This window comes from Pinus tabuliformis, chromosome 7, assembly GCF_031772625.1.
Source record: "Pinus tabuliformis cultivar Carrire ecotype Pingquan chromosome 7, CPIR1, whole genome shotgun sequence".
Classification (NCBI taxonomy): Eukaryota; Viridiplantae; Streptophyta; class Pinopsida; order Pinales; family Pinaceae; genus Pinus; species Pinus tabuliformis.
The window spans coordinates 557,186,691-557,763,406 of NC_142293.1; the positions used below are offsets into that span (position 1 = coordinate 557,186,691).

The 576,716-nt window shown below is 38.5% G+C and overlaps 3 pseudogenes; all 3 read left to right on the plus strand.

The window, feature by feature from the left end:
- Positions 1-71,014: 71,014 nt before the first annotated feature.
- Positions 71,015-71,599, plus strand: LOC149248593 (serine/threonine-protein kinase CTR1 pseudogene; annotated as a pseudogene).
- Positions 71,600-230,593: 158,994 nt separating this feature from the next.
- On the plus strand, positions 230,594-231,232 carry LOC149248594 (poly [ADP-ribose] polymerase 1 pseudogene; annotated as a pseudogene).
- A 318,238-nt stretch (positions 231,233-549,470) lies between these two features.
- On the plus strand, positions 549,471-551,240 carry LOC149248595 (phospholipase A1-Igamma1, chloroplastic pseudogene; annotated as a pseudogene).
- The last annotated feature ends 25,476 nt before the right edge of the window (positions 551,241-576,716 follow it).

Sequence of the window (576,716 nt, forward strand, 5' to 3'; positions counted from 1 at the left end):
AGCCAGGGACAAACCCCAATGTGGGGAAACCCTTGATTAATTCTTCTTATAATTCTTTAAAAGCTTAGCAGAGAGAGAGAGAGAGAGTACAATATACAATATTCACTTGCCCAATCATAGTGAAATCTGATCATTCAAACAACAGAAATAGAAAGCCCTAACCAGAAAGTCAACGTTGGTCAACAAGGAAAATTTTGACCTCCAAAACAACTCGGTCAAACTTGGTCAACTTGGCCTCCAACAACAAGTCAAATCAGCCCAAAAAAAGTCTGAAAAATTCCAATCAAATATGGTCAACAAAAGTCAACATTGCAGCAAACCCTAACATAGTTAACACTAGTTAAACAAAGGTCAAATAGCCTCAGATTTCGTACCTAGAATTGCAGCCTGCCCAAACAGAAATACCCCACACAAAACCATAGTCAAAGATGGTCAACGCTATTCAAAACAACTTCCTACAACTTTCGGTCAACACTGGTCAATGCAGGGACATAAAAAGTACAGTCCTTTCTTCACACATGTGGAGAGAGAGAAGCCTCAGAAATTTGTACCTAATCAAGAAGAGAGAGATGTGTGAATGAGTGAAGTGTCCAAATGAGGATGAGGCACCTTATTTATATGCAAATGTTGAGGATGAATAGACGTGACTGTTGGGCTTCTGAGCCTACATGAGTTTGTTCGCCGACCTTGACAATTTGTCCATAATCAAAATAAATTCATAACTCCATTTGTACATGTCAGAATGGGATGATCTTTAGATCATTCCTACACCTCTCAGAGAGAGGAATCCAATAAAAATATGAGCTTCCCCATATGAGCTGTCCAATGTGAATTTTGGCCCTAGTTTCCAAAACTCACATAACCACATGTATGTATCAATGTTTTTAATCCTAGTTATGTTAGGTGATACACTTTTGTCTTCACATTGGAGGTCTCTCATCATCTACATGAAATTTAAATTATTATAGAATATATCTTAGAAAGGCTCATTATATCTTTGAAGTTTAGTTTTTCATTTTAACTTTGAAATATTATATCCTTTAAATTGTGAATGTTCCAAAATTTAAAAACTTTATAAAGTATGGTTATCCTATGATTGGCTTTGAAAATGTTTTCTTCAAAAAGTAAAGTCTATTTTGAAGTTTTAACATCTTTTGACTTTAATTGTCATTCATTACTATTAACAAGTGAATATGCCTTCCCATCCACTAATTTTAAAATTTTTAGAGTGTAATTCACAAATATAAATCTTGAAAGATAAGAGGTCTCATCATGAGTCGACTTACCAGGGTCATGGTAAACCAATGATAGTGACATTATCAACATTTGCCACCAAACTTGGATAATGACTTATGGTTATATAACTATAAGACAAGAGGTCTCATCACGATCCGACTTGTTCAATATCATTATAACTTGTGAATGACATTTTCATAATCTAGTTACCAAGCTAGGACAATGGTTTCCATGAAAGCTTTAAAGTGGATGGGATACTGGTATGTCTTTGGTTAAATGGTAACCCTGTTGAGGCTATGGACTCCTGCTAGGAGCAGTGGCTCAACCAGTGACAATAAGTATATTTTAAAAGCTAAACTTCTTTAGTTCTTAACTTTATCTTTATAACTGATTAAATGACCAACATGGGTAATAACGATTTTCATCAATAAATAAGTTATGTGATAATTCACAAGATAAAGAGTTCTTTTATTCAGAGAAATTTTCATCAATTAAAACTTCAAGATTTATACTTCTCTAAGCCTTCTTGTTTAGTTGTTTAAAGCTTCATTTATTTTTAATAAGAGATAATTGTTTCTCCTAGTGTGTCGCCAATTGTTGTACTACTCAACAACCTCCCCCCCCACCATATGGTTAATAATAGAACTAATAAAATATGGGGGACTCTTTTTAATTTAGGATACAATCCTTTAAGTTTCAGTAAAGAAGATAATATTAGTCTCATCCATCCAAAACACTTGACTAAAACTATAAATCCTCCTTATCGAAACCTTAAGTCTCCCTTATTGGAAACTTTAACAGAGCTTGAGTCCATAATACATATTCACAAACATCATCTTTTGTTTAAAATTCCATATCAGAAAAACTTTATCAGAGTATTTCGAATATGATAACATTTCCTTTTAAGAAATATTGCGACTAAAACATTCTCTGATTAAGTTTTCAAAGGGTTCAAGCCTATAAGTGACAAATGCACCCAATTGGAAATTATAATAACAAAATCCCGACCCCATAGGATTTCCACGTAGGATATCAGAGATTCGAATATTGATGTTTTTAAAATGATTCTCATTTCCAAATCCCCTGATTGTCGATCTTTGATATCTCCAAAGCTCCGACTTCCGATAGCCATTCATGCTCAGCCTCCGACATGTGACATCACAAATACTGCAATATCGCTAAAGCTCTGATCTCTGATATGCGATAATCATTCATATCTAATCTCTAATCTCTGACATGCCATTCACTCTGATCTCTGGACCCGGCATATTTATCAAAAAGAATTTAATGGAATATCACATCTTCTCAATCAGAACTTTTGATATCGCACAAATCTTAATATCATTGATGTCTGGATCTGATATAATTATAAGGTTTGGTTCAATATAATATTGTGTCCACTCAATCAGAACTTTTGAATAAGACATCTGATATAACATCACCGAAACAAAGCTCCGATATCTGAACCTGATTTATTTATAAGTTCCATTTAATGCAAGATCACATCTGTTTATCAGAACCTTTTTAATGCCACACATCTTAAAATCTCTGACATTGTGGACCCAATTTGTTTTTTTACAGTGATGTAATGCCATATCGCATCTGCAATATCACAACTTTGGTTATGTGCAACCATTTCAAACCTCTGATATAATAGATGTGATATATTTATTACAACGAGTTTAAGTGTGATTTCTCATCTGCCTCATATTGGAGCTACCCAATATCACAAGTTTTTCATGTTGTCTCATTTCAAAAGTTGTGATAAGCCTTACGTCGATACCATACGATTCTCGCCACTTGTCACTTACAAGGGGATTCTGTTATAATAAATGAAAAGTTTGTTTCATTAGTTTTGCAGGGATTTATTATGTTTAGGTTTCAATTTGATTTTTGTTTGAGTTTAATAAAATCTCTGCTTGATTGTAATAGGGATGAACCGAGGGTTGATAAGGAGAAAGTAACAGTTTGATCTAGGATTTCCGAAGACTTTCTTCCATGTGCCACAACACAGTTCTAAACTAAAGGGATTGTTGTAACAAAGATTGAAAAAGGCCAAAACATGGGCAACAAATCAGTTTTTCGGCTAAAGAAATTATCAAATTGTTTCTAGATGTAAAATTGGTAACAAAAGTATGGAAAGAATGACTTGGAATGCCATTGGAATTTCCTAATCAAACAACACAATAAGTCATTGATTATGAGATGTCTCTCCAACATAATCACTCATTTACTTTCAACACTTAACAATGCATTATCCACTGCATAGAGGCATGCACGACTCCATCATCCACTTGAATTAAAGCCAATGATAGATATATGCAAGAGTGGGGAAATAAGTGGAGAGTCAAGTTGTTGCAAATGCAAATGACTATTATCTTTTACTTTAATTTTAGTATGGTTTGTTAAAAACACTTCAACATTCTATGGAACTTTTCTATATTTGTGTTTAGATTACAAACTATAAATCCCCTTCATTATTATGAAGGAAGGGTTCAAAATTTCTGCGAGAAATCTTTTAGTTTTCACTATTGTATCTTGAAGAAGTCTTAATGGAAAGAGGAACCACTGCTATTTCACTTATGAGCAGAGTTAACATTGTCGGGTATTATTATATGAAAATAAACACTCTGTTTATCATTTGAATGGTTACTGTATTTTTTTTTTTCATATACATTTCTGTAAGTGATTAAGCTTTATCGCTACTGATGTGTTTAATTGAAAACTCTTAAGTATATGAAAGAACAAAAATATATGATATGTGTGATGTGTTTCAAGAACTAATCTAGTACTTAATTATTTAATCAGATTAGTCATCTTTATTTGTTTTAGCCTCACAAAAGATTTGATAATCTATATTATCATGTTTAATGTGAGATCTTTATAAGTCACATATACAAAAAAATATTTCCCGGGATAGAATAGTTTAAGTCTATATATTTATGTATCTTAGTTTCGCTTACATAATCAATCACACACATATATATATCACATCTACTTTTATATCTTTCATTAAGGAAAATTGGTCCCATAATCCCAGTCGAAGCCACCATTCCAAACGGAAAATGAGCTTCCCTAAGTTCCTGACTGGGTGGTTTCCCCAATGTTGAGATAGATATTTTCGAGCCTTCAACAACTAGGTGTGACATAATAAGTCATATAGGAATATAAATTTGAGTCATAATACAATATCAATGTTAATGAGATATGATCTGAGTAACTATCACATCACTATATATATAAATGATTCCACTGCCCCATATGTGCACCATAGAGTGATGCCATGCCATTTACGAATCACAGAGAAATTCATAAAGAATGAGCCATTGCACAAACCATTATGATTACTAAAGAGGTAGATTCAAACACTATATGTTGTGTGTCATAAAAATATAATGAATCATAGGTGAAAGTCTTAGTGAGTCTCAAAACATATACATCGAACCTCTGTTCAAAGTATACAAGGCACCGCGGATCTAATTTTTGCCACAAGTAACATAAACAAGTCTCTGTCAATTAATACGAGTTACATGATAGTGTGAGACTCATAAGTAAGAATATAGATAGAGATCAACGAGCCTCATAGAGATCAAAGAAATGTATAAAAATATTAATTAACCACAGGGAGCTCATGTAATTTCCTCAGAAACCATCACAAAAGCAATAACAAACTTATTAGAGATATGCCAACATGAGTGATCTTAAGAACTGCCATCCATTAACCTTAGCTCTCGTACCAAGTTGAGAAATCAGAGAGTTTATGAATTAGGGTTGATTTCTCGTAGCATGGTAATTATTTGTGATTTTGTTGGCTTATTATTTCCTTTAATACATTATTTTCATCAAATAATTAAAAAAAACATAAACATGAAGATTAAAAAAGACAATGAACACGAGATATAAGCCACAAGCTCGGGAAAAACCCCTTCAAGGGGAAGGCCCCAAAAATATTTTCTTCTTATAAAATGAGATTAAAGTGAGATATCCAAGACCTAAATCCATCCTCCAAGAGGCTATGTTAAGCTTTCTAAAATCTATAGAAAATTTGCACTTGTTTCAGATCTTCTATAGCCCAGGAAGCTCACACTGTTTCAAATCTCTCAATAGCCTAGGAAGCTCACACTGTTGAGATCTTCTTCCATAGAAGAATTTGAATTATTTTAGATCACGGGAGGTTATGATATTAGACATCTAACTAGGAATCTCTCTCTCATATTGCAGAAGGATAGTCTTAGAAACTTCACATTCCTTCACAAGGAAACAACCTCTGAACTTTGGAAATTTTACCTCATAATTCATTATAGAAAAAACACCAAATTACATGTCTTTTGGGTGGAAGATGTATGCCAATATATATTTGTTCTAAGATACGAAAAGAAATGTCCTTTCATTAAGCTGACTTGACATCCAGGGGGCCTGACTTGACTTCTTGAGGTGAGTTTACCCAATTACATTTTCAAAAATTCTTTTTCCATTTTCTTTACCAGAAGTCCAAATAGGACTTTGACTCTTTGAATCAATAAATCCTAGAAGCATGAAGAACATGCTTAACTAATGAAATAATAAATATAAAATTATTTATCTTCTTTTTTCTTTTGCATGAAATACACAATGATACAAGTAGAATGATAATTATGAGGACTAAACCTAGTTAGCATTTTCAATAAGAACCACATTGCAAAGTAAGTTATTTACTTAAAATACTTGTTATATTTTTTAGATGTAGCAAAGAAAATTATTTTCAAAGGAAATAATGGTGGTGTTTCTATTAAAGAATACATAAAATAAAGATAGTTATTATGGGGGAAGGAATTGATATAGTGGGTAGGTATTAATTTAAAAGAATATTTCCTTATGGTTGTAGTTTCTTAACCGTGACAAGATGATGGCACCTTAAGATGAAGCAATTGAATAATTAATTTTAGATAGGCGGTCTAACGTTTTGCAGAAAGATAAAGAGTGCAACAAGGGTTTAGTTTCATTCACAAAATTCCTATCACATGTTCATAGATGTATTTGGCAATAACATGTCATTATTTCTATAAACCCTAGTAGAAAGCATAATTTAATCAATTTTAATTTGGCTAACATATTACAAGTTTCAGGAAGGAAATTAAAACCACATAGGTTGAGGGTGAGACTGTTTAAACTTTTAATGATTTGAATATTACCATGGATAAATATGTGTTGCATTTGGGTTTCCTGTTATATATAAAGATAATGTAGATATTGTTTTATAATATCCTTGGATGGACATGGTTGGTACAAGTAATTTTAGTTAGCAAAATAAGTTATTAGAACTTTGTAACAAGAAAAAAATCACTTTGCATGATATTTTTTTTACTAAATAAGAAGGGCCCAAGGGGCCACCTATTTTTTTTTTTTTTTTTTGTAGAGAAACTAATGACAATGTTTAAGGTTGAATCAAAAGAAGAGAATATTGAAGCATATGAATAAAACCCCAACAAGGGCATAAAATGGCTTAAAAGAACCCCGAGTTGCATAGTCCAAGCCAACAAAAATGACATATAAGGTTGATGTATATTTCCACTGACACCATTAAGAGAAATGATTCCCCTGAGGGAAAGGGTGTGAGCATCGAAAAACTTTTGAACCAACATAGAACCAAAAGGGAAACTAATATGGAAGCTCATGGAGGACCTAAAGCAATGCATGGGAATACCATAGTAGCACAATGACAACATTACTATGCCTGCCTTTAGCAGCTTTAACAATAGGAATTGGTATGAAAGAACCCTTACTATGTCTGCCTTTAGCTTTAAGGGACGAATTGATCCCAAAGACAAATGTAAACTGATACTGTCATTATTGTAAGCTGGGAATGTCCTTTACGTTGGTCTGAAGAAAAGTAAAAGCAATCAAATAATGCAGTCCAACGATTCTAATTTGGGCCACATGCCCAACAAGGGGACTCTCACGATCACAAAAGCACACAAAAGAATGAGAAAACGAATAAGAATATTTAATATAATACGGAAAATGCAAGATGAGGAAAGAAAAAGAATAATGAGTGAAGAAGGTAAGAATCTTGAAAATATGTAAAATAATATAATATATAAGAATGGGAAAAATATATAATAGAATATAAGACTGAATAAAGGGTGAGAATAAGATTTAAGAAAATAAATAAAAGAATAAAAATCTATATGGTTAATTTTATATAAAATAATATGAATATAATTATATATAAAGAATAATTATATATATAATTGATTAATGAAAATGAAGATATTTTTAAAAATAATAATTTAATTATATTTAATAAAACAGGTTGAAATAAAATAATAACTAATAAAAAATAAATAAAGAAAAGAATAAAAATGTATTTATATCAAAGTATGAAATAATGTATAGATAGAATAATAAGCGTATATAAATATTAATAAATAGGTTAGATAATCATTTCTTAAATAACTAGATTTAGAATATTTTCTTTGAAAATAGATTTGGAAGATTGTAAAAGAAAATTAATTTTATATATATATATATATATATATATATATATATTATATATATATATATATATATATATATATATATATATATATTACCAAAAACTATATATTTTTAAATAAATAGCTTAATATGAGCTAGACAAACTTATTTAGTCTTTACATCAAATTGAAGCAATCCCATACATATTCATAACAATTAGTCCATGGTTAATTCTAAACATACTTTATATTTATTGGATTTAGAACAAATTCAAGCAACCTTTCACAATGTATTATCACAACTCCAGTGGCAATGTTCTTCCCAAGACACTGACATATTTTTCTACAACAAGAAAAATAATTTCTCTTCCTTTGGAAAATCAATATAAAAACTCAACATCCTTAGCTAAGCTAGGCTTCATCACAAATTGAACATCTCTTCCTATGGCCTCCATAACCACACCAACTTGGAGCAAATCAATGAGCACTCAAGGATTTCATTAGGTCATAATTGGAAAACTCAACTCTATCCATGGGATTCAAGGAAAATTTTAACAACCCTTCTCAAATTTAAAGTATGCTCTTTGCTTTTGTTATTTTAATCTTTTTTTATCACTAACATCCTATATGTGATTCAATATTAATCTTCAATTCTTTTAACATCATCAACGATTAACGTTTCTCCTCCATTTCTATTATGGATTTTCATCTACAATTCTTTGATTATGAAGGGACTCTTTAAACACATAAGAGTATGTTCATCATATACGATTATGTGGACTCATTAATCTATTTGGAAGGTTATATCCATGAATTAAGTAAGAACTAATCACCAAAGAAATTATAGTGAATGAAAATAAAAATCAAAATATATGGCTCCAACAAAGCTCAAATAACTAAATAAAAACAACAAAAACACTATCCCAATCTAATGGTAGTTTCCCTAATAATTTATAGAGAAATCGACATCATATTCAAGCAATCTAGGATATACTTTTAAAATAAATATTCATGCATCAAGTAATAGTTTTCAAAATAAAAATGTTCATTTGAAACTAATTCTTAGACCTTTCCTTAAAAAAGAAATGTGGAAACCTGCACATCCACATGGGGCTTTAAATTTTTTATAAAATACAAAATGGGTGTTCAAATAATTTTTTCTTGGATTTTCCTTTAATGAAAGAAAAATTAGAATGAGTAAGATTAACATATAGAAGATATTTGAATGAGTAAGATTAACATATAGAAGATTTATTTATATTTTTAGTAGGTATCCACATAATAGATCAACATTCAATTTCATAATTGGGTTTAGGATCCTAGTTTCCCTTGGTCATGTGACACTAGGGTTTTTCAAGTAATGAAATTTTACTAGCTTTACTAAAACCTTGGTTTCCATGGCCTTAGAGTAGAAGGAACATGAACCAAAATCACTAGGTAGAATTAGAAGGTTGAAAGTCAAGTTTACCATCTTTTATGGACTATCCTTTGGACTTAGCTTCAAGGTGTATGATGAAAGCGTATATAGAGAAGAGGAAACGATGGAGCTCATGGGTCCCTCCACTTCTCCAAGCACAAAGTTCCCACTCAATTATAATTGAGGATGAAACAAAAGAGTAGAAACACATGAAGGGGAAATCTCTAAAAACCTCTTATCATCTTGGCCCATCTTAACCTTTTTCTATTTAAACTCGGTATTAGTTTTTTGCTTATAATTTTAGTTCTAATTTCATGTTGTATAAAGCTTTACTATATTTATTTTACTATTCCATTTACATTAACTGAAACAATCCATAAACTTTACAGATAAATGATAAAAACCTAATAAGTTTATGGATAAATAGTCAAAGCCTAATTTTGGTTTTAGCAAGTGTCAAATTACTAAATATATACTTTTTTTTCCTTCATATTATTATAATATAAAATTTAAAAAACAAATTTATTACCATAAAACTAAAACCATATAACTTTTAAACACTTAACTTTTTTATAGAAAAAAAAAAAATTAAAAACAAACAAAGAACATATTTAAGTTTCCAATATGTGAAACCATAATGTTGATTCAAAAATAATTAGCATATCTTCCAAATTCAATCAATTCTGAATATCTTATTATAAATGTAAACGTGATGATAATCTTAATGTAAAAACCCTCACTCAAAATGTCCCGAGGGAAAATTGGAAGAAATTACACTTTATAAGAAGAAAAACCAGTACCTTCCCCATTAATTTATATATAAATATGTTATATAATTTTGTTTCATGTAAGATATAATATTATATTTTGTATTATTTAACAAAAAAATTATTTAAACAAAAGAAATTCAATTACAATTTTTGTCAGTGGCATGAAATTACTATTTCAAAAGTTTATTAAAGATCCGGTAAAATTAGATATTCAACTTATGATTTTAGAAATTAAAAATTATTTTTGAATTTTAAAAAACCTAGTAAAACTAAATATTAAACTTATGTTGTTAGAAATTAAAAATTATTTTTTGAATTTTAAAATTAATTAATTATAAAAAAAAAAACAAATTTATAGATTTTTTGATAATTAATATTTTCTTTTCAAAAAAACTCAGTTGTCATTACTTTTTAGGTTTTACTAGCAATAGAAATTGACCGATTTAAAAAACAAAAGCAGCAACTTTTCATATTACATGATTTTTCCCTTCTTGATTTTTCTTCATAGTTTTCCCTTCTTATTTTTTATTATTAAATGGACTTAGTTCAATCATTTTCCTCAATAAACCTTACTTATATTAAGTAATTTCAAGATTCAATTTTTAATCATGATGCAATATAAAAAATAAAATTTAACATAACACTATAATAGATAAGATTTTCTCTATTGTCTTCACTATTTTAATCATAACTTTAAAATATAAAATATAAAAATTACATAACCTAAAAATATAAAATATAAAATTATTTTTTAGGAATATTTTGCATTAACACTCAAGTCTTTGTAATTTTTTATATTAGATATTTTATTACAAATGAATTCTTTGCCACGGGATTAAGACCACAATAGATAGTTCATATCAATTTGATTTTTTCGACATAAGTTTAAAGTTAAATATATAGTTTGTTACAATATTTTGTTATATATATATATATATATATATATATAATTTGCTATGAAGATACTAGACATTGTAATTTCTCCTCCTTATTAGATTTCATAAGCTAAAGATGGAATAAAATGTGCACAAGCACATTTCAATAAACTCTTAACTTTTGTAACAAATGATGATGTTGGAACTAATGTTTCATCCAAAATTATCTATGTACTTATATTTATTTCGCTTCAAGGTTATCTAATCTATTATTTACTTTCGTACTTCCCTTTGTCCTATTCAAGTGTCTTCCATTATTACATTTATAAATTTATTTAAGCATTCAATAATTGCTATTAATTACTTTTTGCATAAAAGACTAGTAAGAAACAACATTTAAAATTTATTGTTTATATTGATAAAAAATATAGTAAAAAATAATTTATATAAATATATATATTTTTATTTATTGAGTGAATAATTAATTTTAATAATTAATTTAACATTTAAGTTATAAAAATTTTAAAATATAAAATATTATATTTAAATTTTATGATTATATTTTTTCATAATTTAAATAATTATATTAATTTTGAATGAAATTTGAAAAGCACAAATTAATCAACAAAATTATTATAATAATGGTTATATATATATATGAGAAATAATATAAAAATTTAAAATGATATATTTTATTCATATATATTATAAAAAATTTAAGTTAAAATATACTACTATTATTTAATGTTAATTATAAATATATTCACATTAATAGTTTAAATAATGTATTTTTTTTATGTTTATTTAGGCTTGACTATGGATTGAGAAATTGCAACCCAAGGGTATTTAAGCTATCAAAATCACCTGGGGATTGCACCTGGCCTCGACCACACCAACCCTAAGCTGATTGGATTTTAGTGTGTCTCTTCCCCCTAACACGGGCGCAACAACCTCCATGAGGTTCAATCTTGGGTCACCTTGCTAAGGAGGCCCATCCTCAACAAGTTATGTTAGTGGGACTTTTGACTTAAATAATGCATATTACATATAATAAGTTGATTAATATTTTAAAATTTAGACTTATGTAAATTATAATAATGAGTACACTGTGAGCAAAAATACAAAATCTATTAAAAGCAAAAGTTTAATTATTAAATATACAAGATTTAAAAAAAAATAGATTAATTAGACTTAATTGACATGGTAATAATACAAAAAGATATGACTTGGAAGGATCTTAAAGATGTGACTTGGAAGGATCTTTGCAGCTCTAAGGCCCTGTGGTTCTTAGACTCGTGCTCTCCTTCCTCGCGCCCTGTGTTGTGCTTGAAAGTACAATGGGCCTACGACCGTGCCTGTTAGTTTGTTTCCCTTCTCTCTCTTTGGTTTGATCTTCTCTCCCTTAGTAGATTCCTTTCATGTGGTCTCTTTTTTAGGTCTTCTGACCATCAGGCCTCCATTTGGCTGGGTGGTTAAATATGGCCAATCTGGCCTTCCCCCTCCCCTGGATCAAGAAATTTCAGCATTTAACTCATTGATCGCTAATAGGCCTATGTTTCAAAAGGCCTTTGCCTTCTGATTTGTGAAGAAGTTAAGTGAAATATCTAAATTCTAAATCTTGGCACCACATGCCTGGCTTCCCGCTCTCTTATTGGTAGATCGGGGTCTTGTGGGTCAGTTTATGGGTTTATGTCCCTCCACAAGATTTTTCCATTAATGGATTATGAACAAATGGAATCCATTGATAGAAGGAGAAGTGACCTCCTCTTTTTGTGGTAAAGTCTTCTTCACATTCTTCTTTAAGAAGAAAACATATCAGGACAAGATTTTTCAGAGTGGGTTGTACTTCATGGGGGCACGAGGGCTTTACCTAGACCAATGGAGCCCTAGTTTCAAGCCTAACTATGATGTCCCTTCATCAATCCCTGTATGGGTGAAGTTTCCTTTTCTTACCTTTCACTGCTGGAATGATGCCACATTTAGAAAGATCGGGAACATTTCAGGGAAGTATGTCGACTATGTCAAGCCAAAAGATGGAAATTCTTCTTGTGTTAGGATCTGTGTTGAGGTAGATTTAGAAAAAGGTCTCCCCATGGCAATAAATATAAATTTGGATAACTAGTCACACATCCAAGAAGTGGATTATGACCACCTTCCTTCCAAATGAAAAAATATGTCATGACTATGGTCATTTTTCACGGCATTTCCCCATGAAACAAGAAGAGCAGGAGAAGAAAATTGAACAAGGGGAACCATGGTGGCACGAAAAGACATGAAGAGGCTCGCAAAAGACAAACCTTACCCCACCATATGTGAAAACTCAAGGTCTTGAAAAGAATCCGACCCCCCCTTCCCCCAAGAATAAATTGGTGGGAAATGGAGAAGGCTCAAGCAAATCATCCACTAAAGGAACCTCAGGTAATATGTATGAAGCACTAGCAAACGAGGAAGAAGAAGGAGAGATTCCACAGGAAAGTCCCCAATGCATAGAAGAGACCCCTTCCCTTGTCTTCTCTTAGGACCTTGCTGGTGAATCAATGATAATCAAATCCAATGAATATCTAAAGCTAACCATAGTCAAAGTCTCATAAGTAGAAGACAATTTTCTCTCACTAAGAGAAGGTACCATTGATGCCCCCTTTACTAGTTTTACAAATGAAAAGTCAAAAGTGGATAAGGCCTGAGAGATAGAACGCAGAACCTGAATATCAAGGTAGAAAACTAATAGAAAAATTCACAATGAACAAATGGAAAAAGAAAAATAATTCAGCCACCAGTCTACTCTAAAAAATAGTCAGACACGAGATTAGGGTGGAAAAGGAAATAAGTGAACTATTGGATTGAACTAATGCAAAGGCCCCCCCAAACCAAAAGTAAGTAACGATAATCTCATCTTGTAATTGTAGGGCTTAGGTTCTGAGAAAAGGAGATCATAAGCTAGATTCCTCATCAAAAATGAAAAGTCCTTAATAACCCTCCTCCAGGAAACAAAACTTGAAGACCTTTAAAAGTTAGCTCATCACTTCCAGGTTTGGAATAGAAGTGAAATTTCTTCAGTAAGTGCTTAGGGTGTGTTGGGATGCCTTTGCACCCTTTGGGACAAATCCCAAGTTCATATTCTTAATTCCTCCAAAATTGTTCTTTGGCTGGAAACCACTTTCCTAGAATTCACCTCAAAGCAGGTATGTATAGTAGTCAATATTTATATGCCTACAAATTTTAGGGAAAGACAAGAAAGTTGATCTTCTCTTCATTCCCTGGTGGACTCTATTTCTAGAAACTATTGTATTTTTGGTGGTGAATTTAATGTTATTCTTCACTACTGTGAAAAAAAGAGAGGGACAATCATTAGAGACCCTTTCCAAGAACAAGTGGAAACTTAATATCTGATGCTCACTTGATAGATATCAAACTAGTTGGGCTAAAGTACACCTAGAGTAACAAAATATTTGGTCCCAGCCACATAGATACCAGATTAGATCGCTTCCTCGTCTCTGATGAATTTATCCACTGCAATATCTTGGCCAAATCCTCTATCCTACCCTGGAATGGCTCTAATCATCACCCCATCTGACTGGATCTTGCCTCTCCTATTAACTATGACCACATCCCTTTCATATTCAACCCCATTTGGATCTAAAACCCTGAATTCCGTGAAGTGGTCATCCAATCTTTCCATACTAGAGTAGAAGGAAGCCCTATTAGGATATGGGAAGCCAAGATCCAAAGACTGAAATCCCACATTAAAACTTGGGTGAAATCCTTAAGGAATGCTAGCCAAGCCCCCATCCATGAAATTGAAAAATCCATTGAAATCGCCCACTCCTCCATGGAGAAAAAAACAATCTCAGAGGAAACTTTGTCTCAAAAAAAAATCCTCTTTGACAAATATCATTCTCTATTGAAAAATGAGGAAGAATAATGGTGACTCAAATCCTGAAGCTTGTAGCTCTAGGGAGGAGATCAAAACACTAATTTTTTCCAAACAAGCAAAAAATCGAGAGAAGAAAATAAACATAAAAGAGATTGAAGTGAATGGCACTAATATAAATGAATTTCAACAAATAAAATAAGCAACGATGGATTTCTTTAAAAATATCTACACCCACGAAGCCTACGCCTCGGAGGAGGTTGAGACATATATGCTAGAGCATACACCCCATGTTATTAATGAGGAAATGAATAGAACGCTCATGCTCCTTCCATATGAAGGCAACATCCAAATAATTGTCTTTTATTTTCACCTTGATAAAGCTCATCTTGGCTTGGATGGTTTCTCTACAAATTTCTACCACAAATACTGGGACATCATTAAAAAGGAATTTTTCATAATGATATGATACTCTATGAAGAACAACTGCATGGGAAAAGGAATAAATTAATAGTTTCTTGTCTTAATCCCCAAATAAACAACCCCTCCTCATTTCATAGATTTCGGGCCATCTCCTTGTGCAACGTCTCCTACAAAGTAATATCCAAAATCCTAGAAGATAGGTTAAAGAAACTCATCCCTATGATCATATCTGAAAACCAAGGAGGATTTGTCTTGGACAGACAAATATTTGAAAATATAATCTTGGTACAAGAGGCCATTTTTTCTAGTAGATAAAGGGAAGATAAAGGAATGGCCATCAAGTTGGACATGGTGAATTGTTTTGATCAGGTTATCCATGGGTTCCTCTTCAAAAGGTTGAGTAGAATGGGCTTCAACAACACTTTCATTCAGTGGATTTTTCTCTATATCAATTCTCCATGGATTTCTCCTCTAATTAATGGTAGGGCCACTGAATTCTTCTAGGATTCTAGGGGTCTTCATCAAGGATGTCCCTTGTCACCCTTCTTGTACATTTTAGTAGTGTATTCATTGAGAGAGAGACTAGAACATGAACACAACATCAGGTGTCTTCTTGGTCTATGATACACTCCTTCAACCAGAAGTGAAAACCATGCTCAATTTGTTGACAAAACCATTTTTTTGGGTGGACCTCAATGACTATAGTAAGGAAATTTAAAATTATTGGACAAATTTCTAGAAGCCACGAGGGGTGGGGCTAACCAATTCAGTTAAATCTCAAATATTTACTTGAAACATATCAACAGGATTATGCCTTCAAATTGGAGTGATTTTTGGTTTCAATGTCACAGAGAGTAGGAAAAAAATTAAGTACACAAGAATTTTAATCTGCTAAAATTCTCTCTCCTTTCAAGATTAGTAATCATTAATTAAGAAGATTAAAAATAAACTAGAGTCATGGGGGGGCAGATCACTCATTATTATGGCAAGAATAGTCCTTATTAAATTAGTTCTTTCATCCATCCGCCTTTACCACTTTTTGGCCTTAATAGCTCCTTAATTCATCCAGTAAGCTCTTGGGAAGATCATCCACAAATTCCTTTGGGAAGAGAGTAAAAACAAAACCAAAAATTTTCATTTGATAAAATGGACCACATTCTGTGCCCCCAAAGAACATGGTGGCTTGGGGATCAGAGACCTAGCTCTAATGAACTAGGCGATGGAAGCAATCTAGCTTGGAAAATTATAACAAATAGGGAAGCTCAATGGGTCAAAGTCCTTTCTAGCAAGTATGATCATCCAAGTAGAGAAGGATTGGGCATTTCTCCTTACCTCTGCTCTCCAACTTGGAATTTGATTGTAGTATCACTAGAGATAATTTCAAATCATCTCAATTTGACCCTTAAAATGGATCCTCAATTTGTCTTTGGTCAAATTCTATCCTTAATCACCCCCCCCCCTCAGCTTTGAAGATTTATATTCCCTTCATCAGTTTACCCAAGAAAGGACACTTGTTGGAATCTCAAAATGGAAGGGTGATGGATCATGGGAACAATGGCACCTTGAGAATGTTCCTCCAAATCTCGAGTATTCAATGGACCTCCTTAAAACTAGGCTATTGGGCTTTGCACCAATAATCATATTGGAGAATGGAAAAATGGGGTGGAAAGCCCACTCATATACTATAAAGGTCGATTATGAAGAGTTTTTCTTCTCATTGCAGGTTTTGCCAATATCCTCCATGTGGAAAAATATTTGGGTCAACAAAGCAATTCCTAAGGTAAACATATTTTAATCAATCCTCCTTCGTAAAAACATTATGACTGCAAAAAATCTCAGGAAAAGAGGGATACATGGACCCTCACTATGCCCTCTCTACAAGCATCAAGGAGAGATTGTTCCCCATTTGTTCCTCTTCTATCCTTTCTCTTCTCAAGAATGGAGCTTGGCCTTGGAATCCTTGTTTCCCCAGCTAAAAAATCCCTCTACCATCAAGGGCTACATTAAGGGTTGGCACAAGCAATATTATGGGACATTTGAAGGGAAGCCTAGCCTAAAATGGATTTGGACCTCCCTCCCAAAATTTATATGTTGGAAAATATGGTTATCAATAAATAGTGTAATTTTTAAATATGTCTGCATCTCTTCCTAAGCCACAACCAGGAAAGCGCTCTCACTATGTTCAAAATCCAACAATATAAAGCTTAAGGATCGAGACTCATTTCTAGTTTCTACAAAAAATCGTTGGATGGGTCTCCTTACAAGCCCTCAAGTTGTTCCTCCCCAACAGATCCAAAGAGAAGGAACAACTTTCAAGAATTGGAAACTTAGACTCTCATATCAAGATTTTTCACCTTGGCTCTCCCAACAAAAGTTGTGGACACTCTTTTTTTATGGGTCTTAAAAAATGAACCCAAGGGTGGAAGGAGGGGGAGGGTTTATTCTTTATCCTGAAGGAAAACTAGAATTAAAGCATGCACAGGAGCTTGGATAGGGATCAAACAATCTTTCAGAGATGTATGTGTTGTATTGAGGCCTCTCAATAGCTAAGAATATGAGGATTTCCTTGATAATAATTATTGATGATTCTCTCATCACTATTCAATGCCTCTTCAAAGGCTCTAATCTATAGAACAACAAAATCTCTGTCCTTTGCATAATCCATTCCTTGTTGAAAGACTTCTATTCTAAATCTTATTTCCATATTTTGAGAGGAAAAAATAAGGAGGCAAGCACTAGGTAACAGGGCATGCCATCCAGATTCTTGGAAATGGGAGATGAATGGGCTAATTGGATGGCATGTTATCCCATGAAGAGTACAACAATTCATTTCATATCCTTTTTTCCCAAAGGGAAGTATGGAATCAATATTATTGGTCAAATTAGCAAAAATTATATAATTTTGTCCCTAACCCCTTCAATTCCACATATCTCTCTCCTAATCAACATCACTTCTAGTCGATAGCATAGAGGTTGTATCATGTTTTGCAGGTTGAAGGAATTTTATCAGTCTAACCCTTTGCATGATGATGTCACATAGGTTGCAAGGACATATATAAACCAAAATTTAATCTTCTCCCATGCATTAGCCCCTAATTAGATGCATTCTAGACTAATCATATTCAAAACAAGATGGAATGAAGGATATTTTGTAGCATGGGACTCGATTTGTGGGGCGAAGGAATTTATGGCTAGAATAGAAGGATTGCATTGGACTCATTTGGTCCAAAATTTCAAGAAGGAAAGAAATTGAGATAAATTAATGGTCATTGTGAATAGATACCATAGTGGTCTATGCATTGGTGTAAGAGCATCATGACTTGGTTCCCTTCTATTACTAGATAGGTGGGTCTAGGCTTGGTAGGCGTAACTCATCCCATCTAAGTTTGATGGTGTAGTGATTGCCCTCTTACAGGTGAGGGAGGAACGGTCTATATATTTGAAGGTGGGCATGCTTACATAAGCTATAGGAGAAGTGGTAAATGATGTTGAAAACCAAGAGGTAGTGACTTTGATTACCTCTTTCTTTGGTATTAAAGCAGGCTGACATAAGGAGGGATATCTATTCTAGTAAAAATTTGGAATTCCTTAGACTTCTCTATAGAGGGGAAGCAACTAATCAATGCATCTTTTGGGCTAAGCCAGTTTCTCCTCCAGGTGTGGAGCTCTTGTAGTATTGAGAAAATTATTATCTGCTTTAATACGCTCGCTTGAGAAAATTACACAATGTGATCAGTCTAACGCTTGTTGAGAAGAAATGGTGAATTGAGACGTTCCATATTCAAGATCTAGGGGTCCATATCAGTGCACACTTTATCCTCACCCCTCAATTGAAGGAAATACATAGTTAAATGAAATCAAGCAAGATATGAACCAATAGTCAGAACACATTCTCTTCCTCCACGAGGAACTCCTAAAGCAGAAATCTAAGATAGCTCAGTTATTAGACAAATTGGATTGGTTCCATCACCATTATGTAGATCTACAAGTTAATAGAAATGTAAATGAGGATCATAGCACAACCAACAGTATGCTAGATGGAACCTCCAACAATATTTCCACCAATCCGCCAAGTTGGTCCATGACAACACCATGCAAATGTATTTTGGTTGGTGGTAAATTTTGCAGAATTTATAGTTATCGAAACTTTTCTTTAATGTATGATCAGAGTAGGCCCTGTAGAAAAAAGTATTGAATATCCATCAAGGATGTACTTAGAACATATAGCATCTATGTACCACATGTAAACTTCTCTCATTTTTCTAGCTATGTTATGGGCATATATTTTATAAGAAACCTACTCATCTTTGTTAAAAATAAATAAATAAAAGAAATGTTTCATATTATAAATTTCTGTGCTTCTTAATACCTATAATAACTATGGTTAACAAATATTAAGAATAAAATTAATAATATCATTATATTGTTATTATATTTATAAATAAAATGTTATTTCCAAGCCTAGGATCACCGAGGGTTGGTTAGAAGAAATTAAATTTAATATTAGAGTTAAGCAAGGATGCCCCCTATCCCCTACCCTTTTTGAAATTTACATTGATAAGCTAGAAGAGTGTTTGGAAGCTATAGGATGTGATGGCCTTAGGCTCACTGGTATGGTCATTACTCTTCTCCTACATGTTTCCAATATTGTTCTTCTAGCTAGGGGCCATGACAATCTTGACAAACATCTTAAAATCCTTCAAGATTACTCCTCCAAGATGGATATGACTTTTAATACCAACAAGAATAAAGTCATGATAATTAAGTCTAGAAAGATCAACTATGATAATTTCATTTATGATAATAACTACATGGAGAAAGTTCATACAAATATCTGGGTATTGACATTCATCATTAGCTCAATTATAATTATGGAATTGAGAAAATAATAATTGTCGGTCGGAAAACTTATTATGGGCTTGAAAACAACTGTAATTAAACATATCTTTGGGTATGGAGTAAAAAAAAAAAATCCTCTTTAAGACTCTCATCACCCATATTATTTTATATGGACATGAGCTTTCGGTTGCAGTATATCTAGAGAATAATGGAGGAAGATTGAGCTAATCCAAAATAAATTTATAACCTACAACTTAAATATTAAAGGAAATAATCCCTACCCTATCCTTTTGATTGAAGTTATCATGTATCCCATTGGAAGAATGGCTATGATTACATATCTCATGTATAAGAAGAAGCTATACAACATGGAAACCAAGAGGTTCCCCAAAATTTCTTATGACTTTAGCAAAAACCCCCACCTTCTGCTCAAGTGAGGTTAGCATAAGGATGCCTAGTCTTGGCTAGACAATTGGGTGATAAAGATGGAGATTATCTTGGAGAATAAGGATAACATTAAGAATATTATTACTTCCAAATTTAAGGATATGTTGTGGGATGACAAGGAGTTAGAAGGAAAAATGAAACTAAGATATTATGAAGAAGTGATCAACCCCAACCTTGATAACCATAATGATATTTTTGTCTTGGCCAATGCTAAGAAGAAATTGAACATTTTCAAGATAAGAACTAATTATCATGAGCTTCAAAGTGAAACCAGGCATTGGTCAATTCCCAAAACACCTTGGGATGAAATAGCTTGTCACCTTTGCGATACTAAGAGGGTTGAAGATGAAAAGAAATTTCTCTTGGATTTCTTGACGCTTACTCACATTCATTATAATTTTGAAAATCTTTTCCAGACTACCAACCTTATTGACTTGTTAAGTTAACAAACCTATGGTGACTTCAAAATGCTTCTCTCCCTTATTTTTTGTCATAGTAATAAAATTTTAAAGAATCTCAATTAATCTCTTACTTTCTTAACACCCTATACACCATATTGGTCTTAGTGGATGTTAATAATCATCATCACACACACACACACATATAATATTTTTAGGTTCACAATTGTGATTTAAAAAAATATTAAAGTAAGAAACAAGTTTCACTATTTCCAAAGAAATAAATTAAAGTAAAATTAGTAGACAAATTTAATTCGCAATAATAAGAAATATACATATCATCAACTGAATTAGAACAATATACATCACTTCCATTTTTTTGTGGTACTTCTAGTTCATCATGCCTTTCCAACCTCATTGGGATGAACACTTTCAAGTGTTTTAATGGCCATTTTGTAGAACCTTTTTGAGATGGTTTAGGTTGCTCTATTGATTGAGATGGGGGTGCATCAAGATTTATCCTTATGATCCTCTTGGTCACATCACTCAAAGGGTCTTTTGGATCGGAATAAGTGGAAGGAACTTCATGAGGGGGAGATAGTGCTTCAAAAGGAGATTCCTTAGATTGATCCAAGATAGGGATCCCCCTTCAAGATGTGGAATCTCATTATCAAATTCATCATAAGTTTTTGCATGACTAAATCTATCCAACCGATTAATTTGTTTCTGAACAATATTGTTTGTCTTGGAGGATTCCTTAAAAATCAGATATCTAAACAATATAAACTTCTTATTTACCTCATTGTAGAGATGATATGCTTTGGTGGTATCCAAGTACCCAAAGAAGATGAACTTTCAACTCTTTGCATAAAGATTGCTTCTTTGTTCTTTAGGAATCAAGGCATAGTAGGGGGAACCAAATATATTGAGATGACTTACCAAAAGAAGTTGACCATACCACATTTTATAAGGAGTATTGTTTATGACAACATGAGATGGAAATCTATTTTTGAAATATACTAAACATAGAATTTCATCAGCCGAAAACATCAGACTTACATTTTTTAAAAATATCATTGAGCGAACCCTATTTATGAGTCATGTTCATTATTTCAACTACACCATTTTGTTGAGGATTATATAGAACATTTGCTTGATGTTGAATCCCATGTTGGCAAAGATAGTTTTCAAATTAATTAGAATTATATTATTTTCCATTATTGGTACAAAGAGTGCCAATAAGTGATTTTGCATCATTTTCAATCCATGCATGAAATTTTTTGAAAGTTTAAAAATCCTTTGATTTACTTTTCAATAGGTATACCCAAGACATTCTAGTGTAATCACCAATAAAAGTCATCATCTATTTATTTCCATTTGCAGAAGGAATATGCATAGGGCCACATAAATCATAATGAATCAGTGCAAGCTTTTTATGTGATTTGGAAGCAAATTCATGAAATGGCTATTTGTTATGTTTTCCAAGTATACAAGTATCACATTGGTTTTGTTTCCTTGGAATAGTTGGAAAACTAGAAACTTTATTTTGTTTTAAACAAATAAAGACTATCATAATTAAGATGTCCAAATATTGCATGCCAAAGTGTTAGGTCCCTATAATACTAGTGATTCCCCCATTACTATTGTCATTGTAACCCCTTATTGTTATTTTCGTGCCCCTGTTGTTGCCATATTGTTATTATTGTGCCCCATAGAAGCCCACTATTGTTATTGTTGTGCCCCTATATTATTATTGTTATGTTGTCTCTGATTATATTGTGACCCCTTAGACTCCTATCATAATTTTTAAGTGATTATTATTGTTATGTCATCTCTGATTATATTGTAGACCCTTCAGTATCATCGAGAGGATTGGGCCAGTAACCTATTGACTTGCACTGCCTCCGACAATGAAAGTCCATGATGTTTTCCATGTATCATTTCCTAAGAAGTATGTTAAAGATGTTGATCATGTAATTGACTGGTCTATATTGTAGGTGGAACTAGATGGAGAATTCCAGCCGGAGCCTTAGTGTATATTGTAGAAAAAGGTGCTCATGCTCCAGAACCGAGCAATAGAGCAAGTTAAAGTGCAATGGAAGCACTTTGGGTCTGATGAAGCTACATGGGATATGGAAGATCATATGTGTGATATGTATCCTTCCTTGTTTGTTGGTTGAGGCAAAGCAACTTTGATATGGTGATTGCTTATGGTGGTTTAATATTTGCTTATGATGGATTGGTATATGCTTTATGGTGGTTTAGTATTTGCTTATGTTGGTTTAGTACATGATTTATGGTGGTTTGATATATGCTATATGAGGTTTTGATATATGCTTAGATATGATTTTAGTATATGTTTGATATATTTTTTGATATATGATTTGACATATGTTTTGGTATACATATTTTGATGATGTTGTTATATGTACACCCATGTATGGTTGTAAATACCATAAAGAGTTGTGTTATAAAGATCCACTATGCGGTATGAGTGTTATGTTATTATGCTATCATGTGGTTATGTTATCATGATGTTATAATTCCATGTGAGTTCACTTAGCAGGATTATCGTTGTAAATACTGTAATGAGTTGTGTTATAAAGCTCCACTATGCGATATGTTGTCATGATGTTATGCCTTGAGAAGATATTTCATTGTAAATACTGCATCGAGCTGTGTTAGAAAGATCCATGAGAAGTATGTCTTATTTCAATAGGTTGTTGAGGTATATTATGTGTGATTGAACACCAAGGATGGTGTCCCCCAAGGGGGAGGGTTTTGTAATAGCCCTGGTGAAAATTCCATGTAATAAATGTTGAAAACAATAACCACGGATGACTCAGACACTTATTCCAAGCTGAATGTTGGGTGAGACATCCTAGGGGATGTTCATTTGGTATTTTATGGCTAAGGAATTTGGAAAAGGCAATGGTTAAGGAATTAAAAGGCATTTTGGCACAGTTATTTATGAAAATAATGGAAATTAGTAGAAAAAGGAGGTGAAAGGTCACAGGTTTCATGTGAGGAGGAAAATGAAGGAAAATAATGGAAAACGAAGAAAATAAAGGTCTCATTCATAAAAAGGATTCTGAGGATTAGTTGGTAACCTTTTGTCAGTTCAGAGTTGGAGCTCTCTCTCATTTTTCTCTCTCTCATACTCTTGGATACTTAGAGTTTTCTTGGAGCACTCTTGGAGGGTGTGGCATACATGAATTCTTAGAGAAATAAGCCAAATGAAGAGAAGGAAATTGCAAGAAGACATCAACACCATCATCTACATTAGATTTTCTTGCAGGTACTGAGTTTCATGTATGATTTCTTCAATAGTTTTGGCATGCATGGCATATGCATGTGCTTTCTTGGTTTTGATCTGTCATTGGTATGGAGGATTGTCTAGATAAATAATGGATTGTCTAGCCTTGCCATTTCCTAGATAGGCATGGTGATTGTGGGTCTAATTTCATTGCTTGTTTTTGGTTGGTTCTCATGTTTCCTTACTTTGGGTTGAGTTACTAGTCCTAGAGCCTTTGTTGGACAAATGCTCTGAAGCCCTTGGTGGTTTGAGCTACTAGTTTTGGAGCCTTAGTTGGACAAACACTCTGGAGCCTAGTAAAACATGTGGGTTGAGCTACTAATCCTGGAGCCTTGGTTGGAAAAACTATCTAGAGCCCTATAAGGCTTGGATGGAGACCAATCTGTTGATGGTTTTGGTGATGTCCGACCATGGGGTGGAATCGTTGTTTGATGGGGTGAGGTGGATGGCCTCTAGAAGCCCTGGATAAGTTTTGATTGATGTGTTGTATGAGATCCCACATTCATGCTTGGAATATGGCACAAGGGTGAATGGATGAAGAGAGATTTGGCTTAACCATTCTATGGTTGGGTGGAACATGGTAGTCCCATCTTTGGTTGGTTCATTGCATTGATTAATGAGAAATTTATTCCATTGATTTTATTATGTAAAGGTACTGATGCATTTATGGATTTGATGGTTGGTATGTTTATTATATCTCTATTCCTATTATGTGGGTTATATGCACATTTTATGGCAAAAACTATGTATGGTTCTCAACATGTTTTTACTTATATGTGAATGGATAATGTGTCTGTGACCTAATAGATGATAATGCAGAAAATTACATAAGGGAACAATGGTTCATAATGATTCTCAGATAAGTACGAGAACCTACATTTAACTCTATTGTTTACACCTGTAGATTACATGTCTATAATATGTTTGATGAAATGCCTGTGATGGCTAGAAGGGATCCAATCAACGTCTTGAACAAGTATTTGTTTTAGTACTTTTATTTCCATGTTACTTTACTGATTTGAATAGATGGATATGTTTTGGGTAGTGTCCTGGGCTCTGAGCCTGAGAAAGTGGCTTAAATCTTAGGGTCATTGGCACAACACTGATAATTTTGGTCCATAGTCACTGGAAGGCAGGCCTGTGAAAGTGACTTTAGGTTTTTGGTCACTCCCTTTCCCATAGCATGAGAGTGATTATGGCCCAAGAGACCCAAAACAGTAGTGGGACCCAGGGACAGGCTGTCTGAGTGGCTGACTTGTCCTCTGAGGGTTTTGTTGATGATGTTGGATGTTTGTATGGTGTGTTTCCATCGATTCCACTTCCTTAAGGTGACATAGGAGGTCGAATATTATCATAGCGGCCTCTCGTCACATGTTTACCCTGATTGGACAGTTGCTTGGGTAGATGTGGGAGGAGGGTGTTACATTTTCCAAGCTTAGCACCCCTTAGAGGCCTATTTTGCACAAAATTTCATGCCCATGGTGTCTTTCATTGGTTCTGAAAAGATGATCTCAATGGTAGAGCTTGAGAGCAGTATGGGGTGTCTAGGAGGAGGATGGAAATGTTTAAGTTGATGTGGATGAGTGGCCCAACCCTTGCAAGTCATTGGTAGCCCCTGCAGACTAGCAATCAAGTACATACATCTACTAATCAATATTGTAGTAAAATTAATCAAAGTGGAAAGGATGAGTTGAATTTTATTTCTTGAAGATCTATTCTATCCTACAAAATGCATCTAATCTACTCGCCAAATCATGATATTAACTTCTAAGGTGAAAAAACCATGCATGCAAAATAATTTCAATCCAAATCCTAGCAATTTCCAAGGAATCATAAACACATATTTTTGGCTTGTTGTTGTAGACTCTTCAATCACACTTCCCATAAGAGAGGTGGTGATAAAACTTGCAAATGCATTTTTTGAAATCTAATTCCTACTTAAAAAAGGAAAGAAATACAACAACTTGAACAAGAACAAAGGAAAAATACATGAGAGGGCCTAAAGTCTCTGGGTTTGACCCTAACCCAAGGGTTCCAACCTTCTTAATCTAACATAGATGCAGATCAATAAAGGACCTTTCATTAACATAAAATATAGTGCAAATACATAATCTCAAAATGAAGATAATTGTCTCAAGTACTCGACCTTCAATAGCTCTTCCTAGCTCCAAGAGTTCAAATCCTAGCTCCAATAGTTCAAATCCTAATGAGCCCTTAGGCATGTTTATTTATACAAAAAGTGACTAAGGGGCAACGCCATTGAGAGGAGGACTACTTCCCTCCAAAATCTCAAAATTGTTAGGCCTAGTTCCCTTAGATCTCTACATGCACTTGGGTTCATTAGCTGCCAATGGAATTTGAGCTATTTGTGGGGAATCTTGGGACTCAAGTCGAGTTGGAGAGTTATTATAGTTGGCAAGCCTCCTATATTCTCTCTAGATGCCTCCAGCATTCCCCTGCATAGTAAATGTCTCAAAAAATTCTTATTTTTCCTGCATATTAACCACATTAGGTCATGAAATATGACATGCACCATTTAGTATTCCTACAAAGGACATTATGGCTACAAAATGTAAATTTAATGTGAGAAAAAGAGAGTTTAAGGGCTGGAGGATAGCACAATGGGCCTCAAAATATACCTATTGATGGGACCAATAATCAGCCCCCTACTGAAGGTGTTTCTCACCCTATGAGAAACTCATTCACTGTTGTGAAGTTCATTCATGGCCCTGGTGGCCTCTCTGACATCCCAAGGCATCTCAGATGGTGTACCTTCCTATGGATAAAACCCTGCATTTTCTTCTATGTATGTCCACTCCCTTTGTTCTTCTACCTAGTCCCTTCTCTCCTGTAGGCCCAACAGTAAGGGAGGATCAAGTTTAATCCCTATCCAATTGATATTTAACCTTTGAATGATCCTTTTTTAAAGTGGGGTTCTCTTCAGGGCATTCCTTAGTCTTTCACGAGAGTGATATTCTCTTATTTGCAAACTGTGAGGTAGGTCATGCCATTTTCTTTGGAAATCTAGCAAGCTCTCAATACCCAACAACCTAAAGGTGTCCTCGAAAAAGAGGATAGCTTGTTCTTATGTTTCCACGTATTGAGGAGCCCATTGGGGATCAATGGAACTGAGGCTGTGGTTACTAATGACAACCTTTGGGCTCACTAACTCTGCTTTGATGTACAAGGGTTCACTTTCCTCATTGGTCATCACCCTCTTTACTTCCTCGGCCCTTGATTCTTCATGGGTCAACCAAGACGTTAGTGTCTTCAATTGAAAGTTCCCCCATATTGACTTGGGGTCCCAAAATTTTATGTCTATGACATTATTGTGCATATCGAACTCAACCATTTTGTCTCTATCCTCTGTACTTACCTTTTGACAAACATTAATGAACTTCTTGTAATATTGGAATGGAGAAGAAACAAATTTTGCTAATGTTTTTATCTGTAATTACAACCACTTCTCCTTGAGGAAGAAGGCATAGGACATGGATGGTTACCTGCATTGTATGGCTTCCATGGAAAAACTCTCCATGATGGCAAGTTGTACCTCCTTTTCCCGCAGTTTCTCCCTTAGTCTATTTTACTAATTAAAGTTATCTCATGATTGAATCTCTCAATATTAGGTTATCCATTTCTTTTCCCATGTGTTCCATTTTATCCTCCATCAGGCCCACATTCACAACCTTCTTTTATTTTGCAATCTACATCCATCCTTGAGTTCTTCCTCTCTCTCTTTCCAATTTGAATAAGAGGGGGAATGCAAATTTCTCAGGTATAATCCTACCTCACTCAACAAATTTGTAGTAGGATCCAAGGTCAGGTTGTGGTTCAGGCTCCTAGAGTTCTTGGAGACCTTCTTCTTCCCTTGTCTTTTCTCTTCCCATCTTCTCTTCTTCCTCCTCTTTCCCTTCTTTCCTATCTCCAATAGTGGATTTTGGTGTCTCTTCTTATTGTATTGAGGTAAGGGCTTATGTCTCAATGAAGTCCCCCCTATCCATGTCCACAAAGTCAGCCCACAACACAAGTTCTTTGAGGTGGGTTAAGGAATTCATGACAATGAGCTTTATGAGGCCATGATGGGAAATATGATGGTGCATCCCTTCCCTAACTCTCTGGCTCATTTCAATGATGGATTGTAAGAGGAAATGTGTAGCACTGAGCGTTTTTGGAATTGGTAACTCTATTTGGAACCTTAGCTCATAGAGAAGCCTAAATTGATATTCATACACAATACTCAACCTCCCCTACAAGATATGTACTTGAGGATGTTATAGGCTACTTCATCCCAAGGGTAAGGGAGGCTTTCTCTTCTCACTCCATTTTTTTCCTCAACATGCTCCTCTTCAGGGAGGAGGAAGTTTTTCTTGGTTGTAACTTTTATTGTCCTATCCTCTTTTCCCCATCGAAATCCTAAGGGTATGGTGGTCACTCTACTAATGAGTTATGCATTCAAATGGATGGAAAGTCCCCTAAAAATAGTGGTAGCACTATCTTCTCTCTGAGAATGGAGGGCCATGGTAAACTCGTGGGTTACCTCGTCATCATACCCCTTCAATTTCTCAAAGAACTCCATCCACGGATGTATCAGAAAAATGTCTCTAACGGGAGGATGTTGATGGATTATTTTGGTGTCCGTGGGATTTATTCGGCTAAAATCTCCCCCCATGGCTCCTATTACTCCTTCCTTAAATTATATAAAGGGAATTTTTCAAGGTTTTCCTCTAGGTAGTCTAGGGTGCAAAGCTAGAGATAGGGTGGTTGATGCTTTTTGCTATGAGAAGGAGAAGGATGATACTCTTTACGTTAGTGAAAAACTTCTTTTTCTCTTTCCTTTCCTTTCTTCTGTGAGAAAATATTTTTTTCGAAGGAATTTACATTTACAAGAGTTTTCTACTGGATTCCTGTAGCAAGTAGAATTATCTATGCTATAGAAAGTGAGGAGGGAGGATGCCACTTACCCTTCTCAGAATGACTTATTTATGTTCATGGGGGTTTGAGGAAAATTCCTGGTGGTTTGGACTCCTTTTCTCCTCTTAGTTCACTCTTGTAGCACCTCCTCTGCATTCCTTTAGCAATTTAGGTATTCAAGTAGTAGTGGTGTCTGGTCCTGTAGCTCCTCTAAAACAATTTTATGGCTCCTCTGTAGCACACTAGGTAGACTCTGGTAGAATCCAGCTCGACCTCCGAGTTCTTGGTGCGATTTTCTAACTATTTTCAGGAATAAGAATTGGTGCAAGTGAAATTAGGCCTTGTCCTTTTATTGTTTTTTTGGTAATAGGATCGGTGTGCTTGCTGACTTGGCCTTTGCACGTACTTTCATCTTTTAATCGTTGTCTCCACTCATAATTATCACTCCACATACCTTGAATTTTCCATGTTTCATGGATGGTTGAGTAGAATGCAACTTACTAAAAAAGTTGGTCAAGTTTATTGGCCACCTCCAGCCCCTAAAACCTCTATTCTCACTCATTAGACACATTTTTTACCATTATGCACATAAGGAAAAGTTGAGGGGTGTCATACCTAAGCCTAGTTGTGATGTCGAGTTGTTGAAGATGCATGCATGCTACTGCTAAATTGATGATCGATCAATTGTCCTCTGGAGGTGCTTTCTTCCATTTTCTTGCCTGTGCACAAGTCCTCATTAAACAAAACAATGTGATGATGTATCTGACTGAAGCAATCTCTCTTTTATGCAGGTCTTTTCTAGTGTTTCTTCTACTACATGGCGTGGATTGGTGACCTTGAATCTTCTCCTCGAGGATGGTGTGACTTCTCTAGGCCTCATGAATGGTCCCTTAATATGTCAGGGTGGCCAAATCTTCATTTTGGATCTGCAACAATCCTTTGTCTATGATTTGGTGTGAACTATGAAAGCTATTATAGGATTGATCTCCTTCTTGTAGCAGTCACATAGTTCCTTCCCAAAACCAATTACTGCATTTAGAGACTTGGATAAACCATGATGAGCCTAAGGAAAATCACAAAACCTTGTGATGGTGGTAAAATCTTATGAAAAAGAGTGGAGGAAGAGTCCTTTTTTGTGTTTTTTTCATGGTCATAGGTGGAATCCTAAGGATGGAATTAGCTAAATGGAGTGGACGAGAGGTGAAGGAAGTTGGGTGGACCTATCCTAACATTTCCCTAAGGAAAAATATGACTTTTGGCCCCTTTCTCTAAGTGGATCTCAATCCTGTAACATTTATGGTCAATCGTGTAGTAGTTCAGGACAATCCTGTAGCACTACAAGATTGAGGAAAAATTGGGTGCAGTTGCTTGTTAGGTGATGGAGAGATGTAGGGAGATAGGAAAATGATGATGGAAACATAGTGGTTAGGCTAGGGGAATGGAGAAATGGAATGTGGACTCTGTTCCTTTGACTGTTGTTCTCTTGACTATATAGAGCTTTGCAAAAGAAAAATCTTAGCATAATTGGTGTAAGGACTCCTCCTTGTGTTTTATTTTTTATTTTTCTTTTTTTTTAGACATGCAGTGGTCTAAAATCCCGATCGAAATTGATGCTGGTTCATTAAATTTTTAAAAGTTTTTGTATGTAATTAAAACCACCATTAAATAAAGCTCAATTTAAAATACACAGGCAACTTGAAAGGAAATTGCAGCAAATAAACATTAACAACAAACCGCACAAGAGACAATGACATCAACACGTTCATAACGGAGTTCAGTTATCTTCAAGCCTACATCTTTAGGCCTGCTCTTTTGTGGGGAGGCCTCTTTATTAAAAATAATTCTCAAAATTCTTATACATCAAAATATAAACTCCAACTCATCAAAATAATTCCTACAGTGCATTCATAAGGCCTCAAACCCCCTATTTAGGCTCTTCTCGCACAAACAACGGTCTCCAAATGGCCACAATAAGACAAAAACACTCTTTGTTGTAGTCAAAAGGACTTGGCACCATGAATTATTCAAAAAATGAACCTGTGGCTCAATGGTTGAGCACGTTGGTTATGTCACCCCAGGTCAGGGGTTTGATCCACAAGTTAGGAGATTTTGTTGTGATATTCGGCAGCGGTTGTATAATATATTTGGCTCGTATTAATTTTAAAAGGATATGGTGGTGTTAGCTTGATGGGGCCTGACCCAGGTTCAACGTTAATTAGCCAAAAAAATCCCTACACTACTGGCCCTTTCGGCATCAGTTCGTGAAGTGCGAACTGAAGTCTCTCCCGAAGCAGTATGGGGGGATGTTCGAACCAAGTTTCCGCACCCTGAGATGGTTGTGATGTCGGTTTATTCCTCTTATTCCTGCCTTCGCGCAGGTCGCTTTGCTTTAGGGCTTTCCAAATGAGCCCTCTATTCTGCCCTTCAATACCTCCGCGGAAAGGTACGATTGACCTTCCCGCAACCCTAACCTACGGCTCAGGTACTTTCACACTGCTATGGCAGCGTACCATGCAGATTCCCAAACTAGTCTAAGTGTTTTACTGATCTTATTAGATAATCATGGTTAGTACCGCGTAAATAGATATCCTTAATTGCGTTCATTTTTCCAATGTAATTGCATTCATTCGTGCATCATATAAGCATTATAAATGAAATTCATACATAAAATGACAAGATGCAGTAACCGGAAACAAAGACACAGAATTGCTGATTACTTCTCTTTATTGATATCTTTAAGTAATTACAAACTCTATCCACCCTATGCACACAGATGCATGGGTCTGCGCACTCGGCTATGGACTTCCACCCTAGGTCTCTTCGCACTCAGCTGCAGAGCCTCTACCTATGCTACGACCCGAAATTTAGACTTCTACCTCTACTTCCGAATTTACTTTACAAAACTAAGGGTGGACAACCCTTTATGACTTACGACACCTTCGCGCTCCATGACCACAAAATGCAGAGTTTTTACAATTTCGTTACAAAAATTGACCAAAACATGGGCTTTTAGCCCGAAAACTATCCTTAGGGGATCCTGCTCCTAACAAGCCCCCAACACAAACATCATGACTCACCCTTGAGTCACTTGGTAGGTGCTGAGATATTTGCGCGAATCCCTTCCAACTCGACTTGTATGACTGCAACCTCAGTCGTGCACTGTGGGACCACCTACTTCGCATCTTCCACTATCTTCTCGGTCACTGCTCCTATGTTGTCAGCCTGAAGCTTTTGTTGCTTCCCTTGTAGAGTCGCAAGCTTGCCTTCGATAGATCCAGTCACCATATAATCCTCATCCAGCCAAGGCTTCATTCTTTCCTTCAGCATGGCTTCCTTGTGCAGTGTTGCATCCACCTGTTCGTTCAGCTGCTTGGCCTCTTGCAGCTTGGCTAGTCTCTGTGTCAGTGCGAAGGTTCATGCTATGCCCTTAACCTCATTGTAACATTGTTGTAGCTCGTGCACTTCCATCTCTAGACACTGTACATTGGGGTCCTCCTACAAGTTGGTCAAGACCTCAAAGGATTGCTCAAACAGTTGTGTGCAGTCTACTACTGCACCATCCACCATGGCTACTACTTCTGTGACAGTGGTCGCTCGTTTTTCCTTCACTTCTAGTGGCGTTGAAAGCTGGGCCCTCAACTGTAAGTCTGTAATTTGCAGGTTCAACTCCAACTAAAGCCACGCCATCTCAGTCTAAGTGTCATGCACCCATGTGGCCAGCTTATGGATGCATACCTCGACTGGTTCCTTCTCCGGAATGGCTAATTCTGGGACCATTCGGCATGCCTCCTCAACGACCTACATAATCCTCTTGCTCTGATTGGTCGCCTCAATCTCAGTGGCAATGGAAACATTTCTCTTCAGGGCCATCTGCTCTTTGTTGATCTGCTGTTCACTGATCACTTGGAGGGCATGGTGCTCATGGGCCCTCAGTTCTGCAATCACTCCATCCTACAAGAGGTGGAGCGCTTCATGTGGCAGTGCTGTCAAGTTCAACCCTACCCCCTTTAGGGCGCTAACAGTGGGTGTTACACTAAAAAATGTCACCATGACTATTTGCAGTTAGTATGGCTCCATCAACTATCATACTATCCTCCTTGGCAAGTCTCATGCCTCTGCTTTCCATGTCAAACTCCAAGAAAGAGAGAAAAGTCATTTAAAGTCAATTATCTCTGGTACGCAGTTTCTCTTAGCCTTACCTGCGTGTACGCAACCCAAGTTCAGAATACCTGTGTACTTGTACGCTCTGTCTGTAAAGCAATGGGTGCGTACTCATGTAAAGGTCAAAAGGTGCAAGTTTCACTCCAAAAAAGTTACTTGTGGTCATTTCTAGAGCATTCTAGAAGCTTGTTTGACGTGTATGGAGCGCCTCGAGATGGTTCATGTATCCCTATGGAAGAGGAACTTATCCCATCAAGAGGGGAGCTAACCCACCCAAAGAGGGGCTTATCCTATTGATGGTGGACCTGATTAACTTCCTCTACAGCACTATAAATACATGCATTGGGCCAGAGGGAGAGGAGGTTGAAAGCTGAACATTCCTAAGGGTAGATGCTGCTGAGATTAGGACTTCCTTGTAGAAACTTGTGAGGAGAGATTGTCATCCTTTCTTGTTTCATTTGGAAGTGGGTGAGCTGGTCAGAGTAAAGGAAAACTCTTGCTGGACCCTGGGAGGAACTTGCACAACACCAAAGCTCAGGTTGTAATGTTTTCTTTTGTTTCCTATTAATACAAATAAGTCCATTCTTCTCAACAATTTGTTATTTATGAGTTGTTTCATATACTCCTTGGTCTGTATGTTAAATATGTTTTATTTTATGAGATATTCAGGTGCTATTTAATCGTTTGATTGTTAGTGAATGCAGGTTTCGAAGAAAAGGAGGAGCTCATCCGGATCGACGAGGCTGGACTACTACAACAACGTTGGACTACAGGTAGGATCTAAACACTTGATTTCTTATATGGTAAATGCATATTTAGAGAAGGATTGTTCTTAATTGTCTTGTTTGTCACTAGAAAGCCTTAAGCTTCTAGGGAGGTTGGTTTTGTCCGCAAAATTGACTCTTTCTGCATGACAAAATGGCGACTCCACTGGGGAACTCCATTGATGTGAATGATTTTTCCTTTGTCTGAAACTTTGATCTGAGAAAAGTCTTTTTCTTTCTGGTTTTTGGTTGTCTGACTGTGTGTTTGGGTGGGCTAGCTTAGGGTTAAATTAGATTTTAGTTTTTCTTAGTTTTGCTAGAAGTACGCAGCCTCTGAGTTCAGCACAGTGCGTACTTGTACGCACTGCGACTGTGTGCACAGAGCGTACCCGCACCTGTGTAAACAGGTTGCCTGCGTACCCTGTCAAAATTGAGAAAATTTCAATTTTCTCCTTTTTGCCTCTTAGATTTTGCTTTTAATTTGTTTTTTCCACCCAGATCCACTGGTTACCTACCAGAGATCTTCATCTGAACTTGTTTCATCAGTGTCAAGTGTTTTAGTGGAATTCATAGAGATTTTGCCTTAGGGTTTGATTTTTGCATTGGTCCTGTAGTGATTTTGGCTTTAGAAGTCGTAAAACCTTGGATCTCCCTAGTATTTGCAGTCTTCTTAGGAGTCGAACCTTTCATAGAATCTACCCTTGTGAGACATTTACCTTTGTTTTGTCTCTTTGCCGAATCTCGGAAGAGTTTGTTGATTGAACTGTGAATTTCATTTTACAAAAAAGAACAAAAGATTTTATGTTTGTTTTTGACTAGTTTTTGATTCTGCATTGACTAGTCCTTAGTTAAATCACGACTGAGTAAAACATCCTGGGATCATACTTTGTAGGTTTTGACCTCATTAGATTTGCTTATTAGGTGAATTTCTTTTGATTTGCTTTTAAATAGCTTTGATTTCATAGATTTGTAAAGGTTTGTTTTTTTATTTTTAAATGCTTTGTTAAGTAGGAAAAAATCCAAAAATCTCCTTTGAAAGAAAAGTTTGCTTAGTGGCATTTGAGTCTTTGAATGAAAAGGGAATTTTCGCAAAATAATTAGTGGTCATGTGTTGCATGTTTTGGAAAAGATAAAGAGATTGTTTCTTTGATTTTCATTGCCAAGAAAGTTGTTTTTATATAAATTTTGCATTCTCCAACTCTCTTAGCTAAGGAATTCATTGAAAAAGAAAATTAGTATAAATCATCCTAAGTGCATCTTTGTAGTGGTTTGAGTCGAGTCTACACACCATCAGTTTCATCTCCGCTACCTTTTGTCTTAAAGAAAAGCCATAAAAATTAATGCTTAAAGTAAAATCAACTTAGTAACTTTTTATTTACTAGGGCTCTGAAACACCAATATAGATCAGGCTAGTGTCTTGGAGTAGGAGAGTAATTAACTCTCCAAGACAGCAAAACCAAACAAGTAGCTTATCTTGTGGTAGGATAAATCCAAATGTTTCATTTGTACTATGGGAAAGCTCCTCTTAAAGGAGAAGCACGAGACCGTGTCCGAACCAGTGAGGGGATCAATCCTCCTTCATTGGGAAAGACACTAGATATGCACGTATTACAAACGGTAAACCTCGGATTATTGTCGAGGAACCTGGGGTCACTTGTCGGTAAACCTTGGATTATTGTCAAGGAGTCGGCAAGGGGATTGAGCTTGTTACTCTGCCCTTGCGTGCTATCGGGTCGTAGACTGTTCCCCCAGGTATATTTGTTGCTGTTGGTAACCTTAGTGACCATTATCTTTAGGATTCTACCCGAGGTGACGGTGGAGGGAAGATCCCACTGTACCTGGAGCAGACGTCGGCTAGACTCACTTGGATTTTCCGGGGGGTTCACTTCACTCGAGACGGTTAAAGTGGAGGAACTTGTGCCAGTCTATTCATTAAGCAGGTTGCCGGGGTAACTGTTCCACCCACCACTTCTGTACTGAATTCAGCGATGTTGGGCTTCATCACCAACTAGTGTTTTCGGTCCGGAAGGCTACTGTTTATGCATGGTTTGACGCCCTAGATTCTTTAGGCGTGTGATTCAAATTTGTTTGGTTCTTTAGAGACTTTAGGTGGTTTGTTTTGAGATTTTACTTTGTTTGCATGTGCATTAGTTAAAAGTTTTTAACTGTGGCGGAATTAACGAGACAGTCCCGTAGACTTCGGGGCCAGTCTCCTGAGATTGTTACCGTGGCCGATTTGTTGAGGAAGTCCCGTAGACTTCGGGGTGACCCTCCTGAAGACGTCCCGGGTCATTACGAAGGTTTGAAAGTCCTTGTAACTCCTCCTAGTGGCAGTAAAGTAGGTTCACCTGAAGAAGGAGAATCTTCGTTGGTAGTCCATCCAGATTACCAAAGTCTAGAAACAGGTTATAATCCTGAAGCTGTTGCAGTTTCTGAGCTTGCTGGTAGTTTTTCATCTACTAGTGATATAGGCGAAGAACCTGAAATATCTGAACCTGTTACTCCAACTTCTAGTGTTCCTGATTCACCTAGGGTAGAAAGAGTCATCACTGAAAATCTTCCTTCTGGTTTGATAGCTATTGAAGAACTTGCTCCAGAAGAAGAAGTAGGCCCTATTCTTGAAGATCAACCTACTATTGATCTAAGAGAGCGTGAATCTATCTTTTACAGTCCACCTAGAAGTACTACTTGGTATCTTTCGTTAACTAATTACTTAGACAACTCAGGGATAAGTTTTTCTCCACCTCGTACTCCTTATCCACCCAGAGGTATTTATACTCCTGTAAATATGTCTAGTCAGTCGTCCGTGTTTACTCAACCCCCTGAATCTTTCTTGTATGGTGGTCCTTCTGTTCCTGCTGGGTATCAGTCACTTTCTGGTACTTTTGCAGGAGCATCTCCTCAACCCATTGGACATGGGTCATTAGCTGGAAACAATGGTAATAAACCGTTGGGTGTAGGAGACATTTATATGATGTCAGGTTCAATTCCCGGTTCTCAACCTCAAGGTGGTCAATTACCGCCTAGGGGGCAGCCTCAATTAACGCCTAGGGGACAACCCCAAGGTACACAAATTGCGTCTGGAGGGCAACCTCAAGGACAGTATGTACCCATGGTACAGTACATTCCTCAAGGTCAACCCCAGCCTCAATATGTACCCTAGGGTCAACCCCAGTATCAATATATGCCTCAAGGTCAACCCCAATATCAGTACTTACCTCAAGGGTATCTACCCCAAGGTCAGTACTCGAGTCAAGGTTATCAACCACCTCAAGTTCAATCTTATGTTCAAGGTACGGGAAATGTACCTTTCAATTATCAATCCTACCGTCAATCCGGTTATGGATCTCAATATCCTCAACCTGTCATGGGTTAATACCCCGGAATGAATGTAGTGTGGGATCCATCGCAAGTTCAACAAGTGTTGCAGCCAAGCGTACAGTTGTCATCCCAAACTGGACAACCTGTGGTTTTTGGTCAACCCCAGCAACCAGTCCAGTCTAATGTTCAAACTTCTGTACCTTCGGTAGTTACTCAGTCGCCAATTGCACCTAGTACTCCATCTCAAGCGACTGCTGCAACTATCACAACATCTGTTCCTTCCACCACACCTAATTCTGGAGTATCGACAGCTCCGGTTTCTACTGTCTCTGCCACTACTCCGCAGACATCTTTACCATTGTCGGGATCCACGATTCAAACTACGGTTTAGATGCCTGTGGGGCAGCCAAGTTTAAGTACGGTTGTTACTTCTCAACCACAATTTGTTTATCAACCATACCAGGGACAGTACCAATACGGGCCTGCTGTCCAACAACAGGTTTACCAGTATCAACCGTATCCTGGCTACACTTATCAACAACCACAACAACCCCAGTACGGTCCGGTTAATCCTGGTTTTCCGGGAGGATACAATATCCCGAATGTGATTCCTGTTCCAAGTTATCCTGGATATCCTCCTCCTGGGACTGGTCTTGTGACTCAGAGTTTTAGGGATCCTAATCAGCAATTGCCGTTTATCGCAACTTTGGATTTACCAGACTTGACGCGCCTAACGAATGATCCAATAAATTATCTTCCGTTGTGGCCGTCAATGCCAAATAAGTTGCCCAGTGACATACCCAAGTTCGAAGGTATGTCTGGAGAGGATCCATCAAATCATGTGATGACTTACCACCTTTGGTGTGCTTCAAATTCTATCTCGGATGATTCGATCCGTTTACGTCTTTTTCAGCGTACGCTCATTGGTCTCGTGGCCAAGTGGTACATTGAGTTACCACGGGCCTCTTTTTATAATTTTAGTCAGTTAGCTACCTCGTTCTTAACACATTTTCAGTTGCCGGTCAGATATGATAATGGCACCGAGTTATTGACTTCATTGAAACAGTCGACGTCTACTTATATTTCCGACCATATTCATGAATGGAGACGTCGAAGGCGTTTAGTGAAAGTTTTTATCCCGGACCAAATCTTAGCTGAATGGTTTGTTAAATCATTATTACCGAAGATTACTGAAGACGTAGCTAAGGCCGAAGTAGTTACTGAAGAGCAAGTCATTGCTCAAGCGCAGTACCTTGACTTAGTTTATACTCAGTTGGGTACGTTACACGAAAAGATCCCAGATCTTCCAAAGTCGAATCAAATCGCTGCTGCTCCTTCGGGATCTCATGCTGCTGATGGCATGATTGGTACGGTGAATACTAAAAGCAAGAAGAAGTCTTCAAAGAATTCTTCGCCCATTATCACCTTACCAGATTCCCCGACAGGAGAGTCTTCTGCTGAAGTTTCCGCTGATATACACGCTGTAGAGACATCTACGGCCAAATCAAAAAACGGTGGGAAGAAGAAAGGCAAGAAGAAGAATAAAGCAGACAAAGCTCCAAAGGAGAAAACAAAAAAGTCGGAAACCAATGATGAAAAGCGCAAACCCCGTTATCCTTGTCTTATTTGTGAAGAAGATCATTTTACAAGGGATTGCCCTCATTGGGCCGAGGTTGCGAAACTAGTCAAAGGTTCCCAAATTCCTGCTGTCTTGAAGGATCCATTTCTGAAAGATAGCAAAATGATAGGTTCTTCCTCGAGTGCTGTCGAAGAACCCATATTGATGATGTCTCATGTAAGGATTGCAACTCGGTCACACGATTATGGTAGTAAAAGTCCTGTTGATGGATCGAAAGAAGCAGAATCTTCTCAGTCACATCCATCAACCTCAGCTCCCGGTTCCGATCCACTACAGATCGAGAAACCTAACCCTGACTTAGTAACTAAACCGCCCGCCAAGGGTGTACTTCGAAGGTCTGCTTTCAATCCACATGCGAGAGCGGCCCAGAATTACAACATTGTTGAGGATTTAGCTGTTTCACCCTCAGCAATGTCGGCTTTGGAAGTGCTACAATCATGTCCAGCACAACGAAAATTACTTTTGTCGGCTATAGGAGCTGTTGATGTTCAGGACCCGAACCTGATAATCTTTGATCTAGAAAATAGTACACCGCGTTTACCTCATCAGAGGGCTTTCCAGATTCCAGTGATAGTCAAAAATAGGCCTATTCATTGGACTGTAATTGATGAGGGAGCTTCCACGTGTATTATGTCGATTCAGTGTTGGAGATCGCTTGGTTCTCCTTCACTTAACCAATCCCCGACAATTCTTAAGGCCTTTGATGGCCATGGGTTCCATCCGTTTGGCATTCTACAGGATTTGCCTATAGGGGTTGAAGGAAAAACCGTTAGTCTGGATGTGGAGGTGGTTGATGCCCCTCTAGACTACAACCTTCTCTTGGGTCGAAGTTGGTCTTACGCTATGACAGCGGTCGTCTCATCGGTCTTCAGAGTAATAAAATTTCCACATAATGGCAAGATCGTGACCATAGACCAGCTAGCTTATTTTTCATCCAACCCAGCCTCTTCAGAGAGTATCCAGGATGTCGGTAAAATGACTATCCCTTATAAGGATGTTGGTGTAGGATTAGTTAAAGATGTCGGTTTACTGGGAACTTTTCCTTTTCCTCCGATCAACGCCGTGTCTTCGTTCGCATCCATTCATATGATTACTTCAGATACCATTGTTTACAACGATCCTTGGATCGTTCCTTCCGAATCTGAAATAGACTCATTTGGTGATGCTATGCCTTTGAGTCCGTATGAAATTGCTTACGAAGCCGTGCAGTCTTTTACCGACTCGCGTTCAACCAAAATCGACCAAATGAATGTGGTCCGTGAGGAATCACTTTTCACTTCAACCTCGGAGTTAATAGCATTTCCCGAAGTTGTGTCATCTGACGAACAACTTTGTGAAGTCCTATGTGTAGACGATTTACCATGGGAAGATCTCCATCATAGATCTTCATTTTTACCTGAGGATGATTGCTTTGAAAATGATTTCTCATCAGTTTTTACAGCTGAATATGTCAAAGACGCTCAGAGTCCAATGAAACATCCTGATTCAGAGCTGAATTTGGGAAACATCTCTCGCACTGTTCCCATTGACATTTCAGTCAAGCCCGGAATCATTGAAAACATTCATATAGGTGCCTCATGTTCAGATGACGAGATTCAAACATACAAGGCCCTATTTCAAGAATTTCGCGACGTGTTTGCCTGGTCCTATGAGGAAATGCTAGGAATTGATCCCGCAATTGTTGTCCATGAGATTAAGACTTACCCGGACGCTAAACCCGTTCGGCAACGTTTGCGTCAGATTCACCCTCGAAAAGCGGCTGCAATTAAAGCAGAAGTCGAGAAGCTGTTGAAAGCAGGTTTCATTTATCCGATCCCTTTAACGGATTGGGTATCGAATATTGTTCCGGTTAACAAAAAACAAGGAACAATAAGAATATGTATCGACTATAGGGATATTAATCCTGCTTGTCCCAAAGACAACTATCCAACGCCCTATATCGATCAAATAATTGATGATTGTGCCGGCAGTGAAATATTTTCCTTTATAGACGGTTTTTCCGGTTACAATCAAATCAATATTCTACCTGCCGATCAACCAAAAACGGCTTTCATTTGTCCATGGGGGACATTTCTTATTGCAAATTACCTTTTGGGCTTAAGAATGCCGGAGCCACTTTACAAAGGGTGATGTCTTATGCGTTTCATGACATCAAACACATTGTGCAACCGTACCTCGATGATTTGCCTGCTCATTCATTACATCGAGCTGAACACCTTGTCCATTTACGAGCAATTTTTCATGAGGTGTAGGTATTATCGTATACGTTTGAATCCACAAAAATGTGTCTTCTGTATAGAAGTGGGACGATTGCTGGGATTTGTAGTTTCAAAAGCCGGCATTCGCGTCGATCCCTCGAAGGTAGAAGCTATCATCAAATTGCCTCCCCCTTCGAGTCTTCGCCAACTCCAAAGTTTGCAAGGGAAAGCAAACTTTCTACGCCGATTCATTCCTAACTACGCCAAGATTACAAAAGGTTTTACACGGTTGTTGAAACAGAACACTCAATTCTCTTGGGATGAGATAGCTCAGCAATCTTTTGATGCACTTAAACACGCGTTGACCCATGCACCGTTGTTGCATCCTCCCAACTACAACCAAGACTACTTTTTGTACCTCGCTGCCTCTCATTCCACGATTGGGATGGTATTAGTTCAGGAAGACGAATTCGCAACAGAACATGTGATATATTATCTTAGTAGGACGTTAAATCCCACTGAGCTAAAATATTCGCATGTGGAGAAATTGGCCCTGGCAGCCGTTCAGGCTGTCCAACGTTTTCGTCATTACATTCTTCTCCGTAAAACTATAGTCATTTCAGATTGCAACCCTATGATCTACATTTTGACTAAACAATTGCTAGGGGGCAAGTACTCTAAATGGATCGTTATCCTGCAAGAGTTCGACTTAGAGTTTGAAAAGTCTAAGTCTAAGAAATCTTTAGTCTTTGCAGAGTTGATGTGTGACTTCCCGCGTGCTGACACGGAAACTGTGGCAGAAGAGCCCATTGCGGACGAATCTTTGTTTCTCATCAGCACTTTAGATCCGTGGTACGGGGATATAATCATCTATCTCCAAACCCAATCCTTTCGGCCCGAAGCTTCTAAGACGGAACGTCGGAAAATTCGATTCCAGTCCCAACAGTACAAAATTATTGGAGATACTCTTTATCGCCGTGGGGCGGACTTGGTTTTCCGACGTTGCTTAACTCACGAAGAGGCAGAAAGGGTTTTGAATGACTGTCACTCTGGGGCATGTGGCGGTCATATGTCTGGGTATGCCACAGCTCAGAAGGTGTTGCGTGCTGGCTATTTCTGGCCGTCCATGTTTAAAGATTGTATCATTGCGGTCCGAAAATGCCACAACTGTCAAGTGTTTGATCGCAAGATGCGCGCACCACCAGCTCCTCTCCACCCTATAATTGCCGTTGGTCCTTTTGCCAAATGGGGTATCGACTTTATTCCTTGTAACCCTCACTCGGCTGGGGGGCATGCGTATATCATCCTTTCGGTTGATTATTTTACTAAGTGGGCCGAGGCGATGCCTACATTCGAGGTAGACGGCAAGACCGCTGCAATTTTCGTATTCAATCACATTATTGCTAGGTTTGGTGTCCCATAAGCGATAATCACTGACCATGGGCGTCATTTTCGAAACATTATGATGACAGAACTTACAGGCCAGCTTGGTTTGCGCCACGATAGCTCAACTCCTTATTATCCACAAGCCAACGGTCTGGTTGAGTCCATCAACAAAGTTTTGGTCATCATGATCCGACGAATCATTGGCATTCATCGGTCGAATTGGCACAACATGTTATTTTCCGCGCTTTGGGCATATCGAACTTCGGTGAAAACATCAACAGGGTTCACTCCTTTCCAACTAGTTTATGGTTTGGAAGCCGTGCTACCCATTGAATGCGAAATCCCATCACTTCAAATGGTTGTCGAATTACTTCCATCTACTTCCGAAGAGGAGAAGCGTTTATTATATTTAGCTCAATTAGATGAGACTCGACGCGATGCTGCACTAGCAATCGAGACTCATGCAAAACGAATGAAAGCTCAGTATGATCGAAATGTGACCCCTCGAAATTTTTCGGAAGGAGACCTAGTGCTATTGTATGATCAAGCTAACGATAAATTATGTGCTGGAAAATTCGTTCCTATGTGGCATGGACCCTACATTTTTAAGCGAAAGCTAGCAAAAGGGGCCTATGAGCTGGTTGACTTTGATGGGGACTCTTTGGGTAAACCCAGAAATGGAATTTACCTAAAGAGGTACTATGCTTAAATGGTGGGTGTGAAGATTTTCGTTAGGATAGTTAGGTTAATTTTCTCTTTCTAGCTAGTGTGTTTGTTAGAATAGACAGTGTGCTTAGTTTAGAAAGTGTGTTTTTCGTCGTTATTCTGCTTATCTTGGTTTTACCCTTGATGTTTGCAGATGTCGATGCCTCTCCAAACATACATTGGATTTGTTGATGGTGCTTGTCGTAGTACACGGAATATCTCTTCCGCAACTTGGGTTATCTATTCGCCCTCTGACGAGTTAGTCTCTATGCATGGGGTGAGCCTCGGTCAAACAACAAACAACATTGCAGAATACAGTGCAGTGATTGAATTATTATCTGAATCCATTTCATTTGGGATTCGGAGTTTGATAGTGAGGTTAGATTCTGAACTCGTTGTATTACAGCTTAATAGAGTTTATGCCATTAGAAATCCAGTGTTATTAAGGTTATTTTTGAGAGTGCGTCTTTTGGAACGTGAATTTGATTACATCGAATATCAACATATTCCAAGGTCTTTTAATACATTAGCAGATGAAATTGCTTCTCGAATGTTAGACAGACATTTGCGATAATCATACATGTAAATTTAAAAACATTAATCACACATGTTTAACAAGATAAGCCGGTAATAATGATATATATAAATAGGAGTGTGTCAAAAATACATCGTCTTCGATCATAGGTTGTAAAACACCTTATGATCGGCAAAAATGATAAGTACAAAAAACCAAAATGTCACATGTGTCTACAAAGTGACCATCCAATCACTGGTGGTGCTCCCTATACGACACCACTGCACGGGCTACCCTACACAAGAACCTCCTAAAAGGTCCTGGGACTGCGACTACATAGCGCTGAAGTCTGATAGGAATATCATCTATAGTAGTCTCTGGTATATCCGCTGTCAGACGCTCTAGATCCTGCTCCAACTCAGCTAAGGTCTCTGCAGCCGCATCCTGTGGGACCGGGGCCGGTGCAACTGGTTGTCTCCTCTCGAAAGGCCAGAGATTGGCTAGACGCCGTGGACCCACATTTGCATTTTGAAAATTTTTACTGTCAGTTTTGAGACGATATATAAAAACGAAAAAATAGATAATTCAAAAACTTGTGAAAAATGAAGTACCTCTGTTGTCCCATTGTTCTCCTTGTGGAAGAACCATGTCCGGATCACCACGAAAATCTACTCCGGCATAAGGAAAATCCTGGATCGCAAAGACCTGGTCCTCCAACCAGTGAAAGTAACCCGCAGGAAATCGGACAACTCCCGCTCCCTCATCAGGATGTCGGGCCATCACCGCAACCCATCGCATCAACTTTGGCTCCCGAGGTGGCCCAACCGCAACAGTGAGATGCTGAGGGATAAGCATCGGAACTCTCTCTAGGGAAAAACTCACAACTAAAGGCCCATACCCAAAGGTCTTTAATTGCCCGTTCTTTGCCCTAGTCAGTTGGCCCTTCATATTGGCCAACACAGCATCGCACCAGTTGAAAATGGTGCCTCGGAAGCAATCAATCGCCATCCGCATTTGGGACCTGGTGGCAATGTGCAAAGCGGCTGCGCTGCAGAGTCTGGTAACTCTAAAGGCAATTACCATAAGTTCAGGTCGGGATATGTATTTGATTTCTATCCCCTTCTCCTGGTTTTGATTGTTGCGCCACTCTAGCTGGAGACTAGCAAGGGATTGGCCACCTGGCCTAGTCCCGAACAGAGACAGTTGCTCGCCCCTATTAGGCAAACCAGTGAGAAAATATATGTCTGAGGGCTCTATCTCGAGCTAGTTCCCTCTGATGTAAAAACATTGTTCCTGGACGTTCCACCTTTCAACCAGCCACTCTAAGAATGGCACCTGAGCCCTCATGCCAGGTATGGCCCAGTACTTGTAGAGACCACATGCCTTCAAAGCATCAATGGAAGGTTGATGATCTATTGCGGCCAAATCGACATCTTCGTGTTCTCTTTCGCGCCAATCAAGCATGGTGGGCAATCTACACACCAGAAAACACCCATTAGAATTCATTAAATCAAAAAATAATGGTTTAGTTTTGAGATTTGGGGTTTAGAAATTGCTTTGCGTGGAGTACGCACCCCGCGTTCAGAAACAGAGCGGCGGTACACAGCTGTTCTGAAGGTAGGTTGCGTACTCCAGCCATTTTCCCATTAACGAAAATGTCGGGGTACGCAGGTCGCCCATGGGGCACCTGCGTACCTCAAAAGGCGTATCTTAAAACCCCAAAGCTCCCAAAAAATCAAAATAGGGCTTAAAATGAAATTCTAAACGGATGAAAACAAAGAGGAGGATGTTGTGGAATACCTGAAAGAGACGGCGCTCGATTCCGACGGTCGGATTCTCCACAAAGTCCACGAGAAGTTTCTTGCCAAAAGCCCTTTTCTCTCCCTCAACAGTAAAATGGTAAAAATGACATGGTAAAAAGTCTTTTTATAGGTTTTTTTGGATAAATGAATGCTAGGTTTGTTTATTTTTCACCATGGAGAGATATTTTTCAATGTATTTTTGCCTATCTTAAACAGGTATGAGTAATGTGTTGTTTTTGTGCAGGACAAAAGGACTTTCAGAGAAAATTATCATTTTTCATGAACCAAAACATCAGAGTCATCTTTTAAGCCCTTTTCTGACTCCTAAAACATGAAAAGATTTCCGAGCGTTTCTTTTACACTCGTTAAAACGGAATTAAAAGACGGTCCCCTTATAGCCCTTTTCTGACCGTAAAAATAGGAAAAGATTGCCAGGTTTTTGTCATTTCAAACTCGATACTAGAAATAAAACGACGTGTCCATGATCACTTTTTACTTTTCAGGTCAGAGACACTAATCATGAAAGTACTCCTTGGTCGCAAGATCAAGCGGTTCTCTCAAGTATTATTTTATACTTTTTCGGGCTTGAGAGACACAAATTTACGAAAAAGTTCAACCCTGGAGTCTTCTTTAGTTTTTTCAGACTCTCTAAAATTGAAAAATGTCGAGTTTCTCCTATACTGGACTCGTTAAAATTTCACAGTAGAGGACCTGTTCGATTACAAACAGGAACGAACCACTCCTTCTTAGGGTTCGAATCTAAACTAAGTTGGACTCATCCGAAGGATGAGCTTATAATCAAGCATATGTTATCCTCCTCAAGCTTGTAAAAAATAAAGAGGTACTTGCCAGAAATGGTGGGGGAAAAGAGAGAAGAATGAACCTATTTGTTATCCTTCGTCACAGAAGAACCTTACTACCACTCTTGAACACGACACTTTTCATTCACCTGGGTTGGGAAATCCTTTGTCTTAAAGTTGATTAAACCACTTTGAAAGTCTTCAACCGTTTCTGGGTATTAACTTTGGGTCAATCGTCGCCAAGCCATCTGTCGTGTCGTTATGTGTTCAAGAGGTCTCTGCAAATAAACCATTCATATGCAAAATACTTGTCATCCATCTTTGACCATCCCTAAGTCAGTCCTTACAGCAACATTTCTTCAACTTGAACTATGATTTCGTGTTGTGGGCTTGCCTGCAACGGGTCGCTTTCTATCGACATCAGCACATTATCTAGAGAGATGACTTAGAAATCGTCATTACCTTGAAGTCTGCATGCATCGATGGCAGGTTTCTCGCCTTTGACGACAGTTTACATCATTGACTTTCGATCAAGGGATTCCGTGACATGTTCGACATCAACTCATTCATTCGCATCTCATGGATTGTACTGGGTACTTTGAGAACCATTGACATCACTGGTGGTTTCTCTCACACTTGTTAACAGTTTACATCATTGACTGGTAATCAAGTGGTTTCTACCATGTTCGACATCAACTCATTTATTCGCATGGATAGAATCGTACCAATTCGGGAAGTAGAAATCAAGACCCTGGATCTAGTTTCCACCATCCAGGCTGCGAGGAGTTTTGTATTCATTATATAAGTAGACTAATCATAAACAGATGGCTGCGTCCATACTGTGTCTACATTTGTCTATGATTATGATGTACTGCGAAATCATTCCTGTATCAGAGCAGTAGTTAGATTGTTAGTTAAAGTTTTCAATCTGAGTATGGGAATGCCTACCTCAGCGATGATATCATCTTATATATGTATTTTGTGTTGAATATTTGCAGGTTCTGACCAGGCTCTCCACAAGATAATCCTTGAAATGATAAAGTACTTCACCCTTCCTAGATGATTTGAAACCCTAAATCTACTTCAGGCTTCGCACTTTAGGGGGCAATCTGTTACACTAAAAAATGTCACCATGACTATTTGCAGTTAGTATGGCTCCATCAACTGTCATACTATCCTCCTTGGCAAGTCTCATGCCTCTGCTTTCCATGTCAAACTCCAAGAAAGAGAGAAAAGTCATTTAAATTCAATTATCTCTGGTACGCAGTTTCTCTTAGCCTTACCTGCGTGTACGCAACCCAAGTTCACAATACCTGCGTACTTGTACGCTCTGTCTGTAAAGCAATGGGTGCGTACTCCTGTAAAGGTCAAAAGGCACAAGTTTCACTCCAAAAAAGTTACTTGTGGTCATTTCTAGAGCATTCTAGAAGCTTGTTTGACGTGTATGGAGCGCCTCCAGATGGTTCATGTATCCCTATAGAAGAGGAACTTATCCCATCAAGAGGGGAGCTAACCCACCCAAAGAGGGGCTTATCCCATTGATGGTGGACCTGATTAACTTCCTCTACAGCACTATAAATACATGCATTGGGCCAGAGGGAGAGGAGGTTGAAAGATGAACATTCCTAAGGGTAGATGCTGCTGAGATTAGGACTTCCTTGTAGAAACTTGTGAGGAGAGATTGTCATCCTTTCTTGTTTCATTTGGAAGTGGGTGAGCTGGTCAAAGTAAAGGAAAACTCTTGCTGGACCTTGGGAGGAACTTGCACAACACCAAGGCTCAGGTTGTAATGGTTTCTTTTGTTTCCTATTAATACAAATAAGTCCATTCTTCTCAACAACTTATTATTTATGAGTTGTTTCATATACTCCTTGGTCTGTATGTTAAATATGTTTTATTTTATGAGATATTCAGGTGCTATTTAATCATTTGATTGTTAGTGAATGCAGGTTTCGAAGAAAAGGAGGAGCTCATCCAGATCGATGAGGCTGGACTACTACAACAGCGTTGGACTACAGGTAGGATCTAAACACTTGATTTCTTATATGGTAAATGCATATTTAGAGAAGGATTGTCCTTAATTGTCTTGTTTGTCACTAGAAAGCCTTAAGCTTCTAGGGAGGTTGGTTTTGTCCGCAAAATTGACTCTTTTCGCATGACAGTGGGCCTGTCAGCCTCATTTTCTGTGGTTAGTGCTCCGTCAAGCAGCACTATCACAATGGAAGCCTTCGTGTGCAGCATATCAGCAGCCTTTGAAGTGTCGATAGCCATGCTGGTAGATACCATACTAGCCTGTGATGCGCGGGTCTGCAGCTCTTGCAACCCTATCTGGATAGCCCCCAAGATGATCTATTGCTGCTGCTCAAATTGTTGCAGGGCCTCTGTGGTGACATCCCTCATTGTGTCACCAATATCATGCAAGTCACACTCTGTTAATGTGATGGGGTCTAGTGAGGTCTTGGTCACCTTTGAATTCTTCTTGGGCCCTCCCTTCTCCATCTCCCTTGGGCGCTTGATGTGGGCAGATGTCTCCTGAGAGTTCGTGTTGTGTTGTTATGTCTCCTCCTTTGTCTCAGGTGAAGACAACCTTATGCCTTTGTCAGAGCCCTACTCTGTCCCACCTATCTGCTTCCTTGTCTACTGCACAGCCTCATGCTCCACTTGTGCCTTATCAGCAGCCTCCTTTTTCCTCTTTTCGGCAAGATGTTCCATCTTAAGCTTCGCCTCCTCCTTCTTCTTCTGCGTAGCAGACTTGCTCCCACCCACCGCCAAGTCTGTGGTAGTGCGCCACTCTGCCAGCCATTGATCAAGCACTGCATCAATGGCATCATCCATTTCCAGATAAGGCAAGTCGTACCATTTCTGCATAGGGTCCTTCCATGCCCTGATGGATACTCGATGGAAGTCAGCTTTAAGTTCGGTGTAGCCTTGCAAGTTGGCGTATACCGTAGGCAACAATCACAGTTTGCGATTGATGGTCATCCGAATGTTCATCTCCATCAAGATCTGAAAGATCTTGTTGTCCCTGACTCGCTACGCATACTTGGTCGCCCACAGCAAAGCGTACTTCACTGCTTCAAGGAAGTCTGGCATGACCGAAGGGAATTGGTTGTCCTCTAGCAGCTCCCATGCTACCAGCACAATTGACAGCAAGAGCCACACGTAGTGGAATGTCTTGTTGAGCTCTTGTGCTTCGAGGAAGTTCACCAAGAACTCTTTGTGAAGGTAGTCTGACCAGTTGAATTGGACCCCTTCAATGCACTGTGCTGCTAGCGCAATGACAGGCACCGACACCTCGTCGGTGTGACACTTCCTCATCACCTTCCCTGCTAAGATTTGTGTGGCTATCTTCACAGTGGGGTGGAAACAGAACCATTTATTGGCTTGATGGGTCCTGACCCAGGTTCAACGTTAATTAGCCAAAAAAAATCACTACACTACTGGCCCTTTTGGCATCAGCCTGCAAAGCGAGGATCGAAGTCTCACCCAAAGCAGTATGGGGGGATGCTAGAACCAAGTTTCTACACCCTGATATGGTCATGATGTCAGTTTATTCCTCTTATTCCTGCCTTCGCACAGGTCGCTTCACTCTAGGGCTTGCGAGACGAGCCCTCTATTCCGCCCTTCAATATCTTTGTGAAAAGGTATGATTGACCTTCACGCAGCCCTAACCTATGGCTCAGGTACTTTTACGCTGCTATGGCAGCGTACCGTGTAGATTCCCAAACTAGTCTAAGTGTTTTACTGATCTTATTAGATAATCATTGTTAGTACCACGTAAACAAATATCCTTAGTTGTGTTCAGTTTTCCAATGTAATTGCATTCATTCACACATCATATAAGCATTATAAAGGAAATTCATACATAAAATGACAAGATGCAGTAACCAGAAACAAAGACAGAGAATTGTTGAATACTTCTCTTTATTGATATCTTTAAGCAATTACAGACTCCATCCACCCTACGTACATAACTGCAGGGGTCTGCGCACTCAGCTGCGGACTTCCACTCTAGGCCTTTTCCCACTCAACTGCAGAGCCTCTACCTACGCTACGACTCGAAACTTAGACTTCTACTTCAGAGCTACGACTCTCTTACATGATATTGATGACTCTAAAACTACTTAGAGCTTAGCTCTTTTTATACAATCCCATGGTCTGTGGACCATGGGTAGATCTCTTACAATCGACTTTACTTTACAAAACTAAGGGTGGACAAATTATGACACATTCGCACTCCGTGGCCACAAAATGTAGAGTCTTTACAATTTTATTACAAAATTTGACCAAAACATGGGCTTTTAGGCCCAAAACTATCCTTGGGGGATCCTGCTCCCAATAGGTGGCGGGGTCAATGGATCTACCATCCGACCATACCACAATAAAACATATATGTTAAAGTTTTATGGCCCAAGGCCTTAACCAATGGGCTGAGGTGTATGTTAAATGGTGGAGTGGATAACTATATTGGGGGATATGGTGGAGCCGCTAGATATGGTGGGATCCGCCATATCCATTCCCCCCATATGCATCAGTAGTAAATTTCAATTATAAAATTTTCACTATACATAGAAAGTGACACCGATGGTGTAATGGTAAGGCATAAGATTGTTTTCGAGTAGGTCATTGGTTCAAATCCTATCGGGTTCATGTTGGAAATAATACTGAGAGGGGGGGTGAATCAGTATTATCTAATTCTTTTAATAAATCTTCCTTATTTGTTCTTTGAATTAGTTTTGCATGTCAGTACCATAAAATAATGAGCATGAAAAGAAAACAGATAGTCACACCAAAGAACACAAGATGTAAGGTGGAAACCCAATGTGGGTGAAAACCACCTGCTGCAATATGTCTCTATCTTCTTTCAAATTAGAAACTCCTTTTACAATGGTTTTGTACTTGTGCAGTCCTTTACCAGTACGCAGGCTGCAACCTGCAGAGAGCTACAACTCTCTCTCGTTTTCCAGTCTCTCCTGGAAGGGAGCAACAACCCCCTACTTCTTTTCTTACAAGGACCACTTTTCATAAATTTTCAAACTGGATCCATAAGCATCAAATAATCATCAAGTATAAGAGAATCACCCAGTCAACTGTAGTAACCAGATCAACAATAATAGGACCAAACCCAGAACACAACAATGATAAACAAGGATTTTAAGAGAAGTAAGCACCCTGCTCAACTGCTAGCCTGCTTACGTAAGCACCCTGCTCAACTGCTGGCCTGCTTACAGTACTCACCCTGCTCAACTGCTGGCCTGCTTACAGTACGCACCCTGCACAACTGCTAGCCTGCGTACGTACGCACCCTGCTCAACTGCTAGCCTGCGTACCTCGCTCTGAGTCCATTGAACTGCCTGCGGACCTCCGCACCTGCAACCCTTCTGTGCCTGCGTACCTCGCACCTGAAACCCTTCTGTGCCTGCGTACCGGCGCACCTAAAGCCCTTCTGTGCCTGCGTACCGGCGCACCTGAAACGCTTCGTTCCTGCGTATGTACGCACTTTTCTCTCACTGTACCTGCGTACCTTCGGGCATAGATGATTTCAAGACTTCAGAAGTAACCCAGACAGTCAGATCTACAGATCTGAACATGCGCCGAAGAGATCTCGGTCCATCAGTAGATTCGCCTTATTTAGATCTAGACCAGATCTAGCCCTCATAAGATATTCAACCAAAACATGCTCAAGCCAAATGATCTCCTTTGCTTTATATAGGAAAGCTCTTCCTTAAATCATGGATCAATACCACGAGCCGACACCATAATAACACAAAACCGTCGGCTAAATACCAAGAGCAAAACATAAGAAGGCCCCACATGTGAATTTCTTTGCCTTGAAATGTGTGCACTGGGGGTACGCACCTCCTGAACGGGATAACTGCAGGTATGTACACACTTTATGTAACACTGACCTGCGTGTACGCACCTTATGCAAGGTGTACCTGCGTACCCCTTATTTTCTTCAATATTTGATAGCTGATCATCAATCTCTGCTGCTGATTTGAAGTACTGTGACCTATCACCTGAATGGGTTGCCATCAAGGACAACACTTTAGCCATAATGCCAACAATCTCCCCCTTTGGACTTGATGGCAACCTCAAAGCTTCAGCTTCATTCTCCCCCTTTGACATCAAGGGCAAAGGGTTATGCTCCCCCTAAGAACATGCTCCCCCTGAATATGAACCAGATCTGCAACGAGAAACCATAATCCACCATGAAAGAGATAGAGACATATTGCAGCTACTTCCAAGATCTCCTTCTGCACATCCTCCATAATGCCAACAATGCATTATGTGCTCTCCCTGAACCTGTACCATCAATCAGAAGAGGTTCAGCAATAAGATGATGCATCAACAACCCCCAGCTTTTGCCTGAGGTATTCCAAAGTGTCCCTGGGCAATGGTTTGGTGAGAATATCAGCAACTTGTTCCTTAGAAGGAACATACTCCAACTTGACCTTCTGTTCAAGCACTTGTTCCCGGAGAAAATGATACTTGATTGGTATGTGCTTGGTTTTTGAATGCATAACAGGATTCTTTGAGATGCTGATTGCACTTGTGTTATCACATAAGATGGGGATTGGTGGTGTACAAGTGATTTGAAAATCCTGCAAAGTCTGCATCATCCAAAGGAGTTGGGTGCAACAAGATGCAACAGCAACATATTTCGCTTCAGCTGTAGACAAGGCAATCGAACTCTGTTTCTTGCTGAACCAAGATACCAGTCTGGAACCCATAAAGAACACACCACCACTTGTGCTTTTCCTGTCATCCACGCTTCCGGCCCAATCTGCATCTGTATAAGCATGAAGTGTAAGATCTGTATCTCTAGGATAACATAAGCCATAATTTTGAGTCCCTTGAAGATATTTGAAAATTCTCTTCACTGCCTGAAGATGAGTCTCCTTCGGATTTGCCTGAAATCTTCCAACTATTCCAACTGCATGCATGATGTCTGGTCGGGTACCTGTCAAATAAAGTAAACTTCCAATCATAGATCTGTATGTTGGTTGATGTACTGCTGCAGATTCATCATTTGCACTGAGGCTACATCCTGTGACCATGGGTGTACATACTGGTTTTGCATCTTCGATACCATATTTCTTCAAAATCTGTTTGAGATAAAAAGATTCCTCCTTCTTTTTGTTGGATTTGCAAACCAAGGAAATATGTTAGTTCTCCTAGCAAGGACATTTCAAATTCTTTCTGCATGACCGAGGCAAAGCTTTGACTCATAGCTTCTTCATTGCTCCCAAAGATAATGTCATCTACATACACAACAAGTATTAGCAATTTGTCATTTTCAACTTTTATATAAAGATTGCTATCTGCCGATCCTTTTGAAAAGCCTTATTGATGAAGATATTTGTCCAAACGGTAGTACCAAGCCCTTGGAGCTTGTTTGAGACCATAGAGAGCCTTTTTCAATCTGCATACAAGATTTGGATCATTTCCAAGAATGAACCCATCTGGCTGTTCAATGTACACTTCTTCTTCCAAGTCTCCATTCAGAAAGGCTGATTTCACGTCCATTTGAAATACTTTGAAGTTTTGAAAACTTGAGAGAGCAAGGAACATTCGGATGGCCTCAAGTCTTGCAATAGGAGCAAAGCTTTCTTCAAAGTCTATTCCTTCTTGCTGCGCATACCCTTTACACACAAGTCTGGCTTTGTTTCTAATTACTTCTCCATTTTCATTCAATTTGTTTTTGAAGACCCATTTTGTCCCAATAACATTCTTATCTTTTGGTCTAGGAACCAGCTCCCAAGTGTTGTTCTTTTCGATCTGCTCAAGTTCTTCATCCATTGCTTTCACCCAACATTCATCTTTGCATGCCTCTTTCACATTTTTTGGTTCAGTAGAGAAGAGTAATGCCAAATAGCTTGAAGCTTCTGCAACTGTTTTTCTTGTTTGTACACCTGCTTCTTTCTGCCCCATAATCTGAGATTCTGGATGATTCTTCTGAACATATCTGGATGGAGTCTTTTCTTCTATTCTTGTTTGCTCCTCTAGTTCTTCTTGAGGTTCTTCTTGAGGTTCTTCTTCTTCATCATTCTGTCGTTGGGGGTAGCCTTCATCTTCTTCGATGTCTTCATGATGTACTTGCCTAGGAATGTATCCCTTCTCATCAACCACTACATCAATGCTGTCAACAATTCTGCCAAGTCTTTTATTGTAGCATTTGTATGCTTTGCTATGTGGAGAGTAACCAAGAAGAATGCCTTCATCTGCTCTAGGTTCAAGTTTGCCAAGCTGCTCATCCGTATTCTTGATATAGCATTTGCTCCCAAAGATTTTGAAGTGCTTTACCGAAGGAGTCCTACCACTCCAGAGCTCATGAGGAGTTTGAGTGCTGTTCACCCGGACATTTGTTTTGTTGAGAATAACAACCGCAGCATGTGCAGCTTCACCCCAGAAGGTTGCGGGAGTTCCTGACTCATCAAGCATAGCACAAGCCATTTGTTCGATTGTTCTGTTCATCCTTTCCACAACTCCATTTTGCTGAGGAGTTCTTGCTGTAGAGAATTCTCTTCTTATCCCATGTTCTTCACAGAAATCGAAAAAATTCATTTGAAGTAAATTCCCCACCTCTATCAGATCTGAGGCACTTAATTTTGTGACCTGATTGATTTTCAACCAAGGCTTTGAAGGATTTGAATTTTCCGAATGCTTCATCTTTGTGCTTCATAAGTCCTAACCAGACAATCCTGGAGAAATTGTCAATGAATAATATCAAGTATTCTTCTCCTCGAGGTGTTCTTTTCCTGAAAGGACCGCATGTATCTGTATGTACTAGCTCAAGAGGCATGCTAGCTGATCCTTCTTTCTCTGGAAAGTTAGTTCTGGTTTGTTTTCCAAACTGACATGATTTGCATATGGTGTTGTCAGGAATTTTGATATCTGGAAGATCGCGAACTGCCTGATATTTGCATGCTTTCCTTATTTGTGAAAAGCTTAGATGTCCCAACCTCCGATGCCATAACCAGTGCTCATCATCCTTGCTCAGATAGCATTGTTGTTGTCCTTCTTCAAATATGTACAGATTATTTGGAGTTCTTTTTCCTTTGATCACTGTTTTACCTGTATCAAGATCACGAACAAGACATCCATTTGATCTGAATATAACCTCGGTTCTTTGATCACACATCTGGCTGACACTTAGAAGATTATGCTTCAATCCATAAACATACAAAACATTTCCAGCCTTGACCTTTTCTTTTAACTGAGCAATGCCTTTTCCTTTTATAGTTGCAGGGGTATCATTTCCGAAAGAGACTTTCTTTCCCTTTTCTAGAGTGGAATAAGACTCAAGTTTTTCTTTATCACCTGTCATATGCTTCGAACATCCACTGTCAATGTACCATAGATTTTCCTGTCCCTCTGCATAAAATGCTATCCCACATCTTTCTGTTTGAGGTTCCTTTATTCTCCATGTTTTGGTGCTTGAGGCTTGTTCCTTTTTCTGCTGAAACCTGCTCCTGCATTCAAAGTCTTCATGACCAAAGTTATTGCAAATAGAACATTCAACTTCATTTTCAAGAACCGAAAAGTTGTTATAGGTCCTTTTTGTAATCCCCGTCATACTTCTTTGTTTTTGAGATTCCCTAGTCATGATCGTTTTATATGCAACACATTGAGCTGCTTTGTGACCAAAGTTATGGCAAGAAAAGCATTGTCCATTGAAGAAACTTCTGCGGTTATCGAATCTACCAGCCAATTGATTGTAATTTCTATTGTCATCTATTCTTGAACCAAATTGAGAAGATTTTACCTGTGGCTGGTTGTAGCTTCTGTTCACCCTTAAGATGGATTGCCCCTGATAGTTTCTGTCTATAATTCGTCCCTGCTTTACCTGATGATCTTCATTGTGCTTTTGCTCATTTCTTCTTGCTGCATCAAGATAACTTTTTGAGGTGGATGCTTGAGAAGTTTCTCCATTATAGCCCAGACTTGTCTTGTTTAGTGGAGACCGCTGCACATTGATAATCTCATCCAAAGTTTCAGATCCTTTGACAAACTTGAGATTAATAGCTTTTGTTTTCTCAATCTCTTTTCTAAGACCAACAATTTCACCTTCTAATTTTTCAAGATGTTTTTCCTTTTCATCAATTTGAAATTGTAGAGTATCAATGATCATGTTCTTTTCTTCTATACATCTCTTGAGTCTAGTAATTTCATCATAAAGGTTATCCACATCTATAGCATCCATATAATCATCATCTTCAAATGCCATTAACAACTTATATTCATTACCTTGTTCATCTTCATCACTGTTTGATAGACCATCACTATCTTCATGAGTGTAGTAGCTTTTCTTATTAGCATTCTGTTTCTTGTTCCATCTAGCAGGTTCCTTTCCTTTATCCTTATAAGGACATTTTGCAGCATAATGACCTACTCTTCCACAAGCAAAGCATTTAAAAGGTAACTTACCTCTGAACCTTCTAGAACCCCTTTGAAGATTTCTGACAAAATTTGATTCTTCTTCCTCTTCTTCTGGGACGTGGCTCGCTTCATAATAATCTCCTTTGCCTGATGCCTTGAAAACAGCTTCTCTTCTGTCTAATGGACCTCCCTTTCTCATTTCATAAGCAGTTAGAATTCCATGTAGCTGAGACATAGTAAGAATTCGTAGATTTTCCTTTTCTTCTATTACAGATACTTTAGATTCAAACTTGGGGGACAATGATCTTAGAACCTTTTCAACCACAATAGCCTCTTTTATTTCTTCACCCAAATTTTTCATACAGTTAACAACCTCATCTACTCGAAGAAAATAGTTAGCCACACTTTCATCATTATACATTTTGAGAGTCTCATACTGAATTCTGAGAGTTTGAAGTTTAGCACGCTTTACCTGTTCATCTCCTTCATAGCTCGTGACAATTTTGTCCCATATCTCTTTTGCGGATTTGTAGTGCATTACCTTCATGAATTCTGATTGAGATATACATCCTAATAGAGTACTGACTACTTTCGCATTTGTTTCATACTTCTTTTTCTCGGCTGCATCTGTAGGAGTAGCTGAAGGAAAAGCGTAGCTTGTCTCTACGATGTCCCAAACTTCTGTACCAAGAGATTGAAGATAGGCAGTAACTCTTACCTTCCAATAATTGAAGTTTGTCCCATCAAAAACTGGTGGCCTGATTGATGCTTCTCTCTTGTAGTTGCTCATGATGAACGATCTACCTTCAAGCGATCAAGCTTCTCTGAAGGACCTGCTCTGATACCAATTGAACTGCCTGCGGACCTCTGCACCTGCAACCCTTCTGTGCCTGCGTACCTCGCACCTGAAACCCTTCTGTGCCTGCGTACCGGCGCACCTGAAGCCCTTCTGTGCCTGCGTACCGGCGCACCTGAAACGCTTCGTTCCTGTGTATGTACGCACTTTTCTCTCACTGTACCTGCGTACCTTCGGGCATAGATGATTTCAAGACTTCAGAAGTAACCCAAACAGTCAGATCTACAGATCTGAACATGCGCCGAAGAGATCTCGGTCCATCAGTAGATTTGCCTATTTAGATCTAGACCAGATCTAGCCCTCATAAGATATTCAACCAAAACATGCTCAAGCCAAATGATCTCCTTTGCTTTATATAGGAAAGCTCTTCCTTAAATCATGGATCAATACCACGAGCCGACACCATAATAACACAAAACCGTCAGCTAAATACCAAGAGTAAAACATAAGAAAGCCCCACATGTGAATTTCTTTGCCTTGAAATGTGTGCACTGGGGGTACGCACCTCCTGAACGGGATAACTGCGGGTATGTACGCACTTTATGTAACACTGACCTGCGTGTACGCACCTTATGCAAGGTGTACCTGCGTACCCCTTATTTTCTTCAATATTTGATAGCTGATCATCAATCTCTGCTGCTGATTTGAAGTACTGTGACCTATCACCTGAATGGGTTGCCATCAAGGACAACACTTTAGCCATAATGCCAACAGTTCACTAGTCAATCCATAACAAATTTTGGCCAATGTGAGAAGGCCACGTGGCCTTTCATGAGTGGGACATGTGTCACCTTAGGATTTCCATGAATTCAACCAACCAAAATCCACCACTTGGTTATTGGAACCATGATCTTGGAACCTCGATTTGGAACCTTGACTTGACCTGAACTTTGACTGACTGTAAATTTTTCATACGATCTCCTTTTTGATCTGTTCAAGTTGTGTTGGATTTAGAAGGTTGAAATATATGCCATGGAGCTAGTTTGAAAAACATCTCACAACTTTGATTTTTTAGCATTTTCCAAACCTTTGAGCATCTTTTGGATCCTCTAGATCACTTCTTGATGATTTCGGATCATTCCTCCCCACTAAGACCTTTTGGACCACCAAAAGGTTGTCTAAAATGTTTGAAGGTGAAGACAATTTCTCTCCACCTGTCTGGTATCCTTGGGCCAACCTGTTTTGAATCTGTACATGTTACTGATCCACACAATCATCAGTACAACATAAAACTTGCAAAGCACACTGTTCCATTTTCCATCCGTATCTACATCCATGTTTGTTGTTATTATCCACATATTGTTCAATATAAACAAGTTGAATAACAACATTGAACATACTGACATAAATGAAATTGTAACCTCCTGACTCTTCATAACTGGAACACGAATAAACTTATTCTGAAATGATACTTGTTGTGCAATTTTTTATTCCTTAAACACATTTTTATTTGTTTTAGTTGTTTTATGCTTAAGTGTCGTTGATGGTACAAACATAGTTTTACTTGCATAAACTTCCCTCTTTAACTGTTCCACTATTTGAAAATATTTGTTTGCCTTTACAGGATGAGAATGCACAATATATTCAATTCCCCTTTTAAACAAGTGATATTGATTTTGTTCCCTGTAGAAGATTTCTTTCCGATCATATAAATATGGACTACCTAAGACCATTCCACATGCATCTAGTGGTGCTACATCACATGTTTCCTTATTGTTGGGATGGGGTGCCCAGGGGTAGAATTGAATTAAACTTAGTTATTTTTGTAAAGAATTTTGTAAAAGATGTAAAGTCTCCAAAAAATGTGGACGCAGAGCGCAGATAGATATAGTCAAAGGGGTATTAGCCCCTTGTTTTTGGTCAGTTTTGAAGACTCACCCATGAGCCATGGGCCATGGTATTGTATTAGGAAAGCTATAAATAGTTGAGTCTTAGTGAGTCTTAGAAGTAAGTTTTGATAGAGAATTGGGTACATTTAAGAGTTTTGTTGTCTTGGGCAAGAGCTAAGGCAGGAAGGCTCTACTTCCTATGCTTAGATAGGGAAGGGAAGGATCCTGTAGTTGAGTGCGTAGGAGGCTTGGGTAGAGTCCGCAGCTGAGTGCACAGACCCCCGCAGCTATGTGCATAGGGTAAGAAGAGTCCGTAGTCAGTAAATTGAAGATCAATAAGGATAGTTTTTCGAATAATTACTGAGTATTTCCATTTGTATCTGTTTATGTTATATGTTTCCAATGAATGACATGTTTTATGAAATAATGATTGAATCCTATGCGAATTTACTGCATTTGTCTTAATAATGTATGAATTGAATGCTTATCCACTTCCACGAAGTTACAGGCCATTTCTCTTATGTGTTCTAACAATTTAAGTAGATCTACGTGAACTCGAATCTAGGGCTACTTTTTGGTGTGCGTAAGTAGATAAATCATCTGTTTAAGGTCTACAAGGACTGATCGTGGACCTTCGTGAAGGTTTGAAGGTTGCTTTAACTTAGTTACAGTAACGAGCCTTAGAAGTCTATCGATCTGTGTGGAGGTAGATCCAAGGCAATGGAGGACATCACACTAGACTCTGGATCTAGAAACTTTGTTCTTGCATCCCCCAATACTGCTTCGAGTGAGACTGTAACCTGTGCTACGTGGGATGTTGCCGAATGGGCTAGTAGTGTAGGGTTTTGTTGGTTGGCGTAACTAACTCTGAATCTAGTTTAGGACCCACTAAGCCAACAAATGGTTTTGTTGTTGGGATCGAGATCTACTTAAAGAGATGTGTGATGTCACATCATTGGAATTTGACTAAGAAAGAGATTGAAAAGTGGTTAGATCAGAAGATTCACGAGTTTGCAGCTCAAGAAAACAAGAATGTGCACCTGTCGAAGGAAGATTGGCTGAATAGATATCTGTATATAGAAGTACACGAAATCTTCCTTTGCACTTTCCCAATTGAACTATACAAGTGGTTAGCTAAACTGACAGACAGTCAAGGAAGGTGGAAGCTCGATAGTGCTATGGGTGGACTCCATAATTGGTGCGATGACTAGAAGCCTCTGAAAACAAGATCGCATAGGCTTTCGATCACTAGCTTGATCGAATTCTGGGAGGATTTGTTACAGAATTTACAGTTGACACCTTAGTCAGCTATAGCAAAGCAGAGCGTAGATTCTTCAAGGGACCGCGAGGTAAGTATTTAAGGTCATTGAATACTTAGATTAAAATGCTATTATGTGAAAAGAAGGTAATGCCATTACCTTGATGTCCAGAGCTACGTGAAGTGGAATATTCTTTAGAAATCATGCAGAATTAGGACCAGAGTATAGCCCATTGATTGGACCTCCCTCAAGCGACGATGAAGGAGTGGAGCAGACTACACCACGAAGTGTTGTTAAGCTAATAACTTAGGGTATTCCTAGAAAACATCATCCATCCACTCCACCTCCACCTTCACCTCCACCACATACACCTTCTCCCACACCTCCACCTCCACCACCACCATTCAACATGGAGAACGCAATGAAGATGCCAATCTTCAATGGCATAGGAAGTGAAGATCCAAAGCTTTTTTGGTTTGTTGTGAATGTTGTATGGACAACATAACAAATCACCGATGATAAAATAAAGAAGGCACAACTGGTTACCGCCTTGTAGGATAGCGCGCTAACCTAGTACATTAAGTATTGTGCTAACAATCCTCATGCATCGCTAGCAGAAACTCAGACAACTTTGAACAAAGAGATTAGTAAACCTATATTTGAGGCATAGTCAGTAATTGAATTTAAAGAAATTATGATGAAGGTTGAGGAGACACCTTGGGACATTGATCAGAGGTTGAAGTGCCAGATCAGACAAGCTAACATGAAAATCTCAGATAGCCAACATCATGATTGGTTCATCGCGTCAATTTTTCCCCATTTGAGAATCGCTCTGTCACAGCAAAAGATAGAAACACAGGCAGAAGCCTTGGAGATCACGATGAGGCTACATGCATCACCTATTCAGGATACAAACCTAGGGGTACAACAGATCCACTCACAGTTAGTGAGCCTACATCTAGAATTACAGAGTTTGAAGAAAGGAAAGGAGACTAAGCCAGAAGTGCGCACAAAGGTTTGGTGTTTGAAGTGCAAGGGCCACGGGCACGATAAAGATCATTGCCACGTGTACACTAATTATTTATGGTAGGGGGGAATTCCCATGAAGCTAGAAGCCCCAACAGGGCCAAGCACGGGGGTTGTGCTATGGTGTGCCATTTGTCAAGTTATTGGGCAACATGCAATGAATAACTGCCACTTGCTTCAGAAGTTCGTTCAGACACCTTAGTAGTTGTTCTGTAATTTCTGTAAATTTGTGGGCCACGATGAGTGCCATTGTCAAAGCTACGAGATGATGATGGAAAGAACCCCTACTTACCGTATGCAAGCAAACACTCAGCCTCCATATCAAGGCACAGGAGGAGCATGCAGAGGTTTTCAAGGGTGAGGACGAAGATGAGGAAGAGGACCTGGTAGAGGTCATGTCAGATTATTTGCTACAACTGCGGATAGCCAGGGCACTTAGCACGAGATTGCCCTAATCCTACACACCCTTCGTGTCAATACTACAGATAGTTCAACCATTCCATAGAAGAATGTCCGATGTTAATATCTAATATGCAAGAAAAGAAACCAAGGCCCTAACAACCTACACAGAATTTACAAAGGATGAGAGCTGAGCCCTGCAAGGAGGATCAAATCATTAATATTGTACAAAGAAGTAGTATGACGATTGGCGCCGATAAGGATAAGAAGCCTAAAGAATATGGATGGGTATGCAAAGCTCCAGAGAAAGAAGTTGACTTTGATCTTAATCATGCTAAGGAAACATTCATGGAAGCCAAGAAGAGCTTTGCTAAGGCCTTCACCTTAGGAAGCTAGGACAAGATGCAAGAAATCAGTGTGCCTTCATAGGTTGATCCTTTGGTACTCACTACCATTTTGGAGACCTGCATAAAGTTACTGCGCAACAGGAATGTTGTGGAAGGACTACAAGACCTAATAGACAAGTGCGCTAATAAGGAAAAGACTCCTTCAGAGTAGCGTGCAGTCAAAAAAATCGGTAAGCATAAGGCACACACAGGGTGAGAGATGTAGCTAACAGTGCAAACATGTGACTATGAAATGGACAAGGTCATTTTGGATTTGGGGTCCGGTGCGAATGTCCTACAAAAACAGACATGGGAAAGGTTGGGGAGGCTGACACTGCAGTGGTCTCCAATTCATCTCAGGGTGGCGAGTCAACAGAAAATCATCCCCATGGGAAGCTTCTATGGAGTAATGGTTGATATTGATGGTGTAAGTGTAGTAGCGACTTTGAAGTCATAGAAATTTTTGATGACAACAATCCCTACCTTGCGGTCCTAGGAATTGACTGGGCTATTGATATGAATGGGGTCATTAATCATAAGAAGAGGACAATGTCATTTGAAATAAAGTCGCTAAGGGTTATATTGCCATTGGATCCTATAGAAGGGGCCCGCTATACTAAACCAGTCCGCGATTATGTGGAAAGTGATGACGAGTTGGATCAAATCTACAAGATAACGACGTGAGATCAAGATTGGATCAATCCAATGACAGATGGATGGATTACATGGGATTGGGAAAGCCCCTGCACTTGTGATTCAGAAAAGGAATTAGAACATTGGCAAAATCACTTACATGAAGTTTCCACATTACGATGCAATATGATGACGAAGTCGCTGCGCTCTTTTTCGTCAGAGGTAAGAAAGTTACCTTATTATGATGGTTTGACTAATGTAGATATGTTTTTAGATGAATTCAAGCATGAAGTCCCTAAGGACGACCGCTTTCAAGCCTTCGAGTTGGTGCTACGCGTTACGCCTACAGGATGGTGGGGTATGCATAAGGATAGTTTTGCTGGATGGCGAGATTACAGGAGAATGATGAAGCTATAGTTTGGGCATGCTAATACCAAGATGACTGATAAGTATAATGGGAAGGATGATCCATGTGATCAGCTAGCAAAATGGACTAAGGCAAGGGGAACAGAACCGCAGCCCGAATGGGTACACATATTTTGTCATACCTTGGATACAATCCCCATGAACTTGTACCTTGAAACGGAGCTCCGCCATTGTACTGCGGAATGGGATGTATTGAAGTAAGGCTTCTTATTTAATTTCAGCTTTGAAGACAGATTTGTAAGCATCAATGAAGCACTTGAAGAAATTAAAGCGGTTATCTTCAGGATATTGACAGAATCGATGGAATGGACTCTGTTAGTGTCAGTCTTTCCAGCCTTCCTACAGTGATCAAATATGCTCTTACAAAGTGATTTTGGAGTGTCAAGGTCAAATTTTGTCATTTCAGTGAGTCTTCAAGCAAAATTTGGTCACTAGGCATTAGGTCTAGGGTTTTCCCAAATGACGGTCTATGTCACTATCCAGCTGAGTCTATCATCATTCATAGGGTTGTCATTATCATGTCAGTGTCTGATGGGTCATTTGATACCTTGTTCATGCTTCAGTTGCACCCAGGCAAGGTCATTCCACTTTCCCCTGCTTCCTAACATCCCTCCCCACTCCCAAAAATTTCCCCAAGAATTTAGAAGCCCTCTATCCCCTTCATTTCGCTCCATTTCGACAAAATCCCTTGTTTCACACATCGGGACAAGTTTCACTCAAAAGCTGTTTCTAAGCAATCAAAGATGAATTTTGCAAAACTGAGAGAGGTTTTTGTCCACAACATGCCAAGGAAGAGAAACCTCCTTCACTTTTTGCACAGGTGTCATGGTTTGAGAGAAATGTCAAGAATACCGTTGCCTCAGGAGAATCAAAGGCACCTCTGAAGTGACCTTGGAAAAATCAAGTTTTCTCCTAGCTTGGTTGACCAAATGACTTGCTTGATGGGTAAAATGATAACTATACACAAAGAGATTTCCAATGAGCTATCATGAGCTCAATGTGGGGTTGAGGAAGGCATTCAAAAGTTGACTGCAACAGCACTCTTCCTTGAGGCAGCCTCATTGGGCACTTTTTGACCAGTCTTGGGAGATTTGATTTTTGACAGGTCAAATCAACTCCAAATTGAAAAATTCTGGTTGGGTTGGAAAGTAGACTCAAATAAATTTCCAACGAGCTATCCTGCACCCAATTCCGACACCGGGAAGGCCTCCAAAAGCCTCCTGCAAAAGCGCGACCACTCGAGCAGGGGCGCGACCACTCAGAGGCCTCTCTGCAGTGTATTTTCCTAAGGGGCGCGACCACTCAAGCAGGGGCGCGACCACTCAGGCTGTAAGTGCCAAATTGACTCAAATTTCCTCCAAATTTGCAAATTGGAGTGAGGTAGGCCTCCTAAACATTTTAAGTGATGGTGCCATGGATTCAATGATTGGTTTTTGCTCATGTTCACCATGCAAAAAATTATCAAAAGATAGGTTAAGTGACTTGTTGTTTTGCAAGCTTATGCTAGGGTTTGTTTGTTTTTCAAGGTTCTTTATTCCTTTGTTCCCTCCATTTGTTTTCCCATTATAAAATCACAAATGTTAAAGTGTTGTTGTTATCAACTCATTTGCAAAGAAATGCTAAAACCCCAGCCCAATTCCATGAAACCCAAATCCCTTCTAAACCCTATTCAAACCCTAGTTTCCCTCATATATCATGCTCAAACCCTAAACACTATTGCACACAGCAAACATATGTAAAAGGCACAGCAATGAATGAAAACAAACATAGTGAAAAGAAAAAGAAATTGATGACAGAGGCATGCACAAAACAGAGCAAAAATGTAACTTGCATAGCCTAGTACAAAAACAAAAGAAAGGACATCTTGCTGCACAAAAATCAGAGGTTAGTAGCTATATGGTGTTCATGCAAAGATTATCAAATGTACAGCTGCAATGTTTTCAAAAGGAGCAGTTTGCTGTGGCTAGGGTTTGCACAATGACATGGTATTCCTCCCTAATCCCTAAACTCTGTTTTCCCTTACCTTTCCCCTCATGAAAACCCTAATTCAATTGCTCATTAATCCTCTAAAAATCCCTATGCAATTGATATCCCTTCCCTTTTGTTAAAGCATGTAATTGAAACCCTAATTCACCCATGACAAAAGCAAATATGAAAGCTGCCAGCATTGTAAAGGAACGGCTGTTATGAAATATGGTTGGCAGCATTGTTAGTAGTTTTCCTAGTCCCAAACCCTAATTCATTTATCCCCTCATTTCCCTAATTCCCTTGATACAGTCCCTCTCCCTTCCATTGCAAAATTGTCACAAGAACCCTTCCCCTCCCCTTGTGATCAAATAAACTAAATCACTGTTTCCCATTAGCATCCAAAAGCCATTTTAAAGGTTGAAAAAACAGAGTATGCTCATGAATGACATTAAAAGCAAAATAAAAGGAGTAGCCTGTAAAATTGATTGTGGTTGATGCTACCCCATACCCTGATACTGATGCCCTCATTCCCTCCATCATGTAAATTTTTATTGTCCTTTCCCTTGGTGATCAAAACACACATTTTCCCTAATAAAGTATTGATTTGCAAATGATGAGAGATGAGATGGCATGTTTGACATTGTGTGATTATTTCCTTCAAAGTTCCCTGTTTTTTGTATATATTTTCCCTTTCCTTATATAAACTCCCTCCCCTAACATTTTCCTCATGATTTTTCCCCTTGAAAACAACATACTTCTCAGCATTTTGCAGGCAGGGCAGCAGTCATCTTTGCCTATTTGTTCCACCTTGCTCAATAACATCATGTCAACCACTGAGACTAATGAGCAAGGTGATGACCGATCTTCATCCACGGAGGTTGAGACACAGCAGAGGCCTCGTAAGGGTGGCAAAGGTGGTCATCACAAGAGAGAAAGAGCTTGATGAACTATGGAGGATCCGCGGTAACAGAGGCTTGAACCGCAGGAGGCCTGGGGACCCATTGCCCGCTGACAGGGAGTCATTGCTCATCCAAGCAAATTTTCGCTTGGAGAGATTGTTGGAGAAGGCAAATCATGACAAGGGGCTCCTCCGCAACATGAAGACACATTATTGGGCCACATTACATGTTTGCAAAGCAAAAATGAAAATTCTCCAAAAGAAGCTGTCAGAGGCCCGGAAGAAGAAGAAAAGGACAAACCCACTTCGTATCTTGGCTGAGGCATCCCTCACTCACCATGGTACTCATTAGCCTTCATCCAGCAGCAAAATCAAAAAATTTTGAGAGTTTTGGAGCATTTTGGAAATTTTTTGTAAAATTACAGGTTTTTGCCTGTGGAGTGGTCTCACCCCCCGCGCGACCACTCGTGAGGATTGCTCGGAATTGCAAAAAGTTGACATTTTTGGAAAGGGCATGCAAAGACTAAAATTACCTATACTTGGGAGAAGCTTGATTTTGAGATTTGGGCCTCCAAAAGCTCAAAATACATCAAAAAAATGACTTTCTGCCCACTTTTTGAGTTGCAGAAAGTGACCTTGGGAGAATTGACTTTTGAGGGGTCAGATCAACTCCAAATCCAGAAATTCCACTTGGGATGGAAAGTAGACACACAGAGCTTTCCAATGAGCCATCTTGCACTTGATTTGGACAACTGGAACCCATTCAAAAAGTGCTGCAAAGGGGCGCGACCACTCGAGCTGAATTTGGCAGTTTTGACTTTTCAGGCCAGAAAACACTGTTTTCACCTTGGTTGATGATTTTTACTTGTAGATGATGGATGAATGTATAATTTTCATGGCACATTGATAGATTTTATCTCTCTTTACCCTTCTAGAAGCTTCCTTGATGTAAAAAGTGAATAATTAATGCATGGATGAGTTAGCTAAGTAATAGAGGCAAGTTGTTTGACTGCCTATTATCTAGTGCTTAGTTTATAATTAGTTCAAACTGCTCCTAGGAAGCTGAGCTCGACCCCTAGAGGTGGGGAAAGGAGTTAGATGGTCTATATTATGCCTTCTCTTGCTCATTTTCATGGTTGGACTCTTGTGGGAGAAAGCTTTATTGTATATTGTACATCTATCTCTGCAATTTAAGGAAAAGGAAGGCCAGGGTTTTGCAGACATCATTGTGGATTCTTGTGGATTGTTGTGTTGATGGTGTGTTCTCTACATGTTCTTGTAAGTTTTTTTATGTATTCCACATCTCTCTTTTGCTTCTAATTGGACAGATGCAGTGGTAAAGTTTGAATTCATGCTTTGACATGCTCAGCTTTTTAGTTTGTTCAAAATCTATGTTTTCCACTGTCTAAAGAGGATTCAAAGTTGTTGTTTGCCCTCTTTAGCTCCTCCTCTATCATTCCTGATCATCCATCTCAGATTAAGGCATCAGCACTCACTCCTACCTTGCCCCAAAGATCCCCCTGCAAAAACTGTGCTCAATCCCCGCACCCTGAATTGCACTCCCTCCAATTGCCACCAAAAACCCCAAAAATCATTAAATCAACCCCCCTATCAATTTACTAGCCTAAGATCTTTATTCCTAATTGGGTCAGCTCATCCTATTGAAAGATCTACCGAATCTGACCCAAGAGAGCCTTCTCATACCTCGTAGGGCTAGCTACGAGGTGAAATGGTTTGATGTAGCCTTGAGAGTTTGTCTATCTCAGCCTAGGTGAATTCCAAGCGCTAACATAGTGGCGACCATACTGGGGAGAACATCTAATCCTTTGTTCATTGATGTGTTTGTTTCATAAGTCTTAGACGGAGCCTGAAGTTATGCTAGGAGCCTTCGAAAACGCTCTTGTTTTACATCAGCGTTAGTAGATAAATGCTGCTTCAGTCAATTTCCGTGAGCTTGTGAAAACAACACTTCGGTTGCATTTCACCCCAGTACATGCGATCAAGGTGCAGATCTGATGCTGATGGTGGACAGCAGTCAGACACTTATGCAGGCTGAACCATTCACCCGACGACTCCAATTCGATCCAGACATTCCAGTGCCTATTGATTTGTTCATGCAATGGTAGGGTATGTGGCAAACCCTGCACTGTGTGAAGCTCTAAACGAATTTAGAGAATGCTTAGTGGATGTTGAAATTAATGAAGAAGTTTTAAGTTTTTTCCTTCAATGTTTGAAATCTCCGAATTATCATCCTAGCGTCTGTGAGTTACTTGTTGAAAGAATCGAGAAGGAGATTCAAGATTTAGATGAGCAGATCCAGTCTTATGATTTCCAAGACCCTAAAAAGTTCTTGGAAATCCTTCTTCCTTCACAACAAGCAATAACAGACTTGCCTATAGAGGTATACATTGACAATGTGCAGCTGGAAGCATGTGTTGCAGAGTTGGGGCAGCCAACAGAGTCTGGTGTCCGTGATCCTATTGCGGTATACATGGACACATTTTTCAGTTTGATTGACAGATCAGGCTGTCTTTTCCGTGACCAAGCTCAGTACTCACATGAAGGGCTGCCAGCATCTGCATCTGTGACTTCGTGGCAGCATTCTCAAGCGGCTTCATTTTCAGGTTTACTTGAATGGTTAATTTGGCATTTTAGTATTACCTGATCTAGTGTTTGTACAACAGATTAGAGTAGATGTTGTACATAAATAAGCAGCCATAAGGGCAGCATCTTGTTTTAGTTTGCTTGAAGGTTGTTTGAGTTCAGTTTCAGTTTGAAAATAAATCAAGAGTTGTGTTGATGATGACTCCATTGCCCAATGGTGGAGGCACTGTCTGCTCTCCCAAAGTTCTGCGGTTCTTGGCACCTCCACGGAGCGGCAGCTGCCATCCCAAATGGAGCCGATGTTAGACTCTGTCTCATGTCAGAGATTGATTCTTCTTCAAAACCCTGTTTTGAAGAAGAAATCATTAATGTGTTGTTTAAATTTGTGTAATTTATTCTCTAGCTCTTCAAAAGGCAGCAGCGACTTCAAATTCCTATCCCTGCACAAGCACAATTCAGAATATTCACTTTTCAAAATATATCAATGGAGTCCTACAGTACTTGCCTCAATCCTCACAAGCAGATTAAGAAAGATTTTGTCAGCAACTTGAATGGTACATCAATTCTTGAAATTGCTACCCTTTTCCTGCTCTGGTGGATTTTGTAATGGAGATACTTTCTCGATTAGTAAATAAGCAGATATGGAGATTGCCAAAATTGTGGGTTGGATTTCTCAAGTGTGCATACCAAACAAAGCCACATTCATTTCATGTGTTATTACAGTTACCTGCAGCACAACTTGAAAATGCTATTAACAAGACTCCTGCATTAAGAGTACCTTTGGTTGCTCATGTCAGCCAACCAAACATTCGTTCTTCTTTGCCTAGGTCAACATTAGTGGTTTTGGGTCTTGTTCAGGATGCTCAACCCGCAAAACTCAGCTCCCCAAATTCCCCCATTGACTGATGTGGGGTATTCTGGCCAAATAGTGACTGAGACGCAAGCGTCAGAATCTGCAGTTCTTAGTTGAGAAAATGCTCTCGAGCATTTTATTGTGATATTTGTGGGAGTTCAAGGGCAACAGCTGAAAAGGGCTTTGGTTCTTTCTGGTACATGGTTGCAGTCTTCAAATTGGTGCTGCTTGCCATATGAAGCCTATCTAAATATTCTTCAAAGGGTGTCAAGGGGATATCCTTTGATGGCTTCCATTGTACATATTTTGATCTTAAAATTCAAATAAACAAAGTGCCAAAGTGTATTTGAGTTTCTGACTAGCACCTGAAAAGGGCTCTTGCTAAGATCTGAGATATCAATTATATCTTGTAGAGCTTGTTCTGTAGATCTGAAGTTATCATTCACCAGGACTGGTCATATTGCAGGATGATGGCAGCCTTTTAACTTAGGAAATTGTTCTATGCCCGGGCTTATTGTCTAGAAGCAATGTACCAAAATGTAACACCGGCTGAGATGCTTTTGTATGATGGCAGAGGAATTTGTGATTGCAAAGTGCCTTCTGGAACATGTTGACCAGCTTTTTATTAATTCATTAAACGGGCAGTTGGGAGCTGACAGATGACAGATGCATGTACAATAACAGGTTTACGATGAAGAACGTGGTCTGGATATTGAGATCAAGATGTCTTTGGCAATAAAGATAGATACATAAAGGGAAATTTACAAAATATTTCTGTTGGTCATTTTGGGGTGCTCAAGAACTTGAGATGAGGGCATTCATCATGGAATGATGAACATCATGTGAACATATCAAAACAATGGCGCTTGCCAGATGGGTCCTCGCCTATCACCAAAGCAGATGCCCAAAATGAACCTCAAATTGTAAGTTGGTGAAACAGATTCCTTTCCCATCAAAAATAGCAGTAGGAAGTCGGGCCTGTTCAAAGACGGTAATAGATGCGGAGGTTGCTATCAGGGCTGTTGGGTATTTATGAAGTTTGGTGCAGTCTTCATCACAAATTAGCTCATTATATGTTTAAGAAGGGGCCACTACTTCCTTTACTGGTTCGTTGTCATTATTGAATACAAAGATGGAGATGGCGGTGTTGGAGTAGTCAATTTAAAAGAGGGCAAACTCTGATACATGGCAAGGAATGCAACACACAAGGGGCGCAAAGAGTGACTCAAGGGAATGTAGTCGAATGCCATCACTGGAATCACTGAAATCTGTTAATGCAAGTGATTCTTCGTTGGAAGTCATTTTGATAGATAAGCGGGGGGACTCTTATCTAAGAGAACTTCAAAACAAGGCTTTAAGTCTTGTTTATGGTTGTGCTAATAAAAAAGAGGTTGTTGAACAACTCGGGAACCTTGTTTGCAACCTGATGGGGGATGCAGCTTCCACTGAGCATGGAGACCTAATGATGCGTTGGGATGCCAGCAGTAAGATGCTGAGAGACTGTTTAACTTCCATTGTTTTTTCAATAGGAAGTCTTTCTGTGGGCCTCTGCAGGCATCGGGCTTTGTTGTTCAAAGTATTAGCAGATACCATTGACTTGCCCTGTCGTATTGCTCGGGGCTGTAGGTATTGCGGGAAGGATGATGGTTCATCCTGTATTGTGCAGTGTGGTGATGACAGGGAATACGTTGTTGATTTAATTGGAAGACCAGGGGTTATGTCTAAGCCAGATACAATGTTCTTTACACCGAAAGCTAACGTCAAAGCTGGATTTCAACTGTCCTGCATCAAATGGTTCACCAGAAAGCAGTTCATTGAGATTAAATGAAGGTGGGTTATATATTGACTGTGAGGCTTCTTGCGCAAACTCTTGGACGATCATTACGGAGGCAGGCACAGAATTCACTCCTCAACTATATGATCGTTCCGTTGTCTCCGTGCACAAGGATTGGACTGTTACAAAACAGGGAGAAAGGTGCGCCCAGGATATTGCTGAAACCTCTGATAGGAATCAATTGGCTTTTATACTGGACTTGATATAATTTCTTTGACATTTTGGTGGGCAGTATTCCTGATTTTAACGTGGCCAGTTTTCACGATCTCTGTCAAATTCTTTGGTCGACATTTGCTTAGGTCACTCGTGGTTACATTATTCCACTTATTTTGCCTATTGCGTTTTCGCTCTACGTTGGTGGACTCTGTTTCCAGTTTATTATTGAAAAGATGGGAATGCTTGGTGTTGTCCCAGAACCCTATGGATATTTTGTTTCAGATATTATTGTCGCCTGTGTGACTGGAATTATTGTTGGTTTGTGTGTTGGTCTATTGATGCCCATTGTGGGGAGTTGGTTATCAAATCTTGTAGCATTACAGTTGCTTGTACAGCTGAGTGTTGTGGCAATGGCATTATCTTCTCCGTTTTTCCCATATAGTGTTGCTGCTCCAAGAGGCGGATCATGTCTGATAAAAGAGGCATTCAAACCATCACGATGTTTCAGTGATTTACTAATGATGCAGTGATTTTCTCCTATCTAAATGCGCTTCAAGGATCAGCTTTATTGGAAAAAATTGGTTTCAAGCAACGGGAAGAGCGAACAGTCATAGATTAAATGCCTATATTAAAACTAAGATATCCATCATAGCAGGAAAACAGGAACCGATAAGCTATTTTTGACTGCAGTTGCAAAGTGGCAGGGAACAAGATTCGATTGCCTACATTTGTCTTCAACAATGGAAATTGACACCTGTAATGTCACTAATGCCACCGCTTCATCAGTTTTCAACAGTTCGAGTAGAAGAAGGAGCGTATTTTTATTTTCAGGAAGCGCTGACTGTTTTTTTTTTTAGTTTATTTTATTAATGATAAAAACAAATGCCGGGTCTTGGGGTCGATTTGTTTTCCCCCAGCTGTGTTTATTTCATATAAAAAAAGATAAAATTTATGTAAAAAAAGGGGAGAAAGAGGGGAGATTTTTTCTGAGTGCTGAGTGCTGGAACAGAGCTTTCATTGTACAGTCTTTGACAGAGGGATTTTTAATGAAAATTTCACAGCTCTTCTGAGATTCATGTGGTATGTTAATTTAGCATAAGTTTTCCCTGTGTTTCATATGTAATCTGTTATGTTCCATTTCACTACATGATCATATCTAAATGAACAAATGAAGTGTTTAGGTAGGAATTCATAGTATTGTATGCTCCTCCTATAAATTTGTTCAATTCAATGTTTTCTTCTGTTTAAGGAGGATTCAAAGTATTATTTGCCCTCCTTAGCTCCTCACCAGTCTTGCCATCCCATTTAAAAATCTAGATTTGATGCTAAATTCCTTGCCTACCTTGCCTCAGTCATCAACCTGTGTTGTTCATTATATTTCTCTGTTTGAAGCTGTGATTTTGTCCATGCAGCCCAGAAAAACCCCGTTATTTTATTAAAAAACCCCAAATCAACCTTTATAATCAGTTTACTAGCCTAATATCAATGTTACCTTTGATTGGTCATCTCTTCCTATTGAAAGATTTTACCGAGTTTTACCAGAGAGAGCCTTCTCATACCCCGTAGGGCTAGCTACGAGGTGAAATGGTTTGATGTTGCCTTGAAGGTTTACCTTCCTCAGCCTAGGGTGAAATCTCAAGCGCTAACAGACTCAACCAGATTGGAGCGCCTAGCTGCATCATGCCTTGGAATGATATAATGTGACCGCTGAAGAAGAGGAAGAAAACCTGAGGAATATCAATATTCCGGAGACAAAAGGGCATCATGAAGTAGAAGGTCCACAAGTAGAGAACCCAGACATCTCTGCACCTTTGAAAACGAAGCAAGTAAATATTGGCACTGAAGAAGAACCAAAGTTCGCAAAGATTGGAGACTATTGGGATGATGCTACAATAGACAAAGTTGTTGAATTACTTTGCAAGTACTAGGATCTCTTCCCCACTAAGTTTTCAGATTTAAAGGGCATAATTGGTGATTTGGGCGTTATGAATATCACATTGAAGCTGGACGTGAAGCCTATTAAACAGAGGCCTTATTGCCTCAATCCTAAGTATAAGGAAAAGGTTTGGCAAGAGTTGGATAAAATGTTGGAGGCAGGCATTATTGAACCTGTTGAAGGGTCTGATTGGGTGAGTTCAATGGTGGTCCAAGAGAAGAAGCAAAATGGAGAAATAAGGATTTGTGTAAATCTGTGGAAGCTTAATGATGCCTGTGTTCAAGATCCATTTCCGACACTGTTTACAGATGAAGTGTTAGAAAATGTTGGAGGGAAGGAGGCCTATTTCTTTACTGATGAGTTTTCTGGGTATCATCAAACTAAGATTTCCCCAAAGGATAGAAGAAAAACCACCTTCACGATAGAGTGGGGTTGCTTTCAGTACATTGTTATGCCGTTTGGATTGAAGAACACACCTACAATATTTTCCTGCATAGTGATAGCGGTGTTCAAAGAATTCATTCATAAGTTATTGGAAGTGTACTTTGATGATTGGATGGTGTTTGGCTTGGTAAATCTCCATGTAGCAAGATTGCACCTTATGTTGGATACATGTCAAAGATTCCAGATAGCACTGAATTTGAAAAATGTTATATTCTTTGTTCCTTTTGGGATTTACTGGGTCATGTTTTGTGCAAGCAAGGATTGATGGTGGACCTTGCAAATATTGCGGTGATTGTGAACTTGGAGGCCCCTAGGAATGTTAAGCAGCTTCACGTGATGATGGGGCACATGGGATACTATAGAAAATTCATAAAATCTTTTGCTCAAATTATCTGATAAAAACCAATGTATTTGAGGGTTGTAATGCTAAACAATAAGATGATATAGAAAAGGTTGTTCCAAAGTATGATATCTTGTTTCAAGAACCTAAAGGTATGCCACCAAAAAAGGAAATAGTACATGATATTATTATGTAGCAAGATGCTCCTTTGCCTAATGTTGGAATGTATAGGTTGTCTACTTTAGAGAATGCTAAAATCAAGAAGCAGGTGCAGGAGTTACTCGTGAAGGTGTTCATTAGGCCTAGCACATCACCATGTGGGTCACCAATCGTTTTGGTGATAAAGAAAGATGGCTCGTGGAGAATGTTCATTGATTACTGAGCACTGAATAAGATAACAATAAAAAATCGTTATCCCCTTCCTCGCATATATGATCTTTTAGATCAACTGAAAGAAGCTATTTATTTCACCAAGCTAGACTTGCACAGTGGATACCAACAGGTCAGAGTTGCAGAACAAGATGCATGGAAGACTACTTTCAAAACAAAGAAGGGACTGTATGAGTGGTTGGTTATGTGTTTTGGCTTAACTAATGCTCTTGCTACTTTCATGAGATTAATGAATGATGTACTCAGACCTTTTCTTGAGGATTTTGTTATTGTGTATCTGGATGACATTCTGAATTTTAGTAAAATGTGGGAAGAACAATTAAAGCATGTTAAGCAAACACTGGATGTTTTGAAAAGAGAAAAACTTCATGTTAAACTCTCTAAATGTGAATTTGGCAAAACATCTCTAAAATTATTTGGCTCATATAGTAGGGGGTGGTGAATTGAAGATAGATCCCTCTAAAGTGGCAGTCATTATAAACTGGCCTAAACCCAAGTTTACTACAGAGGTGAGAAGCTTCTTAGGGGTAGCAGAGTATTGGAGGAAGTTCATATCTAAATTTTCCTCAATTGCAGCTCCCTTACATGCTTTAACAGGATTGAACAAGGTGTTTCAGTGGGGAGGAAAACATCAGAAAGCCTTCGACACCTTGAAAGAAAATATTAGTACAACACCTGTACTAGCACTACCTGATCTTCAAAGACCATTTGAGATCCAAATAGATTCCAATGACTATGCCATGGGAGCAGTGTTGACACAGCATGGTAAACCCATATGTTATCATTCTGAGACTTTTAATCCTGTAGTAGTTAACAATCCTACATATGATAAATAATTGTATGCATTGGTTCAGAGTGTGAAAAAGTGGAAACATTAATTAATAGGCAAAGAGACAGTAATACATACTGATCATCAACCACTTCAATATCTACACTCCCAAACTAAGTTGTAGCAATCAAGACACTATAGATGGATGGGTTTTCTACAACAGTTTCATTTAGTCATCAGATATAAAAAGGGCATACATAATAAAGTTGTAGAAATGTTATCTAGACCCATTATATATGCATCTACTATACTTAAGCATAATTTTGTGCTACATGAAAGCTACATTGAACAATATTCTCAAGATATAGACTTTAAAGATGTATATGCAACTTTGAGTCAAGGCAAACGGGTAGAAGAATTGGATTATCATGTAAAGGACTGACTATTGTACCATTGTGGGAAACTTTTCATTCCACAAACTGAGAGAGTAAAATTAATTAGAGAATCACACACTTCTCTGATATCAGGTCACTTTGGGGTAAGTAAAACAGTTGCACAGCTGCAAAGATTTTGTTATTGGCCAAAAATGAATGAGACAGTTTCTAGATATGTAAGAGGGTGTACTATGTGTGCTAAAAGAAAGGCCAACAACAGAAAACTAGGCTTGTACACTCCATTACCAGTACCCTCTCACCCTTGGGAAAGTGTTTCCATGGATTTCGTTGGGGGACTGCCTAAATCTAGGAAAGGTCATGATTATCTATATGTTGTTGTGGACATGTTTAGCAAAATGTGTATTTTGATACCTTGTAATAAACAAATTATAGCTAAACAAACTACAAAACTGTTCTTTGAATGTGTATGGGTTCATTTTGGATTACCCACTTCCATTGTATCTGATCGAGACACCCGATTTGTGGGGAAGTTTTTCTCAAGTCTGTGGGAACTGATGGACACCAAATTGAAGAAAAGAACAACTTTTCATCCACAAACTGATGGCCATACAGAAGTAGTTAACAGGACAGTGGTCCAGTTACTTAGAGGATATTGTAGAAAACATCCTAAGTTTTGGGATTAACATTTGTGTTATGTGCAACATGCTTACAACAAAGCAAAACATTCTTCTACACAGAGATCTCCTTTTGAGACCTGTTTTGGTTTCACATGAAGGTCTCCTTTGGATTTTGTCTTTGGTAAAGATACCACAGTTGAGGGACACAGTGATGTGGACTGGGCAACTAGGTTCATTGAACAAATCCAGGAGATCCACCAGGCAGTACAAGAACAGCTGGAAAAGATCCAAGCCAAATACAAGGCTAGGCATGACAAGAATTGGATGGTGCATAGTTTCCAAGTTGGTGACCAAGTCTGGATGTATATTAGCAAGGACAACATGCAAGGTGAAGGTAAAGAGCTAAAGCCCATCATGTATGGACGTTTCAAAATACTTGAGAAGATTGGTGAAAAGGCTTTTCGCCTTGATCTACCAACTTACATGCACATCTACTCAGTCGTAAGTGCAGATTGCTTGAGATTGTTTGAACCTTCTCTAATTGAGGATCCCGAAGAGCAGAGTCAATTGCCTTCTATTGATGACCTGCTACCTGAATATATTAATGAATTGCAAGAAGACACAGTTCTGGACAGGAAAGTGAGGAAAACGCGCAGAGGAGATGTTGAGTACCTCATAGTAGGGCTCAAGGGTTCAAAGCTGAGTAGTGCAAAGTGGATTGAGATTGGACAAGTGAGACAACAACACCCTCACTTAGTCGAGGCTTTAAAACCAACTTTTGGTGGTCCAAAAGCTTTTTTAGTGGGAAGGCTTTGATCCAAATTGGATCCTGAAAAGTAATCAAAGTACCATGACTGTATCAGATCGGGACAAACTTTGAATTCAAGAGCACAGAGCAATCAGGAAAAATCTCTGAACTGTGGTATTTGGAAGCCAACGTGGAACAATGTGGACCTCGATCAAATCACGTTGGCTGAGGCCCATGGAGACTGCGCAGGAGGCGAAACTGGCATCTGGGAAGCCCAGATCGGGAAAAGGAAGTAGTTTATGATGCACGATTAGCACTCATAACTGGGCAAAACCCCTCGAAATGGAGAGTCCCCAAAGCACTCGATCACATGGAAGGTGGGAAAACCATGGGGAAAAACACAAAAGGCTAAAGGCGGGACCCATGCTCCAAAAATCGGCGGTATATATCGGGGGCACCCCTGGGTGGTAAGCGGATTTGGCTGAAACCTAGCGATTCCATTCAGCGCCTGACATGTGGCAGGCAGATGAGAGAGAAAACGCCCACTCATCACATGCTAATGGTCGAGCAAGTCAACCACATCAAATGAGCGAATGATGTTGGATCAGGAGGCTCCAGATCTAATGGCTGAGAATGCGCCTGATGAAAGAATCGGATTTGATAGGGGACTAAGCCACGATCTATAAGGATTTGAGGTCCAATTTGACCGCTGAGGTGACGGATGAGTCATTTCTCGATGTAATTGAAGAACCAAACCGACGAGGAAGAGTTGGCGCAGTTCATTGGAAGACAAGTGGCCACTCCCTGTGAGCCGATGACCATGACACAGAGAAAGGGAATTCCAAGCGAACAACAGCAGGGGACCCGATGGAGGAAGAAGGGGAATCGAGTAGTCATGAGATCGTTTGGCTTTAAATCCATGAACAGAGACATGAAAAGAGGACGTCGAGAGGAAGAAGTAGAGAAAATAAGAAGATAGAGAAGCGAAAAGACAATGAAGAAAAGAGCAGAAAGACAGAGAGTCGAGCTAACCTGCAGCATAAGGCAGCATCAAGAAATTGATGAGAGGATTTGTCAGGATTGAGCACCACATTGGGCTCCTTCCATGAAAGACCAGAGAGGTCAAGAGCTGGTAAGGAAAAGAGTCTATGTACTCTAGTGGCTTGGGGAATCCAAGAACCACCCTGCCAAGCAAATTTTGTTTCAGGAGACTCATATTGATCTCCTCAATGTAATTCTCTGCTTTAAGACACAATAAAATAAGGCCACCATTGAAAGCTGGACTGGAGACGTAGCCTTGGAGGATAGGGTGAACTCCTTATTAATTTTTTTTGTTCTTGCATTTGCTTACTTGTTTCTCTACTGTTTTCCATTTTCTAATGTCTGTGTATTTTGCAATCTGATCGATCTGTCGCCTAAAATAACATAGACACACACTAGCACATGAGTCTGTAATACCTTCATTCAATAATTAATTAATTGAGGTCACTCAAGGGTGATTTTCAGATCATGACTTATCTCCACTTCTCTTTGACCAGACACATAGATTGTATATGCATTAGAAGTTTCACTGTAGTCCACAAATGTTCCTTTCTTCCCAGTAGCATCCAATTTGGTTCTCTTTTCTTTTGCCACATGAAAATATATGGGACTACCAAAAATTCTAAAGTGAGAAACATCAAGTTTCTTACTGGTGAAAACTTCTTTGGGAGTTTTTGAGTCCAACGCTTGATGAGGGCATCTATTTTGAACATACACAACGATGTTTGCAGCTTCGGCCCATAAGAACTTTGGAAGGCTTTGATCATGAAGCATGGAACGTGTGGCTTCTATGATAGAACTATTATTCCTTTCAACAAAACCATTTTTCTGAGGAGTATATGCGGTAGTAGTTTCCTTCTTAACGTCAACTTCTATACAATAATTTTTGAAGTCATTCGATTCATATTCGGTTCCATTATAGGTCCTCAATATTTTTATCTTCTTCCCAGTTTGATTTTTGACCAAAGCTTTGAAAAAACGTAACCATGAGAATACTTTATCCTTCCTCTTCAAGAAATATATCCAAGTCTTACGAGAGAAATCATCCATAAAGATAGCATAATATAAATATCCTCCTAATGAGTCCACGAGCATTGCACCAGATTGATCGGAATGAATCAATTGCAATATGTCAATAGTCTTGCTATCACTTGAGGGGAATGGTCCCCTTGTATGCTTTCCTGCGGCACACCCCTGAAAAACACCTCCATGTTCTACTTTAAATGCGGGCATACCTATCACCATTTTCGTCACATCAGGGAGAGCCTTATAATGTAGATGAGAAAACCTCTATTTCCATAATTCAGATTGAAGTGTTGTGTCGCAAGACATAGCTCCCAATGGGCTTCCTATAACATGATATAGGCTATCAACCATAAATCCAAGTGTAAATGCATCTTTGAATTTTTATTCCACACACATATCTTTCCATCGATGAATGCCATCTTGAAGCCTTTTTCCCCCATCGCTGAGATAGATACTAGGTTCTTCTTTAGATCAGGTACCTATAGTACTTCTTGTAGATGAATGGTGTTACCTTGATTCACTTGAAGAGTAACATTCCGAACTCTCTTCACGAGATAGGTGGCATTGTCTCCAAGGATAATTTCCAAATTTGTATCCTTTTCAATCAAATTTGAAAGAGCTTCCTTATACCCAGTGAAGTTCCTTGAGGCACCTCTATCAATCAACCAATTTCCCAAAGTGTTAGGAGGATATGCACTTGAGAAGGCATATATAAAATAAAATTATTTTTGCTTGTTATCAACAACATTAGATTCATCATACCTAGTGTTTCTTGATGTCTTGGGAGGGTGACCATTTCCTTGATGAGGAGAGGGAGCATTTCTTTTTCCTTGGTTGTTGAATCTGCAATTCCTTTGATTGTTGTTGCCCCTGAAATTGTTGTTGTTGTGTTTTTCATCATCAAGAGGTGTATCCCTTCTATTAGGAAACTCCCTCGAATAGTGACCAAACTTGTTTCAAATGAACCATCTTTCCTTCCATTTTTGAAACTCGTCCTTCCTTGACATTGCTTTTTTGAACCTGCATTGTTCTTCTTTTTAGCATGAACGGAGAATGCACTAGGATCATTCCTATTTGATGTCATTTCTAGTTCCGTCATCCTTATTTCTTCTTGAGAACATCTAGTCAACAATTCTTCAAAACTTGGAATCATGTTGTTGTTAAGAATATTAGTGTTGAACATGTGTCATTCACGAGGGAGTCCTCCAAGGGAAATGAGAGTAATCTCCGTATTAACAATAGATTCTCCAATCAAAATAAAATTATTTTTGATGTCAGTAATCCTCATGAAGTAGGATTGAATATCTTCATTTCAACCCTTCTTTATATCCTTCGGCTTGTTCTTGAGGAAAAGAATTTGGTTTGCATTGCTACATTTGAACATGCCAACCAAATTGTCATATATCTCCTTTGATGTGTTCAAATTGGAGATGTAAGCAACTAAATGCTTATGAATAGAATCCTTGATGATCTTCTTGGCTTTGACTTCACCCTTCTTGTACTTTGACTTAGCAGTAATCAGTGCATTTGAAGGAGGTTCCGAAATCTTTCCCTGGACATAATCCATAACATCTTGCTCTTCTAATGTCAAATCAATTGATGTCTTCCATGCATGATAATCAGACTTATCATGAAGCTTATCATCAAACTTTAAGTAGGATGCAAAGGCCATTGAATGTTGTCTTTGATCAGTGATTGCTCTTCTCACTCTTGCATGGGCTTTGTCTTCACCTAAGCTCTGATACCATGTTAATTTTAGATAACAATGGTATGTTCTATGCTTAGAGAAGTTTTATGTCAATTTCTTCATGATAGTAAAATGCATATAGAACATAAGTAATGACAGTAGAAGACATGCCAAGACAAAAGGACACAAGATATGGCACCATCCAGGGACAAACCCCAATGTGGGGAAACCGTTGATTAATTCTTCTTATAATTATTTAAAAGTTCAGCAGAGAGAGAGAGAGAGTACAATATACAATATTCACTTGCCCAATCATAGTGAAATCTGATCATTCAAACAACAGAAACAGAAATCCCTAACCAGAAAGTCAACGTTGGTCAACAAGGAAAATTTTGACCTCCAAAACAACTCGGTCAAACTTGGTCAACTTGGCCTCCAACAACAAGTCAAATCAGCCCAAAAAAAGTCTAAAAATTTCCAATCAAATATGGTCAACAAAAGTCAATGTTGTAGCAAACGCTAACATAGTTAACGCTGGTCAAACAAAGGTCAAATAGCCTCAAATTTCGTGCCTAGAATTGCAGCCTGCCCAAACAGAAATACCCCACACGAAACCACAGTCAAATATGGTCAACGCTATTAAAAAAAATTCCTACAACTTTTGGTCAACGTTGGTCAACGTAGGGACATAAAAAGTACAGTCCTTTCTTCACACGTGTGGAGAGAGAGAAGCCTCAGAAATTTGTACCTAATCAAGAAGAGAGAGATGTGTGAATGAGTGAAGTGTCCAAATGAGGATGAGGCACCTTATATTTATATGCAAATGTTGAGGATGAATAGACGTGACTGTTGGGCTTCTGAGCCTACATGAGTTTGTTGGCCAACCTTGACAATTTGTCCATAATCAAAATAAATTCATAATTCCATTTGTACATGTCAGAATGGGATGATCTTTAGATCATTCCTACACCTCTCGGAGAGAGGAATCCAATAAAAATATGAGCTTCCTCATATGAGCTGTCCAATGTGAAGTTTGGCCCTAGTTTCCAAAACTCACATAACCACATGTATATATCAATGTTTTTAATCCTAGTTATGTTAGGTAATACACTTTTGTCTTCACATTGGAGGTCTCTCATCATCTACATGAAATTTAAGTGGCTAGAGAATATATCTTAGAAATGCTCATTATATCTTTGAAGTTTAGTTTTTCATTTTAACTTTGAAATATTATATCCTTTAAATTGTGAATGTTCCAAAATTTGAAAACTTTATAAAGTATGGTTATCCTATGATTGGCTTTGAAAATGTTTTCTTCAAAAATTAAAGTCTATTTTGAAGTTTTAACATCTTTTGACTTTAATTGTCATTCATTACTATTAACAAGTGAATATGCCTTCCCATCCACTAATTTTAAAATTTTTAGAGTGTAATTCACAAATATAAATCTTGAAAGATAAGAGGTCTCATCATGAGTCGACTTACCAGGGTCATGGTAAACCAATGATAGTGACATTATCAACATTGGCCACCAAACTTGGATAATGACTTATGGTTATATAACTATAAGACAAGATGTCTCACCACGATCCGACTTGTTCAATATCATTATAACTTGTGAATGACATTTTCATAATCTAGTTACCAAACTAGGACAATGGCTTCCATGAAAGCTTTAAAGTGGATGGCTTCCATGAAAGCTTTAATCTGAGAAAAAGAGAGTTTAAGGGCTAGAGGATAATATAATGGGCCTCAAAATATACCTATTGATGGGACCAATAATCACCCCCCTACTGAAGGTGTTTCTCACCCTATGAGAAACTAATTCACTATTGTGAAGTTCATTCATGGCCCTGGTGGCCTCTTTGACATCCCAAGGCATCTCAGATGGTGTACCTTCCTATGGATAAAACCCTACATTTTCTTCTATGTATGCCCACTCCCTTTGTTCTTCTACCTGGTCCCTTCTCTCCTGTAGGCCCAACAGTAAGGGAGGATCAAGTTTAATCCCTATCCAATTGATATTTAACCTTTGAATGATCCTTTTTTAAAGGGGGGTTCTCTTCAGGGCATTCCTTAGTCTTTCATGAGAGTGATATTCTCTTATTTGGAAACTGTGAGGTAGGTCATGCCATTTTCTTTGGAAATCTAGCAGGCTCTCAATACCCAACAACCTAAAGGTGTCCTTGAAATAGAGGATAGCTTGTTCTTATGTTTCCACGTATTGAGGATCCCATTGGGGATCAATGGAGATGAGGCTATGGTTACTAATGACAACCTTTGGGCTCACTAACTCTAATCTGATGTACAAGGGTTAACTTTCCTCATTGGTCATCACCCTCTTTACTTCCTTGACCCTTGATTCTTCATGGGTCAACCAAGAGGTTAGTGTCATGAATTGCATGTTCCCCCATCTTGACTTGGGGTCCCAAAAGTTCATGTATATGACATTATTGTGTATATCGAACTCAACCATTTTGTCTCTATCCTATGTAATTACCTTTTGACAAACATTAATGAACTTCCTATAATATTGGAATGGAAAAGAGACATATTTTGCTAATGTTTTTATCTGTAATTACAACCACTTCTCCTTGAGGAAGAAGGCATAGGACTTGGATGGTTACCTGCATTGTATGGCTTCCATGGAAAAACTTTCCATGATGGCAAGTTGTACCTCCTTTTCCCGCAGTTTCTCCCTTAGTCTATTTTACTAATTGAAGTTATCTCATGCTTGAATCTCTCAATATTAGGTTATCCATTTCTCTTCCCATGTGTTCCATTTTATCCTCCATCGGACCCACATTCACAACCTTCTTTTATTTTGCAATCTACATCCATCTTTGAGTTCTTCCCCTCTCTCTTTTCAATTTGAATAAGATGGGGACTGCAAATTTCTCGGGTATAATCGTACCTCTCTCAACAAATTTGTGGTAGGAACCAAGGTCAAGTTGTGGTTCAGGCTCCTAGAGTTCTTAGATACATTCTTCTTCCCTTGTCTTTTCTCTTCTCGTCTTCTATTCTTCCTCCTCTTCCCCTTATTTCCTATCTCCAATAGTGGATTTTGGTGTCTCTTCTTGTTGTATTGAGGTAAGGGCTTATGTCTCAATGAAGTCTGGTGGGCTCCAGTATTGCAGCAATAATGCTGCAACTCCTGGGACTCCCTTCTTTACTTTTATCAACCCGGTAATTCGTAACAAACTTGGAAGCGATGATGCTGTATGCACAAGTACTAGCTCTTGCCGCAGCTGTCACTTGGTCAGCTGGCACAAGTCTGCTAGGGGCTTAAGCCAACTTCGATGAGCTCTTAGAAGAATCTTTTTAATTGATGGATGAAAGCTAACTCAAAGGAGGCTAATCTACTTGCGGAAAGAAACTGAAAGCCAAAAAGTAACGCAAACCCTAGCAAACCCTAATTCTACCAGCTAGTCCTACTGATGCAAAGGAGGGAATGAAAACTATTGGAAGAGATGCCGTTACTTCTATGAAGGTAAAATACATGTGTCTAGACTACTTCTATCTGAAGAAAACATCTTTTTGTATTTTTGAATAAGTTATTAGAATTATCATGCATGTGCTTTTAACTGGATTTTTACTGTGCAGGGGTGGATCAAGGAGGAGAAATGCTTGGGAAAGGTTGGGAAGGTTCAGAGAGGGTCTAAGGAGTCCGTAACACCCTTCCACGGAGTCTCACAGAGTTTGGCTATCAAGAAACCTCATTCGTGAGCTTCTACAAGAAGTCTGCAGGGGTTCTACAGGATGTTTCAGGAATTTCTACAGGATGTTCAGAAATTTCTACAGGATGTTTAAGAATTGAATTTTGGAGGATGGGTGAGTGAAGGAAGATGCATGTATGGATATGGAGGTGGGATAGGGGTCTGAAGTGGCACAGGGACCGGTGGATGGAGTGGTGAGGAGGTGTAGATGGCTAAATTGGCTCAAAGAAGGCTGAAATAATGTTTGCACAAAAAGGTAGGGCTACGTGGGCAAGAGTGTTAGAAAATTATATATTACGGAGCAATGGAACACATAAAATATTTCAGAAATATAAACACAAAAAACGCGCAAAAACAAGAGAGACACAGATATACGTGGTTCACCCAGTTTAGGCTACGTCCACCCCAAATAGCCAGTCCTTCCTTTCTGTTATCCAGCAAAATGAAGAGACACAACCTACAACACATCCGCTGTAATATCCTCTGTTTTCTCTCACAGTCTCACCTCTCTGTTTCTCGCTCACAGAATACACATCTATTTCACAGCCTCAAATACAATACCCTCATACAAAGAGAGAGGTTGCCTTCTAGGGCAAAAAACCCTAAACTAAACATAATTTCTACCGTCAGATCATCCGCCTAATGAACGGCCCATATTGACTAGAAATTACTATACTTTTGCAAGGCAATTTTACAGCTGTTTTTAGCTTCGGGGGCCCTGCCCCCGAAACCCCCCGCCAGGGGGGGCTACCAAAGGTCACAGTCGCCCCCCCCTGGACCCCCCCTATAGCGAATATTTTACGGGCGGCGTTGCCACCCCCATTTTGCACTTGGGTCCTATGTGGCGATACCTTTGAATATAGAAGATAATCAGGCTCCACACCCAACAAAGAGGACAGATGTGAGACGAGGAACCTGGCTAGGAGATGGAGTAGTTGGCTTGGACGAAGCTTAGGCGGATGAGAGAGTGGTGGAGATGCCCTGCACAGTGTACATTTAACCGAATCAACAAAGTCCTGGACACAATCAAAGTCTTAGCTAATCTACTCTAACTGTCAATGAAGCAAATGAACAACAGCTTTATTTGGGAAGAAAACCATGTACATCAATCATGCAAAGAAACATCTCAGAGATCTGAACACATAACTAACTTCTGCAAATGAAAAAAATACACTAAGGATTGCATGGTCAAGAAAACTAGTGTTTTTGTTGGGGCAACATTGTTTCTTCAATTCCAGCCCCTGATCCAATAAGGACGAGGTGAAAATGAGAGTGTTGTTGACCCTTTTCTTGGAGTTTCTTTCTATTATTATCCTACCAATCTATTTTAAACATTTGAAGCAATTCTATTCATAACCAGTGACCTATTTAACCAACACAACTAAATCTGCCCAACAGAAATATGTTCAAAGGCATAACAGGGAAACAACGATGCAGAAAGGAAAGGTAACATTACAAAGAAGGAGGCCCTAGTCTCTCAGGTTGGGCCCAACCCCGAGAGATATGGCTCCTATAGTAAACTCAGAGCTGATATCAAATCGGTCTGCTTCTCATTATCAAAAAATAATCATAAGTCAAGAGTTATGCCAAAACTGGCTACAAGAGAACAAAATAAAGCTAGCAGCACTGTAGTGCAAAATATGTAAGAGTTTCCAAAAGTCCCTCACGAAGGCTGAGGCCTTAACATTTATACACCACGAGGCCCTAGCTAGCCTCCTAAATCTATGGGACTTGGCTGCCCAAACTGTGAGTGAACAGCTCCTTCCAAAATCTGCTTGGCTGCCTTCTAGATCCGGTTTTGGTGGCCTTTGTAGCTCGGAGTTGGGGGTGAATATCCCAAAGGAGGCTATTTAATGCCATAGACAACCCCCCTGTGAATCCTCAAGCCAAGCTTGGCTGTCTTCTAGCCCATGACTGCTCAGTTTTGCTCCAACATATGTCAAAAAACCTTAAATGAGCATGTGTTAGCCACCTAGGAAGAGTCACTACCCTTATCCATAAAAATGACATAAAAATACTGGAAAATAGTGCATAAGTTATGAAAAATGAAGGATTGAACAAGGATAATTAGGCCAAATGAGCCCAACAAGTTACCAAATTTGGGGCTCATCATCACCCCCCTGTTAAAAGGGTTGCTCATCCCTGAGAAACTAGTCCAGCTCCTCGTCTTTCATTGCTTTAATCGCCACACTCACATCCCAGGCTTCTGAAGTAGTGTCCTCCTCACTGTCATGGAATCTGGCCTTCCTTTCCACCTCTTCCCACTGCTTATGCTCTTCTTTTTCTGTGCTTCCTTCTAACGATCCCAAAATCAAGGGTGGGCTTAGCTTGAGGCCAATCCAGCTGGCCTGGAGGTTCTGCATAGACTTCTTGTAGAGAGGCACCCGTGCCAAGGCCTCCCTCATTTTAGTTGGAGTATGGTATTCCCTGACTTTGAGGCTATGGGACAATGTGTTCCACCTACGAGTGCAAGCATGAACACAATTGTCCCCTAACAACTGCTCCATATCCTCGAAGTGTGTTATGGCTTGAGCCTGCCGATCCATGTATTCTAATAAAGCCTGAGAGTTGGTTGCTAGGTGCTGGTGGGCTGATATCAATGTTGTGGGGTCCCCTGGCTCTGGTCTAATCAGTAGTGGTTCATGGAGTTCTCGGTTCATGACATTTTTTACCTCTGCTGCTCTCTTTTCTTCATGGTTTAACCATGAGGTCATTACCATTAGCTGCATATCCCCTACTGCTGTGTTGGGGTCCCATGAGGTTACATTTGGAAGGGCCAAATTATGAAGGTAGAACTCTGATAGATTGGCCTTGTCCTCTAATGAACTACTGTTACATAAATCCATGAACTGCAGGGGGTTTTGGATTTGGGAGATACCCCTTTGTACCAATGTGTTAATTTGGAATTGCAGCCACTGGTCCCGTAGGTATAGGCCATAGGATTTGGCCGGTTGCCTACATTGCAGAGCGTCCATTGCCCAACTAGCCATGCAGGCCAGTTGTGCCTCCTTTTCTTGCACTTGTGATTTTAGAGATTATATCTCTATGCCTACCTGCAATTCTCTTTCCTGTAGTTGCTAGTTTAGTTCCTCAAGATCAGCTTGCATTCCTTCTTTTTCTTGAGGTTCTGCTGCGGTGTTTTCTGGTGTTGTGTCCCCTTCTTTCCTCTGTCCTTGTAGTTTTAGTTTGAGCTTCTCATTTTCTTCCTGTAGAAATACTCGCTGGCAGTTTCCCACATGTTTTTCCATAGCCAATTCTCTTCTTGCCTCCTTGAGTTGTTCCTCCAAAGGGCTTATATCTGCTACTCCTTTAGACTTGGATATTCTCATCCATGTGTGGGTCCTCACTCTTTCTTCCTCTAGTGCAACGAAAAGAGGCACTGTGAATTTCTGTGGAATGATTTTTTCCAGCCTCCAAGAAGTTATAATAAGACCCCAAGCTGGGTTTGGGGCTAGGTTCCATGATGTGCTCTAGCTAGATCAGTTGCTACAGGATTCCTGTAGGACATCCTGTAGCTGTTTCTCCTCCTGGGGTGCATGCTGAAATAATTGAGTCGCGTTCATAGGTGCAGGGTCCTGAGATTGCCTTGATAGGTAAAGCGTTGAGCCTCTACATGCTTTATTTCCCACTTAAAAAATATTTTTTTCTGAGAAACCAAAGTTCTAGTATGACTGTGCAGGTATTTCGATCATATGGCAGCAATGGTGGTGAAAGGAGGTGACACAAGTGGAGGATGGAAAAAAAAGTGGTTGCATGCCTCCTCAACGGACTTCGAGCTTCAAATTCTTCTTCATAATCGGTCCTGGTCCGCTCAAAGGCTCTACAGGATGTTTCCTGTAGAAACACAGAACTTCCTATAGAAAGTCCTGTAGCTTCCTGTAGAAGGCTAAACCATGACCAGATTGTGTCCAAACCTTGGAAGAAATGAGTGTTCATGGAGGGAGTGCATGTGAGGTTGCCTGGTAGCTTGGTAGGGACCCTTGTCCTTGAGTTGAGAGGCCTCCTTTTTTCATTGAATCCCTGCAACCTGCAACAATTTCCAAAGATTAAGCTTGTTTTTTCTGTTTCTGCCTCTTTCTCTTTTTATTTCTTCTTTTTCTCTCTCTTTTTTCTTTTTTTTCTCTCTTTTTCTTTATTTTTTTTTTATTTTTTTATTTTTTTTGTAATGATGCTCAGGGTATGCCCAAAACAGAGGCAGAACCCTTATCTATGACCAACACTGATTTTTCCACAGTTTTGATGAACTCTTGCCTCGAGAGAGGTTTCCTGTAGATCTTTAGTCGATACCCATTGACGAGCATGGTGATGGCTTCTTCATCAATGGTCCGGATAAGGACAGAACCATTATCATTACACTTCTCCACTGCATATGGTCTTAGCCATCTTGTCCTCAGCTTCCCCTTGAAATCCTTATGTTTGGAATCATACAGCAGCGCCCAATCTCCCGGTTGGAATTGTTTGTCATTGAGGTGCCGGTCATGCCATATCTTCCTCTGAAGTTGAACCACTTCTGAGTGAAGGAGGGCTTGCATTCGGTGTTCATCCAACCCATTCACCTGCAATAACCTTTCTTGTTGGGCATGGCTGAGATCTAGGTCCAGCTGGGCTGCCATCCTCAATGTGTTGTACTCGAACTCAATTGACAACAAATCTCTCTTCCCATAGACCAGCTCATAAGGTGTGAAACCAGTTGTGGTCTTCCAAGTGGTGTTGTAAGCCCAAGTGGCCTCAACCAGGTGATCTGCCCAATCCTTTCTGCTGCTGCTCACCACCTTAGTGAAAATCCCTTCTAATGCTCTATTGGTGACTTCCACCTACCCATTTGCTTTAGGATGATAGGGGGTGGAAGTCCTATGCTTGATCTTGCGATGAGCGAGCAAGTCTTCAATTAAGTTGGAGGTGAACTGGCTTCCTTGATCGATGACTAACTCTCTTGGGTAGCCAAATTTGTAGAAGATGTTTTCTCTTAAAAACTCAGCCACCTTTTCTTCTGTCGCTGCTTTGATTGCCTTGGTTTCTGCCCACTTTGTCAGATAGTCTGTGCACGCAATGATGTAAGACCTTTGCCTTGAAGGAGGGTTTATAGGACCCACAAAATCCATACCCCACTTCTCAAATGGCTCAAGAGTCACTTGAGGTTAGAGAGGCATTTCATCCCTTGGAGTCGGTTTCCCCATCCTTTGGCATCGATCACATTGGCTGATATATCTTCTGACATCTTGATGAAGCGTGGGCCAATAGTAGCCTGCCTGTAAAATTTTGAAGGCAGTCCTCTTGGCTGCAAAATTTCCTCCACAAGGCCCATCGTGACAGGTTAGGAGGATGTCAAAGACTTCCTCCTCCCTTACACAACGACTTAAGATCTGATCGGGCCCAAGTTTGAACAGGTTGCCCCCGATCCAAGTGAATGAGGCACTTTTCCTCACGATTCTTCTCTTCTCTTTTGAGGATAGATGCGGAGGGAACTGTGCTGAGACCAGGTAGTTTGCTATATCAACAAACCAGGAAGAGAGTACTGAGATAGCGAATAGATGTTCATCAGGAATCTGGTCATCCACTGTTCCATCTTCACCTGCAAGTAGATCCAATCTAGACAAGAAGTCAGCAACAACATTTTCTTTACCTGGTTTATCAATGATAGTCAAATCAAACTGCTACAACAAATGTAGCCATCTAATAATACGAGCATTCACATCAGGTTTATTCATTAAATATCTAATTGCAGCATGATCAGTATGTACAAATGTTTGATAGCCAGTGATGTAGTGTCAGAACTTGTTCAGGGAATGGACCACGGCCAAGAATTCCTTCTCAGTTACAGTATAATTCATTTCTGCCTTGGATAAGTTTTTGCTAACAAAGTATATGGCATATGGAATTTTTTGTTCAACTTGTCCTAAGGCTACCCCTATGGCTTTGTTCGAGGCATCAATGTGGATGTGGAAAGGTAGGGCCCAGTTTGGACCTCTCAAGATTGGGGCAGACACCAACTTATCCTTTAATTCATTCAGAGCCCTCTGACAGTAATCAGTCCATTTAAACTCAACATCTTTTGCTAAGAGGCCAAACAATGGTGAGGCTAGCTTACTGAAGTCTTTAATGAATCTTCTGTAATATCCTGCTAAGCCTAGGAAACTCCGAACATCTCTTACCTTCTGAGGAGGTGGAACCTTTTTAATGAGAGAAATTTTGTTAGGATCCACCTGTAATCCTTGGCGAGAAATGGTATGCCCTAGCACGGTCCCTTCAGTCATCAGGAATTCACATTTTTCAGGACTGAGGGATAGGTTCATCTCAATGCACTTGGTTAGAACTTTTCCCAGATTGGACAATGCTTCCTGGAAGTTGGACCCATAGGGAGTGAAGTCATCCATATAGATTTCCACCGAATCATGGACCAGCTCAGAAAAGATGCTCAATACTGCTCTCTGGAAAGTGGCAGAGCGTTGCATAGCCCAAAGAGAAGGACTCGGTAAGCAAAGGTACCCCAAGGACAAGTGAAGGTGGTCTTATCTTGGTCTTCCGGGCTGATTTGGATCTGATTATACCCGCTAAACCCATCTAGGAAAGAGAAAAACTTCTTTCCTACCAGTCCATCCAACACTTGATCTATGAAGGGCAGAGGGAAGTGGTCTTTCTTGGTGGCTTTGTTCAGTTCTTTGTAGTCCACATAGATTCTCCACTTCCCATTTTTCTTGGCTACCAACACCAGAGGGGAAACCCATTCACTGTCCGAGATGGGGTAGATGAATCCTGCATCCAACAATTTTTGCAATTCTTCTTTGACAATGTCCTTAAGGGCTGGATTCATTCTCCTCTGAGGTTGCCTGACCAGTTTATAATCTTCTTTAATGTAGATGTGATGGGTACAGACCGAAGGATGGACTCCTTTCATCTCCTTATAGCTCCAAGCAAAAGCATCTAGATGACTGGCCAACAAGCTACACAACTCCTTTTCCTAGGAAGGAGATAGGGAGGAGCTGATCTTTAAAGTTCTCTCGAGGCCAAACTCCACATTCTTAACTCTGGAAGAGGTTGGATCAGTTACACAGAGGTCCACTAAGATACTGGCTTGAGTATCCTCCACCAATTCCTCTAAGGACAATGAACTGGGAGGTGGGTTCTGAATCAAGGTCTCAATCAAATCATCCTCGATTTGAGGACCTCCCCTAGTGGTTTCTAAGGTGCACAAGGGTGCAGAGTATACCTCATCCTCTTCTCCTTCTTCCAACCAAAGTGGTAAGTCATGCTCTAATAGAGGTTGGGCAGGAGGGTATAGGACTAGCTGCTTGGACATAGGACCATTTCTGATGGTCATGTTTCCTGCTCGTCAGCTTATGTAAGCATCCGCAGTGGCTAACCAAGGCCTTCCCAAAATAAGGGGGTATCCAGTAATCTTTTCCTTTGGTTGAAGAACCAAGAAGTCCGCAGGATACTCCCAAGAGTCAACAGAGACCAAGACATCCTCCGCAATCCCTTTGGGAGTCACGGTGGAGCAATCTGCCAACTGCAAGACTGTCGAGGTCTTCCTTAAGGAACCCTAAAGGTTGAGTTTGAGCATGGTGTCCCTGGTCATCACGTTAATGGCAGCCCCTAAGTCAATCAAGGTGTGGGGTATAATGGTGCCATTGATGTGGACATCAACTACAGGACTCCCAGGATCCAAATACTTTGGACAGATTACTTGCCCCAACATAAGATCAGACAGTTGTCCTATGACATTGATAGTTGAGGCATCCCTTTTTCGCCTGCCAGGGTTCCTAAAACACTTTTTCTTAACCAATTTTTTGTATATTGGTACATCTTTGATGGCCTAGAGAAGTGGTATTCTCACACACAACTGTTTGAGTTCTCCCTGAAGCTCATTCTCTTCTAGGTTGGGTTGTGTGGTTACTGTTAGTCTCTCAGGAAAGGGTGGAATGGCTTTGGGTTCACTTTCCTATTTATCTTCGTCATCCTCTGGGAGAGGCGGTTGGCGATCTGGAAGAGTCTTCCTGGATCGCAGGTTGATCTCCTGGATCTCCACAGCATAGGTAGGGCATGTTTTCTCCCCAGTATATACCTGCTGGGCCTGTCGGTTGTTGGGGTCCGGGTTCGGTTGAGCAGGCATTTCGGGTTGTCTTGGAGGAGCATGAGGTAATGGTTGTGGTTGAGCCGGTGGTGGAGGCAAAATGGCAGGAGGAGTGTTGTACTGGGACCTCCACCCCGGTTGAGGTACATTCCACTGAGGTTGTGGCTGGACATGTGAGTGAAACGAATGAGTAGTGGGTTGATTATGGTATTGAGGTGGGTAAGACCATGGAGGCGGTGCAGACCAGGAAGGATGAGTAGGGGGACCCTATGAAGGCATAGGAGCAGATTCGTTGGAGCTATAATAAGCTTGGGATGTCCCTTACATCCCCTGCTGGTAAGGTCTAGGTCCATGTGGCCTCCTTTGGTTGAGGAAGTAGAGAGGTTCAGTGGGTGCCTCAGTCCCTTGGTATATGGCTTTAAATACAGGTAAGGTTGGGCATTGGTTTGTGGGGTGGTCCTCCTCACAAATGAAACATACCTCTACTGAGTGTAATGGACACTCGTTCTTAGGGTTCTTCCTCGTACACCTGGGACAGGAGATGGCCAACGCCCTCTCATCTTCCTCTTTCTTTTGTTGGATTCAGAATGTATCAAGTTGTATGGAAATGGTCTATCTCACCTCACTTTTGAGGTCCTCCAGCTGATTAGCAAACTCATGTTTGGAGAAAGTAGTACTAGCTAAAAGTGGGTTCCCCCTACCTCTTTTCCGGGCTACCCTAGATTGGTTTCTAAACACAGTATTTATATCCTCATAAGGTAGTTGGTAAATATCTCCTCCAGCTAGCATGTGAAGGGTATCTAGAAGGTCTTTAGGAACTCCTCAGAGCAGGACTAGCTTTAGAGATTCAGGGTCAAGTGTGCACCTGGCCCACTTATAGCTAAGCTGGAACCTTTCATCGTAATCTTCTAAAGACTCATCATTTCCCATGGTCATCCGAAAGATTTATCCCTTGGCTTCCTTGGACCTACAGTAGTCCCGGTATTTGGTATTGAAAGCTTGCTGCATCTGAGCCCAAGTGGTGATACTGTTTCTAGGTAACCCCATGAACTAGCGTAATGCTGCATCCTTGAGGGTAGAGGGAAAGAGTTTCAATTTTTGCTCATCTTTTGTATAATCATAGGTTCGACAAGGGACAGCAAACTCAAACAGGAAGGTATCCGGGTCTTCAGTAGTCAATCCATGGAAGTGAGGTAAAGCGGAGGGGCTTATGTTTTTCATTTTCATGTCTCCATTGGTCTCTCGAATGGGAAAGGCACGTTCTATTCTCTCATCTTCTCTTCTACCGTTTCGGTTTTCAGCCATGGCTTCAGATGGTGTGTTCTCTAACTCTTCTTCTATTATAGGATCTTCGTATATCTCAGGAGGTTCAACTATAGGTTCTTCTGGATCATTGCCACCAAAGAAGAGAGAAGGGTGACTCAGTGAAGTGGTGGGGGTGTTGGGTAAGAATTTGCCGGTTTTATCTCTGTTCCTACGAGGCATGAAATGGAAAGGCTTTTGATTGCTTTTGTTTTTTTCTTCTGGTACCTGAAAAACTAAAATAGATTGAACTACAACTAATCTATCTTGCTGAAATGGAAATGCGGAATTGAAATGAAAGCATGAAAGGACTAATCTATTTTGCTCAAATGAAATTGTAGGAATTGAAATGCTAATCTACGCTTGCAGAATCGAAATTTCAAAATTGAAATGCTAATCTATGAAAGCAAGAAATATCTACTCTACTTTTGCGGAAATGAAATGAAATAAACTACTTAGCAGAACGTTGTGGGAGAAAATAGAAGAAAAGCAACAATCACCAATACTCTGACACTTCCCTGGCAATGACGCCAAAAAGATGGTGGGCTCCAGTATTGCAGCAATAATGATGCAACTCTTGGGACTCCCTTCTTTACTTTTATCAGTCCGGTAGTTCGTAACAAACTTGGAAGTGACGGTGTTGTATGCACAAGTATGCTACAACTGTCACTTGGTCAACTGGCACAAGTCCGCTAGGGGCTTAAGCCAACTTCTATGAGCTCTTAGAAGAAGTTTTTTAACTGATGGATGAAAGCTAACTCAAAGGAGGCTAATCTACTTGCGGAAAGAAACTGAAAGCCAAAAAGTAACGCAAACCCTAGCAAACCCTAATTCTACCAGCTAGTCCTACTGATGCAAAGGAGGGAATGAAAACTATTGGAAGAGATGCCATTACTTCTATGAAGGTAAAATACATGTGTCTAGACTACCTCTATCTGAAGAAAACATCTTTTTGTATTTTTGAATAAGTTATTAGAATTATCATGCATGTGCTTTTAACTGGATTTTTACTGTGCAGGGGTGGATCAAGGAGGAGAAATGCTTGGGAAAGGTTGGGAAGGTTCAGAGAGGGTCTAAGGAGTCCCTAACACCCTTCCAGGGAGTCTCACAGAGTTTGGCTATCAAGAAACCTCATTCGTGAGCTTCTACAGGAAGTCTGCAGGGGTTCTACAGGATGTTTTAGGAATTTCTACAGGATGTTCAGAAATTTCTACAGGATGTTTAAGAATTTTATTTTGGAGGATGGGTGAGTGGAGGAAGATGAATGGATGGATATGGGGGTGGTATAGGGGTCTGGAGTGGCACAGGGACTAGTGGATGGAGTGGTGAGGAGGTGTAGATGGCTAAATTAGCTCAAAGAAGGCTGAAACAATGTTTGCAGAAAAAGGTAGGGTTACGTGGGCAAGAGGACATATGTGAGATGAGGAACCTGGCTAGGAGATGGAGCAGTTGGCTTGGACGAAGCTTAGGTGGATGAGAGAGTGGTGGAGATGCCATGCACGGTGTACATTTAACCGAATCAACAAAGTCCTGCACACAATCAAAGTCTTAGCTAATCTACTCTAACTGTCAATGAAACAAATGAAAAACAACTTTATTTTGGAAGAAAACCATGTACATAAATCATGCAAAGAAACATCTCAGAGATCTGAACCCATAAATAACTTCTGCAAATGAAAACAGTACACTAAGGATTGCATGGTCAAGCAAACTAGTGTTTTTGTTGGGGCAGCACTGTTTCTTCAATTCCAGCCCCTGATCCAATAAGGAAGAGGTGAAACTGAGAGTGTTTTTTACCCTTTTCTTGGAGCTTCTTTCTGTTATTATCCTACCAATCTATTTTAAACATCTAAAGCAATTCTATTCATAACCAGTGACCTATTTAACCAACACAACTAAATCTTCCCAACAGAAATACGTTCAAATGCATAACAGGGAAACAACGATGCAGAAAGGAAAGGTAACAGTACAAAAAAGGAGGCCCTAGGCTCTCAGGTTGGGCCCAACCCCGAGAGCTATGGGTCCTATAGAAAACTCAGAGCTGATATCAAATCGGACTGCTTCTCATTATCAAAAAATAATCATAAGTCAAGAGTTATGCCAAAATTGGCTACAAGAGAACAAAATAAAGCTAGCAGCACTGTAGTGAAAAATATGCAAGAGTTTCCAAAAGTCCCTCACCAAGGCTGAGGCCTTAACATTTATACACCATGAGGCCCTAGCTGGCCTCCTAAATCTATGGGACTTGGCTGGCCAAACTGTGAGTGAACAGCCCCTTCCAAAATCTTCTTGGCTGCCTTCTAGATCTGGTTTTGGTGGCCTTTGGAGCTCGGATTTGGGGGTGAAGATCCCGAGGGAGGCTATTTAATGCCATAGACAACCCCCCTATGAATCCTCAACCCAAGCTTGGTTATCTTCTAGCCCATGACTGCTCGGTTTTGCTCCAACATATGTCAAAAAACCTGAAATGAGCACGTGTTAGCCACCTAGGAAGAGTGACTACACTTATTCGTACAAATGACATAAACATACTGAAAAATAATGCATAAGTTATGAAAAATGAAGGATTGAACAAGGATAATTAGGCCAAATGAGCCCAACAAGTTACCAAATTTGGGGCTCATCAAAGTCCTCCCTATCCATGTCCACAAAGTCAACCCACAACACAAGTTCCTTGAGGTGGGGTAAGGAATTCATGACAATGAGCTTGATGAGGCCATGATAGGAAATGTGCTGGTGCATCCCTTCCCTCACTCTCTGGCTCATTTCAATGATGGATTGTAAGAGGAAATGTGGATCACTGAGATTTTTTGGAATTGGTAACTCTATTTGGAACCTTAGCTCATACAGAAGCCTAAATTGATATTTATACAAAATACTCAACCTCCCCTCACAAGATATGTACTTGAGGATGTTATAAGCTACTTCATCCCAAGTGTAAGGGAGGCTTTCTCTTCTCACTCCATTTTTTTCCTCAACATGCTCATCTTCAGGGAGGAGGAAGTTTTTCTTGGTTATAACTTTTATTGTCCTATCCTCTTTTCCCCATCGAAATCCTAAGGGTATGGTGGTTAGTCTACTAATGAGTTATGCATTTAAATGGATGGAAAGTCCCCTAAAAATAGTGGTAGCATTATCTTCTCTCTGAGAATGGAGGGCAATGGTAAACTCGTGGGTTACCTCGTCATCATACCCCTTCAATTTCTCAAAGAACTCCATCCACTGATGTATCAAAAAAATTTCTCGAACAGGACGATGTTGATGGATTATTTTGGTGTCCGTGGGCTTCTTCGGTTAAAATCTCCCCCCATGGCTTCTATTACTCCTTCCTTAAATTATCTAAACGGAATTTTTCAAGTTTTTCCTCTGCATAGTCTAGGGTGCAGAGCTAGAGATACGATGGCTGATGCTTTTTGTTATGAGAAGGAGAAGGATGATACTCTTTACGTTAGTGAAAAACTTCTTTTTCTCTTTCCTTTCCTTTCTTCTGTGAGAAAATATTTTTTTCAAAGGAATTTACATTTACAAGAGTTTTCTACTAGATTCCTGTAGCAAGCAAAATTATCTATGCTATAGAAAGTGAGGAGGGAGATGCCACTTACCCTTCTCAGAATGACTTATTTATGTTCATGGGGGTTTGAGGAAAATTGTTGGTGGTTTGGACTCCTTTTCTCCTCTTAGTTCACTCTTGTAGCACCTCCTCTGCATTCCTTTAGCAATTCAGGTATTCATGTAGCAGTGGTGTCTGGTCGTGTAGCTCCTCTAAAACAACTTTATGGCTCCTTTGTAGCACACTAGGCAGACTCTGGTAGAATCTAGCTCGACCTCCGAGTTCTTGGTGTGATTTTCTAACTATTTTCAGGAATGAGAATTGGGGCAAATGAAATCAGGCCTTGTCCTTTTATTGTTTTTTTGGTAATAGGATCGACGTGCTTGGTGACTTGGCCTCTGCACGTACTTTCCTCTTTTAATCATTGTCCCCACTCGTAATTATCGCTCCACATACCTTGAATTTTCCATGTTTCAAGGATGGTTGAGTAGAATGCAACTTACTAATCAAAGTTGGTCAAGTTTATCGGCCACCTCCAGCCCCTAAAACCTCTATTCTCACTCATTAAACACATTTTTTACCATTATGCACATAGGGAAAAGGTGAGGGGTGTCATACCTAAGCCTAGTTGTGATGTCGAGTTGCTGGAGACGCATGCATGCTACTGCTAAACTGATGATCGATCAACTGTCCTCTAGAGGTGCTTTCTTCCATTTTCTTGCCTGTGCACAAGTCCTCATTAAACAAAACAATGTGATGATGTATCTGACTAAAACAATCTCTCTTTTATACAGGTCTTTTCTAGTGTTTCTTCTGCTACGTGGAGTGGATTGGTGACCTTGAAGCTTCTCCTCTATGATGGTGTGACTTCTCTAGGCCTCATGAATGGTCCCTTAATACTTCAGGGTGGCCAAATCTTCATTTTGGATCTGCAACAATCCTTTGTCTATGATTTGGTGTGAACTATGAAAGCTGTTATAGGATTGATCTCCTTCTTGTAGCAGTCACATAGTTCCTTCCCAAAACCAATTAATACATTCAAAGACTTGGATAAACCATGATGAGCCTAAGAAAAATCACAAAACCTTGTGATGGTGGTGAAATATTATGAAAAAGAGTGGAGGAAGAGTCCTTTTTTGTGTTTTTTTCATGGTCATAGGTGGAATCCCGAGGATGGAATTAGCTAAATGGAGTGGATGAGAGGTGAAGGAAGTTGGGTGGACCTATCCTAAAATTTCCCTAAGGAAAAATATGACTTTTTGCCCCTTTCTCTAACTGTATCTCAATCCTATAAAATTTATGGTCGATCGTGTAGTAGTTCAGGAAAATGGAGAGATGTAGGAGATAGGAAAATGATGATGGAAACATAGTGGTTAGGCTGGGGGAATGGAGAAATGGAATGTGGAATTTGTTCCTTTGACTGTTGTTCTCTTGACTATATAGAGTTTTGCAAAAGAAAAATCTTAGCATAATTGGTGTAAGGACTCCTCCTTGTGTTTTATTTTTTATATTTCTTTCTTTTAGACATGCAGTGGTCTAAAATCTCGATCAAAATTGATGCTAGTTCATTAAATTTTTAAAAGTGTTTGTATGTAATTAAAACCACCGTTAAATAAAGTTCAATTTAAAATACCTAGGCAACTTGAAAGGAAATTGCAACAAATAAACATTAACAACAAACTGCACAAGAGACAATGACATCAACACGTTCATAACAGAGTTCAGTTATCTTCAAGCCTACATCTTTGGGCCTATTTAGGCTCTTCCCGCGTAAACAATGGTCTCCAAATGGCCACAATAAGACAAAAACACTCTTTGTTGCACTCAAGAGGACTTGGCACCATGAATTATTCAACAAATGAACCTGTGGCTCAATGCTTGAGCACATTGGTTATGTCACCCCAGGTCAGGGATTTGATCAACAAGTTGGGAGATTTTGTTGTGATATTCGGCGGCAGTTGTATAATATATTTGGCTCATAATAATTTTAAAAGGATATGGTGGTATTAGCTTGGTGGGGCCTAACCCATGTTCAACGTTAATTAGCCAAACAAATCCCTACAATATTGGCCCTTTTGGCATCAGTTCGTGAAGTACGGACCGAAGTCTCTCCCAAAGCAGTATGGGGGGATGTTGGAACCAAGTTTTCACACCCTGAGATGGTCGTGATGTCAGTTTATTCCTCTTATTCCCGCCTTCGTGCAGGTCACTTTGCTTTAGGGCTTTCCAAACGAGCCCTCTATTCTTCCCTTCAATACCTCCATGGAAAGGTACGATTGACCTTCCCGCAACCCTAACCTACGGATCAGGTACTTTCACACTACTATGGCAATGTACCATGCAGATTCCCAAACTAGTCTAAGCGTTTTACTGATCTTATTATATAATCAAGGTTAGTACCATGTAAATAGATATCCTTTATTGCGTTCAGTTTTCCAATGTAATTGCATTCATTCACGCATCATATAAGAACTATAAATGAAATTCATACATAAAATGAGAAGATGCAATAACCAGAAACAAAGACACAGAATTGTTGATTACTTCTCTTTATTGATATCTTTAAGCAATTACAAACTCTATCCACCCTATGCACACAGATGTAGGGGTCCGCGCAATCAGCTGTGGACTTCCACCCTAGGTCTCTGCACACTCAGCTGCAGAGCCTCTACCTATGCTACGACCAGAAACTTAGACTTATACTTCAGAGCTATGACTCTCTTACATGATATTGATGACTCTAAAACTACTTAGAGCTTAGCTCTTTTTATACAATCCCATGGTCTGTGGACCATGGGTAGATCTCTTACATCCGAATTTAATTTACAAAACTAAGAGTGGAAAACCCTTTATGACTTATGACACCTTCACGCTCCATGACCACAAAATGTGGATTCTTTACAATTTCATTACAAAATTTGACCAAAACATGGGCTTTTAGCTCAAAAACTGTCCTTGGGGGATCCTGCTCCTAACAGGCCCCCAACACAAACATCGTGACTCACCCTTGAGTCACTTGGTAGGTGCCGAGATATTTGCGCGAATCCCTTCCAACTCGACTCGTATGACCACAACCTCAGTCGTGCACTATGCGACCACCTGCTTCGCATCTTCCACTGTCTTCTTGGTCATTGATTCTGTGTTGTCGGCCTGAATCTTTTGTTTCTTCCCTTGCAGATTCACAAGCTTGCCTTCGATAGATCTGGTCACCATATAATCGTCATCCAGCCAAGGCTTCATTCTTGCCTTTAGCACGGCTTCCTTGTGCAGTGCTGCATCCACCTGTTCCTTCAGCTGCTTGGCCTCTTGCAGCTTGGCTAGTCTCTATGTCAGTGCGAAGGTTCGTTCTGTGCCCTTAACCTCATTGTAACGTTGTTGTAGATTGCGCGCTTTTGTCTCTAACCACTGCACATTGGGGTCCTCCTGCAAGCTGGTCAAGACCTCAAAGGACTGCTCAAACAGTTGTGTGCAGTCTACTACTCATCGTCCACCATGGCTACTACTTTTGTGATAGTGGTCACCTGTTGTTCCTTCACTTCTAGTGGCGTTGAAGGCTGGGCCCTCAACTGTAAGTCTGTAATTTGCAGGTTCAACTCCAACTAAACCTGTGCCATGTTATGAAACCAGCTCACAAAAAGATAGAAAAGAGAGATCCACGCCTTAGAATTCAGCATCTTTGAGGGGGAAACCTCCTTTACATTACATAAATGAGCAATTCTTGGATGATACAAATGAAAAGACCTCCTTTCTATCTATAGGAGTCTAAAGGGTCATAACATAATCAGAGCCAACATAACAATAATAATCTAAGGGCACAATAATAACAATAGTGGGCTTCTATGGGGCACAATAGTAACAATATGGGCACTATATGGGTACATCAATATAATAAGTGGGTTGTACTAATAACAATAAGGGGTTACACTAGTAGTATAGGGGCCTAACATGCCCCTCTCCTCCAAAAAGCGTTGTCCTCATCGCTTGAGTAGTTCTTGATGCTTCTGTATAAAATTCTTGTCCTCCCATGTGGAATGTTCAGCGGGTAAGTTCTTCCACTTGATGAGATACTCTGAAATTGATCGATTTCGTAGCTGTCAGGTTGTTGTTTCTGTGACTGCTCCAGGTTCCAATAGGATTTTTCCTTCCTCTTCAATTTCTGGCAATATTTTTTGAATTGGGATCTTTTGAAACTTTTGAATAAGTGGCCATACTTCTTCTTCCTTCTTCCATTCATCCCTTGCTTCGTTTATCCAATCTGGTTGGATAATAGAAATAGTACAAAACAATGCTTCCACATACTCATCCTTGAAGAGTCTTCCCATTCGGTAAGGTCACCATTTTTTAAGTGCATGTAGTATTGCCAACATTTCCTTCTCATAAATAACTTGCTTGAGATGTAACAGTAAAAATACCCAATCACCTACATCAAAGCATTTTTCACTATGATGTTGATCTACCTGTTGTTTCGTTTGATTTTGCACCGAAGTGGCGCTATCCTTTAAAAGTTGGAGAACTTGTTGTTGATGCTCGATGTGATCTTTCATTGCTTGAACCTTTTTCTTCTTGATATGTCCTTCTATCTCTAGAGTTTGAGGAGTGGCAATTTCTTCCAATCCTTTACAAGATATGGTCGGATTCATTTCTTGATGCTCGATGTGATCTTTCACTTCTTGAACATTTTTCTTCTTGATATGTCCTTCTATCTTGATAGTTTGAGGAGTGGTAATTTCAACCAATGAATTACAAGATATGGTTGGATTTATTTCTTCTTTCTCGAAGTAATCTTTCACTTCTTGCACCTTTTTCTTCTTGATATGTCCTACTATCTTGAGAGTTTGAGGAGTGGTAATTCTTGCCAATGCTTTACAAGATATGGTCTGATTCATTTCCTCTTTCTCTGGGGTGGGGTCCTGGTGTATATCCTCTTCTTTTGATGTTTCTTGATCCTTTTCTTCATCCTCTTCATATTCTATGTAAAATAATTTCTTCTCAGCACACTTATGACCTTTAGTGCATTTGCTATCACAATTGTAACAAAGCCCTTTTTCTCTTTTTTCTTCAAATTGTTGTGGTGTAACCGTTGTAGGTTGTGGAAGGTTAGGAGAAACAACACTTTCATCTTTATAGTTGTGAGGGGTATGCTTCCTGGTTTCCTTAATTTTGCTTTCCACTATGTCACAAAGCCCTTTTACCATTTCCAATTGTTGTGGTGTTGCTCTAAAGAAGGTGTTGCTATTTGTATCCTCATAATGTGCTACCATTTCCTCCATGAAAATTGACCACATAACAAGTTGTTTATGAGAACAAAGCCCTTCATACCATAAAAATTGATCTGGTTCTAAATATGAAGATGCAATACATACCTTTTGTAACAGTGGTACACCATGTAGATCAAAATATTTCTCCATCTGAAGTATCCAATTTACCGGATCCTTGCCATCAAACTTTCTCATCTTGCTTTTTCTTGATTTTAGGAGCTCGATCTTGAAATGACTGTAACTCTATACTTTCAGATCTTTAAGTTCTAAAATTGCATCCTGCAGTAGCCCTCTGTGTCCTCTTTCCAATGCCACTAGTCTGATCCAAAATGGATTCTCCAAGAAATAGTTATGCACAATCTCCTAAGATGACCTAATTATAGACTAGTTCAGTAGAGCTAACTTGTACGATGTGCGACGAGTCACTGTTTCGACCTTTGGCTTTGAAAAATATATATAAGAAAGTACAGTCCGTCCTCTTTCTATACCTTCTTACGAAATTTCAATCTGATGCTCAGAGAGAAGGTTATGACGCTTTTCCCCAGGTCACCTGTTTGGAATGTGATTCAGGAGTCTGAAAAAAGACCAACTTCCTTAGATCATATCTCCGCAAATATAGTGCAAAAAGCTCTGAAATTTGGACCCGAGATTCAGCACGATTTCTTCTCAAATGGGTTTTTTTAGCTTCTGAAACATCGCAAAACAAAAGTTATAGTGAAAATTCCACGATGACCTGTTTGGAGCAACGAAACCCTATAATCCAAAGCTCTAATACCAAATGTTATGAAACTAGCTCACAAAAAGATAGAAAAGAGAGATCCACGCCTTAGAATTCAGCCTCTTTGAGGGGGAAACCTCCTTTACATTACATAAATGAGCAATTTTTGGATGATACAAATGAAAGGACCTCATTTCTATATATAGGAGTCTAAGGGGTCATAACATAATCAGAGCCAACATAACAATAATAATCTAAGGGCAAAATAATAACAATAGTGGGCTTCTATGGGGCACAATAGTAACAATATGGGCACTATATGGGTACATCAATATAATAAGTGGGTTGTACTAATAACAATAAGGGGTTACACTAGTAGTATAGGGGCCTAACATGCCATCTCAGTCTGAGTGTCATTCATCCCTGTGGCCAACTTACAGATGCATACCTCGACTGGTTCCTCCTTCGGAATGGCTAATTCTAGGACCATTCGGCATGCCTCCTCAATGAATTGCATAATCCACTTGCTCTAATTGGTCACCTCAATCTCAGTGGCGATGGAAACATTTCTCTTCAGCGCCATCTTCTCTTTGTCGATCCGTTCTTCACTAATCACCTGGAGGGCATGGTGCTCATGGGCCCTCAGCTCTACAATCACTCCATCCTGCAAGAGGTGGAGCGCCTCACGTGGGAGCACTGTTAGGTTCAACCCTACTCCATCTAGGGCACTGACAGTGGGCCTGTCAACCTCATTTTCTATGGTCAATTCTCTATCAAGTAGCGCTATCGCAATGGAATCCTTCATGTGCAGCATATCGGCAGCCTCCAAAGTGGCAATAGCCATGTTGGTAGATACCATACCAGCCCGTGATGCATGGATCTATAGCTCCTGCAACCCTGTCTAGATAGCCCCCAAGATGATCTGCTGCTACTACTCAAATTGTTACAAGGCCTCTGCGGTGACATCCCTCACTGTGTCACCGATATCATGCAAGTCACCCTCTGTTAATGTGATCGGGTCAAGTGAGGTCTTGGTCGCCTTTGAATTCTTCCTGGGCCCTCCCTTCTCCAGATCCCTTGGGTGCTTGATGCGGGCGGATGTCTCCTAAGGGTTCGTGCCGTGTTGTTTTGTCTCCTACTCTGTCTCAGGTGAAGGCAACCTTATGCCTTTGTCAGAGCCCTACTCTGTCCCACCTATCTTCTTCCCTGTCTGCTACGCAGCCTTGTGCTCCGCTTGTGCCTTATCAATAACCTCCTTTTTCCTCTTCTCGGTGAGATGTGCCATCCTAAGATTCGCCTCCTCCTTCTTCTTCTACGCAGTGGACTTGCTCCTGCCGACAGCTGAGTCTGTGGTAGTGCGCCACTCTACCGGCCATTGATCCAACACCGCATCAATGACATCATCCGTTGCCAAATAAGGCAAGTCATACCATTTCTACGTAGGGTCCTTCCATGCCCTGATGGATGCTCGATGGAAGTCGGCTTTGAGTTCGGCGTAGCCTTGCAGGTTGGCATATATCATAGGTGACAATCGCGGTTTGTGATTGATGGTCATCCGAATGTTCATCTCCATCAAGATCCAAAAGATATTGTTGTCCCTGAATCATTATGCATACTTGGTCACCCATAGCGAAGCGTACTTCGCTGCTTTAGGGAGGTCTGGCATGATCAAAGGGAACTGGCTGTCCTCTGGCAGCTCCCATGCTACCCGCACAATTGACAGCAAGAGCCACACGTAGTGGAACGTCTTGCTGAGCTCTTGTGCTTCGAAGTAGTTCACCAAGAACTCTTTGTGAAGGTAGTCCAACCAGTTGAATTGGACCCCTTCAATGCATTGTGCTGCTACTGCAACGACAGGCATCGGCACCTCATCGGTGCAACACTTCCTCATCACCTTCCCTACTAAGATTTGTGTGGCTATCTTCACAGCAGGGTGGCAACAGAACCATTTGTTGGCTTGATGGGTCCTGACCCAGGTTCAATGTTAATTAGCCAAACAAATCCATACACTACTGGCCCTTTTGGCATTAGCCCGCAGAGCACGGACCGAAGTCTCACCCGAAGCAGTATGGGGGGATGCTAGAACCAAGTTTCTGTGCCCTAATATGGTCATGATGTCGGTATATTCCTCTTATTCCTACCTTTGCACAGGTTGCTTCGCTCTAGGGCTTGCCAGACGAGCACTCTATTCTGCCCTTCAATATCTCCGTGAAAAGGTATGATTGACCTTCGCATAGCCCTAACCTATGGCTTAGGTACTTTCACGCTGCTATGGCAGCGTACCGTGAAAATTCCCAAACTAGTCTAAGTGTTTTACTGATCTTATTAGATAATCATGGTTAGTACCATGTAAACAAATATCCTTAATTGTGCTCAGTTTTCCAATCTAATTTTATTCATTCGCACATCATATAAGCATTATAAAGGAAATTCATACATAAAATGACAAGATGTAGTAACTGGAAACAAAGACAGAGAATTGTTGAATACTTCTCTTTATTGATATCTTTAAGCAATTACAGACTCCATCCACCCTGCATAGATAGCTGCAGGGGTCCATGCACTCAGTTGCGGACTTCCACCCTAGGCCTTTCCGCACTCAACTACAGAGCCTTTACCTACACTACAACCTGAAACTTAGACTTCTACTTCAGAGCTACGACTCCCTTACATGATATTGATGACTTTAAAACTACTTAGAGCTTAACTCTTTTTATACAATCCCATGGTCTGCAGACCATGGGTAGATCTCTTACAACCGACTTTACTTTACAAAACTAAGGGTGGACAACTTATGACACCTTCGCGCTCCGTGACCACAAAATGCAGAGTCTTTACAATTTTATTACAAAATTTGACCAAAACATGGGCTTTTAGCCCCAAAACTATCCTTGGGGGATCTCGCTGCCAACAGGTGGTGGAGTCAACGGATCTACCATCCGACCATACCACAATAAAACATATATATTAAAGTTTTATGGCCCAAGGTTTTAACCAATGGGCTGAGGTGTATGTTAAATGGAGTGGATAACTATATTGGGGGATATGGTGGAGCCGCCAGATATGGTGGGATCCCGCCATATCCATTCCCCCCATATGCATCAGTAGTAAATTTCAAATATAAAATTTTCACTATACATAGAAAGTAACACCGATGGTGTAGTGGTAAGGCATAAGATTGTTTACAAGTAGGTCGTTGGTTCAAATTCTATCGGGCTCACTAGTCAATCCATAACAAATTTTGGCCAATGTGAGAGGCCATGTGGCCTTTTGTGAGTGGGACATGTGTCACCTTAGGATTTCCCTAAATTCAAGCAACCAGAATCTGCCACTTGGTTGTTGGAACCATGATCTTGGAACATCGATTCGGAACCTTGACTTGACCTGAACTTTGACTGACTATAAATTTTTCATACGATATCCTTTTTGATCTCTTCAAGTTGCGTTGGATTTAGAATGTCAAAATCTATGCCATGGAGCTAATTTGGAAAACATCTCACAACTTTGATTTTTTAGCATTTTCCAAAACTTTGAGCATCTTTTGGATCCTCTAGATCACTCCTTGATGATTTCGGATCATTCCTCCCCACTAAGACCTTTTCGACCACCAAAAGGTTGTCTACAGTGTTTGAAGGTGAAGACAATTTCTATCTACTTGTCTGGTATCCTTGGGCCAACCTGTTTTGAATCTGTACATGTTACTGATCCACACAATCATCAGTACAACATAAAGCTTGCAAAGCACAATATTCCATTTTCCATCCATATCTACATCCACATTTCTTGTTATTATCCACATATTGTTCAATATAAACAAGTTGAATAACAACACTAAACATACTAACATAAATGATATTGTAACCTCCCGACTCTTCATAACTGGAACACAAATAAACTTATTCCGAAATGATACTTGTTGTGCAATTTTTTATTCCTTAAACACATTTTTTTATTTGTTTTAGTTGTTTTATGCTTAAGTGTCGTTTATGGTACAAACATAATTGTTTTACTTGCATAAACTTCACTATTTAACTGTTCCACTATTTGAAAATATTTGTTTGCCTTTATAGGATGAGAATGCACAATATATTCAATTCCCCTTTTAAACAAGTGATATTGATTTTGTTCCCTGTAGAAGATTTCTTTCCGATCATATAAATATGGACTATGTAAGACCATTCCACATGCATCTAGTGGTGCTACATCACATGTTTCCTTATTGTTGGGATGGGGTGCCCAGGGGTAAAATTGAATTAAACTTAGTTATTTTTGTAAAGAATTTTGTAAAAGATGTAAAGTCTCCACGAAATGTGGACGTGGAGTGCGCAGATAGATATAGTCAAAGGGGCCTTAGCCACTTTTTTTTGGTTAGTTTTGAAGACTCACCCATGAGCCAGGGGCCATGGTATTGCATTAGGAAAGCTATAAATAGTTGAGTCTTAGTGAGTCTTAGATGTAAGTTTTGATAGAGAATTGGGTACATTTAAGAGTTTTGTTGTCTTGGGCAAGAGCTAAGGTAGGAAGGCTCTACTTCCTATGCTTAGATAGGGAAGGGAAGGATCCTGCGGTTGAGTACGTATGAGGCTTGGGTAGAGTCTGCAATTGAGTGCACAGACCCTCGCAGCTATGTGCACAGGGTAAGAGGAGTCTATAGTCAATAAATTGAAGATCAATAAGGATAGTTTTTCGAATAATTACTGAGTATTTCCATTTGTATCTTTTTATGTTATATGTTTCCAATGAATGACATGTTTTATAAAATAATGATTGAATTCTACATGAATTTACTACATTTGTCTTAATAATGTATGAATTGAATGCCTATCCACTTCCACGAAGTTACAGGCCATTTCTCTTATGTGTTCTAACAATTTAAGTAGATCTACGTGAACTCCAATCTAGTGCTACATTTTGGTGTGTGTAAGTAGATAAATCGTTTGTTTAAGGTCTGCAAGGACTGATCGTGGACCTTCGTGAAGGTCTAAAGGTCACTTTAACTTACACTAACGAGCCCTAGAAGTCTATCGATCTGCATGGAGGCAGATCCAAGGCACTGGAGGACATAACACTAGACTCTGGATGTAGAAACTTTGTTCTTGCATCCCCCAATACTACTTCGAGTGAGACTATAGCCTGTGATACGTGGGTTGTTGTCGAAAGGGCTAGCAGTGTAGGGTTTTGTTGGTTGGCGTAACTAACTTTGAATCTAGTTTAGGACCCACTAAGCCAACAAATGGTTCTATTGCTGGGATTTAGATCTGCTTAAAGAGATGTGTGATGTCACATCATTGGAACTCGACTAAGAATGAGATTGAAAAGTGGTTAGATCAGAAGATTCACGAATTCATGGCTCAAGAAAACAAGAATCTGCACCTGCCGAAGGAAGATTGGCTGAATAGATATCTGTATATAGAAGTACACAAAATCTTCTTTTGCACTTTCCCAATTTAACTGTACGAGTGGTTAGCTAAACTGATAGACAGTCAAGGAAAGTGGAAGCTCGATAGTGCTATAGCGTGGACTCCAAAATTGGTGTGACGACTAGAAGCCTCTGAAAACAAGATCGCATGGGCTTTCGATCACTGGCTTGATCAAATTCTAGGAGGATTTGTTACGGAATTTGCAGTTGACACCTCAGTCAACTATAGCGAAGTAGAGTGCAGATTCTTCAAGGGACTGCAAGGTAAGTATTTAAGGTAATTGAATACTTAGATTAAAATGGTATTATGTGAAAAGAAGGTAATGCCATTACCTTGATGTCCAGAGCTACACGAAGTGGAAGATTCTTTAGAAATAGTGCAGAATCGAGACCAGAGTATAGCCCATTGAATGGACCTTCCTCAAGCAATGATGGAGTGGAGTAGACTACGCCGCAAAGTGTTGTTAAGCTAATAACTTAGGGTATTCCTAGAACACATCATCCATCCACTCCATCTCCACCTTCACCTCCACCACATACACCTTCTGCCACACCTCCACCTCCACCACCACCATTCAACATGGAGAACCGAATGAGGATGCCGATCTTCAAGGGCATAGGAAGTGAAGATCTAAATCATTTTTGGTTTGTTGTGAATGTTGTATGGACAACGCAACAAATCACCGATGATAAAATAAATAAGGCGCAACTGGTTACCGCCTTGCAGGATAGCACGTTAACCTAGTACATTAAGTGTTGTGCTAAGAATCCTCATGCATCGCTAGTAGAAACTCAGACAACTTTGAACAAAGAGTTTAGTAAACCTATATTTTAGGCATAGTTGGTAATTGAATTTAAAGAAATTATGATGAAGGTTGAGGAGACACCTTGGGACATTGATCAGAGGTTGAAGTGCCAGATCAGACAGGCTAACATGAAAATCTTAGATAGCCAACATCGTGATTGGTTCATCGTGTCACTTTTTCCCCATTTGAGAATTGCTTTGTCACAGCAAAAGATAGAAACATAGGCATAAGCCTTGGAGATCATGATGAGGCTACACGCATCACCTATTTAGGATACAAACCTATGGGTACAACATATCAACTCGTAGTTAGTGAGCCTACATCTAGAATTAAAGAGTTTGAAGAAAGGAAAGGAGACTAAGCTAGAAGTGCACACAGAGGTTTGGTGTTTGAAGTGTAAGGGCCACGAGCATGATAAAGATCATTGCCACATGTACGCTAATTATTTATGGGGGGGTGAATTCCCATGAAGCTAGAAGCCCCAACAGGGCTGAGCATGGGGGTTGTGCTATGGTGTGCCATTTGTCAAGTTACTGGGCAACATGCGGTGAATAATTGCCACTTGTTTCAGAAGTTCGTTCAGACACCTCAGTAGTTGTTCTGTAATTTCTGTAAATTTGTGGGGCATGATGAGCGCCATTGTCAAAGTCATGAGATGATGATGGAAAGAACCCCTACTTACCGTATGCAAGCACACACTCGGCCTCCATATCAAGGCGCAGGAGGAGCACACAGAGATTTTCAAGGGCGAGGACGAAGACGAGGAAGAGGACCTGGTAGAGGTCGCGTCAGATTATCTGCTACAACTGCGGATAGCTGGGGTACTTCGCGCGAGATTTCCATAATCCTACACACCCTTTCTATCAATACTGCAGATAGTTCAACCATTCCATAGAAGAATGTCCGATGTTAATATCTAATATGCAAGAGAAGAAACTGAAGCCCTAACAACCTATGTAGAATTTACAAATGATGAGAGCTAAGTCTCGCGAAGAGGATCAGAGCATTAATATTGTACAAAGAAGTAGTATGACAGTTGGCGCCGATAAGGATAAGCAGCCTAAAGAATATGGATGGGTCTACAAAGCTCCAGAGAAAGAAGTTGACTTTGATCTTAATCATGCTAAGGAAACATTCATGGAAGCCAAGAAGAGCTTCGCTAAGGCCTCCACCTTAGGAAGCTAGGACAAGATGCAAGAAATTAGTGTGCCTTCACAGGTTGATCCTTCATTACTCACTACATTTTTGGAGACCTACATAAATTTACTGCACAACAGGAATGTTGTGGAAGGACTGCACGAACTAATAGACAAGTGTGCTAATAAGGAAAAGACTCCTTCAGAGTAGTGCGCAGTCAAAAAAATCGGTAAGCATAAGGCACACACAGGGTGAGAGATGTGGCTAACAATGCAAATAGGTGACTATGAAATGGACAAGGTCATTTTGGATTTTGGGTCCAATGAAAATTTCCTACAAAAACAGACATGGGAAAGGTTGGGGAGGCTGATGCTGCAATGGTCTCCAATTCATCTGAAGGTGGCAAATCAACAGAAAATCATCTCCATGGGAAGCTTATATGGAGTAACGGTTGATATTGATGGTGTAAGTGTAGTAGCGACTTTGAAGTCATAGAAATTTTCAATGACAACAATCCCTACCCTGCAGTCCTGGGAATTGACTGGGATATTGATATGAATGGGGTCATTAATCATAAGAAGAGGACAATGTCATTTGAAAGAAAGACTCTTAGGGTTATATTGCCACTGGATCCTACAGAAGGGGCACGCTATACTGAACCAGTCCGCGATTATGTTGAAAGTGACGACGAGCTAGATCAAATCTACAAGATAACAACATGAGATCAAGATTGGATCAATCCAACAACAGATGGATGGATTACATGGGATTGGGAGAGATCCTGCACATGTGATTCAGAAAAGGAATTAGAACATTGGCAAAATCACTTACATGAAGTTTCCACAATGTGATGCAATATGATGACGAAGTCACTGCGTTCTTTTTCATCAAAGGTAAGAAAGTTACCATATTATGATGGTTTGACTAATGTAGATGTGTTTTTAAATGAGTTCAAGCATGAAGTCCCTGAGGACAACTGCTTTCAAGAATTCGAGTTGGTGCTATGCGTTATGCCTGTAGGATGGTGGGGTATGCATAAGGATAGTTTTGCTGGATGGCGAGATTATAGGAGAATGATGAAGCTATGGTTTGGGCATGCTAATACCAAGATGACTGATAAGTATAATGGGAAGGATGATCCATGTGATCACCTAGCAAAATGGACTAAGGCCAGGGGAACAGAACCACAGGCCGAATGGGTACACATATTTTGTCATACCTTGGATACAATCCCCATGAACTTTTACCTTGAAACGGAGCTCCGCCATCGTACTGCGGAATGGGATGTATTGAAGTAAGGCTTCTTATTTAATTTCAGCTTTGAAGACAGATTTTCAAGCATCAATGAAGCACTTGAAGAAATTAAAGAGGTTATCTTCATGATATTGACGGAATCGATGGAATGGACTCAACCAGATTGGAGCACCTAGCTGCGCCATGCCTTGTAATGATATAATGTGACTGCTGAAGAAGAGGAAGAAGACCCAAGGAATATCAATATTCTGGAGACAAAAGGACATCATGAAGTAGAAGGTCCACAAGTAGAGAACGTAGACATCTCCACACCTTTGAAAACGAAGCAAGTAAATATTGGCACTGAAGAAGAACCGAAGTTCGCAAAGATTGGAGACTATTGGGATGATGCTACAATAGACAAAGTTGTTGAATTACTTCGCAAATACTGGAATCTCTTCCCCACTAAGTTTTCAGATTTAAGGGGCATAATTGGTGATTTGGGCATTATGAAGATCGCATTGAAGCCAGACGTGAAGCCTATTAAATAGAGGCCTTATTGCCTAAATCCTAAGTATAAGGAAAAAGTTCGGCAAGAGTTGGATAAAATGTTAGAGGCAGGAATTATCAAACCTATTGAAGGGTCTGATTGGGTGAGTCCGATGGTGGTCCAAGAGAAGAAGCAAAAGGGAGAAATAAGGATTTGTGTAAATCTAGGAAAGCTTAATGATGCCTATATTCAAAATCCATTTCTAACACCATTTACAGATGAAGTCTTAGAAAATGTCGGAGGGAAGGAGGCCTATTCCTTTACTGATGGGTTTTTTGGGTATCATCAGATTAAGATTTCCCTAGAGGATAGAAGAAAAACCACCTTCACAACAGAGTGGGGTTGCTTTCAGTACATTGTTATGCCAGTTGGATTAAAGAATGCACCTGCAATATTTTCCTGCATAGTGATAATGGTGTTCAAAGAATTCATTGATAAGTTCTTGGAAGTGTACTTTGCGGATTGGACAGTTTTTGGCTTGGTAAATCTCCATGTAGCAAGCCTACACCTTATGTTGGATACATGTCAAAGATACCAGATACCGCTAAATTTGAAAAATGTTATATTCTTTGTTCCTTTTAGGATTTACTGGGTCATGTTGTGTGAAAGCAAGGATTGATGGTGGACCCTGCAAAGATTGCAGTGATTGTGAACTTGGAGGCCCCTAGGAATGTTAAGCAGCTACACGTGACGCTAGGGCACACCGGATACTATAGAAAATTCATAAAAGCTTTTGCTCAAATTACCACGCCAATGGAAAAATTAGTAAAGAAGGATGCAACATTCTGTTGGGATGAAGAATGTCAGTGTAGCTTAGATATATTAAAAGAAAATATGGTAGTTGTGCCAATCTTGGTATTTCTCAATTGGAAAAAGGAGTTTCATGTACATGTGGATGCTTCTTGCATTGTGATGGGTGCAATGCTAACTCAGGAAGGCGAAGGAGAAATGGACAACCCTATAGCCTTCGTAAGCAGAAAGTTATCAAAGGCCGAGAAGAATTATTCAACGATTGAGCATGAAGGATTTCCCATGGTCTATATGCTACAAAAATTCAGGCATTGTCTATTGGTAAGGTCTTTCAAGATGTATACAGATCATTATGCCTTAAAATACCTGGTCAACAACCTTGTGTTGGGGGGAAAGATTTGCATATGGTTGTTATTATTTCTATCACGAATTGAAACAGGCGAAGAACCCAGTAATTTGGAGGAAGGGTTGCCCGATGCATAGATTTTTGCAGTATGTGTAGTTGATAACCATTTTTCTGATATTATTCACTTCTTAACTATAGGGATGGTTCCTGAAGGATATACAAGTCAACAGAAGAAAGAATTAGTAGTGCGCGCAACCAATTTTCTAGTCATTGCAGGATATCTGTACAAAATGGGTGTAGATGAAATATTACGGCGATATGTGCCAGAATTTGAGAGTGATAGTATCCTCACTGAGGCTCATGGAGGAGCTGCGAGAGGCCATTATGCAGGAAAAGAAACCACGCATAAGATTTTGTGCGCAGGTTTATGGTAGCCAACATTGCATAAGGATTCGAAAGCATATTGTAAGGTGTGTGATGCATGTCAAAGGACTGACAAACCTTCACAAAGGGATGAGCTACCACTACATCCTTAGGTATCTTTACAAGCACTTGAGAAGTGGGAGATTGATTTTATCAGACCAATTCAGCCCCATGGGAAGAAAACGGGTGTGCGCTACATTATCAATGCGACAGAATATTTAACCAGATGGGTGGAAGAACAACTAGTAAAGGATTGTACAGGGGCTATGGTAGAAAATTTCTTGTTTGAACATGTCTTAATGAGGTTTGGATGCCTAAAGGTCTTGATGAGTGACAGGGGTATGCACTTTCTAAATGAAATGATTAACGTGTTGATAGAAGAATTCTAGGTCTACCATTAGAAGAGTACACCATATCACCCATAGGAAAATGGGATGGTTGAAGCTTTTAACAAAATTTTGGAGAACGCACTGAAAAATATCTATAACACACAGTAGAATGATTGGGATGTGTGCATACCTACAGTACTATGGGCCTATAGGACAACCTGTAAGAAGTTGACAGGGCAAACATCGTTCAGATTAGTCTATGGGGTTGAAGCAGTAATGCCTATGGAATACATTGTGCCTAGTCTGTGCATAGCAGCTTGGATGGATATGGCGGATCACGAGGCCTTGGAAGTATGGCTCACGTAGCTCATGGAGCTAGAGGACGACTGATTTTTGGCAGGATTCCACCAACAAGTACAAAAGGAACGCGAAAAAGCAGGGCATGATCGCCATATCAAGCTTCAGACATTCAAGGTAAATGATCTTGTGTTGTTATATGATAGTAAGTTCACTAAATTTCTAAGTAAATTCTAGATTCATTGGTTAGGACCATATATTGTAAAGGAAATTACAGATGGTGGCATAATTCATCTCGTGAAGCTAAATGGGGACCCCTTCCTGGGAAAAGTGAATGGGAGAAAGCTGAAGCTATATACGGCGAATCCTGCACAATGAATATATGGCAACAGGACAGTCTTAGTGCTCTAGGCAGTTGCAAGGGAGCGGGGGACTATAAACTACACTACTAGTTTGGAGGAAAATGTAGCAAGCAGGTTGTGCGAAGATTGACGAGGATGCACCAGATGAAGTTGCGCTTAGGACACTATGTGAGAGTGAAAGGTACCATGCAACCCAACAGGAAAATGATCATTGGAGTTACTATTCATGATGGGACGACCAAAAAGCAATTAAGAGGAGTGGGGAGATGACAATTAAGGAAAAATATTTGAAGATCTGCCGCCAAAGAAACATTTATTATCAGAATTTGGGGGAATGGTTGGATTTGAATTCAAATCCCCCTATAAATTGAGCATGTTGGTCTAGCAGAGAACACTTTGCATTCTAAGAATTGTTGGAGCCTTCTGCTATCTAACACATACGATTCGAGTGTTCTGGGAAGAACTTGTGTCGTGCCCCTCATTTGCGAACTCTTCAAAAGAAACTCGAGAGCTATTCATTGAAAGAATGCTTGGCACTAACCCCGCCGAAGCTATGAGTTTAGGTGCTGTTGTTTCTGATGTGCCAGGACTAGAAGTTACAAGTATGGAAGCTTCGACCTCTGTACCTATGGTGCCAAGGTCACCTTGGTTGAAGCCCACTACTTCAAAATAAAAACAACCCACTACAAAGGCAAAGCACTCCGCAAAGGACAAACATAAGAAGCCAATGCTAGTGTGAATGTTGCTGAGAAAGAATCTGGAGGTGCAGCAGAAGGAGAAAAAGGGTAAATAGTTGAAGAAAGTAGTGGACCTAGAAGAGGAAGAATTACAGGGTATCGAGGATGTAGAAACCTAGGGGGTAGAGCCTATGACGAGGCTTCCTGAGTATATCCCTCTACGGAAGGGAAAAACTAAAGTATCGAAGGATCCTAATTCAGATAAATTTGTCATTTTGACACCTTTGCTACCTGAGTAGGTTGCATTTGAAGGTCCTCGGCTAGCACACATTCCATTGCTTAAGATGGAGGATTGGGACTCCGTGGACCATGCAAATTTTTCGCACTTGGTAACTCACAAGTATATGCAGAAAATTTACTATGCTGACATGGGGGTTACAATGTTGGAGCCTATGAAGTGGGTCCACGGTGTTGAGCAATTAGGGTTGCTCAATCTGCTGTTAGTGCCACATTATCACCACTCCAGCATCAACATGATATGTGTACACCATCTCCTCATGTTGGTGCATGATGGGTGCCTATGGTTAGGTGAGCCTATCCTCATCACAGACATGTTGATCCACAGGATAACAAGGTTGCCGTACAAAGGGGAAAACCCTACCAAAGAGTTTGGAGGAAAAACCAAAGAAAAAGAGTTGGCAAATAGAATGAAGAAAGAATTTGGATGGATCAAAAAGTCACGAGGATAATATATCACATCCATCTCATACCTAGTAGTACAGTTGGCTACCCAGATTCTAGCTAGCAAGTTAATGAGAAAATGTTGTGTGGATGAAGTTCTAGCACCGGTCTTATCATTAGCAGCTCAGTGCATGAAAGGTGTACAATACAATTGGGCCAAGTACCTCTATCAGTAGTTCCTTGCGAACTTCTGAGAGGCCCAGGAGGAGAGCAGGTCGTTTCATTATGCCTGGCTATTGTTATCGATCATTTTGGTTTTTTGGAAGTTACCAGTGGATAGACATTTTCCTCTACACAAAGAAGAATTACCCGAGGCAGCGTTTTTGTCTCGTTGTGGGCCACAAAATATCCATATCATATTAAGGAAACAAATATCTTTTGGGTTTTGATGGATATGGACCTTCACATGGTGGTTAATCAATGGCCATGGTTGTCTCCCACCTTGTTCACACAACTATCGGCCTATGCGGAATTCAAAGTCGATTTCCATAGGGTATCGATCAAAGCATGCAAAGACCCTAAGAAGAAATGGCACCAGTTGCCTTATATGGTGACAAACACTGATATACAAGATTTTGTGGGGCTCTATCCTCTGAATGGTGCGTGCCTATAGAATTAGATGCAGGAACAAGCACAAGCACAAAAATATTTACTGCGCAAAAGCAGAAGGATGTTGCTCAAAAGGTTGCGCGTGCACTCACAAAACAAAAGAAGAAGGAAGCTTCTAAGGCAGCTGCAGAGAAGGCTTGAATGGAAAAATAGCACACTGCTAAAGCACAGGTGGAAATGGAGCAATAGGAGTTGCAAGAAGGCGACAAATCGACTTCACCCAAAAGAGAAGAACATGAGTTGTCAGACCAGGGCAGAGGTGGTGACGAGGGGTAGAGCACCCCGTTCATTCTGAAGAAATGAGGGAAGGAACAGACTAGAGGATAATGAAAGAAACAAAAGTCTGATAAACAGACACATGTCAATCCAATGATATTGACCGAAGGTGATCTCGATGAGATCAGAGATAAAGTGCAGGATACAACAACAAAGGTGTTGCAGCAGTTCGAATAGTAATACATGCAGATGCTGGGGAGCGTCCAGAAGGATCTATGCGAGCTGAAGATCTAGGAAAACATGATTCAAGTGGACGTAAGAAGGCGAGAAACGCACAAGCGAGCTTCAAAAAGGGTCGTAGAAATTTCAAAGAGATCGAATGGCCTTTGGATCTCAGAGTCTTTCCTTTACCAGAGGGGTCGGTCCGTGTGGAATCAAACGAGGATCGCATGGTGCTTCACACAGTGAAAGATATGGGACTGAACCTTGTCATGTTGCTGCTCAAGTCTCTTCATGTGCTACATAAGGGGGTCTCTGATGAGCTAAATATCAGAGAACAATGCGCACTCACTATGGTCAGTGAGTTTAAAGTCAATAACGACTAGCTGTTCTCTGAAAAACTAAGGCCTTAAAGGAGCAGGAGGAGTTACAGACACAGTGCCAGAACCTGGTCACAATAATTGAGAAGGTCTGCAAGTCTGTGCCTAAGCTCAATATACCTGAAGATGCAGAGGCCTCCGCTAAAGTAAGGAAATTGGCTGCTGGAGTGCACGCGTGAAAGGAAAAGTTTGATAAGGTGACTTTCGATCTTTGGATGCAAATAGCTGAGTTTCAGTTGAAGTTGTAGCTAACCACACCACGGGAGGTTCAAGAACAAAGAGATACCATGATAAAAGAATCCATGGCTCAGTTAGATGTCGAAGCTCAAGTTCGCGACCATCTCTTCATCAAAGCAGTGGGTCTATGGGATACACTGCAGGAGGATCCTATGCTGCAACAGTTGAACACATAAATCAGGGAAGCACAACAGTAGTATGATGATATTAGTATGACATCACGAACATTGGCACTAGTCCAGTGCTTCATGCGCTTGTAGGAAGGAAAGGAAAAATTGATGTAGATCCAGGAGTTGCAGAAAAAGCAGTCCTTGCTTAGAGCCCGACTTGAGTCTTGGATAGAAGAAGCCTCCCAGTTTTTAGAGAAAATTCATGAGAAACTAAAGGCAATGCAATAGACACAGAGGACTACGCAACTGGCAGTAGAGGGGCCAACCACAAAGAAACTGGTCTAGGAAGTACAATAAGCAACAGAACAGAGTACCGTGGAGCTTCAGGCACTGACCAAGGCATTCAACGAACTCCGCCAGAAAGTGGAACAACCAACATAGTGACTTGAGGGTGAGTCACGATCTTTGTGTTGGGGGCCTATTGGGATGGGGTCCCTAGGGGTAGAATTGAATTAAACTTAGTTATTTTTGTAAATAATTTTGTAAAATATGTAAAGTCTCTATGAAATGTGGATGCAGAGTGTGCAGATAGATAGAGTCAAAGGGGCCTTAGCCCCTTTTTTTTGGTCAGTTTTGAAGACTCACCCATGAGCCGGGGGCCATGGTATTGTATTAGGAAAGCTATAAATAGTTGATTCTTAGCAAGTCTTAGAAGTAAGTTTTGATAAAGAATTGGGTACATTGAAGAGTTTTATTGTCTTGGGAAAGAGCTAAGGTAGAAAGGCTCTTCTTCCAGTGCTTAGATAGAGAAGGGAAGGCTCATGCAGTTGAGTGCGTAGGAGGCCTAGGTAGAGTCCGCAGCTAAGTGCACAAACCCCTGTAGTTGTGTGCACATGGTAAGAAGAGTTTGTAGTCATTAAATTGAAGATCAATAAGGATAGTTTTCTGAAGAATTACTATATTTCTGTTTATATTTGTTTATGTTATATGCTACCTATGAATGACATGTTTTATGAAATAATGATTGAATGCTACACAAATTTATTGCATCTTTATTAATAATGTATTAATTGAATGCTTAGCCTCTTCCACAAAGTTACATGCCATTTCTCTTATGTGTTCTAACAATTTAAGTAGATTTACATGAACTCCAATATAGGTCTATTTTTTGATGCACGTAAGTAGATAAATAGATTGTTTAAGGTCTGCAAGGACTGATCATGGACCTTCGCAAAGGTCTGAAGGTCGCTTTAACTTAGTTACAATAACGAGCCCTAGAATTCTATCGATCTGCATGTAGGAAGATCCAAGGCGCTGGGAGACATCACACTAGTCTCTAGATGCAGAAACTTGGTTCTTGCATCCCCCAATACTGCTTCGGGTGAGACTGCAACCTGTCCTACACGAGTTGTTTCTGAAAGGGCCAACAATGTAGGGTTTTTTTGGTTGGCGCAGCTAACTTTGAACCTGGTTCAGGTCCCACTAAGACAACACTTATCCACAAATTGAGATGTAATTACAAATTGTAACACACATTGCTTAGTTACTTGCAACTCATGACTTTTACTCATCCAATTTAATGTATAAGGTCTATGATGTATTTTAGTTTTTTAACCCAAATTGTTTAACCACTTCATCAAAAATTAAGTTAACTCGAGATCCACTATCAATCAAAGTGTCGATCTTAGTGTTCCACATAATGACCCTTATGTGAAATAACTTGCATCTATTATTATCACAATAATTATCAAAATCAATACCATCATCAGATTTATATGCCAATCCAACTACAATTTGAGCCTCATTGCTTGATTTTGAACCCAAATTTGTTGCCGCTATTGTTGCTGAAACTTTTTTCTCACCCTTCTTTCCTTTAGGCCACTTTGGTCACTTGTCAGGGTGTAGTTGCCAAAAATGTTCTTCATCATGCCCTTCCTTCTTCCAATACTTGCAAGAGAGTTTCTCCTCTTCCATATTAATGGAATTTGTCCTCTTATATTTTCCCTTGCCTTTGCCCTCTTTTCTGGACATTGATTCCGATGATACACCAACTCTACATTTTCCTACTTCAATGTGAGTTTCTTGAACAACCACTTCATCCAGGTTAGTAGGACTAAACATGAATATAATATTACGAATATATTCAGGTAATCCTCCTATATATTTCATTAGAGTTTCTTGTGTATGTAAGGGAATATCAAGCATTAATGCCTTCTTGCAAAATTCATCTATGTATTCTTGCACTGGTTGTCCTTTCTTAACTTTAATACTTTTCCATTCTATTAAGACTTTCTCCTTATATCCCAACATGTAGAATTTTTTTCTAAGTGAAGGAACAAAATCATTCCATGATGGAAAAATATTACCAATCTACTAAGTTGCATGTTGTAACTTACTCTGCCACCAGATGAGTGTTGTGCCCTCTAGACGATGCAAATCTAATTGAATCTTGAGCACATCGTTAGAATTTTGTGCACACTAAAATACACCTCCATCTATCTAGTCTAGTTATCAAGTTTCTTAGCATTGATTTCACCATTATACATGGGTAAGTCGAATTTCACATCCAATTTAAGAAAAGGTTTTGGAGAATATCGTTCAAGTTGACCACCAAAAAGAGAAGAGAAAGAATCTTTTTTATCATCATCAATTTCTATGTTTTTACCTGAATCAGATGGTCCTTCAACTTTAATATTTTCATAATGTGATGTCTCAGCTTCCCCATCTTTGTGGTTTCCTTCGTCTTTCACCTTTTTGAACTCATGTTACATCTCCTCAACCATGGCTCACAAGGTCATGAAAGAATCCACAAATCCTGCATCAAATCCGAAAGGATTTTCTTCACCACCTTATGTAGGCATCTCTTCTCCACGAACTATCCTTCTTCTCAATCCAACTTATGGATATCCTTCAACAAGTTCTCCTTCACCATGTCTTGACTTGTTCATGGTGATCATGCACACTTAAACCAAACTATCAATAACCCGCTCTGATACCAATTGATCTGAAATCCCGATTTAAATTGATACTGGTTCATTAATTTTTTAAAGTGTAATGTAATTAAAATCACTGTTAAACAAATCTCAATTTAAAAGACATAGGAAACATGAAAGGAAATACCATAAAATAAACATTAACAACAAACCACACAAGATACAATGAAACCAACATGTTGATAACAGAGTTCGATTATCTTCAAGCTTACGTCTTTGGGCCCGGTCTTTAGTGGGGAGGAATCTTTATTAAAAATTCTCAAAATGATTATACATCAAAATCTAAGCTCCAACTCATCAAAATAATGCCACCAGTGCATTCAGTAGGCCTCAAAACCCCTATTTAGGCTCTTCCCATGCTCAAAATGGTCTCCAAATAGCCACAATAAGAAAAACACTCTCTATTGCACTCAAAAGAGCTTGGCACATTGAATTATTCAAAAAATGAACATGTGGCTCAATGGTTGAGCACGTTGGTGATGTAACCCCAAGTTGGGGGTTTGATCCACAAGTTGGGATTTTTTGTTGTGATATTCAGCGATGGTTGTATAATATTTTTGGCACATAATAATTGTAAAAGGATATGGTGGCAAGTGTTGTCCTTTGAGATAACCTAAGGTCAATTGGCTATGCCAAAGCATATAAAATGTTTTGTTTGATTTTAATGGTTGGATGACCAGTGAACTGCTTATAAACAGGTGCTTTAAACTTAGACAGATTCTTAATAAAACAAAGTTTGTTCTTTAAATACATATGATTATTTTGATTTTAAGTGGGATGGATAAGTAGAATATGGAGAAGTATAAATGATTTAATATTCAGACTGAGTATTTGACCATTTATAAGAAAAAATTAAGAAAACTATGTTTTCTTAATCAACAAAATATAATAAAGCTATTACAAAAATCTAGTGCAATTTAAGTTCAAAGAGGAATTTACAATAACAGATAGTCCTATAAATTAGTCTCTTATTTAAATTACAACTTCACAGAGGATTCAAAATGAAACTGAGATTCAATTAAATTTTCAATCGGATGACTGTAAAAGAATTAAATTATATGAGGAATACATAATGAAAATAACTCACTGAGAGACAAGCCATATGAAGTAAATCCAAAATCTTTTATTATATCAAAAATGCTCCAGCTTAGTACAAATCTGTTTGATAACTGGTTCAAGGGTCCAACCCTGAATACTTCGATAGAATGAAGTATTTAAACAAAATACAAAATTTTACAATAAATGCAAGAGTGACACGTCATGATATTATTACTTAAAACTAACATAAAGGGAGGCAATTTGATAAAAAAGAATGAATCTGAACATCTGGCCCTATTTTGAAGGAAAGCTATTGCTAAGTGGCCAGTATTCGGGTGCTCTATTGGTGAAGTTGATCTGTACTCTAATCTTGAAATTCACACAACATTTCCCATCATTCTTCATCTAGAATTTCTATCTTTGTTACCTTAAGATAGATTTCATCTACCTCAATATACCAGCCAATAGTGGGTTTTACAGTAAAAATATGTTTTATCTCATTCTGAATAAAACATATGTTGTTGATGGCTTCATAAAACGCCCTGCCTGTCATGGAACCTTTGATGTTGTAGGACTTGGTTGTGTCCATGGAAATGTCCTGAAGTGTCTTCAAATAGTCCTCTCTGGTCATTAATTTATCATTTATCACAAACAGTGAAGGCAGACCCTTCTTGTTCAATGCATCAATCCTTGTGAAAATTTTGTTGACTTCTACTTCAAGAGTGTGACACTTCTTTGTCAACTGCACAACTAAGTTCTTCTTGGTCAGAACTTTCTTGACCTCCAAGATGGTTTCAGTCTTGTCATCCACTCCTATATCATCCAATTCATACATGTTTTTAGAATTAAGAAAATTTATAATGTTGTTGGCTGTAGCAGGCATCTCTCCTAGTTGAGCATTTATATTGGCAATTGTCTGCTTTGCCTTTTCCATCAATTCCTTTTGCTAAAAAATAATCTGGATACATGGCTGAATTTCATCTATCTCCTCAATGATTTTGTTCAATATTATTTCCTTGACAATACCCAGAGTGTGTCCAATAAAAGATTCAGTTGCTAACTTCTTCCACACTTCTATTTTATTTTGAGCTCGCTAAAGCTCTGTTGCATGAAAAATGTTAGATTTCTTTTGATGATCCTCTAGGAGTTTCACTTGATGATGCAATTTATTAATCTCTTCAGTATGGAGGGACATATTTTGGACTACATTGGCCAATTGATTTGCAACATCTCCTATACTTTTTGTAGCAGATATGGCTATAGGAATGACTGTGATAGGAAGTGATTCTAAAGGGGAATTTTTTCTAGCAACCTTCTCCTTTTCTTTGATCAATTTCTCCATCTCTATCTCCATTTGCTTAAGCCATGCAGTTTGCTCCATGATGAGTTTCATCATATCTTCCTTTTGAGTTTCTGTCTCTGCAATATCCTTAGCTAGAGGATCTTTAGTGGCTGGAAGTTTTAACTACTTCCTCAATGTTGCTATGTCTAAATTGTTATTCTTGGCAAGCTCCTCTGCAACATTGATGTTTGCAGGATCATAACCCAGTTTGATTAGCGAATCCTCCAGGGTTTTAATCCTGGCATCTTTGGAAAGAGCAAAGACCTTCTCCATCTTTAGCTGTGCCTAGACATTTGCTAATATAACTTGTAATTTGGACAAAGGCATGGCTGTGTTAGTGACAGTAGAGAAAATCATTTCCTTAGTTTTTTTATGCATCTCCATTTGGTCAATGGGATGTATATCCTTGACATCAAACTCAAAAGATGCATTTTTGTAGTCTGATGCTCCCTTGAGCTGAGGAACTTGTGCTTGGACGACTGCCATTTGCATTTTCCCCTTTTCTAAGTCAAAGGTTGACAATAGCTTGCTTTGGGCACCAAAAGTCTACTTCCACAACTAGTTGTAAGTGTTAATATTAAAGGCTTCATTTCTGACTTTTATCTCCTTGAAGATGTCCATTATTCTCTTCTCTCCCATGCCTGAAGTAAATGTGCTCGTCTGCACAATTTTTTGTTGCTATTGTGAAGTTGTAGAGGTGGTACGAGACTGTGTGGATTGATCACCCACTAATGAGGACACAAGTGGCTCATTAGTGGTGATAATGGTCCGCTACTCTGAATATTTGGTTGTTGGGTTGTGTTATATTCTTTCCACAAGTAGCCCACGTAGTTAATAGGGGGGTTAGAGGGGGGCCAGAGCCCCTCTTCGTTTCGTCGATTGTGTAACGGGGAGGGGGCGGTCACAAGGGGTTTTAGGCATACCCGTAATCCCACTTTATGGGGTCCGGGGTAGCGCCTCAGAAAATTTTTGTTTTGGACCCTATGTTAGGATGGGCGGACCCACCTATGGTTTTGTGCATGATTTTTGCACATCTTTTTTGACGCGATGGTTTTTTGGTCCATGGTATTGGACGCGATGGTTTTCGGTTGATGGTATTGGATGCTTCGACATGTATAAATATGTATTATAACACTGAAAGGAATATAATGAAAAATCAAGCTAGTAGTCCCAGTTTTGGGATCCAAGGGAAAATCTCTGTGTATATGTGTTATGCTCTTGCATTGTTTATTTTCTATGTTTTAGAATTCGTATGCAGGTAATTTCTGTACGGGGTTAAAACCTACACTGGTAAGGCTTAGTATGGAACTAAGCTTGGCCTTCTTTCTGTACATTATCTTAAATACTTCATTAAAGATATCAGTCCCTAAAGGGGACTCTTCCTCTATGATCCTCTTAGCTATCTTCTCTTGCATGGTAGGAGTCTACACTGTTGATGATGAGACCTGCTATTCTTCTGCCTCCTGTAAGGTGTTCTCAACCCACTCTAGCTGATTCTTGTATTTTTCTATTTCTAGCCTAGATGTATGAAAGTAAGGAGTAGACTTGATTTCTACCCTTAATTTAGAAATGATCCCTAATGGATCATAAAACCAGGTAAAAATGTGGTTGAACTGCATTTCCTTCAAGATTTTATCTACCTCTTCCCCTACTGCCCTACTTTTGCAAATGAAAGGGCTAACCTGTGTTTTTATTTTAAACTGAGACTTTTTCTTGGCAACAATGAAGTGGATTCCATCCATGTTGATCATTTTCCTGATGTATTCTAAAGCAAAAATCCTCATTGGGAGGAATTTTGGCAGCTTATAAGGTGGGAGCTCACATCCAAATATCCTTATATCTGTATAATTCTCATATAGGTCCAATGAGGAATTTTGGCAGCTTATAAGGTGGGAGCTCACATCCAAATATCCTTATTTCTGTATAATTTTCATATAGGTACCAGTCTCATGTCTAAACTTTTTCTGATAGTTGCAACACCCTTTTGATCTCTTCACTAATTCTTGGTTCAATTCTGCTGCTTGGGAGACCTATGGTTGGGTGAACGAACATCTCTGTAAACTGTTTATAGGATTACTCTTTCTACTCCTTCATGACCAGAGTAGTCCAAAATATTACTGGTTACTAATTTCCCTTCTGTTGTGCTCTACAACAACCCCCCATTTCATATCATTTTTATTCTCAAAACTATAATATGAAATGGGTCCGTTTTTATTTTAATTGGTATCAACTTAGTATTATTCAAAAAGGTCCGAAAATAAAATGAAAACATTACAAAACCTTTTTGATAAACCAATTATTTGGTCTTATAATATATAAATGATTAATCTTTTATCATTGCGATAAAGTGATCGCAAGATCGCATGTCGCAATGAAAAAGGAGGCATAACTTAAAGACCCATTGGTTTTCCCCGACGCGACAACACGCAAAAGGCTATCGGATATCGGCAATAACGAGTTATCATAACAAGCGTCCCTTTCGCTCTGATGCGATGTGATAAAGTCCCTTTCGCTTCGATGCGATGCGATATCACTATCGGCGATCGAGGATGTACCATGTATGCTGTTCAAAGTGCTTAGTTAATACTCCCGATGTGATGCGATATCGCTATCGACAATTGGGGATTCCAAAAGGAACCAATATAACGATTTAAGTTTTCCCCGACGGCCGATTGCGATAAAGCCAAAATCGCGAATTTTAAAAAAATATTAAAGCGGGGATATTATGATTAATTCGTATTAAAGGCCTTATCTTCCCAACAGCGATTCACCTACGCTCAACCGCCAAAACATCCAAGGCACGCTTAAACAAATCATTCGGCCAATAAACTATATGATGGACATTTAAAGGATTGGTAGGTTTTAATGGCCATTTAATGAAATAGTAAGTATAAAAATATTTTCACAGATTCTATCCGCGGCAACTTTAAGTTAATCCTTCATCGTGCATTAATCAATATATCTCGCTCATATTTGGTTTGCGCTATCAATTCTCTGTGTTACGTTCATTTTCACTCCTGTGAAGAACTCTTCCGAAGAAATAGATTCAAGCAGAATGGGGAAGAAGTCTAAGAAAACTACAATCGCTTCCACTTCGCCAGCCACAGGACAACTCATCGCTGATCCAGGAACTAAGAGAAAAGGATTGATATCCAACACTACATGTCTAGGACTCGGCAAAACTACTTGGCAAAGTACCTATACTTTGATTAAAGCCGAAGAACCCGAGGTGACAGCAGTACAAGCCACAGTAGATACCACTCGAAAATCTGATGCTACTCTAAAGGACTTAGCCGACTCTTTCCTCCATCGGATAGCAGCTCGGGAACAAATTCTCCCATATACGAATGTAGTGAGGTGGGCAATTGAGGAAATCCCAATCACAGACAGAACCTTTTGCACCAGAGATGGGAGAATCTTCGGTTCATTTCAATCTAATGATTTGAGGCAAATGTATCATTTGTCTGTGCCAGAGAAGAATTACAACAAGGCATTTCTGGAGAAATTCCGAGATGAAAACGAAATTGAGTCCGAACCCATTCGGGATTGGAGGCAAAATCTGGCAAAACACTTGCATGAATCTTCAGGTAAGTACTATGTTGATTCTCTATGTTCTCCTTATTGTTATGCTGGGATAATGATGTGTAGATTGTGGGGGTTGCACGATTCTGCTAATTTCACTATAGAAATGGTTCCTTTGATGGAGGTGGCGTGTAATAGTGAAATAATGGATTGGGCAACTATACTGTTAGATAAGCTAGCAACATCAATTCTTGATTTTAGAAGCAAAATCCGCATCACTGAAAGGCTTATTCCCCCATTCTACTACAGTGCTTATATCCTGGACACACTGTGTTTTAATTCTGAATTTCCCGTAGTCGGATGGAGGTGGACTTCACAAGACCCCATGCCCATTCACATATTCCATCAGAAATTGTGGAAAACTTACTATAAGAACCATTTATACCAAGTTTGCAATGGCTTTATGTTACCCATTCATTACTCTATTTTTGATAAACCTGCTCCCAAGATTTCCTACCAAGCAGGAGTCAATTTGACATCCATAGGAAGATGGTTCGGAGAGGAAAAATTTACTTATATAAGAATTTTCGGCAGCCAAGCTAAACCTCATGTCCTTCCTTTGTACATACCCGATAAACTGTTGGCTAGGGAGATAGCCTATCAGATTATGTCCGAAGGAGTTACACAAACTCTAAAGAAAAATAAGAAGCAGGTTTGGCCCTATTTTCCTCTGAGATGTGGTGTCTACACTTTGCATGATTTTAAACATGCAGAGAAAGAAGCTGAAAAGATGAAGGCATTAACTCTAGCAACTCTCCCTAATAGGCGATTTGATCCAAACAAAATCGCCTATAATGCACTTGAACAGGCCAAATTGACAAAGTTTGATCATAAAGAAGATAAGTTCAATGACCTGTTCTCCTCAGCTGAGTCGATGTCCCAAGTTAAATCGCTGGCTAGAATGGAATACAAAGATGACGGGTTAGTTGAATTCAACAGACTTAGAGAACAGAGGTTGCAAACTCTGCATCTAGATCTGTTAGCAACAACCCCAACAACGGAATCAAGTGAGCCTGAACAACGACTTACTAAGGAACCTCCTGTTACATCAAAAGAACAGGAGGAAGTTCATATTAAAAGACAAGAGGAAACCCAGACGAAAGAGCAGGAACAGAGCAGCATAGAGGTGAATGTAGATACTCAAATTGACTCGAAATTGCTCCAGGAATGGCAGCAATTCGATTCAATTATCAACAATATTGAGTGCTCTAAGGAAGCCGAGACATCAAAAGCGGCTGATACACAGGAGACAACTTCAAAACAGGTTCCAAGTGGAACCAGCGGCCTACCCAGTTCGAAAGAAGTAGAGATAATCCCAAAAGATCCCTCCAATCAGATTATTTTGCAAATAGAAGAAATTCCTCCCTTAGATGTCTTCTATAGCCTAAGACACAAAGCTGTGGTAAAATGACAGAGGAAGAGATGAAGGACTAATCAACCTTCCCTATTCCCAGAACAAACAGTAACGGGCAACGTGGTTTGGAAAGAGGAATTTGACCCCTCTGATGACCTAACAAAGCTATCACAATATGCTGCAGCCTATTCAGCAGCGACAATAGACAAGGCATCGGAGGTAAGTATTTTATTAAAAACAAAAGACCAGGAGATCTTTTCACTACAAGCACAACTATCAGAGGCACAACAAAAGGCGAAGCAAGCAGAACGACAATTGTTAACACAACAACAAATAAATAATCAATTGACTAAACAATTGCAGGAAGAGAAATAGAGGATTGATCACAGTGCAGTCCAAAAGCAGAAAGAATTGTCTGAGGCATTGGAACAACTGAAAGCGACGAATGAACAAATGCTGAAGTCAAAAGATGAGAAAATTGCTCAGCTATCAGCCCAGCTAGAGAAAACAAATAATCTCCCACAACTAGTTGAGTTCAGAGCAGAGGAATTACAGATAAACAAGGCATTAATAACACAGATAAAGCTTTTATGTCAACAAATCACCCAGGCGGAACCATTATGCGATTTGACGACATCAATAAGTGAAAAATCAGAAAAAGCTAGAACAAACTTTGATCAAGCCGATGAAACGTTAACTAATTTTCTTGAGTGGCAAGATACCGATTAGGGACAGGCGGCTAATTTACCAAAGATTTTAGAATTACATAAGGAGATATTATTTACAGAATGGCAGCCCTAGTTAATGAAAGCAGAGAGAGCAATTTCAAGATGCAAATCAACCACAAGTAATTTGGTTGAATTGGTTAATAATACTCTCTACTTGTCTAACATGATTTCTCAATGTACTCCAGGTAAATTGACAGCGGCTAAAACATTGGAGGAGTCATGTTATCCAGAACTAGAGAAAAATGGGAGATTAATCGCAGGAATTAATAGTTTGACATGGGACATCTATTGGTTCTTCTTAGTCAAACCATACAGCCAAAGAGCCGCCCTCAAATGCCTTACAAATGCAATCGGATATATCATTCCCGATATACAGGATGCCACCTATGCTGCCCAACTGAATTCTCGCCTCAACAGACCACCCGAAGTGGAGCCAATGCTTGTGATATGCCAGCTCAGGTTTAAAGGCAAACAGCCTAAATGATGATTCATACCGCCGACTGCCAGATTGTTGTGAAGGAGATATTCAAAATCAATTAATACCAATTAAGTAGGATTTCAAGTTCATAGGTAGTTAGCTTAATTAAGTATTTATATACGCTTTCATGTATTTGGAAAGGGTCGTAAGTTTTGTATATGACTTAAAGCCTGAAGTTGCACTACTATCCTTCAGGCATATTCTTTTATAAAACTGGACCAATCATTCTGATTTTGACAAAGAAGCTTTTATGCGAATGTGCACTACTATCTTTGTTTGAAAGTATTTCTGAGTCCGAAGAAGAATTTCAGATAGTGATTGATATTGGGAGTGATAAGCAGCTCATATGGTACTATTATCTATGTCTGAATTCATTCTTTTTATATGAGTTGTCATTTGATCGCTTTTGCTATTATCTGATATATGTATGTGTTTTATGAGCATTCTTTATTCCTTCCACTATTGGATGTTTACAATATGCTTTTCTTTTGATCATATATGTATCGATGATATAAATGATAAGTGTAGCAATATTGTGTTAATCACTTTGTTTAACTATTTAAACAAAGTAATCATTGAATGAATAAATGTCTATGTTTATTAGATAGAGTCATCTATATGCCTGTCAATAGACAAAGATCATCAAGCGCTACATTTCAAAGAATAATAGTTCTCGGGATTAGTAGTAGTTCTTTTATTTTTGTTAATAGATTAAATTATTCGCCTATCGTTAGATTAGATAATCAATCATTCATCCACCCCTTTTATTCATTACTGGGAAACTGGTCCCATTATCCCCAATCAGAACCACCATTCCAAACGGAAAAGGAGCTGTATTACGGTCCGGACCGGGTGGTTAACCCCCAATGTTGATACAACGATTTTCGGGGCATCAACTTTTTTGGCGCTAGAAGGAGGGCCTTCAACTGTGAATGGTAAGAAAACCCAAATCTACAAACCATTCTAAGAGTAATTCTCCCTGCACATCACCTCGTTCTTCCCAATTGCATGTTGGTCTTCCAGTATCCAAACAAGAAGAAGAGGAATCAACTACCACTGCTCAAACCCACCATACTCCAGAACAATTAAGTCTTGAATCTCCTGAAGTCCAGTCTCTTATCCATAAACTTCAGAGTTTCTTGATATCACCACAGAAATCTGAGGTATCTCAAAGCAGTGCGACTTCGCAGTTCAATTTACCTCACCCTCTCACTAGACTTCAGAGTGAAAAGCTCGGTATTGAACCTACTGAGTTCCCTTTACCCAAAAGGAAAAAGGCGAAGAAAAACACTGAAGGATCTGACAGTGAAGAACTTTCATCCACATCCTCCATCTCACCTTCCCCGGTGCAAAGTCAACCATCCACTCCCTCATCACACATTGTTGTTCATTAGGGATTAGAAACTTCAGCATCCCAACCTGCGCAATCCTCAATATCAACTCCTTCCCAGACATCTAGAAGTTCAACAGTAGTACCATCCACTACTGTGGTTACAATGGCAGATCCATGGACCAGGCCTGTTGTAGTCAACATGCTTGCACCATTGCATGCATTACCTGATGCACCTGAGAAATGGCTACCCAAGTTTAATCCAGATGATGGAACACAAGCTGAGGAACATATTAATAACTTCATGTTAGCGGTTAATTTGAAGGGAGTAACGGAGCAGGATGTTGTCGTTAGGCTTTTCCCTTATACTGTGCAAGGATCAGCAGGATCCTGGTATTTTTCCTTACCTTCTATTTCAATTACCAGTTGGACGACTTGCCAAGAACAGTTTCTTACTAAGTATGGAGATGATAGGTCTTTAGCTACATTAATAAATGATCTCTCCAATCTTAGGATAGAGCATAACGAACCAATTAAGGAATTTAATGTGCGATTCAATAAACTCTTGAATAAAATCCCAACGGCCTCCAAACCAAGTGAGCAAATCCGAAGCGAGTGGTATATAACTGCCCTACTTGCCAATATAGCTATTTTTGTAGACAGGGCTGGAAAACCAACTTTAGCTGAAAACATGAAAGAAGCACATGCTGTGGAGAAACGTATTAATGCTCTAGAGAAGAAAGCTGCTCTTGAAGATAGAAAAACCAAAAAAGTTTCTTTTAAAGATGATTCAAAGAAGAAAACCCCTAAAGATCCATATGACATGGAGGGTCTACAAAAGGTCCTCAAGGCTATGTCAAATGAAATGTTTGAAATAAAAAAACAACTAGCTGAAACCTCAACCAAAAGACCCTTTAGGAATTACAAGAAAACTGAATCAAAACCACTGAATGTTATATCTAATGCAGATTCAGATCTTGAAGAAGGAGAAGAAGAAATAGTTTCACCAACTGATGAAAAAGAGGAAGTTGTTGAATGTCATGGAATGTGGGATTATATATTGCCTAACTCTGATACAGAAAATGAAGAAGAAGCGTTTCCTGTCACTACTAGGAGTAGAAGTACCTCCGAACCTGTTCAGACAACTTCAAAGAAAAGGAGTGCAGGTGCTAATACAACAAAGGAAAAGGTACCCCCGAAGAAGCCACCTGTAACAGTTCCACAAAACCAACCTTCAACCTCAAATATTCTGTCAACATCTAAGACATTGGTAGTGTCCGATTCAATGGATTACAATATTGTTGATGACATGAAAAAGACTAAGGCAAATATTACTATGTTTGAACTTAGTAAATTGAAACATCAGCAAAAATTGCTTCTCAAAGAATTAAATGTTGTTCCTACTTCACCCCTTCCCAGTGCTAAAGCTGCTAATGATGCTGGACAACCACCTTCTGGTATGGTCAAAGCCACTGATGCAGTTCTGATTGGAAATAGATCAAATTCTCATACTCCACCTTTCCTTCTAACTTACGAGATCTACAATAGAAACCTGCACAACTGTTTGATTGACTCAGGGGCATCCTCTAACATAATGCCAACTTCAGTTTGTTCCAAATTGAACATTGAACCCCAAAAGTCTGCTATTCATATTGTGCAGTTAGACAGGACTAAAGTACAGGTTTTAGGGGAAATAAACTCAGTAACTATCACGCTATCAAATGATCCCAGAGTAGTTCAAAGAATTGATATCTTAATCGCTGATATACCTGAATTTTATGGTTTGATCTTGAGTAGGGATTGGTCTGAAAAACTCCATGGGTATATTTCTACCGATTCATCCCATATGTGGCTTCCCTATAAGGGAAAGCCAAATCAAATAAAAATCAATCGGGAGAAACACATGACCCATACAGTTACAGAATTTGAACAAGAAAACCAACCAATAGCATTAATAACAACATTTTTGGGGAATTATTCATCTGAGTCATTCTTTGGCAACTTCACTGCCCAACCATCTCCTATCTCAGTAAACAATTCTACATCTCAGATCAAAAATTATTCACGAACAGATAGGTCAAGATGTTTTAATGATACTGAGGAAACTGTAAATAAAATTGTTAACACTTCTTTATTTTGGTCATTATATTTCGATGGGTCTAAGTCTAGCAAGGGCTCAGGAGCAGGATGTATTTTGGTTAGCCCACAGGGAGAAAAAAAAATGCTGTCCTGTAGGCTAGAGTTTGAATGCACGAATAATACAGCTGAATATGAAGCCTTAGTCCAAGGACTATATAAAGCGATTGGCCTCAAGGTTCAATATTTGAAAGTGTTTGGAGATTCTAAAATTATTATTAAACAGGTAAGGAATACAATTCATTGTCTTTCTAGCCGTCTCAAACATTATCAGTCGCTAGTACAGGAACTCACCTCCCACTTTTTGGCATTCAATATTTCTTCCATTCCCAGGTCTCAAAATTCAACAGCCGACCTGCTAGCCAATGTTGCTTCCAAGCTCCTACCTTCCAAAGATTATAGCCCAGATAGATTTTCAGTAGAATTACTTTTTAGGCCATCGATTCTTGACAATGTCACTAATTGGAGAGTATTCAACCACGATGAAGACATTTTACAATTTTTAACTTCCGAAAAGTCCTATGATGATCAAATCATTGAGTAAAATGAACATGACCTTCATATGAGAGGTAAACACGAGGAAAATTCAATCCCAAAGCATGTGGTGAAACTTGAGGATCTTTATGATATTAAAGACAGGTTTAAACCTATAACCAATAAAAAGCTCCAAAGTTCTACCTTAAGGTTTGAATTGATAAAACTTGGCACTGAACAAAATCCTCAAAACATTAATTTAGGATTAGGACTTTCTGTGGAAGAAAAGGAAGCATTCATTAGACTTTTACAGAAAAATAAACATGTTTTTGCTTGGAAATATGACGATTTAAAGACATATGATACATCCATCATCCAGCATACCATTCCAATGCTTCTCGAACAGAAACCAATTCAAGAGAATTTAAGAAAAATACATCCGAACTTAGAGAGTCAAATAAAATCTGAACTCAATAAACTCTTGAAAGCTAAGATTATTTTTCCCGTACGACACTCAAACTGGGTCTCCAATATGGTGCCTGTCAGAAATAAAAATGGCAACATCAGGATTTGTATAGATTTCAAGAATTTGAATAAGGCGAGCCTAAAAGATAATTTCCCATTACCTACGATGGATCAGATACTCCAATCAGTGGCAGGCTCTGAGTTGATGTCCTTTTTAGACGGTTTTTCAAGATATAACCAAGTTTTGGTCCATCCTGATGACCGACTCAAAACCACATTCAGAACAAAATGGGGAACGTATGCATATCAGAAAATGCCTCTCAGACTTATTAATGCAGGAGCCACATTACAAAGAGCCATGGATATAGCTTTTAAAGGGTTATTAACAAAACAATAGTTGTCTACTTAGACGATATTACTGTATTTTCTAAAGAGAAATCCAATCATTTGCATGATTTAAATCAAATCTTTCAACGCTGCAAAAGGTACGGTATTTCACTTAACCCTAAAAAATCCTTCTTCGCTCTTGACCAAGGAAAGCTATTCGGCTTTATTGTTTCTAAAGATGGCATTTATATTGATCTGGACAGGATCAAAGAAATCTCTGAAATCCCTTTCCCTCATAATAAAAAATCCATGCAGTCATTTTTAGGCCAAATCAATTTTGTCAAAAGATTCGCTCCAGACTTTTCTCAAATCATTTTTCCAATTCAAACTATGATTAAGAAAAATTCAGTCTTTAGATGGGGATCAACAGAAAAGAAAGCATTTGATTTAATCAAACAATCAATAATCAATGCCCCGCTTCAAATAATCCTAATTTTTCTAATCATTTCACTTTGTATACTATCGCATCCGATTTGGCTTATGCAACAGTACTCACACAGATTAACAATCACAATTTGGAAGCACCCATTTCATTCTATAGTTCAAATCTTCAGGTTGTTGAATTGAATTACTCCGAAGTAGAAAAACAAGCCTTTGTTGTATATAAAGCTGTCAAACATTACAGACCCTTCCTTTTAAAAGCCCATACAAAAGTTATAGTTCCTTTCCCTGCAGTAAGGAAACCATTAATCCAAAGGGAATTAGGTGAAAAAAGGGCGAATTGGGTTACAACACTTCAAGAATATGACTTAGAAATTAAACCAGCAAAGATTGTTAGAGGCCAGGGTTTTTGCAAGTTATTGGCAGGAGCATCCAACATTCAAGAATCAGGTGATACAGATCAAACCGAAGAGATCAACCAGATAAGTATTACTGATTTTGAATCACAATATGCTGACTTAATCTTTTATTTGAAAAATGGATATGCACCTACTAACCTATATTACAAAAACAAAAGGGCCATTAGATTAAAAGTAAAAAATTTCACAATTATTGATGATGTGCTTTTTAGGCAAAATTATGATTCAATCTTATTAAGATGCCTAGAAAAACCTAAAGCACAAAAGATTTTGCAGGAATTACATGATGGACCAGCAGGAGGACATTTTGGAGCTGATACAACAGCCCACAAAATCATTCATGCTGGATATTATTTGCCCACTCTGTTTAGAGATGCTCATGAATATGTAAGGAAATGTCGAAATTGTCAAACTTCTAGTGGAAGACAAAGAAAACCAGCTTTCCCTTTGCAACCAATCAACATTGAACAACCATTTGAGCAATGGGGATTGGACATCATTGGAGAAATTACTCCACATTCTTCCAAACAACATAAGTATATCCTTATCGCTACTGATTATTTTACTAAGTGGGTTGAAGCAATTCCTTTAAAGACAACAAATTCTGAGGCAATTATTGAATTCATAGATCAATTCATCATTACCAGGTTTGGTGTCCCAAATGCTCTTGTTTTTGATAATGCATCTTACTTCTCAGGCAATGCTATGTTTGATTTCGCTATTAAAAGAGGATTTAAATTGAAATATTCTGCTAATTACTATCCCCAGGGTAATGGTTTAGCAGAGTCTACAAATAAAAATCTGATTAAAATTATTAAGCGAACTATCGAACAGAATCATAAAAAATGGCACAAATCCTTAATATTTGCACTATGGGCTGATAGGATAACGCAGAAGGCTTCCATAGGTTCTTCCCCTTTCAATCTTGTGTATCGAAAAGAAGTAGTACTACCAACAAATCTTGTCCTTCCTTCTCTAGCCCTAGTTCAGTTTATTGAGGAAAGCCCTTCCTCTTCTATTCAACTTAGACATGACCAAATTCTAAAGTTAGAAGTGGAAAGAGAAAAAGCCAAGGTTATTCATGCAAAACATCAGCAAATTATCAAGTCATCCTTTGATTCAGCCTCATCCGGTTCAAAAAAATTTCAAGTCGGTGATTTAGTTCTGAAATGGGACAAAGCCCATGAAGATAAAGGAAAACACACCAAGTTCCAGAAGATGTGGCTTGGGCCATTTCAGATCTGTGAGAAGATAGGCCATTAGACCTTCATATTACAAGATTTATCAGGTTTGAGAGATTCTCTCCTTGTTAATGGCCTTATCTTAAAAAAATTCTTCAATTGAGGAGGTAACCCCTTCTCCTTTTTAGTTTAATAGAATTTTGTAGTTTTTAGGACCATTAGAAAATAAAGTTGTAAGGTATCTTCCATTGACCTTTGCTGTATTTAAAAGTTTTTCAAAAGAAGTAGTGTTGATATTTGATTTTAAAATTATAGAAGTCTTAAACAAAAGGGATAATTTCTAGGAAACTAGGTATAATTGCATTCCGAAACCACACTTCAATTTTTGTGAACGCTTCTAAAAGTTTAGAAATATTGTAAATAATTTTATGTTTTCAAATTGGTCACAAAAAGGTTATCAATATCAAAATAGGAACTAATCCAACTTCAGCATCTTTAACTCTTACCTTGTCATCCATTTACTCTTAAGGAGAAAATTGTCCATCCCACTCACCAAAGCTTATGATTACTCAGGGTGTAATTCTAAAATATTTGATATAAAAGATAAGAGGTCTTATTACAAGCCTGCTTACCATGATCATAGGGAAATAGTTTAACCGACATTACCAATACTGCATACCAAAACAGGGTAATGGATTAGAATTATAAGACAAGGGGTCTCATCATGAGCCAGCTTGTTCGGTTAAATTACTACCAGTGAATGGCATTGTCACTCAGCTAGTCACCAAACCAGGACAATGGCTTTTTATCTTACAAAATAACAGAAAAGTAGAAAAGAAATGCAAAATGTGAAAAGCATGTTTTGAATTCATTCTGTTAATCCTACTCTAAAATGAATGGGACAATGGACAATAACATGGTTAAAAGGTATCCCTGTCGAAACTATCAACGTTTGCTGGAAGCAGAGGCTCTACCTATGACAAAGGAGTCAATTCTAAAAGCTGATTTGGAAAGGTTTTCTATTTTATCATTATCAATCAATAGAGACCAATTTAAAACTTAGAATGTATCTAATTTTAAACAAGAGAGGAAATTCGAAAAGATAGTTTCATTTTATTTGGAATGCATATATACCTAGTTATATTAGAATTTTCCCCTTTGATGAGATTTCTATTTTAAAAAAGTTTAAGTATTTTCGTACTTTTCAGAGATAACTGCTTCTTCCAGCGAATCGCCAATTGTTGTGCTCTACAACAACCCCCCATTTCATATCATTTTTATTCTCAAAACTATAATATGAAATGGGTCCCTTTTTATTTTAATTGGTATCAACTTAGTATTATTCAAAAAGGTCCGAAAATAAAATGAAAACATTACAAAACCTTTTTGATAAACCAATTATTTGGTCTTATAATATATAAATGATTAATCTTTTATCATTGCGATAAAGTGATCGCAAGATTTCATGTCGAAATGACAAAGGAGGCATAACTTAACGACCCATTCGTTTTCCCCGAAGCGACAACACGCAAAAGGCTATTGGATATCGGCAATAACGAGTTATCATAAAAAGCGTCCCTTTCGCTCCGATGCGTTGCGATAAAGTCCCTTTCGCTTCAATGCGATGTGATATCGCTATCGGCGATCAGGGATGTACCATGTACGCTGTTCAAAGTGCTCAGTTAATACTCCCAATGCGATGCGATATCGCTATTGGCAATCGGGGATTCCAAAAGGAACCAATATAATGATTTAATTTTTCCCCGACGGCTGATTGCGATAAAGCCAAAAGCGCGAATTTTAAAGAAATGTTAAAGCAGGGATATTATGATTAATTCGTATTAAAGGCCTTATCTTCCCAACAACGATTCACCTGCGCTCAACCGCCAAAACATCCAAGGCACGCTTAAACAAATCATTCGGCCAATAAACGATATGATGGGCATTTAAAGGATTGGTAGGTTTTAATGGCCATTTAATGAAATAGTAAGTCTAAAAATCTTTTCACAGATTGTATCCGCGACCACTTTAAGTTAATCCTTCATCGTGCATTAATCAATATATCTCGCTCATATTTGGTTTGCGCTATCAATTCTCTGTATTACATTCATTTTCACTCCTGTGCAGAACTCTTCCGAAGCAATAGATTCAAGCAGAATGGGGAACAAGTCTAAGAAAACTGCAATCGCTTCCGCTTCGCCAGCCACAGGACAACTCATCGCTGATCCAGGAACTCAGAGAAAAGGATTGATATCCAACACTACATGTCTAGGACTTGGCAAAGTACCTATACTTTGATTGAAGCCGAAGAACCCGAGGTGACAGCAGTACAAGCCACAATAGATACCACCCGAAAATCTATTGCTACTCTAAAGGACTTAGACGACTCTTTCCTCCATCGGATAGCAGCTCGGGAACAAATTCTCCCATATACGGATGTAGTGAGGTGGGAAATTGAGGAAATCCCAATCACAGATAGAACCTTTTGCACCAGAGATGGGAGAATCTTCGGTTCATTTCAATCTAATGATTTGAGGCAAATGTATCATTTTCCTGTGCCAGAGAAGAAGTACAACAAGGCATTTCTGGAGAAATTCCGAGATGAAAACGAAATTGAGTCCGAACCCATTCGGGATTGGAGGCAAAATCCGGAAAAACACAAGCATGAATCTTCGGGTAAGTACTCTGTTGATTCTCTATGTTCTCCTTATTGTTATGCTGGGATAATGATGTGTAGATTGTGGGGGTTGCACGATTCTGCTAATTTCACTATAGAAATGGTTCCTTTGATGGAGGCGGCGTGTAATAGTGAAATAATGGATTGGGCAACTATACTGTCAGATAAGCTAGCAACAACAGTTCTTGATTTTAGAAGCAAAACCCGCATCACTGAAAGGCTTATTCCCCCATTCTACTACAATGCTTATATCCTGGACACACTATGTTTTAATTCAGAATTTCCTGTACTTGGATGGAGGTGGACTTCACAAGACCCCATGCCCATTCACATATACCATCAGAAATTGTGGAAAACTTACTATAAGCACCATTTACACCAAGTCTGCAATGGCTTTATGTTACCCATTCATTACTCTATTTTTGATAAACCTACTCCCAAGATTTCCTACCAACCAGGAGTTGATTTGATATCCATAGGAAGATGGTTCGGAGAGGAAAAATTTACTTATATAAGAATTTTCGATAGCCAAGCTAAACCTCATGTCCTTCCTTTGTACATACCGGATAAACTGTTGGCTAGGGAGATAGCCTATCAAATTATGTCTGAAGGAGTTACACAAACTCTAAAGAAAAATAAGAAGCAGGTTTAGCCCTCTTTTCCTCTGAGATGTGGTGTCTACACTTTGCATGATTTTAAACATGCAGAGAAAGAAGCTGAAAAGATGAAGGCATTAACTCTAGCAACTCTCCCTAATAGGCGATTTAATCCAAACAAAATCGCCTATAATGCACTTGAACAGGCCAAATTGACAAAGTTTGATCATAAAGAAGATAAGTTCGATGACCTGTTCTCCTCAGATGAGTCAATGTCCCAAGTTGAATCGCTAGCTAGAATGAAATACAAAGATGACGGGTTAGTTGAATTCAACAGACTTATAGAACAGAGGTTGCAAACTCTGCCTCTAGATCTGTTAGCAACAACCCCAACAACAGAATCAAGCGAGCCTAAACAATGACTTACTAAGGAACCTCCTGTTACATCAAAAGAACAGGAGGAAGTGCATATGAAAAGACAAGAGGAAACCCAGATGAAAGAGCAGGAACAGAGCAGCATAGAGGTGAATGTAGATACTCAAATTGACTCAAAATTGCTCCAGGAATGGAAGTATTTGACTCAATTATCAGCAATCTTGAGTGCTCTAAGGAAGCCGAGACATCAAAAGCGGCTAATACACAGGAGACAACTTCAAAACAGGTTCCAAGTGGAACCAGCGGCCTACCCAGCTCGAAAGAAGTAGAGATAATGCCAAAAGGTCCCTCCAATCAGATTATTTTGCAAATAGAATAAATTCCTCCCTTAGATGTCTTCTATAGCCCAAGACACAAAGCTATGGTAAAACGACAGAGGAAGAGGAGAAGGACTGATCAACCTTCCCTATTCCCAGAACAAACAGTAACGGGTAACGTGGCTTGGAAAGAGAAATTTGATCCCTCTGATGACCTAACAAAGCTATCACAATATGCTGGAGCCTATTCGGCAGCGACAATAGACAAGGCATCAGAGGTAAGTATTTTATTAAAAATAGAAGACCAGGAGATCTTTTCACTACAAGCACAACTATCAAAGGCACAGCAAAAGGCGAAGCAAGCAGAACGACAATTGTTAACACAATAGCAAATAAACAATCAATTGACTAAACAATTCCAGGAAGAGAAATAGAGGATTGATCACAGTGCAGTCCAAAAGCAGAAAGAACTGTCTGAGGCATTGGCAAAACTGAAAGCAGCGAATGAACAAATGTTGAAGTCAAAAGATGAGCAAATTTCTCAGCTATCAGCCCAGCTAGAGAAAACAAAGAATCTCCCACAACTAGCTGAATTCAGAGCAGAGGCATTACAGATAAACAAGGCATTAATAACACAGATAAAGCTTTTATGTCATCAAATCGCCCAGGCGGAACCATTATGCGATTTGATGACATCAATAAGTCAAAAATCGGAAAAAGCTAGAACAGAATTGGATCAAGTCGATGAAACATTAACTAATTTTCTTGAGTGGCAAGATACCGATCAGGGACAGGCGGCTAATTTACCAAAGATTTTAGAATCACATAAGGAGATATTATTTACAGAATGGCAGTCCCAGTTAATGAAAGTAGAGAGAGCAATTTCAAGATGCAAATCAACCACAAGTAATTTGGTTGAATTGGTTAATAATACTCTCTACTTGTCTAACATGATTTCTCAATGTACTCCAGGTAAATTGACAGCGGCTAAAACATTGGAGCAGTCATGTTATCCAGAACTAGAGAAAAATGGGAGATTAATCGCAGGAATTAACAGTTTGACATGGGACACCTATTGGTTCTTCTTAGTCAAACCATACAGCCAAAGAGCCGCCCTCAAATGCCTTACAGATGCAATCAGGTATATCATTCCCGATATACAGGATGCCACCTATGCTGCCCAACTGAATTCTCGCCTCAACAGACCACCCGAAGTGGAGCCAATGCTTGCGATATGCCAGCTCAGGTTTAAAGGCAAACAGCTTAAATGATGATTCATATCGCCGACTGCCATATTACTGTGAAGGAGATATTCAAAATCAATTGATACCAATTAAGTAGGATTTCAGTTTCATAGGTAGTTAGCTTAATTAAGTATTTATAGACCCTTTAATGTATTTGGAAAGGGTCGTAAGTTTTGTATATGACTTAAAGCCTGAAGTTGCACTACTGTACTTCAGGTGTATTCTTTTATAAAATTGGACCAATCATTATGATTTTGACAAAGAAGATTTTATGTGAACGTGCACTACTGTCTTTGTTTGAAAGTATTTCTGAGTCCGAAGAAGAATTTTAGATAGCGATTGATATTGGGAGTGATAAGAAGCTCATATGGTACTATTATCTATGTCTGAATTCATTCTTTTTATATGAATTGTCATTTGATCGCTTTTTCTATTATCTGATATATGTATGTGTTTTATCAGCATTCTTTATTCCTTCCACTATTGGATGTTTACAGTATGCTTTTCTTTTGATCATATATGTATCAATGATATAAATGATAAGTGTAGCAATATTGTGTTAATCACTTTGTTTAACTATTTAAACAAAGTAATCATTGAATGAATAAATGTCTATGTTTATTAGATAGAGTCATCTATATTCCTGTCAATAGACAAAGATCATCAAGCGCTACATTTCAAAGAATAATAGTTCCCGAGATTAGTAGTAGTTCTTTTATTTTTGCTCATAGATTAAATTATTCGCCTATCGTTAGATTAGTTAATCAATCATTCATCCACCCCTTTTATTCATTACTGGGAAACTCGTCCCATTATCCGCAGTCGGAGCCACCATTCCAAATGGAAAAGGAGCTGTATTAAGGTCCGGACCGGGTGGTTATCCCCCAATGTTGATACAACGATTTTCGAGGCATCAAAATTTTTGGCGCTAGAAGGAGGGCCTTCAACTGTGAATGGAAAGAAAACCCAAATCTACAGACCATTCTAAGAGTAATTCTCCCTCCACATCACCTTGTTCTTCCCAATTGCATGCTGGTCTTCCAGTATCCAAACAAGAAGAAGAGGAATCAACTACCACTGCTCAAACCCACCATACTCCAGAACAATTAAGTCTTGAATCTCCTGAAGTCCAGTCTCTTATCCATAAACTTCAGAGTTTCTCGATATCACCACAGAAATCTGAGGTATCTCAAAGCAGTGCGACTTCACAGTTCAATTTACCTCACCCTCTCACCAGACTTCAGAGTGAAAAGCTCGGTATTGAACCTACTGAGTTCCCTTTACCCAAAAGGAAAAAGGCGAAGAAAAACACTGAAGGATCTGACAGTGAAGAACTTTCATCCACATCCTCCATCTCACCTTCCCCGGTGCAAAGTCAACCATCCACTCCCTCATCACACATTGTTGATCATCAGGGATTAGCAACTTCAGCATCCCAACCTGCACAATCCTCAATATCAACTCCTTCCCAGACATATGGAAGTTCAACAGTAGTACCATCCACTACTGTGGTTACAATGGCAGATCCATGGACCAGGCCTGGTGCAGTCAACATGCCTGCACCATGGCATGCATTACCTGATGCACTTGAGAAATGGCTACCCAAGTTTAATCCAGATGATGGAACACAAGTTGAGGAACATATTAATAACTTCATGTTAGCGGTTAATTTGAAGGGAGTAACGGAGTAGGATGTTGTCGTTAGGCTTTTCCCTTATACTTTGCAAGGATCAGCATGATCCTGATATTTTTCCTTACCTTCTGGTTCAATTACCAGTCGGACGACTTTCCAAGAACAGTTTCTTACTAAGTATGGAGATGATAGGTCTTTAGCTACATTAATAAATGATCTCTCCAATCTTAGGATAGAGCATAGGGAACCAATTAAAGAATTTAATGCGCGATTCAATAAACTATTGAATAAAATCCCAACAGCCTCCAAACCAAGTGAGCAAATCCGAAGCGAGTGGTATATAACTGCCCTACCTACCAATATAGCTATTTTTGTAGACAGGGTTGGAAAACCAACTTTAGTTGAAAACATGAAAGAAGCACTTGCTGTGGAGAAACGTATTAATGCTCTAGAGAAGAAAGCTGCTCTTGAAGATAGAAAAACCAAAAAAGTTTCTTTTAAAGATGATTCAAAGAAGAAAACCCCTAAAGATCCACATGACATGGAGGGTCTACAAAAGGTCCTCAAGACTATGTCAAATGAAATGGTTGAAATCAAAAAATAAGTAGCTGAAACCTCAACCAAAAGACCCTTTAGGAATTACAAGAAAACTGAGTCAAAACCACCGAATGTTATATCTAATGCAGATTCAGATCTTGAAGAAGGAGAAGAAGAAGCAGTTTCACCAACTGATGAAGAAGAGGAAGTTGTTGAATGTCATGGAATGTGGGATTTTATATTGCCTAACTCCGATACAGAAAATGAAGAAGAAGCGTTTCCTGTCACTACTAGGAGTAGAAGTACCTCCAAACCTATTCAGACAACTTAAAGAAAAGGAGTGCAGGTGCTACTACAGCAAAGGAAAAGGTACCTCCGAAGAAGCCACCTGTAACAGTTCCACAAAACCAACCTTCAACCTCAAATATTCCGTCAACATCTAAGACATTGGTAGTGTCCGATTTAATGGATTACAATGTTGTTGATGACATGAAAAAGAGTAAGGCAAACATTACTATGTTTGAACTTAGTAAATTGAAACATCGGCAAAAATTGCTTCTCAAAGAACTAAATGTTGTTCCTACTTCACCCCTTCCCAGTGCTAAAGCTGCTAATGATGCAGGACAACCACCTTCTGGTATGGTTGAAGCCACTGATGCAGTTCTGATTGGAGATAGATCAAATTCTCATACTCCACCTTTCCTTCTAACTTATGAGATCTACAATAGAAACCTCCACAACTGTTTGATTGACTCAGGGGCATCCTCTAACATAATACCAGCTATAGTTTGTTCCGAACTGAACATTGAACCCAAAAAGTCTGCTATTCATATTGTGCAGTTGGACTGGACTAAAGTACAGGTTTTAGGGGAAATCAACTCAGTAACTATCAGGCTACCATCTGATCCTAGAGTAGTTCAAAGAATTGATATCTTAATCGCTGATATACTTGAATTTTATGGTTTGATCTTTAGTAGGGATTGGTCTGAAAAACTCCATGGGTATATTTCTACCGATTCGTCCCATATGTGGCTTCCCTATAAGGGAAAGCCAAATCAAATAAAAATCAATCGGGAGAAACACATGACCCATACAGTTACAGAATTTGAACAAGAAAACCAACCAATAGCATTTAATAACAACATTTTGGGGAATTATTCATCTGAGTCATTCTTTGGCAACTTCACTGCCCAACCATCTCCTTTCTCAGTAAACAATTCTACATCTCAGATCGAAAATTATTCACAAACAGATAGGTCAAGATGTTTTAATGATACTAAGGAAACTGCAAATAAAATTGTTAATACTTCTTTATTTTGGTCATTATATTTCGATGGGTCTAAGTCTAGCGAGGGCTCAGGAGCAGGATGTATTTGGTTAGCCCACAGGGAGAAAAAAAAATGCTGTCCTGTAGGCTAGAGTTTGAATGCACGAATAATACAGCTGAATATGAAGCCTTAGTCCAAGGACTATAGAAAGCGATTGGCCTCAAGGTTCAATATTTGAAAGTGTTTGGCTATTCTGAAATTATTATTAAACAGGTAAGGAATACAATTCATTGTCTTTCTAGCCATCTCAAACATTATCAGTCACTGGTACAGGAACTCACCTCCCACTTTTCGACATTCAATATTTCTTCCATTCCTAGGTCTCAAAATTCAGCAGCCAACCTGCTATCCAATGTTGCTTCCAACCTCCTACCTTCCGAAGATTATAGCCCAGATAGATTTTTAGTAGAATTACTTTTTAGGCCATTGATTCCTGACAATGTCACTAATTGGAGAGTATTCAACCACGATGAAGACATTTTACAATTTTTAACTTCCGAAAAGTCCTATGATGATCAAATCATTGAGGAAAACGAACATGACCTTCAAATGAGAGGTAAACACGAGGAAAATTCAATCCCAAAGCCTGTGGTGAAACTTGAGGATCTTTATGATATTAAAGACAGGTTTAAACCTATAACCAATACAAAGCTCCAAAGTTCTACCTTAAGGTTTGAATTGATAAAACTTGGCACTGAGCAAAATCCTCAAAACATTAATTTAGGATTGGGACTTTCCGTGGAAGAAAAGGAAGCATTCATTAGACTGTTACGGAAAAATAAACATGTTTTTTCTTGGAAATATGATGATTTAAAGACATATGATACATCCATCATCCAGCATACCATTCCAATGCTTCCCGAACAGAAACCAATTCAACAGAAGTTGAGAAAAATACATCCGAACTTAGAGAGTCAAATAAAATCTGAACTCAATAAACTCTTGAAAGCTAAGATTATTTTTCCTGTACGGCACTCAAACTGGGTCTCCAATTGGTGCCTGTTAGAAAGAAAAATGGCGACATCAGGATTTGTATAGATTTCAGGAATTTGAATAAGGCGAGCCTAAAATATAATTTCCCATTACCTACGATGGAGAAGATACTCCAATCAGTGGCAGGCTCTGAGTTGATGTCCTTTTTAGACGGTTTTTCAGGATATAACCAAGTTTTGGTCCATCCTGATGACCGACTCAAAACCACATTCAGAACAAAATGGGGAACGTATGCATATTAGAAAATGCCTTTCGAACTTATTAATGCAAGAGCCACATTCCAAAGAGCGATGGATATAGCTTTTAAAGGGTTGATTAACAAAACAGTAGTTGTCTACTTAGACGATATTACTGTATTTTCTAAAGAGAAATCCAATCATTTGCATGATTAAAATCAAATATTTCAACGCTGCAAAAGGTACGGTATTTCACTTAACCCTAAAAAATCCTTCTTCGCTCTTGACCAAGGAAATCTCTTAGGCTATATTGTTTCTAAAGATGGCATTTATATTGATCTGGATAGGATCAAAGAAATCTCTGAAATCCCTTTCCCTCATAATAAAAAATCCATGCAGTCATTTTTAGGCCAAATCAATTTTGTCAAAAGATTCGTTCCAGAATTTTCTCAAATCATTTTGCCACTTCAAACTATGATTAAGAAAAATTCAGTCTTTAGATGGGGATCAACAGAAAAGAAAGCGTTTGATTTAATCAAACAATCAATAATCAATGCCCCCGCTTTAAATACTCCTAATTTTTCTAATCATTTCATTTTGTATACTATCACATCCGATTTGTCTTATGCAGCAGTACTCACACAGATTAACAATCACAATTTGGAAGCACCCATTTCATTCTATAGTTCAAATCTTCAGGGTGCTGAATTGAATTACTCCGAAGTAGAAAAACAAGCCTTTGCTGTATATAAAGTTGTCAAACATTACAGACCATTCCTTTTAAAAGCCCATACAAAAGTTATAGTTCCTTTCCCTGCAGTAAGGCAACTATTAATCCAAAGGGAAATAGGTGAAAAAAGGGTGAATTGGGTTACAGCACTTCAAGAATATGACTTAGAAATTAAACCAGCAAAGATTGTTAGAGGCCAAGGTTTTTGCAGGTTATTGGCAGGAGCATCCAACACTCAAGAATCAGGTGATATAGATCAAACCGAAGAGATCAACCAGATAAGTATTACTGATTCTGAATCACAATATGCTGACTTAATCTTTTATTTGAAAAATGGATATGCACCTACTAACTTGTCTTACAAAAACAAAAGGGCCATTAGATTAAAAGCAAAAAATTTCACAATTATTGATGATGTGCTTTTTAGGAAAAATTATGATTCAATGTTATTAAGATGCCTAGAAAAACCTGAAGCACAAAAGGTTTTGCAGGAATTACATGATGGACCAGTAGGAGGACATTTTGGAGCTGATACAACAGCCCACAAAATCATTCATGCTAGATATTATTGGCCCACTCTATTTAGAGATGCTCATGAATATGTAAGGAAATGCCGAAATTGTCAAACTTCTAGTGGAAGACAAAGAAAACCAGCTTTCCCTTTGCAACCAGTCAACATTGAACAACCATTTGAGCAATGGGGATTGGACATCATTGGAGAAATTACTCCACATTCTTCCAAACTGCATAAGTATATCCTTACCGCTATTGATTATTTTACTAAGTGGGTTGAAGCAATTCCTTTAAAGACAACAAATTCTGAGGCAATTATTGAATTCATAGATCAATTGATCATTACCAGGTTTGGTGTCCCAAATGTTCTTGTTTTTGATAATGCATCTTACTTCTCAGGCAATGCTATGTTTGATTTTGCTATTAAAAGAGGATTTAAATTGAAATATTCTGTTAATTACTATCCCCAGGGTAATGGTTTAGCAGAGTCTACAAATAAAAATCTGATTAAAATTATTAAGCAAACTATCAAACAGAATCATAAAAAATGGCACAAATCCTTAATATTTTCACTATGGGCTGATAGGATAATGCAGAAGGCTTCCATAGGTTCTTCCCCGTTCAATCTCGTGTATAGAAAAGAAGCAGTACTACCAACAAATCTTGTCCTTCCTTCTCTAGCCCTAGTTCAGTTTATTGAGGAAAGCCCTTCCTCTTCTATTCAACTTAGACATGACCAAATTCTAAAGTTAGAAGAGGAAAGAGAAAAAGACAAGGTTATTCATGCAAAACATCAGCAAATTATCAAGTCATCCTTTGATTCAGCCTCATCCAGTTCAAAACAATTTCAAGTCGGTGATTTAGTTCTGAAATGGGACAAAGCCCATGAAGATAAAGGAAAACACACCAAGTTCCAGAAGATGTGGCTTGGGCCATTTCAGATCTGTGAGAAGATAGGCCATTCGACCTTCATATTACAAGATTTATCAGGTTTGAGAGATTCTCTCCCTGTTAATGGCCTTATCTTAAAAAAATTCTTCAATTGAGGAGGTAACCCCTTCTACTTTTTAGTTTAATAGAATTTTGTGGTTTGTAGGACCATTAGAAAATAAAGTTGTAAGGTATCTTCAATTTACCTTTGCTGTATTTAAAAGTTGTTCAAAAGAAGTAGTGTTGATATTTGCTTTTAAAATTATAGAAGTCTTAAACAAAAGGGATAATTTCTAGGAAACTAGGTATAATTGCATTCCGAAACCACACTTCAATTTTTGTGAACGCTTTTCAAAGTTTAGAAATATTGTAAATCATTTTATGTTTTCAAATTGGTCACAAAAGGGTTATCAATATCAAAATAGGAACTAATCCAACTTCAGCATCTTTAACTCTTACCTTGTCATCCATTTACTCTTAAGGAGAAAATTGTCCATCCCACTCACCAAAGCTTATGATTACTCAGGGTGTAATTCTAAAATATTTGATATAAAAGATAAGAGGTCTTATTACAAGCCTTCTTACCATGATCATAGGGAAATAGTTTAACCGACATTACCAATACTGCATACCAAAACAGGGTAATGGCTTAGAATTATAAGACAAGGGGTCTCATCACGAGCCAGCTTGTTCGTAAAATTACTACCAGTGAATGACATTTTCACTCAGCTGGTCACCAAACCAGGACAATGGCTTTTTATCTTACAAAATAACAGAAAAGTAGAAAAGAAATGCAAAATGTGAAAAGCATGTTTTGAATTCATTCTGTTAATCATACTCTGAAATGAATGGGACAATGGACAATAACATGGTTAAAAGGTATCCCTGTCGAAACTATGAATGTTTGCTGGCAGCAAAGTCTCTACCTATGACAAAGGAGTCAATTCTAAAAGTTGATTTGGAATGGTTTTCTGTTTTATCATTATCAATCAATAGAGACCAATTTAAAACTTAGAATGTATCTAATTTTAAACAAGAGAGGAAATTAGCAAAGATAGTTTCATTTTATTTGGAATGCATATATACCTAGTTATATTAGAATTTTCCCCTTTGATGAGATTTCTATTTTGAAAAAGTTTAAGTATTTCCGTACTTTTCAGAGATAACTGCTTCTTCCAGCGAATCGCCAATTGTTGTGCTCTACAACAACCCCCCATTTCATATCATTTTTATTCTCAAAACTATAATATGAAATGGGTCCCTTTTTATTTTAATTGGTATCAACTTAGTATTATTCAAAAAGGTCCGAAAATAAAATGAAAACATTACAAAACCTTTTTGATAAACCAATTATTTGGTCTTATAATATATAAATGATTAATCTTTTATCATTGCGATAAAGCGATCGCAAGATCGCATGTCGCAATGACAAAGGAGGCATAACTTAAAGACCCATTGGTTTTCCCCGACGCGACAACACGCAAAAGGCTATCGGATATCGGCAATAATGAGTTATCATAACAAGCGTTCCTTTCGCTCCAATGCGATGCGATAAAGTCCCTTTCGCTCCGATGCGATGCGATATCGCTATCGGCGATCGGGGATGTACCATGTATGCTGTTCAAAGTGCTCAGTTAATACTCCCGATGCGATGCGATATCACTATCGGCAATCGAGGATTCCAAAAGGAACCAATATAACGATTTAAGTTTTCCCTGATGGCCGATTGCGATAAATCCAAAAGCGCGAATTTTAAAGAAATGTTAAAGCAGGGATATTATGATTAATTCGTATTAAAGGCCTTATCTTCCCAACAGCGATTCACTTGCGCTCAACCGCCAAAACATCCAAGGCACGCTTAAACAAATCATTCGGCCAATAAACGATATGATGGGCATTTAAAGGATTGGTAGGTTTTAATGGCCATTTAATGAAATAGTAAGTCTAAAAATATTTTCACAGATTATATCCGGGGCCACTTTAAGTTAATCCTTCATCGTGCATTAATCAATATATCTCACTCATATTTGGTTTTCACTATCAATTCTCTGTATTACGTTCATTTTCACTCTTGTGCAGAACTCTTCTGAAGCAATAGATTCAAGCAGAATGGGGAAGAAGTCTAAGAAAACTGCAATCGCTTCCGCTTCGCCAGGCACAGGACAACTCATCGTAGATCCAGGAACTAAGAGAAAAGGATTGATATCCGAAACTACATGTCTAGGACTCAGTAAAACTACTTGGCAAAGTACCTATAATTTGATTGAAGCCGAAGAACCTGAGGTGACAGCAGTACAAGCCACAGTAGATACCAATCGAAAATCTGATGCTACTCTAAAGGACTTACCGACTCTTTCTTCCATTAGATAGCAGCTCGGGAACAAATTCTCCCATATACAGATGTAGTGAGGTGGGAAATTGAGGAAATCCCAATCACAAACAGAACCTTTTGCACCAGAGATGGGAGAATCTTCGGTTCATTTCAATCTAATGATTTGCGGAAAATGTATCATTTTCCTGTGCCAGAGAAGAAGTACAACAAGGCATTTCTAGAGAAATTCCGAGATGAAAACGAAATTGAGTCCAAACACATTCGGGATTGGAGGCAAAATCCGGCAAAACACAAGCGTGAATCTTCGGGTAAGTACTCTGTTGATTCTCTATGTTCTCCTTATTGTTATGCTGGGATAATGATGTGTAGATTGTGGGGGTTGCACAATTCCGCTAATTTCACTATAGAAATGGTTCCTTTGATGGAGGCAGCATGTAATAGTGAAATAATGGATTGGGCAACTATACTGTCAGATAAGCTAGCAACAGCAGTTCTTGATTTTAGAAGCAAAACCCACGTCACTGAAAGTCTTATTCCCCCATTCTACTACAGTGCTTATATCCTGGACACACTGTGTTTTAATTCTAAATTTCCCGTACTTGGATGGAGGTGGACTTCACAAGACCCCATGCCCATTCACATATACCATTAGAAATTGTGGAAAACTTACTATAAGCACCATTTATACCAAGTCTACAATGGCTTTATGTTACCCATTCATTTCTCTATTTTTGATAAACCTGCTCCCAAGATTTCCTACCAACCAGGAGTTGATTTGACATCCATAGGAAGATGGTTCGGAGAGGAAAAATTTACTTATATAAGAATTTTCGATAGCCAAGCTAAACCTCATGTCCTTCCTTTGTACATACTGGATAAATTGTTGGCTAGGGAGATAGCCTATCAGATTATGTCCGAAGGAGTTACACAAACTCTAAAGAAAAATAAGAAGCAGGTTTGGCCCTCTTTTCCTCTGAGATGTGGTCTCTACACTTTGCATGATTTTAAACATGCAGAGAAAGAAGCTGAAAAGATGAAGACATTAACTCTAGCAACTCTCCCTAATAGGCGATTTGATCCAAACAAAATCACCTATAATGCACTTGAACAGGCCAAATTGACAAAGTTTGATCATAAAGAAGATAAGTTCGATGACCTATTCTCCTCAACTGAGTCAATGTCCCAAGTTAAATCGCTGGCTAGAATGGAATACAAAGATGACGGGTTAGTTGAATTCAACAGACTTAGAGAACAGAGGTTGCAAACTATGCCTCTAGATCTGTTAGCAACAACCCCAACAACAGAATCAAGCGAGCCTGAACAATGACTTACTAAGGAACCTCCTCTTACATCAAAAGAACAGGAGGAAGTGCATATGAAAAGACAAGAGGAAACCAAGACGAAAGAGCAGGAATAGAGCAGCATAGAGGTGAATGTAGATACTCAAATTGACTCGAAATTGCTCCAGGAATGGCAGCAATTCGACTCAATTATCAGCAATCTTGAGTGCTCTAAGGAAGCCAAGACATCAAAAGCGGCTGATACACAGGAGACAACTTCAAAACAGGTTCCAAGTGGAACCAGCGGCCTACCCAGTTCGAAAGAAGTAGAGATAATCCCAAAAGATCCCTCCGATCAGATTATTTTGAAAATAGAAGAAATTCCTCCCTTAGATGTCTTCTATAGCCCAAGACACAAAGCTGTGGTAAAACTACAGAGGAAGAGGAGAAGGACTGATCAACCTTCCCTATTCCCAGAACAAACAGTAACGGGCAATGTGGTTTGGAAAGAGGAATTTGACCCCTCTGATGACTTAACAAAGCTATCACAATATGCTAGAGCCTATTTGGCAGTGACAATAGACAAGGCATCAGAGGTAAGTATTTTATTAAAAACAAAAGACCAGGAGATATTTTCACTACAAGCACAACTATTAGAGGCACAACAAAAGGCGGAGCAAGCAGAATGGCAATTGTTAACACAACAGCAAATAAATAATCAATTGACTAAACAATTGCAGGAAGAGAAACAGAGGATTGATCACAGTGCAGTCCAAAAGCAGAAAGAACTATCTGAGGCATTGGCACAACTGAAAGCAGCGAATGAACAAATGCTAAAGTCAAAAGATGAGCAAATTGCTCAGCTATCAGCCCGGCTAGAGAAAACAAAGAATCTCCCACAGCTAGCTGAATTCAGAGCAGAGGCATTACAGATAAACAAGGCATTAATAACACAGATAAAGCTTTTATGTCAACAAATCGCCCAGGCAGAACCATTATGCGATTTGACGACATCAATAAGTGAAAAATCGGAAAAAGCTAGAACAGACTTGGATCAAGCCGATGAAACATTAACTAATTTTCTTGAGTGGCAAGATACTGATCAGGGATAGGCGGCTAATTTACCAAAGATTTTAGAATCACATAAGGAGATATTATTTACAGAATGGCAGTCCCAGTTAATGAAAGCAGAGAGAGCAATTTCAAGATGCAAATCAACCACAAGTAATTTGGTTGAATTGGTTAATAATACTCTATACTTGTCTAACATGATTTCTCAATGTACTCCAAGTAAATTGACAGCGGCTAAAACATTGGAGCAGTCATCTTATCCGAAACTAGAGAAAAATGGGAGAGTAATCGCAGTAATTAACAGTTTGACATGGGACACCTATTGGTTCTTCTTAGTCAAACCATACAGCCAAAGAGCCACCCTCAAATGCCTTATAGATGCAATCAGGTATATCATTCCTGATATACAGGATGCCACCTATGCTGCCCAACTGAATTCTCACCTCAATAGACCACCCAAAGTGGAGCCAATGCTTGCGATATGCCAGCTCAGGTTTAAAGGCAAACAACCTGAATGATGATTCATACCGCCGACTGCCAGATTGCTGTGAAGGAGATATTCAAAATCAATTGATACCAATTAAGTAGGATTTCAGTTTCATAGGTAGTTAGCTTAATTAAGTATTTATAGACCCTTTCATGTATTTGGAAAGGGTTGTAAGTTTTGTATATGACTTAAAGCCTGAAGTTGCACTACTATACTTTAGGCGTTTTCTTTTATAAAACTGGACCAATCATTCTGATTTTGACAAAGAAGCTTTTATGCGAATGTGCACTACTATCTTTGTTTGAAAGTATTTCTGAGTCCGAAGAAGAATTTCAGATAGCGATTGATATTGGGAGTGATAAGCAGCTCATATGGTACTATTATCTATGTCTGAATTCATTCTTTTTATATGAATTGTCATTTGATCGCTTTTTCTATTATCTGATATATGCATGTGCTTTATCAGCATTCTTTATTCCTTCCACTATTGGATGTTTACAGTATGCTTTTCTTTGATCATATATGTATCGATGGTATAAATGATAAGTGTAGAAATATTGTGTTAATCACTTTGTTTAACTATTTAAACAAAGTAATCATTGAATGAATAAATGTCTATGTTTATTAGATAGAGTCATCTATATGCTTGTCAATAGACAAAGATCATCAAGCGCTACATTTTAAAGAATAATAGTTCCCGGGATTAGTAGTAGTTCTTTTATTTTTGCTGATAGATTAAATTATTTGCCTATCGTTAGATTAGATAATCAATCATTCATCCACCCCTTTTATTCATTACTGTGAAACTCGTCCCATTATCCCCAGTCGGAGCCACCATTCCAAACGGAAAAGGAGCTGTATTAAGGTCCAGACCGGGTGGTTATCCCCCAATGTTGATACAATGATTTTCGGGGCATCAACACCTTCTCATTCAGTTTTTACAAGGACATGTTAATATTGTTCCCCTGAAAGTATAAGAACATGTAGACTAACACAGAGGCATATTTGAATACCTCTTCAGTTGGAAATTTAACCAGTTGCTAATGAATGGACTCTGCAAGGAAATGGTTGAAATTAAACACAATTGAGGGCTTAACATCAGTAGAGAAGATGGAAAAAAAATCCTATAATGGCCTCATCTACCCATTGATCAGAGTAATAACCAAGAAGGTAGGAAACAACAGTGATAATCTGCTTGGCTGTCTTAGGGAATATGGAGGGATAAGGAGGATTTTTCTTTGGTAATGAAGCATGTTGTGTCAAAAATAGCTCAAGATTTTGAGCTCTCTTGGCAAAGTCTAGTTTTTGGTATATTTCAACCAATGCTTCATAAGAAAATTAGGTAGCATTGTCCATTGTGGGGGCTTGCATCATCTGATCAATGGCATGAGGGGTTATGGTAAACAAATTTTTTCGAGTGGGGGTGACTATGGTCCTTTGGCTTGGTAAGTATGAAGCATGACATTTTCTGGTAAAATGTGGGGTGCTATCGGTACGAGGAAAGATGTAGTGAGGTAAGTTTGATTCCCACAACTGGATATCTTCTGATTTATCTATATACCTATCTTCGAGCCAATAATACATCTCAAATAGGTCAAGTTCGCACAATGTCTCATGGATTTTGTAATCTCTGTCGACCATAGGAATGTGATGAACATCTATAGGAGGATGAATCAAAGGATTGGCAATTTCCTCTGGTCCTTTATCCTTTGGAGGCATCTTGGCTATGACTGAGAGCCAGAGTAAAAATTGGATTGGGAGGAGACAATTCATAGACAGAAGTCAGGTTCTGGAGATAGGAACTGGAGGAATAATCTGGAAATGATTGAACAGAAAGTGTCGTTGGAAGTTGGGAATGTTAGGATTCGATAAGAAACCTGTAATGAAATCAATTAACAGTGATAAAACATGAATTCATTAACTGTTTCATAGAAGGGAAGGAGGTTTATATAGAAAATTTGGTTTTCCGTTGGTTGCACGGGTCCGTTGAATTAATAACTAAGACAATTGAATTGTTAACAGGTTAATTCTAGAGGGAATGAATGTGATTTGTTGGAGTTTAATGGATGGATGAGGTGGCAGAAGGTGAATGGTGGCAACGTAATAGTCAAGAAGTGATATCGGACGTAATGGAATCAACTTTTCGGAGGGTGGGTGAGTGGTTAGTGGTTTCACTCGAGGGGGACTGAAATGCTGAGGAGATGACAAGTAGGGGTGGGCGTGGTTTGGTATACCGCCCATTTCGGACCACCCCCCAGCGGTAAAGCTTGGATGGTGAGGGGGGGCCGAAATCGCATGCGGGCCATCAAATGTGGGAATATGGGCAGAGATGGAGTGTAACATTGTGGGTAATTAATCGTGATGTGATAGGATTGCTTGGTGGGGTTCGGAAGATTAATAACTGCATAATATGGGTTATTTATAATTTATGAGGGGATGTAATGGCTTAGGGATATGAAAGTGAAGGGAAGAATGGGTGGAGGGGTAATGTGGGATTTAAAACTTAGGGATAATATTAATACCCAAAATTAATATACAAACCTTAGAGTAAACTTATACTCTTCTGCCTATTCTTCTTGCACATGAAAACACATTTGATGTTTAATTAAGGCACATTTAGACTAGCAGCCTATGCATTTACAAAAACATAAAATGAAGCCTTTCTTTTCTTTTGCTTCCCTAGCATTATATTTTCCTTCTGCCTTCTTTATTTAGAGAAGCTAACACCTAACTTTCTATTGATATGGATGCCTATAAAACATCAAATTTTCCTAACATTTTAACTTTTCTTCTTTTGCATCCATATCCTAACTTAACATTTTTAAAATTATTTTGACTAATATGCTAACTTATCAAAACTAAATAATGTTACAACATCGGCTCCAGCTGGGGACTGCTTCCCTCTGTGGGATGCAGAGAATAAGCAAATCCAAGTGCCTTCTCCTCGAGCTATGGAGTCTTTGCTGAAACAGATACTCACATGCAATTTTCAAAAATAAAATAAACTCTACGGATGTTTACAAATGATGAATGAATGAAAAATCAATATTGAATGTAATGTTTCAAGTATCTCCCATTGGTTGGCAATGAGGAATACTCTCCTTCCAGATTATGTAGGATAAATGTATTGTTCCCTTTGACTTCTGCAATGATGAATGGACCAAACCAGAGGTTGTCAAATTTTGCATGTTTTCCTTTATCTTCTCTCCTTGTATCCCATCTGAGCACTAGGTCACCTTTCTTGAAATTTCTTTCTCTAGCCTTTCTATCAAATAGTTCTTTCATCTTGTCCTAGTATTTCCTAAGCTTGTACTGAAGTTCATCCCTGTCTTCATTCAACTCAATAATTTGATTAATCCTTCTTGAGAAATCATCTTTTTCTTCATAGGATTCCTAGAGGAACCTCATAACAGGTAAAGCTAAATGAGTAGGAAAAACTGCTTCCTTCCCATAAACTAATTGGAAAGGAGACTTGCCTGTTGAACTTTTAGGAGAGACTCTATTTTCCCAAATGGCATGAATAAGATGGTTGTCCCAACTCTTTTTATGGTCTTCAAGAGTCTTCTTAATGACCTTAACTAAGCTCTTGTTGGAAGACTCTGCTATCCCATTACCATGTGGATAGTATGGTGTAGAATGGTGTAAAAGGATTGAATAATTTTGACAGAATTCAATCATTTTAACACTACTAAAAGTTGCTGCATTATCTATAACAATATGTTGAGGACATCCAGATCTTGATAGGATGTTTTCTTCAAGAAATTTAATTACAATAGTTTCAGTTGCATTTTTCACAGGTATGGGTTCTACCCATTTGGTAAAATAGTCTGTAGCAGTTAAAATCCATCTATGTTGATTGCTTGATTGTGGATGAATTTCCCCTATAAAGTCTAATCCCCATTGTAGAAAAGGAGCATCAACTGATACTGGAACCAAAGGAAGTGCTGATAGTTTCTATTTTCCTGCAAATAATTGGCATGGTTTGCAACTTCTTACTCTTGCTCCAACTTCTTTGAAAATCGTGGGCCAATAGAAAACTTCTTTTAAAATTTTATAGGTTGTTGCTCTCCAGGAATAATGTCCACCACAAAACCTTGCATGGAACTGATCTATAATACCTTCCGTTTCATTTTCTGTTAAACACAAAAGAAGGATATTAAGAGGGTCTTTCCATTATAAATTAGCATTGATAATGCAATATTTTACTGCTTTAAGTTTGAGGGATTTGCACTGTTTCAAATTTAGATCAGCTAGACATTGAAAATCCTTGAGAAACTACACAATATCATAGTACCAATCAGAAAGTAGATATTTATGATCTATGTGAACAAGAATGACTTGGTCTGAAGAAAGAGGTTCTTGTGGATTCTCCCCTTCTCTGAGAGGAGGAGGTTCTTGTGGATTCTCCTCTGATGTTAAGGAAGGTTCTTGTGGATTCTCCCCAGATGACATTGAGGAAGGTTCTTGTGGATTCTCCCCAAATGAAATTGAGGAAGGTTCTTGTGGATTCTCCCCAGGTGACATTTCGGAAACCAGATTTATCCCCAATACTTTGTAGTTGGATTCAACTAACAATTTGGCCAGGCCTTGGCCTTTTACTAGCTTTGTGGTCTTAATTTCAATGTCAAATTCAAGGATTTTAGCAATCCATCTTCCTCTTCTTCCATCTGTATCAAGCTGAGTCAAAACAATTTTAACAACATGATTAGGGACATAAGTTGTGATGTGTGAATGCAGGACATAAGTTCTAAAGGCTTTGAGGGCTTGAATTAAGGCATAAGCTTGTTTTTCAATAATATCATACCTAAGTTCAACATCTCTCATAAATTTTGAAAAGAAGGCTATGGGCTGGTCATCACCATTTGTATTCTTCTGTAAAAGTACAATAGCTAAGGTTGTCTCGGATGCAAAAGAAAATATGCTAAAAGGTGAAGAATAATCAGGGCTAGCTAATGTAGGGGCCTCAGATATAGCATTTTTGAACGGATCAAAATCATACCTAGAAGGAACTATCCATTTCACTTCAATGTTTTTCTTCAGCATATCTGTTATATCTTTAACTATCTTAGTATAATTTGGGATAAACCTTCTGAGAAAATTGATTTTTCCAAGGAAGGTTTGTATCTCTTTCTTATTCCTTGGCAGAGATAGGGTTTGAATAGATGAAACTCTCTTTGGGTCAATTATAACTCCCTCCTTGGATATTATATGCCCTAGTAATTTTCCTTCTTTCACAAGAAATAAAGATTTCTTCAGATTGATGGATATGCCAAATTTCCTACACCTGTCAAAAACCTTGCTCAAATGTTTTAAATGATTTTCATCGGAATCAGAGAAAATAGTTAAATCATCTAAATACATGACAGTAAATTCATATGTTTTACCTACAAATGCTAAATCCATAGCTCTCTGGAAAGTGGCTCCAGCATTAGTTAACCCGAATGGCATTCTGGCATACATGAATGTACCTCACGGAGTGGTGAAAGCAATTTTGTCTTGGTCAGCTGGACTTACCATGATCTGGTTATAACCAGAAAATCCATCTAGCATAGAGATCCTATTGGCACCCAAAAATTTCTAAAGTAGATGGTCCATTTTGGGCAATGGATAGTTATCCTTTAAACATGATTTGTTCAGATTTCGAAAATCTACACATAGCCTAATCTCACCATTTTTCTTTCTGACAGGAACTAGTTTGGCTACTCAATTAGAATACCTTTAAGGAACTATGGTGTGAGAATCAAGTAGCTTTTTAAGTTCTTTCTCAATGGTTGGTAGTAATATGGGATTAATTCTTCTTAGTTTTTGCTAAAAGAGTTTTGCTTTTGGTTTCAAAGGAATCTTATGCTCAATCAAAGATGTGTCATAAGTTTTCAATTCATTATAAGACCAGGCAAAAACATATTTGTAGTTTTTTAGAAGATTCATGTATTTGAATTTCACATCCGAAGGTAAATTTGAAGACAGTTTAACATTTCTCACATCGTCCAAAGTCCCAATACTACATTCTTCAATATCTTCTTCTGGTGAGTTAAACAAGGGATTTTTAGAGACATCATTATTATCGAATAGTTTTTCCAATGGGAGTAATCCTTTAGGAATAAAATTATTAGATAATTGGATGATATCATGATCAAGAATTTTAGGACTGAATGAAGTTTCTGGATTATGTGGATCTAATTCTTGCACAACTTGTTGATCTTCTTCAATTTTCATGTTTGAGAATTCATCACTGACTTGGAGGAAAGATTTTAATTGTTCATCATCTTAAAAAATCTGCCAATGTTGAAGGTTATTAGGAATTGATGGTTTATACTTGACTTGGATTTGGTATTCTAACAATACTGGTTCAGGAATTTTGAAAGAGCTTGTTGAGACAGCTAGTGAATCAACATGCATATTTTCATCTCTGGGAATGGAAGTTATGTTAAATCCTTGGAAGAAATTTTCAATTGTGTCCCAAGCTTCATTTTTGTAGGACCTAAGCCTTGGGTGTTTAGTTTGACACAAATTTCTAACCTGGTTTACTATAAGCTCGGAGTCAGAAAAGACACTCAAGTTTTGAACCTTTAAACTTCTAGCTAGCTCAAGACCAAGAAAAAAAGCCTCATACTCAGCCACATTATTAGTGACTTCAAATTTAAGTTTACATGACTGAGTTATGTTTTCTTTATTTGGTGATATTAGAACAATTCCCACTCTTGCTCCTTCCTTTGAGCAAGATCCTTCAAATTAAAGTTTCCAGATATCTGATTCTACAACTTTAGGTTGGGAAATAATATTTTCAATGGAAAGTTGAGTATTTGATGAATTTTGTGAAGACAAGTGAAAGAAACCAAAATCCTGATCTACTGCATAGATAGGGTGGTTCTTTTCTTGATCAAACCTACAAATAGTATGAAGGAATCAGACTTCCCTATATAACCTTAAATGCTCACCTCCATAGACTGGAATAGTAGCAAAAGACATGTCCATCTGAAGTGATCCTCCAAGTTTAGCACAACATGATCTAGATAGAAGCATGCCAAACTTGGCAGGAATATGAGTGACAACTATGTCTAACACTATACTTTTGACAGGTATTTGAGCTAAGGTCACAACTAGGTCTTTGATCAATCCTAGGCATGGTACTTTCTTTGAATCAAAGGTGTAAAGGTCATGATAAGAATAGGTGACTTGTAACTAAAGCTGGTCCATAACTACCTTTGGCATAAGGTTATGAGAGGCTCCAAAATCCAGCATACAGTTATACAAAAGAAAATCATGAGATTTTAGTTTTACATAAAATGGTGGAACAATTTCATCGATCATATCAGAACTAGGGCCAAACACTACAGAGGGCTTTTCATCTTGCAGAATAATAACATCTCCCCCATCATATACACTAGAGGATTGTACCCATTTAGACACTTTATTTTTGTAACCAGGATTTTTGGAAATTTTAGCTAAACATATAGGAATCTGGGCCCTTTCAAATTCCTTTTCAATATTAAAAGTTGTCAAAATAGTTTTGTCAGATGAAAAGGTTTCAGTGGATGACTATGTAGTCTGAGGTGTCAGAGTTTGTGTTTGAATGGTTTTCATTGTAGGTTCAATTATGGTGGTAGATTTTGGAGGTCTACCAAGACCTGATCTTGGTCTTAGATCATATCCCTTATTCAATTCTACAATTAAGAATTCAAAGAATGCTTGGTATTTTGAAATTTGAGCATCTCCTTGTTCTTGTTCAAAATACTGAGATAAAGATGAAGGGACTATGGCCATTTGCACTACTGAAGAATAAATATTATTGATATCTTCAGTGATTAAAGGGCATGTATCTTGTGACTGTTGGTCATCAATAAGAAAAGGTGGCTGAATGTTTTGATCAGAACCTGGTCTCTGAATAATTTTCATTTGAGGAGCTCTTATGAATTGAGTTTGAGCTTGAGGTCTGGCAACAATTTGTTGAGAAGTTCTAGGTTGTGTTTCAATTTTAGAAATCCTATTAGAAAGGTTTCTAAGTAAATATGTAATTTCATCAATTTTCTGATCTTCAAGTTTAGATTTGGAAGAAGATGAATCATCAATCCTAGCTTTTAGTTTTCTTTCTTCTTTCTCTGCTTTAGCTTTAAGCTTACCAAAAGCTGACCTATTGGATTCTACCTCTATAGAATTTGTCTGCATGTCTTCTAATGTATTAGAAACTCTTTCCCTTAGCATGACTGTGAAATCATCATCAAATGATTTGGAAAATCTGACCTTTGCAGCTGCTACTGGTGGTTTACAATCAGCAGGCATTTTATGATAGAATTTGTTAAATCTTTTGATGAATTCAACGACTGGTTCACCATGGTTTCTCTTTAGTTCCTCAAATTCAGTGAGAAAGTAAACAAGATCTTTCTTTACCCCCCATTGGTTTTTGAATATAGTTATGAGCTCATTCAATGTTTTGATAGAGTCAGGTCTGAGATGTCTAAACCAGATCCTAACATTTCCTTCTAGAGATTGTACAAATAATCTCATATAAACATTTTCCTCTTCTATGTTCATATTGTCAGCAAAATCTAAGAAGGCTGATACATGATCCTCTACTGAGGGACCTGTTTCTCCATTAAATCTTGGCAAATGTTTCAGATATCCATTAGGAAAATTTCCCAAGTTTGCAGGGACAACCAGAGTAGCATATCTTGCTTTCACAATGGGTTGAAAAGCCATAACAACTGGAGGAGTATGGGGTGTCTGAGTAGATGATGACGAGGAAGAGGAAGATGATGAAGATGAATAGGAAGGAGATGAATATGAATCCATAGGGGTATTAGTATGTGGAGGAGAGAAAGAGGGAGGAGACATTTTTAAGGTTCTGAAAGGGGTTTTGATAACCAACTTCTGAACTCCTAGTGAAATGTCTTCCTTACTATCAAATAAAGGATTTGAATAGACAGAAAATGTCACTTCAAGATTAGTAGAGGTTGATGGAATAGAATAAGGAGTTAGGGTAATGGAATCTTGAGGCTTGAATTTAGGTAAATGTAAACCAAATTCTTCCTCAGATGAAGGTGATTTGGAAGGAATATCTGGGACTTGATATGACTCAAGTAACTGTATTAAAAATGCTGATGGAAGATCTACTCCTCTAGAAATGAGTTCAGAAACCCTAGGAGGTAGTTCAGTCCAATCAGGATGGGTTGGTATAAATGAAAATGGATCTACAAATGGAATGTCTTCAGGGTGTAAAGCTGAAGATGAAGAAGAGGTTCTATGTCTTCTTCTTGAAGAGGCTCCTCTAATAAGTCTTTCTGGGTCTCGTAGAGGGTTAACAATCTCAGAATTAGAACGTGATCTAGTATGCTTATAAGGAGCTAGCTTGGACTAGTGGAATCTCCAGGTGAAAGATTTTGACCTATAACCTTATCCTTTATTCACCTTAAAGGAAAGGGAAAATCATTGCCCTAGGGAAAATTTAACTTTTAGTTCTTCACTCCCCAGCAATGGCGCCAATATCATGTTGTCCTTTGAGATAACCTAAGGTCAATTGGCTATGCCAAAGCATCTAAAATATTTTGTTTGATTTTAATTGGTGGATGACCAGTGAACTTCTTATAAACATGTGCTTTAAACTTAGACATTTTCTTAATAAAACAAAAGGTTGTTCTTTAAATACATATGGTTATTTTGATTTTAAGTGGGATGGATAAGTAGAATATGGAGAAGTATAAATGATTTAATATTCAGATTGAGTATTTGACCATTTATAAGCAAAAATTAAGAAAACTGTGTTTTCTTAATCAACAAAATATAATAAAGCTATTATAGAAATATCGTGCAATTTAAGTTCAAAGAGGAAGTTACAATAATAGATAGTCCTGTAAATTAGTCTCTTATTTAAATTACAACATCACATAGGATTCAAAATGAAACTGAGATTCAATTAAAATTTCAATCGGATGAATGTGAAAGAATGAAATTATATGAGGAATACATAATGAAATACTTAATGAAAACAACTCACTAAGAGAGAAGCCATATGAAGTAAATCCAGAATATTTTATTGTATCAAAAATGCTCCAGCATTGTACAAATCTGTTTGATGACTGGTTCAAGGGTGCAACCCTGAATACTTCGACAGAATGGAGTATTTAAACAAAACACAAAATTTTACAATAAATGTTAGAGTGACACGACATACTATTATTACTTAAAACTAATAGAAAGGGAGGAAATTCGATAAAAAAGAATGAATCTGAACATCTGGCCCTGTTTTGAAGGAAAGTTGTTGCTGAGTGGCCACTATTCGGGTGTTGTGCTGGTGAAGCTGATCTGTCCTCTAATCTTGAAATTCACACAACTTTTCACACCGTTCTTCATTTGGAATTGCTATCTTTGTTACCTTATGGTGGATTTCATATACCTCAGTATACTAGGAAAAAATGGGTTTTACAGTAAAAATATGTTTTATCTCATTCTGAATAAAACATATGTTGTTGATGGCTTCATAAAACGCCTGCTTGTCATGGAACCTTTGATGTTGGAGGACTTGGTTGTGTCCCTGGAAATGTCCTGAAGTTTCTTCAAGTAGTCCTCCCTCATCATTAATTTATCATTTATCACAAACAGTGAAGGAGGACCCTTATTGTTCAATGCATCAATCCTTGTGAAAAAATTGTTGACTGCTACTTCAAGAGTGTGACACTTCTTTGTCAACTGCACAACTAAGTTCTTCTTGTTCAGAACTTTCTTGACCTCCAATATGGTTTCAGTCCTGTCATCCACTCCTAGATCATCCAGTTCATACCTGGTTTTAGAATTAAGAAACTTTATAATGTTTTTGGTTGTAGCAGACATCTCTCCCAATTGAGCATTTATATTGGCAATTGGCTGCTTTGCCTTTTCCATCAATTCCTTCCGCTAAAAAATAATCTGGAAACATGGCCAGATTTCATCTATCTCCTCAATGATGTTGTTCCATATGATTTCCTTGACATTACATAGAGTGTTTCCAATAGAAGATTCAGTTGCTGACTTCTTCCACACTTCTATTTGATTTTGAGCTCTCTGAAGCTCTGCTGCATGAAAAATATCAGATTTCTTTTGATGATCCTCTAGAAGTGTCACTTGATCATGCATGTTGGGCGTGGAATCCCCCAAGGCAAGTTTTGGGGCTTGAAGCCAAGATTTTGACCAAATCCAATGTAAGGACTTCAAGTTTTGTGGGTGTTTAGGGACAAAGTCCCCTAGGGTCTTGGGTCAATACCCTAGCAGATCGAGGGTTATCTATAAAGAAAAGCAAGCATTCCACATAGCCATGATGCTAATATAAACAAACTACACGAAGAGAGGTGCACCTGGGGGCTCTTCATTTGGGAAGATCCAGCCAGGGTCCAAACCCTCTTGGAGTTCCTTTCGATCCTTCAACCTGCAAAACAATCAATTCAAGAAAGCACAACAGTATATGGACCAAGCATCATAAAGAAATCAAATTCATAGCATATTGAAAGGTAGTTAGTTATACAATTGAAACAACCATTCATATGTAAATCATAACATTGATATCATAAACATGAAGAAGATTTATATCAGGAACAAGACAAGTGTTTCTTTTATTATAGATAACTAAAGTACAGAAAGGAATGATTTCACCTGAGTCTTCCTTTCACAGGCTCCAAGCGGAATCGTCCTTCGGATTCTTCCAGTCTTAAGCCTTCAACAAACCCCTTCCATGACTCATTCCAAGATATCTCAACTAATGGAAAGACATCGTAACTCAAGGAAACAAGGGTTTCCTATAATGGGGGAAGTGCTGGAAGCACAAGGATCTTCAGGCCTGGTCAGGGATAATCTTAGCAGAGTGATTTTTCTCTCTATTCTCTCCTCCTTGGGCCTTCCCATTGAAGCCTTTTTATACTTCTCCTAAAGTAGTTTTTTAGTTGGGAATTCGTTGGGAACAGTTGGGCCACGGGCACTAATAGGTAATCAACAGGTAAACCATGTGATCTCCGCTTGAAATTAAGAGGATCAAAGTTTTTTAAGTGTTTTAAGACATATACATGGGTTGGGTATACACAGACCCGTGTAGACACGCATTTAGCTCAGGGCAATGTCACGTATAGGGAGTAAAACACTGTTTTTTAAGTATTTGGATCAGGTCTGGAAGGAGGGGTTACCCTAGTCCATGAGTGCAGCATCACAAACATCAAGAGTGAGATTTGGAGCTATAACAGATGCCCCCTAATATATGAGGTCAGAAGGGATACATGATGGCCGAAATGTATTAAGTAAGTGTATGGGAAGGAAACCTGTCAAAACTGAGAAGGACTTCACCAGAGTTCAATCTGCCAAGCCACAAAAGGAGATTAGAAAGAAACACTGTCTAAGGCGGGCATACCCATGCTCAGAGAAAGTAAAGCATGTCCGCATATCAAGTACAAGTGGGTCCACTAAGTATACAAGTATAGAAGACTGGAAAATACATAATGGATCATCTGATCATGATCGAACAAGTACATGTCTGAATATCACATATAAGAATGTCAATGATACTGAAGGATGAAGCAGATCACAGATATCAAAGACTGATCCAAAAAGTACCAAATGAACATGATGGAGTAAGATGGTATTTCACTGCAAACTCAAGTTCCGGCGTATAGAATGTTGCCATGAATGACTGCAACATATAAGGTGGAGTGGTATCAACTAGCAGCAATAGGAGTAACTATCAAGTGAACTAATGAATGTTGATGCAACTTGAGGTCTTCATCGACCACCATGGTACATTTCTACACCATGGGAATAAATGATCTGAAGTTGACCATGTGAGAAATAGTTTGATTACCGGTCATTGATGTATACTGTTAACAAACGCAAGACTACTCACCAATAATTATAATGAGCGTCAAGGTACCCAGTACAATCTAACAAGTGTGAATAGATGAGTTGTAGTTGAACACCTGTAAGAATCTATCAATCAGGAGACAATGATGGTTTCCCACTGTCAATAGCGAAGGATCTGCCACTAATGACTACAAACCCCAAGGTACTGCCAAATGGACTCTAGATCTTTGCCCTGGAGCAATGAGTCATAGTCAATAGGGAAAGATCCACTAGAAGGAAGGCATTAAGGCATCCTTCATCAATCTAGCGCGAGTGTAACTCGTAGGCCAATAATGTGGAAAGAATCTGACAAAAGAAGATGTAGTAACCTGACCGAAGCACGTTTCCAGCATACAAAAAATGTGGCTAGTGCATGACAGAAACCCTCTAAACTAACCAATAATGAAAGCTGACACAGAGGCGAGGTGTCCACCAATAGGGTCAAATGGAAACCAAGGTACTACATGAATCCCAATGTGTGATAGTGTAATCTAATGTCGAACACAAGGGAAACCACTCAGTCAAAGACCCATGATACTGATCGATGCTGAGCACAAGGTGACCTATCAATAATGAAAATAGGGCCAGGGTGCGGCTCTAGGCCTGTCCTTAGAGCAAGATGTCGTCGTCGATAAGGACAAGACCCACCAACAACAAGTCAATGTAGACCATCTCAAACCGGCATGAGTAAAGGACCAATATAGCTGATGTGATGATAGACAAGACACTGACAACCAGGGATGGCCGACTGAAAAATGAGTCAAGAGACACCGCAGAGAGGCCGACCAAGGCTAACTTCCCTTTAACAAAAGCACAAATCAATGTGACTATGTGGCAGCATATGATGACTCTGTATGATTGGAAGAGATAACCAATCGGGGGAAAACAGACTCAATAACAAGGTTAAGGTGTACCTAAGTCAAACTAAATCCTACACAAATGGATGAGACTTTGTTTTGAGTGCTTTGTTCAAGGGCGACATGACTCACTCTAGCTGCCACCAATAAGTGGAAATATTGTCCTGTTCCTGCTCTTTTTTGGAATATATAGTTCTTTTTTGTCTTTTTCTTTAAGCTGGAAAAAGAATAAAAGAATGCTATAGTACAGTGGAAAGAACGAGTGTCGGTGAAACAGATGATCTAGTTCCTGGGATTGGAACAATCCTATGCTCAATGCAGGGAGGTGAAAACTGGTCAAAGACACTCAAAGGTGTGTTCCTTCCACAGGTCAAGGTGTGTCAAGTTGCAGAAGTCAAGGGCATGCAAGTTTGATTTTACAGTCGACATGGTCAAAAGTTGGCTTAAACACAAGTCCAAGTGAAGCCGGCTGAAGGCCAAAAGGTGCAAATGGTCAAAATGCAATGCAGTAGTACAACTCAACACAAAGGAGCCTCTAGGGTATAAGGCCAGAACGAAGCAAAGAAGCAAAGAGGAATGAGTCTTCATCACATAAGTCATGGCGAGACTACAAAGGACTCCCGAGCCTACTCAGATCGAAGCAGCATGGGAAACAAATGTCAGTGAGGTGCTAACTACGATTCCCATGAAAAGGATGGCTCTACCATCATGTCATGATTTAAAAATCGGTGAGTGAAGATGGTTTACTAACCATAGCATGATGGGATTGACCCTATGGCAAGTGTATCGACACATGGAGGCTAGTATTCATAATGCAATGGAAAAATGGTTTCCCTAACCTATATGCCAGTGAGAAAACGATACCTACCATGACTGGTTAGTAGTCATGGAACCATCTCGAAATTGTCAAAAAAGCGTCCAAAATGTCTTGAAAATCAAACCATTCTTGACATTCCAATCTCCCATGTTAAAAGTTACATGAGACAAAACAAAATCAAGTTTTGAAAAAAATTACCATTTTCAAAGCTTATAAAATAGTTTTTTGACTCACCATTATCACCGTTTTGATTTGAGAGAAAAAGAGTGAACTAAAAGGAGCAAGCATTGCCATTCACCAAATTCGACTGTTCAAATCTTCCCAAAATCACCAGGTAACCCTTAAAATTATCTTGCATTCAATTGTGACTGGTTTTAGAAATTTTAATTCAAGTTTCACTGTTGAATTATTGCCAAAAAATTTGTCACGGCGTATACGTGAGTTGGTTATGTGCAACCCGCGTATACGTAGGCCTTAGACGTGATTGTGTATGAAATAGACCCACGTATACGCCGTGAAAACTTCAAAACAAAAATCTAATGGTCAAAATTTGTTTTTTCTTCAGGATGCCGGTCACTTGGAGAGAAAGAGAGCATGCCTTAGTGAATGATGAGGTTATGAACGATCCTAATGCCCTGGATGCCTTAAGAGGATGCAGTTTGCTAAAGTTATTTAAAATGCCGAATATGAAAGCAAACACTCGCCTGCTCGAAATTCTTATTCACTATTGGAGAATCGAGGATGACTCATTTATGATTGATCAGATGCCACTCAAGATAGAGGTTGAAGATATTTATTTTATCACAGGCCTTTCCCGAAGGGGAGAGGTAGTACATTCCACGGGTAGATCACGAGGCAGTCTCTCTATCGAGGACTATGTACATATATATTTCCCAGGGCATCCATAAAATGTTGGAAGTAAAATTCCAATCAATCATGTTGAGATTTTAGCACTGAGGATCATCCCGTTCACTATAGCCAGAGTGAACGGATCAGCTTCCTTGGACCAGGCCTCATGGCTAGCCATGAGCTTGGCAGTAGACTGTCTCACCACTGTATTTGACTGGTGTACTCCTCTTCTTGCCAACCTGAAGAGTCATCTTACTTCTATCAAGAAAGGTCAGACCAAAAAATTCGGATATGGAACCATTGTGTGCTCTTTCTTCTTTGAGAGGGTCCCAACAATTTGTCCTAGAGTATCAGTTTCGATCAGCACCCTACGAGATCCACAAATGGGTAGGTGGGCTAACTTGATGAAACGACTAGGAGGTGGGGACATTCCGTAGACTGCTTTCGACGATGACTTCTTCTCCCGGTGGGAGCAGCAAATCATTGCCATAGATGACTACCCTTATGCTAGGCTGGACTTCCGAGGAGATCCAGATCTAGCTTTACCACCAACCGCAGCATGGGGCAATATAGGTAAATGTTTTTTGATTTTATGATGTTTTATGATTTTTTATGATTTTTCAAATATAAAAATGAACTTTGAAAAATATTTTTGATAGGATTAAAATGACTAATATGATTATCATGTTCCAAATATTGGGCCAGTGTGACGAGATGTGTTCCCACAGCATGGACGTCGCGACCGAGGTGCCGAAGAGGCGCCTGTGGGGACAGATCGACTTCTACACATAGTTCAGTGGCACTTGGTGAGACTAAATCACCGAGTACTAATGGAGGTCGTAGAGGATCTCCCTATAGATATGAAGCGTCATGTGGTTGGCATGCCACGATACTGGGTTCACACTCTTAGGCATGTGGCCAAAGCAGTAGTCACTTACTTAGCCGCTCATCTTGAGCCAGGGCATTAGATGTACTGGACATGATTATGGGCATTTGAGTCCCAATTTTTGTATATTATTTTGGACACATTTATGTACACTCGAGATATTTTATGATATATATATATATATATATATATATATATATATATATACAGTTCGACTTTTTGATGCTTGATTTTATTGCGATGAATGAATAATGTGCCAGTCTAATGCTTGATTACCGATAGAATCAGCTAACCAATTATGAGATCTTGGAATGTGCAAATAATTAATGTAAGTAAATGATCTTTGCAACAACCTCACCCTTAAATACTGGTGATATAAACATGGATCCCTTACCCAATAAATGTTATTCAATTGTGACACTAACAATTGTGAATCAAGATAGACTACCAACGAATCGATTTCATAAGAAATTGCTTCGGATAGTAAATTAATGACGACAGTATACTCAGAAATATTATTTGAAGCGGGAACAATTCATACTCCCCTTGACACCATCAACTGACCATTTGGATAGTAGATTACCCAAGCTACGGAAGCGAGGTTCCGAGTGTGCCAACTAGCACCATTGGCGAATCCAAAATAGACCAAGTCATCCATCAACACCTGCCACAACAGACCAAAAGTGTCGATATCAAAAAACTCCCAATGAGATATGTACAAACATACAAAATGTACAAAGAATCCATTGCCTAGCTGCTACTTAAGTAAAGTACTTCTTGAGGTAGAGCCCATTTCAAGGCTCTACCAACTTGTTTCCTTCAAAATCGATTAACTCATACACCCCTTTTTCTAAAACTCGTTTAATTATAAAGGGACCGTACCACATAGGCTTGAACTTTCCTACCCCCAAGGCATCCTTATCTTGGTCATAGACCAAGACAAGGTCGCCTTCAGAAAAGACTTGAGGATAGACAGCTTTATCGTACTGAGTTTTAACCCTTTTCTTATGAGCCTCATTGATTGTGGCGGCATCTCGACGCTGCTCATCAAGATGTTCCAAATGAAGGAGGCGCTCTTCGAGCCTAGAGGTCTCTGGAAGGAGCTCAATACATAACTTTAAGAGATGGAATTTCACATTCAATAGGAAAGATGGATTCCATCCCATAAACTAACTGAAAAGGTGTAAAACCTGTAGCAGTCTTTACGGAGGTTCGGTATGCCCAAAGAGCCGAATACAACATAAGATGTCAATTGGACCGATTTTTGTCGATCTTCCTTTGCAGGATCGTCTTAAGGGTTTTGTTCACTGTCTCGACCTGTCCATTGGCCTGAGGATAATATGGAGATGAGGCTCCTACCGAAAGCCCAATTTAAGAGCCAATTCAGACATTAGTTGTTTCTGGAAATGACTACCATGGTCAGTGACAATCTCTCTCAGGATACCAAACCTTGAGATAATCTGATTAAAAAGGAACAATGTCATTTTTTCACTATTGTTTTTATAAGTGGGCATGTCCTTAGCCCACATCGTGAAGTATTCTATAGCCACAATAATGTACTTGTGATTTGCTATTGAAGGTGGATTACAAGTTGTAAAATCAATACCCCACTTAGTAAAAGGACCGACAGTGACAATGGGAAAAAGAGGAGCTGGATGTGCGCACATCTTCTGAGTATAAATTTGATAGGGGTGACAGTGTTTGACCACTTCAACACAATCTTTGAAGAGTGAAGGCCAAAAATAGCCGGCACGCAAGATACGCTGGGCTGTAGCAAGCCCTGAAAGATGACCACCACAAGCTCCACTGTGGCAGTCATTGAGCACTGACTCTACTTCCTCTAGGGTTAAACAATGCTGAAGGATTGAATCAACCCCTCGATGATATAATGTATCACCAATGATAACATAGTTTTTAGCTAGGTGATGTAATTTTCGGTGTTCACCCTTACAGAAAGTAGAGGGAAACTTGGAAGTTTGGAGATAGACAATGATATCTCCATACCAAGGGTCGAGTGAAGATATGAGGAATAAATGTTCGTCGGGAAAACTTTCCTCATAAATAGTATCCTCTCCACAAGGCAACTCGGAAATTAACTCTACAAAAACCATAGATTTCTTATATTTGGCGGACAAGAACTCGAGATCAAATTCTTGTAAAATGACTATCTACCGATTATATTTGCCCCCAGTCACTTGCCTACTGAGGACAAATTGGAATGGATTGACCGTCGCTAAGACAAAATTTTTGCGTAGCAAGATATAATGGCGGAGCCGCTGGATAGCATGGACAGCTGCCAAGGCCAATTTCTGAATAGGAGAATAGCGTAGTTCAGGACCTATCCAGCCTTGGCTCAAATAATAAATCACGTGCTCAATGAGAGCATCATCTTCCTAAACGAGAACCATACCTATGGTTGATTCTGCCGTAGCGAGATATAAAAGGAAATCCCTACCATAATGTAGTGGACTCAAAAGCGGGGCAAAGAATAATGCCTTTTTCAAGGAATCGAACGACCACTATACAAAGTCATCCCATACATATGGAACTCCTTTTCATAGCAGATGCATAAACCCTTTAGTGATCTCGGCATAATTCGCTATAAACCTTCTTAAGAAATTAGCGTTCCCTTGAAGACTTTGTAGTTGTCGAATTGAGGACGGGGGAGGCAACTGAATTATTGCCTTTACCTTGAAGAGATCAACCCGAATCCCTTCATTTGACTCAATGAACCCTAATAACCAACTAGATGTAACCGCGAAAATGTACTTATTGGGATTCAACCGGATCTTGTAAAATCAACATCACTCAAAAACCAATCGAAGGTGACTAGGGTGATCATTTCTCTTTCGAGAACAAGTAGCTAGATCGTCCAAGTATGCTTCGATGATATGTTTAATGTCATTGAAAGTGTATGACATGGTTTGCTAGAAGGTAGCTCCAACATTTTTGAGACCAAAAGGCATCTTTCTGTATGAAAAGGTACCCCGGGGACATATAAAATCTGTCTTATGCTGATCTTCCGGACGCATAGAGATCTGATTATAACCGGAAAAACTGTCCATGAAAGAGAAAATCTCATTACCTGCACACTCATCAATAATTTGATCAATAAATGGCATGGGGTAATTATCTTTGGGACAAGCTTTGTTTAGGTCCCTAAAGTCAATGCATACTCGGATTGTTCCTTGTTTTTTATCCACAGGGATTGGATTAGAAACCCAATTGGTAAGAGGAACAGGGTATATGAAAACCGCCTTGAGCAACTTCTCTACTTCAACTTTAATGGCTGCTGCTTTCCTAGGATTAATCGGCTGAACCCTCTAACGAATTGGTTTGGTGTTTTCATACGTCTTGATCTCATGTTGAACTATGGATGGATCAATGCCAAGCATTTCTTCATAAGAACAAGTGAATACATCTCGAAATTCCTTAAAAAGGTCGGTGTAAATTTGAATTTCTTCAGGGGAACCTTTAGCTTCGATGAAAAGATTATCGATCACGTTAGGGTTCCTAGAGATGTTTATAGATATTGTTTTTGATATCACCAACATATTACCTTTAGCACGAAAGTGTGCTGGAGCCAAAGGATTTGATACCATACAAACATCCCTAGGAAACAACTCAGAGAACCTAGATTCTACTTCCTGCAATAGAGGAAGAAAATATGAACGATGGTGTAAGTCTTCCCAAGGTCGATATACACCCATCATTACTTCTAGGATTGCTTCTTCGGATGGTAAAACTGTATCTAAGTAGTCCATAGCGGAGGTAGAATCAAGGGTCCAGGCCGGGGCCACATCACCATCTAGTTCCTCCTCAGAGAAAGGAGTAGAATGGTTGTCTGCAGAGTTAATGATAGACTAATATCTAAGCTCTACTGCAGACATAGGAAACACCATTCCACCAACTTGTCCTTCAACTAATGTGTTCGCAGGTGAAGGTAAGGTCCAAGGGTCTGAAAAATAACGAGTTCGGAAGAATTCTTCCTGTGAAGACTCCTTGGATGATGAAATTACATTGATTCTAGCGATAGGAGAGGGAAAATCAAATGTACCCATCAATGAAGAATACATCCAAACTCCTAGATTCTCAGTAGGCGGGTGAGGGTTATCCACTAAAGGAACAGTAGAATCCAAAGTTGCCCTAGGATCGACTAGAGAATAATCCAATTGATCAACCTTGATGATTTTCCCCTCATGAGGAAAGCAAATGACACGAAACAGAGTCGAAAAAAAGACATCCATTTTGTATACCCAATTGTTGTTGGGAAAAGTATCCAATTCGGAATGCCCCTATCCCACTCTAAGGTGTGATAGTGCCTTAGCAACAAACAAGGAAAACTATCTGAGTGTTCTTCTTTATGAAATGTAAATGGAGAAGAAGGATGTAACTAACCTGTGTCTTTTGCTAGCTTGTCGATCCAATCACTCTCCTCTTTTGCTTGTTTCCTGCTACCTGCTCCTTCACTGGTCCAGCTTCACTAAGTTCCTGCAAGATCACAAGAGAGGAAAACTACACAAAAGACATAGATTTACATTCATAACTAGTTTAGGATCAGATATAAACTAAATATGCAAATATAACAAAGCATCATTGATATACAAGCATATAGGAGAAACTCAAATAGCTTTATTGATCTGATAAGAAAGTCCAAGAGGAGATACAACCAAGTGAGTCCCGATCCAGCATCTACCTCCCAGCAAAGGAATCCCTTCCTCTCCTCCAACAAAGCATAAATCACCCAATGTACTAATCTCAATCTCAAACCAACAACAATTCTCTGCAAAGTACAAAATTCCAGCCTACTGAACCTCTGGGTGAGACATCCATATATAGATGTAAGAAGAGAGGATGAGTAAGCTTATGTTTTGACTTGTGGCTTCTCTCTGTCAGTTCTTGCTTCCACTTGGAGGTTGAGAGCCTCTTACTCATCACTAGTCGAATTCATTGAGGCAAGTGTCATTGGAGAAGATTCTGGAAGCTTCCATGGTCTTTCCACCTCGTTGAATGAGCTTTCCATTTGTCATTTCCCGCTCAGCGCACCCTGGTAGTTCTTTTAGGTGCGTTACAATGCACCCAGCTAGTGTACTGGGGTGCACTGCAACGCAGGCAGCTAGAAGAGCTTCTGAATTGATCCTGAATTGACTGTTTTTGAGTGGTTTTTGGTGGAGAACTTCTGGGAGAAGCTGTCATTGGTTGAACTTGTTCTTTTAGGGGCAGGAACAACTCTTTTAGGGACTTTGGAACCCTTGGATTATGGACATTTCCTGCTCAATGTTGTAAGGCACAAAAATGTCTATAACAGTTGCCCCCTAAAGTATGAGGCCGTTTATCGGGTGAAATGCTTTATTAGGAGGATCCGAAGTTCTTCCAATGCTGGGAGGAGACCTGTAATAAGATACAATACAATACATTATTTTTCATATTGTTTTCATGATCTAGCTGAGGCGGGCATTCCCATGCTCAGCTTTATAAATTCATTTTTCTGTACATAGGACAGACAATCGTCTGATGGTAGACTGATGATTTTTATGAAATCATCATCCTTTTGGTAGGATGATTATCTGTGCTGCAATGCTGTACATGTCAATGTCTTTATTTTTCCTGAATATATATCGCAGCCCGGATGGATGAAACTAGATCCGGGGTCTTCAATCTCGTCTGATCTTCACTCTAAGTACAAGTCGATCCATGTGAGAAATGTTCTGAAGTCGAACATGGAAAGGCATCGCTTGATTACCAGTCAATGATGTAAACTGTTAACAAGCGCGAGTGGAATCACCGATAATGATAATGACCCTCAAGGTACTGCAGTACAATTCACGTGGTGTGAATAAAGGACTTGGCGTCGAACACCACGCAAAATCTTTCGGTCGAAGGTCATTGATGTATACCTGTCGCCGGAAGTGAGAAACTTGCCATTGAGGCATGCAAGCTTCAAAGTACTGAAGGGGGTGTTCCTAGATCAACTTCTTGGATAATGAGCTGATGTCGACAAGAAGCGATCCGTCAAAGGAGGGCCTTAATGTATCCCACATCAGTGACACGGAACGGAGCAAATGATTTTGATGGAGGTGAAAACAATCTGATGATATATGGTTCAGGGTGGCGGTCATGAAAGAATGAAGGATAATGTATGGTAGTGGATGGGACACGGTTGACTTCTCTAGATGACTTCTCTTGAACATATCGGCGACACTTGTATGATGGATCGGTAGCATTTACCCCAAAGGTGGATGGTATGGCGAGACCATGGTGATGTGACCGGTGAATGAAACAACCCAACCCGACTCAGGCACGGAGTGGAAGTGTCATGTTCAAGAGCGACTTGCTACCAATAAAAGTTCTTTGAGTTTCTTCCCAATTTTCCCTAGTCATTTCTGACCAGTACCTCTTTATTTTTGTCAAGCTTGAGGAGGATAACATATGCTTGTTCTATAATTTGCCCTTTGGGCAAACCCATCGCTATGTTTTAACGAGCCTAGCGATAGTGAAACTCGTTCTCGTCTAAAGACAAGTTTGTCGCTATTAATATTTTTAACGAGTCTAACGATAAAGATAACTCGGTCCTTTTCATTTTTAGAGAGTCTAAAAAGGTACGTAAAGATAACTCCAAAGTTCCTTTTTCATCATCTAATCCCTTAAGTCCGAAAAAGTATAAAACAATACAGAAGGGATGAATTTTCGATAGTTTTAACGAGCCGAACAAAACAAGCGCTCGATCTTTTTGTGCAATAATCCCTCAGGTCCAAAAAGATTAAAATCTAGAGGAGGGATAGAACTTCCGGTCGCTTTAACGAGCTGGAAGGCCAAAACTCGGCAATCTTTTCATATTTTACGAGTTAGATGAAAAGAACTTAAAGAAGACTCGTCTTTTGAGGAACGAGTGATAAAACGGGTAGCAGCTAATTCCAGGTAAGGGTTGGAATTTTCCAATCACGGCAGTGTCACAAGGATGGCTAGTGAAATCACTCTTCGCAGCTGTTCCTCAAAAAGGGTAAACAATCAAATGGAGGTGAATGATCGGCCAATGGAAAAGTGGAGGTGACGGTGTAAACACGACCAAGGTTTTAATGGCTGATAATGTTACATTCACGGTGGTTATTTACCAGAGGGTAGTTCATTTTTTAACGAGCTTAAACGCAGATTGAAACACTTGCTCGATCTTATGTTTATTTTTTAATGAGCATGAACTATGTGCTAAAACTGCTCGATTAATCCAGTCATATGATAAGAATGTCTCATTTAAGATTCCATTTTTTATGGAGCTTGCACCTTACAAAGCTTTGCTCCGGAATCCTTTCTTTATGCAAGCTCGGAAACGACTAATCCTACGAGTTTAAAGGGTTAGACCTACAGGTTTAAAGGGAGGACCTAAAAATTTAAAAAAATAAATAGCCGCCCCTTGCTTGCACTCCAAAAGGTTTGCATGCCCCCAGGTATAAAATAGAGTTTCAAGGTTACCCCTCAATTTGCAGGAAAAACATTTGTTTAACCGGGAGAGGCCTACCTCTTTCAGGTTACCAAAGATTGTCTCATTTGCACAGCAAACAAAACACTTCTTCGGCGATGTCTACCGAGATAAACAAAGGTGAGTGACAACGAGTGCCAAACACATAACTTTGACAAAAGAATCTTATTCTAGAACAACCCCTCTTCCAATCACGGACGGGGTACGGACTAGTCATATTCTCCCGCGGAAACCTACCCTATACCCAAAGTTTTCCTGCCGAAGCAGACCAGGATGCATGCCCCATGGGTTCCAGTCATATCCTTCCGAATCACTCGTGCTCATCGGGAGGACAGACCGTGGGTTGAGACATTTCTTGCATGAAGAGACCATTTAGGGATGGTATATGACTATTTGCGATGCGTGATCCGGGAAATGAAAGCTGGTCCACGAGCTTGACCACTCTTCCTTCGTGCGGAAAACACATTACTCTAAAGAGTGAGGAGACGATGGCTCCCATGCAATATATATAGTCTCGTCTAAGGAGTAGGTTATAATCCAAGGGTCCTTGAACGACCATCACGTTCATTTGAACGGTCTTCCCTTTCAATGTGATAGGCACATTGGGGAGGATCCCTAAAGGCCGACTGGTTCCTTTATCAAAGCCTGTCAGATTTCTCATTTCAGGCAAAAGCGCTGGCAAACCAAGCGCTTTCCAAGCAATAGAGGAAAGGATACTCACAGATGCCCCCTCATCAATGATGGTGCCAGCCATAACCATTTTGTATATTTGAACGATAATTCGGAATGGTATGTTTGCTGGCAACCGGGGTCTGCCTAGTTGGTTCCAGTCGAAGGATACAACTAGGTTGCTTGGTGGTGGGACCGAGTAGACGGCCGGGTATCGCTCTGATGAACTTCCTTCCTGCGATAAAGGAATGGGTGGATTTCCCCCGTGTTCGTCGGAGTCTATGTTGATGAAAAGGATCTGGATGGTGTCATCCTTATCCTCTTTAGTGACTGTATCATTCGAAGTTAAAACCTCTGAAGGCAAGACTGGGTCAACTGTCGCCTCGACCTTTTGACTTTTGTCTGGTATGGATTCAGTAGGTTCATCTTCAATGATAGACGCTTTAGCTGACCACTTGAGCGGGCCAGCTAGATTCTCAACTAACGAAGGACTTGGCAAGAGTTTTTTATATCCAGGAGGAAGTTGTAACGGTGAAACCGGACGATCTTCCCAGACTCTTTTAGCCTCGTCTAAGAAGGGACAACGGTGGAGGGCATGGTTGCCTTCGCACAATCTACAGGGAGGTCTAGCTCTCCCTTTTTGTCTTGGAACTTCACTTTCGCTAGTTGACGGTGTACTTTCAACATGCCTATCAGAGGTTGATGACACCGGATTGTGCAAACGGGGAGACCAGTCCCTTAGTATCCGAGGGATGCAAGGACAATCTTTGTGAAAGTGGTCTCCCTTGCAGATGACACATGGTGATTTAGGCCTGGTCAGTGCTGTGTGTGGATTTTCATCAGATGACACTTGTTTTCCCTTATTTGCCTTTGGCTCCTTCTTTTTCTTCTTCTCCTTAGGAACTTGGTTTTTAGTTTTACCAATTCCGTCACGCGAAGAGGAAGGAAGAGAGGAAGAATTATAGGAAGTAGAAGGTTGGTGGGAAATTCTGGACTTGTCTAATTGTTGATTCGACTGTTCAGGAATAGTGGTGTTCTGAATGACATTGGTTGAGAAGAGCCAGACCGGCAAGCCAATTGTCAGTCCTGGAAGCGACAATGTGGCCATATGGGGCGCACCAACATCTCCCCAAGAGGAGAAGGGACTAGGATTTCCACCAAGGGGAATTCCTTGGTTGGTGGGCTCCATTTTCTCAACCTAAAGATCAATGCAGGAAAAAGGGGTGATTGTTCCGTTTAAAATAAATTTTACCGACGCTTAGACACAACTTGCTTTTTCAATTTTAAAGAGTCGAGAAAAAGCTAAAGATGACTCTAGTCTCCTTCGATTTTTAATGAGCCTGAAGTGACAAGTGCTTAGATGGACCTTTTCCGTTAAGGAGTCTGAAAAGGAATGAAAGGGACTGCTCTGGCGTTCTAGGTAGAGGGTGTGCCAAACTTTTCGCAAAACCGCAGAATACTTTTTAGGGTACGGGTGGTCAATCTTCCCGAATGCTGTGTTCAGTGCATTGCGATCAGTAGGGCGGCCGACACGGCTTCTTATGGATAAAGGTTTTATGCCTATAGGGGTCTCCCAATATATACTCGACGGTACGTGGGAGCACAATTCGTACTGGCACTTATCGTCTCTCAGGAGGAATCACCCAACCATCAGTGAGGCGACCAGTGACCAGGTTTTACGATGCCGGAACACGTCTCTAGCCTAGACCTCTATGTTGTGCGTTAAGTTACAAAGCGTTGTTAAGTTCATTCAATTTATTTTAGGTTGATCTTTCTTAGAAGTTTGCCTTTTTGGATCACCACGAGATGTATGATACAATTCCTAAATGCAGTCTAAAGATGATAAGCAAGCTTTTATATCTTTTCAATAATGAAAATCCTAGCTACAAGGGGAAAATAAAGACACAATCTTTTCTCAAAGAGCATAGAGCACACTGTAAATGCACTTTTTCCTAAATCAACATACAAACTGTCAAGATGAAAATGCACATATGCATGTATTTGTTTTCACTTTCTTAATATTGATGCCTAAAAAGAAAGCTGTTGTACAAATTTGAATTCGATTTCAAGTGAAAAACACAAACAAGTTCCTTTTTCGAAATCAAAAAGATGATTACGACACTTTATGATATACTTGTTTCGACACTTAGAAATTCATAAATTCAAACCAAAAGACAAAATTAAAAGCGTAATCAACTGTGAACAACAAACAAACTCACTCCTAAGATCAAAACGACACTTACAACAGGTCTAGATCTAAGGGCGACAATATGACTAGTTTACTTTTGTAATCGGAAACTGTAAATGATGTGACAAATACACAAAAACAAATACAATTTCTTTATACAATTGAGGCGGAATTGAGGAAAAGCAAAGGGGTTTCAGATAGGTACACACACTGATAACAGGCTGCAAAAAATAGAGATAAAACTGAGCCAAAGGAAGCAGAGAACCACAGCTGCACAAGGCAAAGGCTGATCAGCGCACCCTCAGCACAGAGAAACTGAACTTCAGCGCAGGTAGCCTTCACGGGACCTGCGTTGAAATGCAGAACCTCTTCACAGAGTCTGCGCTGAAGCAGAAATGAGAATTGTCTCTGGGTTCTGGGTCACGGTTTGCAGTTTAATCTACAGTTTTTGGCCAGATAAAAGCTATCAATTAGGTACAATTAGAGGGATGATTTAAAGGAGGACTAAGATCTATCACAAAGGGCTGTTATAGCACTTGTGGATCAGCTTTTTAGATCATAAACAGGCCCAGCGAATGGACTAGAGTAGCAGATCTCTACTTTGCATTTGTAAATGGAAAATGCAGTTCAATTCGGCACTCTTGAGTTTATGAAATGAATAACAATAGAAACACAAATAAACTAACAATATACTTTCCCCAGTAGAGTCGCCAATTTGTTGTTGGGAAAAGTATCCAATTCGGAATGCCCCTATCCCACTCTAAGGTGTGATAGTGCCTTAGCAACAAACAAGGAAAAATATTTGAGTGTTCTTCTTTATGAAATGTAAATGGAGAAGAAGGATGTAACTAACCTGTGTCTTTCGCTAGCTTGTCGATCCAATCACTCTCCTCTTTTGCTTGTTTCCTGCTGCCTGCTCCTTCACTGGTCCAGCTTCACTAAGTTCCTGCAAGATCACAAGAGAGGAAAACTACACAAAAGACATAGATTTACATTCATAACTAGTTTAGGATCAGATATAAACTAAATATGCAAATATAACAAAGCATCATTGATATACAAGCATATAGGAGAAACTCAAATAGCTTTATTGATCTGATAAGAAAGTCCAAGAGGAGATACAACCAAGTGAGTCCCGATCCAGCATCTACCTCCCAGCAAAGGAATCCCTTCCTCTCCTCCAACAAAGCATAAATCACCCAATGTACTAATCTCAATCTCAAACCAATAGCAATTCTCTGAAAAGTACAAAATTCCAGCCTCCTGAACCTCTGGGTGAGAGATCCATATATAGATGTAAGCAGAGAGGATGAGTCAGCTTATGTTTTGACTTGTGGCTTCTCTCTGTCAGTTCTTACTTCCACTTGGAGGTTGAGAGCCTCTTACTCATCACTAGTCGAATTCATTGAGGCAAGTGTCATTGGAGAAGATTCTGGAAGCTTCCATGGTCTTTCCACCTCGTTGAATGAGCTTGCCATTTGTCATTTCCCGCTCAGCGCACCCTGGTAGTGCTTTTAGGTGCGTTGCAATGCACCCAGCTAGTGTACTGGGGTGCACTGCGACGCAGGCAGCTAGAAGAGCTTCTGAATTGATCCTGAATTGACTGTTTTTGAGTGGTTTTTGGTGGAGAACTTCTGGGAGAAGCTGTCATTGGTTGACCTTGTTCTTTTAGGGGCAGGAACAACTCTTTTAGGGACTTTGGATCCCTTGGATTATGGACATTTCATGCTCAATGCTGTAAGGCACAAAAATGTCTATAACACCAATTCCTTCCTAAGAGGAGATTGTAATCTAGGTTAGCGTCAATGACTTCTACTTCGATATTGATGACCTTCCCCCCCAATACATATGGGAAAGGCCGGGATAATCCCATGCAGCCTATGAGAATGCCCATCAAATGCAGTCAAGAGGGTAGGTGAAGGAACAGCCAGAGACGATCCAATGGCCTTCCAGCACGACATCGACATGACACACATGGAAGCTCCTTCATCAATAACGGTATGAAAAATGTTAATTTTTCGGTATGTAGACTTTATTTGAAAATCCATGTGATGAGGGAGTTGCTTTTTGACATTGAGCATGTTGAAAGTGAGCACTAAAGAGTTTTTTGGATCAACTACCCCTATCACCGAAAGAAAAGCACTTCGTTCAGCTGGAAACGACTGGAGAACCTCTAAAGTAGACATGGCACATGGAATCTGAGCCAGATCCTCGAAAATGGAGTAATTCTAGGCAGCCCTAGCATTAGGATTAATAGTCAAGCATTTAGCGGAACCTTTCAGTATCTGTGGTATAGTCTTGACAGGGGGTTGCTCAATATGAAGGTCGGTATTTCTGGGAGTAGTTTTGTCCTTGGATGTTTCAGCTTCATCATAATCACACGACCGAGTGACCACATGGATGTTAGAACCCATCATGAAAAGGTTTGATGATTTCTCCCCTTCCTAGTTTCCCCTACAGAGATACCAGGATTTGAACTCGCGCCAGCAAGCAATTGCTTCCCTTGGGAAAAAGGGTTGGTTAACACAGCTTGAGAGCTAGAAGTCCCTTGCTACCCTAACAAGCGCTGGGCATCTTGAATCTTTGGGTAGAGATGAGTTAAATGATCTCCTCTGTATAGCTTTCATCGAAACTTGACATTCTTTCTAGACTCATTTCCACCACCACCAGCATTATTGTCGGGTTTATTTGTGTTAGTCTTCCCATCTTGACTCTTTTTCTTACCTTGTCCTTTCTTTTTCCCATTAGAATTTTGATTTCCTTTGGGGTTGGAAGATTGGACGACATTAACCGAAGAGGGTTGAGAAGACGAAGGGCTAGATGATGTGACCTGGTTGCTAGAAGCAGTTTGTAAAGACAACTGCTGCAATTGGCTCAACAGGTTCACCACATTTGTGTCTACGGATCCAACAATACCATCTGCATGGGGACCTCACTTTGACTTGGCTATATCAACCTTAGTCCCAGGAGCAGCTGGCAATATTTTTTGTAGAATCCCAGACTAAGAGTAAATCTATTCTAACTATTGGGCCCTAAAAATAGCTTACTCCTTAGAATAGACTCTGGACAGGGAGACATCCTTAGAGATTTCAGATTGTAAAGATTTCAAAAACCATTCGAGATGGTATTCCAGAGGAATTTCAGCTTTAATGAGCCTCCTTCTCTGTCTCCATTCCTGAATATGATCAGAAATGTGAGTTTCTGTGTCCTGACGAAAATTGGCCAGAAGTTCAATTCCGGCATCATAACGAACGGGCAATTGGAAATGATTTAGGAAAATATTAGCCAAATCGGAAAAAGATGTAAAGATACCCCCTAGCAACTCTATATACCATTTGGCCGCATTACCAGTCAAGATGCGTTGAAAAAGTCTCAACCTAACCAAGTCATCGATAAGGGAGTTTGATGAGCACCACAAATGGAATGTGGTTACATGGTTGCCCGGGTCTTCACCGCCCTTCCCGTCGAACTTAAGAATGTCCGAAGGGAGTTTGGTTGGGACCGGAGGCTAGGCCAGATTATATTTGATTGGATCGTTTGTTAATTTCGTGAGATCTGGCAAGTTCAATGTTGCTAGAAAAGGAAGCCTAGGAGGACCTTGGGGATTCCACCTAGACTGGGCAGAGCTCCCAAAGTTCTGAAACTATTGGCCTAGATTTTGTAAGGCACTAGGCTACTTGAAGTAACCAGCAGAACCAGCTGAACCAAAAGGTAGACCTTGTGACCTAGCAAAGCTCGGAGTTTGACCAACTCCAGCCGAAAAACCTCCATAACCGATGAAGCTCCCTCCTAGAGGATTATAAGGAGTCGATAACCCCTAATAATAATTCCAAGCAGAAGCTAAGGGAGGAATACTTCGAAATGAACTGACTGTGGAGTACAGCCTATTCCCTTGTTGTCCAAAAAATGGATTCCCAATTCCCATGCCACTAACCACAAGGTTAGTCCAACCTTGAAAGGGATTGTTGCCTTGTCCTATAGAAGAAAAAGCCATAGATCCTATCATCGGCTTGGAATGTGGTATATGACCACTTCCAAAAGGAAAACCCTGAAATGAAGTTGACCCACCCATCATGGATATGGAGGTACTAAATGGAACTGAAGGAATACCCTATGAATGGGTGCCAAACGGGAAGAATCCAGAACTAAAAGTGTTGGCTTGGGAATTTCCACTCATATAAGGAATGGAGGTAGACCCAACTAAGGATGTGCTAGCAAGACCCAAATAAATATGCAGAGGGGATGGAAATAGTTCCTCCCCCTTGTACTGATGTTGGAGTCTGCATAGTTGTAGCACTTGTGGTAGAAGCCATGCTTCCAGCAATGATCATTGATGGTAAGTGCGTAATATGACCTGGACTTGACAGTCTATGTGTCAGAGTCCCAACTTATTGTAATAAGTCTAGATAGTTAGATGGTAGAGGAGAATTCGGAGCCGCTAACGACTCTGGGAGTTCTTCTACCTCTATGTTATCTTTCGATTGAAAGAGAACTCGAGAAAGAACTAAAGTGTTCCTCTCTAGTTCTGTGAAAGTACCAGGCCTATCCAGAACACTAATGCCCCCGAGGGGAGGATCAATCCCCGATGTGTTAGCTACCACGGGATGAAACCCACTAGCAGTATTACCTCTGCGCCTTCTAGGAGAAGGCTCTAAACTTGGTGGTGAAAGACCACAAAGTCTTCGAGACCATCTAGGCGATCGGTCAGCCACTTTCAATTTTTTATTAAGATCTAACTAAAGAATCAAGAAAAAACTAAAGCTAAGCCAAATAAGAGCACAGAGAACACACTAAAAAGTCCCTAAAAGATGTCAGCCAGTCAAACAACTTTCAAGTATTTCTGCTCTGGGTGATGAGGACCGGACACCAAAATACAAGAAAGTGAAGTAAGGGGTGTTCCAAAGATAATCTAGGATAATGACGGCCCAGTCCTACCAATGAAGGTAACTTAGGAAGTTACGTTGACCTCCTAACAACAACTTGTGCCAGTGCAAGACCCCAAGCTTCGCAAGGGTGCCCTCCAGTAGTACTGTTGAGAGTGATGCAACATCGACCTCAAGTGCCACAGGATTCCCCTCTGCAGCCACCTATGTAGATCCCTAGGAGAAGCAACTAAAGTTACCAACTCGTGTCAGAATCCAGGTGGAACAGTCTTGAGGTAAGATCTAACAAGTAGGAGAGCGGGTATCTCTCTTCCTTATCTTCAAAAACCCTCTTGATTAACTCCCAGATCTGGAGCTTTCCTGGTCTTCCTAATGCTATTGGATTTGCACTCACTATTCAGACTCCTATGTTTGACAGTTTAAATGGCCTTAGAGATTTTTCTCTCTAGTCACCTAATCCAAGGCCCTAAAATATCCTAAAACTTGTTGGTGTGTCTAAATTGACAATTATGAAAAAGTTCTAGTGTAATTTAATTAGCGCTTGTTTTTAAATGGGCTATTCATTTAAGTCAAGGGATAAGTGAAAGTGAAACTTGTGGTATTTTGACACAAAAGAAATTAATTAAAACCAAACTATATGCAAATGCACTTGTTTTGTTCTTCGATGAAAGAAATTTCTACTAGGTTTTGAGAAACTTCTAAGAAAGCAATAAGTTCTTCTTTTCTTTTCTTTTACTCAAGCTTCACACTCACAAAAATTAACAAAACTATGGATTCCCTAAAAGATGCACAAATTTATCCTAATGCAATGAGTACATGCTGATGAAAAACTTAAGACTACTCTAAATCAAAGAATGAAAGTAAGTTGTTTATCAATTCTAATTTGCCACTTAAGATGTTTAGATGGAATATAAGTTGCTAATACTCATTTTTGTCCAAACATTAAAAGAAAGTTTCAAGACAATCAAAAATGTACTTTCACTCGCGAAAAGGAAACTAAATCAAAAAAAGGCCAAAGAAAGCAAAAACCAAGTTTTCAAGAAGTTTTCTTCAAAAGCAAAAACAAAAATGACTTTTCAAAAGTGCTCCAATTAAGACTAAAATTTTATGATCGAAGTATAGGCAACAAAACACTTTGCAAGTTTACAACACAAAACGGGTGAAAACTCAACAAAAAGTGTGTTTCAAGATGCTCTTAACAATCAAAAAGCAGCCCAAAAAGCTTGGTGACAATGATCAAAAGATCAAGAAAGACAACTCTCAAAATTGTCACACAACAACTTTCAAAAAGCAAGAAAAGTAAATGGCCACAAAGATGCAGTTTTGACATGCAAACAAAAAGATCATCAAAACAAGATTTTCCATAAAGATTGAGACCAATGTTTCTGCCCTGGAAGACCAGAACAACCAAGATTCCTAGAAAGAAATCTTGTGTGCTTAAACAAGAAGTGATGAATCTTGTAACAAAGCAAAGCAAGACCAATACTTTCTACAACTGGAGAGAGTTTGAAATCATGAACTTGTTGTAAAAATAAAGACTAACACAGAAAAGTAACTGTTCAGGAAAGACTCAGACTAGTAGACAGATCTTGAGAAACAAAAATATTTGAAAAACCTTGAAAATTTTAGAGTATACGCAACTATGTTGACACACAACTGTGTGTATATGCTATGCGGCCCAAGGAAACCTGGGTATACGTGGGTTCACTTGAGGAAACTTGTGTATATACGCTTCTGTAAATTGGAAAAACAGTGTATATAACAGATCACAAGAAAAAAACAAAAAAGGGTTTGCAGAAACTGATCAAACTTATAGTTCAAGTTCCTATAGAAACGGACTACACAATCACAACAAGCAAATAGACAGTTGAGCCCTAATTGGCTTGAATAAACCCAAACTAGGAAAACCAATATTGTTGTCCCCAATGGAGTCGCCAATTCTGTTTAGGGACAAAGTCCCCTAGGGTCCTGGGTCAATACCCTAGCAGATCGAGGGTTATCTATAAAGAAAAGCAAGCATTCCACACAGCCATGATGCTAATATAAACAAACTACACGAAGTGAGGTGCACCTGGGGGTCCTTCATTTGGGAAGATCCAACTAGGGTCCAAACCCTCTTGGAGTTCCTTTCAAACCTTCAACCTGCAAAACAATCAATTCAAGAAATCACAGCAGTATATGGACCAAGCATCATAAAGAAATCAACTTCATAGCATATTAAAAGGTAGTTAGTTATACAATTGAAACAACCATTCATATGTAAATCATAACATTGATATCATAAACATGAAGAATATTTATATCAGGAACAAGACAAGTGTTTCTTTTATTATGGATAACTAAAGTACAGAAAGGAATAATTTCACCTGAGTCTTCCTTTCACAGGCTCCAAGTGGAACCATCCTCCAGATTCGTCTAGTCTCAAGCCTTCAACAAACTCCTTCCATGACTCACTCCAAGATATCTCAACTAATGGAAAGACATCATAACTCAAGGGAACAAGGGTTTCCTGTAATGGGGGAAGTGCTGGAGGCACAAGGATCTTCAGACCTGGTCAGGGATAATGTCAGCAGAGTGATATTTGTATCTATTTTCTCCTCCTTAGGCCTTCCCATTGAAGCTTTTTTATACTTCTCCCAAAGTAGTTTTTTAGTTGGGAATTCATTGGGAACAGTTGGGCCATGGGCACTAATAGGTAATCAACAAGTAAAACTCATGATCTCCACCTGAAATTAAGGAGATTTAATTTTTTTTAAGTGTTTTAAGATATATACGCGGGTTGGGTATACACAAACCCACATACACACACATTTAGCTCAGGGAAATGTCGCGTATAGGGAGTAAAACACTTTTTTTTTAAGTATTTGGACCAGGTTTGGAAGGAAGGGTTGCCCTAGGCCATAAGTGCAGCATCACAAACATCAAGAGTGAGATTTGGAGCTATAACAGTGGGCACGGAGCGTGAAGATTGTAAATGAGTCATAGGGTTGTCCACCCTTGTTTTTGTAATGTAATGTCGGCTTTAGACCCATGGTCCGTGGACCATGGTATTGTATAAATAGAGTGAGGCTCTAACTTCTAAATAACAGATAGAGAAGAAATAGTCATGAATGAAGGATGAAGAATTGAGTCTTAGTTGAAGCGTAGAGTTGAGTCTTTGGGTCATAGAGTAGGAGAAGGCTCTGCAGGAGAGTGCGCAGAGGCCTAGTAGACTGCATCCAAGTGTGCAGACCCCTGCAGCTGAGTGCGTAGGGCAGGTCGAGTCTGTACCCTTTGGAGAAGTAATAAAGAGAAGTTTTACATCATTTCTTTGTATCTTGTTCATTTTTTGTGCATTGAATGTATCAGATATAAATTGCATTTCTATTGTTTATATGATGCACGAACTTATATGAATGTGTTGATAAAGTGAATATAAGATAAAGTATCTATTTACGTGAAGATAACTAATTGTTATAAGAAGATATGTAAGATATGCGATGTAACTTGGGGAATTAGCACAAATCGCTGCTAGGGAAACACAAAATCATCTTAGCCCCTAGTGAGGGTTGTGCGAAGATGATTGTAACAGATTGTGAAGGTCTCAAAGGTCAATTCAATGCATGAGGTGACCTGCATGAAGCTATTCATAGTTGGACTAAATTCAACCAGTCAGACATCTCTATGGTGTGGAAACTTGGTTCTAACATCCCCCCATACTGCTTCGGGTGAGACCTCAGTCCACACTCTGCAGGCTATTGCCGAAAGGACCAGTAGTATAGGTATTTGTTTGGCTAATTAACTCCAAACCTCGGTCACGCCCCATCAAGCCAATAAATGGTTCTGTTGTTGGGACCAGAATCTGCATAGAGGTGTCAGATGTCATATTATTGGAATCCAACTAAGAAGGAAATTGAAGGTTGGTTGGACAGGAGAATTCACGAGTTCATGGCACAGGAGAACATAAATATGTGAATGACAAAAGAAGAGTGGTTAGACTGCTACCTGTACACAGAGATCCATGAAATCTTCTTTGCATCTTTCCCTACTGAGATGTACGAGTGGATCACGAAGCTAGCAGACAACCAAGGAAGGTGGAAGCTTGACGGTCCTATTGTGTGGACCCCAGAGTTGGTGCACAGATTGGAAGCATCAGAAGATAAGATCGCGTGCATTGTTGATCATTGGCTCGATTGGATTATAGGAGGATTCATCACTGAATTTGCAGTAGACACTTCAATTAGCTATAGCAAGGCAGAGTGACACTTTCTTAAAGGATAGTGAGGTAAGTACGTAAAGTGCCTGAATACTTAGATTAAAATGTTACTGTGCGAAAAGAGGATTATGTAGTTACATTTATGTTTGGGGCTATGCGAAGTGGAAAAACCTACAGGAACAAAGGAAGTAAGGGACTAGAGAATAACCCTTTGATTTCACCTCCGCTAGATGAGGAAGAGCTTGTGAAGGTCTCTCCGCGAAGTGCGATCCATTTGATAAAACAGAGAATTCTACGCATACCACCCCCACCCACACTACCACCAGCTTCACTGCCATCACCTCCATCTTCACCCGTACCACCTCCACTGCCACCATGATTCAATATGGCAAGCACGATAAAGTTTCTCATGTTCAAGGGATTGGGAAATGAAGACCCAAATTAATTTTGGTTCGTGGTAAAAGTTGTATGGGAAGCATAAGGAGTTATGGATGACAATATAAAGAAAGCAACACTAATTAGTGCCCTATAGGATCGTGCTAACCTGGTACATTAAGCACTCAAGTGATAATCCGAATGCGGGAATCACGGACATCCAAACTGTGCTAAATAAGGAATTTAGTAGGCCGAAGTCAAATGCGCAGTTGATCATTGGATTCAAAGAGATCACAATGCTACCAGGTGAGACTCCTTGCGAGTTGGATCAGAGGCTGATGTGTATGATTCATGAAGCTAATATGACTTTGATGGATGGACAACAACGTGAATGGTTTGTAGCACCGCTAATGCCACATTTGAGGAACGTGTTGTCGCAACAGAGGTTAACAACTCAGGCAGAGGCCTTGGAGATTGCGATGAGGCTGCATGAGACCCCAATACAGGATCCTAACTTGGGAGTTTAGCAGATCCATGCACAGTTGATAAATTTATGCCTTGAGATGCAGAGTCTAAAGAATGATGGGACAACTCGACCAGAAGTGCGTGAAGAGGTGTGGTGTGTAAAATGTAAGGGTCACGGTCATGACGAGGACCACTGCCCGGTGTTCAAAAATTACCTAACAAGAGGAGGACTGACATCGTTAAGTCTGGTAGCGCAAGCAGGACCTAGCGTGACGCCTATTTTGTGGTGCGCAATTTGTTAGATAGGTGGAAAGAATGCTACCGACAACTTCCATTTGCTACAGAAGTACACACAGAATTCACAACAGTTGTTCTGTAATTTCTATAGATTGGTAGGACACAATGAGCACACTTGTAGAAGCTATGAGCTGATGATGGATAGAACTCCCACTTACAGAGTTCAGGCTGAAACGCGACCCCTAGACCAGAATGCAGGGATGGTGCAAACTGGATTTCAGTGGCACAGATGAGGCCGAGGATGAGGAGGACCTGGAAGAGGTCACAGACAGTTGATATCCTACAATTGCGGAGGGCCAGGACATTATGCCCATGACTGTATGAATACAACACCTCCATCACATCTATATTTCACCTTGTTTGATCATGAGATGAAGGATTGTCCTACGCTGATAGCTAGGATACGCGACAAGGGAGTGCTACCACCTCTCCTAACTCAAAGCTTGCAAATGATGAGGTTTGAGCCACGCAAGGAAGATCCAAATGTGAACATTGTGCTCCAAAGCAGAATTACGATGGGAGATGATTAAGGTAAACTGCCAGAAAATAGTGTTTGGGTTCGTAAAGCTCTGGTGAAAGAAGAGAAGTTTGATTTGGAGTGCGCTTGAGAAACCTTTATGGAAGCTAAGAAGAGCTTCGTTGATGCCTCCACTTCAGGAAGCAAAGATAAACAAGAGCCGAAGATGGACCCATCGATTCTCATGATGTTCCTAGAAACATGTATGAAGCTACTGCGCAACAGTAAGGATGTAAAGGGATTACAGGAACTCATTAACAGATGTGCTGGGACCACGCCAGGAGAACCACACGTAGTTCACAAGATTGGAAAACACAAGACTAGGACAGGGAGAGAAATGAGACTAACTGCACAGATTGGAGAATATGATATGGACCAAGTAATTCTGGACTTAGGATTCGATGCAAATGTTCTGCCGAAGCAAACATGGGAGCACATGGGTAGGCCTACGTTGCAGTGGTTTCCTATTCAGCTGCGAATGTCAAACCAACAGAAGATAATATCCCTAGGGTGATTACAGGGAATCATAGTGGATATTGAGGGAGCAAGTGCACTAGTGGACTTTGAGGTGATAGAGATCATTGATGATAGCAATCCCTACCCCGCGCTCTTAGGAATTGATTGGGCCACTGACATGAATGTAGTGATTAATCTGAAGAAGCGTAAGATGATTTTTGAAAAGAAGTCTATGCGTGTAGTTATACCCATGGACCCTGCTGAGGGATTGTGGTATATAGAGCTAGTGCGTGGCTATGAAAGTGACAATGATTTGGACTGTATCTACAAGATAACCATGTGAGAACAATACCGGGTAAATCCCACTGCGGATGGATGAATTTCATGGGAGCGTGAAAGCTCCTGTACTTTAGATTCAGATGAGGAGATAGAACGATGGTAGAACCGGTTACACGAGGTAACCACGCTTAATTGTAACATGATGACAAGGTCACTACGTTGTGTATCGACAAAAGTGAGATATCTACCTACGTATGATGGATTAGGTGAGGTAGATTCTTTCTTGGACAGATTCAAAAGGGAGGTGTCGGAGAAGCAACGTTTCCAAGCCTTGAACTAGGTACTGCGCGCTACGCCCGCGAGGTGGTCGGGTACACACAAAAGAAGCTTTGAAGACTGGTGCACATGTAGAAAAATGTTGCGCTCATGGTTTGAAAAACCTATAGTGCGAATGGCAGATAAATGCAATGAACGGGATGGTCCGCGTGTGCATCTGTCTAGGTCAGTACAGGCATATGGTAAACAACCTACGCGAATTCACATGAACTTCACGTTGGGAGATACGGTCAATAAACATGTGTTGGGGGGGCAAATGCGTGAATGGTCCCTCAAGATGGAACAACAGAGTGTGGAGAGAATGAGTGCGCAGAAGGTTATCCATGCGAAAGCATTTAACAAAGTGTGCGAAGCACTGAACAAGGTATGTAATGTGCAGCGAAGTGATTGGGATCTGTGCGTACTAGCAATTTTATGGGCTTATAGGACAACGTGCAAGAAACTAACGGGACAGACACCTTCTAGGATAACCTATGGAGAAAACGTTGTAATGTCGATGGAGTATATTATGCCTAGTCCACGCATAGCAACGCCCATGGATATGATGGATCACAGAGCCTTGGAAGAAGGGATCGTGTAGTTGGACAAAGAAGAACGCTTGGGACCTGATGAAGAGATCCAACAGGGTGATCTTAGGCTTCAAGAACTCATGACTGAAAGAGTTTAGTTAAGGGAGAAAAGCACCATGGCAAAAGAAGAAGTCAAAAAGCTTGAGGAAGGAATAAAGAAGGACTTTCTTGATAAACAAACCGTGGTGATAAAACAAGATGTGCACGATTATGTTGACAAATTTTGGGACTACCACCGAGAATTGATTAGTTTGATGCCTTGGATTGGACCGTATGTTACTAAGGGGATCGAAGATGGTGGTACAATGCAGTTGGTAAAATGCGTGATGCAGTTGATGAAGTCAAACGGTGAACCCTTCCAAGGAGAAGTAAATGATAGACATTTGATGCCATATACAGGAGGCACAACCACCTGATTAACTAGGGGAAGCACAGTATTAGCACTCCACACAGTTGAAAGGAGGTGCAGGACTATAAACTACTCTGCCCGAGAATTGTGAGATGACAGGACTGCGCGCAAGAGTGAAGTATCACAAGGTACGTGATAGCTCAAGGGTAGTTGTGCTGCTGCGCAGGTGTGGAGCGATAAAAAGGTGTCTTTTGAACTCCTAATTACCTTCACATTAATTATCAACCCAGGGACGACTTTTTATTTCAAGAGTGTACTCAGTCTGAGGCGGCTATTTACTCAAGAGTAATGTTTTGCAGTATAGTGCTCAAAGTCCAAAAGTAAATGAAAGCCGGAAATAAAATCTAATTGGAATAGCAAGAAACTGAAATGTTCTAAACTAAATCATTCACTCAAACAACCATCAATCGAGGATACAGTAGCAATAACTCATTCCTCTGGATATTGATGCAATTGAAATCAAACCAGAACAAGACAATCAATCTGGGAACGAGGAAGCAATAACCAATGTTCTCTACAGTTGAGAGTCCTGCTTTAAAGCAATTAAAAGGAAATCAAAATTGAACTAAAGCTGCTATTGAAAGTAAACTAGGAAAACTCTTTAAAAGCACTCTTGCAATGAATCAACAGAAATGAACAGCAAAGCTTCATCTAACAAAAATGATTTATTAATGGAAAGGAATAGCAATGCTAAAATACTAGAATTAAACAACAATCTTAAATGGAACCGAACAGCAAAACTAAGTAATTAGAAAGACACAACAACTATAAATGTAATTGAATCAGCAACCTATCAGCATGAACATTAATCGCAGTTATTGAAGCAATAGCAATCGTAGTTATAATTGAATAGTAACTTAATTAAACAGCCATTGCAATTATAAATGAGCAGCAATTAAATGAACCATAGTCTTAATTAGATAACGCAGCATTAGATCAGAATTATCAGCAGGGCATTTCAAGTTATAATTAATAATTCTATCACTGACGCAATCCAATTATGATTTCAACAAAATGTTCATAAATAAAAGATTACTGAACAAAACAATTTAAAGAAATGGAAAGGAAATCAAACCATCACACAAAAAAATTGTAAAGATATGATACACAGCAGCAGCAGCGTACTCCACCAGAGGCTGGGCCCTTAGCCGCCAGCGGATGTTGCTGGGTTACTTCAGAATGAAAAGAATGAACAGCAACTCCCAAATCATGTATTAATCAGCCAATTGTGGAATCATTACAACAACAAAAGCTTGAGAATTACAGCATGCAACAATCCCTATCCTATCATGAATAATCCACCATCATTCTTCATCATTCCAATCCCCCAAAATGATCCCCCTCTCTGATCTCTGTTCTGATTTAAATAAAGAGAGATTAGAGAGAAGTTACAATAAAGATAAGTACAACATGATTTATATTACAAAATTGGATTGTTTCCAACCAATTGATAAACAAGAAGATATATTTCCATCCATCTTTTAACAAGAGCAAGTCGAATTTGGCTTTGCAGTTGAGATTTGGAGGACAGCCGCAACAATAAATCTGAGAAAATCGTGCTCAAAGAACCCTGCGTTTCTCTCAGTACAAGCCGAATTTGGGCAAACCATTCTTAGATAAAGTTAATTGGGTGCATTCTGGACAAAACCCATGTTCTGGATTTTCCAGATTCTGCTTCATTTGCTCAGAATCTCAACCGCAAAACCATCACTTCTTATTCCAGCGAATTTCTGAGTTGGCACTTTTAATGATCAAATCTTCAATCTGGAAATTATCTTGGAGGCTAAAAATGGTGAATAATGTTACAACTGATTTATTAAAACTATCATTGATAAAATCATGCATAATCATCAATTTATTAGAAATAAAGGAGAATAAATAATATTCATCCATAGAAGCATAAATCATCATAAAATGGATTTATATAATAAATTATAATAAATGACATGATGAAGAATAATAGAAATGGGTGGAATAAGTGTTCAAAAGTGATAATAATAATGGCATATTAATGGCCCAACAGCGGGTTGGCTGGAAAGTGACCATTATAGTCACTATTCACGATGTGATGCTTGGTTTGAGACCAAATGGAGCGGTCGATAGGCATTTAAGGTAGGATTTATGGGCAAGATTTGGGAAAATCTACTGCCAAGGGAGAATTAATGGATTGGATTTTGGGGGAATGGTCGAATTCGAATTCAAAAGGCGCTATAAATTGCAAAGGGTTGCCCATCAAACAACACTTGGCCATTTGAGAATTCAGCTGTCATGCGCCCAAATATTTCTGAACCCAAACTTGTTAGAGTTGAAGGCATTATTTGAGCACCTATCAGAGTAGTTGAGAGATTTCTGGAAAAGCAAGATGGCAATGTCTGAAGAAGCCAGGGATATCAAAGAAATGACCAATGAAGACGCCACGCGGGCCATGACCATAGGATATGCCCCTTAGAGCACCGAAATAGTCATGGAAATCCCTAAATCATTGCGCACGCTGAGACCCAAGAAAGATATACAGGCCATGGTTCCAGTGCGCATGTCCCCTCGAAACTCACTACGAACTAAACTGACCATGGAAGAAAAGGGGAAAGCAATTAATCTAGAAACTGATGACGAGGACGAAGACCTTGAGGAAATCCTTGTCAAAGAGGAGGAGGATGAAGACATGGAGATGGAAACCGAGGGTGTGGACCCTCTAACTAGGTTTCCCGCGTATGTTCCTCCACTGAAGGGAAAGGCAAAGGTGCCCAAGGACCTAGATGAGAGCAAGAGCTATCTTCAGACTCCGATGGTACCCAATGATATCATTTTTGAAGGAGCTCACTTGTGATGGGTTCCGAGTCTAAATTTTGAAGACTGGGATCTCGCAGATGACGAGAAGTTCCCACACTTGGCAACCATGCAGCTCATGAAGCCGAAGAAAAACACTACGGCGGGATTCAGAGAGTTGGAGCTGCACAAGTGGTTGCACAGAGTAGAGAAAGCAGGGTTGTTGAACCTGCTCTAGGTGTCGCATTACCATCGCACCCCAGTAACTATCTTTGTCATCAGGAAGCTACTCTTTCTGGTGCATGATGGGTGTTTGTGGCTAGAGGAGCCCATCCCCATCATGGACCACCTGATTCATAGAATTACCCGACTTCCTTACAAAGGGGAGGACCCAATGGATATTTCAAAGGGTAAGAGAAACAACTTGTCCATTGCAGAGGCCATGAAGGAAAAATTCAAGATGGAGAAGAAGAAGAGAGGGTACACGATCTCTAGTATCAACAATAAGGTAGTCAAAGTTTCGACCCAGATATTGGCTAGTAAGGTTATATGGAAGTGCCGCGTGGATGAGGTGCTCGCGCAGGTGGTAGCACTTGTCACGTAGTGTGCAGAGGGCGTCTAGTTTAACTGGTCAGAGTACCTATGCAAGAAGTTCCTGGAGAATTTCCACAAGGCACAGGAACAGGGGAAGACCTTCCACTATGCATGGCTTCTAGTGGTTTGGGAGTTGCTTGAGGATAGCTAGTTGCCCACAATTGCACAGGATCTTCTGGAGGTAGCGAAGTATGCTTTGTTGTGGGCCACTAAAGACACACAAAGGATCCGAGACAGTAATATATTTTGGGTGTTCATGGAGATGAACATTAGAATGAGGATTAACTGCAAACCATGGTTATCACCCACTGTCTACAATAGCCTACAAAGCTTCACGGAGTTCAAGGCAGATTTCCATCACATGTACATCAAGGTGCACAAGGACCCCGTGAAGAAGTGGAATGAACTGCCGTACCTGACCATGAATGATGTTATATTCGCCATGCTTGAGTCATGGCCACCAGAGTGGCATGATCCAACCATCTCCTTGATGGAAACAAAAGAGTTTGTTGGACAATGGAAGGAGGAGGCAAAACTACAGATGGTGCAGTTGGAAAAAAGAAGAAGAAAAGAGGCACCAGTAGCAAAGGCGCAGGAGGTGTGGGATGCCACAAAGGCAGCAAATGAACAACAGAAAGCAACAACTAAACAACAATAGATAGGAAAGAAGGAGTGCAAGGGGCATAAGTCACCCTCACCTAAGGAAGAGCCTGAGACAGAGGAAGGTGGCGCGAACCTATAAGACACATCTACCTAGTTCAAGCATCAGTGCCCAAGAGAGTAGGTGGGGCCATGAAAGAAGTCAAAAGCTTCTAATACTTCTTTCGACCTAATCACCCTCAGTGAGGGATATCTGCACGATATAGGGGAGACTGTGTACGACGTCACCGTGGAGGCCCTCTAGTAGTTCAAGGAGGAGAATCTAATTGTGTTGGGGGCCCTTCAGGCATAGATACAGGAGTTGCAGGTGCACACTCCTCAGGATGGTACTCTCTCGACCAGCCTCATAGCAGGAATGGCCATGGCTGAGGAAATCTTATGTGCCCGCATGACCAACACCATAGTGCTACCAGAGGGGGCACTAGTTACAGAGAATAAGGCCAACCGGCCTACGGTTAGTGTGTTGAAAGGAGTAGGGATCAACATGGCTGTGCTCCCTCAGGAGACACTCTATGTCTTGCAGGATGGAGTGACTGCAGAACTAAGGGCTAGGGAGGGTCGCGCACTACAGGTGTTAAGCGAGTAGAAAATTAATAGGGAACAAATAAACCTACAACACGAAGAGGTAGTGGCACAAAACCGATAGATGGTGCAAGTGGTTGAGGAGCCCTACTAGACGATCTTTGAGTTGGCCATCCTAGTAGAGGCATCAACAGAGGTGCTCATCTAGAGGTTAGTAGCAGGGGTGCGCGAGGTGTGGGAAGAGATGGCTAAAGTTCAGCTGGAGCTGAACCTTTAGATAGCAGAGCTGTGGTTGAAGGCACAACCTTCAACTCCTCCAGAGGTACGAAAATAGTGCGCCAATGCCATTACATTGGGGATGGAGGAGATCAGTAGTGTAGTGAAGCACTGCACCAAAGTGTTGGAAGAATCATTCGAGGTCCTCCCCACTCTACAGGAGGAACCGAACATATAGCGCTTGAAAACATAGGCACATGAGCTGCAACAACAGTATAATTATATAAAAGGGACCGTGTAGACGGTGGCCCTTACACAGAGGCTCGCACGGATGCAACAACAAAAAGTGCTTAAGGAGCAGGTATACGTGGTGCGACACAAAGAAGTAGTTCTGAAGGTGCACGTGCAACCATGGATCGATGAGGCCTTCGTCATCACAACATCGATTGAAGGCAAGCTCACACAGAGCAGGGGAAGCAGGAGTAGATGCAAGGAAGTAATTCAGCAGTCTCTGAACAGTGCATCCAGGAGATACAACAGGCAATCGCTCAGTGTGCTTCTGACCTTGTAGCCGTCCACACAGAGTTGGGAGGTCTCCGCGTGAAGATCTCTACACTGACCGAGTGATTGAGGGCAAGTCACGATGTTTGTGTCGGGAGCCTGTTGGGTGCGGGATCCCCCAAGGCAAGTTTTGGGGCTTGAAGCCGAGATTTTGACCAAATCCAATGTAAAAACTCTGCGTTTTGTGGGCACGAAGTGCGAAGATTGAAAATGAGTCAGAGGGTTGTTCACCCTCTTTTTTTAATGTAATGTCGGCTTTAGAAATCTACCCATGGTCCATGGACCATGGGATTGTATAAATAGAGCGAGGCTCTAAGTTGTAAATAACGGATAGAGAAGAAATGTCATGAATGAAGGATGAAGAATTAAGTCTTAGTTGAAGTGTAGAGTTGAGTCTTTGGGTCATAAAGTAGGAGAAGGCTCTACAACTAAGTGCATAGAGGCCTAGTAGTCCGCTACTGAGTGCATCGAACCCTGCAGCTGAGTGCGCAGGGCGGGTCGAGTCTGTACCCTTTTGTTATAGCTCCAAAACTCACTCTTGATGTTTGTGATGCTACACTCATGGCCTAGGGCAACCCCTCCTTCTAGACCTAGTCCAAATATTCAAAAAACAGTGTTTTACTCCCTATATGTGACATTTCCCTGAGCTAAACGCGTGTGTACGCGGGTCTGTGTATACCCAACTTGCGTATATGTCTTAAAACACTTAAAAAAATTAAAACTCCTTAATTTCGGGTGGAGATCGCGGGTTTTACCTGCTGATTACCTATTAGTGCCCGTGGCCCAACTGTTTCCAACGAATTCCCAACTAAAAAACTACTTTGGGAGAAGTATAAAAAGGTTTCAATGGGAAGGCCTAAGGGAGAAGAGAATAGAGAGAAAGATCACTCTTCTGAGATTTTCCCTGACCAGGTCTGAAGATCCTTGTGCTTCCAGCACTTCCCCCATTTACAGGAAACCCTTGTTTCCTTGTGTGATGATGCATTTCTACTTGAGAGATCATGGAGTAAGTCATGGAAGGAGTTTGTTGAAGGCTTGAGACTGGACGAATCTGGAGGACGGTTCCGCTTGGAGCTTGCGAAAGGACAAATCAGGTGAAATCATTCCTTTCTGTACTTTAGTTATTTGTAATAAAAGAAACACTTGTCTTGTTCCTGATATAAATGTTCTTCATGTTTATGATATCAATGTTATAATTCATATGTGAATGGTTGTTTTTAATTCTATAACTAACTACCTTTCCTTATGTTATGAAGATGATTTCTTTATGATGCTTGGTCAATATACTGTTGTACTTTATGGAATTGTTTGTTTTGCAGGTTGAAGGACTAAAAGGAACTCAAAGAGGGTTTGGACCCTAACTGGATCTTCTCAAATGAAGGACCCTCAGGTGCACCCCTTTTTCGTATAGTTTGTTTATATTAGCATCATGGTTGTGTGGAATGTGTGTTTCTCTGTGTAAATAACCTCCGATCTGCTAGGGTACCAACCCAAGACCCTAAGGGAATTTATCCCTTAACAGAATTGGCAACTCCACTGGGGACAATAGTATTGTTGTTCCTAGTTTGGGTTTATTCAAGCCAATCAGGGCTCAGTTGTCTGTTTTCTTGTTGTTACTGTGTAGTCTGTTCCTATAGGAACTTGAATTGTAAGTTTGATCAGTTTCTTCAGACTATTTTTTGTTTTTTCTTGAAATCTTTTATATACGTTGTTTTTCTGGTTTACAGAAGCGTATATACACATGTTTCCTTAGGTAAACCTACGTATACGCATGTTTCCTTAGGCTTAGTTGCGTATACACATAGCTGTGCATTAACACAGTCGCGTATATCTTGTAATTTTCAAGATTTTTCAAATCTTTTTGTTTCTAAAGGTCTGTCTACTGGTTTGATTCAGTCCTGAACAGTTACTTTTTTGTGTCAGTCTTTAATTTTACATCAAGTACGTGATTTCAGACTCTCTCCGGTTGTGAGAAGTTTTGGTCTTGTTGTTACAGGGAAAAGTGTCTATTTAGAACTGCTCTATCCCACTAAGGTGTGACAGCTGCCTTAGAAACAAAGAGAGAAAAACTACTTATGTTTTTCCTTTATGAATTATAGATAGAGAGGAATAGAAAGACCAACCTCTGTCTTGTGATAATCCTTTTATTCGATCCCTCTCTTGTTTGATAGTCCCCAGCTACCTGATCCCTTGCACGCCCAGCTTCACAAAGTACCTGTAAGATCACAGAAGCATAGCACTATACAAAGACATGGATCTATATTCATAAACAATCTAGGATCAGATGTAAATTGACCATACAAATGTAACAAGCATCAATGATACAAAAGCATGGAGGAAAACTCAAATAGCTTTTATTGATAAACAAGAAAAGATCCAGGAGGAGTTACAACCAGTTGTTCCGACCCAGCATCAACCTCCCATCAAAGAAGCCCCTCTTCACCTCAAACAAAGCTTAGATCACCCAACAATTTGATGTTTGTCTCTAGAAACCAACAACAATTCCTTACAATATGCAAAATTCCAGCCTTTGGATCTCTAGGATGAGGGATCCATATATAGATATCTGTAAGGGGGATGAGTCAGCTTGTGATTTGACTAGTGTCTTCTCTCTGATAGTTCTTGCTTCCACTTGGAGACTGAGGGCCTCTTACTCATCCTTGGTCGAATTCAGTGAGGCAAGTGTCACAGGAGAAGATTTTGGAAGCTTCCATTGCCTCTCCACCTCGTGGAATGACATTTCCATTTGTCATTTCTCGCCCATCGCACCCGACAGAATGGAATTTTGAAATGAAATGCACCCTCACAGTGTATTTGGGTGAGATGAAACACACCTAGCCATTGGAGCAGCTGCAATGATCTTGTTTTGACCAATTCTGAGTAGTTTCTCATGGAGAACTTCTGGGAGAAGCTGTAATCTGTTGACCTTGTTCCTTTAGGGGTTAGAACAACACTTTTAGGGACTTAGGAGCCCTTGGTTTATGGACATTTCATGCTTGGGGATGCAGGGCACAAAAATGTCTATAACAGTTGCCCCCTAAAGTATGAGGCCGTTAACCTTTTGGTGTCGGGTGAAATGCTTTATTATGAGGATCCGAAGTTCTTTCAATGCTGGGAGGAGACCTGTAATAAGATACAATACAATACATTATCTTCATAATGTTTTCATGATCTAACTAAGGTGGGCATTCCCATGCTCAGCTTTATAAATTCATTTTCATGTAGATAGGACAGACAATCGTCTGAGTGTAGACTGATGATTCTGATAGAGCCATCATCCTTTTGGTAGGATGATTATCTGTGCTGCAATGATGTACATTTAATGTCTTTATTTCCCTGAATATATATCGCAGCCCGGATGGATGAAACTAGATCCGGGGTCTTCAATCTCATCCGATCTTCACTCAAAGTACAAGTCGATCCATGTGAGAAATGTTCTGAAGTCGAACATCGAAAGACATCGCTTGATTACCAGTAAATGATGTAAACTGTTAACAAGCACGAGAGGAATCACCGATAATGATAATGACCCTCAAGGTACTGCAGTAAAATTCACGTGGTGTGAATAAAGGACTTGGCGTCGAACACCATGCAAAATCTTTCGGTCGAAGGCCATTGATGTAAACCTGTCGCCGGAAGTGAGAAACTTGCCATTGAGGCATGCAAGCTTCAAAGTACTGAATGGGGTGTTCCTAGACCAACTTCTTGGATAATGAGCTGATGTTGACAAGAAGTGATCCATCACAGGAGCGCCTTAATGAATCCCACATCAATGACACGGAACGGAGTAAATGATTTTAATGGAGGTGAAAACGATCTGATGATATAAGGTTCAGGGTGGCGGTCATGAAAGAATGGAGTATAATGTATGGTAGTGGGTGAGACACAGGTGAATCCTCTGAATGACTTCTCTTGAACATATTGGCGACACTGATGTGATGGATCGGTAGCATTAACCCCAAATGTGGATGGTATGGCGTGACCATGGTGATGTGACCGGTGAACAAAACAACCCAACCCAACTCGGACACGGAGCGGAAGTGTCATGTTCGAGAGCGACTTGCTACCAACAAAGTTTCTTTGAGTTTTCTTCCCAATTTTTCCCCAATCATTGCTGACTAGTACCTCTTTATTTTTGTCACGCTTGAGGAGGATAACATATGCTTGTTCTATAATTTGCCCTTCGGGCAAACCCATCGCTATGCTTTAACGAGCCTAGCGATAGTGAAACTCGTTCTCGTCTATAGACAAGTTTGTCGCTATTAATTTTTTTAACGAGTTTAACGACAAAGATAACTACGTCCTTTTCAATTTTAGAGAGTCTGAAAATGAACGTAAAGGTAACTCCAAAATTCCTTTTTTGTCATCTAATCCCTTAAGTCCGAAAAAGTATAAACCAATACAGAAGGGATGGATTTTCGATACTTTTAACGAGCCGAACAAAACAAGCGCTCGATCTTTTTGTGTAATAATCCCTTAGGTCCAAAAAGATTAAAATCTAGATGAGGGATAGCACTTTCTGTCCCTTTAATGAGCTGGAGAGGCCAATGGCTCGGAAATCTTTTCATATTTTACGAGTCAGTTGAAAAGAGCTTAAAGGAGACTCGTCTTTTGAGGAACGAGTGATAAAATGGGTAGCAGCTGATTCCAGGTAAGGTTTGGAATTTTCCAATCACGGCAGTGTCACAAGGATGGCTAGTGAAATCACTCTTCGCAGCTGTTCCTCAAAATGGGTAAACAATCAAATGGAGGTGAATGATCGGCCAATGCAAAAGTGGAGGTGATGGTGCAAACACGACCAAGGATTTAATGGCTGAAGTACTACATTCACGATGGTTATTTACCGGGGAATAGTTCATTTTTTAACGAGCTTAAATGCGGGTGGAAACATTTGCTCATGTCTTATGTTTATTTTTTAACGAGCTTGAACTATGTGCTAAAACTGCTCGATGCGGGTTTATTTTTTATCGATCTTGAACCTTGCGGTAACACTACTCGATTAATCCAGTCGTGTGATAAGAACGTCTCATATAAAACGGCAAATTTTAGAGTTTTTCCCCACATCCTTTCTTTATGCAAGTTAGGAGACAACTATTCCTACGAGTTTAAATGGTTAGAGGTCCTAAAAATTTAAAAAATAAATAGTCGCTCTTTGCTTGCACTCCAAAAGTTTTGCATGCCCCCAGGTATAAAACAGAGTTTCAAGGTTACCCATACTTCTTTCCGATAAAACATTTGTTTTAGCGAGAGAGGCCTACCTCTTACAGGTTACCAAAGATAGTTCTATTTACAGCGTAAACAAAACACTTCTCTGGCGATGTCTACCGAAATAAACAAAGGTGAGCAGCGATGCCCGCCAACTCACATAACTTTGACAAGAGAATCTTGTTCTAGAATAACCCCCTCTTCCAATCACGGACGGGGGTACAGACTAGTCATATTCTCCCACGGAAACCTACCCTATACCCGAAGTTTTCCTGCCAAAGCAGACCAGGGTGCATGCCCCCTGGGTTTTAGTCATTTCCTCTCGAATCACTCGCGCTCATCGGGTGGACGGACTGGAGATTGAGACATTTCTTGCGTGAAAATACCATTTAGGGATGGTATATGACTATTTTCTATGCGTGATCCGGGAAATGAAAGCTGGTCTACGAGCTTGACCACTCTTCCTTCGTGTGGAAAACACATCACTCTAAAGAGTGATGAGACAATAGCTCTCATGCAATAAATATAGTCTCGTCCAAGGAGTAGATTGTAATCCAGGGGTCCTTGAACTACCATTACGTTCATGTGAACGGTTTTCCCTCTCAATGTTATGGGCACATTAGGAAGGATCCCTAACGGTTGACTAGTTTGTTTATCAAAACCTGTTAGATTTCTCATCTCAGGCAAAAGTGATGGCGAACCAAGCGCTTCCCAAGCAGTTGAGGAAAGGATACTCACAGAAGCCCCCTCATCTATGATGGTACCAGCCATAACCATTCTATATATTTGAACAATAATCCGGAATGGTATACTGGCAGGTAAACGGGGTCTGCCTAGCTGATTCCAGTCGAAGGAGACAACTAGGTTGCTTGGAGGTGGGACCGAATAGACAGCCAGGTATGAATCTGACGAACTTCCTTCCTGTGGTAAAGGAACGGGTAAATTGCCTCCATGTTCATTGGAGTCTGTGCTTATGAAAAGAATTTGGATGGTGTCATCCTTGTTCTCTTCAGTGACTGTATCATCTGAAGATGGAACCTCTGAAGGCAAGACCGGGTCAACTGCTGCCTCGACCTTTTGACTTTTGTCTGGTATGGATTCAGATGGTTTATCTTCAATGATAGGTGCTTCGACCAACCACCTGAGCGAGCCAGCCGGATTTTCAACTAATGACAGACTCGGCAAGAGTTTTTTATATCTAGGAGGAAGTCGTAACGGTGAAACCGGACGATCATCCAAAACTCTTTTAGCTTCGTCTAAGAAGGGACAACAGTGGACGGCATGATCGCCATCACACAGTTTGCAAGGAAATCTATATTTTCCTTTTTGTCCTGGGGTTTCACTTTCACTAGTTGACGGTGTGTTTTCAACATGATCATCAGAGGTTGACGACAGCGGGTTGTGCAAATGAGGAGACCAGTCCCTTAAGATCCGAGGGATGCAAGGACAATCTCTGTGATAGTGGTCTCCTTTGCAAATGACACACGGCGATTTAGGCCTGGTCGGTGCAGTGTGTGGATTTTCGCTAGACGACACTCGTTTTCCCCCATTCGCTTTTGGCTCCTTCTTCTTCTTCTCTTTCTTCTTCTTTTCTTTCTTCTCCTTAGGTACTTGACTTTTGGCTTTACCAGCCCCATCAAGCGAAGAGGAAGGAGGAGAGGAAGAATTAGAGGATGTAGAAGGTTGGTGGGTAACTCTGGAATCATCTAATTGCTGATTCAATTGTTCAGGAATTGTGGTGTTCTGAACGACAGAGGTTGAGAAGAGCCATATAGGTAAACCAATCGTCAGTCCTGGAAGCAACAATGTGGCCATATGGGGTGCACCAACATCTCCCCAAGAGGAGAAGGGACTAGGATTTCCTCCAAGGGGAATTCCTTGGTTGGTGGATTCCATTTTCTCAACCCAAGATCAACGTAGGAAAGGGCTAATGAATATTCCGTTTAAAATAAATTTTAGACGCTTTGACACAACTTGTTTTTTTAGTTTTTAAGAGTTGAGAAAAAACAAAAGATGACTCTAGTTGCCTTCAATTTTTAATGAGCCTGAAGTGACAAGTGCTCAGATGGACCTTTTCCGTTAAGGATTCTAAAAAGGAACGAAAGGGACTACTCTGGAAGTCTAGGTAGAGGGAGTACCAAACCAATCGCAAAATTGCAGAATACTTTTTACGGTACGGCAGTCAATCTTCCCGAATGCTGTGTTCAGTGTATTGCGCTCGATAGGGCGGCAGACATGGCTTCCTATGGATAAAGGATTTAAGCCTATAGGGGTCTCCCAAAATATACTCGACGGTACGTGGGAGCACAAGTCCGTACTGGCACTTATCGTCTCATAGTGGAGGAATCACCCAACCATCAGTGAGAACAACAGTTACCAGGCTTTACGACGCCAGAATACGTCTCTAGCCTAGACCTCTAAATGTTGTGCGTTAAGTTCCAAAGCGTTGTTAGATTCATTGAATTTATTTTAAGTTGATCTTGTTTACGAAGTTTGTCTTTCGGGTTCACCACGAGATGTAGATGTAATTCCTAAAATGAAATCTAAGATGATAAACAAACTTTTTATCTCTTTTATGCAATGAAAATCCTAGCTACTAGGGAAAAGAAAGACATAATCTTTTCACAAAGAGCAAAGAGCACACTGTAAATGCACTTTCCTAAATCAAGCCAATCAGACTGTCTATATGCAAATGCACATGCATGTATTTTTTTTTCGACTTTCTTAGTATATAGATGTTAAAAAGAAAGTTGATGCACAAATCTGAATTTCTTTTCAAGCGAAAAATAAAAACAAGCTTCTTTTCGAAATCAAAAATGGAGATGATTATGACACCTTACGATTTTGAAATGAACACTTGTTTTTGACACTAGAAAATTACAAATTCAGACCAAAAGCAATAGTAACAGGATAATCGACCATCAACAGCAACCAAACTTTCTCCTATGATCGAAATTGACACTTGCGACAGTACGATTATGCTACTTTTGCAAAGGAGAACTGTAAACGACTCAACAAACACACAAAAACATCTACAGTTCTTTTGTACAAAGGAGGCGGAATAACAACAAAGAAAAGGGGTTTCAAATAGACATATACCAATCACAGGCAGCAAAATTCAGGAATAGAACTGGAAAGAATGATCCACAGAAGCCACAACTGCACAGAGCTAGTCTGATCAGCACACCTGTAACACAGAGAATCTGAAATGCAGTGCAAGTTGCCCACTTGGGAAGTGCGCTGAAATTCAGAATCTCTGATCAGTACCTGCGTTGGGCCAGAAACGGGACTCTGTTCGGGTTCCGGGTCACAGTTTGCAATTCAGTTCTTGGTTTTTGGCCGAGTAAAAAGTAATCAATAATGCAATAATCAGGGGTAGATCTAAGGAGGATCTAAGAGCTATCACAAGGGAAATCAGATAGTTTGTGAATCAGTTGTTTAAATCATAAACAGATCCAGTGGATGGATTGAAGTAGCAGTTATCTACTTTGCATTTGTTATGGCAAATGCAGTTCGAATGCTACTTGTACGTTTATGAAAAAAACAACAAAGAATGATAAACAAACAAACTAATTATCTCCCCAGCGGAGTCGCCATTTTGTTACAGGGAAAAGTGTCTATTTAAAACTGCTCTATCCCACTAAGGTGTGATAGCTGCCTTAGAAACAAACAGAGAAAAACTACTTATGTTTTTCCTTTATGAATTATAGATAGAGAGGAATAGAAAGATCAACCTCTATCTTGCGCTAATCCTTTGATTCGATCCCTCTCTTCTTTGATAGTCCCCAGCTACCTGCTCCCTTGCACGCCCAGCTTCACAAAGTACCTGTAAGATCACAGAAGCATAGCACTATACAAATACATGGATCTATAATCATAAACAATCTAGGATCAGATGTAAATTGACCATACAAATGTAACAAGCATCAATGATACAAAAGCATGGAGGAAAACTCAAATAGCTTTTATTGATAAACAAGAAAAGATCTAGGAGGAGTTACAACCAGTTGTTCCGACCCAGCATCAACCTCCCATCAAAGAAGCCCCTCTTCACGTCAAACAAAGCTTAGATCACCCAACAATCTGATGTTTGTCTCTAGAAACCAACAGCAATTCCTTACAATATGCAAAATTCCAACCTTTGGATCTCTGGGATGAGGGATCCATATATAGATATCTATAAGGGGGATGAGTCAGCTTGTGATTTGATTAGTGTCTTCTCTCTGACAGTTCTTGCTTCCACTTGGAGACTGAGGGCCTCTTACTCATCCTTGGTCAAATTCATTGAGGCAAGTGTCACAGGAGAAGATTCTGGAAGCTTCCATTGCCTCTCCACCTCGCGGAATGACATTGCCATTTGTCATTTCTCGCCCATCGCACCCCATAGAAGGGAATTTTGAAATGCAACGCACCCTCACAGTGTATTTGGGTGAGATGCAATGCACCTAGCCAGTGGAGCAGCTGCAATGATCCTGTTTTGACCAATTCTGAGTAGTTTCTCATGGAGAACTTCTGGGAGAAGCTGTAATCTGTTGACCTTGTTCCTTTAGGGGTTAGAACAACACTTTTAGGGACTTAGGAGCCCTTGGTTTATGGACATTTTATGTTTGGGGATGCAGGGCACAAAAATGTCTATAACGCTTGTTTTTGTTCTTTTGCAAGCATCATCATTTTTGTTTAAGCACGCAAGATTTCTTGCTAGGAATCTTGGCTGCTCTGATCCTTCAGGGCAGGAAGATTGATCTCAATATTTGTGTCAAATCTTGTTTTGGTGACCTTTTTGTTTGCTTGTCAAAACTACATTTTTGTGACCATCTACTTTTCTTGATTTTCGAAAGTTGTTGATTGACACTTTCTTGAAAATTGTCTTTTTGATCTTTTGGTCTTTGTTGCCAAGCTCTTATTGCTGCTTTTGATTGTTAAGAGCATCTCGAAACACATTTTTTTGTTGAGTTTTCATCCATTTTGTGTTGTCAGCTTGCAAAGTGTTTTGTTGCCAATTTTTCAATCATAAAGTTTCAGTCTTGTTGAGAGCACTTTTGAAAAGACGTTTTTGTTTTGCTTTTGAAGAAAACTTCTTGAAAAACTTGGTTTTGCTTTCTTGAACTTTGTTTTGATTTAGTTTTCTTTTAGTGAATGAAAGTGAATTTTTGTTTGTCTTGAAACTTGCTTTTAGTGTAGAGATGAAAATGAGCATTAGCAACTCATATTCCATCTAAACATTTTAAGTGGCAAATCATATTGATAAACAAGTTACTTTGATTTCTTGATTTAGAGTAGTCTTAAGTCTTGCATCAGCATGTACTCATTGCATTAGGATAAATTTGCACATCTTTTTAGGACATCCATAGTTTTGTTAACTTTTTTGAGTGTGAAGTTTGAGTAAAAGAAAAGAAAAGAAAAATTTGTTGTTTTCTTTGAAGTTCCTCTGAACCTAGTAGAAATTTCTTTCATCGAAGAACAAAATGAGTGCATTTGCATATAGTTTGGTTTTTATTAATTTCTTTTGCATCAAAACACCACAAGTTTCATTTCCGTTTATCCCTTGACTTAAGAACATCCCATTTAAAAACAAGCGCTAATTAAAATATACTAGAACTTTTCATAATTATCAAGTTAGACACACCAACAAGTTTTAGGATATTTTAGGGCCTTGGATTACGTGAGTGGAGAGAAAACTCTCCAAGGCCATTTAAACTGTCAAACATAGGAGTTTGAATAGGGAGTGAAAATCCAATAGTGTTAGGGAGACCGGGAAAGCTCCGGATCTGGGAGTTAAGCACGAGGGTTTTTTAAGATAAGGAAGAGAGATACCCCCTCTCCCACTTGTTAGATCTAACCTCAAGACTGTTCCGCCTGGCTTCTGATACAAGTTGGTAACCTTAGTTGCTACTCGTAGGGATCTACATAGGTGGCTATGGAGGGGAATCCCGTGGCACCTGAGGTTGACATTGTATCACTCTCAATGGTACTACTGGAGGGTACCCTTGCAAAGCTTGGGGGCTTGCACCGACGCAGGCTGTTGTTAGGAGGTCAGCGTAACTTCCTCTGTTACCTTCGTTGGTAGGACTGGGCCGTCATTATCCCAAAATATCTTCGAAAGGCCCCTTACTTCACTTTCTTGTATTTTGGTGTCCAATCCTCATCACCCAGAGCAGAAATACTCGAAAGTTATTTGACTGGCTGATATCTTTTAGGGACTTTTTAGTGTGTCCTCTGTGCTCTTAGTTGGCCTAGCTTTCAATTTTTTGAGTCTTTAGTTAGATCTTAATAAAAAATTCAAAGTGGTTGACCGATCACCTAGACGGTCTCGAAGACTTCGTGGTCTTTCACCACCAAGTTTAGAGCCTTCTCCTAGAAGGCGCAGAGGTAATACTATCCGTGGGTTTCATCCCGCGGCAGCTGACGCATCGGGGGTTAATCCTCCTCATAGGGACATTAGTGTTCAAGACAGGCCTGGAACTTCCACAGAACAAGAGAGGAACACTCCAGTTCTTTCTCGAGTTCTCCTTCAATCGGAAGATAACATAGAGGTAGAAGAATTTTAAGAGTCGCTAGTGTCTCCAAATTCTCCCCTACCTTCTAGCTATCCAGAAGTATTACAATACGTTGGATCTCTGACGCATAGACCGTCAAGTCCAGGTCACATTACGTACTTACCATCGATGACCACTATTCGAAGCATGGCTTCTACTACAAGCGCTACAACTATGCAGACTCGAACATCAATACAAGGGGGATGAACTATTTCCATCCCTCTACATCTTTATTTGGGTCTTTTTTCTAGCACATCTTTAGTTGGGTCTACCTCCATTCCTTCTACGAGTGGAAATTCCCAAGCCAATGCTTTTAGTACTGGATTCTTCCCATTTGGCACCCATTCACAGGGTGTTTCGTCAGTTCCATTTAGTGCCTCCACATCCATGATGGGTGGATCGGCTTCATTTTAGGGTTTTCCTTTTGGAAGTGGTCATATACCACCTTCCAACCCGACGATAGGATCTATGCCTTTTTCCGCTATAGGACAAAGTAGTAATCCCTCTCTAGGTTGGACTAACCCTGTAGTTAGTGGCATGGGAACTGGGAATCTGTTTTTCGGCCAACAAGGGAATAGGCCGTACTCCACAGTTAGTTCATTTCAAAATATTCCTCCCTTAGCTTCTACTTGGAATCCTTATCAAGGGTTATCGACTCCTTATAATCCTCTAGGAGGGAGCTTCACCGATTATGGAAGTTTTTTGGTTGGAGTTGGTCAAACTCGGAGTTTTGTTGGATCAAAAGGTTTGCATTTTGGTTCAGCTGGTTTTGCGGGTTACTTCGGGCAGCCTAGTGCCTACCAAAATCCAGGCCAATCTTTTCAGAACTTTGGGAACTCTGCCCAGTCTGGGTGGAATCCCCAAGGTCCTCCTAGGCTTCCTTTTCTGGCAACATTGAATTTCCCAGATCTCACGAAATTAACAAACGATCCAATCAAATACAATCCGACCTAGCCTCTAATCCCAACCAAACTCCCTTCGGACATTCCAAAGTTCGAAGGAAAGGGCGGTGAAGACCTGGGCGACCACGTAACCACATTCCATTTGTGGTGCTCATCAAACTCCCTTATTGATGACTCGATTAGGTTGAGACTTTTTCAATGCACCTTGACTAGTAATGTGGCCAAGTGGTATATAGAGTTGCCAGGGGGCAGCTTTACATCTTTCATCGACTTAGCTAATATTTTCTTAAATCATTTCTAGTTGCCCGTCCATTATGATGCCGGAACTAAGCTTATGGCCACTTTCCGTCAGGACACAGCAACTTTTCTGATCACATTCAGGAATGGAGACGGAGAAAGAGGCTTATTAAAGCCTAAATTCCCTCGGAATACCGTCTCCAATGGTTTTTGAAATCTTTAAAACCTGAATTCTGTAAGGATGTCTCCCTGTCTGGAGTCTATTCTGAGGAGCAAGCTATTTTTAGAGCCTAGTAATTAGAGTTGATTTATTCTCAGTCTGGGATTCTACAAAAAATCTTGTCGGATGCTCCCAGGACTAAGGTTGATATAGCCAAGTCGAAGCTAGGTCCCCACGCGGATGGTATCATTGGATCGGTAGACACAAATGCGGTGAACCTGTTAAGTCAACTACAACAGTTTTCTTTACAAATTTCTTCTAACAATCAAGTCACATCATCTAACCCTTCATCTTCTCAACCCTCTTCAGTTAATGCCATCCAACATGCCAACCCCAAAGGAAATCAAAATCCCAATGGGAAGAAGAAGGACGAGGTAAGAAAAAGAGTCAATATGGGAAGATTGATGCAAATAATCCTGGCAATAATGCTGGTGGTGGTAGAAATGAGTCTAAAATGAAAGTCAATTTTCCATGCAAGTTATGCAATGGAGACCATTTAACTCATCTCTGCCCAAAGATTCAAGACGCTCAGCACTTGTTAGGGTAGCAAGGGACTTCTAGCTCTCAAGCTGTGTTAACCAACCCTTTTCCCCAAGGGCAGCAACTGCTTGCTGGCGCGAGTTCAAACCCTCGTACCTCCGCAAGGGGCAACTAGGAAGGGGAAAAATCATCAAATGTTTTCATGATTGGTTCTAATGTCCATGTGGCCACACGGTCACACGATTATGGTGAAGGCAAAACTTCCAAGGATAAAACTGTTCCCAAAACTACCAACCCACTTCATATTGAGTGACCCTCTGTCGAGACTATACCACGGGTACCGAAAGGTTCTGCTAAATGCGCGACTATTAACTCTAATATTAGGGTAGCCTAGAATTACACAATTTTTGAGGATCTAGTGCAGAGTCCATGTGCTATGTCCACTTTAGAGGTGCTCTAGTCGTGTCCTGCTCAAAGAAGTGCCTTGCTGTCAACAATGGGGGCAGTGGATCCAAATAATTCTTTAGCTCTCACTTTTGATATGCATAATGTCAAAAAGAGACTTCTCATCATATGGCTTTCCAGATAAAGTCTACCTACCAGAAACTAATATTTTTCAGACGTTATAGATGAGGGAGCTTCCACATGTGTCATGTCTATGTCATGTTGGAAGGCCATTGGATTGCCTTCGTTTGTCCCTTCACCTACCCTCTTGATAGCATTTGATGGTCATTCTCACAGGCCATATGGGATTATCCCGGCCTTTCCTATATGTGTTGGAGGAAAGGTTGTTAATATTGAAGTAGAAGTAATTGATGCTAACCTAGACTACAATCTCCTCTTAGGAAGGAACTGGGTATACGAAATGGATGCCGTTGTTTCAACTTTGTTTCATTTCATTTGCTTTCCTCATGAAGGGAAAATTGTTAAGGTTGATCAATTGGACTACTCTCCAGTTGATCCTCGAGCAACTTCGGACTCTACTATTCCTTTAGTGGATAATCCCCATCTGCCTATTGAGAATCTAGGAGTCGGGATGTACTCTTCATTGATGGGTACGTTTGATCTTGCCCCTCCTACAGCTAGAATAGATACAATTTCATCCTCCAAGGACCCCTTACGGAAAGAGTTTGCTCAAGCTCATTATTTTTCGGATCCTGGAGCCTTATCTCCATCTACGACCACATCAGATGATAGAAAGGTGGGTGGAATAGAATCTCTTATGTCTGCAGCAAAGCTTAGATGTGAGTCTATCATCAACTCTGCAGACAACCATTCTACTCCTTCCTCTGAGAAAGAGATAGATGGTGATGTGGCTCATCCTCAGACCCTTGATTCCACTTCTACATTGGATTGCTCAGATATTGTTTTTCCATCTGGCGAAGCGATATTCGAAGAAAAGACGGCTGTAGATCAACCTTTGGAAGATTTACATCGTCGGTCATGTTTTCATTCCCCTTTCTATGAAGTCAAATCCAGGTCCTCCAGTCTGACTAGTGGTGTTTGTACGATTCCTTTGGCTCCAACATAGTTATTTTCCGAAGGAAGTATATTGATTGGTTCGATAGTTGTACCGATAAACATCCCTAGGAGCAAGTTGGCGGAGTCCCCTAACGGGCTCTACCTTAAGAAGTACTTTGCTTAGCGGCTAGGCAATGGCTTCTTTGTACATTTTGTATATTTGTACATATCTTATCAAGAGTTTTTTGATATCGACACCTTTTGGTCTGCTGTGGCAGGTGTTGGTGGATGACTTGGTCTAGAATATAGGTTAGGGAATCCATTTTTCCATTGCATTATGCACACTAGCCTCCATTTGTCGATACACTTGCCATAGGGTTGACCCCATCGTGTTATGGTTCGTAAACCACTTTCACTCGCCGATTTTTTAATTATGACATGATGGTATAGCCATCCTTTTCATGGGCATCGTAGTTAGCATGTTACTGACATTTTTTGCCCATGCTACTCCGATCTGAGTAGGCTCGGGAGTCCTCTGTAGTCCCACCATGACTTAAGCGATGAAGACTCATTCCTCTTTGCTTCTTTGCTTCGTTTTGGCCTTATACCCTAGAGGCTTCTTTATGTTGAGTTGTACTACTGCATTGCATTTTAACCATTTGCACCCTTTTGGCCTTAAGCCGGCTTCACTTGGACTCATGTTTAAGCCAACTTTTGACCATGACTACTGTGAAATCAAACTTGCATGCCCTTTCCTTCTGCATCATGACACACCTTGATCCGTGGAAGGAACACACCTTTGAGTGTCTTTGACCAGTTTTCACCTACCTGCATTGATCATAGGAACGTTCCAATCCCAGGAACTAGATCATTTGTTTCACCGACACTCGTTCTTTCCACTGTACTATAGCATTCTTTTATTCTTTTTCTAGCTTAAAGAAAAAGACAAAATAATTATATATTCCAAAAAAGAGCAGGAACAGGACAATATTTCCACTTATTGTTGGCAGCTAGAGTCAGTCGTGTCGCCCTTGAACAAAGCACTCAAAGCAAAGTCTCCTCCATTTGGGCGAGATTTAGTTTGACCTAGGCACGCCTTAACCTTGTTATTGAGTCAGTCCTCCCACGATTGGTTATCTCTTCCAATCATATGGAGGGTTCATTCGTGCCTCCTGCATGGCAAACTTATACAGAGTCATCATATGCTGCCACATAGTCACATTGCGTCATGCTTTTGTTCAAGGGAACTTAGCCTGAGTCGGCCTCTCTGTGGTGTATCTTGACTCACTTTTCAATTGGCCATCCCTGGTTGTCAGTATCATGTCTATCATCACATCAGCTATATTGGTCCTTTACTCATGTCGGTTTGAGAAGGTCCCCATTGACTTCTTGCTGGCAGGTCTTGTCCTTATCGACGACAACATCTTGCTCTGAGGATAGGCCTAGAGCTGCACCGTGGCCCTATTTTCATTATTGATAGGTCACCTTGTGCTTAGCATCGATCAGTATCATGGGTATTTGACTGAGTGGTTTCCCTTGTGTTTGACATCAGCTTACATTATCACACATTTGGATTCGTGCAATACCTTGGTTTCCATTTGACCCTATTGGTGGATACCTTGCCTCTGTCTCAGCTTTCATTATTGGTTGGTTTAGAGGGTTTCTGTTGTGCGCTAGCCACATCTTGTGTACGCCGGAAACGTGCTTCGGTTGGGTTACTACATATTTTTTCGTCTGATTCCTTCCACATTATTGGCCTACGGGTTACAATCGCGCTAGATTGATGAAGGATGCCTTAATGCCTTCCTTCTAGTGGATCTTTCCCCATCAAATATGACTCATTGCTCTGGGGCAAAGATCTAGAGTCCATTTGGCAGTACCTTGGGGTTTGCAATCATTAGTGGTAGATCCTTCACTATCGACAGTGGGAAACCATCATTGTCTCCTGATTGATAGATTCTTATGGGTGTTCGACTCCAGCTCATCTATTCACACTTGTTAGATTGTACTAGGTACCTTGATGCTCATTATCATTATCGGTGAGTAGTCTCGCGTTTGTTAATGGTATACATCAATGACCGGTAATCAAACGATTTCTCACATGGTCGACTCCAGATCATTTATTCCCATAGTGTAGAAATGTACCACGGCGGTCGGTGAAGACCTCAGGTTGCATCAACATTCATTGGGTCACTTGATAGTTGTTCCTGTTGCTGCTAGTTGATACCACTCTACCTTATATGTTGCAGTCATTCATGGCGACATTCTATATGCTGGCACCTGAGTTTGCAGTGTAGTACCATCCTACTCCATCATGTCCATTTGGTACCTTTTGTGATCAGTCTTTGATATCAGTGATCCAGTTCATTCTTCAGCATCATTGACATTCTTATATGTGATATTCAGACATGTACTTGTTCGATTGTGATCAGATGATCCATTATGTATTTTCCAATTCTTTATACTTGTATACTTAGTGGATCCGCTTGTACTTGATATGTGGACATGCTTTACTTTCTCTGAGCATGGGTATGCTCGCCTTAGACAATGTTTCCTTCTGATCTCCTTTTGTGGCTTGGCAGGCTGAACTCTGGTGAAGTCCTCAGTTTTTGGCAGATTTCCTTTCCATGAACTTGCTTAATACATTTCGGCCATCATGTACCCCTTTCTGACCTCATATATTAGGGGGCATCTGTTATAGCTCCAAAAATCACTCTTGATGTTTTTGATGCTGCACTCATGGCCTAGGGAAACCCCTCCTTCCAGACCTAGTCCAAATATTCAAAAAATAGTGCTTTACTCCCTATACCCGACATTGCCCTGAGCTAAACGCATGTGTACGCGGGTCTGTGTATATCCAACCCATGTATATGCCTTAAAACACTTAAAAAAATTAAAACTCCTTAATTTCGAGCGGAGATCACGGGTTTTACCTGCTAATTACCTATTAGTGCTCATGGCCCAGTTGTTCCCAACGAATTCTCAACTAAAAAACTACTTTGGGAGAAGTATAAAAAGGCTTCAATGGGAAGGCCTAAGGGAGGAGAGAATAGAGAGAAAGATCACTCTGCTGAGATTTTCCCTGACCAGGTCTAAAGATCCTTGTGCTTCCAGCACTTCCCCCATTTACAGGAAACCCTTGTTTCCTTGTGTGATGATGTCTTTCTACTTGAGAGATCATGGAGTAAGTCATGGAAGGAGTTTGTTGAAGGCTTGAGACTGGACGAATCCGGAGGACAGTTCTGCTTGGAGCCTGTGAAAGGACGAATCAGGTGAAATCATTCCTTTCTGTACTTTAGTTATTTATAATAAAAGAAACAATTGTCTTGTTCCTGATATAAATCTTCTTCATGTTTATGATATTAATGTTATAATTCATATGTGAATGGTTATTTTTAATTCTATAACTAACTACCTTTCCTTATGTTATGAAGATGATTTCTTTATGATGCGTGGTCAATATACTGCTGTAATTTCTAGAATTGTTTGTTTTGCAGGTTGAAGGACTAAAAGGAACCCAAAGAGGGTTTGGACCCTAACTAGATCTTCTCAAACGAAGGACCCTCAGGTGCACCCATTTTTCGTATAGTTTTCTTATATTAGCATCATGGCTGTGTGGAATGTGTGTTTCTCTGTGTAGATAACCTCTGATGTGCTAGGGTACCAACCCAAGACCCTAGGGGAATTTATCCCTTAACACCTTTGGAGAAGTAATAAAGAGAAGTTTTACATCATTTTTGCGTATCTTGTTCCTGTTTTGTGAACTGAATGTATTGGATATAAATTGCATTTCTGTTGGGCATGGAATCCCCCCACAGTAGGTTTTGTGGCTCAAAGCCCAAGTTTTGGTCAAAGGTTTTGTAAAACTCTGCGAATTGTAGGCGCGGATTGAGAAGTAGAGGTTGAGTCATAGGGTTGTCTTCCCTATAGTAATGTAATGTAATGTAAAGTCATGTCAGCCTACCCATGGTGTGCAGACCATGGAATCGTATAAATAGAGCAAGGCTCTAAGTTGTAAAAAGAGTTGATGATAGAGAAAACAGTGAAGGAATGGTTCGAGCTTAGAGTAGGATTCTAAGTGTATTGGGTTGTAGTAGTAGGAAGAGGCTCTGCAGCTGAGTGTGCAGGGGCCTAGTAGAGTCTGTAGCTGAGTGCGGGGACCCTTGTAGCTGAGTGCATAGGGCAGTGTCGAGTTTGTAAGCAAGGTTAAAGATTAATAATAGAGAAGTTGATTCCTATTTTTGTGTAATTGTTGTGCATTATCTTCTTTATGTTTGTATTCGTTTATGTATCGCGCGCACTGATATGATTGCTAAATATGTTATAATAACCATAAATATTACACACACAAGTTAAGTAATCGGTTAATTAGCGAGGAAATTGGGTATTATACGGGTTGCGCCCCGAGTAGGGCTACGTGGAAGCCGCACCACAGGTTGCAAAGGGATCACAAGTGCACGTAGCGACAGGTCAAACCATGGACTTCCATAAGCCCCTCAGACATCCCAAGGGTGCGGAAACTTGGTTCTAGCACCGTCCCATACTACTTCAGGTGAGACCTCACTCCACGCTCTGCGGACTGTTGCTGAAAGGGCTAGTAGTACCGAGATTTGCTTGGCTAAATCACCTCTAAACCTGGGTCAGGCCCATACAAGCCAACAAATGGTTCTGTTTTCGGGACCGGGATCTACATAAAGGATGTCTGATGTCGTGCCATTGGAATCCTACAAAGAAAAAAATTGAAGAGTGGTTGGACAAGAAGATTCATGAGTTTGCAGTGCAGGAAAACAAAAATCCACGACTATCTATGGAACAGTGGTTGGATTGCTACTTGTACATTGAAATCCACGAATTTTTCTTTGGATATTTTCTGTCTAACTTGTATGAGTGGATTGCAAAGTTAGCAAACAGCCAGGGAAGGTGTAGGCTCGACAAACCAATAGTGTGGACTCCGGAACTAGTGTGCAAACTAGAAGCTTCAGAAGATAAGATATCACATGCTGTGGACCATTGGCTCGACCAAATAATAGGAGGATTTATCACTGAGTTCGCGGTAGACATGACTGTCAGCTATAGCGGGGCAGAGTGATGTTTTCTCAAGGGACCGCAAGGTAAGTATATTAAATCATTGAACACTTGGATTAAGATACTATTTTGTGAAAAGCGGGTTATGCTAATAAATTAATGTTTGGGACTATGCGGAGTGGAAAGATCTACAGAAGCAGAAGTAGTGAGGAATTGGAAAACAATCCCTTAATTTCACCCTCGCGGGAAAGCGAGGAGGAGCTCTTGAAAGTCTCTCCGAGAAGCGCAGTTAGTTTGATAAAAGAGAGAATTCCACGTTTACCACCCCCACCACACCGCCACCCATTCCACCCTCCTCACCTCCATCTCCACCCACTCCACCTCCGCCACCACCGCAACTTAGTATGGCAAGTGTGATCAAACTGTCGGTGTTCAGATGAGTAGGGAATGAAGATCCATACCAATTCGGGTTCGTGGTAAGAGAAGTATGGGAAGCACAGGGCGTCGTGGATGATAATATTAAAAATGCTACGCTGGTGAGCATGTCGTAGGATCGCGCATTATGGTGGTATATCAAGCATTCTAATGACGACCCAAACGTAGGAATTACAGAGATCCAAATTGCGTTGAAAAAGGATATTTAACAGGCCAAAGTTAGAGACACAATCAATCATTGGGTTTAAGGAGATCACAATGCTCCCAGGGGAGACCCCCTAGGATTTGGACCAAAGGATGAAGAGTACGATCCGCGAAGCCAATACGACGTTAAAAAATGCACATCATCACGCATGGTTTGTGGCCTCACTTACGCCACACATAACGACAACGCTGTCACAGCAAAAACTTTCCACCCAGGCCGAAGCATTGGAGATGGCAACGAGATTGCATGAGACCCCTATACAAGACCCTAGGTTGAGAGTCCAACAAATCCATCTACAACTACAAAATCTGTGTATAGAGATGCAAATTTCGAAACAGGATAGGACAAATAGGCTGGAGGTGCACGAGGAAGTATGGTGCATAATATGCAAAGGCCAAGGGCATGACATGGACCACTGTACAATGTTCGTGAACTACTTGGCAGGGGGAGTGCCAATGCCATGAAGACTGGAGGCACAGGTGGGGTCGAGCGTGACATCTACATTATGGTGTGCGATCTGCTAGATAGGAGGAAAACATACCATGGATAATTGTCATCTGTTGCAGAAGTATACCCAAACATCCCAACAATTTTTTTTAATTTCTGCAGGTCGGTAGGCCATGACGAACGCACCTGGCGAAGGTATGAACTAATGATGGATCAGACTCCTGCCTACAGGGTACAGACCGAAACACAAGCCCTCAACCCAAATGCAGGGATGAAGCGCGCTGGGTTTTAGGGGCGCAGTCGGGGTTGAGGTGGAATGGGACCAGGAAGGGGTCGCAGACAGATAATTTGTTACAATTACGGATGTCCAGGGCATTATGCCTGCGATTGTATGAACCCGACTAGGATATCATGTTGGTACTGTAATCAGTTTGATCATGGGGTGGAATATTTCCCTTCGCTGATAATGAAGATGCATGAAAACGGGGTACTCTAGGTCCCTCTCACCCAGAATTTACAAATGATGAAGTCTGAACTGCGCGAAGAAGACCTAAATGTGAACATGATTCTCAGGAGTGGTATGGCCATGGGAGATGATAAAGGGAAGCAGCCAGAAAACAACGTTTGGGTTCACAAGGCCTCCTACAAAGGAACCCGAGTTTGACTTAGAACACGCAAAGGAGACATTCATGGAAACTAAGAAGAGCTTCACGGAGGCCTCCACTTCACGTAGTAAGGATCAAATAGAACCATGGATGGATCCTTTAATGCTCACTACCTTTCTAGAGACATGCATGAAATTGCTATGTGACAACAAGGTAGTCAAAGGGCTACAGGAACTCATCACTAGGTGCACAAGGTCAAGAGAACCACGTGTTGTTCGAAAACTTGGAAAGCATGCATTGCGCACAGGAAGGGACATGAGGTTGACTGTGCAAATAGGCGTGTACAAAATGGATCAGATAATCCTAGATCTAGGTTCGGATGCGAATGTGCTACCAAAGAAAACATGGGAATGCTGGGTAGAATCGTGTTACAATGGTCCCCTATTTAGTTACGAATGGCGAACCAACAAAATATTTTTCCCATGGGAAGATTGCGATGGGTGACAGTCGATATTAGCACACATGCAGATTTTGAAGTGATAGAGATTGTCAATGACAGCAATCCCTATCCCGCACTACTAGGAATACACTGGGCTATCGATATGAACGGAGTCATAAATCTGAAGAAGCGCAAAATGATATTTAAGAAAAAGTAACTATGCATCGTAGTACCACTGGATCCAGCCGAAGGAGCACGATACACTGAACCGGTGTGTGACTATGATAGTGATGATGATCTCAATTATATCTACAAGGTAACTGCATAAGGAGAGAATTTGGTGAATCCAAATGTAGATGGAAGGCTTTTGTGGGAGCGTGAAAGCTCCTGCACTTCGAATTCAAACGAGGAGATAGAGCGATGGCAGAATCCACTGCACGAAGTACCAACACTGAGCTGCAACATGATGATTAGGTAATTGCATTGCATAAAAACATAGGCAAGGGAGCTGCCGACATATGATGGATTGTTAGCGGTGGATGAATTTATGAGAAAATTCGAATGTGCAGTACTATAACAGGAGCAGTTTGATGCACTGAAGTGGGCACTGCACGCAACAATTGCACGATGGTGGGGTACGCATCAAGGAACTTTTGAAGATTGGCACAGATGGAGAAGGATGATGTGCCTATGTTTTGGAAAACCCCAGCTTCAAATGAACACCAATCAGCTGCGGCAGAACAACTTGTGCGCCCACCTTTCCCAATGGGTATAGGCATATGCTATATAGTCCACACAAAAACACACCATCCCCAACCTAGAGAATCGGAACAAACCATAACAGCATGAAAGGTGACATGTGTTATCAATTATCCTCGATGAGGCATTACATAGGGTGTGCGGAGTACTGAAAAAGGGTCACCAGGAAAAATGAATTGATTGGGACCTACACGTGCCAACGGTTCAATGGGCCTATAGGACCATGTGAAAAATCCTGAGCATGGAGATGATTCCAAAGGTGTGAAACAGAGTAGAAACCGCAATTTTTGAATGGAATACCAAAAGGAATCTGCATGTAATAGCTCCTACAGTTATGATAGCGCGCAATGACCAGGCTGAAGGAATCACACAACTATGCGAGGACAACCATATAAGGATGTGGGAAGCCATTCAACGAGGGAACCTTAGACTTCACGAACTCAAAGAAGATTGGGTATGATTAAGGAAGAAAAGCATGGACACTGAGACCAAAAAATTGGAAAACGAGGTCACACAAGCATGTCACGTCGATAAACCAAGGATGACAAGGTAAGAGACGGATGGTCATACCACTGCATGAGAAGATTGTCACCGAGAATTTATGACTCTGCTACCATGACTGCGACCGCACCTTACCAAACACAGTAATAAGGGGAGCACACCACATAATATAAAACACGCGACATCGGTCGTTGCGAGGGCAATTGAGGAGTGTCCATGGACTATCTTGGAAGGCGAATTGAAGTCTCGCATAGATGGTGTGACCACCTGACTAGCCATAGGGAGCACAGTCTCAGTGCTCTAGACAGTTGAAAGAGAGTGCAGGACTATAAATGAATCTGTTTGGGAACTGCATGGTGAAGGAGGTGCACACAGAATCAACATGGTACAAGGTTCATGCCCACGCACGAGGGGCTGCGCTACCGCGCGGGTAAATTGGGAAGTAATTGTTGGTGTCACTGTTCATGACAAGATGTCCAATTTAAGTCAAAATGGAGTGGGTGGCGGGCAATTAAGACATGAATTAAGGGCTAGATTTGGGGCGATCTACCGCAAAGAATTCATTAATGACTCAGAAGTGGGGGGAACGGTCAAATTCAGATTCAAAAGATGTTATAAAACTCCTAAGGCTAGCCACGAAACAACACTTGCTCGTTTCAGATTTGAGCTATTACGAAGAGCACAGAGTGTTGAGCTCCAGGAGGTATTTGAGCCCCCAAGTTCACGAACCACCACAGACAATTCGAACAAGATGAAAACTACCAAGAGAGGCGTCAATTTTGTAGAGAGTACCACCGAGGAAGCCGGGCAGAGCCCTACGATGCAAGTAGGGGATGCGCCAGAAATTTCGAAATCACCTCGGATGCCGAGGCCCAAGAAGGATAAATAGATAGCAGGACCAGTCTGCATGTCCCTGAAAAATCCACGGTTTGGTAAACTTTCCATGGAAGAAAAGGGAAAAGTTGTCAACATTGAGACAGATGATAAGGAGGAGGACCTCTAGGCTCTCGTAGATGAGATAGAGGTAGATGAACACATGAAAGAAGACATCCAGCCAGTGCGCACTGCAGCAAACTTCCCGAGTACGTTCCTCCTTGGAAAGGGAAAGCTAAGGTACCCAAGGATTTGGATGCCACTAAAAGCACACTCCAAACCTTCCCTCCTAGATGGAATTCTGTTTGAGCGCTCGCCCCTGGGCCATGTGCCTACATTGAAATTTGAATACTGGGACCTTGTGGACAGTGAAAAATTCCCACATTTAGAGACTGAGAACCTCATGAAACAAAGCAAGGAGGGGTCAGTTACAGCGCCAGAGCCGCAGAAATGGTTGCACGGTGTGGAGAAGGCCAGACTACTCCACCTACTATGGATTCTGCACTTTCACCACGCACCTATCACGATCTTTGTCATCAGGAAGCTGCTTTGCCTGCTGCACGATGGGTACTTATGGCTGGAGGATCCTATTCCCATCACGGCAAAGCTTATCCACAGGATTTCCCGCCTTCCCTGTAACGGAAAGGACCCTATGGAGATAGCTGGAAAAAACGGAGATTTGGCGCTCACAGAGGCCATGAAGAAAAAGTAGAAATTGGAGAAGAAGAAGAGAGGCTACGTAATCAGTAGCATTAAAGACAAAGGGGTGCTTGTAGTCACCCAACTGTTGGTTGGGAAGGTGATGAGAAAATTCCATGAAGACACGATACCAGCACCGGTGGTTGCACTGACAAAACAATGCAGAGAGGGGGTCCAATTCAATTGGGCCGAGTTCCTCTGCAAAGAATTCCTAACCAACTGCAAGGAAGCTCAAGAGCAGGGAAAGACCTTCCACTATGTGTGGTTGCTCTTGTCTATTTTATTGGTGATACGGGAACTTCCTGAGGATAGGACTTGCCAAAGGCTGCAAAATATGTGTCGCTCTGGGCTACAAAGGACACCACGCAGATCTATGAAGCTAAGATCTTTTGAGCGCTCATGGAGGTGAGCATCTGGATGTGGATTAACAGGGGGCCACGCCTATCCCCCACAGTGTAAAACAGTCTGCGGAACCTTGCAGACTTCAAGGCGGATATGCACAATGTGTATATCAAGGCACGTAAGGATCTGGCATAGAACTAGACCAAGCTTCCTTTCATCGCAATTGATGATGCCATCTTCTTCGTGCTCGAACCATGGCCTCTTGAGTGGCGCGCCCTGAATCTAGCAGAAAGGGATAGAACAGTAGCACAAAAGTAGAAGGATTCAACCAAGTTGTGTGTCATGAAGTTGGCCTAGCAGAGGGGCAATGAACAAGCGGCCGCAGAGGTAAGGGTTGCCCATGAAGCAGCAAAGGCAGCTGTAGAACAGGCAAGGGCCATCGAAAGAGCAAAACAGCACAAGCAACAGGGGCCACCGCGATGCAGGAGGAAGGGGGTCAAAAAGTGTCTACAAGATAGGGATGAGATACAATAGAAGGCGTGGACCGGAGCACATGTCCACCCAACTAAAACGGCTGCATGTCACAGAGTGATTAGGTCCATGAAAGAAGTCAAAGGCATCCAAACTAGACATCGAACCAATTACATTGACAGAGGGTGACCTCTACAACATAGGTGACACAGTTCGCAAGGTCACCAGGGAAGCGCTCCAAGAAGCCATGATGAAGCAACAGATTGTGTTGGGGGCCCTAAGGGTGTAGCTGCAGGAACTTCAAGTGCAGGCCCCACAAGAAGGAACAATAGCTGCATACGACGCTACAGGTATAATAGCAGCGGAGCAGCTGCTGCGAGCAAAAATGTCCAACACCATAGTGCTCGCGGAAGGAGCGCTAATAGTAGAGAGCAAGGAGGACAGAGCTGTGGTGGGCCGGATAAAGGGACTTGGCCTAAATCTAGCTACCCTTCTGCGGGACACCTTGTACCATTTTCACGATGACATAACAACAAAGCTACGTGCACGGGAAGGCCACGCAACTAGGTATTGAGTGAGAAAAAGGTCAACATCGAACAGCTTAGCATGCAGCATGATGAGCTAGTGTCATAGAATCGGTAGATCGTGCAAACAATGGATGAAGCATGCCGACACATTCCAAAATTATCCATCGTCGCAGACCTACCAACCGAGATGTGGATCCACTGTTTGGCAAGTGGATTCTGAAGCGTGCGTGAGGAAACCACACGAGTGCAGCTGGAGCTGAACCTCCAGATTGCCGAGCTGCGGATGAAGGTGTGACCTTCCACTCCTCCGAAAGTCAAAGAACAACACATTAGCACGATTCAGACATGATTGGTAGAAATTGGAAGGGCGGTGTAGGACTGCACCGGTATGTTGGACCATGCGTTCAATGTCCTCACATCCTTGTAGGAGGACCCCAACATACAACGCCTGGAAATAGAGGCGTGTGAACTACAGTAGCAGTATGACAATATCAGGGGAATGGTGCAGACAGTCATCCTCACCCAATAGCTGGCTAAGATGAAACAGGAGAGGGCGCTGAAGGAGTGGGTGGATGCTGCAAGACAGAAAGAGGCCCTTCTCAAAGCACACATCCAACCTTGGGTTGATGAGGCCTTTACCACTACAGCGAGATTGAGGGAAAGCTCATGTACATGCAAGGACTATATGTGCTAAGACAGACAACAGAGCCTCACAAGGAAGCAACAGAAGAGTGCATGTAGCAGGTCTAGAAAACATTAAAACAGTGTGCCACGGACCTCCGACAGTATGGGAACAGTTGGAGGGGCTCCATGCTAAGATCGCCACACCAACAAAGTGACTCGGGACAAGTCACGATGATTGTGATGGGGGCCCGTTGGGCATGGAATCCCCCCACAACAGGTTTTGGGGCTCAAAGCCCAAGTTTTAGTTAAAGGTTTTGTAGAACTCCATGAATTGTGGGCGCGTAGCGCGAAGTAGAGGTTGAGTCATAGGGTTGTTTGCCCTAAAGTAATGTAATGTAATGTAAATTCATGTCGGCCTACCCATGGTTCATGGACCATGGAATTGTATAAATAGAGTGAGGCTCTAAGTTGTAAAGATAGTTGATGATAGAGAAAGTAGCGAAGGAATGGTTCGAGCTTAGAGTAGGATTCTAAGTGTATTGGGTCGTAGTAGTAGGAAGACACTCTGCAGCTGAGTGCGCAGGGGCCTAGTAGAGTTTGTAGCTGAGTGCGCAAGGCAGTGTCAAGATTGTAAGCAAGATTGAAGATTAATAACAGAGAAGTTGATTCCTATTTCTGTGTAATTTTTGTGCATTATCTTCTTTATGTTTGTATTCGTTTATGTATCGCGCGCATTGATATGATTGCTGAATATATTGTAATAATCATAAATATTACATACACAAGTTAAGTAGTTGGTTAATTAGTGAGGAAATTGGGTATTATATGGGTCGCACCTCGAGTAGGGCTACGTGAAAGCCGCACCACAGGTTGCAAAGGGATCACAAGTGCGTGTAGCGACAGGTCAGACCGCGGACCTCCAAAAACCCCTCAAACATCCCAAGGGTGCAGAAACCTGGTTCTAGCACCCTCCCATACTACTTCAGGTGAGACCTCATCCGCGCTCTATGGACTGTTGCCGAAAGGGCCAATAGTATCATGATTTGCTTGGCTAAATCACCTCTGAACCTGGGTCAGGCCCATACAAGCCAACAATTTCTATTGTTTATATGATGTGCGAACTTATATGAATGTGTTGATAAAGTGAATATAAGATAAAGTATCTGTTTACGTGAAGATAACTAATTGTTATAAGAAGATAAGTAAGATACACGGTGTAACTTTGGGAATTAGCATAGAACGTTGCTAAGGCAAAGTGAAATCACCGTAGCCCCTGGTGAGGGCTATGCGTAGGTGATTGTAATAGATTGCGAAGGTCTCACGAGTCATGTTAGTGCGCGCGGTGACCTACACGAAGCTATTCACAGTTGTACTAAAATCGACCCCTTGGACATCTCCAGGGTACGAAAACTTGGTTCCAGCATCCCCCGATACTGCTTCAGGTGAGACCTTAGTCCATGCTCTGCGGGTTGTTGCTGAAAGGGCCAGTAGTACAGGGATTTTTTTGGATAATTAGCTTTGAACTTGGGTCAGGCCCCATTAAGCCAACAATGCAATTTCTTAATCTCCTCAGTCCGAAGGGACATATTCTAGACTGCATTGGCTAACTGATCTGTAGCATCTCCTGTACATTTTGTAGCAGACATGGCTATAGGAATGTCTGTGATAGGAAATGCTTTTAAAGGGGCATTTTTTTTATTAGCCTTATCCTTTTCTTTGATCAATTTATCCATCTTTGTCTCGATTTTCTTAAGCTATGCAATCTACTCCATGATGAGTTTCATCTTTAGTAGCTGGCAGTTTTAACTGCTTCCTTAATGATGCTATGTCCAAATTCTTCTTCTTGACAAGCTCCTCTAAAGCATTAATGTTTGCAAGATCATAACCCAGTTTGATTACCAAATCCTCTAGGGTTTTAATCCTGGTGTCTTTGGCAAGAGCAGATACTTTCTCCAACTTCCGTTGTGGCTGGACATTTTCTAGTATAACCTGTAATTTGGACAAAGTCATGGCTGTGTTAGTGATAGTAGAGTCAATCATTTCCCTAGTTTGTTTATGCATCTCCATTTGGTCAATGGGATGTATATCCTTGACATCAAACTCAAAATATGTCTTTTTGTAGTCTGATGCTCCCTTGGGTTGAGGAACTTATGCCTAAAGGAATGCCATTTGTATTTTGCCCTTTTCTGAGTCAAAGTTTGATAGCAACCTGCTTTGGGCACCAAAAGTCTGCTTCCAGAACTACTTGTAAGTGTTAATATTCAAGCCTTCATTTTTTACTTTTATCTCCTTGAAGATGTCCATTACACTCTTCTTTGCCTTGCTTGAAGTAGATGTTCTGACCTACACAATTTGTTGTTGCTCTTGTGAAGTTGTAGAGGTGGTAGGAGACTGTGTGGACTAATCACCCACTAATGAAGACACAAGTGGCTCCTTAGTGGTGATAATGGTCTGTTGCTCTTAATCTTTGGTAAGGCTTAGTTTGGAACAAAGATTGACCTGTTAGAGTCGGTCTTGTCAGTCCTCCGTCAGAGATCAAAACTCTTTTTGCATTTCATTTTTTGGTGTCTCACTCGATTCATTCAGTTGCATTCTGTTAGGGGCATGTTATTGACTGACGGAAGGACTTGGTTTTCTCATTTCCCTCATGTTTGTACCTGCTGGGTTGGTCAAAATTTCTCCAATTCATCAAAATTCAGTTCACGTTATTTACAGTCATAGATGTTATTTTTGTCAAAAAGAGTCTTTTCAGTTTCTAGGTCTAGGATTTGTCTTAAGAATGTCACAATAGTGCCAGCAGGCCAAAGGGAGGATCAATAAGTTTTCATTTCAAGATTGCCATCATCAATAATGCTCAAGGTTGATTCCTCTTCAAAACTTTGTTTTGAAGAGGGAATCGTCAAATCAATGGTTAGTAATAAGTGTATTTTTAAAGTTTTCCATCATGAAGAATTTCAAATACAGGCCTTGGTCACCTTATTATCTTCAGCAGCTTCAACAACCCTGCAACAGATAGACGAGACTCATCATTCACTCCAAAAAGTCAAAGACAGGTAAAACAGAGCCATTTCAAAATGAGAAAGTGCTAAAGGTTCTGCAGCATTGGCAGAAAGCAAGGACCTCCAAGAGGGTCCTTCTCAGGACCACTAACTGATTCAAAGGAAGGAAACTCCAAAGAAATCAAGACAGTGTAATTGCAAAAATTCTCGCTGCCTGAGATTATATTGTGAATGCTTCGCATCTGGGATATATTGTGATGGATGTAATCGTGTGAATTGTTATAACAATGTCGACCATGAAACTGTGAGAAGAGAAGTTGTGGATGCGATAGTTGAGCGTAATCATAATGCATTTAGGCCTAAGATTGCAAACAGTCCAAGTTCTGTTCGAGATAACAGGAATGTTGTTTTCAAAATCAAAGAAGATATGGGAGGATAACTTCTTCCAGCTAAACATAATAAAGGGGGTCATCGCAAGAAATCAGGATGTTTGAAGGGTGGTATATACCAAGCCTAAAAAAGGCAGACACTCTAAAATGAGTACCAGAGCTTCTGCAAGATAGTTGAAGAAGCGTATTTTTCTTTTTACTAGTATTTGCATAATGCTAAGGGTTTATAGGATTTTCCCCTTTATCATGTATTTTTTATCATGTATTATAGTCTACCCGAATCCCTTCAGCGGCTCGGTAGACTGCAGACACCATCATATCTACCCCCTTGTAAGAGGTGCAGATCGGTGCTATATCCATTGGCTCCTCCGGGCTTATAACAATAATATTTTGGATAATGAAAATAGGATGTGGGTGCCTCCCACCTCACCTTGAGCCCTTTAGATACCTGATGATTCCACTTCTCATTATATCCTTGAAAGAGTTGCAAATATTTTTAAAATTAATCTTTTCGAAAGTCAAACAGCATTATCTGATTCAATAGAGAATGATACAAGGGAGTGAACCAAGTCACACAGGTAGTGATTATAATCTACCATATGGGAATGGCATTTCAACCACCAAATATCATCAATTCCATGAACTTTCGGCCTTTCATCCAAAAGATGGGATTCGAACTATGACAGAAGATGCATGTTGATTATCGCTTTCAACAAAAATACTAATAGCCGAAGGTCAGTTGAGCATTCCACTGCATATCTAGAGCATGTCATGATGAGGATATTGGAGTATTTTTAGCAGTGGTATCGTGGCTCCTTGTTCTCTGGAGTTGGCTCTTGGGCGACATTGCAGAATAGCTGCTTCGATGATAAGGTCATTGGAGATGCCTTTACGAGTATTGATCCTTCTCTGCCAATTTTCTGAACTGCCTGTTGGCTATGTCCAGATTCATGACTGTTTTGAGGTTCTACAGCGCTTGGTTACTGCTTAGTTATGATCTCTTTGGCAGTACTCTTAAGGCATGGCCTAAATACTTGAATGGTTAAACATTTAACTACTGGTATATCTAATCGTTATATTCCAGTTTCATCTTAGATCCAGGCCAAATAATGGATTCTCTCTGACCAACAACCTCTGATCTTCGTGGGAAAGCATCTTGATGTCAGACAAACCCTTGCTTATTACAACAATCAGAAATCCTCCACCTTTTTCTTTGTTGAAGGGCCGCGCGGCGCACTGGGGACCTCCACGCAGTGTGTTTTTACACGGGCGCGGCACACCTACAGCTCACGGCACATTGGGCCTCCCGCGCGGCACACACAGTAAAAGGCCCGAAACTGCTCACAATTTCTCCAATAACTCAAACGGATTTGCCAGGATTTGAGGCGTTGAGACAAGTGGAAGACATGATCAAACTGAATGAACCCGATGTTCGTTTCAAAGAGAGCCAGCTCGTTGATGCCAGCAGTCATTTTTTCACACTTATTCCAACCATGAATCCCCGTGTTATTCGAGATGTGGATTACCTTAAATTAAAGAATCGCATGTTGGAGAGCCTTTTGGAGATGGAAAAAGTTGCTAAATTCATGAGGTTCGGAATTAAAGATGACGATCCCTTTTATGCTAACTGTAAGAAGCTAAACTGCGATATTTCTCCATTACCTTGCAACAGCTCTGATTATCAACGTATTGAAAGATACCTCAAAAGGACTCATGCTCCAACACATGATTGGGGGCTTGAAATGGAGGACGCCTATAGAATTGATAAGGATGGAGAACGTGATGCATACATTGCTCGTAAAGGCAATCTTAAAAACTGCAGGTTGTCTTGGCATGGTTCACATGTGACAAACTTTCTTGGTATCCTTAGTATAGGACTTCAAATAGCTCCTCCTGAGGCTCTACCAATTGGATATAGGTTTGGAAAAGGTATTCACTTGGCAGACCTTAGTAACAGGAGTTCAAATAACATAACGCCAGCAACAAATGTGCCATGGGGTTATTTCTGCTTAGTGAAGTGGCGTTGGGAGAAGTTTATGAAATAGAAAAGGCAGAGTATATGGAAGAGGCTCCCAAAGGGAGATGAAAAGTCAAAAACCAAAACGCTTAAATTTTTAAACGTAGATATCCATAGTGGCAGAAAAATAAGATGCAATTTCCTATGTTTGTCTTCAATTACCAGACCTACGCTACAGGTGTGCCTCCTCGTTGGTCATCAGTAGATTTAAGCAGAGATTGTAATGCTACTCCTGTCCAGATGGTTGGCTTTCCATCTTCAGTTAGTAATGATTAAACCACCTCCTATTCTAGGTCGATCCATTTCCTCATGGTAAAGTTTATTTATTGTATTGAGAGTCATTTGTAGCTAGGGAGAATTTCTGGGAAATGGTGGGAGAGAAACTCAGTTACTCACTGTACATTTCGACAGAGAATTAATGAAAGGTTGCAGCGCTGGTTCATGAGATTCCTGTGGCGTGAGTTTAGCAAATGTATTTTCTTTCTGTTTCATATGTATTTCATTATGTTTCACAGTTCATTCATATTCATTTCCAGTGAAAGCTTCTAAGTAAGAAAAGGTATAATTCAGTTTACTGCTCTGCCTTGGGAAAGTTTTCACGTTCTATGTTTTCTTCTGTTGAAAAGGATTCATGTATTTATGCCCTTTTCACCCTCTTAAACAATCTCTCCACTTCATATTATTTCAAATCTAATTGCTAGACTTTCTGCCTGTCTTGCCTCACGAAATAATCTGTGTCTTTGAGTTAAATTCTCTGCTCATGCTGTTCCTTGGTCCCATACATCCCAGAAAACTCAGTCATTCATCAAAATACCTCTTTCATATTTATTTACCTAGCCTAAAATCAATATCCATTTTAAGTCACTCTCAGACCCAATTCGTTTATTTTTCACTGAGATTGACCTGGAGAGAGCCCTCTCCTGTCCTCGTAGGGCTAGCTATGAGGCTGAGCGTGGTTTGTGGTTACCCTGAATTTTTCCTTCCTTCAGCCTAAGGCAGATTTAGGTGCTAACATAGTGGCGACTCCACTGGGGACAAAATGGTTTTCTTGTAAATTGTCTTGCCCCAGTACATATCTCAAGTTCAGAGTTGATTGTTGATGGTGAACAACGATCAGACGTAAGAAGGCTGAGATCATTCACCTGGCGACTCCATTCACTGAAGAATCCAGCAACCAATCCTTCATGATGACTCCAGTACAGAGAGATCAGTAGCTTCGAGATTTTCAAAATGGAGTGGGTTGCAAGATGACGCGCTCCCATGAGCCGAGATCACATCCCAGTTTTTACGAATAAAATGCCCAAGGTGGATTGGTTTCAGAATTTGCCTATGTTCAGAAATGTGGAAGGTAATGATGTTGCTCTTCATCTGGTGAAATTTCACATTCATGTGCATAAACTAAAGATCACTTTTCCTGAAGACTGTTTGATGAAAATGTTTATGGCTACTCTGGAAGACGAAGCCTGATATTGGTATGAAAGTTTTCCACCTGCTTCTATTCATTGTTTAAAAGATTTTCATACAATATTCTTTGAAAGGTATAAAGAATCGTATCCATCCTTGGCTTTAGTTCAGGATTGTTGTAGCCTTGCTCATAGTTTTATTGAATATCTTGAGAATTTTTATGGGCGTGATGACTTGATGGACGGAGAAATCATGGAAGCATTGTATGAAAATTCATTTCAGCAGCATAAAGATGATCATGAAAATTTGCAGCAGGATCAAGATCTTAGTACGGTGGAAGATGAAGGAATTTTGCATCTTAACAGTCAACGGGAATTACATGAAATGAATCAGCAATATGAGGAAAATTTATATACTCCTTCACTTGAAATTAATGAAGACAATCAATGTTTGAGCAAAAGAAAACAAAAAATATTATCTCCTCTGTCTGAAGATGAGATAGATCAACTCTTGAACGGTCATGTTACAGCTCCAGTTAACGCAAATCTGCAGTGTGCACATGGTCAAGAAGGTGAGGGTGGAACTTCTTCCTCTTCTGAAAAGGATGACAGTCCTGTAAGTAGCTTCATAGATCAGCAGGTTGAAGAGGTCTATATGGCTGAAAGTGATGAAAGAAAAAGTGTCGTTTCAGATCTGTCCATAGAAGAAGACAGCATGCAGAGAAATCAAGTTTCAAATTCAGAATGTGATAATGTTAAGACAACCATTTCAGATGTAGATTCAGATTGTGATGACCAAGAAAACCTTGTGCTAAGTCCCATGAAAGAGAATTCTACTGTTAAAATCATCTGGAATGAAGAAAACAGAGTTATGAATCCAAATGTTCTCATGTCATCAGAACAAAGCCTTCATAAAGAAATAATCCAGTCAGTTCATGAACAACAAGGTGAGATCTTTGTTCAAGTAAGTGAAACAGTTTCTCTGGATGAATTTATGGTAGATGATATAAATGATTGTGTTAGGGTTCAAGAATCATTTGAAGTTTCTTTTCTCATGATTGATGAATGTAATGAGGAACATGACAATCTGGCTGTCATATCATATGAAGATGACCTACAATATGTTCAGACTACAAAAAGTCAGACCATTCAGGATTCCCTTTCAGATTCTTCCTCATATGTCTCATGTTTTGAAATGTTTTTTGAGGAGAAAATCTGCTCATCTATTTTTTTAGAATTTTTTGAAGACCAGGAACATACTCTTATTTATGAAGAAAGACCAAAATCAAGAGAAAAAGATACATTGTTTTTCCAGCAAGAGGTCAATCTCCATGTTTTTCAGGATCCAATGGCAGATTTGTTGCAGTCGACAGTGAAGGTGATTATTGTAGTATTCAGTGATGAAGGAAATCATGGTCAATTATGTTTTTGGATGCCCAGTTACCAGTATCTATTGTTGACCAAAAGACCTGCTTAGGAGAATCAATCAAGGAGGCATCTACTTGATTGGTTACATTGGAAGACACATTACACATGATTGTACATATTGCATCAATACGCAGGTGGCTGTCATCATGATTTGAAACCCTCGAATCTTGATGGACTACTGCCATTGAAAAAGTTTTGTAAGTTCTTGTTTTAGTTAAGTCAGTCATGAGTCATTTCCTTTTGCATTGAGTCAGTTTTTTCAGTCATGTTGGTTCCATAATTAAGTCAGTTTGAGTCAAGTTTCAGTCAATAAACTGAGTCAGGTTGGTTTGTCGAAATAATGGACTCCATAGCCTAATGGACGAAGGCACTGTCTAGCTCTTCCAAAGATCTGTAGTTCTTGGCACCTCCAGGGAGCTACCATCCCGCATTGGAGCCAATGTTAGAGTCAGTCTTGTTAGTCCTCCGTCAGAGATCAAAACTCTTTTTGCATTTCATTTTTTGGTGTCTCACTCAATTCATTCAGTTGCATTCCGTTAGGGGCATGCCATTGACTGACGGAAGGACTTGGTTTTCTCGTTTCCCTCATGTTTGTACCTACTGGGTTGGTCAAAATTTCTCCAATTCATCAAAATTCAGTTCACGTCATTTACAGTCATAGATGCTATTTTGGTCAAAAAGAGTCTTTTCAGTTTCTAGGTCTAGGATTTGTCTTCAGAATGTTGCAATAATGCCAGCAGGCCAGAGGGAGGATCAATAAGTTTTCATTTCAAGATTGCCATCACCAATAATGCTCAAGGTTGATTCCTCTTCAAAACTCTGTTTTGAAGAGGGAATCGTCAAATCAATGGTTAGTAATAAGTGTATTTTTAAAGTTTTCCGTCATGAAGAATTTCAAATACAGGCCTTGGTCACCTTATTATCTTCAGCAGCTTCAGCAACCCTGCAATAGATAGACGAGACTCATCATTCACTCCAAAAAGTCAAAGACAGGTAAAACAGAGCCATTTCAAAATGAGAAAGTGCTAAAGGTTCTGCAGCATTGGCAGAAAGCAAGGACCTCCAAGAGGGTCCTTCTCAGGACCACTAACTAATTCAAAGGAAGGAAACTGCAAAGAAATCAAGACAGTGTAATTGCAAAAATTCTTGCTGCCTGAGATTATATTGTGAATGCTTCACATCTGGGATATATTGTGATGGATGTAATCGTGTGAATTGTTATAACAATGTCGACCATGAAACTGTGAGAAGAGAAGCTGTGGATGCAATAGTTGAGCGTAATAATAATGCATTTAGGCCTAAGATTGCAAACAGTCCAAGTTCTGTTCGAGATAATAGGAATGCTATTTTCAAAATCAAAGAACATATGGGAGGATAAATTATTCCAGCTAAACATAATAAATGGGGTCATCGCAAGAAATCAGGATGTTTGAAGGGCAGTATATACCAACCCTAAAAAAGGCAGACACTCTAAAATGAGTACCAGAGCTTCTTCAAGATAGTTGAAGAAGCGTATTTTTCTTTTTACTGGTATTTGCATAATGCTAAGGGTTTATAGGATTTTCCCCTTTATCATGTATTTTTTATCATGTATTATAGTCTACCCAAATCCCTTCAGTGGCTCGGTAGACTGCAGGCATCATCATATCTAACCCCCTGTAAGAGGTGCAGATCAGTGCTATATCCATTGGCTCCTCCAGGCTTATAACAGTAATATTTTGGATAATGAAAATAGGACGTGGGTGCCTCCCACCTCACCTTGAGCCCTCTGGATACCTGATGATTCCACTTCTCATTATATCCTTGAAAGAGTTGCAAAGATTTTCAAAATTAATCTTTTTGAAAGTCAGACAGCATTATCTGATTCAATAGAGAATGATAAAAGGGAGTGAACCAAGTCACGCAGGTAGTGATTATAATCTACCATATGGGAATGGCATTTCAACCACCAAATATCATCAATTCCATGAACTTTCAGCCTTTCATCCAAAAGATGGGATTTGAACTATGACAGAAGATGCATGCTAATTATCGCTTTCAACAAAAATACTAATAGCGGAAGGTCAGTTGAGCATTCCACTGCATATATAGAGCATGTCATGATGAGGATATTGGAGTATTTTTGGCAGTGGCATCATGGCTCCTTGTTCTCTAGAGTTGGCTCTTGGTCGACATTGTAGAACAGCTGCTTCGATGATAAGGTCGTTGGAGATGCCTTTACGAGTATTGATCCTTCTCTGCCAATTTTCTGAACTGCCTATTGGCTATGTCCAGATTCATGACTGTTTTGAGGTTCTACAACGCTTGGTTACTGCTTAGTTATGATCTCTTTGGCAGTACTCTTAAGGCATGGCCTAAATACTTGAATGGTTAAACATTTAACTACTAGTATATCTAGTCGTTATATTCTAGTTTCATCTTAGATCCATGCCAAATAATGGATTCTCTTCGACCAACAGCCTGTGATCTTCGTGGGGAAGCATTTTGATGTCGGACAAACCCTTACTTATTACAACAATCAGAAATCCTCCACCTTTTTCTCTGTTGAAGGGCCGCGCGGCACACTGAGCAAGCACGATACACTGGGAACCTCCACGCATTGTATTTTTACACAGGCGCAGTGCATCCACAGCGCGCGGCGCATTGGGCCTCCTGCGTGGCACACACAGTAAAAGGCCCAAAACTGCTCATAATTTCTCCAATAACTCAAATGGATTTGCGAGGATTTTAGGCGTTGAGACAAGTGGAAGACATGATCAAACTGAATGAACCTGATGTTTGTTTCAAAGAGAGTCAGCTCGTTCATGCCAGCAGTCATTTTTTCACACTTATTCCAACCATGAATCCCCGTGTTATTCGAGATGTGGATTACCTTAAATTAAAGAATCGCATGTTGGAGAACCTTTTGGAGATGGAAAAAGTTGCTAAATTCATGAGGTTCAGAATTAAAGATGAGGATCCCTTTTATGCTAACTGTAAGTAGCTAAACTGCGATATTTCTCCATTACCTCGCAACAACTCTGATTATCAACGTATTGAAAGATACCTCAAAAGGACTCATGCTCCAACACACGATTCGGGGCTTGAAATGGAGGACACCTATAGAATTGATAAGGACAGAGAACGTGATGCATACATTGCTCGTAAAGGCAATCTTAAAAACTGCATGTTGTTTTGGCATGGTTCATGTGTGACAAACTTTCTTGGTATCCTTAGTACAGGACTTCGAATAGCTCCTCCCGAGGCTCCACCAACTGGATATAGGTTTGGAAAAGGTATTCACTTGGTAGACCTTGGTAACAGGAGTTCAAATAACGTAACGCCAGCAACGAATGTGCCATGGGGTTATTGCTGCTTAGTGAAGTGGCATTGGGAGAAGTTTATGAAACAGAAAAGGCAGAGTATATGGAAGAGGCTCCCAAAGGGAAGATGAAAAGTCAAAAACCAAAATGCTTAAATTTTTAAACGTAGATATCCACAGTGGCAGAAAAATAAGTTGCGATTGCCTATGTTTGTCTTCAGTTACCAGATCTACACTACAGGTGTGCCTCCTCGTTGGTCATCAGCAGATTTAAGCAGAGATTGTAACGCTACTCCTGTCTAGATGGTTGGCTTTCCATCTTCAGTTAATAATGATTAAACCACCCCCTATTCTGGGTCGATCCGTTTCCTCATGGTAAATTTTATTTATTGTATTGAGACTCATTTGTAGTTAGGGAGAATTTCTGGGAAATGGTGGGAGAGAAACTCAGTTACTCATTGTACATTTCGATAGAGAATTAATGAAAGGTTATAGCTCTGGTTCATGAGATTTCTGTGGCGTGAGTTTAGCAAATGTATTTTCTTTCTGTTTCATATTATTTCATTATGTTTCACAGTTCATTCATATTCATTTCCAGTGAAAGCTTCTAAGTAAGAAAAGGTAGAATTTAGTTTACTACTCTACCTTGGGAAAGTTTTCACGTTCTATGTTTTCTTCTATTGAAAAGGATTCATGTATTTATGCCCTTTTCACCCTCTTAAACAATCTCTCCACTTCATATTATTTCAAATCTAATTGCTAGACTTTCTGCCTGTCTTGCCTCACGAAATAATTTGCGTCTTTGAGTTAAATTCTCTGCTCATGCTGTTCCTTGGTCCCATACATCCCAGAAAACTCAGTCATTCATCAAAATACCTCTTTCATATTTATTTACCTAGCCTAAAATCAATATACATTTTAAGTCACTCTCAGACCCAATTCGTTTATTTTTCACTGAGATTAACCCGGAGAGAGCCCTCTCCTGTCCTCGTAGGGCTAGCTACGAGGTTGAGCATGGTTTGTGGTTACCCTAAATTTTGCCTTCCTTCAGCCTAAGTCAGATTTAGGTGCTAACAGGACCTTCTTTTTGTACATTATCTTAAATCCTTCACTGAAGATATCAATCCCTAAAGGGGACTCTTACTCTTTTCTCCTCTTGGCTGTCTTCTCCTGCATGGTAGGAGTCTACACTATTGATGATGAGACGTACTATTCTTCTGCCTCCTGTAAGGTGTTCTCAACCCACTCTAGCTGATTCTTGTATTTTTCTATTTCTATCCTGGATGTATGAAAGTAAGGAGTAGACTTGATTTCTACCCTTAATTTAGAAATGATCCCTAATGGATCATAAGACCACGTAAAACTGAGGTTTAACTACATTTCCTTCAAGAGTTTATCTGCCTCTTCCCCTACTGCCCGATTGTTGCAAATAAAAGGGCCAACCTATGTTTTTATTTTAATATGAGACTTTTTCTTGGTAGCAAAGAAGTGGATTTCATCCATGTTGATCATCTGCATGATGTATTCTAAGGCAAAAATCCTCATTGGGAGGAATTTTGGCAGCTTATAAGGTGCGAGCTCACATCAAAATATCCTTATTTTTGTATAATTTTCATATATGTACCAGTCTTATGTCTGAAATTTTTCTGACAGTTGCAACACCCTTTTGATCTCTTCATTGATTCTTGGTTCAATTATGCTGCTTAGGAGACCTATGGCTGGGTGAACAACCATCTCTATAAACTGTTTATAGGAGTACTCTTTCTGCTCCTTCATGACCAGAGTAGTCCAAAATATGACTGGCTGTTGATTTCCCTTATCATCTAGTTTTTGCAAGGACAGGTTAATATTATTCCCTTGAAAGTATAGGAACATGTAGACTAACACAGAGGCATATTTGAATACCTCCTCAGTTGGAAATTTAACCAGTTGCTGATGAATGGACTCTGCAAGAAAATGGATGAAATTAAACACAATTGAGGGCTTAGCATCAGCAGAGAAGATGGAAAAAAGATCTTATAATGGCCTCATCTACCCATTGGTTAGAGTAATAGCCAAGAAGGTAGGAAAAAACAATGATAATTTTCTTGGCTCTCTCAGGGAATATGGAGGAGGGATAAGGAGGATTTTTCTTTGGTAATGAAGCATCTTATGTCAAAAATAGCTCAAGAGTTTGAGCTCTCTTGGAAAATTCTAGTTTTTGGTATATTTCAACTAGTGATTCATAAGAAAATGAGGTACCATTGTCCACTGTGGGGGCTTGCATCATTTGATCAATGGCCTGAGGGGTTATGGTAAAAAAAATTTCTCCAGTGGGGCTGACTATGGCCCTTTGGCTTGGCAAGTATGAAGCATGACATTTTGTGATAAAATTTGGGGTGTTGTAGGTACAAGGAAAGATGTAGTTAGGTAAGTTTGATTCCCATGGTTGGATATCGTCTGATTTGTCTATATACTTGTGTTCGAGCTAGCAATACATCTCGAAGAGGTAAAGTTCGCACAATGTCTCGTGGATTTTGTAATCTCTATCGGCAATAGGAATGTGATGAACATCTATAGGAGGATGAATCAGAGGATTGAAAATTTCCTCTAGTCCTTTATCCTTTGGAGGCATCTTGGTTATGACTCAGTGCGAGTAGGAGTGAAAATTTGATTGGGAGGAGACAATTCACAGACAGAAGTCAGGTTCTGGAGACAGGAACAGAAGGAATAATCAATAAATGATCGGACAGAAAGTGTCGCTGGTAGTTGAGAATGTCGAGATTTGGCGAGCAACCTATAACCAAATCAATTAACAGTGATAAAACATGAATTCAGTAACCTATTCACATAAGGGAAGGAGGTTTATATAGCAAATTTGGATTTCTGTTGGTGGTGCAGGTCCATTAAATTAAAGGCTAATCCAATTGAATGCTTAACGGGTTAATTCTAGAGGGAATGGATGTTATTTGACGTAGTTTAAAGGACGGATGAGGTGGCAGAAGGTGAATGGTGGGAGCACAATGTCAGGCAAGTGGTATTGGGAGCAATGGAATCAAATTTTCAGGGGATGGCGTGAGTGGTTAGTGGTTTCACTCGAGGGGGGTCTGAAATGCTGAGGAACTGACATGTAGGGGTGGGTGCGGTTTGGTATACCGCCCATTTTGGACCCTGCCCCAGCGGTAAAGCTCGGATGGTGAGGGGGGGCCGAAATCGTGTGTGGACCATTGGATGTGGGAATATGGGCAGAGATGAAGTGTAACATGGCGAGTAATTAATTTTGATGTGACGAGATTGCTTGGTGGGGTTGGGAAGATTAATAACCACATAATATGGATTATTTATACTGTATGAGGGGGTGTAATGACTTAGGGATATGAAAGTGAAGGGAAGAATGAGCAGAGGGGTAATGTGGGATTTAAAACTTATGGATAGTATTAATACCCAAAATTAATATATAAAACTTAGAGTAAATCTATACTCTTCTATCTTTTCTTCTTGTACATGAAAACACATTTGATGTTTGATTGAGGCGCATTTAGACTAGCAGCCTATGCATTTACAAAAACATAAAATGAGGCCTTTCTTTTCTTTTGCTTCCCTAGTATTTTATTTTCCTTTTTCCTTCTTTATTTAGAGTAGTTAACACCTAACATTTTATTGATATGGATTCCTATAAAACATCAAATTTTCCTAACATTTTAACTTTTATTTCTTTTGCATCCATATCCTAACTTAACATTTTAAAAATTATTTTGACTAATATGCTAACTTATCGAAACTAAATAATGTTACAACAGCAGGGTCAATGGACCTACCACCCCACCATACCACGATACAACATATATATTAAATTTTTATGGTCCAAGGCCTTAACCAATGCACTAAGGTGTATGTTAAATGGTGGAGCGGATAATTATATTGGGGGATATACCAGAGCCACCAAATATGGCAGCTCTCGCCATATCCCTTCCACCCATATGCGTTAGAAATAACCTTCAAATAGAAAATTTTTGCTATAAATAACAATTAACATCAATGGTGTAGTGGTAAGGCACGCGATTGTTTGTGAGCAAGTTGTTGGTTCGCTGAGGTGTATGTTAAATTATGGAGAAAATAACTATATTGGGGGAGATGGCAGAGCTGCTAGATATGGTGGGCTCCTGGCATACCCCACCCCCCCAAAAGCATCGACAATAACCTTCATATAGAAAATTTTCGTTATACATAATAGGTAACACCGACGATGTAGTGGAAAGGCGCGAGATTGTTTGCAAGCAAGTCGTTGGTTCAAATATTGTCAAGTTCATTGGTCGATCCATAGCAAATTTTGGACAATGTGATAGGCCATGTAGCCTTTATTGAGTGGGCCATGTGTCACCTCAGGATTGGCACAAATTCAACCAACCAAAATCTGCCACTTGGCTACTGGAACCATGGGCATGGAACCTCAATCTGGAACCCTTACTTGACTTGAACTTTGACTGACTGTAACTTCATCATACGATATCCCTTTTTTTCCATTCAAGTTTTGTTGGATTCACAACGAAGAAATATAAGCCATGGAGTAGGTTTGAAAAACATTTGACTACTCTGATTTTGAGCATTTTCTGAAACTCTGAGAATATTTTGGATCCTCCAGATCACTCCATGATCATTTCGGATCATTCCTTCCCACTAAGACCTTTTGGACCACCAAAATTTTGTTTACACTATTTGAAGGTTAAGACAATGTCTCTCCACCTGCTCAGTAATTGGGCCAACCTATTTTGAATTTGTATGTGTTACTCATCCACACAATCATTAGTACAACATAAAAATTGCAAAACATGTTTCATTTTCCATCCATATCTACATCCATTTCTCTTGTTATCATCAACATACTGTTGAATATAATTTGTTGGGCAAAGCCTAAAATGGCCATATTTTGGGCAAGAAATATGGATTTTATGGAGCGTGCGGTAGAAAGGATGTCGCAGAGTATGAAGTGGACTATGCAATAGAGCAACAGGGCACAATGAAGACTACTCAGTATAGGGGATTTGTGGCGAAGCCCCTCCTTTTTTGTAAAAGCATATAATTTTATGGTTTTGGACCATAGTCCCTTGAATTTTGGAACCATGGTATTGAGTCCATGGTAATGTAGCGATGTAATCCCTCATGTAATAGTATATATAGGGATGAATAATAAATAAGGAAGGCATAAAATTGATCCAAATATATGTTTATGGTGATATTTTTGTGATATAAACTTCTGAGAAAGGGGAAGGCTCCGCAGCTAAGTGTGCGGAGGCCTGGGTCTATAGCTTAGTGTGTAGACAACCTACAGTTGTCTGTGCAAGAAATAATTGTTTGTTGTACCACATTATCTATTATAAGTAACAATTATTATGGACTTAGTTCGACATTGGGATGAACCACGTAAAATCTATGTCTCATGTGTTAAATTGCTTACTATCTGCACTTTATTTCAATACTGTGAATTTTATGGATTTTTATGATATGTTAAGTGATGAATGTAATTTTGCGAAGTAATATATAAGTGAGAAGTAGTTCATGAAATAAAAGTAGTTTATAAGTGTTAAAGCATAAGAAAATACAAAATTTCCACATCACAACATCCCTCAAGGCTGCAAAAACTTGGTTCTGCAACCCCCCATAGTCACTTCAAGTGAGACTGCGACTTGGTTAGAGGTCGTTTCTGAAATGATTAGTGACAGACAGTTTTGTCAGTGCGTAGTAAAGAATCAAACCTGGGTCAACCCAACCTAATCCAACATAAAAAAGCTGAATAACAACATTAAACGTACTGACGTAAATGAAATTGTGCCTTGTTGACTGTTCATAACTAGAACACGACTCAACTAATCACGCAACGATACTTTTTGTATAATTTATGATTACTTAAGAACATTTTTCTTATTTTTTTTAGTTGTTTTATACTTAAGTGCCATTGATGGTACAAACATAGTTTTACTTGCATAAGTTTCCCTCTTTAACTATTCCACTATTTGTAAATATTTGTTTGCCTTTATAGGATGTTAATGCATAATATATTCAATTCCCCTTTTAAACAAGTGATATTGATTTTTTTCCTTGTAGAAGATTGAGTACAATCATATAAATATGGACTACCTAATACCATTCCACATGCATCTAGTGGTACTATGTCACATATTACCTTATCCACAAATTGAGATTTAATTGCAAATTGTAACACACAATGCTTAGTTACTTGCAACTTATGGCTTTTACTCATTCAATTCAACCTATAAGGTTAATGATGTATTTTAGCTTTTAACCCAAATTGTTTAACCACATCCTTAGAGATTAAGTTAACTTGAGATCCATTATCAATTAAATTGTCGATCTTAGTGTTCTTCATAATGACCCTTATGTGAAATAACGTGAATCTATTCTTATCATAAGCATCATCAAAATCAATACCATCATCAGATTTAGCAGCCAATCCTACTGTAATTTGAGCCTCATCGTCTAATTCTGAAGCCAAATCTGTTGGCTCTATTGCTTCTGCAACTTTTGGCTTACCCTTATTTCCTTTAGATCACTTTGGTCACTTTTCAGGGTGTAGTTTCCAGAAATGTTCTTCATCGTGCCCTTCCTTCTTCCAATACTTGCAAGAGAGCTTCTCCTCTTCCATCTTGTTGTAGCGGCTACAACCACCCTCCAAAATTTTGTCCTGCAACCAATTTCGGAGCCTCCCTTAAGAGTTTCACTTGATGGATGCACACACTCGGGTTCACTCCACGAGCTCATGTGATTCTTCACATCCACCTTGCTTGTTCATTCCACCCAACTATTTGCATGTTGATGTCAAAGTCATTCTTGCGACCATGTTCTGGCCATGTTCCAAGTCTTCACTTCGTGTGTACTCATTGTATTCACTATGAAAACATATGTCATACTCACACACGGAGTCACATTCAATGTCACACAAGTGTCATCATGGTCGATCAGCGAACAATCACAAGTGTCACGCTTATCACTCACACCGTCGGTCAATCATGTTGAGCATGGGTGTCTACATGGTTTGAGTCGTCTCGTCATCAAGTCATGTTAGTTTGTGTCTGTAAGATCTCATTTGCATCTTTCACTTGTTCACACACTTAGTCATTTTGCTGAAGTTATGACGACTAGACTCCCCTCTGAAAGTTGGACCATCACCCTGCCATTGAGTCGATCTACTGTTACCGGGAATAGTGCAGAAGCACCAAGCAAGTCATTTCATGTTGCACTGGCCACAAGCAATTCAAGAAACACTCATGTTGGCCATCCGGAGAGTTTGACCCGGTAGCCACCCCGGGAAAGGCTCCCCTCAAAAATTGCGCAGAGGCTGCTGACCTTGCCCTCTATACTGACTGAGAAAATTGTGCAGATAGGACTGATGGATACCGAGTGCCCGCCCTTGTCTCCCCTAGAAAATTGTGCAATTTTCTGGCCAGTCCTCCTAACAGTCAATCGGCTACTCACCCAAAAAAATTGCGCAATTTTCATCAAAAAGCCCTCTGCTGCCTAGCAGTCTGCTGAGCTCAGAAATTGCACAGGGGTGATAAGCAGGCCAACCTCCTAGCCTAAGCAAATGTTTCCCCACCAGTAACTCCCAACAGTAGACTGCCAGTTCCCTCGAGGAATTGCAGAGTTCTTGTTGCCAAGCCCCAGCAGTTGACAACCAGTTCCCTCAGGAATTCCGCAATTTTTGCTGCCAGTGACTAAGAAACCAACTGCCAGCTCCCTCCAGGAATTGTGCAGTTTTGGCTACCAAGCTCTTGGCCTGCTCCTCTAAAAAATTGCATAATATCTACCTGCTAATCCTCCATGCAACTGACCTGTTCCTCCAGAAAATTGCGCAAATTTTGCTGTTGAAAGCCCGCTTCCCGCTCATTCTAGAAAATGTGCAAATTTTATCTGCCCTGCCTCTCCGTAGCCCGAACCGTTCCTCCCAAAATTTGTGCAGCTTTTCCTTCCAGCCGAGCCATACCTCGCGAACAATCACTATCATCTCGAATTGCCCATCCTCATCACCCATTGACTCTTGTACAATTTTCATCAGCAGTGCCCAAAGCCATCATCCTGCCTCGCAACCTTGGTGCCTCTCCCAGTCACCTGTATCCGAAATGATCATGCATCATGGTAGACTATGAGGTTTTTGGATTTAATGTCATCTCGTCATGATTGGCTGCAGGTATAGGTACACAAATGAACATAGTGTGACGACGAATAGGATGAACAAAGGGAGCACATGCAGAAGGACAGGTTCAGTAGAGGATGAAAATATGATGCATGAAAAGAGATGTGCTCACAAACGGATGATCATGTAAATACATGCTTGTAGCCAGATGGATGAGAAAATATGCAATATGTGCTCATGGACGGATGAATAGATGAACATGAACCTTTCACGAATAGACAGACCTATTAAGCCTTCTAAAATACAAGCAAGGAGTAACGTGCCGAAGCAACATTAAGCGAACCAATGACCATCGAAGAGTACACGCACTTTGCCATGTGAAGGTGAAGCTGTGACACACCATGAGGACATCCATCACTAGACAGCACTGCAGCTCGAAATGCACACAAACAACAACACAAATGTACTAGCACTGTCATGTCATCCACATCTCTATTGTTCGCCATGTTGTCAATCAATGTAATGTAACATGGAAGTCCAAGGGACCCACTTGTTGTACAAAGAGTCATGTAAAATCGAAGATTCATGGAAGTCAAACGATCATGAGGGTAGTCGAACAACCAGAAGGGTTAGTTTCACCCTTGGCTATAAATACCCCCTCATTTGTACATGTAAAGGAATTTTCACCTCAACTCCTCCCACATAGCTAAGAGAGTTTGTAGTATTTCGTTTGAGGGTAAGTAGTGGCTCCAACACCTCTCACATGGGGTTTGTGACGTATGGTGTAACGATGTGTCTTGGAACTTTCGCTTAATTCAGAAGCCTGTCAACAGGCCAACACATTTTCACACATGTATTGTAATTGTTGTAAGACTAATGTTTAACACTTTTGATGAATTTTGATTTAACCTTTGTTCTACATTTGAGCTATTTAACTTGTTGTAATACATAATCTATTAATGTAAATTTGTTGTATATGTTGTTAACGTTGTCTCGCTCATGTAGACTACTCTCCCGGACATGAGACAAATCTTTCACATAAAAATTGTTGTAAAAAACTGTTGCACTCATGTGGACTAATCCGCTGAGTATTATACGTGTTATCTTCCCTTGTGTGTTGTGACTCCCGCATCCATGTGTACTACTCCGCTAGAATCTGCGTACATCCTTTTGTGTTGTGTGTTCCTAGCAGTGTTGGGACTACTCCCAATCGACCTGGAACTCACTCTCACCCTCTCCCTCGACAGTGAAAGAACCATTGACACAAGTGACACTTACACTCACTAGGCACACGAACCTCACTTCTCGAAGACAAAGCAAACCACTCTCCTATGTTGACAAGCAAGAGGTGAGGCAAATTCTTAAGATAATGGCAACCGGGCCATCGTACTAGATGGGACTCGTACATAAAATAGTGTGAGGTCTAGTTTGGGCTTCATACCAGGGAGATCCCCTAATGTTGGTAGGTCCAACGCCATCAACAATTTGGTGCTAGAAGGAGGGTCAGATGACAAGTTGAGCCCTTACATCTAGGTTAAATCTCTTACCCATGAATAATACACAATTTGTGTTCCTGGGGTGTTTCTCTCATTCATCCCTTAATCAGTTATCAATCCCCAATGAGCTTCTCGATCACTTGTCCTTGTTAAAGTTTGATGGTGAGGACAGAACGTCCGTAACCGAGCACATTTATGATTTTCTTAATTTATGTGAATCTCATGAAATTGATAGTGATGAGCTTGTTTGTGCACTCTTCTTCCTCACCCTTGAAGGTCTGCTAATCGGTGGTGTCATATCTTGCCACCTTCTTCCATCCATTCCCTTATCACACTCCTCAAGGATATCCATCAAGCCTTCGATGAGTGTGACCACCAAGATGTCTATGAAAGAATCTCTTGTTTAAGAATGAAGCCTGGTGAATTGGTTGAGGACTTTTCTACCCACTTCGTTCACCTATGTAACAAAATTCCTAAGTAGTTTGTGGACCTTGACTTCATCAGACAAGAGCTGAAATGCTTGGTTGATGTCTCCTGAAACGGTGAACCTCCTGATTTTCCTCCTTCCTCGACTCTTGTAGATCACAAGACACCTCATGTCTTGAAAAGGTTGCCCCTTCACAATAACTGAAAATATAAGAAACCTGTGTAGCGGGTACCCCCTCGCAGTGGTTCCAAAGCTGAGAAATATGCACAACATGTTCCCAACACATCTACTCGGCTGTCTCCCACCCCAACGGAGGAAATTCCAAAATGGTTCAGAAAGCCTATGGTGAAAATTTATCCCTCCATTGAGCAAGAGGAAATCACCATTCATAACCCAAGTCTTCAGTCTAATCTGCATCTCTGCCATCCTCCATCATCCTAAAGCCATGAATCCTTGCACCATGACTCTCTTGAGCGATCTTCTTCACAAGCTAGCTGCACGCACTCTCTTGATTCTCGATCTACTGGCTCAAGTTGCAGTCATGTTCAAGGCAGTCTCATGATACAAGTGGAGGAGGACAGTGAAGACACAGTCAGTTCCTCTCAAAACATTGAGCTTCCATTCTTTATCGATCCTCAATCCGCGAGTCTTGGTGAAACATCAAGAACAATCAATTCTTTCGATCAACCTCCAGTCTTGGACTATCATCACTCCAATGATTGTGTATGTTGTGATGAATACCCAAGCACATCATATGATCTATTCTCATCTCATGTACACTATAACATAGATCTGGAATGCGCATTAGTCAAAGCAAACATCCATATCAAAGCTTCCTCTACACCTCACTTTCCTGTGTGTCCTATCATTCATAGTGCATCAACATGCATTGAAGACACTCCGTGTTCTCTTGCTTCCTCATCTTATGAGTTATCTCTTCGATCGACACAAGGCAATGAGGTTGTCCATGATGAAAATAGTCTCAACGCATAGGACTCTTCCCACTCGTCATCATCTTGTGTTTTTCTTGAACACAACTCGTCAAGTTAGCTCGCTGAAAATTTTGATGAAGCATGTGACAAAGATGGTTGTCATCCTAAGAGAAGTTTTGAAATCAGTAACAACAACCATCCTCAAGCCATGTATGATTTGGTTCACATCTCAAAATACAATATTTCAATTCTGGAAAGTTCAGGGACGTGCCAGGGAGTCGAGCCACTTCAACACCCATTGATGGTTATGTCAGGACCTCGCGACACTGGTAAGCTCGCCAAACCAAATCAGATCTTGTTTCTCATGAAAAATCCATCTATCTGCATGGTTGCACTCGATGTGGATCCCCGTGTAAAGAATATTTACTATTCTGGGTGTGATATTTCAAAATTTTAGATTTTTGCTGATGATCAAATACATATGTTATAGCATGTTCATCTTCATGCACCTCTTTTACATCCAATTCGATTTGGGAGTGTCTATTCCTCATTCAATCATGGGACATCGAAGTTGATCATCTCAAAGAATATCTTCATCTGGAATCATACTTATTGGATGTTCTCTCTCATAATCATCTCCTTGGTTTTTTTGCAAATTTTGCATGTCAAATTTGCCCACTCATCACACCAGAAATCTTCTTGTGTGATGACGAGTGCACAACTTATCACGTGAATCAAGTTACTCTCATTTCACCACACCCCAACTGGTTTCACACATTCACAGTGTTGGCATCCTTTCTACTTTTTTGTGATTATCATGATGCCTACACACTTTTTCACCAGTTGCAAGTGGGTGTTCTATCATGTCTAGTAGACATCGAACTTGGTTCCCTCATTCAGAGCATTCACATGATTGTTCAAAAATTTTCTTTGTTCGTGTCAAACTGGGAATTTTCCATCTCGATCGAATGGTCTGATTTTTCTTCTACCTTGGGTGGTTTTCATGTAGTTTATCATTTTCCCAACATTACATCCAATGATAGTCACTTCACACACTATGATTTTCACTGTGTAACATCTTTATTCTTATATTTTTGTCAAGAAAGTGAGGCACCTCGGCCTGCGCTGATGGCTATGGTAGGCCCTCACTGTCTTGACATGACTGATGAGAATGACTAGATATATCTATCCTTATTAGATTCCCATCGTGACCCCCTCTCTCGAATCTGAAATCCATCCTCCGAAACATCACGAATCTTTCAAACCAACCGTCTGAATTCTATGATCCAATTGTTGAATGGCTGTAACAATCTTACTTGGCAAGTCTCGTTGCAGGTAACAAGCTTCAGTCCTTCCTCGCACTCGCTAAGAAAATTGGTGCAGAACAACACATACTTGTAAGAGGCCTCCGAGGTTTGTTGAAAAATGGTAGTCACGGAAGAGGTAAGCATGTGTGTTGGGTGGTTGTGACACATTCTTCCACCCACAGGCGAGATCTTCTCTCTCGTGTGCAATTTTTTCAAGTTTTCTCATTTATGGTTGCACACACTTTTCTATACGTTTTAATTGCTCGTATCTTTGTGACTGCAGGTCATGTACGCCTATGGTGGCTTCACTGAAAATTTAATTTCACGTAACCCCAACTGTTTAACATAGGAGGAGGAGTAGTGTTTTCTTTTTCACTTGTCTTTTCTTTGTGGTTTGCATGTTTGTTTGCTTGCTAAATTAGTTGCTTTGCTTGTTTGTTGTTGTTTTCACTTTGTTTTCTTTTGTTACTATTTTTGTTTTCATTTGCTTGGTTTGCTTAATACCTTACTATTTTTGTTTTCGGAAGTAAGTGCTGACAACTATTGCATTCTGGCTTTTGAATAGAGTATGTGGCTAAGATTTGAAGAAACTTGTAACACTGCAGGACTTGACCAGTCTTGTGTCCGTATTCTCTATGCTTAGTTATAACCTTCGGGCAATGAATTTTTTATGGAGAATACAAGTCGTCTGCGAGGGAAGTTTTGGTCCAACCATGAACCCATGTCCACACTGGGAAGCCCCATGCCTATACTCAACCTTGTGCTCTATGTGTTCAAGCTCATCCAATAGTAGAAATGGAGAAGGAGAAAATCTAAATGTGCAAACCTATGTTAGAGGTCTTACATGCTTCTCTGAAGGAACAACATCTCTTGCTCTCAATAAGTAGGGATCCCTCTTCTGCCCCAAAAATAAATAAGTGCATATGCACAGTCCTCATGAAAAAATTCAAAGGTGAAAGAAGAGAAAGGCTTCCTGTGCAGAGAGGTGAAGAATGTAACTCCACTAGGGTACTAACCAGGCTCGCTGGTAGTGAAGAAACGTGTGTGTTCCTGTGTGACTCTACCAAGGTACTATCCAGGCCTATTGGTAGTGGAGCAACACCAGAGATGAAAACTTATACTCTAAAAATCTTCAACTTGTGAGCTGAACTACGCTGCCTGGATTCGAAACACCGTGATCAAGCGGAACTTTTGATTGTGTTTGACTGAGTTGGAAAAATGTGAACTGTGTATGTCCATGGGGTAAGTGGGGAAGCCAAAGTAACTAGCACAACAATTTAATACTCCCCGAAAGACCAAGGTCTTGTGCTGTCAACAAACCAAAACAGAGAAGTTGGAGTTGTACCAGTGTGTCGCCAAGTTTTGTAGCGGCTACAACCACCCTCTAAAATTTTGGCCTGCAACCAATTTCAAAGCCTCCCTTGAGAGTTTCACTTGATGACTGCACACACTCGGGTTCACTCCACAAGCTCATGTGAGTCTTTGCATCCACCTTTATTTTTCATTCCACCCAAGTGTTTTCATGTTGATGTCAAAGTCATGCTTGTGACCATGTTTTGGTCATGCTCCAAGTCTTCACTTCATGTGTACTCATTGTGTTCACTATGAAAACATCTGTCATACTCACACACGGAGTCACATTCACTGTCGCACAAGTGTCATCACAGTTGATCAATGATCAATCACAAGTGTCGCTCTTTTCGCTCACACCAACGGTCAGTCATGTTGAGCATGTGTGTTCGGATGGTTTGAGTCATCTCATAGTCAAGTCATGTTGGTGTGTGTTTGTGACATCTCATTTTCATCTTTCACTCATTCACACGCTTAGTCATTTTGCTGAAGTTTTACCAACCAGACTCCCCTCTAATACTAGAAACATCATAGAACCACCAAGAAAGTCATTTCAAGTTGCATTGTCTGCAAGCAATTCAAGCAACTTTCATGTTGGCCATCCAGAGAGTTTGACATGGCAGCCACCCTGGGACTGACTCCCCTCGAAAATTACGTAGAGGCTACTGACCTTGCCCTCTCTACTGATAGAGAAAATTGCACGGACATGCTAGAAAGACATCGAGTACCTGTCCCTATCTCCCTTAGAAAATTGCACAATTTTCCAGCCAGTCCCCTCGACAGTCGATTGGCTGCTCACCCAAAAAATTGTGAAGTTTTCATGAGAAAGTCCTCTAGTGCCCAACAATCTACTTAACTCAGAAATTACGTAGAGGTGATCAGCAGACTAACCTCCCAACGTCAACAAATTTTTCCCTGCCAGAAGCTCCCAACAGTAGATTTCCAGTTCCCTCCAGGAATTGCGCAGTTTTTGCTACGAAGCCCCAACAGTTGACTACTAGTTCCCCCTAGGAATTCCAAAGTTTTTGCTACCAGTGACCTAGTAGCCAACTTCTAGTTCCCTCCACAAATTCTGTAGTTTTTGCTACTATTAACCCAACAGCCAACTTCTGGTTCCCTCCAGGAATTGTACAGTTTTGGCTACCAAGCTACTGGCCTTATCCTCCAAACAATTTCACAATATCTGCCTCTTGATCCTTCATGTAGCCTAGCCTACTCCTCCACAAAATTGTGCAAATTTCACTATCAAACCCCCACTGCCCGCTCGTTCTAGAAAATGTATAGATTTTGTCTGCCCTACTGTTAATGGGAAAAGTGTCTATTCAGAACGACCCTATCCCACTGAGGTGTGACAGTGACCTCAGAAACAAACAGGGAAAACTACTTTCGTATTCTTCTTTATGAACTATAAACGAAGAGGAATAGGATGAACCAACCTGTGTCTTGCGCTAGTCGTTTGGTCCAATATCTCTCCTCTTTGATAGCTTCCAGCTATCTGCTCCCTTACTTGCCCAGCGTCACCAAGTTCCTGCAAGATCACAGAAGAAGGAAACTACACAAAGACATGGATTTATATTCATAAATAGCTTAGGATGAGATTTAAGCTAAACATACAAATGTAAAAAACATCAATGATACACAAGCATGTAGGAGAAGCTCAAATAGTTTTATTGATAAAACAAGAAGATCCAGGAGGAGTTACAACCGATGATTCCTGATCCAGCATCAACCTCCCAGCATAGAATCCCCTCTTCACCTCCAACAAAGCATAAATCACCCAATACTTTGATATCTATCTCAAAACCAACACCAATTCTTTGCCATGTACAAAATTCCAGCCTCTGGATCTCTTGGTGAGGGATCCATATATAGATGTATGCAAAGAGGATGAGTCAGCTCATGAATTGATTATTGGCTTCTCTCTTTCAGTTCTTGCTTCCACTTGGAGACTGAGAGCCTCTTACTCATCACTGGTCGAATTGAGTGAGGCAAGTGTCATTGGGAAAGATTCTGGAAGCTTCCATTGTCTCTCCACCTCGTGGAATGACTCTGCTACTTGTCATTTCCCGCTCAACGCACCTTGGTAGTGCATTTAGGTGCGTTGCAATGCACCTAGCTAGTGTATTTGGGTGCTTTGCAACGCAGCTAGCTAGTGGAGCAGCTGAAATGATCCTGATTTGACTAGTTCTGAGCAGTTTCTAGTGGAGAACTTCTGGGAGAAGCTGTAATTTGTTGACCTTGTTTCTTTAGGAGCTGGAACAACACTTTTAGGGACTTAGGATCCCTTGGTTTATGGGCATTTCATGCTTAGAGCTGTAAGGCAAAAAAATGTCTATGACAGTTGCCCCCTAAAGTATGAGGCCGTTTATCGGGTGAAATGATTTATTATGAGGATCCAAAGTTCTTTCAATGCTAGGAGGAGACCTGTAATAAGATACAATACAATACATTATCTTCATACTGTTTTCATGATATAGCTGAGGCGGGCATTCCCATGCTCAGCTTTATAAATTCATTTTCATGTACATAGGACAGACAATCGTCTGATGGTAGACTGATGATTCTGATGGAGTCATCATCCTTTTGGTAGGATGATTATCTGTGCTGCAATGCTGTACATTTCAATGTCTTTATTTTTCTTGAATATATATCACAGCCCGGATGGATGAAACTAGATCCGGGGTCTTCAATCTCGTCTGATCTTCACTCGAAGTACAAGTCGATCCATGTGAGAAATGTTTTGAAGTCGAACATGGAAAGACATCACTTGATTACCAGTCAATGATGTAAACTGTTAGCAAGCGCGAGAGGAATCACCGATAATGATAATGAACCTCAAGGTACTGCAGTACAATTCACGTGGTGTGAATAAAGGACTTGGCATCGAACACCACGCAAAATCTTTCGGTCGAAGGTCATTGATGTATACCTGTCGCCGGAAGTGAGAAACTTGCCATTGAGACATGCAATCTTCAAAGTACTGAATGGGGTGTTCCTAGATCAACTTCTTGGATAATAAGCTGATGTCGACAAGAAGTGATCCGTCAAAGGAGGGCCTTAATGAATCCCACATCAATGACACGGAACGGAGCAAATGATTTTGATGGAGGTGAAAACGATCTGATGATATATGGTTCAGGGTGGCGGTCATGAAAGAATGAAGTATAATGTATGGTAGTGGATGGGACACATGTGACTTCTCTGGATGACTTCTCTTGAACATGTCGGCAACACTTATGTGATGGATTGGTAGCATTTACCCCAAATATGGATGGTGTGGCGTGACCATGGTGATGTGACCGGTGAATGAAACAACCCAACCTGACTCAGGCATGGAGTGGAAGTGTCATGTTCAAGAGCGACTTGCTACCAATAAAGTTTCTTTGAGTTTTCTTCCCAATTTTTCCCCAGTCATTGCTGACCAGTACCTCTTTATTTTTGTCAAGCTTGAGGAGGATAACATATGCTTGTCCTATAATTTGCCCTTCGGGCAAACCCATCGCTATGTTTTAACGACCCTAGCGATAGTGAAACTCGTTCTCGCCTAAAGACAAGTTTGTTGCTATTAATCTTTTTAACGAGTCTAACGACAAAGATAACTCGGTACTTTTCATTTTTAGAGAGTCTGAAAAAGTACATAAACGTAACTCCAAAGTTCCTTTTTCGTCATCTAATCCCTTAAGTGCGAAAAAGTATAAAACAATACAGAAGGGATGAGTTTTCGATAGTTTTAACGAGCCGAACAAAACAAGCGCTCGATCTTTTTGTGCAATAATCCCTCAGGTCCAAAAAGATTAAAATCTAGAGGAGGGATAGCACTTCCTGTCGCTTTAACGAGCTGGAAGGCCAAAACTCGGAAATCTTTTCATATTTTACGAGTCAGTTGAAAAGAGCTTAAAGAAGACTTGTCTTTTGAGGAACGAGTGATAAAAAGGGTAGCAATTGATTCCAGGTAAGGTTTGGAATTTCCCAATCACGGCAGTGTCACAAGGATGGCTAGTGAAATCACTCTTCGCAGCTGTTCCTCAAAATGGGTAAACAATCAAATGGAGGTGAATGATCGGCCAATGGAAAAGTGGAGGTGACGGTGCAAACACGACCAAGGCTTTAATGGCTGAAAATGCTTCATTCATGGTGGTTATTTACTGGGGGATAGTTCATTTTTTAACGAGCTTAAACGCGGGTGGAAACATTTGCTCGGTATTATGTTTATTTTTTAACGAGCTTGAACTATGCGCTAAAACTACTCGATTAATCCAGTCATATGATAAGAATGTCTTATATAAAAACGGCAACTTTTACATTTTTTCCCCACATCCTTTCTTTATGCAAGTTAGGAAACGACTAATCCAAAAAACAGATAAATAATCACTCTTTGCTTGCACTCCAAAAGGTTTGCATGCCCCCAGGTATAAAACAGAGTCTCAAAGGTCTCCCTCTATTTGAGCTGACAAAACATTCGTTTTATCAGGAAGGGTCACCCTTTATTCGAGCTGAAAAAACATTCGTTCTATTAGGAAGGGTACTACCTCTTACAGGTTACCCAAAGATTGTTCTATTTACGGCGTAAACAAAACACTTCTCTGGCGATGTCTACCGAGATAAACAAAGGTGAGTGGCGGCGCTCGCCAACTCACATAACTTTGACAAGAGAATCCTATTCTAGAATAACCCCTCTTCCAATCACGGACGGGGTACAGACTAGTCATATTCTCCCGCGGAAACCTACTCTATACCCAAAGTTTTCCTGCCGAAGCAGACCAGGATGCATGCCCCCTGGGTTTCAGTCATATCCCTCCGAATTACTCGCACTCATCGGGAGGACGGACTGGGGATTGAGACATTTCTTGCGTGAAGAGACCATTTAGGGACGGTATGTGACTATTTGCTATGCATGATCCGGGAAATGAAAGCTGGTCCACGAGCTTGACCACTCTTCCTTCGTGCGGAAAACACATTACTCTAAAGAGTGAGGAGATAATGGCTCCCATGCAATAAATATAGTCTCGTCCAAGGAGTAGGTTATAATCCAAGGGTCCTTGAACTACCATGGCGTTCATGCGAACTATCTTCCCTCTCAATGTTATGGGCACATCAGGAAGGATCCCTAAAGGTCGACTGGTTCCTATATCAAAGCCTATCAGATTTCTCATTTCAGGTAACAGTGATGGTGAACCAAGCGCTTTCCAAGCAATAGAGGAAAGGATACTCACAGAAGCCCCCTCATCTATGATGGTACCAACCAAGACCATTCTATATATTTGAACGATAATTCGGAATGGTATGCTTGCTAGAAAACGGGGTCTGCCTAGTTGATTCCAGTCGAAGGATACAACTAGGTTGCTTGGAGGTGGGACCGAGTAGACGGACGGGTATGGCTCTGACGAACTTCCTTCCTGCGATAAAGGAATGGGTGGATTGCCCCCATGTTCGTCGGAGTCTGTGTTGATGAAGAGAATTTGGACGGTGTCATCCTTGTTCTCTTCAGTGACTGTATCATCTGAAGATAAAACCTCTGAAGGCATGACCGGGTCAACTGCCGCCTCGACCTTTTGACTTTCGTCTGGTATGGATTCAGTTGGTTTATCTTCAATGACAGGCGCTTCAGCCGACCACCTGAGCGAGCTAGCTGGGTTCTCAACTAGTGACGGACTCGGCAAGAGTTTTTTATATCCAGGAGGAAGTCGTAACAGTGAAACCGGACGATCATCCAAAACTCTTTTAGCCTCGTCTAAGAAGGGACAACGGTGGAAGGCATGGTCGCCTTCGCACAGTTTACAAGGAAATCTAACTTTCCCTTTTCGTCCTGGGGCTTCACTTTCACTAGTTGACGGTGTACCTTCAACATGATCTCCAGAGGTTGATGACACCGGATTATGCAAACGAGGAGACCAGTCCCTTAGTATCCGGGGGATGCAAGGACAATCTCTGTGAAAGTGGTCTCCTCTGCAAATGACACATGGCGATTTAGGCCTGGTCGGTGCTGTGTGTGGATTTTCGTTAGACGACACTTGTTTTCCCCCATTCGCCTTTGGCTCCTTCTTCTTTTTCTCTTTCTTCTTCTTTTCCTTCTTCTCCTTAGGAACTTGGCTTTTAGCTTTACCAGTCCCGTCAAGAAAAGAGGAAGGAGGAGTGGAAGAATTAGAGGAAGTAGAAGGCTGGTGGGTAACTCTGGACTCGTCTAATTGCTGATTCGATTGTTCAGGAATAGTGGTGTTCTGAATGACATTGGTTGAGAAGAGCCATACTGGCAAGCCAATTGTCAGTCCTGGAAGCGACAATGTGGCCATATGGGGCGCACCAACATCTCCCCAAGAGGAGAAGGGACTAGGATTTCCACCAAGGGGAATTCCTTGGTTGGTAGGCTCCATTTTCTCAACCCAAAGATCAACGTAGGAAAAGGGGATGAATATTCCGTTTAAAATAAATTTTAACACGCTTTGACACAACTTGTTTTTTCAGTTTTAAAGAGTCGAGAAAAAACAAAAGATGACTCTAGTCTCCTTTGATTTTTAATGAGCCTGAAGTGACAAGTGCTCAGATGGACCTTTTCCGTTAAGGAGTCTGAAAAGGAATGAAAGGGACTTCTCTGGAGTTCTAGGTAGAGGGAGTACCAAACCAATCGCAAAACTACAGAATACTTTTTACGATACGGCAGTCAATCTTCCCGAATGCTGTGTTCGGTGCATTGTGATAAGTAGGGCGGCCGACACGGCTTCCTATGGATAAAGGTTTTATGCCTATAGGGGTCGGTGGGCTCCAGTATTGTAGCAATAATGCTACAACTCCTGGAACTCCCTTCTTTAATTTTATCAACCCGGTAGTTCGTAACAAACTTGGAAGCGATGGTGTTGTATGCACAAGTACTAGCTCTTGCCGCAGCTGTCACTTGGTTAGCTGGCACAAGTCTGCTAGGAGCTTAAGCCAACTTCTATGAGCTCTTAGAAGAATATTTTTAATTGATGGATGAAATCTAACTCAAAGGAAGCTAATCTACTTGCGGAAAGAGACTGAAAGCCAAACAGAAACGCAAACCCTAGCAAACCCTAATTCTACCAGCTAGTCCTACTGATGCAAAGATGAGAATGAAAAATACTAAAAGAGATGCCATTACTTATATGAAGGTAAAATACATGTGTCTAGACTACCTCTACCTGAAGAAAACATCTTTTTTCATTTTTGTTCAAGTTGTTGGAATTATCATGCATGTGCTTCTAACTGGCTTTTTACTATGCAGGGGTAGATCAAGGGGAGAAATGCTTGGGAAAGGTTGGGAAGGTTTAGAGAGGGTCTAAGGGGTCCCTAACACCCTTCCAGAGAGTTTCACAAAGTTTGGCTATCAAGAAACCTCATTCGTGAGCTTCTACAGGAAGTCTGCAGGGGTTCTACAGGATGTTTAGGATTTCTACAGGATGTTCTATAATTTTTCTACAAGATGTTTAAAAATTGGATTTTGGAGGATGGGTGAGTGAGGTAAGGTGCATGAATGGATATGGAGGCAGGCTAGGGGCCTGAAATGACCCAAGGAATGATGGATAGAGTTGAGGAGAAGGTGTAGATGGCTGGACTTGTTCCAAGAAGACTGAAGTAATGCTGCACAAAAGGTAGGGTTATGAGGGTAGTATGGAAACGTGAGGCAAGAAACCAAGTTAGGAGGTGGAGAAGAAGGGTTTGAGGGAGTCTAGGTAGACAGAGAAGTGGTACAGGTGCTCTGCAATTCGTGTTTCCAACTGAACCAACAAAGACATGCAAGAAAACAAAGATCTAGTTATGCTACCCTAATATGATCTAGCTAACAGTAACAAGAATGGACCGCAGCTTTATTTGCAAGGAAACCATGTATATTAACTATGAAATGAAGCATTCAAAGATCTGAACATGTAACCAACTTCTGCAAATGAAAACCAAACACTAATGATTGCATGGCAAAGCAAAGTCAGTGTTTTTGTGGGCAGCAAAGTCATCCTAGTCACAGCTCCTGATCCCACTGAGGGAGAGGTGAAACCACAGATGTTTGTTGGCCCTTTTCTTGAAGATTTTTCTGTTAACAACCTATCAACTAAATCTGAGCATGAAAAGCTATTTTACTCATCAAAAAAACAAACTAAATAACAAAATAAGATTTAGATCTAAATAGCAGATTTTATTTTAAGAATGCAGCAAAAACACATAAAGATAATCAAAGGAGGTATTGGGCGCTTGAGATGGGCCCAACCCTAAGAGCTATAGCCTCCTAAGAGAGATTTAGAGCTGGTGCAAAGCTGGATTCATCTTTATTGAGCAAGAAAAGAAGAGTTACATCAAAACTGTCCACAAGGAGAACTTGAAAATGAGCTGAAAGCAAAGCTAATCTATTGCCTAAAAATCGAAATACAAACTAGCTAACTTCTGCCTACAAAATGACTAACCATTGGCTACAAAAATGACTAACCACTAGCTAACCAAAATGAGGCCCTAAGCCTTCTTATTTATACAAATTGAGGACCCCAACAGTCCTCCTAAACTTTAGGGACTCGGCTGCCCAAAACTTGTAGTTAACAACAGTCCTACTTGACTTGCTTGGCTGCCCTTGTGTTAATTGATTTGGTGGCCCTTGAACTCCGAGCTGATGGTGGAGAATTCGAGGTAAGGGCCCATAAATGAAGGGAACACCTTCCTAAAAATACTCTCCACGAATTTGGCTGCCAAGTGCTCATTTCAACCATTCATTTTGTCTCCAAATTGACCAAAAAGGCTACACAAAGCACACATTAGACTTGTTGGCATAATGACTAACCCAATTCACTCTATTAGCATAAATATAATAAAAAACATGCAATAAACTAATGATAATGGTGGATTAAGTCGAATTAGGAGGTTGAATGAGCCCAAATAATTATCCATTTTTGGGGCTCATCAGGGGTCTCCCAATATATACTCGACGGTACGTGGGAGCACAAGTCTGTACTAGCACTTACCGTCTCAAAGTGGAGGAATCACCCAACCATCAGTGAGGACAACAGTTACCAGGCTTTACGACGACGGAATACGTCTCTAGCCTAGACCTCTAAATGTTGTGCGTTAAGTTACAAAGCGTTGTTAAGTTCATTGAATTTATTTCAGGTTGATCTTTCTTATGAAGTTTTCCTTTTGGGTTCACCACGAGATGTAGATGTAATTCCTAAAATGCAATCTAAAGATGATAAGCAAGCTTTTATCTCTTTTCAGCAATGAAAATCCTAGCTACAAGGGGAAAAGAAAGACACAATCTTTTCTCGAAGAGCAAAGAGCACACTGTAAATGCACTTTTCCTAAATCAAGCCAAATAGACTGTCAATATGCAAATGCACATGTGCATGTATTTGTTTTTCACTTTCTTAATATTGATGCCTAAAAAGAAAGTTGTACAAATTTGAATTCGTTTTCAAGTGAAAAACACAAACAAGCTTCTTTTCGAAATCAAAAGGTAGAGACGATTACGACACTTTATGATTTTGAAATAAACACTTGTTTCGACACTAGAAATTCACAAATTCAAGCCAAAGGCAAAAGTAAAAGCATAATCAACTGTCAACAGCAAATAAACTTTCTCCTAAGATCAAAATTGACACTTACGACAGATCTAAATCAAAGGACGACAGTATGGCTATTCTACTTTTGCAATGGGAAACTGTAAATGACGCAACAAACACACATACAGTTTCTTTTATACAACTGAGGTGGAATTAAGGCAAAGAAAAGGGGCTTTTAAACAGACACACACACTGATCACAGGCTGCAAAAATCAGAGACAAAACTGAAAAAATTGAGCAAAGAACCTCAGCTGCACAAGGCTAGGCTAATCAACGCACCTGCTACACAGAGAAACTGGATTGAAACGCAGGTAGCCCTCTCAGGAACTGCATTGAAATGCAGAATCTCTTCACAGAGCCTGCGCTGGGGCAGAAACGAGAATTCTATCTGGGTTCTGGGTCACGGTTTGCAGTTTAATCTATGGTTTTTGGCCGAGTAAAAGTAATCAGTAATGCACAATCAGAGGGTTGATTTAAAAGAGGTTTAAGAGCTATCACAAATGGTAATCAGATCATTTGTGAATCAGCTGTTCAAATCATAAACAGATCCAGTGAATGGATTGAAGCAGCAGATGTCTACTTTGCATTTGTTAATGGCAAATGCAGTTCGATTCGCTACTTCTAAGTTTATGAAACAAACAACAAGAGAAACACAAACAAACTAACTAGACACGATCCCCAGTGGAGTCGCCATTTTGTTAACGAGAAAAGTGTCTATTCAGAACGACCCTATCCCACTGAGGTGTGACAGTGACCTCAGAAACAAACAGGGAAAACTACTTTCGTATTCTTCTTTATGAACTATAAACGAAGAGGAATAGGATGAACCAACCTGTGTCTTGCGCTAGTCCTTTGATCCAATCTCTCTCCTCTTTGACAGCTTCCAGCTACCTGCTCCCTTACTTGCCCAGCGTCACCAAGTTCCTACAAGATCACAGAAGAAGGAAACTACACAAAGACATGGATTTATATTCATAAATAGCTTAGGATCAAATTTAAGCTAAACATACAAATGTAACAAACATCAATGATACACAAGCATGTAGGAGAAACTCAAATAGTTTTATTGATAAAACAAGAAGATCCAGGAGGAGTTACAACCGATGATTCCTGATCCAGCATCAACCTCCCAGCATAGAATCCCCTCTTCACCTCCAACAAAGCATAAATCACCCAATACTCTGATATCTATCTCAAAACCAACAGCAATTCTCTGCCATGTACAAAATTCCAGCCTCTGGATCTCTTGGTGAGGGATCCATATATAGATGTATGCAAAGAGGATGAGTCAGCTCATGAATTGATTAGTGGCTTCTCTCTGTCAGTTCTTGCTTCCACATGGAGACTGAGAGCCTCTTACTCATCAGTGGTCGAATTCAGTGAGGCAAGTGTCATTGGGAAAGATTTTGGAAGCTTCCATTGTCTCTCCACCTCGTGGAATGACTCTGCCACTTGTCATTTCCCACTCAACGCACCTTGGTAGTGCATTTAGGTGTGTTGTAATGCACCTAGCTAGTGTATTTGGGTGCTTTGCAACGCAGCTAGCTAGTGGAGCAGCTGAAATGATCCTGATTTGACTAGTTCTGAGCAGTTTCTGGTGGAGAACTTCTGGGAGAAGCTGTAATTTGTTGACCTTGTTTCTTTAGGAGATGGAACAACACTTTTAGGGACTTAGGATCCCTTGGTTTATGGACATTTCATGCTTAGAGCTGTAAGGCACAAAAATGTCTATAACACCTACCTTTCTACAACCCGAATTGTTCTTCCCAAAATTTACGTATTTTTTCCTTCCAACCGAGCCAGACCTCACAGATTGTCACTCTCATCTCAAATTACCAATTCTCATCACCCAATGACTCTTGCGCAATTTTCATCAGCAGTGCCCAGAGCCATCATCCCGCCTCGCAACCTTCTTGCATAAATGATCATGTATCATGGTAGGCTAGGATTTTTTTGGATTTTATGTCGTCTCGTCATGAGTAACTGCAAGTATAGGTACACAAACGAACATGGTGCGAGAACGAATGGGATGAATGAAGGGAGCATATGCAGAAGGATAGGTTCACCAATTGACGAACAAACAATGCATGTAAAGAGATGTGCTCACGAATGGATGATCATTCAAAGACATGTTCACAACCGGATGGACAAGCAAATATGCAAGATGTGCTCATGGACGAATGGACGAACGAACATGCACCTTTGACGAACAGAAGAACCTGTCAAGCCTTCCAACATACAAGCAAGGAGTAATGTGCCAAAGCAACATCAAGTGAACTAATGACCATCGAAGACTCTATGCACTTTTCCATGTGGAGGTGAAGTTGTGACACTCCATGAAGACATCCATCACCCAGCAGCACTACATCCTGACATGCACACTAGTAGCAGCATGAATGTACCAACACTATCATATTGAGTCGTGTCATGAGTCATGTCATTCACATCTCTACTGTGGGCCATGTTGTCAATCATTGTAATGTAACATGGAAGTCCAAGAGACCCACTTGTTGTACAAAGAGTCATGGAAGTCAAACAGTCATGAGGGTAGTCGAACAACCACAAGGGTTAGTTTCACCCTTGGCTATAAATATCCCCTCATTTGTACATGCAAAGGAATTTTCACCTCAGCTCCTCCGACATAACAAAGAAAGTCTGTAATCCTTCCCTTGAGGGGTAAGTAGTGGCTCCAATGCCTCTCACATGGGGTTAGTGATGTATGGTGTAACGATGTGTCTTGGAACTTTCGCTTAATTCAGAAGCCTATCAACATGCCAACATGTATTGTAACTGTTGTAAGACTAATCTTTAGAACTTGTGATGAATGTTACTTTAACCTGTGTTCTACATTTGAATTATTTCACTTCTTGTAATACATAATCTATTAATGGAAATGTGTTGTATATGTTGTTAACATTGTCTCTCCCATGTAGACTACTCTCCCAGACATCAGATAGACCTTTCACATAAAACTTGATGTAAAAAACTGTTGCACTCGTGTGGACTAATCCACTGAGTGTTATTTGTGTTATCTTCCCTTATGTGTTGTGACTGCCACATCTGTGTGGACTGCTCCACCAGAGGCTGTGTACGTCCTTTTGTGTTGTGTGTTCTTAGCAGCATTGGGACTACTCTCAATCAACCTGGAACTTACTCTTACCCTCTCCCTCGACAGTGAAAAAACCATTGACACAGGTGACACTTACACTCACTAGGCACATGAACCTCAGTTCTTGAAGACAAAGCAGACCACTCTCCTGTGCTGACAAGCAAGAGTTGAGGAAAATCCTTAAGATAATGGAAACCGGGCCATCGTACTAGATGGGACTCCTACCCCAAATGGTGTGAGGTCTAGTTGGGGCTTCATACCAGGGAGGTCCCTTAATGTTGGCAGGTCCAGCACCATCAACATTTTGGTGCTAGAAGGAGGGTCACATGACAAGTTGAGCCCTTACATCTAGGCTGAATCTCTTACCCATGAATAATACAGAATTTGTGCTCCCATGGTGTTTCTCTCATTTCTCCCTTAATCAGTTATCAATCCCCAATGAGCTTCTCAATCACTTTTCCTTGTCAAATTTTGATGGTGAGGACAAAACTTCTATAACCGAGCACATTTATGATTTTCTTCATTTCTGTGAATCTCATGAAATTTATAGTGATGAGTTTGTTTGCGTACTCTTCTTCCTCACCCTTGAATGTCGTGCTAATCGATGGTGTCATACCCTGCCACCTTCTTTCATCCATTCCATTCTCACTCTCCTCAAGGAGCTCCATCAAGCCTTCAGTGAGTGTGACCACCACGATGTCTATGAAAGAATCTCTTGTTTAAGAATGAAGCCTGGTGAATCAGTTGAAGACTTTGCTACTCACTTCCCTCACCTATGTAACGAAATTCTTGAGCAGTTTGTGGACCTTGACTTCATGAACCAAGAGCTTAAACACTTGGTTCATGTCTCTCGACATGGTGAACCTCTTGATTTTCCTTCTTCCTCGAATCTTGCAGATCATGAGACACCTCATGTCTTAAAAAGGGTGTCCCCTCGCAAAAACCACAAATCTAAGAAATCTGTGCAGTGGGTACCCCATCGTAGTGGTTTCAAAGCTGAGAAATCTATGTAGCATGTTCCCAACACATTTTCTCGGCTGTCTCCCACCCAAACAGAGGAAATTTTAGAATGGTTCAGAAAGCCTATAGAAAAAACTCATGCCTCCATTAATCAAAAGGACATCACCGTTCTAACCCAAGTCTTTAGTCTAATATGCATCTCTGCCATCCTCCATCATCTAAAAACCATGAATCCTTGCACCATGACTCACTTGAGCGATCTACTTCACAAGCTAGCTGAATACATTCTCTTGATTCTCGATATACTGGCTCAAATTGTAGTCATGTTCAAGATAGTCTCATGATACAAGTGGAGGAGCAAGACAATGAAGACACAATTAATTCCTCTCAAAACATTGAGCTTCCATTCTTGATCGATCCTCGATCCGTGAATCTTGGTGAAACATCATACACAATCAATTCTTTCGATCAACCTCCAACCTTGGGCTGTCATCACTCCCATGCTTCCGTATGTTGTGATGAACACCCAAGCACATCATATGATCTATTGTCGTATCATGTAAACTCTAACTTATATCTGGAATGTGCATCGGTCAAGGAAGACATCCATATCGAAGCTTCCTCTACACCTCACTTTCCTGTGTGTCCTATTGTAGCATCCATTGTCATTTAAATTTAAATTTCAATTTTATTGCAAAAAATAAAAATAAAAATAAAAATCAAATATTATGTTCTAACAGAATTAAAAGAGAATGTGGAAGTCCGAAAGTAGTATTTAGTTTTATATTAGTGATGGCTTTTGAATCTGATATAAGGTGGGGCCTCGACCCATATGTTAAAAATCGATGGCATAGAAAGAAGTAAAATGGAAAAGAATGGGAACCGTCAGATCAGCCAGATCGACGGATAATAATGAGGGAAGAAGAATGATGGAGGAAACATCATAGTCAACCGATGGAAGAAGATCCACGATGATCACATGGAAACTTGCAAGCAATTTACCTCGGCTAACGGACCCGAGAAAATCATTTAAAGGAGTTTAAGGTTCCAAAGGATCGGACCGTCCATTGAATTGGTGATCAGACGCATATCATGTGCTAATTACGCGGAGGTTAATTCAAAAAGCGGACGTGATAATGTTTTATACAATGGGCTTAAAACCTCATTGATTTCTAACCATCGAGACTGTTTGTTGATTGAATGATGGAATGGTAATTACGCTGAAATGTGTGCATGGATTAACAGTTCTAGTGGACCCGATATGTTATGAACTGGGGCTTATTTCCTTTTGGGTTCTGGTCATAAATGTTTAAGGAAGGACCGACTGTGATTGGTCAGGTTTCTTTGTGATTCCACCAATTAGAATGCTTCGGATATATACGTGGGCCCATAACCCACAGGTCCAAGCATGAAATTTTGTAAAGATGCAACTTTTCTTCGCTAAAGCAATTTATCTATCATCGGAACATCTACAAGATTACAGCGTGCAGAATAGCACTTGACAAGCTAAAGGAAGCACCAAAGTCAAATTTATCATTATGGAGAAAGTGCATGGAATGGATGATAGAGTAGACCAAAGATGCATCAGTAGGAGCACATACTCAAACCATAGATTCGAATAGCAAGAAACAATCACCAATCATACTCTAATTTCTATTACTTCTTGTTATCTTATTTTCTTGAGAAGAATCAGGTGTCTTTTTCCCTCCAACGTAATATTCTATAATGACTTTTACTTTAGACAGTTAGGATATAGTTAAGCAGTTTGCGAGTTTTGGTGGTTACCAACTATCCCATGGTGTATAAGAAGAGGCAAAATTATAGAAAAAAGGTCTGAATTTTGAAGAGTCTAGAGACTACGCTATTGTATTTTTGATAAACTGATGATTAATGAAAGAATCAAGAGTTTTCCACACATTGTTGGGTATGATTTTGTAATTTATCTGTTATGTGTCATCGTGTGTCTTCCTTTCTTTAAGTATGGTAATGAATATGCAGGTCTTTTTTTACTTATGTGAATCAAGTTAAAATTCCTTAAAAGAGCACTCCTATATTTAAAGTCCCTACTTCTACATTTCTTCTAAGTTACAGATAATAGTTTATGTGAAAAACAACATATTGTCTCTAACTTCTCAAAGCATTCTTAACTCAGCATTTATATTCATCATCATATGGCATTCTAAGACGTTCATATCAGCTAACTGTTAAGGGTTAAAATTCAGGTCCTTCAGGCCCTTCATTTGAGGATACATCATACAAATAAGTGACATGAACAATAAAAGGTAATATCTTAAGAACAATTTCTACACAGCCAAGAAATTGGTTTCTTAAGGGACAACATGTCCTATCATTCATAGTGCATCAACATGCGTCAGAGACACTCCATGCTCTCTTGCTTCCCCATCTTATGAGTTATCTCCTCGATCAACACAAGGAAATGCGGTTGTCCCTGATGAAAAGTCTCAACACACATGACTCTTCCCACTTGTCATCATCTTGTGTGTTGCATGGAGATAGCTCATCAAGTCAGCTTGCTGGAAATTTTGATGAAGCCTATGACAAAGATGGTTTTCATACTAAGAGAAGTTTTGAAATCAGTAACAACAACCATCCTCAAGCCATGCATGATCTGGTTCCCATCTCAAAATACAATTTTTCAATTCTGGAAAGTTTCAAGACGTGCTAGGGAGTCGAGGCACTTCAACACCCATTGATGGTTATGTCAGGATCTCCACTCTCGTAAGCCCACCAAACCAAATCAAATCTCATTTCTCATCCACAATCCATTTATCTACATGGCTGCACTCGACGTGGATCCCCGTGTAAAGAATATTTACTATTCTAAGTGTGATATTTCGAAATTTCAGATTTCCGCTAATGATCGAATCCACGAGTCCATTACAACATGTCCATCTTCATGCACCTCTCTTACATCCATTTAGAGTTGGGAGTGTACGTGCTTCATTCAATCATGGGACAACGAAGTTGATCATCTCAAAGACTATCTTCATCCGGAATCATACTTATCAGATGTTCTCTCTCATAATCAACTCCTTGGTCTTTTCGCAAATTTCACACGTCAAATCTACCCACTCATCACACCAGCAATCTCCCTATGTGGTGACGAACGCACAACGTATTGCGCGAATCAAGTTACTCTCATTTCACCACATCCAAACTAGTTTCACACATTCACAGTGTTGGAATCCTTTCTACATTTTTGTGATTACCATGATGCCTGCGCACTTTTTCACTAGTCACAGGTGGGTGTTTTGTCATGTCTAGCGGACATCGAACTTGGTTCCCTCATTCAGAGTGTTTGCATGATTGTTCAAAAATTTTCTTCTATCATGTCAAACTGGGAATCTTCCATCTCAATCGACTGGTCTTATTTTTCTTCTAACTTAGGTGGTTGTCATGCAGTTTATCATTTTCCCAACATTACATCCAATGATAGTCGCTTCACACACTGTGAGTTTCACTGTGTAACATCTTTGTTCTTAGATTTTTGTCAAGCAAGTGAGGTACTTCGGTCTGCACTGATGGCTATGGCAAGCCCTCACTATCTTGTCATGACTAATGAGAATGACTAGATATATTTATCCATATCAAATTCCCATCGTGATCCCCTCTCTTGAATCAGGAATCCATCCTCTCAAACATCACAAATATTTCAAAACAATCATCACGAATTCTATGATCCAATCACTAAATGGTTGGATCAATCTTACTTGGTGAGTCGTGTTGTAGGTAACAAGCTTCAGTCCTTCCTTGCACTAAGAAACTTGGTGAAAAACAACATACACTCATAAGAGGTCGATGAGGTTTGTTGAAAAATGGTAGTCATGAAAGAGGTAAGTGTGTGCGTTGGGTGGTTGTGACACATTCTTCTGCCCACAGGCGAGATCTTCTCTCTCGTGTGCAGGTTTTCCAATTTTTTTCATTTACGGTTGCACGCTGTTTTCAATCTATTTTAATCGCTCGTATCTTTGTGACTGGAGGCCGGGTACGCCTACAATGGCTTCATTGGAAATTTCATTTCATGTAACCCAAACCATTTAACATAGGAGTAGGAGTAGTATTTTCTTTTTTTCTTGTCTTTTCCTTCTAGATTGCATGTTTGTTTTCTTGTTGACTTAGTTGCTTTTCTTGTTTGTTGTTGTTTTCACTTTGTTTGTTTTTCTTAGTATTTTTGTTTTCATTTGTTTTGTTTTCTTAATACCTTACTATTTTTGTTTCAGGAAATAAGTGCTACCAACTACTATGTTATGGATTTTGAATGGAATATGTGGTTGAGATTTGAAGAAACTTGTGACAACTCCTCTTTAGAAAAAGGTCTTATGTACACTTTAAATTGGTAACCATTAACAAGCAAGGGGATGCCTTCCCCATCAATTGTGTTGATTTGGAAAAACCAATTCTCATGACATTTTTCCACAAGGTAAGAGCCCAACCATCATGTCATTAATTTCCATTTTAAATCCTTAAGTATTTAATCATACAGAAGGGCCTAATCACCTTCTTAAAAAAATCACTCCCTGATGTGTTTGTCATGCCAAATATTCCTCTGTAGCTAGACTACCTCAATGTGTAGGATAACATTCAATATGAATTCATCCAAACCATTGAGTTGTAGCATCCTCTCTTTTTGTTCTACAATGAGGTCCAATTATAACTGAGCTTCTATCCTTAGCGTATTGTATTCAAATTCAATGGACAACAGGGCCTTCTTCCCATAGGCTAACTCAAATGTGGTAAATCAGTGGTGGTCTTCCAAGTGGTATTGTAGGCCCAAGTGGATTCTATAAGTCTATCTTCCCAATCCTTTCTGTTGCTATTGAGATCCTTGGTTAGAATATTCTCCAAGGCTTTGTTTATGACCTTCACTTATCCATTCTCTTGAGCATGATAGGTAGTGGATGTCCTTTTCTTGATGTGGTGCTACTTCATGATATCTTGAATCAAAATTGAGGTGAATTATGTCCTGTTGTAGCGGCTACAACCACCCTCCAAAATTTTTCCCTAGCTTCATTTTGGAGCCTTCCTACCAACCTTTCATGTTAGCATGTCTTGTCTTGTTAAGTACAGAAACTTCAGTGATTTTCTTACAGAATGATAGCCTTTCCATCAAATCTTGTTGCATCCCCCTCACAGTTTGTTTCACCAGACTTGGTTCAGTTGTAGGCTCAGTAGCACCCTTAAGAAATTGTGCAATTCTAGAGGGCAACCAACCTTCCCTCCAGAAATTGCTAATTTTGTCTGGCAGCCTACTGGGCTCCAGAATTGCGCAAATCTACCTGTCACAGTTCACTGAGAAAATTGTGCAATTCCTCCCAAGAGGGCTACTCAGCCTACAAATTGCGCAATTCTAGGTAGCAATCAGCTGCTATACCCAGAAAATGCGCAATCCCTCTAGGCAGCAAACCCAAATCCCTCCCATAAATGCACATTTTTTCTCCTAGCTGAGCATATTGTTGCATGTGCAGTTGAGTTGACGGTTCCCTCCAGGACTGAGAAAAACTAATTTTCATGCATGGGTTGCTCCTCCCAAGGCAGCATGCAAATGAATCCCTTGTTTTAGGGATCTATTTTTAACAGTTGGATGTTACATGAAAGGATAATTTCAGAAACCTCCCACCAAGTGTCGCTTTACCTAGATTTGTGGCATGCACGTTGCAACCTCGATTTTATCAAAAATCATCAACCAGACACTGCAAAGCTCATTCCTCACATCGATTTTGCAACTCTCACATCCAACATTGCATCTAGGATTCGTTGGCACATTCAGCTCAGTTGTTTTTGGGTAAGCCAGCTTTTCATGTCTCGAGTTGCGTTTTTGGTGCTTTTTGTGTTTTTCTACATATGAATTTTGTCTCATTGATTTCAATGAGTGCTTGTTTTCGTTTTGATACATACTATCTTGTACTAGCACCGTTTCAGTTTTTGTTAACATCTCATTATTGTCACATGCATGAAATTGTTTTTGCACAGATGGTCGTCATTGCGGTGACTCACTTCACACACATGCATGCCTTCCCATTTCCTAAATCCTGCACTTGTTTTTTGCATGAATGATCATTCACTCTTGTTTTCACTCATCTCATCATGCATTCACACTTTTCATATTTTTAGTCACTCGTCGGTCAGACTGGGCTGCCTTGGACCAAACCATGTCTTTCTCGGTTAGCACTGTGCATTTCCAGAAGCGAAGACTCTGCCTTCCCTCTAAAAATTGTACAAGTATAGCCAGACACTAACCTCCACGCTTGCATTTCACAATTTTTAAAGGCAGTGTCCTGTTGGCCCCAAAAACTACACAATGCAATTTGCTAGTTGCATGTCATTGCTAACTGAAATTGCACATGTTGCAGTTTCAGTCCTCAGTAAGCTAGGCTGGGCTATGTGTTACGTAGTTGCAGTAGTCATTTAGCCTCCTGACACCCCCGACTGTGCCTTGCGGAGTTTTTGCAGTCAATCCCTCAACCTCTCGACGAAAATTGTGCGACCTTCATGATCAGTCACATAGGTATGTTACAAGTAAGTTCTCAAGTTCATTTTGGGTTTCGACTGCCATATTTCTTGCCATGAGTGTTGCCATGTCTCTAGGTATCGTAGCTGTTCATCTGCCTCTCAACAACACAGGTACAATGGTTTCCAAGAGAGCAGAGTCAAAGACACCGTTTAGAGCACACTTGGGGATGCAGTTCGATCAAGTCTCTATGAACTTGCCTACCCATGAAGACATCAAGTTTTTCGTAGACAAGGACATCAAGGTATGACAACAATAACATCATAGCAAGCAATATCATGAACAGAAGTTGAAGGCAGCACACCGGATGCAACGAACGCAAGATGAAGGTTGTTGAAAACACAAAGGTGGAACAAAGTTGCAAACTCAAGCAGATCCACTTGTGATGAAAGAAACTTTGGAGACTCAGGCTATGAGGTGATGGCACGTCATGAATATCGCGTGAAGATAGAGAATGGGATAGAGAAGGATTTTCATGTGTTGTAGCAGCAACTAAAGGAAGAACAAGAGCTGCATAGACGAGAGAATGAGTTGCAGCAGGAATAGGTACAACAACGGGTGTAACACACACTCACAGATGAAACTGCACCCATATAAGTTATAGATCCATCCCCGTAGCTGGCATGGAGCAGACATGGTGAGTAGAATTGTTGATCGCATGTAAGGGAATTCAGCAGCATGCATGTCATTGTGTGCACGCATGAAATCCCACCCATTCAGCACACTCACCAAGGCAAAGACAAGAAGCAAGTTCGACTGGAGCTAAACATGTAGTTGATAATTGATGCGCATGACCACCAGCACACACTGGAAGATCAACAAAGACACTATGCATCAGTTTGTTTCCCGTTTAGCTGCACCCAAGAAGACCATGCGCATGCTAGCAGACAAGTGTGGTGAAGTAAAATTATAAGTGCGGACACGAACAAATTCCTCTACCCCGATAATGGGTCTAGCCACATCAGATATATTCTATGGAAGATTTCCTTAGGTTAGAATAAATCAAGAAGGCCTACCTCTTGGTCACTTATCCTGTTTGATGAAGTCTTCACTTGCTCACTCCAGTAATCTCTCGCTTCCTTCTTCAAGTTCCTGAAACAAGTAAACAACAACAACACACAAACATAATAATAGACAAATTTCAATTCAACCTACTTAACGAGTCAAGAAGCATTAAGACATGGATATGTAATATTACAAAACATGTAGGAAATCAATCGATAGTTGCATATATTAATATCAAAGAGAGATTACAACCATTCATCTTGACGCTGCAGTCTTCCTCTGACAAGACCGGGTTCCCACACACTTCTGCTAGCATTCCATGATGGCTTCAAACAAAAATAGTTTAAAGGCTCTTCCCTTTGGGCTTCACTCCAAACCAAAACACACTTCTCCCTCACACAACTAGATAGCTACAACTACTAATAGCTTGCTTTTCTACTCCAAAATAGTATCAACACTCAACAATAACTCTACCAAAACTATCAACTATGACTATAACATTCACACTAGTTAGTGCTTTGGGAAGAAGGGAGGTTTATATAGGAAATATGGATGGGAGATGGATCCTCTTCTTATGGTAGAAGGACTTATCCTTTGAGGTAGTTCCATCATTATAAGGCAAAGGAGCCCAAACTGTCATCCTCGACCCCATTCGGCCAAACCATTTACTAGACTTCTGTTATGGAGCTTCTAAAGTTGGAAGCTTCAACTCTAATTTAAAAAACATTCCATAACAGGACTAGCATGACTGAAACACATCTCAGTTGCTCTATTCGGCACAAGGAGTAGTGCTAATCTTCGCGCATCAGCGCGGGGGAGACAAAGGCCATTAGCACCAGTCTTGTAAACTGAGCAAAACAGAAGTTTCAGGGGAAATGGTGGAAAAGGGAAATGATATGCTCATGAAGAGGGACATAATGGGAGTTTCTCCATGAAGGAAAATTATGCGGGGTTCACTGTAGAGGTCCTCCAAGATCAAGGAACGAGGAGTACAAGGATAGTGACAAAATGTTGTGTAACAGATTCCCCTTAAAGCGTGAAGGCCAAGCTAGAGTGAGGGATGAAATGCTTTATAAGTTAGTGTGGGGAACTGGTCTAGCATCGAAAAACCTGCAAGCAAGTACAAATACATATACATAAATTGATACCTCTGTCAAATGATACATGAATCATGGCATGGACGCAACCATCCAGAGAATGATCATGTAAATGGATCCAGGTATGGATGCAACTATCTGTCAAAGAGGATCATAATGAAACCGAGGTATGGTTGCAACCATTCAATAATGAGAAGGATCACATATGATAACTCATGGTATGGTCACCACCAACCATCTGAAAGAGACATGCATATCATCATAACCAGGTCACACCACTTTTCAACCTAGACTTTTGTGATCTGAGTCCAGGGTCTTGCGCTCCAACACGATCCGATCAAAGTACAGATCCTAGCATGCGAATGGATGTGTTGACATAAAACATGCTAGAAAGTCTCTTGATTACCAGTCAATGATGTAAATTGTTAACAAGCGCAAGAGAAACCACCGGTAATGACAATGGTCCTCAAGGTACTATTAGCACAATTCACGGAATGTGAATACAGGAAATAAAGTCAAACACCCATGAAATCACTCGATCAAAAGCCAATGATGTGAACTTGTCATTCAGTGCGAAGAACTTGACATTAGGGCATACAAGCTCTAAGGTACTGGAAGGGAGTCTCTCAGTCAACTTCCCGGATAATGAGTTGAAGTTGACGGAAAGTGACCATGTCGAAGGAGGGCCATAATGAATCCCACATCATCGACACGAGATGAGAGGATGCAAAATGATCTTGGATGATAGAGAGAATCGGAGGTAAGTGTAACTGCAGAAGGACAACTCTTGAACATATCGACGACACAACTAGAAGTTTAGCAACTTTTGGATCCATAATATCGATGGTCATGATGATGTGGCAGAGATCAAATGGAAGGTAAAAATGAATGGCCCAACCCAGGGAGGTTAACGATACAGAGGAGGATGTCCCAACCCACCACAAAGCAAAGAGTGTCATGTTCAAGAGTGAGCTGCTGACACGACTGATAGATTTCCAAATTTTCCCCCACCATTTTTGGCGAGTACCCTAATTATTTTTTAATTGCAAGCTTGAAGTGGATAGCATATGCTTGCACTATAAGTTCATCCTTTGGATGAATCTGAACTAGTAATTTTAATGATCCCTAGGAAGGAGAAGCTCATGTTCATCATGGTGACGAACCTGATGTCGTTTAATAGCTTAACGAGTTTGACAAATATGTAACTCGATATCTTTTTCATGTTTAGTGAGTTTGAAAAAGACATGTAAAAAAAACTCCACATGGTCCCTTTTCGTACATTTGTGTCTCTCAAGCCTAAAAAGGTAGAAAACAATACTTGAGAGAACCGCTTGACCATTTCAGTCAAGGAGTACCTTTTTCATAAATAGTGCATCCCAACCCAAAAACTGGGTAAACTTATACTGGGCGCGCGACATTTCACATACGTTAATGAGTTTGAAACGACAAGCTCTACCATCTTTTCACTTTTAAAGGGTCGGAAAAGAGATGAAAGCAGACCCCCCATTTTTATTTTCTTTAACAAGTCAAAAAGGGAAAAATACTGGGAAATCTTTTCATCTGAGTTTAACGAGTTGAGAAAAGAGCTAAAACGTGACTCATCATCATTGTCAAACATCCATCACCTGTTGCTGCACAAGGAAAAGTGTATTATCGAGTCCTTGAGGAAAAATAGGTCAAAAATATTTACAAAACCTGATATTTTCATGAAAAAAATGAATAAAAATGGGAAAAGTAAATATATTTTTACCATTTACAATTTTACCTTTGCAGTGAAGACTTTTTACCCACTTTTGCCCTAGTTATTCGGGAGCACATTGCAGGAGATCCGGAAGGTCAATCGACGAGTCGTTAATTCTAGGTAACAGCCGAAGCCTTGAGCTCCAATTTCATTCCATTCATTTCTAGTTTTAGCCATTTTTCTGGATTTTTAGGAAGGTTTTTCAAAGAAAACAAATTCACCCTCGGTCGGCATGATTTCGAGGCACAGGATTGCGCCGGCCGAGGGTGATTTGCATAACCATCTGCACTAATCTGTGCAACTATTTTTAAAACAGGCGTGCCAACATTGTGGATGGAGAAAAACCATTTTTTCTCAAAAAATGACCATTTAAACTTGAATTTAATGTGCCAAAGATGATTATTGACTCAAATTAATGGCTTTTTCAGAAGAGAAATCACCGAAAATAGTGGATTGAAAGGAAAGGGAACACGAAGATGTTGACACCCAGGCAAAGAATGATCCAAATTTCCTGGAGGCTTTGAGGGTTTGTGGGCTCCTCAAATTCTTCCTTACACTAGGGATGCGGGCCCAGCCTGAGTTGATTCGATACTTGATAAGCCTTTGGGACATTAATCGGGAGATTTTTGTCATTGGGGATTAGGAGCTGGAGTTGACATCTTCAGATATCTACTTCATCACTGGACTGTCTCACAGAGGTGAGCCAATGAACTTGTATGGGTAATGTCTGATCGGGGCAATCATATCTTCCTTGCTTGCCGAACACTGCTCTGAGGCCCTGAAATCCAAGAGTGGGAATATAGAGATTTCCAATGTGTGGTATTTGACACTGAGGGTGCTTTTGTTGACTATCAATAGAGTGGCAGGGTCCCAGGCAGAACATGAGACTAACAATTCGAAGTTCCTTTATGTTATTGACTGCATAGCTCTTACGATCTTCAACTGGGCACAGGCCATGAAAATGAACATCAAGCACTAGTTGTTCGAGGCCAAGGCGAGGAATCTGAAGCAATTTGGCTTCAGATCAGTACTTGTGACCATTTTCCTAGAACGAGTGCCGCTGTTCCAGTATCAGTTGACTGAGGTCGATCCTCCTGCACCACACGATCCGCGGATGGCCCGCTAGAGTCATTTGATGCCCAGGATCACTGGGGGTCAGCATATGTCATACCGACCTACATTCTTCTCATGGCTATGATGACAAAAGATCATCGTGGAGGACTGGCTGTACATCGAAACTGATTTATGTGGAGACCTAGATATGCCCTTACCAGATAGAGAGGACTTTGTTGACAAAGATAAAAAATGATATTTTTAATTTTGATATTTTTTAATTGTTTTTGGTATATGCATGCTTATAACATTTCTCTTGTTTATGCAGATGTTGGACTAGAGCAGTCAGTCGGGATGTCCCCGATAGCTAGGTGTGTACCCTGCCCTATTGACACTATCACCCCTTATAAGGAAGGGAGCGACAACAAGGAGGAGATTGCAAGGAACCTCAAGGGGTTAACTCATGGTATCCAGGAGTATGCTCGGATAGGATACATGCCCCTTCGGTACCAGAGACACATTGTGGGAGTCTCAGATCGGATCCACCGACTGTTGAGTCGTGTTACATGAGCCATCTCGTGCTACCATGACCACCATGCTGAGTAGTACCTAGGTCCAACACTTACATATTTTTTAGGTTTGTGTGCCACGAATGTATGAGGCCTACGAGCTACCGATTTTATTTCAGACACACACACTATTTTTGGGGTTCTGATGTATCAAACATTCTCACCATATATATATATATATATATATATATATATATATATATATATATAGATATAGATATAGATATAGATATATATATATATATATATATATATATATATATATATATATATATATAGATATATATATATATATATATATATTGTATTTTCCTATCTATTATGGTAAAAATGGTTTGTCTTATATTTTAAATGTTTCGTAAATGTCTATCCAACACCTAATTAGCCAATGCATTTGTCAATGTATTCATACATCTAGGAATATGATGATATGTAATATAATCAAAATGCCTTTCCAATAGATGGATATGGAGATACATTTGAAATATTTGAGGGTTCCTAATGGAATATTTCCCGTTGAGTTGAAGGACGACAAGCTGCGAATCCAAGTTGACAACTAATTCTCTGATGCCTAGAGCGATGGCTTTTGGAAACAATTCAATGAACGCACTGTATTCAGTGATGTTGTTGGTTGTACGACCTAGGAAGATACCTTGAAGGTCAATCAACTCACCATTAGGGTCATAGATAGCCCATGCTGTAGATGATAGGTTCCCTGTACTATGGCAAGCGCCATTGGTGAAACCAATGTGAGGAATTGCAGACATCTAGAAAGCAAGAAAAGCATAGTAAACAAGAAAGTTGTTTGAAAACTATCACACAAAACCATGTTGTACAAAAATGAATCACACACTAATGGACATAAGTAACCATGCAAGATGACCTAAGCATAGTACTTTTTGAGGTAAATCTAGTTTCGAGGCTTATCGAGACGATTTCCTTCATAATCAATAAGCTCATAGGCCCCTTTCTGCAAAACATATTTTACAATATAGGGCCTATGCCACATAAGTTTGAACTTTCCTACCCACAAATTATCGTTAGCTTGGTCATATAACAGGACCAAATCACCCTAAGAGAATGCATGCAGGGAGACTGACTGATCGAAATGGGATTTGACCTGTTTTGTTTATGCTTCGATGATCAAGACAGTGAGATGGCGAGTCTCGTCTATTCGTTCTAGATATAAGAGGCGTTCCTCTTGAGGTGACATTTCTGGGAGGAGTTCAATAGCTAACTTGAGTGAAGGAATCTTGCATTTGATCGACAATGTTGCTTCCAGACCATAAAATAGCTCAAATGGTGTGAAACTAGTTGTGTCTTTGGTTGAAATTTGGTAAGTCCATAGAGTTGAAAAGAACATGACATGCCAATTTGACTTGTGCATCCCAATAGTACGCTGAAGCATTGTGACCAAAACCTTGTTCACGGCTTCAACTTGGCCGTTGGCCTAAGGGTAATATGGGGTCTTGCCATCATGGTGCAAGCCCAATGCAGATGTTAGTTCTGCCATCATGTAATCTCTAGAGTGGGAGCCATGGTCTGTGACAATGGCTTGGGGTACACCGAACCTGGAAAAAACATGGTTAAAGAGGAATTGACTCAACGTCTTACCATCTGTAGAGTATATAGGCAACACTTTGGCCCATTTGGTGAAGTAATCCATAGCAACGATAATATAGCCATGCCCCCTAGCCGAACAAGGGTTACATGTCATATAATTGATGCCCCATTTGGTAAAGGGACCAATGTTAATGATGAGGTGTAGGTGAGCGGGTGGGCTATGCATCTTGCGTTGGTAAATTTGGAATTCGTGGCACTTACAGACAGTAAGAATGTAGTCTTTGAAGATGGATGGTCAAAAATAACCAACACGAAGGATTTCTCAGTTGTAGTGTAACAAGACATATTACCACCACATGCCCTAGAGTGGCAATCATTGAGAGCTCTTTCAGCTTCCTCGATCGTAAGGCATCGACGAAGAACAGAATTGACATCGACACGGTATAAAGTATCACCAATAATATGGTAGGGTTGGTAATGATGTTGAATCCTTCAATGATCATCCTTGGTCAATGCAGAGTGAAACATGGTGGTTTGGAGATACACGATGATATCACCATACCATTGATCAAAGGTGTTATCAGGAAAAGGGTCTCATTTGGAAGCTGTTCATCCGCACCAGCAGGGAGAGATTTGGAGGAAAGGGAACAAATCAATTTAGGAAAAACAAGTGACTTCTTAGATTTGGCCTTAGTGAAGACCAAATCGAATTCTTGTAGGATAACTATCCATTTAGAATACTTGCCCCCCAGCAACTGACAAGTCAAGATATAGGTCATAGGATTGCATTCAGAAATCACTGTAGCCGTACATAAAAGGATATAGTGTCAAAATCGTTGAACAACCTAAATGGTAGCCAAAACCAACTTCTTGACATATGCATAACGTGTTTCAATGTCGAGGAGATTCTGACTATGGTAGTAGATTACATGTTCGTTTCCTTTGTTGTCGTCTTGGACCAAAACCATAGTAATGGTGCTAGGGGCCGCAACTAGGTAAAGGAAGTAATCTCGTTAATAGTCTGGTGGATACAACAAAGGAGCTTTTATGAGGATGGCTTTAAGATCAGCAAAATATTTTTGGGCCACCTCGTCCCATGTAAAGGGTTTTCCTTGTTTGAGTAACCGGGTAAATCCTATGGTTAGCCTAACATAGTTCGGTATAAAATGACAGAGAAAGTTGGCCTTTCCTTGTAGGCTCTGGAGCTGGTGTAGTTAAGATGGAGGGGGTAGATTTACAATGTCCTCGACTTTTAGCGGATCCAGGTGAATACCATCCTTGGAAACAATGAAGCTAAGGAGTCGTCCTAATTCCATGTAGAAAACACATTTGTGTGGATTTAACCGAACGTTATAGTGTCTGCAGCATAGAAAAATCTACCAAAGATGGTTTGGGTGATCTTGATGCTTACGAGAATGAGCAAGAAGGTCATCGAAGTAAGGCTAGACAATGTGGTGAATATCATGAAACGCGTAGGACATTTCCCGTTGAAATGTGGCTCTAGCATTTTTGAGGCCGAAAGGGAGCTTCTTGTACATGAATGTACCCCATGGGCAAATAAAGGTTCTCTTTTCTTGGTCGGCCGATGCGATATTAATCTAGTTATAAACAGAAAAATTGTCAATAAAGGAAAAGATCTCACTCCCAACACATTCATCAAGAGAGTAGGATAGTTGTCTTTAGGACAGTCACGATTAAGATATCGATAATCCATGCAAACTCAGATTGTGCCTTGCTTTTTAGCCCCCGGGAAAATATTGGACACCCAGTCTATAAGGGGGATGGGATAAATGAACCTAGCTTTGAGAAGATTTTCGATTTCACCCTTAATAGCAGTGGCCTTCCTAGGGTGCACTGGGCGAAGCCATTGGCAAGCGGGCTTTGTGGGTGGATACATTCGTATTTCATGCACCACAATGCTAGGATTGATGCCAAGCATCTCTTCCTAAGACCATGCAAACACATCACAAAATTCTTGAAATATACAAGTATGTGTCTTGATCTCATCTAGAGAACAAGATACCCCAATATGAACATGTTCAATGACACCGGGTTTGATAAAAATGTCAATCGACATATTTTGGGTAATATTACCCAAATTTCCTTCCGAAATTCTTTATGAGTAACAGTGAGTGGCAGAAATGGAGAAGAGGAATATTTGAAAGCAATAGACATTACCGTTGGGCGAGGCAGGAACGAGGAGTGATGATGAGTATCGATCCATGGTGGTTCCTTGAGATACATGATTTCCATGATACCTTCATCAACGAGGAAGGTCTCAGCTAAGGGATCGGATGATTCCAAAGTGCCAAGCTAAGGGGATTGAAAATACATATCGAGAGAGGTCATTGACATATGAGAATTAGAGGATGCAAAGTCTGAAGCCGAAACAATTTCAACGTAATTGACTTCGATGGGACTAAGCAGCATAACCTCACCCCAAGTATCAACAAGATTTGGTGCAAGTATGACCCAGGGATCAGGTTTGACCGAGACCATGTTGATAGAGGCAACATGAGGAGGTGGGAATGGAAAAATGCCCATTAAGGAAGAATCTTTGTAGAGACCTTTCCCCCACACTCTCATAGGGATCACCAGAGTGCTTGACGTATGGAACATTTCCATTCGAGGAGGAAGAGGCAATGAAAGATAGCTGATTGATGGTGACAATCTTCCCTTGATAGGGAAAAAGGATCACATGAAACAAAGAGCAGGCCACAACATGCATGGCATGAGTCCAACTTCAGTCGAGTAGAAGATTATAATTGAGAATGGTGTCAACAATCTCTACTTCGAATTGCACTGTCTTGCCTTCTAGGGTGATGGAAAGGTTAGGTAAGACACCGAAGGGTCGTAAATCACACCCATCGAAAGCTTCCAAAGTGTTCGAAGACTAGTTAGTGCAGGGGAACCAATAGGCTTCCAACATGCAGTTGACATGATGCAAGTGGAAGCACCTTCATCGATGACAGTGCAGTGGATGGTCTTATCATTAATGATTACCTGAATAAGAAGTGCAATCTGATGAGGGAGCCATGGAACATGGTTCTCCAGATCGAAGAATTTCAAATTAGAATCGGTGGGATCGATGCCCCCGATAGCTAACAGCAAAGATTTCCACTGCAATGGGCATCTTTGGAGTACCTCAAGAGCCGACATGGCTGACGGAACGTGAGTCGAATCCTCAACAATATTGTAGTGTTAAGCGGCTAGGGCATTGGATTTATATGAGGATTTCCACAACACACCTTGAGAGGGTGGCCGCATAGCAGAATCAGGGTTAGGGTGCTCAATTTGCAGAGGGCCAGAACTCAGGGTAGAAGAAGAAGACGGTGTAGCTTATTTTTCTTTCCCAGCTATTAGAGCTGGAGTTTCATAATCTTTCAATCAGGTAGCCACATTAATTGGCATACTCATCATGAACACTTGAGATCCAAAGGAAGCAGATTAGTGTTGGTCTACCATTTGTGTCTGCTAAGACGAAAATGGCTCTTTAATGACAGCAGGGGTCCCATTGAGCAGGAGACTAACTTTGGATTGTCGAGGAAAATCCTTAGTGTAGTGATCGTCCTCGCAAATGAGGAAGTGATACTTGGGTTTCCGTTGCAAAGATTCGCCAGCAGACGATTTGGGAGGACCCTATTTTGGGGCATCGGCTTTAGCTTTTCCTTTGCCTTTCTTCTTTCCTTTCGAGGATTTTTCCACTACGGTAGACTGGATAGTGTGGACCTCTGAGGTTTTACCAAGGCCAGGTGGATTCTGAGATGAACTATTAGGAGCAGCATTCAAGACCGACTTTTGTTTGGAAGAAGTTTTAGCAGGGGTCTAGGATACTGAACCAATAACTCCATCAATGGGAGGAACAGCTGGTGACTTTGATGCTACAGGATCAGATGATGGCTGCGGAGCATTGGGTAACAACTCGTATAAAGTGCCAGACTGAGAGTAAACCAGATCCAAGTACTAGGCACGAGTGATGGCTTGCTCTTCAGTGACGCATCCACCCATAGCTATATCATGAGCAATTGGGGCTACGAATGATTTGGTAAACCATTCAGTGAGCAACTGATCAACTATCTCGAATTTGATCAGGTGACGTCTATGTCTCCATTCGTGGATATGATCAGAGATGTGTGTCACAGTGTCTTACTTAAGTGATGTGAGTGAATAGGTGTCAGTTTCATAGCAACCTGGCAACTGAAAATGCATGAGGAAAGCCATGTCTAATGAATTAAAGTCATGGAAAGTACTCCAAGGTAGCTCAATGTACCATTTTGCTACGACACCCATGGGGCTTCATTGGAAAAGATGAAGATGAATGGGATCATCCACATACGATTTTGATGAGCACTAGAGCTGATATGTCATCACATGGGCCTGAGGATCTTCTTTAACTTTTCCATCGAACTTTGGGCAATCACTTAGTATCTTGGACGGCACCAGAGGCCAATATGGTGAATGAAGGATCAAATCATTCGTAAGGTGTGATACATCTAGAAACTTGAGTGTAGCCAAGAAAGGTAATTGAGTGTCAAAAGGCATGGGAGGTCAATAGGCGGGCCCATAAGAAGGAGCCCATCCATGCTGGTAAGGATTTTGGCCCCACAATGGGGGATTTTGGCCATATGGCATCTGAGGCTTTCCCCATTGTAGATTACCTTGACCATAGAGAGGATTCTGACCTTGAAAATCTTGAAATTGTCCAGGCATGGGTTGCTGATAGGCAACATATGGGTTAAAAGGTTGTTGAGCTTGTTGACCTTGGACATATGGATATGGGACCTGCTATCCTGGAGCACAGGGTTGATGAACTTGTTGTCCTTGAACAAGAGGGTTTTGTACCTGCAGTCCTTGGGCATAAGGTTGATACACTTATTTCCCTTGGACGTAGGGGTTTTGTACCTAGTGCCCTTGACCGAAAGGATTCTAGGCGTGCTACTGCAGGACTTGACCTTGACCCTGCCCCTGTAAGGGTTGACCTTGTTGGCATGTATACAAGGGTTGATGTTGCCCTGGTTGGTTTTGTTGTTGCAAGGGCTGACCTTGCGGTTGAAAAAATTTTCCCTGGGTTTGCGGAGGTTGGTCATGTGAGGTAATGGGTTGAGAGGTATGTGGAGCATATTTCGTCTACTAATGTGCGACTTGCTGCAACTGTTGTAAGGATTGACTTTGCGGTTGTTACAGGAGACCTTGTTGCAGGAAAAATTGCCTTTGTTGTTGTGCGAAGAGCCCTTGTTGCAACAAAGGTTTCCCTTGCAGTAACAAAGGTTGTCCAAGTTGTTGTAAAGGATGTCCTTGCTATTGCAAGGGTACTTGAATAGTGCGGGAAATTACTGAACTATATCTGGCTGTAGCGAGGTTGGATATACTACCTAGCTTAGAGGGTGTAAGGTTAATTAACCAATCCTTGAGAACCATATGGAATGTAAGGATTTTGGTATTGGACCTGAGGCCCATAGGGCTACTCATACTAAAAATTACTCAATCCAGACAGACCAACAGGATTCTGAACCTGTTGGTACTGGACATTGCTTGATCGAGAAAGGTTAGCAGGGTTATAAATAATACCAGAATGGGGCTGGCTTATACCAAGCATGTGAGCTTGTGAGCCACTCACATTAGTGGCACCTGACACCACAGAGACATTCAGGTTGTATCCCCTGGGCAGTGGCACAATCTGATCACCGACTAATGGGATAGAGGAACTGATAGAAACAATCTTTGAAACTACCAGTTGTGAGTGATGTGTAACTGGGATTGATGATACAAGGGTATTCGAAATGGTGGGTTGCACCAGGACTGAAGTAACAACCTATTGGGAAGTTGTGTTCGTGATGAATGAACTTGACGTAGGCCTGAATGCTGACACCCATATAGGATTACGGTAGAGTGACGAGGCACTAGTTGTGGCTGAAACTAAGTGCCCCAAAGACACATAGTTGGGTGGAAAACTGGCAGGAATAGAAACTTTGGACTCATCCGGAGATGTGACTGGAGCATTGCCTTTGGGTTCCATGTTTGAAAACAAACAACAATGAATGATTGAACATGTACTGGGGGATAGTTCCAAAGGAAGACTCGGCTGGTCGTATAGACTGTAATGACATTGTGATGGTATCTCAACAATGTCAACCAAAGGGTTTGGAGGATAGATAACTAGACCAAGCTGATCGTCAGTGGTCGACGAGTTCTCTGGAGTTCGAACGGGATTGTTCAGAGATTCTGGGCCAACATCAGCAGATGACACTGAATCAGAAGTAGGCGGAGTACAAGATGACAAAGGTTGAACACTCAAAACAATTGTGAGTTCAACATTTTGGTCCTTAAGTGACTTTGATAACTCAGGAAACAACTCCTCAAATAATCTTTCAGACGGAGGAGAGGAAGAGGAATTGGGTGAACCAGATGGTTCAGACACAATGACCTTGTCTTAGTCGACAGAACAAATAACTTCAAGGCTTTAAAATGTCCATTAAAGGGAACTCATGATTTGGTCAAAAACACTAACAGGATGTTTTGGATCACGGGCAATCAATTATTAAGATGCATAAAATACTGATGTTCTTTCATTTTTTAAGAGTCCAGAAAGAAACAAAAATGACTCTATCGCTTTCAATTGGAAATGGGTTGGAAAGGACAAGTGCTCGAATGATCTTTTAAATTTAATGAGTCAAAAAGATCAAATGACTGCTCTGGATGATATAGCTAAATAGGATTACCAAGAAACCGTGAACTGTAGAATACCTCCTGGGAAACCAAGAAGTAGGAGTAGGCAATCTCCCCGAATGTTGTGTTCAGTTTATCATGTTCACAAGGTGACCGACTCAGCTTCCTAAGGATAAAAGGATCACAACCTAGTGGGGTCTCTCGATATATACTCAACGGTACAAGGATCATAGATCCATGCTAGCGCTGTCTAATGCTAAAGCTAACGACAGCTGCTAGGTTTAAAGACGTCAGAATACATCTCTAGCCTAGACCTTCTAGATATGATCATTAATGTCAAATGCACAATAGGTTAATTGAATTCATTTTAGAGTTGATATTGAGTTAAGTTTCAGTTTTAAGGTCTTAGCGTTGCTACTCAAAAAACCTAAAATGCAACTAAATGAGACAAGACCCTTTCAATTCGATGAAATTCCTACACTAGCGAGGGTAGAAACTACTTAATCATATGCAAACAATCAAGCAACTGAAAACGAAATGATCTTTCACTACCTTAATTTTTTAAAAAATAAATTAATGAAAAATGCATACCAATTCCTAATTTCCTGACAAGCACTTATCTATTAGTCCTTTGAAAACGGAAAATTCTTTTCCTTTTTCAAATGTCAATGCGATTCTAGTCTTTAAAAAGATGAAAATTATTGTAACATAATGATGCAACAAGCTAGAATTTCATACTTTCTCATGAAATAATGCAACAAACGTTTCGTATACAAACTTTCAATGAAAAAGTTTTAGATACAATGAGCTCTTCAAGCAAATGAAAACACGAAAAGAGAAGTTCATTCAGATCAATGAAACATTGACTTTTCCAAACACAAAGCCAACAATGTAATCTATGCCAGAAAGAGACGTTCAAGCTAGTAAATGAAACATTTTTAAACTTGTGCAAAAAGTGGTCAAAGTCGTAAAAAGGACCAAAAAACAAACGCAAGGAGTAAACACACCTACAATCTGACTTGGTGAGATCACAAACTACTAAATGGGAAACCAACTAGATGCCCTAATGTTGCTAGCCACTCAATGACTCAATCAATCAAATAGAAAGATGACAAGCCAACAAGCAAGAAAAACCAAATGAAAAGTAGCTTTCTAATCAGGGAGAAAATAGTCAGAAAGGCTCACAAGGTCAAAACACAAGAGTAGAACACACTAACCAAGATTGGGGTCAATCCCTACTCTTCACTTACAAGCATCGGCGTGACTGCCTAACTGACAACGAATGAAAAAGGCTAGTCAGTTTGACTGTTCCTCGGAAATTTGTGCTGGTTGACGTGATTTTCACCGGATTAAGTGCACTGGCTAAGGTAACTAAGGAAAAATAAAAAATAAAATCAACACATGGACCAGATCTGCTACTATGAATTTTAGACTTAGGCTGACAAGAAGGAGAAAAGAAACAGAACCAAAGGAAAACATGAAACTAGAAAAGTTCTCACAAAATCATGAAATCCAAAACAAACCAAACGATTGGGATCCCCAGCAGAGTTGCCAATTTGTGATGAAGTAAAATTATAAGTGCGAACACAAACAAATTCCTCTAGACCGATAATGGGTCTAGCAACAATAGATACATTCTATGGAAGATTTCCTTAGGTTAGAATCAATCAAGAGGGCCTACCTCTTGGTCCCTTATCCTGTTTTATGATGTCTTCGCTTGCTCGCTCTAGAAATCTCTCACTTCCTTCTTCAAGTTCCTGAAACAAGTAAACAACAACACACAAAAATAATAATATACCAATTTCAATTCAAGCTAATTAACGAATCAAGAAGCATTAAGACATGAATATGTAATATTACACAACATGTAGGAAATCAATCTATAGTTGCATATATTAATATCAAAGAGAGATTACAACCATTCGTCTTGACGCTGCTGTCTTCCTCTAACAAGACCGGGTTCCCACACACTTCTACTAACATTCCATGATGGCTTCAAACTAAAATAGTTTAAAGGCTCTTCCCTTTGGGCTTCACTCCAAACCAAAACACACTTCTCCCTCACACAACTAGATAGCTACAACTAGTAATAGCTTGCTTGTCTACTCCAAAATAGTATCAACACTCAAAAATAACCCTGCCAAAACTATCAACTATGACTATAACATTAACACTAGTTTGTGCTTTGGGAAGAAGCAAGGTTTATATAGGAAATATGGATGGGAGATGGATCCTCTTCTTATGGTAGAAGGACTTATCCTTTGAGGTAGTTCCATCATTATAGGGGAAAGGATCCCAAATTGTCATCCTTGACCCCATCCGGCCAAATCATTTACCAGACTTCCATTACGAAGCTTCTAGAGCTGGAAGCTTCGACTCTAATTTAAAAAAAATTCCATTACAGGACTGGCATGACTGAAACACGGCTCAATTGCTCCGGTCAGCATGACGGGTAGTGCTAATATCTGCACGTCGGTGTGGGGAGACAAATGCCATTAGCACCAGTTTTGTAAAGTGGGAGAAATAGAAGTTTGAGGGGAAATGGTACAAAAGCGAAATGATTTTCTCATGAAGAGGGACATAATGGGAGTTTCTCCATGAAGGAAAAGCATGCAAGGTTCACTGTAGAGGTCCTCCAGGATCAAGGAATGGGGAGTACAGGGATAGTGACAAAATTCTGTGTAACAACGATTTGGATGGAGTATCTGCACCAATGCACCTGGATGCAACGAAGGCAAGAGTTCGCTTTAGCAAGATTTCACCATGGAGCACATGCACACCATCATAGATGAACAATATTGGCATCAGCTCACCACCTTCACCATCACAAGCATGTCAAATAATTGGTCTCACCACAATGAGCCGAGTGTCAATGATGCCTTGCATGGCTTTCTCAAGCCATTTTGTCTTGCATTGGTGCATGTGCATTGTAATGTAACGTCTTTTCAAATGGAAGTTCAAGTATCGATGGTTGGATGTAATAGTCATAGAGTAGATGAAGAGTCATGAGGGTAGATGAACTATCACAAAGGGGAATGTCAAGGGTCATCCAACCCTTTTATATAAATAGAACCTCATAACTCATTGTAAAGGCTTTTGGTCAGCCAAGTTTTCGATAGGACTATCTTAGAGAGGGCTTGGACAATATTGTAACAAGCCTTGGCTTCTCCAATACATAGAGCTAGTATATCTCTTTGGAGGAGTAGGCGTTTGTGGCTATAATGTTCCACTATCGGAACTAGTGGTTAGACATGGATGTATTCTATGAGTGGAACTTACACTTATTAATATAACAGAGCCAACACATTTCATGCATATGTTGTATTGTATTCTATGATATCTAGTTTACTCTAAATGATATATGTATTTGTTTTCTTACGCATGCATGTATGGACTTTTCTGTGTATGCATGTATGAATCTTTCTAAAGCTTGATGTTAGTTTAACCATCACTTTGGATTGCTAGCTAATTTGCCTTCCATGTTGTGATGCATCTTTTCCCGTGTGTTCCCTTATTAACTTCATGCTATCACAGGTTTCCAAGGGCACACTCATCTCAACCCCCATGTGTTTGAACCTCTCATGCACCTTCCTTCGCTTCCTGCAGTTGTCACACCCTTGCTACCAACAGAGACATCTTACTTGCCTCTATGTGAAATCATGGTCAAGGCATTACCGCACAACCCACTACTGAGACTCCTACACCAAATGGTATGAGGTCTAATTGGGACTTCTTACCAAGGAGATCCCCTTACATGTTGGCGGGTCTAGCACCGTCAACATTTTGGCGCTAGAAGGAGGGCAAGATGACAAGCTTAGTCCTCACATCTATTTTGAATCTCTACATATCTATCATGACTAACTACCAAGTTCCTCTTCTAAAGTGTATGTCATATGGAAACGATTTCATTATCTCAGAAAAACTTTCTGATTACTTGTCACATAAAACATATGATGGTGGAGTCTGTTATCACTGAGGTTGTCCTTAAGCTCCGGAAAAGGATACGGCCGAGGTAACCACAAACCAACTTTGGACTGCAGGTTCTAGCCCACCTGCAATCGGAGAGGGCTCTCTCTTTCTAATTTAGCTTTGTTTGGAAATGATTTTAGGCTAGCTATAGGGTTCAGGGGGTTTGTTTTTAATTTTGGTGGGAAGGAGAATACTTTCAGGCAGAGAAGCAAGGCATATTCTGGTAAGTTTCAAACCATTGGGCATGGGGTCAAAGAGTAAGACTGCTGGTGCGTTTTCTTGGTCACAATACTAACATGGAGCAAGATAGCTGCATACAAAACAATTTTTCATGCTAAAGGATGGAAAGAGAGCTAAGGAATGAGAGGCAACAAAGAATCTCCCAAACAAGTTAGCAGAGGGAAGATGAATGAGCTCTGCCTAGGAGCAATTAAGAATTCCTAGTTAACAGTCATTCATATGTGAAATAGGTTAAACATGAGCCATAAAGGAATTCATATTCATGCCTAAAACAAGAGGAAAACATTAAGAAACCACAGAAACTGAGCATAGAGTGCAGATATGAAAATTCTAAACCAATCTTTCTTTCTGTGATTTGTGCATATATGAAGTGGAAATGACAGAGATAAGGAACACTTATTGTTTCATATAGCAGTGCAAGAATTCCATATTCATGGCTTTAAACAATTAAACACAGCACATACAGCCATTCCTCCAAGCTTTTCAGTAGTCTTTGATTATAGAAAATAACAGGTATGTAGTGCGAGTCTCTCCTGGAATACATAAGCCAACCAACCCTTTTTACAATGCAAAGGGTAGTATTTATACAAAAATTGGATACAAAAAATATCTTAGATGAGAAGTTAATAGCTAATAACTTCTCTACCAACTCTTAAGGAGTGATTGATAAAAAGAAAATGCTAAAATAAATACAAATGCAACAACTGTTCTTTTCTGGCAGTAAATGTTGACTTTTGAGTTGGCGGGCTGTGTTCTCAGAAATCCGAGCTCTTAGGTTTGCCATCTCAGCCTTATTGCTTTGTACCTGTTCCCACCTGTCCTACGCGTTCCTTAATTTCTTTGTCCCGTGCATTCTGCGCCTTATCCTATGCTTCTTGCTGACCTGTAGCTGACATAGATTTTGAAATGAACAAAAAGAGGTAAAAACTGAAATCACCTGGGCAATACGGCCAACATTGCCTGCAACCAATTCTCAGAAGGCCACTGATGCCTTTGTATTTTGACAAGTGTTTCGTCGGCATCTGTGTACTTGTAATAACTGGGCGGCATCTCAAACAAATGATTGACCTCATGCTCCAAGTAAAATAAGCTTTCCAGCCTGTCGTAGAGTGTCTGTCCTGTAGGCGGCCCTGCCTCTGCTGTAGAACTTGATGCAGCAGTAAGCTGATTATTGAAAAAATTATTGAGCTGGGTAGCACATTGGTCACATGTTAATAACTTTCTAGCACTGGTCAGCAGGCTGGGAAACCCTCTAGTTTGTAGTGCCGTAAGTTTTACATCAAAATTGTCTACATCCCTCTGTACATCCTGACATCTTGCCTCCAGAGTTTGCACCAAGCTTCTCAATGTGAGCACAGTCTTTGCTGTCAATATGGCATCAGTTCTGCTCATGATATGGAGTGCTGCCAGCTCTTCTCTAGTTTGATGATTAAGAAAATTGATCATTTTGTTTGCCTGCTCAGGCATGTTTCCTAATCCTGTCTTAGCTCTCTAAATTTCAGTTTTAGCACGGCCAAGCAATTCTACTTGTTCGTACATGGCCTGAATTGACCTCCATTGGCCAGTGATTGACTGATTTATTTTGGCCCACAGGATCCTCTTTATTTCAGTCAAAGTCTTGTCAAATGACATCTCTTTTTCCAAGGTTTTGATTCTGTCCTTCAGGGCTTTGATTTCCCTTGATTGCTCACCCACTGTCATTTTGGACTTATCATATTTTTCTTCTAGTTTAGCCAGCTTTTATTTGGCCTCCTTTATCTCTGTCGCTTGCAGCTTAAGTTTATTGACAGCTTCTGTCAAATCATCCACGCTCATGCTTGCTTCAGGTGTTGTTGTTGTTGAGGTTGTGGCTTTTGCAGCTATTGTTGTGGCTGGAATAATTGGAGGGGTCACTGCTGCTTGTGATAGAGGATCAGTAACAGTTGGGATTGTTTGAGGATGCTGGGAGGTCGACTCTCCTTGCTTTACTTGTAGTGCTTGCTCCAACTCCCCTTCCAAATCGATTACTCTCTGGTTCAACTTCATCATCAAATCCAATTGATCCTCCACTTCTTTTTCCTTCTGCATTTCTCTTGTTTGAGGGTGCTCAGTAGGAAGCAGCCTCAATCTTTTCTTCAGTGCAACAATATCATCATCTTTCTTTTTCATAAGGGTCCTGACACCCTTAGGATCCTTAGGATCATGGCCTAAGTCCACAATAATCTCCTCCAGTGTTTTAATTGTATTGTCCTTGGCTGTGGAGGACAATCTTTCAAAATCCAGCTGAGTGTTAGTATTCTTCAATGATTCTTCTAACTCATGGGCCAATGTAGCCTTTTCAGCAAGTGTAGCATAAAGCATTTCGGCTGTCTGCTTGTGTAATTCTATTTGATCCATTGGGTGGATGTCCTTGGGTAGGACCTCTAACCTCGTTTTAACAAAGTCTGCGGCCGATTGTGGCTGTTGAACCTTAGGCTTGAAGTGGCTCAGAATGATGTTTTCTTGCTTTATATCAAATGTTGCCATCAGTCTTTCTTGTTTGGCAGGTGTTACCTTTAAAAATTACTTATACAATTGCACTCTTAGTAGCTCATTTTGAGCCTTGATTTCTTTGAAGCTAGCCTTGGTGCTGACTGGTTTCTTGCCTCTTTGAGTGGAGGAAGACACCTCCATGCCTTGTTGTCTATCTTGCTCTTGTTGAAATGAGCTTGTTGGTGTATGCAGGCTTTTTTCCCTTCTCGGGTTTTCCACGATCTCTTCACTGACCTCCTCCTCAACCGGCGAATCAACCCTTTGTCTCTTTGATTCAGGCTACTGCACAGACCCACTAGCAGGTGTGGAATCTTGTTGGTCCCGCTTCCTGCCCCTTTCCTCGTGGGCAGGAGTTTGCAAAGGTGGCACTTGTAGTGCCTCTGTTTGTTGAGGAGGGGTTTTCCCCTGAATTTGCTCCATTGAGGTGACCGGCTATTCCGTGATGGTTTGATTTGTCTCCATTGGCTCCTTCCCTTTGGCTGTACTTGTTGCTGATGTAGAAGCTCCTTAGGCAGCTTGTGAAGCAGCAGCTGTAGAAGTGCCTTGTTAAACTTGGTAAGGCAGCTTGAAATTTACCTGGTCATCAGAATCTAAGTCAAGAATTTTTTCAAGATCCCTAACAGTTTGTTCCAAGATTTCCTCTTGAGTTAATTCTTCTACTAAAGTTCCTTACATCCATGCATATTGATTAGCATATTTTTCAATGTCTGGGTATTTGCAGTGTTCATATGGTGTTAACCTATATTTGACCCTTCTGGCACTAATGAAGCCAAGTGAGTCATAAGGGACCCACCAGAAACTCCTTTTCAATTTAAATTGATCCTTGAGTATTATGTCAGCCTCTTGCCAACCATCCTTCTTATTCATGATGAAGGGGCATAGGCGGTCTTTGAATTTCAGTTGTGCCTTCTTTTTGGTGCTGTGAAAGTGAGTCAAATCTAAATTTATAAGCTTCTTGTAGTATTCTAATGCAAACAGTCTCATTGGCACATATCTCGGGAGCCTGTATGGATACAGCACACAGCCATAAACTCTGATGACAGTATGGTTTTGATATAGGTACCAATCACCTAATTTGTAATTATTAGACAGCTGTAAGATCTTTTGCATTTCATAGGTTATTCTAGGAGGAGGAACCTTCATTAGGAGGCAGGAGACTGGATAGACAAACTGGTCAATGAATTCACAGTATGAATAAGGAGAGTGTGTTGGGTCCCTATAATACTAGTGATTACCCCATTACTATTGTAGTTATACCCCTTATTTATATTGTTGTGCCCCTATTACCCCCATATTTTTATTTCTGTGCCCCATAGAATCCCTCTATTGTTATTTTTGTGGCTTATATTATTATTGTTAGGTCGGCTGGATTATATTGTGACTCCTTAGACTCCTATATATAAAAAGGAGATTTTGTCATTTGTATCATCAAAGAATTGTTCATTTATGTAATGTAAAGGAGGTTTCCCCCTCGAAGAGGCTGAATTCTAAGGCGTGGATCTCTCTTTTCTATCTTTTTGTGAGTTGGTTTCATAACATTTGGTATCAGAGCTTTGGATTCTAGGGTTTCGCTGCTCCAAACAGGTCATCGTGGCATTTTCGCTATAACTTTTTTTCTGTGACGTTTCAGAAGTCGCAAAAAAAACCCATTTGAGAAGAATCACGCTGAACCTTGGGTCTGAATTTCAGAGCTTTTCGCGTGATATTTGCGGAGATATGATCTAAGGAAGTTGGTCTTTTTGCAGACTCCTGAATTACATTCAAAACAGGTGACCTGGGGAAAATCGTCATAACTTTCTCTCTAGGGATCGGATTGAAATTTCGTAAGAAGTTACAGAAAGAGGACAGAATGTAGTTTCTTGTGTGTGTGTTTCAGATTCAAAGGCTGAAACAGTGGCTCGTGGCACGTCATACAAGTTCACTCTATTGAACAAGTCCAAAAGCAAGTCACTGTGGGAGATTTCACATAACTCTTCCTTGGAGAATCCAATTTGGCTCAGACTTGTGGCATTGGAAAGAGGACACAGAAGGCTACTACAGGTAGCAATTTCAGAACAGGATGATCCGAAATTACAGAGATACATCAGATTCAATATCAGGCTTCTATAAAGTGAAAAAAGGTGTGTAGTTTTTTTTAAATTTTTGTGTAAGCTTGGTTTAACGGAATTCAAAGGGCATAGTAAAGCATTATTATCGGTAACTGATGCCCTGAGGAAAGAAAATGCAAACACCTAGTAAGGAACCTGAAAGCTCTAGCATGACTCATGAAGAAGAGGAAGAAATGCTACATGATATATCAAAATTACAAGAACAAGTGCAACAAATGTCACACTCACAAAAGCTAACAGAAGCTAAGATAAGTGGCATGGAATCTAAGATAAATGGTGTGTAATCTAAGATAAAGGGCATGGAATCTAAGATGGAGGATTCGATGGCAGATTTGAAGATAGATTTGAAGACAGACATGGAAGAATTGAAGAAGTTGCTACAAGAAAGGGTCACTAATGGTGAAAAGGTAGTAAAGGAAACTCATGATGAGAACAAAAGAAATGTTAATCATGATTCCATAGACGCTAATGTTGGATCGAAGAATCACCATATTCCAAAAATCGATATGAGGAAGTTTGATGGCAAGGATCCCGCCACATGGATATTACAGATGGAGCAATTCTTCGATCTCAATAATGTGCAAAACGCACAAAAGGTACGTATGGCAACTGTATATTTGGAACCAAATCAGTTTGTATGGTATCAATGGCTTTGCTCTCGTAAACAATTTATCACTTGGGCAATTTTTACGGAAGAATTGATAGCACATTATGAAGATACAAAAAGCAACACTTTTTTTAGCCAATTGATAAGTCTCAAACAAAAGGGTTCAGTAATGGAGCACATTGAGGAGTTCCAAAAATTGAACATAAGGGTAAAAGATATTCCAGAGGAGCATAGGATTGATGTGTTCATAGGGTCTTTAAAGGATAATATCCAACATGATGTTCGCCTTTGGGAACCTGATTCATTAGAGAAGGCATTCAGGTTAGCAAGAAAAATGGAAAGCAAAATTATGGCAACCAGGAAGCATACCACTCACAACTATAAAGACGGAAGTGTTGTTTCCCCTAGTCTTCCACAACCTATAAGGTTGACACCACAACAATTGGAAGAAAAAAGAGCAAAAGGGCTTTGTTACAGTTGTGATAGCAAATACACTAAAGGTCATAAGTGTGCTGAGAAGAAATTATTCTACATAGATTGTGAAGAGGAAGAAGAAAAGGAGCAAGAAAGGTCAAAAGAAGAAGATATACTCCAGGAACAAAGCCTAGATGAAGAAAAAATAAATCCGACCATATCTTGTAATGCATTGGCGGGAATTACCACTCCTCAAACCATCAAGATAGAAGGACAAATCAAGAAGAAAAAGGTAATAGTGTTGATTGATTCAGGAAGCACCCACAATTTTATTCATTGTAGGGTAGCAAAAGAATTGAATTGCTTCCTATATCCAGCACCAGAGTGTCAAGTGATGATTGCAAATGGAGGAACAATAAATTGCTCTGGAAAGTGCCATAATATCAAGCTATCCATGGGAGAATATGTATTGACTAGCCCAATGCTTTCCATTCCAATGGGAGGTGCTGATGTTGTACTAGGAGTCCAATGGCTACAATCCTTGGGTACAATAGCTTTTAATTTTCAAGAACTTTTCATCAAATTTTCTACGGAAGGAAAGGAAGTTGAATTAAGGGGTATTGCAGGGAAACCAGGAAAGATAATCAGCTCTAATGGCATGACAAAGCTTCTAAAAAAGGAGCAAAGAGGTGTAATTGCACAATTATGTTCGCTAGATGTTTCCACATTGGAATCATCTATTTCTCCAGATCTCCAAAAAGTCCTGGACAATCATTCCAAGGTATTTGAGACTCCCAAAGGTCTCCCACCTATGCGTGATCATGATCATGCTATTCATCTGATTCCAGGAAGTGTTCCTCCAAACATCAGGCCGTACAGATATCCCTATGTCCAAAAAAGTGAAATTGAACGTATGGTTGCAGAAATGCTAGAGGCTGGTATAATTCAACCGAGTCAAAGTTCTTTCTCAGCTCCAGTAGTATTGGTGCACAAGAAGGATGGATCATGGCGCATGTGTCCGGATTATAGGGAGCTCAACAAGCTCACTATTAAAGATAAGTTCCCCATTCCTGTTATTGATGAATTACTGGATGAATTGCATGGATCAATTTACTTCACCAAGTTGGATCTTCGTTCGGGATATCATCAAATCAGAATGAAGATTGAAGACATTCCGAAAACGACATTTAGAACTCATGAGGGTCATTATGAATTTTTGGTCATGCCTTTTGGCCTTACCAATGCACCTTCAACATTTCAAGGTTTGATGAATTCAATTTTCAAACCATTCCTTAGAAAATTTGTGTTAGTATTTTTTGATGATATACTAATCTACAGCAAGTCTTGGAAGGATCATGTTGAACATGTTGACAGGGTGCTACAACTATTGGAGGAGAAACAATTATATGCAAAAAGATCCAAATGTTTCTTTGGAGTCCAGGAGGTGGAATATTTGGGTCATATTGTATCTCATGAAGGAGTTAAGGTAGACCCTAGCAAAATTAAAGCCATTAAGGAATGGAAAATCCCCACATCCATAAAGCATCTGCGAGGATTTCTTGGGTTGACAGGGTATTATCGCAAGTTTGTTAAGAATTATGGGAGAATAGCAGCACCTCTAACAACATTATTGAAGAAAGATTCATTTTCATGGACTCCGGAAGCAACAAAGGCCTTTGAACATCTTAAAGAGGCAATGTGCCAAGCACCGGTCTTAGCTACACCGGACTTCACAAAAACCTTTATTGTGGAATGTGATGCTTCAGGAAATGGAATTGGTGTTGTTCTAATGCAAGATGAAAGACCCATTGCTTTTGAAAGTCGTCCAATCAAGGGAAAGTTTTTAAGCAAAGCTATTTATGAGAAGGAAATGTTGGCAATACTCCATGCACTTAAGAAATGGCGACCCTACCTAATGGGAAGACACTTCAAGGTAAAAACGGATCATGATAGCCTTAAATACTTTTTAGAACAAAGATTATCCTCTGAAGAGCAACAAAAGTGGGTCACAAAGATGTTGGGTTATGACTTTGAAATCATCTACAAAAAAGGGAAGCAAAATGTGGTGGCAGATGCACTCTCAAGAAAGGATGAGGATGTGGAAGCATTGTTGTGTGCCATTTCTATTATCCAACCAGATTGGATAAACGAAGCAAGGGAGGAATGGAAGAATGACGAAGAAGTGTGGGCACTTATTCGAAAGCTACAACAAGATTCCAGTACTTCTGATACATTTAGCTGGCAAAATGATTCGTTATGGTACAAAGATCGCTTATACCTCTGTAAGAATTCCCAGCTAAAACAAAAGATTCTTATGGAATTGCACACTTCTCCCTTAGGAGGGCACTCAGGATTTTTAAAAACTTACCACAGGGTTAAGAAGGAATTTTTTTGGGATGGCCTTAAATCAGATATTCAAAAGTTTGTGGCGGAATGTTTGGTTTGCCAGCAAAATAAAGTTGAAACAATTAAGACACCGGGTCTATTACAACCTTTATCCATTCCAAGCCAACGTTGGGAGGAGGTTTCAATGGATTTTATCACAGGTTTACCCAAGTCTGAGGGAAAGAGTGTCATCATGGTGGTAGTTGACAGACTTACCAAGTATGCACACTTTTGTGCATTATCACATCCATTTAAAGCCAGTACAGTTTCTACTGCATTTATGGAAACAGTTCAAAAGCTACATGGAAACCCAAAGATTATTGTAAGTGACAGAGATCCCATTTTCACTGGAAATTTTTGGACAGAATTATTTTCTTGTCTTGGTACTCAGTTAGCTCATAGCTCATCTTATCATCCTCAATCTGATGGGCAAACTGAGATAGTAAACAAATGTTTGGAAGGATATCTTCGTTGCTTTGTATCTGATAAACAGACACAATGGGTCAAATGGTTGCCTCTGGCTGAATGGTGGTATAACACTTCCTTCCATACAGCAACAAAAATGACCCCATTTATGGCACTTTATGGGTATCAACCACCATCCATCACATCATATTTAAGAGAAAATTCTAAGGTTCAGGCAGTGGAACATCACATCGAACATCAACAACAAGTCCTCCAACTCTTAAAGGATAACCTCGTGTTGGCACAAAATAGAATGAAACAACAGGCAGATCAACATCGCAGTGAAAGAAGTTTTGATGTAGGTGATTGGGTATTCCTACGGCTACAACCATATAAGCAAATGTCCCTAAAGCAAGCTAAGAAGGATAATAAATTATCACCAAAGTATTATGGTCCGTACAAGGTGTTGCAAAAGATTGGTACTATGGCATACAAATTGGAGCTTCCTGCAGCTTCTCGATTGCACCCAGTTTTCCATGTTTCATGTTTAAAGAAGGTTATAGGTGACAAGCTCCCAATTCAAACAATATTGCCAGAACTTGACGAGGAAGGAAAAATTATATTGGAACCGGAAGAAGTCACAGAAACAAGAACTCGACAGCTACGAAATCGATCAATTTCAGAGTATCTTATCAAGTGGAAGAACTTATCCACTGAAGATTCCACATGGGAGGATGAGAATTTTATGCAGAAGTATCCAGAACTACTCAAGCGTTGAGGACAACACTTTTTTGAATGAGAGGGGCATGTTGGGTCCCTATAATACTAGTGACTAACCCATTACTATTGTAGTTATACCCCTTATTTATATTGTTGTGCCCCTATTACCCCCATATTGTTATTTCTGTGCCCCATAGAATCCCTCTATTGTTATTTTTGTGGCTTATATTATTATTGTTAGGTCAGCTGGATTATATTGTGACTCGTTAGACTCCTATATATAGAAAGGAGGTTTTGTCATTTGTATCATCGAAGAATTGTTCATTTATGTAATGTAAAGGAGGTTGCCCCCTCGAAGAGGCTGAATTCTAAGGCGTGGATCTCTCTTTTCTATCTTTTTGTGAGCTGGTTTCATAACGGAGTGCTGGACTTGATGAAATACAGATGACCAAAAGACAATAGTCCTCCTTTCTCTTTTGAGTCCAGTTTCTTGATAGGGCATTGGAAAATTTCAGATTGATAAAACATGAACAAATGATAGATATAGGAGGAATATTTGAAGATTCCCTGTCTATCTAGTCTAGTGAGCTGGTCGTGGATTTTGTTTGATATGAACCTGGCATAATTATACTTGACAGCAGGAGGCTATCCTTGGCTGAAAGAAGACAATATAACCAATACTGTCTCGTCTATGAGTTCAGCTGTTGTGAAGCCCAACACATAGGATATCATATCTACCAGTAGTTTGCCCACCTCATTGAAATGGTCATAAGGAAATGGAGGTGGTTCCTTTGGTTGGCAATATTCCCTCATAAATGTCTTAGCAATCATTTAAATCTTGGTACCAGGGAACCAAGAGGCCTCTTCCAGCAAATTATTTATGGAGAAGGGCAATAGCGCATGAGTCTCTTTGAAGTTCAACATCTGGTTGATGGAGTCAGGAGTAGTGTAGAAAAGTATACTTCCAGATGAAGACTTAACAACCCTTTGACTAGGTTCATAATTTGCAGCACAAAGGTGAATAATCTCAGGAAAAATATTCACAAAAGGGAGGAAAAAATGGGGCAGATTGGACACCCAAATGCCATATATGTCAGACTTGTTTATGAAACTGTTTCTCAGCTGGAAGTAGGTGTGTAGATGATTCCTTTTGGCAACAAAGTCTTGAATAAGATAGTCTGTATCGGCCAAGGGCATGGACTCAAGATCTTTACTTGGCGGGTTGATGGGGGTAACATTCAGAGTAGATGGAGTGGCAATTATGTAGCTTTTGAATGCTTGAGCTGAAGGAGGACTAATGTAATAACTGGCTATCAAATTTTCTTGTAATAACCAGTAGGAGTAGGCGAACTGAACTCAAATGTAACAGTAACTGGACAGCTTGAGAGTTTATGCTATAAGAGACCAATTTTGCAGAGCTTTGGGTCAATTTCCCTTTTTTTAGTGAATTCTCTGGAGCTAGAGACTGTGAAGAACAATGCAAAGGAGCAGAGGGCAATTTATAGTTTCAGTGAACGGATTTGGACAACGGAACAGGGTAAAAATGAGGAAATGCCGAGCTGCCGCGAGATTTTTGTTGGGGGCCGAGCTTTAACAGAATTCGCCAACAAAAGTGTAAATGGGCATAAGGTGTCTGAGACTTTTCTGAAGTAAAGGGTTTCCAATAGGTTTAATGGGGTCTGAGGCGTAGCAGAGTTATAAATTGTGGAATTTTTGCAGGTTCATAGTATGCGCAACGAATAAAATGCAAGCACAGGAGCGAAAAGTGGAAAATATGGCAAATACCTAGTTTGAACGGCACTGCAAGTTAACGAACTGATGTGAAAGTAGGCTATGAGCTTGAATTGTAGGCCGCAGCAGCTTAGTTGGTCGCTTTGAAGCTTTGGGAGTGAGAAAATGAATGAAACAGGGGACCAGAGCATTCAAATGAACCCATAAAAATGAATTACAATGGTCGTCCACGCTCTTTGAGAAAAAAATTGACATTTGGCGCTTTTGGCACTTTTTCAAGATGATGTCAGCATGACATCATCGGCGGGTCCCGGGGTACGGATGGATGACATGGCGGTAACGGTGGCAGGGACACGGTGGCAGGGCGCGGTTACAATGGGATGATGTGGCAGCAACGTGGCATGGTGGCGGAGCGCGGAAGGTGACGTCATAGGGGAGGACGTGGTGTTGACGTCACGCAGGGAAGGGTGGTAAATGGTTTTGGGTGGACCGCCTTAGCGCCTGGGTGGTTTTGGAGGGAGAGGCTCCGCCACACCCGGGAGTTCGACGCGTGGCGGGAGTACGGCAGGAAAACCACCGAACTCCCGGACGCTAAACTTCGGGTGTGTTGGCATGTGAAAAGGCCCGCCCACCGTAGATCTGGGGCGGGCCAGATCTAACGGCTGGCGGGGAGGACAAGGTAACAGAGGGTTAGGGCGGGGACCCGCCCACTATTCTGTTTAATTATTGATACGGCGGGGGGGGGGGGGGGGGGGGGGGGGGGGTTATAACTTTAATAAAGAGGTTTTTTTTTTTCTTTTTTTTTTTTGGGTTTATATGCACGCGGGAGGTTAATTTAATGTTTTAATAAAGCTTTAAACATTAAACCCTTGGAGGTAATGACTGGGGGGGTGGATGTGAAGGTTGTGGTGAGCAGAGAATCAGATAAAGGTTATTAACCAAACAAGAGGTTAGGTTAATTCCTAGGTTAGGAAACAAAAAGGCTAATAGGAGCCCCAAATGGACTGCTATTTCCCGAGTTTGCAGAATATATGGCCATAGTGCCAAGGGGGAGGGCTATTTAACCTTTTTTGGGGATTTTATATAGTTTTTTAGTAGTGAAATAGGGATAGGGGAATAGTTAGGGAGCTACATAATAAAATTAGGAGTTAATGTGACTTTATGAAATGAAAATGAAGGGGAAATGATGATAAGCCTGTGGACTGATGATAGACACAGGGACTGTGTAGAGGATGAAAACATGACTTTTACACAAGAAATGTGGCTTGTTTTCATTTAGGAAAGCTAACTCCCACCTTAATGTTTCACAGAAACGAAATGGAATTAGGACTTGTTGGGCAGATCCCTAGGTCCTTTGGGGGGAATGTTAGTAAGAGGGTTCTTTTAGGGGGAATGAAGGGAAGTTAGACATGCTTCCAAAATTCTGCCATTAAAACACTGCTTTATTACTTCTGCCATTGATAAGATGAGTTTTCTTTGTGAAAGCCAAAACTGAAGATAATTTTTTCTGCAACCCCAGGCTACCTACCCTTTTTACAACACCTAGCGCATTTTTTTTTACTTCAGGAAGGGTGCACTTAGACTTGCAAACCCTGATTGTTTTTTCTTTTAATCTGCCTTTCCTATCTAAATCTACCCTTATTTCTTCCAAGGGCCCAGATTAAGCTGTTGGGCTCCTTCATTCTCTACCTCAGTTGCTACTCTGCCAAGCTTAAGCTATTTGGCTTTCCCTTAACCGAGAAATCATTCAAAAATGGAACTTTTGCAGCTTGAAAAAGATGACCATTTTTGGCACTGCCACTGTCAATCATGAAATATGAAACTTGTTGCAACAGGAGGCTAATAGAGGCCATATAGCCTTGGTTATGCACGCGGTCGGCATTGTAGGCTCATGCGAAAGACATGGAATCTTTGAAGAATACATGATCTACACGTTGTTTGTCTACACGCTTCAAGGGCACCCAATGCATTGGTGTGCCACACTGCCTGTAAAATATATTCATTCTCTTACTCATCCAGTCACAAAGATAGACCGTTCTTTCAATCACTTTAACCATAAAGCACTCGATCAAGAAATTTTGAAATTACAAAAAGCACCTGATGAATCTCTTGATCAATTTTACACACACTTTTGTAACCTTGTATACTAATTTCCCATAGGTGAAATTGATTAGGAATTTCTTTATGGATGATTTGAGTATCTTCGTCACATATACGAACCCTTCTCAGCACACTTCGGTGATTAAGTTGCACAATCACAGGCAGGCACAGTTGCTGTCACATGTGATTATCCGCCTTCACCTCCTCAAATAGCTCCACCATCGCAGAGTAATGTGGGAGATCATGCACACACATCTGTTGAACTGTCACATCCTCCCACCCCACCTGCTCTTGATATTTGCATAGATTTGGCTTGCAAGCATATTGGTTGTCACATGGATTCATTCCCTCAACCTCCATTCCCGTGTTTTGTTGATCCTGCAGATTGTATTGTCTTGTGTTTTCCCATTCCGGTCTCCTGACCTATTGTGAATGAGGATATAGTTGTTGCTAGAGTTAGTGTTATGCAGCCAACCTACGCCATCATTCATGATGAGTGTGTGCGGGAATCTAAAGAAGAACATGTGGTGAAGGATGACTCCCTTCCAGTTGCACCTCATCCATTTTATCTTGACGTCCCTTGGGATTCTGCCACTAGTGATCTCCCCTGTGAAAACCCATTTCCGATTGTTTCTACTTCAGATTATTCACAGGACATGTCAAATGTCAGCTTGTCATCACAGTCTAGAGGGGACACATCTTCCTCTAAAAATTCATCCAATCTACCATATGTCATTTTTGAAAACACAAAGGGTGAACATCTTTGCTTCTCATCTACCCCTCTGCCTGATTCATCAAATCATGAGGATGCCGACAAACATCCTAAATTTTTTGATCTTGGTTGTCGTGATATCTTTCCCTCTTCATCTAATCACGATATTGATTCAATAATTATTAATTTGTCTAAGACACTGGTCTACAATGATCTATCTATCAGTGAAGTCGAAACCCCACAAATTGTCGAGGCACTTTAGCCCGAGTTGATGGTTATGTCAGGCCCTCATTGTCCTAAGGTTGGTTTCACTCTTGATCAAGAAATTGTTGAAACACTCAAGGCTACTCATCACTCTATGATTTGTATTGAATATCAACCAAGCACCCAGATTTCACTTCCTCCACTCAAACTACACCATCCCATTGCCCATGTATTGGAGGAATCTTACACAACAAGAACACATGCACAACATAAGTGGTCTACCTTTTTCACATTTGCTTGCATGTCATAGTCAAGAGAATGCATACACTCGACAATTGGACGCAGTGTAGCACATCACCATGGCAGCTCCACAGAGTGCATGTCATGTGCTTTCACTCATCTTTGTTCTGTGGTGGCTTGTAGGCTCGAAGTGTGTCCATCTTCATCATTATATATTTCATACTTGCTGGTTTGCGCAATTGCGATGTTTGCAAAACATTCCCTCACCAACATGGGTCAACCAATGCGTCAATGGATGCATTGGAAGTATCACTTCATGTAAGATGACCCATGCACTGTTAGCTTAGGAGTAGGAGTAGTGCTTTCTTTTGAGTTGTTTGCTTGCATGCATGTTTGATTATTTCTTTGTGTGTTTGTTTGCTTGCCTGCTTGTGTGCTTGTTTGCTTGCCTGCTTGTGTGCTTACTCTCTTTTCTTTCGCATTTGCTTCTGCTTCATGCTTTTCTTTTTGGTTTGTTTGCTTTTTATTGTCCGTAGGTTAGCTTCGCATGGATAGTGTGTGACTCTTGAAACAATATGGGTAAAGTACAAGAGGACTTGTACAACTATCAACATTTGGTTATCTGTTGTCCACTCTCTTATGTATCAACTTGTTGTCTTCAGTCCATGATACATCAATGGAAAATACCTACTGTTCGAAGTGAACCTTGGTGAAACACAACGCTTACACACTAACTAGTATCACCTACTCTAGTCGGTTGTTTTTGGGTTAATCCTTGTCAGTTCAGTCAAGTAAGGTAAGGTGAGGGGGAAAATCTTAACAAGCACGTCAAAGGTATACATAAACTATTTATTTGAAGGAAAAACCTCTTATGCTCTCAATAAGTCAGGATTCCTCTTCCACCTCTAAAATGAATAAGTGTTATGCACAGTTTTGAAGATGAAAAATGAAAAAATGAAAAAGTGAAAAAATTTGAAAAAAATGAAAAATGAATAAGGAGAAAGAAGAGAAAGGCTTCCTATGCAGAGAGGTGATGCAAGTAACTCTGCCAGGGTATTGACCAGGCTTGCTAGCATCGGAGCCATGCTTGTGTTCTTGTGTGACTCCATCAGGGTACTATCCCGGCCTGCTCGCAACGAGGAACACTAGAGATGAAACTAAGACTTTGACGACTATAATGCTTGTGCATCATATACTCCTCAACCCCAATCAAAACAACTGTGTTGGCTTGGCTTGGAATGTGTGTCGACCAACCAAGGTCTTGGTAGATGCTACATATTACAATCAAGAAGTATAGAACCAAGACGAACTAAGAACTAAGCAATACTTCCGGAGGTGTTAGACTTGCTTTTCATGAACAAGGTCCATTCAGAGAGATGGAGTTCTATTAGTGTGTCACCAAGTGTTGTAGCAGCCACAACCACCCTCCAAATTTTTTCCTTCGCTTCATTTTGGAGCCTCCCCACTAGCCTTTCGCAGTAGCGTGTCTTGTCTTGTCAAGTACACAAGCTTCAATGATTTTCTTACAGAATGACAACTTGTCTATCAAAGCTTGTTGCATACCCCTCACAAGTTGTTTCACCGGAATTGGTCCAACTATAGGCTTAGAATCTCCCTCAAGAAATTGCACAATTTTGGAGGGAAACCAACCTTCCCTCCAGAAATTGCACATTTCTCTCTGGTAGCCTCCTAGACCCCCGAATTACACAAATATGCCTGTCACTGTTCGCTGAGAAAATTACGCAATTCCTCCCAGCAGGGCCTCTTAGCCCAGAAATTGTGCAATTTTGGGCAGCAGTCAACTAGTCTGCCCATAAATTGTGCAATCCCTCTAGGAAGCCAACCCAGCTCCCTCTCAGCAATGCGCATTTTTTCCTCCCATCTAAGCAGACTATTGCATGTGCAGTTGAGTTGATCAGTTTCCTTCGGGATCGAGAAAAACTTATTCGCATGCATGGTTCTCTCCTCCCAAGGCATCATGCAAAGACATCCCTTGTTTCAGGGATCTATTTTTAGCATTTGGAGGTTACATGCAAGGATCATTTCAGAAACCTCCCACCAAGTGTCGCTTTCCCTAGATTTATGGCATGTGCATCGCAACCTCGATTTTATCAAAACTCTTCAACCGGACACTGTAGAGTTCATTCCTCACATTGATGTTGTGGCTTTGACATCCCACATTTCATCTAGGAGTTGTTGGCACATTCATCTCAGCTATTTTGGAGTAAGCCCTCTTTTCATGTCTCGCGCTGCGTTTCTGGCATTTTTTGGGTTTTGCTTCGTATGAATGTTGTCTGCTTGATTTCAGGGAGCGCTTGTTGTCATTTTAATACATACTAGCTTATACTAGCACCATTTTAGTCTTCTTTAACATCTCACTATTGTCACATGCATGAAACTATTTTTGCACGAAAGGTCATCATTGCGGCGACTCGCTTCCCTACAAAAATTGTGCAAGTCTAGACGGGCACTGACCTCCAGGGTTGCATTGCGCAATTCTTGGAGGTAGTGTCCTGCTGGCCCCAGTAATTGTGCAATGCGGTTTGTTGGTTGCATGTCACTATTGACTGAAATTGCGCATTGCACAGTTTCAGTCCTCAGTAGGCCAGGATGGACTGTGCATTGTGCAGTTCCAGCAGTTAGTTTGCCTCCTGACAGCCTAGACTGTGCCTTGTGTAGTTTTGGCAAGCAGTCTCCCAACCTCTCGGCGGAAATTGCACGACCTTCATGATCAGTCACACAGGTATGTTGCAAGTCAGTTCTCAAGTTTGTTTTGGTTTTTGACTAACAGATTGTTTGCCATGAGTGTTTCCATGTCTCCAGGTATCGCAGGTGTTCATCTACCTCTCAGCAGCATAGGTAGAATGGTTTCCAGGAGAGCAGAGTTGAAAACACCGTTTAGAGCACACTTGGGGATGAAGTCGATCAAGTGTTTATGAAGTTTCCTACCCATGAAGACATCAATTTGTTCGTAGACAAGGACATCAAGACACGATGGCAGCAACATCATAGCAAGTAGCACCATGAACAATAGCTGAAGGTAGCACATTGGTTGCAACGAACATAAGAGGAATGTTTTTGACAACACAGAGGCAGAACAAAGTTGCAAGCTCAAGCATATCCACTTGTGATGAAAGCAACTTTGGAGACTCTGGCTATGAGGTGACGACGTGACATGAAGATCTCGCAAAGATAGAGAATGTAACAAAGGAGTTGCATGTGTTGAAGCAACAAATCAAGGAAGAATAGGAGTTGCATAGACAAGAGAAGGAGTTACAACAAGAACAAGTACAATAGTGGGCACAACATGCACTCATGGATGAAAGTGTGCTAGTACAAGTTATAGATCCATCCCAGTAGCTGGCACAACGTAGACATGGTGAGTAGTGTTATTGATCGCATGCAAGGGAATTCAACAGCATGCATGTTATTGTGTGCATGCATGAAATCCCACCCATTTAGCACACTCATTGTCGCAAAGACAAGAATAAAGTCAGAATGGAGCTAAACATGGAGTTGATAGTTGATGCACATGACCACTAGTACACATTGGAAGATCAGCACAGACACTATGCATAAGTGTGTTGCTGGTTCGGTTGCACCCTAGAAGACTATGTGCATGCTAGCAAATGAGTTGGATGGAGGAGCCACACCAATGCACCCGGATGCAATGGAGGCAAGAGTTTGCTTGAGCAAGATGTCACCATGGAGCGCATGCACACCATCATGGATGACCAAGCTTAGCATCAGATCACCACCTTCACCATCATGAGCATGTCAAAGAGTTGGTCTCACCATAATGGACCGTGTGTAAGCGATGTCTTGCATGGCTTGCTCAAACCATTTTGTCTCACATGGGCATATGTGCATTGTAATATAACATCTTGTCAAGTGGAATTTCAAGTGTCGATAGTTGGATGTAACAGCCATATAGTAGATGAAGATTTATGAGGGTAGATGAACTGTCACAAAGGGGAATGTAAAGGGTCACATCACCCTTTGCTATAAATAGTACGTCATAACTCATTGTAAAGGATTTTGGTCAGCCAAGCTTCTGATAGGACTATCTTAGAGAGAGTTTGGAAAGTATTGTAATGAGCCTTGGCTTCTCCACTGCGCAGAGCTATTATATCTCTTTGGAAGAGCAGGCGGTTGTGGCTGTAACGTTCCACTGTCAAAACTAATGGTTAGAGATGGATGTATTCTATGACTAGAACATACACTTATTAATATAAAAAAGTCCACATGTTTCATGCATATGTTGTATTGTATTCTATGTTATCCAGTTTACTCTAAATGATATATGTATTTTTTTGCTTACGCATGCATGTATGGACTTTTCTATGTATGTATGCATGAATCTTTCTGAAACGTGCTATTGGTTTAACCATCACTTTGGATTGCTAGCTAATTTTCCTTCCATGTTGTGATGCATCTTTTCTCATGTGTTCCCTTCTTAACTCCCTACTATCATAGGTTTCCAAGGGTCACACTCATCTCAACCCCCGTGTGTTTGAACCTCTCATGCACCTTCCTTCGCTTGTTACACTTGTCACACCCTTGTTACCAACAAAGAAATCTTACTTTCCTATGTGTGAAATCACAGTCAAGGCATTACCACACGACCCATTGTTGGGAATCCTTCACCAAACAGTCTGAGGTCTAATTGGGACTTCTTATCGGGGAGATCCCCTTACATGTTGGTTTATCCAACACCATCAACATGTCCCTTGATCCGTGACTAGCTCCCTGGGAAAACCAAAATTGTATAAGATATTCTCCCTCACAAAATAGACCACCTTATGCTCCATTTTTACCTTCACTATCTTTGTTTCAACCCATTTAGTCAGGTAATCAGTGCACACAATGATATACTTCTTTTTTCTTGATGGGGGGTTAATGGACCCAATGAGGTCCATGCCCCATTTCTCAAATGGATCGAGAGTCACTTGTGGTTGTAGGGGCATTTCATCCTTAGGTGTGCACATTCTGATCCTTTGGCACAAATCACATATGGTGATGTACCTTCTTGCATATTAATGTAAAGTGGGCTAGTCGTAACCAGCTTGTAGAAATTTGAATGATGTTCTCTTAGCAGCAAAGTGGCCTCCACAAGGTCCATCATGGCATGCTGAGAGGATGTCAAATACCTCCTCTTCCCTCACACATCTTCTCAAAATCTAATTTGGCCCCAACTTGAAAATATTTCCCCCAATCCAGGTGAATGGGGCACTCTTCCTAATAATATTTCTCTTCTCCCTGGAGGATATATTAGGAGGGAATCTCCCAACAACCAAGTAATTTTCTATATCAACAAACCAAGGAGATAGCACCGAGATGGAAAATAGGTGTTCATCTAGGAGTTGATCATCTACCATCTCCTCATTCCCTGCAGGTAAGGTCAATCTTGACAAGAAATATGCAACCACATTTTCTTTCCATGGTTTGTCAACAATGGTTAAATAAAATTGTTGCAATAATAACAACCATCTAATTATCCTAGCATTGACATCAGGTTTATTCACTAAATATTTAATGCCTGCATGATTAGTGTGGAAAAAGTTTTGGTATCTAGTGATATAGTGCCTAAACTTGTTCAAAGAGTGTACCACATCCAATAGTTCTTTTTAAATGACAGTATAATTTAGCCTGAATTTAAAAATATTCTTACTAATGAAATAGATAACATAGGGAAATTTGTCTTCCACTTGTCCTAAGGTTGCTCCTACATATTTATGTTATGCAGCTGTGTGGATATGGAAAGGAAATTCCCAATTGGGACCCCTAAGGATGGGTGCAATGGTTAGCTTATCGTTTAGTACTTTGAAGGCCTCTTGACATTCATCTATCCAAAAAAAGTCTGAATCTTTAGACAATAGTCCAAATAAGGGTGAAACCAACTTACTGAACTCCTTAATGAATCTTCTATAGCACCCATCAAATCCAAGGAAGCTTCTAACATAGGACCCTTTTAATGATCAAAACTTTGTTGAGGTCAACCTGTATCCCTTCCTTTGATGTGGAGTGGCCTAGGATAATCCCTACATTCATAAAAAAATCACATTTCTCAGGACTTAATGAAAGTTTCATCTCAATGCATTCTTTTAAGACTTTACACAGGTTAGAAAGAGCTTCTTGGAAGTCACATCCATAAGGCGTGAAACCATCCATGTATATATTAGTAGTTTCATGAACAAGGTTAGCAAAGATATTCAAAACTACCCTCTATAAGGTAGAATGGGCATTGAACAAACTGAGTGGAAGGACCCTATAAGAAAAGGTACTCCAAGGACATGTGAATGTAGTATTGTCTTGGTCCTCAGGGATGATTTGTATCTAGTTATACCCACTAAACCCATATAGAAAGGAAAATAATCTCTTCCCTGCAAGACCAACCAAGACTTGGTGAATGAAAGGGAAATGGAAGTGGTCCTTCTTTCTAGCCTTGTTAAGTTCTCGATAATCAACACAAATCCTCCACTTCCCATTTTTTTTGGGGACTACGATGAGGGGGGACAGCCACTCACTATCTGGAAGGGGTATATGAACCATGCATCCAATATCTTTTGTAATTCCTCTTTCACAATGTCCTTAAGAGATGGGTTCATCCTTATTTGAGGTTAGGGCACATGCTTGCATCCCTCTTTTATGTAGATATGATGACTACAAACTAAGGGATGCACACCTTTCATCTCCTTATAGTCCCAAGTAAAAGCATCCAGGTGTTGCCTCAACACATTGCATAATTTTTCTTCCTACTCAACTGAGAGGGAGGGGTTGATATTTAGGGTTTTGGATGGGCTAATCTCTACAACCTTGGCATGTTCTAGGTTAGGGTCAACAGAGCACAAATCAATCCATGGATTTCCCTCATATTCCTTCATTAGTTCTTCAACTAGCATGGAAATGGGAGTCTGATTGTGTAATATATGGTCAATAAGGTCATCTTCATCAAGTTGCCTCCCCCTTACAACAATTTCTAGTCTAAAAATCAGGTAGAGGGATGCCTGATAAAATTATTCGTCTTCCTCATCCTCTAACCACAAGGGAAAGTCATGCTTAATAGAAGGTTGAGTAGGATGATAAAACATGAGTTTTTTTTTATAGTTTCCCATTCTTGATGGTCATGTTCCCATCCCTACAACTAAAGTAGGAATCAAAAGTGGCCAACCAAGGCCTTCCTAGGATGAGAGGGTAGCCATTAAACTTGGTTTTGGGTTGGAGGACATGGAAATCAGTGGGGTACTCCAAAGAGTCAATGGAGACCATTACAACCTCAAAAAATCCCTCGAGAGCTACTATGGATCTATCCACAAGCTACAACACTATGGTGGTCTTCCTCAAGCCCCCCTTGGAGGTTGAGCTTGAGCATGGTTTCCTTGTTCATAAAATTGATTGTAGCCCCAAGGTCAAACAAGCTAATAAGGACCATAATTCTATCTATGTGCACATCCACTACTGGGATAATAGAATCCAAGTACTTGGGAGAGATCACCCACCCAAGCATCAAACCAGAAAACTACCCAAAAACAATGATAGTGGGGGTATCTCTTCTTCTTCTCCCAGACCTTTTGAAACACTCTTCCTTTATAAGCTTGTTGTAAATGGGGACATCTTTGATGGCCTAGAGAAGGGGTATTTTAACACAAAAATTCTTCAATTCTCCTACAATTTCAGCCTCTTACAGGGTGTTTTGTTTAGGGTGGACCAACCTCGTAGGGTAAGGAGGTGCATTGGCTTGAGGGCAGTTTCTTCCTTCAATTCTTCAATCTATTCAGGTGCAAAATATGGGTGAACATCTGGAAGTACCTTCCGAGACCAAAGGTTAATATCTTGGATTTCCATAATACAAGAAGGATAATATGTCTCCCCACTATAAATCTGTTGTGCCTACTTATTGTTTTGGTTCAAATTGGGTTGGGCAAGCAGTTGATGTTTCTTAGGTGGGTTATGGTGAGGGAGTTGTGGTCGAGGTTGAGGCGAAGGCATTAAAGGAAGAGGTTAGGTTTTTTAGGTCTCCACCCTTGTGAGTAGTTTCCCCATTGAGGATATTGAGATGGATATGGATGGAAAGGAGGGTTGATAGGCTAAGTAGGATATTATGGAGTATAAGGCCAAGAAGATGGTATAGGTCATTATGGATGAGTGGAAGGGTACCAAGGCTGGAAAGGTTCATTTTGATTTGGATTGTAAGGAGGATAATGTGCACCTTGCATGCCTTGTTGATATGGCTAAGGGCCTTGGGGCCTCCTTTGGTTAATGAAGTAGAGTTGCCCCAAACCACCTTCTGCCCCTTGGTATAAAACTTTTAGGCTTGGCAGAGAGGGATTTTTTTCTATTGCATGGTTTTTCTCACAGACATAGTAGAATTATATGACATTCAGAACTGATTAACAAACTTCAATATCATATCCATCAAAGTCTTTACAAATTCCTCTTTCCATTTGAGGTAGGTGAACTTCAAAATTTTCACCTCTTCTTCATGCTTTGCGACATTCTTCCACTTCATCCTTTTTCTAGTTAAGCATTAGATGATTCTTGTCTTGACCTGCAACCTTTATTAAAATACCATGAAGGAAAAGTATAAAGATGAAATAAAAATAGTAATAAACAAAATGTAGGGTACTTATCATTTTGAGAAGGGTTAGCTCCCTCTTAATATTGGACTTGTTCACCACCTTTTTCTTCATATAATCATGATGTCAAAACATGTCAAACTCAAAAGCTAGATTCCTTTTACAACAAAAACAATTTGTTAGGGTTTCATTTTCTAGGTTTTTCCAATCCAAGTCTCAACTATGGTTTATGAACCCTAGATACCAAAAAAAACTTTCAATCCATTTTTATTATCTCTTATCTATATCTACATAGACTCTTTCAATCCCTATACCTTTTATAGTTATCAAAACTTGTTAACCATGTGTTACGAGAATAAGTACCTTAGGGCTTTAGGTCAGAACCCCAACAGAGAAAGAGTAATCTACAGCAAGAAACACGCATACAACTTAGGCAACATGCTTAAATAAAAAAACTATGTAAGGATGAACATACTCGGATGTCCTTCGTTTGGGTAGTTCCAGTAGGGTTCAAACCCTCTGCAACTCCTGATGATCTACAAATCTGCAAATCAACCAATCCAAACATACATAGCAACACATAGATGAAGTATTTTAATGAAATCGACTTTATATCATATAAGCAAATGGTTAGTTATACATCAAAATAATCATTCATACATGAATTACAACAACATCTGATGCATAAAAAAGGAAAACTCAAGAACAAGACAACGTTTCTTTTTATTGTAGAAAACTATAATAAACACAGAAAGAGTTCACTTGAGTCTTCTTCTTCCAGCTCCAAGTGGAACCATCCTCCAGGTCCGTCCAGTCCCAGTCTTCAACAACCTCCTTCCATAACCAATACCATGATATCTCAAGCAAGTGGGAGAATATCAACACTCAAGGAAATAAGGGTTTCTTGAACTTGGGTAAGTGCTTGAAGCACATGGATACTTCAGACTTGATCAGGGGATCATCTCAGTATATTAATTCTATCTCTTCTCTCCTCCTTAAGGCCTTCCCATTGAAGTCTATTTATACTTCTCCCAATTAGTTTTTTAGTTGGGAAACAGTTGGGCCATGGGCACTAGGAGGTAATCAATAGGTAAAACCCATGAACTCCACCCATAGTTAAGGAAATTTAAATTTTTTAAGTGTTTTAACACATCTATGTGGGTTGGGTATTAACTAACCCACATGTACATGCTTTTATCATAGGGAAAAGTAGCGTACATGAAGTAAAACACTGTTTTTAAAATATTTGGACCAAGTCTAGAAGGATGGGTTTCCCTAGGCCATAAACCAAGCATCACAAATACCAAGGGTGATATTTGGAGCTATAACATATGCCCCCTAATATATGAGGTCATAAGGGGTACATGATGGCCAAAATGTATTAAGTATATGGAAATGAAACCTGTCGAGAACTGAGAAGGACTTCACCAGATTTAAGCTTGCCAAGCCATCAAAAAGAGATCAGAAAAAAACAACTGTCAGAGGCGGGCATACCCGTTCTCAGAGAAAGTAAAGCATGTCTACATATCAAGTACAAGTGGATCCACTATGTATACAAGTATAAAGAACTGAAAGTACATAATGGATCATCTGATCATGATCGAACAAGTACATGTCTGAATATCACATATAAGAAGATGATCAATGAAGCTGATCACTGATGTAAAAAAATGATCCCAATAGTACCAAATGAACATGATGGAATAAGATAATACTACATCACAACTCGGATGCCAGCATATAAGATGTTGCTGTGAAGGACTGCAACATAGAATGTGGATGGTGTCGACTAGCAGCAACAAGAGTAACTGACAAGTGAAACAAGGAATGCGGATGCAACTCAAGGTCTTCAACGACCACCGCGGTACATTTCTACACAATGGGAATAAATGATCTGAAGTTGACCATGTGATAAATCGTTTGATTACTGGTCATTGATTTTTACTGATAACAAATGCCAGACTACTCACCGATAATGATAATGACTGTCAAGGTACCCAGTACAATCTAACAAGTGCGAATGAATGAGCCGAGGTTGAACACCTGGAAGAATCTATCAATCACGGGACAATGATGGTTTCCCACTGTCGATAGTGAAGGATCTTCCAGTGATGACTACAAACCCCAAGGTATTGCTAAATGGACTGTAGATATTTTCCCCAAAGCAACGAATCATAGTCAATAGGAAAAGATATGCTAGAAGGAAGGCATTAAGGCATCCTTCATCAATCTAACGTGAGTGTAACCCGTAGGCCAATAATGTGGAAGGAATTGGATGAAAAAAGATGTAGTAACCCAACTGAAGCACATTTCCAGTGTACACAAGATGTAGCTAGCGCACGATAGAAACCCTCTAAACCAACCAATAATGAAAGCTGACACAGAGGCGAGGATTCCACCAATAGGGTCAAATGGAAACCAAGGCACTACATGAATCCCAATGCGTGATAATGAAAGATGACATTGAACACAAGGGAAACCACTCAGTCAAAGACCCATGATACTGATCAATGTTGAGCACAAGGTGACCTATCAATAATGAAAATAGGGCTAGGGTGCGGCTCTAGGCCTGCCCTCAGAGTAATATGTCGTCGTCGATAAGGACAAGACCTACCAGCAAGAAGTCAATGGAGACCTTCTCAAACCGGCACGAGCAAAGGACCAATATAACTGATGTGATGACAAACAAGACACTGACAACCAGGGATGACCGACTGAAAAATAGGTCAAGAGACACCGCAGGGAGGCCGACTTCGGCTTATTTCCCTTGAATGAAAGCATGACTCAATGATGACTATGTGGCAGCATATGAGAACTGTGTATAAGTTTGTCATGTAGGAGGCACGAATGAACTCTCCATATGATTGGAAGAGATAACCAATCGGAGGAGAATTGACTCAATAACAAGGTTAAGGCGTACATAAGTCAAACTAAACCCCTCCCAAAATGGAGGAGATACTTTCTTTTGAGTGCTTTGTTCAAGGGCGACACAACTAACTCTAGCTGCCAACAATATATGGAAATGTTGTCGCTTTCCCGCTCTTGTTTGGAATATAAAAAAAAAATTGTCTTTTTATTTAAGCTAGTAAAAGAATAAAAGAATGCTATATTACAGTGGAAAGAACGAGTGTCAGTGAAACAGATGATCTAGTTCCTGGGATGGGAACAATCCTATGCTCAATGCAGGGAGGTGAAACTAGTCAAGCACACTCAAAGGGATGTTCCTTCCACGGGTCAAAGGGTGTGTCAAGTTGCAGAAGCCAAGGGATTGCAGGTTTGAGTTTGCAGAAGACATAGTCAAATAAGTGGCTTAAACATGAGTCCAAGTAAAGCTGGATCAAGGCCAAATGGTGCAAATAGTCAAAATGCAATGCAGTAGTACAACTCAACACAAAGGAGCCTGTAGGGTATAAGGCCAGAACGAAGCGAAGAAGCAAAGGGGAATGAGTCTTCAATGCATAGGTCATGGCGGGACTAAAGAGGACTCCCAAGCCTACTCAATATAACAACATGGGCAACCAATGTCAGTGAGGTGCTAACTACGATGCCCATGTAAAGGATGGCTCTACCATTGAGTCATGATTTAAAAATCGGCGAGTGAACATGGTTTACTAACCATAACACGATGGGGTTGACCCTGTGGAATGTGTATCGACAAATGAAGGATAGTATACAAGATGCAATGAAAAAATGGTTTCCCTAACCTATATGCTAGTGAGTAAATGATACCTGCCATGACGGGTCAGCGGTCATGGAACCGATATGAAATATCGAAGAAGCATCCATAATACCCTGAAAAAACAACCTATTCCTGACAATCCAAGCTCACAAGTTAAAAGATTCATGAGACGAAAGAAAATCAAGTTTTGAAAAAATTTGACAATTTCAAAGCTATAAAATGACCTTTTTACTCACCATTTGTGTCATTTGTGTTGAGAGCAAAAGCTGTGGAGAAAAAAGAGCAAACTTTCCCCCCAAAGAATTGGACCGTTCAAATTGGATCAAAACCATCAGGTAACCCTCAATTCAAGCTTGCATTACTTTGTGATTGTTTTTAGAAATTTTTATTAAGGTTTGACCATAAGAATTTATGTTAAAAATTCCAACTCGGCGTATACGTGGGTTGGATGTTATCAACTAGCGTATACGATGACCCTACACATGACTGTGTGTAAAGGGAACCTGCGTATACACGATTTGAAATTTAAATACAAAAATATAACGGCTGAAACTTGATTTTTTCAGGATGACAATCACATGGAGAGAGAGGAAACATACCACAATTGATAATGAAGTTATGAATGATCAATAGGCATTAGATGCATTGAGGAGATGTGGCTTGTCGAAATTTCTCAAAATGCCCAACTAAAAGCCAACACTCACCTGCTTGAAATGCTAATCCACTATTGGAGTGTCGAAGATGATGCATTTATGATTGATCAGATGCCTTTGAGGATAGAGGTGGGGGATATTTACTTTATCACCAGTCTCTCTTGGAGAGGAGAAGTGGTACATTCGACGGGCTAGACATGAGGTAGTCTTTCAGTGGAAGACTATGTACATATATACTGTCCTGGGCATCTGGAAAAAAATGGAAGTTAGATTCCAATAAAACATGCGGAGATCTTGTCCCTGAGGATTCTACTATTCGCCATAGTCAAGATAAACAGATAAGCCTCATTGCAACAAGCATCATGAGTATCCATGAGCTTGGTCATGGAGTGTCTCACCACTGTTTTTGACTAGTGTACACCTCTTCTTATCAATATGAAGAGCCAGTTGCCCTCTATTCAGAAAGGGTAGACCAAAAATTTCAGATAGGGGACTATTTTATGCTCCTTCTTCTTCAAGAAGGTGTCTGGGCTACGTCCCAAGGTATCAGTCTCTATCAGCAGCCCCCGAGATCCTCAAATGGGTAGGTGGGCTGATTTGATGAAACACCTTGCAGGTGGGGACGTGCCGAAGACTGCATTTGATGATGAGTTCTTTGCCTAGTGGGAACAACAAATCATCACTGTGGACAACTATCCCTATGCTGGCATGGATTTCTGGGGAGATCCAAACTTGGTACTGCCACCAAAGGTAGCATGGGGAGAGAGAGATAACACTTTTTTTAAGTTTTTATTAATTTTTAAGATTTGTTTTTTTACTTTTTTTAATTTTTTTTTTTATGTTTTTAAATATGAACTTGGAAATATTTTTGATGGGATTAAAATACTGACATAATGATCATGTTCCAGATGTGGGTCCGGTAAGACCAGATGGATTTCCGTGGCATAGGCATCGCAGAAGAGGTGCCGAAGAGGTGGCTGCTGAGACAGAGAGGGTCTTATATGCAGTCCAAAGAAACCTGGTGAGATTGACTCACCAGGTATCGATGGTGGCCATAAAAGACCTACCTAAGGAGATGTAGTGCCGCGTGGTAGGAGTACCACGAGACTGGGTTCGCATCCTTCGACGTGTGGCCAACGCAGTGGTCACTTTCTTAGCTGCTCATCCTAAGCCTAGTTGATAGATAGAATGAACATGATTATGGGAATTTAGTCCAGATTTTGTATATTATTTTTGAAACACTTTATGTACACACGAGAAGTTTTATGATATATATATATATATATATATATATATATATATATATATATATATATATATATATATATACAATTCCAAATTTTTTATGTTTTTTTTTATCTTAATGAATGATTGATATGCCAATCTAATGCTCGATTAGCGATAGAATCCGCTAATGAATTTTCACATCATGGAATGTGAAAATAAGTAATATAAACAAATGACCATTGCAACACCCTCACTCTCAAAAATTGGCGATATAAATAAGGATCCCGAACCTGATAAATGTTATTTAATTGTGACACTACCAGCTCTAAGTCAAGATACACTACCAACGAATCAATTCCATAATAAATAGCTTCAGATAGTAAATTAATAACGACAATTTATTCAGCAATATTATTTGATGTAGAACCAATACATACTCCCCTTGACACCATCAATTGACCAGATGGATAGTAAATCACCCAAGCTACAGAAGCGAGATTCCGAGTGTACTGACTACCACCATTGACAAATCCGAAATAGACCAAGTCATCCATCAACACCTGCCAAAGCAGATAAAAAAAGTGTCGATATCACAAAAATTCCTGATAAAATATGTACAAAAATACAAAATATACAAAGAAACCATTTCTCAGCCATAACCTAAGCAAAGTACTTCTTGAGATAGAGGCCATTTCGGGGCTCCGCCAACTTGTTCCCTTCAAAATCAACTAATTCATAAGCCCCTTTTCCTAAAACTCGCTTCATTATAAAGGGACCATACCACATAGACTTGAATTTTCCTTCCCCCAAGGCATCTTTATATTGGTCATAGACCAAGACGAGGTCACCTTCAGGAAAGACTCGAGGACGGACAACTTTATCATACTAAGTTTTAACCCTTTTCTTATGAGTCTCGTTAATTATGGTGGCATATCGACGCTGCTCATCGAGATGTTCCAAATGAACGAGGTGCTCTTTGAGACTAGAGGTATCTAGAAGAAGCTCAACAGCTAGCTTAAGGGATGGAATTTCACATTCAATAGGAAAAATAGATTCCAACTTGTAAACTAACTGAAAAGGTGTAAAACCGGTGGCAATATTTACCAAGGTTCAGTATGCATAAAGAGCTGGATACAACATGATATGCCAATTGGAGCGATTTTTGTCAATTTTCCTTTGAAGGATCGTCTTGAGGGACTTATTCACAGCTTCAACTTGCCCATTGGCCTGAGGATAATATGGAGATGAATACTCCTGCCGGAAGCTCAACTTAAGAGCTAATTAAGTCATCAGTTGGTTCTGGAAATGACTGCCATGTTCAGTGACAATCTCTCTTGGCATACCAAAATGTGAAATAATTTGATTGAAGAGGAACAATGTTGTTGTCTCACTATCGTTTTTATAAGTAGGCATGGCCTCAACCCACTTCATAAAGTAGTATATGGCCACTATAATGTACTTGTGATTCATCGCTGAAGGAAGATTACAAGTGGTAAAGTCAATACCCTACTTTGTAAAAGGACCGACATTGATAACAGGGAAAAGAGGAGCTAGATGTGCACGGATCTTCTGAGTATAGACTTGACAAGGGTTGCAACGTTTGACCGCTTCAATATAATCTTTGAAAATCGAAGGCCAAAAGTAGCCGACACAGAAGATTTTCTGGGTTATTGCAAGCCTAGATAGATGACCACCACAAGCTCCATTGTGGCAATCATTGAGCACAGACTCTGCTTCCTCTAAGGTTAAACAACACCTAAGGATTGAATCAACCCCTCAGCAATATAAGTATCACCAATGATGCCATAGTTCTTAGCAAGGTGACGTAATTTTCGATGTTCGTCCTTGGAGGAAGCAGGAGGGAACTTCGAAGTCTAGAGATAGATGATGATATCTCAGTACTAGGGATCTTATGAAGAGATGAAGAATAGACGTTTGTTTGGGAAACTTTCCTCATAAACAATATCTTCTTCACAAGGTAGCTCAGAAATTAATTCTGTAAAAACCAATGACTTCTTATACTTGGCTGACAAAAACTCGAGATCGAATTCTTGTAGAATAATAATCCATTGATTGTATTTTCCCCCAATCACTTTCCTGCTGAGGAAAAATTGGAAAGGATTGGCCATCGCTAAGACAAACGTTTTGCGTAGCAGAATATAATGACGAAGTCGTTAGACAACATGGATAGCTACCAAGGCCAATTTCTCAACCGAAGAATAGCGTAGTTCAGGGCATGCCAAGCCTCAACTCAAGTAGCAAATCACGTGCTCCATGAGAGCATCATCTTCCTGAACAAGAACCATACCTATAGTTGATTCTGCGGCTGCAAGATATAAAAGGAAATATCTACCATAATCTGGTGGACTCAAAACTAAGGTAGAGATTAACGCCTACTTCAAGGATTCAAAAGATCATTACGCAAAGTCATCCCATAAAAATGGAACTCCTTTCTTCAACAAACACATAAATCCTTTAGTTATCTCAACATAGTTTGCTATAAACCATCTCAAGAAATTTGCCTTCCCTTAAAGACTTTGAAGTTGTCGAATGGAAGACAGGGGAGGAAACTGAATTATTGCCTCAACCTTGAAGGGATCAACTTGAATCCCTTCAGTTGATACAATGAACCCTAACAACCGACTAGATGAAACTGCGAAAACGCACTTATTTGGATTCAACCGGATCTTGTAAAATTTACATCTCTCAAAAGCTAACCAAAGGTGACCAAGATGATCAATTCTCTTTCGAGAACGAGCAGCTAAATCATCCAAGTATGCTTCGATGACATTCTTGATGTCATGGAAAGCGTAAGACATGGCCCGCTGAAATGTAGCTCCAACATTTTTAAGACCAAAAGGCATATTTTTGTATGCAAAGGTACCCCAGGGACAAATGAAAGTTGTCTTATGTTGGTCTTCTGGACGGATAGATATTTGATTATAAATAGAGAATCCATCCATGAAGGAGAAAATCTCATTACCCGCACATTCATCAACTATCTTATCAATAAACGGTGTGGGGTAATTGTCTTTCGGACAAGCTTTGTTCAAATCCATAAAGTCAATGCACACCCAGATCGTTCCTTGTTTTTTATCAATCGAGACTGGATTAGAAACCCAATCCGTTAGAGGAATGGGGTATATGAAACCCGCCTTGAGCAGCTTTTCTACTTTAGCTTTAATGGCTACTGCTTTCCTAGGATTGACCCGCTGAAGCTTCTAACGAATCAACTTAGCATTTTCATAAGTCTTGATCTCATGCTAAATGATGGATGGATCAATACCAAGCATTTCTTCATAAGACCAATCAAATACATCTCGAAACTCTTTAAATAGGTCAGTGTAAATTTGAATATCTTCATGGGAACACTTGTCTCCGAAGAAGACATTTTCCATCACATTAGGGTTCTTAGAGATGTTTATGGGTACAGGTTTTGGAATAACTAACATATTATCTTTGGCACGTATGTGTGCTGGAGCCAAAGGGTTTGAAATTGTACAAACATCACTAGTAAGTAGATTGGAGAACTTGAATTCGACTTCTTGCAATGGGGGAAGAAAATATGAACGATGGTGTAAATCTTCCCATGGTCGATTTACACTCGTCATTACTTCTAAAATTGCTTCCTCAGATGGTAAAACTATCTCTAAACAATCCATAGCAGAAGTAGAGTCAAGCATCCAAGCTGGATCCACATCATCATCTAACTCCTCCTCTGAAAAAGGAGTAGGATGGTCGTCTGCAGAGTTAACAATAGATTGATATCTAAGCTCTGTTGCAGACATAGGGAATGCAATTACACCAACTTGCCCTTCATCTAATGTGGTTGTAGGGGAAGGTAAGGTCCAAGGGTTTTAAAAATAACGAGTTCGAAATAACTCTTCCCATGAAGACTCTTTGGAAGACGAAATGGAATTGATTCTAGCTATAGGAGTGGGAAGATCAAATGTACCCATCAATGAAGAATACATCCAAACTCCTAAATTCTCGATAGGTTGACGGGGGTTATCCACCAATGGAATGGTAGAATCTGAAGTTGCATGAGGGTCAACTGGAGAATAATCTAATTGATCAATTTTAACAATTCTCCCCTGATGAGGAAAGCAAAGGACGTGAAACAGAGTTGAAACTATGGTATCCATTTCATAAATCCAATTCCTTCCTAAGAGGAGATTGTAATCTAGGTTGGCATCAATGATTTCTACTTAGATATTAACAACCTTTCCTCCAACAGATATAGGAAAGGCTTGGTTAATCCTGTGTGGCCTATGAGAATGTTTGTCAAATGCTGTCAAGAGAGTGGGTGAAGGAATAGCTGAAGGCGATCGAATGGTCTTCCAACATGACATAGACATTACTCATGTGGAAGCTCCCTCATCTATAACTGTTTTAAAAAGAATTAGTTTTCTGGTAAGTAGACTTTATTTCAAAAGCCATATGATGAGGAACTATCTTTTTGACATTGAGCATATCAAAAGTGAGCACTAAAGAATTGTTTGATCAACTGCCCCGATCGTTGAAATCAAAGCACTTCGTTGAGCAAGACACGACTGGAGTACCTCTAAAACAGACATAGCACAAGGAATTTAAGCCAGATCTTCTACAATGTAGTAGTTCTGGGCTACCCTAGCATTAGGGTTAATAGTCATGTGCTTGGCGGAACCTTTCGGTATCTGAGGTATAGATTTTACAGAGGGTCGCTCAATATGAAGTGGATCCATAGTTCCGGGAACATATTTATCCTTAGATGTTTCTGCTTCACCATAATCACGTGACCGTGTAGCCACATGGATATCATAACTCATCATGAAAACATTTGAGGAATTTTCGCCTTCCTGGTTGCCCCCTGCAAAGGTACCAGGGTTTGAGTTCACACCAACAAGTAATTGCTACCCTTGGGGGAAAGGGTTAGTTAAGAAAACTTGGTAGCTAGAATACCCTTCCTGCACTAACAAGCGTTGAGAATCTTGAATTTTTGGGCAGAGATGAGTCAAATGATCTCCACTGCATAACTTGCATGGAAATTTAACCTTTTTCTTAGACTCTTTTCTACCCTCACTAGCACCGTTGCCGGGCTTATTCGCATTACCCTTCCCATCCTGATTCTTATTTTTACCTCGTTCCTTCTTCTTTCCATCGGATTGTTGATTTCCTTTAGGGTTAGAGGCCTAAACGATGTTTATTGAAGAAGGTTGGGAAGGAGAAGGAGTAGACGGTGCAGCCTAATTAGAAGAAGCAGTTTGTAGAGACAACTGTTGCAATTAGTTCAAAAGGTTCATCGCATTTGCATCAACCGATCCAACTATACCATCAGCGTGAGGGCTTGGCTTCAGTTTGGTTACATCAACCGTGAATATAGGAGCATCAAGTAAGATTTTATGAAGAGTCCCAGACTGAGAATATATCAATTCTAACTGTTGGGCGTGATAGATAGCCTACTCTTTCGAATAAATGTTGAACATAGAAACATCCTTGGAGATCTCGGGTTGTAATGATTTTAAGAACCATTCGAGACGGAATTCTGGTGGAATTTCAACTTTGATAAGCCTTTTTCTCCATCTCCATTCCTGGATATGATCTGAAATGTTAGTAGCCATGTCCCGATGAAAATTGGCCAGAAGCTCAGTTCCGGCTTCATAACAGACAGGCAACTCAAAATGGTTTAAGAAAATGTTAGCCGAATCAACCAAAGAAGTATAGGTGCCCCTGGTAACTCTATATACCATTTAGCCACATTCCTGGTTAAGGTTCACTGAAATAATCTCAACCTGATCAAATCATCGATCAGGGATTTAGATGAGCACCATAAATGGAATGTGGTTACATGGTCGCCTGGGTCTTCACCACTCTTCCCTTCGAATTTTGGAATATCCGATGGAATTTTGGTTGGGACCAGAGGCCAAGCCAGATTGTATCTAATTGGATTGTTTCTCAACTTAGTCAAGTCTGGCAGATTAAGCGTGGCCAAAAAAGGAAGTCGTGGAGGACGTTAGGGATTCCACCCAGATGGGGTGGGGTTCTCAAAAGTATGAAAAGAATAACCTAGATTTTGAAAGGCACCAGGTTGCCTAAAGTAACTGGTAGAACCTACTAAACGAAAAGGTGACCCTTGTGGTCCAGTAAAATTCGGAGTTTGACCAGCTGCAACCGGAAATCCTCTGTAACCCGTAAAGTTTCCCCCTAATGAAGTATTGTAAGGAGATGACAACCCCTAGTAAGGGTTCCAAGCATTAGCTAAGGGTGGAAAACTTTGAAATGAATTAACCGAGGAATACGGCACATTCCCTTGTTGGCCGAAAAAATGATTCCCAGTTCCTATCCCACTAACCACAGGGTTTGTCCAACTCTAAAAGGGATTACTACTTTGAATTGTGAAAGGAAAAGGCATAGACCCTACTGTCGGATTGGAATGTGGCATATGACCACTTCCAGATGGGAAACCCTGAAAGGAAGCCAATCCACTCATCATGGACGTAGAGGTGGTTGATGGTACATTCAATGGAACTGAAGGAATACCTTGAGAGGGCATTCCAAAAGGGAAGAATCCAAAGCTGGATGCACTGGCTTGAGAACTTCCACTCATCGATCGAATGGAAGTAGACCCAAATAAGGATGTGTTGGGAGTGTTAGAAGGGATGGAAATAGTTCCTCCCCCTTACACAGATATGGGAGTCTGCATGCTCGCAACACTCGTGGTGGATGACATGCTTCCGACAGTGGTCATCGAAGGGATAGATGTGTGTGGACCTGGGCTTGAAGGCCTGTGAGTCAGATTTCCAACGTATAACAATACATCTAGATGATTAGGAGGGAGAGGAGAATTCAGAGCCGCAACCGACTCTGAAAGCTCTTCTACTTCAATACTATCTTCCGACTGGAAAGAGCTGGTGTGTTCCTCTCTAACTCTTTAGTAGTACCAGGTCTATCTTGTAAACTAATTCCCCCAAGTGGAGGATCAATCTCCAATGTGCCTGCTACCACTGGTTGAAAACCACTGGCAGAATCGCTCCTACGCCTTCTAGGAGAAGGCTCTGGACTCGCAGGTGAAAGCCCACAAAGTCTACGGGACCGTCGAGGTGGTCGGTCAGCCACTTTGAATTATTTTTATAAGATCTACTTAAAGACTCAAGAAAATTGAAAGCTAGGCTAACTAGGAGCACAGAACACACACTAAAAATGTCCCTAAAGAGATCAACAATCAAACAACTTCCAAGTATTTCCGCTTCGAGTGATTAGGATCGGACACCAAAATACAAGAAAGTTAATAATAAGGGCCTTCTGAAAATAGACTGGGGTAATTATGCCCCAGGTCTACTAGCGAAGGTATCAGAGGTAGTTATGTTGACCTCCAGACAACAGCCTTTGCCGGTGTAAGCCCCCAAGCTTCGCAAGGGTGCCCTCCAAAAGTACTGCTTAACGTGATGCAACGTCAACCTCTGGTGCCATGGGATTCCCCTCTGTAACCACCTATGTAGATCCCTAGGATAGGCAACTAAAGACACCAACTCATATCAGAAGCTAGGCAGAATAGTTGTGAGGTAGGATCCGACAAGTAAGAGAGGGGGTATCTCCAGTCCTTATCCTCATGAACCCTCGTGCTTAACTCCCAGTCACAGAGCTTTCCTGGTCTCCCTAACGCTATTGGATTTCACTCTTTAATCAGACTTCTATGTTTTACAATTTAGAGTGGCCTTGGAGATTTTACTCTCCTCTCACCTAATCCAAGGCCCTAAATAAACCTAAAACGTGTTGGTGTATTCTGATGACAATACAAAAAGTTCTAGTTTATTTTATTAAGTGCTTGATTTTAAGTGGATATTATTTTAATTCAAAGGGACAATATGTAAATGAAACTGATGGTTTTTGTATGACGCAAAAGAAATTAATGAAAAAACTAACTTATATGAAATGCATTTGTTTGTTCTTCAATGAAAAGCAATTTCTACTTGGGTTCTAAGAAACTTCTATAAAGAAAAAAACTTTTTCCTTTTCTTTTCTTATAGCGGACTTCACACTCACAAAAACTAAAAGGACTATTGATGCTTTAATAATGCAAAACTACCCTAATGCAATGTCTACATGATAATGCAAGATTCTAGATTACTCTAAAAACAAATGAAAGCAATTGTTTAAAACTTTTAATAAGCCAACTTATGTGTTTGAAGAGAATGCAAGTTTCAAATACAATTTTTCCTCCAAACAAGCAAGGCAAATCTCAAAAAATCACAATTCACTTTCACAAAACCAAAGAAATTTTCTTTTTCAGGAAGCAATGAAAACAACTTTTCAAAATCACTCAAAATTCCACCAAAGAATCAAAGACCGAAAACAAAGCACAAGGAAACTTTGTAAGTTACCAATTCAACGCGAATGAAAACTTGAACAAAAAGGGGTTTCAACTTGCACTCAACGATCCAAAAGCAGCAAAAGAGCTTTGAGAAACTAACCAAGAAGTTAGGAAAGAAACACTTTCAAATTCAACAAAAAGAAACTTTCGAAAAGCAAGAAAAGATGTATGGCCACAAAAATGACGGGAAGCAAAGCAAGTAGACTAATAATGAAGTTTGAGACAAAGATTGAAAACAATCTTCTGTTTAGGAAAACCAGAATAATCAAGAACCTATATAAGAAGTCTTGTGTGTTCAAACAAAAATCATAAAACTCACTCTAAAGCAAACCTAGGCCAAGACTTTTCAAAGCAAAAGAGAATTCAAAATAGTAAGCTCACTGAATAATGAAATTCTAAAGATAGAAACTGACCACTCAGAAACCACACAAACCAAGAAACAAATCTTTTTGGGAAGAAATATTTGAAAAAATCATGCAAAAAATGGTATACGTGACCGTGTTCTAGCACAGGTGCATATACACGTGATTCTAACAAAATAAACTTGTATATACACGGTTTCACTTCATAGAAACAAGCGTGTGTATGCTTCTGTAAACAAACAAAGATGTGTATACTAACTTTTGCAAGAAAAATAAAAAACAAGGCCTAATGAAAAAGATCAGACTTGAAGTTTGGGTTCCTACAGGAGCAGGCAATACTGTCACAGCAAGCAAACCAAGAACTGAGCCTTGATTGACATTGAACAACCCAAACTAGGAATAACAAGATTGTTATCCCTAGCGGAGTTGCTAATTCTATTACGAGAATAAGTACCCTAGGGCTTTGGGTCAGAACCTCAGCAGAGCAAGAGTAATCTATAGCAAGAAACACGCATACAACTGAGACAACACGCTTAAATAAACAAACTATGTAAGGATGAACATACCCGGATGTCCTTCATTTGGTTAGTTCCAACAGGGTTCAGACCCTCTGTAACTCCTGATGATCTTCGAATCTGCAAATCAACCAATTTGAACATACATAGCAGCACATAGATGAAGCATTTTAATGAAATTGACTTTATATCATATAAGAAAATGGTTAGTTGTACATCAAAATAATCATTCATACATGAATTACAACAACTATTGATGCATAAACAAGGTCAATCTCAGGAGCAAGACAACATTTCTTTTTATTGTAGAAAACTATAATAAACATGGAAAGAGTTCACCTGAGTCTTCTTTTTCCGGCTCCAAGTGGAACCATCCTCCAGGTCCGTCCAGCCCCAGTCTTCAACAACCTCCTTCCATAACCAATACCATGATATCTCAAGAAAGTGGGAGAATATAAACACTCAAGGAAACAAGTGTTTCCTAAACTTGGGGAAGTGCTTGAAGCACAAGGATACTTCAGACTTGATCATCATATCATCTCAGTATACTAATTCTATCTCTTCTCTCCTCCTTAAGGCCTTCCCATTGAAGTCTATTTATACTTGTCCCAATTAATTTTTTAGTTGGGAAACAGTTGGGCCACGAGCACTAGGAGGTAATCAACAGGTAAAACCCATGAACTCCACCCATAGTTAAGGAAATTTCCTTTTTTTAAGTGTTTTAACACATATACGTGGATTGGGTATTGAATAACCCATGTGTACATGCTTCTATCACAGGGCAAAGTAGCGTACAGGAAGTAAAACACTGTTTTTAAAATATTTGGACCAAGTCTGGAAGGATGGGTTGCCCTAGGCCGTAAACCAAGCGTCAAAAATACCAAGGGTGATATTTGGAGCTATAACACCATGCATTGCAAAATGATGTGAAACCCTAATGATATTTTTTTGATATACCATGTATCCATAATAACTAGCCTTCATATGCAATAAAATAAATCCCTTACTTGTTATTGTCTCTTATCTATATCTTTGCACACTCTTTGATCATCATGAGCTAATGAACTTGGCACATATCATGAAGTGCACACAAAAATTATACATACTCTGCAGTTTTACCTTAGCTCATCCTTGCAAAGATCTGATTCTTCTTTAGGTGTTAATAATGAATATAGGTCCCTTAAATCTTTCAACTTCAAGACCATTTTTCAGTTGCAAGCTTTATCTAGGTTCCATCAATTACTTTTCATATTTGAAACATAGAGATGAGCTTTATCAAACTCAATGTTTCGGTCCATTTGTGCCTTAGAGAAGTACTTCAGATTTATTGATAATATTGGTTTCTTTCTCAGAGTTTTGGTTCCTTCTAAGCATGTCGGCTTCATGGTTAAGTTCATCGTTCTTGTGTGTATAGAAAAAAAATCTCATGACTAGTTGATAATACTTCAAAATCCAACATTTTAGTTGTACATCATAGGTATTTTGTCAAACTTCAGATATAATTATTTCACATATCATTATATTATTGTTAACGAGGGTCATTGTTACAACTGTCATAGGACATTGTCATACTAGGTCACTACCTTGGCAAATGTTGTTATATAACTAGGTCACTGTCATATTATCACCATTAAGTCATACAACAAATCTGCCAAATATCATCAACCCAACCCTACTGTCATGAGGGTTTCCTTAAGTATGCAAGCCATAATAAGCCATTGTGAACCACAAAGTATAGCGAATCATTATAATAATGCAATATTTGAATATATATGAAGTCATTGTAATGGATTAAATGCATGTGATCTCAGAGTATGAGAGAGTTGTAATAGGTTAATAAGAAGATACAAGGATACACTGTGTCCCACAGAGATTGAATTGAACCACAAATTATAATAGCGAGCAAGTCACTATAATGTAATTCGATCTATAGAAAATGAACCACAGAGTCAATGTGATCCATCGTCAATGTCAACCACAGATTTATGCAAAGCCATTGAGAATATGCAGTCTATTGCAAATGAGAGTCCTCGGAAAAATAATACAAGCCATACTAAAATTGAAACCATAAAATAGATATAATCCACTCTAAGATTTGATGCAAACCAAAGTGTGCCACAATAAGTCATATAGGAATATAAATTCGAGTCATAATACAATAGCGATGCTACTGAGATACGATCCAAGTAATTGTCATGTCACTATATATAAATGATGCCACTACCCCATATGTGCACCATAGAATGATGCCATGCCATATACGAATCACAGAGAAATTCATAAAGAACTATCCATTACACAAACCATTGTGATTATTAAAGAGGTAGATTCGAATGCTATATGTTGTGTATCATAAAAATATAATGAATCATAGGTGCAAGTCTTAGTAAATCTCAAAACATATACATCGAACCTTTTTTCAGAGTATACGAGTTGTTGCAGATCTAATTTGTGTCACAAGTAACATAAATGAGTCTCTGTCAATTAATACGAACTACAAGATAGTGTGAGCCTCAGAAGTAAGAATACAGATAGAGATCAGTGACCCTCATAGAGATCAAATATATGTATACAAACATTAATGAACCACAGGGAGATCATGTAATTTCCTTAGAAACCATCACAAAAGGAATAACGAATTTATTATAGATAAACCAACAAGAGTGATCTTCATAACTGTCATTCATTAACCTTAGCTCTGATACCAAGTTGAGATATCAAAAAGTTTATGAATTAGGGTTGATTTCTCTTAGCATGGTAATTACTTGTGAATTTGTTGGCTTAGTATTTCTTTTAATACATTCTTTTTAGCAAATAATTATAAAAAACATAAACATGATGATCAAAAAGGATAATGAACACAAGATATAAGCCCCAAGCTAGGGAAAAACCCCTCCAAGGGGAAAACTTAGAAAATCTATTCTTCTTATAGAATCATATCAAAGTGAGAAATCTAAGACCTAAATCCATCCTCCAAGAGGCCAAGTTAAGCTTTCTAAAATCCATAGAAAATTTGCACTTGTTTCAGATCTTCTATAGCCCAGGGAGCTCACACTTTTTCAAATCTCTCAATAGCCTAGGGAGCTCACATTACTTCAGATCTTATTCCATAGAATAATTTGCATTATTTTAGATCACGAAAGGTTATCATCTCAAACATATAACTAGGAAGCTCACCCTTTTGTTGCAGAAGGATAGTCTTCGAAACTTTGCATTCCTTCACAAGAAAACAACTTGTGAACTTTGCACCTTTTACCTCATAATTCATTACGGAAAGAGCACCAAATTACATGTATTTTAGGTGGAGGATGTATGCCAATATATATTTTTTCTAACATATGAAAATACATGTCCTTTCATTTAGCCTACTTGACATCCAGGAGGGCTGACTTGACTTCTTGAGGTGTGTTTACCCAAATTTCATTTTCACAAATTATTTTTCCTTTTTCTTTATGAGAAGTCCAAATAGGACTTTGTCTCTTTGACTCAATAAATCCTAGAAGCATGAAGAACATGCTTAACTAATGAAATAATAGATATAAAATTATTTTTCTTCTTTTTTCTTTTTACATGAAATACAAAATGATACAAGTACAATGATAATTATGAAGACTAAACCTAGTTACCATTTTGAATAGGAACCACATTCCAAAGTAAGTTATTTACTCAAAATAATTACATTTTTTGGATGTAGCAAAGAGAATATTTTTGAAGGAAACAATGATGGTATTTCTATTAAAGAATACATGAAAGAAAGACAATTATTATGAAGGAAGGAATGGAAATAGTTGGTAGGTATTATTTTAAAAGAATATGTTGCCTTATGGTTGTAGTTGCTTAATTGTGACAAGATGATGGAACCTTAAGATGAAGCAATTGAACAATTAATTTTAGATATGCAATATAATGTTTGGCAGAAAGATAAAGAGTGCACCAAGGGTTCAATTCATTCACAAAATTCCTATCACATGTTGATAGATGTATTTGGCATTAACATGTCATTATTTCTATAAACCATGGTGGTAAGCATACTTTGATCAATTTTAATTTGGATAACATATTACAAGTTCTAGGAAGGAAATTCAAAACACATAGGTTGAGGGTGAGATTGTTCAAACTTTTAATGATTTGAATATTATCATGGACAAATATGTGTTGCATTTGGGTTTTTGTGTTATATATAAAGATATTGCGGATATTGTTTTATAATATCCTTGGATGGACATGGTTGGTAAAATTAATATTAGTGAGAAAAAGAAGTTTTTGGAACTTTGTTACAAGAAAAAATTCACATTGCATGATGTTTTTCTTACTAAATAAGAATGACCTAAGGGATCACCAAATTAATTTTTTGCAAAGAAATTAATGGAAATGTTTAAGGTTGAATAAGAAGAATAGCATATTGAAGAAAATGAATAAAACCCCAATAAGGGCATAAAAGTCACTTTAAAGAACTTAAAGTTACAGAGTCCAAGCCAAAAAAACGTACATATAAGGTTGATGTATATTTCCACCGACACCATTAAGAGAAATGATTGTCTTAAAGGAAAGGGTGTGAGCATCAACAAACTTTTGAACCAACATGGAACCAAAAGGGAAACTAATATGGAAGCTCATGGAGGATCTAAAGCAATGCATGGGGATACCATAGTAACCCAATGACAACATGGCGCTAAAGAGTAACTTGACTCAAGATCAAGGTGTCAAGGAACTAGTTGGACCCCATGCCTACATTTCACTAGGATGGATGGATGCTCATGCTTAGTACCAATTGGTAACATTACTTAGTAGATTGTATTAAATGACTTCCTCCCATGTTTTGAGGACAAAAGATTCAAATGGGGATGAAATGTAATGTACCCATGGAGGATAATATGAGGTACCCAAGGGGGATAATAATAGATAAGTGACCATATTGTGGAAAATAAAAACATTAGGAAGGTTTACTATAAGTTTCCACCTACTAGAAGGTTTCCTCACTATAAAGTTCCTTGGAAGTTAAATAGAACCATATAAAGAAGTAGAAGCAATGTAATGAGATTTAGTATGAAAAATATTGTAATTATAACAATCATGACATATGTAATGTTCCTTTCTTGAAGGAATTAATAGTGTCACCCTAGCTCAAGGGTTTTATATACATTCTTGTGTTCAATCTTCTATTGTCTACTGGATGGATATATTATGCCATTCTCAAATTAATGTCTATCTTCTACATTACACCACACATGAAAGATATTATTATAGTTAATAATATCCACATATATTGCTTCACATCCCTTAATTACAGATCACATATTCGATGCACAATAATTTTTTTAGGTTCTTATGAATATTTTTCTACCATCAAGTAATTTTACATATTCACATTCTAGATTTATAAGTAGATCACAACATATACAAAAGGATTAATATTATAATTGTGGTTACATAACCTTTTTATACAACCTTCATATCAACCTTCTAATCGTCACTTGCATGTCTCTTTCTTTGTTGGGTGATTGTTAGTAGTAAAATTATATCAACGAAGGAGTTAGAATGAAGGCATGACAAGTATCACAACCTCAATTGACAAAACCCTATATTACCTAAGCGAGGTCTTCTTAAATAAATTGATCAGCTGAATGTGGAAAATTTGACTAGTTGTACACAATCATAATTCTTAGAAGCAATTTCCTGTAGATTATCAGCAAATAGATCCATTCTCATTTTTCAACAAAATTTACATTTACTAGTTTTTCCATCAGTTTAGGAAATCTTTTCAAAGAATCGCATGTAACTATCTTTAAGACATGGAGTTGAGGTAATGTTGTTTCATTCCACACTCTCGTCTTTGATGTTCCACCCACAGACTCTAAATTATATAGCCTTATTAGAACCAACTTCTATAAGCTTACATATGTATTTGGACTCCCTATCCCCAAATCTCTCAAACTAGAGCAATACATTCACTTTAGAAGCTTTAAATTGGGCAACCGCTCCAATGGAGACAACTCCCTTATGTTGTGGCAACTATACAATGTTACCATTTCAAGATGTTCAAACATGCAATTAGGCAGACTTAACCCTCCATAGAAGGATATCATATAACTGTGTAGCCTTTTCATGTTCTGCATGTTGTCTGGAAGGAAATCCTCTTCATAAGAGTTATACAACGCTAAGTGCCTCATCTCCGACTAGGTTCCCATTATGCTATCTTCAATTTTGGACCATTTTCCAACATCATGCCCCGTGTGTATGGATACTTCCAACTCCGTCAAGCTTGTGAGACCCTTCAAACTCCAAATACTCGTCGGTGCTTCCATTTCCACACTTACGGGGGTCTTATAACTTAACTAGATTCTACTGAGTGAAGTAAGTTCAGGCATTTGACATGGAATCATCTTCAAGGAATCACATTCATCTAAATTAAGATGCTTGAGATTTGTGAGCTCCCAATCTGTGATGGCAATGAAGTTAGACCTTTACAGGATGAAAGATCCAAAAATTGAAGATTGGAAAGATGGCATATCTGTTCAAGCAAATCTTTGATGGGAAGCCATCTTAATGAGAGAAACTAGAGCATTCTAAGCTACCTAATTGACGTTGGGATTGAAGTTATTTGGGAGAATCTCAACAGATTGAGAACCCTAAGAGAGGTTAAGCTGAGAAGAAACTCTGATGGAAGCTCTTTCAACTGTCGATTGCCTTGTAAGCTGAAACTTGCAAGCTTTGGGCATCTCAACTCAATGGGTAGATGTTCCATAGAATTCTCGCTACTGATATCTTGTTGTAGTTTTCATCATGAACCTCTGGGAAATTTAGTGGATTTTGACTAAATACATAGTTCTCCTCTTTTTGCCCAATCTAGACCACCATGTCATGAATACAATTGTGAACTCTTATTGTCCTCTTGTCCCTAAAGGCATTCCTTCTCTTACGGACTCTTTGGATGAAGAAACGGTGTACAAGGAGTTTTAAATACTTGCGGCCAATGGCGATGTCCATTAAATAGGATCCTTGCTGGCTCTTCACCAACCCCTCTCCAATCCACATTTGCAATAATGTATCTGTGTCAATTTCTTCACCTTGCCTATACATGGCATAATATAAGAAGCACCTCTTCATGTCTAAATTGGGAAAAACATCATAGCTATACTGTAGTCGTGCATAGAGTTGTGCATCAAGGCGGCCAACATGATCAGTGGGTGGAAAAGAGGAATCTAGGGTTTGAATGGAGGATAAACAATTATCCCATTCATGAACACTGGTTTTCCCAATCATTGTTGCATCCACTACATTTATGGCCAAAGGAACACCTCTACACTCTTCTGCAATATTCCTGGCATGCTTTTGTATATCCATAGAAACTTGGATGCCTTTGAAAGCCACTCTACTAAACAACATCCAGGCTTCATCTTTAGAGAGGGGTTGAGCCTCATCAGCTATAATCCCTAAACTTACAGATGCATCCTCTTCTTTATATGCATAAAAGGGTTTCAATGAAACAAACTGCAGGGAAGTCACCAATCTTGACAAGTCGGATTGCAAGCCATGATATATCTTATCAAAAGATGCACTCCATTCTCTTATTTCTTTGGAAAGTCTCTTGGGATCTAGATCAAATAGGCCTTTTTCCTTTGTAATAAAACTCTACAGCAATTGAACGGAGGTCTTCACGATCTATAGGACCTCTTTCCTCGGATGTTGGAAAAGGGTGGCAATATCGGGTTCATCTCGGAAGAGGGTAGTAATATCTTGTACAAGGCTCTCCATCTACCTCAAGTCAGTCTGAAGAATGTGACGGTTATCCTCCTTGTTAATCACATCCTTCAATAGTTCCATGACAGGGCCGACCGTATCGTTGTTTATGGCATTGCATGATACAACAATAATGCGCTGAAGTAAGTAATTTTGAAAGCCTTCATAGACATTATTAAAAGATGCTTTCCAATATTTTATTTCTTGGGAGAGTGTTCTGGGCTCGAGATCGAATAGGCCTTCTGCCTCTGTAAAACATCTTTGCAGCAATCGAAAGCAGTTCCTCATGATCTGCAGGAGCTCGATCTTTTGACCTTGGAAAATAATGGTAATATCGGGTTCATCACAGAAGAGGGTGATAATATATTGCAGAAGGCTCTCCATGTGTCTCAAGTCAATCTATAGAATGTGACGGTTATCCTCCTTGTTAATCACATCCTTCAACAGTTCCATGACCGGGCCGACCATACGGCTGTTTATGGCGTTGCCTGATAAAGCAATGAGCTGAAGCAAGTCTTCTTGAAATCCTTGAGAGATATTTTCAAAAGATGCACTCCATTCTCTTATTTGTTGGGAGAGTGTGTGGGATCAAGATCAAATAGGCCTTTTGCCACTGTAAGATAACTCTGCAACAATTGAAAGCACATCCTCGTGATGTGCAAGGGCTCGTTCTTTTGACCTTGGAAGAGAGTGGCAATATTAGCTTCATCGCGGAAGAGGGTGGTCGTCTCTTGTAGAAGGCTCTCCATATGTTGTAGAAGGGTCTTCATAGAAGGCTCAGTTTGCGGAATCTGAGGATTATCCTCCACCTTCTTCATAACATCCTTCAACAGTTCGGTGACTGGGGCGACCACACGGCTATTTATGACGTCGCCTGATAAAACAACGTGCTGAAAAAAGTCAGTTTGAAAGGCTTGATAGAGATGATTAAAAAGGGCTTTCCATTCCCTTATCTCCTTGGAGAGTGTCCTGGGATTGCACATGACACTGTCAAGACAGCTTTGGCATGATCTCTCCCTGCGATCGAGTAGGCCGTTTGCCTCCGTAAGCGAATTTTGCAGCAATTGTAACCAAATCTTCACGAACTCCAGGGGCTCTTTTTGTTCATATCCCAAGAAGAAGGCAATATCTTGTACAAGGCCCTCCATACCACTCAAGTCAGTTTGCAGAATCTGACGGGTATCCTCCTTCTTAATTACTTCCTCAATCAACACCTTGACTGGGTTGAATATGGGGTTGATTGTGGTGAAAGTTGCCATGGCTTTCTTGTTATTGTGGGAGAGCAGCGCAGATGATCAAAAGGAGCTGAGAATGTGGGTGCTGTCTCTGTGGCTTGCCGCAGGGGAAGGGGCGAGATGGATTACTGAGTTGTGATGCAGAGAGTAAGGGAGGCGGATTGGACGTACAGAAGGTAAAGAGTAGTCACCCAACCGACATTAATATATATATATATATATATATATATATATATATATATATATATATATATATATATATATATATATATATATATATATATATATATATATATATATATATATATATATATATATATATATATATATATCTATATATATATATATATATATATATATATATAGATATATATATAAGAGGATCTTGATCTTTTATATACTCTATCTATTGGTATCAGAGCCTTGTAAAGTTCCTAATGGCCAGTTTAATTAGATCCTTTTCTACTCTTGAACGTTGTGTTGTTACTGAAGTTGATTCTAGATCTCTTGAAAAGGATATCGATTCTGAAAAAGAATTGGAGACAGTAGAAAATCCCGAAAGTTGGAACCCTCCAACTCTCCATGCAACTGATGTCTACAAAACCCCTCTCTCTAATATTTTTTAGAAAAAGATGCTCTTAAAAGAAGTAGAATTGAAGATCAAAATTTTTGGTCCTTCTATTCAAATCGTTTCTCTTTCCTTGTTTACTAGTGAAGAAATCAAAAAATTTAGACAATATGCAAAAGACAAAAAATATTCCTATTTACATTTTGGAGGTATAAGGATAGGTTTGGCCCCTTTGTTTAGGCATGGCTTAAATACTCCTTGCATTGCTGAAGTCTTTGATACTCGACACCAAAGCTATGATCATGCTAGGATAGGTACTATTGTTGGTAACCTATCTACTGGTTGTCAATATGGAACTATCTTTCCAGACTACTCTATTAGTCTTACAGATCCTCATCTGAAAGATTGTTGGAAACTGATGGTAGGAGTTCAAGGATTGCAAATGGTTGATAATAGTGAATTCTTATCTACAATGATCCAAACGTCATTCCAATTAACCAATACAGTACATCCAAAATTAAAACAACCAGTTCTCAGAGGCTGTGTGTCAGTCGGCTTAAATAATGCCCAAATCGAAAGAGTATCATATGAATCTATAGGTTTACCAAACGACTAGTATTTGCAATACAAATCATTAGCAGATGAAAAGAAAACAGGAAGTTTAACAAGAAAAGGCTCACTGCAAGCTGGAAAAATTAGAATTCTTCAAGAAAAGCCTTCTGTCTAGCGACCCATTATTCATCCAAGAAGTATGCGTTACCAGTCTCTGATCCTACAAAATCCTCATCCCAAATAGCTAGCTCTTCTAGCCAACCTATACTATCTTCCAATGAATTTTATATACTTGAAGTCAAGCCTTTTCCTGCTGTAAATAAAATGTTTAGAATTTCTAATTCTCAAATCGCCCCAGTTGACGAATGGCAATTTTCCAATCGTCACTTTGTGAAAGGAGGAAAATGGCCTCCAAAGACGAAATTCTGCACTACATCATCATCATCAAAGCAACCTCCAACATGAGCTGATTGTGCCCCTTTGATTGAACATAATTCCTGAAATACAAATGATCTAGATCAATTGTATCAAATTGGCAATTATATTACTACATGGTGTTCTTATGCTAAAGATGCCATAGATGATCTAGGTGCACAGAATGAACTCATTTTAGCCAATCTCAAGCTTTTGCATGATGAACAACAAGAAGAAAGAGTTGAGAAAGAAGTTAGGATGCAGAAGAAATAACAAAGAAGAAAAGCAAAAGCATCTTAGAGTTCAAAATTCACTATAGATATGTCGACCCCAAATTTCTGGGATCAGAAAGAAATGGAAGCTAGCACCTTTGAAACATCTTTCAAGCCAATGAAAATAGATTATGTTCCAGAAAAACAAAAGCAGAAATTGTAACTCTTGAAAATGCAGCTTCTAAGTTCCCATCTTTCATTATGCCATCAATCCAAAAAGCAAACTTTGTAAAAGAAGTCCAAAAATATCCTAGGATAGAAGAAGATCCGTTTGCTTCTAATTCTAGTGGTTATATTTTAGATATGGACAACAAACCTAGCTGAATCAATTAGAATATGGATTGGAGGTTTATATCAGATGCAAGTAACTACAAAGCTCGATAATATATCCATATTTGTTCTAGTAGAAAAAAGGATGGCAGGAATAGTTTACTGGTGGATTGGAACACTCGAGTCAGAATGACAGGTAGTTGTTGTAGCAGGACTATCTACTTTAGAAGTACTACTGAAAACACAGTTTGTCCCTGAGCCAATTGATGAGAAAAAGCAAATCATTACAGATCTTGCTAGAATGGAACTGAAAGATTTAAAATATCTTGAATCTTTTGGTCAAGATTTTATGGCCAAAGTTTACATAGGAAATCTTTCAAATGATTCAGTTCAAATTTTTTTTTTGGTCAAAGTTGCCAGGAAACCTAGGAGATCTGATCTCTAAAGATATTTAAATTTAAAACAAGACAATTGATTAGATTTATTGGGCAAATCTCTTATTTCGGTGTCACGTGAAGGTTAAATATCTCTGTTGGCAAAAACAAGCACATGATATCACTCCCAGTGCTAATGTTTTCCGTGCTGCTTTGCCATGGACACCATTCAAGAAAAAGAAGAAAAATAAAAGGTATGGAAAATTTAAAACCAGAAAAATTGCAAATCCAAGAAGACCTTTTAAAAATTTTAGATTTCTGAAGAAGAGGAAACAACTGAGAACCAAAAATAATTGTTGTTTCATATGTAAACAAGAAGGACATTATGCCCGTGCATGTCCAAAAAGCACATCTGGTAAATTGAAAGCCTGTGTAGATATTGAAGAATTTTGTGATGATTGGTCTGTTGTAAATTCAGAAGAAGAACCATCAGATGTATATATGTTGACTGATGCTTCTTTTTCAGAAGATGAAGAATTAATCAATTCTGTTCAAAAAATGAATATTTGCTATGACTGTTCTACTGATGAATTTTCAGTTGAAGAAGAAGAAAAACTTCACTATAGTGAAGAATTTGAGACTGACACAGACAGCTCTATAACCAGTGAAACAAAATCTTTATGTTGGTCTCCACAGCCAGAGAGAGACAAAGGAAAGCAAGCAATGCCCATTCTACCACAGTTAAATTCCTTTTTTCCATATAAGAAAAATATTTGACCAAAATCTTCAATGCGAGTTCTTGAATTTGACCCAGCGGCCGAATAGAATTTTTTGAAGAAAATGGTAAAAACAAATCATCCTTTGTATATACCAATCTCAGTGCAGGTAAAAACCAGTTGGGTAGAACTTGATGCATTTACTGATACTGGTGTATCAAACAATCTCACCAGGCCTTCTTTGTTTAAAGGATTATGGAAACCACTCCAATCCTAATTTCAGAAACAGTCAGTGGTACAGTTAATCTTACCCATGATGTAGATAATGTTTCTTTAAAGGTAGGTGGGAAGATTGTAAAGATATCTGCTATACATCATTATGACCCATCAGCTAGTTTATTCTTGGATATGCCGTTCATAAATTCAGTCTTGCTAGTAAAAGTCAGTGAAGATAAAGTTATCTTCAATTTCAAAAAGCAAGCAGTTTCTATTCCAAGATTAAAATTTGCAGATTTAGAAGTCCGAAGAGAAAGCCAAAAGAAAACCAGTTCTAGAAAACCAAAGAATGACTCAAAGAATTGGCAAGAGGTACTGCAAATCTATGAAGCCAAAGAAGCTTTAAAAACAAAACAGAAAGCAGTTGTTGATCCACAATGGTCTCAAGATCAAATCTCTATATATGAAAGACTACTTAAAAGCTGCTCTGAAGATCCCCAAAAGTTTTGGGAAAAAGAGAGCCCAAGGCAAGAAATTGTTACAATGCACGACAATGGAGTAAAAGGTAAGCTTATTCCTTGCACTCCTTCAGATGAGCAGGAAATCAAAAAGAAAAATTTGAATTATTAAAGTTGAAGTTTATTGAACCTAGTGTTTCTCACTATTCACGTTTTTCATTCTTAGTTTGAAATCATTCTGAAATAGTTAGAGGTAAAGCAAGGATTGTAATAAATTATAAGTCATTAAATGCTATCACTCAAAGATTTCATTATCCCTTGCCTCGTCAAGAAGTAATCATGCAGAAAATACAGAAAAGTAAAATATTCAGTAAATTGAAAATGAAGTCTGGTTACTACTAGATTTAAATTGAAGAAGTAGATAGACACAAAACAGCATTCACATGCCCTGCAAGATTTTATCAGTGGAAAGTTGTTCCATTCAGTTTAAAGAATGCTCCTACTTTCTTCCAGAAAAGAATGGGTTTTATATTTGGTAAGTATGATTTCATCATAACTTACATTGATGATATTTTGATTCATAACCAAGACTTACAGTCACATTTGGCTCATTTAGAAATATTTCTAAAAGAAATTAAGAGCCATGGAATAGTCCTCTCAAAAAAGAAAATGGCATTATTCCAAGAAAATATTGACTTTCTTGGAATTCATGTAGTAAATGGACATATACAAATGCAACCTCATGTTCTTACAAAGCTTGTTGAGTTCCCTGATGAGCTTAAAGATACTAAAATGATTCAAAGATTTTTGGGAGTATTAAATTACATCCATAAATATATCCCGAGGTTATGAGAAAATACTGCTCCTATCAGAATACATCTAAAATCAGGATGGTCCAGTCAAGCAATAGAAGCAGTTAAAAGTATCAAAGAAGAATGTCAATCTCTTCCAAAATTGCAGCCCCAGGATATGGATTGCTCATATTACAAATCGATGCATCAGATGAATTTTGGGCAGTTGTTCTTTTTGAAAATAAGGAGGAAAGTAAAGAAGAAGAATTATGTGCCTATGCATTAGGAGAATTTCTTTCTAGTCAGAAAAATTATTTTGCTGCTGAAAAGGAAACTCTTGCGATATTCAATGGCATCCAAAAATTTGAATTATATCTTGCACCAAGGAAATTTCTTATTATAATTGACCCAATGAATTTTAAATATTTCTTGTCAATAAAATTATCAAGACAAATGTCAAGAGGAAGATTATTGGCATGGCAAATTTAGTTTCAGCAATACGATTTTGATGTCGAATGGATTCCTGGAAATTCCAATTATCTTGCAGATGCTCTTACTAGGGATATGAACAAAGCTCACAGAATCAGCCGCAGCAAGAAAGAAGTCACAGGTAGTATATTTGATTTTCCAGAACAAGAAGATAATTTTGCCACATTTGTAAAAAGATTTAAAATTCTGGAAAAACATGTTGAAGATATTTGTTTAGAAATAAAAAAGGTAGTTGGTCTCAGATTAAGAAGAAACCAATGGATTCAGAAATGCCAAGCTTGGCAATCAAAAAATATTGGTACTCTTCTTGGTTTAGATCTTGAATTGGTCAAGGTATACTCTCTACCAAATCTAAAGGTCAAGCTTTATTTCAAGACTCTTGATGATCTATGGTCAATACAATATACACAATCCATGATTTGGGTTTTACAGATTTTAAACTATTATCAGATGATTGGAAGTATTGAATTTGCTTTAGAAATCTTCACCAGTGCAAAATTGATGGATCTTGTTGATGTTAATATCAAAGAGGAAGTTGGAAAGTTTTTAACATCCTTAAGAATCCCATATTTATTTGAAGAAATGGAAGCATCATATTTACAGATAATGGATGTAGAATATATGCATTCAGATACATTTCCCCGGCATGAAATATTTGAACCCTTTGTAGACTGGGAAATCGAAGAAGGTTTCTGTAGAAAGAAACAAGTTGAACGAACATCCCAATGTGTAGAAAGGACTTTGCAGTATATCAAAATATTTTCCACACCATGGGATTTTCAAAGTCCAGAAATGAGAAATGCTATTGATCCAAATCCCTTTTCACAAGTTTTTGAAAATCATTTCTCAGAAAACTCAGCCTTCGCTGATAATAAAGAAGAGGTAAAAAGAGTCACTGAATGGTTAAAGAATTCCCAAAAAATAAATTGGTTGAAAAAATCCATGTTATCAAAAAATTGAAAGAATTGCAAGGAAAACATCAGGTTTTAAAGTTCTCAATAAATCAGAAAGCATTGATCACAGTAGGAGTAATTTCAGGTAACTAGACCTCAGATACTATATGTTTAATTAGTCTACTATTATCAACCAGGGTATGCACTTCATTCAATTTTGAACTTGGATGGCAAGAAAAAGAAGGAATAAGTGACCACTGCAAAATTTGGGTACAACACACGATAGAAACAACAACCAATATGTTTCAAATATTCAAATGGGAACTATTAGATGGAATAGAGCTATCAATACAATAGATGACAGCCTTCTCAACAGCTCATAAAGATTCCTTCTTGGATATAGAGATAAATCCTACCACCTACATCAACAGATGGAGAAAAAGAGATGACCCATTCAAGCTACCTTATCAAAGTCATCATGCCTTCAGAGATAGAATAAAGTTGGAAGTTGGATAGTCCTCTAAAGCAACTACAACATCTACAACACTAGCATCTTCAAAAGGAAAAGACACGTTATTTTTATATGTGTACCAAAATGCTCAAGGCCCCACTGAACCGGACTATGAAAATGAATATCTAAAGATACTTGAAGAAGCATATCTAAAAAAGAATCAATCGTCTGACGAATTTGATGATTATGATGAAGACCATAGTCCCAAGGGACCATGGTGATAGTCCTTTGATTCCCTGTAAATAGTAAAAGGTTTCAATTATTGTACCAGTTGCTTTTGCATTATTGTACTAGAATATTGAGTAGACACCGTCGGACTATGGAAATGCCGACAGGACCCTCAATTATTTCCACTTTGTGTCATGTCTAGGTTAAAGTAGATTCTTTAGGAAATCTATAAAACAAGAAATCGGTAAAAGAGAATCCCATATTGTGTTGGACTGAGTGCTTCTAAGATCTGAAGTTTCTTGTTTTAATCTTGTAATGCTCTGTAGGTTTTATCTTTGAGTTAATAAAAGATTCGCGCACCTTTTCACTCTAAGTTAATCTATTCACTTGATATCTTCTTCTAAGTAATAGTAAGGCTGCAAGGAAGGAATTAGTAAAGCTACTGATAGAGATGCCCAGGGAAGAGGCTGAGTTGTAGTAGACGCGCGCAGCAAGTACTTGAAGATACCGCCTCAAGGAATTGCTTTGCTGACCGGTAAGAGGATCTCGATCTTTTATATACTCTATCTATTGGTATTAGAGCCCTGTCAAGTTCCTAATGGCTAGTTTAATTAGATCCTTTTCTACTCTTGAACATCGTGTTGTTACTGAAGTTGATTCTAGATCTCTCAAAAAGGATATTGATTCTGAAAAAGAATTGGAGACAGTAGAAAACCCTGAAAGTTGCAACCCTCCAACTCTCCATGAAACTAATGTCTACAAAACCCCTATCTCTAATATTTTTCAAAAAAAGATTCTCTTAAAAGAAGTAGAAGTGATGATCACAATTTCTAGTCCTTCTGTTCAGATTTTTTCTCTTTCCTTGTTTACTAGTGAAGAAATCAAAAAATTTAGACAATATGCAACAGACAAAAAAATTCCTATTAACATTTTGGAGGTATAAGGATAGGTTTGGCCCCTTTGTTTAGGCATGGCTTAAATACTCCTTGAATTGCTAAAGTCTTTGATACTCAACACCAAAGCTATGATCATGTTAGGATAGGTACTATTGTTGGTAACCTATTTATTGGTTGTCAATACGGAACTATCTTTCTAGACTACTCTATTATACTTACAGATCCTCATCTAAAATATTGTTGGAAACTCATGGTAGGAGTTCAAGGATTGCAGATGGTTGATAATAGTGAATTCCTATCTACAATGATCCAAATGTCATTCCAGTTAACCAATACAGTACATCCAAAATTAAAACAACCAGTTCTCAGAGACTGTGTGTCAGTTGGTTTAAATAATGCCCAAGTTGAAGGAGTATCATATGATTCTATAGGTTTACAAAACGACTGGTATTTCCAATACAAGTCATTAGCAGATGAAAAGAAAACAAGAAGTTTAACAAGAAGAGCCTCGCTGTAAGATGGAAAAATCAGAATTCTTCAAGAAAAGCCTTCTGTCCAGCACCCTATTATTCATCCAAGAAAGTATGCATTACCAGTCTCTGATCCTACAAAATCCTCATCCCAAATAGCCAGCTCTTCCAGTCAGCCTGTACTATCTTCCAATGAATTGTATATACCTAAAGTCAAGCCTTTTCTTGTTGTAAATAAAATGTTTAGAATTTCTAATTCTCAAATCGCCCCAGTTGAGGAATGGAAATTCGCCAATCGTCGCTTTGTGAAAGGAGGAAAATGGCCTCCAAAGACGAAATTCTGCACTACATCATCGTCATCAAAGCAACCTCCAACACGAGCTGATTGTGCCCCTTTGATTGAACACAATTCCTCAAATACAAATGATCTAGATCAATTGTATCAAATTGGTAATTATATTACTACATGGTGTTCTTATGCTGAAGACACCATAGATGATCTAGGTGCACAGAATGAACTCATTTTAGCCAATCTCAAGCTTTTGCATGATGAACAACAAGAAGAAAGAGTTGAGAAAGAAGCTAGGATGCAGAAGAAAGAAGAAAAGCAAAAGCATCTCAGAGTTCAAAATTCACTATAGATATGTCGACCCCAAATTTCTGGGATCAAGAAGAAACAAAAGCTAGCACCTCTGAAACATCTTTCAAGCCAATGAAAATAGATTTTGTTCCAGAAAAACCTAGAAAAACAAAAGCAAAAATTGTAACTCTTGAAAATGCAGCTTCTAAGTTCCCATCTTTCATTATGCCATCAATCCAAAAAGCAAACTTTGTAAAAGAAGTCCAAAAATATCCTAGGATAGAAGAAGATCTGTTTGCTTCTAATTCTAGTGGTTATATTTTAGATCTGGACAAATCCACAAACCCAGCTGAATCAATTAGAATATGGATTGGAGCTTTATATCAGATGCAAGTAACTACAAAGCTCGATAATATATCCATATTTGTTCTAGCAGAAAAAAGAATGGCAGGAATAGTTTATGACTGGTGGATTGGACCACCCGAGTCAGAACGACAGGCAGTTGTTGCAGCAGGACTATCTACTTTAGAAGTACTACTGAAAACACAGTTTGTCCCTGAGCCAATTGATGAGAAAAAGCAAATCATTATAGATCTTGCTAGAATGGAACTGAAAGATTTAAAATATCTTGAATCTTTTGGTCAAGATTTTATGGCCAAAGTTTACAAAGCAAATCTTTCAAATGATTTAGTTCAAAAAAATTATTTTTTGTCAAAGTTGTTAGGAAACCTAGGACGTCTGATCTCTAAAGATATTGAAATTCAAAACAAGACAATTGATCATATTTATTGGGTAGATCTCTTATTTTGGTGTCACGAGAAGGTTAAATATCTCTGTTGGCAAAAACAAGCACATGATATCACTCCCAGTGCTAATGTTTTCCGTTCTGCTTTTCCATGGACACCATTCAAGAAAAATAGGAAAAATAAAAGGTATCGAAGATTTAAAACCAGAAGAATTTCAAATCCAAGAAGACATTTTAAAATTTTCAGATTTCTGAAGAAGAGGAAACAACCGAGAACCAAAAATAATTGTTGTTTCATATGTAAGCAAGAAGGACATTATGCCCGTGCATGTCCAAAGAGCACATCTGGTAAATTAAAAGCTGTGTAGATATTGAAGAATTTTGTGATGATTGGTCTGTTGTAAATTCAGAAGAAGAACCATCAGATGTATATATGTTGACTGATGCTTCTTTTTCAGAAGACGAAGAATTAATCAATTCTGTTCAAAAAATGAATATTTTCTATGATTGTTCTACTGATGAATTTTCAGTTGAAGAAGAAGAAGAATAACTTCACTATAGTGAAGAATTTGAGACTGAAACAGACAGCTCTGTAACCAGTGAAACAGAATCTTTATGTTGGTCTCCACAGCCAGAGAAAGACAAAGGAAAGTAAGCAATACCCATTCTACCACAGTTAAATTCTTTTTGTCCATATAAGAAAAATATTGGACAGACATCTTCAATGCCAGTACCTAAATTTGATCCAGAAGCCGAGCAGAATTTTTTGAAGAAAATGGTAAAAACAAATAATCTTTTGTATATACCAGTCTCTGTGCAGGTAAAGAATAGTTGGGTAGAACTTGATGCATTCATTGATACTGGTGGATCAAACAATCTCGCCAGGCCTTCTCTGTTTAAAGGATTATGGAAACCACTCCAAAATATCCTAATTTCAGAAACAGTAGGAGGTACAATTAATCTTACCCACTATGTAGATAATGTTTCTTTAAAAGTAGGTGGGAAGATTGTAAAGATATCTGCTATACAACATTATGACCCATCAGCTAGTTTATTTTTGGGTATGCCGTTTATAAATTCAGTCTTGCCAGTAACAATCAGTGAAGATAAAGTTATCTTCAATTTCAAAAAGCAAGCAGTTTCTATTCCAAGATTAAAATTTGCAGATTCAGAAGTCTGAAGAGAAAGCCAAAAGAAAACAAGTTCTAGAAAATCAAAGAATGACTCAAAGAATTGGCAAGAGGTACTGGAAATTTACGAGGCCAAAGAAGCTTTAAAAACAAAGCAGAAAGCAGTTGTTGATCCACAATGGTCTCAAGATCAAATCTCTATATATGAAAGACTACTTAAAAGCTGCTCTGAAGATCCCCAGAAGTTTTGGGAAAAAGAGAGCCCAAGGCAAGAAATTGTTACAATGCACGACAATGGAGTAAAAGGTAAGCTTATTCCTTGCACTCCTTCAGATGAACAGGAAATCAAAAAGCAAATTTCAGAATTGTTAAGTTTGAAGTTGATTGAACCCAGTGTTTCTCACTATTCATGTTCTGCATTTTTAGTTCGAAATCATTCTGAAATTGTCAGAGGTAAAGCAAGGATGGTAATAAATTATAAGCCATTAAATGCTATCACTCAAAGTTTTCATTATCCCTTGCCCCGTCAAGAAGTAATCATGCAGAAAATCCAGAAAAGTAAAATCTTCAGTAAATTCGATATGAAGTCTGGTTACTACCAGATTCAAATTGAAGAAGCAGATAGACACAAAACAACATTCACATGCCCTGCAAGATTTTATCAATGGAAAGTTGTTCCATTCGGTTTAAAGAATGCTCCTGCTTTCTTCCAGAAAAGAATGGATTTTATATTTGGTAAGTATGATTTCATCATAACTTATATTGATGATATTTTGATTCATAGTCCAGACTTACAGACACATTTGGCTCATTTAGAAATATTTCTACAAGAAATTAAGAGTCATGGAATCGTCCTCTCAGAAAAGAAAATGGTATTATTCCAAGACAATATTGACTTTCTTGGAATTCATGTAGTAGATGGACATATACAAATGCAGCCTCATGTTCTTACAAAGCTTGCTGAGTTCCCCAATGAGCTTAAAGATACTAAAATGATTCAAAGATTTTTGGGAGTATTAAATTACATCCATAAATATATCCCCAGGTTATCAGAAAAGACTGCTCCTATCAGAAGACATCTAAAATCAGGATGGTCCAGTCAAGCAACAGAAGCAGTTAAAAGTCTCAAAGAAGAATGTCAATCTCTTCCAAAATTGCAGCCCCCAGGAGATGGATTGCTCATATTACAAACCGATGCATCAGATGAATTTTGGGCAGCTGTTCTTTTTTAAAGGAGGAAAGTAAAGAAGAAGAATTATGCGCCTATGCATTAGGAGAATTTCTTTCTAGTCAGAAAAATTATTTTGCTACTGAAAAAGAAACTCTTGCAATATTCAATGGCATCCAAAAATTTGAATTATATCTTGCACCTTCTTGATTAGAACTGACTCAATGAATTTTAAATATTTCTTGTCAGCAAAATTATCAAGACAAATGGCAAGAGGAAGATTATTGGCATGGCAAATTTGGTTTCAGCAATATGATTTTGATGTAGAATGGATTCCTGGAAATTCTAATTATCTTGCAGATGCTCTTACCAGGGATATGAACAAAGTTCACAGAATCAACCGCAGCAAGAAAGAAGTCAAAGGTAGTATATTTGATTTTCCAGAACAAGAAGATAATTTTGCCACATTTGTAAAAAGATTTAAAATTCTGGAAAAACATGTTGAAGATCTTTGTTTAGAAATCAAAAAGGTAGTTGGTCTCAAATTAAGAAGAAACCAATGGATTCAGAAATGCCAAGCTTGGCAATAAAAAAATATTGGTACTCTTCTTAGTTTAGATCTTGAATTGGTCAAGGTATACTCTCTACCAAATCTAAAGGTCAAGCTTTATTTTAGAACTCTTGATGACCTATGGTCAATACAATATACACAATCCATGATTTGGGTTTTATAGATTTTAAACTATTATCAGATGATTGGAAGTATTGACTTTGCTCTAGAAATCTTCACCAGTGCCAAAATGATGGATCTTGTTGATGTTAATATCAAAGAAGAAGTTGGAAAATTCTTAGCATCCTTAAGAATCCCAGATTTATTTGAAGAAATGGAAGCATCATATTTACAGAGAATGGATGTGGAATATATGCATTCAGATACATTTCCCCAGTATGAAATATTTGAACCTTTTGCAGACTGGGAAATTAAAGAAGGATTCTGTAGAAAGAAACAGGTTGAAAGAACATCCCAATGTGTAGAAAGGACTTTGCAGTATATCAAAATATTTTCCACACCATGGGATTTTCAAAGTCCAGAAATGAGAAATATTATTGATCCAAATCCCTTTTCACAAGTTTTTGAAAATCATTTCTCAGAAAGCTCAGCCTTCGCTGATAATAAAGAAGAGGTAAAAAGAGTTTCTGGATGGTTAAAAGAATTCCCAACAAATAAATTGGTTGAAAAAATCCATATGGTCAAGAAATTGAAAGAATTGCAAGGAAAACATGAGGTCTTAAAGTTCTCAATAACTCAAAAAGCTTTGACCACAGTAGGAGTAATGTCAGGTAACTAGACCGCAGATACTGTATGTTTAATCAGTCTACTGTTATCAACCAGAGTATGCACTTCATTCAATTTTGAACTTGGATGGCAAGAAAAAGAAGGGATAAGTGACCACTGCAAAATTTGGGTACAACACACAATAGAAACAGCAACCAATATGTTTCAAATATTCAAATGGGAACTATTGGATGGAATAGAGCTATCAGTACAATAGATGACAACCTTCTCAACAGCTCATAAAGATTCCTTCTTGGACATAGAGATAAATCCTACAGCGTACATCAACAGATGGAAAAAAAGAGATGACCCATTCAAGCTACCTTATCAAAGTCATCATGCCTTCAGAGATCGAATAAAGTTGGAAGTTGGATAGTCCTCTAAAGCAACTATAGCATCTATAGCACCAACATCTTCAAAAGGAAAAGACACTTTATTTTTAGATGTGTACCAAGATGCTCAAGACCCCACTGAGCCGGACTATGAAAATGAATATCTAAAGATACTTGAAGAAGCATATCTAAAAAAGAATCAATCGTCTGATGAATTTGATGATTATGATGAAGACCGTAGTCCCAAGGGACCATGGTGATAGTCCTTTGATTCCTTGTAAATAGTAAAAGGTTTCAATTATTGTACTAGTTACTTTTGCATTATTGTACTAGAATATTGAGTAGACATTGTCGGACTATGGAAATGGCGACAGGACCCTCATTTATTTCCACTTTGTGTCAAGTCTAGGTTAAAGTAGATTCTTTAGAAAATTTATAAAATGAGAAATCTGCAGAAGAAAAGCCCATATTGTGTTGGACTGAGTGCTCCTAAGATCTGAGGTTTTTTGTTTTAATCTTGTAATGCTCTCTAAGTTTTATCTTTGAGTTAATAAAAGCTTCACGCACCTTTTCACTCTAAGTTGAGCTATTCACTTGATATCTTCTTCTAAGTAATAGCAAGGCTGCAAGGAAGGCGTTAGTAAAGCTGCTGATAGATATGCCCAAGGATGAGACCAAGGTACAGTAGACGCGGGCAGCAAGTACTTGAGATACCGCCTCAAGGAATTGCTTTGCTAACTAGTAAGAGGATCTCGATCTTTTATATACTCTATACCAATTATACCGTCATTATTGTAAGCTGGGAATGTCCTTTACGTTGGTTTGAAGAAAAGTAAAAGCAATCAAATAATGCAGTTCAACGATTCTCATTTGGGCCGCATGCCCAACAAGGGGACTCCCACGATCACAAAAGCACACAGAAGAATATTTAATATAATATGGAAAATGCAAGATGACGAAAGAAAAAGAATAATGAGTTGAAGCGTAAGAATCTGGAAAACATGCAAAATAATAGAATATATAAGAATGTGAAAAATATTTGCAAATGATGAGAAATAAGATATAAGAAAATAAATGAAAGAATAAAAATGTATAGCGTTAATTTTATATAAAATAATGGGAATATAATTATATATATAAAGAATAATTATATATATAATTGATTAATGGAAAAAATATATATAAAGAATAATTTTAAATATATAATTGATTAATGAAAAAAAAATATTTTTGAAAATAATTATTTTCTTTTATTTAATAGGTGGATTGAAATAGAATGATATTTGATAAAATAAAGAAAAGAATAAAAATATATTTATATTATAATATGAAATAAGTATATAAATATCAATAATTGGATTAGATCATTCTATTTTAAATAAATAGATTTAGAATATATATTTTTTAAAAATAGATTTTGAAGATTGTTATATATATATATATATATATATAATATGATATATTTTTAAATAAATAGATTAATATGAATTAGACAAATTTATTGAATTTTACATCAATAAAGTTATGTGAAGCAATTCTATGCATATTCATAACAATTAGTTTATGGTTAATTCTGAACATGCTTTATATTTATTAGATTTAGAACAAATTTAAGCAACCTTTCACAATATATTATCACAGCTCAATAGCAATGTTCTTCCCCAAACACTGACATATTTTTCTACAACAAGAGAAATAATTTATCTTCTCCAAGTAACATCACCACATGTTTGAGAAATCAATGTAAAAGATCAACAACCTTACCTAAGCTAGGCACCATCATTCATCAGAAATTGAACATCTCTTGCTATGGCCTCCATAGCCCCACTAAATAGGTCAATAGGAGCTCCTGGAGTAAATCAATGAGCACTCAAGGATTTCATTAGGTCATAATTGGAAAACTCAACTCTATCCATGGGATTCAAGGAAAATTTCAACAACCCTCCTCAAATTTAATGTATACTCTTTGCTTGCTTTCTTTTAATCTTTTTTATCACTAACATCCCATACGTGATTCAATATTAATCTTCAATTCTCTTAAGATCATCAAAGATTAACTTTTCTCCTCCATTTATATTATGGATTTTCATCAATAATTCTTTGATTATGAAGGGACTCTTTAAACACATAAGAGTATGTTCATTTATGTGGACTCATTAATCCATTTGGAAGGTTATGTACATGAATTAAGTAAGAACTAATCGCCAAAGAAATTATAGTGAATGAAAATAAAATCAAAATATATGGCTGCAACAATGCTCAAATAACTAAACAAAAACACCATCCCAATCTAATGGCAATTTCCCTAATAATTTATAGAGAAATGGACATCATATTCAAGCAATCTAGGATATACTTTTAAAATAAATATTCATGCATCAAGTAATATTTTTCAGAATAAAAATGTTCATTTTAAAACTAATTCTTGGACCTTTCATTATAAAAGAAACGTGGAAACCCACACATCCATGTGGGGCTTTAAAAATTTTATAAAATACGAAATGGGTGTTCAAATAATTTTTTCTACAGTAAATTAGAGCTATTATTTGGATTTTCCTTTAATGAAAGAAAAATTTGCAACTTAGTAACTCAAAGTAAATTTGTTTCTATTGTATAGTTGAATGAGTAAGATTAACATATAAAAGATTTATTTATATTTTTAGTAGGTATCTACATAATAGATCAACATTGAATTTTGTAATTGAGTTTAGGACCCTAGTTTCTCTTGGTCATGTGACACCAAGGTTTTTCAAGTAATGCAATTTTATTGTCTTGCTAAAACCCTTGGTTTCCATGGCCTTAGAGAACTAGAAGGAACATGATCCAAAATCACTAGATAGGATTAGGAGGTTGAAAGTCAAGTTTACCATCTTTTATGGACTATCCTTTGGACTTAGCTTCAAGGTGTATGATGAAGGCTTATATAAAGAAGAAGAAATGGTGGAGCTCATGGGTCCCTCCACTTCTCCAGGCACCATCTCCCACCTAATTATAATTGAGGATGAAACAAAGGAGTAGAAACACATGAAGGGGAAAGCTCTAAAGGCCTCTACCCATCTTGTCCCATCTTAATCCTCTTTCTATTTAAACTCAATATTAGTCTTCTGCTTATAATTTTAGTTCTAATTTCATACTTGTATAAAACCTTACTATATTTGTTCTATTATTCTATATACATTAGCTAAAACAATCCATAAACTTTACAAATAGATAGATGATAAAGACCTAATAAATTTATGGATAAATAGTTAAAACCTAATTTTATTTTTAGCAAATGTCAAACTACCAAATATATACTTTTTTTTTTCTTTCATATTATAATATCAAATTAAAATATTAAAAAAAACAAATTTATTACCAAAAAAAACTAAAACCATATAATTTTTAATCACTAAACTTTTTATAAAAATACAAAAAAACACACTAGGCCATATTTAAATCTCCAATCTACAAAAAAACACACACACTAGGCCATATTTAAATCTCCAGTCTTTGAAACCATAAAACGTTGCTTCAAAACCAATTAGCATATCTTCCCAATTCAATCAATTCTAAACATCAATGTAAACGTGATTATAATCTTAATGAAAAATCCTCACTCAAAATGCCCTGGGAAAAATAGGAGGAAATTACACTTTTAGAAGAAGAAAAACCATTACGTTAACCTTTAATTTATATATAAATATGTTATATAATTTGGTTTTATATAAAATATAATATAATATTTTATATTACTTAATAAAAAAATATTTAAACAAAAATTCCAAAATTTATTAAAGATGGGTAAAATTAGATATTAAACTTATGTTTTAGAAATTGAAAATTATTTTTTGAACTTTAAAATTGGAAGATTGATGGGTGACTCATTTTTGTGGTTTAAAATTAAATTTAAAAATTATTTTAAAAAATACCACTAATCAATTAACTATTAAAAAAACAAATTTATAGATTTTTCTATAATTAATATTTTCTTTTTCTTTTTCTTTTCAAGTAACTATAGAAATTGGCCAATTTAAAAAACAAAAGTAGTAACTTTGCATATTACACCATTTTTCCCTGTTGATTTTTCTTCATAATTTTTCCGTTTTTATTTTTTTTTATTAAATGGAATTGGTAAAATCATTTTCCTCAATAAATCTTATCTATATTATATAATTTAAAATTTAATTTTTAAGCATAATGCGATATAAAAAGCAAAATTTAACATAACACTACAATAGATAAGATTTTCTCTACTGTCTTCACAATTTTAATCATAACTTTAAAGTATTAAATATAAATATTACATAACTTAAAATTATAAAATTAATTTTTAGAAATATTTTTCACTCACACTTAAGTCTTCTTTGTAATTTTTTATATTAGATATTTGATTACATATGAATTCTTTTCCTCGCCAACAAAAGATAGTTCATATCAATTTGATTTTTTCGACATAGAAATTCTATATTTAATTAAGATGCATATAAGTTTAAAGTTAAATATATAGTTTGTTACAATAATTAGTTTATATATATATGAAGATACTAGAAATTGTAATTTCTCCTCCTTATTTGATCCCATAAGCTAAAGATGGAATAAAATGTGCACAAACACATTTCAATAAACTCTTAACTTTTGTAACAAATGATGATGTTGGAACTAATGTTTCATCCAAAATTATCTATGCACCTATATTTATTTTGCTTCAAGGTTATCTAGTCCATTATTTACTTTTGTTACTTCCTTTCGTTCTATTCAAGTGTGTTATGTTATTAGATTTATGAATTTGCTTAAGCATTCAATAATTGCTATCAATTACTTCTTCTTTTTTTGCATAAAAAGCAAGTACTAAGAAACAACGTTACATATTACACTTGTTAAAGTTTGTTGTTTAATATTTTTATGGAGGGAAGTTCACCATAAGGGCCTTTTGGCAGTGTGTCATCACTGAAAAATATTTACAACACCTGAGCTTCAACTCCTGGCTTCAAAATGGCGCTTTTGTTCCCTCCCAAATCTCTTGTTCATGGCACAGTCTTCTTACTTCCAAGCATTGGTACTTTGGATACATGCACTGGTCTATTGGCTACAGATCTTCCCCTAAGATCGGATTTGATTCCATGGTCGATATGACAGGTTCTCACCTCTTATCCCTGACCCTCATTACTACTCTTCATTTCAGTGGCTTCCAAGTGATCTGGGACATCACCGATGCAGAGCAGTCTACTCCTTTCTACACACATTGGAAAGATGCAGTTGCAATATGTCTGTCAGCCTATCTAATACTGGAATGGACAGCTTATATCAATAATTAAAAGCTCTCTGGGATTATTCTTTCGAATGTTGAAGACTGCCTTGTATGGGTCGGTGGATCAAAATTAGACACAATCATTGTTAAAGAGGCTTACTCCCTCATTACTCGGCCTCCATACCCGAATCTGCTGCACCCCTAGTTGGCTAGGACCTAGAAATGGAATTTCCCCCTCAAGTTGAAATGTTTTTCCTCGCTTGTGGTCCACAATCACATCCTCACTTGGGAGAACCTTGTCAAGAGGGGTTTTCGAGGTCCAAGACGATGTTGTCTCTGCAATACACATGGCGAGGACATTAACCACCTTTTCATCCACTCTCCTTTTTCCACAACAGTTTGAATCGAGATACTACACACGATTTAAGAGCTACCATCATGGGACCGTACCGACATTGTCTCTTTTTAACAAAGTTGGACCACAAACTCTCATCTCCACTGAGAAATGGTTTTCTTCATCATATGGGGCATATGGCAGACTCAAAACACTCTTATATTTGAGAATGAACAACCCAACATCTAGCGGACCTACTGCAATATTATAAATTTTCACCAAGAATATTGTGCTCCTTCAAATCCAACTCTCCTGCACGTCCCTCTACCTTGCAAAGTTGGGAAACATTCCCTATAGGTTTCTTTGATGGGTCTTCTTCATTCAATTTATGTGAATGTGACATGGCTATTTTCATAAAAGCTTCACATTCTTATCTTTTCCACTCGCATGGTGGGACTAGAACCAACACAAGAGTAGAACTCCTTGCCTTATGGGGAGTTCTTCATTTTGCTAATTGGCTCAGACTTCGAGAGATCAAGATTTTTTGAGACTCCAAAGTTGTCACTGATTGGGCTAATGGGCATGGCTCACTGCATTCTCCGTCTCTTGACAACTGGAAAACCAACATTAAAACATTGATCAAAGTATTCCAGTCCATCAACATTGCCCATATTTACAGGAGACAAAATGGGACTGCAGATTGACTATCAAAAGAAGGATGCACAATAGACCCCAACCGAATATATTATCAGTCCTTCTTGCATAAATGTTTGCTTGAGTCAGGCCATATCAAGCTTTAAAGCCCTATGTCTAGGCATGGATGCGGTGTTAGGTGTTTGGTATAGAGATAGATATCTCAACCCTTGGATGATAGACTCAATGCATAATCGAGTTATGAATAAGAGGGAAAATGTGTATGCCCAGGACAGACCCACAACTGGCTAAAAGAAGACCGGGATCCCTCCACAAACATACCAGAGTTATGAGGCAGAGGATGATGAAGTACAGGTCCCTTTCAATCAGCTCACTAAGGGCCTATTATCACTGGGTTTTTGGTTTACACTCTCTTCATAGGGGATACAAAACATTGAGGATATAGATTATCTATTTTATGTAATACACAGGGAGAGCCCTATAGAACATTGTTTAAAAAAATGTAATGAGTAAGAAGTTCAATCAAATTAATTTTGACTTGTAATATCTGAAAATAAAATTGAATTCATTGCCCCAAGAAATAGTGGTTGAAACTTGAGCGCAACAAGAGATATGTTTTTGTTAGTTGAGAGAAATGATCCTATGACTAGCATAAGAACCCAAGCAAAAAAATGAAATAAATGCAAAAGCTGAAATACATAATGGCAAGTCTTACCTCTTCTCCTATAAGAGCGTTTGCAAAAACCATAAGATTTTAATGAAAATATTTCTAGCTTTGCTTAGTTTGTTTTTTAAATTTCTAGAGGCATCACCTATAAACCGATAGCATCAGAAGATATAAGCAATATAAAAATAAGTCCTACCACCTACTCCAACTTCTAAAATTTTAGTGTTTGAACTTAATTTGTAATCCTAGTTTTGTTCCAGTTGCTTTTCCCATACCTCTGAAACTTGGCTTATGGTTGGGTACAAATTTGAAATGACAAGTGACATTCTACATTGTTTTCAAACTAAAGTTATCAATCTCATTACATGCACATTGTTACCACCTGTTATCCATGCAAACTTTAACTCCACGGCTGGTGTTACAGTATGCAATTTTGTTAACACCATAGATGTGACAATACTGCTTTGTTAACATGAAAGCGTTGACGTGTAATTGTTTTATTATAACGTTATGTTTACATTAAACTTTTTCAACATTTTAACTTTCTGAAAAAATTCAAACAACTTTAACGATGCTAATCTTTGAATATACAATATCCAGAGCATATATTTATTTCAACATGGTATTTAGGTTTAAAGTGGAAGACATATTAAAAATATATGTGAGACAAAAAATTTACATGTTAGTTTTAATTTTTTATTTATATATCTCAACAGTAAAATTGTATTTATGTTCTTAATTTGTATTATTATCTTTATGGAAAATAAAGATAATGCAATTTAAACTAATTTTGACCATCAATTATTTTTTTTATTATTATTGCATTTTATAACGTTCATATTAGAAAAATAAAATAATTTATTTTTAAAATAATATAGTTTTACTTTTCATGTATTTGATTGGGTGTAGTGTTATTATGTAAGGATTTGATTTAGTTAATGTAGTGTACCATCAAATTTTTATGAAATCTCGATGAAATATTTATAAATTTATTGTTTTTTAGATTTGGTTGAATTAATATAGTGTATCAACAAATTTTTGTGAAATCTTGACAACATATTTATGCCTTTATTATTTTTTACTTTAATTTAGCTATAGTGGAACTACGCCACAGGGACTAGCACTTAGATTTAATGCTTACAATCTATATCTGGAAAGTTGGTTTATGAGTTGTTGGTGAAGGTTGAGATATTCTCTCAACTTCCCTTCCTAAATTAGGAATAAGTTAAGTCTAAGAAACGCTATATTATAAAGTAATACCTGAATATAAAGTGTGTGTGTGTGTGTTAACGCATGATTTCCCCTGTGTGAAATACATTAAATGTGTTTTTCTTCATTTTTATTTGGTATCAAAGCTTAAGATTGGAGTTGATTTTGTTTGAAATGTGGTTGAGGTTGTTGAGTAATAGAATGACATTACATGGAGGTCATTGGGTGATTGAGGATAACATGTTACAAGACTTGAGATTTGTTGAGAGCCATAGATAGGAGAGAGTCATTGCGATAAAGGAGAGGCATGGCCCTTTCTATGGTGTAACTAGATCAATTCTGAAGACTGTACGAGAGGTGGCCAAGAGTTGGAAGGGATCCGCTGATTCAAGGAGTCTACGTAGAGTCATTGTTTATGTGTGAGGAACCTATTTAAGTATCTACAATGATGGAAGAAAGTGGAATTGTGATCAATGAAGACAGTGCTCTAACAAGAAATGTGTTTTGACAAGGAATTTGAAATTCCGAGTCCAATAGCCTTTCGTCTAGAAGATATAAGTGTTGTTGATTTGTTGCTTGTGTGAATCTTAGAAAGGGGGAGCACAATTGCTAGAGCTCGAGAGGCTCGAGTTTTTTCGGAAGTCTTGTTTTAGAATGATAGTGCAATGAGCAAAATATATCCCTGCAACGATACTTAAAGAAAATAATTGTCATCAAGTGACACAACCAAAGCCCAAAGTGAAGCATGGAGTGAATTGGTCTACTATGGCTATGCATGATAAAAGTTTCTTGTAAGCAACCATTTTATTCTTTCTTCTCTTTAATTTTTCAGTCATGTTGTACACTAATGTGTAGAAACCTTTCTACTATTATTGGAAACCATTTTCAGTTTTAGAGGGGACTTGATTTTTTTTTAATTTATTTATTTTATTTTATCATGGAATTTGCAACTTTAGAAAAGTTTCTTTGATCATGGAATTCACAACTTTAGAAAAGTTTAGTGGCCTAAATTTCCATACATGGAAAGTAAAAGTACAAATGTAATTAATGAATAAAAATTTGTGGGGCATGGTGAAGCATACAAAAGTGGTAGCAACAGATGCCAAACAATTACTTGAATGGGAAAGTGGAGATGACAAAGCTAATTTCATTATTGGACTTTCTCTTTCAAATTCATAGTTAGATCATGTCGATCTCACTAAATCATCTAAAGTAATATGGGAACAATTGATTCAATTGTTTGGTGCAAAAGCTACAAATGCAAAATTTTCCATAAAATTGCAGTTGTTTAGCCTTAAAATGAATGAAAAAACATCTATGTCTAGTTATGTAAATAATTTAATGTCACTTAAAAGACAGATAGTTGAAGTTGGTGCAAAGGTAGAAGATGAAGACACAAAATAAATCTTATTAAACAAACTACCTTCAAGTTTTAGCATGTTGTCCCACCTTAAGTTAAATGCCTTCACATACATTGGATGAGACAATTGCAACACTTTTGGCAAAGGAAAAGAGGCTAAAACCAGAGGATATCGAAGGAAATTCTCAAATAGAAAATACATTATTTTCAAAGACAACGATGAGAAATAAAAATGCAAATAAAAGTGAAGTTGAATGTTACAACTACAAGAAAATTGGGCATACAACATGGAATTGCAAAAATTGTGCTAGTGATCTATTAAAAGGAAAGGTGAAGGAATCAAAGAACATAGCCACAAATAAATATTCATTGAATTCTGATGATGATGAGTTCAATGAAGAAATTGAACCTCTCAAACTCTTTTAGAACAATTACATTTAGTGAAAAGGCTCAACATGGATGGTTGTCCATATATTTTGATAGTTATGGATCTAGGGAAGGATCCCTCATTTGTTGAAGACATGAGAGTGGTCTTCTAGTGAGGTTATGCAACAACTTGGGATGTTGTTCAGTAATTGAATTCAGGAGATCCATGATTCAAGAGTTCAAGAGTGGAACTCGGGAATCCAACTGGTTGACTACACCTTTATGAGGGTTATGAGACAATGGGACAACTTGATGGAGCCTATGTTGATCTAGAAACTATAAACCATTTAAAGAATGATTATGTATTTTGTTGTCTATGGGTTGTTTCAATAATTTTTTTTAATGTAAACATTAAGAGGATGACTTAGATTTAATGCTTACATTCTATATCTGAAAATTTTGGTTTGTGAGTTGTTGGTGAAGGTTGAGATATTCTCTCAACCTCCACTCCTAAATTAGGAATAAGTTAGATCTAAGAAACTATATATTATAGAATAATATCTGAATGTAAAGTATGTGTTTGTACGTAAAAAAACTATAATTGAGAATATAAGAAACAAATTCATACAAGCAAACTAAAACTATGCATTATTGACTTTGTGTTTTCTAGTATAATATATGAAGATTGTTTTTTTAAATATTAAATTGGTAAACTACCTTTTTTAATTATTAAATTTAATATTATGATTATATTTAGCCATTTATTTATATGTAACTTTTTCCTGCTGTGAAATATTAATCATATCAATCCCATGTTTTTACTTAATGCACTGTCTTATTCTAATTTTTTTCAAATTGTGAAATAACATATTGGTTGATTATTGTTGAGTAAATATAGTAGAGTCCCTTTGCTTGTTAACTTATGTTACATGTAAGTCTTGAGATGATTGACACACTTAATCTTCCGCTTGAGTAATTATGATTTAAGGGTATCTAAGCTATTAAAATCATTGGGGAATTGTACTCCACCTGAGCCACACCAACTCTTAACATGGTTGGATTTTTACCTACAAAAATTTGAACCATTAACTTTTACAACATAAACAATATCAACATAACATTCTATCACCATTTGTTTTGTTTTAAACAAATGGTTAATTTCGGGAAAGTTTCTACTTAATTTGGTAATGCCCCTCTTTCTTTCAGTGATGTGTTAAATTTGTGTTCTTGTTCTAGTTATTCTCTCCTCCAATTTTGTTAATGTACGAAGCCCCATCAATAATAGTCTCATTAGGGATTGAAGCCATTGATCAGGCTTTGGATTTCTCAAAAAAAGGTTTAGTCTATAGATTTAATGGTCTCTGGCCAAGATTAGTTGATCTACATCCTTGGATTTTAGAGAACTGGAAACCCTTTCTGTTTGATGATTTAAATAGCTATCCTATAGCTTGTGGGTTTTTTACTATGATTTTTTATTATCTTGAAGATCAAAATACTATTTTTAACAATGGACCTTGGTTTTTGGGTAGTTTAGGGCTCTTTATGAAGCCTTGGATACCCTCTTTCTGCTACAATTTCCTCTGCTCTAATTTGTGCTAGACTTCCAAATGTACCCCGACATATTTGGAATTTTTGAATGCTCAAAATCGTTGGAAACACTATTGGAGCTTTCCATTTCCAAAGCCCAAAACCGAAGGATTATCCAAATCCCTTTTATTCATGTATTTGTGTTGCAACGAACTTCCACAAGGGTTTCCCAACATAACTTAATTTGACTAGCTCTAATTATTTATGGGTTCAAAAGTTAGACTATGAGAACATCTCCTTTTGTTGTTGCGTGTGCTATCAAACAGGGTACACAATCAAAACCTACCCCAAAGCTCAAAGAATCACTAAGTTGTAGAATAAGATAGTTTGGAAAGGTAGCAAAAGGTCCATCTAGTTGAAAGGTGCCCAACGAGATCATTTTACAATCTATAAGGAAGAAAATCTTTGGGACAAGGAAGAGGAAATGCAAGTAGCAATTGATAAGCAAAAGAAAGATGAGACTCTTAAATAGACTCAAAAACTAGAAAAGAAGGAAGCAAAGGACAAGAAAAAAATCAAGGAATTCAAAGGAAAATCTCTAGAAGCAATTTCAAATGCGGATCTTGCTCAACAGAAATCTAAGAAAAATGGATTTCCTCTTGTTTCTTCTAGAAATAAGTGTGTCCATTCTTGGGAAAATCAGGTTGAAGAAGAAGACTCACCATGGAAGAAAAAATATACAACACTAAGTAGAGACCATCCACAAACCAGTGTCATCCCCTAAACACCAGAAAATGTGGGATGAATTGAAATTGGCAAAAAAGCCAAAAAAATTGCCAAGAAAAATGAGGAGCCAAACAAAAATTAAACTGACAAATAGTTAAGAATGAGATTTAAATGTAATGGAATTTTCGAGATTTTTTTGGAGAATTTATAATTGGTCCATAAATCAATTTCTTATTTTACAAAACTCTCACTTAAAAAATTAAATTGAGCATACAATCGTAATTTCTTATACACAATCTTAATTTCTCAAAAAAACATGAGTAATCCTCACATTTTGAAATAATTGTATTATTTCTTGACTAGTTCCCAATATTTTTAAAATATAATTTTATTATTATTATTATTATTATTATTATTATTATTTTATATATATAGACCAATTTTAAAAATATTTCACATTTCAAAATATATCACAATTTATCATTACTATTTATCTTTGGTTTTATTAAAAAGGCAATCGTAACTAATTTGTTTTGTAATTAGAAGTTTAAAAAAAATCAAGTGGTTGATTTTATTAAAAAATAAATTATTTCTTAATAAATTATTTTTAAATTAAAGTGTTTTTCAAATACAATTATTAACTAGTAAAACTGTATTGATAAATCTGGGTTATATTGGTGGATCGATATTGTTTTTTCTTTTAAAATTAATGGGTCTAACACAAACATTCTTTTAATAAATCCATGTATTTACATGATGTCATTTGTTGTTGGATAATTTGCATCGTTATTTCCTAATTGTATTTAAGTAAATGTGAAAAGGTAAACACTGTATTTACATTATGTCATTTTTTATGTCATAATTTGCATAGTAATTTCATAATTGTATTAGATAAATGTGAAAAAGTAAATATATATTCACATTATGCCATTTGTTATTTAATAATCTGCATGGTTATTTCATAATCGTATTATGTAAATGTGACAAGGTAAACATAGATTTAGAGATGGAAGCTAATTAATATTTGAAATTCTATCAATTGATGTAAAGGAAAGAGAATGTGCCAACATCTTTCATTTATGACCATAAGATAAAGATTTAGATTAAAAAAGTATCAATGTGTCAATCAATTCTCAATAGGACTACCACTATCATAGTAAATATACTAACACAAAAGAAAATGACTTCAATAAGTATAATATCAACCATTTTATTAATGTATCAACTATTTTATGAATATAATTGTACTAATAAATACTTAATTTTATAAATTATTTGATATATATATTTTTAATACATTTTATTTTATTTTGCAAATATACTAACACAAAAGAGAATGATTTCAAAAAATATATCAACCATTTTATTAATGTGGATAAATGTATATTAATTATTTTATTGATATAGTTGTACTAATAAATACTTAATTTTATAAATTATTTGATATATATATGTAATACATTCTATTTTATTTTGCAAATATACTAACACAAAAGAAAATGATTTCAATAAGTATATTAACCATTTTATTAATGTGAATAAATGTATATTAATTATTTTATTAATATAGTTGTACTAATAAATACTTAATTTTATAAATTATTTGATATATATTTTTAATACATTTTATTTTGTTTTGAAAATATATTAACACAAAATAAAATGGCTTTGATAAGTATATCAACCATTTTATTAATTTGGATAAATGTATATCAATTATTTTACTAATATGGTTGTATTAATGTTTGCTTGGGGTAGCACAATTGGTAATGGTTGTGGAAATGAAGTCTCATAGAACCAGAAGTCTTGGGTTAAAATTTTGTGCTATCTCCCCAATGGAGGTGAGAAATTGGGCATGAGGAAGATATAGTCCTACCAAGATTACAAAAAAACTACCATGATTACAAAAAAATATAGTTGTAATAATAAATATTTAACTTTATAAATTATTTGATACATTTTATTTTCTCCTACTTTCTTCAATGGGGAATATATTGATATTATAAACTTACAATTCTAAAATGAAATAAGTTTGGTTTATTATTTTAAAATGGACATGGTTACAAAAATAAAATTGCACTAATGAATATTTAACTTTATAATCCTACCAAGATTACAAAAAAATATAGTTGTACTAATAAATATTTAACTTTATAAATCATTCGATACATTTTATTTTTTTCTACTTTCTTCAATGGGGAATATATTGATCTAATAAAAGTAATATTCTAACATGAAATAAGTTTGGTTTATTATTTTAAAATGGACAAATTTGAACGGATAGCAAGAATTAGGGTTTTTTATGATCTCATATGAAATGAAAAAAACATTTTCTTGGAGATGAGGTTAATTGATGCCAAAATATATAAGGAAATTGTTGCGATAAGAAACTTAGAGTTAATCATTCAAAAACAATTTGGATAGATCAATTTAACAACTACTATTACTATTTTGAGCAAGTAAACAGAATAGCTAAAGACTTCATTTGAAGAATAAAGTTGACACATTGACTAAAGAAGAAGAACATAATGATTAACAATGTTTGAAGATGTTTGTAGCCTTGAACCAAGTATATTAAAGAGTAAACAAACTTTGTAGAATTAAAATTTTTACTATGGAAATAAAACCATTTTTTACCATTTTTTATAAAACATGTGGAGAAGAAATTAAGTTTGGTTGGGGATCATTAACTTCAATCGTGATTATTAATTGAATTTCAGTTTGCAAGCGTGTTGATGGCTGGCATTGTCAATTTTCAAAACTCCCTCTCAATAAGAAAGGGATTATTAGATACCCTGATCTTGCCTCTATGAAAATCAAATTTTCCTCTTAACAATGCCTTAGTTAATATATTTGCATCATGTTCCTCTAAAGGAATGTACTCTAGCAACATGATTCACCCATGATCCGCCTCTGTACACAATCTCGTAGATGGTGGCACCGAATGACGATATGCTTGGATCGATCATGAAAAAATTGATTCTCAGAGAGTTTGATATAATTCTAATTGTCATAATAAATCACTGTAGGATCCATCTGTTGACCCAATAATCCAACAAGGATCTTCCTCATCCAGATAACCTCACCAGTTTCTTGACTAGTAGACATGTACTTTACTTCTGCTGAACTAAGTGTAACTGATCCTTGCTTCCTGTTGTACCAAAAAATTGTTGCTGACCCAATGATGAAGATGTCCCCTAATGTCATCTTCCTATCTGATGAACTCCCTGCCCAATATTCATTTGCGAGGCCTAGCAACTTCCCTCCCTATGTCCATTTGTACCAAAGTGAAAACTGAGTGGTGCCTTTGAGGTATCTCAACACATGTTTAGTTGTCTTCCAATAGAGTTTGGTTGGCTTAAACATTACTTGACTAAGCTGGTTAACTACAAAACACATGTCTCGTCATGTTTTCACCAAGTACATAAGTGAACCCACAAGTTGTCTGTAAATGATAGCCTCTACCACTTTGCCTGAAGTAGCATCTTCCTTCGTTCAATTCCCTACTAGAGGAGTCTCCATGTGTTTACTTATCTCCATGTGAAACTTCTTTAGTATCTCATTGGCATACTTTCCCTGAGAGACAAATAGTTCCATATCTCTTTGCCAAATTTCTAAACCAAGGAAAAAATGCGTGAGCCCCATGTCTTTCATCTCAAATTCTCTTTCTAAATCCTCTTTGCATGATTTTATCATCTTCTCATCACATGTTAGAATTAAATCATCAACATATAATACTATAATAAATAATTTACCTTCAACCACAATGTGATAAAAGTTTGCATTTGCTTCACTTTTGGTGAAGCCCAACATGGTGAAATAACTATTGATCCTGGTGTACCAAGCACAGGGCACTTGCTTCAATCCATACAACACTTGGTTGAGTCTGCACACATGTGACTCTCTGTTGAAGGTATCAAATCCTTCCGACTTCTCTATGTACACCTCTTCCTCAATCAATTCATTGAGGAAGGTTTCCTTCACATACATCTAATGTACTTTCCATCCCATTTACCTTGAAAATGCTAGAATAGATATTATTAAAGAGTACATTGGTACTGGAGCACAGGTCTCCTTGTAATCAATTCCCTCCACCTAAGAGAACCCCTTGGCCACAAATCTAGCCTTGTGTTTCTCAACACTCCCATAGTTGCTTTCTTCACCTTGTAGATCAACCTGGAACCTATCACTAACTTGTCCTCTTGCCTTGGGACCACTTCCCAAGAACTGTTCCTGATAATGGAATCATATTCATATACCATGGAATCAACCCATACTTGTTACTACACGTCTTCCTCAAATGAGGATGGCTTAGTCTCTACACTCCCACTTATCAGAGCCATGTAACCAGTTTAATGATCTAGTGACCTCCTTCACCTGTAATGTGATGCAGGTTCTCCCGCATTCTCTCTAGCATCATGCATCAATCTTCCATCTTCTCTGGTGTGCTTCCTTCCATATTTGGATGTATCTTCATGAGTATGTGCTTTCACTCTTTGCACCTCTGCTTATGGCTGCTCCACAACATCTTGAGGTTATTCCTTTGGAGCTAAAAGCTCCTCATATGCATAGAATTGAAGCTCCCTCTCAAGGGAACATCTCATGGCCTTTTCTTCATCAAAATTCACATCTCTATGAACCACTATCATCCTATGAGATCACAGGTACACCCGATAGTTGTGAGGTGTATCAATGTATGCCACAAATATGCCCAAATATACTATTGGTTCTAGCTTTTTCCTTGCATCCTTGGAAACATGATAGTGAACTGATGAACCAAAGATCCTGATGTGTGTCACATCTAGTTTCTAACCTGAAAAATCTTCTTCTGGTGTACTCATCTAAATAATCTCATGAGGACTCATGTTCTCCACATATACCATTGTGTTGCATGCTTCATCCCTCAAGTACTATGGTAGGCCTTAAGCATGCAACATCGCTTGCGCATCTCCCACAATGCTTTTTTTCTTTATTTCTGCAACCTCATTCTACTATGGGTTATGGGGTGCTATTAACTCCCCTCTAATGCCTTATGATGCATATAATCTCTTGAACACATTTGACACATATTCTACATCGCTCTAGAGAGCCTTCACTTTATGCCAATGCCTTTCTCCACAAGTTCTTTAAATTTACAAGGTTTTGAGAATGTTTGGCATTTCTTTTGCATGAAAAATATCCAAAAATGTTATGGGAATAAGTACCCTATGGGCTTTGGGTTAGAACCCCAACAGAGCAGAAGCAAACTACAACAAGAAACACTCATATAGCTCAAAAAAAATGCTTATATAAACAAACTACGTAAGAGTGACCGTACCCAGATTTCCTTCATTCGAGTAGGTCTCGCAGGGTTCAAACCCTCTGCAACTCCTAATTATCTTCAGAGCTGAAAATCATTTGATTCGAGCATACATAGCAGTATAGAAGTAAAGCATATTCACGAAATTGACCTTATATCATATAAACAAATGACTGATTATACATCAAAACGATGTTCACACATGAATTACAACACAATTTGATGCATACCCACTCCCATGGTACTCCTACTACACAGTGCTGCATTTGCTTGGGTAGGTCCTCTATGGCTATCATGGGTACCTGGTGAGTTAGTCTCACCAAGTTTCTCTGCACTGCATATAGGACTCTTTCTGTCTCATTTGTTGCCTCTTCGGCACCTCTTCTGCAATGCTTGTGTCTCGGAAATCCATCTGGTCTGACTGGACCCACATCTGGAGCATGATAATTTTGTCATTTTTTGTCTCATCCAAATTTTTTTAAGTTTACCTCATATTAAAAAAAAAAAAAAAAACTTAAAAATTGTTACCTATGTCTCCCCATGTTGCATTTGGGGGAAATATCAAGTCTGGATCTCCTTGGAAATCCATACCAACATACGAGTAGTCGTCGACTGCGATGATCTGTTGGTCCCACCAGGCGAAAATCTCATCATCGAAAGTCGTCCTAGGAACGTGCCCACTGTTATCGGGAAAACTAGTGTCCATTCAGAGCTGCTAGTCCCACTAAGACAAGTAGCTATCTTAGAAACAAACAGATTAAAGTTACTTGCGTTTTCCTTTATGAGAGATAGATGAGAGAGAAGCAGAGAGTACCAACCTAAGTCTTTCACTAGTCTCCTTGCTTGTTTCCTCTCTCCTTTGATAAAGCTTTCGCCACTCCTTTCTCGCTTGTCCCGCTCCAAAGAACACCTGTAGAGTCAAGGCAACAAAATACCATCAAAGCATAAAGATATATAAAAATAAATAATGTAGGATCAGATGTACATTAACCATATAAATGCATACACAAACAAGATTAAGAGATATACAAGCATATGGAAGAAAACTCAAATAGCTTTATTGATAGAAGTAGTAGAAGAGAGGATTACAACTAGGTTGCTTGATCCAACATCATCCTCCCAGCGTGAAAAACCTCTTCACCTCATACAAATCAAGATCACCCAACAATGTCTTCAAAGAGAAACCAACATCACTTCCTTGAAAATTCCAAAATTCCAGCCTTTGGATCTCTTGGATGAGGGATCCATATATAGATGTTTGCAGGTGGGCAAATCAGCTTCTGGGATTTTGATTAGTGTCATCTCTTTGATAGTTCTTGGTTCCACTTGGAGATTTCATGATCTCTTACTCATCCCTAGGTGAATTCAGAGAGGCAAGTGTCGAATGAGAAGCTTCTAGAAAATTCTTTGGGTTTCCACCTAGAAAACTGCTTCTGCCATTTGTCTGCTCTCGCTAATCGCACCCTACAGAAGGGATTTCCAGTATGCATCACACTTTTTGCATGTGATAGGTGAGATGCATCACACCCTTAGCATTGAGTAGTCTGTATGGTCCAGTTTTGACCAGTTCTGAGTAATTTTTCAGGGAGAACTTCTAGGAGATGATGTAATCAACTGAGCTTGCTCCTTGAGAGTATGAAACAACAATTTTAGGGACTTGGAAGCCCTTGGTTTATGGACATATGTGATTGGGGTTGTAGTGCCCAAATATGTCTATAACAGTTGCCCCATAAAGCATGAGGTCATAAATTTTTTTGATGTCGAGTGAAATGCTTTATCATGAGGATCCGAGGTTTTTCAAATTGGAAGGTGATCTGTAATAAGATACAATACAATACATTATCTTCATAATATTTTCATGATCTAGCTGAGGCGGGCATTTCCATGCTCAGCTTTATAAATTCATTCTCATGTACATAGAATCAACAACGTCTGTGTAGCAGACTGATGATTCTGGTAGAGCCATCATCCTTTGGTTTGGGTGATTATCTGTGCAGCAATGATGTACATTTGATGTATTTATTTTCCTGAATATATCACAGCCCGGATGGATGAAACTAGATTTGGGGTCTTCAAAACTCGTTCAATCTTCGCCCGAAGTACAAGCTGATCCATGTGAAAAGATGTCCTAGCATCGAACATGGAGACATCGCCTGATTACCAGCCAATGATGTAAGTTGTTAACAGGCATGAGAGGAATCACCGATAATGATAATTATCCTCAAGGTACTGCAGTACAATTCACGTGGTGTGAATACATGAGTCAATGTCAAACACCACGCAAAATCTTTCAGTCGAAGGCCATTAATGTAAACCTGTTTCCGGAAGTGAGAAACTTGCCATTGAGGCATGCAAGCTTCAAAGTACTGAAAAGGTTGTTCCTAGGTCGACTTCTTGCATAATGAGCTGATGTCGACAAGAAGTGACCCATCGTAGGAGGGAATTAATGAATCCCACATCTATGACAAGGAACGGAGCAAATGATTTTGTGGAGGTGAAAACGATCTGATGATACAAGGTTCAGGGTGGCAGTCATGAAAGAATGAAGTGTGAAGGTATTGCAATGAGACACAAGCTGGGTTGGTGAATTCTCTTAGCGACTTCTCTTGAACATATCGGCGACACTGAGATGGATTGGTAGCGTTAACCCCAAAAATGGATGGTACAGTGGACCAATAGTGATATGACTGGAATGGAATAACTCAGCCCGACTTAATCATGGTGATGGACTGAAAGTGTCATGTTCAAGAGCGACCTGCTACCAATAAAGTTTCTTCAAGTTTTATTCCCAATTTTTCCCCAGTAATTTCTTACCAGTACCTCTTTATTTTTGTCAAGCTTGAGGAGGACAACATATGCTTGTTCTATATTTTTCCCTTCGGGCAAACCCGTCGCTATGTTTTAACGAGCCTATCAATAGTGAATCTCGATCTTGTCTGCATGGACAAGTTTGTCGCTATTGTTCTAACGAGTTTAATGAAAAAGATAACTCAGTCCTTTTCAATTTTAGAGAGTCTGAAAAGAGACGAAAAGGAAACTCCAATATTCTTTTTTCGTAATATAATCCCTTAAGTCCTAAAAAGTATAAAACAATGCGAAAGGGATGAATTTTCGATAGTTTTAACGAGCCGAACAAGACAAACACTCGATCTTTTTGTGTAATAATCCCTTAGGTCCGAAAAGATTAAAATCTAGAGGAGGGATGTCACTTCCAATCGCTTTAACGAGCTGGAGAGGCTAATTTCTTTAATGAGCTGGAGACTCGTTTTTTGAGGAACGAGTGATGTTTTTCGGATAGCAGCTGGTTCTAGATAAGTTTTGGAACTTTTTCAATCACAGTAATGTAGAGAAAGAGGATAATAGGATCACTCGTCGCAGCTGTTCCTCAAAAGGGGTAAATAATCAAATGGAGGTGTATGATTGGCTAAAAAAGAGTGGAGGTGATGGTAAGAACATGACCAAGGCTCAAAATTTGATAATAATACGATCACAATGGTTATCTACCAAAGGCGGGTTCATTTTTTAATGAGCTTAAACTCTAGTGGAACATATGCTCATTGCTAGGTTTATTTTTTTAACGAGCTTGAACTTTGCATAAAACTGCTAGTGCCAGTCGTATAATAAGGATGTCTCATCGATAGGTTCATTTTTTAGGGAGCTTGCCCCATTCAAAACTTTGTTCTGGATCCTTTCATTATGTAAGCTAGGAACGACCAATCCTACGAGTTTAAAGGGTTAAGAACCTACAAAGTAAGAAAATAAATGGTCGCTTTTAACTTTCATGCAAAAAGGTTTTCATGCCCCCAGGTATAACGAAGAAGAGTTTCCAGGTTACCATTCAATTTGCAGACAAAACACTTCCTTGGCTCTACCGAGAAAGGCCTACCTTCTCACGGAGGAATCCCTTTCTAGTCTGATCCATTTTCCTAAATGGACAGGATAGTCAGAGTAGTCATATTACTACGCAGAAACCTACCTTATATATGAGGTTTTCCTGCCAAAGCAGGTTAGGGTGCATGCCCCCTGGGTTTTAGTCACAATCACTGAATCACTCGCGCTCATCAGGTGGACGGACTGGAGATTGATGAGACATTCCTTGTGTAAAAAAATCAGTTAGGGATGGCATTTGACTATTAGCTATGTGTGAACCAGAGAATGAAAGCTGGTCTACGAGCTGGACCACTCTGCCTTCATGTGGAAAACACATCACTCGAAAGAGTGAGGAAACAATAGCTCCCATGCTATAAATGTAGTCACGCCCAAGGAGTAGATTTTAATCTAAAGGTCCTTGGACTACCATCATGTTTAGATGAACGGTTTTCCTTCTCAAAGTTATAGGCAAATTTTGAAGGATCCCTAACGATCGACTGGTTCCTTTGTTGAAGCCTATCAGATTTGGAATCTCAGGCAGAAGCGATGGCGAACCAAGCGCTTTCCAAGCAGTAGAGGGAAGGATACTCACAGAAGCCCCTTCATCTATGATAGTACCAACCATGATCATTCTGTAAGCTTGTACTATGATTAGGAATGGTACATTAGATGGTAGACAGGGTCTGCCTAGCATATTCCAATCGAAGGAAATGACTAGGTTGCTTAGAGGTAGGACTGAATAAACGGCCAGATAAATCTCTGACGAACTTCCTTCCTGCAGTAAAGGAATGGGTATATTTCCCCGATGTTCATCGGATTCTGTGTTTACGAAAATAATTTGAACGGTGTCATTCTCATTCTCTTTGATGACGGTATCATCTAAAGGTTGATCCTCTGAAGACAAGATGGGGTCGACTGCCGTCAAGACTTGTTGAGTTTGGTCCGAGGGTTTATCTTCAATGATAGGTGCTTTGACCGACAACAAAGGTGTGTTAGTCAGATTTTCAACTACCGATGGACTCGGCAAGAGTTTCTTGTATCCGGGAGGAAGTCGCTGTGGTGACGTAGGATGGTTATCCAAGACTCTTTTAGCTTCGTCCAAGAAGGGACAACAGTGAAGGGAATGATTGCCTTCACACAATTTGCAAGGAAATTTAGATCTTCCTTTCTGTCCATTGACTTCGTTTTCACTAGTTGACGGTGTACTCTCAACATGATCGTCAGAGGTTGACGACACCCGATTCTGCAAGCAGGGAGATCAGTCCCTTAAGATTCATGGGATGCAAGGACAATCTCGATGATAGTGGTCCCCTTTGCAAATGACACATGGAGATTTAGGTTTGGATGGCGCAGTGTGTGGATTTTCACTAGAAAATGCTTGGTTGCCCCCTTTTGCCATTGGCTTCTTCTTCTTCTTCTTCTTCTTCTCAATTACTTGGTTTTTAGTTTTACTAGCTTCACCAAGAGAAGAGGAAGAAGGAGAGGGAGAAACAAACAAAGTAGAAGGTTGGGGGGTAACTCTAGTATCATCTGGCTGTTGGTTTGATTGCTTAGGAATCACGGTGCTTTGAATGATAGAGGTCGAGAAGAGCCATATTGGCAGGCCAATTGTCAGTCCAGAACATCTCCCTAAGAGGAGAAAGGACTAGGATTTCCCCCAAGGGGAAATCCTTGATTGGTGGGCTCCATTTTCTCAACCTAAGTTCAATGAGGGAATATTGACGTTATTCCGATTAAAATAAATTTTATGACGCTTTGACACAACTTGCTTTTTCAATTTTTAAGAGTCGAGAAAAAAGCTAAAGATGACTATAGTCGCCTTCGATTTTTAATGTGCCTGAAGTGATAAGTGCTCAGATGGACCTTTTCTTTTAAGGAGTCTGAAAAGGAACGAAAGTGACTACTATGGAAATCTAGACAGAGTGATTACCAAACCAATTGCAAAACTGCAGAATAATTTTTATGGTATGGCAGTCAATCTTCCCAAATGTTGTGTTTAGTGCATTGCGATTGATAGGACAGTAGACATGGCTTCCTAAGGATAAAGGATATAGCCTATTGTGGTCTCCCAATATATACTCGACGGTACATGGGAGCACAAGTCCATACTGGCACTTGTCGTCTCAAAGAGGAGGAATCACCCAACCTATGATGAAAGTGACAGTTACCAGGCGTTACGATGCTGGAATATGTCTCTAGCCTAGACTTCTAAATGTTGTGTGTTAGGCTCCAAAGTGTTTTTATGTTTATTGAATTTATTTTACAGTTGATCTTTCTTAAGAAGTTTGCCTTTAAGGTTCACCGTGTGATGTAGATATACAATTCCTAAATATGCAATATAAGATGATAAACAGTTGTTTACTCTTCTTTTTGCAATGAAAACCCTAGCTACTAAGGAAAGAGAAGTGAAATTCTTTCAGCATAAACCAGAGAGCACACACAAGATGCACTATCCTAAATCAAAATCAACAAGCAGTCTAAATGCAAATGCACATGCATTTATTTGTTTTCCGCTTTCTCAATGTGTGAGTGACAAAAAGAATGCTAAGTACAAATCTGAACTATCTTTTCTCTCAAAGTGACAATACTAACAATTTTCTCTTCAAAAGACGAAAGGAAGACAAGACGAAACTTTCAACTTCAATTGAAAATTGCTTTCGACACTTGAAATACTATTAATTCAAATCAAATACAAGAGTAACAGTGTAATCAACCATAAAAAAGAGTAGGATTCTTTTCTTTGACTGAAAATGACACTTGCGACACTTTCAAATGAAAAGACGACAGTTCGATGAAGCTACTTTTTTGTAAAAGAGAACTGTAAATGTCAAACAATACATAAAAACATTCACAATTCTTTGTATAATGGAGGCTAAATAATGAAAAGGAAGGGAGTTTCAACAGTGGTATACTAATCACAGACAACAAAACTCCTGAATAAAGCTAAAGACAATGAAGAAAAAACCAAAATCTGGAGGCAGAAACAATCTTATCTGATCATCACACCTGTAACACAGGGAAACAGGGATGCATCCCACCTACTGCACATAGGAGGTGTGATACATCTAGAATGTCAAAAGGAGACAGCGCGATGATCCAAGGATGAGACTTTCACTTGGTTTGTGGTCACAGTTTGCAGCTTAGTTCAGGGATTTAGGGTGAGCTAATGATAGGCAGTAAACACAAAGTATAGGGGCTAATCTAATGAGGTTACTTGAGCTACCACCAGGGCACTTAGGATGTTTCAAGTCAGATTTTTAGTTTATAAACAAAACTCGAAGATAGACTGAAGCAACGTTGATCTACTTTTCACTTGCATAGCAAATGCAGTTCGAAGGCTAGCTAGCTTAACTTTAGGCTCCGTCTGTAGTTTATAAAGAAAACAAATATAAACAAGCAATCAACCTATTCGTTCCCCAGTGGAGTCGTCATTTTGCTATCGGAAAAAATAGTGTCCATTTAGAGCTGCTAGTCCCACTAAGATGGGTAGCTATCTTAGAAACAAACAGATTAAAGTTACTTGTGTTTTCCTTTATGAGAGATAGATGAGATAGAAGTAGAGAGTACCAACCTCAGTCTTTCACTAGTCTCCTTGCTTGTTTCCTCTCTCCTTTGATAAAGCTTTCACCACTCCTTTCTCTCTTGTCCCACTTCAAAGAACACCTGTATAGTCAAAGGCAGCAAAATACCATCAAAGCATAGTGATCTATAACCATAAATAATGTAGGATCAGATGTACATTAACCATATAAATTCATACACAAACAAGATTCAGAGATATACAAGCATATGGAGGAAAACTCAAATAGCTTTACTGATAGATGTAGTAGAAGAGAGGATTACAACCAGGTTGCCTGATCTAGCATCATCCTCCCAACATGAAAGCCCTCTTCACCTCATACAAAGCAAGATCACCCAACAATGTCTTCAAAGAGAAACCAACAACACTTCCTTGAAAATTCCAAAATTCCAGCCTTTGGATCTCTTGGATGAGGGATCCATATATAGATGTTTGCAGGTGGGTGAGTTAGCTTCTAGGCTTTTGATTAGTTTCATCTCTCTAATAGTTCTTGGTTCCACTTGGAGATTTCATGATCTCTTACTCATCCCTGGGCGAATTGAGAGAGGCAAGTGTCGAATGAGCAGCTTCTAGAAGATTCTCTGGGTTTCCACCTAGCAAACTGCTTCTGCCATTTGTCTTCTCTCGCTCATTGCACCCTACAAAAGGGCTTTCCAGTATGCATCGCACTTTTTGCATGTGGTAGGTGAGACGCATCGCACCCTTAGCACTGAGAAGTCTGTATGGTCCAGTTTTGACCAATTCTGAGTATTTTTTCAGGGAGAACTTCTGGGAGATGATGTAATCAGTTGACCTTGCTCCTTTAGAGTATGAAACAACACTTTTAGGGACTTGGAAGCCCTTGGTTTATGGACATATGTGATTGGGGTTGCAGTGCCCAAATATGTCTATAACACCTGCCTCCAAGGCATTTCATCAAGTCAACCCATCTTCCCATCTGTGGATCTCACGGGCTGCTGATAGAGGCAGATACTCTGGGACGTAACCTAGGTACCTTCTTGAAGAAGAATGAGCATAATATAGTCCCATATCCAGAGTTCTTGGTCTAACCCTTTTGAATAGAGGTCATTTGTCTCTTCATGTTGGTCAAAAGAGGCGTGCACTAGTCAAAAGCTATGGTAAGACATTCCACTACCAGGCTCATGGATACACTCGATGCTTGATGCAGTGAAGCTAATCCATTAACCATTGCAATGGTAAATAGCAGAATCCTCATAGATAAGCTTTCCACATGTTTTATTGGAATCTGACTTCCAATCTTCTCTGGGTGTCCTGGGGAGTATATATGTACATAGTCTTCTACTGAAAGACTACTTCTTGTTCTACCGGTAGAATGCACAACTTCTCCTCTTTAGGAGAGACTTGTTATAAAATAGATGTCTTCCACCTCAATCCTTATAGGCATTTGATCTATCATGAAGGCATCATCTTCTGCACTCCAATAGTGGATCATTAGTTCGAGTAGGCATGTGTTGGCTTTCATGTTTGGTATTTTGAAAAATTTCAATAAGCCACAACCTCTCAATGCGTCTAGTGCATTTTGGTCATTCATTACCTCATTGTCAATTGTGGTATGCTCTCTCTCTCTCTCCATGTTGTTGGGTGTGGAGCCTGATTATCTTCTGCATTCAAAGGTTTCAGCTGGATGTATACCCTAGGAAGACTGTACACCCCTCCACGTGGGGGGGACTTGTCCCCCCCGCGGGGATCTGGGGGGTTCGAGGGCAACGCCCCCGAAGCTAAAAATAGATGTAAAATTGCCTTGTAAAAGTCTAGTAATTTCTAATCAATCTGGGCCATTCATTAGGTGGATGATCTGATGGTAGAAGTTATGTTTAATTTAAGGTTTTTTTCCCTAGAAGGCAACCCCTAACTATATATGAGGGAATTGTATTGCGCCTATATTATCTATGTATTCTAAGTGAGGGAAAGAGAGGAGATTGAGAGCGAAGAGGGTGTTACAACAGATCTGCTGTAGGTTGTATCTCTTCAGTTTGCTGCATAATATAATAAAAGATGTACTGGCTATTTCTCCGTGGATGTAGCCCAAATTGGGTGAACCACGTATATCTGTGTCTCTCTTGTTTTATGCGCTTTCTATGTTTATATTTCTGCAATATTTTATGTGTTCCATTGCTCTGTAATAGACAATTTTTTAACAACTGGTATTAGAGCCGAATGTCTATTTGGTTGATAAACTTGCGGAGAAGAATTTCCTGGTCCGAGTGGGGGCAATGGCGGAAGATGGTAGGTTTAGGGTCGAAAAATTCAACAGCCAAAACTACCAGCTGTGGAAGATGCAGATGGAAGATTATCTGTATCAGAGAGATTTGTACCTACCATTGAGCGGAAAGACAAAGAAGTCGATGAGTGTGACAGACATAGAATGGGATATTCTTGACAAAAAGGCACTTGGAACAATACGGCTGTGCCTAGCGGCATGGGTAGTGTTTAATATTTTAAAGGAAACAACAATAGAGGGTTTAATGTTGGCATTGGCCAAACTATATGAAAAAACCTCAGCCTCAAATAAGGTATTTCTTATGAAGTGTTTATTTAATATGAAGATGTCAGAAGGTGGATATGTTGCAGACCATTTAAATGATTTTAATATAGTTACAAGTCAATTAAGTTCTGTAGGGGTAAATTTTGATGATGAAGTTAGGGCTCTGTTATTTTTGTTCTAATTGCTAGAAAATTGGAATGGTTTAGTTATGGCCATTAGTAAATCTGTCTCCGGATCTAGTACTTTAAATTTTGATGATGTTGTCAATGCAATCCTTAGCGATGAAATGCGATGGAAAAGCTCCGGTGAGACATCAGGTAATGCTTTGACTAGAGAGACTAGGGGAAGAAAAATGGAAAGAGGAAAGAGCTCAGGATATCGCAGTAAGTTAAGAAAAGGTAGATCTAATTCCAGATCGGGGTTAGTGTGCTAGAAATGTGGGAAGAAAGGACACTTGAAGAAAGACTGCAAGTCTCGGAAGGGAAAGGAAGTAGACGTGCAGCAAGAAAACAATCATGAAGCGAATGTAATAGGTGATGTGTTGCAAGATGCTTTGGTTATTTTATTAGAAAATATTATTGATTCTTGGGTGGTAGATTTAGGGGCCCCATTCCATGCCACACCTGATAGGAAACATTTTCATGATTATGTTCAAGGAGATTTTGGACAGGTTCGATTGGGTGATGATAAACCCTGTAAAGTCATTGGAATGGGTACAGTTTTCATAAAACAACAAAATGGAAATCAATGGCTATTGAAGGAGGTAAGACATGTTCCAGATTTGAAGAAAAATCTAATTTCAACAGGGCGGTTAGGAGGTGAAGGTTGCGTAAGTACTTTCACATATAAAACCTAGAAGGTCACTAAAGGATCCTTGGTAATAGCGAAAGGAGGAAAGGTTGGTACATTTTATTTATGCAATGGTATTTCTAATTATGTTAATGCTTTAACCTCTACAGGAGAAGATACGACATTGTGGCATCATAGGCTCAGGCACGTGAGTGAGAAGGGGATGCAGATTCTTCACTCAAGAAATTTGTTGCGAGGTTTGAAGCATGTTGATTTAAAATTCTGTGAGAATTGTGTTTATGGAAAATAGAAGAGAGTTAGATTCCTTAGAGTTGGGAAAGAAAAGAAGAGCGAAAAATTAGAGCTTGTGTATACAGATGTATGGGGACCTGCTCAGGTATCATCTCTTGGTGGCTCTCATTATTATGTTACTTTTATTGATGATGCAACCAGAAAAAATTGGATTTATTGTATTCAAAATAAATCTGACGTATTTGATACTTTCAAGAAATGGAAATCTTTGGTTGAAAATGAGATAGGAAAAAGGTTGAAGTGTCTCAGATTAGACAATGGAGGTGAATATTGCAGCAAATAGTTTGATAGGTACTATTCTAAGAATGGAATTCGCAGACAGAAGATAGTTCCAGGAACACCACAAGAAAATGGTGTGTCAAAAAGGATGAAAAAGACAATCATGGAGCATGCAAGGTGCATAAGATTGCATGCATGATTGCCTTTGCAATTTTGGGCAGATGCTATAGATACTGTTGTTTATCTAATAAACAGAGGGCCTTCAATTTTCTTGGATGGTGGTATTCCAGAGGAGGCATGGATAGGTAAAAAGGTAAACTACTCTTTTTTAAAGACTTTTGGTTGTGAATCCTTTGTCCACATTAATAAAGAAAATAGAACCAAGCTTGAAGCAAAATCAAAGAAATGTACCTTTACTGGATACGGTGTTAATGATTTTGGTTATCGCTTATATGATTATGAAAATCACAAAATCATTAGGAGCAGAGATGTAATATTCAATGAAAATGTTTTGTATAAGGATCAGCTGCAGGAAAAGAAACAGGAAAAGGAAAACAGAGAATACACAGTGCTTGATGATATCATAGGAAAAGTAATGGTGCCTTCAAATCATAATGATCAACTGCTAGAACAACAACCACAATAGCAACAAGTACCTCAAACACCTGAAAGTGGTGTTAGAAGATCTACCAGGATAAGTAGACCCCCTGAACGATACTCTCCTTCATTATATTATGTATTGTTGACTAATTCTGATGAACCAGAATGTTATGAAGAAGCAGTGTAGGTACAAACCAGGAAGAAGTGGGAGCAAGCCATGAAAGGAGAGATGGACTCCTTAGCACATAACCAGACTTGGGACTTAGGTGGGTTGCCTACAGGTAAAACAACATTGTAGAATAAATGGGTTTACAAGTTGAAGGAAGAAGATGGAGGTAGGAAAAGGTATAAAGCAAGACTTGTGGTGAAAGCGTTTGCACAGAAAAAGGGTATAGAATTTGATGAGATATTTTCTCTTGTTGTAAAAATGACTTCAATCAGAACTATTCTAAGTCTAGTAGCAGCTAAAGATTTGCATCTTGAGCAGTTAGATATAAAGACAACCTTTCTCCATGGGGATTTGGAGGAAGAGATATATATGTAGCAGCCACAAGGATATGAGGTAAAAGGGAAGGAGAAACTAGTGTACAGGTTGAAGAAGAGCTTGTATGGCTTAAAACAGGCTCCAAGGGAGTGGTATCTAAAATTTAACAGGTTTATGTTTGAACAAGGTTATACTAGGTGTCACTCTGATCATTGTGTTTATCTCAAAAGGCAAAGTGATGGAAGCTATATTATATTGTTATTGTATGTAGAAGACATGCTTGTTGCAGGTTCTAACATGTAGGTAATAAATGTGCTCAAAAGGAAATTGGCAAACTCATTTGCAATGAAGGATTTGGGTGTTGCAAAACAAATCCTTCGTATGAGAATAACTAGAGACAAGAAGAATCGCAAATTAACATTGTCTTAAAGTGAATAGAAAAGGTGTTGAAAAGGTTTAATATGTAGAACGCAAAACCAGTTAGTATACCTTTGGCTAGCCATTTCAAATTAAGTAAGGAGGCGTGTCCTAAGACTCAGGAAGAAATGGCTCATATGTCTAAAGTTCCATATGCATCAGCAGTTGGAAGCTTAATGTATGCAATGGTCTGCACAAGGCCTGATATTGCACATGCAGTGGGAGTTGTAAGTACGTACATGAACAATCTAAGAAAAGAACATTGGATGGCGGTGAAGTGGATTGTCAGGTATTTTTGAGGTACCACAAATCAAGCATTATGCTTTGCTGGTTCAAACATTGGTCTACAGGGATATGTTGATGTAGATATGGCAGGTGACAGAGATAACAGGAGGAGCACTACAGGATATGTATTTACTGTAGGTTCAATAGCTGTCAGTTGGGTCTCAAAACTACAAAGTGTTGTTGCACTCTCAACAACAGAAGCAAAGTATGTTGCTGCTACAGAGGCTAGTAAAGAAATGATTTGGTTACAAAGGTTTCTGGATGAATTGGGTAAGAAGCAGGAGTTGGGCAGGTTATACAATGACATCCAGAGTGCCATACATCTTTCAAAGAACTCTGCATTTCATTCCAAGACTAAGCATATACAGCTCAAGTCCCATTTCATACGGTCAGCGTTGGAAGATGGATAGTTGAAGCTGGAAAAGATACACACGAGCCAGAATCCTGCTGATATGTTAACAAAAGTTGTAACCAGGGAGAAACTGAGAATCTGCCTAGTTTTAATTGGTCTTCAAGTATGATGAAGAAGATGAGAAATAGCCAGGTCCAAAGTGGAGTCATTGTTTAGCAAATGAAGCAGCGGTGGAGTTGCTATAATCAGTCTCCAAGTGGGAGATTGTTGGGTGTGGAGCCTGATTATCTTCTGTATTCAAAAGTTTCAGCTGGGTCTATACCCCGCGAAGATCGTATACCCCTCCACACGGGGGGGACTTGTCCCCCTCGTGGGGGTCTCGGGGCCAGTGGTCCCTCGGCGGGGGTTCGGGGGCAGTGCCCTCAAAGCTAAAAATAGATGTAAAATTTCCTTGTAAAAGTTTAGTAATTTCTAGTCAATCGGGCCATTCATTAGGCAGATGATCTGACGGTAGAAGTTATGTTTAATTTAGGGTTTTTTGCCCTAGAAGGCAACCCCTCACTATATATGAGGGAATTTTATTGCGTCTATATTAGATCTGTATTCTGAGTGAGGGAAAGAGAGGAGATTGAGAGCGAAGAGGGTGTTACAACGGATCTGCTATAGGTTGTATCTCTTCAATTTGCTGGATAATATAATAAAAGAAGGACTGGTTGTTTCTCCGTGGATGTAGCCTAAACTGGGTGAACCACGTATATCTGTGTCTCTCTTGTTTTATGCGTTTTCTGTGTTTATATTTCTACAATATTGTTTTTGTTCCATTTCTCCGTAAGATATAATTTTCTAACACATGTGATGGTCATCTTGCAAGAAATTTGAGTTTCAACCATTAGTTTTTGTGTTTAAACTTTAACTCACGTATATGCGGGTTGCTTTTACACACAGTCGCGTGTAGGGCCATCGTATAAGAGGGTTTATCAAACCCAACCTGCGTGTACGCAGAGTTGGATTTTTTGACATAAATTCCCATGGTCAAAACGTAAAGAAAATTTATAAAAACTATCACAAAACATTAAAAGAATGATTTGAGGGTTAACTGATCACTTTGGTGTGATTTGAACGGTCCAATTGTTCAGAGGCAAGTTTGCTCCATTTTTCTCCACAGCTCTTTGCTCCAAACAGAAATGAAACAAAAGTAAGTCCAAAACTCATTTTATTGCCAATTTTTTTTTTTCAAAAATTGATTTTTGTCTCATGAATTTTTGACTTGTGGGCTTGGATTATCGAGAGTGGGCTGTTGTTCCAGGATATTTTGGAGACTTCTTCAAGATGTTATTTCAGTTCCATGACCACTGACCCTTCATGGTAGGTATCATTTACTCACTGGCATATAGGTTAGGGAATCCATTTTTTCCATTTGCATCTTGCATACTAGCCTCTGTTCAACAATACGTTAGCCAGAGGGTCGACCCCATCGTATCTTGGTTAGAAAACCATTTTCACTCGCCAATTTTTAAAATCATGATGCGATGGTAAAGCCATCCTTTACATGGGCATCTTAGTTAGAACCTCGCTGGCATTGATTTCCCATGTTGCTACACTTAGTAGGCTTGGGAGTCCTCTTTAGTTCCGCCATGACTTATGTGTTGAAGACACGTTCTCTTTTTCTGTTGATTTGTGGCCTTATACCCTAGAGGGTCCTTTGTGTTGAGTTGTACTGCTGCATTACATTTTGACTATTTGCACCTTTTGGCCTTGAGCCAGATTCACTTGGACTCGTGTTTAAGCCACTTATTTGACCATGTCTTCTCCAATATCAACCATGCAATCACTTAGCCTCTGCAACTTGACGCATCCTTTACCCATGGAAAGAACATCCCTTTGAGTGTCCTCGACTAGTTTCACCTCCCTGCATTGATCATAGGAATGTTCCCATCCCAGGAACTGGATCATCTGTTTCTATGACACTCGTTCATTCCACTATAGTATAACATTCTTTTATTCTTTTTCTAGCTTAAAGAAAAAGATAAAAAAATTATATATTCCAAAAAGAGTGGGAACAGGACATCATTTCTATATTTTGTTGGCAGCTAGAGTTAGTCATGTTGCCCTTGAACAAAGCACTCAAAAGAAAGTCTCTCCTCCATTTTTGGCGGGATTTAGTTTGACTTAGGTTTGCCTTAACTTCGTTATTTAGTTTGTCCTCCTCCGATTGGTTACCTCTTCCAATCATATGGAGTGTTTGCTCATGCCTCCTGCATGACAAACTTATACAGAGTTATTATATGCTGCCATACAGTCATCATTGAGTCGTGCTTTTGTTCAAAGGAAGAAAGCCTGAGTCAGCCTCTCTGCAGTGTCCCCTGACCTATTTTTCATTCGACCATCCCTAGTTGTCAGTGTCATGTCTTTCATCACATCAGTTATCTTAGTCCTTTGCTCATGCCGGTTTGAGAAGGTCTACATTGACTTCTTGTTGGTGGGTCTTGTCCTTATTGATGATGACATATTGATCGAAGGGCAGACCTAGAGTCGCACCCTAGTCCTATTTTCATTATTGATAGGTCACCTTGTGCTCAACATCGATCAGTATCATGGGTCTTTGAATCAGTGGTTTCCCTTATGTTTGACATCAGCTTTCACTATCACACATTAGGATTCGTGCAGTGCCTTGGTTTCCATTTGACCCTATTGGTGGATTCCTTACCTCTGTGTCAGCTTTCATTATTGGTTGGTTCAGAGGGTTTTTATTGTGCGCTAGCTACATCTTGTGTATGCTGGAAATGTGCTTCAGTTGGGTTAATACATCTTTTTGGTTTGATTCCTTCCACATTATTGGCCTATGAGTTACACTCGCACTAGATTGATGGAGGATGCCTTAATGCCTTCCTTCTAGCAGATATTTTCCTATCGACTACAGCTCATTTGATCTGGGACAAAGATCGAGAGTCCATTTGGTAGTACCTTGGGGTTTGCAGTCATCAGTGGCAGATTCCATCGCTATCGACAATGGGAAATCATCATTGTGCCCTGATTGATAGATTCTTCCATGTGCTCAACTTCAGCGCCTTTATTCGCACTTACTAGATTGTACTGGGTACCTTGACTCTCATTTTCATTATCGGTGAGTAGTCTCACGTTTTTTAATGGTATACATCAATGACCAATAATCAAACAATTTCTCACATGCTCAACCTCAGATCATTTATTCCCATTGTGTAGAAATGTACCGCGGCGGTTGGTGAAGACCTTGGGTTGCATCAACATGTTTTGGTTCACATGTCAATTGCTCATGTTGCTGCTAGTTGACACCATCCACGTTATATGTTGCAGTTTTTTTACAGCAACATCTTAGATGTTGGCATCCAAGTTGCGGTGTAGTATCATTTTATTCCATCATGTTCATTTGGTACTATTGGGATCAATTTCTTTTTTGGCGTCAGTGATCAGCTTCATCCTTCAGCATCATTGATCCTCTTTTATATGTGATATTCAAACATGTATGTTTTTTTATCACGATCAGATGATCCATTATGTACTTTCACTTCTTTATACTTGTATACTTATTGGATCCGCTAGTACTTGATGTGCGAATATGCTTTACTTTATCTAAGCATGGGTAGGCCCGCCTCAGACAACATTTTCTTTCTGATCTCTTTTGATGGCTTGGTAGGCTGAATTCTGGTGAAGTCCTTCTTAGTTTCAACAAGATTCTTTCCATAAACTTAATACATTTCGGCCATCATGGACCCCTTATGACCTCATATATTAGGGGGCATCTGTTATAGCACCATTTATCACCCTTGGTATTTGTGATGCTTGATTTATGGCTTGGGCAACCCCTCCTTCCAGACTTGGTTCAAATATATTAAAGACAATGTTTTATTCCCTATACGCTACTTTTCCCTGAGATAAAAGCATGTGCACGTGGGTTAGTCAATACCCAAGCCACGTGTACGTGTTAAAACACTTTAAAAAATTAAATTTCCTTAACTATGGGCGGGGTTCACGAGTTTTACCTGTTGATTACCTTCTATTGCCCATTTCCCAACTATTTCTCAACTGTTTCCCAACTAAAAAACTAATTGGGAGAAGTATAAAGAGACTTCTATGGGAAGGTCTAAGGGATAAGAGATAAATTTATTATACTGAGATTATCCTTGACTGAGTCTGATGAATCCCTATGCCTCATGCACTTCCCCAAGCTTCAGGAAACCCTTGTTTCCTTGATTATAGATATTCTCCCTCTTGCTTGAGATATCATGGTGTTGGTTATCGAAGAAGATTGCTGGGATAGTACGGATCCAGAGGATGGTTCCACTTGGAGCTGGAAGAAGAAGACTCAGGTGAATTCTTTCCATGTTATTTATAGCTTACTGTAATAAAAGGAATGTTGTCTTGTTTCCAAAATTAACTTTGTTTATGCATCAAATTGTGTTGTAATTCATGTGCGAACATAGTTTTGATTATAATCAGTCATTTATTTATATGATATAAGGTTAATTTCGTAAATATGCTTTACTTCTATACCGCTATACTCGAATCAAATGATTTTTAGGTCTGAATAGCATTAGGAGTTGTAAAGGGTCTGAACCCTGCGGGACCTACTTGAACGAAGGAAATCCGGGTATGGTCACTCTTACGTAGTTAGTTTATATAAGCATTTTGCCTGAGCTGTATGAGTGTTTCTTGTTGTAGTTTTCTCCTTCTCTGTTGGGGTTCTAACCCAAAGCCCTAGGGTACTTATTTCCTAACAAACACTTATGAGAGAAATCATCTACAAATATAACATAATACCTGTGCTTGGCCGTGGAGGCTATCGAGAATGGTCTACACACATCTGAGTGAACTCTTTCAAGGATTGCTTGCACTCGAATGTCCTTATCATGAAAGGTGGCTTTGGTGTAATTTCCCAAATTACACCCTTTTCATGTATCAAGTTGCTCTAGTGTACCCTTGGGAAGTCCTGTAGACATATATTTCATGACCTTCAAAGATCCATGGTGTAAATGGCCAAGTCTCCTATTCCATAATTCACCGATGTCTCGGATTTGCACCTTCTCTGCTCTTGTGCTCAAAGAAACACAATATTATACATCCAATTTGTAGAGGTTCTTTACCGGAACATTGAACCACTTCACTTGTCTCGTGGCTATGTGATGAAGGAAAACATTTCATTTGCTAAATATCACATCGTAGCCATAATCTTCTAACATAGAAACTGAAACTAAATTATTCTTTGGACCCGAAACGTACACGACATATTTTAATGTGAGAGAAGAACAAGACTCCCTCTGAAAATTAAAAGTACAAATGTCAGTCAAACTATACCTTCCATCATCTCCAATCTCAATGTGCATCTATAGATCCTTCTCATCCAAGTCACTGAATAAATCTTTGCTTCCCCCCATATGGAATGAGGCTCCACTATCCAGATACCACACACTACCCATCACCGATGTCACCATGCATGCAATGAGGGTGAAATCCAACTCGAATTATGAAGCAAGAGCTTCAACTGCCCCTCCTGAGGGCTTCTTGTAATCCTTCCTGCACAGACACTTCATGGCATAGTGTCCCAACTCATGACAGTGAAAACATTTAATCTTCAATAAGTCCTTCTTCTTGCCCACTTGACTAAAATCTCCTTTGGATTGGAACTTATTTCCTTTCAATTTCTTTGCCTTTCTATCCAAGGCATAATTCTTCTCATCAACATGTTTGGATGAGGTTCCATCTCTGGTGTTCCACCTTATCTCTTCTTGCACCAAGTCAGAACAACAATTCTCCCACTCTGGTAGCTTCTTCCTCCCATTTACCAAATCCTGTTAGTTGTACCAACTCTTGGGAAGGCCTAGAAGTGCTAGGATGACCAGATCATATTCAGCAACTGTAACACCAACACTTCCAAGCTCATCTTGACATTGGATGAACTTGCTCAAGTACTGTGGTATTGTGTCACCCTTCTCCATCTTGATTTTTTGAAGCTTTTCCTTCAGTCCCAGACTCTCGTATTCACTTATGTTATAAAACAAGTCTGTCAAGGCCTTCCACATTTCATATGGAGTCTCTTTTCCATGGAGCTTGTAAAAAATATGATCTCAAACTCCTTCCAATAATATCCATTTTTCCTTAGCTACATTCTTCTCTCACTCTACCAGGTTTTGTGCATCTGTAGCTGATGGTTTAAGAACATTGCTATCAATGTATTCCGTCAATCCATTATATTCCATGATTGCTTCCATCTAGTTCTTCCAAACAATGTAATTTGAGCTACCCTTAAGGAAATACTCGAGCCTCAGACCATAGAATGTCATCCTAACCCTGCTGCTAGATCTGGAGAATAGATCTGAAAAAATCGTCCCTCCTGCAAAGACAAAATCATATTCTTCTATTCTATTGTGATTTCAACTCTGACACCATGTAAAAATTCTTTGTAGATTCAAACTGCTAATTGTGATTTACTAAAACAATAGACTTGAATCTACTATACCAATTGCGAAAGTAATTAAACGATCGTGAAAGTAAGCAACATACAAGAAAAAAAATTCAGCCACACATTAAACAATGATTTCCTAGGGAAAGCCACAGTTAAAACCCCCTGCTATCTGTATATTGCATTAGTCAGAAAATTTGAGAATATTACAATGATTTGCTGAAGCCTAAGCAACCTTTACACTATCTCTGTTTTTTTCACTGCTTCCTAGATAAGCCTAGGCCAATACTTAACCAAATTTTGGTTTGCCCAAGTCCCTATTTCCTTGCGTTGTTTCCTTGGAAATTAACCCCTATTATTTAGGAAAATTCCTCATTCACAAATATGAAATACATCATCGGCTTCTTCTGACTGCATGCACCACTTGTACAATTTGGATCATTATACAGTTGATAGTACATTGCACTTGAACTCCAATCTCAATTGGGTAACTCATAGTTCACACATGCATGAGTTATTTATGGTTGATTTATCAGTTAATTGGTTGAAAACTGAAGCTTCTCTCCACTTCTAAACCTCCTACTAGTTCCTCCAATAGTTGGAACTAATTTAACGGACTTAAACTTAGTTAAACAAAATTAATTAATTACAACTCAAAATAAGCTCAACTAGGGCTCCTATAAAGTAAGAGCCACACTACATGACTCAACTTAGACCCTCAACTCGAATTAACTCAACCAAATAATTAAAACTAACTTAGTTGACTCATACACATTGTCATGTGATGTGGAATTACAATTTTCTTCTAATTTAATTCAAGGGAAAATTAAAATAGAATATTTCTTGGGGCCATTTTTAACAATACATGGTGCAATTCCTTGTCATAGTTAGCCATTCATGGGCATCATAGGGACTAGTGTTGAGGAATACAACACTTGTAGTATTGTAGTTATCATGCATGGATAAGGAGACATGGTTCTATCTCGACACCCTATGTTCACTGATAGCAAGTCGGCCTTAGCTACAGGTTTGTCTTTGTTATGCAACCAACTCACAAATAGATATATCAACGACTTAAAAATTATCCTCTTTGAGGGGGAAAAATCCTTTACATTACATAAATGAATAATTCTTGGATGATACATATGAAAAAACCTCCTTCGTATATGTAGGAGTCTAAGCTGTCACAATATAATCAAAGGCTACATAACAATAATAATGTAAGGGCACAAAAATAACAATAGTGGGATTATATGGGGCACAATATAACAATATGGGGGCTACATGGGCACAAAAATAACAATAAGGGGGATACACTAGTATTATAGGGACCCAACATGCCACTGTGCTTCAAAAATGTGTTTTCCTTGTTGGGTGTGGAGCATGATTGTTCAGAGGTCTTTGTTTTAGCTGGATGTATACCCTAGGAAGTTTGTACACCCCTCAACGCCGGGGGGTGCGGGGGGGGGGCTTGTCCCGCCCACGGGGGTTCGGGGGGGGGCCGATCCCCCCTAGCTGGGGTGTCTGGGGGCCAGCAGTCCCCCAGCGGGGGTTTCGAAGGCAGCGCCCGTGAAGCTAAAAACAGATGTAAAATTGCCTTGTAAAAGTATAGTAATTTCTAGTAAATCTGGGGCGTTCATTAGGCAGATGATCTAACGGTAGAACTTATGTTTAGTTTAGGGTTTTTTCCCTAAAAGGAAACCCCTCTCTTTGTATGAGGTCATTGTATTGAGGCTGTGTAATAGATGTGTATTCTTCGGGCGAGAAATAGAGAGTTGAGACTGTGAGAGAAAACATAGGATATTATAGCGGATCTGTTGTAGGTTGTGTCTCTTCATTTTGCTGGATAATAGAAAGGAAGGACTAGCTGTTTGGGGTGGACGTAGCCCAAGCTGGGTGAACCACGTATATCTATGTCTCTCTTGTTTTATGCATTTTCTGTGTTTATATTTTTGTAATATTTGATGTGTTCCATTGCTCTGTAATATATAATTTTCTAACAACTGGTATAAGAGCCGAAGGTCTATTTGGCTGATAAACTCGCAGGAAAGAAGGGTTCCTCGTTCGAGTGGGAGCAATGGCGGAAGATGGTAAGTTTAGGGTCGAGAAATTTAACGACCAAAACTTCTCGCTGTGGAAGATGCAGATGGAAGATTATCTGTACCAGAAAGATCTGTACCTACCATTGGGCGGAAAAACAAAGATGCCAACGGGTATTACAGATGAAGAATGGAACCTTCTCGATAGAAAGGCACTCAGAACAGTATAGTTGTGCCTCGCAGTGTCGGTTGCCTTCAACATTTCAAAGGAAACAACGACAGAGGGTTTGATTAAGGCATAGGAGAAACTATATGAAAAACCCTTGGCCTCAAACAAGGTATTTCTTATGAAACGGTTATTTAATATGAAGATGTCGGAAGGTGGATCTATTGAAGACCATTTAAATGATTTTAATACTGTTATAGGTCAGTTATGTTCTATAGGGGTAAACTTTGATGATGAATCTAGAGCTCTGTTATTCTTGTGCTCATTGCCAGAAAGTTGGAATGGTTTAGTAATGGCCATTAGTAACTCTATTTCTGGATCTAGTACTTTAAAGTTTGATGATGTTGTCGATGCTATCCTTAGCGAGGAAATGCGATGGAAAAGCTCCGGTGAGACATCGGGTAATGCTTTGAGTGTAGAGTCTAGGGGAAGAAAAATGGAAAGAGGAAAGAGTTCAGGATATCGCAGTAAATCAAGGAAAGGCAGATCCAAGTCCAGGTCGGGGATAGTGTGCTGGAAATGTGGAAAGAAAGGACACCTAAAGAAAGACTGTAGATCTCGAAAGGGAAAACAAGGAGATGCACAGCAAGAAAAAAATCATGAAGCAAATGTGACAGGTGAGGTGTTACAAGATGCTTTGATTCTTTCTTTCGAAAATATTACTGATTCCTGGGTGGTATATTCAGGGACCTCATTCCATGCCACACCTGATAAGAAATATTTTCATGACTATGTTCAAGGAGATTTTGGACAAGTCTGTTTGGGTGATGATACACCCTGTAAAATTGTTGGAATGGGTAAGGTTCTTGTAAAACAACAGAATGGAAACCAATGGCTACTAAAGGAGGTAAGGCATGTTCTAGATCTGAAGAAAAAATTGATTTCTACAGGGCTATTAGGCGGTGAAGGTTGTGTGAAAACTTTCACAGATAAAGCTTGGAAGGTCACCAAAGGAGCCCTGGTAATAGCAAAAGGCGAAAAGGTTGGTACATTATATTTATGCAATGGTATTTCTAACTTTGTTAATGCTTTAACTTCCAAAGGAGAAGATGCAGCATTATGGCATCATAGGCTCAGACACATGAGTGCAAAGGTGATGAAGATTCTTCACTCAAGGAATTTGTTGCCGAGTTTGAAGAATGTTGATTTGGACTTCTGTGAGAATTGCATATATGGAAAACAAAAGAGAGTCAGATTTCTCAGAGTTGGGAAAGAAAAGAAGAGCGAAAAATTAGAGCTTGTGCATACAGATGTATGGGGACCTACTCAGGTATCATCTCTTGGTGGCTCTCATTATTATGTTACTTTTATTGATGACGCAACTAGAAAAACTTGGATTTATTGTATTAAGAACAAATCTAATGTATTTGATACTTTCAAGAAATGGAAAGCTTTGGTTGAGATTGAGACAGGAAATAAATTGAAGTGTCTCAAATCAAACAATGGAGGTGAATATTGTAGCAAAGAGTTTGATAGGTACTGTTTAGAGCATGGAATTCACAGAGAGAAGACAGTACCAAGAACACCAAAAGAAAATGGTGTGTCAGAAAGGATGAACAGAACAATCATGGAGCGTGCAAGGTGCATGAGATTGCATGCAGGATTTCCTTTACAATTTTGGGTAGATGCTGTGGATACTGCTGTTTATCTAATAAACAAAGGGCCTTCAAGTTCCTTGGATGGTGGTGTTCCAGAGGAAACATGGATAGGTAAAAAGGTAAACTACTCTTTTTTAAAGCCTTTTGGTTGTGAGTCCTTTGTCCATATTAATAAGGAAATAGAACAAAGCTTGAGGAAAAGTCAAAGAAATGTACCTTTATTGGATATATTGTTAATGATTTTGGTTATTTATTATATGATTACAATAATCACAAAATCATTAGGAGCAGAGATGTAATATTCAATGAAAAGGTCTTGAATAAGAATCAGTTGCAAGAAAAGAGACAGGAAAAATAAAACAAGGAATACACAGTTCTTGATGAAATCACGGAAAAAATAAAGGTGCCGAAAAATAATAATAATCAACAACCACAACAACAACAACCACCACAACAGCAACAAGCACCCCAAACACTTGAAAGTGGTGTTCGAAGATCTACCAGGATAAGTATACCCCCTGAACGATACTCTCCTTCATTATATTATTTATTGTTGACTGATTCTAGTGAACCCGAATGTTATGAAGAAGCAATGCAGGTTGAAAGAAGGAAGAAGTGGGAGGTAGCCATGGAATAAGAGATGGACTCCTTAATTCATAACCAGACTTGGGACTTAGTCAAGCTGCCTGCAGGAAAAACTACATTGAAGAATAAATGGGTTTACAGGCTGAAGGAAGAAGATGGAGGAAAACAAAGGTACAAAGCTAGACTTGTGGTGAAGGGGTTTGCACAGAAGAAAGGTATTGATTTTGATGAAATATTTTATCCTGTTGTTAAAATGACTTCAATCAGAACTATTTTAAGTCTAGTAGCAGTTGAAGATTTGCATCTTGAGAAGTTAGATGTAAAGATAGCCTTTCTCCATGGGGATTTGGAGGAAGAGATATATATGTAGCAGCCATAAGGATATGAGGTAAAAGGGAAGGAGAAACTAGTGTGCAGGTTGAAGAAGAGCTTGTATGGCTTAAAACAGGCTCCAAGGTAGTGGTATCTAAAATTTGACAAGTTTATGTCTGAAAAAGGTTATACTAGATGTCACTCTGATCATTGTGTTTATCTGGAAAATAAAAATGATGGCAGCTATATTATATTGTTATTGTATGTAGATGACATGCTTGTTGCAGGGTCTAACATGCAGGAAATAAATGTGATTAAAATAAAATTTGCAAATTCATTTGCAATGAAGGATTTGGGAGCTGCAAAACAAATCCTTGGTATGAGAATAACTAGAGACAGGAAAAATCGCAAATTAACATTGTCTCAGAATGAGTACACACAAAAGGTGTTGAAAATATTTAATATGCATAATGCAAAACCAGTTAGTACACCTTTTGCTAGCCATTTCAAACTTAGTAAGGAAATGTGCCCAAAGACCCAAGAAGACATGGATTATATGTCTAAAGTTCCATATGCATCAACAGTTGGAAGCTTAATGTATGCAATGGTTTGCACAAGGCCTGATATTACACATGCAGTGGGAGTTGTAAGCAGGTACATGAACAATCCAGGAAAGGAACATTGGATGGCAGTGAAATGGATTCTCAGATATTTGAAAGGTACCACAAATCAAGCATTATGCTTTGGTGGTTCAAACATTTCTCCACAGGGATATGTTGATGCAGATATGGCAGGTGATAGAGATAACAAGAGGAGCACTATAGGATATGTATTTACTATAGGTGGAACAACTGTCAGTTGGGTTTCAAAAATCCAAAGTGTTGTTTCACTTTCAACAACCGAAGAAGAGTATGTTGCTGCTACAGAGGCTAGTAAAGAAATGATTTGGTTACAAAGGTTTATGGGTGAATTGGGTAAGGAGCATGATATGGGCACGTTATGCAGTGATAGCCAAAGTGCCATTCATCTTGCAAAGAACTCAGCATTTCATTCCAGGACTAAACACATACATCTCAAGTACCATTTCATACGATCAGTGTTGGAAGATGGAGAGTTGAAGCTGGAAAAGATACACACTAACCAGAATCCTGCAGGTATGCTAACAAAAGTTGTAACTACGGAAAAACTGAGAATATGCTCAGTTTAAATTGGTCTTCAAGGATGACGATGAAGATGAGAAACATCCAGGTCCAAAGAGGAGTCATTGTCCAACAAATGAAGCAGCGATGGAGTTGCTACAATCATTCTCCAAGTGGGAGATTGTTGGGTGTGGAGATGATTGTTTAGAGGTCTTTGTTTCAGCTGGATGTATACCCCAGGAAGTTTGTACACCCCTCCACACGGGGGGGTGCGGGGGGGACTTGTCCCACTTGCGGGGGTTTGGGGGGCTGATCCCCCCCGGATGGGGGGTCCGGGGCCCAGCGGTCCCCCAGCAAGGGTTTCGGGGGCAACACCCCCGAAGCTAAAAACAGATGTAAAATTGCCTTGTAAAAGTATAGTAATTTCTAGTCAATCTGGGTCGTTCATTAGGCAAATGATCTGACGATAGAACTTATGTTTAGTTTAGCATTTTTTCCCTAAAAGGCAACCCCTCTCTTTGTATTAGGGCATTGTATTGAGGTTGTGTAATAGATGTGTATTCTCTGAGCGAGAAACAGAGAGGTGAGACTGTGAGAGAAAACAGAGGATATTACAACGGATTTGCTGTAGGTTGTGTCTCTTCATTTTGCTGGATAATAGAAAGGAAGGACTGGCTGTTCGAGGTAGACATAGCCCAAACTGGGTGAACCACGTACATCTATGTCTCTCTTGTTTTATGTGTTTTCTGTGTTTATATTTCTGTAATATTTTATGTGTTCCATTGCTCTGTAATATATAATTTTCTAGCAGTCCTCAACTCTTGACTAGTTCTAGATGCTTCTATATAAAATTCTCAGCCTCTCATGTGGAATCTTCAATGGGTAAGTTCTTCCACTTAATGAGATAATATAAAATTGATCGATTCCATAACTATCAGGTTCTTATTTCCGATACTGCTTCAATCTCAAATATGATTTTTCCTTCTTTGTCAAATTCTAGGAACATTGTTTGAACTGGAAGCTTGTCACCGATAACCTTGTTTAAGCATGAAGCATGTCAAACTCGGTGTACTCAGGAAGATGCAGGAAGCTCCAATTTGTATCCCATAGCACCAATCATTTGCAACACCTTGTAAGGACCGTAATACTTGGGTGATAATTCATTATCCTTCTTAGCTTGCTTGAGAGACATTTATTTGAATGGCTGTATCTGTAAAAATACCCAGTCACCTACACCAAAACTTCTTTCACTGTGATGTTGATTTACTTGTTGTTTCATTCTATTCTGCAACAGAGTGAGGTTACCCTTTAAGAGTTGGATAACTTGGTGTTGATGCTCAATGTGATCTTCCTCTACTTGAAACTTAGAATTTTCTCTTAAAGATGATGTGATGGATGGTGGATGATATTCGTAAAGTGCCATAAATGGGGTCATTTTTTCTACAATATGGAAGGAAGTGTTATACCACCACTCAGCTAAAGGTAACCACTTGACCCATTGTGTTTGTTTATCAGATACAAAGAAACAAATATATCCTTCCAAACATTTGTTCATTATCTCAGTTTCCCCATCAAATTGAGGATGATAAGATGAGTTGTTACGGGATAAAACACCATAGGATCTGTGTTGAGAACCACAACAGATTGAAGGGCATACACCAACAAGAAGCAAGAAAACTAGCAGTCCTAATGCTTAAACTACTAAAGTGGGATGAAGAGATAGTACTCGTAGGTGCTACATTTGAGGATGTTCTCATAGGGTCCAAACCCTCTGCTTCCTCCAATGCTTCAAAACCTACAACTCATTCCAAAAAATCATATATACTACTAGTAGTTCAAAGCATGTTCAAGATATGAATGTTAGATCATATTAGCATATAGATATAAAACATGTGATCATACATACTTAGATCATAATATGAGTTAAAGCATAAAGATCATCACATCAGGAACAATACAAAACTTCTTTACTGATTTCTGCAAAGGATGTGGAAGAATACAACCTAATTCGACCACGGCTCCAAGCGAAACCTTCGTTCAAATCCGTCTAACCCAAGGTTCAACAATCCTCTTTTAAATGCATACACATAGATGCCATATAAAGGAGATGGAAAACTCTATGAGGAAACAAGGGTTTCATATAGCTGGGAGTGCAGGAGGTACAAGGATAAATCAGACTTGATTAGGGACCAGTTGGATATAATACCAATATCCTATTTCTATCTCCCCCTTAGGCCTTCCCATGAGGCATATTTATATCACCCCACAATTGTTTCAGTTGGGATATAGTTAAGCCACGGGCTCCTGTTGCTGGGCTTCCAGTGTAACCCGTAAACCCCACCCATAAAATAGGGATTTTATATTTTTTTAATATTTCAAATTATATGCGCGGGTTGGGTATCGCTGGACTTGCGTATGCACGCGCTTTTTGAAGGGCAGAGTCACGTATGGAATTTAAAATAATGTTTTTTAGTAAATGGACCAAGTCTGAAGGGAAAGGGCTACCAAAGGCCATGACTTAGAGCATCAAGAATATAAGGGTGATAAATGATGCTATAACATTATCTATAGGCTCATAGTGTGGGAGGATACAAGAAATATGAAAACAAGTCCCATCACCAACTCTAACTTCTAGAATTTTAGTGTTTGAAATCGATTTATAGTCCCACACTTGTTCTATTTTCTTTTCCCATACCTCTGCGACCTCGCTTATGGTTGCGTATAAATTTGAAATGACAAGTGACAACCTACATTGTTTTCAAACAAAAGGTATCAATCTCATTACATGCACATTGTTACCATGTGTTATCCATGCAAACTTTAACTCCACGTCTAGTGTTACAGTATGTAATTTTGTTAACACCATTAATGTGACAATACTGCTTTGTTAACATGAAAGTGTTGACGTTTACTTGTTTTATTATAATGTTTTGTTTACATTGAACTTTTTCAACATTTTAACTTTCTAAAAAAATTCAAACAACTTTAGTGATGCTAATATTTTAATATAGAGTATCCAGAGCATATATTTATTTCAACATGGTATTTAGGTTTAAAGTGGAAGACATATTAAAAATATATGTGAGATCAAAAACCTACATGTTAGTTTTAATATTTATTTTACATATCTCAACAGTGAAATTGCATTTATGTTATTAATTTGTATTATTGCAGGCATAGATAATGCACTTGGAACTAATTTTAACCATCAATTATTCTTTTTATTATTAAAAATTAGATTGCATTCTATAAAGTTAATATTAGAAAAAGAAATTAATTTATTTTTAAAATAATATAGTTTTATTTTTTATGTATTTGATTGGGTGTAATCTTATTATGTAACAATTTGGTTTAGTTAATGTAGTATACCATCAAATATTTATGAAATCTTGATGAAATATCTATACATTTATTGTTTTTTACATTTGGTTTAGTTAATGTAGTGTACCATCAAATCTTTATGAAATCTTGATAAAATATTTATGCCTTTATTGTTTTTTACCTTAATTTAGCTATAGTGGAACTAAGAAGTAGGGACTAGCACTTAGATTTACTACTTACATTCTATATCTGGAAAGTTGGTTTGTGAGTTGTTATTGAAGGTTGAGATGTTCTCTCAACCTCCCTTCCTAAATTAGGAATAAATTAAATCTAAGAAACTCTATATTATAAAGTAATACCTGAATTTAAAGTGTGTCTCTGTGTGTGTGTGTGTGTGTGTGCGTTAATGCATGAATGCCCCTTTGTGAAATAGATTAAATGTGTTTTTCTTCATTCTTATTTGATATCAAAGCTTAAGGTTGGAGTTGAGTTTGTTTGAAATGTGGTTGAGGTTGTTGAGTAACAGAATGGCATTGCATGGAGGTCATCGAGTGATTGAGGAGAACATGTTACAAGACTTGAGATCTGTTGAGAACCACGAACACGAGAGAGTCATTGCACTGAAGAAGAGGCATTCCCCTTTCTGTGGTGTAGTTGGATCTATTGTGAAGACTACGGGGGAAGCAACCGAGAGTTGGAAGGGATTTGTTGATTCGAAGAGCTTGCATGTGAAGTAACAAAGGGTTATCGTCTACAAATGATGAACCTCTTTAAGTATCTACAATGCTGGAAGAAAGTGGAATCATGATCAACGAAGAGTGTGCTCTGTCATGAAATGTGTTTTGACAATGAATTTGAAATTCCTAGTCCAATAGTGTTTCGTCTAGAAGATATAAGTCTTGTTGATTTGTTGCTCTTTTGAATCTCAGCAAGGGGGAGCACAATTGCTAGAGATTGAGAGGCTCGAGTTTTTTTGAAAGACTTGTTTCAAAATAACAGTGCAATGAGCATAATATATCCCTGCAACGATACTTAAAGAAAATCAGTGTCATCAAGTGACACAACCAAAGCCCAAAGTGACGCATGGAGTGAATTGGTCTACTATGGCTACGCATGATAAAAGTTTCTTGTAAGCACTCATTTTCTTCTTTCTTCTCTTGCATTTTTCAATCAGGTTATGTCCTAATGTGCAGAAACCTTTCTATTATTATTGGAAACCATTTTCAGTTTTAGAGGGGACTTGAAATTTTCTTTTATCATGGAATTCACAGCTTTAGAAAAGTTTCTTTGATCATGGAATTCATAGCTTTAGAAAATTTTAGTGGCCTAAATTTCCATACATGGAAAGTAAAAGTACAAATGAAAATAATGAATAAAATTTTGTGGGGCATGGTGAAGGGTACATAAGTGGCACCTATAAATGCCAATCAATTACGTGAATGGGAAAGTAGAGATGACAAAGCTAATTCCATTATCAAACTTGCTCTCTCAAATTCATAATTAGATCATGTCGATCTCACTAAATCATCAAGTAATATGGGAACATTTGATTCAATTGTTTGGTGCAAAAGCTACAAATGCAAAATTTTTGATAAAATTGTAGTTGTTTAGACTTGAAATGAATGACAAAACATCTATGTCTAGTCATGTCAATAATTTAATGTCACTTAAAAGACAAATAGTTGAAGTTGGTGCATAGGTAGAAGATGAAGACACAAAAACAATCTTATTAAACAACCTACCTTCAATTTTTAGCATATTGTCCCACCTTAAGTTTTAGCATATTTTAATTTTTTTCAAATTGTGAAATAGCATATTGATTGATTATTGTTGAGTAAATATAATAGAGTCTCTATTGCAAGGGAGAGAACAATTGCTAGAGATTGAGAGGCTCGAGTTTTTTTGAAAGACTTGTTTCAAAATAACAGTGCAATGAGCATAATATATCCCTGCAACGATACTTAAAGAAAATCAGTGTCATCAAGTGACACAACCAAAGCCCAAAGTGACGCATGGAGTGAATTGGTCTACTATGGCTACGCATGATCAAATTTTCTTGTAAGCACTCATTTACTTCTTTCTTCTCTTGAATTTTTCAATCAGGTTGTGTCCTAATGTGCAGAAACCTTTCTATTATTATTGGAAACCATTTTCAGTTTTAGAGGGGACTTGAAATTTTCTTTTATCATGGAATTCACAGCTTTAGAAAAGTTTCTTTGATCATGGAATTCACAGCTTTAGAAAATTTTAGTGGCCTAAATTTCCATACATGGAAAGTAAAAGTACAAATGCAAATAATGAATAAAAGTTTGTGGGGCATGGTGAAGGGTACATAAGTGGCACCTATAAATGCCAATCAATTACGTGAATGGGAAAGTAGAGATGACAAAGCTAATTCCATTATCAAACTTGCTCTCTCAAATTCATAATTAGATCATGTCGATCTCACTAAATCATCAAGTAATATGGGAACATTTGATTCAATTGTTTGGTGCAAAAGCTACAAATGCAAAATTTTCGATAAAATTCTAGTTGTTTAGACTTGAAATGAATGACAAAACATCTATGTCTAGTCATGTAAATAATTTAATGTCACTTAAAAGACAAATAGTTGAAGTTGGTGCATAGGTAGAAGATGAAGACACAAAAACAATCTTATTAAACAACCTACCTTCAATTTTTAGCATATTGTCCCACCTTAAGTTTTAGCATATTGATTGATTATTGTTCAGTAAATATAATAGAGTCTCTATTGTTTTCTAAGTTATGTTACATGTAAGTCTTAAGGTGATTGGCACACTTAACCTTTGGTTTGAGTAGTTCCAAATTAAAGGTATCTAAGCCATCAAAATCATTGAATCACACTTGACCTTATCTACACCAATCCTTAACATGGTTAAACTAGTGATTTTTACACCATAAAAAACTTTAACATAACACTCTATCACCATTTGTTTTAAGCTTCTTAAAAGAACCAATATATTACAATTTTTACATACAAAATTTTGAATTAATAACTTTTACACCACAAAAAAAACATTAACATAACACTTTATCACCTTCTTAAACGAACAAATATAATAGACTAAAATAAATTTTGTTCTAAATAAATTTTTTTTTACATGGTTACAAAGATTTCTCTAAAAGCACATGTTTTATATTTTTCAAAACTGTGAAATATCACAACGGTTGTTTCTTTGTTTTAACATTTATTTACTTATTAATTTTTTACATAGTTGCAGAGAATTCTCCCGGAAGCGCGTGTTATTTTTTTCAAAACTGTGAAATATCATGATGGTTGATTATTGCTGGGCAAACATAGCGTAGTCAAAATAAATTTTGTTTTAACATTTATTTACTTGTTAATTTTTTACATAGTTACAAAGAATTCTCCGAGAATACGTTTTAAAGCACATGTACATGGTTTTGGACACTTCCGAATTTCTTCCCTTCAGTCTCTGCCATTGTTTTCCCATGAAAGCGATGAAATGGGTTTGTGTTGCAGATTACATGATAACTAGTTTTAGATTGTCTGTTTGATTCTCTGTTTGCTACCTAAGACAAATAAATAGTTTTTTAGATGAAATAATTGATTATAGGAAAAATAAATAATATTTTTTTGACCTAAAAAAATAGATTAATAGTCTGAGACGGAGACGGAGAGGTATTTGGTAGGAGTGAAAGCTTATTTTTTATAGACTAGCGAATAATTCCATGTGGTGTGGTTTTCTTTGAATAACAATGATAAATCAACTTACATTCGCGAATTCGAATCACTAATAATTATGCCACTATTAATTTAACAAACAAATTATGATAAATTTTCCATTATCTTTAAAAAAAAATTAATAATATGAACCATTGAAATACAATATATATTCAATTATACATTGTTAATTTAAAAGATTAATCCAAATTGATGTTAGTTCCAAAGGCGCTATGTTGAAGGTTGGGCTCCTAGTTGGCCCCACCCCAATCTCTGCATGGCTCCCCTCCTCTCTGTTTAGCAACGTTGGCTCCAAGGAGGGAAGGAGAAATTCTCTTTTGGCATCAGAGTTGGCTCGTCTCCCTTGGTCCCGCTCTCTTCTTTGAAGGATCATTTATCTAGTATGGTTTTTGGCTTTGACATGGTTGTCTCAGGCATTCTCAGCCCTGATTCTGATTCCATAACATCAGCCTCATCCAAGATGGTTAATTTCGGGAAATTTTTTTGCTTAATTTCGTAATGCTTCTCTTTTTTAGATATGTTCTAAATTTACCATATTGTTCTAGTTCTTTTCCCCTTCTAATTATGTTGATGCAGGAAGCCTTATCAATTATAATATTATTATTGAAGTCATTAATGAGACTTTGAATTCCTTAAAAAAAAGTTTAGTTTGTAGATTCAATGGTTTTTGGTTATGATTAGTTGATCTACATCTTTGGATTTCATAGAATTGAAACTTTTTCTCTTGAATGATTTAAATATCTATCTTATAATTTATAGGTTTTTAACTATAATTTTTTATTATCTAGAAGATCAAAATATTATTTTTAACAATGCACCTTGGTTTTGGGGTAGTGCCAGGCTCTTTATGCAGCCTTGGAAACCCTTTTTATGGAGCTTTGGAATCCCTCCTATCTATGTAATCTATCTATGTAATTGTGTTGCCATGGAATCCCTCCTATCTATGTAACTGTGTTGCGATGGACTTCAGTACAGGTTTCCCAACATAACTTAATTTGACTAGCTTTTAGATTCAAAATTTAGACTACGAGAACATCTCCTTCTGTTGTAACATGTACTATGAAACAGGGCACATAATCAAAAGCCAGCCCCAGAGCTCAAATAATCGCCAAGTTGCAGAATAAGACAGTTCGGAAAGGTAGAAGAAGGTCCATCTAATTGAAAGGTGCCCAAATAGATCACTTTACAGTCTATAAGGAAGAAAATCTTCAGGACAAAGAAGAGGAAAAGCAATTAGCAATTGACAAGAAAAAAAAAGATGAAGGTCTTAAATATACTTTAAAAAAAAGCAAAAAGGACAAGGAAAAAAATCAAGGAACTCAAAGGAAAATCCGCAGAACCAGTTTCAAATGGGGATCGTGCTCAGCAGAAATATGAGAAAAAGGGATTTCCTCCGGTTTTTTCTGGAAATAAGCGTCTGGTAAAATGAAGTTGAAGGAAAAGACTCACTAGGGAAGCAAAAAGATACACCAGTAAGTAGAGACCATCCACAAACCAGTGTCCCGCAAAACACCAGAAAACGTGAGATGGATGCAAGTGGAAAAAAAAAAACTAAAAAATATTGCCAAGAAAAATGAGAAGCCAATCAAAATTTAAGAATAAGATTTAAATGTAAGTAATGTATTTTGTAACTAGAAGTTTGGAAAAAAAATTCAAAATTTTGCTGCTTTATTTTATTAAAAAGTAAATATATTTTTTAAATAGTTTAATATAAACATTTTTTTAATAAATTTATGCATTTACATGATGTTATTTATTATTTGATAATTTTTATGGTAATTTCATAATTGTATTAAGTAAATGTGAAAAATAAACATTGTATTTATATTATGTCATTTGTTATTTCATAATTTGCATGGTAATTTCATAAGTATATTAGATAAATGTGAAAAGGTAAATATATATTCACATTATGCCATTTGTTATTTAATAATCTGTATGGTAATTTCGTAATAGTATTAGGTAAATGTGACAAGGTGAACATAGATTTAGAGATGCAAGCTAATTAATATTTGAAATTCCATCAATTGATGTAAAGGAGAGAATGTGCCAACATCTTTTATTTATGACCATACAATAAAGATTTAGATTAAAAAAATGATAAATAAGACAAGCACTATCAACCTAAATATATTAACACAAAAGAAAATGACGTTAATAAGTATATCAACCATTTTATTAATGTGGATAAGTGTATATCAACTATTTTATGAATATAGTTGTACTAATAAATACTTATTTTTATAAATTATTTGATATATATTTCTAATACATTTTATCTTAGTTTGCAAATATCAAACACAAAAAAATGACTTTAATAAATATATTGAGCATTTTATTAATGTGGATAAATTTATATTAATTATTTTATAAATATATGTATACAAATAAATACTTAATTTTATAAATATTTTTAATACATTTTATTTTATTTTTCAAATATACAAACACAAAAGAAAATAACTTTAATAAATATATCGCCCATTTTATTAATGTGGATAAATGTATATTAATTATTTTAATAATAGAACTGTACAAATAAATACTTAATTTTATAAATATTTTTAATACATTTTATTTTAATTTGCAAATATACTAATACAAAAGAAAATGACTTTGATAAATATATTAAATATTTTATTAATATAGATACATGTATATTAATTATTTTATTAATGTGAATAAATGTAGACATTGATAAATATATCAACTATTTTATTAATAATGTTATGTTAATAAATAGTTAATTTTATAGATTATTTGATACATTTTATTTTTTTCCACTTTCTTGAATGGTGAATATATTGATATAACAAACTAACCACTTTAAAATAAAAACAAGTTTTGTAAGTTTTGTTTTTTTATCATTTCATATGAAATGAAAAAAAACATTTTCATGGAGATGAGGTTAATTGATGCCAAAATATATTAGGAAAATTGTTGTGATAGGAATCTTAGGGTTAATTATTTGAAAACAATTCGGATAGATCAATTGAACAACAACTACTATTATTTTGAATAAGTAAATATAATATCTAAAGACGTTGCTTGAAGAATAAAGTTGACAAATTGACTAAAGAAAGATGATATTTTAACAAGAACATAATGATTAACCATGTTTGAAGATGTTTGTAGCCTTGAACAACGAGTAAACAAATAAATAAAGTGTGGAATTAATTTTTTTACTATATAAATAAAACTATTTTTTATGGTTTTATAAAACGTGTCGAGAAGAAATTAAGTTGGGTTGGGGATCATTAACTTTAATCATAATTATTCATTGAATTTTAGTTTGCAAATGTATTGATGGGTGGTATTGTCATTTTTTAATATTTTCTCTTAGTAAGAAAGGGATTATCAGATATTTTGATCTTGCTTCTATGAAACTCGAATCTTTCTCTTGACAGTGCCTTAGTCAATATATTTGCATCATGTTCCTATGTAGGAATGTACTCTAGCAACATGATTTTCCTCTGCACACAATCGCGTAGATGGTGGTACCAAATGTCAATATGCTTGGACCGATCATGAAAATCTCGATTATCATAGAGTGTGATACAACTCTAATTGCCGCAATAAATTACCATAGGATCCATTTGTTGACTAGATAATCCAACAAGTATCTTCCTCATTTAGATAACCTCACAAGTTTCTTGAAAAGAACCCATGTACTTTGTTTCTGCTTAACTGAGTGCAACTAATCTTTTCTTCCTGTTGTACCAAGAGACTGTTGTTGACCGAGTAATGAAGGTGTCCCCTGATGTCATCTTCTTGTTTGATGGACTCCCTACCCAATCTGCATCAGTGAAGCCTAACAACTTCACTCCTTATGTCCATCTGTACTAAAGACCAAATTGAGTGGTGTTTTGAGGTGTCTCAACACATTTTTAGTTTCTTTCCAATAGAGTTTGGTTGGCTTAACCATTACTTGACTAAGCTGGTTAACTGCAAAACACATGTCCTTTCGTGTGTTCACCAAGTATTTAAGTGAACGCACAAGCTATTTGTAAATCATAGCCACTACCACTTCGCCCGAAGTAGCATCTTCCTTCCTCCAATTCCAAGTTAGAGGAGTATCCATGGGTTTACTGATCTCCATGTGAAACTTCTTCGGTATCTAATTAGCATAATTTCCCTTAGAGACAAAAAATTCCACACCTTCTTACCAAATTTTCAAACCAAGGAAATAATGCATGAGCCCATGTAATTCATCTCAAATTCTCTTTGCACGATTTTATCAACTTCTCACCGCATGTTAGAATTAAATCATCAACATATAATACTATAATCAATAATTTACCTTCAACCACAATATGGTAAAAGTTTTCATTTGCTTCACTTTTGGTGAAGCCCAACATGGTGAAAAAATTGTTTATCTTGGTATACCAAGCACGGGGCGCTTGCTTCAATCCATACAATGATTGCTTGAGTCTCAAATCCTTCCAACTGCTCTATGTACACCTCTTCCTCAATCACTCTGTTGAGGTAAGTTGTCTTCACATCCATCTAATGTATCTTCCATCCCATTTCTGTTGAAAGAGCTAGAGTAGATTTGATTTAAGAGTACCTTGCTACCAAAGCAAAGGTCTCCTCGTAATCAATTGACTCCAACTAAGAGAACCTCTTGGCCATAAATATGGTCTTTTGTTTATCGAAACTCTCATCTATTTCTTTCTTCACCTTGTAGATCCACTTGGAACCTACCACTGACTTGTCCTTTGGCCTTGGGACCATGTCCCAAGCACTATTCCTGATAATGGAATCATATTCCTCTACCATGGCATCAACCCATGCTGGATGTTGCACTGCTTCCTCAAATGAGGATGGCTCAATCTCTACACTCTGACTCATCAAAGCCATGTAGAGAATTTACCGATCTGGTGACCTCCTTTGCCTACATTGTGATGTGGTTGCTCCCACATTATCTCTAGCATCATGCATCAGTCTTCCAACTTCTCTGGTGCGCTTACTTCCATCTTTAGATGTCTCTTCATCAGTGGGTGATTCCACTCTCTGTACCTCTCCTTGTGGTTGCTCCACAACATCCTGAGCTTCTTCCTTCTGAGCTAAAAGCTCCTCATCTTCATGCAATTGAAGCTCCCACTGAAGGGAACATCTCATGGCCTTCTCTTCATCAAACTTCACATCTCTACAAAGCATTTTCATCTTGTGACATGGCAAGTACACCCAATAGTTGTGAGGTGTATCAATGTACCCCGCAAATATGCCAAAATCTACTATAGATTCTAGCTTTTTCCTTGCATCCTTGGAAGCATGATAGTAAACTGATGAACCAAAGATCTTGATGTGGGCCGCGTCTGGTTTCTTACCTCAAAAATATTCTTTTGGTGTACTCATCCCAATAATCTCATGAGGATTCATGTTCTACACATATATCGTTGTGTTGCATGCCTCATCCTACAAGTTCTACGGTAGGCCGTGATCATGCAACATCACATATGCATCTCCCACAATGATTTTGTTCTTTCCTTTTACCACCCCATTCTACTGTGGGTTATGGGGTGCTATTAACGACCATTGAATGTCTTTCGATGCACAGAAGCTCTTGAACTCATTCGACACATATTCTCCACCGTTATCGCTCCAAAGAGGCTTCACTTTCCTGCCAATGTCTTTCTCCACAAGTACTTTAAATTCAATTTTTTTTTTAGAATGTCATGTCTTTCTTCTACATGAAGAATATCCAACACTTACGAGAGAAATCATCTACAAATATAGCATAATACCTGTGTTTGGTAGTGGAGGCTGTCGAGAACAGTCCACACAAATTTGATTGAACTCTTTCAAGGATCGCTTGTGCTCGAATGTCCTTATCATGAAAGGTGGCTTTGGTGTACTTCTCTAAAGTACACCCTTTGCATGTATCACACTGCTTTAATGTACCCTTGGGAAGTCTTGTAGAAATCTGTTGCATGATCTTCAAATATCCATGGTGAAAATGGCCAAGTCTCCTATGCCATAATTCACCGATGTCTCAGCTCTACACCTCATTTGATCTCGTGCTGAAAGCAACATAGTATTTTACATCCAATTCGTAGACGTTCTTTACCAGAACCCCAATCTGCTTCACTTGTCCCGTGGCTATGTGATGAAGGAAAGCCTCTCATTTTCTAAATATCACATCATAGCCACGGTCTTCCAACATAGAAACAGAAACTAAATTATTCTTCAGACCGAAAACATACATGACATCTTTTGATGTGAGAAGTGAACCAAAATCCCTCTAAAAATTAACATTACTGATGTCGGTTGTGCTATACCTTCCATCATATCCCATATTGATGTGCATCTGTAGGTCCTTCTCCTCCAAGTCAGTAAATAATTGTGTGTTTCCAGTCATATGTAATGAGGCTCCACTATCCATATACCACACACTACCCATCATTGATGTCACCATGCATGCAATGAGGGTGAAAATCCAACTCGAATTATGAAGAAAGAGCTTCACCTACCCCTCCTGAGGGATTATTGTCAGCCTTCCTATGCAGACACTTCGTGGCATAATGTCCCAACTCATGACAGTGAAAAAAGTTAATCTTCGACAAGTCCTTCTTCTTGCCTAGCTGACTGGAATCTCCTCTAGATTGGAACTTCTTTCCTTTCCATCCAACACACATTCTTCACATCATCATGTTTGCATGAGGTTCCATCTCTGGTGTTCCGCCTTAACTCTTCTTACACCAAGTCGCAACACAAACACTCCCACTCTAGTAGCTTCTCCCTCCCATTTACTGAATCTTGGTAGTTGTTCCAACCCCTGGGAAGGCCTAGAAGTTCTAGGCTGACTAGATCATCTTCAACAATTGTAACACCAACACTCCCAAGCTCATCCTAACATTGGGTAGAGTTGCTCAAGTATTTTCGTATTGTGTCTCCTTTCTCCATCTTTATTTTCCAAAGCTTGTCCTTCAATGCTAGATTTGTGTGGTCACTTTTGTTATAAAACAAACCTATCAAGGCCTTCTAAATTGCATATGGATTCTCGTTCCCATGGAGGTTCGAGACAAAATTATCTCAAACTCCTTCCATTAACATCCTTCTTTACTTAGCTACATTCTTCTTCCACTCTGCCAGGTTTTATGCATCTGCAGTTGCTTTTTTCGGCACATTACTATCAATGTATTCCTTCAATCCATTATCTTCCATTCCATCTTTTCCTTCCAAGCAATGTAATTTGAGCTACCCTTAAGGGCATACTTGAGCCTCAGACCATAGAATGGCATCTTGATCCTGCAGCTAACTCTGGAGAATAGATTTGTAAAACTCATCCCTCCTACAAAGAAAAATCTCGTAGTCTTCTATTATATTGTCATTTCAACCTTGATACCATATACAAATTCCTTATAGATAAAAACTGCTAATTGTAATTTACTAAAACAATAGACTTGAATATGATCTACCACTTACAGAAGCAATTAAACAATCACAAAGTCATGAAACATACAAGAGAAAGAATTCAACCACACATTACACAATGATTTCCTAGGGAAAGCGACAGTGAAAAACCCTTGCTATATGTATATTGCATTAATCAGAAAATATGAAAAGATTAAAATGATTTTCTCAAGCCAGAGCAACCTCTGCACTATCTCTATCTGTCTCACTACTTCCTAGACAAGCCTAGGCCAATACTTAACCAAATTTTGGCTTACCCAAGTCCCTATTTCCTTATGTTGTTTCCTTGGGAATTAGCTCATTATTTAGGGAAATTCCTCATCCACAAATATGCAATACATCATAGGGAAATTCCTCGACCACAAATAGTTGATAGTAAACTACCCTTAAATTCCAATCTCAACTGGGTAACTCGTAATTCACACATTCATGAGTTATTTATGGTTGATTTATTAGTTAATTGGTTGAACATTGAAGCTTCTCTCCACTTCTAAAACTGCTACTAGTTCCTCCAACAATTGGAACTATTTTAACTAACTTTAACTCAGTTAAACTGAATTAATTAATTATAGCTCAAAATAAACTCAACCAAGGCTACTGTAAAGTAGGAGCCACTCTACATGACTCAAGTTAGACCTTCAACTCGAACTATCTGAACCAACTAATTCAAACTAACTTATTTAACTCATACAAGTTGTCATGTGGTGTGGAATTACAATTTTCTTCTAATTTAATTCAAGGGAAAATTAAATTAGAATTTTTCTTGGTGCCATTTTCAATAATACATGGTGCAATACGTTATCATAATTAGCCATTCGTGGACATCATAAGGACCAGTGTTGGAGAATAAAACACTTTTAGTATTGTATTTATCATGTGTGTATGAGGAGAATATATTGATCATGCATGGATAAGGAGATAGGGTTCTATCTTGACACCCTATGTTCATTGATAGAAAGTCAGCCATAGCCATAGGTATGTCTTTGTTATGAAACCATCTCACAAATAGATAAATCAATGAATTAAAAATTACCCTCTTCAAGGGGGAAACCTCCCTTACTTTACATAAATAAACAATTCTTGGATGATACATATGAAAATACCTCCTTTGTATATATATGAGTCTAAGGGATCACAATATAATCAGATCCTACATAACAATAATAATGTAAGGGCACAACAATAACAATAGTGGACTTCTATGGGGCACAAAAATAACAATATGGGGGCTACATGGGCACAAAAATAACAATAAGGGAGAAACGCTAGCATTATAGGGACCTAACATGCCCCTCTCCTTCAAAAAAGTGTTGTCCTCAATGCTTGAGTAGTTTTGGATGCTTCTGTATAAAATTCTCATCTTCCCATGTGGAATGTTCAATGGCATTAGGAGAATTTTCAGGTCTAAAATGGGCCTCCTAAGAAAAATGTAAAACCAAAATAAAATTTATAAGAACCAATAGGATTCAAGATGAGGATGTCAACCATGGGGGATGATTGACCATTTTTGGATTAAAAATCATAAAAATATTAAAAAATAATAAAATAATAAAACCACTTTTTCAACTCATATTTTTAACTTATCTCCCTAAGGTTTTACTCAAATTTCGAGAGGGAGTACCCGTTGGATGAAAAATTCAATTCCTCATCCAAGGAGTACCCATGTTGCATAATTTCGATAGACCTTGCTACACGAAAAATGAGAAATACATGAAAAAACTTGATTGCAATCACATTTTTCGTGTATTTCTCATTTTTTATGTCGTAGGGTCCATCAAAAATATGAAACATGGATATTTCTTGGATGAGGAATCATTTTTTCTTCCAACAAGTGTTTCCGCTCGAAATTTGAGTAAACCCATAGGGAGATAAGTTAAAAATACGAGTTGAAAAAATAGTTTTTCTTTTTTTCCCTCTAAAATCTGATGATGTAATTTAATCTTATTTTATAATTTCCACTATTATTTTATAATTTCCTTAGGAGGCCCATTTTAGACCTGAAAATTCCCCTAATGGTAATTTCTTCCACTTAATGAGATACTCTGAAATTGATCGATTATGTAGATGTTGGGTTCCTGTTTCTGTGATTGCTTTAGGCTCAAATATGAATCTTCCTTCTTCATCAAGTTTTGGAAACACGGATTGAATTGGAAGTTTTTCAATGATATCCTTCTTTAAGCATGAAAAATTTAAAATTGGGTGTACTTAGGAAGATGCACGAAGCTCCAATTTGTATGCCATATTACCAATCTTTTGCAATTTATTTCTTTGAGTGTTGAGGAAATTGTTGGTTTTTATGTTGCCATGTAGAGCAGGGAAATTGTGAAGACAAAATGGATGAGTTTTGGGAGACCACACAGATGTGTAGTTATATTGACAACTATTAAAAATTTAGTGACATTAATGTTGTTGACAATGCTTCAAAATCCATGAGTTTGTCAGAATCATTAATGTTGAAATGTTAAAGGTTGGACCGAACACAATTAGGAAAGCATATTTTATTTATTAGTGTCCTCTTCAACTCAAGTGTTTTGAGTCCAAGAATGGAAGAGAACTTCAATATGTTCACCTTTCAAATCTGCAAATGATTATTTTCTTCCTTCAATCTTGTCCACACTGGCAAATGACACTTCATCTAGCAAACAATATCAATTTAAAGATTGTTTGAGTTGGTGAAAACCGTTGGCATATACTCTATTCTTGTATAATGCATTATCAACGATGTCCATTATTTTAACTGTCCAAAAAAGTCAGGTAAACATCTCAAATTGAAGCAGTAGGAGTGTAAATTCCTTTAGGCTAGTTAGGTCACTAAGAAAAAACATGACAACATTTCCAACAAATTCAAGAAAGTTGGCAACTTTCTCAAAGTCAAGGACTTGGAGAAGTTAATATGTTGTAGTTTTGTTATGGTTCTAAACAAACTTGACAATGATATCATGTTGTTTGAAGCCTAAAGGTTCTCAAAGAGCAGAGATGAAAGACTTCTTTTAATAATATTAATATTTAAGCCTACCATGTTAAAAGAAAAACCAATCTATGTCCCTCAATAATGAAGAAGCATACAATTTAATATTAAATACTAAATATTACTTATGGATATTTACAAATTCCTAATTTTGAAAGGTGACTACAATATATTATAAATGTTAAATATTATATATGGCTATTTAAAAATTCCTATCTTTGAGTTTGAAAATATTTTACTGCTAAATATAAATTCTTTGAAAATGACCATTGATAGAGAAATTAGACGAACTCGTCACTTACCAAAGTGCATGATAGGGCTCTGATTGGCCCATGATCTCCCCAGGGAAGTCATGAAACCTACAGCTAAGGGTGCCAACATCAGAAAGAGCTTCGAACATGAACCACAGTAGTTGTCAGCCGCCAAAAAATTGTCGACCATGTCCCATCCATGTGAGAGTAAGAAGAGGTTGATGACTAGAGCCATGGATCTATGGATATGCTTATTGTGATTAGATAATTTGGCTTCCAAAAGTAGGGCCTTTCCATCAAGAGAGCCAACAAATTCTGCCAGCACGACCTACATTGGACTGTAGGCTCAATAGCCATGGAAGGGGACAAGGAAGAACACAAACAGGAGAAAGTCGTTGGCGGCGAGTGTAAAGCAACTAGGGAGTGTTAGTGTGTCTGAGAAATGGCCACCTTTTATTCATGCTAATGAGGATTGACTAGTGTTGGATTTCTAGATGGTACCAAACATTTTGGGTTCGATTCTTATATGCTCTTAACACTACTTGGCATGAGGATTGACTAGTGTCGCAGGTTGGATTGCTAGATGGTGCCAAAAGTTGTGGGTTTGACTCTTCTATTCTCTTAACACTACTCGGAAACTGATTTGAGTCTTCCGTTGTAGGAAATAAGAGGAAAGCAGTGGTTACACCATCTCCATATTCAAGATAATTATCACTTGCGGCATAAAACGTAAATTTTAACAACAAAAAAACAGCGATACCTCCTTCGACTGATGTGTGAGTTGGGGCAACCATGGTGTGGGTGCACCTTTCAATTTCACAAATCTTCTTTTTCCATTAGGGTTTCTACAAAACCCTCAAATTGTTGGAAAGGCAGAGGAGACTAAACATGAATTCACACACAACACACGAACTGTGGCTCTTCTATTGATCACAAAAAACTTGATGCTTATAATGAACTCATTGAAGGGTATCTATCCTTTTCCAAATAGCGACTTGCCTAAAATATCTTAACATGCAACCACACACTAAAAGTCATCTATCACTTAACTCAACTTAACTCAACACTCAAACTCTCAACCCTCAACACTCATTTAACTGACTCTCTAAGTTTAGCCAACTCCTCATGCATTAGTAATTATCTTATTTTAACACTCCCCCTTAATTACAACCGCTAAACTAAAACATGACTCATGACAACTCAAACATGCTTGTTGGTCTATGTCTAAGTTAGGCTTACAACACCCAAGTTTTTTCTATGAAGCTCAAACACATCTTGTGCTAATGACTTGGTAAATATATTAGCCAATTGATCACTAGATTTACAAGGCTTCAACTGAACTTCTCCATTGCTCACAAGTTCTCTAATAAAGTGATATCCAGTATCAATATGCTTGCTCTTTCATGAAACACACTATTCTTGGATAGTGCAATCACTGAGGTGTTGTCACAATATATTGTTGTTGATCCTTGTTGTTTTTTCTTAAGTCCATCAAATACTCTTCTTAACCACACTGCTTGACTGTTGCTAATGTTGCTGCTACATATTGTTCTTCTATTGACGAATGTGTCACAACGGGCTCCTTCTTGGATGCCCATGAAATCACACTTGGAACAAGGTGGAACACAAAACCAGAAGTGCTCTTCCTATCATCCAAACTGCCTGCAAAATCACTATCTATGTATCCAATCAAATCTTTCTTTTCTGTGTTTTCGTACATTATGCCACAATCTCTAGTTCCTGCTATGTATCTCTGAAAATAAATAAACAAATTCCGCACTCCAATGTGTGTCTTTTGAAGTCTTAATAAATCTGGAAATAAAACGCACTCCTTACATGATATCTAGTCTTGTAGCTGTGAGATACATGAGGTTGCCAACCAATCTTTTGAATAGAGTTGGATTGACATCTGATCCTTCATCACCCTTGCTTAACTTTGTACCTGTTGCAACTGGTATACAGACAAGTTTGCAATTTTCCATCTTGAATCTTTATTTATTTTGACAAATAAAAATTCCTTATTCAGTTTGTTCAACTTCTATGCCAAGAAAATATTTCATGAGACCAAGATCTATCATCTCAAATTCTTTACTCATGGCTGCTTTAAATTCATTGAACTCAAAATAAACTATAAAAATCATGTCATCAACATATATGAAAACAATCAAAATCTGTCCATGCTCATTTAACTTTGTGTACAATGTAGGCTCAATGTTTCTTCTACAAAATCCATTCTTAATCATGTAGCTGTCAATTCTACTATACCAAGCTCTAGGCACTTGCTTCAGTACATATAGCGCTTTTTTCAACCTATAAACTTTCTCTTCGTTACCTTCAACTTCATATCCTGGAGGTTGTTACACATAAATTTCTTCTTCTAGAATTCCATTCAAGAAGGCTGATTTCACATCCATCTGATATAATTTCCACTTGTTCTTGGTTGTTGAGGCTAGAACTGCTCTTACGGTATACAATCAGGCCACCAGAGCAAATGTTTCTTCAAAAGTCTATTCATGCTTGCGGCGAGAATCCTTTTGCTACAAGTCTAGCTTTGAATATGTCAATTTCACCTTTCTCATTCAGCGTTATCTTATACACCCACTTTACACCAATGAGATTTTTGTCCTTTGGTAAATCAATCAAATCCCATATATCATTCTTTTTAATAGCTTCTTCAAACGAAGAAGGTTGGAATGACAACAATGCAAAATTTGAACTAACATCCAAATCATCATAAATATCTTTCAGACTTCTCATCTTTCTCTTACCATTGCTTGATTCATTACCTAATTGATTGCTAGGAGAATCTCGATTTGTTGATCTGTTTGAAGGTCCATGCTACTCTGAAAATCTTGGAGTCCTTGTTGGTGCGTCTCTGTTTGGTGTCTTCACCTATGATTCTTGTTGCTCCTTTTCTGCTATGTTGTCTTCTTCCATCAGTGGCACTTGTGCATCAACTGTTTTGTCTACAATTCCATTCCATGACTCTTGTTGTTTGAACACAACATCTTTGCTAAGCATGGTATTCTTTGTGATAGGGTTATACAATTTGTAAGCTTTTGATTGCTCACTATAATTAGTAAATATGCATTTTTCACTTTTATCATCCAATTTTCCTCTTCGCTCTTTAAGAACATGTGCATAAGCTACACATCTAAATACTTTGAGATGAGATACATTGCAATACATACCTAACCATGCTTGTTTTGGTACTCTGTTCATTGCACTCTTTGTAGGAGATCTATTGATCACATAAATAGCACATGCAACAGCTTCTGCCCAATACTCATTAGACAAGTTTCTGCCTTTCAACATGATTCTTACCATGTTCATAATTTTCATGTTCTTTCTCTTTGTTACACCATTATGTTGCAGTGTGTACCTAGTTGTAAACTATCTTATGATTCCATGTTGTTTGCAGTAATCATGGAATGCCTTTGAATCATATTCTCCACCACGATCTAACCTCAATACCTTAATTTGTCAATCACTTTAGTTCTCTACAAGGCTTTGAATTCCTTTGAACTTTGCAAAAGTTTCAGACTTCTACTTCAAGAAGTAAACCCAAGCCTTTCTTCTATAGTCATCAATGAAAGTAAGGAAGTAAAAACTTGCAATAATCGATTGTGTCCTCATAGGTCCACACAAGTCTGTATTCACTAGCTCAAGAGGTTGCCTTTCTTTGTATGCAACTCCCTTTGGAAAACTTTGACGGTGTTTCTTTCCCAAGATGAAACATTCAGAAGTAACAGTAGGTTCTTTGATGGGAGGTAATACTTTAACCATTTGTTTCTGCTGTAACAATCTTAAACCAGAAAAGTGCGAGTGTCCAAATCAAAAGTGTCATAACCAATAATCATCAGAACATATAACTGCAAAATAACTCACCTAGCCATTGTAATTCATAATTAGAGGAAAGAGTTTGTTCCTCGCCATTTGCACCTTTGCTATCAATTGCTTGCGTGAGGGCTTATCATATATAACACATTCTTGACCTGGAAAGATAACTTTGTATCATTTCTGTGTTAGTTGACCAACACTTAACAAAATATGTTTGAGACTAGGAACATAATATACCTCTGAGATTGTCTTCGGCTCCCCCTGCTTGGTTAGAATGTTGACCACTCCTTTTCCATCTACTTCCACAGTCTTATCAGTCCCCAACTTTACCTCTGTTTTCACACATTGATCGAAATTTGCAACCAAATTCTTGTTGCATGTCATGTGGTTATTGCAACCATTGTCTAATAGCCACACACTAGCAGAAGGTTCATGCATGGTATGGCAAGCTAGGAACATGTAGTTAGTACTCTCTGTAGTGATATTAGCTCTTTGGTTCCCTTGATTAGCTATCTTCTTCCTGCAATGACGAGCATAGTGACCAAATTTATTGCAATAATAACATCTCACTTTTGATTTGTCAACTCTTTGATTATTTTTGAAGCTTTTGTAGTTGGTTCCACTTTCATGTTCATGCTCTTCTCAACTATTTCTTTGACCACCAAATCTTTTGCCTCGTCCTCTGCCTCTCAATCTGTTTCTGCGCTGATTACAATAGCTGCACAGAAGCGTTGATTACAATAGCTGCACAGAAGCACTGACATGTATCGTGGGTCGAACCCCAGTGGGGAAGCTATTAAACGGCCATCCCATCCATGCGGGATAACGCCCAGATACTACCCTGGAATATGTTCATTGCCAACACTTCAATGGCCTCCTTAACCCAAATAAAAATACTCTTACAGCGGCAGCCATGGAAGCGGAAGCAGAGGAGGAGGAGCAGGGTGAGGAGAAAGGCGTTGGCTTCGAGCGTAAGGCCATTAGGGAGTATCAGTGGTTCTGAGCTGCGAGATTCGGGAATGCAATGTGCTAAAAATTGTGCAACATGATAAAAAGTAATTGAACTAAAGAAAACGAAAATTGAAGTATCTCATTGGCCAAATCTACCCAGCCCCAAGCCCACAGAAAAACACTTTCAATATAATTGAAGAACTACAAATTAAATAGGACAAAGTAAGGTGATGGATATCAATATTTTTAACTATATTAATGTTATACTTCTATTGTCTTATGAATTACTAAATTTTTTAAATAAAAAATTAATAAAAAAATTAATAAAAACAAATACATTAAATACGATTGTACCAAACTGTAATTAGATGCATTGATACGAAATTTCTCAATAAAGCTTTACTATTTATAAAGCACCTGGTGCACACATATTCACAAAACTTCATCTCTGCGAGAACAATCTATACACCAACTTCAAAAATCATTTTCGACATGTATTGAATACTATTATTATTCCTAAAGTTGACGAAATACTAAGTTTTCTATTTAGTGACTAATATTATTATTCCGAAAATCATCTTGCTTGCATGAATCTCGGCGTCCGGTTTATTTAGACTAGGGACAATTTTGGGATTAGTCAAATCCAATTATTTTAATAGATATTTCCCTGTTTAGATAGTCTTCGGCAAAATCACATAACCAATCTTTTGTCGACGCGTTTCGAACCTTCATCGTTAGGACAAGTTGAAGAACCAATCCGGCTTAGCTGATTAAATAGAGTGTGCAGAGATTCCAACGACTATATTGCTAACGGCTAATTTTGACCTAATGATCTTAGTCAACACTAATTTAATTATTAACATTCAGGTAAATAAATGTATATGAATACCTAAAATTAAAATTCCTTTGATAATAATATAGTATCCATATTTATTATGGTCATTATATCTCGTATAATAGTTCATATTTACCAAATAATCTATAAATACTATTTAAATGGTATTAAATTACTATTACTCTTAGAATTTAGTTACCTTAGGTAATTTCGAGTTTATATAATTATTTAATGGTCCAAGGTAAGTTAGAATTTCTCTATTTGTTCTTTAAAATATATCATTATTATTTATTATTTAAAATAATAATTTATTATTTTAAACAATAATTTAGGGTTAAATTAATAATACTAAATTATTATTTTAAATAATAAAAATATAATATATTATTTTAAATATATCATTATTAATTATTATTATTCTAATATTATTTAAATGGTATTAAATTACTATTACTCTTAGGGAATTGTATGTTTATATAATTACTTAATGGTCCAATGGTAAGTTAGACCTTCTCTATTTGTTCTTTAAAAATATATCAATATTATTTATTATTTAATTATAATGGTCATTCGAAATTAAAATAATAGGTTATATACAATAATATATGATTATTAAAAAATCTATATTTACTTAATAATTTATAATTCCACTATTATTAAAAACAAACAAATAGTGTTCATGTTAAATTATTATTATTCTGAAAGTATAACTAATATTATTGTTATATCATATATTTATTCATAATACTTTCTTAATTTGGTAAACTAGATCTCTTCTCATAATTAAATTAATAATTTATATTAAATAATCAATATTTATTCAATAATCTGTTATTCCAATAAAATTATGACATTATTACTTATAAGGTTTAAACGGGTTTTTTTAGACATTAGTTAAAGGTATAGTAGAATTAAATATAAGCATAACTAATTGAAATTATGGAAACAAAAAATCTCATCCAATAATAATATACCCAATAGTATCATAAACGGGATACAATAATTAGCTCGAAATAACTTAATAAAAAATCAAACACTCCATAATACTAGGACTAATCCGCCAAAAACGAAACTTAAGGAGGGGAAGACAGAAACCCTAAGACCTAACAAAGGGGGAAAGAGGAGGCTAGGAAGACAAGGCTGGGACCCAGCAGCTGCTAATCTTCTAGCCATCATCCCTATTAAGATTGTTCGGCCTTTTCTTCGGACATGGTTTTGCATGTCTAGAATCAGTTGGACCCCTCATTAAATTCAATCCAAATCTTTAGCCGCTGACCTGCCCCATTTCCAAATTTTTAAGTATTAAATAATTTAAATAATATTAAATAATTTAATTAAATAATAATAGTAACAATAACATCGTCACTAATAATATTAATTAATTTATAATTTAATTAAATATTCGTAATAATTAATTCATCTATTCCACATTACATTTTATGAATATGAACCCATAGATTAATAAATTCAAGGAATTGATATTATAAATTCAAGGAATTAATACTATAAACCCAAGGGAATAATATTAAACTCAAGGCATTGATATTATAAACCCAATGTATATAAACCCTAAGATAAATATTATAAACCCTAAAATAACCATGGGTGACAATAATTTACCATGCTTAATTTTCATATTGAGACAATCTTTGTCATAATGCGAGGTTGGACCATGGTTGACCATCATTGATTTTCATACGGAGACAATGTTTTTCAAAATGTGGTGTTGGACCATGGTTGATTTTCATATTGAGAAAATATTTGTCACAGTGTGACATTGCACCATGGTTGACCATGATTATAAACCCAAGAGATTTATATTAAACCCAAGGACTAATATGAAAAACTGTAAGAAGATTCTTTTCAGTAGAAATTACATAGGAGAAAATTTTACCGATGTGTTTCGAGCCAGCTAGTGTGATTCATCATCAAGACTCTTCTTAATTTAATATGGATCACAGAAGCTTGAATTTAGAAATTAAAAACCCTATGAATATTATTACACCCAAGGAATATGAACCCTTAGATTAATAAATCCAACATATTGATATGATAAACCCAATGAAATAATAAACCCAAGGGATTAATACTAAAAACGCAACGAAATAATATTATGAACCCTATGTATATAAAAACCCTAAGATAAATACTATAAACCCCAAAATAAACATGGTTGACCATGGTTTACCATGGTTGATTTTCATATTCATACAATCTTTGTCACAATGCGACATTGGACCATGGTTGACCATGGTTAACAATGGTTGTTTTTCATATTAAGACAATATTTGTCACAATGTGACATTGGACCATGGTTCACCATGATAATAAACCAAAGGGATTGATATTATAAACCTAAAGGATTATAAACCCAAGGAAATAACATTAAACCCAAGGGATTAATATTATAAACCTAATGTATATAAACCCTATGATAAGTATTATAAACCCTAAAATAATCATGATTGACCATGGTTTACCATGATTAATTTTCATATAGAGACAATCTTTGTCACAAAGTGACGTTGGACCATGGTTGACTGTGATTGATTTTCATATGGAGATAATATTTTTCACTACGTGACATTGGACCATGGTTGATTTTCATATTGAGAAAATCTTTGTCATAATGTGTGACATTGGACCATGATTGGCCATGATTAAACACCTAAGGGGTTTCTATTATACCCAAGGGATTAATATTATAAACCCTAAGATAATTATTATAAACCGTAAAATAAACATGCTTCGCCATGGCTGAAAATGGTTGATTTTTGAATTGACACATTCGTTGTCACAATGTGATGTTTGATCATGGTTGAAGATGGTTGATTTTCAAATTGATACAATCTTTGTGATAATGCGATGTTGGACCATGGTTGACCATGGTTGATTTTCATATTGAAAAAATCTTTATCACAATGTGACGTTGGACCATGGCTGATTTTCATATTGAAACAATCTTTGTCACAATGTGACATTGGACAAGGGTTGATTTTCATATTGAAACAATCTTTGTCACAATGTGACATTGGACCATGGTTGATCATGGATGGCCATGGTTGCCACAATGTGGCTTTGGACCAAGAAACAATCTTTGTTACAATGTTGTTGGAAATACTGAGGGGGGCTGAATTAGTATTTATTTTCAATTGTTATTTTTACCAATTAAATCATTTATATTTAGAACACAAAATGAGCAATAGGAATAAATGCTTTTTTTAATATAATCTTTACAATAAATCATGTACAATATATATAAGGCTCCAATCTATTGCCAAGCACCAACTTGGTCATTTGTGAGGCTCCAACCTCTAGGGCTCTAACCCTATCTTCTCAAGGCACCAACCTTGTGTTTAGGAGCACCAACTCCAAGGACACCACTCCTTCCAATTCTGACGCACCAACCCCAAGGGCTCCAACCCTATCTTCTCAAGGCACCAAACTTGTTTGTTTGAGGCTCCAACCATTAGGGCACCAACCCACTGCTATATTTTGTCTAGATATGTTTGGTAGTTATTCTCTACTCCCAACATTTTCTTCACTGAATTCTGTCAATCTACAGCTTCACTGTAGTCTCCATGCTACATCATCAATGACAACCTATATTCATATGAAGGAGTCTTCACAACTCTTCATATTGTGCACACAGAGTTTGCAAAGTTACCTCGTGATGATTTCAAACATCCATCATGATCTATAAGAGTCTATACACAACTTCAATGTGTCTAAAATGAACTGCAGTAAGCTCTGCACAAAACAACTCTCTATTTCAAGCCCCTATTCTCACTATCATGATAAATGCTTCAGGAGTGACTGCTTCAGGAGTAACTGCTTCAGGAGTAACTGCTTTAGGAGTGACTTCTTCTCACTGTTCTTACTATCGCGATCTCTTACTTCCCAGAACCAAACTCACAAACGCTTCAATGCTAGTGCTGGCTACTTCTCCCTTCAAACGATGTCAGATGAAACCTTATTTTTCCCCTTCGTAAAATTATTCTTCAGGTTGTGTTATGTACTTGATTAATTCATCATAGGTTCGAGCCTTTCAAAGATTAACCCAATCAACAGAATTGCTTCGTCCTTCAGCTTCCTCTTGTCCTACTAGACCTTCGGTTTCCTTCTATCCTATTGGACCTTCAGCTTCCTTATGTCCTGTTGGACCTACGGCTTACTTCTATCCTTCTACTTCCTTTTTTCTCACTCGATCTTCAGCTTCTTTTGTACCTTCATCATCTGCCAAACCTTTGGCTTCTTGACCTTTCTACTTCTTCTTTCGTTCGCTTTACCTTCAGCTTCCCGATCTTCAGCTTCTTCTATCTCTTCGAGTTCACCAATACTCAAAAGACACATTCATTTGGAAGAGAGGATGAATTAAAATAGATGTTTGGCGGTCCCCACATGCCACGTTATTGCTTTAATCGTAATTACAACTTCATGAAAAATTGGAATTATTCCTTTAATCCTGCAAATGAACACCGGTCCCACCTGAATGCATAAGACCAGACCCAAATAAAATAAACCCGTGTCCATAAAGTTCTCGGGTCCACTCAGTCCCAAGTCTTATCAAATTAATTATCCACCATTGGTCTCATCATTAATTTGACGGTTGTTGATCCACCCGATCAATAAACCCAATCGTTGATCCTCCACCGTTTGATCAAGGCGCGCTGGATCCAATGGTTCACAACGATATCAGCCGGGGAACTTGCACGACACTTAACCTCCTTTATGGAGACGATAAGGATTATAAATCCTTGGTATATAAAAGTTCGGGTCTGTTTTTAGATTTAACATCTGATCACTTTATGACCTAATATCCATTGGATATACGAGGTCATCAAATCTATAGCATGCGGGTCTTCAACTAGCACACGGGTTAAAAACAGGCCTAACCCCCACCGTTGACTGTGACGTAAGCATTTGAAAATGAGATTGACAGCTATGATTTAGCACGGGCCTTCAGCCACAATCAAAACATCTGTGCACTCTTACCCCCACTCTTCCGATAGTTGTTGCTCCTGCGACTTCTCTTCACTCTTCCGCTCTTCCGATAGATGTTGCTCCTGTGGCTTATCTTCCTATGACCTCCTATAACTTTGTTTATGCTCCTCCGCTATTTTCTTCCTATTAGTTCTTTTTGGCATATATTACATGTGATGCTTCCGATATGGCTCTTCGATGTTTTCTTCTTTTCTCCTCTGATATCGATGTCACTCTTTACTCTTCTGATAACACTTACCCTTGGGCATATGCGATAACCTACTTCCTTGATGGCTTCTGATGAACTCTTCCTCTTATTCTTTGGCTTCTTGCTCATGTTGCTTTACTGGATCTACTGCATCATTTGTTGTTCAATTGACCTCCTATGTCATTTGATGTTCAATAGTTGTTCAATTGACCTCCTGCATCATTTGTTGTTCAATTGCTGTTCAATTGACCTCCTGTGTCATTTGTTGTTCAATTAACCTCCTGCATCCTTTGCTATTCAATTGACCTCCTGCTGTTCAATTGTTGTTCAATTGTTCAATTTACCTCCTGTTGTTCAATCCACTTGGGTCCTCCATCTCATCATATCATCATATATCAAAATTTCATCACTATGAGCATTATGATCAATGGGCATCAATGGGCAATCATGTATCAAAGAATTTGCCATCACAAACACTACTATATTGACATCAATGACAACCTAGATTAACAAATGTGACCATGATTATTGACCATCGTTGACTTTCATATTGAGACAATCTTTGTCATAATGTGATGTTGGGCCATGGTTAACCATGATTGATTTTCATATTGTGACAATATTTGTCACAAAGTGATGTTGGACCACTGTTGACCATGGTTAACCATGATTGACCATAATTTACCATGGTCGACCATGTTTGGCCAATGTTGACCATGATTGACCATGATTGATTTTCATATTGAGACAATCTTTGTCACAATGCGACGTTTGACCATGATTGATTTTCATATTGAGACAATCTTTGTCACAATGCGATGTTGGACCATGTTTGACCATGTTTGACCATGCTTGACCAAGGTTAACCATGGTTGATTTTCATATTGAAACAATATTTATCACAAAGTGAAATTGGACCATTGTTGACTATGGTTAAATGTAATCGACCATAATTTACAATGGTTGACCATGTTTGACCATTTTTTACCATGGTTGACCATGATTGATTTTCATATTGAGAAAATCTTATGATAAACCCTATGATAACTATTATAAATGGTAAAATAAACATGGTTGATTTTCACATTGAGACAATCTTTGTCACAATGTGATGTTGGACCATGGTTGACCATGACTGATTGTCATATTGAGACAATCTTTATCATAGTGTGACATTGAACCATGGTTGACCGTGGTTGAGGATGGTTGACAATGTTTGACCATGCTTGATCATGCTTCACCATGATTATAAACTCAATGGATTTATATTAAACCCTAGGCTTAATATTATAAACCCTATGAATAATATTATACCTTAGGAATATGAACCCTTACATTAATAAACCCAAGGGATTAATACTAAAACCCTAAGGGAATAATATTAAACCTAAGGGATTATTATTATAAACGTATGGTATATAAACCCTAAAATAAATATGGTTGACCATGGTTGATTTTCATATTGATACAATCATTGTCACAATGTGACATTAGACCATTGGACCATGGTGCATTTTCATATTGAGCCAATATTTGTCATAATGTGATGTTGGACCATGGTTGACCATGATTCACCATGGTCGATTTTCATATTGAGACAATCTTTGTCAGAATGTGACATTGGACCATGGTTGACCATGATTGAATTGACCATGCTTCACCATGCCTGGTTTTCATATTGAGACAATCTTTGTCATAATGTGACATTGGATCGTGGTTTACCATGGTTGACCATGCTTTTACTATGGTTGACCATGATTTTACTATGGTTGACCATGGTTGACCTTGGTTTTACTATGGATGACTATGATTAATCATGATTGACTATGGTTGAACATGGTTTGCATATGACTCGCCATCATTTGACCAAGATTTGACTATTGTCAACCAAAGTTAAACATGAATGTCTATAACTGACTATGGTTTGACTGTGCTTGACCATATTTCGACTATGTGTCTCTATAGTTGACCATGATTTCATTATGGTTACCATTAAAATGATGGTTTTTGATGCTCAACGATGATTTGACTATGGCTAACCGTAGCCATCCAACATAGTTCAATATAGTTCACTATGGTTGACAATGGGTCACCTACTAATATGCCATGGTGTCCGTGGTAACTATAGTTCATCATAGTAGTCATGTTGAGTATTATTGACTATGACGCCCATATTGACTATAATTGACCATGTCACCAATAGTCAACCATAACCATGTTGACTATAGTTAACCATGTCAACAATAATCAACCATGATTAGCATGTTTTAATATACAGATTAATTTATAGGTAAGGAATTATAAATGTGTGGAATAATATATTATTAATGTACCAGTGATATTATATTAAATTTTTATTAGCAATATTTATATGTTTTAATAATATTTTCTACATTTTTTAATAGTATATTAATGCCATAATTAAGTATTAATAATATATTAAACACTAAATATTCATATACTAATTTTATATTAAGTAAATATTGTATCAATGAATTAAATTAATGCTTAAATTAATATATTAACATATTATTTAATATTTAAAATACTAAAATATTGATATTATTATTTTAGTATTAAAATAAAGTATTTAAAATAATATTATTTCAATTTATATCCACTTCTTAAATTCCATCCTTGATTCCATTTCTTAATTAACTTATATCTACTTTAAGAATCATAATGCACCTAATAACTATTCCAATATTAATGGTAAATTCTAATAATCACCAAAGGAAAAAAAAATCCATTATTATTTCATTATATCACTAGTATAAATATAAACATATTTTGAAAATGTCTTTTATCATTAAATAGATAATTAAAATATTTTTTTTTTTTAATATTAAGCTTTAAAATGTTTTTTACCATCTCAAAAATAATAAAATTTAAGTTTTTATAATAAATAATGATAACTTGATAAATTATAACATTCCATATATTCCTTACTATGTTAATTTATTCCCGTGGATCTACACCTTTTACAACACGAAGTTTTTTTATTCATCTTAGCGCTTAATATATGGTTATGACAAAATCTATGGTAACTTCAATTTTGACAGTTTGTTTGAGTGACTGTAACACCCTCCTTCCACATCCACCCAAGTAACCGTGCCAACTGAGGTGAACATGAGATGAGAGGCTACTATGATCATATTTGACCTCCTAGGTGACTTTAAGGAAGAGGAATCGACAAGAACATCACACACAGTTATCCAACATCATCAGTAGAGCTCTCAGGAGACAAGTCAGGCACTCCGACAACCTGTCCATGGCTCCCACTATTGTTCTGGACCTCTGAGGCCATATTCGCTCTCATGCTATGGGAAAGAGGGAGACTAGAGACCTAAAGTCACTCTCATAGGTTTGTCTGCCAACGACTGTGGACCAATATTTCCAGTTCTGTGCTAGTGACCCTGAGAATTAAGCCACTTTTTCAGGCCTAGAGCCCAGGCCACTCCTCAAAATGGAATGAAAGTTAAAAATCAAGTAAAGTATACAGAAATAATGATGAAAAAGTAAATAGTTGATCAAGCCCTTAACCAGGTCCCTACTAGCCACGATAGGCATTTCATCAAACTGATATCATTGACATGTAACCTATAGGTGTAAACAACATAATTAAGTGTAGGGATCTCATACGTATCTGAGAATTTCCATGAACCATTGTTTCCTCATGTCTTTTGCTACCTTATCACTTATTAGGTCATAGATACAATATCCATTCAAATACAAGTAAAAACATGCTAAGAGACAAACATAGTTGTTACCATAAAATGTACATATAACCGGCATAATAGGAACATAAATACAATAAAAATATCAGCCATAAAAAATCCATATATACACCAGTATATTTACACATGAAAATCAATGGAATGGATTTCTCATTAATCAATGGAATGAACCAACTAGAGATGACACTACCACGTTCCACCCGACCATAGATTGGTTGATCAAAGTCTCTCTTTATCCAATCAACGCCATGCCACATTCCAAGCATGAATGTGGGACTCATAGAACACATCAAAAACACCAATCAATGTGGATGCCGCCAGAGTTCTCTGCCTACATTGTGAGGAATTTAAGTGCCTCCTAGTCTTTCTGGATTTATCGTTCATACGCAGTCCGATCTAGGTATCACTAGGCCCTACACTGAGGCATACTCTCTAGGATTTACTGTGCATCCCATCCCAGAATCACTAGGACCGACGGAGAAAAAATCCACCGCTTGGCTTTACCGTATATCTCGCCATTCACCGACAAGGATTCCTAGGCCCATTGAGGCACACAATCTGGCTTTACCACAACCCACATTCTGGTTTAGGGGTTACTAGGCCAATGGCTTCGTGCATCTTCATTTTGGTCCAGGGACCACTACCACCATGTGTTTGTTAATTTGGAAATCCACCCCACTCAACTTCGAATCCAATCCGACCATCCCATACAAATCGTATGAGAGAACCCATCTCATCAAAGCTATCAAGAAATGACAAGGCTAGGCTGAAAATACTGTCACACCTGGAAAAACCCGTGCCATGGTAGAAAAGAAATGCATACATGCCAAATCTACCAAGTAAAATACACATGAAAGTCGATACCTGCAATGAAGCCTGTTGTAGCTGCTTGATCTTTGTTTCCTCTTGCCTTTCTTGCTCCAATGCCAAAGTGCTCCAAGAAAACTCTAATTGTCCAAGAGTATGAGAGAGAGAGCGAATAATGAAAAAGCTCCAAAGCCAAATTAACAAAATTTTACAATGTCTAAGAGCTTGACCGAAGAGCTTACATTGACTAAGAGCCTTACACTAAGCAACTCGCCAATTGATCCTCATAAGCCTTTTTATCAATGAGGCCTCCAATTTCTTCATTTTCATTATTTTCCTTCAAGTTCCTCCTCACATGCAACCTGTGACATTTTACCTTCCTTTTCTCCTAATTTCCTTTATTTTCATAAACAAATGTGCCAAAAATGCCTTTTGATGCCTTTGCCAATTTTCCTTAGCCAAAACACACATCTAGTGATGCCCACTATGATATATTTTCCCAAAATTCAATTTGGAATACGTGTCCCTTACCCATGGTCTTATTTTTCCTTTATTTAATTTTATTACATGGAATTTTCACTAGGGTTGTTACAGAACCCTCCCCCTTGGGGAGCACTGTCCTCGATGTTAAACCACACCAAGACCTTAGCAAAACTGCTGAAAACAAACATACTGCCCATGGAGCTCTATAACTTAGCTCGTTGTAGTATTTACAATGAAATACTTGCTCAAAGAAAAACCTCATGAACACATGATAAGATAATAACCATACCGCATGTTGGAGCTGTATAACACAACTCATTATGGTATTTACAATAACCACATATACACATATGCACAATTTCTAAACTGGAAAATAAATGATACAATGCTCATATCAATCAACAAGGGAGTCCAGAGGCTCAAATCTCCACCCTTAAAATAATACCAGGATTCACTTCCTTCCCAGGAAGTTCAGAATCCACTGCCACAGTCAAAGCTGCATCCAATGTCTGGTGTTATAATCTCGTGCCACTTTTCCTCTCAATGAATAGTTACCAACCCATTTTTCCAAGTCGCACTCCCAATGTGCACTCGATCCATTTGGCGATGCTAATGATAAAAAACAATATATCTGCGACCTTCCCTTCTCTGTTGTACAGTCCCTCAGAAAATCCAATCACCCCCTTCCTTGTAGTCACTCACCTTCCAAGTTCCTCGGAATCCCCCAACCTGGGCGATCCATCCCTTGGCAAGGCTTCCTCGCATCGGAAGATAAAACAACCAAGGGATATACCTACCTCAACCATCATACCAGACATAGCATGCTCATGGCAATCAATGGAAACTATTAGGTATCAATGTCCCACAATGGCCCTGCTCCTGAAGTGCTTTACCAACATACTATTGCATGTTCCAATTTATTTTGATGTTGTTGCCAATTCATGCAGTCGATTTCAACCACTCAACCGATCATGTTCATGCATCCTTGTTCTAAGCACATAACTTCCATTAGATTCAAATAAATTGAAATAACCTCAAATCATACCTCATTGGTAGTTCGTCAATAAGGTACACTTGCAATTATCTTTGCTTCCTATCACAACAACTCAAACTAACCGTTTCATCAAAACATCATGTATAAATATATCACATCAGGTTAGCTCAAAACAAAACTAACAAAATCATAAATCATATGTAACTACCATAGACCATAATCATAAATTACATGCATAATAAAACTAAAGTAAAATATTGATACTTATCCTTTAATCAATCCTTAGCTTCCACCTTTGTCTTTACTTTGTACGCACTCAGGATCGGTTGCCACGCCAAACAAACACCCAATACCTTCTCCTCAGCGATGTGCACATACACGTAGTGTACATCACACACATACATCTACTAACATCATACAACACCATTCAATACATGCATCTACAACAGTGCCATATGTACCACATGTATGCAATGCCACTTGTACACTTCAACCACCTACACAATGTGTGTAGAACATCACATGTACACAACACCACATGCACAACGTGTACACAACGTCATATGTGCACTGCACCATTGTACAACATGTACACAATACCAAATGTACACAACATCATGTGCACGACATGTGCATGACACCACATGTACATAACATCACATATACAACATGTAAACAACACCACATGCACATAGCACCACATGTACAACATGTACACGACACCACATGCTCAAAGCACCACTTGTACAATCATGCACACAACACCATATGTACATAGTACCATATGTACAACGTACATAGAACACCATATGTATATAGCAGTGCATATCCAACATGTACATAGCATCATATGTACACAACAGTGCATATCCAACATGTGCACAATACCATATGCACACAACATCGCATATCCATCATGTACATAACACCATCTTCACCCAACACTACATATGCAATATTCGTACAACACTGTCTGTACCATCCTATACATGACTTTGCATAAACAACATGTACACACGCTATGTATACACAATACCACATGTGCACAACATCATAGATGCAACATGTACAACATATACAACATAAGCACAACAATAGTAACCCACATCCAAAAGCAAATTGTCTCTACCACGAAAAATGGCTCCTAGTGTCTTATCTATACTTGTCCTAGCATGTCACAGACCACACGGATTTCATTTCACTGATGTATCCTTCCACATTACCTGTCATAAACATAGGCATAATATAAGTATATAATATCAATTCATATCCACATGATACTGACCTTGTATATTTTTCATGACTACTCTTCCCACTTGATTCTGCATGAACTAGGAATCTCTTCATGCAATTCACCTACATAAGAAATAATTCCTCCACAAGAATGATCCTTGAAAACCTTGTCAGGTAGTGACAACATACATACACATATATATAATCATTAGCATAAAACAATCATCATCATGTCAGACAACTACATACATACATACATGCATACATATATAAACATCAACATAATCATGATCATGACATAATTACCAGATAACATAAGGTCTAGCTTAAGAGAAATTCCCTTATCTGTGTACAACATGTACAACAGTAAGAAAAATCGTTCCCAACATAGCCAAGGCATCTAACATAACAAATCCATTTAATTTACCTTTTCTAGTTACCTTTCACATGTTTGTACTACCATCATCCATTTACCACTATGGACCAACCAATCCAACTGACTATCATAGTCTTACCTTCCACTGCACTTACTCATGCATAGATCTCATATGAGTCTTACCTTACCTATTGGGTACCACACAAATCTCCCCGAGCTTCGCTAACTTTCCTATTTCCCAACCAATTCCCAAGACTCAAAACATAAGAGGCAACCCAAAAAACAAACAAGAAGAAGGTCATGAAAACCTATAACAACAATACGACACCACAACAAAGTGGCATAGCTATGCATTAGACACGTAAAATCACAAATCAAGCGCAATAATCACAAAAGACAAAAAGCACAAGATTAACAATAGACACCATCACTCAATCCCCATGGTTCCCAGTGCTTCCAAAGGAAAGCTCAACCTAAGCATTCTTCAAGATTCATGGAAAGCTCTCTTACCATACAACTCCCTGCATTACACCGCCATAAACACATAATGTCAGTGCATAAATAAACATAAAAAATACATTCTTTACCTTATCTTTTCGTGTCAAGCTTGTTGCTTTGCAATTGAACACATCCACACCATATCTCAAGGGACGCCAATTATCTTGACAGATCCACCTATAACTAGAGACTAGCTAATATACCTGTTAAGTACATATTCATGAATCTAGCACATATCCACATAATGTCAACAAAATCAAGGTTAAGAAGACTCCCTGTATGCAAAGCACCCATTTGTTTGGAAGTAGGGTTTCCAAACCTAGTCAAAGAAATTCTCGCCCAATTCCTTTCTTTTACCTTTTTCCTTGCTGCAATCGAGGCTTACTATGCATTGTCACATCACCCAACTGTTAGTTATATAAACACATCAACTATTACCTTGTCACATTAATACCAAACATGTTTTCTATAACTTTTCACACATGTCAACCACATGTTCCACATATTAAGACAATCACATATATCAATTCGAAATCAATATTTAGCAAGACTAACAATCATGTCATAATCCATAGTCAACTCATAGTCATTAGACATAATGCTACAACTATCACATACTATACTCAAGTACATATCAACTATCTCAAAATATATGTGTTAGTACAATCATATTAAAACAAAATAATTTGAACACATACTCATATTATGCAATTCATCAAACATTTAACCAAATTGAAACATACCATGTTAAATAAATTAACTAGACGACATAATTAAACATTCAAGCACCAAATATACGATTTAAGCAAACTCGTACCTCACTATATCTCAGGGGATGCTATCTTATATGCACAATCAATCTAGTTAGCATGATATAACTTCACAACATATAAACTCGAACATAAATAAGATCATGATATCTAGAATAGTGTTATAGATCTGATAGCACTTGTTATAGATCTAACCCAGAAATATTATAGATCTGATATAAAAATATAAGACAATGTAAATAAACCCAGAAATAATGTGAAATTATTCTTTATTGATCAAACCCTTAAGGTAGGGCAACTCCATACATTCACTCCTTAAGGAAGGAGAACACTCCACAAGCCATATGCTTGTTCATACAATAATCCTTCACAATATTCCTTGACCTCTCTCCATGTGGAGTCTCTAGCCTCTATATAGGCTTCATACATACAATACCATGGATCATTACCATGGTTCCCTCATACCATCGAACTAATACCATGGGCCCATTACATTATTACTAACTACTTGTGGTCCCTTACATGATATGGGTTAACCACCTTATTTATTACTATGGCCCATTCCATTATTACATTATTACCTTGGGTACCTCCCTTTGTACCCCATGTTATCCCCCCTAGGTATATAACATTCCACCCCCCTTAGCATGTTTCGTCCCCGAAACATGGGAAGAACATAAATAATAAGATCTAATCAAAAGAGTAGTCCATTGGTACCATGCACATGCATCTAGCCATCCAAGAGAAAGATGAACCCTCGATCTCGCTGGTGTCATGCTCCTTTGAGATGGAAGCTGACCATGGTAGCTCTTCTTTGTTGATGTGTAGTAGGTGGATTTTTTCTCCTCTCTATCTGTCCGACAGGGGTTTTTGTCCTTGTGGCTAATTGGTTGCCATCTTGTTGGTTGTTGTCTTGCGGGGTGATGTGGGTGATGATATGTTGAAGTTTTAACCCACGGTGTCTTTTTCTTTAATTCGCCCCTTACTGGAGCCTGATTGTTATGTTGTGGTGCCTGCTGTGGTGCCTTATCTTCCAATACTACTTCCACCACTGATCCCTCATCTGATGTATCAGCACCTGTAACCTTTTCTGCTTCATCCTCTGTTTGTGTTTGATTGTCGACCATCAACTACTCATCATCTAATATGTCAGTCCCTGGAACATCTTCTGCGTCAACTTCTGTGGACTCTACCTGTTTATTGACGGAAATATCCTGTAATGTAATTTTCTTCTTTTTATACCAGAGCTTTAGGAATTTCTTCTGCACGTTAATATTTATAGTACCCACAGATTCCATCCAAGAATATCCTAAAACAATATCCATATTATCCATCTTTGAAGTATAAAAATCACCATGCAATACATACTTATCCATAGAAATCTTCAAATCCTTATACACTTGAACATCCTTATCATCCACCTGTGTGCTTTCAATGTGTTTTGCAGGAACTTGCAATTTTTTTGCCAAATTAACATTGATGAAATTATTCTTGCAACTAGGATTTATAGAAACAATGATCTTCTCTTTCTAAATCAATCCATGAATCTACAATAAGGAGATACCAGCAGAAAATAACCCTTTAGGTTCCTTGGTTTCCTTCTTTTCTATAAAAATAAAATCTTTTTTAGGCTATGTGTCTGTCTATGTGAGCTTATCCATAAGATTAGTTTTACGGTCAAAGTGGTCCATAATAGCTTTTGTGAATATGTCCCAAGTCAAGGGCCTTCGATAGCAACGTTGATGCCTTTGCCACCATTGCCATCTTTCATTGTCCAAATACATTTTTCCCATTCTTAGCTGAGTCTCATCATCCATGATGTAATTCAATCTAAAAAATTTCTCCATTTGCGCTAGCCATTTGGCTGGATGAGAGCCATCAAATTTATACAAGTCTCTCAAACTCTGAGCTAGGCCCGCCATCACAAAAAAATTGGTGAAAATTTGAAATTGTCACAGTTTAGTCAATATTGCTCAGAATCCCTATTATGATCTGTTTTCAGAAATGGAACAATCATTCTACATCTGCCCATGCCATAGAAATCTTGATCCAGGCACTGGAATTTCCGATCTGCGCTGCAACTCTCCCGTCGTCACCAAAATTTCTACAAAAAGAGATGATTTTAAATTGGCGATATCTTCCTCATCCGGACTCCGATTCGACTGATTTTTTTTTGAAATTGGGTATTTTTTCACAAAGAATCTAGATATGCAATTAGATTCTATATATCTTGCACCAAGATGTCTAGATCTACGCCGCAAACTTGCTTCCTTGAAAATTTTTCTGCAACCCCACTGATTTTTAAATCAGCGATATCTCCTTCATTTAGACTCTGATTCGACCAATTTTTTTTTTTTTTCCTCTGAAAACTTCTAACGGAATTTTACTCCTTGCTTAGGAATACTACAGTCGCCGAATCCTCAAAATGTCAATGCTGCCAAAAGTCCTGTGAAAATCACGCCCCGGTATAAGAACCCCACACAACCACTCAGATTTGGTGGATCTAAGAGATCTGAATGGCTGATCGGATAGCTCTGATCGGCAGAAAGATTGCTGCTGCAGATCTAATGGATCTAATAGATTGGAAAGGTTGGTCTGCTAACTCAGAACTGCGTGACTGATGTCTGCTGCTGCTGCAAACCCCCTTGCGAGATCTGATCTGGCAGAGATTATGCGTGATCCCAAGATAGAAAAGGGAACTATGGTCTCAAGGAGTATCAGGTGCTACAAATCGCAATATACATAAGGGTCTGACAGTCGTACTCGGCCCAATGTTTCAGGGCTCTAACTAAGGAGGATCAACCATACCCTTAGCCGTACAACCCGACTACCCTATCATACGGGCGAGTAATCTCTTTGAATGCCGTTCTTGGTGTACTGTAGCAGCAAGACGGTCGACAGTTTATCTATGGTGAGGTTTCAAAGGAGATAGGGGGCTTCCGATATACCTAGAGAGTACTTGGAAGATAGTCTGTGTGCGGTTCTATCTAATGCGCTACTACTCGAAGGGGTACCCACAGGGGTTACAAGAGAGTCCAACAAGCGTGACCACCTCTTGTATTTCCTGCGTGCATGCCTCCCCAAATCCGCAGGTTTATGCACTCAACGATAGACCCCGTGGTTTAAATACGCTGGAACACGTCTCTAGCCAAAAAAAAAAATTGCTAAGAAATGGAGATCCCACCTGCCATGGAAAGTGCTCTGATACCACTTGTTATAGATCTAACCCAGAAATATTATAGATTTGATATAAAAATATAAGACAATGCAAATAAACCCAGAAATAATATGAAATGATTCTTTATTGATCAAACCCTTAAGGTAGGGCAACACCATACATTCACTCCTTAAGGAATGAGAACACTCCACAAGCCATATGCTTGTTCATACAATAATCCTTCACAATATTCCTTGACCTCTCTCCATGTGGAGTCTCTAGCCTCTATATAGGCCTCATACATACAATACCATGGATCATTACCATGGTTCCCTCATACCATCGAACTAATACCATGGGCTCATTACATTATTACTAACTACTTGTGGTCCCTTACATGATATGGGTTAACTACCTTATTTATTATTATGGCCCATCCCATTATTACATTATTACCTTGGGTACCTCCCTTTGTACCCCATATTATCCCCCCTAGGTATATCACAAATAGTCACTAGCTAACATGTTTACATTATAACTCATACACAATTATCATTCACACATATGCAAAGTCAATCTAGATTAGTAAAACACCATATCACAAATATGTTGGCTCACACCCTAATATCGTAACCATAACCATCTTCATAGGCCAATCCAATTTATCATGATACATGTAACATCAAGGTATAAACATTATAACCATAATCATCAAGCTAACTATCATTCTCATCAACAAAATATAATTTAATTGTCAAGCTAATTAACATGTAACAAGAATAAGTTAACCTATAACATACTCATCAACAACATATAACATAATCATCAGGTTATCTAATATAACACAACAATATCAATGCATACAACTACAAGTTACTATCATTCATGACTATCTGACATATGTGCATATGACTACACTAATCAACTAACATATATCATGAATGTAACCATAATATCAAAAGACATATACATAACCCTAATGTATATAACAATCATTGACGTATATACCTACATGCCAAACATACAATACATGTATGAGGATCTTCTCTTACCCCAAATTCCAATGTTGCAACCTCATTATGATGCTTTGCATCTCCTGCTCTATCTCAGCCAACACATTAGCATCATAACATACCAATATCACCCTGATGACCTAAATTGCATACCATGACTTCACAAGGCATGTTTGACCTACTATTCATGCATAAATATAACCAAGACCATACATGCATGACCACAATCGTTACACCATTGTACACATTACCTCATGCAACTATCAACCTGCATAAGCAATACTTAATCTACTACACATATGCATAATCGCATGTAGTCGAGCATAAGCAATAATTTCTTGTAATCAACCTACAAGATTGATGCGTGTAATAAAATAACCAAGAATGCAACCCAACATATAAGTATGTAATCAAGTTGCATATAATCATGTAACCTATGACGATGCATTCCATAAAATCAACATCAAGTTCCTCATGATAACCTTACTACCATCATGACCAATCATTATGTAATGCAACAAGCACATGGAATGCAAGTCTAAGAGACACACATGCAACTGACATGCATTCATGACCAATGCTTCCACCCAAGGAGAGCGCAGCCATGCTCTGATACCACTCTATATCACCCTCCTCCCACATCCACCCAAGTAACCATGTCGACTGGGGTAAACATGAGACGAAAGGCTATTGTGATCAGATTCAACCTCCTAGGTGACCTTAAGGAAGTGGAATTGACGAAACATCACACACAGTCATCCAAAATCATCAGTAGAGCCCTTGGGAGACAAGTCAGCCACTCAGACAACCTATCCCTGGGTCCCATTGTTGTTCTGGACATCTGAGGCCATAGTCGCTCTTATGCTATGGGAAATATGGCGACGAGAGACCTAAATTTGCTCTCATAGGCCTATCTACTAGTGACTGTGGACCAAACTTATCAGTTTTGTGTCAATGACCCCAGGAATTAATCCACTTTTTCAAGCCCAGGGCCCAAACCACTTCTCATAATGGAATGAAAGCTCATAATCAAGTAAAGTACATGGAAACCATGATGCAAAAGTAAATAGTTGATCAAGACCTTAACCATACCCCTATTAGCCATGACAAACATTTCATCAAACATATCATAGACATGTAACCTACAAGTGTAAACAACATAATTAAGTGTAGGGATCTCATACTTATTTGAGAATCTCCATGAACCATTGTTTCCTCGTGTCTTTTGCTTCATTATCACTTACTAGGTCATATATACAATATCCATTCAAACGCAAGTAAAAACATTCTAAGAGACAAACATAGTTGCTGCCATAAAATGTACATATAACCAGCATAATAGGAACATAAATACAATAAACATGAGCCATCAAAATCCATATATACATCAGTACATTTACACATGAAAATCATTGGAATGAATTTCTCATTAATCAATGCAATGAACCAACCAAAGATGGGACTACCACATTCCACCTAACCATAAATTGGCTAATCCAAGTCTCTCTTCAGCTAATCACCCTCGTGCCATATTCCAAGCATGAATGTGGGACTCATAGAACACATAAAAAACACCAATCAATTTGGATTCCATCAGACTTCTCTGCCTACACCGTGATAAATTTGAGTTCCTCCTAGTCTCTCAGGCTTTACCATGCATCCGTAGTATGATCCAAGGATCACTAGGCCCTACACTGAGGCATACTCTCCAGGATTTACCATGCATTCCATCCAATAATCACTAGGCCCAATGGAGAGAAAATCCACCTCTTGGCTTTACCGCCATTCACTAACAAGGATTCCTAGGCCCACCGAGGCACACAATCTGGATTTACCGCAACCCACAGTCGGGTTCAGGAGTTACTAGGGATTTATATTAAACCCAATGATCAATATTATAAACCTTATGAATAATATTATACCCTAGGAATAAGAACCCTTAGAATAATAAACCCAAGCGATTGATATTACAAACTAAAGGGAATAATACACTCAAGGGATAAATACTAGAAACCCAAGGGAATAATATTATAAGCCCAAGGTATATAAACCCTATGATAAATATTATAAACCCTAAAATAATCATGATTGACCATGGTTTACCATGGTTAATTTTCATATAGAAACAATCTTTGTCACAAAGTGACTTGGACCATGGTTGACCGTGATCGATTTCATATGGAGATAATCATTTCCACAATGTGACGTTGGACCATGGTTGACAATGATTATATATCTAAGGGATTTATATTAAACCCAAGGATCAATATTATAAACATTATGAATAATATTATACCCTAGGAATAAGAACCCTTATATTAATAAACCCAAGGGATTGATATTATAAACCAAAGGGAATAATAAACCCAAAGGAATAATAAACCTAAGGGATAAATACTAAAACCCCAAGGGATTATAAACCAAAGGGAATAATATTAAACCCAAGGGATAAGTATTAGAAGCCCAAGGCATATAAACCCTAAGATAAATATTATAAGCCCTAAAATAAACATGGTTGACCATGGTTGACTTTGATATTGAGACACTCTTTGTCAAAATGCGACGTTGGACCATAGTTGACCATCCCTCACCATTCTTGATTTTCATATTAAGACAATCTTTGTCATAGTGCAATGTTCAACCATGGTTGATGATGGTTGAATTTTGTATTGAGACAATATTTGTCATAATATGACATTGGACCATGGTTGACCATGATTATAAACCCAAGGGATTTATATTAAACCCTAGGATTAATATTATTAACCATGTGAATAATATTATACCCTAGGAATATGAATGTTGAGATTAATAAACCCAAGGGATTAATTTTAAAACCTCATGGTATTATAAACCCAAGGTATCTAAATCCTAAGATAAATATTATAAACCCTAAAATAAACATGGTTGACCATGGTTCATTTTCATATTGAGATAATATTTGTCAAAATGTGACGTTCAACCATGGTTGACCATGGTTGACCATGATTGATTTTCATATCAAGACAATCTTTGTCATAATGCGACGTTGGACCATAGTTGATTTTCATATTGAGAAAATATTTGTCATAATGTGACGTCGGACTATAGTTAACCATTATTATAAACCCAAGGGATTTATATTAAATCCATGGATTCATATTATAAACCCTATGAATAATATTACACCCTAGGAATATGAACCCTTATATTAATAAACTCAACACATTGATATTATAAACCCAAGGAAATAATAAACCCAAGAGATTAATACTAAAAACTCAAGGGATTATAAACCCAAGGGAATAATATTAAACCCAACGGATTAATATTATAAACTCTAGGTATATAAACCCTAAGATATATACTATAAACCCTAAAATAAAAATTGTTGGCCATGGTTTACCATGGTTTATTTTCACATCGAAATAATCTTTTTCACAATGCGACGATGGACCACGGATGACCATCATTGACCATGATTGATTTTCATATTAAGACAATCTTTGTCACAATGTAACATTAGACCATTTGACCATGGTTCATTTTCATATTGAGACAATATTTGTCACAATGTGATGTTGGATGATAGTTGACCTTGGTTGACCACAGTTGATTTTCATATTGAGATAATATTTGTCATAAGGTGATGTTGGACCATGGTTGATTATGATTGACCATGGTTTATTTTAATATTGACCATGATTAATTTTCATATTGAGACAATCTTTGTCACAATACCACATTAGACCATGGTTGACCATGATTGAAGATGAATGACTATAGTTGACTTTCATATTGAAACAATATTTGTCAAAATGTAACATTGGACCATGGTTGACCATGATTTACAATGGTTGACAATGGTTGATGATGGTTGAACATGGTTTAATTTTCATATTCAGACAATCTTTGTCAAAATGTGACATTGGACCATGGTTGACCATGATTATAAATCCAAGGGATTTATATTAAAACCTAGGATTAATATTATAAACATTATGAATAATATTATACCCTAGGAATATGAATCCTTAGATTAATTAAACCAAGGGATTGATATTATAAACCCTAGGGATTAATACTAAAATCCCAATGGATTATAAACCCAAGGAAATAATATTAAACCCAAGGGATTAATATTATAAACCCTAAGATAATTGTTATAAACCATAAAATAAACATGCTTCACCATGGTTGAAAATGGTTGATCTTTGAATCGACACATTAATTGTCACAATGTGACGTTTGATCATGGTTGAAAATGGTTGATTTTCAAATTGATACGATCTTTGTGATAATGCGATGTTGGACCATGGTTGACCATGGTTTATTTTCATATTGAAACAATCTTTGTCACAATGTGATGTTGGACCATGGTTGATTTTCATATTGAAACAACCTTTGTCACAATGTGACATTGGACCATGGTTGATTTTCATATTGAAACAATCTTTGTCACAATGTGACGTTGGACCATGGTTGACCATGGATGGCCATGGTTGCCACAATGTGGCTTTGGACCAAAAGACAACCTTTGTTACAATGTTGTTGGAAATACTGGGGGGGTGAATTAGTATTTATTTTCAATTGTTATTTTTACCAGTTAAATCATTTATATTTAGAACACAAAATGAGCAATAGGAATAAATGCTTTTATTAATATAATCTTTACAATAAATCATGTACAATATATATAAGGCTCCAATCTATTTCCAAGCACCAACTTGGTCATTTGTGAGGCTCCAACCTCTAGGGCTCCAACCCTATCTTCTCAAGGCACCAACCTTGTGTTTAGGAGCACCGACTCCAAGGACACCAATCCTTCCAATTCTGAGGCACCAACCCCAAGGGCTCCAACCCTATCTTGTCAAGGCAACAACCTTGTTTGTTTGAGGCTTCAACCATCAGGGCACCAACCCACTGCTATATTTTGTCTTGATATGTTTGGTAGTTATTCTCTACTCCCAACATTTTCTTCATTGAATTCTGTCAATCTACAGCTTCACTGTAGTCTCCATGCTACATCATCAATGACAACCTGTCTTCATATGAAGGAGTCTTCACAACTCTTCGTATTGCACACACAGAGTTTGCAAAGTTACCTCATGATGATTTCAAATAACCATCATGATCTATAATAGTCTATACACAACTTCAATGTGTCTACAATGAATTACAGTAAGCTTTGCACAAAACAACTCTATATTTCAAGCCCCTATTCTCACTATCATGGTAAATGCTTCAGGAGTGACTGCTTCAGGAGTAACTGCTTCAGGAGTGACTTCTTCTCACTGTTCTTACTATCGCGATCTCTTACTTCCTAGAACCAGACTCACAAACACTTCAATGCTGGTGCTGGCTACTGCTCCCTTCAAACGATGTCAGATGAAACCTTATTTTTCCCCTGAACAGAATTATTCTTCAGGTTGTGTTATGTACTTGATTAATTCATCACAGGTTCGAGCCTTTCAAAGATTAACCCAATCAACATAATTGCTTCATCCTTCGGCTTCCTCTTGTCCTACTAGACCTTCGGTTTCCTTCTGTCCTATTGGACCTTTAGCTTCCTTATGTCCTATTGGACCTACAGCTTACTTCTATCCTTCTACTTCCTTTTTTCTCACTCAATCTTCAGCTTCTTTTGTACCTTCATCGTCTGCCAAACCTTTGGCTTCTCAACCTTTCTACTTCTTCTTTCGTTTGCTTGACCTTCAGCTTACTGATCTTCAGCTTCTTCTATCTCTTCGAGTTCACCAATACTCAAAAGACACATTCATTTGGAAGAGAGGCTAAATTAAAATAGATGTTTGGCGGTCCCCACATGCCATGTCATTGCTTTAATCCTAATTACAACTTCATGAAAAATTGGAATTATTCCTTTAATCCTGAAAATGAACGCCAATCCCACCTGAATGCACAAGACCAGACCCAAATAAAATAAACCCGTGTCCATCAAGTTCTCGGGTCCACTCAATCCCAAGTCTTATCATATTAATTCTCCACTGTTGATCTCATCATTAATTTGACTGTTGTTGATCCACCCAATCAATAAACCTAATCATTGGTCCTCCACCATTTGATCAAGGCGCGCTGGATCCAATGGTTCACAACGATAATGACCAGGGAACTTGCACGACACTTAACTACCTTTATGGAGCGGATAAGGATTATAAATCCTTGATCTATAAAAGTTCGGGTCCGTTTTTAGATTTAACCTCTGATCACTTTATGACCCGATATCCATTGGATATGCGAGGTCATCAAATCTACAACCTGCGGGTCTTCAACTAGCACACGGGTTAAAAACAGGCCTAACCCCTGCCGTTGACTGTGACGTAAGCGTTTGAAAATGAGATTGACAGCTAGGATTTAGCACGGGCCTTCAGCCATGATCAAAACATTCGTGCACTCTTACCCCCGCTCTTCTGATAGTTGTTTCTCCTGTGACTTCTCTTCACTCTTCCGCTCTTCCGATAGATGTTGCTCCTGTGGCTTATCTTCTTGTGACCTCCTATAAATTTGTTTATTCTCCTCCGCTATTTTCTTCCTATCAGTTCTTTTTGGGCATATATTACATGCGATGCTTCCGATATGGATCTTCGGTGTTTTCTTCTTTTCTCCTCTAATATCGATGTCGCTCTTTACTCTTCTGATAACACTTACCCTTGGGCATATGCGATAACCTACTTCCTTGATGGCTTCTGATGAACTCTTCCTCTTATTCTTTGGCTTCTTGCTCATGTTGCTTTACTAGATCTACTGCATCATTTGTTGTTCAATTGTTGTTCAATTGACCTCCTATGTCATTTGATGTTCAATAGTTGTTCAATTGACCTCCTGCATCATTTGTTGTTCAATTGTTGTTCAATTGACCTCCTGCATCATTTGTTGTTCAATTGTTGTTTAATTGACCTCTTGCATCATTTGTTGTTCAATTGACCTCCTGTTGTTGAATTGTTCAATTTACCTCCTGTTGTTCAATCCACTTGGGTCCTCCATCTCATCATATCATCATATATCAAACTTTCATCACTATCAGCATTATGATCAATGGGCATCAATGGGAAATCATGTATCAAAGAATTTTCCATCACAAACACTGCTATATTGACATCAATGACAACCTAGATTAACAAATGTGACCATGATTATTGACCATGCTTGACTTTCATATTGAGACAATCTTTGTCATAATGCGATGTTGGGACATGGTTAACCATGGTTGATTTTCATATTGTGACAATATTTGTCACAAAGTGATGTTGGACCACTGTTGACCATGGTTAACCATGATTGACCATAATTTACCATGGTCGACCATGTTTGGCCAATGTTGACCATGGTTGACCATGATTGATTTTCATATTGAGAAAATCCTACGATAAAACCTATTATGAATATTATAAACAGTAAAATAAACATGGTTTACCATGATTGATTTTCATATTGAGACAATCTTTTTCATAATGCGATGTTGGAATGTTTGACCATGCTTGACCAAGGTTAACCATGGTTGATTTTCATATTGAAACAATATTTATCACAAAGTGAAATTGGACCATTGTTGACTATGGTTAAACATAATCGACCATAATTTACAGTGGTTGACCATGTCTGACCATTTTTTACCATGGTTGACCATGATTGATTTTCATATTGAGAAAATCTTATGATAAACCCTATGATAGCTATTATAAATGGTAAAATAAACATGGTTTATTTTCACATTGAGACAATCTTTGTCACAATGTGATGTTGGACCATGGTTGACCATCACTGATTGTCATATTGAGACAACCTTTATCACAATGCAATGTTGGACCATGGTTGACCATGCTTTCCCGTAGTTGGTTTTCATATTGAGATAATCTTTATCATAGTGTGACATTGAACCATGGTTGACCATGGTTGAGGATGGTTGACAATGTTTGACCATGCTTGAACATGCTTGACCATGATTATAAACTCAATGGATTTATATTAAACCCTAGGATTAATATTATAAACCCTATGAATAATATTATACCTTAGGAATATGAACCCTTACATTAATAAACCCAAGGGATTAAAACTAAAACCCCAAGGGAATAATATTAAACCTAAGGGATTAGTATTATAAACGTATGGTATATAAACCCTAAAATAAATATGGTTGACCATGGTTGATTTTCATATTGAGACAATCATTGTCACAATGTGACATTAGACCATTGGACCATGGTGCATTTTCATATTGAGCCAATATTTGTCATAATGTGATGTTGGACCATGGTTGACCATGATTCACCATGGTTGATTTTCATATTGAGACAATCTTTGTCAGAATGTGACGTTGGACCATCGTTGACCATGATTGAATTGACCGTGCTTGACCATGCTTGGTTTTCATATTGAGACAATCTTTGTCATAATGTGACCTTGGATCATGGTTTACTATGGTTGACCATGCTTTTACTATGGTTGACCATGGTTGACCTTGGTTTTACTATGGCTGACTATGATTAATCATGATTGACTATGGTTGAACATGGTTTGCATATGACTCGCCATCATTTGACCAAGATTTGACTATTGTCAACCATAGTTAAACATGAATGTCTATAACTAACTATGGTTTGATTGTGCTTGACCATATTTCGACTATGTGTCTCTATAGTTGACCATGATTTCATTATGGTTACCATTAAAATGATGGTTTTTGATGCTCAACCATGACTTGACTATGGCGAATCGTAGCCATCCACTATAGGCATTCATAGCCCACAATAGCCATCCACCATAGTTCAATATAGTTCACTATAGTTGACAATGGGTCACCTACTAATAGGCCATGGTGTCCGTGGTAACTATAGTTCATCATAGTAGTCATGTTGACTATTATTGACTATGATGCCCATATTGACTATAATTGACCATGTCACCAATAGTCAACCATAACCATGTTGACTATAGTTAACCATGTCAACAATAATCAACCGTAATTAACATGTTTTAATATATAGATTAATTTATAGGTAAGACATTATAAATGTGTGGAATAATATATTACTAATGTACCAGTGATATTATATTAAATTTTTATTAGCAATATTTATATGTTTTAATAATATTTTCTACATTTTTTAATAGTATATTAATGCCACGATTAAGTATTAATAATATATTAAACACTAAATATTTATATACTAGTTGTGTATTAAGTAAATATTGTATCAATAAATTAAATTAATGATTAAATTAATATATTAACATATTATTTAATATTTAAAATACTAAAATATTGATATTATTATTTTAGTATTAAAATAAAGTATTTAAAATAATATTATTTCAATTTACATCTACTTCTTAAATTCCATTTCTTAATTAACTTATATCTACTTTAGGAAGCATAATGCACCTAATAACTATTCCAATATTAATTGTAAATTCTAATAATCACCGAAGGAAAAAAAAATCCATTATTATTTCATTATATCACTAGTATAAATATAAACATATTTTGAAAATGTCTTTTATCATTAAATAGATAATTAAAATATATATATTTTTAATATTAAGCTTTAAAATGTTTTTTACCATCTAAAAAATAATAAAATTTAAGTTTTTATAATAAATAATGATAACTTGATAAATTATAACATTCCATATATTCCTTACTATGTTAATTTATTCCCATGGATCTACACCTTTTAAAACACAGTTTTTTTATTCATCTTAGCACTTAATATATGGTTATGACAAAATCTATGGTAAGTTCATTTTTGACAGTTTGTTTGAGTGACTGTAACACCCTCCTTCCACATCCACCCAAGTAACCGTGCCAACCGAGGTGAACATGAGATGAGAGGCTACTATGATCATATTTGACCTCCTAGGTGACTTTAAGGAAGAGGAATCGACAAGAACATCACACACAGTCATCCAACATCATCAGTAGAGCCCTTAGGAGACAAGTCAGGCACTCAGACAACCTGTCCATGGCTCCCACTATTGTTCTGGACCTCTAAGGCCATATTCGCTCTCATGCTATGGGCAAGAGGGAGACTAGAGACCTAAAGTGGCTCTCATAGGTCTGTCTGCCAATGATTGTGGACCAATCTTTCCAATTCTGTGCTAGTGACCCCGAGAATTAAGCCACTTTTTCAAACCTAGAGCCCAGGCCACTCCTCAAAATGGAATGAAAGCTCAAAATCAATTAAAGTATACAGAAATAATGATGAAAAAGTAAATAGTTGATCAAGCCCTTAAACGGGCCCCTACTAGCCACGATAGGCATTTCATCAAACTGATATCATTGACATGTAACCTATAGGTGTAAACAACATAATTAAGTGTAGGGATCTCATACGTATCTGAGAATTTCCATGAACCATTGTTTCCTCATGTCTTTTGCTATCTTATCATTTATTAGGTCATAGATACAATATCCATTCAAATACAAGTAAAAACATGCTAAAAGACAAACATAGTTGTTACCAGAAAATGTACATATAACCAACATAATAGGAACATAAATACAATAAACATATCAGCCATCAAAAATCCATATATACACGAGTATATTTACACATGAAAATCAATGGAATGAATTTCTCATTAATCAATGCAATGAACCAACTGGAGATGAGACTACCACATTCCACCCAACCATAGATTGGTTGATCCAAGTCTCTCTTTATCTAATCACCCCCATGCCATATTCCAAGCATGAATGTGGGACTCATAGAACACATCAAAAACACCAATCAATGTGGATGCCACCAGAGTTCTCCACCTACACTGTGAGGAATTTGAGTGCCTCCTAGTCTCTCTGGATTTATCGTTCATATGCAGTCCGATCTAGGGATCACTGGGCCCTACACCGAGACATACTCTCTAAGATTTACCGTGCATTCCGTCCTAGAATCACTAGGACCAACAGAGAAAAAATCCACCGCTTGGCTTTACCGTATATCTCTCCATTCACCGACAAGGATTCATAGGCCCATTAAGGCACACAATCTGGCTTTAGCACAACCCACATTCTGGTTCAGGGGTTACTAGGCCAGTGGCTTCATGCATCTTCATTTTGGTTCAGGGACCACTACCACCATGTGTTTTTTAATTCGGAAATCCACCCCACTCAACTTCGAATCCAATCCGACCATCCCATACAAATTGTATGAGAGAACCCATCTCATCAAAGCTATCAAGAAATGACAAGGCTAGGCTGAAAATACTGTCACACCTGGAAAAACCCATGCCATGGTAGAAAAGAAATGCATGCAATCCCATACATGCCAAATCTACCAAGTAAAATACACATGAAAGTCGATACCTGCAATGAAGCCTGTTGTAGCTGCTTGATCTTTGCTTCCTCTTGCCTTTCTTGCTCCAATGCCAAAGTGCTCCAAGAAAACTCTAATTGTCCAAGAGTATGAGAGAGAAAGCGAATAATGAAAAAGCTCAAAAGCCAAATTTACAAAATTTTACACTGTCTAAGAGCTTGAACGAAGATCTTACATTGACTAAGAACCTTACACTAAGCAACTCGCCAACTGATCCTCATAAGCCTTTTTATCAATGAGGCCTCCAATTTCTTCATTTTCATTATTTTCCTTCAAGTTCCTCCTCACATGCAACCTGTGACATTTTGCCTTCCTTTTCTCCTAATTTCCTTTATTTTCATAAACAAATGTGCCAAAAATTCCTTTGATGCCTTTTCCAATTTTCCTTAGCAAAAACACACATCCAGTGATGCCCACTATGATATATTTTCCCAAAATTCAGCTTGGAATACATGTCCCTTACCCATGGTCTTATTTTTCCTTTATTTAATTTTATTACATGGAATTTTCACTAGGGTTGTTACAAAACCCTCCCCCTTGGGGAGCACCGTCCTCAGTGTTAAACCACACCAAGACCTCAACAAAACTGCTAGAAACAAACATACTGCCCATGGAGCTCTATAACTTAGCTCGTTGTAGTATTTACAATGAAATACCTGCTCAAAGAAAAACATCAAGACGAAATGATAAGATAATAACCATACTGCATGTTGGAGCTATATAACACAGCTCATTATGGTATTTACAATAACCACATATACACATACACACATTTTCTAAACTGGAAAATAAATGATACAATGCTCATATCAATCAACAAGAGAGTCAAGAGGCTCAAACCTCCACCCTTAAAGTAATACCAAGATTCACTTCCTTCCCAGGAAGTTCAGAATCCACTGCCACAGTCAAAGCTGCATCCAATGTCCGGTGTTATAATCTCGCGCCACTTGTCCTCTCAATGAATACTTACCGACCCATTTTTCCAAGGCGCACTCCCAATGTGCACCTGATCCATTTGGCGATGCTAATGATAAAAACCAATATATCTGCGACCTTCCCTTCTCTATTGTACAGTCCCTCAGGAAATCCAATCACCCCCTTCCATGCAGTCACTTACCTTCCAAGTTCCCCGGAATCCCCCAACCTGGGCGATTCATCCCTTGGCAAGGCTTCCTCGCATCGGAAGATAAAACAACCAAGGGATATACCTACCTCAACCATCATACCGGCCATATCATGCTCATGGAAATCAATGGAAACTATTGGGTATCAATGTCCCACAATGGCCTTGCTCCTGAAGTGCTTTACCAACATACTATTGCATGTTCCAATTTATTTTGATGTTGTTGCCAATTCATGCAGTCAATTTCAACCACTCAACCGATCATGTTCATGCATTCCTGTTCCAAGCACATAACTTCCATTAGATTCAAATAAATTGAAATAACCTCAAACCATACCTCATTGGTAGTTTGTCAATAAGGTACACTTGCAATTATCTTTGATTCCTATCACAACAACTCAAACTAACCGTTTCATCAAAACATCATGTATAAATATATCACATCAGGTTAGCTCAAAACAAAACTAACAAAATCATAAATCATATGTAACTATCATAGACCATAATCATAAATCACATGCATAATAAAACTGAAGTAAAATATTGATACTTATCCTTTAATCAATCCTTAGCTTCCACCTTTGTCTTTACTTTGTACGCACTCAGGATCGGTTGCCATGCCAAACAAACACCCAATACCTTCTCCTCAGCCATGTGCACATACATGTAGTGTACATCACACACATACATCTACTAACATCATCCAACACCATTCAATACATGCATCTACAACAATGCCATATGTACTACATGTATGCAATACCACTTGTACACTTCAACCACCTACACAATGTGTGTAGAACATCACATGTACACTGCACCATTGTACAACGTGTACACAATACCAAATGTACTCAATATCACGTGCACGACATGTGCATGACACCACATGTACATAACATGACATACACGACATGTAAACAACACCACATGCACACAGCACCACATGTACAACATGTACACGACACCACATGCTCACAACACCACTTGTACAATCATGCACACAACACCATATGTACATAGTACCATATGTACAACATGCATAGAACACCATATGTATATAGCAGTGCATATCCAACATGTACATAGCATCATATGTACACAACAGTGCATATCCAACATGTGCATAGTACCATATGCACACAACATCGCATATCCTTCATGTACATAACACCATCTTCACCCAACACTACATATCCAATATTCATACAACACTATATGTACCATACTATACATAACTTTGCATAAACAACATGTACACACGCTATGTATACACAATACCACATGTGCACAACATCATAGATGCAACATGTACAACATATACAACATAAGCACAACAATAGTACCTCACATCCAAAAGCATATTGTCTCTACCAAGAAAAATTGCTCTAAGTGTCTTATCTATACTTGTCCCAGCATGTCACAGACCACACGACTTTCATTTCACTGATGTATCCTTCCACATTACCTGTCATAAACATAGGCATAATATAAGTATATAATATCAATTCATATCCACATGATACTGACCTCGTATATTTTTCATGACTACTCTTCCCACTTGATTTTGCATGAACCGGGAATCTCTTTATGCCATTCACCTACATAAGAAATAATTCCTCCACAAGAACGATCCCTGAAAACCTTGTCAGATAGTGACAACATACATACACACACATATATATATATATATATATATATATATATATATATATATATATATAAAATTATTAGCATAAAACAATCATCATCATGTCAGACAACTACATACATACATACATGCATACATATATAAACATCAACATAATCATGATCATGACATAATTACCAGATAACATAAGGTTCAGGTTAAGAGAAATTCCTTTATCTGTGTACAACATGTACAACACTAAGAAAAATCGTTCCCAACATATCCAAGGCATCTGACAGATCAGATCCATTTAATTTACCTTTTCTAGTTACCTTTCACATGTTTGTACTACCATCATCCATTTACCACTATGGACCAACCAATCCAACCGACTATCATAGTCTTACCTTCCACTGCACTTACTCATGCACAGATCTCATATGAGTCGTACCTTACCTATTGGGTACCGCACAAATCTCCCCGAGCTCCACTAACTTTCCTATTTCCCAACCAATTCCCAAGACTCAAAACATAAGAGGCAACCCAAAAAACAAACAAGAAGAAGGTAATGAAAACCCATAACAACAATACGACACCACAACAAAGTGGCATAGCTATGAATTAGACACACAAAATCACAAATCAAGCGCAAAAATCACAAAGACAAAGAGCACAAGATTAACAATATACACCATCACTCAATCCCCATGGTTCCCAGTGCTTCCAAAGGAAAGCTCAACCTAAGCATTCTTCAAGATTCATGGAAATCTCTCTTACCATACAACTCCCTGCATTACACTGCCATAAACACATAATTTCAGTGCATAAATAAACATAAAAAATACATTCTTTACCTTATCTTTTCGTGTCAAGCTTGTTGCCTTGCAATTGAACACATCCACACCATATCTCAAGGGACTCCAATTATCCTGACAGATCCACCTATAACTAGAAACTAGCTAATATACCTGTTAAGTACGTATTCATGAATCTAGCACATATCCACATAATGTCAACAAAATCAAGGTTAAGAAGACTCCCTATATGCAAAGCACTCATTTGTTTGGAATTAGGGTTTCCAAACCTAGCCAAAGAAGTTCTTGCCCAATTCCTTTCTTTTACCTTTTTCCTTGTTGCAATCGAGGCTTACTATGCATTGTCACATCACCCAACTGTTAGTTATATAAACACATCAACTATTACCTTGTCACATTAATACCAAACATGTTTCCTGTAACTTCTCACACATGTCAACCACATGTTCCACATATCAAGACAATCACATATATCAATTCGAAATCAATATTTAGCAAGACTAACAATCATGTCATAATCCATAGTCAACTCATAGTCATTAGACATAATGCTACAACTATCACGTACTATACTCAAGTACATATCAACTATCTCAAAATATATGTGTTAGTACAATCATCTTAAAACAAAATCATTTGAACACATACTCATATAATGCAATTCATCAAACATTCAACCAACTTGAAACATACCATGTTAAATAAATTAACTAGACGACATAATTAAATATTCAAGCAACAAATATACGACATAAGCAAACTCGTACCTTACTGTATCTCAGGGGATGCTATCTTATATGCACAATCAATCTAGTTAGCATGATATAACTTCACAACATATCAACTCAAACATAAATAAGATTATGATATCTAGAATAGTCACTAGCTAACATGTTTACATCATAACTCATACACAATTATCATTCACACATATGCAAAGTCAATCTAGATTAGTAAAACACCATATCACAAATATGTTGGCTCACACCTTAATATCGTAACCATAACCATCTTCATAGGCCAATCCAATTTATCATGATACATATAACATCAAGGTATAAACGTTATAACCATAATCATCAAGCTAACTATCATTTTCATCAACAAAATATAACCTAATTGTCAAGCTAACTAACACGTAACAAGAACAAGTTAACCTATAACATACTCATCAGCAACATATAACATAATCATCAGGTTATCTAATATAACACAACAATATCAACGCATACAACTACAAGTTACTATCATTCATGACCATCTCACATATCTGCATATAACTATACTAATCAACTAACATATATCATGAATGTAACCATAATATCAAAAGACATATACATAACCCTAATGTATATAACAATCATTGACTTATATACCTACATGCCAAACATACAATACATGTATGAGGATCTTCTCTTACCCCAAATTCCAATGTTGCAACCTCATTATGATGCTCTGCATCTCCTGCTCTATCTCAGCCAACACATTAGCATCATAACATACCAATATCACCCTGATGACCTAAATTGCATACCATGACTTCACAAGGCATGTTTGACCTACTATTCATGCATAACTATAACCAAGACCATACATGCATGACCACAACCATTACACCATTGTACACATTACCTCATGCAGCTATCAACCTGCATAAGCAATGCTTAATCTACTACACGTACGCATAATCGCATGTAGTCAAGCATAAGCAATAAATTCTTGTAATCAACCTACAAGATTGATGCATGTAATAAAATAACCAAGAATGCAACCCAACATACAAGTATGTAATCAAGCTGCATATAATCATGTAACCTGTGACGATGCATTCCATAAAATCAACATCAAGTTCCTCATGATAACCTTACTACCATCATAACCAATCATTATGTAATGCAACAAGCACATGGAATGCAAGTCTAAGAGACACACATGCAACTGACATGCATGCATGACCAATGCTTCCACCCAAGGAGAGCGCAACCATGCTTTGATACCACTCTATAACACCCTCTTCCCACATCCACCCAAGTAACCATGTCGACCGGAGTAAACATGAGACGAAAGGCTACTGTGATCAGATTCGACTTCCTAGGTGACCTTAACGACGTGGAATTGACGAAACATCACACATAGTCATCCAAAATCATCAGTAGAGCCCTTGGGAGACAAGTCAGCCACTCAGACAACCTATCCCTGGGTCCCATTGTTGTTCTGGACCTCTGAGGCCATAGTCACTCTTATGCTATGGGAAATATGGCAACCAGAGACTTAAATTTGCTCTTATAGGCGTGTTTGCTAGTGACTGTGGACCACACTTATCAGTTTTGTGTCAATGACCTCAGGAATTAAGCCACTTTTTCAAGCCCAAAGCTCAAGCCACTGCTCATAATGGAATGAAAGCTCATAATCAAGTAAAGTACACGGAAGCCATGATGCAAAAGTAAGTAGTTGATCAAGACCTTAACCAGACCCCTGCTAGCCATGATAGACATTTCATCAAACATATCATAGACATGTAACCTACAAGTGTAACCAACATAATTAAGTGTAGGGATCTCATACTTATTTGAGAATCTCCATGAACCATTGTTTCCTCGTGTCTTTTGCTTCATTATCACTTACTAGGTCATATATACAATATCCATTCAAACGCAAGTAAAAACATGCTAAGAGACAAACATAGTTGTTGACATAAAATGTACATATAACCAGCATAATAGGAACATAAATACAATAAACATATGAGCCATCAAAATCCATATATACATCAGTACATTTACACATGAAAATCATTGGAATGAATTTCTCATTAATCAATGCAATGAACCAACCAGAAATGGGACTACCACATTCCACCTAACCATAGATTGGCTGATCCAAGTCTCTCGTTAGCTAATCACCCCCGTGCCATATTCCAAGCATGAATGTGGGACTCATAGAACACATAAAAAACACCAATCAATTTGGATTCCATTGGACTTCTCTGCCTACACTGTGAGGAATTTGAGTGCCTCCTAGTTTCTCAGGATTTACCATGCATCCGTAGTATGATCCAAGGATCACTAGGCCCTACACTGAGACATACTCTCCGGGATTTACCGTGCATTCCATAATCACTAGGCCCAATGGAGAGAAAATCCACCTCTTGGCTTTACTGCGATTCATTGACAAGGATTCCTAGGCCCACCGAGGCACACAATCTGACATTACCGCAACCCACAGTCGAGTTCAGGAGTTACTAGGTTGGTGGCTTCGTGTATCCTCAGTCCGGTTCAGGGACTACTACCACCATGTGTCTATCAATTTGGAGATCCACCACACTCAGCTTCAAATGCAACTTGTCCATCCCACACAAACCATATCAGAGAATCCATCTCATCAAAGTTATCAGGAAATGGCAAGGATAGGCTGAAAATATTGTCACACCTGGAAAAACCCATTCCATGGTAGAAAACAAACACATGCATGCCAAATATTGCAAGGAAAATACACATGCAATTCGATACCTGCAATGGAGCCTGTTGTAGTTGCTTGATCTTGCCTTTCCCTACTTGATCTTTGCTTCCTCTTGCCTTCTTTGCCTTTCTTGCTCCAATGCCAAAGTTCTGCAAGAAATCTCTAATTGTCCAAGAGTATGAAAGAGAAAGACAGAATAATGCAAGAGCTCCAAAGCTAAACTGACAAAAGGTTACATTGTCTAAGAGCTTGAGCCAAGAGCTTACACTAACTAAGATCCTTACACTAAGCAACCCACCAACTGATCGTCAAAATCTTTTTTATCAATGAGGCCTCTAATTTCTTCATTTTCATTATTTTCCTTCAATTTCCTCTTCACATGCAACCTTTGACCTTTTACCTTCCGTTTCTCCTAATTTCCTTTATTTTCATAAATAAATGTGCCAAAAATGTCTTTTTGCCTTTTAATGCCTTTTCCTTTGCTAATTTTCCTTAGCCAAAACACACATCCAGTGATGCCGACTAGGAAATCTTTGCCCAACATTCAGCTTGGAATACGTGTCCCTTACGCACGATTTATTTTTTCCTTTATTTAATTTTATTTCATGGAATTTTCACCGAAGCTATTATAGTAACACATATTGTATCAGTGCATAACGTGGGTTGGTGAATCAGTCAACGCATTTAGCTCGACGTTCATAAGATTTTTCAACAACCCAAACCGACCTGACCTGTGTCCTGAGTCTGCCTCACGGAAATCGTGGTACATTGTCGAATTAAAATTGGTTTGGACCTTATTTAATAAAAAATAAAGTACAAAACACCATGAATCTGGAACAAGAAGAGGAGATGCTACACGTTTTCCTGTAAGATTGATACATAATATTGTGCCCTTTGAATCTATGTTTAAAATCCAGTAAAAGGTAGGCATATCGAGAATTGAGAATTAGGGTTTTCGATAGATTCAATGATACTAAAGGGATGGGGAATACACGCTTCAGACTGGCCCATGTAATTAGCCCAAGGTATCGCTCTATAAGCTCAGAGACTTTGGCAGAAAATAACAAATCCCAATTATTTTCTTGCATGACATACTAACCCTGCACACGACTTACCATGAGGAAAAATCGGATTCACTTTTATGCTATCCGACAGAAATAATCTGTGGATTGAATTGCTAGGGTAGGCCTTTACCCTAATAATCGTAGTACCCAATGTTTTTTAAGAAAAATACAATGTGATCTACCATGCCTCAAAGGATGAACACCTCACACTCTTAAGCGAAGGGGTTGGGTATAATTCGTGAGTATCCAATGACCCAATGTCTCAACCAATGCACGCTTCATCCAATTCGGGAACGGTTGAAATTTTTTTCTTGGACTTCCCTTGACAGTAAAGTTGGGCCTCCGCCCTATATGTCCAGTGGGACAAAGCTTCAGAACACTGTGGGCAAGAGCTTCCCCTTCTTCCTAACCCATCCGGATCTCTCTGTATGAAAAATATAACCAAGTGATAAAAAGCTCTTCAAATTATCCAGTTCAAATATGAGAAGAAAATTGTGTCATTACAAAAAATACTCTGAACAAAAATTAACTGATGCCATTTTGATCATCGAAACGATAATCGATCATCGAAACACCTCGCATGATTGCCATAATGTCGGAGACTAGAAACGCTTCATCTCTCATGTTTCCATTAATTTTTATACCTTTCAAATATTTTTATGTCGTCGCTCCATTATCTAAGGATATTCCGTTAAACACCATCGTCATCGTCCATTTGTAAAAAAACTAAAAAGTCAACACGGTACATCGGCACAGGGCTGATATAGAGACGGCTTCGACGAATTAAGTTTTATTTTTAGAAAGCATAACTTTTTAAACTAGATGATGAATTTTTAGTTGGTATAATTATATTTAAAATAAATTTTATTTTATTTTATTTTGAAATAAAATTTAATAATTAGATTGATGATTGTATCTATAGTAGGTCTATTTCAAAATAAAGTTTTTATACTTTTATTTAATTATCAATAATTATTATGTGAATGGTAGAAATTCAACTTGCATAAAATATTTTGAAATATTGTTAATCACTGCTAGAGCATTGACATCTAGTATCACCCATTGGCTATTAATCAAGACCGTACTATGAAATTTTTATAAATTTACAAAGTTAACCATGGGTTTTTATAGTTTTATAACTCATGACATCAGCTTGCCGCCATATCCTCGATTATTGTTTCGAGGATGAACGTAACGTCATCCCCATGCGGCAGCATGTTGTTTTATATTTATTGTGTAGTGTCCTTTGTAAATTCTCTCGACTACTTGTGTACTTGCCAAGTGCTAGCGGTAGTAGGGTTAAAAACATTCATTATGTACATGAGTTTGGATTTAGGGAATGTGACTTCTATGACCAGCTATATGGGGTTTCTGGTGGAGTCTAAGCCCGAGCAAGAACTCTCAGAGAAGTTCTCATGAGTTGTTAGGGTTTCTCAGATGCATATGGGCTTTGCCGCAAGGGTGGATGCCGTTGTCGCCAAGGAATGATGAGGTGGAAAACCATTAGGGGAAAATTATCAGGGATCGGGGTTTCAACAAAGCAAATTTAGTAGGGTTTTGTCACTTCTAAGGAATGCACATCGTGAGAAGGTCAAAGCTGATTTTTTTGAGGAGGAAGAAGAAGCCAACAAAAAACATGTTAGCCAAATTTTCTTATATTAGTTGACCCCATTTTCCCATGAGTCCATTGTTCAGATGATGAGTTGATACAGTGCGAAGTGCGAAGAAGTGTTTTCCAAAGTTTAATGTAATAATCCAATATAACTTCTTTCTTTTCTTGTCTTAGATCTATAATAAGGCGCTAGTCATTAAATTCATCCTTGGTGAGGTTGTTCTATATTAATTTCTCATGATTGCCCTGGGTTTGTGGAGCCCTTTGTTTTCATTATGCTCATAGTTATTGATTCTCCTGTCATTCCATATAACCGTGCATTAGTTGTGGTAGATGTAGGTCTAGATGTGATCGTTGAGCTCACTAATGATGAAGATCAATATCTATGCATTACTTCTCACAATTGAGCTGTTTGAATGGAGTTAAAGGGATATATTGGGGAAATTGTATGTGTGTTGACTAAAATATTGCAATATTAGTGTTTGGGTAGGATTTAGAAATCTTTTCTATGCAAATCACAATTTTTGTGAAAACGGAAGTGTTAGAAATTTGAGTTAAAAATAAATTCACTCCTTGAAGCATCCTTAGCTATTATCGATGTCGGATGGGAATTCAAATGTTTGTCTTTCACTGGGAGAGCAATTTTAACCCAAGCTATTCTAGTCCAAATAATGGTCTACTGGGCTCATCTTTTCTTCATTCCTGCAATCATTATCAATAAACTTAACAGGTTGATTGCTAATTTTATCTGGGTTGGAAACAAAGAGAAAAAAATGCCACCTACCAAAACTCTCTATGCTGGCTCGTCCAAAAAAGATGGGGGGCTGGGATATCATGGACCTAAATCTATTTCGCAAAGCCCTTCTTTGTAAATCTTTATGGAAAGCAGTTTTGGGAGATTCTCTTTGGAGCAAGGCCATCAAATCTAAGTATATGGATAACAGAGACATAACTTTCTGATATAGGCAAGGCACTATCAGAAAGGGTTTTGCAATTTGGAGAAGTTTCTGAAAAATCGAGCATTTCTTCCTCCAAAATCTGATATGGAGTTTCCAGTCGGGGAAAAAGATCATTACTGGATTTGATGCCATTGCAGGGGGTGATGAGGTAATATCCATTTCACAACAGTTACAATGGGCCTTGCAGCATAGAGGGATCCTTTTTTGGGACAAGGCTATTCTCAGATGGGAGGGATCCATCCCTATATGGAAGTCGGCGTTGGAGCTGGATCTCAATGATGAGATGGCTCTCCAATGGAACCAGATCATTTCGACTATGAGGAACAGAGGTATTTTCCGAACAGAAGATGAGGACAAGCTAATATGGAAGGGGTTTGGGGGAAGATCGACTGTATATGTAAAGCATATCTATCTCCAGCTCCATCTCACGGACCACGATCAACTGAATAACATCTTCCCATCCTCTTTCTGGAAAACAGGTTGCTCCCTCAATATCATCACTTTTGCATGGCTTGTTTTCCACAACAAGAACCTAACATGGGATAATCTCCAAAAAATGAACTGGAGTGGGCCTGCCATTTGTCCCTTGTGCAAGTCAAACATAGAAAGTAACCTTCATATCTTCCTACTCTATCCTCAATCACAAAAGATATGGCAAAATTTGGCTGTCCATTTCGGTTTCAGCAGGATCTCTTTCCCCTCCATCATGGAAGCTTTTGAATGGTGGGGTAATATGAAAATAGATTGGAGACCTATTCCCTTGTTGTCCTTATGGGCCATATGGAAATGGCGGAATAGGGCCCTCTTTCATTCAAAGATGGAAAATTATGTTTTCATCTATGAATCCATTCTCTCTCAGTTCAATGCTCGTCTTTTCTCCAAAAATATCTTGAGAATGAGTGGAATGAAGGTAATCTCTCTAGATCCCTTCAGTGTCCCACAGGCCTATTTTGATGGGGCGGCCCAAAATGGTTGTTGTGCATGTTGAGTCTATATGATCCCTATGGAGGGTCAGCATATTGAAATTTTTTGGAACGGAGGAAAAGGATCGAATAAAAAAGCTAAGGTTATGGCGTTGGGAGGTCTTCTCACCTTTTGTGACTTTATCAACATCCAAGATCTGCAAATATTCAGGGATTCAAAGGTTATAATCGATCATACTCGGTCTATACACGTCATAAGAAACCACAACCTTTTGGGATGGTTGAACAGAATAGAATCAATAAGGAATTATAGAAAAGACTATTCTATCGACCATATTGATAGAGGAAAAAACAAAGTTGCTGATTCGCTATCATAAAAAGGCCTTGCTTCTCAATACGAAGTCTGGATGATGAGTACAACAGTGGGGGACAAAATTCACCATATTCAGGAATTCATTATGCCGGGTACATAAATCTCTCACTCCTCTCCTCCAATCTGATATGTATCATGCCCCCTGTTGTATGATTTCTCTATTCTGTTTGGTACTCCAAATTTTCTAGTCCTGTTTACCTGTTGATGATTCATATATAGCCTTCTTTTGATTCTGAACATTTTGATTGGGATTTGTAGTCTTGGGCTATGATTTTGCCTACCTATATTAAGTTTTGGTTAGTCAAAGTTCGGCATAACTATGTGATTATCATAATAGTTTTATGATGTACTGTTTTTTCTCATAATGAATTAATAGCAATCTAGATTTTTTCGTGCGGAAAAAGCTATAGTTTGAACTATTTTATTTTAGCTGTAAATACTTGTTCCAGTTCTGTTTAATAATCTATTTTGAGAAGTTAAAACACTTCATAATGTTTGCATTTAGCATTATATATTTGAAATTTTGCTACTAGATATAACAATTATGATTCAGTTGAACGTTTTTTCTTCTAAATCTAATAAGATATGGACGGAGTCAAATTTTAAGACAATTTAAGACTTTTATATGTTTCTTCATCACTTTATCGTGACTTACAAGCCCCTGGAAAGCCTCTGTATGTAATTACTTTGCATGTAAAGTTCATGGCATATAAATTTTATCATTTAGAAGGGATGTTATAATAAAATAATAATGCTAGAAATAGTCGAATAACTTATTTCAGCAATCATTAATTCCTGCTTTCACTATATCCCTGTTCTTTTGGGGTTATATTCATGATAACATAGTACTAGAAGTTCATTAAAGCCATCGTTTCAGACATGGAAGGGCATTTTATTTGTTTTCCTGCCGAGGTTAAGTGTGTAGGTTATGGTTACATTTGTGATTGATGGAATGCTATTTGTTGAGAGATTTTGTAGTTGCATGTGGCTTTTTTCTTTCTGGTTTTCTTTCTATGTAAATTTTAGCTACTGATAATGAACAATGCAATGCTAAAAAATAAGGGGTGTTATTCTAAAAAAACATTTATCTATAGATATTGTAATAATACAAAGCACGTTTATCATTATTGTCCTTGTTTATTTTTCCCATTAGATATTTTTTTCAAGCATGATAAACATACAGCTGCATGCAGTTATCAAAACCTGATTTCCATGCTAGGGATTTTTGTTTGAATATATCTAGCTTGAAAGGGTAGCATTAGTGGGGTGGTGGTTCAAGTGCTTATTTATATATGAAGTGATGATTTGACCAATATATGTGTCTTTGGTAAAATGGATTACGATTCTAAGAATTAGAATTAGGAAAACCATGGTAAAAAATTCTTATCAAATTTGTTTTGTACATGAACCTGTATTGAATGATTGAAGGGTTAAGAAGGTAGGATAGACCATGTTGATTGCATTTAATAATACTCTTTATTGAGAAATAGTTATGAAATCTTGTGGTTGTAACTACCCAAGTGATTAACAACATTGATGACAATAGGTTGAGCTAACCGCTTGGACTACCCTCATGCAAGTGTAATTGTACTTTCTTGTAGTTAGGTTTTGTTGACCGCCTCTTTTACAAAGCTAAATCACCATGCATCTCGTACATTTGAAGTTTTACAAATATTTGGATATATATAATTCATTTTAATGTGTTGTCTTCTGAACTAATATTAACTAAGCCAAATTTTAAAATAATTAGGAGTTTTTATTTATTTATTTACCCTATCATATTGGTAAGTCTTTGGAAGGTCTCTCAATATGGTTACTCTATATATAATTTTGAATTTCTCTTAGGAGGCATGCTATACAAATAAAAAAAATAAAAAAAAAATTGTAGAATTATCCAAATAAACTTTTTTTCTCTATCGTTAGTTACAGGTCTCACTTTATCCCCTTTTTCTGGGTTATATTTCCTAAGAATCTAACAATAGAAGTGCATTTTTATTTTCATTCAAACTTAAGACATGAAAGGGAATTTATTTGTTTCTTTTATGAGGTTAAGTGTTCAGGGTCTACTTGCAGTGAGGATGGGGAACATGTGCAATTGGTTAGGAGATTTTAGTAAGTTAGTAATCTTTTAGTATACAAATAACTATTGTTGCCACCTATAACTTTTCTTAGCAGCCTTCCTTTTCTATGTAATATTTAGCTGTATATATTTGAACAATGCAATATTGTAATATTTAGCAAAATCATTTTGTTCTTACCAGTCTAGTTCATTTTCCTATAGGGAGTTGAGTACCAAGACAAGGAAGTTTGTTTGGAGATATTGGCTTGAATACAGGGGTGGAACTAGTGAGATAGGCAGGGAATTTGTTTGAATATATTGGTTGGAATACAAGAGTAGCACTAGTGCGATAGTGATTTAGGTCCTTATTTTTGGATAAACTGGTAATACTTGCATGTGTTTCTTAGGTTAGGTTGGACCCTGATTCCAAAATAGTCCATTTTTAAAGCATTAGAATTAGTAAAAACATGGTAAGAAGATCCTAACAAATTTGTTTGTAATAAAATTTGTATTTTGGATCATTTAAATATTTGGTAGGATAGACCATGTTAATTGCATTTAAGAATATTGGTGTAGTGGGACAAAGTTGTGAAATTTCTTGGCTAAAGTAGTATTTTGATAGAGTTTAGATTACAATTTCTATATGGTTATGAGAAAATTTTCATCCCATGAATTGGATTTGTAACAAAATAAGTTTTTATCAAGTAATTATAAAATTTTCATCCCATTGTATGATTCAATTTTGCATTATTCCTTAAGGAATTAAAATTAGAAAAAATAAAACAATCTAAGGTATAATTTTGATCGCTATGGATGCATATCTCTATTGATGAGATGCAATTTGTATAACTTGAAGTTCCAATGCCTAAAATCTCTCAATTCGCTCACTGAGATCACAAACCTTGTCTTCTACTTGGAAATGGACTAAGCCTGATTCCTCCATACAAATGGCTTATTATTTCAGCTGCAGAACACCCAAAATGGATGTAGACCAAAAACTCCAACAATGTTTTACATAAGTCATAGAATCATGGGCCTAAGAGGCATTGAAACTATCATATGGTGTGCATTTTATACTTATGGTACTTGGTAAGTAAAATTGTTGGATTTTGGATTAAAAACATGTTGCGATAATTGCAACTTGGTTATGATTGTAGTATTTGTGAGTTAGGATACTGGAAAACATATCACAACATTGCCAAATATAATTAATCAATCTGGAAAAGAAGGAGGTGATTCATGATGCACATTATTTAACTAGAGAATTGAGTAACTCCCATTATATATTGTTATAAAAAACATCGAAACAACTCTACAACATATCACAACATTGCCAAATATAAGTAATCAATCTGGAAAAGGAGGAGGTGATTCATGATGGACATTATTTAACTAGAGAATTGAGCAACTCCCATTATATATTGTTATAGGAAACATCGAAACAACCCTACAAGACAGAGAAATTAAAGAACATTGTCATTATTGTGTTATGTTCAGTTAGATTCACCAAAATTTTCCAAGACCAAATTTAGGTAGATGTTCAAATAATACTCTAATGATATTCTCTAAGAAACATGACATTAAAGTACCCTTCTCGTCTTTTATATTATTTACCAGTTTGGTAAAATTGATCCATGGCATCCCTTTGACTGAAAATTCAACAAATACAAACCAGATGAGAGGTATCACCTTTAACAGAGACTTTTGTGATAACTACATCAAAACAGATTGCAGACGCTTTGAAATGGGGACACTACTAGTTTTTTCTGAACTTGTACACTTTTCAGAAACGACATCTTTCTGTCACTGTAATTTACTGGTAGTTTCCACCAACTTGTAAAAGGAATCTTTCATAATGAGAGTTCAATAATTCCTGAGGATGTCAGGGTAGATTTCTTTGCAGTTTCCAGTGGTTGTAAGCAATTGCAGAGGACACTTTTTTATGGAAACGATTTGTTAGTTAATAATACATTGAAATATGGAACAAAAGAGGGGACTTCGAGTTGTGAGTTTTTCTCACATTGGAAGTAGACAACCAAAACCAAACTATATGAATTGGCATTACATGTGCATTAACATTCAGCCATGGGATATTGTGTCGGTTGACAATATGTGGTGATATGTGGTTGACAATCCAGTCACGGTGATATGTGGTGTTAGGGGTAACTATAAGTGTAGTCTTCAAAAACCCCAGGAAAAATGTACATGTTTAATACGGATGGACCTCAAGTGACATGGAAGGTGCGATGCTACAGACCATTGGACTTTAAAAACCTCGGGAAGAATGTCAATGTTTTATGTGCATGAATCAGCAAGAGGGAAAACCTGATATCATCAGCTTTGACAAGCTTTCAATGAATTCATTTTACATTAAATAAAAAAAATGTAATTCAAGTTTTAAATATATAAATATTTTAACATATTTATTTTAATTTTAAATAATAATTAAAATATTTATATATTATTTAAATAAAACTATAATTGAAATTTTAAATATAAATTTTTAGTTAAGGATATATTTGATTTTATATTTGAGTTTTTTAATTATATAAGTTTAATTAGTGAATTATTTAAATCCATTTTCAAATAATTTATTTTTTTTAACTAAATTATAGTGAAAAATTTCTTTAAATTTATCGATTATTTTAATATAAAAATATAATTGAAATTTTAAAATAAAAACATAATTGAAATTTTAAATATATAAATTTTCAATGAAGTGTCTTCATTTGAAATAAATAATTCCATCTTAGCCCATATCATTTCACTCCAATAAGCTAAAAACTATAAAAATTATATGCATATAGTTCATGTAATACAAATAAGCAGTGACATAGCACCATATGGCTCTTGTTAATAATCGTCACTAATAAAAGATTAAGATTTATTTTAAGAGTAGTTATATCTTTAATGGCTTTTTAATTAAACTGATTAATTTAAAAAAATGTCATATGAACAACTAGCATATGAATTGAGTTGTGATTTTTTGGGCATTTAATATTGATAAGCCATGGTATTGTAACAAACATTATTTACAAATTAAAAATCTCCAAAATTAAATGGGGTGAATCTCTGTGGTTAAGAATCTTGTTACATGTTTTTTTAAATGTATACATGTTTAATTCATATATATTTTTTTTATAAATAGCACAACCACATTAATAAATGTGGTTGATATATGTAGATAGGCATATAGGTAAATCATTCACCAACATACATAAACTCAAATCCTACAAATTTTATGCAACCAAAACCCTAACCCTAACAACTAATAGCTAAACCCTAATATTTCAAATTTTCAAATCTTTCTTGTATGACTTTGGAATTAAACACACATTTATAGCCTCTTGTGATCTCTATATGGTTAACTTGTGATCTCTATATGGTTTTGATCTCCATATATAATTAGAATGGATTTAATGATTAATAACATTGTGCACATCTTGATGCACAAAACAATTATTAGTTGAAGAGAAACATCTTTCCATTGTAAACATGCCCATTGGAAGAAATATAAATTACTGTTATAGACATGCTCATTGGAAGAATCATAAATTACCTATTACAAAGCTACAACTCTAAGATAAATTGAATCTGCAGTTGCGTATATTGTATGTAATGAATATATATAACCCAATTCGTTAAATCTACACTATTGAAAATAGTGTTCACACAGTTATTCTTGAATTTATGTATGATTTTTCATGTATCAGACTAGGAAAAAAAGTATGGGTACCATTCTCTTATGCATTCATATACTATTCACAAACGACAACCCATTCATGATAGCCCGATAAATTACACGAAATCTACTAATAAACCGAAGATTGCACATTTGTACTTCCTTTCTAAGGCTTGGTTGTAGTTTTATTTGTTGCAACTTAGGTGTGCTATTAGGTATCAGAATAATCTAACGAGAATGAGTAAGGTGTACCAGAGCTTTCTTCCACACTGTAATAATAAGAAGTGACTCCAATATTTTCTACTTAAATATAAATGCAAGTAAAAATATGTGGGCCTAAAACCGAACTTAAAATAATGAAACAACATAGTAGTGTTGCACCTACATTGTAATAGGGAATTCATTCAACTTGCTATTAGGAGTTAAATCATAACACCCGCAAAAGAGAGTGGAAGAAACTTCTTAACAAGTGGCAATAGAAATAATAAATTAATTTAATGTTATTCTTTCATTTGAAACTAAAAATTGTGACCTTTCATTTCTCAAACCCTCAATTTAATCTATATGTTGCGACTTAGATGAAGAATATTTCATGCTTATCACATATGGACCATCCAAACAATTTTTCATTTATGAAAAAAAAAATTATTCAAGCTCAATTCCAATATATACCATACCTATGGAATAATTAATAATAGTAGTAATTTTAAAATAAATGTATAATTTAGTTAATTTTCATATATTTTTAAACCTTTCCAATGTGAGATGTATTATTGTTAAACACCTAATCCTTTGAGATTAGGAAAAACTATGTAAATATGTAAATAGAAAAACTAGAATAGGTAAAGACCTTGGAATGTGAATGCCAAGGGTCACCATTCTAAATATATATAATGAAATTTATCGTAATGAAATGCATTTATTTGAGATTTACCATCCTAGCCTGACATGTTATGAAAGCAGAGGTCCAAAATTCAGTCCTATGCAGCCCTTTGTAACTCCTTTTGTTGCTCTTCTTCACACCTTTGTCAATTTCCTGACTTAGAAAAAATTTCTTTGTCTCTCACTATGGTAATTGTGCACTCATTCTATCTCTAACTAGTATCTTTGTCTCATCCAATGCTCATAATTTTCATTTCCTTGCCAATGCTCCTAATAAAATAGTTTATGAATAAGAACAAAATGAGCTTGACTCCACCTCTTTCGTTGAGACTTCGTCTCCACCTCTTCTCTGTTCAATAGAGATTTTTGGTTTTTTTCATACCCATTTACATAGTAAAAAAACGTGCACATCCGCTTGTCTAATGGGAGGAAACCATGATCATGTCAACCCTCAATATACCCTTGTGCCAAGTGCAATCTCAATTCACTTAATGGCTTTACATATTCTCTCAAACTCGTTCTTGCTTGCCGAGAGAGAGAGCGAGAGAGAGTTGCGAGGGATATTGTCGCAAAATCCACTCTTGTTATTATTAGAACGAGGTATTTTCTATTGAATTCCAAGGATTTGTAGATTGACAAGGGTTTGGATTATGTGTTTGCCTGGAATTTCATGATGCTTTTGTTAACGGATGTGAAAGAGGTCTTCACAGAAAAAGTGGAGAAGCGGAAGGCCATTTTTTTCTAGCTTTGAGGTTTTCAAATGTTACCTCAACCCCTACCTATATTTTAAAGAATGAACTTTGGTAGATCCATTTTAGCTCTTATAAAATGAAAGGAGTGATAAAAATATAGAATTCCCTATTGATTGTAGTATTTGAGAGGGTAGTGGGTGCAAGGAGGAATTACATTGGCCAATGAGAGAGTCTCGACTCTAGTGGTATGGTTGCACTATGATATTGTTGTATTGTTGGGTTGTTGTATTGTATTGTATTTTTGGGTTGTTGTATTGTATTGTTTCATTGTGTGGGTTGTTGTATTGCAAAAATCTACCCTCTACTTAGAATTGATTGATGTTCTCAGTGCATGTATTATCATCTTTAATGAAAATAATAAAATAATTTGTGTGCAAGGTTGAAGTAGGGTCATCAATATTGTTGGCATATGTGTGCCTACACCTTTACCTCATTATATTTACTTCTAGATATTAAAATTGTAGAAGTCCTCTACAAATCTCACTCTGAGACCATGTAGAAAATCTGACTGTAGGTTAACTTGATAATGCAATATAACCAAAGAAAAATAATATAACCTACTTCTACTATCAATTTGCGGAAGCTTAAAGGTCAAGTTGAACACATATAACCAGAAGAAGAAGAATCAATCACACAATACGTGCATGAGATTACTTTGGGGAAAGCCTCAACTAAAAACCCCACTATTTGTATTAACATACAAGGTGGAAATACATAGGAATTATACAAAGCCTTAGCTCTCACAGCTAGAAAGATCTTAGTACAATCCTCACAGATGCTCACAGGAAATCCTGGCTTCTCTCAAGCCATCCTCTCTACCTGCCAAGCTCCTATTTCCTTGCACTGCTCCTCTGGGATGATTCTCACCTCACCAAGTGGAACACTTTTGATCTCACACACTATCAGAACTGTGCAATCCTCAAGGAATTTCCTTACTGCATGCATGAGTTTGCTTTATAAGAAAACACATGCAACTAATAGTACACTGTCCTTGACTTTTAATCTCAACTGGTCTTTCTCATAATAGACATGCATGAGTTTCTGATGAGGGAATCTTCAGTTAACTGGAGTACACTAGTTGAGTGCATGCATGCATCAACTGGCAATTAACTCTCTATTAGTTCCTCAAAAAGTTCGGAACTATTCTAATTGGACTTAATTCAGTAAACTGAGTCAACTAATTACAACTCAAATATAACTCAATCTTATCTCCTTAATTCAAGGGATAACTCTTGCATGACTTCAAAAATACTTCTAACTTGAATTTCTCCAACTAATTAATTTGAACAAATTAATTAATTATTTCCAAGTAGATGTTAAGACTAAATTTGATTTTAATTCACAATTTAATTCAAGGAAAAAGTAAATTGGAATATTCTTGTTGCCACATTTCAACACTCTGTCTCAACAAGAAAGGGATTATCTACTACCCCGATCCTGTCTCTATGGAACTTGAATTTACACTTTGACAATGCCTTTGTCAAACTGTCAGCATCTTGATCCTCTGTCGAAATATACAATGTAACAACATGATCCTCCTCGATTTGTGAAAAGCCACGGGTAACAAATCTTGCCTTATGCTTCTCCACACTATCATCAGCAGCTTGCTTTACCTTGTAAAGCTAACAGGAACTGACAACTGACTTGTTCTCCGGTCTCAGAACCTCATCCCAAACACTGTTACGAACTATGGAATCATACTCCTCCACCATAGCATCAACCCAAATCGGTTGCTGCACTGCTTCCTTAAAGGAAGATGGCTCGGTCTCAACACATTCCCCAGCAAGGGCCATGTATATAGTGTACCTCTCAGGTGACCTCCTCTATCTGTGCTAAGAAGATGGTGCTCCCACGTTCTCTCTCGCATCCTTCAACAATCTGTTAGCTTCTCTTGTGCACTTCCGTCCATCTCTGGAAGACTCTGCTTGAGTGGATGTCTCCACTCCTGGAACCTCTACATGTGGCTTCTCTGCATTAGTCTGAGGCTCCTCCTCCTTAGGAACCAACAGTTCCTCCATAGCCTGTAGTTGGAGCTCCCTCTCAAGGGAAACTCGCATGGACTTCTACTCATCAAACTTGAGATCTCTGCAAACCACTGTCCTCCGACTGGAAGGCAAGTACACCCAATAGTTGTGAGGTGTATCGGTGTACACACCAAGTATCCCCAACTCTGTCGTCAACTCAAGCTTATTCTGTGCATCCTTTGTCACATGGCAATATACCAATGAGCCAAAGGTCTTGAAGTGACCCACATCTGGTCTCTTACCGGAGAAATCTTCCTCTAGTGTCTTCATCCCAAGTATGCGATGTGGGCTTCTATTCTACAAATAGACCATTGTGTTGCATGCCTCAGCCCACAAGTGAAGTGGTAGGCCTTGGTCATGCAACATTTCCTGTGCTACCCCTACAATAGTTATGTTCTTCCTCTCGGTCACCCCATTTTGCTGTGGGTTATGAGGTGTCGTTAACTCTCGTTTAATTCCTTCCACTGCACATAAGTCCTTAAACTCTTGAGAGACATATTCTCCACCATTGTCGCTTCTCAAGGCCTTGATCTTCTTCCCTGACTCCTTCTCGACCAAAGATTTGAACTCACAAAAATTTGTGAAGGTTTGGTTTGGTCCTTCTTCTGCATGAAATAAATCCAACATTTACGAGAATAATCATCAATGAAAATCAAATAATACTTATGCTTCGTTGTGGATGTTGTCAAGAATGGTCCACACACATAAGTATGAAATCGGTCTAAGATAGCCTCTGCTTGATTGTCTCGATCATGAAAGGAAGACTTGGTGTAATTTCCCAAGGTACAACCTTTGCATGTGTCAACTTGCTCAAGTTTACCTTTGGGAAGTCCTATAGATATCTGTTGCATTATCTTCAAAGCCCCATGATGCAAATGGCCTAACCACCTGTGCCAAAACTCGCCAATGTCTTGGCTTTGCACCAATTTTGCTTTCATACTCAATGTTGCACAATCATCTACCTCTAGTTAATAGAGATTCTTCACCCGAATCCCTATCCTCTTGGTCTGACCCGTGGCTATGTGTCTTAGGAATGCGTTTCCTTTATTAAAGACAACATCGTAGCCTTTGTCCTCCAACATCATGACTGATACCAAGTTCTTATTCAACCCAGGCACATACTTCACATCTTTCAAAGTGAGAGGAGGTCCATGCTCCCTCTGAAAATCAATCATGCCCACTCTCGAAACACTATACCTTCCATCATCACCCATCTCTATACGCATCTTGAGGTCTTTCTCCTCCAAAGTACTAAATAAACTTTTATCGCTAGTCATGTGGAATGAAGCTCCACTGACAAGATACCAGACACAACCCATCATCCATGACGCCATGCATGCGATGAGGGTAAATACCATTTCGAACTGAGAGGCTAATGCCTCACCTTCCTATCCTTTCGAGGATCCCTTCTTAGACTTCTTCGATGGGAAATTAGTCTCATAATGTCCCATCTCATGAAAATTAAAGCATCTTACTTTAGACTTGTCACCCTTCTTCCCTCCGTGAGAAGAATTCGATTTGGAATGGGAAGCCTTCCCCTTCCCTTTCCTTGCCTTACTTGCTAAGGTCAAATTTTATTCATCATCATTCTTGGATGAAGAACCATCTCGTGTGCTCCTCTTGATCTCCTCCTGCATGAGATCAGACCATAGTCGTTCCCAATCCGACAAATTCTCCCTTCCATTCACAGAGTCCTGGTAGCTATTCCAACTCTTTGGAAGGACAAGGAGTTCTAGGCTCACCATATCATCATCGGTAGTAGTTATTCCCACACTGCCAAGCTCATCTTTGCAAGTGGTGAGCTTGTTCAAATATGTGGAAATAATATCCCCCTTCTCCATCTTGATTCTTCAAAGCTTATCCTTGAGCGCCAATTTCCTCTGGTCGCTACAGTTCTAGTAGAGGTCCTTCAATGTCTCCCACATTGAAAATGGAGTATCCTTCCCATGGAGACTCGAGACAATATGGCCTCGAACTCCCTCAAGGATGATCCATCTCGCCTGCGCCACACACTTCTTCCACTCAGCCAACTCTTGTGCATTAGTTGAAGCTGGCTTTTGGATTTCTTGATCAGTGAAATCCTTCAAGCCATTGTCTTCTAATACAACCTCCATTTTATATTTCCATGCTATGTAATTTGAGCTACCTTCCAAGGCATACTCGAGTCTCAAGCCATATAGCACCATTGGCCAACCTTGAAGTATGATATGAATTCAATTTGCACCTGTAACCCCGAACTTCAAACTTCGAATTCTCTTCTCAGTATACTATTGAGAGCCCCAATACCATGTAGAAATTCTCTACACAACCTCAATCTCTGAGACAATGTAGAAAATCTGACTGTAGGTTAACCTGATAATGCAATATAACTAAAGAAAAATACTATAACCTACTTCTACTATCAATTTGCGGAAGCTTAACGATCGATCTGAACACATATAACTAGAAGAAGAAGAATCAATCGAATAATACACATGAGAATACTTTGGGGAAAGCTTCAGCTAAAAACCCCACTATCTATATTATCATACAAGGTGGAAATACATAGGAATTATACAAAGCCTTAGCTCTCACAACTAGCAAGCTCTCAGTACAATCCTCATAGATGCTCATAGGGAATCCTGGATTCTCTCAAGCCTTCCTCTTTGCCCTCCAAGCTCCTATTTCCTTGCGCTGTTCCTCTGGTATGATTCTCACCTCACGAAGTGGAACATTTCTGGTGTCACACACTCTCAGAACTACGCAATCCTCAAGGAATTTTTCCTTACTGCATGCATGAGTTTTCTTTACAAGAAAACACATGCAATTGATAGTACATTTTCCTTGGTTTGGCAATCACTTTATTGTTGAGAGGTTGGACTCAGCGACGAGGGTTTTGAATAAGGGGCGACAGAATGGAGCTGGTAACTATGTAGGGGCATGGAGGAGGGAGCTCCACTCCCTCCTACAGTAAAGTGGTTTCAAACAGAAGCAAAGAGACAAGTCTGAACAATTTCTGGAAACCAATGGAGGCAGAGACAAAGACAACCGGTACTCAAAAGCTGGAAAGCAGCAAATCCCTAGAAAAGGAAGGGACCCACAAGGAGGCTAGGAGGGAAACGAAATCTAGAGACAGTAGTCAGAGAATGGAGAATATATCTACGACGGGACCCTACAAGCCCAAGTCTAACATCAAACCCCGGGTGGTCTTAAATGATCCTGCACTACAGGTGCACAGAGATCACATGGAAACTTATGCGGTCATATGCAAGTTTATGGGTATATGGCCCATGAAGAAAACGATGTACACATGGATAAGAAACAACTGGAAACCGAAGGGAGAAATAAATCTACATGTTGGGTCCAAGGGTTTTTTCACAGTGGTTTTCACTAACCTCGAGGACAAAGACAGAGTTTTTGAAGGAGGACCCTACTTCTATGTTGCAGCTGGCCTTTACACGCAACCTTGGATGATGAACTTTGTTCCGGAGCAAGAAACGTTCACATCGGTCTCGGTATTGATTAGATTATACTCCTTACCATTAGATTATTAGTTGTTGTAATCCTTAAAAGCTATAGGTAATAAATTAGGGCACTTTATAAGGATACCAGAGGTGACTCTGCGAGGTAAATAAACCTCCTTCGCCCGCATATGTGTAGAAATGGACTTATTGGGAGCACTCCCAGACGAAGTCATCCTAGAAGTATATGATGAGGAATGGGTATAGGCAGTCGACTATGAACACATCCCATTCAGATGCTGTAAATGTCATGAACATGGGCACCTCTTCAGAGACTGCCCACTCAACAAAAGGGAGGATAACCTGAAAATCAACACAGGAAAAGACCCTGAACGTTTCATCAAAGTGGGAGGAAAAGGGAAAGGAAGGGGAAAAAGGTACCAAAATAAACCTAGCGAGAGCAAGCCACCAAGTCATAATAGTTTCGAGATTTTAGAAGAAGAGGGGGAAAATGATGAAGTGAATAAGGAACCAGAGGACATTTATACATAGAAAGAAAAAGAGGACAACATGGAAATCATACATGAATACAATGAACAAAAGGAGGACCCACCAAGCACTATGGAACTTGGCAGGGACCATGAGATGACCCCAAGCGAAGGAGGTATGGAGGACCAAGACCTACAGGAGATTCTCGAGAGGGAGAACCTTGAACTAGAAAAGTTTCTAGAGCAGGGAACCAACAAAGGGATTGACTCTCTACCACAAGAGGAGTTTGACAGAGTACAACAGCTATTCCTCCGAAGGTCTCAAACAAAGGCTGCAGGAGTCAAAAGGAACTACGACAGTTAGGAGAATATAGGGGTCAAATCAATGGAGATTACATCAGGACACCCCACCAAAAACCCAGGCAAGAAAAGAGGAAGAAAGAGACAGAATGAAATTATGTTAGAGAGTGGAAAACTCATGATGAATTCAGGTAAGATGAAAAATCTAACTAGTTACTCTTTCACAAACCCATCATTATGAAATGTTTGGTCAATTTAGTGTCCTAAATTGCTATTTAAAATGTCAATCCGGGAGTCATAAACTGCTGAAGTGAAGTGCACTGTATATGCAAGATAACCGATTTCTTAGTCTTTTTTCGTTTTTGAGTTTTTTTAGTTTGTTTTTGGGTTTATCTTCTGTGGATTCCCTAGTGTGAGATGGTGAAATTGAAAGTCAAGTATGGATGGTAATGGTGATTTCTACAATGATTCAAGTATGGATGGTAATGGTGATTTCTACAATGATTTTCCAAACTTTAAAGTTCTCAAAAAGAAGGTTTCAAACTGACTGTGATGAAATCAATTCTCAAAAGGAAATAAATGTACCAAAACAGTGAACTAGTGACAATGGCCCAGTATCCTTACTGCTGTATGAAAAGAAAATAAAAACTGAACTCAAAGCAACTCAAAGACTGAAAGCAAAGCAAACTAAATCACACTACTTCAACCCACATTCTGACCCTTCACCTTTCGACTCGCTCCGGCTATAGGAAGTAATCATAAACAAGCTGAGTAATATGATATCTAAATTGCAGGAAATCAAATTGCATAAAAGGAAACTAAGATTTAACTACTCATTCATATTTCAATCTTTGAAAATGACATAAGTAATTTAATCTCTAACTTGCAGGAAAGCAAACTAAATCATACTACATCAAATAATATTCTGATTCCTCACTAATTGAGTCGCTTGGCTATAGGAAGGAAATCATAAACAAATGAGTAATATGATATCTAAGTGGCAGAAAAGTAAACAAGCAAAGCAAAACTGAAAAAAATGACAATGCTGGAATTAAAACTTAGTAAATGAATCAGCAGAATGGACAAGATGATCTCATGTCAGTAGTCATTAAAACTATGTAATTTTGCCCGGGCTGCCTACAAGAACCTGAAAGAAAATCACTGATCAGCTAAAAGTTATGAGAAAACATAAAAGGAAATATGGACAACAGTTAATAATGAATATCAGAACAGCGTAATATATACAAAAAATTATTATAAAAGCAGTAACATAATGAAAGCAAGTAAGAAACTATACAGAGCCTTGGTGTACAGGGGCCCTCTGCAACCTCAGCCAGTCAATACTCAATCACAAATCGAATTCAAGAATGTTGTCTTCTCATATATTAAAGTGCAATAATAAGACAAAAGCTAACAACAGTCAAAATTACATCTGAAAAGCTAACTATCCAGCGTATACCAACGCGTTATTTATAAGTGAAAATGCTGCAACTAATTCCTAGATTCTACGCTGCCAAACAGACACGTAAATCTCCACGACCTGAGATCTAGCGGTATGGTAATTATGACAGTTAAATCCATGGAGTGGTGGATGCTCGATTCAGTCCACGGGTTGATCCACAGGTGTGCCAACACCTCTAGAAATTGAGGATCGTGCCACGCAAACCTTCACGTGGGCAAAACAGAGCTGTGCCACCGCAAAACTCTTGGTTTGACCCCTCCTTTGACCGTCTTTGACCATGGCTGTTTGTGAGTGATTCGGCTGAACTAAGGGGACACGCTCCATGTACATGTCACTTACAGCTTGCCCATGTGGCCAATTTCTCCATCGGATACTTGTAACATAGTCTTTAACAAAATGGCTGCGGAAACTTGAGCTAGCTGCGGAAAGTGACAAGTTTACGCAACTGCTTGAACAAAAATATAAATCAAACTGCAGTCATAAAAATAGTTAGGAAACCATTTCATAAGCTCTTTTTAGACTAATATGCAATGATTTGACAGCCTGGTGGATGAAATAAATGGAAAAGAAGGCTGAAAAGGTATATAGGGAAGATGCAGGTTTGGGACTCAACATACCCCCACTGTGAAGGTGTTGCATGTCCTCATGCAACCAAAATTTAGTCATTCCCCTCTAATCCATATGTTCTGAAGCCTCTGCTAGGACATCTAGCCCTCTTTTCTTCTTCTTTGGTGCTACCACCATCCTGGGTTTCCTTATTAGACATCTGAATTTGAGATTGATCAATTCTCTGCTCAATTTTCTGCATTTTTTCTTCAGTTTCTTGTTTTTCTTTTGCCATAGTCCCAAATGAAGCATAGTGTTATCATGAATAATTTTATCTACTTTGCTCTGCTCCTTGAGTGCTTCATTTTCTTGCTTGATATGCCTGTTTAGAACCTCTAATTCAAATACCTCCTGCTTTAAGGATTGAACTTGTGCATCTGGTGTCATGTGGGGCAGAGTGGTACTCGGACCTGCAGCTGATTTTTCTAAAGATTCAAGGTAGTCATATACCTCCTGTTGACTGGGATCTATTTCAGGTGTCTTTCTTGGACTGAGTTCAAAATCTTGTGGAGGAGGAGGACTGCTCTCTAGCTCTGGCCGAGAAGGGCTTTCATCATGTGGAGGACTAGTTTCAATACTTGGCTGAGGACGAGGTGGACTATGGCCAGCTGGAGGTTTCTCGGGTGTCTCCCCACCCAAGTCAATGAAGTGGGGCCGTTTTACTTGTGTTTTACTCCCCTTTCCTCTTAGCCTGGTGCTTCTCCTTAAGTATGGTGGACTAGTACTCCCTTATTGTATGTTGTGTTTCCCTTTTTCCTTTCTCTTTGCTATAGCAGCCTGTTCTTGAAGATGCACTAATCTCTCTAACAGTGTTTGATAATCTTCCTATATAGATGGCTCAGGTGATTGGTAGACTTCTTGTATGGTTCTTTTGCCTTTCACTTTTCTTTGTTTCTTGTCTTTAGTTCTATTCTCTTTTTCTTTTTGACCAACTTCTTGAGTTTCTGTAGTAAGAGAGTCTTGGACTATGACACTCTTTTCTTTTCTCCTACTCTTTCTTGGTGTCTTTGGTGTACTACTTTCAGATGCCTCAGATGGCTCTTGAAAGTAGTTTCTTATCAAGAATTGTTCCTCCATGATGATATAGATGAGGTTCTATATTTCCTATGTGTTTTTGGACTGTAATACTCATCTTTTTCAAACTCAACAGTAAGAAATAAGGAAAATTAAGAGCTTGACTCTCTAAGAAATTCATCAACAGTCTAGCATGCTACACGTACATTGAACCAAAGCGCCCTTCGCAAGTGATAAATTTTCGGATAACTAACAGTAGACTGAACCATTCTTCTTTCAATGCATGAACATGAATTCCTTTAGTAAACATAGTGGTGTCCATACCTGGGTTTCTTAGCATAATTCTCCATGTCTGTTCATCCACGCTTTTGTTTTTGAACCATCGCTTACCTTCCTGGGGTAAGCCTATGGCAGCTGCTATTGTTGTTTCAGTCACCGTGAGCTTCAAGTCTCCAATCTCCACCATTTGGCCATCGAAAGACCGTCCAAAAGCTTTCGTTACCTCTTTATTATAGCTCTTAAACTTTTGGATGAAGCGTAACGATTTGGCTTTCTTCAGAAAATATTTTGCTTGAGGGTAACCTTCTAAATATTTCGGTCCTTCTGGTTCTGCCCTTAGTAATTTTCCCATTCCTTCCTCTGTTTTGAATTTCAACTGAAATTTCAATTGTGTGTGAGGGTTTAGCAGAGGGAAGGTGGCTCAGTTGCAGGGTTTATGATAAAATGCAGTGGCTGTAATCGGTAAATGGATAGCAGGTAACGGGAATGCTTCGGGATTACAGGCGGAACAGAGGATGAGCAGCCGCAAATGATTCACAAGTTTAAATGCGGATGTATGTGAAGAGGATGATCTTAATAGAATCGTACGTGAATGGAGTGAAGTCAAGATTTTTGAATTAACGGCTGCGTACGAAATATTACACGTTTTGATGGATGGCTGCAGAAAATGTGGTGGAGAGGAGCCGTAATGGGATAGGTCACATCTCATGAGTACATGTGGTAAATGAAAGTGCAGTCGATTATGAGTTCAAACCCGAAAATCAATCATGAGACCGTTAAGAAATGAATGCATGATGTGCGGAATAATATCATGGAATGGGAGTGGCTAATGGAGCTATCGTACTGAATCATTACACATAGTAGAGCTTTTATGGTTTGATAACTATGCATAATCATGACTTTAATTGCTATTTGATTAAAAAAAATTGCTCATACCTTTGAAAACCTTGTCATTTCTTGCTCATAGCTTTTAACCAATTGCTCTTCCTTGATGTCTTGGAGATGCTCCATGTCTTCATAGCATTTGCTCAATTACACCTGCATTTTCATGATTATTGCACTAACATTTTGACTGTGAATTTGAAAAACAGAGTGGTGGTGGCTGCGGAAATCGTTTCTGGCTGCGGAAACTGTTTCTGGCTGCGGAAACTGCTTCCAGCTGCGGAAACTGAGACAACACCTTCTTAGCTGAACAAAGATAGTTAGATAATAACTAACTGAGTGAAAATAGTCCTGAAAGGGACTTTTATTAATGAAATGAGTGGAATGGAGTGAAAGTGAAGTGGAGTGAAGTGGAATGAAAATGAGAATGAGATGGAGATGGAGTGAAATGGAAAATGAGGTGGAGTGAAGATGGAAAAAGAAGGAGAGAAGATTTTTTTTTTTTTTGGAAAATATAGAGTGTCAGGTGTCCTTGATTTTCACTCTACATTTTCTGCATAAGACCGCCAATTTGTGATTGGTTTTCAAGCTTATACAAATTTTCTTTTTTTGTTTTTAACTGAAAGAAACAAAGGCTAGGCTGGTGGGGAAGAAGGATTCTTCTCCACCAGCCTTATTGCAGAATTCTCTTGGAACATTTTGACAAATTCCTCTTTTGAGAGTGGCTTATGATAAATTTTCAATCGGTGGCCATTCACAATAAGAGGAGTCTGAAATTCATCAATGGTTTTGATTCTTACTGCTCCATTGCTAAATATTTTGTCAATCTCATATGGCCCAAGCCAATGGGTCTGAAATTTACCTTTAAAGTCTTTAAACTTGGAATCAAACAGTAGTGCCCAATCTCCCTCTTGAAACTTTTTCTCTTTGATGTATCTGTCATGCCACTTAGCTCTTTGATGTTGAACTAGATCAGTTCTTAAAATTGCTTCTTGTCTGATCTCATCTAGCTCATTCAGCTGCTCCATTCTGTGCTTTTGGGCTTCTGATAGATTCATCCCCAACTGAACTGCCATCTTGAAAGTCTTGACTTGAAACTCAATGGGGAGCAGGACTTCTTTCCCATAAACAAGTTCATAGGGAGAATGTCCTGTTGTATTCCTCCATGTAGTTATGTAGGCCCACAAGGCTTCAGGAAGCCTCTCTTTCCAATCTCTTCTGTGTAGATGAACAGTTTTGGTGATGATGCTCTCAAGAACTTTGTTTGTAGACTCCACTTGGCCATTTGCTTGCGGATGGTAAGGAGTAGATTTTCTGTGCTTGATTTTGTATTCTTCCATCAGCTTCTCCATCAAGTTAGATGTAAATTGACTTCCCTGATCTATCACAATTTCTCTTGGGACACAAAAACGAGTAAAAATATCCTCATAAAGAAATTGAACAACTGAATTTTCAGTGGCAGAAGGCAATGCTTTGGCTTCTACCCATTTAGTGACATAATCAGTGGATACCAATATATACTTCTTCTATTTAGATGGTGTATTAATGGGTCCAATGAAATCTAAAGCCCATTTTTCAAAGGGTTCGATGAGTACCTGTGGTTGTAATGGCATTTCATTTGAAAGAGTCAGTCTCCCAACTCTTTGGAAGCTATCACACCTTCTGACATATTGTTTTGCATCTTTGAAGAGGGAAGGCCAATAATATCCTAAAGAAAGGATTTTATAAGCCGTACTTTTGTCAGCAAAGTGTCCACCGCATGGTTCATCATGACATTCCTTGAGGATGTCAGGCATTTCATATTCCCGAACACATCTTTTGATCACACAATCTAGCCCTGTTTTAAACAATTCATTAGAAATCCATGAATAATTCGAACTCTCCTGAATAATTCTTCTTTTTTCACTAGGAAATAAATGTGGAGGTAGCTTCCCTGTAACCAAATAGTTAACAATATCTGCATACCAAGGAGTCTTAGTAGTTACTGAAAATAAGTATTCATCTAGAAACTTATCCTCTACAGGAGAATCTTCGTTAGTATTTTGGATTCTAGACAAGAAATTAGCCACTGTATTTTGATTCCCTGGTCTATCCAACACAATAATATTGAATTCTTGTAAAAGTAAGAGCCATCTTGTAACTCTGCCATTAGTAACAGGTTTTTTCATTAGATATCTAATTGAAGAATGATCAATATGGAAAAAAGTTTCATAGCCTGTTATATAATGTCTAAACTTATTGATTTCATGAACAACTAAGAATTATTTTTCATTCACAATATAGTTTAACTCAATGGGAATGGAGGATGGAATCGGCGCGCACTGCAGCTAACCGCGAGGGTTTCGGTTAGGGCACTCTGAACCCTACCTCTTCCACCTGAAGACCGCACTGAGCAACTGTTCCGACCTGTTTACCTGGCCCGACTTTTCAGGTTACATCTGTCGTTATCAACATGGATCCGGTTACTGTCGGTGATGTTATGGAAACGGAGGAGGAAATTGATTTTACCGAAGACCCGCTCTCCTCTCAGGTAATTTTCGACCGCCCTTCTTTCGCATCGTCGTCTGCTGGTACTGGTCCCCCTCTGCAATCTGAGCCGCACCTTTCCCCGGTGGTTACTATCCCGGTCCCCCCCCCTCTTGCTTACCTGAAGGCGCTGCTCCCTCTGAATCCGCTGGTCTGGATCTTCCCCCTCTTTCACCGGGGACCCTCCGCTTCTTATCATCTGTTATCCCCCCGTCGCCTCCCTTTGATTCGCGTCCCCAGACATCCTCCCTCCCGGCACCTCCCTCTTCGGGACTGCCTCTACCGTCGTTGGCAGGATATTCATCGCTTCTCCATTCTCCCTCGAGATGTTTTGAAACCCCCGCTGTCAAAGTCAGCTCTTCCAGGTCAAACCCTCTAGATTGCTCCCCGGACCCCTTGGTAAATCATCCTTCTGCGCCGCGCACGGGTAAAAAAAGAACAAAGTGTGTCAAATCCACTTCCAAGGATATCACTATTCGGTTCGGAGAGACCACGGCCATAGGAGAGGCAGCTAATATGGCAAATACTATCCTTGTGGGACATGTCCGAGGGCGAGCTTACTCTGCGATCCAGCTCACACAGTGGGTGAAAGAGATCTGGGGTGGGGTTCTGAAAGAACTCCCTGAAGTTCATGTACTTCCTCGCGGCTGGTTTGCTCTTCATTTTGCCAAGGAAAATTACACGGATCTTGTTTTGGCCAAATTCTGGCATATAGAGATGGCACCGGTGTTGCTCAAGTGATGGAGTCCTCTATTTGACCCCGAGCGAGAACAGATTCGGGCTGGGCCATTGTGGGTGCGACTTCCTGGACTCCCCCTCCAATACTGGAACGAAGAAGTTTTCATTCGCATCGGAAATGCTCTGGGAACATATCTCGACCACGATCGCACCTTCGTGGAATCAAGGAATAGAACGCTTGCTCGGATCCTGGTACACCTAGATACCCGCGACGGTCTGGAGGAAAAGATCACTCTACAATGGGGCAGATTCACTCGAGTTCAGATTCTTGATTACGAAGGCGTTCCGTTCAGATGCCGACGTTGCCATAGGGTAGGGCATATCTTCAAGGATTGTCCGCTCAACCAGAGGCACGCTGATGCACCTGAGTCCACCATCTTTACTCCGAGATCCATCTCTCCGGCTGCTCAACACACTCCGGTCACGAGCATTCCCACAAGTGCTCCTACTCAGGCTCCGGGCGCTTCTCTTGGCCGTGCTTCAGCTCCGATCACCAGATCTCGGGCAGCCTCAGCATCCGCATCTGCAGCCCTTCCGGGTAAATCTCTCTACCCTCCTTTGTCTAATTTCTCTTCGACCTCATCTTTCACTCCATCTTTGTCTGCTGCATTATGTTCGATGCCATCCTCCTCGGTCATTGCCCCTGCTGTTCCATCCTCTCAAACGCTCCTATCGCCTGCATCTTCTCCCTCATCATCCAGGGGCTCAAAACACTCATATTACCTCCGCCCTCGCACTCACTCTCAGGGATCTCAACCTATTATTGCCGGCCTGGGTATCTTAACACCTGGGTTGACCTCTCTGCCTGCTCGAGGGAGAAAATCTGATCTCACTAAGGCCATCAGAAGAGCGGGGGCAGAGGTGGCCACTGGGCGTCAATCTACTATTGATGGGGTACTTAGAGCAAAGAACACCCCTGGCCATCCTCCCCCATGAAGTGCCTCTCTTTCAACTGCAGAGGCCTGGCTAGTGCCTCAAAGAAACTAGCCCTCAAAAGATTGATTGAAACATCTCCTGTCGATATTATACTTCTCCAAGAAACTCTTGGCCCTGCGGACTCCATATCGGCCTCTCTATCATCTATCATCCCCGGTTGGCAATTCTCGGCTATGGACTCCTCTGGTAGATCGGGAGGCTTAGCGATCGGATATAATCCTGTATCTATAAGGGCCCAAGGTACTTGGGGGGGCCCGGGCTTTCTGGGGCTCGATCTATTCTCTGCGGATTTGGGCACCACTCTCAGGGTTATCAACATTTACGGGCCGTGTCACCAGCGTGAAACTTTTTGGAATAACCTCCTGGGCCTATCCATTCTATCAGCAGAGAACTTAATCATAGGGGGGGATCTAAACTTTTCATTGGGTTATGGTGAATCATGGGGAGCCTCGGCACAAATTGACCCTATCACTGCATTCATGACTGACCTTTTGGAACGTCATGACCTGAGTGATGTTCCCATGATTAAACCTCTCCCCACCTGGCGGAACAGAAGAATCGGTGAAGCTGCCCTGGCTCGCAGACTTGATAGATTCATGATGAAAGGATCTCTGCTTCAAAGGCTTCATCACTACAAGCAATGGGTGGGATCTGGTGGCATATCAGATCACCACCCTATCTATCTGGAAATAAATGGCCCCAATAAAAAACCAAAAGCACCTTTCAAGTTCAATCATGGCTGGCTTCAGGATCCCTCCTACATCAAACTTGTTAAGGACTTCTGGCCACTCAACCCGATAGATAGAGCTGACTCTCTGGCTAAGGGCTTTTGCATGAATCTATCGCAGCTCAAGGATCTCACTATCGAATGGGCCAGAGAAAAGTACCGACAGGAGAACACAGCTCTCATGCACATTGAAGCTGAGCTAACCTCTCTCACAGATGAAAGAGGTTTGGGTTATTCATCGGAGGCAGACAAAGCACACCTAGTGGAGCTGGAAAATCAGAAGCAAAAAATCCTTAGGGAGAGGGAAGAATCTACTCGATTGCGCAGTAGAGCAATCTGGCTAAAGGCTGGAGATGACAACTCTCGTTTCTTTCACAATTATGCCAAGGGCAGAAAGGTCAGCAATACCATATGGAATCTCCCTATGCCCGATGGTGGAGTGGCTGATACTTTCAACAAGCTCTCTCAGATGGGATCATCCCACTTCAGGAATCTATACAAGCAACCTCCGGGCTCCAACATTGCAGATATTATCAACATAGCTGGACACTTCCCCAGGTTTGTAAATGAGGAAGAAGCAGAGAATCTATTCGATCCTGTGACTCCTGAGGAACTAGAATCCACCATTAAATGGTTTAAGAAGGAGCGTAGCCCGGGGCCGGATGGATGGACCATCGAATTCTACATTGCATTTTATGAGACGATCAGTCAGGATCTACTGCGGGTAGTAGAGGAATGTAGAATGACGGGATCCCTGTATAATGCTATCAACTCCACCTTCATTGCTCTGATCCCTAAAACCGATTCTCCTTCCTCCTTTGATGAATATCGCCCCATCTCTCTTTGCAATGTACTCTACAAGATCATCTCAAAAATCATTGCAAACCGCATCCGCCCCATTCTGTCTCGTCACATAGCCCCTCAACAATTTGCCTTCCTGGAACATCGCCAGATTCATGAAGCTATTGGGGTTGCTCATGAGGCTTTTCACTCTATCTGGACAAAACACCATAAAGCCATCACCTTAAAAATTGACTTAGCAAAAGCTTTTGACCGGGTCAGCTGGCTCTATATCAAAATGCTCCTTATTCATTTGGGCTTCCCTCACAGATTTATCACTTGGATCATGGCTTGCATTACCACTCCCTCCTTCAGTGTTCTGATTAATGGATCTGCATCCCAGTTCTTTCACTCTGAACGTGGCCTTAGACAGGGGTGTCCTCTGTCTCCCCTACTCTTCCTCATTGTCATGGATGGCCTCAGTCGCCTTATTGCCTCAGCCAAGAGAAATGGAGATATATGTGGCCTCAAGATAACGGAGGACTGTTACCTCACCCACCTTCTATTTGTGGATGACGTTATGATCTTCCTTGATGGTAGCACCCGAGACTCCCGTTCTTTCTCAAATATCATCACCCTCTTCTCTTCCGCCACTGGGATGCTGGCCAACCATTCAAAATCATCCATTATCCTTTCCAGAACCACTGTCCATGAATCTCAACTGGCTCTTCAGCTATTTCCTTACAGCATACACCCCCTGGATCAGGGCCTTAAATACTTGGGGTACTGGATCAAGCCTATCAGCCCAAAAATAGCGGACTGGATCTGGCTAGTCGCTAAATTGGAGAAGAGGCTCAATATCTGGAGCCATCGATACCTCTCAAGAGCTGGTAGACTTGTTCTGATAAAATCTGTCTTGGAAGCTACCCCGGTCTTCTGGATGGCTTTAGCCTGGATCCCGCGCAGCATCCTGACCAGACTACAACAAACCTGCAATAGGTACTTATGGAACGGGATAAAGGAGAAACGCATATTTGCATGGATTGGATGGAAGAGGATTGCCATTCCAAAGAAATGGGGTGGCTGGGGGCTCAAAGATCTCCCTTCTTTCGCACAGGCCCTGGCTGCAAAGATGGGATGGACTTTAATCACTGGAGACAACCTATGGACTCATATGGTATACCACAAATATATATGGCCCCATCAATTAATGGATTGGATTCGTCTTCCGACCTGGCCTAAAGCAGGAATATCATCAGTATGGAAAGCACTTCTTCATGCTATACCACTTATCAGAGATAACTTGGTATGGAAAATCAATGATGGCACACAGGCCAGGATCGGACTGGATCCTTGGAATGGAAGCGGAGGAAGGCATATATTGCCTGAAGCTCTCATCCGGCACCTACACTCACAAGGGATCAAGTATATAGCAGATATTGCTGATCCACAGCACACCACCATTTTCGAACAGCGATGGAAAACTGTATCTCAGATCAACATTCCACCACTTTGGCACCAAGATTGGCTGTCTTATATCAGTGCCTTATCTGAATCGCACATTAGGATCAAGCAGGGACCTGATGAGCTTATTTGGTATCCTTCGGAGCATGGCATTTACACCCCTAAATCCGGTTACCTATCTCTGATTTCACATAAGGTTCCAGATTCAATATCATTTTGGTGGAACTCCATTTGGAAACTAACCGCCCCCCCCAGGCAGAAGCTATTCTTTTGGTGTATCTTAAAGGGTGTTGTTCCCACTGGGGAATATCTCATGAGACGAGCGGTCTATGGACCGTCTTGGTGCATCCTGTGTAAACAGTCAGCCGAATCGTGCACACATTTATTCCTTCAATGCTCTGTTTTGACGCATATATGGCAATCAATTTCCTCTTCTATTCAACATTCCGGTAAATGGGAGGGTGTCGACATAAATCAAACTTGGGAGTCTTGGTTCCATCAGCACAGAAACTCAAAGCTGCAAAGCTTGCCCATCATCACCTGTTGGTACCTCTGGCTGGCCCGAAACCGATTGACTTTCGAGGACAAATTGATACACTGGCCGCATCTAATTGCCAAAATCATTTCAGCCTTCAATGAAACTCCTGAGCCACCGCAGCCAAAGGTTCGCAGACCCCGTGACCCTCCACAAATCAATCACAACAGCCCATGGGCTTTTTTCGATGGCGCAGCCCAACAGCAGGGATGTGGAGGGGGTTTTCTCCTCTTCATAACCGAACAGCACTTCTATAAAGCAAAGCTGGGTTTGGGAGCTGGTTCTAACAACTTCGCTGAGATCATCACCCTTCGTCATCTTCTACATTTTGCATTGAGCCACAATTGCACGCACATAAACATATATGGGGATTCAAAGATTGTCATTGATTGGTTCAATAATAATTCTGCTTGTCACTCACACACACTCAGCAACATATTGGATGAAATTAAATTACTGAAGGAACAATTTAATGACATCACTTGCCATCATATCTACAGGGAACACAACAACAGTGCCGACCAACTATCCAAGGAGGCCACGACACTTCCCAGAGGTGAGTGGATGATACAGGAGCAGCGAGGAACAAATGCATATCAGTACTACCATCGCCCATACATAGATGCACAGTATCATAGGGCAGCCAGCCCATGAAAAACAGATATGAACAGATATTTTTTGAACAATTTTGTACATAGCTGATAAATATTATAACTGATAGCCCTGCGTGGCAATATGTATATATGACAATATAGAACATCCTGCGAGATGATTTTTGCTTTTTGAATAGACAGTAATGGAATTTACAGCTACCCACATGTGTGGTGGAAGAACATACAGCATATGCAAAATGCATCTACAACATGTAATTTTTCTAATCAATGAAAGATTACGATTTTTCCAGTGGAAAAAAAAAGGTTTAACTCAATGGGAATCAAATTTTTATTGGTGTAGTAAATGGCATAAGGAACTAAATCCTTTTGACCCAACACAGCTCCTAGAGCTGTATCTGAAGCATCTGTAGAAATATGGAAAGGAAGTTTCCAATTTTGCCCTCTCAAAATGGGTGCTTCAGATATTCTTGTTTTCAAAGTTTCAAATGCAGATTGACAATCAGGATCCCATTTGAATTCACAGTCTTTTGTAAGTAATTTGAAGAGTGGAGATGCTATTTTGGTGAAGTTTTCGATAAATCTTCTATAATATCCAGTAAATCCAAGAAAACTTCTAACATCTTTCTGACAATTTGGAATAGGTAACTTCGAGATGACTTCAACTTTTGTCTATCAACTTTAATCCCATCCCCTAAAATATGATGTCCTAAAACAATCCCTTCAGTAAAAATCATAAAGCATTTTTCATGACTCAATGAAAGGTTTGTTTCTTTACACCTTATAAGGACTTTTTCCAAATTCTCTAATGCCTCTTCAAATGAATTACCATAAACTATAAAATCATCCATATAAACCTCTACACAATCATGGATTATATCAGAAAAGATTCCCAATACTGCCCTTTGAAATGTTTCGGGTGCATTACATAATCCAAAAGGAAGTACTCGGTAAGCAAAAGTTCCCCATGGACAGGTAAATGTGGTCTTATCTTGATCTTCAGGTGCTACCTGAATCTGACTATAGCCACTAAAACCATCCAAGAATGAAAAATACTTTTCACCTGCTAAAGTATCTAATACCTGATCAATAAAGGGTAAAGGAAAGTGATCCTTCAAATTTGCTTTGTTCAATTCACTGTAATCAACGCATACCCTCCATTTACCATTCTTTTTAGGTACTATAACCAAAAGAGAAACCCATCGGCTATCTAAAATTGGATAAATGAAGTTTACATTGAGTAGTTTTGGGAGCTCTTCTTTCACTATCTCCCTAAGGTTTGGATTCATCCTTCTCTGAGGTTGTCTGATTGGTCTACTGTTTTCCTCGATGTAGATGTGATGAATGCAAGTCTTAGGGTCAATACCTTTCATATCGGTATACTCCCATGCAAATGCAGTAGAATGTTTTTGCAAGATTTTGGTTAGCTCTCCCTATTGTGATCTTTCCAATTTTTTTTTGATATTCAATGTTTTATCTGGAAAGATCTCAATGGTGGAACTACCAAACTCTTCCATAGAGAAAAGAGACATTTGTCTAGATGATAGATACTCAATGTCAGAATCTAACTGAAATTGTGTGTGGTCATATTCTGAAGATGTTTCAAAGTTTTCTAATGTGTTTAGAATTTGACTATCTTCACTGATTTCATAAATGGTAAAGACAGGTTGTATCGTATCCTCATCATCAACTCACTCATTATCTCCTATTTCTGTAATTTCTTTTGCTGGAGGATACAGATTTAATTTCTTTGTCGAATTACCATCAGAAATATACATATCCCCAGACCTACAACTGATAAAAGCATCAGTTGTGGCTAGCCAACATCTTCCTTAGATGAGAGGGTGTCCTTCTAAATTACTCTTGGGAGTTAAAATCATGAAATCTATTGGATATTCCCAAGAGTCTAAGGAGACCGAAATGTCTTCTAATACACCATCTGGTTTGATAATTTATCGATCTGCAAGTTGCAGTAAAGTAGGTGTAAAAAGAAGATTAGGAAGTTTCAACTGTTCCATAGTCTGTCTACTCATAAAATTGATAGCATCCCCTAAATCAATCAGAGTATTTGGAATTTCTACCCCATTGATATGTGTTTTGACAATTGGACTACCGGGATCTACATACTTCTGCATAGTAATTTTTCCCATCATGATATTTGCAATTTTTCCTACCAGGTGGATTCTTCTTGTATCTCTTGGTTTCCTTCCTGGTTTTTTAAGACTCAACTCCTTTATTGTTTTTTCTAGAATGGGAATGTCTCTAATGGCTTGTAACAAAGGAATCTTGATACAGACATTCATTAATTCATCTAGAAAATCATAGTCAGGCAACAAGATTTGTTTTTCCACCCCTTTGTCAATTTGTAATCTTTTAGGAAAAGGAGGTGTGGATGAAGATGTAGGTTGCTCAAATATAGGAGTTGTGAGGGTTGACTCTTTTTATTTTTCTTTTTGAGTGCTTGGGTTTTGAAGAGATGCTTCAAAACCTTTATTTGCTTCAAGAGAATCTTCCTCAGAAATGCTTTGCTTTTGAGCATCTATAGAAGGCTTATCTAAAACTCTATCAGATCTGAGTTGTACATCATCGAGAGGAACAATCATATAGGTAGGAAATTGTTGTCCTTCTACCATGTAAGCATTTTGAGGGTTTTTATTGTTGGGGTTCGACAATGGCTGGGAAGGTAATTGATTTGGCTTCTTTTGGAATGGAAGCAAGAGTTGAGAATTTGGATTCTGTTGAGAAGGTTGTTGTTGTTGTGGAAATGGTAATGATGGTTGTGGATTTTGATTTGGAAGTTATGGAGCTTGTTGGTTTTGAAAACATGGAGGATATTGATAAAATTGAGAAAATATCCCATAAGGATTTTGCATACCTTGTACCCATGATTGAAAAGGATTTTGAGGTTGGGACCAAGGTTGTTGCCAAGGATTCAAATTTGGTGGGCGTTGAAAGTTCATAGAGTTGTTAAACCCTTGGTTTTGTTGCCCCTGCCAAGGTCTCCTTGCAATAAAATAGAGAGACTCAATTGTATTTGGATCTTCTTGAAAGACAGCTTTGAGCCCAGGAATTGAAGGACAATCCTTGGTCTCATGGTTTTCTGAACAAATCACACATGTTTCTACAACTTTTGCATCCAAGGGACATTCCTTTAGAGCATGTTTCTTTCTACATTTTGGGCAAAAGATGGCCAAAGCTTCAACTTCTGCTTTCTGCTTGTTTTGTATTTTAAGGGTGTCTAGTTGCTCACTAAGACTCCCTAAGATATCGGTTTTGAATTCATCAAGCATGTTTCCAATCTCAACCCCACTTACTGATCCAGTTGTAGATTTGTTTTCTCTAATGAGAGAAGGATCTCTAGGCCCTTTTCTAGTTTTAGATTTTCCCCTTGAGAGATCGACACATAGCTCTGCTATATCATGAAGTGGAAGTTGAGATATATCTTATTTTCCCATCATGTTCAAAATATCTATCCATTCATCTCTAATGGTTTTTAATAGAAGGGCTTTCAAGGTTTCCTCATCTAAGTTACTCATTTTTTCTCTTTTCAGGTTGTATTGGAATCTTTCAAGTAAATCCTCCAAGTTTTCATCTTCTCTTTGCACCATTTTGAATACTTCATCCTTGTGATTGGTGGGCATACAATAGTCCAGGTACCTATCCAAAAATGTTTGTTTCATATCATTCCAAGTCCTAATGGATTGAGTGAGTAATCCCATGAACCATTTCAAAGCAGCTCCTTTCAATGTTGAAGGAAACAGTTTGAGTTTTTGAGAGTCTTCCAGATAATCATAAGTTCGACACACGACTTCAAACTCAAATAGAAATGTTTCAGGATCCCCATTTCTTAACCCATGAAAGTTTGGGAGGACAGATGGTGAGATGTTTTTCATTGTTGCTCGAGAATCCTCATCGACTATAGGAAATCCGAATGAGTTATCTCCATCCCTATTTCCCCCATTGTTACCTCTACCTCCTCCATTGTTTCCTCCTCCTCCTCCTCTACCTCTACCTCTACCAAATCCGTTTACTACTTCCTCTGTCATGATAGTTTCCTTAGAGACTTCGGAGTCCTCTGGTTCCTCTATTAATGGCGAATGAGGAGGAATTTCTCCCTCTTCTTCCTCAGGTGATTCTACTTCTTCAATTACAATGTGTCTCCCTGTAGAAGGAAAGAAATGATCTTTTCCTAATTCAGATTCGATGGATGGTGTGGGAGAGTCTCCTAATTCAACTACTTCCTCTTGAATTCCGGGAATCCTAAGGCTAGGAGTGTGAGTTGGAGATGATGGAGGTGTCTCTTGTTTATTCCTTGAAGTAGATGGAGTTGTAAAAATTGAACTCTTGGCCCTAGCTAAAAACCTTCCCCTAGAATCTCTTGCTCTATGCATGTCATTTTTTATTTTTCTTCAAGTCAGGCTAATAATTCTCTTTCTGATCTTCCATGTCACTCTAGGTGCAAGAAGGAAGCATACTCAAGAAATTATTAAACCAATAACTCTCTCTTTTCTGATCCTCGAGTTCACACTAAGTGCAAGAGGAGAGCATATTTTGAGAGGTTATCAATATTCCTTCCTTGAAATTTTCTTGTTTCTTTTTTTTTTTTTTAAGAAATTGGCTACCTAGTTTCACTTGCCCCAGCAACGGCGCCAAAATGTTTGGTCAATTTAGTGTGTCCTAAATTTCTATTTAAAATGTCAATCCGAGAGTCGTAAACTGCTGAAGTGAAGTGCACTGTATATGCAAGATAACCGATTTCTTAGTCTTTTGTCGTTTTTGAGTTTTTTTAGTTTGTTTTTGGGTTTATCTTCTGTGGATTCCCTAGTGTGAGATGGCGAAATTGAAATTCAAGTATGGATGGTAATGGTGATTTCTACAATGATTTTCCAAACTTTAAAGTTCTCAAAAAGAAGGTTTCAAACTGACTGTGATGAAATCAATTCTCAAAAGGAAATAAATGTACCAAAACAGTGAACTAGTGACAATGGCCCAGTATCCTTACTGTTGTATGAAAAGAAAATAAAAACTGAACTCAAAGCAACTCAAAGACTGAAAGCAAAGCAAACTAAATCACACTACTTCAACCCACATTCTGACCCTTCACCTTTCGACTCACTCCGGCTATAGGAAGTAATCATAAACAAGCTGAGTAATATGATATCTAAATTGCAGGAAATCAAATTGCATAAAAGGAAACTAAGATTTAACTACTCATTCATATTTCAATATTTGAAAATGACATAAGTAATTTAATCTCTAACTTGCAGGAAAGCAAACTAAATCATACTACATCAAATAATATTTTGATTCCTCACTAATTGAGTCGCTTGGCAATAGGAAGGAAATCATAAACAAATGAGTAATATGATATCTAAGTGGCAGAAAAGTAAACAAGCAAAGCAAAACTGAAAGAAATGACAATGTTGGAATTAAAACTTAGTAAATGAATCAGCAGAAAGGACAAGATGATCTCATGTCAGTAGTCATTAAAACTATGTAATTTTGCCCGGGCTGCCTACAAGAACCTGAAAGAAAAGCACTGATCAGCTAACAGTTATGAGAAAACATAAAAGGAAATATGGACAACAGTTAATCATGAATATCAGAACAGCGTAATATATACAAACAATGATTATAAAAGCAGTAACATAATGAAAGCAAGTAAGAAACTATACAGAGCCTTGGTGTACAGGGGCCCTCTGCAACCTCAGCCAGTCAATACTCAGTCACAAATCGAATTCAAGAATGTTGTCTTCTCATATATTAAAGTGCAGTAATAAGACAAAAGCTAACAACAGTCAAAATTACATCTGAAAAGCTAACTATCCAGCGTATACCAACGCGTTATTTATAAGTGAAAATGCTGCAACTAATTCCTAGATTCTACGCTGCCAAACAGACACGTAAATCTCCACAGCCTGAGATCTAGCGGTATGGTAATTATGATAGTTAAATCCATGGAGTGGTGGCTACTCGATTCAGTTCACAGGTTGATCCATAGGTGTGCCAACACCTCTGGAAATTGAGGATCGTGCCACGTAAACCTTCACGTGGGCAAAATAAAGCCTTGCCACCGCAAAACTCTTAGTTTGACCCCTCCTTTGACCGTCTTTGACCATGGCTGTTTGTGAGTGATTCGGCTGAACTGAGGGGACATGCTCCATGTACATGTCACTTGCAGCTTGCCCATGTGGTCGGTTTCTCCATCGGACACCTGTAACATAGTCTTTAACAAAATGGTAGTGGAAACTTGAGCTGGCTGCGGAAAGTGACAAGTTTCCGCAGCTGCATGAACAAAAATCTAAATCAAACAGAGGTCATAAACATAGTTAGGAAACCATTTCATAAGCTCTTTTTAGACTAATATGCAATGATTTGACAGCCTGGTGGATCAAATAAATGGAAAAGAAGGCTAAAAAGGTATATAGGGAAGATGCAGGTTTGGGACTCAACATGAAGCTTACAACCTGGAACATTAGAGGACTAGGAAGTAAAAGAAAACAAAGAAATCTCAGTAACAGAATAAGAGAAGTAAAAACAGACATGGTTTTTATATAGGAAACAAAATTCTCAATAGAAAAGATCAGAGAAATACATATCAATTGGCTTATCAAATTTGAGTACCTAGAAGTCAAAGCAAATAATACAGCGGGGGAATTCTTACTCTATGGAATCCTCAGAAATTTGAGATCCTGGATGTTGAGGCATCCAGAAACCACCTTTCAATGGTTATACAACCTTTGGGGGACAAAGAATGTTACATGATCACAAATGTCTATGGTCCTCAACTTCTTGAAGACAAACTCAGACTCCCCACCTCTTTGGAGGAGCTGAGAGAGAGACACCCAGTAATCCACTGGATTCTAGGAGGGGATTTTAAAATGATCAGATCACTCACAGAGAAAAAAGGAGGGACTAGAATGCTTGGATGAGACTCAATTGCCTTCCAGAACTTCTTAAACAACATGAAATTGGTGGATATGGACACAATAAATGGTACCTTCACATGGAATAACAAGAGAGGAGGAACTTCCCAAGTTGCCTCGAAATTAGACAGATTCATAATCTCGGAGGATCTCCTTCTCTCTGGTCATATCGTGATAGCTTTTATCCTTCCATTCGGAGGCTCGGACCACTAGCCCATCTAGTTAGAAGCTTCTTTTATTGGCACTCCGAGGAACAGACCTTTCAGGTTCGAAAATGTCTGGCTCACTCACCCTGACTTCATCACTAATATTGGAAAATGGTGGGCAGAAGACATGCCCACCCAAGGCACAAAAATGTTCCTCCTGCAACAGAGACTCAAACACATCAAGCTAAGGCTCAAAGAATGGAACAAAAATGAGTTTGGCAATATTTTTGAAGCCAAAAGAGAAGTGGAGAAAAAATTATAGGAAACTAATCAAATTCTCATCACAGAAGGCTTCACAGAGGAAAGGAAAATGCAAGCGGACTCTCTTCAACAAGAATGGGACAATAGATGCCAGTAGGAGGAAATCTTCTGGAGACAGAAATCAAGAGTACAATGGATTAAAGAAGGGGAGAGAAATACTAGGTTCTTTCACAAGTCTACCATGAAACACAGGGCAAATAATCGGATCACAAAACTCATAGATCCTCAAGGGAAAGAGCTAAATACTCACAAGGAAATGGAATCTATTCTGGTACAACATTTTCAAAATATAGCAGAGGAGACCATTGCAGACAGATCTCAATTCACTAAGAGCTTCACTCAGCATATTCCAAAACTAGTAACCAGGGAAGATAATTATAATCTCAACAGGCCAGTAACGGAAGAAGAGGTCAAGGAAGTAATCAAAGAGATGCACAACGGGAAAGCTCCAGGCCCAGATGGTTTCAATGTAGACTTCTTCAAAACATGCTGGGAAACTATCAAACAAGACATTCTTGATGTGGTGGAGGACTCGAGAAAATCAAGAACAGTTATGAGAGCGCTTAATGAATCCTTCATAGCATTAATCCCTAAACAGGAAAAAGCCATGACACTAGATAGATTCAGACCCATAGCTTTATGCAATGTGGTGTACAAAATCATTTCCAAAGTTATTTCTAACAGACTCAAACCTCTTCTTCCAATGCTCATGTCAGAGGAGCAGACTGGATATGTGGAAGGTAGACAAATTCTCAATAATATCATTCAAGCTCACGAAGTGGTTCACTCCCTCAAGGCCAATAAGCAAGCAGGTATGATAATACAGCTGGACATAGTGAAAGATTATTATAAGCTAAGCTGGTCTTACATCAGGGAAGTAATTAAAGCTTATGGCTTTGACCACAACTGGATAAAGTGGGTCATGGCCCTGGTTACCACGGCGAGTTGTTTAATCCTAATTAATGTCTCTCCATCCAAAACCTTCAGGCCATCGAGAGGCCTCAGGCAAGGAGATCCTCTCTCCCCATTCCTCTTCATTCTCATGATGGAAGGATTGGGCAAAGTGATCAATTCAGCCAAGGAGGAAGGAAGAATCTAGGGACTCAAACTTACTCAGAATGGGGACACTTTGACTCATCAACAATTTGTGGATGACACTATGCTGCAGGGCATACCCACAGTCAAGGAAGCCAAAGCTTTCAAACAAATCCTACATGATTTCGTAATGGATGCTAGCACTAAGGTAAGCCTCACAAAATCAAAAGTTTTCTTTTTCAATACTGATATTTCTATTCAAAGAAATCTCTCCAAAATTCTTGGCTTTCAAAGAGATCATCTTCCCTCCAAATATCTAGGAATGCCTCTCACTGATAAACCTCTGAGTAAGGAAGTTTGGGAGTTAGTTACAAATAAACTGAAGGACAAAGTCAACAACTAGACTAGCAGATCCCTGGATTTAGCAGGAAGGCTAATTCTTATAAAGGTTGTTCTACAAACCATTCCAATTTTCATGTTTTTAGCCCTTCCGGTCCCAACAGGAGTTTTATGGCAAATTAGGAATATCCAAAGAAACTTTCTTTGGGGTAAAGGGGAAGAGAAAAAGAAATGGGCTCTGGTAGCGTGGGACAAGCTCTGCAAACCTAAAACCCATGGTGGTTTGGGTCTCCACAACTCGGACACTCTAAGCAAAGTTTTGGGGGTCAAACTTTGGTGCAGATGGCTAAAGGAAATGAGAAACCCCTGGGCTAAGCTTTGGAAGCAAAAATGTGCAATGGACTGGTAGGAAAGGGACCACATTCGAATGACAGGACACATCAGGCATTCCCATATTTGGAACAGTGCTTGGGAGGACAGAGCTTTAGTTCAGAAACATAGTTTCTGGGAGATCAGAAATGGGAATATAGCTTGGTCCTAGGAGGACAAATGGCAACAGGAACATAACCTCTATAGAGAAGGACTGGACATCATAAAAAATGATACCATCAATAAAGGACTGAAAAGGGTAAGTGACTTTTGGGACCAGTCAAGAGACACAGGTAAATGGAGAATTTGGAAGGTACCAGATTACAGTGAAGAGACCCCTTTGAATGCCCAAGCTAAAGTTCTTGAAGCAATTCTGGAAAAGAGGAAAATTTTGACTTCAACCTCGAATGATCTACTAATATGGGGGAGAAAAAATGAGGGCATCTTCAACCTCAAAGAAGCCAAAAGAATAGTCACTAGACTTAACTATTCAATCCCTGATAAGACCTAGAAATACCTTTGGAACAACCCACACTGGATGAAGAACAAACTGTTCATGTGGCTGGTATAGCATAAAAAGATTCTAACTTGGGAAAATCTCAGAAAGATAGGTTTTGCTGGTCCATCACGATGCTAGTTATGTGGTATGAAGGAGGAAACTATGGATCACCTTCTCAACCTCTGCTCTTTCACCTCCACCTTATGGAATTGGGTGGCCTCTATATTCAACTAAACAGTCAGGAACAAAAATGACATTACTGTAACTTTAAAGAATCAGAGGAAAGACTTCTTGGATAATGAGATAGTCAATTTAGCCTGGACTCTGATTCTAGGATTTTCGATCTGGGATGTTTGGAAAGAATGCAACAATAGGATCTTCAAAGCTAAATCTGTTTCATCACAAAGCATCATAGCTCAGATCCTAAAACAGCTCAAAGAAACAGTTAATGCCCTTCTGAAGCAACCTCTTGAAAAACCCCTGGTCAACAGGATGCTCACATTCTCGAACTGTTGGGGCTCCAATCACATGTCCCTTAGGGCATAAAAAAGAAAGCAAGGCACATATCAGAAGGAAAATCTTTATGTCAACCCCCTCCCCATGGCCTTTTAAAATTCAACATAGATGGAGCCTCAAAAGGAAACCCTGGGGATGCTGGTTACGGAGGAGTCATAAGAGATGAAGAGGGCAATATAAAAGTCATCTTTCATAGTCATTTCGTGTGGGCAACTAAAAATATGGCGGAACTCATGGCCATTGAGCAACGCTTAGAAATTCTGATTGATCACAATTTACATAACACAATCATACATGCAGACTCGGAATTAACAATTAATTCGGTCAAAAGGATAAGCACTGACACAGCACCTAACAAAGTCTCAAACCACTGGAGACTTTCGTAGGTCTATCATGGAATTCAATCTCACCTAATAATACTCAGAACTCTTAGCTTTGCTCATGTGCGTAGAGATGCCAACAAAGTGGCGGACTGGCTAGCTAATGAAGGGGTGCTATGTACAAGAGACAACAAGTGCTGCTCGTGGGAGTTGGTTCCTGTAGGACAACTGCGTGAGGACTGCTACACTCTAGCTGGCGCAGACAGGGAGCATTATCAGTACATGAAGGGGAAACAGCCAGTTGAAAATTAAGATGATGGATGTTAAGGGTTTAGCAAACAGGCGACCCAAGAATTGGTATATTTGGGTCTTGCAGATGGATGGAAGGCAGAGGAGAAAAAGCACGAAACCAAAAGGTGGCACCAACAACTTTGCTACAATACAAGGTGGTTTTGCTACAATTACAGTGGTTATCGAGCATCCACATTACCATAAGTGGTTTTACAGAAATGCTTCTGATGCCACTAACCATTCAACACGTGGCTCAAGGAGGAGAGAGAATATCGCCTTCATCAGGCAGGTATTCCTCGCTCTTCTTTCCAGCCTGATATCCTTCACAGCCGTAGGATCCAGTGGTAGCAGATCTATGGCTGAGGCTTATTCTGATTGTTGGTGGGACATGGATATATTCCTTGCACGTTCTTGCTCAAGAACAAGTTAGGGGTTTTTCGGGCGGAACAACTGCTCGATGGTTATCTACCTTGCAGAACCGAAATATTTTCACCGCGGTCTCTATTTCTTCTTCAGGTCCACTTATTGACTTCTTGATTTCACCTGGTTTGGTTTAGAAGGTTGTTCGGTTTTGTGGGCCCTTAGCCAGGTTCTCGAGTAGTTGGCTCAGATCCCAAAGCATAGGGCGCCAGTTAACTCTTTGGCATTCTGCTCCTTAGGGGGTGTTGTATTTTATGTAACCAATTTTTCAGCTTTATATGAATAGAAGGTCTGATTCTTGCTTCAACAAAAAAAAGATAGTACATTGTCCTTGACTTTTAATCTCAACTGGGATTTTCTCATAATAGACATGCATGAGTTTCTAATGAGGGAATCTTCAATTAACTGGAGTATACTAGTTGAGTGCATGCATGCATCAACTGACTATTAACTCTCTATTAGTTCCTCAAACAGTTTGGAACTAATTTAATTGGACTTAACTCAGTAAACTGAGTCAACTAATTACAACTCAAATATAACTCAATCTTATCTCCTTAATTCAAGGGATAACTCTTACATGACTTTAGAAAGACTTCTAAATTGAATTTCTCCAACTAATTAATTTGAACAAATTAATTGATTATTTCCAAGTAGTTGCTAAGACTAAATTCGATTTTAATTCACAATTTAATTCAAGAGCAAATTAAATTGAAATATTCTTGTTGCCACATTTCAACAAAAAATTTGGTAGTTCAAAATTGTTGGTAAAGATGCACTTTCTCATCTCTATTGTCAATGTAATGCTCACTGGTAAGGTGAACTACCATGAATTATCTAGAAATATCAAACACACATGTATCTTCAATGACTTATGGAAAGGTGTCTATAAAGGAGAAGGTAACAATCTACTTGTAAAGAGCTCACCATATGGAAGAAAAAAATAACAAGGATTATGACCTGATTGTCGCTTCTGTAAGTGAAATGATAAGTCGTCATATAATTCGAATTACAAAATCTTATGATGCATTAAAGAATTTGAAATATTTATTTGATTCATACTTAGAATTGGAGGTAGTTCACATGATGATCAATCACTTTAATAAAAAATTAAACGATGATGATCCCCTGGCCCTGGCCTTAGAAATTAGAGGGAAGCAACTAGAATCAAAATGGCCATCCCTCTCACAATTTTTTTCAAGGCCCTCTACCTTACATATTCTCACTATCTTGAATCCTTACAAGCTAGTTCCCAACTTAAGGACATTAATTTTGACACTCTTGTGGAGAAGTTTGCATAAAGGGAGAAATATTTTGGGAAGTGGAACACAACTTCTCAGTCCCCTGAAGAAGTTGTGTTTCTTACACGGAAAGAGAAGAACTAGACACTAGACTCTTCTAGAGGAAGACGCGGTAGAAGAGGATGTGGAAGGAACAATAATAGAGGCAGGGGGGTAAACAACACAAAGGAGGAAAATATGACATCCATTATATTCGTTGAAAAAAAATATGGACATGATGCATCCACATGAAAACTCTCTTGGGGTAGAATCCAACAAAAATGAAATGAAGAGAAACGTAAAATGCCAGATCCAGGGAAACGTAAGGCACTTGAATCTACTCATATTATTGTTGCACATTGCAATATTAGAGTAACTAAGGGCCTATTTAAAACTTCATTTTCTTGTTGGAAACATGCATGGCTACTTGATACAAGTGAAACCTACTACATGAACTTCCAGAAAGAGTTTTTTGAATACCTCAGTGACAATGTAGATGGAGCAACATACTTTACATAAAAGTCAAGACTCAAGCCATCTAGACTTTTCACCATTAGGCTCAAACTACTAGGACTCCCTAACTTCCTTTTGCATGATTTTCTCTACCTCTTAAAGCTATGAAGAAAAATTTTGTCCCTTGTTCAAATTTTCCAGCAAGGACACTCCATTCACATGTTTGATGGACAAGTTGAGGTGAAAAAACATTAGAAAACACAGTTGTCATGCATGGAATAGATATAGAAATATTATTGAATCTTCAAGGTGTTAGCCTCCTGTTGCAACAGGGTTTCATCTTTCATGATTGACAATTTTACATGCCAAATATGTCATATTTTGCAGGCTGCAGTGTTCCATATTTCCACAAGATGCCATGAACTGTGCTAGTCCAAATGGCACTGCTATATTCCAATTTTGGTGAGTTGTTCCAGTTTTGAAGAGTTTTCACTTAAGGGAGGTCCAAACAGTCTAATCTTGGTCTCCCTAGGTTTCAATTACCTGTTTAGAATATAGAGAATGTATCTGTCCAAACAGTTTAATCTTGGCAGATTTATAGATAGGTAGAGAATCAAAGGGACCCAACTGCTTAATCTGGGCCCTTGGCATAAATAAGTGTAGATCCAGATAGGAAAGCATTCAAAAGAAAAATTGTAAATCAGGGTCTACAAGTCTAAGTGCACCCACCCAAAAAGAAGAAAAAATGTTAGGAAGGTAGGCTGGGTAGGTAGCTGTGAGGTTGTAGAAGGATGATTCATGATCAATCTTGCGTTTTAAAGTCTTATATCTTTTCAGATCACAGTTATCAGGTAGTTTTTCATTTGGAGGAGCTCGAGCTAGACATAACTAACTTCCCCTTCTTCTCATTTCCCAAGCCATTTACTAACTTCCCCAAAGAGGTCAAGATCTGCTTGATTCCTCTTAGTTCCATCATTCTCCATATCAGTTGCCTTGGTGAAGATCTGCTTCGCTCAAGGATTTCATTTCTTTACAAGTTATTTTCCCCAAAATTAACCTAAGGACCCTTAACTTAGCGCTTTCTGGTCATCTCCATATTAACTACTGACTGTATTATCTAAATCCCTAATCTGTATCCCCTTCCCCTACTAAAACTATGTATATAAATCCCAAAAATATTAAATATCCCCTCCCTGGCATTATAGCCATATTTCTTCTAAGTCGGGGAAAGGCAGTCCATCTGGGGCTGTTTTTAGCCCATCCGTGTCATAGCAGGAGTTAGATGACACCTGGTCATGCTAACAACCTCTCCCCTAGCCCTAAAACCCTCAAAAAACCCACTTTTTACCCCGTATGCCAAAGTCCCGAGTGTAAATATATTAACCCACCCATTTATAACCCCCATAACCCACGTAAACCATAGTTTTGACCCCCCCCCCCCCCCCCCCCCCCGCCGCGCTTTATTAAATTTGGAATATTCCATGTATATTCCCGCCCCTTATCCCTCCGCCACCTAACCTTCGCCGCCGACCGTCCGATCACCTGCCCCACAGATCAACGGTGGGCGGGCGTTCCCATCTCCCAAGCCGCCCGAAGGTTAGCGTCCGGGAGATGGGCGGTATTCCCGCTGTACTCTCGCCACGTGTCACCTCCTGGGTTGTGGCGGAGCCCCCCCTGACAAAACCACCCTTCCTCAAAGGCGGTGCGCCCAGAAACCATTTACTACCCTCCTCCATCCTACGTCAGCACCACGTCGACGCTGACGTCATCTGCCTACATGGCCTCCTGCCACCGTACCGCCGAGTCACCTTGCCACATCCCTGCCACATGTCCTGCCACATCACCTCCGTACATTCTGACATCATCATGTTGATGTCATCCTGCCACGTCATCCACCGTACGAGGTCCGTCATGCTGATGTCATCAACAATTTTGGCATGAAGGGCGAAAATTGCACTCTGGAGCCCCAGAATTAGTTTCTGAGGCAGTTTTTGATGCGCGATTTGCGCCTAGCTAAATAAATTAAGCCAAAATGGGGAATCTTCTTATTGCGCAACCCCCAACAAGCCCGAAAGGCGCCGAATGACCTGTTTTTCTTCGCGAAGCATGCAGAAAGGAGCAGAAGACAATTCTAGAGGAAACAGAGGCCGAACAACGACCATTAACTTGTGATTAGACCCACAGCAAAGGAGAAAAGCAACCCAATTCATTTGTCAGAGAGTATCAAAGGAAAGAGAAGCAGCAAAGTGTACCAGTTAAATTGTTTAATGGAAACCTTCAGTTCCCAAAGCAGGTTAACATTGAATCGCCGCCAACAAAGTCAAATCAGGCGGTGAAAGCCCATCCCAGCTCTCAAATCATAGGTGAAGCATTTAAGGCCACCAAACTACAATGGAGCAGAGACCCATGCATAGTTATTGCAGAGGCAACTGCACCAAGCCACCGAGGACAAGCAAATTCACTTCATTTTGATACGGCAGCCCTCAGCGCAGCGAAAGATATTTTCATGCATTTATTTCAGATAGGGTTAGGTCAAATTAATTATTCTTTAGAACCTGTTTAGGTCAAGATGTAATAAACAAATTGTAGAGAGTTTTCCCTATATATACCACCCTCTGCACTGTTTTAAGGGTTGGTAAATTGGTATTTTTCACTAGAGACTCGCACTGTATACTTGAAGTTGTTTCTGTAATCAAAGATTGCCGAAAGTTCTTAGAAGAGACTATTTGATGTGTTGTTAATGTTTTTCAGGAGACTGAAGATGGAATTCTTGTGCTGCAACCTGATACAATAAGTGCTTCTTACCTCTGTTTACTGTTTACCATTATCTAAATAGCAGAAAGAAAGATTAGCTTAGAATTTGTTTGAATACACTCTATGCTCAATTTCTGTTGTTTCTTTATGTTTTCCTTTGAATGAACTGGTAATGAATATGAATTCCTTCTGGCTCATATTTACCCTGATTCACCTGTGTGTGCCGATTATCTAGGGATTCTTTACTGCCCCTAGGTAGAGCTCTGTTATCTTCCCCTGTTAAGCTGATTGAGGGATTCTTAACTGCCCCTCATTACTTAGCATTCATACCATCCTTTAAACCTGAAACATTGTTTCACTTGCAGCTACCTTGCTCCATTTTCTCTCTTGGGACCAAGAAAACGCACCAGCAGTCCTCCTTTTCGACTCCACGCCCAATGGTTTGATCTCAGACTATGCTCTGCCTCTCTATCTAAGAACATCAATTTTCCCACCAAAATCAGAACAAAAAACCCTTGAACTCAATAACTAGCCTAAGATCCTTTTCAACAAAGCTAAATCTGAAAGAGAGAGCCCTCTCTAATTGCAGGTGGGCTAGAACGTGCAGTCCAAAGTTGGTCTGTGGTTACCTTGGCCGTATCCTTTTCCAGAGCTTAAGGACAACCTGAGTGATAACATAATGGCGACTCCACTGGGGACTTTCCTCAAATAATTTCACAAAGTTTCACAAAGAAGGTAAGAAAGCTCCGCTGAGACCATAAATCAATCTTTCCAATTTTTGTTTATCTCTTAAAACTACAGATGAAGCCTGAATGTCAGCCAGGAAGCCTTTGTAACTATTCTTTGCTTTGCATTAACAGGGGTAAATAAATGCTGCTTCAGTCAATCTTCATGCTAGTTTTAAGTTACAAATAGCTGTCCCAAATTTTGATTAGTTCTTTGCTATTTCTAAAAACATTCCCAGAAAAATACCAAAAACAAATTCGGAAGCTGGCTCCCAAAAGAAAAACTCGACATACAAGGTCAAACCCAGATCCGAATCCCCCAGCTGTTTTTGAAAATCCGAACCTAATCCTGAAGATCCTTAGGAAGCAAGAAAGACAAGAAGATTTCGCTGATAAAACTCCTGAAACAGCTTACCCAAGCTGTGTTCCAACTCCTGTCAAAGTTTTATTTCGTTCAACTCCTGCTTCCCCTGGTTCATCATCCACATCTCATAGCACTCCTTCCACACCTCCATTCGCTGCACATATTCCCATTACCACTACTGTTGTTTCCAGCGTTCCAGTTACTCCTGTGATCCCCGTTACCCCAGTTGTTCCATTTATCCCCGTTGTTCCACTTATCCCTGCCAATATGGCTAATAGATATGCACCCCTGCAATTACCTGCTAATGTTGGGGCTTTACCTCAAGATTACCAATCGAAAATCACGTATTTTGATTCCACTGGTCCTTTCACAGCCATTCAGCATACCAAAAAGATGCAAGATTATTTTGAAAACTATGAAATAGATGATGATAGTGTGAGAATGAGAATTTTTGTTCAAAGTTTAACAGGTGATGTAAGAACTTGGTTCAGATCACTCGCTGCAAATTCCATAACCACTCCAGATGAGCTGTACCAATCTTTTACCAACAGATGGGAGAAAAAGAAAGACCCCTTGCACATACTAGCTGAATATGATACAATTAAAATAGGTCCTCAAGAAACTGTTTTGGAGTACTGTGCAAGATTCAATAATGTTTACAATGCAATACCACAGAATCTAAGGCCTCCCCCTGACCTTGCCTTGTACAAATTTCCGGATGGTTTTGACCCGGATATGGCATACCAGTTAAAAGAAAGAGCTCCTCAGACCCTTGCAGACATGCAAAATGTTGCTGTCAGCGTTGAGGCCAACTTAATTGCCAAAAGAAACAGAGCTAGGATGGAAAGAAGAACCACCTTTAAGGAAGAACCCTCAGCCTTTGACCAGAAGCTTGATGCTATTATCAATGGCCTGCAAAGATTGGGAGAAAGAGTAGAAAATGTTGAAAGAAAAGCATCATGGGAAGGACAACAGTCCAATACCATGAGGAACCCAAATTTCAGGAAAACGCAGAACACAAATGCTGGTAGGTCTAGCCAAGACCATGACATAAGACCTCCTTTTCAAGATAACTATGTTGAAGGATCCACTTCTAGTCAACCCGCAGAAGACACTCACATGAATTTGATGGATCTAAAGGGTGAGCATCAGACTTTCCTGAGCAAAGAAGACCAAAATGAACTTGATTACAATCAGTTTCAGACTAAGTCTGGTGAGTCTTTTTGATTTTAAACAAGGATATGATACTGTTGTGTATGAAGTACACAAACAACATAAGCTGAGAACTAGGACCATTGACATATATGAACCTGGTAAAACAAAGGCAAATAGCCCAACAAGATTAAAAACAAAGTTGTCATGACAAAACCAGCTGATACAGCTGTCCCAAACCCGCAACAAGTGACTGTAGAAGACATAACAAACACGCAGCCTTCTGTTGAGCAGCCTCTATCACCTCCTTCCTCAAAAGAAAATTCGAACAGCGTTCCAAAAAGCCCTCCTGAAACTGTAAAACCGCAAGTAGTCAATCCCCACAATGCTGATAAACAAGAGCGAATCGTTGATAATTCAAATGAAACAGAAAAAACTGCCATTATCAACACCAAGACTCCATTGGAAAAACCATTTAATTTAGAGGCAAAAATAGGTAAATTGAAAATACATGTTCCTCTTTCAGAACTTGCCAAACACGATGTATATAGGAAACAAATTCAAAGGTCACTTCAGATTCTAGAAAACAAAGACGATGTAAATGTTTTGGATGATTCTCTTGAACTACTATTCGGTCCAGAAGTCAATGGAAAATCAACACATGGACCTATTCCACCCTTTTATGTCAGTTTGCATATACATGACAAAGTTTTGCACAACGCTATGTTTGACTCAGGAGCCTCACACAACCTTATGCCCAAGGCAGTCATGGATAAACTGAACCTCGATATCACAATACCTTACAAAGATTTATACTCATTTGACTCAAGTCAAGTCAAATGTTTAAGCCTCAGCAAAGACTTGTGTGTCTCCTTAGTCCAATATCCCAACAAGACCATCCTCATGGATGTGGTGGTGGCTGACATCCCACCAAAGTACGGTATGCTCCTATCAAGATCATGGGGAGCAAAGCTGCAAGGATCCCTTCAACTGGACCTCTCCTATGCCACCATTTCTATCTTTGGGCAACCAAAGAGACTGTACAGAGAAACGCTGATGAAATATGTGGTGAGTAGTGAGAGCAAGCCTGAAAATTTTCCCATTTACTCAATACATTCTGACATGGATTCCTTTATTTTGTTTAATGATGACACAAATTCTCCAACTGAGGATGAGCCTTTGGCTCTAGAACAACAAACGCACATTAATGAAGAATCGATTACACGCACCCATGAGACTGTCACAACAGATAATGCAACCAGCATACAAGAAGAACCTCCTCAAACAGAAATTTCAAATCTGCCCGCTGCAAGAATGGCTGAAACTCTTAGCACTAACCACAAGCAAGAAATCACATGGTACTTAGAGTTTGACGGCTCTGTCAACAAATTAGGGGCAGGGGCAGGTGTTTGGATTCACAATACATATAAAAACCATGCACAAGGCCATGCCTACAAACTGAATTTCAAATGCACCAACAACATGGCAGAGTATGAGGCTCTGCTGTTAGGCCTTAAACTCCTCAAAGCTCTAGGAGCTAAAAAAGTTTCTATCCTAGGTGACTCTGATTTAATCATACAACAGATGAAAGGTAATTTTGTTACATATGATAATAGAATGAGAGCCTATAGGACTGCTGCCACTAATATTCTCAATGCATTCACTGAATTCAAGCTTGACAAGATTTCAAGAAATCACAACATTCACGCTCACAGCCTAGCCACTTTTGCAAGTACATGTAAGCTTCCCTTTGACCCAAACCATCACTTCACAGCGGAAATAAAACATAGGCCCGCTGTCCCAAATAACATCAGAGATTGGCAAGTGTTCGAAAACGATGCCCAAATTAATAATTTTCTCACCCTTGAACATGAATTCTCAAATATTAACATAGATATGGATGCTATGACAGATTCAGAACGACAAGCAACTGAAAACCAACAGGCTCTAACTGCTGCAACAGCCAAACAAATCCTGAAATCCACCGTTTTTGACAAAGAAAACATTGAACAGCTGAAACAAATGCACTTGGAAGAAATAGACAAAACAGAAGCAGAAATCATTGAGCTAAAAGATAACTTTTTACCTGCTGGCCTGACCCCACTAGAAGACATGTTTGACGCCAATGATGTTCCCAGGAAGCCAAAATTGCAGCCAATAAACATTGATATAGAAGAACACAACATTGGGACAGGAGAAAATCCAAAAATGATAAAACTATCCAAAAATTTGCCTCTTGATCAAAAGCCCAAGTACATTGATTTATTCAAAGAGTTCCAAGATGTATTCGCTTGGAGCTATGAGGACTTGAAATCCTATGATACCTCAGTGATCCAACACACCATTCCTTTAAAACCAAACCAGAAACCCTTCAAGCAGAAACTTAGAAGAATTAACCCTATGCTTCTTCCCCCGATTGAGAAGGAAGTAAAAAGGATGTTTGAAGCAGGCATAATAGCACCCATCAGATTTTCTGAGTGGGTGTCCAATCTTGTTCCTACAAGAAAAAAGACAGGTGAAATCAGACTTTGTGTAGATCTTAGAAATTTAAATCAAGTCTCCTTAAAATACCACTATCCTTTGCCCAAAATGGATCACATCCTACAAAGAGTAGTGGGGTCATCTAGAATCTCTTTGCTAGATGGCTTTTCAGGTTTCAACCAAATACTTGTTCACCCGGACGACCAAGACAAGACGGCCTTTACCACACCGTGGGGAACATTTAAGTATGTAAAGATGCCATTCGGACTTAAAAACGCTGGTGCCACATTTCAAAGAGCAATGGATATTGCTTTTGCCAAAGAAATACATGATTTCCTAGTTGTCTACATGGATGACTTAACCCCATTTTCCAAATCTGATGAAGAACACCTCAAGCATCTTAGGCAAATTTTCATGACATGTAGGAAATATGGCATTTCATTGAATCCCAAGAAGTCCCTATTTGGCCTAGAAGAAGGCAAGTTACTTGGCCACATTATATGAAAAGATGGGATTAGAATTGATCCTGAAAGAATCCAAGCCATCCTCCAGATTCCATTTCCAAGAAACATTAAAGAGATACAAGCATTCCTTGGGAAAATCAACTTCCTAAGAAGATTTATTCCAAATCCAAATGAACTAATACAACTGTTAAGCAACATGTTAAAGAAGGATGCCAAGGTAAGATGGTCCCTGGAAACCAAGCAATCATTTGAAAGTATCAAAACTGCATTAACCCAAACCCCTGTCCTCACTAGCCCACAGTTTGATAGAGATTTTATCATATTTTCGTTTGCATCTGATCACACAATAGCCGTTGTCCTGCTACAAAAGGATTAACAGGGAGCTGAAAAGCCAATCACCTTTTTCAGTCGAGCCTTAAGAGATGCCCCTTTGAAGTACCCAATAATGGAAAAGCAGGCCTACGCACTTGTTAAGGCCATCAAGGATTTTAGAGTGTACATATTGTATTCACACGTGATTGCCTATGTTCCACACGCTGCTGTAAAAGACATATTGACACAAGAAGGATTAGAAGGCAAAAGAGGCAAGTGGATTGCAAGAATCCTTGAGTATGACATAGAAATAAAACCAACGAAGCTGATAAAGGGACAAGGTTTAGCTAAACTGATGTCCGAAACAAACTTTCAAGCCTTAGACATTAACCAGCTGGACAATGAACAGGAGCTGGCGACTCCACAGATCAGTGAAATCTTTTTGCAATGCCCCTGGTACGTTGATATATGCTTTGTATTGTTAAACCTGTGTGCTCCCCCAGGATTGTCCAGGACCAAGAAAAGATTCTTGAAAATGAAGGCTTTAAAGTTTTGTGTCATAGATGGTGCATTGTTTTGGAGAAATCATGAAGGTATATTGCTTAACTGTTTAACCATGAATGAAACTAACAATGTCATGAAAGAATTCCATGCAGGTGATTGTGGAGGACATTTATATTGGAAGTCCACTGCTGATAAAATCTTAAGGGCTGGTTTCTATTGGCCCACTCTTTTAGCAGATGTAAAGAAGTTTGCCATGTCATGTCACAAATGCCAAATTTTTGAGGGCAAGAGAAAGCTGCTACCCCTGCCCCTTAAACCCATCTCAACCGAACAACCTTTTCAACAATGGGGTCTTGACTTCATTGGAGAAATCCATCCCTCTTCCTCAAGCCAACACAAATGGATCCTAATAGCCACCGACTATTTCACTAAGTGGGTTGAAGCCATTCCCTGTATACAAGCCAATGACAGTATCATTATCCAATTCCTTGAGTGCAATATCCTTTCTAGATTTGGCTGCCCTGAGAAAATCATCACTGATAATGCCGCTGCCTTTAAGTCGAAAAAGATGATCAGTTTCTGCCATAAGTTTCATATCACCCTGGGCCACTCTACAGCCTATTACCCTCAAGGTAATGGCCTGGAAGAATCTTCAAACAAAAGTCTCATCAACATCATAAAGAAGGTGCTAGAAGAAAACAAGAAGAACTGGCACAAAAAACTGATAAATGCCCTATGGGCAGATAGACTTTCAAGCAAAAGATCAATTGGGATGAGCCCTTATGAGCTGGTATACGGCATGGAGGCTAGATTTCCTTCATCCCTGGGCATTCCTACTATCAAGCTGTTACAAGAGATTCAGGCTGAACCAAATGACATTCAAAGAAGAATCAATTAGACCATTCATCTTCAGCAAACCAGAGAACGAGTTTACGACAGAGCTCAAATTTTGCAAGAAAAGCTTAAAAGGATGTTTGATAAGAGAGTTAAGGCTGAGGATTTCAGTATTGGTGACAAAGTTCTAAGGTGGGATTCAAGAAGAGAAGACAAGGGCAAACATGCTAAGTTTGATTTTTTATGGAAAGGGCCATTTGTTGTCTCTGCTGTTCAGGGAAATAACACTTATTTTCTCAGGTCTATAGAGGACAACACTGTTGAAGAAGGCCCTGTTAATGGCCGTATGCTGAAACATTACCATGATCCCTTTTACGGGACATAATGCAGCTTTGTATATATTTTTGTACAGTAATATTTGTATATATTAGCATTCTGTTTTTATTTTGTGTAAGCAGGCCGATTATTTAAGGAACAGTAGTAAATTTTATGAAGACACAGCCAATGCAAGTATTCCAGTTTTAAAGGCTCTGTCTCTACACCAATTTCAACAAAACAGCAAGAGGAAAACTGTCACATTACAAGCAATTCATGGTAGAAAAGAAATATTTGCAGTCAAAGGCATGTTCCAGCAGCATTGTAGATAGTTATCAAGCACAGAGAAGAAAGCAGGCGATGCTATATAGTTCACAGTAACTCAGTTGAGGAGAGAATGTTTCAGATTTCAAAGTTTCACATTTTAGCAGCCAGAACAAAGAAGTGTTCCCAGTCTACAGCAACAAATAGAAAATCAAGGCAGTCTAACCTGTTGTTCTTGGCTTTTCACAAGGAAAAGCCATCCCCAAGTGGAGCCACTGTTAGCCTCCTGTTGCAACAGGGTTTCATCTTTCATGATTGACAATTTTACATGCCAAATATGTCATACTTTGTAGGCTGCAGTGTTCCATATTTCCACAAGATGCCATGAATTGTGCTAGTCCAAATGGCACTGTTGTATTCCAATTTTGATGAGTTGTTCCAGTTTTGAAGAGTTTTCACTTAAGGGAAGTTCAAACAGTCTAATCTTGGTCTCCCTAGGTTTCAATTTCCTGTTTAGAATATAGAGAATGTATATGTCCAAACAGTTTAATCTTGGCAAATTTGTAGATAGGTAGAGAATCAAAGGGACCCAACTGCTTAATCTGGGCCCTTGGCAGAAATAAGTGTAGATTTAGATAGGAAAGCATTCAAAAGAAAAATTGTAAATCAGGGTCTGCAAGTCTAAGTGCACCCACCCAAAAAGAAGAAAAAATGTTAGGAAGGTAGGCTAGGTAGGTAGCTGTGAGGTTGCAGAAGGATGATTCATGATCAATCTTGTGTTTTAAAGTCTTATATCTTTTCAGATCACAGTTATTAGGCAGTTTTTCATCTGGAGGAGCTCGAGCTAGACATAACTAATTTCCCCTTCTTCTCATTTCCCAAGCCATTTACTAACTTCCCCAAAGAGGTCAAGATCTGCTTGATTCCTCTTAGTTCCATCATTCTCCATATCAGCTGCCTTGGTGAAGATCTGCTTCGCTCAAGGATTTCATTTCTTTACAAGTTCTTTTCCCCAAAATTAGCCTAAGGACCCTTAACTTAGCGCTTTCTGGTCATCTCCATATGAACTACTAACTGTATTATCTAAATCCCTAATCTGTATCCCCTTCCCCTACTAAAACTATGTATATAAATCCCAAAAATATTAAATATCCCCTCCCTACCATTATAGCCATATTTCTTCCAAGTCGGGGAAAGGCAGTCCATCTGGGGCTGTTTTTAGCCCATCCGTGTCATAGCAGGAGTTAGATGACACCTGGTCATGCTAACAACCTCTCCCCTAGCCCTAAAACCCTAAAAAAACCCACTTTTTACCCCGTATGCCAAGTCCCGAGTGTAAATATATTAACTCGCCCGTTTATAACCCACGTAAACCATAGTTTTGACCCCCCCGCCCGTCGCGCTTTATTAAATTTTGAATATTTCGTGTATATTCCCGCCCCTTATCCCTCCGCCGACTAACCTTCGCCGCCGACCGTCCGATCACCCGCCCCATAGATCAACGGTGGGCGGGCGTTCCCATCTCCCAAGCCGCTCGAAGGTTAGCATCCGGGAGATGGGTGGTATTCTCGCCGTACTCCCGCCACGCATCGCCTCCTGGGCTGTGGCAGAGCCCCCCCCGACAAAACCACCCTTCCTCAAAGGCGGTGCGCCCAAAAACCATTTACTGCCCTCCTCCATCCTACGTCATCACCACGTCGATGCTGATGTCATCTGCCTGCGTGGCCTCCTGCCACCGTACTGCCGAGTCACCCTGCCACGTCCCTGCCACGTGTCCTGCCACATCATCAGACCCGCCGTACTGCCACGTCACCTCCGTACATGCTGACGTCATCATGCTGACGTCATCCTGCCACGTCATCCGCCGTACGAGGTCCGTCATGCTGACGTCATCAGCAATTTTGGCGCGAAGGGCGAAAATCGCACTCTGGAGCCCCGGAATCAGTTTCTGAGGCAGTTTTTGATGCGCATCGCTGGATAAATTAGGCCAAAATGGGGAATCTTCTTATCGCGCAGCCCCCAGCAAGCCCGAAAGGCGCTGAATGACCCGTTTTTCTTCGCGAAGCATGCAGAAAGGAGTAGAAGACAGTTCTAGAGGAAACAGAGGCCGAACAGTGACCATTAACTTGTGATTAGACCCACAGCAAAGGAGAAAAGCAACCCAATTCATTTGTCAGAGAGTATCAGAGGAAAGAGAAGCAGCAAAGTGTACCAGTTAAATTGTTTAATGGAAACCTTCAGTTCCCAAAGCAAGTTAACATTGAATGGCCGCCAACAAAGTCAAATCAGGCGGTGAAAGCCCATCCCAGCTCTCAAATCACAGGTGAAGCATTTAAGGCCACCAAACTACAATGGAGCAGAGACCCATGCACAGTTATTGCAGAGGCAACTACACCAAGCCATCGAGGACAAGCACATTCACTTCATTTTGATAAGGCAGCCCTCAGCGTAGCCAAAGATATTTTCATGCATTTATTTCAGATAGGGTTAGGTCAAATTAATTATTCTTTAGAACCTGTTTAGGTCAAGATGTAATAAACAAATTGTAGAGAGTTTTTCCTATATATACCACCCTCTGCACTGTTTTAAGGGTTGGTAAATTGGTATTTTTCACTAGAGACTCGCACTGTATACCTGAAGTTGTTTTTGTAATCAAAGATTGCCGAAAGTTCTTAGAAGAGACTGTTTGATGTGTTGTTAATGTTTTTCTGGAGACTGAAGATGGAATTCTTGTGCTGCAACCTGATACAATAAGGGCTTCTTACCTCTATTTACTGTTTACCATTATCTAAATAGCAGAAAGAAAGATTAGCTTAGAATTTGTTTGAATACACTCTATGCTCAATTTTTGTTGTTTCTTTATGTTTTCCTCTGAATGAATTGGTAATGAATATGAATTCCTTCTGGCTCATATTTACCCCGATTCACCTGTGTGTGCCGATTATCTAGGGATTCTTTACTGCCCCTAGGTAGAGCTCTGTTATCTTCCCTTGTTAAGCTGATTGAGAGATTCTTAACTGCCCCTCATTACTTAGCATTCATCCCATCCTTTAAACCTGAAACATTGTTTCACTTGCAGCTACCTTGCTCCATTTTCTCTCTTGGGACCAAGAAAACGCACCAGCAGTCCTCCTTTTCGACTCCGCGCCCAATGGTTTGAAATCTCAGACTATGCTTTGCCTCTCTATCTGAGAACATCAATTTTCCCACCAAAATCAGAACAAAAAACCCCTGAACTCAATAACTAGCCTAAGATCCTTTTCAACAAAGCTAAATCTGAAAGAGAGAGCCCTCTCTGATTGCAGGTGGGCTAGAACCTGCAGTCCAAAGTTGGTCTGTGGTTACCTCGGCCGTATCCTTTTCCAGAGCTTAAGGACAACCTGAGTGATAACACAAGGGACATTTTCTCATGCAAAAAATTGTGCATATAGTTATTAGTATAATGAAGGTACATTTCCATACAATATTTTATGGCATGCAATATTCGGGCATTTGAATTATGACATTTTTTGTTTATTGAAAATAAATGATGTTTCTAGTTTGCCATCCATTCCAAGGAAACTGAAGCAATGTGATGTTTGTATCCTAGGAAAACATAACAAACAACCATTTCATGATTCTGATTCTAGAGCATGTAAAAATATTGCACTGACACATTTTGATTTGTGTGGCCCTATTCTTGTTCCTTCTACAAATGAAAATAAATATATGATGACTTTTATTGATGAATACACCAGGATGTGTTGGGTGTATTTGTTGAAAAGTAAATATGAAGCTCTTGAAACTTTCAAAAACTTTCATGCATGGATTTAAAATGATGCACAATCACATATTGGCTCTATTCTTACTAATAATGGAAAATAATATACTTCAAATGAATTTGAAAACTATCTTCACCAACTGGGGATTCAACATCAAAAGATTGTGCCATATAATCCTCAACAAAATGGTGTAGCTGAAAGATGAATATGACAATCTTAAATTTGATTTGTTCAATGATGTTTTTCAAAAATGTAAAGTTGATGTTTTGGGATGATGCAATCCTATGTGAAGTATATACTAAAAACATATCTCCATCCTATGCTCTCATAAACAAGACTCCTTATGAAATGTGGTATGGCCACATTCCTTCGGTAAAGCATGTCATGATATTTGGTTCCACCTGTTATTACTTGATTCCTAAGGAACAAAGAAACAAACTTGGTGCAAGGAATTGAAAGTGTATCTTCTTGGGGTACTTAGATACCTCCAAAGAACATTGTCTCTATGATGAGGTAAATGTGAAGTTTATATTGTCTAGAGATGTGAGTTTCCTTGGATCTTCCAAGACTAACAATATTATTGGGAGGTAGCTTGATTGTTTGGACAGATTTAGTCATGAAAAAACTTTTCATGAGTTTCATAATGAGATTCCACATCTTGAACAGGAGATCCCTATCCTAGACCAATCTATGGAACCTCCTTTTAAATCACTCTTTGTCCCTCATAAAGTTCCATCCACTTCTTCATATCAATAAGACACTTTGAGTGATGTGGTTGAAAGGATTGAAAGGCTAAATCTTGATGCAACTCCATCTTAGTCAACAAAGCATCCTAATCCACCTCAGAAAGGTCCTCCAAAATGGCTCACTGGAAAACTTGAAATTTTTCATCCTTATGAGGTTGGAAAGATAAGAACTAGAATTTCCACCAAACAAAATGAAGGTTATGCAAATGATTCTAATTTAGTTGATGGCATGGATGTTTTCTATGATTGTAAATTAAATTTATCTACTAATTTTGAATTTTGAACCAACTTCTTTTAAAGAAGTTGTTTCTCATGATTAATGGAAAAAAACAATGTATGAAGAGTATGATGCTCTCATAAATAATCGAACATGGAAGATGGTGGACCCTCCATTTGGAACCAAACCAATTGGCCACAAGTGGCTCTTCAAGAACAAGTATAAATCCTATGGCTCACTTGAAAAGCACAAAGCAAGGCTAATGGCTAAAGGATATTCATAGAAAGAAGGGGTTGATTATGAGGATAATTTTACCCCCCACGGTAAAATGCCCTACCATCTAGACTCTATTTTCCTTGGCAACTCAAAATGGATGGAAAGTCCGTCAAATGAATGTAAAAACTACTTTCTTGAATTGAGGTTTGAAAGAAAATGTGTTTGTCTCAACCAAAAGGTTTTTTTGTGAAGGGACTACAATAAAAAGTATGTAAACTCATCAAATATTTGTATGGCCTAACGCAAGCACTGTGAGCCTAGTATGAAAAATTGATTGGGCGTCTTTTGAAATTAAATTTCAAATACTTTAATCTTGGTGATGCAACTTTATTTATGAAGAAATTTGGAAAATTTGTTATATATCTTGTGGTATATGTAGATAATATGTTGATGACAAGGAACAATGAAAATTATATTGCATCAATAAAGAAATAATTGGAGAAAGGGTTTGAAATGACATATTTGGGATATATTAACTATTATTTGGGCATTGAAGCGACCCAACATCTAAGACATATATTCCTTTCTCAAAAGAAGTATGTTGGAGAATTATTAAACACGTTTGGCATGGTTGAATGCAATATTTTGTCCACTCAAATGGAACACAATCCAAAACTCACATCTAAAGAAGGAAATTAATTTGAGGATGCAACTAAGTATAGATAGTGTCTAGCCCTAAGGGTTAGCTCAATATATCGAATACCAGTTGTTAAAGCACCTCACCAATAGGAGGTCACAGGGTCAATTCTCATTGATGCCCTTGAGGTCAAGCTCTAATTAGTTTGTCCAGCGGGATTTGATCCCTTCGGGTCTTATCTACCTCACCACTACCAGACCCTATATTTCATTTGTTATTAGAATCCTTTCGATGTTTATGCAAAATCCTTATGAGGGATGACTGGTCTATTGGGGAAAGAGTTTTAAAGTACTTGAAAGGAACTCAATACTTCGGGCTCAAATATACATAGGTGGATGACTTTAGCTTAATTGGATATTCTAGTTCAGTCTTTGATGGAGATAAGGAAAAAAAAAGTATTTACTTTAGGTTATGTTATGAGTCTTGTATCAAGAGTTGTCTCCTAGAGGTCACGCAAATAGTCAGTTCCAACATATTCCACAACAAGGGTAAAATATGTGGCAATTGCATAAGCAACCAAAAAGATTGTGTGGCTAAGAAAAATTCTTGAATATTTGCAGGAGAAACAAGTGCACTCTACTCCTCTTTTAATTAACATCACTTATGCAATTAAATTGGCCAAGAATCCAAAATTCCATGATCAAACCAAATATATCAATACAAAGTATCATTTGATTTGACATCATGTTGAGGCCTATATTATTCACCAACAACATTGATCCACAAATGAGTAAATTGCAAACATATTCACCAAAGAACTTGGAAAAGAAAAGTTTGAAAGTTTCAGAATGATGCTTGGACTCACAAACACCCCTTCAAATTAAGAGGAAGAATGCTAGACACTTAATCCTACAAAATTAGTCAAAATTATGTAAAATTGACGCTTATCAAAGTTATAAGCGATTTAATTGATATATATATATATATATATATATATATATATATATTATTTATGTATTTTTTTCTTGCTTTATTAGTTTACATGTGTGAAAGTAAATTTAATTTATATAAAAAAAGTTGTGACAAAGGTACATATATGGATTATATGAGTAGATCCTTGTAAGAGTAAGGAACTTTAGTAATTTATTGATTTATAATTTCAGAACTACTAATTGATTTAGAGATACTTTAGTAATTTGTTGATTTATAATTTAAAACTAAGCAAAATAATTTACCAAATATGAAAGGACGGTGTCTATACATACCAATTGGTTTTTTAATATAAAATATGGTTAAGATAATGACTAATATGTAATTTAATTTCAGCTAATGAATTATGTTTTTGGATGCATTTAATGATATATATTGTATTGTAAATGATAAATTTAGTTGATGAAAAAAGTTAGGAGTATGGTTCTAAATATTTTGTTGATTTTCCCATTAAAGATTTTTAGGGTAAATCTCTAGAAAACATTATGTAATATATTAAACATTTTGTTGACTTTCCCATCAAAAGTTTTTAGGATAAATCTCTAGAAAATATCATCCAATATATTAATATTTCAAAATGCAGAATCATAATTAAGTTTAAATGTTGATAACCTCCAATAAAAATCAATTCATAATAAGCAGCAATACAATTACTTCATAATACATATCACATTACTAAAAAAAAAAAAACCATCAAAAAAAAAATCATCAAAAAAACAACACTAAAAAAATCTCTTATAATTTAATATAAGAGAATTTAGAAGGATAAAAATATTATTTAAAAAAAATTCTAAATTATCTTTTTATTACAACGTTTCAAAAAATAAAATAAATATTACAAAGAAGCTTGAATTTAGTTTGAAGCTCGAATTTAGTTTTATGGTCAATCGTGGTGAATCATGGTCAACCATGGTGCAACGTCACATTATGACAAATATTGTGTCAATACGAAAATGCACCATGGTCCAATGGACCAATGTTACATTGTGACAATGGTTGTCTCAATAAGAAAATCAACCATGGTCAACCATATTTATTTTAGGGTTTATAATATTTATTTTAGAGTTTATATACTGTGCGTTTACAATACTAATTCCTTAAGTTTAATATTATTCCCTTGGGTTTAATATTATTCCCTTAGGGATTTAGTATTAATCTCTTGGGTTTATATTATCAATCCCCTGGGTTTATTAATCTAAGGGTTCAAATTCCTAGCGTATAATATTATTCATATGGTTTATAATATTAATCCTAGAGTTTAATATAAATCCATTGGGTTTATAATCATGGTCAACCAGGGTCCAATGTCGCATTGTGATAAAGATTGTCTCAATATGAAAATCAACCATGTTTATTTTACCATTTATAATATGTATCATAGGGTTTATCATAGGATTTTCTCAATATGAAAATCAATCATGGTCAACCATGGTCAACATTGGTCAAACATGGTCGACCATTGTAAACCATGGTCAATCATGGTTAACCATAGTCAACAAGGGTCCAACGTCACTTTGCGACAAATATTGTCTCAATATGAAAATCAAACATGGTTAACCTTGGTCAAACATGGTCAACCATGGTCCAACATCGCATTGTGACAAAGATTGTCTCAATATGAAAATTAATTATGGTCAACCACGGTCCAATGTCGCATTATGACAAAGATTGTCTCAATATGAAAATCAACCATGGTCAACCATGTTTATTTTACCATTTATAATATTTATCATAGGATTTTCTCAATATGAAAATCAATCATGTTCAACATGGTCGACCATGGTAAATTATGGTCAATCATGTTTAACCATGGTTAAAATGGTCCAATGTCACTTTGGGACAAATATTGTCACAATATGAAAATCAAACATGGTTAACCAAGTGACAAATATTGTCACAATATGAAAATCAACCATGGTTAATAGCCATCGTCAACCATGGTCAACCATGGGCCAACATTGCATTATGAAAAAGATTGTCTCAATATGAAATTCAACCATGGTCAATAATCATGGTCAAATTCTAACAAAGATTGTCTCTTGGTCTAATGCCACATTGTGACAACCATGGCCATTCATAGTAAAAAATGGTCGACCATGGTCCAATGTCACACTGTGACAAAGATTGTCTCAATATCAAAATCAACCATGGTCCATCACATTGTGACAAATATTGTCTCAATTTGAAAATCAACCATTTTCAACCATGGTCGAACATCGCATTATGACAAAGAATGTGTCAATTTGGAAATCAACCATTTTCAACCATGGTGAAGCATCTTTATTTTAGGGTTTATAATAATTATCTTAGGCTTTATATAGCTTGGATTTATAATATTAATCCCTTGGGTTTAATATTATTACCTTGGGTTTATGATCCCTTGGGTTTTTAGTATTAATCCCTAGGGTTTATTAGTCCCTCGGGTTTATAACATCAATCCCTTGGTTTAATTAATCTAAGGGTTCATATTCCTAGAGCATAATATTATTCCTGGACTTGCAGAGAAGAAAACAAGAATTTTTATGCCCTCGTACATTTGTGCCAGTGTCATCCCATCGTTGATAATGACGAGAAATCGAGCAATAATTGTTTGCACCGAAGACAGTAAATGTGCTTCTGGTTCTTGAGGTTTCTTGGTGTCTAAAACACCATGTTGCACTTTCCATACAATTCAACACATTGGTAGCATCTTTGTGTTGCTCATGAAGTCTTTGAGGACGCATGCCATAGAGATTGATGTGTTTCACATTGCCTAGCAAATTAAATCAACGAGCGATTAAGAAATCAGATCTATCTATCCTCTCAGATATTCAGATCTAAAGAGATATGAGGTGTGAGGTTGTCGCTTGCAGTGATAGTAGAGGTGAAGAGGATGGCATATTTGGATGTGCCATTTTTCAAGCTTTAAATTGAGCCTTCCTGCTCCTACTTTGATTGTTTTGCAGAAACCCTAATGGAAAAAGAAGATTTTTGAAATTGAAAGGTGCACCCACACCATGGTTGCCCCAACCCACGCATCGCCGGAAGGAGGTATCGTCGTTTATTTTTTTAAATTTACGTTTTATGCATTTTATGTCGCAAGTGATAATTATATTGAATATGGAGATGGTGTAGCCACTGCTTTCCTCTTCTTTCTTACAGCGGAAGACTCAAATTAGTTTTCGAGTAGTGTTAAGAGAATACAAGAATCAAATCCACAACTTTTGGTACAATCTAGCAATGCAACTTGCGACACTAGTACTGTTTAGAGCATATAAAAATCGAACCCAAAACGTTTGGCATCATATAGCCATCCAACACTAGTCAATGCTCATGAGCATGAATAAAAGGTGGAAATTTCTCAGACCCACTAATACTCCCCAGTCACGTTAGGTTCGACACCAACGGCCTTCTCCTAGCCCTGTTCTTCAGTGTCTACTTCCATGGCTATTCAGGCTACGGTCTAAATGTAGGTCTTACTGGCAGAATTTGTCGTCTCTCTTGATGGAAAGGCCCTATTTTTGGAAGCCAAATTATCTGATCCAGCAAGCAGATCCATGGATCCATGGCTCTAGTCATAAACCTGTTCTTACTCTCACATGGATGGGACAGGGCCAACTATTTTCTAGCGCCCTACAGCTATTGTGATTCATGTTCTAAGTTCTTTATGATGTTGGCACCCTTAGCTGCAGGTTTCATGACTTCCTTGGGGAGATCATGGACCAATTAGAGCTCCATCAAAGACATTTTGGTAAGTGACGAGTTCGTCTAATTTCTTTATCAACTGTCATTTTCAAATAATTTATATTCAGTAGTAAAATGTTTTTAAACCCAAAGGTAAGAATTTTCAAATAGTCATATATAATATTTAACATTTAGAATATATTGTACGTATTTTTCAAAATTAGGAATTTGTAAATATCCATAACTAATATTTAGTATTTAATATTAAATTGCAGACATCTTTACTATTGAGGGACTTGATTGGCCTTTCTTTTGACATAGTAGGTTTAAATCTTAATATTATCAAAAGAAATCTTTCGTCTCTATTCTTTGAGAACCTTTAGGCTTCAAATAACATGACATCATTGTCAGGTTTGTTTGGAACCATAACAAAACTGCAACATATTAACTTCTCCAAGTCCTTGACTTTCAAAAAGTTGCCAACATTCTTGAATTTGTTGGAAATGCTGCCTTGTTTTTTCTCAGTGACCTAACTACCCTAAAGGAATTTACACTCCCACTATTTCAATTTGAAATGTTTACTTTAATTTGTTGGATAGTCAAAATAATGGACAACATTGATAATGCATTATACAAGAATAAAGTATATGTCAGCAGTTGTCACTAACTCAAACAATCTTTAAATTGATATTGTTTGCTAGATGAAGTGTCATTTGCCAATGTGGACAAAATTGAAAGAAGTAACTAGGCATTAGCATATTTAAAAGGTCCACGGATTGAAGTTCTCTTCCATGCTTCTACTCAAAACACTTGAGTTGAAGAGGACACGAATAAAGAAAACATCCTTTCCTAATTGTGTTCGGTCCAAGCCTAACCATTTCAACATTAATGATTGTGGCAAACTAATGAAGGTTTTGCACGTGGTGAGCAAATAGGACATGGTCCCCAAGATTCCCGGGATCATCTTCAACAAAGGGATGGAAAAATTCGAGCGACTGATGAAGTCGTTGCTTGACCGTTTCCCCTGGACATACGCTCACGTTGGAGTGGAACTCAAGTTGGATCATCGACGTTCGCGTTTTCTGAAACAAAATCTCGACCCTGCAGAGTATCACAACTTGGAGGGATATCTTCATTTGTTGGATGGCTTCGACAGCTCATGCACCCCATTCTGATCAGGGGATGCCAAAAGAGACGTGGCATTGGTGAACAAGGCGTCCGACATGGTGAGGCCGGAGTTAATGGTGGCGGGGAACTAGTATCAATTGGAGAACAAGGGCCTCGTCCGCAACTCGTATGGAAAATGGGTGCATCCTGAACGAGATCCCGAGGATATCCCATCTCCTAACCACATACTAGTGCAAGAGTCTTTAGGTTTCGAGGTACAGATCAATGTCTAAAAGTAATGTGTTTCTGTTGTTAATGTAATCTAAAAGGATAATAAATCATTTACATACAAAAATTTCCTGATCATTGCTTTTTTAAAAGGCTTTTAAGGATCTGTTTAGGTTTTATATATGCCCGAAGGATATCCCATCTCCTAACAATGTACCAGTGCTTTGGAGGAAAACTGACTTTATTGCATTGTTCCGAAAATTGGTGATCCTTTTGTTCAAAGAGCTTTGTTGTGCCTTTGTCCATTTGAATTTGTTCTTACACAATTCATGGACTCTTTTATTCCTATGAATGTGATGAAAACTGATATGAAAGAAATGCATGAGATTTGAAAGTTGGGGATGGAGCCAAAATGGTCGGAATCCGCTAAAAGTTCGCCATTTTAAACTTCAGATTAATTAAATATAAGTCAAGTTTAACTGGAGTGATTAGCATTTAATTATCATGGATTAGACTGACGATTTCTGAAATGGTTGCGGTTTCATTGGAGGGTCACATGCAGTGGTTAGTGGCACGATTTCGTATTGCTGGTCACCATGTTAACTAACCTCCACAAACCGTGACCATTGGATAACATGTTCACATGCGCAGAGACCGTTGGAGTTTTGGAGTCGTCGACAACTGTTTGATGTAACAGTGATTGCATTCACATGTTTCACAGTAACCGTCATAGTTGGAGCCGTCAGATGACATAACCATAACCTTAACCCTTTACCCGTTCCGTTCACATGTGGCCTAACAGTTGCGGTAACTATTTGGGGTAACAGTTTATGGAGCCGACTGCCCAACCGTTTGCGATAACAACATTTGTGTTCACATGTGGAGGGTTGGCTTGCGGGCTAACCCTCCTAACCATCCATTCCAAATGCAATAAACTTCAAATATATATGGTGTACTACAATGGCTAAGCACCAACATTAGCGGAGATTGTAGAAGCCTTTGGAACCGCAGATAGGAGGTCGCGAGGTCGAACCCTGGCGCCTCCACAAGATATTTTTGTTCAACTGACCTCTACCTAGGTCGTTGGGAGGTGCCACGTGGCGGACTCCAAGCTTTCCACATGGCATTCTCTCATTGGTCGAAAAACTAATTAATATAACTGCACCAATGCACCAATTTCAAACCCAATCACATTGTGAAGCTTGTCGAAACATGACAGGATGTTGACCAAGTTGACCATTCCTGGTCACTTTCCACGTCAACAGTACACTTTTAAATCCAATCACATTGTGAAACTTGTCGAAACATGACAGGATGTTGACCAAGTTGACCATTCCTGGTCACTTTCCACGTCAGCAGTACGCTTTGAAACCCAATCACATTGTGAAACTTGTCGAAACATGACAGGATGTTGACCAAGTTGACCATTCCTGGTCACTTTCCACGTTAGCAGTACGCACTGTTCACTGTGCAATGACTGGGCATTTTTTTTGTTGTTGCAAATTTCCCCTATTTAGCAAAGCGAACAGAACTCTATAACTTCCTCATACGAACTCGATTTTCAGTGAAACGAGTTGTGTTAGGATCATTTTTCCAAGACAAACGAGGTCATTTAGGTTTTGAACCATTCTGAGAATTTTGATTTTTGAGCTAAATATTGAGCGCCTCATCATTCCTCCCCACTAGAAGCCTTTTGGACCCCAAAAGATACTATCAATTATTCAGCAGGTGAGGGTACATCTCCCTCGCCTTCTCAATATGCAACCATTTGGCTCTAGAAAGCTTTTGTCCGTTGAGTCCCACTCTAAGGTATTCGACAACCCCTCTTTTTGAAGTCCTGGTTCTTTTGTCAAGTATGAGACCCTGTTGAAGTTCATCAAGATATTCTAACGAGAAATCGTCTATTGATGGTAGTTGAACATGCTTTCCTTGATCCTTAATCAAAGGAGGCTCAAACAATCTCAAATTCTCAACATTAAAAACAGTCTATTATATTTTCATATAAGGAGGCAAATCAAGCTTAAATGCATTGTTACCAATATTTTCCAGAATTTTTAAAGGACCATAATGAATTGGCTTAAGATTTTGACCTTCCCCATTGAAGTCTCTCTTTGGTAATATATAACCAAACTTCGTCGCTAACCTAAAATGTGTGATCAACCCGGTGTTTTCCATGCCTTGCCTTGTAGTTGCTTTGACTTTTCTCAAGTTGTTCATGCACTGTATGATGTATCAACTGAATTTGCACTATGAACTTCCTTGCCTTATTGATGTCATTGTGACCATAGATGGAGACATCTTTCTCAAAGATGAAGTCCAATGGCGTTCATGGAAATTACCCATAACATGCCTCAAATGGCGATGTGTTTGTGGAAGAATGCTTTGCCCTGTTGTATGCATGTTGTATGTAGCGCAACTGTTCATCCCACAACTTGGGATGTTTGCTGCAATATCCTCTAAGAAGATGAATGATTTTTTTGTTGACCACCTCGTTTTTTCCATCTGTTTCTGGATGAAAGGTTGTACTCTTTTTCAACTTTGTGTCCATCATGTCCCATAGATTCGTCTCAAAATTCCCAACAAATCGAGAATCTCGATCACTTACAATAGAAGTAGGAAGACCAAAATGAAGCCAAATGTTTTGGAAGAAAAGTTGAGTTGTTTGTTCAGCTATAATTTCCTTTTTACTTGGTGTTAATATGCACATTTTGCTGAACCTGTCTACAAATACATACAAGTAATCATGGCCTTTCCTTAACAATGGAAGACCTCCTACAAAATCCATTGAAATACTTTCCCATGGATGTGAAGGTACCAAAGGTGGAGTGTACAACCCAAGTCTCCTATTTCTAGGCTTACTTGTTGCACACAAAGAACATCCTCTTATGAAACCAGAAACATTTTCAAACATGCGTGGCCAATAACAATACCCTTGGGGATTCCCTAATGTCTTGCCTAAACCAAAGTGTCTAGCAATCAATGAAGTGTATGCCTCTCTTATGATATTGTTTCTTTCTCCTTGTGGAATACACAACTTTTCCAAATGATACAACAAACAGTTATGTACATTATAATCCAACTCTTCAATTTGGTTTCATTGACTCAAGCTTGCATACACATCTTGAAAGTCATTATCATTTGCATATTCCTCAATGTAACTTTCATGCAAAACAGAATTATTCTTGATTATAACAGATGAATTTATAATAGGCCTTGAAAGCATATCAACTACCTTATTGTAGATTCCCTATTTATACCTAACCATATGAAATTGTTGTAGAAAACCCATCCATCTGAAATTTCGTGATTGCTGCAACTTTGACTGTGACTATAAATACTGCAATGGTTGATGGTCGGTATGGATAATGGTCTCTTTTCCCATCAAGTAGTGTTTCCATTTCTTAACACTTTGTACCAATGCGTAAAGCTATTTTTCATAAGTGGGATATTTAGTTATAGCTCCATTAAAAATTTCAGAATGAAATGAAATGGGCTTACCATTTTACATAAGAACTGCTCCCATGGCATAGTCACTAGCATTTGTTTGAATCTTGAATGGTTGTCTAAGATCTGAAAGAGCCAATACCGATGCTGAATTAATCTTTCCTTCAAAGCATCAAATGCTTTTTGTTGTACATCTCCCCAATTGAAGGCTTTCTTGACACTTGTCAATGCATGTAATGGAGCTAAAATGCAAGAAAAATTAGCAATAAACTTTCTCCAATATTGTGCTGCCCCTAAAAAGATTCTTACCTCTGTAAATGTATTGGACTTGGGTCAATTTAGAATGACCTCAACTTTAGAGGGGTTTATCTTCATCTCACCTCCTCCAACAATGTGTTCCAAATACACTAAAGAAGTCTTGCCAAATTCACACTTTGAGATCTTTAAAAACAACTGTTATTTTCTCAAGACATCAAGTACTTTGTTTACATGCATGACATCTTCATCTCTGGATTTGCTGAATATGAGTATATCATCTAAGTACACAATGAAAAATTCATCTAGAAATGGTCTCAATACATCATTCATTACACTCATGAAAGTAGCTGGAGCATTTGTAGACCGAAAGGCACAACAAGCCACTCAAACAATCCTTGTTTAGTTTTAAATGTGGTTTTCCAAATTTCCTCTTCAGCTATTATAGCTTGATGATAACCACTTCGTAAATCTAACTTAGTGAAATACTTTGCATACCTTAACTGATCAAGAAAATCATCAATTCTTAGGAGTGGATAACGATTCTTTACTACGATTTTGTTCAGTGCACAAAAATCCACACACATGCGCTAGGTCCCATCCTTCTTTGGCACCAAGACAATGGGTGAACCACACGACGAAGTAGATGGACGTATGATACCTTTGTTCAACAATTCTTGAATTTTTTTCTTGATTTCCATGCTCTCCATAATCGACATGTGATACATTCCACTGTTTGGAAGTGGAACATCTTGCACCAAATGTATCTCATGCTGAATTCCCCTCTTGGGAGGTAACCCCTTTGGTTCCTAAAACATATTGCCATACTTTCTTACCACATCAAATAAATCAGATTTCAATTTGTCATCACAACCTTCAAAAGATTCATAATAAATATCATTCTTTTTCTTGATCATGAGAAGCACAAAATTTTTACTTGCATTTACTAGTCTCTTCAATTGCCCTGAATTAACCAAAGAAATGATCAACTTTTTGCAACGGGCTATCACAATCTACTCCACCCCATTCTTGAGCAATAAGTATTTGTTGTCATGGAAATAAAATACTGCTTTCCTATCATACAAATAAGGACTACCCAAAATGATTCCTGATATGTCAAGTGGAACTACATCTAACTCAACTTCATCAATGAACTTTTCAGTAATGGCGAACTTGAACAAACACTTCCTTGTAACCTGTAAGTTTGCATTGCTAACTATCCAACCCAATGGATATGGCTTATGATGAGGTACAGTTTCAAGGTTTAGTTTTTTAACCAAGTCTTCTGAAATTAAGTTTGATTGTGAACCACTATTGAATAATGCATCAATATTTGTATGATTTGAAATTACCCTCACATGAAACAACTCTATTCTTGATTCTTCATTTAGAGTGTTGTTTTGACTATGTGAGGAACTAGTGCTTGCAACAACTTTTTTCCCTTTTGTGACCATGGCTGAAATCTTCGTCTCATCACCAGAATCTGAACCAAGGTCATGTTGTGTGGTTGCGGTCGTCTTTTGTTTTACCTTATTGTTTTGTTTCTTAGGCCTTAGTTCGTGATGTAATTTCCAAAAATGGGCTTCATCATGCCCAACTTTAGAACAATGATGGCACATGGTTTTCTCCCCTTCTTTCTTCACACTTGTATTCTTATTTCCCTTCCATTTTCCACCCTTCTTTTTCTTCTTACCCTTGAAAGGCTTCTTATTACTACCCTCTTCCTAAATGTTCTTTCCCTTGCTTCAATGTGTCTAGCTTTCACACAAACCTCATCCAAATTGCTTGGATTGAACATAAGGATAGTCTGTTTCAAATGATAATGTAAACCCCCAATATATTTGAACAGTGTATCTTGGGAATTCAAGTTTACTCCTAACAACAAAGCCCTTTTTCTAAGCTCCTGTGTATAGTCTTGAATTGTTTGGCCTTTAAGTTCCCTAAAATTATGCCAACTAATAATGGCTTTTTGCATATAGGCTAAAGGATAAAATTGTCTTTTAATTGCAAAAACAAATTCAACCCAAGAAATGGATATCTTACCATGAATTCACATTTCCTCTCGAGTCTTTGCTTTCCACCAGACTAATGTTGCTCCTTCTAGCCTCAATGAAGCCAACTGGATATTTATGTCATCTTCTTGAAGGTTATGAATCTTGCAGTATACCTCCAATTGTCGAATCCAATTGTCTAACTTTTCTACATTCACTTCACCATTGTACATGGGAAGTTCAAACTTAATGGCTTAATGCCCAATTTGAGTAAGGGAGTTTTTCCTTTTGGGGTTTGTGAATGAGTATGGAGAGTTTTAGTGGTGGTAGTGGAATATGATGTTGTGTGAGATGATGAAGATGATGAATATGGTGGAGATGGAGGTGGCTTTCCACCATTACCCTTGGAATCCTTCTTATCATCTTTTTTGTCTCCTGAGCTTCCTTCCCCATGTGGAGGTTTAGAACTCTCTCCAACCATTCTAGTATTCCTCTCTTCATAGAGGAATTTAACCATCTCAATTAAAGTGAATAAAGCTTTCTTGAATTCTTCCTCTTCTGAAGAAGGACCTTCAAGCTCTCTTTCTCTAGACATAATGGCTACAGATTCAGGCTCAAAAACTGATACTGCTTGTACCTCTTCAATTTCAATTGAAGGCAAAACTTGAGTAGTTTCAAGTGCAGCTGGAGTTGGAATTTTGGGTGGTGGAGATAGTGGCCTTGTGGCTCTCCTTCTTCTGGGCATAACATCAAGAGTTGCAACCAACAGTTTCACTTTTCCTCTCTGCAACTTTAACCTTGTAAGCATCACAATTTTGCAACCATTAAAACCCTAATTGCACAAACTCAAGCAGTCAAGAAAATCAACCTTTGCTCTGATACCAACTTGATCTATTATTGAATGTTAGTTTTTCTATGCTAATTTCAATTACAGATTTATAAACATGTGCTTATTCATTGCTTCCTATGCATAGATTTCCTTAGGTTGTTTGGTGATTGAAACAGGTAAATTTCATCAAGTTTTATGTGACATACATGAACAAAATAGCTTCAAAAACAAGTATTGAACAAAAGACATTCAAAGAATAGCAAACCATCAAAGAGACACTTTAACATAGTGTTTTGATGAAGGAGTTCACCCCTCCTGAGCTACATCTCCTTGGTCTAGCTTCCATGGTTTAGGCCTCCATATTAGCTCAATATGGAAAAAATGTTGTTTACAAAGCTCTACTGCTCTTGATACTTGGACCAATGTGTTCAGAATGTCTAAATTAGCTAGGAACACCTTTCCCTCAACTCAATTTGGTCGAAAATTTCTCCAGTTGTGCCTCTGACAGTCTTTCCCTAGAAAAGTGCCTCTAAATCTGGAAAACTCTAGTTAGAGCCATTGAATTTGGGGATGGCGCCAAAATTATCAGAATCCACTCAAATTCCACCATTTTAAACTCCATATTAATTAAATATAAGCTGATTTTAACTCGAGTGATTAGCACTTAATTACCACGGATTAGACTAACGGTTTTCGAAACCGTTGGCAGTTTTATCGGAGGGTCACATTCGGTGGTTAGTGGCACGATTTCGTAGCACTGGCCTCCACGTTAACTAACCTCCACAAACTATGACCATTGGACAGCGTGTTCACATGTGTGGAGATCGTTGGAGTTTTGGAGCCGTTGACAACTGTTTGATGTAACGGTGATTGCATTCACATGTTTCGCGGTAACTATCACGGTTGGAGCCATTGGATGACATAACCATAACCTTAACCCTTTACCCGGTGCGTTCACATGTGGCCTAACCGTTGCGGTAACTTTTTGGGGTAACAGTTTATGTAGCCGCAGGCCAGCCCTCCTAACCGCCCATTCCAAATGAAATAAACTTCAAATATATATGGTGTGCTACAATGGTTAAGCACCAACATTAGCAAAGATGGATGAAGGCTTTACACTACAAGTAGAAGGTCATGGGGTCGAACCCTGGTGCCTCCACATAATATTTTGTTGAACTGACCTCTGCCTAGGCCATTGGGAGGTGCCACGCGCTGGCATCTGGGATTGCCACATGGCATTCTCTCATTGGTCCAAAAACTAACAAATAGAATTGCGCCAACGCACCAATTTGAAACCCAATCAAACTGTGAAACTTGTCGAGACATGACTGGATTTTGACAAAGTTGACCTTGCCTAGTTACTTGCCACGTTAGCAGTATGGAATCCTTTGACCAAGTTGACCTTGCCTAGTTACTTGCCACGTTAGCAGTATGGAATCCTGATTGCACAGTGACTGGCCTTTTTTTTTTTGCAAATTTCGCCTATTTAGCAAAGTGAACAGAACTCAATAAATTCCTTATACGAACTCGGTTTTCAATGAAACAAGTTGCATTAGCATCATTTTTCCGAGATGGATGTGGTCGTTTAGGTTTTGAGCCATTCTGAGAACCTTGATTTTAAGCTAAATACTGAGCGCCTGAACATTCCTCCCCACTAGAAGCCTTTTGGACCCCAAATACATACTATCAATTGTTCAGCAGGTGAGGGTACAACTCCCTCACCTTCTCAATATGCAACCATTTAGCTTTAGAAGTATTTTGTCCCTTGAGTCCCACTCTAAGGTATTTGACATCCCCTCTTTTCGAAGTCCTAGTTCTTCTGTCAAGTATGAGATCCTGCTGAAGTTCTATGGATTGAACTGCTAAGGTAGGCCTTTACCAATATGGTAGTACCGATTTATTTTTAAGAAAAATACATTGCGGTCTACCATGGCTCAAAGGATGAATCCCTCATGCACTTAATCAGAGGGGTCGGGTAGAATTCATGAGTATCTAACAACCCAATCTCTGGAACAATGCACACTTCATCGAAGTCAGGAAAAGTTGGAATTTATGTCTTTGACTTCCCTTTCACAATAAAGTTGGGCCTCCGTCTTGCATGTCCAGTGGGATAAATCTTCGAAACCCTGCAGGCAAGAGCTTCCTCTTCTTCTTACTAATTGTTACTCGAACATTCCCAAATGATCGATACCATCTACCTCCCAGTCGAAATCTCCTAACCCGTTCGAATCCCCTTGCATGAAAAATACAGCCTATTGATAAAAAGCTCTTCAAATTAGCGCGCTCAAATAGAAAAGCAAATTGTATCATTACAACAAATACTCTGAACAAACATTAACTAATTCCATTTTGATAATCGATAATCGAAGCACCTTGCACGATCACCACAAGAATGGAAATGCTTCACCTCTCTTGTTTCCATTAATTTTTATACTTTTAAAATATTTTTATGTCGTGGCTCCATTTTTATACCTTTAAAAGATTTATGTTGTGGCTCCACGCTCCAGACTCAGACAAAGGATATTCCTTCAAACACCATTATTGTCGCCCACTTGTAAAAAAAACTAACAAGTCAACACCCGTCATTTTTATTTTTACAAAGCATCAATTTTTAAATTAGATGATGAATTTTTAGTTGGTATAATTATATTTAAAATAAATTTTATTTTATTTTATTTTTTAAATAAAATTTAATAATTAGATTGATGATTACTTCTATAGTATGTCTATTTCAAAATAAAGATTTTAGAGTTTTATTTAATTATTAATAATTATCAAGTGAATTGTAGCAATTCAACTTGCATAGAATATTTTAAAATATTGTTATGTCACTACTGGCCACACTAACAGCTAGTATCACCTCTTGCCTATTAATATAGACTGTACTGTGAATTTTTTACAAATTTGCAAAGTTAACCATGGGTTTTTATAGTTTTATAACTCATGACATCAGTGTGTTGCGATATCCTCAACTACTATTTTCAAGGATGAACATCATCCCCATGCGACAGCAAGTTGTTTTATATTTATTGTGTAGCATCCTTTGTAAATGCTCTTAATGGTCATGAAACTCTCCATGAACTGAGTGTCTGATTCCAAGGGAATTTCTTCTGCCATTTTCCTCCTAGGATAGACTCTTCCAATTTCTAGGTTAGTCTCAACTAGTTCTCCTTCTCCTAATTTGATCTTTGACCTAGTTAGCATTCAACAATCCAGCACAAGCTTGTCTAACCTTAGAAAACCCAAAGCTCTGATACCACTTAATCTGATAATGAGATCTTAGACAATTATTAAGGTATTGCATACTCATGTGCATGGATTTGCCTATGTTACTTTGTGCAATGGATCGATAAGATTGCGAAATACATAGACAATGAAGCAGTTAAAGAACATAATAGACAAACACACATAAACACAACAAGTTTAATAAGGAGTTCACCCAACACTCCTAGGCTATGTCTCCTGGTCTAGCCTTTAGTGGTGACCTCTCTATTATGTCTTCAGAAGCAGAGTTTTTACAAAAGTGAGCTCAATTTGAGTCTCACACAATAGATACAAAACAACAAGGCTTCACATGAATACCCCAAGTCTTTTTGAGTACACAGACTCTCCTCACTAACTCTCTGTCTTTGTTTGCTCTCTATCTCAGCACTGCTTGTCTATGTCTCTATCAGGTTGTGGCTTTAAAGCCAATCGGCATTGTCTATTCGTTTCTCCTTCTCGAGCTCTTTGGCTTCCTGACCTCTGTCCGCTCAAATCCCCCTCTAAGCATTACCAATCATTACTAAATGCTTTCAGGGATGGTGGCCACCTGTTCTGTAACGAAATGGGTCATCAGGCCTTCGAAATCCCCAGAAATAGTGTTCTCTATTTTCACAAAGAAATACACTAAAAACTGTGAAAAATCGCCAAACTACCATTTATCTGATTTGAAATAATATGAATCCCGCCTTATAACTCCTATCGGGTCCGCCTTTTAATCACATCACATCTCCACCGTTGATTTGGGAGATCTAGATCCAATGGCTATGGTTCATTTCAAGCGGCTCTTTCGTACGGGGATTAACCACTCGATAAGGGTGGTTTTCTCTCTCTAGGGCCTGGACTCGTGGCAGCCCATGTATGGGATCGAGCAGAGCCAGACCCAAACCATTTACCGCCTTTGGCCCGCCCGAAATCCCGCTTGTATCATGATTTCCCTTTTATATTTAAAATACATTAAAATATGAAATCTCTCTCATCTTGGACTTGAAACAATATTAATGAACCCTTCCGGGTCCAATTCCATCACATCAACGCTTTATCCTTTGTATTTCGTTTATTTAACAAAAAATGCAAATACAAAGGAAAACCTTGTTTTCCGGATCTCAAATTATATCAAATATCATTTATAATGTTATCGGGTCCGGATGTCGCGAGTTATGTTTATATCGGCCCCAATCCATTATAATACTCTGATGCAATGTTGTAATGCGATTAATCACAATCACATATCGCACATACCCCGGACCATTTGTAAGCGCTCTGTTGTGTTTTGCCGACACGATATTGCGATTCAACTTGGGCCGTCATTCTGCATTTTTGATCGACGGTCCTCGTTGACACTATTGACCGCTATCGCATATTCCATGTGGTCTCCGCCAATAGCCTCCGCTTGCCACTGCCAATTGCGATTTGCTGATCGGATTTAGACCGTTGATCGGTCAGATTTGATGGCTCTGATGCAACGTTGTTTTAAGCCTTCGATAAACCTTATTTCACTGATTTCTTCATGTTTTTGCCTCCCAATAGTGTAATCCGACTCTTTGAAAAGTTCTTCTCATGCGATAGTTTCGAGTGTTTGAAGACTTAGAGGGTTTTCTAGGATCCATTTGGATCAGGTAAAGCATGTTCCATTGCAGTAACACCAATTGTCGGCGGCTAGCCCATATAACATGTCAGCACGCCAAGGTTCACCTGAAGGATCGTTTGTGTAGAAGAGTTGAAGGCGTCGGGTAAGGCCTGGCGGGATGACGCAAGTAGCTGCATGGCAAGACCTACCTTAATGCTATGATGCTATTGGTCGGGAGTTGGCCCACCTATCAAGTCATCCTCACAGGTTCATCGTAGAAGAACAAAGAGGGAATTTATTCGTAAGCGCCAGGAAGGTAAGCTAGCAGGATGACGTAGGTTACACCACACAATGTTACACTCGTGGAATTGGCTATGGTGGCATACACGAGTGGAAGACAGGCCAATGGGAAGGGAAGTCATACGACCCCACCTTCCATGCCAACCCGTTGGAAGAGTCCTGGCAGTTGGTAGGTGCTTCTCTTTAGAGTGCACCAGGAGGGACTTAGCTAGATTACATAGGTTGGCTACGTAGGTCATCCATGCAAGCCCGACGATGATACTATTGGACGAAATCAGTTCCACAGCCAGATCAACCCGACTCTGCCGCTAGGCGGAATAAAGTGGTGTCGTGAGGGAAGTTTTCGAGATGTTGTGGACCGGAAATTGTGAAAGAAAATGGTGGACAAGCATTAGGCAAATGAGGAGATGGTATGGGGGGGATGTTGTCTAGGTAAGCCTGGAACAAAGAGGTCGATGGGAACCTAACACGTAGTTTGGGAAACCGTCAGGAAGATATCGGGATAGGGAGGATGATTGTGTTGGCATACGAAACCAATCGAAGTGCAGGGAGGTGGACCCCACGGGACATGTAGCTTGGGAGATTAACCCCGACAGGTTATAAAAATGGATGAAGGATTACGTCGGGATGGAAGGGGCTACAGGTTAAGCTCAACCCTTGGTCATTTCCAGAAGAATGTGACTAGGGGCTCGACGAAATAATGAAGCTTCATGCATATTGCAAAACAATTATTACTTCAAGGCTAAAAAAGGCCCCACTTGCTCTACCTCCCCTAACACCCCTCAATGTTATTAGTTTTACAAAGAAGCAATTTTTTTAAAATGTCTTCATGTAAATTTAACACCAAATTCTATATCAAAAAAAAAAAATCTTCCTTTATTTAAAAAAAATTATAATTTATCTACAACATCAAGAAATTCATAAAATTTATAGAAATGTTAATCCCTCGAAAACATTATATATGTTAAAATTTATATTTATAATTTATTATGATTTAACTTAAAGCTATATAAAAACTTTTCAACTTTTCTCTATTTATACTTATATTCAATATATATTTTTTTAATTAAAATTGTGTATATATTTTGGAAATTTAATTTTAAAAGCTAATTAAAAACAATTTCAAATATTATATGCAATATATATTTTTAATTAAAATTTTGTATATATTTTTCAAATTTAATTTAAATAACTCATTAAAAACAATTTCAAATATTATATATAATAAATATTAAACAAATTATAAATTTACAATTTAAAGAATTGAATATCATTCTCATTAAATTTTAATATAAATAACCTATTCCCAAAACACACTTGGTAATGAGATTAGTTAATAATATAACAAATGTATCTAGATAGTTATAATTGTTCCTATTTCTTTATTAAAATTATATATAAACTAATTATATTATAATATTAAAGTGGATATAATTATATAATAAAATAAATTTTAAAAATCAATAATTTAAAAGTTATATATATTTAATAATTATTATAAATTTATAGAATGATAATAATTAATTTTATAAAGTTTTTTTGATAAGCATCTAGAAGTTATAGTGGTAAAAGTTGGAATTGAAATAAAATGTTAAAAATTGGAGTGGAGCCAATTTAACATGAAAACAAAGACTAATCCCACAAATTATAGTGATAGAGATTGGAATCAAAATGAAGTGTTAAATGTTAAAATAGACCCATGTAATGTGTAGACAAACCCAAAAACAAATTCCTCTAAATACAATAAAAATAAAAATAATATATATATATATATATATATATATAATAAAAACATATTACTTTATATTTATATATATATATATATATATTCATTCACATCATTTTTTAAATTTAAAAATAAACCATATACACTTATTTTTTTAATAGTTCGAAACAAAATTGTTTGATGTATGTTACGTAACCAATGACGCCATAACATATTATTTTGACGCTTTCATAGACTGCGTGAACCACTGAAGCACATGTTCACATGACTAAACCATCGAAAACAAACCAATAAATAAATATTTTGGAATTTGATAAATAAATGTGAAATTAAACCATTAATTTAAATATTATTTATTAAACAAATAATTTTAAAATTTAATTGTAAATTTTAAAATATTTAAAATTTAATTAATAGAAACAAATTACACCATTAATTTTACCATCTACAATCCAATTAAAATCATCTACCATATATTACCATTCAAATTCTTAAAATCTGCAATCCAATTAAAATCAACTACCCTATATTAATGACAGATACCATATTTAATCAATGGTGGGTTTCCATGTGAAGACATGAATTTAGGTTCAAGCTCCATAAAAGTCATTTCATGGGCTTCTTTGACCATTTTGAAGTAGTAAATAATAGAGTAAATATTATATGCCTTGGAGCTAGCGACTCATTCCCCAAGTCATAAAATAGCTCTTATTTTTAATAGAGTAAATATTATATAAATATTGATCTTTATCAAGGTTTTGGAGCTAGCAACTCATTCTGTAAGCCACAAAATAGGTTCTCGTGCTAGATTCCATTAATCTAGTCCACAATATTTCATGAATGAGGCTAATGTTCTTGCTAAAAAAACACAAAATCCATTGGATTACGAAGAGCAACATTCTACTTCAGTGGTTGCTTACTTGTTGAAGGGAAATTTCCATTGCGACATTTGGTTATCCCCAGAGTAAGATGATTGATGGAAAAACACATAGGTGAATAGATAAATGACCACAAAGTTTATACATTTCTTTATTTAATTCTTTGAGTGTTTAGGAAATTTGTTGGTTTTTATGTTGCCATGTAGGGGAAATTGTAAGGACAAAATGGATGAGTTTTGGGAGACCACAAAGATGTGTCGTTATATTGACCGCTATTAAAATTTTAGTGACATTAATGTCATTGACAATGCTTCAACATCAATCATTTTGTCACAATCATTAATGTTGAAATGTTTAAGGTTGGACCGAACACAATTAGGAAAGGATATTTTATTTATTCGTGTCCTCTTCAACTCAAGTTTTTTAGTCCAAGCATCGAAGAGAAGTTCATCACAATCATTAATGTTGAAATGTTTAAGGTTGGACTAAACACAATTATGAAAGGATATTTTATTTATTCGTGTCCTCTTCAACTCAAGCGTTTTGAGTCCAAGCATGGAAGATAACTTCAATCTGTGCACCTTTCAAATATGCTAATGCCTAGCCTTTTCCTTCAATCTTGTCCACATTGGAAAATGGCACTTCATCTAGCAAACAATATCAATTTAAAGATTGTTTTACTCGGTGACAACCACTGGAATATAATCTATTCTTGTATAATGTGTTATCAACATTGTCCATTATTTTGACTATCCAACAAAGTCAAGTAAACATTTCAACTTGAAGCAGTAGGAGTGTAACTTCACTTAGGCTAGGAGTGTAAATTCATTTAGGCTAGTTAGGTCACTGATCAAAAATAGGGCAGCATTTCCTACAAATTCAAGAAAGTTGGCAACTTTCTCAAAGTCAAATACTTGGAGAAGTTAATATGTTGCAGTTTTGTTATGGTTCCAAACAAACCTCACAGTGATATCATAAGCCTTGGAGAAGTTAATATGTCGCAATTTTGTTATGGTTCCAAGCAAACCTGACAGTGATATTATAAGGCTTGGAAAAGTTAATATGTTGCAATTTTGTTATGGTTCCAAACAAACCTGACAGTGATGTCATGTTCTTTGAAGCCTAATGGTTCTCAAAGTTCATAGATGAAAGGCTTCTTTTACTAATATTAATATTTAAGCCCACTATGTCAAAGGAAAGGCCAATCAAATCCCTCAATAGTGAAAATGACTACAATTTAATCTTAAATACTAAATATTACTTATGGATATTTACAAATTCCTAATTTTGAAACGTGCCTACAATATATTCTAAAATATTCTAAATGTTAAATATTATATATGACTATTTAAAAATTCCTATCTTTGAGTTTAAAAACATTTTAGTACTGAATATAAATTCTTTGAAAACGAAAATTGATAGAGAATTCAGACGAACTCGTCGCTTACCAAAGTGCCTGATGGAGCTCTAATTGGCTAGTGATCTCCCAAGGGATGTCATGAAACCTGTAGCTAAGGGTACCAACATCAGAAAGAGCTATGAAGATGAATCACAGTAGTTGTCAACTGCAAGAAAATAGTCGGTCATGTCCCATTCATGTAAGAGTAGGAACAAGTTGATGACTAGAGCCATGGATTAATGGATCTACTTGTTGTGATCAGATAATTTGGCTTCCAAAATTAGGGCTTTCCATCAAAAGAGCCGACAATTTATTCCAAAACAGCCTACATGAGATCGTAGGCTCGACATCCATGGAAGAAGACAAGGAAGAATAGGGCCAGGAGAAATCCATTGGCATTGAGCATAAGGCGACTAGGGAGTATTAGTGGGTTCAAGCAATGTCCACATTTTATTCATGCTCGTCCACCTTTTATTCATGCTCATGAGGATTGAATAGTGTTGGATTTCTAGATGGTGCCAAACATTTTGGGTTCGATTCTTATATGATCTTAATGCTACTCGACATGAGGATTGACTAGTGTCGCAGGTTGGATTGCTAGATGGTGCCAAAAGTTGTGGGTTTTATTCTTCTATGCTTTTAACACTATTCGGAAACTAATTTGAGTCTTCCACTTCAAGAAAGCAGTGGTTACACCATATCCATATTCAATATGATTATCACTTGTGGCATAAAATGTAAGTTTCAAAAAAGAATAGTGATGCCTCCTTCTAGCGATGTGTGGGTTGGGGCAGCCATGGTGTGGGTGCACCGTTCAATTTCACAAATCTTCATTTTCCATTAGGGTTTTTGCCTAACCCTCAAATTAGGAGTAGGAAGGCTCAATTTAAAGCTCAAAAAACAACATATCCAAATATTTCATCATCTTCACTTGTACTATCACTGCAAGCGAAAATCTCATGCCTCATATCTCTTTGGATCTAAATCTCTGAGAGGATAGATAGATATGATTGTTGGTTGATTCAATTTGCTGGGCAGCGTGAAACCCTAACACCAATCTGTTGGAAAGGAAGAGGAGACAAAACAAAAATTCATACATAAAACACACGAGTTGTGGCCCTTCTATTGATCACACAAAACATGATAATTATAATGAACCTCGTGAAGGGTATTTAACCTTTTCCAACTAGTAACTTACCTAAAATAACTTGACATGCAACCACACAACTTGACATGAAACCACACTATTAGTTCGACTATGAATTATCTCGACTTGAATCAACTCTCAGTTAACTGACTCTCTAACTTTAGCCAGCTCCTCATGCGGGAGTAATTATCTTATTTTAACACTCCCCCTTAATTATGGCTGCTACTAAGACATGACTCATGAAAGCTCAAACACGTCTACTCGTCTATGTCTCAGTTAGGTTTACAACACCCAAGTTTCTTCTATGAAACGCAAACGCATCTTTTGCTAATGAATTAGTAAATATATCAGCCAATTTATCACTAGATTTACAAGGCTTCAAGTGAACTTTTCCATTGCTTACAAGTTCTCTAATAAATTGATATCTAGTATCAATATGCTTGCTCTTCTGATGAAACACATTATTCTTGGATAGTGCAATTGTTGAGGTGTTGTCACAATATATGGTTTTTCATCCTTGTTGTTTCTGCTTGAGTCCATCAAATACTCTCATTAACCATACTACTTGACATGCTGTTGATGTTGCTGCTACATATTCTGCTTTTGTTAACGAAAGTATCACAATGGGTTTCTTCTTAGATGCCCATGAAATCACAATTAAACCAAGTTGGAACAAAAAACCAGAAATGCTCTTCCTATCATCCAAACTTCCTACAAAATCACTATCTGTGTATCCAATCAAATCCTTATTTTTTGTGCTTGCATACATTATGCCACAATCTCTAGTTCTTGCTATGTATCTCAGAATTATTTTTCCTGCACTCCAATGTGTGTCTTTTGGAGTCTCCATAAATCTGGAAATCAAACTTACTCCTTGCATGATATCCGGTCTTGTAGTTGTGAGATACATGAGGCTTCCAACTAATCTTTTGAATAGAGTTGGATTGACATCTGATCCTTCATCATCCTTGCTTAACTTTGTACCTGTTTCCACTAGAGTAGGGACAGATTTAAAATTTTTCATCTTAAATCTTTTCAACAAATCTTTCACATATTTATTTTGACAAATAAAAATTATTTTTTCACATTACTCAACTTCTATGCCAAGAAAATATTTCATGAGACCAAGATTTGTCATCTCACATTCTTTCATCATGGCTTCTTTAAATTCATCTAACTAAAAATCACCTGTAAAAATCATGTCATCAACATATAAGAAAACAATCAAAATATGTTCATGCTCATTTACCTTTGTGTACAAGGTAGGTTCAATGTTACTTCTGCAAAATCCATTCTTGATCATGTAGCTGTCAATTCTACTATACCAAGCTCTAGGTGCTTGCTTCAGTCCATAGAGCACTTTCTTCAACCTATAAACTTTCTCTTCGTTACTCTCAAATTCATATCTTAGAGGTTGTTGAACATAAATTTCTTCTTCTAGAATTCCATTCAAGAAGGCTAATTTCACATCCATCTGATATACCTTCCACTTGTTTTGAGTTATTGTGGCTAGAATTGCTCTTACAGTATCCAATCTAGCTACCGGAGAAAACGTTTCTCCAAAATCTATTCATGGTTGCTGCGAGAATCCTTTTGCTACAAGTCTAGTTTTAAATCTGTCAATTTCACCTTTCTCATTCAACTTTGTCTTGTACACCCACTTTACACCAATGAGATTTTTTCCCTTTGGTAAATCAACCAAATCCCATGTATCATTCTTTTCAATAGCTTCAATTTCTTCATCCATGGCTTGCACCCAATTTTCATCTCTGATTGCTTCTTCAAATGAAGAAGGTTGGAATGACAACAATGCAAAATTTGAACTAACATCCAAATCATCGTAAATAGCTTTCAGACTTATCTTTGTTCGCTTACCATTGCTTGATTCATCACCTGATTGACTATTAGGAGAATCTCGATCTGTTGATCTGATTGAAGATCCATGTTGCTCTAAAAATATTCGAGTCCTTGTTGGTGTGTCTCTGTTTAGTGTCTTCACCTGTGATTCTTGTTGTTCCTTTTCTGCTACATCATCTTCTTCCATCAGTGGCACTTGTGCATCAACTATTTTATCTACCATTACATTCCATGACTCTTTTTCTTTGAACACAACATATCTACTAATTATGGTCTTCTTTGTGACAGGGTTATGCAATTTGTAAGCTTTTGATTGCTCACTATAACAAGTAAATATGCATTTTTCACTTTTATCATCCAAGTTTCCTCTTCACTCCTTGGGAACATGTGCATAAGATACACATCCAAATACTCTGAGATGAGATATGTTGTAAGACATACCTAACCATGCTTGTTCTGGTACTTTGTTCATCACACTCTTTATAGGAGATTGGTTGATCACTGGAACACACAAATTTAGAAATTGACAGCCATGATATATATATTTTATTAATAAATGAATAGATGATGTTTACATTTTGTGGGAGGCCCTGGCTATATACTACCTTGGGTGCCTCTTGGTGAATGGGAATGATCTTTGATCATGCTCTTTTCCTAATAACTTATGAACTAACTAATTTTTTATATAAAATGGCCTTCCTCTCAAAAGAATTCTTTAACCTCAAAGCGTATGTAGCGACAGATGTTGTTGACGAAATGCTTCAGTCTCCCAAGAAGCTTCTTCTTTTGGTAAGTCCTTCCACTTGATCAAGTATTCCTTGATTACACGAGATCAAAGCTTCCTTTCTTTGGTAGATAAGATACCTTTTGGTTCGAAAATGACCCTTCCTTCATCATCCGAGGATGGAAGCATTGTTTTCGCTGATTGATGGTTGCCTAATACCTTTTTAAGGAAAGATACATTGAAGACTTTATGAACACGGCTTTTATCTAGAAGGCTTCAATTATATGCAACTTGGCTAATCTTTTTGTTGATCTGGCATGGCCCATAGAACTTCAGTGCCAATTTATTTTTTCCTTTTTGTTTCCAGGAAAACTGCTTGTATGGCTAGAGTTTGACAAATACCCATTCTCCAACTTCAAATTCTCTTTCGGCTCTGTTTCTGTCAGCTCGTTGTTTCACATGGTTTCTTGCATTATTTAAATTTTCTTTTAGGGTTTGGACGATTTTCTGGGTTTCTTCTAGTTGGTTTTTAACAGCTAGTACATTTGTCTGGATGGTAGCTAGATCCTTCCATTTTGGAGGTTCATACCCATACAAAGCTTGGAATGGAGTCATTTTTGTTGATGTATGATAAGTAGAATTATACCACCATTCAGCGAGATTCAGCCACTAAGCCCACTTATTTCATTTTTCTGTGGCGTAACAACGTAGGTAGGATTCCAAACATTTATTGAAAGCCTCCATTTTTTCCATCTTTTTGAGGGTGGTAAGTGGAACTCATATTTAGGTAGGTTCATATGTGGTTGAGCAACTCTTTCCAAAAATTACCCTTAAAGTTTGCATCTCTATCACTCATAATGACTTTCGGAAAACTGTGTAATTAAAAAAAAATTGCAAAATATCTCAGCGATTTGTTTAGCTGAGTTTGATTTCTTCATTGCAATAAAGTGAGCATATTTGGCGAGTCTGTCGACTACTACGAAAATCTTATCCTTGCCTTCAGATTCAGGTAATCCCTCATAAAGTCCATTGATATTTCTTCCCATTTCTAATTCAGAATGTTTAAGGGGTGAAGTAATCCAGGTGTCATAATATTTTCACTTTTATTTCTTTGACATGTGTCACATTCTGCTAAATACTTCTGAATATCACGACTCATCCCCTTCCAAAACAATGATTGACGTGCATTGTAGTAAGTTTTAAAGAACCCTACATGTCTAGCTGATAGTGAATCATGTGACTCCTTGAGTATCTTGCATTTAAACTTGGAGTTTGAATTTAGATAGATTCTTCCCTTGTACCATAGAATGTCGTTCTTCCATTCAAATTTTGAGTTGTTTGGAAGGTTATTGATTATCACAGTTATTTCTGGATCCTTAGCATACTCACTTCAAATCTCATTAAGCCATTCAGGAACAACAACCAAGACTGCAAGTAATGTTGGTTCTTCCTCCTTCCTAGATAGGGAATCTACTACAACATTGTCTTTTCCCCTTTTATGTAGTATCTCCATGTCAAAGGCGAAAAATTTTTCAATCCATTTTTGTTGTTCTTTGCAAAGTGTTTTTTGTTGAAGGAGGTGATGGAGACTATTATGGTCTGTTTGAATGGAGAACTTACTTCCCAAAAGATATTGTCTCCACTTATCCAGTGTGTGCATAATAGTGAGCATTTCCTTGTTGTATGTGGACTTAAGACGTTCTTTTTTATTGAGCTTCCTACTTTCAAAAGCTATTGGATGCCCTTCTTGCATTAATACTGCTCCTATATTGAATCTGGAAGCATCACACTTAATGATAAATGGTTTAGATAAATCTGGAGTTGAAAATGAGAAACCTTAAAGTGATAGTGCAGGAAAGAAATAAATTCAAAGAACATAAAATTGCAAGAGAAACTAGGTGAAGGAAAAAAACCAATTGTGGTAGATCACGAAGGTCAATCCCCTGAGCGCCTTCCCGGCAATGGCGCCAAAATGTTGGGTGCAATATAGGGTCTATAAATGTACCAACATTTAGTTTATTAATCTGGATAGTTCGTGAACTTCGAGACGCAGCACTGGAAATGCCAGAGAAAGCCCGTTACAACCTGCAAAATAAATGCTAGTCTATCTTGCGTATTAATCTCATCAATAAATGAAATCCTACACTAAAAGAGAATTCAAGAAAACACCAATCCAAACAATTAAAATCATGTGGGAAATAAAAGCAATCAATGCGAAAGGAAATTCAGAAAGGAAATCATAACGGGAAATAAAGCAGTGCCGGCATAATAACAAAAAGACTGTAAATGTTGGAATAAGTTCAAAAGCAATTCAAACCATTATGCTTGCACTAATTCTACCTGCACTAATTCTGTGTAAAGTTAACTTGAAAGCATCAGCAACATAACAAGGAAATTTACTGTGTAAATAAACTTATAAGGGAAATTAAATTAATGTGTATCTCGCCTTACTTGTCCCTGAAAATGAATCTTGCAAACTATCTAGAAGTTAAAGGAAACCATAATGGTAATTAAACATTTATCGATTCAAACATAGTGTAGTTTCCTTATTTATAAATATCGGCTCAACAAATGTAAAAATCACAGCTTTAGATATAAATTAATAGATTTGGATTAATTTACAGAATTCGAGTTAGAGCTCATAAAGGCAGAGCTGATATTGTGGATTCAAACAATCTGGAAGCACATGACTTTTGTTTAAAATATTTCAAGTGAAAATGTGATTAGCGATGCAGTAAATGAAATAGTTTATAAAGGAACAATTTGCAGCAAATCAAATTAATTCTAGAACTAGAAATTGAAGGTAGAAAGAATTTGTAAAATTCACATAGCCCTTAATAATCTAAATGCTATTGAATCTAAAAGATGAGAGTGATGTCGAGTTGGCCTGGCGGCCAACCCATCCAACTCGCACCCTCTTTGAGTTCTTGGTTCACACAGAAATCGAATTCATTAGATGCAATAAATGAATAGACAAGGCATAGATAAAAACTACTTCAATTAATCTTATAAAAACATTGTTTTATGTCAAACAGACATCGGCTTAACTCCAGCAAGCAAGAGAAGTGATCCACAACTGGAATCCGCATGCTGCTACCTCGGGATAGCTTCTCCTCCCTTCTTCACTTTCCTTTAATGCACTCTATCCCTAGATGGGTCGATTTCCTTCCCTGTTGTCTAATTAATTAACTAACTAAGCTATCTTCCTGTTGCTCCGGGTAATCTATTATATAACATCGAGTTACAACTAGGCCTTTTAATTAGCCGATTAGAATAGAGGAAGCAGATCTCAACAATTTTCCATAAATAAAATTAGTTTTCAACTGAATGTCGAAACAAGCATGATTCTGGTGAATTGTTCCTCTTTTCCTAGAACGGTGCTATTGCTGGACTCCACGTAGGATGGGTGCTACACTGTATCATGACCACGTGGCTGCATAGATGAGGGCAAAGCAATGCGTTGACTCCAGCATTGATGTGGTTGTGGTCATTTGCTTCAGGCATTCTCCACATTGCGATCAGTGATAAGAGCATTTTGCAATCTCTCTGGACCCATAATAGGAAGGGTATGATCTCGATAACGTGGTGAAGCCTTGAGAGGACTGAGACCTGCACCGTGGCTATATCTCATCTCAATATGGAACCTTCTTGGATCTTCTTGTGCTACCTATGTTCAAACATCTGCAATACAATGTAGGCCATATAGTCTAGCTCTCTAGTTTTATACAAGTGGTGAAGAGTATCATCACAAACAAGGTTGTGTTCTCCTTGTAGTGAATCATCCAAGTTACAATATCTAAGAACGAAAAGCAAAGAACCACCGAAGATGTCACCACTGAATTTTCTCTGCTCCTTGACTTCACTTCTATCAGTGACATCAGTGTGATTTGATAGTATCTTGTGCACAAGCTCCTGTCATGTAAGCATTGAGAATTTTCTTGAACAAAATATATGGTGTATCATGTTGAAAAGTTTAGGCACATATCCAATCGTTTGCTGACGCTTTCTGGCAGCCGATACACCCAACTTACATTCCTCTAGTGACTTTGATTCTCTTTCAAGAACCTCTTGTAACACTTGCATGGGAAGGGCTTGAAGAATTTGCCAGTTTGATTTAGACATTCCATCGATACTCCTCCCAAGGTGCCATCTACAAAACGTTGGAGGTTTATAACTGCAGCAATCCATAATGCACAGAGATAGCAGAAGCCTTAATTAAACTTCTCGTTAATGCTATTTTAATCCTATTAAAACAAAGAAGTAGCAAATACTCTTCAAAAATAATCATTTAGCCAATCGACTTCATGAGAGAAAATAGATTAAAAAATAGGACAAAACGGAGACCCAACAATATGTTGATGACAAGGAACAATGAAAATTATATTGCATCGATAAAGAAAGAATTGAAGAAAGGGTTTGAAATGACATATTTTGGATATCTTAACTACTATTCGGGCATTGAAGTGACCCAACATCTAAGATATATATTCATTTCTCAAAAGAAGTGCATTGGAGAATTATTGAACACGTTTGGCACAAACACCCCTTCATATTAAGAGGGGAATGTTAGACACTTGGACTCACAAACACCCCTTCAAATTAAGAGGGAGAATGCTAGACACTTAATCCTACAAAATTAGTCAAAATTATGTAAAATGGACGCTTATCAAAGTTATAAGAGATTTAATTAATATGGTTATTAAGTTTAACAAAAATATATATATGTATGCTAGTTAATATTTTTTAATTATATATCTATATATATAGCTTTATTAGTTTATATGTGTGAAAGTAAATTTAATTTATATATAAAAAATGTGACAAAGGTACATATATGGATTATATGAGTAGATCCTTGTAAGACTAAGGAACTTTAGTAATTTATTGATTTATAATTTCAGAACTAATCAAAATACTAATTGATTCAGAGATACTTTAGTAATTTGTTGATTTATAATTTTAAAACTAAGCAAAATAATTTACCAAATATAAAAGGACGGTGTTTATAAATAACAATTGGTTTTTTAATATAAAATAGGGTTAAGATAATAACTAATATGTAATTTAATTTTAGTCAATGAAAAATGGTTTTGGATGTATTTGATGATATATATTGTATTGTAAATGATAAATTTAAAAATGGTTTTGGATGTATTTGATGATATATATTGTATTGTAAATGATAAATTTAGTTGATGAAAAAAGTTAAGAGTATGGTTGTAAATATTTTGTTGATTTTCTCATTAAAGATTTTTAAGGCAAATTTCTAGAAAACATTATGGAATACATTAAATATTTTGTGGACTTTCCTATTAAAAGTTTTAGGACAAATCTCTAGAAAATATCATCCAATATATTAATATTGCAAAATACACAATCATAATTAAGTTTAAATGTTGATAATCTCCAATTCATAATAAACATTGAAATAATTATTTCATGATACATCTCACATTATTAAAATTAAAAAACATCACCCCACAGTGTAGGCAGTCATCGGTGGAATACTTCAAAGAAAAAGGCATTTCGATAACTCTTCCTACCGTTCCAATAAAACCGAGAATGAGGGAGCATGGTCCTTCATATCATATTTCCATGGAAATTGTAGCTTCAGGGCGCAATATTATGTATCAAGCTGACAGGGAAACATGTAGCATCTCCTCTTCTTGGGCCAGATTCATGGCGCTACGTACTTTGTTTGTCCAAACCAATTTTAATTCGACAAGGAAAGTTAGGCCTAGCAGCACGCTTTTGTAATCGTAGGAGGAAAAACATAAAGTATTGGGCCCAACGAAAGAGACTCGCCTTTATCACTACCACTATAGTCATCGACTTAGGATTTCATCGATCCTCCATTAAATAACCTGGTAAAACACTTTGTAAAACTCGAGAGCAAGAAAAATTTGGATTAGTCGCCAAATTCACAAAGTCTTCTCATCCTCCTAACAGAAATTTCATAGAGATTCACAGATAAATAAGTACTTGCATCCCTTACTGTATATAATAGTGTGAGTATACGGGAGTAGCAGAAATATGATCCGGAAAGTAAACTTGCCAGGGCGGGTTGGGTTGTTGAGAAATATTATGAACGTCGACCTAAATGCGTTTGAATGATTCACCAACCCATGCTGTGGACTGATATATACAATGTATGTCACTCAAACAAACCGTCAAAATTGAACTTACCACAGCGTTGGTCATAACCATATATTAAGTGCTAAGATGAATAAAAGAACTTCATGTGGTAAAAGGTGTAGATCCATGGGAATAAGATAACATAGTAAGGAATATATGGAATGTTGTAATTTATCAAGTTATTATTATTTATTATAAAAATATTTTAATTATTTATTCAAAAAGATGTTATAGCAGTGAGATAATGAAATAATAATGGATATGTTTTCTTGGGCGATTACTAGAATTTAGAATTTACCATTAATATTGGAATAGTTATTAGGTGCGTTGTGCCCATTTTTAATGTAGATATAAGTTAATTAAGAAATGGAATCAAAGATGAAATTTAAAAAGTATATGTAAATTGAAATAATATTATTTCAAATACTTTATTTTAGTACTGAAATAATAATACTAGTATTTTAGTATTTTAAATATTAAATAATGCATTAATATATTAATTTAATCATTAATTTAGTTTATTGATATATTTATACAATTAGTATATAAATATTTAGTGTTTAATATACTATTAATATTTAATTATGACAAAATGTAAAAATATTATTAAAACATATAAATAATTCTAATAAAAGTTCAATATATTATTAATGGTACATGAATAATATATTATTTCACATATTTATAATGTCTCACTTATAACTTAATCTATATATTAAAACATGTTAATTAGGGTTGATTATTGTTGACATGGTTAACTATAGTCAACATGGTTGTGCTTGACTATTGGTGATATGGTCACTTATAGTCAATATGGGCATCATACTCAATAATAGTCAACATGACTACCATGGTGAATTATAGTTACCACGGACACCATGGCCTGTCAGTAGGTGATCCGTTGTCAACCATAGTGAACTATATTGAACTATGGTGGATGGCTATTGTTGACCATGGACGCCTATAGTTGATGGCTACGGTTAGCCATAGTCAAACCATGGTCGAGCATCAACAACCACCATTTCAATGGTAACCATAATGAAATCATGGTCAACTGTAGAGACAACATGATCAAAATATGGTCAATCACAGTCAAACCATAGTCAGTTATAGTCAATCATGTTTAACTATGGTTGACAATAGTCAAACATTGGTCAAATGATGGTGAGTCATATGCAAACCATGTTTAACCATAGACAATCATAGTCAACCATAGTAAAACCAGGGTCAACCATGGCCACCATAGTAAAAGCATGGTCAACCATGGTCCAATGTCGAATTGTGAAAAAGATTGTCTCAATATGAAAGTTAATCATGGTTAACCATGGTCCAACATCACATTTTTACAAAGACTGTCTCAATATGAAAATCAACCATGGTCAACCAACATTAACCACGGTCAACCGTGGTGAATCATGGTCAACCATGGTGCAACATCACATTATGACAAATATTGTCTCAATATGAAAATGCACCATGGTCCAATGGTCCAATGTCACATTGTGACAATGATTGTCTCAATAAGAAAATCAACCATGGTCAACCATATTTATTTTAGGGTTTATAATATTTATTTTAGAGTTTATATATCATGTGTTTATAATACTAATTCCTTAGGTTTAATATTATTCCCCTAGGGTTTTAGTATTAATCTCTTGGATATATATTATCAATCCCTTGGGTTTATTAATCTAAGGGTTCAAATTCTTAGGGTATAATATTATTCATATGGTTTATAATATTAATCCTAGGATTTAATATAAATCTATTAGGTTTATAATCATGATCAACCATGGTCAACCATGTTCCAATGTCACATTGTGACAAAGATTGTCTCAATATGAAACCCAACCATGGGCAAGCATGATCAACCATGGTCCAATGTCGCATTGTGATAAAGATTGTCTCAATATGAAAATCAACCATGTTTAACCATGTTTAACCATGTTTAACATGTTTAACATGTTTAAAATTATGGTCAATCATGTTTAACCATGGTCAACAATGGTCCAATGTCACTTTGTGACAAATATTGTCACAATATGAAAATCAACCATGGTTAACCGAGTGATAAATATTGTCACAATATGAAAATCAACTATGATTAATAACCATCATCAACCATGGTCAACCATGGGCCAATACTGCATTATGAAAAAGATTGTCTCAATATGAAATTCAACCATGGTCACATTGTAACAAAGATTGTCTCTTGGTCCAACGCCACATTGTGACAAGCATAGCCATTCATGGTCGACAATGATCGACCATGGTCCAATGTCGCATTGTGACAAAGATTGTCTCAATATGAAAATCAACCATGGTGCAACGTCACATTGTGACAAAGATTGTCTCAATTTGATAATCAACCATTTTCAACCATGGTTGAACATCGCATTATGACGAAGAATTTGTCAATTTGAAAATCAACCATTTTCAACCATGCTGAAACATGTTTATTTTAGGGTTTATAATAATTATCTTAGGCTTTATATAGCTTGGATTTATAATATTAATCCCTTGGGTTTATGATCCCTTGGGTTTTTAGTATTAATCCCTAGGGTTTATTAGTCCCTCGGGTTTATAACATCAATCTCTTTGTTTAATTAATCTAAGGGTTCATATTCCTAGGGTATAATATTATTCCTCAACTTGCAAAGAAAAAAACAAGTATTTTATGCACTTAGGGTTTGTGCAGATCAACCATTCATACATTTGTGCAAGTGTCATTCCATCCCATCGTTGATAGTGACTTCAAATTGAGCAATAATTGTTTGCACTGAAGACACTAAATGTGCTTCTGGTTCTTGAGGTTGCTTGGTGTCTGAAACACCATGTTGCACTTTCTATACAATTCAACACATTGGTAGCATCTTTGTGTTGCTCATGAAGTCATTGAGGACGCATGCCATAGGGATTGATGTTGGGGTTTCACATTTGCCCAACAAATTGAATCAACGAGCGATTAAGCAATCAGATCTATCTATCCTCGTGGATATTCAGATCTAAAGAGATATGAGGTGTGAGGTTGTCACTTGGAGTGATAGTAGAGGCGAAGAGGATGGCATATTTGGATGTGCCATTTTTCAAGCTTTAAATTGAGCCTTCCTACTCCTAATTTGAGGGTTTTTGCAGAAACCCTAATGGAAAAAGAATATTTGTGAAATCGAAAGGTGCACCCACACCATGGTTTCCCCAACCCACACATCGTCGGAAGGAGGTATCGCTGTTTATTTTTTTAAATTTATGTTTTATGCATTTTATGCCGCAAGTGATAATTATCTTGAATATGGAGATGGTGTAGCCACTGCTTTCCTCTTCTTTCTTGCAGCGGAAGACTCAAATTAGTTTTCGAGTAGGGTCAAGAGAATACAAGAATCAAATCCACAACTTTTGGTACAATCTAGCAATCCAACCTACGACACTAGTAGTGTTTAGAGCATATAAGAATCGAACCCAAAACGTTTGGCACTATATAGCCATCCAACACTAGTCAATTCTCATGAGCATGAATAAAAGGTGGAAATTTTTCGGACCCACTAATACTCCCTAGTCACCTTAGGTTCGACGCTAACAGCTTTCTCCTGGCCCTGTTCTTCCTTGTCTGCTTCCATGGCTATTTAGGCTACGGTCTAAATGTAGGTCTTGCTGGCAGAATTTGTCGTCTCTCTTGATCGAAAGGCCCTATTTTTGGAAGCCAAATTATCTGAGCGCAGCAAGAAGATCCATGGATCCATGGCTCTAGTCATAAACCTGTTCCTATTCTCACATGGATGGGACAAGACCAACTATTTTCTAGCGTCCTACAGCTATTGTGATTCATGCTCGAAGTTCTTTATGATGTTGGCCCCCTTAGCTGCAGGTTTCATGACTTCCTTGGGGAGATCATGGGCCAATTAGATCTCCATCATTTTGGTAAGTGATGAGTTCGTGTAATTTCTTTATCAACTGTCATTTTCAAATAATTTATATTTAGCAGTAAAATGTTTTCAAACTCAAAGGTAAGAATTTTTAAATAGTCATATATAATATTTAACATTTAGAATATATTGTAGGAATTTTTCAAAATTAGGAATTTGTAAATATCCATAAGTAATATTTAGTATTTAATATTAAATTACAGACATCTTTACTAGTGAGGGACTTCATTGGCCTTTCCTTTGACATAGTAGGTTTAAATCTTAATATTATCAAAAGAAATCTTTCATCTTTTCTCTTTGAGAACCTTTAGACTTCAAACAACATGATATCATTGTCAGGTTTGTTTGGAAGCATAACAAAACAGCAATATATTAACTTCTCCGAGTCCTTGACTTTGAGAAAGTTGCCAAGATTCTTGAATTTGTTTAAAATGCTACCCTGTTTTTTCTCAGTGACCTAACTAGCCTAAAGGAATTTACACTCTTGCTGCTTCAATTTGAAATGTTTACTTTATTTTGTTGGACAATCAAAATAATGGAAAACATTGATAATGCATTATACACGAATAGAGTATATGCTAGTTGTTGTCACTAACTCAAACAATCTTAAATTGATATTGTTTGCTAGATGAAGTGTCATTTGCCAGTGTGGACAAGATTGAAGGAAGTAACTAGGCATTAGCATATTTAAAAGGTACACAGATTGAAGTTATCTTCCATGCTTGGACTCAAAAACTTGAGTTGAAGAGGACACAAATAAATAAAATATCCTTTCCTAATTGTGTTCGGTCCAAGCTTAAAATTCCAACATTAATGATTGTGGCGAACTAATGGATGTTGAAGCATTGTCAACAACATTAATGTCACTAAATTTTTAATAGTTGTCAATATAATGACACATCTTTGTGGTCTCCCAAAACTCATCCGTTTTGTCTTCACAATATCCCCTGTTTTGCATGGCAACATAAAAACCAACAGTTTCCTCAACACTCAAAGAATTAAATAAGGAATTGTATAAATTTTGTAGTCATTTAGCTATCCACCTATGTGTTTTTCCATCAAGCATCTTACTCTGGGATAACCAAACGCTGTAATGGAAAATTCCCTTCAACAAGTAAGCAACCAATGAAGTAGAAGGTTGCTCTTCGTAATCCAACATATTTTGTGTTTTTTTGGTAGCAAGAACATTAGCCTCATTCTTGAAGTAGTGTGGACTAGATTAATGGAATCTTGCACTAGGAACCATTTTGTGGTTTGGGAAATGAATCGTTAACTGCAGGACCTTGACATAGATTAATATTTATTCTATTAAAAATATGAGATTTTATATTTAGTGATTTTTTTTTTTGGATGATCTTTCCCAATCTTCTTTTCCTTAGGTGTACTTTTACATTTTTAAAAGCAATTACTAGTATTATTTAATATTAAATAAACACTGTTCACATATATCAATCATATTTACTAATATGGTTGATTGACACAAGTTTTCTTAATATATCAACCACATTTACTAATATGATTATGCTAGTCACTTATTATAATAAAAATTAATATGAAAATAACATTTTTAGAGAGAAAAAATAGGAAGAACACAAAAGCGCTATAAAAGTCAATGATAACGCAGGGTGTAGAAAAATAGAACGAGAAAATCTTTATGTGGCTATGTACTGCAATTTCCATGGAAATCTGATTATGGTTGGCTGGAAGTCAATGATAACGCTAGGTGTTAAAAATTTGGAGCAGAGAATCTTCGTGTGGCTTTCTTCTGCAATTTCCATGCACATAGAAAATCTGGAGCATGCTCTCTCATTCTCGGTTTTATTAGAAAATGTCTTTTTCTTTGAAACCCACCACTAAATATCTGTAAGTCACTACCATTCAGTATGGTAACTCATGTTTTTATTGGAATGCAGATTTTAAGAATTTGAATGGTAATTCATGTTAATATATGGTAGCTGATTTTAATAGGATTGCATGGAAGATTTTAAGAATTTATTAACTCAGGTTATTATATGGTAGCTGATTTTAATTGGATTGCAGATTTTAAGAATTTTGGAGATTGTAAAATTAATGGTGTAATTTGTTTCTGTACAATAAATTTTAACATATTTATAATAGTAAAATTATTTATTTAACCAATAATATTCGGATTAATTGTTTAATTTCACCTTTTATTTATCAAATTCCAAAATATTTTTATAATTTACAATCAAAATAGCCATACAGAGTAGTCAACCTGGAAACCTAGTCATACATAGTAGTAAGCTACCTGGAAACCTGAAGATTACGCGGCATAACGCGAGATAACGCGTTCACACTAATTTCATTTTTCCTTTAAAACGGCTGCTTCCGCCTTCAAATGGAGGCCGTGCTCGTTCTCTCACATTGCAATCTCTCTTCAACTCCACACAATCGAAACCCCTCTCTCCATACGCTCTCGCCATGATTCAATCGGCCCACATCTCTTTATCTCACGCTCCGCCGTTTCGTGCAACAAATCCCAGCCATATTCCGGCTGCTGCTTCTGGTGACTGCATTCTTTTCCCTGTGAAATCGATAGTGCCCAAGACTCTCGTCTGTCAGTCATCTCTAAATCTATGGAATCCTTCCAACAAACGTCCGTCCGCAAAACAGAAGCGGTGGTCGCCTATTCTCGTACGGGCGGTGGAGAAACCCCAACAGAACGTGCGCAACTCTGGTGTTTGTAAGACCGCCCAGCCACCTGATTTGTCTCTCGACATCAAGGTCGTCGACAGGCAGATTGCCCTGCAGATATTCCCCGGCGAGCACGAAAAATTTGGGACCCAAGATCCCGTGCAGGAAATTCTCCCGCTCTCGCCCAAAGAATCCCTCAGCCAGGAGAACTGGCGACAGTATCAGGGATCAGAAAACTGGGCAGGGCTTGTGGGCGATCGATTGCATCCGAATCTGAGAAGAGAAATCGTGAGATACGGCGAGTTTGCGCAGGCCACCTACGACGCATTCGACTTTGAGCCCCATTCTAAATACTCCGGAAGCTGCCGATACGGGCGACAGAAGATGTTCCACAAGGTCGGGCCGGACAACACGGGGTACAACATCACCAAGTATCTGTACGCCATGTCGGACATTCACCTCCCTAAATGGTTCGGCCGCCCATCATCCATGGACGACGATACATGGAGCAAGGACTCCAACTGGATTGGATACGTTGCGGTGAGCACAGACGAGGAGGTGAGGCGCCTGGGGAGGCGAGAAATCGTGGTGGCGTGGAGGGGGACTGTGACGCAGCTCGAGTGGATGGAGGATTTTCAGGATATTCTCCATCCCTTGGCAGAGGTAGGGAGCCTGCACGAGAATTCATCAGTGAAGGTGGAGCGAGGGTTTCTGAGCATATATACCTCAAAGGATCACAACACCAACTACAACAAGCTCAGCGCTTCCGAGCAGGCAATGAAGGAGCTCGGTCGCCTGGTGGACGTGTACACGCAGAAAGGAGAAGACGTGAGTATCACCATGACCGGCCACAGTCTCGGTGGTGCCCTCGCTGTGCTTAGCGCCTACGAGATCGCAGCGAAGGGCCTCAATTCATACAAAGCCGATCCCGACAGGACCGTCCCTGTGACTGTGTTCTCTTTCGGAGCTCCGAGAGTGGGCAACTGGGCTTTCAAAGACAGATTGGAGGCGATGGGGGTCAAGGTTCTGCGCGTGGTGAGCAAACAGGACATGGTGCCCAAGATGCCCAGGATCGTCTTGAACGAAGGGATGGAAAAATTCGAGCGACTGATGAAGCCGTTGCTTGACAATTTCCCGTGGACATACGCCCACGTTGGAGTGGAAATCAAGTTGGATCATGGACGTTCGCCTTCTCTGAAACAAAAACTCGACCCTGCAGAGTATCACAACTTGGAGGGATATCTTCATTTGTTGGATGGCTTCGACAGCTCGTGCGCCCCATTCCAAGAGGGTGCCAAACGAGACGTGGCGTTGGTGAACAAGGCTTCCGACATGGTGAGGCCGGAGCTTATGGTGCCGGGAAACTGGTACCAATTGGAGAACAAGGGCCTCGTCCGCAACTCGTATGGTAGATGGGTGCAGCCTGAACGAGATCCCGAGGATATCCCATCTCCTAACCACGTACTAGTACCAGCTGAGAAATGTCAAAATAATAATGTTGTATGAAGGGTCCTAAAAGGATTCCTTACATAGTTGTGTGTAGGGGAGATATATAATCTGTCAGTTTTGCTGAACATATAAAAACATTATTTTGGTTCCAATTTGGTCCATTCCTACTTTTCAATTATTTATTTTTAAAATTTATTTTATTATATAATTATACCGATTTTAATATTATAATATAATTGGTTTATATATAATTTTAATAAAGAAATAGGAACAATTACATCAAAATTAGTTAATTATCTAAATAAATTTCTTATTTTATTAACTAATCTCATCGCCAAGTGTTTTGGGAATAGGTTATTAATATTAAAATTTAAATGAGAGTGACATCCAATTTTTCATAATTTGTTTAATATCTTTTATATAAATTGGAAACTCATAATGTGTTTAATATCTTTTATATATAATATTTGAAAAATTGTTTTAATGTGTTTAATATTTTTTATATATAATATTTGAAATTGTTTTTAATGAGTTTTTTAAATTAAATTTCAAAAATATATATATAATTTTAATTTAAAAAAATGTATTGCATATAAATATAAATAGAGAAAAGTTGTAATTTTTTTATAATAGTTTTAAGTTAAATTATAGTAAATTATAAATATAAAATTTAACATATATAATGTTTTTTAGGGATTAACATTTCTATAAATTTTATGAATTTTCTGATGTTGTGGATAACAATTTAATCATTTTTTTAAAATAAAGGATGAAGTTTTTGTTTTTGCTTCTTTTGTTTTTAAGATATAGAATTTGGTGTTAAATTTACATAAAGGCATTAAAAAATGATTTCTTTATAAAATTAATAACATTGAGGGGAGTCGGGGGAGGTAGGAGAAAGTGGGGCCCTTTTTAGCCTTAAGAAAAAATTATTTCACAATATGCATGGGGCCTAGGTAAAACAACAAACAACCAAGTTGAGTTCCACGCTTAGTGGAAAGGCTTGGAATTAACCATAGCAAGGAAAATCACTAGATTAATAGTTTTTAGAGACTCAATGATTGTCATCCAAAAAGTGATCAAGGCTTTGAGGGAGGCTTGTCCTGATTCTTCTGCCTTACTGTCACGTACCCAACCCCTTCTGTCACCTCAAGGGATGGGGTATATAATTTTTTTCCCCTTCTTTCCTCTCATTCATTTCCATTTGCCCAAGTGCTTAGGTTGTCTAACCCTTTGCGGGATGACTTCTTTTAACTAATGACTCTGCACTATCAGTCTCATTTTTACGTGAAATGCCCATAGGAAAGACATAATGCCGGAGCTCACAAGCCTGAAACTTTTATGTGCCATTCTTATTCCGCCAATCCCCTAGTCACATTCTTCAAGAAATGACCAAGGGTTGGGCTTAACCCATAGCCCCTTCCATCCCGGTGCAATCCTTCACGACTCCTCTATAACTTGTCGGAGTCAATCTCTCAGGCTATGTGTCTTGTCAGATCTACCCCCCTGCACTCTGATTGGTGTCGTCTTCCAACACAATCGTCCTCCCTATCCCAACATTTCCTTCTCGGTGGTTTCCCAAACTACGTGTTAGGTTCCCCATCAACCTCTCTGTTCTAGGCTCACCTAGACAACAAGCCCCTATTCCATCTACTCATTGGACTAACACTTTTCCGTCGTTTGCTTCCATCACCGTTGGTCCACAACATCCCGACAACTTTTGTCATGCCCCCAATTCTTTTTTCGTTAAATTGACCTGGTGTGGCACCGCCTAAGTAATTAACATCTTTCATTGTTAATTTACTTTACAAACTATGCCTTAATATTCATCGTAAAACATGAATAACATATTAATGTGCGGAAACCATTAATATAAAACCATCATATAATAGCAGGAGAACAACATCACATGTATAATAATCTTTTATTATATATGAAGAGTTTTTGTACAATGACCGGGAGCTTGGCTCCACCGGCGTTTATACCCAAGTCAGGCGCCCACCGGTGCAAGAGCGCATGGTGGTCTCACCATGACTTAACCAAAATACAACACAACATGAGTTTTGTTTGCCGAATGGGCGGGCGCGCCCGTGCACAACCCACGCTCAACACAATTGAAAACGCATATAACACTTCGACGGGCGGGTGCCCTATCGCACCCTCCACCCGCGCTCCAACCGAACATAACCGCGTGCAAGACTTCGTGTAGGCTGCCTGGTGGTCGGGCGCATAGACCTGCACCTCTGTGGCTCCTACTCCTCTTCCTTTGCACCTCTAGCTCGTATGTTGAACGTCGAATTTTGATGGTGAAAATGCCACGACTTCATTGCATACATATATGGTATGTTGTGTGGAGGTCGTGCCCTCGGCCGACCCCTCCACATACCTCCAACTACTGCACCTTCAAACGATATACAACGCCATCGTGTGGTCGGCTTGCCCATGGCGCGGGACCGCCCCACCAGCTCACCCTTTGTTTAGCTACGCACCTAGGTCAGCTTGTGAATGAGTTCACCCAGGACTCGCCCCTATAAACCCGAACGCCAATTCATCCACATAAACATATGTCACGCCTTTGGTCGTCCTGTCGCACATTTTATGCCTTAGTCAATTCACGGAGTGAGTGGAGCGCGCGCCCGGTCGCCTGATGACCGCAGGGCGTTACATCCTCCCCCACTCGAAATCATTGTCGCCCTCGACAATCCCGACTTCCTCAGAAGCTTCCTGTCATACTTCTCAATCTTCTTCTTCCATCTCCAAAGTGAGTCCTCCGATTCCCAGCTTTCTTCCTCCGGTGCATTCTTCCATCTGACAAGAAATTCCTGCTTCATGTGGCAACCAATCCCTGTGGTTCTAAAGCTCAAAATCTTCTCCAACTCCAGTCCTAGCTTGTCCATAAATCCTGACTGGTCCTCTCGGTGGTTCAGCTCTCTCTGGATGATCAGCATCAAGTTTGCATTTCTTCAACTGACTCATGTGAAAAACTGGATGCTTCATGTGCATATGGTGGGGGAGTTCTAGCTCATAAGAAACTTCCCCCACTCTCTTCTTCACTCGAATGGTCCCTCATACTTCCGTGTCAATTTGCTCGCAGTCCCCTTGGCTGGTTGAAACTGCTCCCCGGTAATCCTGAGCAACACCATATCTCCCACATTGAAGTGCGCATCCCATCTTCCTCGATCAACCCATTTCTTCATTCTCCTTGCAGCTTCATGCAAGCACAATCGTGCCAACTCTAAGGTCTCATCCCAAGCCTTCATGAACTTCTTTGCATGAGGACTCCTCAAGAAACCTTCTGTCACTACAGTATGCGGTGCAACTAGCATCTGTCCATTCACCAACTCAAATGGACTATACCCCGTCGCAGAACTCTTTTGAATATTGTAACTGGATTGAGCAATATCTGAGAGTTCAGGCCAATTCTTCTGATCAGCCGTCACATAATGTCTCAAGTAGTCCTCCAGTAATGTGTTGATCCTCTCAGTCTATCCATCTGTCTGCGGATGGTAACTCGAACTCATCAACAACTCTGTCCCGACTAACTTGAACAATGTGGTCCAAAATCTGCCTGTAAAACACGGATCTCTATCTGACATGATGCTTAATGGCATCCTCCAATACTTCACTATGTTCTTAAAGAACAAGTCCGCAGTCCACTCGGCTCCACACGGTATCTTTGTTGGAACAAAGATAGCATACTTGGAAAAATGATCAACCATGACCATTATCCCATTATACTCCTGAACCTGTGGCAACTAAGTGATGAAGTCCATCGAGACACTCATCCATGGTCTCTTAGGAATCGGTAAAGGCTGCAACAGTCCTCCTTGCCTCTGAGTATCTGATTTGTCTTGCTGACAAATGATGCATGTATGTACATACTCCTCCACATCCTCTCGCATCTTCTCCCAAAAGAATCCTCTCTCCAACAATCCCAAAGAATGACGCTGCCCTAGGTGGCCAGCCCACGGTGAGTCGTGGCACTCCTTCAAAAGGTGCCTCCTGAGTCTAGATGACTTTGGAACATAGAGTCGGTTTCCAAAGAACAAGAACCCATCCCGTATAAAGAACTTCCATGTCTTCCCTTCCTTTATCTGCTTCACTATATTCTACACCAAAGTATCGGTTTCAACACTTTCCTTGAGCTTATTCTGCATCTCTTCTGACATCTGAACTCGACTCCTACTCCTAGCTGCCTGGTCTTCTCCTTCCAGTGCTGCAAGTTGTCCCTTCCTGCTAAGGGCATCTGCTACCGCATTGTGTCTTCCCGGTCTATACTCGATAGTCATGTCGAATTCTTCCAAGAAGTCCTGCCAACAAGCTTGCTTCGCTGAAAGCTTCAGTTGTGATGCAAAATAACTTGCTTCAACGTTGTCCGTCTTGACAACAAACGACTTCCCAATCAAGTAATGCTTCCACACATGAAGACACTGAATGATTGCAGTCATCTCCTTCTCATGGATCAGATACCTCCGTTCTCTATCCTGCAACTTTCGACTCTCGTATGCCACTGGATGCCCATCCTGCATAAGAACCCCTCCTATGGAAAAATCTGAAGCATCTGTGTGTACCTCAAAAGGTCGCTCGAAGTCCGGAAACTTCAGTATCGGTGTTGTAACCATCTTCCTCTTCAAGTCATCAAAATGCCTTCTGACATTTATCCGTCCAACTCCACCTCTTGTCTTTCTTTAATAGGTCTGTCAGTGATGATGTTACCTTGGAGTACCCCTCTAAAAACTTCCGTTGGTAGTTGGTCATGCCTAAAAAATCCTCATCTCATGGAAATTTTTCGGTTCAACCCAGTCCTTGATTGCCTTTACTCTGCTCGGCTCCATCAGTATGTACCCTTGACCAACAATATGTCCAAGGAACGGAATCTCAGTCTGAGTGAACACACACTTAGACTTATTCAAGAACAACCAATTTTCCTTCAGTGCCTCGAACACCATCGCCAAGTGCTTCTTATGATCCTCCATGTTGTCACTGAACACCACTATATCGTCCAAGTACACTACTATGAACGAATCCAAGTATGTGCGTAGGACATCATTCATCAAAGTGAAAAACGTAGCAGGAGCATTACACAACCCGAATGGCATAACAAGGAACTCAAAGCTACCATACCTTGTTACTATCGCGATCTTCTTCTCGTCTCCTTCAGCTATCCGCACTTGATAATACCCATGCCTCAAGTCCAGCTTGGAAAACACTCGGGCTTTCGCAATCTTGTCAAAGCAATCAGCAGCCAATGGCAAAGGATACCTGTTCCTTACCATCTTCTTGTTCAATGCACGGTAATCACAACACATCCGTAGCTCATTCGAATCCTTCTTCCACTGGAACAATACCGGAGCTCCATAAGGGGACCTTGAAGGTCTGATGAAACCTGCATTAGCTAACTCCTTTAGCTGTTGTTTCAATTCCTCCAACTCAGGTCCTAACAACCGATAAGACGCTTTAGCCGGGGGTTGCTTCCCTAGCTCAAGCTCAATGCTATGGTCCACTGCACGCCTTGGTGGAAGCTTCTTTGGTAGCTCATCAGGCATCAAATCCACATATTTGGTCAGTACCTCAGAAATCTCAACTGGAACATGCATCCCCACTCCATCACCTTCGACTCCCTTGAACATCACCGCATATGTCTCCATATCTGACTCCTTCATAGCCTTCTCCAAACTCAGTGCCGAAACATGCTGCACCTTGACTTCCCTCCTTTGCCTATGAGTGGGCAAAGTCCAAGTTTGTGATTGTCCAACCAACACCACCTCACCACAGAAAGGGACAACAATAGCCCTGTTTCCCTTCAAGAAATCTTGTCTGAGTATCATATCAAAGTCGTTCATCTCCATCACCATGAAGTCCAACTGACCCTTCCAGTCTTTTATCTGCACAGGCACTTCGTTTGCCAAACCCGCCACTTTAGCTCTAGATTTCACTGCCTTGACTTCCACATTCGATGGGAAGATCATCAGTCCAACCTCTTTTGCTAACCATGTCATCATGAAGTTATGAGTGGCTCCCATGTCCACCAGAGCTTGAATGGTCTTACCATGAACCATCAAGTCCATGAAACCCAAACTATTCATCCACGATTTCTCCATAACTTTTCCCTGCATACATGTCTGTTCTCTGCATTCATCAAGCAACGGTTTCACTACCTGTGAACCTGCTCTGATACTACCTATCATGAATTGCAGGTGTGTATCATCTTCATCATACACTGGCTTTACTCGTCGTGAACCTGCTCTGATACCACTTGTCACGCCCCCAATTCTTTTTTCGTTAAATTGACCGGGTGCGGCACCGCCTAAGTAATTAACATCTTTCATTGTTAATTTACTTTACGAACTACACCTTAACATTCATCATAAAACATGAATAACATATTAATGTGTGGAAACCATTAATATAAAACCATCATAGAATAGCAGGAGAACAACATCACATGTATAATAATCTTTTATTATATATGAAGAGTTTTTGTACAATGACCGGGAGCTTGGCTCCACCGGCATTTATACCCAAGTCGGGCGCCCACCCGTGCAAGAGCGCACGGTGGTCTCACCACGACTTAACCAAAATACAACACAACACGAGTTTCCTTTGCCGAATGGGCAGGCGCGCCCGTGCACAACCCACGCCCAACACAATCCAAAACTCATATAACACTTCGGCGGGCGGGCGCCCTATCGCACCCTCCACCCGCGCTCCAACCGAACATAACCACGTGCAAGACTTCGTGTAGGCTGCCCGGCAGGTGGGCGCATAGACCTGCGCCTCCACGGCTCCTACTCCTCTTCCTTCACACCTCTAGCTCATATGTTGAACGCCGAAGTTCGATGGTGAAAATGCCACGACTTCATTGCATACATATATGGTATGTTGTGTGGAGGTTGCGCCCTCGGCCGACCCCTCCACATACCTCCAACCGCTGCGCCTTCAAACGATATACAACGCCATCGTGTGGTCGGCCCACCCATGGCGCGGGACCGCCCCACCAGCTCGCCCTCCGTTTGGCTACGCACCTCGGTCGGCTTGTGAACGAGTTCACCCATGACTCGCCCCTATAAACCCGAACGCCAATTCATCCACATAAACATATGTCACGCCTTTGGTCGTCCTGTCACACATTTTATGCCTTAGTCAATTCGTGGAGTGAGCGGAGTGTGCGCTCGGTCGCCTGATGACCACAGGGTGTTATAACTTCACTCACAACCCCACTTTAATTTTTTGAGCAATAGATTCAGGCTGATCTAGTTGTGGGAGCAATTTCGTCCAATAGTATCATTATCAAGCTTGCATGGATGGCCTACATGGTTGGCCCATGTCATCCCGCAAAGTCCCTCCCAGTGCACTCTAAAGAGCACCACTTACCAACTGTCGGGACTCTTCCACCAGGCTTGCATGGAAGGTGGGGCCATATGACTTCCCTTCCCATTGGCCTGTCTTCCACTCGTGTCTTCCACCATAGCCAATTCCATGAGTGTATTGTTGCATGGCGTAACCTACATCATCCTGCTAGCTTACCTTCCGGGCAGTTGCGAATAACTTCTCTCTTTGTTCTTCTGGGATGAACCCATCAGGATGACTCGACATGTGGGCCAAATCCTAACCAATAGCATCGCAACATTAAGGTGGGTCCTACCATGTAGCCTCTTGTGTCATCCCGTTGGGCCTTACTCGATGCCTTCAAATCTTCTGCACTAACAATCCTTCGGGTGAACCTTAGTAGACCAACGTGGTATACGAGCTAGTCCTTGACCAATGGCGTTACCACACTGAAACAAGCCCTGCCATGTACACCTCTAACATCATCCCGCCTGGCCTTGCCCGACATTTTCCATTGTGTCCTATTCTCATTTTTATAGGTTATGCGTCTGGGCTTACGTGGGTTATGGGCCAACCCACCCACCAATAACAACATGGTCAGGTGCACATCATGTGTCGCATCATCCCTACATCTCTATCTCAACGCTCCTTAGCTTGTGCTTTTAAAAAAAATTCGAGACTGAGCTTTGAGGCTCCCACCTCCAGACCACGTCAGATTATCTTTCGATCAATCACAGGAAGTCCAGGATGGTGTGTCAGCCAACACATCCTGCTGATGTCATCCTGACTGTTCATATTATCAAACAACCAACCCTTCCAGGTTTTCTTTTGGCCACGTCCTCACTTCTTCATCCAATCACGTTCGAGGGAAAAGTATGGCGCGTCAATGAGGTGTCTCCACATTTAGGGTGCATATCAACGAAGGGATAAGGTTTCATGATCCTCCCTCTTAAGAACATGACTCGGTCCCTTCGCGCTGCGACCAGTCTCATTTTGATCTCGACCATGGCTCAGCTAGAGGACCTCGGTCCTACGTTATGTAACAAATCAAAAGAGGATCTAAGTAATCACTCCACAAACAAACACTATCGATGAAAAATCCTTCTCCAATTAATCTACCTGGTTGTGACTCTGCCTTAGAGGTCGGGTAGACCTCTGTATATTCTTTGTCAAAACTTCGGCACTCTGCTAATAACGAATTAATACACTTCATGGTTTTACCCCTCTTGAGCTTGGGTGTTAGATGCACTAAGCGATTTCTAGCCCATGGGCCTTCCCTACCCTCAGGTAGGGAATTCCTCGCATGGTGACGTAGATGATCATGTTTGATTAGGGCTTGAAACAAATCATTAAAATCATTCAATTTCGCTAATGTATTATTTTTTTAGCACGGATAAACATATCATGAATTTATTTCTCTTCCATTACTATGCCATTCTAAGCACAGACAAGTGTTTTATTCAGAGTAAGGGTCATCTTCGGCCCCATAGCTTAAGCATTACTGTTATGAGGTTCATTTCACATCTTAACATCAGATACTATGTGGTTGCCATCACTTAGGCTATTGAACACATTTTCTTTCAAGTTCAAGCACTAGCATACATACATACACACACATATATTCAACATACATATCAGGAGAATATCCTCTCCAAGTTGCACCATAGGTATACGCACAAACAACACAAAAGAAGTCCCTGTTTTCTAGAACCATTATAAACAACAATACAACATAATCTATTTAAATGCACAAAAAATTTACAAATACTTATCTTTAAGTCTACAGGGAAACTCAGTCTAGGACAATGACTCTCCACCCAACCATAGATAGTTGCAGCCACTGTTACTTGCAACTTCCACCCCCGAGCCATATTCCAGAGTCTGACGGGGAAATGTTTGTTTTTGGTACCACACATAAGCTACCAGTTAAGTCAAGGACTCCAAAGGACCTCCTGCCTCAATCCCAATAGTTTTTTTCTTCTTTATTTCCTGCATAGGGAGTCTAGAGTTTCCCAACCTCACCCCCAAGTTCACGTACAGTGATTCACCCCCTCATAGGGAGTCCAAAATCCATTATATCAATCAGGGCAGTAACCAAAAACTGTGATCAAGCTTCTCCTCGTTTTGACTTCAGGATGATGTCTTCCTAAGATGTTACAAGGATCTAGAGTGGTTATCTCAACCCATAGCCTTTAGGGAATCCAAGCTGTTATAGGGCTCCAGAGATCTCTTTTCTCAACCCACAGCCTCTAGGGACCCAATTTGTCATAGGGTTCCGAGGATCCTATCTCAACCCACACCCTCTAGGGACCCCAAGCTGTTCCAGGGCTCCAAAGACTAGCACTCAACCCACAGCCTCCAGGGACAAAGAACTGATCCCCTTCTCTTCCCTTCTCTTCTCTTCTCTTCAAACTTTATGTTGCAAGCTTCTGTTGAAGGCTTGGTTCCCATTCATCTTCTCAGTCTCCTTCTAAGCAAAGGTCTTTGTTCTCCTCTTCCAGGAACTCGAATGGGCCTTTGTTCCTTGTTCCACTTGTTTAAATGCCTTCCTTTTGTTGTTTGAAGGCTTCCCCTACTCGTATCCTCCTCCCACGTGTCCTCTCCTTTTTATTTTATTTTTCTAATGCCCCTAGTCAACATTTTTGTCCACCTTATTTATTGTTGCGTCCTTTCTATTTGCATTTTTACATCTCCTTCGTAAATTACTGCCCTCCTTTCTTATAGTGTTTTCTCAAGCAAGCATGGGCCTGAGTCACTTTCCCTCAACCCATTTAATTTCAAGAGCCATTTCATTAACTCCTTGCACTAGCTAGCCATCAATGGATGCCTTGGAAATCCAGGTTTCTCCTTGGCACAAGAAACCACAACATCTTAAGCAACAATTCTCCACTGCAGCTCTAGAATCTGTGTCCCTTGACTTAGTCCCCTCTTTCTTGAATTTCAACCTTGCATGAAATTTACAATACATCTATTACATAATTGATACAAGAACCTTGGGTGGGGCTATCACACTTGATCCATATGACTATTGTTTCTGCCTCTTAGTTTGAGTAGTTGGATCCCTTCCATGTGTACAGGAAATCAAATATAGTGGCAAATGCCCTTGCTAATAAAGGATCAACTCTGGGTCAAGGTTGGCTTTGGATCATAGTTTTGTTAATATTCCCATACCTTAGTTATGTTTGGAATATTATGGTGTAATCAGGGTTGTTTGGAGGCAATCCTTATCCTTATCATCTCCTTATCCATGTTTGGAGTCCCAAGAATAAATAATTCCTTTATTAATTTTTTCATTAGTGAGACAATCCTTCATTTTGTTTTGTGGCCATCTCCTGTCCTCTATTTCTATCATATGGCTTGTTTTCAGATAGGCATGGATCTCGAGATCTGATGGGGACTCCTTTTTTAGCCACAGAGTCCTTCGACATGGAACCAGTTTTGTATCAATTTATACAAGTGGCATTCTTCATTAATCCCTAGTATTAAGTGCCTTGTCTATTTAATTTTCCCCTTGTGGGAGCTGATGTGGTTTTCGTCGGCCGTAAATTTCAGTTTTTGGAGTAGTGGGAAGGATTTAATTCAGATGTTTTTTGGTAATTATTTGCCATCAATTCTCTAACCAGTTGAGAATTTTGTGCCTCCTGAAATCTTCTTGCAGTGTGGCTTGTGCCATGGCTCTAATTTTGCCTATTTATAAATTTATTCAACCCCTTAGATCAATTATGTGTCATTTTCTCATGTGATCATTGGAGTGTGGAGAAATTTTAATAGAAATATTGTTTATTGGATGTTGTGTCTCTATTTCTAGACGGTTAATCCTTTTTCATCTCAAGAGAATATCACCACCAACATTTTTTAGATAGGGTGTTGCAAGCATCTTAAGCGCTCTTGGCCTTTATTAAAAAATTGGAGGACATGGTCGAAAGGCAAAGGTGTTCCTTTCAATTATTCGTGGAAGAAAAGTTGATTAGACATCAATCTGATATGGAGGAATTGATTGAAGTTCTATGTGAGGAGGTCCACTCATTAAGCGCTCAAGTTACAATGTTGGATTCTACCAAGGGCGGTGACATGCTTCAGAACGTGGGTAGAGTAGGCTTTGACATTGTGGAAAATAAGAGATCTCATCATTCGAGTGGGGGTGACACTATTAGTCTTAGTACTTGTTGAATAGCGTTTTCAGATTAACATCTATTGTTTCCTCATAACATTGGTTATCTATGATATTATGTAAATGATGCTTTATTCTAGGGTCCTAATGTGGAGTTTATAGTTTCCATGTTGTTGGCACAAGAAGGATTTGTAGCTCTAGAGTTGTCAGCCATTTTGAATAGATAGATGATATCTCCAATTTTGTATATGAATCTCTGTGTAAGGGTTGTGTCCCATACCCTAACTTTTGTTAATATATAAATACCTACTCATTCCTAAAAATTAATAAATTGAGCGGTGGTTGAAAGAAGTTAACTATAATGCATGAGTTAAGCAAGGTTCCCCCTATACCTACCATGTTTCACATATATATGAATAAGTTAAAGGGTTGTTTAAAAGAATTAGGATGTGTCTAACATATTTAGTTGAAATATTCGTACTTTTCTTTTTTATAATGACAATTTTGTTCTTAGAGTGAGGAGCTCCTATAATCTCAACAAGCAACTAAAAGGTTTCAATTATTTTTTCTCTAGTATGGATATTATTATTTAACATTGTTAAAGCAAAGGTTATGGAAATAATTACAAAATAATAACTTATACTAATTTCATGTATAACAATAATAACTTGGAGGAAATGACTTTATGCCAATATTTTAGAACTAATTTATATCAAAAACTTAAGTGAAATTATAACATTTAAAAAAGGATAAGGAGAGGAGAAGGATGTGCTTGGCATCTTCAATTGAAATATTCATCATTTTTCTTTTATATAGTGACATTTTTTTATCTTACAGTGAGAAGCTCCTATGATCTCAATAAGAAACTAAAATGTTTCAATTATTTTTTCTCTAATATGGGTACGAGTATTTAACAGTGTTAAAACAAAGGTTATGGAAATAATTATAAAATGATCACTTATATTAATTTCATGTATAACAATAGTAGCTTGGAGGAAATAACTTTATGAAAATATCTAAATACCATTTTTTATTAAAGACTTAAGTGAAACTATAGCATTGAAAAAATGATAAGGAAAAGGTGGAAAGGACTTGAATTTTTTTATAAATGGACAAACCTTTGCCTTTAAAATAAGAAGAAACTCTTATTTAAAACTTTTGTTACCTTTATTATTATATTATATATGTATGGAGTTTATAATTACAATATATTTAAAGTTTAAAAAAATAATAATAAAAAAAGGATAAAAAACATAAATTAATAAAAGTAAATAGTGATGAAGAATAAAAAGAAATGATGTGTGTGTGAAGGAAGAATTCTCTAAATAGGCACCTCTGCTAGTTATCAAGAAACCTCCTACATACATTTGGTCAATTTATATTGGCACATTAAAATGCTTACTGGAATAATTTTCATTGAGCAATTTGACATAGAACATGATATCTTGGTCGGCATAGAAAAAGTGATGGAGAAAATTGAAAGGCTAGTCATGAATGTCTTCGACTTGGCTAAAGAAAACAAATATCACCTTCATCCTCTCCTTGAATCACCTCCACCAATCCAAGTGGGATCTTCTACAACATGTAACAATCAAGAAAACCAACTTACTAGTTTATATTTTAATTTATAATCTCAGTATTGATACTGTATTTTGATTAGTTATCTTTTCAGTTTAAGTGACAAATTGCCTTATCTATAAGTACTGTGCAAAATTTTTGGAAATTTTAAATTTCTACTATTAATTTAGTTTCCTAACTAATAGTAAAGAAAAAATAGTCACACACACATACATATATCTTACCTCAACAAAAAAATAAATAAATAAAAATAAATAAAATAAAATAAAATAATAAAAATAAAATAGAATAAAATAAAATAAATATTACTTTTGAGTTTTCGTTTTTTAATTGCATGATATAATTAAATAATGATTTTAAATGGTTTGATGAAACAATTTAAATTTATAAAATTTTGAAAGAAGAAAACACCTTTTATATTAATTAATATTTTATATTTCCTTTTAAACAAAATAATTTCAACGAATTTAATGTCACATATTTTCTTAAAATTAATTATATATTACTTAATAATAAATTTAATTTCACCCCACACAAAAACTTTATCAATATTCAAGAACTCTACTTAATTGAAATCATTATAAAAATAATAGATATTCTAACCAACATAAATTCATCCTAACTCAGTGTTTGACGGAGAATTCTCTTTTATGGACAACAGTGAACTCCCTAGATCTAGTGGTTGGATCTATAAACAACAGAGACAAAACACTTATTCTTTCCTTAGAGAAATTAGGACATTGAGGAAATACCTACCTGGAATCCAACACAAGTTCTCCTCTTCTCCTTACTTGTAAGCTTTGGCTCCAAATCCAAATGCTATAAATGGAACCTGCAAAACAACTAAAACAAGCAAGAACACTACAACATACAAATGGCATGTAGTAACATCTCTAAACAATGAGTCAAGAAGGCATTGTAATACATATGCATTAATGAGACATAAGTATAGGAAAATAAATCACTTTTTGTATTAATGAATGTAGGAGAAATTACAAATCATGACCTTGTAGATGTCTCCCAACTATATTGTCCTTCCTTTTCCACAAAGCAAGCCTTCAATCACAACTAAAGGGCATGGATGGATAATGGATCCCTAAGCACAAAGCAGCAACATGAGGGCATAACTAAGAGTCTCCAAAATCCAACCAAGACGCCATGGGACGTTGTAAATATATAGGGTAAATAGGGTGGTTTGGGATTTACCGATATAGGACTTAGATCCACATATGAGGGAGGATAAGCTCTAGGGATAACAAATAATACCTCAAGTATAGGAGTTAGAGATCTTGATCTAACAATAAATAGTTAAAACCACTCTAGAAGCTTCTGGAAAGAGAAGATTCAAAATTATTTTTAATTTTTACATAATTCTAGAAGCCATCGCTCCTACAACAAAGGAAACATGCATTGGTGAGTGCAGTTTCTCTATGTAAAACTTGCAACAATGCAAGTTGTATGAAGAGAAAGTGTGATGGGGCTAAAAATTAGGAGTTTTAGCAATTTATCCCAGAATTCTTAGAACTTTTAGAGAGAGGATTCTCTAGGATTTGCAATGGATGAATGCAAATTGTTAAAGGATGATGATTGATCTAGTTCGCAATCCATTTGACTGGATGTGACAAAATGATTTGTAACAAATTCCCCCCAAAAACTTTATCAATATTCAAGAACTCTACTTAATTGAAATCATTATAATAAATAATAGATATTCTAACCAACATAAATTCATCCTAACTCAGCGTTTGACAGAGAATTCTCTTTTATGGACAAAAGTGAACTCCCTAGATCTAGTGGTTGGATCTATAAACAACAGAGACAAAAACACTTATTCTTTCCTTAGAGAAATTAGAACATTGAGGAAATACCTACCTAGAATCCAACAAAAGTTCTCCTCTTCTCCTTACTTGTAAGCTTTGGCTCCAAATCCAAATGCTATAAATGGAACCTGCAAAACAAATAAAACAAGCAAGAACACTACAACATACAAATGGCATGTAGTAACATCTCTAAACAATGAGTCAAGAAGGCATTGTAATACATATGCATTAATGAGACATAAGTATAGGAAAATAAATCACTTTTTGTATTAATGAATGTAGGAGAAATTACAAATCATGACCTTGTAGATGTCTCCCAACTATATTGTCCTTCCTTTTCCACAAAGCAAGCCTTCAATCACAACTCAAGGGCATGGATGGATAATGGATCCCTAAGCACAAAGCAGCAACATGAGGGCATAACTAAGAGTCTCCAAAATCCAACCAAGACGCCGTGGGACGTTGTAAATATATAGGGTAGATAGGGTGGTTTGGGATTTACCGATATAGAACTTAGATCCACATATGAGGGAGGATAAGCTCTAGGGATAACAAATAATACCTCAAGTATAGGAGTTAGAGATCTTGATCTAACAATAAATAGTTAAAACCACTCTGGAAGCTTCTGGAAAGAGAAGATTCGAAATTATTTTTAATTTTTACATAATTCTAGAAGCCATCGCTCCTACAACAAAGGAAACATGCATTGGTGAGTGCAGTTTCTCTGTGTAAAACTTGCAACAATGCAAGTTGTATGAAGAGAAAGTGTGATGGGGCTAAAAATTAGGAGTTTTAGCCATTTATCCCAGAATTCTTGGAACTTTTAGAGAGAGGATTCTCTAGGATTTGCAAGGGATGAATGCAAATTGTTAAAGGATGATGATTGATCTAGTTCGCAATCCATTTGACTGGATGTGACAAAATGATTTGTAACAAATTCCCCCCAAAAACTTTATCAATATTCAAGAACTCTACTTAATTGAAATCATTATAATAAATAATAGATATTCTAACCAACATAAATTCATCCTAACTCAGTGTTTGACGGAGAATTCTCTTTTATGGACAAAAGTGAACTCCCTAGATCTAGTGGTTGGATCTATAAACAACAGAGACAAAAACACTTATTCTTTCCTTAGAGAAATTAGAACATTGAGGAAATACCTACTTGGAATCCAACACAATTTCTCCTCTTCTCCTTAATTGTAAGCTTTGGCTCCAAATCCAAATGCTATAAATGGAACCTGCAAAACAACTAAAACACGCAAGAACACTACAACATACAAATGGCATGTAGTAACATCTCTAAACAATGAGTCAAGAAGGCATTGTAATACACATGCATTAATGAGACATAAGTATAGGAAAATAAATCACTTTTTGTATTAGTGAATGTAGGAGAAATTACAAATCATGACCTTGTAGATGTCTCCCAACTATATTGTCCTTCCTTTTCCACAAAGCAAGCCTTCAATCACAACTCAAGGGCATGGATGGATAATGGATCCCTAAGCACAAAGCAACAACATGAGGGCATAACTAAGAGTCTCCAAAATCCAACCAAGACGCCATGGGACGTTGTAAATATATAGGGTAAATAGGGTGGTTTGGGATTTACTGATATAGGACTTAGATCCACATATGAGGGAGGATAAGCTCTAGGGATAACAAATAATACCTCAAGTATAGGAGTTAGAGATCTTGATCTAACAATAAATAGTTAAAACCACTTTGGAAGCTTCTGGAAAGAGAAGATTCGAAATTATTTTTAATTTTTACATAATTCTAGAAGCCATCGCTCCTACAGCAAAGGAAACATGCATTGGTGAGTGCAGTTTCTCTGTTTAAAACTTTCAACAATTCAAGTTGTATGAAGAGAAAGTGTGATGGGGCTAAAAATTAGGAGTTTTAGCCATTTATCCCAGAATTCTTGGAACTTTTAGAGAGAGAATTCTCTAGGATTTGCAAGGGATGAATGCAAATTTTTAAAGGATGATGATTGATCTAGTTCGCAATCCATTTGACTGGATGTGACAAAATTATTTGTAACAAATTCCCCCCCTAAAGTACAAAGTTAGAAGCAGTGGCTGAGGACTTAAGTGCTTTACCACTGACAAGTTCATATCAAGAATAGATTGGTTGAGATCATCAATTATCTATTACAATACTTAATCATCATGATATCATTCTTGAGGTAGGAATACCCATACTCATCATATAAGCCAATTTACATGTACAATAATCAAAGTCACGTTCACTAATGACAGATGGTGGACCCGTGCTTGGATGACTTTTTGAATGATCATAGCCATCATACTTTGTGATCTTGTATGAATCCTGAAATCGTAGCCCGGATGGATGAAACTAGATATGGGGTCTTCTACCTTGTCACTCGATAGTACGAGTCTAACCATGTGAATAAATGTGTTGGGGTCAAATATGGTAGACACCATCTTATCACCGGCCAATGATGTAAGCCGTTAATAGATGTGACAGGAACCACTCATAATGATAATGGATCTCAAGGTACTATAATACAATCTATGCAGTGTGAATAAATGAGCTGAAGTTGAAAACCACATAGAACCTTTCAGTGAAAGGCCAATGATGAGAACCTATCGCCGAAAGTGAGGAAGCTTGCCATTGAGGTATGTATGTTCCAAGGCACTAAAGGGAGTTTCTAAGTCAACTTTCTGGATAATTTGTTGATGTCGATAGGAAGCAACCCATCGCAGGAGGGCCTTGATGTATCCCCCATTAACGACACGAAACAGGTATCAACATTTGAGACAGAATGTTAATGATGATACAAATTTAGTTCAGGAGCGGAATACAGGAAGTAAGGCTTAAAGTTATCATAGTAGATGTCAATTGAGGGTGGACTTTCTCTTGAACATATCAGCGACACTGATATGGAGTTGGAAACATGAACTCAAAGACCCTTCATCAAGGCTTTCATTAAGGTGTGATTAACGGAGAGGAAAGAAGATTCTCCAACCCAAAGAAGTCATGGAGATGAAGCGAAAGAGTTTCATGTTCAACAGTGACTCACTTCCATTAATAGATTTGGCACCCTATTTTCTCAATTTCTCAACCATTCCTAGCCAATACCTCTTTATTTTGTACAAGCTTGAGGAGGATAACATATGCTTGATCTATAACTTCATTCTTTGAATGAATCCTTCTAAGTAATTTTAACGAACCTTTAGAAGGAGTGGTTTGGTCTCATCATATTTTATGAGTCCAATGTTGTTCAATAATTTTACCATTCCAAAAAAGGCATAACTTGACTTCTTTTTCATGTTTAGAGAGTTTGAAAAAGAGGCAAGAAAGAAAACTCCAAGATGTCATTTTCATAAATTTTTCCCTTGGGCTCGAGAAGGCATAAAAAATACCTAGGAGAACCTTTTATTCATGCTCAACTAAATTATTCATTTTTCATAAATAGTCTATCAAGTAAGGAAAAGGGTTAAACTTTTATTAGGTAGACATATTTTCCTTTACTTTAACAAGTTCGAAAAGAAAAGTGCTCGATAATATTTTCATGTTCTGGGAGTCCGAAAAGAGCTTAAAGAGGACTCTTCCTAAAGGAATGAGTGGTATAAAGGGTAGGACCTAGTTCCAATCATGATGGAACTGCTGAAAACATGTAGAGGTCAAGAGGCAGGCTTATAGGACAACTCATCGCAGTGGTTCCTCGGGAAAGGGTAAAAAACCAAGTGAAAGTGAATGATCAACAAATTAGAAGGTGACGATGGAATGAGAAAACTAAGGCTCATCTTGCAGAAATAGGATGATAAAAAATGCAAATCACGGGAGATAAAGTGTGGAATCCTTTTCGTAACAGTTTAACGAGCCTGAAAAAGTGATAGTACTCATATCGCCGACTTTCAATTTAATAAATGAGGAGAAAAAGATAGAAAGAACTCGACATTTTCATGTGTGTTTTATGAGCATGAAAATATAACAAAAGAATATCTATATTTTCATGAGTTTAACAAGTCTTTAAAATAATAACCGAAATGGACACGAAATAGGTTTCACTTTACACAAACTTGAAACAAAAGAAAACTATACCTGAGAATATTTTCATTTTTACACAAGCTTGAAACAAAAGGAAAAATATGCTTGAGATAAGTTGCATGTCCCCAACATAATGACTCAATTCTAGGCACATGCCCCCCAAGCTTCATTTCATTCACCTAAGTAGATTATCGATCACTAATAGGTGGACGGAATGAAGGTTCATTTATGAGATCAAGCGAAAGACTCAACTTAACATTTACGAGATCTATTTAAAGGCTCGAGTTGGAGGGGGATCTATTTGATTTTTTAATGAGCTTGACATAGGAAAATAACTATGCTCAAAAGTTTGTTTCTTTTTTATGTGAGATTGAAACATAGAAGAAACTACACTCATGGTGACCTGTTTCATTTTTTTAATGAGCTTGACACAGTAAAAGAACTATGCTCTGGGCACCTTGTTTCATTTTTAACAAGCTTGACACAAGAAAAGGAACTTTTCTCATAACTATTTATCTTGATCATGGGCCCCAAGAGGCCATGGTCTCCAAGATATTTTCATTAGATGAGAGAATAACGCTCTAGAAGGGATACATATCAAGGTATCCAATGGAAATATTAGGCTCCAATGCCTCCAATAAATGATTCACCATATCACCTATTGGATCCAGGCCAAAAGAAATCAAGAAAAAAGTGAAAGGCTCTTCTTCATCTAAAGGTGCAGGCATGGGACATGTTGCCACATAATTAACCTATGGTGGGGGAGATACCATTTGCATATTTGGAACATTTAGGGAAGTTGGATGAATGAAAATAAAATTAGGACCAACAATTGAAAGCTGGTTGATAATCACAATTTTTCCATTATGAGGGAAAAGCATCACTCGAAATAGTGTGGACACGACAACGTTCATATCATAAACGCAATCTCACCCAAGGAGTAATTGAAATCCATGGGGCCCATGACTACCATAACATCAACATATATAGTTTTTCCTTCCAAGCTAATAGGTAGTTGAGGAAGGATCCCTAATAGTTGACTGGTTCTCTTATTAAAAGCCAATAGATTCAGAGCAGCGGACATAAGCTGAGGGAACCCAAATATTGCTAAGTAGTCGAGGATATAATGCTAAAAAAAGCTCCCTCATCTATAACAGTGCGACAAATATTTTTATCACAAGCCTTCACCATGATCTAAAAAGGCATGTAAGAAGGGATATGATGGTTTGTCAATTGATTCCAATCCAAGGAAATGACATCATTACTTGGAGAGGTTTCTATGACAATGGGACAAATGTCCCCTTGTTTGATGGAATCTGAAGAAATAAGAAGAAACTAAGCAGTATGAATGTCACTTTCTATGGAAAAGTGTGATCGACTAAAGGTGGAATTGAGTCAACCACTTTATCAACCAATGGTTGGTTGGGAACAGACTCATGGGATTCACATTTAGAGAGAGTTCGATTGACTAAATATGGATTCGAGTCAATTATTTCATCAACTAGTGAAGGATTCAGGGAAAGTTTTTGGTAACTAGCTGGAAGTTGTTGTTGTGAAGCAGTAAAGGTTTCCAACACTTTGGGTGCTTCATCTAAACAAGGCAAAATGTGAATTGGATGATTCCCTTCACATAAATTATAGGTAAACTTAACTTTACCATTATTTTTGTGAACCTTATTAGCACTAGTCGATGGTTGGTCACCAACATGATCTCCAGAGGCTAGCGACAAGGGATGATACGAGCCTGCAGACCACACTTATAATACCTAAGGAATACTAGGACAATCTATAAGGAGGTGGTCACCCTTACAAAGAATGTAAGGGAATTTGACTTTATAGGGCTTTGAAGTACTAGATAAATCAACAAAAATGGTTGCTTATTTCCCCCTTGCTTATTTGGTTTCTTTGTCTTCTTCCTTTTCTTATTTTTCTTAACCTCCTCGTTACTAACACTGATAATTTCACCAGGCGAGGAAGAAGAAAGGGAATAAGATACAACAGGGGAAGAAGGCAAAGGGTCAACTTGAGGTCGATGTTTTTCAGGTGGACTTGATTGTGAAGTAGTTTGGACATTCATAACCAAAGAAGTTGAAAACAACTAAACAACAAAACCTATGGTGAATTTGGGAAGAGACAACATAGCCATATAAGGAGTACCGATATTTCCAAAAGAAGGAAAAGGACCAGGATTCCCATAAAAGGGGTTTCCTTGACTAGTAGACTCAGTAATTGTTGCCATCGGGTTTAACCTAAGTTCCACAAAGGAATTGTTCCATGATGAGGATGTTGTTCCACGGGTAATTAATTGATTTTAGAAATTAAAGGCACAAATACAAATAAAATGGGGGTAGCTAGGAAAAGGGTTTACCAAGTCACCATGAACTAAAATATATCTTTGCTAGTACATGTAGGTAATCTCCCTGAATGTTATGTTTGGCGTATCATAGTTAACAAGGCGTCTGACTTGATTACCTATGGTAGGATTGCAACCTAGTGGGGACTTCCAAAATATACCCGGAGGTACGTGTAAGCGCACTTTGTAGTAGTGATGTCTAATGTGTAACCATTCGATGGCAGCGTTCCTATATACTCATATGTATGTGGAGCATCGTCCTATATACCCAAAGGTACGTGGAAGAACATTTTGATATACTTCGATGTGCATGAAAAACCAACCATCCCCGTGATGTAACATTGAGAAGTAACGAAAACTCCTACATTTAATGACACAGGAAAACATCTTCTAGCATAGACCACTATGTGTGTCATTAATTTTCCAAATGATTCGTAGGTTAATTGAATAAATTTTAAAGATGGTTTTTATTTAAGTTTAAGTTTTAAGGCCCGCGAAACAAATTCACCTAAACTTCCTATAATGCAACTAGCATGATTAAAAAAAAAAAAATGTTCAATGAAGATCTATCTACGGGAAGGAAGATGCTTCAAACAATAATGAAAAAAATAATGATGCAACAAACCAGAAATTCCTAACCTAATATCTCCAAATTTACTATTCCAATTCAATTCAAAGCCTAATGCATGAAGAAAATGAAATTTTTATTTTATTTTCCTTTTCAATTTTCAAATGTAAGGAAAATGAAATATCACTGGATTATTGAATCAAAAGAATTCATACAGATTAGAAATAAAAATGAAAGTCTTTTATCAAATCAACAATCAAGAAAAGTGATTAAAAACCCTAATTTAAAAGGAGAAGCAAAAACAAACAAAATCTCATCAAAAGGAAAACGCACTTAAATTTAAACACACTAATGGCTTTACAAAGACATAGACCAGTTCAAAGACTTGGGAAAATACACTGGATCATAACAAATCTCAGAGAAAGGAATAAAAATGAAAATTTTGCATCCTACGGGGACTATTACAGAATACATATGATAACCAGTGTGAGTCATCGCACCCACAAAGAGAGAAAAGTGCACGGAGTCACTCTATCTCGGATCGGAAAGTGCACTAGAGTTGATTTTGTTCAAAAGACGAAACAAAAACCCTACCAAGCTCAGAATTATACTTTCCTAAGACTGATTACTATCTGAGAAAAGTAAAATTGAGTTGCTTTCAAAGGTCTAAAATGATTAGAAAAATGAAACCACTAAAGGAACCTCTCATTCCCCAATATGGTCGCCAAGTTGTTTAACAGATAATTCCCTTTTTGTGGATAGAAGCAAACTCCCTAGATCGAGTGGATGGATCTAGAAACAATAGAGACAAAAATTCTTATGCTTTCCTTAGAGAAATTAGAACATGGAGGAAAGACTTACCTGGAATCCAACGCAATTTATCCTCTTCTCCTTGCTTGTAAGCATTAGCTCCAAATACAAATGTTATAAATGAAACTTGCAAAACAAAAATAAGCAAGAACACTACAACATACAAATATCATGTACCAACATCTCTAAAGAATGAGTCAAGAGGGCGTCGTAATAAATATGCATTAATGACACATATGTATAGGAAAACAAAGCACTTTTTGTATTGATGAATGTAGGAAAAATTGCAACCCTTTACATATATTGACCTTGTAGATGTCTCCCAACTATCTCGTCTTTTCTTTGCCACAAAGCAAGCCTTCAATCGCAACTGAAGTGCATGGATGGATAATGGGTCCCTAAGCACAAAGCAACAACATGAGGGCATAACTGAGAGTCTCCAAAAGGCAACTTAAACTCCATGGAAGGAAAAAAAATTATAGGGTAAATGAGGTGATTTGGGAATTACCAATCTAAGTCTAAGATCCACATATAAGGGAGGATAAGCTCTAAGGATAAGAGATAAGACCTCAAGTATAGGATTTCGAGATCTTGATTTAACAGTAAATAGTTAAAACCACTAGAGAATCTTCTGGAAAGAGAAGATTCAGAATTATTTTTAATTTTTACCAAATTCTAGATGCCATAGCACCTACAACAAAGGCAGCATGCGTTGGTCAGTGTAGTTGCTCTGTGTACGGCTTGCAATAGTGCAGGTTGCATGAAGGGAAAGTGCGATGAGGCTAAAACTTAGGATTTTGAGCTATTTAACCCATAATTCTTGGAACTTTTGGAGAGAGGATGCTTTAGGCTTTGCAAGGGATGAATGAAAAGTGTTCAAGGATGATGATTAATCTGGTTCCTAGGCCATTTGATTGGACGTGACAAAATGATCTATAACACTAAGAATCTACCGAGTGCTAAGAGAGATCAAATGTATTTTGACTTTAAAAGAGGTTTGCATGTCAAGGAATTTGATCCCTCTGAGTGCTTGGTATATCCAGAGTTAAGATGGATCTAGGCTTGTTTAATTTCCACCTTTAAACAGGCTATATTCTACATGAATACTATGGGTCATTTTTATTTTTATTTGATTTTAATAGGGTTATTTTTTTTATCGAGTGAAAATGTTTACATTACATTACGCTAAATTACAACATCTCTATCATACTGGTTGGAGAGCACCTCTTCAGGAAATGATTTTTTTTTTAAATTAGCATAGATCAATCTTAATTCTAGATTTACCAATCACCAAGGGATCAAATCTCTCAAGATGCAAAGTTTTTTTTGAATGCAAAACTTAAGGAATGTTTTGCATGTTGAAATATTTGTTTCCTCTTAGTTATTGGTAGATTTGAAGTTAAGATGGATCTATGTTGATTTTGAACAACACACTAAAAATCTGATATATATATATATATATATATATATATATATATATATATATATATATATATATATATATATATATATATATATATATGACGTTGAAATATTTTATTTATGATTCACATTCTACACATTAAAATTGTTAATACATGCCTCAATCATATTTGGAAGTAGAATACATACATCTATATGACACACTCTCTTTATATATAATCATTTTTGTTATCAATATTTTTTAAAATGTTACATGTTTATTTATTTGTCTCTCTCTATATATTTTTTGTTATTAATATTTAAAATGTTACAACTCAATTGCATATTAAAAAATGAATTAATTAGAAATTGCCCCCCCCCCCCCCCCCCAACAAAAAAAAAACTAAATCCATATTAAACTTTTTTAACTAATAAAATGTTATATATATATATATATATATATATATATATATATATATATATATATATACATACTTTTATTAGTATATATATGTATATATACTTATATATATATATATATATATATATATATATATATATATATATATATATATATATATATATACTTTTGTTTTTTTCTTATATAGTACATACATAGTTGACATTGAAATATTTTATTTATAATTCACATTTTACACATTAAAATATTAATACATGCCTCAATGGAAGTAGAAAACATACATCCATAGGACTTTCTCTATATAAGTAAATATTTTTGTTATAAATATGTTTTAAAATGTTATATGTTCACTTATTTGTCTATCTGTATATAAGTTTTGTTATTAATATTCAAAATGTTACATGCCAACTCCATAATAAAAAAATAAATGAATTACAAATGGAACCTATTTATGGAATAAGAATTCTTATATATATATATATCCATCAAGAATTCATTGCAAAACTAATTTTAACATCTATGAACTGAAATGACTAAAGAATAAGATTTAGAGGAGGTAAGGGGTCCAGTTTTTGGTAGGTGAACTTTTCTTCAGCTTTTGAAGGAAATGAAGAAAAGACCCTTCACACAACTTGGCAAGAAAATTTCATGCGGTACCTAGAGGATCAACAAGCATTATACTACTAAAACAAACAAAAAACTGCGATATACAAAACAAAACCTTGGAGTGTGATGGCCTTAATTAAATATGAATGTAAAGGAGAGAAAGTGCAAATGAATTTACAAAGACACCACTGACATATAATTGAATATGGAAGCAGAAGCTAAGGGAACAAAGGGTAGATTCTTCAAGGAAAAGATAAGTGATATGTGTGTTGAATTCTTGAAATATTACATGGCTAGATTAACGGTGTTAATTCCATGGTTTTGTGTATAAAAGTTAAGTTAACCTTATTATTGTTTTAAAAAAAGTTTGTCTTTTTCTTATGCATAACAAGATGGATTAACTATGATATTTTCTTGAAAAAGGAATGCATGAGAAACTTGCACGTAAAAGATAAAGAAGCTATCATATTCTCTTGGAAAAAATTTGTGTGAACCGTTCACATAAAAGATAGA